This window comes from Geotrypetes seraphini, chromosome 2 (assembly GCF_902459505.1).
Source record: "Geotrypetes seraphini chromosome 2, aGeoSer1.1, whole genome shotgun sequence".
NCBI classification, from domain to species: domain Eukaryota; kingdom Metazoa; phylum Chordata; class Amphibia; order Gymnophiona; family Dermophiidae; genus Geotrypetes; species Geotrypetes seraphini.
Window position 1 is genome coordinate 308,815,377 of NC_047085.1, and position 575,591 is coordinate 309,390,967.

At 44.1% G+C, this 575,591-nt stretch overlaps 3 protein-coding genes, 5 non-coding genes and 2 pseudogenes across 8 annotated transcripts; 2 read left to right on the plus strand and 8 right to left on the minus strand.

Moving 5' to 3' along the window:
• Positions 1 to 13,486: 13,486 nt before the first annotated feature.
• On the minus strand, positions 13,487 to 13,605 carry LOC117356127. The gene has a single exon (XR_004538563.1). It is a non-coding gene; the product is annotated as a U5 spliceosomal RNA (small nuclear RNA).
• An 83,082-nt stretch (positions 13,606 to 96,687) lies between these two features.
• Positions 96,688 to 96,806, minus strand: LOC117356128. Its single transcript, XR_004538564.1, has one exon. It is a non-coding gene; the product is annotated as a U5 spliceosomal RNA (small nuclear RNA).
• Positions 96,807 to 224,170: 127,364 nt separating this feature from the next.
• Positions 224,171 to 482,716, minus strand: ACAD11 (acyl-CoA dehydrogenase family member 11). The gene is made up of 20 exons (XM_033929962.1): positions 482,378 to 482,716; positions 471,282 to 471,381; positions 456,050 to 456,175; positions 443,363 to 443,524; positions 437,754 to 437,918; positions 427,825 to 427,972; positions 421,638 to 421,759; positions 412,068 to 412,174; positions 402,732 to 402,858; positions 387,750 to 387,827; positions 384,501 to 384,639; positions 371,432 to 371,539; positions 356,464 to 356,562; positions 303,774 to 303,855; positions 295,045 to 295,130; positions 287,278 to 287,349; positions 279,162 to 279,316; positions 264,051 to 264,167; positions 239,310 to 239,419; positions 224,171 to 226,457 (listed from the first exon to the last, which is right to left on the minus strand). The coding sequence occupies exons 1-20, from the start codon at positions 482,509 to 482,511 to the stop codon at positions 226,343 to 226,345; spliced, it is 2,352 nt and encodes a 783-aa protein (XP_033785853.1). The 5' UTR covers positions 482,512 to 482,716; the 3' UTR covers positions 224,171 to 226,342.
• Positions 329,359 to 346,386, plus strand: ACKR4 (atypical chemokine receptor 4). Its single transcript, XM_033929963.1, has 2 exons — positions 329,359 to 329,497; positions 343,865 to 346,386. The coding sequence occupies exon 2, from the start codon at positions 343,873 to 343,875 to the stop codon at positions 344,956 to 344,958; it is 1,086 nt and encodes a 361-aa protein (XP_033785854.1). The 5' UTR covers positions 329,359 to 329,497; positions 343,865 to 343,872; the 3' UTR covers positions 344,959 to 346,386.
• Positions 482,717 to 500,768: 18,052 nt separating the features above from the next.
• Positions 500,769 to 500,959, minus strand: LOC117356074. Its single transcript, XR_004538539.1, has one exon. It is a non-coding gene; the product is annotated as a U2 spliceosomal RNA (small nuclear RNA).
• Positions 500,960 to 505,772: 4,813 nt separating this feature from the next.
• LOC117355893 lies at positions 505,773 to 510,989 on the plus strand. The gene is made up of 2 exons (XM_033934979.1): positions 505,773 to 506,245; positions 509,746 to 510,989. Exons 1-2 carry the CDS (start codon positions 505,906 to 505,908, stop codon positions 510,264 to 510,266), a joined length of 861 nt encoding a protein of 286 aa, XP_033790870.1. The 5' UTR covers positions 505,773 to 505,905; the 3' UTR covers positions 510,267 to 510,989.
• Positions 510,990 to 512,093: 1,104 nt separating this feature from the next.
• LOC117356121 lies at positions 512,094 to 512,212 on the minus strand. Its single transcript, XR_004538559.1, has one exon. It is a non-coding gene; the product is annotated as a U5 spliceosomal RNA (small nuclear RNA).
• A 21,843-nt stretch (positions 512,213 to 534,055) lies between these two features.
• Positions 534,056 to 534,174, minus strand: LOC117356123. The gene has a single exon (XR_004538560.1). It is a non-coding gene; the product is annotated as a U5 spliceosomal RNA (small nuclear RNA).
• A 26,947-nt stretch (positions 534,175 to 561,121) lies between these two features.
• On the minus strand, positions 561,122 to 561,234 carry LOC117356132 (annotated as a pseudogene).
• Positions 561,235 to 575,560: 14,326 nt separating this feature from the next.
• Positions 575,561 to 575,591, minus strand: part of LOC117356078 — a 175-nt pseudogene continuing 144 nt past the window's right edge.

The window sequence follows — 575,591 nt, forward strand, 5'->3', positions numbered from 1 at the left end:
AGACAGAAAGAAAGAAAGACAGACAGACATATGTTCTAGCATCCGTTAATGTAACAGGCTAAAAGACTAGTTTTATAATATTCCAGTCCATAACCACATGGGCCTGTTGCTTTGGTAAGTTTCAGGGATTTTATATCCTCTATGACTTCCTTGCAGGAAATAGGAGTATTAAAAAAGTTAAATTGATCTCAATCTTGCCTTGTAAATGGTTGTTGGGAATATAAAGTCTTATAATATCAAACAAATTGATGTTTAATCTGCTGCTCCATTGTATAAACGTTCCCATGGGTATCCTTGATGGATTTAATCACCTGTTTTTTCCAAGCAGGCCGTACCAGATTGGCTAACATACGGCCTACTCTTCCCCCCCCAATGGTATAATTTGTATCTTTGGTAATTGATGTCCCTTGCTGCTCGCTGTGTAAGGATGGCATCTAATTTTCTCCTCAGTTCCTGAAGGCGATTGCTATCATCTACAGTCAGACTGGCTATCTGCCTCCTACACAGTATTTGAAATTCAGCTGAAAGGGCCAAAAGTTCTGCCTTACGTTTTCTTCTCTCGGCCACATAAGCAATGATAAACCTGCTCATTACCACCTTAGAGGCCTCCTATAATATTCGGAGTCAATGTCCGGAGTAAAATTGTTGTGGCAATAATCTATCCACTGTTCCCTTAAATATTTATGGAAGGTTAGGTCAGTTACACTCAGTGGGGTCAGATGTAATCTGCAGCGTAAGAACCACCAGAGAGTGGTCTGCCAGAGAAGCATCCAAAATACAGGCATCTTCAACAAAGGATAACATAGAGGACAATAGTATGAAGTAGTCCAAGCAAGCATAGCTATTATGGGGATTAGAGAAGAAAGTATAAGTATGTTTCATCAGGTGCAAGATCCGCCATACATCTAATAGCGCCAGGTGACTGGCTAGAAAGTTCATTCTTTTGGCCCCCCTGATCCCTTGGACATTTCTTTGCCAGTTTACAGTCAAGTGTAGGGTCAGCTGTAAGGTTGAAATCTCCCCCCCCAGGAATAATTTATAGTCAGCATATAAAATTATTTTAGCCAAGAGCTCTGAAAAACATTGATGGTTATACACATAAGGGACATATGAAATGTAGAACAGCCATTTGTGGTCCCAGAGTTCCCCCAATACAATCACATATTTGCCTTCCTTATTTTGGATAACCTTATGAACATGTAGCGGTAATTGTTTATGAAACAAGATAGCCAACCCCCCCCCCTCTGACGACTGATATAAGCAGAGAAGCACACCTCGCCAACCCACTCTCTCCGCAGTTTACCATGTTCTATGGCATTGAGGTGTGTTTCATGTAGATATACTATGTCTACTCTTTCCCTCTTGAACCAGTTTAAAACCTTCTTCAGTTTTATAGGTGAGTGAAGTCCAACCACATTAAGGGTTGCTAACTTAAGCTTAACCATGGTGATGGAGTAAGAAGATTCTAAACTTCCAGGTCAATATATTCTTTTGGTTACATTGAACGGTCCCTCAGCTAGACCACCCAGTCCTCCTGTCATTCAAGAAGTGTTGTTTTGGGAACTTCCCAAAGTCACAGCTCACCTCCCATTGTATGTATAGACTATCTCTTATGCTATTCCAGTAAACTTTTATGTAATCTCTGAAAACTTTTATGTAATCCGCCTTGAACCACAAGGTATTGGCGGAATAGAAATCACTAATGTAATGTACTCATTGTTTTTATCTCACTCTCATAACTCATTCATCCCTTTCCAGGCACGTCCCTCCCAAAACACTGCCCTCCCCCATCCCCCTCCCAAGAGAATCCTTCCCTCAGGAATTCTCAAGAATACAAAAACAAAGAAGGATATGGCAATACTCGAGAGGGTTCAGAAAAGAGCGACGAGATTGATAAAAGGTATGGAAAAACCTTTCATATGCTGAAAGATTGGAGAAACAGGGGCTTTTTTCCCTGGAAAAGCGGAGGCTTAGAGGGGACATGATAGAGACTTACAAGATCATGAAGGGCATAGAGAAAGTGGAGAGGGACAAATTCTTCAAACTTTCAAAGACTACATGAACGAGAGGGCATTCAGATAAATTAAGAGGAGACAGATTCAGAACCAATGCTAGGAAGTTCTTCTTCACCCAAAGGGTGGTGGACACATGGAATGTGCTTCCAGAGGGTGTGGTAGAACAGAGTACGGTATTGGGTTTCAAGAAAGGATTAGATGTTTTCCTGAAGGAAAAGGGGATTGAAGGGTATAGATAGAGGATTAATATGCAGGTCCTGGACCTGATGGGTTGCCACGTGAGCGGACTGCTGGACATGATGGACAGCTGGTCTGACCCAGCAGAGGCACTGTTTATGTTATTAATTGAAACAAGTGAAAACAAGAATACATACATATGAATTCAATAGGGGGGGTCCCAGACTCCAGTGGCAATGAGTTCACAGTGAGCAGTAGTGGCTCATGGCCAGTAGGGAGTGATGTTTATGGGACGGTAATGGAATGGATATCAGAATATGATAGTGCAGTATTTTGTGGAGTTTTTCTACAAAAGTGCCTGTTTTTCGTATGATTCTGGGTAATTCTAGTTAGATACAAGCATATGTGTCAGTTAAGGCCATGCCCAATAGAAGCGTACGAAAAACGAGTGAATAAAAATCTGAATATAAATGTGGCTAAGGCCAGAAAAACACACTACAGATTAATATAATTTATCCAATAAATTTCCCCTTCACAGAGGCACTAGGCAAGGCTGTCCTCTCTCACCATTACTTTTCAATTTAGTGTTGGAACCTCTTCTTTCTGCTATTAGACAAAGCCCACTAATTAACGGTATCCCCTCCTTAAACCGAGACTTCAAATTAGCAGCCTATGCTGATGATGTATTAATTTTTCTTAGGAACCCTCAATCTTCTCTTCCTCATCTTATACACATCATCAAACAATACTCTTGCATCTCAGGATACTCTGTCAATTGGGAGAAATCAGAAATCTTTCCTCTGAACAATAACATTCTCCAATCAGACTTGACTAACTTTCCATTCACATGGTCAAATGAAGCTGTGAAATATTTGGGGATCTTAATACACAAAGATCCAGTCCTTGCTCAAAATCTTAATATATCCAAAATCAAAAACTTAGTTCTTAACACTACATCTCGGTGGTCTCCACTATACTTGTCTTGGTGGGGCAGGATATCATCCATCAAAATGACCCTAGCACCTAAAATTAATTACATTCTCTCAATGCTCCCTCTTTTATGCCAGAAATCATTTTTCCATTGGCTAAATAGGAAACTATCTGAATTTATATGGAACAAGAAAAAACCTCGAATTGCTCTAGCCAAGCTGAAGGCCTCTAAAATTAACGGTGGTCTTAACTTCCCTGATTTCTACCACTATTATATTGCTTCATTAGCTAAATATGGAGCCTACTGGGTTAATGACTCCTTTTCTCAAGACCCTCCTACTTGGTTTGAAATGGAATGTTTTCTATGCAAACCTCTTCACATCTCTTGCTTACTAACGATATCAATACCCAGACACTTGAGAAAATATCCTCTTTTCATTTCAACGCAGCATGCTCTCCATCACTTAGATGATATAGCCGAAATCTCAGTTAGGGTTAGCCCACTCATATCCCTTTGGAATAATCCCAAAATACAAAATCAAGGCAAATCCCTTTCATGGAAACGGTGGCAGCGGGCAGGTATATGGTTTGTTCATCAACTATTTACTCTTAATACGACAATTCCTTTTGATATACTCTGTTCCACATACCTGCTACCATCCTCTGCTTATTCACAATGGATTTTACTCAATGAAATATTATCTTCTGTGTATATACAATATGACTTTATATCTTCCAAAAATACTATATACCACTGGTCTTCGTGGTCTCTATCAAAAGGAAAAGCTATATCTTTTTTCTATAATATTCTAAGAGATCAATCCTTTACTTTTTCATATCATACTATGAAACACTGGGATAATATATTAACCATTCCACTCTCGGACATTGACTGGGAACTCTTTTGGTCTTCAACAAACCGCCCACTTTTATCTTCTAGAGTTTCACAGTCAATGCTCTTTGTTATGTGGAATGCAATATGGACCCCATTTCGCATGTGGAAAGCCAAACTAAAACAAGATCCCGTTTGCTGGAACTGTTTGAAAGAAGAGGGAACTCTTGATCATATGTTTCTCCATTGTACTTTGGTCCGCCCTTTTTGGACCCAAGTCTGGAACACCATACAATCTATCACTAACTGCTCGGAAGAGATTTCTATGGACATTATAATCCTTCGATCTCAACATCCCTGTTTCACACAATCAAATTGCCCTCCCAAACTTATTGATACCATGATCGTGACTGCTCTCATGCATATTTTAAAAAATTGGAAACTATCTTTGTCATTAAATTATACGTTTTGGTGGAACTCTCTTTGTATGTACCATAGATATGAGTCATATGCATATGAAAATAGAGTCTCGCTCAGAATATCCACGAATATGAAAAATAAAAAATCACCCTGGTCATTCTTAGACTCATATGTTCGCTCTACTTTGTAGACACTTCTGTCTTCCCCTACCTATTCTTCACTTTTTCTCTTCATTTCCTTTCTCTTTTAATTTTTATTTTATTCTATCTCGTTTTCTTTTCTCATACAATCTTCACAAATAATTTCATTACTCTGAGCTTTTCTTAATATTATGGTCCTTTATAGTTAAATGCATATTTATAGATCATATATATACAAAATGTTATATGTATCTGAATTGCTCATTGTATTTTTCCAAAATACTCAATAAAAATTTATTGAACTTAAAAAAAAAAAAGATTAATATAAGGGAAAGCATAATAATATTCTTTTTATGTACTTTGCTATTAGGCTAGATCATGAAGGAAATCACATGGACTCCATTTTGGGTTCTTGTGTCTTTGGAATCCATTTTGTGGTCAGTTTTTCCAAGTCTTTGTTTAGGCTTCTCAGCTTCGTGGTGTTAATTGATACCAGATGTGCCTTAGGCTGGCTAGGAAGACGTATCCTAAACTAAGATATAACATGCATTAAATATGAATGGCCGAAATATGAATGAAAATTATGAATGAAGGGCCCGAAAGTGAGTGATTATGTGTGGCTGTGTATTGAACAAAAGAATGGGTTTTGAAAAAACATATTATATATATTTGCAACCTAAAGAAATTCAAAGGGTATAACATCTGGAAATAATTAAGTCAGAAACTGCTGTTTCAGTCTCTAACATAGGAAGGCTTCTGTATGCAGATCCATGAAATTTGAAACTGTCAGCTTAGGGAGAGCCCTCTTTTCCTCTACGGCTGACAAATTTTCAGCACTGTTTGTAGGGTTTAGAACATGTCAGCAGCTTGCCTGACACATAGACAAATTGTCTGAAATAAGTTTTAAGAATGATAAAGGAATATTGGAAATGTTATAAAATGTTAATGTATATTCAGAAATGAATGTAAACAAACAAATAGGATTTCTGAAACTTTTTTCTTTGTCTAACTTTAAACACCTCCTTTGTTGATTATTGGCTGTCAAACTAATGATGTCATACAGAGCCAAAAGTATATAATAGAGTGTCTTGAGATATTGAACTGAGCTCGTTATCAGAAGGCCAGCATTTTGGCAACTATAACGATCTCCCGCTAATGTAACTGCTAATGCAATTATGCTTTATTCTTTTGGTGTCATGATTGGAAAAATTAAAAAAATTAAATTACTTTGGTAACTTTACGTTAGCGCCATTTTGCATTTTTTGTTATTTTTCACACCTTGAGCTTTATGAGTGCGCATCCCATGCTCAACAGGCAGATACTCCACACAAGCCTCAAACAATGCATAGTACTGGAGGAAACATCCCACACAATAAGGCTTAGGGCTAGATTCACTAACCTTCCGATCCGTGGGTGATTGTAGGCAGGCCGACCGATTCACCAACCATCTTCATGCAAATGGGGGCGATCAGAGGCACGCCCCAACCAACTGCACGGATTGCTAGAGCCCTGATAGTAGTGACAGGAGAAGCAGCCTCCTGCTGTCAGGGCTTCTGCCCCTTCCCCCTCCCTCCCTGAACCAAACAATAAAGCACAGTTACTTATCGTAACAGTTGTTATCCAGGGACAGCAGGCAGATATTCTCACACATGAGTGACGTCACCAACGGAGCCCCGCAGCAGACAGCCTCGAAAGCAGACTTGCTAGAAGATCTTTATAAGAGCTTCCGAATGCTGCACCGCGCATGCGCGTGTGCCTTTCCGCCCGAACTGAAGACCAGATTGCGATAAATGATGTAAATAATCCAAAACTGAAGCCAAGGAGGTAGACTTTGGCTCAAACTGAAGGGTGGAATACCAAGCAGAAAATCTAGTCCATTTCTGGCCGTAACACTGCCTAGTGGACGGCTTTCTGGAAGCAACCAAAATATCTTGTACAGACTGAGAGAACTGAAAAGAGTCATTTAGGTTGAAAGGAACCAAGCTGTTAAGTGTAGACTGAAGGTTGGGATGTAGCAAGGATCCTTGACTCTGAGTAAGCAGAGAGGGAAAAACTGGTAGAAGTAGAGGCTCCCTGGTGCTGAGTTGAAGTAAAAGGGAGTACCATGGTTGTCTGGGCATCGAGGAGCTATCAGAATCATGGTGGCACAAGATGACTTGAGTGTGATAAGAGTCCTGAGAATCAGCGGAAATGGAGGGAAAGCATAAAGAAACTGATCCCTCCAGTCTAGGAGAAAAGCATCTGCCTCGAGACGCTGGGGAGAATATATACAGGAGCAAAATTGAGGCAGCTTGAAGTTGAGCGGGGACGCAAAGAGATCTATCTGCGGGGTCCCCCAGCGAGCAAAAACTTGATGAAGTGTGGGAGAATTGATCGTCCACTCGTGAGGTTGTAGGAGGCAACTCAATTTGTCTGCCAGACAGTTGTGTTGACCTTGAATATAGACAGCTCTGAGAAAGATGTTGCGATTAATCGCCCAAGACCACATCCTCAGAGCCTCCTGACACAGGCAATGAGATCCTGTTCCACCCTGTTTGTTGACATAATACATGGCCACCTGGTTGTCCGTCCGCATGAGAATTACAGTGTCGTGAAGAAGGTGCTGAAAAGCTTTGAGAGCATTGAAAATCGCTGAGTTCCAACAGATTGATGTGACAACAACGGTCCTGCGAAGTCCACAGACCCTGGGTGCGAAGGCCGTCGACATGGGCTTCCCAAGCATAAGTGGAGGAGTCCATTGTGAGAACTTTCTGATGAGGCAGAGTGTGGAAGAGTACACCTCTGGAAAGATTGGAAGAGAGCATCCACCAGTGGATAGACTGCTTCAACAAAGGAGTTACTGTAATCTGTTGAGAAGGCGGGTCGATCGCCTGTTGCCACTGGGATGCCAGGGTCCACTGAGGAACAATAAGGTGAAGTCTGGCAAAAGGAGTCACGTGAACAGTAGAAGCCATGTGGCCTTGCAGAAGTTGATGGTAGACGATATATCTGCTGACAAAGGCGAATCAGGGTATCTCGACGTGATGGAGGTAGAAACGCTCTGAGGCGGACAGTATCCAGGGTGGCCCCAATGAATTGAAGAGATTGAGATGGGGTCAACTGGGATTTTGGGAAGTTGATTTCGAACCCCAGACTTTGGAGGAATAGAATAGTCTGTTGGGTCACTGCAATAACCCCTTGGTGAGAGGGGGCTTTGGTTAGCCAGTCGTCCAGGTATGGAAAAACTTGAAGCCACTGAGTGCGAAGAGCAGCCGCCACCACCACCAGGCATTTTGTGAAGACCCTGGGGGAAGAGGCGAGTCCGAAAGGAAGGACTCTGTATTGTAGGTGGAGATTTCCCACTTGGAACCTGAGATATTTGCGAGAGGCTGGATGAATTGGGATATGGGTATAAGCCTCTTTGAGATCCAGTGAGCACATCCAATCTCGCTGATCCAGCAGGGAATACAATGTGGCCAATGAGAGCATCCTAAACTTCTCTTTGACCAGGAATTTGTTGAGAGCTCTGAGGTCCAGAATGGGTCGCAGATCCGTCTTCTTTGGAACTAGAAAGTAGCGGGAGTAGAACCCTAAGTTCCGCTGAGAAAGAGGAACCTCCTCTACAGCTCAAAGGCGAAAAAGAGCCTGAGCTTCCTGAAGAAGAAGAGGAAGTTGCGACCGTTTGGAAGGACACTCTCGTGGAGGATGATCTGGAGGTACTTGAAGCAAGTGAAGAGAGTATCCCTCTCGCAGAATGGTGAGAACCCAGAGGTCGGAAGTGATCAACTCCCACTGATGATAAAAATGGGAAAGACAACCCCCTATGGGCAGAAGAGAATTCCGATGCCGGGAGGTTGGAATGCTCAAGCTGGGAACGTCATAAAGACTGAGCTGGCTTGCTGGCAGCAGGAGTTTTAGACTTCTGTTGATGTTGTTGCTGCTGAGGATGATGAGGTGGAGGCCTGGAAAAAGCAGGAGTCGTTTTCTGAGGGTAACGACATCGTGTCTGTTTGAATGCTCGAGCCGGAGGTGTCTTGGACTTCGGTCGAAAGAGAGAAGCAAAAGAGCGCTCATGTTCCGAGAGGCACTTAGTAGCCGCTTCAATGGAGTCATCAAATAATTCATTACCTTGACAAGGTAAGTTGGCCAATCGATCTTGAAGATTGGGATCCATGTCAACAATACGTAGCCAAGCCAGTCTACGCATGGCCACCGCAAAGTCAGATACTCAAGATGATAATTCGAAAGCATCATAGGAAGCCTGCAATATGAAGAGTCTTAATTGAGAAAGAGTCTTGAGGATTTGTTTAAACTCTGGAAGGCGAGATTTGGAAATGTCCGGATAAAAGGAAGGCAACAATTTCAAAAAATGGTTGAAATAAGTAGAAAAAGTGTAATTATAATTAAGAACCCTGTTTGCCATCATTGAGTTTTGGTATAAACGACAGCCAAACTTGTTCATGGTACGACCCTCCCTGCCTGGAGGTACTGCAGCATAAAGCTTGGAAGGATGAGCCTTTTTCAAAGATGATTCCACCACTAGGGACTGATGGGATAATTGAGATTTTTCAAATCCCTTACAGGGGACAGTACGGTATCTGGATTCCAATTTGGAAGGAATAGCCGTAATAGAATAGGGAGTTTCCATATTCCACATGAAAGTTTGTTTAAGGACTAGAGTCATAGGTAATCTCAAAGTTTCTTTGGGAGGATGAGAAAGTTCCATATTGGCTAAGTATTCTGGAGTATACTTAGAATCAGAATGAAGATCCAGTTTGAGGGCCTGGCCCATATCAAAAACAAACTTTGCAAAGGAAGTAGATTTGGAGGTGGAGGACTCATCAGGTGAAGGAGTACGAGACCTCGGAGCCACAGAATAGGAAGGAGACGCCTCTCTAGAGTATTGAGACAAAGGTTCAGACTCGAGACACATGGTAATTGAAGAAGCTGCACTCTCTACCTGAGGTGGAGTCATTGAATGTTTGCGCTTCAGACTCCGTCCCAGGAGTTTGAGGCACAGAATGTGTCGATGCAGGAGGAGAAGAGGCTCATGGAGTTGGCTTCGATGGAGGAGCCCTAGATCTTGAGAAACTCCGAGTCGAGGCCTCTTGAGATCGAGACTTGTGTTTCACTGTAGAAGAACGAGACACAGACGCCTCAGTATCCATAGGAGGAGACTGGGACACAGACGCCTCTGCACAAAGCTTCAAAGAAAAATGTCTCGAGTGCCTCGAGCGATGCTTCGGGCGAGACTTCGATGGAGGCTCCGGTGAAGAGTCACTGGAAGAGACTCGCTTCGGCTTACGAGACCGGCCTCGAGGCAACACCACTGGAGGATCAGATTGATGCTCAGGCTGGTTCCTAGGAGGCAGGGTCGAGGATGGAACAAGTTGAGCCACTATCGAGGAAATCTGTGTGGTTAAGATGGTCTTCAAAATGTCCTCGAACATAGGCACCGAGACAAGGGGAACCGGTCTTGTAGGTGCCGCAGTGCGCTCCAAAGAGGGCGGCCTCGAAGATGAGTATTCCCTACTCTTGGAGGCACGCTTAGGAGGAGGTCTCAAAGAGGATTCTGGTGGCTTCTTAGGCATGGTACCTGAAAGAGAGACAGGAGACTTACCCAGCAAGGACATCTTCACTGGAGGCACCGTCGAGGCCTTCAAGACCGAAGTCTAGGCCTTAGCAGAAATGGAAGCCTGCTCGAGGTCGAAGCCTTTGAGACCAAAGCTCCAGCCGAAGCCGAGGTTGAGTCCTTTGAGACCGAGGCGGCTGCCGAAGTCACGGTCGAGGCCTTCGAGACCGAGGTCGGGGTCTTCGAAGCCGAGCCAATCCTGAGGCCGAGGTCGAGGCCTTGTCAGAGGCTGGCTCCATGCCACCAAAAAGTTGCTTGTACTGGTTGCACCAACAACGAAAGACCCTAGACTGAAGAGTCCAACAGGATGTACACTCTTCAGGGGAATGAAAAGGTCCCAAACACCAAGAATGAGGGTTGGTAAGGGAAATCGTCTTTTTACACTGGCAACAGCGTTTAAACCCGGTAAGAGGCCGGAACATAGAAAAAATAAAGTCCGTGTCGAACGATACGAGCGAGTGGGCCTAGGCCAAAAGCCCGTGGACCGGACGAAAAAAGAGAAACAAAAAAAAAGTTATTTTAAAAAAAAATTGTGTTAAAGAACAGAAGAAAAGCACAGCGACCGAAAGAATAAAACAAAAAAACAGCCGTGGTGAAAGAAGGCAACAAAGTTTGCTGCAGAGCAAAGATGAAGAGGACTTCTCGGCTCCACGGAAAATGTTGAACTGAGGATCCTCACAGGAGATCACCCCCTAGTTAGGGAGGTGCAACACGCAGAAGCTCTTATAAAGATCTTCAAGCAAGTCTGCTTTCAAGGCTGTCCGCTGTGGGGCTCCATCGGTGACGTCACCTATGTGTAAGAATATGCTGCCTGCTTGTCCTGGGATAATGTGTGCTCCTCCTCGCCAATGCCTGACGCCACTTTTAAAATTATGGCAGGAGGGTTCCCACTCCCTCCTGCCATCTCTACTATTTCCCCCACCCTCAAAAACAAATGGCAGGAGGAATGCCGATACCCTCCTGCCACCCAAGGGACGCCCCCTCCCGGTTCCCAGCCGGATCCACCCCCTCCCCGTACCTTTAAAAATGTTGGGTGCAGGAGGGGTGCCCAGTCCCTCCTGCTCCTTAGGCCTCCAATGATCTTCGGGAGCAGGAGGAAGCGCAAGGTCCTCTGCTGCTGTGCCGGCTGCGACACAATACCGGCCTTAGGCCAAGGAAGTCCCTGATTGGCTGAGATGCTCCAGGCCCCTCCCAAGGGAGGAACCCGAGGCGCCTCAGCCAATCAGGGCCTTAGGCCTCTCCCAGTGCATCTCATGATGCACCAGGGCGTGGCCTAAGGCCGGTATTGTGTCGCGGCCGGCAAAGCAACAGGAGCAGGAGGACTGCGCTTCCTCCTGCTCCCGAAGATCACTGGAGGCCCAAGGAGCAGGAGGGACTGGGCACCCCTCCTGCTCCCAATGTTTTTAAAGGTACGGGGAAGGGGTGAGCCAGCCTAGTTAAAGGTAGGGGGTGGGCCCGGCCGAGATTGTGATGGCAGGAGGGAGTTGGGTGCGGGGAGGGGGTGGGTGGGCAGCTGCGATGGCAGCGGCAGGCATCATTGCTGGGGGGTGTCATTTCAGTACGGGGGCAGTTATTTTTCGGTTCAGGGAGGGGAGCACTGCTGGGTTAAAACCATGTGCTTGCAATGCATTTTGCAGAATATATTAAAAAGGAAAAAGTCCTTTTTTATATATTCTGCTAAATGCATTGTGAGCCTGTGGTTTTAAAGGGCAGGAGAGTCGGCCAGGATAGAAGCGACTGGTCTTCAGCAGTCGCTTCTTTTCTGATTGGCAAGCCCAATCGGTTTTGTAGAAATTATTTAGTGAATTACTCCCTTCATATTCGCGGGGGTTGGGGCAGAGCCAGCCTGCAAATATGGAAAAATTGGGAATAATTTTAGGGCCAACTCTGATCCACCCCATCCTGCCTCCCAGACCTGTCCATTGTACTAGCTTTTTAAAGCCTGGTGGTCTAACAGTGAAGCGGGGCAAGAGTGATCTTCCTACGTTCTTGTCCCGTGCATAGCCGGGATAAAAAATGGCTGCCGTGAGTTCCCGCGAGAGAATGGAAACTCATGGCAGTCATTTTTGTTCCCAGTTCTGCACAGGGCAGGAGCGATCTTCCTACGCTTCCCAGTTCCGCACAGGGCAAGAGCGATCTTCCTGCTTCACTACTAGACCACCAGGTTTTAAAAAGCAAGTAAGTGGAGATGTCCGCGAAGTGGGGGTGGTTTACCCAGACGAAAACTACAAAAAACGGAATATTCGGGTTCTGAACTCGCGAATATGAAAGGGAATGCATATTGTAGCTGTGTTGATAAACGTTTATAAAGAAAGCTGAAGATCTTTTCCTGTAGTTCAACAGCCAGAACAGAACATTGATTTATAAAATGACAATTGTTCAGAATATTGTTTCTTTTTTTTTTAAATTGAAATTTATTAATGTATCCAAACAAGTATACAGGATATGGGAATTTACACAAAAAATATAGAAATATTATTTCTTAATACAACTTAAATCAGTCATAGAAAATCAGAAATCCCATGAAGCCTACATCATTGAGGAGAAAGAATTATATTACATAATATCATAAAATTTAGTAATCAATAATCTTAATTTTATAGAGGCATTTAACTATTTAAACTGCTATTTTCATTGCAATTATCATAACCAAGAAAGCAAAATTCTACCCCAACTTAGAAAAAGGGGGGTTACTAAGAATGTTCAAGAAAATACTCTAATTGAATAGGATCAAAAAATACGTAATCCTTATCCTGAAAAGTTATCAAACACTTACACTTGTTTCTTTTTTTACTTTAATAAAATTAATACAGTATAAAACTATTTGAGGCTCTTGCGGATGGGATCAGATGGTTTGCAGGGATGAGGACCGAGCTCATGTGGACGGGGCGGAGACGCGGACTGAGCTCACAAGGACGCAAACTCCTTAATTATGCTTCCGGGGATGGGGCAGAGACAGAAGGGTGACCAAGTTCACGGGGAGGGGGCAGAAATTTTTTTCCGTGTCATTCTCTATCTGTTAGTTAAAATCTATCTGATGTACTAAAGAACAGCCTCTACACATTCTCCTGCTGGTGATTAGGGCAGCCAATCAGAAGTTTCCTTTTTCTCACAACATCCTTAATTATGCTCTAAAATATCAAGTAAAACTCTTGACTTTTTGCCTTGCTACTTCATGTTAATGAGATCATTATAGCTTAATGTATGATAACTTTCCCTCCTTCAAAAAACTTACATTTACTATCTAATTTAGAATAACATTGATGTCTAATTATTACTTAAGATTTTTTTTTTGGTTTCTGCTTATTCATATGCTTTTGCTATACTTCATAATTTCTCTATTTTTTAAGAACAACATTGTAGTCCTACTATTACTAGTAGGACCTTCAAAAATTTAACGAAACTCATTAATGTTCCTCTCCACGGAAATCTTTAGTAAAAGGCGAAAGATTTATTCGATTTGAAGAGAAACCAGAGATTATAACATAAGCACTCGTATACTTCATGTGACACAAAGAACGGTTCCTAAAACTGTTACAGGGAGTAACATATACTTGGAAGGAAAATGTAATCATTTAATACAGCATACAACAACAACAAAAAAAACCCCAGTAACACTGTCTAGTTAAATGATAATCTGAAGAGATTAGTTAAAATCACAAGAAGCATTCAGCAAAAATGTAGAACCATTTTGCACAGCATTATGGGTATGTAAATATAAGCAGCCCTTCAATTAGATATCATCACTGGGTTATTCTGAACTGGTTTAACACGGAGAAAGCAACTAGTGAAATAATAGCATTATTCTGTGTTTACCACTTCTCACTTGGAAGCAGATCATCTGAAATTTGTTCCTGCTATTCTCATAACTTATTTCCATCTTGAATTTTAGTGTATACATTTTTTTTTGAGATGGGCATAGAGCATGCTCAATAAAACGCTGTTGCTTTACAGCAGCCATTTTTAAAGGCAACACACATGCTCAGTAGTTGCATATAACAAACGGAAGCTGGAGAACTTCACTAAGCAAACCAGATCGTGTACCGATGGTTTTGCGACCACTTAACTATCAAATTTCCCTCTGGTCTGATTCAATTACCTCTCCTGCCATCCGCTTGGAATCCTTGCATGCAAATGAGGTGAAAAGCATGCAAATTTGACAGCGACCTGATTCACTACACCAAATTTCCAATCCGACTGGGCTGGTCGATCACCTGAAGAAGCGACTACTGGGGACCAGTGGACAACGTCTTTCTGACTGCTCTCTGCCCTGCAATCTATCCTGCCTGCTCGCTCCGAATGCTGCCCTGCTATCTCTGCTGCCTGCTAGCCCTTATGCCTCCCTGCTGTGCCTCGATCATCCCCTGCCACATTGCCGTTCTCCTGCCCTTCCCCGAAGCTCTCCTGCCCTTCCCTGCCCAGCGAGCCTGTGGTTTTAACCCACAGGTTTAAAGCGGGTTAAAACCACAGACTCCATTTATCTTTTTGTGAGGGCGGCAGCTGGCAAGAGCAGGACCAGGTTTTAGGAGCCACACGGGTTGGGGGTCAGTTTCCCCGAAGTCAAAAGTAAAAGTAAAAAAAAAGATCGCTGCTCCTATGGACTGCGCATGCGCGCGCCGCAGGCAGATGGAGGCGTTCCTCCGATCGCCCTCATCTGCATGTTTTAAGTTTACTGAATCAGTCGGACCTGCTGGGATCGGGACCTGATTGGTCCAGCCCTAAATCTGGTGAAATCTGTTTAAATTGCAGGATTCAGGTTGTGGATCTTTCCCTGTCTGATTAGTGTTTAATGATTTAGTAAGATGCACAATTGTTATACCTTTTAAAATCTATGTAATCTGTGTAATTTATAAAACACATTTCAATGCTTAATTGACCACAGACAGGAATAACAGAAAAGGGGATCCTAATTTAGGAAACAGAGTGACTATTAGATCTAGGTTATTCCTCCAGAAATAAAGCATTTTAGTATTGGAGTAGTACAAATATTAGACTATACTGCAGGCAGTTTTTCAAAATTCTGTGGGAAGAGGTTAGTTTCCATGGCAGATTTTTTAGAATTCTGCAGCAGTTATGTGGCACATTTGTATACATTTCAATTAATCTGAGTATTAAGTGGGGAATTCATGAAAGGGTGCTAAGCACATTAACACACACAATTGTTTACCATGCGCTAACCGCTAAAGACATCCATTCGTGGCATCTTTACCGATTAGCATGCGCTAACAAGCTTAGCCCTGTCATTAATTCCTTTCTAAATCATGTTAATTTGTATTTTACAGTATAACATTTTATGGCTTTTTTGTGTGTATCAGTTTGATATGGTCCTTTTTTACTGGAATGTGGGAGTAAGTTATTAGTACTAGGAAGAGATAAGGTGACAGAATGAGGAGAGGAGAAGGGATCAAGTAAGAGGAAGTAAAAGGTGACCTTGGAGGGAAATGGAAAAAGGATCCTAAGCAGTAGAACACTAAAGATAGATTGAGGTATGTAGGCAGGGGAGAAGACCTAGAGGGTATCATGCAAAGGGAAAGAGCAAATAAGCCAGGATTAGTGGAGGGAAGAAGTGATGATCCTCTGATTGCACACCTCCTGAGAATTATCTCTTTCTTCCCCTTCCCCAAACCCATTAAGATAGGGTTACCATATGGCTCCAGAAAAAAGGAGGACGGAGTGAGATATCTGGGTTTCACTTCCATTGAATGCAACAGAAGTAAAACCCAGATGTCTCAATCCATGCTCCTTTTTCTGGGGCCATATGGTAACCCTACTATCAGACCCTTCAGTTACACCTTGAACCCTTTTCTACTCCTTCCTCCCCACTGCCTTTCATCACTCTCACTGCACCTAGCATCCATGCCAATCCCATCACCATTGCTCAGCCACTACCACTCAATCGAACTCAGGATATTCGTGTTCTTTCTATGCTGGCTCCAATCATAAAATGGCTGCCGGGACCTCCTACAGCAGTCTCGGCAGCCACTGTAATGGAACAATGGCACGAGGCAGGAATGAGTGGGCTTTACCCCTGAAGACACTGAAGGAGTCTGGGACTGGTTTTTCTGATTCTTGAACTAAGTTTTCTCCTTAATAAAAATGCTGAATTATGTTTAATCGCAGACCTGACTTATCTCATGTTCTAGCCCGCCTACACTGGGTGTTGTAGCTTGGGTGTTAGCTTCTTACTGTGTATGCTGAGATAACCATATTGTATTTCGCCCTCCTGGACATGTAACAGAAAGCCTGCAGGACTAAGATAAGTGACCTGCTCCCTATAGGACTTTAAGGTTAACCCCTGAACCAATAATAAGTGCGAGCTTAGGACCAATGATTGTTAAGAAAATGTAGCAAAAGTAACAAATGAGAAGTTGTATCTAGCATACAGTTGTCCAGCCAGAAAATGCATAAATATCACTGTAATTTCCTGGTTTTGGCACTTCTGAAGCTGCCAGCTGGGGGCTCAGGAGTCCGCATATGCTGAATAAAACACCTGTGCTTTCTTCAAGTCTCTAAGTTTTGTGGCTGACCAAAGTGACTTTTCTTCACCACTAGACAGACCAGACTGTCCTAAGATAGGCTTTTGGAGAGCCTATGGGTTGGATGGGGAAGGGAAGTGATTGTCTTATCTGTTTATATGTTCCACCTCTGCTTACATCCTCTGCTGTCTATCAAGATGTTTTAATGTGCATTGTGTTGACATGGTAAGTAGTAGTACTGTTGTTTTAATATTTTTACTGCCAAAATTGTCTATTATCTATGTCCAGATTATACTTCAAAAAGACAGTAAATAAATCATAAACTAACTTTTAAATTAATTTTCTTTCCTTGAGTCTCTCCAGACTAGTCCAAATGTGTGAATATATGTTCTCCTGCCAGAAGATGGAGACTGAAAACCACAGACTTAAAGCTCTCATCCTATAAAGGGTCCAAAACTGGCTGGCCCAAAGGCTTTCACATCCACAATATAGTGCACAAAAGAAAACAGTGATAATCAAATGGCTGCTTTACAAGTGTCCTACAGTGGAATAAGGTTGTGTTCCAGTGCAATAGGTGAGACATTCTATCTAGACCAAAGGGTTATTTCCCTTTACCCACATGGGCTGCAAAAGAGAATAATAAGTTTTTCACTCTGCCTCTAGGGTACATCACAGGCTAGCTTAGCTCTTCCCATCAGTCTTTCTCTTCTGCATATGGCTGCAGTGTGTTAGTTCTGCTTTCTCCAATTTATTATTGTTAATTCGACGTAGTTTCGTTCCCTTTCGCGGTTCTTTCGCATTCTACGGACATTTGAAGTGCTGCCTGCTTGAGAATTCACAGACTTCGGTCTGTAGCTGACAGGCCGATCCCTTTTGGGGTACCTGTCAGCCAATGTGCTTGTTTTCTTTGGATGTCAGGACCATCCCTGACCTTATCTCACTCCCTGTTAAGCAGTGGGGGGGGGGGGGGAGAATGTCTAACGAAGACTTCAGCATGCTTAGGGAGCTCAGTGGTGTTCTGCAGTGTGCAGGCTGCATTTTTGCGCCTCCGACCGTCTTCATGTGCAGTCGGTGGTCCGCAGGGGTGGAGGCATAGTCAGACAGTGGAGTCTGACCGGCAGCCCAAAGATTAGCTTGAGGACAGCTTTTCCAGCTGAATTCTCACTGTGGCTCTTAATTGGGGCTAGAGAGCAATTGCAGTTTCTGTGACCAGCATTTGTGAGTAAGGAGCTGACAGGCTCTAACAACGATTTCTAAAACTTACTGTACTTGACGCACTTTTTTAAATTACACCCCCTTACCATTTAAAAATACCCCTTCCACGTCCGAACCTTTTTAAAACACCCCCCCGCTGCCCCACTGCACGCCCACCACTGTCCGTCGCACCTTTTTAAAACCCCGCCCGGCCGCTGCTGTCTGCCCGCCCGCCACAACTTACCTGGTGGTCCAGCGTAATCCGTCCCTCCCTGCAGGACTCGTGAGAACTGATCGCAGCGATTCAGAAAACAGTGCGGGTCCAAGCGGGAGTGCGGATAGCTTTGCATACCATACTTTTAAATACCTCCTCTCCTAAAGCTAGCAAAATCATCTCAACCGCTTTTACGAAGCGATCCCCATTCCTGATGTTATATCCCCCCTCCTCCCTTTTCTTTTAAATTTTGTTTTTAATAATGTAATTATTGATCCTCCCTTCCCCTTATTACCCTCAAGTTCATGTTCACTCTTCTCCCTTATATAATTATTATTTTACCTTTTATTTTATTTTTTTAGCATTGTAAACTGTTCAGATACATGCTGATGGTTGGTATATTAAAAATAATAAAACTTGAAACTTTGCTCCTGACCGCCGCACTCTTCTGACCTCCGTGCCGCTGGCTAGGAAATAAGAAGAGAAGACAGCTAGCATAGAAACATAGAAACATAAAAGATGACGGCAGATAAGGGCCATAGCCCATCAGGTCTGCCCACTCTACTGACCCACCCCCAAGTCTACTATCCTAGGGAGCGTGGAAGGGATTTTAATTTTTTTTAAATAATTCTTTATTCATTTTAAAACTGACAAACAAGCGATAAACATTATAACAATACAATACAAATAAGATATATAACACTTGATATTCTTATACATATAATCCCTTAATGTAAAAATTATAACCCCTCCCACCCACCCACCAGTCTTTTAAAGAATATAACCATAATAAACCCAAATCAAATCATTTTTTAAAAATCTTAAGCATCCAATTTTCCCCCCTCCCCCCAACTAAATAGATGGAAGGGATTTTAAAACGTACCAGTGGGTTGGGGGGATGTTTAAAATAGCAAGACAGCCATCTAGGGAGGGAGGGATGTTAAAAGGTACCGGGGGTGAGGGATGTTTAAAATAGCAAGACAGCCGTCGAGGGAGGGATTTTAAAAGGTACTGCGGAGGGTGGGGAGGATATTTAAAATACAAAAAAAGCTGTCTAGGTGGGGATTTTTAAAAGGCACTAGGGGTGGGGTGGGGGGATGTTTAAAATACCAAGACAGCCATCTAGGGAGGGAGGGAGAGATTTTTAAAGGTACGGGGGATATGATTAAGAAAGGTACTGGGGGTACATAGGGGGTATGGAGATGATTTAAGGTAATGGAGGGTACGTGGGGGGATGGGGGATGATTTAGGGTACATGGGGGTATGGGGCCTGCCTGCCTGCCATTAGGCTACTAGGCCAGCCTGCCTGTCACTAGGCCATCCAACCTATCATTAGGCCACTAGGCCAGTTTGCCGCTAGGCCTGTCTGCCTACCACTAGGCCAGCCTGCCTGTCACTAGGCCACTAGGCCAGCCTACCTGTCACTAGACCAGCCTGCCATTAGGCCTGCCTGCCTGTCACTAGGCCACTAGGCCTGCCTGCCATGTGCCCTGTCCCTGCCCACCCTGTCCCAGCCTACCACTAGACCACCAGAGGGGGGACAGGGTGCAGAGCCTGACAATGAGTATGGGATTGGGTATATAGCCTGGCAGGGAGAATTTGGTTCAGAATGTTTTTTTTCTTGATTTCCTTCTCTAAATCTAGGATGTGTCTTATGGCCAGGTGTGTCTTATGGAGCGAAAAATACCATAATTTTGAGGGTTTTCCAGTGATCTTCTGTGTTCCCCCACCTGAAAAATACTATTTTGATAATTTTTTAATTTCGGGAAGTGCTGTTTTTAGCGCATTTTGAGTGCGAATTCTGGTCTGGTGGCCATCTTGGATTTTCAGCAATCTTTTTTTTCAACTTCTCCCTGCTTCTTTAAAATTCAGATTTTTGCCAGGAAAACTGCTGGAATGGAGTCCTGAGGGTCTCCTACTTTAGATTAATGCCAAATTTGTGCAAATTTGCCGCTTTATGAGCGTTTTTGCACCACATACTGAGTACTGGTTCAGCCTCTCCTTCATAGAAGCTGGTGATTACATGCTCAACTAGCCTGTCGGGGCAGCCGTTCTTGTTTCGGTGCTTGATTCTGTGGTGGCCAGCCGCGAGATGGACTCTCAGCAGCCTAAAATGTGCAAGTTTCAATCATCTGAGGTTGACTCTATGCTCCAGGGTCCACTTGCTTTCTCAGAGTGCGTGGAAATTTTGTGCTCCAAGTTTCAAGCCGGGGAATTGGCTGCTGGCTGTTCTGTCCCCCCTGCATAGTCTCTGCCCGACGTTATCTCCTCAGGAATTTCAGCATCTGCGACAACTCCATCTGTTCCTCCTTTGCAGCCAGTTCAGGGGGTGCCAGTGGCAAATCCGGTTTTCGATGAACATTTGGTTACAAGGGCTATTCTGCTCGGATTGGAGGATCCGGATTTGAATACTGGACCCGTGGATCCCTTAGGAGCTCCGGATCCTGGTGCTGATCAGACTGTGTTGCTCATGTTTAACTTTGCAGCGCTGCTTCATCTGATTGCTCTGTCTTTGCAAGGCTTGAGCTTGGATGCCAAGTCTCCTCCTTCTATTTCTGTTATTACTTCTCCCTGGCTTTGCAGCATGCGCTTGCAGTCTGAGTCCTTTCTGGGGCATCCGGATATCAGCCTCATAGTTATGAAACAATTGGACTCTCTAGATCGGCTTTTCTGGAATGCTAGCGCTTTCTCCCGCCGGTATCATCTGGTGCAGGAGTGACAGCAGCTGTTGCAGCGGCCCTAGGTGATTCCTGGGGCGCTCAAGTGTCCCGACGCACGTCACTGCCTTGTGACAGTTTTTGACTCAGCTAATTTAGGAGTTAAAGCTGCTGTGGCGGTGTCCTTTGTGCCATGCCTGCCTAGCTTGCTGCGTATGCTAGAGGCGGTAGAGCCTCCTCAACTTCTGAAGGCTGGGATGGACTTCATGACGGATGGTTCTGTGACCTTTTGAGAGGGCTGGCTTCAGGATCAGAGTATCTATGGCATTCGGCAGTAGGCTGATATGTCCTCCATGGCAACTCTTGCCCAGCTGCCTTTCAAGGGGCAGTTGCTGTTGGGCAATTGGCTGGATGCCCTCATAACTTCAGTGATGGATCGTTTTCCAAGGGCGCTGCTGGATGGTATAACGCCCCCCTTTTGGAGATCTTGAAGGATTTTTTGTGCCTACAGACCATATTTTCCTTTCCTGTAGCAGAGATCCTTTCAGGGTTCCAGACTCTCAGCCTGCCTCTGCCCGATCTACCTGAAGAGCAAAAAATAAAAATAAATAAATAATGATGTCAGGGAGCTGAGGACTACTCTGCGAATAAGGGGTCGGATCTTGGAGCATCTGCAGGCCTGGATGTACATTGCGGCAGACCAGTAGGTCTTCGAATTTCTTCCTTCAGGCTACAAGCTGGAATTTGCCCAAACCGTTAAATTGGTTTGTGGTTTCTCCTGCCAGGAGACTGGACGCAGCGCACAAAGTCTAGGCTATTGTTCAGTGCTTCCTGTATATTCAAGTGATAGAGCCGGTGCCAAGCGCCCTTTGGAGCTCAGGCAGATACTCTGTATTAGTGCTGCCCGAATCAGGAAAAAAAATTTTGATTCGATTCAGCCTATTGAATCGATTTTTCAATTTGATTCGATTCGATTTTCCTGCCCAATTGGGTGTTTTTTTCCAAATATCCTGGTGGGTTTATTTTATAGCCTCTTCACCGCCCTTTGCCCTCTCCTACCCACACTGGTCCTGTGGTGTAAACAAAATAAACAAACAAAAAATACTTTTCCTCTCTCTATTAAATCCTAGCTCACGTTTGCGGTCCAACACCAGCTCTGGAAGGATACACATTTCAAATCTGACATATTGTAATCACAAAACAGAAAATAAAATTATTTTTCCTACCTTTTGTTGTCTGGTCATTTTTCAAATCTTGTTGGTCCCATGTCGGTCTGGTTGTCTTCTGACCAGGCTCTCCTTCTTTCTTCGTGCTAACCATCCATCTTCCATCTCTGTCCTCCCCTTCTGTTTCCCTTTCCTCCCCCAGAGGTCTGGCATCTTTCCTTTTTTTCATTTCCATCCCCCCGCAGCGATGGACCCCACCATCCACAGAACCACCATCTCTCCTTTTCTCATCTACCCTTTCATCCAGTATCTCTCTTCTGTGTCCCTATTCTCCTCTCCAGCTTCTTCTTTCTCTCTTCCTTACCTCCTGTATTCCCTTCCCCAGGTACAGGCTTTCTCCTACTATCTATCCTGCACCTGCCCACCTACTTTGGAGCAGTATCGGTCCCTCTTGTACCCTTCCCCTTGTGGTCTTTCATTTCTCTCTCCCTCTCCCTCTCTCCATTAGTTCAGCATCTCTCCTCTGCTTTCCTCCCCCTCTTTTTGGTTTGGTCTCTCTCTTCCCATCACGTCACCCCAGGTCTGACATCTCCCCTCCCCTCTCTTACTCCTTCCTCCTCTTCCTTCTGCACAGACCTGCCTCCCCACTGCCAAAGGAACTCTTCCTCCTACTCCCCCCTCTGCACAGGCCTGCCTCCCTGCCCTGAAGGCCTGCTTCCCCCCTGCTGCGAACGAACGCCTGCTCCCCCCGCAAGCCTGCACCTTCCCCGCTCTTACCTTAACGCTAATAGGGCAGCTTGCAGGCTCGCTGGTGTTATAGCGATCCCTGCAGCTGCCCGTGGTCCTCAGCGGCACGTTCTCTCTGCCGTGATCCTGCCCCTGACATCAGAGCAGGGGCAGGACATAACAGGAAGAACAAGCCGCTGAGGACCATGGGTAACAAAATGAGAAGAAAAACTAAAAATCTTGTTGACGTGTTCTAAAATATATTTTTTTGTGCTAAAGTCAAATGTTAGCTCACACGAAAAGGACTTATCTTTTTCTATCTATATCTATATAGATAGAATTCAGCAATAATCTGACCCTTGCAAACATTTGAAGAAGAATAATAGCATAAACGTGTAGAAAAGTTCTTGGTTACTTGGGACAAGAACCACTCAGTTGTTGAAAAGAGTACTTGGTTTAGCATCTGCTTACTGTACGAGGCGGGCGCTGGCTCCTTCTCAATCCTTGTCATTGTCGCCTTGGCCCGGGGCCGCCAGCAGCTCGGCGCTGCAGGCGGGCGGGCCCAGGGGCGTGTGCTGCTCGGCCTGCCGCTTCTCGCACTGCTTGTCCTGGATCTTGCGCATGTCCTCGGCATACTTACAGAATGTGTGACTGAACTTGGCCCAGACTTTGTGCGGCACCGTGATGGAGTTGCAGTAGGTGGGCTTCACCTCGCTCACGCGCAGGAACATGCCGTACTTGTTGGCACCCTTGTCGAAGAAGCGCTTGTTGTCCACCGTGAGCGAGGTGCCCTCGGGCAGCTCGGCTGGCTCCTCTTCCACACCGCAGTGGTCGATGAGCTTGGCCAGCGCGTCGCGGAACTTGATGGTCTGGCCCTGCACCATGCCCAGCCCCGGCCTGCGGTTCAGCATCTGGCAGACGCGCAGAAAGTGGCTGTGCTGGTTCTCCTTCAAGTCCAGTAGGACTTGCAGTTCTCGCGTACCAGGAACTCCTCCTGTGCTGCCTCCTGCCCTATTAGCGTTAATGAGGTAAGAGCGGGCAAGCTGGGGGAGGCCTTTCTGACTGACCCTTCTCCCTCAAGCAGAAGCAGCAGCAGACGGCCAGCAAGAGGCAGCGCTGCAGCTCCTGCTTTAGGAAGGCATAGGGGAAGGGTTGGCCATTGAATCGTGAGGCCGATTTTTTAAAAAATTGAATCGATTCGAATCGGTGAATCAATTCGAATCGTGAATCGGGCAGCACTACTCTGTATACTTGATCGTACTAAAGAATGCATCAGTAGATTGGAGACCTCTTCAGGACCTAATTTGGACCATAAGATGTACTTTTTCCACCCCTGGTCCCGCGCCGCTCTGTGATTGGCTGTAGTCAGTAACTGACTGCAGCCAATCACAAATTGGCGCGGGACCAGGCAGGAAGCGCAAAGGTCATGCTCCTGTGTTGCTCTGCTAGCTAAAGACACAGGCAGCTGTCCCGGAGACCGTGCTGGAACACCACTACAAAAGGAACCAGGGAGGCTGCGGGCGGCTTCTGGATTCGGGCAGTTGCGGGCGGCTTAGGGATTCGGGCGGCTTTTGGTGGCTTTGGGCGGCTGCGGACTTCTGATGGCTGCAGGCAGCTGTCGGCTTCTGGTGGCTACGGGCGGCTTTGGGCTTCCCAGTACCAGACTACCAGAGACACATACATGTAGAGGAGGAAGAACTGAGAAGAAAAAAATTCTGAACCAAATGTTTTTTTTCTTGGTTTTTCCTCCTCTACAGGTGGGTACGTCTTATGGTCTGGTGCGTCTTATGGTCTGAAAAATACTGTAACTGCAGTTGGCTCTCAAGCTTACTCAGTTCCGGATGGAGATCGTGAAATTGGTTTTTGCAACAGTGACTCCAGGGGAGTTTCTGGCCTCTCTGAATTTTACAGAGGCATATTTACAGATTTCCAGCTCACCGCTACTTTCTGAGGTTTCATGTGTGGGATTACCGTTATCAGTTTTCGGCTCACCCCAGACCTTCACCACAGTGGTTGGGGCGGCTCATTGAAGGAGGAAGAGGTTGCAAGTTTACCCATATCTGGACAACTGGTTGCTCAGAACGCTGTCATTGGAAGTGGGACACACCACGGTGGAACAGGTATTCCGGATTCTGGAGGACTTGTCAGATTCATCTTCAGCTAAATCCATCTGTTGCCCACACAGTCTCTGGATTTCCAGGGGGTGCTGTTCGATACGGCGGCGGACCGTCTATACCTGCTCGAGGATCAGAGACAAAAGCTATATTTGCAAATTTTGGAGTTCTTAGATAGAAAAAACAAACAAACCACAATCGACGTCCAAAGAATTATAGTAGTGCAGGGTGAGCAAGCACTGGATCCCACAAGGGAAGAGAGGGAGTGGGAGATTTATTTATTTATTTGCTCAATTATTTAGCCCGTCCTACCAAAGGAGCTCAGAACGGGTTACAAGGAAAAATTATGTTCTTGTTAATTTTCTTTCCTCTAGACGAAGCAGATGAATCCAGAGACTAGTGGGATAGCACACATCTTTTGTTGCTGGTATTTAAAACTCTATCCACAAATGAACCATCATTTATAAATTGGATGCTTATCCCATATAATTTATCACGCTCTCTTCGATCTTTAGCACAAGGATTACTGGCAGTCCCTTCTTTAAAAGTGGTAGGTACCAGACGTCATGACATGTTTTCAATTGTGGCCCCCCAGACTTGGAACTCCTTGCCACAATACATAAGAGATGAAAAGGAACTCAGTCTCTTTAAAAATAAATTAAAAACTTTCCTTTTTAAAGATGCTTTTAGTCTTTAATACAAATACTTTTAATTACTGTAGTTAAGTCATCCCTCCTTATGTTTTTTCCTTGAATGTTCCCTTTCTTCTTTTCAAAACATTTATTATGTAACTTTTCCCCTTTTATCATTATGTGTTCTTTTGTTTGTCCGTTCATGAGTCTGTTTTTTACCTTTTACTTAATATTATTAGTATGTTTTTTAAAATGCTTACGTATCTTGTTGTAAATCGCTTAGTAAATTATGGATAGGCGATTCATCAAATTAATAAAATAAACATAAAACATAAACATCTATCAGCAGGCGGAGATAGAGAACTGATTAACAGGTGGTCCTATTGGTTGGCACTCCCCCTGTATCTCCAGTATTGCTCCTTGCCCAAGCACTCGGAACCAGAAATATGGTCAACATGTAAAAAACTTCTTTCCCATAATAAATTGCAAAGGCAACATTAGAGAAAACAGCTACCAACTATAACAAAACTCCAACAACACAGAAAACAGAAACAGAGAACCAATAGTCAGAAAGGGTGGGGCTTTCGATTCATCTGCTGCGTCTAGAGCAGGGGTCTCAAAGTCCCTCCTTGAGGGCTGCAATCCAGTCAGGTTTTCAGGATTTCCCCAATGAATATGCATGAGATCTATGTGCATGCACTACTTTCAATACATATTCATTGGGGAAATCCTGAAAACCCAACTGGATTGCGGCCCTTGAGGAGGGACTTTGAGATCCCTGGTCTAGAGGAAAGAAAATTAACAGGTAAGAACATAATTTTTCCTTCCTCAGCAACAGCAGCAGATGAATCCAGAGACTAGTGGGATGTAGCAAAGCAATCTTCAATCAGGGTGGGACGCGAACGCCGCCTCTGCAATAACCGACGCACCAAAGGCAGCCTCCGCATGCACCGCCACACCCAACCGGTAATGCTTAGAAAAAGTGTTCTTAGAAGACCAAGTAGCCGCCAGACAAATCTCCTCCAAAGAAAAACCTCTGGACTCCGCCCAAGAAGTAGCCAGCACTCTAATGGAATAAGAATGAAGCCTGTCCGGCAACCGCTTACCTGAAGACAAGTAAGCGGAAGCAATGGTTTCCTTGACCCATCGAGCAATGGAAGCCTTAGACGCAGCCAAACCCTTGTTGCGGCCCTCGAATAACACAAAGAGGTGATCCGAACAACGAAAGTCGTTAGTAAGGCTGAGATAATGGAGAAGTATCCTACGTATATCTAGGAACCGCAGTGAAGAGAACTTTTCCCACCAATCCTCTTTCCGGAAGGCTAGAAGAAAGAGAGACTGGTTAACATGAAAGGCTGATACCACTTTAGGAAGAAACGATGGAAGAGTCCTCACAGAAACCCCCAAATCTGAAATGCGCAATAAAGGATCTCTACAAGAACGCCTGGCCGAAGCCATGGCGACATGAAAAACCGCTTTCAACGTTACATTCGACAAAGGCTCAAAGGGAGGCTTCTGCAACCTCCCAAGGACCACTTTAAGACTCCACTCTGGACAAACCTTCTTAATAGGGGGACAAATATGTTGTACCCCTTTCAGAAATCGAATCACATCAGGTTGTGACGCAAGTGAAGAACGAGCCACGCGGCCTCTGTAACAAGCTATAACGGCCACTTGAACCTTAAGAGAATTATAGGCCAATCCCTTGGCAACTCCCTCCTGAAGAAAGGAAAGAATGGAAGAGAGAGAAGCCTGGAAGGGCGATAGACCCTGAGCAGAACACCAAGAATCGAAAACCCTCCAGACTCTAGCATACGAGGCAGAAGTAGACCTCTTTTTGGCCTGGAGAAGAGTGGAAATAACCGGCTCTGAATATCCCTTACGTCTCAGCCGCGACCTTTCAAGAGCCAGGCCGTAAAACCAAAGTGGGATGGATTTTCCGTGCATATCAGACCTTGAGTGAGCAAGTCCGGAGTCACGGGAAACGCTAACCGATCGCCCATCGACATACGCATCAGGTCCGCATACCGAGGACGACACGGCCAATCCGGAGCTACCAGTATCACCGTGCCCAGAAAGTGAATGATGCGATGTAGTACCCGACATATCATCGGCCAAGGAGTAACGATAGACAGGTGCTGCACAATGCAGATTCATACCAACAAAACTATCCAAAAAGCTTTCTACACCATGCGCAACCTGCGGAAAATAAGAAAATTCTTTGACAAAGTACATTACAGGATCATAGTCCAATCACTTGTGCTAGGACTTGTAGACTACTGCAACAGCCTTTATCTACCATGCCCCACTTACATGATCAAACAATTACAGACAGTACAGAACACAGCACTCAGACTCATCTATTCGCTAGGAAAATATGATCACATCACTAATGCCTATCTCGACTCTCACTGGTTACCGATACGAGCAAGAACCCAATTCAAACTATACTGTCTATTATTCAAAGTACTAAACGGAACAGCACCTTTCTACCTAAACACCTGCCTACACCGAAACCTTTCACCCAGAGTAAGGAGAACCCAGATCTCATTCACCTACCCCCCCCCTCAAAGGCACAAGACGCAAAAAACTATATGACAACCTACTTGCTACACAGGCCGCGAAAATTGACCCCTCCATCTCCAAGTTGCTGATCACAACTACTGACTATAAAGCGTTTCGAAAAGATATCAAAACCATACTATTCAAAAAACACATCCCAACAATATAATCTACCTTCATCTTCTATCCCCTTCGCAACCTCCTGCAATTCCTCTCCACAGGCAACATCTAATCTAGTCGCAATTGATGATAAGTCAATTCATATCTGGAAACATTGTATCCACCAAATATCTCAAAACGTCAGTTATAACAACTTAAAAACAGAATCTAGCTTTTCTGTAATATAAAGTTATGCTATGTAAAATAATGTAATGTAAGTTATGCAAGTACTGTAAAGATAATGTAAAGTAATGCAAAGTAATTCCACGAAAAGTTTTGTAAAGTTATGTACGAAAAGTTTGTAAAGTAATGTAAAGAATTGTATTGTCATCGCCTGGAAATGACCAGCCATCTTCTAATGTAATCCGCTTAGAACCGCAAGGCACAAGCGGAATAGAAATCACTAATGTAATGTAATGTAATAAAGGAGACAACTCGGAGGCCATGGAAGAGCCAAAGCGTCTACCCCCTCGGACGCCAGCTCCCTGCGTCCGCTGAAGAACCGAGGCAGCTTTGTATTTCAAGATGAGGCCATGAGATTCATTTCCAGAAGACCCCACCTCTGAATTATCAGGTCGAATGCCCAAGCGGAGAGTTCCTATTCCCCGGGATCCAGAAGATTTCTGCTGAGAAAGTCCGCCTGAACATTTGCCTGCCCCGCAATGTGCGCCGCCGAGAGAAGAGGAAGATGAACCTCCGCCCACTGTAGCAGCACTATAGCCTCACTGGCCAATTGAGGACTTCATGTACCTCCTTGTCGGTTGACATAAGCCATCGCCATGACATTGTACGAAAAGACCCTCGTCGGATGGTCCTGAATCATGGACTGAAATGCGAGAAGCACTAGCCTGATCGCTCTCAACTCCAGCATATTGATCAACCACTTAGCCTCCTCCTGAGACCAGACCCCCTGTGCTGAAGATTGAAGGCACTGAGCTCCCCATCCCAGCAGACTGGCGTCCGTTGGAACTATGATCCAGTCCGGTGTTGCAAGTGGCATCCCTTTGAACAGATTGATCTCGGAAAGCCACCAAGGCATGCTGAGCACTGCCTGAGACGTCCACCGAAGACGACAACTGTAGTCCTGAGACACCGGAGAGAAGGGACTGCTACAATGGTCGCATGTGGAAGCAAGCCCAGGGAACCACCTCCAGAGCCGCCACCATCGACCCTAGAACTTGCACATAATCCCAAACCCTCGGCCTGGGCGACCGGAGAAGCAGACGAACCTGAGATTGCAATTTCACTCCCTGGTCTTTGGGGAAAGAGTGGAAGACAGCCTGGACACCATCTGCAGCTAAGTGTTTGTTTGTTTTTTCCCGCTTACCATTGACTGTGTTTGAGACTCATATATGTGCTGCTTGCTCTACTCACATTTTTTTAAGTTTTGTTATTTGGCGTGCTAGATTTTTTTTGAGGTGGTTCCTACGAGGGCTACTATAGTGTTTCTCAGTGCTGAGTGAACTGATATATTTTGGATCTTGCTTAATGGTTGTTTATAAGTGGAGATTTTTGCCATATGAAAATGAACTGAAGTTTTTTCTCCACTTTTTTTTTTTCCTTTTTCTTGTTGTTTGTGTGTTAAGTGAATGAGCGGGGTGGGTAGACCTGGTAGTGTCTAGGTAGGCCCCTCCTATGGTTTCCAATAGGGCATAATTCATTAGTTTTAGGAGTTTTGTATGTCCTTCCTGAGATTTTGGGGGGGGGAGAAAACCTTCCCCAGACTTGTGTTGAAATGCACCCCCAGATGCTCCAACGATTAGGAAGGGGTAAGAGAGCTCTTTGGAAAATTGATGACCCACCCAAAGATTGGAGAAGAGAGATCACTCTTTGGGTTATTAGAACATAAGAACATAAGAATTGCCCCTGTCGGGTCAGACCGGAGGTCCTTCGTGCCCGGCAGTCCGCTCACGCGTCGGCCCCTCAGGTCCAAGACCTGATAGTGCTCATACCCTAAAACTGTCATATGCTTTTCGCTTATGACCTGTAGAGTAACCTTCTATCTATACCCTGTAATCCCCTTCGCTTCCAGGAAGTCATCCAGCCCCATTTTGAAACCCAGTATTGTACTCTGTCCTATTACCTCATATGGAAGCGTGTTCCAGGTGTCCACCACCCTATGAGTGAAGAAAAACTTCCTTGCATTCGTTTTGAATCTGTCCCCTCTCAGTTTTTCTGAATGACCTCTTGTTTTTGCTGTCCCGCCTAGTCTGAAGAATCTGCCCCTCTCCACTTTCTCTATGCCTTTCATGATTTTATACATCTGTATCATGTCTCCTCTCAGTCTCCGCTTTTCCAGGGTAAAGAGCCCCAGTTTGTCTAACCTTTCAGAATATGAAAGGTTCTCCATTCCTTTTATCATCCTAGTTGCTCTCCTCTGGACCCTCTCAAGCATCGCCATGTCTTTCTTAAGGTACGGTGACCAATATTGGACACAGTATTCCAGATGTGGTCGCACCATTGCTCGATACAATGGCAGGATAACTTCCTTCGTTCTGGTAGTGAAACCTTTTTTGATAATGCCCAGCATTCTGTTTGCTTTCTTTGAGGCCGCTGCACATTGCGCCGCTGGCTTCATTGTTGTATCCACCAATACCCCCAGGTCTTTTTCTAGGGTGCCTTTCCCCAGCACCCTTCCTCCCATCGTATAGCTGTACATGGGGTTCCCTTTCCCCATGTGCAAGACCTTACATTTCTCCACGTTGAAGCTCATCTGCCATCTTTTTGCCCATTCACACAGTTTGTTCAGGTCGCTCTGTAATTCTTTGCATTCATCAACAGTTTCTACTCTGTTGGAGAGTTTTGTATCGTCCGCGAACTTGATAACTTCACACTTCGTGCCCGTTTCCAGATCGTTAATGAATATATTGAACAGCAGCGGTCCCAGCACAGACCCCTGTGGGACACCACTCGTGACCCCTTTCCAGTCAGAGTAGTGTCCTTTTACTACTACCCTCTGCTTCCTATCCGCCAGCCAATTTTGGATCCATCTGTGGACGTCCCCTTCCACCCCGTGGTTCCACAGTTTCTTCAGCAGGCGCTCATGGGGTACCTTGTCAAAGGCTTTTTGGAAATCCAGATATACTATGTCAATGGGGTTACCTTGGTCCAAATGTTTGCTTATCCCCTCAAAGAAATGCAGTAGATTCGTTTGGCACGATCGTCCTTTACAGAAACCATGCTGGCTTGTTCTCATCAGTTTGATTTTTTCTATATGCTCATTGATACCTTCCCTGATCATTGATTCGACCATCTTCCCCATCTTGCCAAACTCTCCTGCCTGGAAGATGCCCGGATCAACCAGTCGTCCAAGTAAGGATGTACCCAAATCCCTTCCTGGCGAAGGAAAGCCGTCACTACTACCTTCAAGACCTTCAAGAACGTACGTGGAGCCGTGGCCAGTCCAAATGGCATGGCCCGAAACTGATAGAGGTGGCCAAGGATCATGAAGCGAAGATACTTCTGATGTGGGAGCCAAATAGGAATGTGCAGATAAGATTCCTTAAGGTTGAGCGCCGTAAGGAATTCCCCCGGCTGCACAGCCGCAATGACCGACCGTACTGTTTCTATCCGGAAATGCCTGACTCGTAGGAAGCAATTGACCTTCTTGAGATCCAAGACAGGTCTGATTGAGCCCCCCTTTTTGGGCACCACGAAATAAATGGAATATCTTCCCTGCCCTCTTTCCTCCGGAGGAACGGGAATTACTGCCCCAATTTCCAAAAGAACTTGAAGGGTGACTTGCACCGATTCCCTTTTCGCCACCCATGAACACGGGGAGACCAAGAAAGAATCTGCAACGGGAGAGGAAAATTCTAATTTGTAGCCTTCTCAAATAATGTCCAATACCCACAGATTGGACGTTATCTTGGCCCACTCTGTCAGATAGGAAGACAATCGACCCCCTATTGTCACGACGGAGGGAGCTGACATCCCGTCATTGGGAATTGCATAAGGCCGGGGTACAGGCTGGTTGAGCTGGTTAGGATTTTGTAGGAAGAAAGGAATTCTTTTGCAAAAACCTAGGCCTAGAATTATAGGAAGAACCGTACGAAGGCGGAAAGGACGGCTTACCAAGCCGATACCTCTTGACATCCCAGAAACGATTCCTGGCAGGGAATGCCTTCAACGGGGCTTTAGGTTTATCTTCCGGCAACCACTGCGTTTTGGTATCCCCAAAATTCTTCACCAATTTATCTAGATCATCCCCAAATAACAAGTGACCCTTAAAAGGAAGCCGCACAAATCTAAGCTTGGAAGCCGCATCCGCTGCCCAGTGACGGAGCCACAAGGACCGTCGAGAAACAACAGACAGAGCCATTTGTTTTGCCGAAGCCCTAATAATATCATAGAGGGCGTCCGCCATATAAGCTAGACCCGTTTCCACATCCGGAAAATCGGACGGCACAGGCACCCCGGTCTCCATCATCTTATCTGCCATACCTTGAGCCCAATGTAGGCAAGCCCGTGCCGCATAGGAACTGCACACCACCACTTGCAAGGTAACCGCCGTTACATCAAAGGACAGCTTGAGAGAAGATTCAATTTTTCTATCCTGAATGTCTTTGAGGGCTATACCTCCCTCAACCGGCAAGGTAGTCTTCTTGGTAACCGCAGGCACCAAAGCGTCCACCCTGGGGTTCTTAAATCTGTCAAGCTCGTCCTGAGAGACGGGATACAACTGGTGCATAGCCTTCGCCACCCTTAGACCAGCCTCCGGTGTGTCCCACTGCGCTGAAATAAACTCCTGCATCGCTTTGTGCACTGGAAACACTTTCGCGGCTTTTCTAGTGCCCGCCATAAGAGGATTAGCCGAGCCCGACACGTGGGAGCCTCTTGTTGAGAAATATTAAGGCCCTGCAGTGCCTTGGTGATAAAGGAGGGCAATTCCTCTCTATGAAAGAGAGGGAGCATGGTAGGATTATCCACTTCCCTAGCCAGCGCTTCCTCAAGCTCCAAATCCACCACCTCCCCTCCAGTGTTCCCTCTAAGCGGGCGGGTGTTGTGAGCAAACTTTTTTCACCGTGAGCCAAAAATATCGGGCGCCAGCAAGTTATGAGCCAACTCGCCCGATTCTCCTCTCGCCGCCCTGCCATCTGCCGTACGCCTCTTCCGATTGTGCGCTGTGACGAGAAACGTGTGCGCTGCGATGTAATATTTTGTGCGCCAGCACAGCTTAGCGGGAACACTGGTTCAAATGGTTTTATTTATTTCCCCAAATTTATTTTTGTTATACGCATTGAAAATATTTGATATTGCGTTTAAATCAAAATCTCAATAAACTTGAAACGAGTGCCCGTGAGATTGTGGGAGGGTTAAATACTCAAAACTTAGAAGTTTTTGCTACGCCAGCTTTCTGGTATCTTTACATACAGTGGCGTACCTAGCATATGTAACATCCGGGGCCCATCATTTTTTGGCACCCCCCCCATCTGTAAGAAAAACATGATTTTTAGTAACAAACCACACGTCACACATGAGTACCTAGGAAAAGGCAGCATCTTACATATTGCAGTGAGCAGTACATCAATACACCCATTGTAAAACTAAACAAGCCAGACCAGCACAGATCAATCCTACACCGTCAATCCTAACAGAAAACACACAGAACACAGAAAACACCTTCGCCTAGTAAGGAATATGTAATCACAAACTAACCCCTCCCTCTTTTACAAAACTGTAGTGTGGATTTTAGCTACGGAGGTAACAGCTCTGATGCTCATAAAATTCTGAGCATCAGAGCTGCTACCACCAAGGCTGGTGCTAAAAACGCTTCACAGTTTTGTAAAAGGGGGGATAAAATAAAAATACATAGACAAAGGTTAAATTGAACCAGCAAGAAGCTGGACTCTGCATACAATGCTTCACAGAAACAGTGACACATGTCTCCTAAAGCAATAAATAAATAGAAATTTTTTTCTACCTTTGTCTTCTGTGGTTTCTCCTTTCCTCATCTTCTTGTAACTCTCTTCCTTCCATCCACTGTCTGCCGTCTCTCTTCCCCTATATGGCATCTTCTCTCCTTCTATGCCCCTTCCAGAAACTGTATGCCTCCCCCTTCCATCTCTCCTTTCACCCCATTGGTCTGGCATCTCTCTCCTCGCCTTCCCTCTCCCACACCTCTCCTCATAGTCTGGTATCTCCCCTTCCCTGTTTCTCTGGCATCTCTCTCCTTTCCTTTTCTTCCATCTTTCGCTCCCCCTCCATGCTCTCACATCTCCCCCTTCCTTTTCCCTTAGACTGGCATACCTTCCTCCTACGCTCCAAGCCCTGGCATCTCCTTTAATTCCCTCCCTCATCTTCCTTCTCCCTCCAGCTGGGTACCGCAACACTCTTCCCTGCAGCTCTGCACTTCCCCACAATTGCCATGCTTCGGTTCCTCTTCTTCCTTCCTTCCTTCCTCCCCCCCCCCCCCGCGGGACCCTGCGGCACCATCAACTCTTACTCCCTCTAATGTCGGCCCTGCAGCTCCAGACTTCCTCGCACCTTCTCCCCTCCCCCTTTGGATCGCTATTATTTTAAATGTTATAGCCGCGGAGCTGTATCCATCAGTGGAGATGTCTAACCTCGGCCTGCCCCGGAACTCTTACTGCAACAGTGACTTCCTGTTCCTGCCTAGACGGGCGGCTGCTGCAGTAAGAGTTCCGGGGCAGGCCGAGGTTAGACATCTCCACTGATGGATACAGCTCCGCGGCTATAACATTTAAAATAATAGCGATCCAAAGGGGGAGGGGAGAAGGTGCGAGGAAGTCTGGAGCTGCAGGGCCGACATTAGAGGGAGTAAGAGTTGATGGTGCCGCAGGGTCCCGCGGGGGGGGGGGGGGAGGAAGGAAGGAAGAAGAGGAACCGAAGCATGGCAATTGTGGGGAAGTGCAGAGCTGCAGGAGCTGTTATAGCCGCGGAGCTGTATCCATCAGTGGAGATGTCTAACCTCGGCCTGCCCCGGAACTCTTACTGCAGCAGCCGCCCGTCTAGGCAGGAACAGGAAGTCACTGTTGCAGTAAGAGTTCCGGGGCAGGCCGAGGTTAGACATCTCCACTGATGGATACAGCTCCGCGGCTATAACATTTAAAATAATAGCGATCCAAAGGGGGAGGGGAGAAGGTGCGAGGAAGTCTGGAGCTGCAGGGCCGACATTGGAGTAAGAGTTGATGGTGCCGCAGGGTCCCGCGGGGGGGGAGGAAGGAAGGAAGAAGAGGAACCGAAGCATGGCAATTGTGGGGAAGTGCAATCCCCCCAATGCGTCCCCTTACCTTACCTCCCCTTACCTTTGCGACGCGTGTGTGCGCTGTGAAGAGAAACTTGTGCGCTGCGATGTAATATTTTGTGCGCGAACGCAGGCCAGCGCAGCTTAGCGGGAACACTGCTCCCCTCTTCCAGAGATTCTGGTTGAGACAAAGAAAAGGCGAAGTCTGAAGCAGGGTCACCGCCGTCCATAAGCGTCACCCTGCGTCTCTTAGCGGCCTGAGACTCCATAGGAGGACCACCGGCCTGAAGGACCGACCTCTGGTCCAAAGAACAGTCCAGACGCTGAGCAGGCTGAGAGCTTTGCATTAAAAAAGCCTTGTGCATTAACATTACAAATTCCGGCGAAAACACCACCGGATTCGATGGAGCCTGCAGAGCAAAAGTTTTCTCCTGCCCCAAAATCTGCCCTGCAAAGGAAGCAACGCCGCTGACCACCGGTGCAGCCGCCGACATGCACTGAAGTCGAATGGCAGCATCCGCGAGTGCGGGAGAAGCAGGCCTGACTCCCACAGCGCGGGAAACTACCAGCATATCAGGCGTGATCTGCACGTCTTCCCCTACAACGTCCGTGCAACTCGCTGAACATAGGCCCGATGGTGTTCGCCGCTTCCCACAGCGGGAACACCTCTTAACCGCCTCTGCCGCCATTACAACTGCTGAGCAACTACCCAAAGAAACCCCGCGGCACAACAGCCCCAGCGACCAATTGGCAGACCCAAGAAAACCAGCACAAGCAACAGAAAGAAAATCACTCTCACCTGAGTCCACCTTTTGCTAAGGCTGGTAGTTGCAGTCTGGGACTAATAGCAAAGCACCGTCCAGCCGCAGCACACTGATCTTTTTTTTGTAAGCCTTGTTGCAGGGAAAGAAGAAAACACAGAAGACCAGCAAGAAACCTCAATCCACCGGAGAGGAGGGTGGAGCAGGGACCTGGGGGGGCCCAGGTGTGACCCCACAAAGTTGGCACCGCTCAACCAATCACCCCAATCTAACTGAAGAGAAAAATTCTCAACATTTGAATAAACCTAAAACCAGCCAGAATCCAGGAGCTCGTGGAACAGCGAACATCACCTGCTGGGATATAGAGAATACTGGAGATACAGGGGGAGTGCCAACCAATAGAACCACCTGTTAATCAGTTCTCTATCTCCGTCTGCTGGTAGATGATTGCTATCCCACTAGTCTCTGGATTCATCTGCTGCTGTTGCTGTGAAAAGTACAGGACAAAGATTACATAATTTACAATATAGACATGACAAAAACCATATCCACTAAGCAGCTCTGGTGAGAGTAGGTGGCGTGGGTGCGTTGACTCTGAATGGCATTTCTGGGTGCATGTCCTTAAGAACATAAGAAGTGCCTCTGCTGGGTCAGATCAGAGGTCCATCGTGCCCAGCAGTCCGCTCACGCGGCGGCCCAACAGGTCCAGGACCTATGTAGTAGTCCTCTATCTGTACCCCTCTACGGTAGCATGAACAATATGCAGTAAAGTGGGGGGGAGGGGTTCCCCCCCCATTGGAGCTCTTTAAAACTAAGTTTTCCCATGGCGCACTTGTGTCTTGCGCTGAATTGTCAGCGCTCTGGTGTCTGGCACGCAATTGTCCCGTCACCCCCACTCGTCACTAAAAGATCATTATGCATCAACAAACTCAGTTACCCTATTCAACCTACAATGAAGATTCTGGGAGTAATACTTAACCAAGGCCTAACCATGAAAGACCAAGTGGATTCATTGGTTAGAAGGGGTTTCTTCACTCTCTGGAAGCTTCGGTCCTTCAAAGCATACGGAAAAATTATGTTCTTACCTGTTAATTTTCTTTCCCTTAGACGCAGCAGATGAATCCAGAGACCAATGGGATAGCACACATCTACCAACAGGCGGAGATAGAGAAACTGATTAACAGGTGGTCCCATTGGCTGGCACTCCTCCTGTATCTCCAGTATAGCTCCTTGCCCAAGCATCCGTAACCATCAATAGGCATAGCATGGAAAAAAAAAAATTTCTTTCCCATAATAAATCTCAAAAGGCAATAATACAGAATACAACCCTCAATAATAACAAACTTCGAAAGTTGCAAAAGAAAAAACCGACAGACAATATCCAGAAAGGGTGGGGCTCTGGATTCATCTGCTGCATCTAAGGGGAAGAAAATTAACAGGTAAGAACATAATTTTTCCTTCCCTAGCAACAGCAGCAGATGAATCCAGAGACCAATGGGATGTAGCAAAGCAATCCTCAATCTGGGTGGGAAGCAAACGCCACCTCCGCAACAACCGACGCACTAAACACATCTACCGCATGCACCCCCACATGCAACCAGTAATGCTGAGAGAAAGCACTCTCAGAAGACCAAGTAGCCACGAGACAAAACTCCTCCAAGGAAAAAACCTCTGGACCGAGTCTAAGAAGTAGCTATCACTCTGATGGAATGGTCATGAAGTTCTTTCGCCAACTGCTACCCTGCCATCAAGCAAGTGTAAAGAATGTCCTCCTGGACCCATCGAGCGATGGAGGCTTTGGACGCCGCCATATGTTTGAGTCGTCCCTTGAAGAATACAAAAAGGTGATCTAAACAACTAAAAGTCATTAGAAACCTTGCTCGCAGAGAACGCTACGCACTTTCAAAAAAATGCAGTGAATAAAAGCACGTCTCCTCATTTCTCCTCCCAGGAAGAAGGAAGGAAAAGTGACGTGTCATAAAAGAAAGGATGACACCTCCTTAGAAAGAATTATGGTACCGTCCGAACAGATACCCCAGATTTTGGAAATCATAAATAGGAATCCCCGCTGAACAAGGCCTGCAACTCGGAAACTGCAGAGCCGAAACCATGGCCACAAGAAACCCCGTGTTCAACGGCACAAGGAAGATATGAAGCCTTCGGTAAACTGTGAAGAAGTACCTGAAGATTGTATTCCGGACAGGGCTTTCTAAGAGGTGTACAAATATACCATACTCCGTTTAGGAACTGAACTACATGAAGCTGAGAAGTAATCGAAGAGCAATATACCTAGCCCTTGTAACAAGCTAAGAATGGCACTTGAAGCTGAAGGGAATTGAACGCTAAGCCCTCGGCAATATACCTGTGCCAAAAAGGAACTATGGAAGTGTGCAAATGTTGAGAAGTATCCAAGAAAGGAAAAACCTCCAAAAGGAAGCAGAAGCCACAGGTGAAGACGTCTGCAGCGCCTGGATAAGAGAAGAAACAACCTGCTTCGCATAACCCTTACACATCAGTCATGACTTCTCAAAAGCTAGGTTGTAATACCAAAGTAGTACGAATATCCATGTTGATCGGACCCTAGGTGAGTAAATCCGGAGATACCAGGAAGCTTCTTAGTCCGGCTGTCGAAAGACTCATCATATCCACATAGCAAGGATGGCGCAGCCAAGCCAGAGATTCTACAAATACTGTGCCCGGAAAGCGAGCTTGAGATGGCAAATCCAAGCCATCATCAGCCAGGGGAAAACATTGAAAAAGAGAAACCAGAGGTGAAAAAGAAGCCACGCTGTTACCCCCTCTAACTCCCACTCCCTGTGCCCACCGAAGAAGCTAGGAAGCATTGAATTGTGAGACGAGGCCATGAGGTCTAGTTCCAGGAGATCTCACGTCCAAAAAAAGAGCTGGAACGCCTGAGCCAAAATTCCCAATATCCAGGATGTAGAAGATTTCACTATTACTAACGTTTACACTTTCTACAGTGTACACAGTGCTGTACACTGTAACATACAATAAATGGGCCATGCTCAGATTACGCAGAGAGAAAGTCTATCCAAACTCTTTTCCTGACCCTTAAAATGATCTACCAACAGAAGAGGAAGATGAGGGTCCACCCATTGAAGTAGAACAACAACTGTACCTGGCAACTGAGTACATCACCTATTGCCCAAGCTGTAGAGAAATACCCCCATCATAATACTGACTGAAAGGACCCTCAGCGGCATTCCGGAAGAATGGTCTGAAGCTCCAGAAAGGTAGTCTGACCATGGTCAAGAGTAGAAGAATGAACAAGTACTGAGTCGCCTCTTAAGACCAGACTCCTGGAGCTGAGGATGGAAGGCACCGAGCCCCCCAACCCGACAGCCCGGGATGTTTGGTGGCCATGAGCTAGTCCAGCAAAGACCGAGGCATGCCTTTGAAAAGAGAAATCTCGCTGAGCCACCAAATCATACAGAGCGATGCATGAGGAACCTACCAAATAATTGGAGCCCTGAGATACCGGGAACCACCGGAACAAAAGCGACTGCTGTAGTGTTATAATGGGAAAGCAAGCCGAAGTTCCCAGTGGAGTCAGCAACATGGATCCTATAACCTGTACAGAATCCCATACTTTGGGTCATGGTGACCAAAGAAGAATGCAAACCTGAGACTGTGACCCATCGCCCTAGTCTCTGGGAAGAAACACATTTCTCTCCTATATGAATAAAAACATCTCCCCGATATACCTATAAATAGTACAGGAGAAAAGAGCGCTGTGCAAATTTGAAGATTCACGTCCAAAGAACTGAGGAAAAGAAACCACCCTTTTCGTGTCAGTCAAATGGCCCGACTGGAAGACGTCCGAATCAAGCAGTCAGTCAAGAAGAAATTAGGTGAATCACCTGGTAGCGCCAAAACGGTACCACTGCCCACATTTTCTAAAATGTTCTTGAAGCCTTGGGTAGGTGAAATGGCATGTGCCAAAACCGAAAGCGCTGCTTAAAGAAAGGCAAGCAAACCTAGTGCCGATTCTGAGTCCATAGGGAAAATGTAAACATTCTCCCAGTTTTTCTGCAGAAATGTGTAACCCTGAGAAACTAATTCAGCAGAATGGGATCCAGCCAGTGCAATGCCCCCCTCTTGGGCACCATGCAGTAAGTGGAACAATGTCCCTTAGTTCCCGAAGAACTATAAGAACTGCCCTGAGGATCAGTAACTCTGAAAAGGGAAACACAAAACATAGAGACTCCAAGAACGAACTGGAAACCTGAGGAGGATGCAAAGTTGCAAGCATCCTGAAAAATCTTCACAGCCCCCTGACCTGACATTATAGTGTCCTCTCCCTCATGAGAAAGCCTGAAGAGTCATTGGAAGAAGTCAAGATCCCCTCAGAATGAAGTGCAGAAGGTCAGGGAATGGCAGGATGAGAACTGTAGGATCTGCAAGAAGATTCTCCTAGGAAAAATCGTTTCACAATGTAAAGAGGAATATACTGGAACCATGAAAACATTACTAACTCCATGCAACATTAGCGAAATACGTATGTCCTTTAAAGTGAATATGTACTAGACTCAATCAAGATGTTGCATCTACCGCCCCATGGAAAACAACAGCATCCTTACAGGTATCAGACAAAGCTCACATCGCTAATAAGAGCTTCAGGGATGAGGCTAACAGCCACATAGCGCGAGATCCTCCGCAGGTTTGATAGAAGGAGCTGTACAGTCCTTCCTGTCTGGTCGGGGGGTCCGTCTAGCATGTGCCATGAGAAAATGGCGACAGGAGAAACCTTCGTGATAAGCATGGAAATCTGAAGTCCAGGCCCCCTCAGAAATAGAGAAAGAGAGTCCTGGCCGCAGGAAGATGCACAGTGTCATTATGCCCATAGAGACAGCCCGAACTTGGAAACTGTTTGTACTATCTTTAGGCATATATATCCTATGCCACTACTAGACACATGCAGCTCAGCACAGAGGCCCAAATAAGGACAGTTACCAACAGATAAAGGCTCATTCTGCAGGGACCCCAAGAGAGACAATGAGATACCTGTGTGAAATACAGGGCACTATCTTACTGCTGATCTCACCGTGCCGTGAGTTGCCATATGTTGCCCAAGTCCGGAGACAAACCGAGACTGGGTGACCTAGCACAGGTCAGAGTCTCTCTGGTAAACCCCTTGAGTGCTAACCCCAGAGTCCGATTAAACAAGCAGCTTCCTTCAAGGGAGTACAGCAGGAACACAGACATAGACATATAAATCTGCCCAAGCTTGTCCCAAAGCTGGTGAAACACATACAACTTGTCTGAACCGGAAAGGAGAGAAGCCCCGGCATACCCTGACCAAAGTCAGCTGGAAACAAACTACCGGAATGCTGCAGCTCTCCCGCCATCGCCGGAGACCCAAGCGCACGCCTGATTCTCGCTGACATGTGGCCGCTGCATCAACGCTCCTAGAAACATAGTCGGATTCAAGCACCGCAAAATTTACCCTGCCGCGGCTTGCATAGAAAGAAAATCAGACTCGGTGAATAACCAGAAGAACGGCCCACAGCACCAGAAAAAACATGTCCCATCTCATGTGCGCTGCTATAAACCGGCACCTGCACAATCAGCTGCACATGGCCGTGACAAACACCGATGAAAGAGAGCCTCAGAATAAACAGGATTACTACTGCTACACTGAAACCCAACAATGAGAACAAGTGCGAGCATGAAATCGCACCGCTACTGCCGCGCTGTAACCAACAAGGAAACCAAGCGCGTGCATGCAAAGGGCGGGAAGTCCCGGCTCCCTCCACGGATTACTAGTCATAAAACTTAGCCTCAATAAAATATCCATTCCTTAAACATACGTTGACCAAACCCACATTACTAAGACTCCTAAACAGAACCTGAAGTTCAAACAGACATACTCACAAGCTTGTTGTTAGGGCCGGTTGAAGCCAGTTAGAGCTGGATGAGCAGCACTAACAGAGCAGAATGCAGTAACTGTGGTCTCCTTTTTTTTTTTTAACAGAGAAGGGAAAGAAGAAAAAATCGAGACCCAGTCAGAGCCTCTAGCAATGGAGGGAGGGTGAGGCAGGGACCTGGGGGGGCCCAGGTGTAACCCCTAAAGTCGGCACCGTTCAGCCGGTCTCACTGAAGAGAAAATCTCAACCGGAGAAATAGCATTGCCAGCTCACTGAAGAGAAAACCTCAACAGGAGAAACAGAATGGCAGTCTCACTGAAGAGAAACCTCAAAAGGAGAAACAGAATGGCAGTCTCACTGAAGAGAAACCTCAACAGGAGAAAATAAAGTTCCAGTCACAGCCAGAATTCAGGAGCTAGTTGAATAGCGACAATTTCCTGCTGGGAGATAGAGAATACTGGAGATACAGCCAATGGGACCACCTGTTAATCAGTTTCTCTATCTCCGCCTGCTGGTAGATGTGTCTCTGGATTCATCTTCTGCTGTTGCTAGGGAATTTAACGCTTCATCATTCCCTTATACTAAGCAATCTGGACTACTGTAATATTGCCCACCTGGCAATCTCCCAGAAGAACTTGCAGAGACTACAGCTGGTGCAGAACACAGCGGTTAGGCTGATTTTTGGGTTGAAGAAGTCCAATCACATAACCCCTTCCTACCGACTCCTGCACTGGTTGCCAATGGAGGCACGTGCAAAGTTTAAGCTGGGATGTTTCTGCTTTAAGGCACTATATGGTTTAGCCCCTAAATATTTAACTGAACTCTTCTCCTTCTCAACCAACAAACATAAGAAAAGCTCACACCTGAAGTTCATCTCCCCACCGGTTAGAGGATGTAAATTTAAAAGACACCATCAACATCTCCTCTCATATCAAGCAGCATCATGGGACAAAGACCTGGAAAAACTACTTAGGCATACAAACAACTATGGTGAATTTAGGAAACACCTAAAAACATATCTGTTCTTGAATTACCTAGGTAGCTGATCCGCACAATTTCTCCCACCACAACTGCTCTCATATTCTGTTAGTCACTAACCTCCAACTATGTAAGTTCTACTCAATTGTAGCATTCTTTTTAATCATTGTAAACTGCATAGAACTTCACGGTCCTGCGGCATATAAACTGCTATTATTATTATTATACATTCCCAACTTAAAAGGGGATCTTACACGAATGTTTATTACCATGTTGTGGGAGCTTAGAAGAGCATAGGGGCCTCTGTGTTTTGTAACTGGTCGCTGCTGTACAACAGGAGTGTTTCCTCCAGCCCCCTCCCTTCCAGGAAGCCTGCGGGGAAGGGAAGGAGGGGAGCAGTGATCCTAGAGGGGGTGGAAAGCAAACCAATCATGCCATTATCCAGCCCCTCTTTTCATTTTGCACCTATATTAATTTATTTTATTTATTTATTTATATACCACTTATATCCTAAGTGGTTTACATTCAGGTACTTTATCATATTTCCCTATCTGTCCAGGTGGGCTCAAACTCTGTCTAGTGTACCTGGGGCAATGGGCTAAGGGGCTAGATTCACTAAGCAAACCAATCGTGTACTGATCGGTTTGCGACCCTTTGCGACCCGATTTCCCTCCGACCCGATTCACTAACCTGTGTCCCGATCATCCTCCGATCTGCGCATGCAAATAAGGGGGAACGGCATTGAAATGATGGCAGGCAGTGATTCACAAACAAAAACCCTGTAACACAGACTGGGCTGGCTGATGACAAACAAGCGACTGCTGAGGACCAGTCGCTCAGGTCCTTTCCGACTGTCCTGCCTTATGCTGCCCTGCTCTTTACCCTGTTTTTCTGTTCTCTGTCCCGAACTCCTGCTTTCAGCTTCGATCTCCTGCCTGCCTCGAACTCCTACAGCCCCTACTCTCCCATCTTTCCCCACAGTGCAAGCCTGTGGTTTTAACCCGCGGGCTTAAAACGGGTTAAAACCACAGGCTTACAAAAAAGTTTTAAACAGTTTTTTTTTAAAATTCTCTACCGGGCTCGGAGGGCCAGCACATCCACAGAGCATCTACAGATGGTCTGCGCATGCATTGGGATCACTATAGAGAAATCCGGGCAGATGGTTGGGGGTGTGATTCCGATCGCCAGGGTCACAAGGAGTAGTGAGGGATTTGAACCCACAGCCTCAGGGCTGAATTTGTGCAATTTAAACAAGATATTTCAATGCTTAACTTGTAGGAAAAAAAGTAAATGAAACTTAGTAGCTTGGAAGGAGGCAAGCATGCTGGTTGGCTACAGCCTGAGGACCCTGAGAGTTGTGGATTCAAATCCATGTTACTCCTTGTAACCCTGGACAAGTCACTTAATTCCCCCCCCCCCCCCCATTATCCCAGGTATATTAGATAGGTTGTGAGCCTGCCAGGACAAATAGGGAAAAATGCACAAGTCTCTGAATAAATTCACGTAAACTGTTCTGAGCTTCTTGGGTAGAATGATATAGAAATTTGAATGAATGAATAAATGTGGCAGAGGGGTTAGAGCTACTGCTGATGGTGGAGAAGAATCAGAGGCAACAGAAATAGCACAATAGAAATTACACAAATTAATATATACAAAAACATAACATAATACAGATTAAAACAGATACCTTCAATGTGCATCTCACTAAATCATTGAACACTAATCAGAAAAGTAAGGGTCCACAAATTGAATTCAGCCATCTAAGCAGAATTACCAGTTTTAGTCCTACTGCAATGGTCTCAAACTCGCAGCCCGGGGGCCAAATGCAGCCCGACAGGTACTATTTTGAGGCCCTCGGTATGTTTATCATAATTACCAAAAGTGAAATAAAACAGTTTCTTGATCATATGTCTCTTTAGCTATAAATTACAATATTATTATTAAGACTTAGTCAAAAGGAAAGATTTATAAACTATAAAGAGTTTTTACCTCATACTAAATTGTCATTTCTTTAATAAGACATTAACTATTTTTTTCTGAGGTCCTCCAAGTGTGACCATATGGCTCCAGAAAAAAGGGGACGGATTGAGACATCCGGGTTTTACTTCCATTGAAATGAAAGCAACCAAGATGTCTCAATTGCTTTCAATGGAAGTAAAACCCGGATGTCTCAATCCGTCCCCTTTTTTCTGGAGCCATATGGTCACACTCACCATTTCCCTGCAACTACTGAGCATGTGTGTTGCCTTTAAAAATGGCTGCTGTAAAGCAACAACATATAACCGAGCATGCTCTATGCCCACTTTTTTCAAATTTTAATACACAAAAAAATTCAAGATGAAAATATAAGGCATGAGAATTACATCAACAAATTTCAGATGATTTGCCTCCAAGTGAGGAGCAGGAAAGACAGAATCAAGTTATTTCTCTAGTTGCTTCCTCTACTCTCAACAGCTCGGGATTGCTCAGTGATGTCACTTAATTGCTGAGCTGCTTATATTTTCATACCCATAATGCCGTGCAAAACGGTGTTGCATTTTTTTTTCTGCATGCTTCTGGTAATTATTTCTAATTTTTTCAGATTTCCATTTAACTAGACAGTGTTACTATATTTTCTGTTGTATTTAGTCTTAAATGATTAACATTTTCTATCCAAGTATATTTTACTCTCTTTAATATCTTTAGGAGCTGCTTTTTGTGCCTTGTGTAGTCTACACAAAATTTTCTTTGTAAATACCTCTGGAGTCTTCACCGTGGGTTGTGTCTCTATTCTAGAGATTTTTTTTCCAATTTTTGGAAGTCCTTGTATAGGACTGATATTTGTAGGTAAAGACAGATGAATAAAAATATGAACTATTTTTTTTTTTTAGAAAAATTGTGAGTTAACTAGTTTTTAAGTCCAAATAGATGTGTGTGTGTATTTTTTTCTTTGATTGCTTTCTGTCTCTCTTTCTTCTTGGCTCTTGTCTGTCTTTCTCTCTCTTTTCTTAGCTGTCCACCACCACCTATTACCTGCTCTCCTTGTCCAGCAGTAGCCCTGCTCCCTTCCTTTTACCTCCTTCCTTTTACCTCCCCCCTTGTCCAGCAGCAACCCTTCCCTGCTCCCTACATCATCTAAATATGTTTAAATGTAACCAAAATAAAACTTCTAATAAAGAACCATATTAAAGACCCCCCAAAAAATATGCAACACCTTAGGAAATCAGATGATTCTTAATACAGCTAGCACTGTCCTGTCATGATAGCTTGGGAAAGCAGGTTCCCCTTTCAGTGCGACTGGATGTCCCTCAGCGCAGACCCCAGCTCTAGGAAAGCATAGCCTGGGCAGCACCTTGACCTCTTCCAGAAACATCTCTCCACGCTCAGAGCCAAAGACAGCGTTCACCATGAAGGCAGGAAGCGGGAGAAGCGCGGGCCAGTTCAGAGCCGCACCGAGGGCCCGGGCAAAGTCCTTGTTGGTGTGGAAGGAAGGGGCCACACCGTTGAGGGTGCCTGTTACATTCTTGGATTCCAGGGTCAAACTGCCATCGCTGCTGAAATCTCTTCACAAGCCGCCCCACGCACCACAAATTGAATTCGGCACGGAGGCACACATCACGGCGGCAGGGATCACGCCCTCCTAAGTGCGCATGCGTGCTTTGGGTTTTATTATAGAAGATATTAGTGAGATTGTAGCAGTTTTCCTAGGACCTGGTTAAGAATAGGGCAGTTTGTGGGTCATAAAATTTGAATTTTGGGTGGGAAAGTTTGTTGGGTTGACCTGATTGAGAACAGGGAAATCTGTTGGTCATGAATTTGAATTTTAGCAGGAAAGTTAGTGGAAATCCAAGTTTGAATTTTGGCAGGAAAGTTCATGGGCCCAATTTTTAAATTCTGGAGAGAGAGTCTGAGGTCCCACTGTTAAATTCTGCCAGAAAAGAGGCTGGAATGTTTGAAATGGAGGAAGAAGGCATTTGTCTTCGGCCCCCATCCTTTTTGCGCTAAATTTATTTTGTTTATGGAGAGCCATTTATCTGCATTGAAGTTATTGTGGTGTCTTGCTATTTCTATTGCCTCTTTGATTCTTCTCAGCCACCAGCAGTCTTCTTTCTCCAGGACTTTTGTGTGTTCAAATCTGATTGTATGATCAATTTCCAGTGGCGTACCAAGGGCAGGGTGGGGGGTGCGGACCGCCCCGGGTGCCAGCCCTAGGAGGGTGCAAAGCCAGCCGGGTCCGGAACCTCCCGTGCTGCTCTAAACAGTACCTGCACCTCAGCGTGGCTGCCATACTTATTCCAAAGCAGAGTTGGCAGCCGCGCTGAAGTGCAGGAAGGTCCCACGATGACTGCGTTTGCCGCCTCTGCCTCCGGAAGACGTAAGTGACGTCAGAAGGGGTGGACCAGCAGCTGCAGTCATTGTGGAACCGTGACGCAACTCACTGCGTCTGCTGGCCCACCCCCTCCAAAGTCACTTACATCTTCTGGAGCAGAAGCAGCAGAAGCAGTCATCACAGGACCTTGCTGGTTTTGGAAGGAGAGAGGAGCATAGAAGGGTAGTGGAGGGAGAGAAAGGGGGTCAGGGTGGTATGGAAGAGTGGTGGAGGGAGCGAAAGGGGATCAGGGTGGTATGGAAGGGTGGTGGAGGGAGAGAAAGGGGCATGGTGGTATGAATGGATGGTGAAAAGAGAGAAAGAGGGCAGATGCTGATGGAATTGGTGTGCAGGGAAAGGAGAGAGACACATAAGGGGGAAGGATACTGGATGGAATTGGGTTGGAGGGAAAGAAAGGGGGCAGATGCTGATGGAAGGGAATGGGAGGAGAGAAGAGGAGAGAGATGCCAGACCATTGGAGGAGGGAAGGGAAGATGGATGCCAGACCAATGGGGGTGAAGGGAGAGATCAAAGGGGGAGGCATATAGTTTCTGGAAGGGGAATAGAAGGAGAGAAGATGCCATATAGAAGGGGCAGAGAGAGGGTAGACAGTGGATGAAAGGAAGAGAGTGACAAGAAGATGAGGAAAGCAGAAACCAGAGAAGACAAGGTAGAAAAAATTATATTTATTGTTTTGTTTTAAGGGAGATGCATCGCTGTTTCTGTGGTGTTGCATTGTATGCAGAATCCAGCTTCTTGGTGGTTCAATTTAACCTTTGTCTATGTATTTCTATTTTATCCCCCCTTTTACAAAACTGTAGAGCGTTTTTTAGCGCCGGCCGTGGTGGTAACAGCTCCGATGCTCAGAATTCTATGAGAGTCTGAGCTGTTACCACCATGGCTAAAAACCACACTACAGTTTTGTAAAAGGGGGAGGGGTTAGTTTGTGATTACATATTCCATACTAGGCGAAGGTGTTTTTTGTGTTCTGTGAGTTCGAAATACATGGTTTTTTTGTTAGGATTGACTGTGCAGGATTGATCTGTACTAGTCTGGCTTGCTTAGTTTTACAATGGGTGTATTGATGTTGTACTGCTCACAGCAGTATGTAAGATGCTGCCTTTTCTAGGTACACTCTTCTGTGACGTGTGGATTGTTACTAAAAATCATGTTTTTCATACAGATGGGCCCCGGGTGTCACATATGCTAGGTACGCCATTGTCAGTGGTTCATGGTCCCAATCATTCACGGTCTTTTCCGACCGTGAATGACTGGGCAGGGGAGGCAGGAGAGAGCAGCTGGAGAGACAGGAGAGGGCAGCCGTAGCGCCGGCGAGTGAAGGAAATCACTCGCCGTATGCTCCAACTGCCTCTTCCTGTACTAAAGTTGGGCCTTACCAATCAGAAGCAGTGTGTCAAAGCAGCTCCTGATTGGTGAGGCCTGACTTTAGTATAGGAAGAGGCGGTCAGAGCATACAGCGAGTGATTTCCTTCACTTGCTGGCGCTCTAGCTGCTCTCTCCTGTCCGCCCTGCCTAAAACGAATTTTGGGGGTGTACTGCACCAAAATTCAAACTCATGAACAACAGACTTTCCTGTTCTCAGTCAGGTCAGCTCAACAAACTTTCCTGCAAAAAATTCAAATTTCTTGATCCATAGACTGCCTTGTTCTCAATCAGGTCCATAGACCCACTTTATAGGCTGGAGTTGTTGGTCACAGCTGTCCGCAGTACTGTGGTTCTTTGGATTCCCCCCATGTGAAGCATCTTGTGATGGTGTAGCAGGTGAGGGTCAGTTGATAGTTTGTGTCGGTGCTTGGGAGGCATCTATGGGTACCCACAGAACTGACCCCTGGGAACATGAAGCACCATAATCTCATGGGTAACCTATGTTTGTTAACAATTAAACATCTGCCCCTAATGAGCGGGGAACCCAACAGGGGTATCCCCTCTCCCCGCTTTTATTTCTCCTCTACTTGGAACCCTTTTTATGCATGGTCAAACGGGACCCAGATATTTCAGGCTTAAATATTTCTGATTCGCACATAAAAGTAATGGCTTTTGCAGATGACTTGCTTCTTACGCTGACTAGCCCGCAGTCCTCTCTGTCCCATTTAATGCACGTATTGGATGAATTCCATTTCTACTCTGGGTTCTCCTTGAATAGGCAAAAATCGATAGTGTTAGCTATACCAGCAACTTTACAGGATTCCTGGGAGGATGACTTTCCCTTTACTTGGGCTTCCACATTGATTAAATATTTAGGGATCATTTTACCTAGAGATCTGACGCTCTTATATGCACACAATTTTTATGTTCTTCTGTGTGACACCCTTAACACCCTGCACATTTGGACTTCCTATCCCTTGTCTATATCGGATAGGGTGGCACTCTATAACATGGTACTCTTCCCATGTTGGTTGTACCGCTTCCATGTATTGCCACTATTGCTCTCTAGACCTCAGGAGTTGAAGTTGATTGTAGCACTGCAGAGGTTCTTGGCTCACCTATGCTAGATCTTGCCTCCCCAGAGAAAGAGGGGGTTATGGGCTGTTAAATATAAGATGGTACGCTTTGGATTGTCAAATGCGTCACATTAATGACTGGTTTAGAGGTATTTCTCATTTTTTGGCCACTCAATTGGAAACCTCTCTATTGCATTCTATTCATTTTAGCCATATGTTACCCCTGGTCTTTGAAAAATACTATTTGTATACCCTGTTTTTTCTCCTGCTCATTGGACCTGGCGTTGGGATAAAGTTCTGGGTTTTGAAAAGTCGTCCAGACCCCGGACATATCCTGAAAAGGAGGACATGTCCAGGGAAATCAGGACGTCTGGTAACTTTAGCAAGTAATATGTGATACGGCTACTGAGACTGAAAATTAGCAAGCACAACAATACATGGCTAGCAAGGCTGCAATAAATGTTAAGAAGCACACAGGGTTTAAACTAACAGGACTGCAGTAAAAGCTATAAACACTACACCCCTGACCTAACCCCCATAATAAAAGTACTAATTGTAATACAATTTCTTCCATCCATTTTTCATATATACACAATATAATCTTATTAATACATAATGGTAACCACAAAATTAAAAAGAACCCAGCAAAGTACAGTACACTGTATGCAGAGAAAATGTTAATTATCATTTATATTTGGGGGGGGTGTTTCAAAGAAGTCAAGGCAGATGACTTTAAAATATGCAATGTCATCTCAGTAACAACTATAGAAAACAGAAAAAATATAGTGCAAAATATAGGCAACAGATATAAATTCTCAAAACAGACACATTTCGATCACTAAATTGAAAATAAAATCATTTTCCTACCTTTGTTGGCTGGTGATTTCATGAGTCTCTGGATGCACTTCCTTCTGATTGCAAAACCAAAGAAAGCAACTGTGGAACTGATAATAAGAACATAAGCAATGCCTCCGCTGGGTCAGACCTGAGGTCCATCGCGCCCATCAGCCCACTCACGTGGCGGCCCAACAGGTCCAGGACTTGCACAGTAATCTTCTATCTATACCCTTCTATCCCCTTTTCCAGCAGGAAATTGTCCAATCCTTTCTTGAATCCCAGTACCGTACTCTGCCCTATTACGTCCTCTGGAAGCGCATTCCAGGTGTCCACCACACATTGGGTAAAGAAGAACTTCCTAGCATTTGTTTTGAATCTGTCCTCTTTCAGCTTTTCCGAATGCCCTCTTGTTCTTTTATTATTTGAAAGTCTGAAGAATCTGTCCCTCTCTACTCTCTCTATGCCCTTCATGATCTTGATGAAGTCTTTATTAGTCAATTGTAGTATACATGGCACAAACAGTGAAGGAGTTGTCGTATGAACCCAACACGGTCCGTGTTTCGGTCACATGAAACCTTCCGGGGTCTGTAGTTGATGTAAACCACAATGAATAGATTCCTGATAAGCAAAACAGTAAACCATGTGCTGGAGAGGTAGCCATACAAACAATAATGTCAGTATGCAAGTAAAAAGATGCCGCGGGAAAACCACTCGTTAAGAAAGCAATTGTCCACTAGCTCCATGCCCATTTCTCCTTCTATCACCCCTCTCCAACACCATGCCACATCTCTCCCTCCATCACTATGTCTAACATTCCTCTCCCTTGCATCCCCTTCAATCTGTCCCTCTGTTCCCTCTCCACCAGCATATCCAACATTTCTCCTTCTCATCCTTTTCTTCCCCATGCATCTCTACCTCTCTCCTCTCTCTATGCCCAATTTTCCTCTTTCTTCCTTTCCCCATGTGCCATCATCTCTTTTCCTCTCACTCACATACTCATGCCCAACAATTCTCCCTTTCTATTCCCTCCCTCCTATATCCCAAGTTAGTGCCCCGTTCCTCCCTCCCTTCTGTGTCTCATGTTCATGCCACCTTCCTTCCTTCTGAGTTAAGTTCATGCCCCCTCTCTGCCATTGTCCCAGAATCGTGTCCCTCCAATGCCCGAATGTGCTCCTTTCCCCACCTCCTTTGTCCCTTTGTTCGAGCCACACTCACTCCATCTGCCTTTAGCGGCTTCTTGGGGAGATGCACAGGCAGCGATTCATATGCTGCATATGGCTGACCCAGGAACCTTCCCTCCGAAGTAAGGTCTGATGTTGGAGAGAAGGTTTCCGGGTCAGCTATGTGCAGTGTGTGAACCGCTGCCTGCTGCACATCCCCCCAACAATAAGCCAACTGGGAACTTCCCTCCCTTGCTGACCTGGAAGCTTTCCTCTAACGTGAGCTCTCACATCGGAGGGAAGCCAAGTGGATAGGCTTTGGGAGGGAGGGAGGAGGAGGGGCGGGCAGAGATCCCCGGCAGCGGCTTCAGCAGGTGGGGCGGGCAGCAAGAAGAGATCCCTGGTGGTGGCAGCGCAGCTTCAACAGACAGGTGGGCAGGGAATATTCTCCGCGGCAGCCATGCTGCATACCCACAACAAGCGGTTCACATACCCCCAAGGGAATGTGTACCACATGTTGAGAAACACTGATCTAAAGTGACAAGATGGGTTTGAACTTACAACATTCTTTTTTTTAAATATAATTCTTTATTAATTTTTCATTCAAAAACAATGCATTAAAATATACAAATACACATATTTAACTTCAAATTGCATTTTCATCAAACATAAAAATACTTCAAAACATTGACCCCCCCCCACCCCAATATAAAAACAAAAACAAAATGCATTACTTCAGTGAAATTCATATTGTACTTATTGATCAATGATGACATCAAAATATAATACCCCTCTGCCCACCCACCCACCCTCCCTGGATGTGTAACTCAAATAAAAAAATCAAGAGAATAATCCAGTTAATCAACTTTAACAAAATTTGTCAATGGACTCCAAATTAATTTAAATCAGTGTTCTTCAACCTTTATACACCTATGGACCGGTAGAAATAAAAGAATTATTTTGTGGACCAGCATCGGTCTGTGGACCGGCAGTTGAAGAACACTGGGCTAAGTCGTGGGACCGCCCCTGCTCATCTCTACCCAATCTCCACCCCAGACCCCGCCCCCATAATAGTACTAATTGTAACACTATTTTTTCCATTCATTTTTCATAGATACACACAATATAATCTTATTAACAACACAAACCCCAAGGTAATGGCAGAATAGAAATCACTAATGTAATGTAATGTAATAATGGTTAACCACAAAATTAAACTACACAAAGCACACTGACAGCAGATGTAAATTCTCAAAACTGACATAATCAAATCACTAAATCCCTCCCTCCATGCTATGCCTTACCTTCTGGCCAGCTCCCGCCTGGCCATTTTATGCCGCCCCTGGTGTTATCTTCAGGCCAGCTCCCTCTTCCTCACTGATACAGTGCACAAAGCTGTGGGCAGCGACTCCTTGCACGTCCCGCACCTCATCTGGAAGCCAAGGCTTCCGGTCCAGGTGCAGGGCATGCGTAGGAGCCACTGCCTGTGGCTTTGTGCACTGAATCAGTGAGGAAGAGGGAGCTGGCTTGAATATAACGCCGCATCAATCACACCGTGGACCAGCGGTTAAAGAACACTGTTTTGGGCCTGATGCACGTGCCGGCTCTGTGGACCGGCAAGAAATTTCTGTGGACCAGCACTGGTCCACGGACCGGTGGTTGAAGAATACTGATTTAAATAACTTATTATTACCCATCATTTCTGAATTCATTTTCTCATATTTGTAGCATAAACATAAAGAATCCCACCAAAAGGAGAAATTAAGCCAATCCAAATTTTTCCAATTTATGGTAACCATTTGCATGGCTATCCCAGTCATAATGGCAAATAATCTACTTGCAGGAAAGTTGCAGGAGTACATTGACCAATTTACAGGAGAAATGTCATAAATTTACACAATTGAAATCATTTTTGGTTCACTTTGGTTTTGCTGTTGGTAAGGAGTGAGTGTTTTAGGGTGAGAGGGTAATAACTTTTATTTTATGGTGCTTTTACAGTTCAAATGGACATAAATATTGCTGCAACTTACAACCATCTAAAGTCGAGCACAGTGTATTAAACCTCTGGTCCACAGGATCTGCAGTTACCTTATAAAGTTGTCCTATTCAAATGCCTATTTTCTGCACATTTTGATCATCTAAAAGTCTGGATCCCAGTCATAGTACATGGACTTGTCGTACCACTGGGTCTTGCATGCATCTGAGAAGCTAAAAGCTATGCCGTTGGTAGTTTTACTACCAGCAGGATCTCCCACGGCGGACAGGTTTCAGTGGAGATGCCAATCTTATGATGTACCACCCATCTGGGCAGCAGCAGATGGGCAGTGTTGGAGGCGGAGGATTGTGTTTTATGCGACAGTGGTGACAGCATCAAATTTATGCAGCACAGAAAAAAAGCCCAGCAATCTACTTCTGCATTCTGCCAAGAAAACTTGATGATTAAGAGACAAAAGAATCGACATATACTGCTAGAAGATAGTCCCCTAGGTCAGAAGGCACTCACCATGCTACTAGGGAAGAGCTAATCGTCACCCAGAGTATGCCCAGTGCTTGTGAAGCTGATGGATGAAAGCCATCAGGATGTACTGATGCTGATGTTGGTGGATAGAAAAGGGAGATCAGAAGCTGTAAAGATATTCTTAACATAGGAACATGGAACATATGAAGCATGAACCAAGGAAAATTGGAAATTGTTAAAGATCAAATGGAAACAATAACAAAATTGATTTGATAGGGATCAGCGAACTCAAATGGACAGGACAGGGCCATTTTCAATCAAATGAGCATTGGATCTGCTACTCTGGTCATGAAACACACAGGAAAAATGACGTGGCATTCATCCTCAATAATAAGCTTTCAAAAACAGTATTAAAGTACAATGTTATCAGTGATAGAGTCATGTCAATCCATCTACAGGGAAAGCTAATCAATGTCACCTTGATCCAAATATATGCTCCAATGACAGACGCAGAAGAAGATGAGGATATAGAGTTGTTCTACAAACAACTTCAAAATGAAAAGAATCAAACACCAAAACAAGATCTACTGATGGGGGATTTCAATGCAAAAGTATACCTGCAAATGCAGTGGTTGGAAAGCACCATCCAAATATTACATCCAACCTCCACCTGTTTTACTATACTATAATTCTTTAACATGCTATTATTCCGGAACTTGGAGGCGAGGAGGATGGCAGTTTGAGTGCAGAGCTCCTCTCCCTGGACAATCTGCCTGCTTTTAAATATCAGCAGCAGTGGGAGATCAATTGCTTTTACACCTAAGCAGCAACGGGACCAACCCACCAAAAACCCACAGTCCCGGTTCTGCAAAAATATGAGCTCCACCCTCCCTGCAGTTCGCTAGGAAAATCAACTGCTTTTACACCTAAGCAGCAGCAGGACCAGCCACCACTACCAAGAGCCCTTTGCCCCGATCCAGCCAGGCATGTGAGCTCCTCCCTCTGCAGTCCATTGGAGAGATCAATCTACCTGCTTTTAAATATCAGCAACAGTGGGAAATCAACTGCTTTTACACCTCAGCAGCAGCGGAACTATCCGCAACTACCAAGAGCACACAGACCCGATCCAACCAAGAGTGTGAGCTCCACCTCCCCCTGCAGTCCACTAGGAAGATCAACAGTTTTTTACACCTAAGCAGCAACAGGATTAGCCACCACTACCGAGAGCCCTTTGCCCTGATCCAGCCAAACAAGTAAGCTCTTCCCCCAGCATTCCGTTGGAAAAATCAATATGCTTTCTTTTAAATATCATCAGAAGTAGGAGATCAACTGCTTTTACACCTAAGCAGCAACGAGACCAGCCACAACCACCGAGAGCACACAGACCCGATCCTACCAAGAGTGTGAACTCTTCCCCCCATGCAATCCGCTAAGAAGATCGACTGTCGGCTCCGGGTGGCTTTCCCGCAGAGGAGAGTATCCTGCATTCACCGTGGGCCTCATCTGGGGCAGCCTCCTTGGAGCGGCTGGGGCACGGGCAGTGTGTCTGGGAGGGAATGCATGGATGGGAGAACATCGCAGGGGAGGAGACATAGGCATCCTGGGACTGTCTGCCAAGTCTCTTCCCTGAAGAAGCCCTCTCTGGAAACGTCAATCGCTCCTCCTAAACTTACTTGCTCCACTTCATCACTGACGCTGAAACCGTGGATTGAAGACAAAGTTTTATTTTATTTTTCTTTCCAGCTTATGATTTATCTTTAATCTTATCTATTGTTTTGCCTTTTGTCTTTGTTTTGTTCTATTTCTATCATTTAAATTTCTCCAGAATTCTACTGTTCAACAGCTCCCCCTTCTGCTTCTATTCCTTTCTCTCCTCTCTTCTACCTTCCAAAGTATTTAGATCAATGCTGTCTTGTTAAAATGTTTATTTTATTTTTATTTTTCCTCTAACTCTACTTTTCACTTCTCTATTACCCTCCAGGTACTTTAGTTAGATTGTGAGCCTTCGGGACAGTAAGGGAATTTTTCAAGTACCTTTCTTATTTCTAATCTTAATGTATATTTTCTGTAAACCGCTTAGAACCTAACGGATGTAGCGGTATATAAGAAATAAATTACATTACATTACAAATAAATTACATATTATAACATCTTCAATCTATATATATAAAATCGGAGGTATGTATATGTGTGTGTATGTGTGTATGTGCCGCGATCACGCAAAAACGGCTTGACCGATTTGAACGAAACTTGGTATGCAGATCCCTCACTACCTGGGATGATATGTTCTGGGGGTCTCGCGGCCCACCTGCACACGTGGGCGGAGCTACAAACAGAAAATCAGATTTCACCCATTCATGTCAATGGAAAAAATGTAAAAAGCTGCCAACGCAAAAACGGCTTGCCCGATTTGAACAAAACTTGCTATGCTGATCTCTCACTACCTGGGGTGATATGTTCTGTGGGTCTCGCGGCCCACCTGCACACGTGGGCGGAGCTACAAACAGAAAATCTGATTTCACCCATTCAAGTCAATGGAAAAAATGTAAAAAGCTGTGGGACCGATTTGAACGAAACTTGGTATGCAGATCCCTCACTACCTGGGGTGATATGTTCTGGGGGTCTCGCGGCCCACCTGCACACGTGGGCGGAGCTACAAACAGAAAATCATATTTCACCCATTCAAGTCAATGGAAAAAATGTAAAAAGCTGTGGGACCGATTCGAACGCAAATTGGTATGCAGATCCCTCACTACCTGGGGTGATATGTTCTGGGGGTCTTGCGGCCCACCTGCACACGTGGGCGGAGCTACAAACAGAAAATCAGATTTCACCCATTCAAGTCAATGGAAAAATGTAAAAAGCTGTGGGACCGATTTGAACGAAACTTGGTATGCAGATCCCTCACTACCTGGAGTGATATGTTCTGGGGGTCTCGCGGCCCACCTGCACACATGGGCGGAGCTACAAACAGAAAATCTGATTTCACCCATTCAAGTCAATGGGAAAAATGTAAAAAGCTGTGGGACCGATTTGAACGAAACTTGATATGCAGATCCCTCACTACCTGGGGTGATATGTTCTGGGGGTCTCGCTGCCCACCTGCACACGTGGGCGGAGCTACAAACAGAAAATCAGATTTCACCCATTCATGTCAATGGAAAAAATGTAAAGAGCTGCCATTCTCACAGTAATTCAAAAACGGCTTGACCGATTTGACTGAAACTTGGTATGCAGATCCCTCACTACCTGGGGTGATATGTTCTGGGGGTCTCGCGGCCCACCTGCACACGTGGGCCGAGCTACAAACAGAAAATCAGATTTCACCCATTCATGTCAATGGAAAAAATGTAAAAAGCTGCCATTCTCACAGTAATTCCAACTACCTGGGGTGATATGTTCTGGGGGTCTCGCGGCCCACCTGCACAAGTGGGCGGAGCTACAAACAGAACATCAGATTTCACCCATTCATGTCAATGGAAAAAAAGTAAAACGCTGCCATTCTCACAGTAATTCAAAAACGGCTTGACCGATTTGAACGAAACTTGATATGCAGATCCCTCACTACCTGGGGTGATATGTTCTGGGGGTCTCGCGGCCCACCTGCACACGTGGGCGGAGCTACAAACAGAAAATCAGATTTCACCCATTCATGTCAATGGAAAAAATGTAAAAAGCTGCCATTCTCACAGTAATTCCAACTACCTGGGGTGATATGTCCTGGGGGGTCTCACGGCCCACCTGCACACGTGGGCGGAGCTACAAACAGAACATCAGATTTCACCCATTCATGTCAATGGAAAAAATGTAAACAGCTGCCATTCTCACAGTAAATCTAAAACGGCTTGACCGATTTGAACGAAACTTGGTATGCAGATCCCTCACTAACTGGGGTGATATGTTCTGGGGGTCTCTTCACCCAAGAATTTATATGTTCTTGCTCCTGGAGGTGAAACTAAAAATGTTGTTTATAATCAAGTTTTGTGTTAGTTGTATTGTATTCATTTTGTCAAATATTTCACATTATAATTTGAATATTGTACTTTTTATAAAGCTGTAAAAAAATAATTTCATTCACCACTATAAAGTATCTTTATTTGAATCCATTTACAGTGTTATTGCTATAATTAAATACCTGTGCAACGCCGGGGCATCAGCTAGTATATTATATAATGTGGCCTCAGGTACACCTCCTCCACCTTTAATATCGTCCTGTATTCGGTGGGGATATCTGTGTGTCATATATCCTCATTGGCCTACATTTTTTTTTAGTTGTCGTAAATTTCTAATTTTTTCATTAGTGTGATTTATTTAGAAGTTTGCATCTAAAAATATAAATAATTTCTTAATATATTTACTTAGCTTAAAGTCATCATTCTTGCGCTACTGGGGAACTCAATCTGACATGTTTCGCAACAAATGTGCTTTTTCAAGGATCTCCCAGAGCCACTGTGTTCTCCACCTTACTCAAAATTCATCAGCAAGCTGTTCTGAGAAGAGTGGAAGATGGGGAGAGAGTGGCTTGCTCAATTGTTTGGGAGGGAGTCTTACTCGGAGACATAAGAACATAAGAATTGCCGCTGTTGGTTCAGACCAGTGGTCCATCGTGCCCAGCAGTCCGCTCACACGGCGGCCCTTGATCAAAGACCAGCGCCCTAACTGAGACTAGCCCTACCTGCGTACGCTCTGGTTCAGCGGGAACTTGTCTAACTTTGTCTTGAATCCCTGTACATATTGTTGCATCTCTGGTATATTCCAACCTGTTTTTATTTAGACAATGGTTAATCTAAAGGTTGTTTTTCTAAATGCTAATGGTATTCATTCTCCTGTGAAAAGAACTAAGATTCTGTTACTGCTCCGAAAGCTTTAAGCAAATATTGTATATTTACAGGAAAAGCACCTTACTATGTCTGAACATGATAAACTGAAAAGAGGGTGGGTGGGGGAGGTTTCATCATCTTCTTTTAAAGGGAGGCAGCAGGGGGTGGCTATTCTTGTACATAAAAAATTACCTGTGCAGGTCTATAGGGTCATTGCTGACAAACAAGGAAGGTCTGTGATTGTGGTGGGAGAGTTGTGGGCAATGCCAATGTTTTTTTGCAATGTCTACGTACCCAATGTGTACCAACACAGTTTTTATACTGACTTAGTAGCTACCCTGGCCAATTATGCGACGCATAAGCTCTTTGTGTGTGTGTGTGAGTGTGGGGGGGATTTTAACTTCCTGGCCAACCCACTCTTGGATCATAAGCCGCCTCGCCAGGAGGATGCCAGTCATGATACCAAAGGGGTTAAGTTTTTCATGCACTAGCTGGGGGTGGAGGATGCATGGTGGGTATTGCACCCAGATGAACAGGATTATACATTTTACTCTCACCCACACAAGATGTATTCATGGCTGGACTACCTCCTCCCTTCATAGAGTCTTTTGTACAATGTGGGTGCTGCCAAAATAGAAGAGTCCAAGGTGTATGATCATGCCCCTATCTCTCTCACTTTGCATTTGCTGAATAGGGACCATGACAGAGTGTGGAAGTTGCCACTATACTTATACAGAGACGCGGACTTCCATACTTTTCTTTGAGCCAAATTTCAGGATTATGTACAAGACAGCCTTGCCAAGGATGTGACTCCTACGATGTATTGGGAGGCTGCAAAGGTAGTTCTTCGGGGCCATATCATCTCTTCTATGGCAAAAAAGCAGAAGGATAAAGATGGTGCCTTATTGCGGCTCAAGTACTGCAATGGTTTAGGAGAGTTCACGTTAATCGGTTGGATGAGGGTACTAAAGCCAAAGTCTTTCAAATTTGTAAGGACATAGATTAGATCTTAACCACCCGGGTGGAGCAAGATCTTTATTTTCAGCGTTACAAATTATTTTGGCGGGGTGGGAAAACTGGGAAAGTATTAGCTAACTTAGTTCGGCCGAACCGTGAACAGCAACTTATCAGATGTATTCGATATGCTGCGGGTAAAACCATAAGAACATATGAATTGCCTCTGTTGGGTCAGACCAGTGGTCCATCGTGCCCAGCAGTCCGCTCACGCAGCAGCCCTCTGATCAAAGATCAGTGCCCTAACTGAGACTAGCCCTACCTGAGTATGTTCTGGTTCAGCAGGAACTTGTCTAACTTTGTCTTGAATCCCTGGAGGGTGTTTTCCCCTATGACAGACTCCGGAAGAGCGTTCCAGTTTTCTACTACTCTCTGGGTAAAGAAGAACTTCCTTACGTTCGTACGGAATCTATCCCCTTTCAATTTTAGAGAGTGCCCTCTCATTCTCTCTACCTTGGAGAGGGTGAACAACCTGTCCTTATCTACTAAGTCTATTCCCTTCAGTACCTTAAATGTTTTGATCATGTCCCCTCTCAATCTCCTCTGTTCGAGGGAGAAAAGGCTCAGTTTCTCTAATCTTTCACCGTAAGCCAACACCTCCAGCCCCTTAACCATCTTAGTCACTCTTCTCTGGACCCTTTTGAGTAGTACCGTGTCCTTCTTCATGTATGGCAACCAGTGCTGGACGCAGTACTCCAGGTGAGGCGCACCATGGCCTGATATAGCGGCATGATAACCTTCTCCGATCTGTTCTTCATCCCCTTCTTTATCATTCCTAGCATTCAGTTCGCCCTTTTCGCCGCTGCCGCCACCGCACATTGCGTGGACGGCTTCATCGACTTGTCGATCATAACTCCCAAGTCTCTTTCCTGGGAGGTCTCTCCAAGTATCGCCCCGGACATCCTGTATTCATGCATGAGATTTTTGTTACCTACATGCATCACTTTACACTTATCCACATTGAACCTCATCTGCCATTTTGATGCCTATTCCTCGAGCCTGATTATGTCACTTTGCAGATCTTCGCAATCCCCCTGTGTCTTCACTACTCTGAATAACTTCGTATCGTACGCAAATTTAATCACCTCACTCATCGTACCAATGTCCAGATCGTTTATAAAGATGTTGAAGAGCACGGGTCCAAGCACCGAGCCCTGCGGCACCCCACAGGTGACGCTCTTCCAGTCCGAGTATTGTCCATTTACCCCCACTCTCTGTTTCCTATGCTCCAGCCAGTTTTTAATCCACGTGAGTATTTCACCCTTGATTCCGTGGCTCGCAATTTTCCGAAAGTCGTTCATGTACAATCTTGTCAAACGCCTTCTGAAAATCCAAATATACAATGTTGATTGGGTCGCCCTTGTCTATCTGTCTGTTTACTCCCTCAAAGAAGTGCAGCAAGTTCGTCAAACACAATCTGCCTTTGCTGAAACCGTGCTGACTGGTCCTCATAAGCCCATGTTCGTCAAGGTGATCAATGATGCGGTCCTTTTTCAGTGACTCTACCATCTTTCCCAGTACTGAGGTCAGACTCACCAGTCTGTAGTTTCCCGGATCTCCCCTCGAACCTTTCTTGAAGATCAGTGCCACCTTCTAATCTTCCAAAATCTTTCCCAATTTGATCAACAGATTGGCTATTAGTTGAAGCAGTTCAGCTATGGTTCCTTTCAGTTCCTTGATGACCCTCGGATGGATGCCATCCGGTTCTGGGGATTTATCGCTCTTAAGCCTATCAATCTGCCACACCGACTTATGCAATTATATACTACTCTTTATGGTAAAGGATCGGTAGATAAGGGTCAGAGGCACGCCTTCTTTCACAGTCTTCTTCCTGCGTTGTCCCCTGGCCAAGTGGAGCATTTGAATAAACCTATCAGTGTGGAGGAGATTAGGGTTGCTATCAGTCCGTTGAAACTGGCTAAATCCCCGGGTCAGGATGGTTTGGAGACAGAATTCTATAAAATCTTGCAGGACATGATTCTTAAACCATTGCAGGGCATGTTTGCTGATGCTTCTGCTGGAGGTAATCCGGGCCATGCTCACTTGGTCCATGTCATTGTCCTCTCCAAGACCGGCAAAGATGTGGAACAGCCTGGTTCGTATAGACCAATCTCTCTTTTAAATCAAGATGTTAAATTATTGGTGGCCATTTTGGCCAAACACTTGAACAGCTATTTGCCAGATAGGGGAGGACCAAGTGGGATTCATAGCAGGGAGATAAGCTTCCATGAACCTTTGTAAGGCTCTCCTTGCGATTCAGGAGGTCAATGGGAACGAGGATAGGATGGTGTTAGCTAGTTTAGATATAGAAAAAGCTTTCAATAGCATCTTATGGTCTCACCTATTTTGGGTCTTGGAGAGATTTGGGATAGCGGGTAGATTTGTTGACTGGGTGAAGGCCTTATATTTTGATCCAAGACCACAGCTCATTGTGAATGGAAAGTTGACTATACCCTTTCCCCTATGTAGGGGCACCAGGCAGGGATGTCTGTTATCCCCACTGCTATTCGTTATGGCGCTTGAACCCCTGGCGGCGCATGTTAGGCAGGATCCTGAGTTGGAGGGTATCCAGATTGTATCTCAGGAGATCTGTCTTAGCTTCTGTATGTACGTCAAGCTGACCGGCAGCTTCCATTATTTCTGAATTGGATACAGATGTTTAGTACCTTCTCTGACCTCCAGGTGAATTGAAGTATATTTGAGGTTTTGCCCTTGAAGGGGGTGGGTTCTGAGCTGTGGCACGGGTATCTTCCTATCAAACCATTGGCTCTCTCTCTTAAATGCTTGGGCATCCACCTTCTCATTTCCGATTCTGAATTATACAAGATGAACGTCACCAGAGTTCTGGTTCAGTTGAAATCCACATGTGCGTCATGGATGGATCTTCCTATCTCAGTTTTGGACGGGTGGCGCTATTGAAAATGATGCTCATGCCTATAATCTTATACCCTCTACGGGTTTTGCCCATTTGGATTAAATGGAGGGATGAAATGGAGTTTAAAGCAATGGTGAGACGATTCTTGTGGCATGGTAAATTGGCCCGGATTGCTTACTCCCAGCTTATTTTGGATATGGATCTGGGTGGACTCAATGTACTGGATCTAAGCTCCTATAACTTAGCAGCATTACTACGCGGGGTGCATGAGTGCCTTCTAGATGAGTAGAGGTTCTTTCCCTTATCTCTGGTAAGAGAGTGGTGTCATCCATATAGTTTCCTTAATCTTTTACATGTTCCTGTGGGGTCTTCTCTGGAGTGCTGGAGAAAACTTGGCTTTTTACAACGTTTCCAAGCAGCCTGGGACTGGTGGCGCTGAAAGCAGGGATGGACGGGTAGGGCTTCTTCACTCCTGGGGTCGGTGGGTATACTTTGGAGGAAAGGCAATATGTATACTTTGGAGGAAAGGCAGGAGACGGGAGATATGATAGAGACTTTTAAATACCTACGTAATATAAATGTTCATGAGTTGAAAGGAAACTGCAATGAGAGGGCATAGAATGAAGTTAAGAGGTGATAGGCTCCGGAGTAATCTGAAGAAATACTTTTTTACAGAAAGGGTGGTAGATGCGCAGAACAGTCTCCCAGAAGAGGTGGTTGAAACAGAGACTGTGTCTGAATTCAAGAGGGCCTGGGAAAGGCAAGTGGGATCTCTCAGAGAGAGAAAAAGATAATGGTTACTGCGGATAGGCAGTCTAGATGGGACATTTGGCCTTTATCTGTCATCATATTTCTATGTTTCTATGAGTGCTGCCAGTAGTTGTGCAAGTACACATCACACTCACAACAGCTGCATCCTCCCCAAAAGAAAAAAATCCTAAGCCTGCAGCTGCTGTTCTCCTCCTCTGCCTAGATGATGGTGGAGCTGTGATCAGCTGGTAGGGGAAACTCTAATCAGCTGATCATGGCTGTGGAATCACCATCAGCTGGGCAGACGGGGAGAACGGCAGCTGCAGGCAGGAGGAGGAGCTGTGCCTAGTCCTCTGCTCTTCTGAGCAGGCGCTAAGCACAGTTCCTCCCCCTTTTACCTGGACTGCTCTGCCAAAATAGCATGCATATCATTTGCATGCTATTGTATTTAGCATCACACGGTTAAAAAAAAATGTTCCCATTACAGCAAAAGATTAGGGTTTTTTTTCTTGTAAATCTACCCTTTATGCTGGGAATGTATGGGTGTTATGTACCTTAACAAAAGAACATAAGAATTGCCGCTGCTGGGTCAGACCAGTGGTCCATCGTGACCAGCAGTCCACTCATGCGGCGGCCCCCATGTCAAAGACCAGTGCCCTAACCAAGATCAACCCTACCTGCGTTTGTTCCGGTTCAGCAGGAACATGTCCAATCTTGTCTTGAATCCCTGGAGGGTGTTTTCCCCTATAACAGATTCTGGAAGAACATTCCAGTTCTCTACCACTTTCTAGGTGAAGAAGAACTTCCTTACATTTGTACAGAATCTATCCCCTTTTTAACTTTACAGAGTGCCCTCTTGTTCTCTCTACCTTGGAGAGGGTGAACAACCTGTCTTTATCTACTAAGTTTATTCCCTTCATTATCTTCTTGAATTTTTAGATCTGTCTTCTCTTTTCAAGGGAGAACAGGCCCAGCTTCTCTAATCCCTCACTGTACCGCAACTCCTCCAACCCCTTAACCATTTTAGTCTCTCTTCTTTCTAGTAGTACTGTGTCCTTCTTCATGAATGGCGACCAGTGCTGGACACAGTACTCCAGGTAAGGCGCACCATGGCCCGATACAGAGGCATGATAACTTTCTCTGATCTGTTCGTGATCCCCTTCTTAATCATTCCTAGCATTCTGTTCCCCCTTTTCACTGCCGCCGCACATTGCGTAGATGGCTTCATCGACTTGTCGACCAGTACTCCCAAGTCTCTTTCCTGGGGGGTATCTCCAAGTACCGCCCTGGACATCTTGTATTCATGTATGGGATTTCTGATACCGACATGCATTACCTTACACTTATCCACGTTGAACCTCATTTGCCATGTCGCTGCCCATTTCTCGAGCGTGGTTATGTCACGTTGCAGATCTTCACAATCTCCCTGCGTCTTCACTACTCTGAATAACTTCGTATCGTCCGCAAATCTAATCACCTCACTCGTCGTACCCATTTACAGATTGTTTATGAATATGTTGAAGAGCACGGGTCCAAGCACCGAGCCCTGCGGCACCCCACTGGTGACGTTCTTCCAGTCCGAGTATTGTCCATTTACCCCCACCCTCTGTTTCCTATCCGCTAGCCAGTTTTTAATCCATGTGAGTATTTCACCCTCTATTCCATGGCTCTAGTTTTCCGAAATAGTCGTTCATGCGGAACCTTGTCGAACGCCATCTGAAAATCCAGATATACAATGTCGACCAGGTCAGCCTTGTCTATCTGCCTGTTTACTCCCTCAAAGAAGTGCAGCAAGTTCATCAAGCAAGATCGTCCTTTGCTGAAACCGTGCTGACTGGTCCTCATCAGATTGTGTCCGTCAAGGTGATCAATGATCCGGTCTTTTATCAGCACTTCTACCATCTTTCCTGGTACCGAGGTCAGACTCACCAGTCTGTAGTTTCCCGGATCTCCCCTCGAACCTTTTTTGAAGATCGATGTAACATTCGCCACCTTCCAGTCTTTTGGAATCTTTCCTGATTTGGTTGACAGATTGGCTATTAGTTGAAGCAGTTCAGCTATAGTCCCTTTCAGTTCCTTTATGACTCTCGGATGGATGCCATCCGGTCTCGGGGGATTTGTCCCTTTTAAGCCTATCAATCTGCCTTCTTACTTCTTCTAGACTGACCGTCAACCTTGTCAGTTTCCTGTCTTCGCCTCCAGCGTATAGCCTGTCAGGTTCCGGTATGCAAAAAATGTGTTCAGTTTATCGGCGATTGCTTTGTTCTCCTTTAGCACTCCCTTTATTCCATGATCATCCAACGGTCCCACCGCTTCCTTTGCGGGTCGTTTCCCCTTAATATATCAAAAGAACGGCTTGAAGTTTTTCGCCTCCTTGGCTATTTTTTCCCCGTAGTCTCTTTTGGCCCCTTTTACCGCTTTATGGCACCTGTGTTGATTCTGTTTGTGTTTCTTCCAGTTTTTGTCCGTTTTTGACCTTTTCCATTCTTTGAACAAAGTCTTCTTGTCTTTGATCGCTTCCTTCACCGCTAAAGTGAGCCATGCCGGTTCTTTGTTCTTTTTCCTCTTGGATCCCTTGTTGATACACAGTATATATGGATTTTGCACTTCGGTGACTGTGTCCTTCAAGTTTCAAGTTTAATAATTTTTTTGATTAATCGCTCAATCATACTTCTAAGCGATGTACAGTTTAAAATTACATTTGTTGGGTGACAATACAATAAATAAGAATACTTACAAAAAAAAACACAAAACAATACAGAATTACAATCAATTTTAACATACTCATAACATTAGGTAAGGAGGAATGAAATACAAATCTATAAAGTAAAGAGAAAACATTAAGGGAAAAATACAAAAGGTTAACAAAATAACAAAATATAATAAGATAAAATTTAATAGGGTTATCAGATATTAAAATTAGTTTTCAAAGGCATCCTTGAAAAGAAATGTTTTTAAATTACTTTTAAATTTTCCGAATTCCTGTTCTTCCCTTAAAAATATTGGAAGGGCATTCCAAGTCTGTGGTGCAGTAACCGAAAAAATAAATTGCCGTCTTGTATTAATAACTTTCAATGAAGGAATAGTCAATAGGTTTTGTTCATTAGATCTCAGAACTCTATTTGAGGAATATGGAATTAATAATTTAAATAAGAAAGCAGGAGTCTTATTACAAAGGGTTTTGAAGGTCATTATACAAAGCTTATATGTAATTCTATGAATACGGTAACTGGAAGCCAGTGTGCATTTTTAAGAAGTGGTGTTACATGGTCAAACTTTCTAGATTTGGTTATAAGCTTAATTGAGGCATTTTGAATGATTTGAAGGCGTTTTATTTCGTTTAACGCAATTCCTTTGAAGAGAGAATTGCAATAGTCGATTTTGGAAATCACCAAAGAATGAATAAGGATATTAAGTGATTTGGAACATAGAAATTTAGAAATAGATCGAATTTTACGTAATCTGTAAAAGGTAGTTTTCATAATATTACTAATATGATCATGAAAATTTAGTTTATTATCAAAAATCACCCCTAAAATTTTTAAATTATTAACTAATTGCAGGGGGACGTTTTGTATAGAAATTGGAGTAACAAGAGGAAAACTATCTTTCCATGGAAAAAGCATAACATTAGTTTTTTTAATGTTAAGTGCCAATCTGTTTGTATCCAGCCAGTGATAAATTTGGTCAAGTTTCTCATTAATCGCTAAGATTTCAGAGGTATCATTAGTGTTTAATGGATGCAATAGCTGGATATCATCAGCATAGGCAAAAACTTGAAAACCTACAGATTGGCATAAAGTCATTAGTGGAGCAAGAAAAATATTGAAAAGTAAAGGCGAGAGAATAGATCCTTGGGGGACCCCATGTGCGGTCTGTGTAGGTTTAGAAGCGGATTCGTTGAAAAGAACAGTAGAGGTACGGTCAGTGAGATAAGATGTAAACCAGGAGAAAACTTGATCTGTAACACCAATAGATTGAAGTCTGCCAAGAAGAAGTTGATGATCAATCGTATCGAATGCTGCTGAAAGGTCGATAGAAATTAACAGCATCGATTGATGATGATCTAAGAAATATTGGATAGAAGTGGTCATGCCAATCAGTGAATGTTCAGTGCTATGGTGCTGTCTGAAACCAGTTTGGTTAGGATGTAACACGGTTTTTTCTACGAACTCTGAAATTTGATTGAAAACTACTTTTTCTGTCAGTTTTGCCAGAAATGGAATTTTTGATATAGGTCTATAGTTAGATTGATCTTCATAGCCAATGTTTTTATCTTTGATAATGGGACAAATGTATGATTTTTTCCAGGCCATGGGTACAGTATGTTGACTTAAACTTTCTATAACTAATGTATGAATGAAAGGTCCAAAGATGTCGAAATAATGCTTAAGAATGAATGGTGGAATTAGATCAGCCTTAGAGCCTTTAATATTCAGAGTTTTAAGAATGGATTCAATTTCTTTTTGACTTGGTATTTTAAATCTTGAACATTTAGAAATTAGTGATTCTGGATTAACTTGCTCAGGATCCTTTGTAATATGTAGATTATTTGTAAAAGTTTTCCTAATTTTATTGATTTTTTCGATAAAATAATCAGCAAGTTCTTTGAGCAGTGGGAATGGTGTTGTTTGGTTCTGATTGTTGTTTATTATTTGGAGTTGTTATATTGTTTAGGATGGCATAAAGAACTGATGGATTTTTAGCTTTTAGTATTTTATCGGAATAGAATTTCATTTTAGTTTGATTTATTTTTGCTTTATAGAATTTAGAATGTTCATTGAATGTTTGTAGATTATTTTAAGTTTTGTCTTTCCTCCACATACGCTCAAGAGATCTTAATTGTCTTTTGAGGAGTGAAAGTTCAGTAGTGAACCATGGATTACGAATTTTACGAGCAGAAATGGTTTTATTTTGTACCGGTGCAAGTTTATTTATGACTGATTGTATGGCTGTATTCCAAAGGTTTATTAAATCATCAATTGAGTAAGTGACTGATTCAGAAAAATCTAATTTAAGTGATGCTTGTATTGATTCTGAAGAAAGATCATTAAAATTTCTAAAAGCGATTGTTTGTTGCTTAATGTTAGGCTTGATATATGGACTGGTATATGCTAGTGAAATTAAGTAATGATCTGACCATGGAACTGGAAGGCAACAATTTATAGAAATTTATAGGGACCATGCCTGTTTTTACAGTGCTTATCCTCTTTTTGATCTTCTTCCTCACCATGAGTCTCATCCTTTCGTAATTTCCTTTTCAGAAGTTCAGTGCCGTGGCCGTTGTTCTGGATCGATGTTTCACCCCTGCATCCATGTCGAAGCAGATCATATTGTGATCACTGCTTCCCAGCGTCACTTCTACTTCTACATCTTGTGCCTGTCCTCATAGTCCATTTAGAATTGTCTAAGGTCTGTAGGAACTTCACTTGATAGAAGTTTCAGCTCCAGCCCCCCCCCCCATCTGCTGGAGCATGCTCCCTAGACAACAGTTAGTCTTCAAGCAGCCAGGAACCTCTACAGGAATACAAGAAACAAAAGAGAGAGAGGGGGAACGGGGAACTCCCAAATAATCAATTCTGCTCATGTTAACATATTCAAAACAACAACAATGCAAAATGTAAAACAGAGTATGATACATTAAAACTTGAACTATAAAACAGGATTATAGGGAGACACATCCCGTATAGTTAGAAGGGGGTGAAACCCAGGAACCCCTCTAACCTTACTCTGCATTTAAACAGATGGCATTCTCAGAAAGGCTGGTTTGAAACTGAAAACCGGCTTACTAGTAATTGGCTAAGCAACCTGTGAATCGGACAGAAATAGGGCGGGCTCCCACCATAAAGAGTGGATTTACAAGAAAGAAGATTAGCAGAGGTAAGAATCTAATCTTTCATTCTTGTACAATCCCCCTTTGTGCTGGGCAGTGGCATACCTGGCTTGTGTGACACCCGGGGCCCATCATTTTTTTGGCACCCCCCTCCCCATCTGTACGAAAAACATGATTTTTAGTAACAAGCCACACATCACACATGAGTACCTAGGAAAAGGCAGCATCTTACATATTGCAGTGAGCAGTACATCAATACACCCATTGTAAAACTAAACAAGCCAGACTAGTACAGATCAATCCTGTAATCATTCCTAACAAAAAACCATGTCTTTCGAACACACAGAACACAGAAAACACCTTCGCCTAGTATGGAATGTCATCACAAACTTACCCCTCTCCCTTTTACAAAACTGTAGTGTGGATTTTAGCCACGGTGGTAACAGCTCTGATGCTCATAGAATTCTGAGCATCAGAGCTGCTACCACCACGGCTGGCGCTAAAAAATGCTCCACAGTTTTGTAAAAGGGGGGATAAAATAGAAATATATAGACAAAGGTTAAATTGAACCAGCAAGAAGCTGGACTCTGCATACAATGCAATACCACAGAAACAGTGACACGTCTCCTAAAGCAATAAATAAATAGAAAATTTTTGTTCTACCTTTGTCTTCTTTGGTTTCTGCTTTCCTCATCTTCTTATTACTCTCTTCCTTCCATCCACTGTCTGCCATCTCTCTGCCCCTATATGGCATCTTCTCTCCTTCTATGCCCCTTCCAGAAACTATGCCTCCCCCTTCTATCTCTCCTTTCACCCCCATTGGTCTGGTATCTGTCTCCTCTCCTTCCCCCCTGCTCTGGCATCTCTCTCTCCGCTCCCTTCCTCCTGTTCTTCCCTGGTCTTCCTTCTCAATTTATTTTCTGCCTCTGTCTAAATTCTTTTTTACTACTCAGTCCTCAATTTCCCTCTTTCACTGTGTCTACCTATAGCTTGCCACCTCTTTCCCTCACCCCTTCCAGTAACTAACTCTATCCTCTTCCCTCAATCCTGCATGTGCCCTTTTTTTTCTTTCTCCTCCCCACTTCCTTCCAGCATCTGCTCCTCCTTTCCCTCACACTTCCATTCAGCAGCTGTCCGTCCTCTCCCCAACACTTCCATTCAGTGTCTGTTTCCCTCTCTCTACCCCTTCCATCTACTGTTCACCCTCTATCTCGCCCCTTCCATTCACTGCCCTCTGTGCTCTTTCTATCCAGTGTGCACCCTCTCTCTCTCTCTCTTCCATATGGCATCTTCCCTCTTTCTATGCTCCTTCCATAAACTATCTATCCCGTGCCCCTTCTCTCCTTTGTACATGATTGATTTCAACTCTGTCACCTCTCCGTTTTTCTCTCTCTGTCACCACCCCCTCCCCTATGCTCTGGCATCTCTCTCTTCTCCTTTCTTTCCTTCCCACCTCAGAGTCTGGCATCATCCCTTCCCTGATTCCCGGCATCTCTCTCCTTTCCTTTTCTTCCATCTCTCCCTCCCCCTCCATGCTCTGACATCTCTTCCTTCCTTTCCCCCTTCCTTTTCCCTTGATCTGGCATACCTTCCTCCTTCCCTCCATGCCCTGGCATCTCTTCTTCCCTCCAAGCCCTGGCATCTCCTTTCATTCCCTCTAGTTGGGTACAGCCACACTCTCCCCAATTCTCTCCCCCTCTGCTCCCTTTCCTCCTTCTGTCACTCAAGGCCTGATGTCCTGAACTTCATCGGGCAGCAGCAGCATTCACAATTCACTGCTGTTGCCCGCTTCAGGCCTTCCTCTCTGTCGGGTCCTGTCTTCATGAAAACAGGAAGTAGGCAGGACCCGGCAGAGAGGAAGGCCTGAAGCCGGCAACAGCAGCGAATTGTAAAAGCTGCTGCTGCCCGAAGAAAGTAATGGAGCACCGAGGCAGACCGAGGCAGACCGCTTCTCCCCCCTCCCAGCCGAACCCCCGCTGACCCTTCTATCTCTCCCCCCTCCAGTGAACCTTTCTGACCCTCCCAGCGAGAGCAGCAAACCTCTTTCCAGTAGCGTTGGCTGCTTCATGGCTTTCTCCTGCCGGTGAAGCGTCACTGATGATGTCATCAGTGATGCGGCAGAGGGAGGAGAAAGCCGCGAAGCAGCCGACGCTACTGGAGGGAGGTTTGCTGCTCTCGCTGGGAGGGTGGGAGCGCGATAGGGACCGGGCTGGCTGTGCCCCCCCTAAGGCTGCACCCTGGGTGGACCTACCCCCCCTTGGTACGCCACTGGTGCTGGGAACATATGGGACGTAACAGAGCAGTCCCTAAACATCCGGAGGGAGGGGGACCAATGAGCCCACTGCCAACATCGATGTCCCAAAAGCAGAATCCTGAATGGCCACATCAATCTGATAAAACTTGGTAACGGAGTGCAGGGAAGACCATGTATATACCCTGCACATTTCTTCCGGTGAAACTGTTTTAGATTCTGCCCAAGAAGAAGACAAACCTCTAGTAGATTGAGCCTGGACCCCAAGGGGGGCTTGTGTGTTGTTGGGTTTTTTTCCTTTGCTGCCACATAGGCAGCAGAAATGGCTGTACGAATCCATCTGGAAATGGTAGGCAGGGGCAGGTCTACCCTTATGGGCAGGACCCAAGAGGACGAACAGATGGGACAAGAGGCGAACAACTCGTTAATGACCTCCAAACAACACAGAAGAAGGTGTTGAACGTCCAGGGACCGCAAGATCCGGTCCCAGGCCTTGGAACCCGAGGAGATGAACGCCAGAAAATGAACTTCCTGTTTCACATGGAAGACAGAAACCATCTTCGGGTGGAAGGAATGTACCGTCTGTAAAGAGCACTGCGGAATTCGTGAGCCGCAAGAAAAAGGATCCCTAGCATGAGACCTGAAGTAGAGAATGACACAGTGGCTGTTACCCACGGCTAGCCACAAGTAGCTGTGGGTAACCCGCTGATGCGGTGGGGGGAAAAAAAGTGCTCACTGCGGGTACAGGGACAAAGCCTTCTACTGCCCCGTGGAGCGGTGTCTCCGCAGTTAAGTGAGGGAACGCACAGTCACCAATCGCGCACCTCCTTCCTACTGGCTGCATCTATCTCCCTCCCTCCTTCCCCCTTACCTTCATGGCGCGTTAGTGTAATTTGTGCAGGCCGCATAAGTCTGCCTGAAATCATGTGCATCTGGAGGTGGAAGCTCCTCCTCTTATGCAACCGGAAGTTGCATCAGAGAAGAAGCTTACGCCTGCAGACATACATGACTTCAGGCAGGCTCCAGCGGCCTGCACAAATTACAGTAACACATTACAAATGTAAGGAAGAGGGAGGGAGATGCTTAAGGGGGGGTGCTGAAGGGGGGTGGCGAGAGGGTAGGATGGTGGTGAAAAGGAATGGAACAGACACTGAAGGGGGTGGGGAGGAACAGATGCTGAAGGGGGTGGGAAGAAACAGATGCTGAAGGGAAATGGGGAAGACAGAGTGGGGAGAAGACGCTGAAGGGAAATGGGGAAGAGAGTAGGGAGAAGATGCTGGAAGGGAAGAAGACAGAGATGCCAGACTATGGGGGGAGCGGAAGGAAGAAGATGGGTGTCATATCAATTGGGGGGAAGAGGCACAGTAACAGAGCAAATGGAAGATGCAGAGAGAAGACATACAGTGGATGGAAAGAATTGAATGAGAAGATGAGTAAAGCAGAAACCAGATAACAAAGGTAGAAAATAAAATTCTATTTATTTTATTTTTTTTTTCTTTAGGATAAAGTAATATATTAGTTGTGTTGATAAAAATTTATAAACAAAGCCCTGCCAGCTGAACATCTATTTCTCTAGTTCAGCAGCCAGAACTTTGAAGGAATAAGCTAAATATTGCAGTACTGAGGCTTGTATGGATGCTGCGGGGACAGTAGTCGCAGGGACGAGGCGGGGATAGTGGTTGCAGGGAAGGGACGGGGACAGTGGTCATGGGGACGGGGCGGGGACATGGACGGTGCGGTGATGGGGACAATTTTTTTCCCCATGTCATTCTCTAACCTGAAGCTCTGAGACCCTATGTGCAGATGGAACCACCAGCAGAAAAACAGTCTCGATTACTAGATCCTTCAACGAGGCCTTCATAGGGATTCATAGGGTGGACGAGCTAGTAAGGGTAGAGAACCAAATTGAGATGATTTCTACACTTGGCTTGTAGAAATACAAAACTGATGTCCAGGGAGCATGCTCCAGCAGATGAGGGGAGAAGGGGGGAGCTGAAATTTCTATCATATGACGTTCCTACAGACCTTGGCTGGACAACGTACATAACACCCATACATTCCCAGCATAATGAAAGATTAGGTTTCTTACCTCTGCTAATCTTCCTTCTTGTAAATATCCTCTGGAGGCTGAACTAGAGGGTTCTTGTATGTCTGATAGCTTCTGCTGCAGGGCAACTAAAAGATGATCTCTCCCCTTTGGGCTACCTGCCTGGGAGCTTCCTGTCTTGCTCAGTTAGTAGAAAAGCCATGTAGAGCTATGACAACAGGAAACAGAAGAAAAGAAAGAGAGGGCAAGGGAACTCCCGCTACCAGTGAATTCTGCTCAAGAAATTATTATACGAAAAACTACGGCCAAAAAAGGCCAACTGGAATCAAACACATAATGTAAACATTATAGAACTGCAAAACAGGAAATTTATGGAACGTAGACACAGCCTGAAGATCAGAAGGGGCACCCCCCTGGGAACCCCACCAACCCTTAAACCTTACAAAGGGGAATACGCATGCAATGCTTAGTGAGGCTGATCAAAGACAGAAATGCAGCTTACCAGTTACTGAAGAGGTGACCTGTGAATCAGACAAAACAGATGGGCGGGAGTTCAGCCTCCAGAGATTTACAAGAAGGAAGATTAGCAGAGGTAAGAAACCTAATCTTTCATTCTTGTGCAATCTCTCTGGAGGCTGAACTAGAGGGATGTATCAAAGCAGTCCCAAATTTTAGGGGGGGCCTGATGAGCCCGCCGCCAGAACAGAAAGCCAAAGGCTGCATCACCCTTAGCTGCCACATCAAGCCGGTAAAGCCTGAAAAAAGAATGAAGGGAAGCCCACGTGGCTGCCCGACAAATCTCAGGCGAGACCGCATGAGATTCAGCTCATAAGGAAGCCATTCATCTGGTAGAGTGAGCCATTACCCCAAGGGGAGGCGTCTTCCCCGCCGCCACAAAGGCCATGGAAATGGCCGCAAGAAACCAATGCGAGATGTTAGCCTTGGAAGCGGGCCAACCCCAGTGTGCAGGGCCTGCCAGGACAAACAGAAGGCCCAACAGACGGAAGTTGTTAGAGGCCTCTAGGTATCTCAAAAGGAGACGCCGCACATCCAGAGACCACAAAACAAGGTCCTTAGACAAGGAACAAAGGCACAGTCCTCAAAATCACCACAGACTCCGTGATGCGAAGAAAAGAATCTCACCACGACAAAGCCTGAAGCTCTGACTAGAGAGTTGCGCGAGGACAGAAATCCCACCCGTCCCCACCAATGTTCTCTCTAAGGATTGATGAGGTGTGTGCAAAAAAAAATATGCATGAGCGACAAGTTACATACTCCACAAATTTATGAGCAGGCGCGGAGGACGCATTTTTAAACAAATGTAGTTTATCCTTGTACTCCTTATGTATTTTTAATCATCTATGGATATGTTTGTATGTTTATTGTTCAAATGGTTTTATTTATTTCCCCAAATTTATTTTTGTTATACGCATTGAAAATATTTGATATTGCGTTTAAATCAAAATCTCAATAAACTTGAAATGAGTGCCCGTGAGATTGTGGGAGGGTTAAATACTCAAAACTTAGAAGAATAACAATTTACTTAAAGTTTTTGCTTCGCCAGCTTTCTGGTATCTTTACATACAGTGGCATACCTAGCATATGAAACACCCGGGGCCCATCATTTTTTGGCATCTCCCCCCCCCATCTGCATGAAAAACATGATTTCTAGTAACAAGCCACACGTCACACATGAGTACCTAGGAAAAGGCAGCATCTTACATATTACAGTGAGCAGTACATCAATACACCCATTGTAAAACTAAACAGGCCAGACCAGCACAGATCAATCCTATACTTCAATCCTAACAGAAAACCATGTCTTTCGAACACACAGAACACAGAAAACACCTTTGCCTAGTATGGAATATGTCATCACAAACTAACCCTTCCCCCTTTTACAAAACTGTAGTGTGGATTTTAGCCACGGTGGTAACAGCTCTGACACTCATAGAATTCTGAGCATCAGAGCTGCTACCACCACGGCTGGCGCTAAAAAACGCTCCACAGTTTTGTAAAAGGGGGGATAAAATAGAAATACACTGCTTCAACGCTTAAGCTCAGGGGTGCCCAAACTTTTTGAGCTTACGAGCTACTTTAAAATGACCAAGTCAAAATGATCTACCAACAATAAAATTAAAAAACACAAAGCACACTATACGCTGAAAAAATGTTAATTATCATTCCTATTCTGTTTTTTTTTCAAAGAGATCAAGGCAGATGACTCTATGCATTGTCACCTCAGTAACAACCATACAAAAATAGACAAATATACCCCCCTTCCTTTTTATTAAACCACAATAGCAGTTTTTAGCACAGGGAACTGCGCTAAATGCCCAGCGCTGCTCTCGACGCTCAAAGGCTCCCTGCGCTAAAAAACACTATTGCGGTTTAGTAAAAGGGGGCCATAGTGCAAAATATAGACAGCATATATAAATTCAGACACATTTTGATCACTAAATTTAAAATAAAATCATTTTTCCTACCTTGTCTGGTGATTTCATGAGTCTCTGGTTGCACTTTCATCTTCTGACTGTGCATCCAATCTTTCTTCCCTTTTTTCAGCCTGTATGCTTCCTCTCCTCCAGACCTCATTCCCTCCCCTAACTTTTTCTTCCTCTTTCCCTGCTCTTTCTTTCTTTCTTTTTTCTCTTTTGATGCCCCCTTTCTTTTTTTCTGTTTCCCTTCTGTCTCCCTGCCCCCTTTCTTTCTTTTTCCACAAAGCCACTGCTGCCACCATCGAGGGAAACAGGCCCTAAAGCCACCGCCACGGATGCCCCAAACTCTTTCTGCTTCCCACTGTCGGCCAACCAGCATTCCCCCGACGTCAATTCTGCCGTCGGAGAGGAAGTTCCACCCAGCCAGGCAGCGATTGGCTGGCCCGAACTTCCTCTCCAACGGCAGCCTTTAGGGGGGGGCACAGCCGGCCAGATCCAGACCTGGCTGGCTGTGAACCCCCCTAAGGCTGCACCCAGGGCAGATCGCCCCCCTCCCCGGTACGTCTCTGAAGATGTGGCAGCGGCTCCTCTCACGAATTCCCACCTGCGTCGGAAGTCCGATGTAGTCAGGGATCTTGAGAGGAGTCGCCACTGCATCTTTCCACTTAAAATACACTAAGGCGAGCAGGGCAGACCGCCGCCGCCGCCACTTCCTCTCACCTCCGCCCGTGACACAAGCTGAGCGACACGAGAAAACGTATGAGCGACGCCACTGAAAATAATGAGCGATTGCTCATGCGCTCAGCTTAGAGGGAACATTGGTCCCCACCTGTCCCTGCCAAAGTCCCACTCGTCCCCGTGAGGAATCCCACCCGCCCCACCTGTCCCCGCGAGGAATTCCTCCATCCCCACCCGTCCCCGCGAGGAATCCCCTCCGTCCCCACCCATCCCCGCGAGGAATCCCTTCCCTCTCCGCCCGTCCCTATAAACTTCAGAAATAGTTATTTCATTTAATTATGGTACTGAATTAAAGGCTCTGGTAGAAACCCATTTACAAATAAGCAAAAAGACTTTATTAATTTGGAAATATTAATTGGGAAGAATACATACTTTGTAAACGGGTTTCTACCAGGGCCTCTAATGTTTATAAATTTTTATCAACACAACTAATATACTACTTTATCCTGAAGCAAAAAAAAAAAAAGAAATAGAATTTTTTTTCCTACCTTTGTTGCTTGGTTTCTGCTTTCCTCATGTTCTCATTCAATTCCTTCCATTCATTGTCTCTCTTCTCTCTGCGTCTTCCATTTGCTCTGTTACTGTGCCTCTCCCTTTCTCCCCCCTTCCAAATTGGTCTGGCACCCATCTTCTTCCCCCATAGTCTGGCATCTCTGTCTTCTTCCCTGCCAGCGTCTTCTCCACACTCTCTCTTTCTCATTTCCTTTCAGCGTCCTTCTCCCTCCCCCATCTTCCCCATGTCCTGTCAGCGTCCTTCTCCCCCTCTGTCTTCCACATGTGCTTTCAGCGTCCTTCTCCCCCTCTGTCTTCCCCATATCTTTTCAGCGTCCTTCTCCTCCCGTCTTCCCTATGTGCTTTCAGCGTCCTTCTCCACCCCTTTGTCTTCCCCATATCCTTTCAGCATCCTTCTCCACCCCTTTGTCTTCCCCAGTACTTTCAACGTCCTTCTCCCCCCTCAGTTTTACCCATATCCCTTAAGCGTCTTTTCCTCTCCACTCCACCTTTCCTCCCTTTCTCTCTCCCTGCCCCTTACCTTCGTGGTGCTTTCCCGCCTGCCCGACAACAGAACAGGCCCGGTCCGGCAAACTTCCCTGCCCTGTAGCCGCGAATCTAAATTACCTTCTTACAGCAGCTGGAGTATTGAAACTGCTGTAAGAAGGTAATTTAGATTCGCGGTCGGTCAGGGGAAGTGCCACAAAGGTAAGGGGACCTGGCCGGCTGTGCACCCCCCTAAGGCTGCACCCGGGGCGGACCACCCTCCCCGTCCCCCCCTTGGTACGCCATTGCCTTTCCCTACCTGCCCTGCCGCAGCACACAGCCAATGTCAGCGCTGATGTCGGAGGAAGGGAGGGCTTTGCTTAAGCCCTCCCTCCGATGTCAGCGCTGGCATTGTGGAAGACTTCCGGTTGGCTGTGTACTGCGGCAGGGCAGGTAGGGAGACGACGAGCCTTGCGAGTACATCCAACCCCGCAGGAACCCAGCGACCCTAGGGGGCATCCCCACGGGACCCCCATGACCCGAAGGGAGAACCCGCGGGATCCCTGCGGGATTTCCATCGTCCCCGTTCCCGTGCATCTCTCTAGCTCTGACACTCGCCGTGCGATGTGACTGCCACCAGGAAGACGGTCTTAATGGTAAGACTTTCAGAGAGATCCCATCTAGGGCGGACGAGTCAGGGTGCGTAGGACCAAATTCAGGTTCCAGGATGGGCAAGGCAGGTGCAAGGGAGGCCTCAGCCTCCCGGCCCCCCTCAAGAACCGGACAACATCCGGGTGAGAAGCTAGAGAACCCCTGAATGAAGAGAGACCTAAACAGGAGAGTCCCGCAAACTGAACACGCAGAGAAGAGATCGCCAGACCCTTCCTGAGGCCATCCTATAGGAAGTCCAGAACATGAGTTACTGACGGTACTAAGGGGTCTACCTGAATCCCCGCACACCAAGCCTAAAAACACCTCCAGGTTTTCGCATCGGCCGATACCGTCAATTTCCGCTTGCTCAGCAGAAGTGTGGTGACAACCGCAGAGGAATAAACCCTGACCATCAAGGCTGCCCACTCAAGCGCCAGGCTGTAGGACCAAAGCGGTCCGGATCTTGAAGTGCAATCGGGCCCTGCGTGAGCAATCTCCAATGGCAAGGAAGACGCAGACCTCTCTCCGAGCTCAACCTTACAAGGTCTGTGTAACAAGGTCTTCTGGGCCAATCCAGATCACCAGACCCCTGTGAGAGGACACCTGGTGCAGCACACGCCCTATCATGGGCTAATGGGGAAAGATGTACAGAAGTTCCCCTGTGGGCCAAGGTTGAACAAAAGCGTTGAGTCCTTCACTGCCGACCTCTCATCTGCGGCTGAAGAATCTGTCTGTCTTTCTGTTCATTGATGATGCCATCAAATCGAAGGTGGGATGACCCCAGCGGCTATCGCCTCGAACGCCAGCCCTGACAGGGTCCATTCTCCGTGGTTCAGTGTCTGACTGAGAAGGTCTGCCTGAACATTATCTACGCCGACCACATGAGCTGCAGATAAAGCCAAGAGATGATGCTTCACCCAAGCAAAGAGCAACCGAAACTCCAATCCCAGCATGGGACTTCTCGTGCCCTCTTGACGGTTGACATAGGCAACAGCCGTTGCATTGTCAGAGAACACATGGACAGCGTTCCGGTGGACACTCCCTTGGAATCTTAGCAGAGCTAACTGGATCGCTCATAGCTCCAGTCGATTGATCGACCATCTGCTCTCTCTCTCAGCGTCCAGTGGCCATGGACCGGGACAGACATGCAAACTGCTCCCCAACCGGAAAGACTTGCGTCCATAGTTAGGGTCATCCAATCCAAGACCCGCAGAGGGAAGGGTCAGAGTGACTGGGTTCAACCACCACATCATACTGCTGTACGCTGCTGCCAACCAAGGCAGCCTCATCCCCAGCACATCTCTCTGGGTATTCCACCATGTCAGAAGCAAAAACTGAATAGGATGCAGGCAAGCTCTTGCCCATGGAATCACATCTATGGTTGCCACCATGAGATCCAACACCTGCAGGTACTGCCAGGCCGTCGGTGCCGGGACCGCTAACATGTCCTGAATCACACTGCTGAGTTTGAATTTTCTGGATTCTGGAAGAAATACCCAGTTCAGACCTGTGTGTAACCGGATTCCCAGGCACTCCAAGTCTTGGGTCAGCTCGAGGCGACTCTTCTGTAGATTGATCACCCATCCATATCAGCCCTTTCTATAAAAAACTTCATTGGCTACCGTTCGAAGCAAGGATCATCTTCAAATTTGCCTGCCTCTGCTTCAAAACCCTAACTGGCTCAGCCCCGATATATCTGTCACGCCACTTCGCCTTCCCAGGCTCTAACCGTACACGCAATGCCCACCTGTTTGCCTACCCCTCCCCAAAAGGATGCATCTACAAAAGATTCTTCAACAAAACCCTCTCTTTCCAAGCTGGCAAATGGAATGACTGCCTGTCCACCCTCATCTCTCTTGCCCCAACTTATCAATCCTTCAGGAAATCTCTCAAATCTTACCTCTTTGATAAATTCCTCTAACCCCCGCCCTCCCTACCAAACTAATAATCCCAACCTCGCCTCCCTCCCTACCCTTCATCCCCTCTTCCCCGGTTGGCAACCCCCCTTGCAACAGCTATTGGATCATTTTGTAATTGTCACTGGTTTATACCATACACTTGTTAACTAATTCTCTGCACCTTCATTGCATAAATTGCCCTGAACTGTTTTCTGATATGCTGAACTGTTTTCTGATATGCTGTAACTTCGCTGTAAATGTACAGTCTCTTAACCTGTAAACCGCTCTGAACTGTTTTGTGGTATTGCGGTATACAAAAATAAAGTTATTATTATTATTATTATTATTATCCGAGACATTCTAGCAAAGACATCACTTGGCAAACCGCCATGCGGCCCTGTGCCCAAGAGTAAGCTCTGATCAGCCAGTCGTCAAGGTACGGATGCACGAGCTCACCCAGAGATCTCAGATGGACAGCCACCATCATCAAGATCTTGGGAAAAGACCTGAGCGCCAATGCAAAACCAAAAGGAAGTGCCGTGAACTGGAAATGCCTCCTGAGAACATGAAACCTCAGGAACCTCCGATGATCTTGGAATATCGGGATGTGGAGATACACTTCCGTGAGATCCAAGCCAAAAACTCCCCAGGTGCCACCACTGCTATGACAGAACGCACCGTTTCCATCTGGAACGTAGAACTCGCCAGAATCGCATTCACTGATTTCTAATCTAATCTAATCTAAACCTTAAGTTTATATACTGCATCATCTCCATGAGAATGGAGCTCGACACGGTTTACAAGAACTTAAAATAGTGGGTTCAGAATTGTGCTGCAATCGTCGGAGTCCTTCTTTGGCACGATGAAGTAAATCGAGTATCTCCCGGAGCCCAAGCCATCCCATGGGAATGGCTCCATGGCCGCCAAATCCAGTAACCGGTACACCGTAGCACGCACCTTGCCGGCCCTATCTGGATTTTTCTCGGGAGAGGACAGGAAGAAGTCCGCTGCCGGCCAGAACTGCAGTCGAAGACCATCCTTGAAAACCTCTAGGACCCACTGGTCCAAGGTTATCTTTAGCCATTCTGAAAGGAAGGCTGAAAGCCACCCCCCGATTCAGGGGGACCTCGCCAGAGACCTGGTGTCATAATTTACTCTTGGAAGGGATAGAAGATCGAGAGTTGGAAAGCTGTTGGTATGCTGCACCTCCAAACTGAGATCTGTAGGACGCTCCGAAATGCTGTCCCGCCGTAGTGATGCTGCAGGATCAAAACTGAGCAAGATAGGAAGCTCCCGGGCAGGTAGCCCAAAGGGGAGGGATCATCTTTTAGTTGCCCTGCAGCAGAACCTATCAGACATACAAGAACCTTCTAGTTCAAACTTTAGAGGGATTGCACATGAAAGGGGGATTGTACAAGAAAGCACAGTTACTTACCGTAACAGGTGTTATCCAGGGATAGCAGGCAGATATTCTCTACATGTAGGTGACGTCATCTATGGAGCCCCGATCGGACACTCTCGCAAGCAAAGTTGCTTGAAGATCTTCAAGCTTGCGAGTGTACCGCGCATGCGCGTGTGCCTTCCCGCCCGAGTCAGGGCGCGCGTCTCCTCAGCATGGCCTCAGTTCAGATAGCCAGCAAAGAAGCCAACCCGCCACTTGGTCCTCGGTTCATACCTTCACCTCTCACTACTGTCCGGATACCTTTTCCAGACGAGACGGCCAGTTTGGCCAGTCTGTTTTGCATAATCTGTTCTCCTAAATTGCCAACTTTCCCTCCATCCCTTTTTGGTTAGCTTGGAGGTCACCCACATGTAGAGAATATGCTGCCTGCTTGTCCTGGGATAAAGCACAGTTACTTACCCTAACAGGTGTTATCCAGGGACAGCAGGCAGATATTCTCGCAACCCTCCCACCTCCCCGGGTTGGCTTCTTTGCTGGCTATCTGCACTGAGGCAATGTTGAGAAGACGCGCGCCCTGACTCAGGCGGGAAGGCACACGCGCATGCGCGGTACACTTGCAAGCTTGAAGATCTTCAAGCAACTTTGCTTGCGAGAATGTCCGATCGGGGCTCCGTAGATGACGTCACCCACATGTAGAGAATATGCTGCCTGCTTGTCCTGGGATAATATTTATTACCATTTTGTGGGAGCTTAGAAGAGCATAGGGGCCTCTGTATTTTGTAACAGGTTGCTGCTATATAACAGGAGTGTTTCCTCCAGCTCCTCCCTTCCAGGAAGCCTTCGGGGAAGGGAAGGAGAGCAGTAATCCTAAAGGGGGTGGAAAGCAAAGCCAATATCCATCCCATCTTTTCATGTTGCCCTTATATTAATTTATTCATTCAAATTTCTATATCAGTCTCCCCAATAAGCTCAGAATAGTTTACATGAATTTATTCAGGGACTCATGCATTTTTCCCTATCTATCCTGGCAGGCTCAAAACCTAATATTCCTGGGATAATGGGGCGGGGGAGGGATTAAGTGACTTGCCCAGGGTCACAAGGAGTAACATGGGTTTGAATCCACAACCCCTAGAGTCCTAACGCTGTAGCTTTAACCAGTGCACCAGCCAACCACTTACTTCCCCCCTCCCCCCAAAAAAATTAAGCATTGAAATATCTTGTTTAAATTACACAAATCCATATATACAAAAACAGATACCTCCAATATGCATCTTACTAAATCATTGAACACTAATCAGAAAAGTAAGGGTCCACAAATTGAATTCAACCATCTAAGCAGATTTCACCAGTTTTAGTTCTACTGCTTTCCTCTTGGCAATACAGGTCTGCAATAGAGGTCTGCACAGGAATGGGAATCACGGGAATGGGGATCATGGGAATCATGGGGATCATGGGGATCCCCCCCCCCCAACCTATGGGACTCCCATGGGGACCCCCCTCTAGCCAACGGGACTCCCACGGGGATGGAAGGCTTTGGAATCAGGGTTCATCCATATAATATAAAGGACAAGTCAGTCTTAGTAAAAGAGGAGGTTTATAAGTTAATTACCTGAACAGAAAACAAAAAAAGGGTTCCACCAAAGAGATTCCACAAGGAAAACAGCAGCGCAAACACAACAGAAACTGTGGAATTGATGAACCTGTCAGAAGTAATTGCTGCTTTTTATGGGGACGGGCGGGGATGGAGGTAATTCCTTGCGGGGATGGGTTGGGACGGAAAGGATATGGGCGGGGATGGGTGGGATTTCTGTCCCCGCTCAACTCTCTAGTCTGCAATCTCTTCAGTACTCAGTGCAGCACTAAGAAAACCCTTCCTTCCCGTTTGTTACTTGCAACTACTGAGCATGTGTGTTGCCTTAAAAAATGGCTGCTGTAAAACAACAACATCTAACTGAGCATGCTCTATGCTCACTTTTTCAAGTTTTAATACCCGAAAAATTCAAGGTGAATATACATGGCATGAGAGTTACAGGAACAAATTTCAGATGATCTGCCTCCAAGTGAGGAGCAGGAAAGGCAGAATCAAGTTATTATTTTTCTAGTTGCTGCCTCCGCTCTCAACAGTTCAGCATTGCCCAGTGATGTCACTTAATTGCCGGGAGGCTTATATTTTCATACCCATAATGCCGTGCAAAATGGTGCTGCATTTTTTTTTCTGCATACTTCTGGTAATTATTGCTAATTTTTTCAGACTTCCATTTAACTAGACAGTATTATTATATTTTCTGTTGAATTTTGTGTTAAATGATTAACATTTTCCATCAAAGTTTATTTTACTCTCTTTAATATCTTTAGGAGCTGCTTTTTGTGCCATGTGTAGTCTACATCACACTTTTTATTCTTTCTTGTAATTTTTTTCAGATCCTCTGTATTCTGGACTTGTGGGTTATGCATCTCTAATCGTGAGAATTTGAATTTTTGTAAGTCCTTCGTATAGGACTGATATTTGTAAATAAAAGAAGAGAATAAAAATAGAAAACATTCTTATTAAAAATTTTAGATAAATACATTAGTTTGATAAAATTATAACTCTGATGGTAGCAGTTTTTTCCCAGGAGCTGATTGAGAATAGGGTAGTTTGTGAGTCATGAATTTGAATTTTGGCAGGAAAGTTCATGGACCCAATTTTTTAATTCTGGCTGAGAGTCTGTGGTCCCATTGTTAAATCAGAAAAGAGGCTGGAACTTTTGAGATGGAGGAAGGTGTTTGTCTTGGCCCCTGTTCTTTTTGCGCTAAATTTCTTTTGGATGAGAGGTACCCCGTTTTGTTTACGGAAAGCCCTTTATCTGCATTGAAGTTATTGGGGTGTCTTGCTATTTCTATTGCCTCTTTGATTCTTTTCGGCTACCAGCAGTCTTCTTTCTCCAGGGCTTTTGTGTTTTCAAATCTGATTGAATGACCAATTTCCCTGCCATATGAGCAGACTTTTCTGCCATGGGAACAGATTTTTCTGTGTTACATAGCTTGTGGTGTCTCTTGTCTTTCCTTTATAGTGCATCCAATTATAAGATTGGCATGGGATTTCATACACACCAAAATTCAAACTCATGACCAACAGACTTCCCTGTTCTCAGTCGGGTCAGCTCAACAAACCTTCCTGCCAAAAATTCCAATTTCTTGATATACAGACTGCACTGTTCTCAATCAGGTCTGTAAACCCACTTTATAGGCTAGTGTTGCTGGTTAAGGCCGGCCATAGTACTGTGGTTGTTTGGATTCCCCCCATGTGAAGCATGAGCATCTTGTAATAGTAAAGCAGGATGAGGGTCAGTTGATAGTTTCTGTCGATGGTGCTTGGGAGGCATCTATGGGAACCCAAAGAATTGACCCCCGGGAACATGAAGCATTATGATCTCATGGGTAACATATGTTTGTTAATAACTAAACATCTGTATAGTCATATAGGTAAACATAGTACATGCACACCAGTGTGCTCGGTAATGAGCCAACACTTTTTTTTTTGTTAAGGCACACTGCATATAAATGATGAGCAGGCCACAATCAAAGGTTAGCGCATACTGCCGTAGTAGGCACAGACCGGCCCAGTTCCATCCATGTCATGCCCCGCCCCTAGCCCTGCCCCCTGCCCCACTCCCTTAACCTGTTTGTATGTTGGGATGGCATCCGTGTATGTGACGCAATGATGTCGTCCCAACATCAGAAGCTTTTCAAAACCCAGACAAAGTGCTGGGTTTTGAAAAGGTGTCCGGACCCCTGGACATGTCCTGAAAAGGAAAACATGTCCCGGGAAATCTGGACGTCTGGTAACCCTAGCAAGTACTATATGATACGGCTACTGACACTGAAAATTAGTAAGCACAACAATACATGGCTAGCAAGGCTGCAATAAAAGTTAGGAAGCACACAGGGTTTAAAACAGGGGTGCCCACACTTTTTTGGCTTGTAAGCTACTTTTAAAATGACAAAGTCAAAATGATCCACCAACAATAAAATTTTTAAAAAACACAAAGCACACTGTATGCAGAGAAAATGTTAATTATCATTTATATTCCGGGGTTTTTTCAGAGGTCAAGGCAGATGACTCTATGCACTGTCACTTCAGTAACAACCATACAAAAACTAAACCACGATAGCAGTTTTTAGCGCAGGGATCTGCACTGAATGCCCAGCGCTGCTCTCAACGCTCATAGGCTCCCTGCGCTAAAAACCTCTATTGCGGTTTAGTAAAAGGGGACCATAGTGCAAAATATAGACAGCAGATATAAATTCTCAAAACGGACACATTTTGATCACTGAATTGAAAATAAAATCATTTTTCCTACCTTTGTTATCTGGTGATTTCATGAGTCTCTGGTTGCACTTTCTTCTGACTGTGCATCCAATCTTTCTTCCCTTCTTTCAGCCTGTATGCTTCCTTTCCTCCAGACCTCATTCCCTCCCCCAACTTTTTCTTTTCTCTCCCTGCCCTTTCTTTCTCCCTGCTTCCCTTTCTTTCTTTCTGTTTCCCTTCTTTCCTTCTGTCTCCCTGCCTGCTCCCTTTCTTTCTCCTTGCCCTCCCCAAGCCACTGCCATCGGGGAACAGGCCCCAAAGCCACCGTTGCCCCAAGCTCTCCCTGCTTCCCTGCGTCGGGCCGACTAGAATTCCTCTCCCCAATGTCAATTCTGCCATCGGAGAGGAAGTTCCGGGCCAGCCAGGCAGCGATTGGCTGGCCTGGAACTTCCTCTCTGACGGCAGAATTGATGTTGGGGAGAGGAAGGTTGATCGGCCCGGGTAGATTGTGAAGGCAACGCGAGTCTATCACAGAACCCGGGTTGGGCTCGGCGATCGACTCACTTTGCCTTGGCGATCTACCGGTCGATCGCGATCGACCTATTGGGCACCCCTGGTTTAAACTAACAGGACTGCAGTAGAAGCTATAAAACACTACAAGATCTAAGGCAGTGTTTCTCAACTTTTTCAAGCCAAGTGCCCCCTAAGTCTAACAAATATCAACTGCCCAAGCTCCGCCCCAGACCCACACAGGCTCCTCCCTAGACCTGCCCAGACTCTGCCCCTGACCCTACCCCCATAATAATAGTACTAATTGTAATGCAATTTCTTCCATCCATTTTTCATATACACACAATATAATCTTATTAATATATAATGGTAACCACAAAATTTTTTTTTTTTTAAAACTAAGTACACTTTAGTTAGATTGTGAGCCTTCGGGACAGTAAGGGAATTTTTAAGTACCTTCTTACTTCTCATTTATAATCTTAATGTATATTTTCTTCAAACCGCTTAGAACCTAACGGATGTAGCGGTATATAAGAAATAAATTACATTACATTACTATATGCAGAGAAAATGTTAATTATTTATATTCGGGGTTTTTTTCCAAAGAAGTCAAGACAGATGACTTTAAAGTATGTAATGTCATCTCAGTAACAACTATAGAAAACCAGAAAAAATATAGTGCAAAATATAGGCAGCAGATATAAATTCTCAAAACTCACACATTTCGATCACTAAATTGAAAATAAAATCATGTTTCCTATCTTTGTTGGCTGGTGATTTCATGAGTCTCTGGATGCACTTCCTTCTGACTGTGCATCCAATGTTAAGACACCAATATGTACTACAAACTACGCAGAAAGGTAGAATCACGGCTCCTATTAAGGCAGAAGGTAAAACTCTGCTTTTTTGCCTGACTTGTGTAAACGCAGGCCGATGTGAGGAAAAAAACTGCTCACTTTCCGTCCATAGCTAAAAGAACTAGGAGCCCGCTTTGGCATGTTCTATCCAGCCAAGTTAAGAATTACTTTTAGGAATATTACCAAAGATTTCACTGATCCAGAAAAATTAGAAGAATTTCTGCAAGTACATAAATCCTCTTCAACTGCCAGTACATGAATGCGCATGCCAGTACTTCATCTTTAAACCTGTTTATAGTAACGGTTATGCGTGTCGCTGATACTGTACAATTGTTACTTTGCCGGTGGTTACAAGCCGACTGTCTACCCTGCTCCCTCATATTGAAATGCTTTGCAAAAACAATGTACACTCCTCTTTTAAAAATATTTCTTTCTATTTCTTTTTAAATTCTTTATTGATTTTCTAAACTTCAAAAGTGCAATACACAAATATATATCATATAATAAGTTAATAAAAGCACATTCAACTTACAAATATGCATAACCAACCATTTTCTCTCCCTACCCATTCAATAAAACACAGAAACATAGGGCTCCTTTTATCAAGCCGCGCTAGCGGTTTAACGCGTGTAATAGCACACGTTAAACCGCTGGCCGCGCTAGCCACTACTGCCTCCTCTTGAGCAGGTGGTAGTTTTTGGCCAGGTCAGGGGTTAGCGTGTAATGAAACGTTGCACACGTTAACCCCGCAGCGCGGCTTGATAAAAGGAGCCCATAGACTATCCCAATAACCTTATCCTATTCAAATTAAAAATATCCTCCGACCCTCCTCCCACTCTAGATGGACATACTCAAAAGTCAAATTAGGACAGAAATAGCCCCCCCCCCTCGGATGTGTACGAAAATAAACAAAAACTGACTCATAATCAAAGACCTACTATAGTGAAGTAATATATGATGTCAACAGCCCCCAAACCAGCTTAAATAAATTACTGTGCCCCAAACTTTTGGCATTCATTTTTTCATATCTATAGCTGGAGCACAAATTTAGGCGGTCGTAGTTCTTTCAATTTTGGGTTACCATCCGCATGGCTATCCCGATCATGACAAGGAAAAGATGGCATTTATATCGATCCATAGGGGGTTTAACATGTAAAAACGTTCCACATATGACCGCCTCATACGTCAGTGGAATTGATGATTCCAATATGTTGTTAATCGTACCCCATATTGACCTCCAATAGAACAACAGATGATCCAGTGTTCCTATGTCCAGATGACAATGCCAGCATCTATTAGATTTAGAACTATCTAACTTGTGAAACCTAACAGGGGTCCAAAAAGATCTATGTAACAGAAAAAAAACATGTTTATCTCATAGATGCTGATGCAAATTTGTGGCCATTGAGATGCAGAAATATACTGCTTAATCTCAATGCTCCAAATGTCTCTAAGACCATTTTTTGGTTTTTTATTCAAGAAATCAGATATTAATTTATACCACCGGGCAGCCTGATGCCCTAACGAATCTATCTAGAAGCATAGGACCTGCAAACTGTAATAATTTTTTAGATTTTGCCAATCAGGGAACCTCTTCTGAATGGCTTGCTTCAACTGCAACATGAAAAATCAAGCATTTTCCCATTTGATAGAACATCATCCAATGCTTCCAGGTGATCCCAGATCCGCCTATTTGAATCTTGGAGTTTAACCACAAGAATTGATAAGTGGATTTCTCTACCAGAACATCTGTTAATTTATTAATAAATTTTAAAGTTTTCCAGGTGTCAAATATAATACAGTGGAACCTTGGTTTACGAGTATAATTCATTCCAGAAGCATGCTCGTAAACCAAATTGCTCGTATATCAAAGCAAGTTTCCCCATAGGAAGTAAGGGAAACTGCTTTGATTGGTTCCACCTCCTCCCCCCCACCCCCACGAGGCTACCGGCGCTGCTCCATTCTCCCCCCCTTGAGTAATCCGACACTGTTCCAAACCCTTCCCCGCGATCCAGCTTCCCCCCCTGCGTATCGGCATCCCCCCGCTCGCGTTGCCCCCCCTCCACCGCGATCCTACTTTCCCCCCTCCCAAGAAATCAATGACACCCTTTACCCGACTTGGCACCAGTGCCGGTGCCCGAAGATCCTCCCTCTTCTGGCGCGGCTGGGCGGTGCGTCGGAGATCCTCCTTCTTCTGGTCTGAGCTGGGCTGAAAGGCTTTGAGCATTTGCGCATGCTCAAAGCCTTCTGGTCTCGCTCTCTCCGAGATTCAGAGCGAGACCAGAAGGCTTTGAGCAGTCCAGCCCAGCCCAGACCAGAAGAAGGAGGATCTCCGACGCACCGCCCAGCCCAGGCCGCGCCAGAAGAGGGAGGATCTTCGGGCACCGGCACTGGTGCCAAGCGGGTAAAGGGTGTCATTGACTGCTCGGGGGGGGGGAAGTAGGATCGCGGTGGAGGGGGGGCAACGCAAGCGGGGGGGGGATGCCGGATCTCTGGGGGGGATGCCGGATCGCGGGGGGGGGGTGCTCATACAGCGAGGCAAGCTCGGTTTACGAGGCACCAAGTTTGCGAATGTTTTGCTCGTCCTTAACATATCTGGGTAATCTGATACTCAACACATGAAACAGTCGTAATGGGGACATCAATTGCCACTCTAAATGTAACCAATCAGGGAGATGTTCCATGAGCTCGGGGAGGATCCAATACATATAGTATATAGGCATGATGATACCTATAAAAATTGGTAAAATTTACCCCACCCACCGCAATTGGTTTTTGTAAAGATACTAAAGCAATTCAAGCAGTTTTACCCAGCCAAATAAATTTAGTAAGAATACTATTTACAGCCTCTTTTACAAAGCCGCGCTAGCGGCTGCCGTGCGGCAACAGCCACAAAGCCCTTTAAATCTCTATGGGCTTTGTAAAAGAGGCTGTAAATTCTTATATAAGGACCCCTGAAAATGAACTGGCAAAATACCCATTTGGTAACAAACCACAGGCAAAATCATCATTTTAACCGTCTGAACTCTTCCCCACCAAGACAGGTGTAATGGGTTCCATTGCTCAAACATTTCTGAGACCTTTAGAAATAAGGATCTTTCATTTACTTTCATCGTTTCTTCCAATGCTTTCTGAATCCAAATGCCTAAATATTTTATACTCTCTTCCTTCCAAAGAAAAGGGAATGTGTCAAATAATCCTTTTGGACAGTGTACATTTAGCGGAAGAACCTCTGATTTACTCCAATTTATTTTATATCCAGAAACTTTTCAAATCTATCAATCAAATCTAGTAATTGTAGAATGGTAGTTTCAGGATTCCTCAAATAAAGCAAAATATCATCTGCATACGCAGAGCCTTTATATTCCCGACCTGCATAAGGAATACCCTGTATCTCCTTTACCTGTTGAATAGCCAAAAGCAAGGGTTCCAGAACAATATCAAACAGCAAAGGAGATAATGGACATCCTTGTCTAACTCCTCTCTCCAGACGCAAATGCTCTGGAAAAGTATTATTAATATACAGTCTAGCAAAAGGGGAACTATTCAAGGTTTGAATCATTTGTATAAATCCAGAACCAATACCAAACCAGTCCATTTCTTGATACATGAAGGTCCACTCCACACGATCAAAGACCTTCTCTGCATCCAAGGATACAGAGAAGGCTGGATCTTCCATGGCTTTTGTTAAATTTAACATGTGAAAATCCAGTCTGGTGTTGTTTGAAGAATGCCTTTGAGCAACAAACCCTGTTTGGTGCATACCTATAATATAAGGGAGAGCCTTAGCCAAGCATAATGCTAATAACTTAGTCAACAATTTCCCATCTACATTGATCAAAGAAATAGGCCTGTAATTTGCAACCAAAATGGGATCTTTATTTGGCTTTGGCAAAACAATAGTTAGAGATTCTGCCATAGTACCTGAGATGCAACCTTTAGTTAGTTGAGCTCAATATAAATTTAAAAGATGAGGCAAAATGGTAATTTGAAATGATTTATAAAACTCTACAGTGAAACCATCACCACCTGGAGCAACTCTAAGGGACTTCAACGCCGCTTGTAATTCTTTTAATGATATAGGCGCCTCAAGACTTCCTTTTATATGCTCAGGAATTTTTGGTCCCTTGATCAACTTTAAAAACTCTAAACCTTCAAGTTCTTTATTTGAATAAGGCTCAGAACAAAAAGCTTTATAAGAGATCAAAAATTGTTTTAAAATATTTCCAATTTGAGAATGTTTCACCCTTCTCATCTTTAATCACAACAATTTTTACTTTTTTTTTTTTTTGCTTTAAGTTAATTAGCTAATAATCTTCCCAACTTATTCGAATTTCCATAATACAGAGCCTGTTGAGAAAACAAATCTTTCCTGGCCAATTGTGAAGAGATTTCATTATATCTATATTTTGCTTTTAAGAGGGTCTGTTAAGTAATTTGTTCCCATTTCACAGCCAATTTGGACTCCAAATCCTTAATATTTTGTTCCAGATTAGAAAGTTCTCTAAGTTGTTTCCTAATATGTGCCAAATATGATATGATTTGCCCTCTCATGGTAGCTTTGAAATAATCCCACAGTGTTTCTAAGGAAATCTCCTCTGAAGCATTGAATTGGAAATATTCATTCATTTTTAATTGAAATTCTTCAAGAAAATTTGAGTCGCAAGCAATGTATTATTAAATCTCCACACAGGTCTGCTAGAATCTTGTTCAGCAAATTTAGATTCAATCCAAACTCCACCATGATCTAACAAAATAATTGGGTCTATGGTGGCTTTTGTTACTAGCTGTACTAATTGATCTGAAACAAAAATATAATCAATTTGTAAGAATGATTTATGAACATGGGAGCAGAAAGAAAATTCCTGAGCATCGTAATGAAGGATTCACCATATATCTTTCAAACCACAGGATTGTATCAGATTATCTAATCCCAATGACTTTAATTTTATTGGGGGTTTTGTCCATCATTGGGTCTCTACAGCATTAGAAGTTACCAGTGGTAGTACCAACTGATGAAAAGTTTTGAAAAAGCTTGATTTGAATTAGGGGCTTATATGTTGAAGAGCACCAGCATATTATTCCCCAAGCTCATATCCACGTGAATCCACCTGCCCGCAGGATCTGCTGAAATCTGATTGAATACAGCCAAACATTTCCTATGGACCAGGATATATTAAAAAACCTAAACCTAATCTAAAATAAACCCTTGCAACCCAAAGATATCATTGGTATTATCTATTCTTCCTTTTCCCACCTTGAATATCCTTAAATGGAACAATAAACATTAATCAAATCATAAATGAATGAGACTATTCAGAAGGCTAATAGACTTGATCAACCAACCCTCCAATACAGTGACTTTTGACACCCCTTTTAATAAAATATTTCTTTCTGCCTCCTTCACGCTTCCTCTATTCCAGACCTCATTCCCTTCTCCAACCAATATTGCTTGTGTGTGTCAGGCCTGCTTTTGGTGATTTTTGAGGTCTTCGTGGGCTTTCCGTGCTCCTGATGCCCCAGACATAAGTAGCCAAGCACAGCTCACAATGATCTTTTAGCTGGTAAGGGCTGGCCCTTTTAAAGCATGTAATGGAAAGGCCTTTTCACTGATTTTAGTGTAAGGTGCTGCGTGACCCCCAAAACATTTATGGATCTTAAATGTTTATTTTAACGAGTCTGTTGGCCAGTAGGTATATCACCCTAATGATATATAATAAGTATTAGTATAGACCTTTAGCAAATGCAATAGGTTAATTTTATGGGCCTGATGTCTTAATATTCTGTTCAGCTTGGAAATGTATCTTTCCTCTAGATTTGAACAGCACAGGTCCCATTATATCTGGTGTAAAACAAATACAGCATTCCACAAATAGAATATCATACAAACAATCAAACATGGTGATAGTAATGCTTTGCTTCTTCAGGACATAAAAATCTTGCCATTATTGAAGGAACTATGAATTCTGCACTGCACTAGGAAACTATTAAAGATAATTTTCAGTCATCTATCTATGATTCCTTAACAGCAATATGAAAGACTGATATCAAATTTTAAGAAGCATTTATTTGCAATTATTGCTACTAAAAAGTGGTGCAAGAAGTTATTAAATCTAATGAGACAGTAACTTGTTCATGGGGTGATATAAGTATTTTGATAATTTTGTTCCTTAAAGAAATGCATTATGGGCCTGATTCTCTATAGGACCCTCAATTGTTATTAATTTTTTAGTTGCAACAAATAAAATACAAATATTTAAATGCTTAATCTCTGTCTTTGTGTGAATTGAAGGGGAAACCTATTGATGCATCTAACTATGATTGTAACATCTCATACATTTAATTATAATAATTAAATTGTGTAATGTAATTGCATCACATCAACACTAAGGGGTGTTACAATGATAAAGAGTTGATCACATGAGCTCTTAATGCAGTTTCCTCTCTCAAAATCGGCAGCCCAACCAGAAAAAATCCAGTTCTCTGGTATTAGAGAATGACATGGTGACTGTTACTTATGGCTAGTCGCAGGTGACTGCAGGTAACCCGCAGGAACAGAGCAAAAAAAAAAAGATTGGTAGCTGCGGGAACAGGGACAAGGCCATACACCGCCATTTGGAGCGGTGAATGACCTTGTTCCCGCAGTAAAGTATCTGCAGCGCATTGCCTCCCTTCCCACCCCTTGCAGTTAGCAGCCTTCCCCGCAATTGTGTGGTCCAGCAGCTCCCTCCCTCCTCATCGCCAAGGTCCGGGCATCTCTTCCCTTCATTGGGGCATCTTCCTCCCTTCCCCTCACATTTGCTTGCAATTTTCAGCGTTTTCTCTCTCAAAGCGGCCCGGATACCACAGCCTTCTCACAAGTCGTGCGCGATTACCCCAAAACCTCCTCTGACATGAGTAAACAGGCGCAAACAGGAAATTGTATCAGAGGAGAAGCTTCGGAGAAGCCACGGACGACCTGTGAGAAGGCTGGCATATGGACGGCTCAGAGAGAAAACCTTGATTCTGAAAAGCGTCTGCGAAGTTGCTGGAAAGGGAAGGAGATAGCAAGGTGAGGGAAAGAGGTCAAGTGGCACCGAAGAGGAGGGGAGAAACGAACAGATGCTGAAGGGAAATGGGGAGGAGAGAGGAGGGAGCAGATGCTGCATGGAAGTGGGGAGGAGAAAGAGAGAGAGAAGGGAACAGACTCTGGAAGGAAGTGGAGAGGACAGAGAGGGGAGAAGACGCCAAAGGGAAGTTGAGAGAGAGATGGATAGGCTGGATGAAACAGAGAGGGGAGAGAGGGGAACAGACGCTGAAGGGAAGTGGAGAGAGAGGGGGAAGGGAGAGAGGAATAGACACCGAAGGAAAATGGGGAAGAGAGAGGAGAGAGCAGATGCTGCATGGAAGTAGGGAGGAGTGAGAGAGAGAGGGGAAAAGACACTGGAAGGAAATGGGGAGGAGAGAAAGGAGCTTTTGCTGGATGGAAGTGGGGTGGTGAGAGAGGGGAACAGATGCTGAAGGGAACTGGGGAGGAGAAAGAGAGGGGAAACATACTGAATGGAAGGAGGAGATAAAGAAAAAAGGGCACATGCTGAATTGGGGGAAGAGGATAGAGTTAGTGAGATACTAGAAGGGGTGAGGGAAAGAGATGGCAAGTTGTAGGTAGACACAATGAAAGGGAGAGTGAGGACTGGAAAGAAAATAAACAAGAGGTAAAAACCAATTTGAGCAGAAAAGAGAAGGAAGGGAGAGGAGAAAGAGATATCAGAATATTGGGAGAGGGGAAGGAGACAGATACCAGATCTAAAGGGAGGAAAAGAGGCGAGAGAAGCTAAAAAACCACCTGGGGGAGGAAGTGAGTGATGGAAGGGAAGAAGACAGAGATGCCAGACAATGGGGGGAGCAGAGGGAAGAAGATGTATGCCAGACCAATGGGGTGGGTTGAGAGAGAGAAGGAAGTGAGAGGAAGACAGTTTCTGGTAGAGGAATAGAAATAGAGCAGATACCATTTGGAAGAGGCGGAGAGAAGGCAAACAGTGGATGGAAGGAAGAGAATGACAAGAAGATGAGAAAAGCAGAAACCAGACAACAAAGGTTGAAAAAAGGTCTATTTCTTTTCTTTTTGCTTCCTCCCTCCATATTCGCAGGGGTTAGGGGCAGAGCCAGCACGCAAATATGGAAAAATTGTGAATAACTTTAGGGCCAACTCTGACCCACCCCCTTTTGCCTCCCAGTCCTGTCCACTGTACTAACTTTTTAAACCTGGTAGTCTAACATTGAAGCGGGGCAGGAGTGATCTTCCTACGCTCCTGCCCCATGCAGACCCGGGATAAAAAATGGCTGCCCTGAGTTCCCGCGAGATAATGTTAACCCAGTCATTTTTGTTCCCAGTTCTGCACAGGGCAGGAACTTAGGAAGATCGCTCTTGCCCTGCTTCACTGCTAGACCACTAGGTTTTAAAAAGCAAGTAAGTGGAGAGGTCCGGGAGGTGGGGGTGGGTCACCCAGATGAAAACCGCGAATAACTGAAGTTGCGAGTTCTGAACCCGCGAATATGGAAGGGGATGTGTATTGTAGCTGTGTTGATAAATGTTTATAAACAAAGCCCTGCCAGCTGAAGATCTTTTCCTCTAGTTCGGCAGCCAGAACAGAACTCTGATTTATAAAATGACAATTGTACAGAATATTGGGGGATTTTTACTTTAATAAAATAAAGTCAGTATAAAATTATTCAAGGCTTGTGCGGATGGGATCAGATGATTTGCAGGGACGCGTACCGAGCTCATGTTGACAGGGCATAGACGGGGACTGAGTTCGCAGGGATGGGGACCAAGTTTGCAGGGACCGAATTCACGGAGACAGGGCAGAAACGGGACAAATTTTTTCACGTGTCATTCTCTATCTGGTGTAAAAAAACAGCCTCTGCAACATTCTCCTGCTGGTGATTAGGGCAGCCAATCAGAAGCTTCCATTTTTCCCACACATCCTTAATTATACTTTAAAATATCAAGTAAAACTCTTGACTTTTTGCCTTGCTACTTTATGTTAATGAAATCACTATAGCTTAATGTATGATCACTTTCCCTCCTTCCACAAACTTACATTTACAATTTAATTTAGAATAACATTGATATCTAATTATTACTTGGTATTTTTTTTGTTTGTTTTTGCTTACTCATATGTTTTTGCTACAGTTTATAATTTATCTATTCTTCAAGAACAGTATTGTAGTCCTACTATTACTAGTAGGACCTTCAAAAATTTAACGAAACTCATTAATGTTCCTCTCCACGGAAATCTTTAGTAAAAGGCGAAAGATTTATTCGATTTGAAGAGAAACCAGAGATTATGACGTATGCTTTCGTATACTTCAAATGACACAAAAACCAGCTCTTAAAGCTGTTACAGGGAGTAACATATACTTGGATAGAAAATGTAATCATTTAATACAGCATCGAACAATAAAAACAGTAACATTGCCTACTTAAATGAAAATCTGAAAAGATTAGTTAAAATCACAAGAAGCATTCAGCAAAAATGCAGAACTATTTTGCACAGCATTATGGGTATGTAAATATACGCAGCTTTGCAATTAGATGACATCACTGGGTTATTCTGAGCTGTTGAGAACGGAGACAGCAACTAGTGAAATAATAGTATTATTCTGTTTTTACTATTTCTTACTTGGAAGCAGATCATCTGAAATTTACTCCTGCAGCTCTCATACCATATATCCACCTTGACTTTTAGTGTATAAATTTTTTTTGAGAAAGATGGTCATAGAGCATTCTCGGTTAGACGGTGTTGCTTTACAGCAGCCATTTTTAAAGGCAACACACATGCTCAGTAGTTGCATGTATCAAGCAGAAAGAAGGGGTTTTCTTAGTGCTGCACAGGGTCCTGAAGAAACCACACACCTGTGTTACCAGCAGGAAATTTGAAGGACGAAATCTGTTTAAATAGCAGGATTCAAGTTGTGGTTCTTTTCCTGTCTGATTAGTGTTCGATGATTTAGTAAAATGCACAATTGTGATACTTTTTTAAATCTGCATGTTATATGTGTAATTTATAAAAGACATTTTTCAATGCTTAATTGACCACAGACAGGAATAACAGATAAGGGGCTGCTAATTTAGGGAACAGAGTGACTATTAGGTCTAGGTTATTCCTCCAGAAATAAAGCATTTTAGTATTGGAGTAATACAAATATTAGAATATACTGCAGGCAGTTTTTCAAAATTCTGTGGGAAGAGCTTAGTTTCCTTAGCAGATTTTTTAGAATTCTGCAGCAGTTATGTGGCACATTTATATACATTTCAATTAATCCGAGTATTAAGTGGGGAATTCATGAAAGGGTATTAAAGCACATTAGCACACACAATTGTGTTACCATGTGCTAACCGCTAAAGACGTCCATTTGTGGGCATCTTTACCGATTAGCTTAGCCCTCTGTCATGAATTCCACCCTAAATCATGTTAATTTGAATTTTACAGTATAACATTTTATGGCTTTTTTTTGTGTGTGTCGGTTTGTTATGGTCCTTTTTTTACTGGAATTTGGGAGTAAGGGATCTTAGGGCCAGATTCAGTAAACTCACCAATCTGGGCCATCCATGGGTGATTTGTGGCCAGGTGACCGATTCACTAAAGAGTCCCAATGCAAATTATCTGATTGGATGTACGCCCCATGGATCGCTGCAGAGCGATAGCAATGATGCACAGACAATCCTGGTTGGCTTTAGATGCGATCCACGCATGCATTTGGTCTTTGAGGTCAAAACAAAGGAGTGTTGGCTGCAGTACTATGGAGCATCAATACTTTATAATGAGGGAAACTCTTTGAGACCTTTCGCTTTGCAGCCAGACTATGGAATAGAACACGTTTTAAACCCACGGGTTAAAACCAAGGGCTCGCAGGGAGATTTCAGAACGTCAGAGAGCAGGGTGATTACAGGGATTTCAGGGCGGCAGAGAGCAGGATTTTAGGGCGGCAGAGAGCGGGAAAGTCAGCAAGGACAGTTGCGACTGGTCCTCAGCAGTTGCTTCTTTTTGGATCAGCCAACCCAATCGGTGTTCCTTCTTCTGTTTAGTGAATCGCTGCCTTCCTACTTATGCATGCCATTTCCCCTCATTTGCATGGGCGGATCAGATCGGGTCAGAGATTGATCGGCCACAAGGTTAGTGAATTGGGTCATGGAAAAATTAGGAGGGGGAATGATTGCAAACTGGTCAGGACACGATCAGTGCATTTAGTGAATCTGGCACTTAGTTATTAGTGCTAGGAAGAGATAAGGTAACCATGAGGAGAAGGGAAGGGATCAAGTAAGAGAAAGTAAAAGGTGATCTTAGAGGGAAATGGAAAAAGGGTCCTAGGGAGTAGAACACTAAGGATAGACTGAGGTATGCAGGCAGGGAAGAAGACCGTCCTAGAGGATATCATGCAGAGGGAAAGAGCATACAAGCCAGGATTAGTGGAGGGAAGAAGTGATGATCCTCTGATTGCACACCTCCTGAGAATTATCTCCCTCTTCCCCCTCCCCAAACCCCTGCAGATAGGGTTATCATATGGCTCCAGAAAAAGGAGGATGGATTGAGATATCTGGGTTTTACTTCCATTGAATGCAACAGAAGTAAAACCAGGATGTCTCAATCCGTCCTCCTTTTTCTGGGGCCATATGGTAACCCTACCTGCAGACCCTTCAGTTACACTTTGCACCCTTTTCAACTTCTTTGATCACCCTCACTCCACACTCACCCAGCTTCCATGCCTATCCTATTACCATTGCTCAGCCACTACCACTCAATCAAACTCAGGATATTCATGGTCTGTCCATGCTGGTTCCAGTCATAAAATGGCTGCCGGGACCTCCTGCAGCAGTCTTAGCAGCCACTGCAATGGAGCAGTGGCATGAGGCAGGAATGAGTGGGGTTCTGCCCCTGAAGATACCACTAGACAAACCAGACTGCAGACTGTCCTAAGGTAGGCTTATGGAGGGCCTATGGGTTGGATGGGAAAGGAAAGTGATTGGGAGGGGGAAGGATTGAGTTTAGGTTTCAGCCAAAAATGCACAGGCATTTTCAGCTGAAAGCCGAACCCAGATTTTGGTCTTGTTTCAGTGCCGAATCCAAAACTGAAACTGAAATTCAGTTGACATTTATCAGCCACTTTTTCCCCATGATAAGGATTTTAAAGTCAGTGTGGACAATACACTGAAATCAGCTGTGTGGAGCAGTGGGCAAAACTTCAAAAAATCTGATTAATTTTTCATAAAGAATGAAACTGGGAATATTATCATAATGACCCATTGTATGATTATGCAGTGAATACTGGATGCAGGTCTGGTCATCACTTCTCAAACAGGATATAACAGAAATAGAGAACAGCACAAAGAGAACAAAAATAAATTAGATCTTCCTTGCTGAGTCTCAGTACCTTTCTGACTCCATGTGTGACTTTTTGTTAATTCCCTTATCTTTATCTAGTAGTGCCTGTTATTGTCTTATCTATTTTTCATTATATAACTGTTTATTCAAAAGACAAAATACACGCAAAAGAGCAGATATAGCATTTTCCAATATACAGCAAATATAAAACAACCAACAAATAGAACCACAGAAACAAGTGGAGTCCAGGCTTGTGTTCGTATAGCCCGGACCCAGCTATTCCTCACCCCTGGAAAAGCCCCACCCCTACCCCAACCCTGTCACCCTCTCACCAACTGCCCCCCCCCCAAATCTGCCCTCAACCCGCGGGCAATAAAGGAACCACTGGCTTCCTCAAGCTATTGAACACTTGGCTTTTGATCATGGGGGTAATGTATCAAAAAAAGAGGCCCAAACGGACAAGAAAAGCTTACTCCTGAAACAAGAAAACCGAGCTGACATAGATTCCCATATCATTAAAAGATGAAATTTATTGCACCAATATCAGATAGTGGTTGGGGAGTTCTGAAGCCAATGATTCAGGATGCAGTTCTTCCCCACAATATAGCCCTTACGGATAAGCAAACTATTGCCCACAGAAAGCCCGTTCAGATGGCCCTTAGCCAAAAAAAGAATCCCTTCCACCTGTGAGGGGAAGATATAGCCCACCAGGTTCTCCAAATAGCACCGGACCTCCAGCCAAAAGACGGCGATAGCTGCACACGACCAGAGACCATGTGCTAAGGAGTTGTCAACCCGGTGGCATTTCAGGCAATTAGGGGTAGGGGCACACCCAAAATGAAAGGCCTGTTTCTGGGAGATATAACCCCCGATAGAGAACCCAAAATTGACATTCCTGGAGCTCAACGCTCTGCACCACCCTGGGGATCTGTTGCACCAAAAGAGCCAAGGATGCCACCCACGGGCGGCAGCCCAGGTCCTGGGCCCACAAAGCCAAGAGCTGATGATAATCCTTCTTCGGCTGCAAGGCCACCAGCCGACAATGGTATTGAGAAACCGAAAGCCAGTCCCACTGAGCATCAAAAAAGAAATCCTGCAATGTAATAGCAAAGGACTGAGTCAAGTACTCCCTGGGTAAAGAAGCTATGTAATGGGAAAGTTGTCTATAAGCAAAATGATCCATCACACTCAGGGACCAGGATGCCTGGAGCCGAGAAAGAAACAAAACTGTCATCCGCCAGAAGGAACTACCCCAAATTACGGAGCCCCTTCCGCGCCCATCATTTAAAAACAACATTATCCTGTCCAGGACTAAAGGTCGCGTTATCCACTATAGGCAACAAAACCGAACTAGAATATGAGTGGCCCTAAAGCCATGAAAGACACCGCCAAGCCCAGCGAAGCAGTTGTCTTATCTGTTTATATATTCCACCTCTGCTTAAATCCTCTGCTATCAAGATGTTTTAATGTGCATTGTGTTGACATAGTAAGTATAACGTGACCATTAATTTTTCCTCAAAATGGGACATCTACTAATTTTTAGGTAATGGTATGTGTATTCAAAAAAACGCAGATTTCTTCATAGTTTTTATTTATTAATTAAAAGAATAGAAATGAACACGTGAAAAGAAATAATTTATGTGTTCTTATATTTTTCTGAAGAACAAATTTGCTTAAGTATATTTGGTGTTGATTTCAAATAAGAATGAAATTCTTGGCAGGATTTCTTTGGTAATTAACATTGCTTTAAGAAGTGCGACTTGCAACTGTATTTTTTCGCTCATCCACAACTTATTCATAAGAGAAAAGACCCTTTCTACGGGTGCATTAGTGCCGGGCAGACGTAAAATATATTCAGTAATTATACAAAAGTTTGTATGATTCAAATTATTGATGTGAAAGTGTTTGAACAATTTCACCCGACAGTGTTCCATTCTGTCCCTTTTTGCTGTGTAGTGTAGTTAGAAATAAATGAATACTCATCAAATACTTCTGTATCGGGGAGCCATTTGTTATCACCTGAGGACGCCGGAGGATTGTGTTTGCTGCCCCGACCAGCCCTCTGCAGCAGCAGTTTGTTTGGAGAAAAGCGGACAGGCAACCCTAAGGACGGACCCCTGACTAGAGAATGACACGGTGACGGTTTACCCGCGGCCACCGCATTTTAGCCGCGGGTCACCGCCGAAAACGGGGAAGAAAACTAGCAGTCGCTGCAGCGACGGGGACAAGGCCATTCACCGCCCGTGGGGCGGTGAATGGGTCTTGTCCCCGCAGTGAGGCATGAAGGATCGCGCGGTCCCCGCAGCTCACACCCGCCTGCCCAATCGATTCTAGTGTTTAGCCAGCTCTCTCCCTTCTCCTCACCTTAGTTTGTAGATTTTCTTTTTCGGCGACCCGCACGCTATCAGAGAGCCACGCACCCGCCACTGCTCAGTTTCGATCTTCTGCTCTGACGCAACCGGAAACAGGAAGTTGCAGCAGAGCAGAAGATTGAACACTGAGCAGCCGCGCGTGTGCGGCTCTTTGGGAAAGCGTGCAGGTCGCTGAAAAAGAAAGCCTGCAAATTAAGGTGAGGAGAAGGTTGAGAGCTGGCTAAACACTAGGATCAATTGGGCAGGCGGGTGGGGGCTGCGAGGACCGTGCGATCGCTAGTGTTCCCGGCTCAGACTGTAAGGAGGGAGTGAAAGGGAAAAGGATTCTGGGCCAAGGTGATGAAAACGGAAAGAAAAACCCACAGCAGGAAAGAAAGGGAAGGACAGGCAGGTGAGCCAGATGCTAGAAGCAGGGGGGGGGGAAGAAAGAGGGAAAAAAGCTAGATGGGGTTGAAAAGAAGAGACACACTGGTATGGAAGAGGAAGATAGGGGAAATCTGGACACAGGAAGGTAACAGAAAGAGGGGAAATTATGTGCATTGGGGCATAGGGACAGAGACAAAAAGGGGACATGCCATGTGGATGGAATATGGACACAGGGGGGGGCAATGGCAGATACATAGGGGAGATATTAGAAAAGTATATAAAATCGTACCCGTTTGAGGCTTTTATGTATGCAGCAGTGACGGTGACGGGGCGGTGAATGGGATGGCAGTGGCGGTGACGGGGCGGTGAAGAGGATGGTGAGACGGGGACGGGGCGGTGACGGGGATGGTGAGACGGGGACGGGGCGGTGACGGGGACCAATTTTTTCACCGTGTCATTCTCTACCCCTGACGTCACTGTGTCCGTCTTCTGTGCCTCGGATTTTTGCTTTAAATTGCTGCCTGTTGCCGCGGAGAGACCGGGAGCCATTTGTTATCATCTGAGGATGCCGGAGGATTGTGTTTGCTGCCCCGACCAGCCCTCTGCAGCAGCAGTTTGTTTGGAGAAAAGTGGACAGGCAACCCTGAGGATGGACCCCTGACGTCACTGGGTCCGTATTCTGTGCCTCGGATTTTTGCTTTAAATTGCTGCCTGCTGCCGCGGAGGCGGCCGCAGGGCGTGGCCGAAGGGGCATACCCTAAGGGGCAGGTCACGTCCCTTGGGAGCCCCTTGGAGTACCGTGGAGCTGTGGAGCAGGATACCAGGTCGTATAAGTTTAATTGATCATGGGGAAAAGGAAAGTTAAATCTAAAAGCTCGACACCTGTTGTTCTAGGTCCTATGGATAGACACTTGACTTTTTCCCTAGACTCTCCAGCACAAAATGTATCTGATTTGAATTCTCCCATATCCGGAGCATCGATGAGTCCTCTACAAAGGACAACCCCCCTTCATCCAATATCCGGTGTAAGTGGGAATATAACTCCCACTACTTCCACAGGTCCTGTGATATCATCCACTTCAACAAGTAAATTGATTTTCACTGATATACCTAAACCACTTGAGTTTACTAGTGTAGTGGATGAACAACCACTAGCAGTGGAAAAACAGGATATCACCTTAAAGGATCTATGGTTAGGTATTTCTAGAGTTGAGGGGTTTCTCAGAGAATCAATGAAACAAACATCTGATTACTCACAGTCTGTGGTTCAAAAGTTTGTGAATGTGGATGCAAATTTAAATTGTCTGGAAACTAGATTAGGTGTGATTGAAACTCAAAGTAACACATTACAAGCTGTTTCACTATCTGCTGTAAAAGATTCTATGTCATTGCATTTAAAAATGGAAATGTTAGAAAATATGCATCGGGGAAAGAATCTCCGCTTGGTTAATTTCCCAGTGACTCATTTGTTATTACCAGAAATATTATTAAGAAAATATTTTAAGGAAATACTGGGATTACCCAATGCGGATAGTTTTCCAATAAATAATTGTTATCACATTCCCCAGAAAAAAAAGGAAACTGTACAGGATGTGGACCATCTGGTAACAGATGATGTTAATTTGACAGAGTTTTTAGAAGATTCTCAAGATGTTATTCAGACTCGGTCCACCATGATTCTAACATGTATGAGTGAGACAGATAAAATGTTGTTAATGAAACTTTACTTTAAAAATAGACTGACCAAGTTTTGTGGAGATTTGGTTAGTATGTTTCCTGATGTCTAAAGAGCTACTCAGTTTAGAAGAAAAGAATTTCTGAAATTGAAAACTAGAGTATTGGCACTTGAAGCATCATTCTATTTGAAGTTTCCTTGTAAATGTTTGGTTAAGATACAAGATACTGAATTTGTCTTTGGGGATCCCATTCAATTGCAACAATTTTTGTTAGCTCATGAACAGAAGTGAGATTTCTTTTCTTTTTCATTCTTTGATGAGAAATTAGGTTAGGAATGTCCATGTCCTAATATAGTAGGGAATGATTTGGGTTCATTGGAATTCAATCCATTTCTTTGTTTTCCTTTAAATTTATTTGGTAAATAAGCAATGTGTTTCCCCTTTTAGTGGGCTTGTAAAGGATTTTTTTTTGTATTGTATGTTGTATTGGAAATTTATTTGGAAACCTTTTTTTCCTTGATATCTTTATGATATTGTAAATGTATTAAATTCAAATTAAAAAAAAAATACTTCTGTATCTTGGTAACAATTAATAAATCCATTTTCAATCAATACATCCATTACACTTTGAACTTCTTCCCATGTAGGTATTTTGGTTCAATTCGCCCATTCAAATATTTCTCACTCTTCACAAAGCCAAGTCCACTGCTCCAAATATTCTTTGCTTATTTTATAGTTCAGCAGCTGTAGTTTTCATATATTATTTGTCAATATCACTGCAGCTATTTTCTTGCAATTTTGTCATTAAATTATGAATGGAGTGGGGAAGAAACAGAGTACTTTGTTTCAAGGCCAAATTGTCTTTAAGTTGATTTATTTCCTTCATGGCTTCAATTGCAGAAATACTCTGACCCTCGATCTTTAACACAGCTTGATGGAACGTTGCTGACTGTGCATGCATTAAAAAAAAGCCATAATTCAGAGTTAGGGTTTTCAAAAAAGGTTCTCAATATGTTTTGGACATTTATTGATACTCGAAAAGTGGTTTTTTAATGACTTATACAGTTTCAAAACTCTTTCAATAGCTGGCATAAGTGCAAGCCAACTGGGGGATCCTTTTATCAAGCTGCGGTAGGGGTTTAATGAGCGTAATACCGCACGTTAAACCGCCTGCCGTGCTAGCCGCTAATGCCTGCATTGAGCAAGCGTTAGTTTTTTAGCCAGCTACGGGGGTTAGTGTGTGATGAAATGTCCGATGCGCTAACCCCGCTAGCGCGGCTTGATAAAAAGACCCCCTGGTTTTATTATACCAAAGCAAGTTCTGATACTCTGTGTCAACTTCATTATAAAATTCTTTCAGAGCTTCCATGTGAACAGTATAGATATAAAATGTAATATATTGTCACAATAACGCATTCAAAGTCTACAGATAGACAATCTGTGGCAGTTTTAATCGCGTTGTGAATTATGTGAGCTCCACATCTGATTCCTATCAATGTTCTTCTGAGAGATAAATTTAGTTTTGCATAAACATTGTTGACGCCTCGTCTTTTCAAGCCACCAAAATTCAAGTTAGTATTATCTCAACAAAATGCTACGATTTTTTAAGTCAAATTATTTTCTGTCAATACTTTCATTAGATAATTGACAATAACGTCTGATGTTTCGCCGGGTTGGTCTTGAAATTCTAAAAGTTTGACTTGTATACCTTCCTATCTTAAAAAGAAGTGAACTAAAACAGGGAATATTTTCTTGGACCCATGGTTTGAAGCATCAGTTAATATAGTAACACAGTTGCATTCACTGAGGCAATCTTTTAATTCACCTATTACTATTGGCGCTAACACATTTACAACAATAGCTTCTGATTTCATATGAGCACATCTAAATTTCTGTTCAAACATGTTTGAATTAACTTAGAAGCACAGTTGTTTGAGTGAAAACTGTGGTTCTTATGCACCGTATGACAAGCCCAGGCACCTTCTGTTGCAGCAACTTCCAGATCTTTTGAAGTTGGTGAATCCCTTTTCTTAAAAAAATTAAGCATTGAAGAACTCGAAGCAGCAGCAATATCGGAATTTTTATGTTTTTCTGATCTTAAATGTTGCTCAATATCGCTGGCATCTCCATGGGCTACGCTAAATTCTGTATGACACTTTTCACATCTGATGTCTTATTGCTTTATAAACTGGTACTTAGTTTGTAGGTTAACATTAAAAGTGCACTTGCGTTTAGGCATTGTTAAAATTAAGGATTCACGTACAAGAAATTTAAATTGACTACAATAACACACATTGATAAAAAAAACAATAATCAATCGTCAAGAAAAATTTGCAAGCTGTCTAAGCGTATTCGTAATTAAGGAGCGAGTGAGCCAGCAAGCTTCTGACCAACTTGCATGTGTGTGAGACATATTGTGCATGCCATCATCGCTGCGCTACTAGGTGCTACCGTCTGATTTTCTGATTTTTCGTGCCTTTTTAAAAAATTGTTACAATGGGTTGCTCTCTTTCTGAAAACGGGACATTTTGGCGTCCCAAAGCTGTGCTTGGGGATAACGGATAGGCTACCTAAAAATGGGATGATCCCATTCAAAACAGGACGTATTGGGGAGGGGGGGGCGTGACTTGGTGGTGAAGCAGAATGGACGCTTGAATTAACAGCTCTCTCCCTTCTCTGTTATTTTCTCTTAACAAGATAGTTGTGTATAAAATAAGGGCATTTTAGGAGTACTCATTAAACATATACACTGTGAGTATAATTTATGAGTTTAAAAATGGCAACAGGAAAGCAGAGTAAATTGGAGGCAGCTTTTGCAGCCAAGAGGCCCAAACCTGATCCACCGACGCCACTGAAAGTGCTACAGGAACATGATTTTTCAGAAATCCTGAATCTTCTTATGTCTGAACAGCAAGTAATTAAAACATTGATACATGAAAGCACGTCTAAAATCTCTGCGCTACAAGTGGAGGTTGCAAGCTTATCACAGCAAATGGTTACCCCTTTCTACCCCTTTCTCAATTGAAAACACTACAATTGAACTAGTAACATCACTTAAGATCTTAGGAGTAACAATTGATGCAAAATTGTCTTATCATGAGCACATCAATAATATTGTTAAAAGTTGTTTTTATCGTTTACGCTTAATACGCTCAATGTCTAGAGTCAAAATCCTTGAATATTTTAGTTCATTCTCTCATTATTTCTAGATTAGATTACTGTAACTCATTGTTATTAAATATTACATGCAAGGAACAAAGACGACTACAAATAATACAAAACATTGCTATTAAATTAATTCACCACGGAAAGAAATACGATCACGTAACGCCTTATCTTATAGACTCACATTGGCTACCTATCAATCAAAGAATAACTTATAAAATAGCCTTACTTGTATTTAAAACAATTACTTCCAATGAACCACAATTTATTAATCGTCTTCTAATTCCACTTACTTCAAATCGTTCTCTTCGGTCTAATACTCAAGAATTATTAATGGTCCCATCTTTAAAAATAATAGGGACCAGACGCCATGATATCTTCTCAGTTAAGGCTCCACTTATATGGAATACCCTTCCTTTGTACATTAGAAACATTAAAGATCTTAACCTAGAGCGCTAAATGCTCCGATGCTGATCCAAGATGGCCGATGGTCCCGGACGCTGAGTAGCACGCCGGAGAAGTCTAATTTGAAAATTTTCTTTTTGGAGCGATTACCTACTTGAGATGCCGAAGAGGAGAGGCCGCAGCGCCGCTGGAGCCTCGCGGCGTTCAGCGGTCCCCTCTTTCGGCAATATTGAAGAGCTCCTGCGTCGGATGCAGGATATCCCGGCAGCGTCGGCACCCCCCCCGCTGGAGACGCCTCAGAGAGGCGGAAATGAGGTGATCTCCTTGGGGCTAGAGACTACGCTCAGCCCCGACGCTAGGGCACCTCCCCCACCTCCTCAGGTTACCAGCTCCCCACGAGTGGAGGAGCTCCCGGAAGGAAGTAAGCACCTACCCTCGGAGGCCAGGAAAAACAGAGAGGGGAGCGTGGAGATGGACTCCCTGAGTTTCCAGGTGAGTCCAAGAAGTACAGAGGATTTGGAAACATCAGGGATCATTTCAGCCCAGCAGAAGGATTGCCAGAATCAACTGATAACCGGTGAGACTATTCAAATTCCCAATCTTTCATATGTTATTGAAAAACCCAGAGAAGTAACACTGGACTCAATCTGGGATTTAGTTGCTGACCTAGCCAAGTCTGTTAAGCCCCAGCTTTTGCAGCTGGAAAATAAAATTACTCTTCAAGAAAATTATATAAAAAATATAAAAGTTGAAATTGATGAATCCAAGAACTCAATTCTGAATATACAACAGGAGTTAAAAGCATCAAAACAGCTTAATGAAGCAATGGTAAAAGATAACACAAGTTTGCGCAGAAAATTGGAAAATTTGGAGAATTTTTCTCGTAATAATAATCTCCGCTTGATTAATTTTCCTAAGATAGCCTCTGTGACACCTAGAGATATGATGAAACGTTATATGGTAGAGATTTTGGGTATTCCAGAGGATACATTACCACCACTTACTCAAGTATATTACTTACCAATGAAAACTACTAAATTACCACTTAAACAACAGGAGGATAATCAACCACTTAATGTTTCAACAATCTTGGAACTTTCGGACAGAGAGCTAGCATCTCCGGCAACATTGCTTCTTACGGTGGCTCTTGCACCAGATAAAAACTGGTTGCTTAGAATGTACTTTAGGAATAAAATGAAAGAATTTCTTGGACATAAAATATTAATGTTCCCAGATTTGGCACGGGAAACCCAGAGAAGAAGGCGAGAGTTTCTTTTGATGAAGCCAGGTGTTATATCTCTTGGAGGAACCTTTTTCCTACGACACCCTTGCAAATGTGTAATACAGTACCATATGAAGAAATATGTATTCTTTGAGCCATTCCAGTTGACAGCTTTTCTGGCAGGAACTCGACTGGATGAAGGGAAATCAAGCGAGGTCCAATTGAATAAATGATATCCTTCCTCAGCTAAGGGACTTTGTTTTCCTAATACTTGATTTGATATTTGTCAGCATCTGTTAATATGTCCGCCTCATCCATCTTGGATCTAATTTAGAGGACTTGAGCTGAATTTAAGCTAAACATTTATTTTTATTTAGTTGATTATTATGTATTTTGACTATGAGTATTATTTTTCTGCTTTTCTTCAACTTTCTGTACAAGTGGATACTTGATTTATAAAATGTAAAATTTGATAAATATAAAATAAAAAAAAAAAAGATCTTAACCTATTCAAAACCAACTTAAAAACATTCCTCTTTAAAGCTTCATTTAGCCTCTAAAATTTTTCCTTTTTCAAGATCATTTACAACTTCAGTATTTTAAACCCAACCCTAGTGTTTTACCCCTCCCCTACCTACGTTCTCTTTTCTTCTTTTAAGATATAAAATATTGTAACTTTTTCCCTTACGTTTTTACCAAAGTATTCCAGTTTTGTCCTTAATGTCTGTATTGTCAGTTTAATATTCCCCTGTTTACTTATTTAATGTAGTAATGTTAATCTAGATTTAATGTTTTATCCAAATCATATATTTATGTAATTCGCTTAGAAATATTAAGCGAACCATCAAATTTAAATAAAACTTGAAACTTGAAACTTGTTACATGTAAGAATAAGACTGAGCATCTAGAGCAGGATGTATCTGCTATTGAGGATGGATTACAGTGCTGCCAAGCTGACTGCAAAATAAGTGCACAGATGAGGAAAGATCTGGAGGAGGCTAGTAATATAAGCTGCCGTAATAATGTGTGGATACTGGGCCTCCCAGAAAGAGCAGAAGGCTCTAATGCTATAGAATTTCTGGAGGAGTTTATATCCCGCTTATTAAAACTGCATTTCAAATTTCCTCTAGAACTAGAAAGGGCTCATAGAATACAAAGCAGAGCTGTGAATCAAGAGTCTGGGCCTTGCCCGTTAATATTCAAAGTCCTAAGATTCCAGCAGGGCCTTGAGATCTTAACTGCTGCTAAGAAACAGAAGAATCTTAAATGGCAAGGAACCAAGATCTTGGTGGTTCCGGACTTTGCAAAACATACAGCTTGGGTGAGAAAGCAGTTTCTGGCAATGCCTCCTCAGCTCAAGCAACTAGGAGAACAATATGGACTATTTTATACGGCTGTTATGTGTGTTGCCTTTCAAAATAGAACAACGAACTTTACAGATCCCACAGCACTGCAAGATTATCTAAACAACCATTCTGGCAATATGACTGTGAACTGTTAGGAAACTGGATGTTATTTGATATTCATTTATTGTTAGTTGGAGGAGGGGGAGACCAATTCTGTCCTAATGCTCACCAGATGAGAATGGGGAGGGGGAGGTTATAGGGGAAGGGAGGGAAGTGATGAAAGGGTGTTATGGGATATGTGTGTCTGGCAGGGATTTGAATGTATGAAAGTTAAGATGAAAGTTTTCATTATTCTGAAATCTTATGCCACTTAAAATATTTTCCTTAAATGTTAATAGCTTCAACCACCCTGTCAAGAGAAAAAAACTCTAATGTTTAAAAAAACTCAAAAGGCAAATGTATTTTTTTTTTGGCAAGAAACACATTTGAATAATGCACATTCTTGTACAATCTCTCTGGAGGCTGAACACTAGGGTTCTTGAATCTTCTCCAGCCTTGGCTGTAGGGCTCATCAACAAATCTTGTCTCCTCCCCTTAAGGATACCTCTCTGGGCACTTCCCATAATCCTCAGTTTATTCCTGCAGCCTTGCTGCATAAGTTATGGTCTCTTCTGCTCATGATTTCTTTTTCAATTTGTAGTCTATTATTTGTTATGAATCGCAGGTTTTGCCCAAGTGCTGTGGATTCACTGTGGGGGAATGAGCCTTCAGTGGGAGATTGCAGACTTTTACTTAAATATTAAGAACATAAAAATAGCTTTACTAGGAAAATTGAAAATTTGGAAAATGCTAATAGGAACCTAAATTTGAGACTTTTAAATTTTCCTGTTTCCAAGTTTCAATCTCCTAGGGATTTATTTCATTCTTTTTTGAATACTGTTTTGAAATTTCCTGAAAATAACATGCCACCATTACAAAAGATATATTACTTAAATTTACCAAAGGAGGATAAAGATAAAGGGAACGCTATACCGGGAGAATTGGATCTCACTGGTATGCTGGAGACATCGCAAGAAGATTTAATGACTAGAGCTACTTTATTGGTAACTTTTGTCTTTCTTCAAGATAAAGAATCAATTCTTCGTCTATTCTATAGGACTGAAAAGGTGGAATTTCATGGATTCAAAATTTCTATATTTCCTGATGTATCTAAGTGGACACAAGCCAGACGTAAGAAGTTTTTGGCTTGTCGTCAGTCTGTTTTGAGTTTAGGGGCAACTTTTCAATTACGTTTCCCCTGTAAATGTTGCATTACTTATCAGAGTAATAGATATATTTTTTATGAACCCGATCAATTGCAGTTTTTTCTTGAAGGTAAAGTAACCACAAGAATTCCAGATACCTCCATGGAATCTACCCAGCAGGCCATTAGTTAAATAACTCCAACTGCACTCTGTTATTTGTATTGTATTAATTTAGTTTATTTCTTGAAACCAACTACCCTTGGAAGTGATTGATTCCTTCTCCTCTCAGATTGTGGACTTTACTCATAGTTACTATGTGGCATTATTTTATAATTAATAATTGTTTTTCTTATTGGATTGTTATATTTCCTTCAAGCACTGATTGATATGTTAATTTGTAAAAGTATAAATAAATAAAAAAAAAAAAAAAAAAATAGCTTTACTGGGTCAGACCAATGGTCCATCAAGCCCAGTAGCCCTTTCTCACGGTGACCAATCCAGGTCACTAGTACCTGGCCAAAACCCAAGGTATAACAATATTCCATGCTACTGATACAGGGCAAGCAGTGGCTTCCCCCGTGTCTTTCTCAATAACAGACTATGGATTTTTCTTCCAGAAAACTTGGTTTTAAAAGTAAACTTCCAGGAAACTTTTCTTCCAGGAACTTGATTTTAAAAGTATTTCCCTGGCTGCTTCTGGGGTGTGCCCTGTTACCAGAAACTTCAGTAAGCCTCCTGGACTGCCTGCAGATTGGATCGGGTCTCCAGATTGGGAGCAATCTCTCCCCGGGTTCGTCCACTACGGGGTAGAGTGCAGGAAGCTGCGGTTCCATGGAGGTACACTGAGATCAGAATCGAACCACATGTCTTCCCTGATTTCCCTGAGGGTGGTTGTTATCTGTGGTGACAGGGAAGGTGAGGCGGTAAGAAGACCTGAAGAATCCAGTTTTATCAGCTCCTGAGCTACTGATCTTACTTGCACTGTGTATTGCTAGCTGCCATTGATATGCATTGCAGCACATGCCTCAGAGGTTTCTGTGTACCTCTGAGTTTGGCAATTTTGGGAGGTGCTAAAATTGGGGTTTTGGTTGGTTTCCCTACATGCCCTGGTTCCCCCCACCTGTAAAATCATAAAATCACCATTTTTCTGGGTTTTCTGTGGTTTTCCCAGGCCATTATAGGGCAAAATTGGCACCCGCGACAGCCATCTTGGATTTTTATTAAAGTTTAAAAAGTGTATTTTTTGGTCTTAGAAGCTTTGTTTTTGCTCCAAACTTCATATATGGCCTCCTCAGGACAGGATGACATGGATTCATGCCATTAATGTGGTGGATGGCTGACAGATTCTCAGCCATGCATCAAATGCACCACGGCCAATGAGGGGTGTGAACCGTGCAAGGATTCCGCACAACCTTCCTCTGGAGAGGCCTTACTTTCCTCCGATTCCACCAGGAACGCGATTACTGCATCCGGGATGCCTAAATTGGGCGCAAAGGGTGTTTCCGCAAAACATAAGTGCAGTTCCAGGGAAAAGTCTCATAAATCTAAGCATTCCAAATCTGAGTCCTGCAGAGCGGCTCTTACCGCCAGTGACTATTTTCTGCCGGAATTTGTAGATATGATGTATCAGGCTTTTATGAGAAAAAGGGCTATGCCTGTCTCTCCTACTCAAACTTCAATGCAGCAGTCTGTTCAGCCTTTGGATTCCTGCATGTCAATTTGTTCCTTTGCTGGGACACCAGAAAGCCAGCGGCAGATCCCCGCCATTGCTTCTGTTCTTGCTTTGTCAGGATCCCAAGGAGGTTGTCCTTCATGACCTTGACTTCCTGGTGTCCAGGTGAATTATTTGGCAGATGCACTCTATGACATTTTGAAAGTTTTTGCTAAGCTGGGAGCTTATTCAGTTTCCGCGTGGTGAATGCTGTGGATTCGCCAGTGGTCGGGTGATTCTTCATCTAAGGCTAACTTGAGCAGGCTTCCTTTTAAAGGTTCACTCTTGTTTGGCCAGGATTTGGATGACCTTATGACCAGTGTTCAGGACCGTAAGCCTAAAGTGCTTCCTGGCTCTAGACCTCATCCGACTAGGGGTGTGGGATAGCCAAATTTTCATCCCTTCTGGTGCACTTCTCAGTTTGCTAGACCCCCGGTGATGGGACAGCGTTTCAAAGCTCCCATCCAAACCTTGCTTTGGAGGTGCAGCACGCCAACAGTCTTCCAACTCCAGTCCTTCTGCCCCTCCCAAAAGAAAATTATGATGCCAGGGCTCTGGCGGGCCTCCTCCTTCCCCCCGGATCGGGGGACAGCTTTTGGCCTTCCTTCTGGAATGGCAAAAGATAACTTTGGACCAGTAGGTCCTCGAGGTGCTCAGGAAGGGCCTTCAACTACTGTTTTTCCGGCCTCTGCTGGACTTCTTCCTGTCTTCTTCTGTGAGAAATCCGGACAGAGCCAGCAAGGTGTGAGCCACAGTGCGCAGGTTGCTAGATCTGGCGGCTATATAGCCTGTTCCAAATGGAGACTTGGGCTCCGGAAGATTCTTGATATATTTCATCGTGCCAATGGAAGACTCCAAAGATCGCAGACCTATTATGGACCTGAAGGCAGTGAACGCCTTCCTGCAGGTTCCGTGTTTCTGGATGGAAATGGTGTGTTCTGTAGTGGCAGCAGTGACGCCCAGGGAGTTTTTGGCTCCCTTGGATCTCATAGAAGCATACCTCCACATCCCGATTTTTATCATCAGAGGTTCCTGAGATTCATGTACTCGGGATGCACTTCCAGTTCGCGGCACTGCCCTTCAAGCTGGCGGTGCCTAGTTCACCAAAGTCATGGTGGTGGTGGCTGCTCATCTGCGCTTGCTGGGTGTGCTAGTACGTCCGTATCTTGATGACTAGCTGATCAGAGCTCCCTCACTAGAGGAAGGCTGCATGGCGGTTTGCCAGGTGGTGCATTTGCTGGAGAGTCTTGGGTGGGTGATCAATCTCAAGAAGAGCCACCTTGAGCCAACGCAGGACTCGGTGTACCAGGGAGTCCGGTTCCACATGGGCCGGAACCAGGTGTTCCTGCCGGAATCCAGGAAGCTCAAGCTTCGGAGTACGATTCGGGCATGTTGGCGGTTCCAGCCCTGACAGGCTGGCAGTATCTGCAGGTCTTGGGTCTCATGGTGGCAACCATAGATGTGATTCCGTGGGCAAGAGCTCGCCTATGTCCTCTCCAGTTGTCCCTTCTGTATGCTGTGGTGGTTGAACCCGGTTATTCTGAACAAAGGACTCCCTCTGCGAGTCTTGGACTGGGTGTCCCTGACTATGGATGCGAGTCTTTCTGGTTGGGGAGCAGTTTGCAGGTCTGTGCTGGTCCAGGGCCGGTGGACTGCACTAGAGAGCAGATGGTCGATCAATCGACTGGAGCTGCGAGCAATCCATCTGGCTCTGCTGAGTTTTCGAGGGTGTCTCCACTGGAAGGCCGTCCTGGTATTCTCGGACAATGCGACAGCTGTTGCATATGTCAACCATCAAGGAGGCATGAGGAATCCACTGCTAAGCTTGGAGGCTCGGAGGCTCTTTGCCTGGGCAGAGAGGCATCTAGTGGCCTTGTCCACGGTTCATGTGGCCGGCGTAGATAATGTTCAGGCAGACTTCCTTAGTCATCAGACTTTGGACCCAGGAGAATGGTCCCTGTCCCGACTGGCGTTCGAGGCCATGGTGCGCCGGTGGGGTCATCCCACCTACGATCTGATGGCATCCTCGGGGAACTGGTAGGCGGACAGGTTCTTCAGCCGTTGACGGGAGGTTGGCAGCGAAGGACTCAACGCTCTGGTTCAACCTTGGCCCGAAGGGGAACTTCTATATGTTTTTCCCGTGGCCTATGATTGGGCGCTTCTGCGCTGGGTGTCCTCTCATGTGGCCCCGAACTGGCCCAGAAGACCTTGGTACGCAGACCTTGTGTGGTTGAGCTCAGAGAGGGGTCTGCATCTTCCTTGCCATTAGAGGTTGCTCACACAGGGCCTGATAGCACTTCAATATCCAGACCACTTTGGTCTTACGGCCTGGCGCTTTAATGCACGGCCATGACAGGTCTGCAGGTCTTGGATCTCATGGTGGTAACCATAGATGTGATTCCATGGGCAAAAGCTCGCATGTGTTCTCTCCAGTTGTCCCTTCTGACTCGGTGGAATCTTCAACGCATTGCTACGCTCCTTCAGAGCAAGAGGAAATCAACTGTGTCGGCCTATGCGAAACCCTGGAGGTGCTTTCAGGCTTGGTGTGTGGAGGTTCATGTGGACCCTTTGGCCCTGTCAGTGGCACGTGTACTGGACTTCCTGCAGGCTGGCCTCAGGAAGGGTTTGGTGGTTTCTTCTCTCTGTATCCAGACTGCAGGACTGTCGTGTTTGTGTACCTCTTCTCTAAGGGATTCTCTGGCATCTCACCCAGATGTTGTCTGCTTTTTTGTGGGGGGGCGGGGAGGCTGAGGACTCCCTTGTGCCTGCCCTGCCCCACGTGGAGCCTGAATCTAGTTCTTCGCTCTCTGACCCATCCGCCTTATGAACCCCTGGATCAGATTTCTCTGAAACATCTTACCATCAAGACTGTCTTCCTCGTGGCGGTCACTTCTGTATGGAGAGTGTCCGAGCTTCAGGCTCTGTAGTGCAGAGATCCTTTTCTTCGCATCATGGAGTCTGCAGTGGTTTTTAGGACAGTGCCTTCCTTTCTCCCAAAAGTGGTTTCCTCATTCCATGTCAACTATGAGGTTCGGCTGCCTGCTTTTGTTCCATCGGGTTCGAAATCTAAGGATTGTATTTTGCGGTCCCTGGATGTACGGCATCTCCTTTTGAGATACCTGGAGGCCACGAATGACTTCCGTCTGTTGGACCATCTCTTTGACTTGGCGGGTCCCGCTAGTCAGGGTCGGCCTGCTTCCAAGGCTACTATCTCGAGATGGATACATGTGCCCATTTCCGCTGCCTATATGTCGGCAAGGAAGAAGCCTCCCCTTCAGGGGAAGGCTCACTCTACCAGAGGAATGGCTTCCTCATTTGCAGAATCTCTGGCGGTCTGGCATGAGGAAATATGTCTACCAAGTGTCTACTTGGTTCTCTCTTCATACCTTTACTAAGTTTTACCAACTTGATGTGACGGCTAAGTGTGATATAGCTTTTGGCGCTTCCTTTCTGGTGGCGGGCTCATTGCCCCCCCCCTCGAGAGTTGGGACTAGTTTGATATGTCCCTAGTGTTCAGCCTCCAGAGGGATTGTACAAGAATGAAAGATTAGGTTTCTTACCTCTGCTAGTCTTCCTTCTTGTAAATCTCCTCTGGAGGCTGAACACCCACCTGTCTATTTTGTCCGATTTGCACGTCGCCTCTTCAGGAATTGGTAAGCCGGATTGGTGTCTTTGACCGGAATCACTAAGAATCACAACAGTGTCCTTTTATGTAAGGTTAAGGGGTTGGTGTGGTCCATGGGTGGTGCCTCTTGAGCAAATAGTTACTCAGTTTTGCAGTTTCTATATGTTCAAATTTCTTGTTAGGTTGAATTTGGCCTTAGTGGTATTCGTTGATTATGTATGTTTGTTGTCATGAGCAGAATTGACTTGTAGCGGGGAGTCCCTGCACAAACTCTCTTTCTTTTCTTGTGTTTCCTGTTTGTAGATCTACCTGACTTTGCTACCTACTGAGGATCATGGGAAGTGCCCAGAAAGGTATCCTTAAGGAGAGGGGACAAGATTTGTTGGTGAGCCCTGCAGCCAAGGTTGTAGAAGATACAAGAACCCTAGTGTTCAGTCTACAAGAAGGAAGATTAGCAGAGGTAAGAAACCTAATCTTTCAGTCTGCTAAATTATAAGGAGGTTAGGTAAAACATTGTTGTTATGCAGCAGCGGAGGCTAAAAAGGGTGGAGTGGAAATTCTACTAAATAAGTTTGTTTCTTGGAATTTGGAAGATGAATATGCAGATCCTAAAGGTCGTTGGGTATATCAGAATGTGAAATTACAGAACTTGACTCTGACCTTGCTTAATATCTACGTGCCCAATAGTGCTCCTTTTTATAAGGAGTTGCAAAATTTGATTCTAGAGCGGGATTTATCAAATCTGATTATGGCGGGTGACTTTAATGTTGTCCTGGATCCAATTCTAGATAGAAAACCTATGAGAGCTTCCAATACATCAGACAAGAATGTGCTACAACTGATGGAAATATGTGGTTTGAGGGATATATGGAGAATTCTGCATCCAACAGATAGAGAATTCACATTTTGCTCTCATGTACATCAATCCTTTTTTAGGATTGATTATGTTCTGATATCAAACCATTTATTACATCAAGTCCTTCAGGCAGAAATAGATGATTTCCTTCTCTCTGATCATGCTGGTATTTGGATCACTATCCAAGCAACACTGATTTCCAACTCTTCTCCTGTATGGCGTTTTAATAATGCTTTACTTGCTGAAATGCAAGGGAAAATTCAGGAATTTTTCCAATTGAATAACAGAGCAAATGTCACCTGAAACAGCCTGGGATGCATTTAAGGCAACTATAAGAGTTCATATTATTGCCTATTCGGCTTATAAAAATAAAATAGCATTAGCTGAAATGGTGGTTTTGGAAGAAGAGATGGCAAAATTGGAAGCACAGCTGTTTACAAGGTGGGGTGCAAGGATAGTAAATAGGCTTATGGGATTAAAATTTAAATATAATTCGGCTTTAAGTCATAGGGCGCACAAAGACCTATTTGGAAGTAATGCTGTATATTATGCAGGCGCCAATAAAGCTGGGAAAATACTGGCTAATCACCTTAAAACAAAAAGAAATAGGGAAAGGATATCATCGATTAAAGATAATAAAAATACAATATTGGTTAAACAGAAGGATATTATGAATCAATTTTTACAGTTCTATCAAAAGTTATATTCATCAGAATATGACTTTGCACAAGAGGAGAGATTTTTGGATAAGATAGAAGGACCAAAATTGTCTGATCAACAAGCACAATGTCTGGAGGCTCCCATAACATTAACAGAAATTAGGACAATATTGGGGTCTTTGCAGAATGGAAAATCGCCAGGAAATGATGGATACACAGTTGAATTCTTTAAATCCTTTCAGGATAGCTTGCTGCCAGAATTATTACACCTTTACCAATCAGTTATATCAACGGGATACATTTCAGGGTCAATGGCGGAGGCACTTATGGTGGTTCTCCTAAGCCAGGGAAAGACCCAATGTTGGTGGCTAATTATAGACCCATCTCACTATTAAACCTAGATGGTAAACTTCTGGCCAAAATTTTGGCATTTAGCCTGGCGAAAGTATTACCAAAAATAATAGGCATACACTAAATGGGTTTTGTGTCGGGTAGGCACTCTTCTAACAATACCTGCCTGTCATTACAACTTACGTCCTTGACTGAGACAATGGAAGTCCCGGCTTTCTTTGTGTCCTTGGATGCAGAGAAGTGTGGAATGGTCTTTTATGTATAAAGTAATGCAGTGGTTTGGTATGCGTGCAGGATTTATACATATGATTAATACTCTATATAGCCATCCTAACACCAGAATATGCATAAATAATGTTCTTACTGAAAAGTTTTATCTTTACCGAGGTACTAGACAGGGGTGCCTGCTATCCCCACTGCTATTTGATCTCATATTGGAGCCTCCTCTTTTGGCTATTGAACAATCAGAAAACATTAATGGTATATCTTACAGTAATGATATGTATAAGATTTTGGCATATGCTGATGATATTTTATTATATCTTACAGAACCAAATACATCTGTACCAGTCTTACTACAGTTGATTGACATCTTTGGATCCTTTTCGGGATATAAGATCAACTGGAGTAAATCTGAGGTTTTACCCTTAAATGTACACTGCGTAAAATCTTTATTAAAACCATATCCATTTATTTGGAAGCCCAAAGGTATTAAGTATTTAGGAGTATTGCTCCTGCAAAATGTGGGTGACACCATGTCAGCAAATGAGAAGGGTCTTCTTTCCAAAATACAAGGATTGTATGAGAAATGGAGTCCCTTGTATCTTTCCTGGTGGGGAAGGGTCCAAACAGTGAAGATGATGATGGTTCCAGTTATACATTATTACATGAGTACGTTACCAATACTTTTTTTTTGAGGGATGTTATAAACAGATTAATAGATTACTCACCAAATTTATATGGTTGGGGAAGACACCTGAAATTGCTCTGGCAAAATTACAAAAAGTTAAAGAGTTGGGGGGAGTTAATTTTCCTAATTTCAAATTATACCATCGTGCTTATATTTTAAGACAAGGAATGTACTGGATAATACCGGAGTTATATGATCAGATGCCTGACTGGTTACAACTAGAATCTGTTCTGATGTCACCGCTCCAATTTAGCCACTAGATAGGTATACAAATTCCATACATATATAAAGACAATGAAATTTCTAAATCCACGTGGCAAACATTGTTGTTTATGGATGAATTACTTGTCACTTCAACTAGATGCTCTATACAAGTATCGTTATGGCTGAACCCTTCAATTACAATCAATGGCTTCATGATGCTTTGGAGAATCTGGATGCAAGCAGGAATTAGAACTTTGCAAGATGTGAAGGATCAAGGACGTTTGATACCTTGTCAGTCTTTACATTAGAAATTTGCATTGCCATTCTCACAGTGTTTTAAATGGATACAACTTTAACACACTATCAAGGCTGGTTTCCCATCACTTAATGCTTTAAAGGATCAACCAAGCTTGCCAATTATATGTTATACTGTGGGGATCCAAGGTCACGAAGCTTCAAACTGGTATAAACTCCTATGCTCATACCTGCTCAGGAAACCTCTTTCTGGACTTCAATCTATTTGGTCTAGAGAGTTGCAATGTTTGATTCCATCTGAGAAATGAAAGAGGATATGGACTCAAAGGATAAGATGCACGGCCTCAGCTTCGTTAAGACAAACTCTTTACCTTGTGCTTCATAGAACATTATGGACTCCGGTCAAGATACAAAAATTGGACGCTAATAAATCTAATGCATTGTTGGAGCTGCAGAAAAGAAGTGGGAACACCTGACCTTCTGTTTTACTGCCCATTGTTTCAAACATTCTGACATGACGTGTGGAATAAAATACAAAGCATATTGGAAGTTTGTATACCTTTATCATATGGCATGGTGATAGATGGAGCATGTGCTACTTCAGCAACACCATTGCCAACAAACAAAAACAAATTGTTCTTGATTCTGTCTGGAGTGGAAATACAGTCAATAGTTAAAATCTGGAAGGATTCCACACTGTTGAATTTTCACTTTTGGTGGGAAACTGTATGTCTCTTCTATAGGTATGAAGCTAACTTGGCTGAAAGATCGGAGAATATAACCTCATTTAAGGATGTTTGGAGCCCCTTAGAGGGTTTCATTAAGCAGTATGAATGAAGGAATGATTGACCTGCCAGACAAATGGGAGGGAGGTAGGGTGGGGCTTTGGGTTAGGGAGGGAGGGAGGGATAGGTAGATAATGACATGTAATTGTTAAGAATTTTCTAAAGTATGTTTACATATGTTTATAATATATTTGTGCATTGCACTTCTCTGTAAGGTGTTAAAATTTAATAAAGATTGAACTAAAAAAACCCACAAAAAAAACGGGACGTATGGTCACGTTAGGTAAGTAGCATATCGTGTCAAAAAATGTACTGTTGTTTGAATATTTTTACTGCCAAAATTGTCTATTGCCTATGTCCAGATTATACTTCAAAAAGACAGTGAATAAATCATAATAAACTAACTTTTAAATTAATTTTCTTTCCTTGAGTCTCTCCATACTAGTCCAAATGTGTGAATATATGTTCTCCCACCAGAAGATGGAGATTGAAAACCATGGACTTAAAGCTCTCATCCTATAAAGGGTCCACAACTGGCTGGCCCAAAGGCTTTCACATCCACAATATAGTGCAGCATATTCAACATCTTTATAAGAGACTTGGCAGAAGGGCTTCGAGGTAAAATAACATTATTCGCCGATGACGCCAAACTAAGTAATGTAGTGGGCAAATGCACATCAGACGAAGATTCAATGCCCGACAACATGATGCACGACCTACTCCTACTGGAGCGATGGTCTAGGACATGGCAACTCAACTTCAATGCCAAAAAATGCAAAGTTATGCACCTGGGCAGTCAAAATCCATGCAAGTCTTATACCCTTAATGGCGAGATCCTAGCAAAAACGGTAGCAGAACGAGACTTGGGGGTAATCGTCAGTGAGGACATGAAGTCTGCCAATCAAGTGGAACAGGCTTCGTCCAAGGCAAGACAAATCATGGGCTGCATACGAAGGGGTTTCGTCAGTCGTAAGGCGGAAGTCATTATGCCATTGTATAGATCCATGGTGAGGCCCCACCTGGAATACTGTGTGCAATTCTGGAGGCCGCATTATCGCAAGGATGTGCTGAGATTGGAGTCGGTGCAGAGAATGGCCACCCGGATGGTCTCGGGACTCAAGGATCTTCCATACGAAGAACGGCTTGACAAATTACAGCTATACTCGCTCGAGGAGCGCAGAGAGAGGGGAGACATGATCAAGACGTTCAAGTATCTTACGGGCCGCATCAAGGCAGAGGAAGATATCTTCTTTTTCAAGGATCCCGCGACAACAAGAGGGCATCCGTGGAAAATCAGGGGCGGGAAACTACGAGGTGACACCAGGAAATTCTTTTTCACTGAAAGAGTGGTTGATCGCTGGAATAGCCTTCCACTACGGGTGATTGAGGCCAGCAGTGTGCCTGATTTTAAGGCCAAATGGGATCGGCACATGGGATCTATTCACAGGGCAAAGGTAGGGGAGGGACATTAGGGTGGGCAGACTAGATGGGCCGTGGCCCTTATCTGCCGTCTATTTCTATGTTCTATGTAAAAGAAAGCAGTGATGATCAAATGGCTGCTTTACAAGTATCCTACAGAGGAATAAGGTTATGTTCCAGTGCAATAGGTAAGACATTCTAGACCAAAGGGTTATTTCCCTTTACCTGCATAGGCTGCAAAAGAGAATAATAAGTTTTTCACTCTGCCTCTAGGGTACATCACAGGCTAGCTTAGCTCTTCCCATCAGTCTTTCTCTTCTGCATGTGGCTGCAGTGTGTTAGTTCTGCTTTCTCCAATTTATTATTTGTAATTCGGCACAGTTTCGTTCCCTCTCACAGTTCTTTTGTATTCTACGGACATTTGAAGTGCTGCCTGCTTGAGAATTCACAGACTTTGGTCTGTAGCTGACATGCCGATCCCTTTGGGGTACCTGTCAGACAGACTGCTAGTTTTCCTTGGATATCAGGGCCTTCCTTGACCTTATCTCATGCCCTGTTAAGCAGGGGATCGAGCGAAGACGGTCCAGCACGCTTAGGGAGCAGTGGCGTCCGCAGTGTGCAGACCTCCATGCGCAGTCGGTGGTCCGCAGGGGTGGAGACATAGTCAGACAGTGGATTCTGACCGGCAGCCTGAAGATTAGCTTGAGGACATCTTTTCCAGCTGAATTCTCACTCTGGCTCTTAATTGGGGCTAGAGAGCAGCTCCGGTTTCTGTGACCAGCGTTTGTGAGTAAGGGGCTGACAGGCTCCAACAACAATTTCTAAAATTTAATTTCGAGGGGTTTTGAGTGTTTTCCAATGATCCTGTGTTCCCCGCCTGAAAAATCCTATTTTGATCATTTTTTAATTTCGGGAAGTGTCTTTTTAGCATGAATTTGGTTCCGGTGGCCATCTTAGATTTGACCAGTGGATCAAACACAAGCACCAAATAGCCTGTATGATCTAAGGCCATGTGCTTCTCTTCCTCTTCTTCCGGCATTTCCTGTCTAATCTGCTGCCCTCCTCGCCACACACAGTCTTGACTTCCAAGCATCAGATTCATTGCCTGAAATGTCAGTGATTGAGACACCTTCTGCTGGCCGGCTCCTGAACTCTTCTCTCTGGTGCATCCCACTTCCTGTGATGCAATTTTCTGTACCTACGCAGGTGGGATGCAGCAGAGAGAAGAATTCAGGAGCCAGTAGTCATCGGGTGTCTCAATCACTGACACTGCCAGCAACATTGTTTCTGAGGAGTGGAAAAGTGCAGAGGGGAGGGGGAGGGACTAGTGGGAAATACTGGATTGGAGGCGGAGAGGGAGGGAGGAAGGAAGGAAACAGAGAGTTGGTAGGGAGATCGGAAGGGAGGGGAGTGGAGAGATCAGATCAGAGAGGGGGGAAAGACAGAGGCATGAGAGAGAGAGAGTGATGTTGGGAAGGGGGTCAGCAGAGAAAGATGGAGAGAGGTATAAAGAGAGATGCTGGATCTGGTGTAGATGGAAGAGAAAAGAGGGTGCTGCTGTGAGAAGGGATAGCGAAACACAGTGATGGGGACAAAGAATGTTGATATTGAAGGGTGAGGAGAAAGAGATGCTAAACAAGGGGAAGGGATGAAAGCGGTATGCTGAAGAAAGCTACAGCATGATGATTGAATCGTCATTTTCTACCTGACAAGATGCAGTGAGACATGGAAACCTGCAACAATCAGGATGCCAGCTGTGGAAATCTTGAGAGAACAGCACATGATTATGATTAAGACTGATCTGACCTATTTAATGTCACTATGTTCACACACAAAATTTATTTGATCTGTTATTATATCCAGAATAAAGTAAATTGGGAGCAAGTTTTGGAATAGGGAATTGAAGAAACTAAATAGGCAGAAAGGAAAGTGGATTAAATCAAAAGGGGGCTTAAAGATCTGGCATGACTGGGTCCAACTTACCCCTGGTTATTTCAGGTGAGATAAAGTGCATCTATCAGATGTAGCATTGGACTTCTTCCTGAATGACATCCAGGAGACCCTGTAGCAAGCACAGCAGGGGGACTGCAGGCTTTCCACATCTGAAGTGGGGTAATCCATGGTAATCTGGAGACTCCCTGGATCTGTGGCAGAGCATATGAGCCTTGTGAGCTTGGCAAATGATAAAAGGGTGTAATATCAATGTATTGATGTTCACCAGGGGCATGGTAGTACTATATAAGGGCAAACATACTATGAGCCCAGCTGGTTATATGGCAGGCTCACTGCCTGGTAGGAGCTGGGAACCCTTGCAGAGTGAGAATCATGGTGGGTACCTATATGGTGGAAATGGTATGCTCCTAGTTTAGACAATGAGGCGGGAGCACGGGGTGAACTGTTATGATTAGACAAGGCTCAGATGTCTCTGGTTGAGAATGACATGATGTGACCATTTTTTTTTTTTTTTTAATCTTTATTCATTTTAAACTTATAATAACTGTGATAACATATCCATACAAATAACCATAAATATATCACTTAATAATCAACAATGATACATATAATATTCTCTTATCTCCCCCCTCCCCACCCTTATCTATCATATAATCAATACTTATACAACATGTAACAATAAAAATACCCTCCCTTCCACCCCATAATTGAACTTGTAAATTTAAGGGAAACAAGATTTTTCTAATCATTACAATACTTTGTTAACGGCTCCCAAATATCTTGAAATTTCCTTAAACAACCCTTAATAACCATTAATGTAGCTGTGGCCATGTATTACTCCAAAAGACATGTCTCCACGTGTCCTCATTGAGTGACAGTAACATAGTAAATGACGGCAGATAAAGACTTGAATGGCCCATCCAGTCTGCCCTGCAATCACATGCATTACGATTTCATGATTAAATTAAAATGTCTTTTTTCTGTATTATTTCTGGGCCATAGACCTTAGAAATCTACTCAGTACTGTCCTTAGGTTCCAACTACTGAATTTGCCATTGAAGCTCACTCCAGTCTATCCAAACCATCTCCTTTGTGGTATTCCGACTGTGAAAGTTTGCCCATTCATATTCTAATTAGCTGGGTCTGACCAGAGAATACAGCGTATGGAAGGATGTTGCCTTCTCCCAGAGCTGAAAAGCAGCCTGTGGGGTTCCTCAGGGATCTCCTCTCTCACTGGTGCTATTCAACATTTTTATGAGCACCTTGGGCAACCTCACCTTCACCAATGGCGAATGTCTGCTTTCCTCTGCAAATAATATATTCCTCCTAATCCCACTTCACATTGATACTAAGGAGTCCTCTAACAGAGTTTCCAATGGCATTGGAAAAAAAATCTACTCGTAGGCACTCACCAACAAATTAAAACTAAACACTACCAAAACCAAGCTCCACACTGCCACACAGTCAGCACCCATGACCCTAACCCGGCCCTCTGGTGCAGCACCAAACATTGAGAAGACCTCTAAGGTGTTTGGTATCCTGCTCGAATCAACACTTTCCTATGGACCCCAAATATTCAACCTGGGGGAGGGGGGGAACACCCTTTCTACAGCTTAAGAAAGCAACTGAAGCTGATCAAAGCTTGCTTTTATAGGAACCACTTTGTAATTCTAGTACAGATGTTAGTCCTAGCACAGCTCAACTATTCTAATTTCCTCTATGTGGTGTGATAAGCGGACTATGCCTGCTAGGAGTGTCCCTAGCTCAGATTCTAGGTTAAGTCCTGACACAGTCCAGAATCTGCCTTTTTCCCCATATTCTGCCACTCTGTCTGAATTTCCTGCTAGGGCCAGTAGAGGGAGTAAGAAAGCAGCAGTGCTGAATTCCCATCCCCCTCTGAGTCACAAGATGAATCTCAGGAAATCCTTTTCACCTGAGGGTTGGGGGCGGGGCAGCAAGCTATTTTCTCTGAAGGCCAGGCTCCTAGAGAGACAGAGGGGAGAGGAACAGCAACAGGGAAGGTCGCAAGGCTCAGGGTTGAGAGCTCCTGATGGCAGACCAGCTCCAGAGGACATGGAGATTACTGAGGCTGAAGGAGAATTGCCTACCAGCCTGAGTGAGGAACCGTTGGCTATGGAATTTGAAACAAGCCCTGAAGCCAGTGTTGAAATGACTCCTGATTATACTCCCATGGAAGTTTGCACCACAAAAGCAAGTACTATTTGAATTTTGCTGAAGTTTGTTTTGGACTTTTCTTTGGATTGTGCTGTCTGAATTAATCTTACTCAAGTTAAAGAGTGGATTGGAATATGCTAAGTTAAGCAAGGACTTTTCTTTTGGAAGTTTGGAAGTTTTGTTCCTTGAAAGTTAAATAATGTTTTTTTTCTTTTTGAAATTGAAGCATGCTTGCTGTGCTGAGACAGTGGGGTAAGCCCCGTGTTACGTGGTGGGATAGCGGGCCTAAGTTTGGGCAAAAATAAGACCACACGGAGCACACTGTCCTTCTTGCCTCAAGCGGCTGAAGAAGCCAGTACTTTTGTATTGTCTGGTGATTTTGATTTTTGGGAGAAAAAGTGTTTTACTTTCCTGCTTTGATTAGGAACTCTACTTGGACTATAATTGGAATGAGAGTTTGTTTAAGTTTGATTTTTTTTTGAGTTTCTTAACCAGAGACTTCTTTTTGGAACTTTGTGCTTGATGCTATGAAAGTTTTGTAATCCTGACAAGCAACTTATGGTTTTTCTTTATTTTGAACAATTAAATACAAACCTGTATTATTGTTTGAAGGCTGTCCTTTTTCTGAAACGAAAAAAATAAGCTATCCTTGTGAGACATGAAGCAACTCACAAGAGTTTAATTGTGGCCAACATTCCCAGGCCCTCTGCCTGGAGCGTGCGGGTTACAGTGGGCATAACCTCCTCCCAAATGTACAAACTCCAATTGATCCAGAACACTGCAATCAGGCTCATTTTCAGCCTAAAGAAGTATGACTGCCAGTAAATGCCCAGATCCTGTTTAAACTTTCCTGCACTGTATCATGCAGTAACTGCCAATTCACCGGAGCAGACAGCCCACCTATTCTCCACCCCCTCTCTGCCTCTCATATTAGGATAAGCAATACTCACCAGCTGATCATCCTCACCTCCAAGGGAGTGAAATACAAAATGATATTCAGCGCCCTCTTCATGTCCATTGTTACGAGAACCTGGAACACCCAACACTCACAAGGACTGAACAGAGTTACCTTGCCTTCAGGAAAAGATTTCAAGTGCAACCTCTCTTGATAATGTAACCATTCTCCAAAGTACATTATAACTGCCTCCCCTCTTGCAACAATGTAACCATTAATGACCTTTAAAACAATGCAAACTAAATCACCCCAATTCATTGACAAATAAACTAAACTAAAACTAAACTAAACCTTAGGTTTGTATACCACGCCATCTCCACAAGCGTAGAGCTCGGCACGGTTTACAGGGTTAGCTTGAAAAGGAGCTACAATGAAGGGTTATAGGAAAGGAGCTAGGAAGATAAAGAGGGACAGGGAACCAAAAAGCGGGAAGTGTTAGATTTTTGAAAAGAGTCAAGTTTTCAGGTGTTTGCGGAAGGATTGGAGGGAACTTGAAACTCTGAGCTGGGATGTGAGGTTATTCCAGAGTTCTGTGGTTCTAAAGGGGAGGGATGTTCCTAATTTTCTATGCGGGATATACCTTTTGTAGAGGGGAATGATAGTTTCAGTTTTGGGGAGGATCTAGTGGAATTAGGGTTAGAGGAATTCCAGAAGAGTGGGATAACGGGAGGGAGGATGCCATGTAGGATCTTGAAGGCTAAACAGGCACATTTAAATACCTGATTCCCTACGAGCTGGCCCATCTCCGTACATCATCTTACCATACATTACTCACCGTTCCCTCTCTGCGTATAATTGGCACTAAACGACTATTTTCTCAGTAGTTGCCCCCCCCACTTTGGAATAGGCTTCCATTGCCAGTAAAAGAGGAAAATAAACCGCTTCAAAAGGCCTACTCAAGAGCCATTTATTTAAAGATGCCTTTAACATTTAAGTCCTCCTCAAACTTTCCTTCAGTCAATCTTTCAAAAGAAAAAAATACAGCATTCCTCTTCCTTACGTTCTCTCCTAAACTGTTTTCTATCCTATATTAATTGTATTTCCTCTCCATCTTCCTTTTGTTTTGTGTTAGTCTAGTCTAATTTGTTTAATATTAGTTATGCCATTTGCTTAAGTTGTTTTATGCTCCTTTTAATTGTATTGTCTTTGGCGTTTTTATTTTGTTTTCCCCATTATATTTTATCTGTATCTTGCTTAGAAGTTGGATAAGCGACAGTATCATATTTTAATAAAAACTTGAAACTTGAAAACATAACCTCCCTCAATCATAATCTGAGACTTCTCCCTGTTGGAAGAGTTCTTCCTCCCCTACTTCCATTTGATGTAACTTTTCCTTATGTTGTTACATAGGCCTACTCCATAATGTATTGTAACTGCTTCCCCTCTCGAAACAATGCAACCCTCCTCCACAATGTTTTTTGTAACTCTTTCCCCCTTATGACAGTTCTACCTTCTCCTTCTGGTGATGTAACTTTTTCCCCATGATGTTGCATGGGCCTCTTGTAAATCGCCTTGAAACCTATTCTGGAGAAGTGCAATTATGAAATCCTGATTAGATTAGATAATTAGTGATCCTCTGTGTTCATCCCACGCTTTTTTGAATTCCATCACAGTTTTCCTCACCACCACCTCCAGGTTCATTGACAGTGGAGCGCAAGACGTCAGCGTGCTGACAATCCAGCGCCGACAATTTGGCGCAAGACAGAAGCGCGCGGGGAAAAAGTAATTTTTAAAGAGCTCTGACGGGGGGTTTGGGGTGGCAACCACCCCACTTTATTGGTTAGTATTCGCGCTGCTGTTGGAGGGGGAGGTTCGGGGGGTTGGAAACCTCCATTATAGCGAAAACAGAACTTTTTCTGATTTTTTTGGGAAAAGTTCTGTTTTCTCTATAATGTGGGGGGGTTTCACCCCCCCCCCCCGCAATGGCAGCGCGAACACTAACCAATAAAGTGGGGGGTTGCCACCCCAAACCCCCCGTCGAACCTCTTTAAAAAATTATTTTTTCCCCCGCGCGCTTCTGTCTTCTGCCGAATTGTCGGCGCGCTGGTGTCTGGCGCGTGATTATCCCGTCACCCCCACCTCCATCAGGAGGGCATTCTAGGCATCCACCACCTTTTCCATGGAAAATAATTTACTAGTATTACTTTTTAGTCTTCCACCTCTCAACCTCAATCTATGTCCTCTAGTTTTTACCAATTTACATTCTCTGGAAAAGATTAGGTCCTATATTAATACCTTTTAAATATTTAAATGTCTATCATATCATCCTCCCCTCCTCCAGAGTATACATGTTGAGATCTTCTAGTCTCTTCTCATACTTATTTTGGCAAAAAAAAACCTACAATTTTGTCACTTTCCTCTTGAGCCGCTTCAAGCCTTTTTTTATATCCTTGTCCAGATACAGTCCCCATAACTGAACACAATACTCCAAGTGGGGCCTCACCAACAACCTGTATAGGGGCACCAACACCTCCTTTCGTCTGCTGGTTACGCCTTTCTCCATATAACCTAGCATTCTCCTGGCTAAAGCCACCACCTTGTCACTGCTTTGTCACCTTCAAATCTTCAGACACTATCACTCCAAGGTCCCTCTCCCCATCCATGCATATCAGCCTCTTGCCTCCAAGCACATACATCTCCCTCACTTTAGGAAACAATTGAAGCCTTATCTTTTCCCTAAGTACTTGTTTGCGTAGTTATCTGTGGCCCTTTTTTGTAGATTATGTAATTTTTGTAAATCGCTTTGAACTCATGGTTATTTGGTATAGAAATATGATGTTATGTTATTTCTACTCCTCAAATGCATCGCTTTGTACTTCTTTTCATTGAATTTTAGTTGCCAGACATCAAACCATTCTTCCAACTTTTGCAGATCTTTTTTCATGTTTTCCACACCCTCCAGGGTGTCCACTCTGTTACCAATCTTGTTATCATCTGCAAAAAGGCAAACTTTTCCTTTTAACCCTTCGGCAATATTGCTCACAAGCATATTGAACAGAATAAGCCCCAGCACTGATCCTTGAGGCACTCCACTACTCACCTTTCCTTCCTCTGAGCAAATTCCATTAACTACCACCCTCTGGCTTCTGTCCGTCAACCAGTTTCTAATCCATTTCACCACTTTGGGACCTAACTTCAGCCAGTCAAGTTTGTTCAAGAGCCTCCTATGAGAAACCATGTCATGAAATCTAAGCAAATTATATCTAGCACACTTCCTTGGATCTAGTTTTCTGGTCACCCAGTCAAAGAATTCAATCAGATTCATTTGGCATGATTTACCTTTAATAAAGCCGTTGTCTCAGATCTTGTAACCCATTAGATTCTAGGAATTTCTCTATCCCCTCCTTCAGCAATGCTTCCATTATTTTTCCAATAACCAAAGTGAGGCTTACCCAGTGGCGTACCTAGGGGGGGGCGGGGGGGGCGGGCCGCCCCGGGTACCAGCCTAAGGGGGTGTTCCCGGCCTTGCCGTTCAGTCCCCCGCCCACCCCCGAAGGACCGCCCGCCCCCCTGGCCTCCCCGCACCACCTATGAACAGCCCGCAGCAGGATCGCGAAGTCAGCGTCAGCATCCCTGCGCTGCTTCCTACGACGCGATCCCGCCCCTCCTCTGACGTCAGAGGAGGGGCGGGACCGTGGCGCAGGAAGCAGCAGGGATCGCTGACGCTGACTTCGCGATCCTGCTTGCGGCTGTTCATAGGTGGTGCGGGGAGGCCAGGGGGGCGAGCGGTCCTTCGGGGGTGGCGGGGGACTGAACGGCAAGGCCGGGAACACCCCCTTAGGGCTGGTACCCGACGCTGACTTCGCGATCCTGCTGCGGCTGTTCATAGGTGGTGCGGGGAGGGCCAGGGGGTGGCGAGCGGTTCCTTCGGGGTGGGTCGGGGCATCAGGCCTTCAGGGTGGGGCGGGCGGGCAGGCAAGCAGGCTTTCAAGGGGGAGGGGGTGACAGGCAGGCAGGCAGGCCTTCAAGGGGGGACAGGCCTTCGGGGGGGGGTGCAGGACATTCAAGGGGTGCAGGCCTTCAAGGGGGGCAGGCAGGCCTTCAGGGGGGTGCAGACCTTCGGGGGGGTGTGCAGACCTTCAAGGGGGTGCAGACCTTCAAGGGGGTGCAGGCCTTCAAGGGGGGAAAGGCAGGCAGGCCTTCAAGGGGGGGACAAGGCCTACAAGGGGGGGGGGACAGGCCTACAAGGGGGGGGACATGCCTACAAGAGGGGGGGGAGGGACCATGGCCTTCAAGGGGGGGTGCAGGCCTTCAAGGGGGGTGCAGGCCTTCAAGGGGGGAAAGGCAGGCAGGCCTTCAGAGGGGGGGGACAAGGCCTACAAGGGGGGGGGACAGGGCCTACAAGGGGGGGGGACAGGCCTACAAGGGGGGGGACAGGCCTTCAAGGGGGGGTGCAGGCCTTCCAAGGGGGGGTGCAGGCCTTCAAGGGGGGTGGCAGGCCTATCAAGGGGGAGACAGGCCTTCAAGGGGGGGAAAGGGCAGGCAGGCAGGCCTTAAAGGGGGGGACAGGCCTACAAGGGGGTGGGACAGGCCTTCAAGGGGGGACAGGCCTTCGGGGGGTGCAGACCTTCAAGGGAGTGCAGGCCTTCGGGGGGGGGGTGCAGTCCTTCAGGGGTGGGGTTTAGGCCCTTCAGAGGGGGACAGACCTTCGGGTGGGAGGTAAAGTCCTTCGGGGGGTGCAGGTCTTCAGGGGTGGGGTGTAGCCCTTCGGAGGGGGGACAGACCTTCGGGGGAGGGGGGTCCTGGTGTTAAAAGTACACAGAGGGAGAGAGGGAAGGGGGGGGGGTTCAAAGATACATGCATATGCCAGACTTTGGGGTTAGAATAATGGGTCTAAAAACAGAGGAGTGGGAGAGAGATGGTGCATAATGGGATTTAGGGAGGGAAGGAACAGAAAGGGAGAGAACTTGGAAACAGGGGATGGTGTGGAGGGGGATAGAGATACTGGATAGGAGGATAGTTGGGAACAGGAAAGGGAGAGATGGTGGATCCTGGGGTGGTGGGGAGTTTGAGAAAAGGTGAATCTGTGGATGGAGACAAAAAAAAGAAAGATGCCCAGATCTCCGGGAGAGGGAAGGGAAACGGAAAGGGGAGAACAGAGATGGCAGACGGATGGTTAGCACGGAGAAAGGAGACCCTGGCAAGCAAGACAACAAGAGCCTGGGACCAACAAGATTTGAATATTGATCAGAGAACAAAAGGTAGAAAAAATAATTTTATTTTCTGTTTTGTGATTACAATATGTTAGATTTGAAAAGTGTACATGAGACAGCTTGAAATGGGAACTTTTCTATTTTTGTGAATGGCAAGGCTGAGTTCAGTTAAAATATATGCTTTATAAGAAAATATAATAATGTGTTTTATAAAGTTTATAAGCATTGCTGGCATACTCGGTGAGGTGTTCCTAGTGTTGGTGGTGGTGGTAGCATGTCAGTGTGTTGAGAGGAAGAGGTAGTCTGGGAAATTCTGCTGAGCAAACTCTGGGCCCATTTCCACCCCCAGTTAGTCCACTCCACTCAACTGGTTCACACACTGAGTGGGTCTTTGGGTGTTATTTCTGGGTAGTTGTTTTAGAATCTCTTCCAGTGGTTTGTCAGTATCTCCTTCTGGTCCAAGGAAGGAAACTTTGTCAACCTTAGCATTGACCTTCAGAATATGTTTGTAACAGCGCTGCTTGTGTGGCATTAGGCTATGTAGTGATCGAAAGAAAAAAACAGACCTTTGCACATTTTTGCACTATATGGTGGGTGTATGAGGAGATTCATTTCCTGCACAGTTAAGTCCATTTTTTCTACTGAATAATAGTATAGGTACAATGAAAGTAAATAGCAAAAATGTTTGAGTAGATAATTAAGGAAATCTTTTTCATATTGCTTGCTTATGGACTGGGAAAAAAGACTGTTCAAGCAAATGTCTCCAGAACTGCTTTAATGGAAAAATGTGATTTTTTTTTTTTAAGTACTTTGTGAAATTTATTGTTGTTGTGAAATTTATTGTTATACTTTGTTTAAACTTAAAAAGCGGTGTCATTAACAGTGAATCTAATCGAAAAATCGATTCAACAGGGTGAATCGGATCGAATGAAATATTTTTCTCTGAATCGGGCAGCACTATTGGCTACCATGAGAATGGGCTACTGGGCATGATGGACCATTGGTGTGACCCAGTTAGGCTATTCTTATGTTATGTTCTCATCTGTAGGGGCCTTTGTTTTCACTTCTTATTTTAATGTATTTTTTTTCTGAGAACTTATCAGTGTTTTTTATAATGGGAACAATAATGGAAGAGAATTAATGTGTGTGGAATGGGGGGGTAACTAATTTCTTCAGCTAAATAATTCAATCCACTTCAAACAGACATAGGAGAACTCACGCACCATTCACACACCCTCCAACCAAAAACGTCAAAAGAAAAAAACTGTTCGACAACCTCCTAGCCATTCGAGCTGCAACACTTGACCCCCAACTCTACAACCTATTGACCTCGACCACAAACTACAAAACCTTAAAAAAAGAAATAAAAACCCTTCTATTAAAAAAACACATAAAACCAAACTAACATAATCAGAACTGTCCCAAGCATCACCTGCAACTACTCCATATGTACTTCTGATGTCATGACAATTCAGACATAATTTATGTTATGTTATGTTTGGAATAATGGTTACATAAATGAGGTTCAATAAAAGAAAATTTTCTGTGGGAGCATTTGTTGGAACTTCTGTTATCCTGATTTCTTCTATCTGTGGGCTTTCTTTAGCTAACCTACTTATCTGGGGCTTTCCACTTCTGCAGCTGCCCTTTTCACGGTCCACTTTGCGCTTGCACTCTCTGGGGAGGGGGGGTTGGGTCTGGGCTTGGTGGGGTAGGTGTGTCTGGTAGTTTTGTCTGGGTGGTGGCTGGGTGTTTCTTGGGTGCTTGTTGTGCGGATTGGTGTGTCTGGTGAGCGGTCTGGGTGTTGTTGCTTGTGGGGGTTTTTTTCATTATAAAATATGGCTGAGGGTCTAGTCCGGCTTATTATTCTTGTGGGTTCTGGGGTGGGATTTGTTTGCTTGCCCCAAGTTTTGGCCTTTTGTTGTGTATTGCTATGCCTCTCATTGGCAATTTTCTCTTGGGAGAGGCTTGTTCATGCTTGTTGTTGCTGTTACTCTCATTCTGTGTTCTTTTTGATAATGTATAAGTTTCTGTACAGACCATGGTTGCTTGTCTGGACCTTTTGCCATTCTCAATAAAAATACTTTGGGGAAAAAAAAAAAAAAAAAAAGAAAATTTTCACTGCCTGTTTCTATTCTGACCATTTATTCCATTTCATGGTTATTGCAAAAAAAAAAATTTTACATGAGGGGGGGGGGTGTCAAAAAATGATGGGCCCCGGGTGCCACATACCCTAGGTACGCCACTGGGCTTACCGGACTGTAGTTTCCCACTTCATCTCTGTGACCACTTTTGTGAAGAGGAACCACATCTGCTCTTCTCCAGTCCCATGGAACCAATCCTGTCTCCAGGGATTTATTCAACAAACCTTTATGTGGAACTGCCAGAACCTCACTGATCTCTCTCAATATCCTGGGATGGATCCTGGCTTCAATTATTCATATTGTTCATAAACACTTTCTTCCATTAATAGTGTGATATCCACACCATTCTCATGTGTAATTTTGCCTGCAAATTGTGGTTCGTCTCCAGGATTTTCTTCCTTGAACACAGAAATATTTGTTTAGCACATTTTGCTTTTTTGTCATTGCTCTCCATATAGTAGTTCATAGCTTCCTTCAGTCTTGCAATATTCAATTTTAAACTATTTTAAGAAGGGTGGGAGGGATGGGATATATATTCTTGTTCTAGATAACATGATAACGATTTTCAAGTGTTATGTACAAAATTATAATGGTTGTATTTCTGTATACTTACTGTATGATTTAAAATGAATAAAGAAATTAAAAAAAAAAAAAGTCTTGCAATTCCCATTCTATTAGCTCTTTCTTCAGGTACTCCTCCATTTTAGTAACGTCCACACATTTGAAATCCAAAACTTTGAGTTTTGTGTGGCTTTCCTCCACTTTAATTGTTATATCAAACCAAAGTATATGATGATCACTATGGCCCAGGTGGGCACCCACTTGGACATTAGAGACACCTTCCTCATTTGTGAATACCAGATCCAGTATTGCTTTTTCCCTCATCGGTTTCATCACCATTTGTCTGAGCAAAGCCCCTTGAAGGGCATCCACTATCTCTCTACTTCTTTCCGATTCCACAGACTGAACTTTCCAATCCACATCCGGTAAGTTGAAATCACTCAGCAAAAGTAACTCTCCTTTTCCCCCCAGCTTTTGGATATCTGCAACAAGATCTTTATCAATTTGCTGTGCTTGAATTGGAGGTCTGTAGACCACAACCACATAGACAGACATTCCATCTTTCCTTTTCCAAGCCATCCATATCGCTTCCTCTTTTCCCCAAGCCCCCTGCATTATAGTCACTTGGATATCAGTTTTTACATAGAAAACTACTCCTCCATCCTTTCAACCATCTCTGTCCTTCCTAAAATGATTATAGCCTGGTATGTTTGTGTCCCATCCATGGGAATCATTGAACCATGGCTTTGTGATTGCTACAATATCCAAGTCTGCCTCCAACATTAGAGTTTTCAGATCATAATTTTTGTTGCCTAGATTGTAAGCTTTTGTGGTCATTGCTTTCCAGATACATTTCTGTGGCAATTTAATTTTTTGTCTAGTTTTTTAATTTAGTCTCACTTCCTGTTGCCTTGCTAAGAAGTGCATTGCTAATACTGTTGTTATCCTTTGTTATTGTTTTCTTTCCTATCATGAAAATGGAGTTCTTCCCTTTTTTCCCTTTCCATTTTATCTTAACAAATTATTATTTTGTCATGCTCATTATTTATATGTGTTTAATTTTTACCCTTTTTAATTGTAAACTGTAAAGACAATTGATGTGTGGTATGTCAAGCCTTTAATAAACTTGGAAACTTCAAATTACTGCATCTCAATGGCCAGGAATTTGGTCTTGGAGGATGAGATGTACAGTGTCTGTATCTAAGAGACAAACTTGGTTTTTTCTGTTACATAGAGCATTTTGGACCCCAGTTTGTTTACAGAAGATAAATAGCTCTAAGTCAAATAGATGCTGGCACTGTCATCTCGAAGCTAGGACATTAGATCATTTGTTATTTTATTGTCCATTGATTCTTGCTTTTTGGAAATCAGCGAGTGGTGGGTGCTTGGAATGCACTCCCGGAGGAGGTTGTGGCGGAGACTACGGTATTGGGATTCAAGCGCAAGTTGGATACACACCTTCTTGCATATCATATTGAGGGATACGGTAAAGTCGGGTCTTCAAAAAGGAGTACCTAATTGGGCTGCCGCGTGTGCGGAGCACCGGACTAGATGGACCTCGGTCTGATCCGGTGAGGGCGTTTCTTATGTTCTTATGTAATATGGGTCAAATAAATTGTATGTTGGAAAATCCAGTGGCATTATCATATGATACTGTGCTGTTTGGCATGTCAATGAGGGCTAAGAGCCAAATATCATCTAAGAATAACAGGCTTCTACTTATTATGACAGGGGTTGCCATACAACAGATTAAGAGTAATTGGAAAAACTGCAAGAGACTTAATTACAGTTTCTGGTGGAACTCTTTATGTCACATTTATAAAATGGAAATGACAATAGCCACACAGCCAGGGGAATTTTAGAAAATTTCAGGAGATTTGGGAGCCATTAACAAAATATTGTAATGATTGAATATTATTTTTCCCCTTAAAAAAATGCACATTCAGGAGGGGGGTGGGGGGAAGGGTTTTTGATTTGAATATTAAATAAGGTATATAGGAATGGGGTTTGTGGAATGTTTTCTTGAATTTAAAGAATGTTATTGATTAGGGGGAGGGGATAAATTCTGATATGGACTTTAACAGAATATTAAGTATTGTATTTGAGTTTAAAATGTTACAAATGCTGTTACACTTATTGTAAATTTTTAAAAAATGAATAAAGAATTGGAAAAAAAAATAAACTTGGAAACTTGCATACATTTCTATCTTTACTACCCTACATCTTCTCTTTTGCTGGGGGTGGCCACCGTAAGTGTCCTGCCTACATATGCCACCCCCACCTTCTAATTTAAATGCCTAGAAACATATTGCCTGAATTTCTCAGCAAGGATCCTTTTCCCTGTAAGATGCAGCCCGTCATTATAATATAATCTCTTGTTTTTCCATGTATTCCCCATCCTCCTAAAGCCTTCTTGATGACACCAGGCTCTGAACCACCTATTGAAGATCTCAGTATATAGTACTCTTTCCTCTACTTTTCCCATATGTAGGCAGTACTTCTAAAAAGCTAGAGTCTTTACAAAAGGTTCTAACCCCTCCCCCAGCTCCCAAAAATCTTTCTATGCCACAAGTAGGGTATTGCGGGCTAGGTCATTTGTTCCTAAGAATTCTTAGTTTCTTCCCTAATTATAGACAGTATTTGTTTGGTATTCCCAGTGGCTGAGGATCCTGAGAGACACTTCACTAGTTTAGGTTCCTTGACTTGTGTTCCAAGGTTAATGCCTCTGATGATGGAATCCCCAAACAGCAATAATGTTCTTGTTTGAACTTTCTTATTTTTCCTTTGGGGTGCTTTTCTTCTCAAGTTACCTTCACTGGTTCCAGTCCCATCTCAATTCTTTTTTCTTAAGCATTGCAATGCTTTAATAGAGCAAAATAAATCTATAAGTGCAACAATTGTGAGGGTAGATGTTTCTGTGTCACATGTCGCTGTGATCCATTTATTTCTGGATTGTTTTATTCATTGAGGCAGTAGTGGTAAATTGGTATAATTCTGTGGAGTGATTGAAGCTGCTTTATTTGCATCTAATTCCTGTTTAAGTTTACAGAGCTTTTCCTTAATACTAGAAAGTAGAAGACAGATGGAGCAGGCTCTAAATCTCCAGATGGTGTGCCTTGGAACTAAAGCACTGAATAAAAGTCATCTTGATTGCTTGGTATGGGAATTGACTGAGAAGTATTCTTGATTATTGGGTTGTCTATATATTCTTAATTCAGTAGAGAACCAAGCAAATAAGAACCAGACTTTCCCTAAAAAAAGTAAAGGAAAAGAGGGGCTTTTAAATTATTTTTTTTTTAGTAGCTGAATGTAGAGTAGAAGATTGAAGGGAAAGGGAAGGTATTAGATGCTATGCTTAAAGCAAAATCAGGGATATATAATTCAATAGATAATACAATGAATCTAATGTACACGTGCAAGTTCAGGCATTTCTGACTGCACCACAGGCATCACCAGGGAATTCCTACCATAGCAGCCAATGCTCGCAAGTATGTTTGCTCTAGGGGGGGAGAAGGCGAGGGGTGCTGGGGATTTAAGATAAGCCTGTGAACCAGCGCCATATTTTCCCCTACCTTGGCAGAGGAACACCCATCCATCCCTCGCAGTTTACGTACATTAAATTAATAACTGTCAAATCTTCTTAAGTGCTGAATGCCTTGGTTAATTAGATGTCTGCATGCACACAGCATGTTCTGTAATTGATTACAATGACTCTGCAGTTACTCTTTGATATCTGTCACAGTTGGGCAGAGCATCCAAGCCTTATGGGCTTAATGGATGATATAAGAGTGTAATACCGAAGTACTGATGTTCACCAGGGGCAAGATAGTATTACGTAAGGGCAAACATACTATGAGTACAGCTGGTTTTACAGTAGGCTCACTGCCTGGTAGGAGCTGGGAACCCTTGCAGAGTGGGAATGGAGCCTAGCTGGAATCACAGTGGGTCCCCATATGGTGGAAATGGTATATGCTCCTAGCTTAGACAATAAGGTGGGAGCATGTAGTGAGATGTTATGATTACACAAGGCTCAGATGTCTCTGGCTGAGCTTGATATGATGTAATACATGACTGTATTAACTCCAAAAGACATGTCTCCATGCGTCCTCATTGTGTGATAATACAATGAATCTGATGTACAAGTACAAGGCTACAGGTTGGGCTTTCCTCACTGTCTATGTTATTGCAGGTTTCCAGGTCTTGCCTGTTTCTTGTCAGGTAGAACCAATGTTTCAGCCATCATGCGGTGGCTTTCTTCAGGGTATGCAGTGAGGTCTGCAGTTTGTCTTTAGTAGGTCCTCAAACCCGATTGGCTGGGGCTTGGGGTGAATGAGGCAGAAAAGTCCGTTTGGTCACCAATTTGAATTTTGGTTGGAAAGTCAGTTAGTCACAAATTGAATTTTGCTCACACCTTTTCAGTACATTCAGGTACACTAGATCTGTTCTTAGCGGTGTGAGTAGGTGAAAAAAGAGCATGTTATATAGTGAAATGTGTGCATTCTTTGCCTGGCGTGGACAGATTTTCAACAGCCATTTTGAAAACAAAAGAGAAGCTTCATATAGGATGCCACACATGTATTTGCTGGCACTTGTGCGTATAAGTACTGATTTTTGCACATACACATATAAATTCTGGCAAATATACATGTGGGTTCTGGATTTTGTAAACTTTCATGTATGGGAGGAGCCGATTAGGAAGCTGACTTCTATCCTTCACATTTTTTTATTTGGTGGATTTACTGTATAAGCACAATAGCTCATGGCTCATCCCCCCACAGTGTCCAGCATCTTTCCCCTTCTCTACCTCCCCTCCCCTCCCAGTATCGATATCTCTCTCTTTCCCTATTTCCTTCCACCCTTTGGTCTCCAGCATCTCTTATTCCACCCTCTCACCATAGTGTTCAGCATCTCTTTCTTTCCTTCCTTCCTTTCCTCTACCACCCCTTTGCCCTGTGAGATATTCAGCATCTTAACTCCCTCCTAGGCAGCAACACAGCAGTCAATATCTACAGAAGATGCATCCTTATTTTGGAGGAGGAGGCCCTGAGTGTTTGCACATGCTCAAGGCCCTATGTTGGTTGCGGTGCATCTTCTATAGATGCTGACTACTGAGTCACTTTCCCAGCAGAAGAGAAGACATTAAATACCTCCAGGTGGAGGGACAGAATGAAGGCAAGGGATGCTGGGGACCAGGGAGGGGAGGTGGTTAGTGAGATGCTTGAGACCAAGTGCTGGTGTCACAAATCTGTGCATTTCTAAAATTGTTACTTGCACATCTATGCCCATTTACGTGTTAACTTTTAAAAAAATGTATTTAATTCATTTTCTATCCCGTTTCCCCCAAACACCTTAGAACGGGTTACAGGTTATTATACAGGTGAATACCACCTAATCTCTTCTCAAATTATCGCCTTACTGTGATGCCCCCTTTTTTTTTTTATACAAAGAGGTAATTTACATTTGAAAATATAGTACAAATATTCTGGAAGGAATAGCTGAAACTGAGAACCACATTAGCACAAGTCATTTAATGGTCATTTTAGCTATTTCCGGGCCCAACCACGTGTCTTGCAATGGTGGTGCAAAGGACTCTTGAAGCTGTTGGCCAAAAGCTGTAAAGGTTCATTCACTGTATCAGGCATGTGGACTTTTGCTGAATGCATATAACAGAATGGTGATGAATATCGATTTGATGACACAATTGGGTGTAGCTGTCAAATACAAATTTATAAACTCTTGAAAAGAAAGAAAAGTTACTTACTACACAAAAGTATTCTCAGCAAGAGCACAGTGGCACTTTTCAGAAAAATTGATCTGGCAGTGTGGGTTTAAGGCTGTACTGTGCTGTTTTTATGCTTTTCTGAGACTTCCTCTCTCCATGGTGCTTTTAAGACCAGGCATGAAGGAAGAAGCAGTCTAGCTCTCTCTCAAGTGAGTTTATTCATGAATGAGATAAAAGTAATGTGGTTGCCATGTTAGTTCACTTGGATATATGAAAAGGAAAAAATACAATACATTACTTGTGATAGAATAATTTTTCACGCTCATCAAGTGGCCTCTAGAGTATCACAGATTAAGTCTGGTCTCCTTTGCTGTTCACTTCATATGTGGAATGGTTTAGGAAGCTGATAAAGATGTTACGTTTATAGTTTTCACAGGCCAGAAAGTTTAAGATTACCTTAAAAGCACACTTTTCCAAACAGGCTTTTCAGTTGTTATTTTCTCTAGGCAATATTGTGTAAACTGCTGTCCTGCAGAAGAATTGAGTGAATGGGATGGGGGTGCTGAAAGGGGCTTTAAGCATCCTTGTTTAGGTCTAGTCTTTTACTTTATGGAGTTCTTTTCTTATACTGATGTTTTATTATGTAAACGTGAACTGCCCTGGTCTGACAAAAGAGGGGCGGTATATCAAGCATTTTTGAAAGTTCAATAAATTTTATTAATAATTTCAAATATAAACAAGTCATGACTCAAACAGTTCACAGAAATGATTGGCAAAACAGATTAATTACAATAATCAGTTTACAAATAATGTTGACACTAAGGGCTCCTTTTACTAAGCTGTGCTAGCGGTTTTAGCGGGCGCTGCATTGCCGCGCATGCTAGATGCTAATGCCAGCATTGAGCTGGCGTTAGTTCTTGGTGCGTAGCATGGGGTTAGCACGCGTGGCAATGCAGCACGTGCTAAAAATGCTAGCGCACCTTTTTTAAAAAAAAAAATTCTTTATTCAATTTTTAAACTACAGATGTGCACAATAATTAATACTCTTACATATAATATTAAAATTAAAGCACATTAAACTTACAATAATTTCTAAAAAGGAAAATTATTTCTCCCCATCCTTCAACTATTAAACAATAAATAAATACTTTCAAGAACAATCAATAAACCAACTACCAAAACATACCCCCCTCCCGCACCCTCCCACCCTGGATGTATATGTTTAAAGGGACATCTAAAGAAGATCAATCCTTATAGTATTTAGTTAACGGTTCCCAAACATCCATAAATTTCTTGTAATTTCCCTGCTGAATGGCCATAAACCACTCCATTTAAAAAATATAACAAAGGGATTCCCACCAGAAATGTGTATTTAGTCTATCCCAATTTTTTTTAAATAAGCTGCATGGTAACCCCTGTCAATATAAAGAGAAGTAAAAGGAGCCCCAAGACTAAACATACCTAAACATAAGAAAACTAGCAGCATGGATGTACATTACCAAGCTTTGATTAAACATAAACACGTGCTAGTTGCAGGCCCTTATCCTGCCTGGCTTCCTGTTTGTTGTAGGATCCAATTTAAATGTGCAAGTATTATTTTCAAATTTCTTTATATTGGGATGTTCACAGATCCCACTACTTGAGGAACACAGAAGTACAAATTATCATTTCCCTCTTTCAAGGGAATTAAATCAGCCGGGAAACTTTGCCAATCCTATGCTTTCAAGTTGGTAGAGATTTGGAATGGACTTCTTGGTTCTATTAGAACGACAGACCAATTGCAATTGTTTCGAAAAACCTTAAAAACCCTGCTATTCTCACAATACCTAAATAGTTTACTTGCAGAATCTACTAATCGCTAACTTTGCAAGATCTACTTTTATGATAGACTAAATTAATTTCTACTATCCTTACTTCTCCTTATTTTATGTATATTCTGGTCTCTTGACTACTTGTAAACCGAGTCGAGCTCCAATGAGAGATGACCCGATATATAAATTGAAGACTAGATTATATTAGATTAAGTGCAAGACTACTGCTTTGAAGCAGAGCCCACATAAGCCAAAGGTTATAATGGTGACAGTAAGGAGTCTCTGTCATTATCATGGAATCAAAAATCATGTTCTTGCTGCAAACCCATTCCTTACAAGAGGACCATCGTGAGTGCAGTGGTCCTGATGCTGAAGGTCCATCTCTGGAAGTAACATCACAAGGCCCAATCACTGTTTTTGCTGCAACCCCATTCCTTGCCAAGAAGACTACTGTGAATGTGGCTGTCCCAATGCTCCAAAAATGGCATCACAAATTAGGCTCTATAAATTTAACATCTATAGTGCCTACAAAGGAATTGTTCTACCTGTGTTTGTGCTTTATTTTTCCAGGTTCTGATCACTGTTTTTACTGCAACCCCTTTCCTTGCCAAGAGAACTGCCACGAAAGCTGTGGTCCTGACAATGAAGTCCCACCTCCAGAAGTGACCACACAAGCTAGGCTATCAATTGCTTTGTAACATGTTTTGTATGTCATTTGTTTTTGTATTTTATTATGTATATAATCTTGTGATCCGCCTTGTATAAAGGTGAAATAAAAATAATAAACTATAAACGTAACATCTTTATCGGAGCAGTATTTTAACTGCTGTACCTAGAAGGGAATTGTTCTACTTGTGTTTTATCCATTGAAACACGCTTTAGAATCTGTTTTACAAAATCAATTCAGTTATAGTCTACTTTTAATTACAATATCTCTCCACTTTTATTATTAAACATACAGTTTACATTACATTACACCTCCCAATGAGCCTCATTACACACCCAACGTATTCAGTGCAAAGAACAGACGGATGGGAACCCAACTGAGAGCTGCCGGTGGAAGTTTACAAGCATTGGGCAACCAATTTGGATGAGGCTGTGGAGACTGAATGGGATTTGATTTGCTTTGTTCCACCTTTCTTTTGTGGGATGGCCTAAATTTTGTTCCTTCTTTTGTTTGCTGCTTCTTAGTTGTACCTTGATATAGTTTCTTTCTTGATGTACTTCTTTTTTTTTTCTTCATCTCTCTTTGGGAATTGATTTTTCTTAGATATTTAACGTAACTTGGAATGTAAACTGCTTAAGTCTGTAATATGGTGTAGGCAGTATAACAAATGATATTAAACATAACATAAACATAGCACTATAAACAAATTCCATGCATTTGGCTCAAAAAAAAATACACCCTGTATTAACAATATATCTTTATATATCTTTGTATTCTTCTGAGCCTTATTCAAATAAAGGGTTTAGAATTTTTAAACACAATCAAGGGATCAAAAATTCCAGGTCACATAAAGGGGAACCTTGAGGCGCCTATTTCATTGAGAGAACTACAAGCAGCACTGAAATCCCTTAGAGTTGGATCCACTCCAGGTGGTGATGGGTTCACTGTAGAGTTCTACAAATCATTTCAAATTACCCTATTACCTCATCTATTGAACTTATATCAAGCTCAACTGACTAAAGGTTGCATTACAAGTACTATGGCAGAATCTTTAAAAATTGTTTTGCTGAAGCCAAATAAAGACCCTATGTTGGTTTCAAATTACAGGCCTATTTCATTGATTAATGTAGATGGAAAACTTCTGGCTAAAGTATTGGCTTTGCACCTGGCCAAGGCTCTCCCTTTTATTGGTATGCACCAAACGGGGTTCGTTGCTCAAAGACATTCTTCAAACAACACCAGACTGGCTTTCCACATGTTAAATTTAACAAAAGCCATGGAAGATCCGGCCTTCTCTGTATCTTTGAATGCAGAGAAAACCTTTGATCATGTGGAATGGACCTTCAAGTATCAAGCTATGGATTGGTTTGGTATTGGTTCTGGATTTATACAAATGATTCAAACCTTGTACAGCTCCCCCTCTGGCAGATTATATATTAATAATATTTTTTCAGAACATTTCTCTCTGGAGAGAGGAGTTAGACAAGGGTGTCCGTTATTTCCTTTGCTTTTTGACATTGTATTGGAATCCTTGTTATTGGCTATTCAACAGGCAAAGGAGATTCAGGGTATTCCTTATGCAAGTCTCTGCGTATGCAGATGTTATTTTACTTCATTTGAGGAATCCTGAAACTACCATTCCACATTTACTAGATCTGATTAATAGATTTGGGAAATTTTCAGGATATAAGATAAACTGGAGTAAATCAGAGGTTCTTCTAATTAATATACATTGTCCAAAAGATTTGTTTGATCCATTTCCTTTTCTTTGGAAAGAAGAGGGTATAAAATATTTAGGTATCTGGATTCATAAAACGTTGGAGGAAACGATGAAAGTAAATGAAAGATCTTTATTGCTGAAGGTCACAGAAATGTGTGAGCAATGGAACCCTTTACATCTGTCTTGGTGGGGGAGAGTACAAACAGTTAAGATGATGATTTTGCCTGTGGTTTGCTACCAAATGGGTATGTTGCCAGTGCTTTTTCAGGGGTCTTTTTATAAAAAAAAAAAAATAGTACACTTACCAAATTTATTTGGCTGGGTAAAGCTGCTCAAATTGCTTTAGTATCTTTACAAAAATCAATTGGGGAGGGTGGGGTAAATTTCCCAAATTTTTATAGGTACCATCAAGCCTATATAATGCACCTCCCCGAGCTTATGGAAAATCTTCTGGATTGGCTATACTTAGAGAGGCAAATTATGTCCCCATTACGAATGTTTTGTTGCTGAGTATCAAGTTACCTAGATATGTTAAAGACAATAGTATTTTATTTGATACTTGAAAAACATTGAAATTTATTAATAAATTAACAGCTATTCCAGTAGAGAAATCCACTTATCAATCCTTATGGCTAAACTCCAAGGTTTAAATAGGAGGGTCTGGGGTTTTCTGGAAGCATTGGATGCAGGCAGGCATTCGTACATTAGATGATGTTATATCTAATGGGAAACTGCTTGATTTTTCATAACGGCAACAATCATTCGGTAATTCAAAATCTCAAAATTATAGGTGGTTGCAGTTGAAGCAGGCCATTCAGAGTGGATTCTGTGATTGGCAGAATCTCAAAAATCATTATAGCTTGCAGGTCCTATGCTTCCAGATAGATTTGCTAGGGCATCAGGCCGTCTGGTGGTATAAATTAATTTCTGAATTCTTGAATAAAAAAATAAAAAATAGTCTTAGGGACATTTTGAGCATTGAGATAACGCAATATATTTCTGCATCTCGATGGCCATGAATTTGGACTTGGAGGATGAAATGTACAGCGTCAGCATCTATGAGACAAACATGTTTTTTTCTGTTACATAGATTTTTTGGACCCCTAAGAACATCGTGCCCAGCAGTCCGCTCACGTGGCAGCCCTCTGGTCAAAGACCAGCACCCTAATTGAGACTAGCTCTACCTGCGTACGTTCCGGTTCAGCAGGAACTTGTCTAACTTTGTCTTGAATCCCTGTAGGGTTTGTTCCCCTATGACAGACTCTGGAAGAGCGTTCCAATTTTCTACCACTCTCTGGGTGAAGAAGAACTTCCTTACGTTCGTACGGAATCTATCCCCTTTCAATTTTAGAGAGTGCTCTCTCGTTCGCCCTACCTTGGAGAGGGTGAACAACCTGTCCTTATCTACTAAGTCTATTCCCTTCAGTACCTTGAATGTTTCAATCATGTCCCCTCTCAATCTCCTCTGATCGAGGGAGAAGAAGCCCAGTTTCTCTAATCTTTCGCTGTACAGCAACTCCTCCAGCCCCTTAACCATCTTAGTCGCTCTTCTCTGGACCCTTTCGAGTAGTACTGTGTCCTTCTTCATGTACGGCGACCAGTGCTGGACGCAGTACTCCAGCAGAGGGCGCACCATGGCCTGGTACAGCGGCATGATAACCTTCTCCGATCTGTTCATGATCCCCTTCTTTATCATTCCTAGCATTCTGTTCGCCCTTTTTGCCGCGGCCGCACATTGCGCAGACGGCTTCATTGACTTGTTGATCAGAACTCTCAAGTCTCTTTCCTGGGAGGTCTCTCCAAGTACCGCCCCGGACATCCTGTATTCGTGCATGAGGTTTTTGTTACCAACATGCATCACTTTACACTTATTGACATTGAACCTCATCTGCCATTCCTCGAGCCTGATTATGCCACATTGCAGATCTTTGCAATCTCCCTCTGTCTTCACTACTCTGAATAACTTCGTATCGTCTGCAAATTTAATCACCTCACTCGTACCAATTTCCAGATTGTTTACAAATATGTTGAAGGGCACGGGTCCAAGCCCCGACCCTGCGGCACTCTACTGGTGACGCTTTTCATGTCCGAGTATTATCCATTTACTCCCACTCTCTGTTTCCTATCCACCAGCCAATTTTTAATTCACGTGAGTACTTCACCCTCGATTCCATGGCTCGCAATTTTTCAAAGTAATCGTTCATGCGGGACCTTGTCGAAAGCCTTCTGAAAATCCAGATATACAATGTCAACGGGTCACCCTTGTCTATCCATCTGTTTACTCCCTCGAAGAAGTGCAGAAAGTTCGTCAAGGTAGATCTTCCTCTGCTGAAGCCATGCTGGCTGGTCCTCATTAGATCGTGTCCGTCAAGGTGCGCAATGATGCGGTCCTTTACATTACATTACATTACATTCGGGATTTCTATTCCGCCATTACCTTGCGGTTCAAGGCGGATTACAAAAGGTTAGTTTAAAAAAGACAGAGTTACAATGATTAGCTAGAGAGGTAAGTTGTAGGTCTTGTAAACATTTAGCAGGTTGTTGAGGGTGAGGTGGTTTGTCAAAGAGTTAATAGGTGGTCATAGTGGAAGTTCTTTTGTTATTGTTAGTGCAGTAGTGGGTAGATCAAATGTCAGTTTTAGAGTTACTAAACGGTCGTGATGTTATTGCTGCTTCAGGAATTTCTTGAAAAGTTTGGTTTTTATTTCTTTTCTGAACGTCCTATAGTCTGGGGTGGTCATCAAGAGGTTGGAGATCTGGTTGTCCAGTCTTGCGGCTTGGGTGGCTAGGAGGCCGTCGTGTAGTTTTGTTCTTTTTACTTCCTCTACCATGTTTCCCGATACTGAGGTCAGACTCACCAGTATGTAGTTTCCCAGATCACCCCTCAAACCTTTCTTGAAGATCGGCGTAACATGTGCCACCTTCCAGTCTTCCGGAACCCTTCCCGATTTGATCGACAGATTGGCTATCAGTTGAAGCAGTTCAGCTATAGTCCCTTTCAGTTCCTTGATTACCCTCGGATGGATGCCATCCAGTCCTGGGGATTTATCATTTTTAAACCTATCAATCTGCCGGCATACCTCTTCTAGACTGACCGCCAACCCTGTCAGTTTCCCGTCTTCATTTCCCGCATATAGCCTGTTGGCTTCCGGTATGTTACGTATATCCTCTTCAGTAAACACAGATGCAAAAAAATGTGTTCAGTTTGTCAGTGATGGCTTTGTCCTCCTTTAGCACTTCCTTCATTCCTCAGTCATCCAACGGCCCTACCGCTTCCTTCTCGGGTCGTTTCCCCTTAAAATATCGAAAGAACAGCTTGAAGTTTTTCGGCTCCTTGGCGATTTTTTCCTCATAGCCTCTTTTGGCCCCTTTTACCGTCTTATGGCACCTGTGTTGATGCTGTTTGTGCTTTTTCCATTTTTCATCCATTTTTGACCTTTTCCATTCCTTAAACGAAGTTTTCTTGTCCCTGATCGCTTCGTTCACCGCTATAGTGAACCACGCCGGTTCCTTCTTTTCCCTCTTGGATCTCTTGTTCATACGCGGTATATACAGATTTTGCGCCTCGGTGACTGTGTCCTTAAAAAGGGACCATGCTTGCTCTAGTGTGTTTACAGTGCTTATCCTCTTCTTGATCTTTTTCCCCACCATGAGTCTCAGAGCCTACAGAGAAAGCTTCCAACCTGCCCCCCCCAAAAAAAAAATAAAAAAGAGTCTCTTTTCAACTCTCAGTAATGGATTCTTCTTTGTCAGAAACTCTTAGCCCTTCTCCAGCTCAATGCCATAGAAGAAGTTCCTCTATAGTAGAGGGACAGAGGTGTCCACTAGAGAGTTGCGCGGGGACAGAAATCCCACCCATCCCCGCCAAAGTCTCACCCGTCCCCACCCGTCCCCGTGAGGAATCCCACCCATCCCCACCCGTCCCCGTGAGGAATCCCTCCGTCCCCACCCGTCCCCGTGAAGAATCCCCTCTGTCCCTGCCCGTCCCCATGAGGAATCCCCTCCGTCCCCGCCTGTCCCTATAAACTTCAGAAATAGTTATTTCATTTAATTATGCTACTGAATTAAAGGCTCTGGTAGAAACCCATTTACAAGTAATTCCCTTTTCGGAAGTTCAGCACTGTGGCTGTTGTTCTGGATCGATGTTTCGTCCCCATGTCCAGTCGAAGCAGATCATTTTATGATCACTGGTTCCAAGTGTCCCCTCTACTTCTACACCTTGCGCCAGTCCAAAACTGTGTTTCCTCTCATATTTTCCTTGACTAGTTGTTCCAGGAAGTAATCGCCTATAGCATCCAGGAACTTGGTCTCCCTACTGCAGCTGGAGGTGCCTAGGTTCCAGTCTATCCCAAGATAATTGAAGTCGCCCATGATAACTGCGTTGCCTCCTTTGTAGTTGCGTTTAATCTCGTCCATCATTTCTCCATCAATTTCTTTGTACTGCCCCGGGGGTCGGTAGTAGATGCTGATCTTTGTTTCCATTCCATTTGTTCCCGGAATTTTGGCCCATAGAGACTACCTTATTGTTTAATTCCGGTGTGTTCTCTCCGGTAGACTCAATTCCCTCTTTGACGTATAGGGCAATGCCCCCACCTTTTTGAGCCACTCTGTCTCTGCGGTATAGTTTGTATCCTGGTAGCACAGTGTCCCAGATATTTTCCTCGTTCCTCCGTGTTTCCGTGATGCCATAGCTTCTAATTCACCCATCTTATTCCTTAGGCCCCTTGCATTCGTATACATACACTTGAGTTTGCAGCCTGTCACTTTCTTGCATTGTCACCAGTCTGTTGGAGATTTCTCTGTAGATAGTTTATGGATCATTCAAGCTAACTTGTAGTGAATTATTTTTTTCACTGGTAACCAATGTAGTTTAAGCAGTAGAGGACTAGCCTACTAGGGGAGAGTGTGGCACAGTGGTTAAAGCTACAGCCTCAGCACCCTGAGGTTGTGGGTTCAAACCCACACTGTTCCTTGTGACCCTGGGCAAGTCACTTAATCCCCCCATTGCCCCAGGTACATTAGATAGATTGTAAGCCCACTGGGGCAGACAGGGAACATGCTTAACTACCTAAATAAATTAATATAAACCATTCTGAGCTCCCTTGGGAGAACTGCATAGAAAATTGAATAAATAAATAAAATGCCTGGATCAAAAAATCAGCCTCACCACTGTATCTTGGAGCATTTGCAATCGCTTCAGTTCCTACAATGTGATGATGTCCTCACAAAAAACATTATATAAAATAGACAAAAGGAGCAACAAGAAACTCCCTCCCCCAGTATCATATGATGGGATTCCATTCAATGGAATTTTTGCTCCAAGCAAAGTGGTTAATATAGGAGCAGTAATTAATAATGTATATAACCTGCTCCTGTGCTCTTTTGGTCTGGTTTTCACTTGTCTAATAGTACGTCTGACCAGTGGCGTACCAAGGGGGGGGCGGGAGGGGCGGTCCGCCCCGGGTGCCAGCCCTGAGGGGGTGCTCCCGGCCTTGCCGTTCAGTCCCCCCCACCCCCGAAGGACCGCTCGCCCCACTGACCTTCCTGTACCACCTGTGAAGCAGCCCACAGCAGGATCGCAACGTCAGCGATCTCTGAGCTGCTTGGGCGCTGCTTCCTGCGCCACGGTCCCGCCCCTCCTCTGACGTCAGAGGAGGGGCGGGACTGCGGCGCAGGAAGCAGCGCCTAAGCAGCGCAGGGATAGCTGATGTCGCGATCCTGCTGCGGCTGCTTCATAGGTGGTGCAGGAAGGTCACTGGGGCGATCGGTCCTTCGGAGGTGGGGGGGACTGAACGGCAAGGCCGGGAGCATAGGTAGTGCTGCTTCATAGGTGGTGCGAGGAGGCCAGGGGGGCGAGCGGTCCTTCGGGGTGGGGCGGGCGGGCAGGCAGGCTTTCAAGGGGGAGGGGGTGACAGGCAGGCCTTCAAGGGGGGGGCAGGCAAGCCTTCAAGGGGGGAGGCAGGCCTTCAAGGAGGGAGGCAGGCCTTCAATGGGGGGGAGAGGCCTTCGGGGGGGTGTGCAGACCTTCAAGGGGGGGGGACAGGCCTTCAAGGGGGGGGCAGGCAGGCCTTCAGGGGGGGTGCAGGCCTTCAGGGGGTGCAGGCCTTCGGGGGGGTGCAGACCTTCATGGGGGGGCAGGCCTTCAAAGGGTGGGACGCAGACCTTCAAGGGGGGGCAGGCCTACAAGGGGGGGGACAGGCCTTCAAGGGGGGGACGCAGACCTTCAAGGGGGTGCAGGCCTTCAAGGGGGGGACAGGCCTACAAGGGGGTGGGACAGGCCTTCAAGGGGGGTGCAGGCCTTCAAGAAAGGGAGAGATGGTGGACTCTGGGGTGGTGGGGAAGGAGGGAGAGATGCCGGATGAAAGGGTAGTTAAGAAAAGATGGATCTGTGGAGGGAGATGAAAAAAAGGAAAGATACCAGACTTCCTGGGGAGGGAAGGGAAATGGAAAGGGAGGACAGAGTTGGCAGATGGATGGTTAGCACGCAGAAAGAAGAAAGAAGGAGATCCTGGCAAGTAAGTTATCAGAAGAAAACCAGAGCCTTGGACCAACAAGATTTGAAATATAACCAGACAACAAAAGGTAGAAAAATTAATTTTATTTTCTATTTTGTGATTATAATATGTCAGATTTGAAATGTGTATCCTGCCAGAGCTGGTGTTGGACTGCAAACGTGAGCTAGGATTTAACAGAGAGAGGAAAAGTCCTTTTTGTTTCTTTATTTTATTTACACCACAGCGCCAGTATGGTTAGGAGAAGCCAAAGGGGGTGAAAAAGCTATAAAACCCACCAGGAGTTTTGAAAAAAATCACCCAACTGGGCAGGAAAATCGAATTGAAAAACCAATTCAATAGGCTGAATCGAATTGAAATTTTTTTTCCTGAATCTGGCAGCATTAGTTTGCGCTACTGTCTTAGACTTTAGGACCTGGGATTGGGGAGAGATGGCATCCTCAGTACTTTATAATGCAAGTGAAACGAGGATTTGGTCAGACCTTTGAAGGGTCTGCAGAAAAAAAAATATTGTATAGGCCGGGGACATGAGACAGCAGGAAATGGGAACTTTTCTTCCTTCTATTTTTGTGAATGGAAAGGCTGAGGATGTCAGAGAGTTCAGTTAAAATATGTGCTTTATAAGAAAATATAATAATGTGTTTTATAAAGTTTATAGCATAGCTGGCCTACCCAGTGAAGTGTTCCTAGTGGTGGTGGTGGCAGCATGTCAATGTGTTGAGAGGAAGAGGTGGTCTGGGAAATTCTGCTGAGCAAACTCCGGGCCCATTTCCACCCCCCAGTTAGTCCACTCCACTCAACTGGTTCACACACTGAGTGGGTCTTTGGGTGTTGTTTTGGGATCTCTTCCAGTGGTTTATCAGTATCTCCTTCTGGTCCAAGGAAGGAAACTTTGTTATCCTTAGCATTGACCTAGAGAATATGTTTGTAACAGCGCTGCTTGTGTGGCATTAGGCTATGTAGTGATCGAAAGAAAAAAACAGACCTTTGCACATTTTTGCACTATATGGTGGGTGTATGAGGAGATTCACATTTCCTGCACAGCTACGTCCATGTGAAGTTACCTTGTGCTGTATTTGACATCTAGCAAGGTCTCTGTTTGAAATGAAAGATCTAAACTTAAAAATGAAGTGGCCAGAAGTTATGGTAAAAGCAGATAGTGTAGCTGGTTTTAAGAAAGATTTGGACAAATCCCTGGAGGAAAAGTCCATAGTCTGTTATTAAGATATGGGGGAATCATCTGCTTGCCCTGGATCGGTAGCATGGAATGTTGCTACTCTTTGGGTTTTGACTAGGTATTAGTGTCCTGGATTGGCTACCATGAGAATGGGCTACTGGGCATGATGGACCATTGGTCTGACCCAGTTAGGCTATTCTTATGTTATGTTCTCATCTGTAGGGGCCTTTGTTTTCACTTCTTATTTTAATGTATTTTTTTTCTGGGAACTTATCAGTGTTTTTTATAATGGGAACAAAAATGGAAGAGAATTAATGTGTGTGGAATGAGGGGGTAACTAATTTCTTCAGCTAAATAATTCAATCCACTTCAAACAGACATAGGAGAATTCACGCACCATTCACACACCCTCCAACCAAAAATGTCAAAAGAAAAAAACTGTTCGACAACCTCCTAGCCATTTGAGCTGCAACACTCGACCCCCAACTCTACAACCAATTGACATCAACCACAGACTGCAAAACCTTCAAAAAGAAATAAAAACCCTTCTATTCAAAAAACACATAAAACCGAACTAACACAATCAGAACTGTCCCAAGCATCACCTGCAACTACTCCATATGTACTTCTGATGTCATGACAATTCAGACATAATTTATGTTATGTTTGGAATATAAGAAAATTTTCACTGCCTGTTTCTATTCTGACCATTTATTCCGTTTCATGGTCATTACAAAAAATATTTTTTTACATGGGGGGGGGGGGGGGGTGTCAAAAAAATGATGGGCCCCGGGTGCCACATACCCTAGGTACGCCACTGCGTCTGACATAAATGAGGTTGCAACGACAGATGATGACATACGAGGTGCTACCTAGAAGTTCAGGGAATTCATTTGTAAAAATAATAAAATTGCTTATCGAAACTCCTTCAAAGTAGTCCCCTTGAGAATGTATACAGCGATCCCAGCGTTTTTCCTTTGAGTCCATGCATCTATGGGTGCCTTGAGGACCTCCTGCGATTCTGCCTAGATCTCTTCAATCATGTTAAAATGGTGCCCTTTCTGTAATGTATTCATGTATGCACTATTTTAAGTTTCAAAATGAATAAAAAAATTATTTTTTAAAAAAAGGTGCCCTTTCAGTCATAATTTCATTTTGGGGGAGTAGGAAAAAAAATCACAGGGGGCAAGGTCAGATGAATAGGGAGGGTGTGTAATCACTGTAATGTTTCTGGAAGTCAGGAATTGTCGAACAACGAGTGATGTGTGAGCGTGCGTGTTGTCATGGTAGAGCAGTCTTGGCACAAATTTCACAGAAATGCGTCTCATGTTCAATTCGTCCGACATAATTCTTTGAACTGTCCCATATGACTGTCCTACTATCTCACAAACATCTTGGATAGTTTGCCTACGATCTGCAAGGATAGTCTCACAAACATTTGCTATGGTTTCCGATGTTGTGCTTGTTGACGGTCATCCGGAATGGTCATTGTTGTAGACAGATGTTCGCCCGTCCTTGAAGCGTTTGTACCAAAGGAAGGTTTTGCATTATCTCCAAAGGCTTCCTGGAGCATACGATGGGGTTCTGCAGCAGTTTTTTAAAGTTTGAAACAAAATTTGATGCAGATTCTTTGCTCAGTAAAATCTGTCAATTTGAAATCTGCTGAGTGGCGACCACTCAGCTGCATGCCCGTTGGCACACTGATTCAATAAGCATGCTGCTAGACACCTTTAGGGCGGAAAGGCATACTATATCCAGTTCGCACGCGCTGTTCCCATTCCCCAAACTAGCACCTCGTAAACAGCCCTCCTTTTTGATGAATTGAGGTGGTTTATTATCAAGCAAATATCAGAGACATTTATTGGTGCAAGCTTGCCCATATTAAATTGAATACTGTTAAACCCAAATGACTAAATGATAGAGGTGCTGTATGAGGGGCATAGAGAAGGAATGAAGGGCTGGACAGGGGATGCAAGGAGGAAGAGAGGTGCTGCATGGAGGGAGCAAGGAGAGGGAAAGAAGCACTGGAATCAAGGCAACGAGAGGGAAAGAAGCACTGGAATCGGGGAAGGGGCAAGGATTGAGAGACGTGCTGCTTGGGGGGCAAGGAGAAGGAAAGAAGCACTTGATAAGGGTGGGGAACAAAAAGGTAGAGTTCTGAATGGGGAGGGCAAGGAGAGGGAAAGAAGTACAAGAATCAAAGAGGTACTGTACCATGCGGAGGAGCAGGGGGGACAACAAGGGCGAGAGGTGCTGCATTGGGGGGCAAAGAGGGTAAAAGATGCTGGACTCAGGGTTGGGGAGCGAAGATAGAGATCCAGAGAGGGGATTGAGGATGAGCAAGGAGAGTCACCTATCTCTGGTAACTACCTAATAGTTTACTGCTTACTTTATATTTCATTGTAACTCCTACACATAATGTAAATTTCTGGGTTGCTCTATGGCAATCCAGTCGGATTTTCAGGATTTCCCCAATGAATATGCATTGAAAGAAGTGCATGCACATAGATCTCATGCATATTCATTGGGGAAATCCTGAAAACTCAACTGGATTGCCATAGAGCAACCCAGAAATTGAAGATTAAAGTCTGAATGCACAGAGGAAGGGAGATACTGGATGTGAAGAGTGAATGGAAGGAAAAGAAATTGAGAGACATGCTATCACGAGAAGGAAATGGAAAACTAGGTTGTAGTTGAGAGAGAAAACTACAAATAAATAAGTAATTTATGGCTGATTTCATAAATTTTATCATGTTTTCTTAAAAAATATCTTACATAATAATTAACTACAATAAGAACTTTTTTAAATTAACAAATCAATACTTTTCAAATAAGAACACTTTTCATAACTATATAACAAAAATCAATTACATTATTATTATTATTTATCTGTTATTAACAAACAAATAACAGTCCTACCACTGGTAAGACCTTCAAAAATTCTTCTGCAATAAACTCGCGGGAACAGATGGATAACCCAATCGTCAGAATGACTACCTATAAAAAAAGAAAGTATGAAATGCATCTTTTACACTACCCATGGCACAAAAATCAGCTCCTAAAACTATTAGACAGAGCAGCATATGCTTGATTGGAAAATGTTAATCATTTTACTCAGGATACAACAGAAAACATGTAACACTATATATTCAAATGGAAACCTAAACAGATTAGAAATAATCACCAGAAGCATTGATCAAAAATGCAGCACGGTTTTGCACGGCATTATGGGTATGCAAATATCAGCAGCTCAGCAATTAAGTGACATCACTCGGCCATCACGAGCTGTTCCAAAACGGAGAAAAGCAACTAGAAAAATAATAACATTATTCTTTTTCCGGCGCCTCACTTGGAAGCAACTCATCTGAAATTTCCTCCTGTAACTCTCATGTGTTGTACTTCCACCCTGAATTTTCGTGTAAAAAACTTGAGAAATATGGGTATAGTAGACAGACTAGAGCATGCTCAGTTAAATGCTGTTGCTTTAAAGCAGCCATTTTTAAAACCAACACACATGCTCAGTAGTTCCATATAACAAACTTGAAGAAAGGGTTTTTGTAGGCTGGCAAAAACAGTAGAACTAAAACTAGTGACATTTGCTTAGATTGCAGGATTCAATGTATGGACCTTTACCTTTCTTATTGGTGTTCAGTGATAGGGTACGCGACACTGGCCGCTACCACCAAGGATATTGCCTGCCTGCCCACCCCCCTCCGCCAAAGCCACCGCCGGGAATCCATCTCGCCTTCCACCGAAGCCGACCCAAAAGGCTTCCCTCTGACGTCAGAGCTGATGTCCGAGGAAAGCCTTCGGGGCAGTTACTTCCTTCCTGCCTTCAGCGGCACTTGTTATAAGGACGCATCAGTGTGTGTGTGAACCGCTGCCCACACATCTCTGCAACAACTACCGCTGAAGGCAGAAGGAGCAGCCCAGCCAGAAGGCTCGAGCAAGTAAGAGAGAGAGGGGACGTGATCTGGGACAAGGGGGGGGGGGAAGGGAGGAGAAGGAGCGCATTGGGGCATGGGAGGGGCATAATTGTGGGACAAAGGCTGGAAGGCAGGGGGAGGGGATGAATTCGGGATCGGGACACAGAAGGAAGGGAGGGGTATGAACATGAGACACTGAAGGGAGGAAGGAAAGGGGCACTAACTTGGGACACAGGAGGGAGGGAATAGAAAGGGAGAATTGTTGGGCATGAGTGTGTGAGAGGGAAAGAGATGGTGCACATGGGGAAAGGAAGAAAGAGGAAAATTGGGCATAGAGAGAGAGGGGAATGAGGTAGAGATGCATGGGAAATAGAAGGATGAGAGGGAGAAATATTGGATTAGGTGGTGGAGAGGGAACAGAGGCACAGATTGAAAGGGATGCAAGGAGGAGAAATGTTGGACATAGTGATGGAGGGAGAGAAGTGGCATTGTACTGGAGAGAGGTGATAGAAGGAGAAATGGGCATGGGTTTAGTGGGCAGTGGTAAAAAATGAGAAATGTTGGCTTTGGCAGTAGAGGGAGTGGGATATGCACCCTGGATCTCTCTCTCTTTCCCCACTCCCTTTGCAGCAAGGGAGGGAATGAGAGGACAGTGAGAGAGAGGGAGACATGTTGCCAATGGGGGTGGAGGAGAGAGGAAGAAAAGTTGGACTCACGGAGGGACAGAGAGTGATGTTGTTTGGTAAAGGAATGAGGTCTGGAGGAGAGGAAGGTGCAGAAGGCAGAAAGAAAGAAATATTGGATGCACAGTCAGAGACTCATTAAATCACCAGACAGCAAAGGTAGGAAAAATGATTTTATTTTCAATTTAGTGATTGAAATGTGTCAGTTTTGAGAATTTATATCTGCTGTCTATATTTTGCACTATGTTTGTCTATTTTTCTATAGTTGTTCCTGAGGTGACATTGCATATTTTAAAGTCATCTGCCTTGACCTCTTTGAAAAAAGAAATGAATATAAATTATAATTAACATTTTCTCTGCATACAGTGTGCTTTCTGTTTTTTTTTAATTTTGTAGATACCATTATGTATTAATAAGATTATATTGCGTGTATATGAAAAATGGAAGGAATAAATTGCATTACAATTAGTACTATTATTATGGGTGTGGGGTCAGGGGCAGAGATTGGGCAGGCCTGGGGTGGAGCCTGGGTGAGAGTACTCGGTTGATATTTGTTAGACTTAGGGGGTACTTGGCTTGAAGAAGTTGAGAAAGTTTGATTTGATAAGATTTGGGCTCGAATCGGCAGCTGAAGCAGTGTGTTGCACTTTTTTCTTTTTCCTGCCGAGGTCATGAAGCTGACCTCAGTGCCTCACAATCGCCCAAAGAGCCTGAGGCGACTGGGTCTACTCTCCAGTGTCTAGAGTCTGACAGCTGATGAAGTCCGCTTGAATATAGTCCACTCCGGCCACATGCGCCGCTGTCATCTTAGGGAAATACTGTTCTGTCCAAAGGAAAAGAAGACAGGACTCTGCCAGCCCCTCCAGAGACCTCAGGAAGTCTTTTAGGGCTAAATGAATGATGGACCACTTCCTCTGTAACGGAGTTTAGTTGTTCTGAAGGAGACAGGGACAGCAAGCCCCACCAGCCCCGAAGGCTGGCCTCTGTGGTTACCACCATCCAGGAGGCAATGTGCAACAGAACACTCTGGCATAGCGACTGAGGGCAAAGCCTCCAAAGTCCATGGCAGCTTCATGGCTAAGACATCTTGGTGGAGCACCCAGTGAAAGAGCCAGGCCTGCTGAAGAGGACACAAGTACTACCTCTCCAAGGAACTACCTCTGGAACACCCCATGGAGTCTAGAACCTGCAGGTAGGCATGAGCCGAAGGAGTTGATTTGTAGTTTGTTTGTTTAAGAACTCCAAAATCAGCGAACACAGCTTCTGTCACTGAGCCTCGGGCAGGTATACAGGGTCCACCGCCATATCGAACAGCACTGCCCTCCCCCCCCCCCCAAGAAATCCAGTGACTGTGTGGGTGACAGATGGCTTTTGCTGAAGAGGAAGTTGACAAACCAGCCCAGTCCTCCAGAACCCAGAATAGCCGTTCCACCATGGCATGCCCCGCTTCCAATGAGGGCGCTCTGAGCAACCAGTCATCTAGATATGGGTGAATTTGCAACCTCCTCCTTCTCCAATGAGCTGCCCCAACCACCAGCACAGTGGTGAAGGTCTAGGGCGCTGTCGTCAGACCACATGGCAGAGCCAAAAACTGGCAATGCTGATCCTGCACATGAAACCTCAGAAAGTAGAGGTGAGCTGGAAAAAATGGGAATCTGTAAAACCGCCTCCATAAAATCCAGTGAGGCCCAAAACTCCCCTAGAGCTACTGCAAAGACTGATTTCACGGTCTCCATCCGGAACTGAGTAAGCTCAAGAGCCATCTGCAGGTATTTTAGATCTTGGTCTCCAATCTACTAATGCACTCTTTAGTACAATCAAGTATACAATGTATATGCCTGAGCCCGAAAGGGTGCTTGACACCGGCTCTATTGCTCGAATATCTATGAAACGCTGAACTGTAGCCTGGACAAAGCGCGCGGCATCCGGCCTTCTGGCAGGAGAAGACATAAACCCTTCTAACAAGGGTTGGACAAATGCTAGCTTGTAGCATGACAGAAGAAATTCGAAGATCCACTGGTCTGCTGCAATGTGCACCCAGGCCTGCAGACACTCTAAGATCTGTAAGGGGGACACCATACCATTCGGCAGCACCTGTGGACAACGATCCATTACTGAAGTCATGAGGGCATCCAGTCAATTGCCCAACAGCAATTGCCCGTGAAAGGCAGCCAAAGCATTTGGCAGGCTGACATAGAATATGCTGATTCTGAAACCAGCCCTCTCAAAAGGTCATAGAACCATTCACCATGAAGTCCATCCCAGCCATCAGAAGCTGAGGAGGAGGCTCTAGCATATATAGCAAGCTAGGCAGTCCCGATACTAAGGTCATTGCCACAGCAGCTTTAACTTCTAAATTAGCAGAGTCAAAAACTGTCACTAGGCAGTGACATGTGTTGGGACACCTGAGTGCCCCAGGAATCACCTAGGGCTGCCGTAACAGCTTCTGTTACTCCTGCGCCAGAGGATAGTGCTGTGGGAGATTGTGCTAGCATTCCAGAAAAGCCCATCCGGAGAGTCAAACTGTTCCATAACTATGAGACTGATATCCAGATGCCATGGAAAGGCATCCTGCAAAACCAAGGAGAAGAAGTAACAGAAATAGAAGGAGGAGGCTTGGCATCCAAGCTCAAGCCCTGCAAAGACTGAGCAATGAGATCAAGCAGTGCCGCAAATAAATAAGGGTACCACAGTCTGATCCGGAGCCCCTAAGGGATCTGTGGATCCAGGATTCAAATCTGGATGCTCCAATCCAAGCAGTGCAGCCTTGCAACCAAATGCTCTTCGAAGACCAGATTTGCCGCTGGCGCCCCCCTAAATTGACTGCGAAGAAGAAACAGACGGAGCTGGAACATACTACAAAGACTAGAATCCATCGGGATTACAGATCAAGTATTTAACTGGCTCCAGTCATATTTCTCTAATCGTCAATCCAAAGTTTAATTCAACAGTTCTTCAGACCTCTTCACCAGTCAAAATGGGGTTCCTTAAGGTTCTGTTCTTTCGCCTTTATTGTTTAACATTTTCCTATCTCCTCTTCTAACCCTTTGTCAGTCCGTTGTTTTTTCTGCCTTTGCTTATGCCAGGGGTGTCCAATGTTGGTCCTCGAGGGCCGCAATCCAGTCGGGTTTTCAGGATTTCCCCAATGAATATGCATGAGATCTATTTGCATGCACTGCTTTCAATGCATATTCATTGGGGAAATCCTGAAAACCCGACTGGATTGCGGCCCTCGAGGACCGACATTGGACATCCCTGGCTTATGCAGATGATATTCAGCTACTGCACCCTCTCAACCCAGAAAACGCTAATGAAATTTCCGAGATCAATAACAAACTAAACCAAACTAGATTATGGTTGAACGATAATATGTTAGCATTAAACACCTCAAAAACAAAAACCATGATTTTCCCCTGGAAAGAGGGAATATCGCTACGTGTCCCAATTCTCATTGACAACTTACCTTTAGACTGCATCTCTTCATTAAAAATCCTAGGGGTTATGTACGAGCACATTAGTACCCTAGTTAAATCTTTCTTTTTAAGCACAGAATGATCCGTTCAATTTCTAAATTTTTAAAGCCCAACTCATTGAACATTCAGGTCCATTCTTTAATCATTATGAAATTAGTTTACTGTAACAAGGAAATGAGACGCCTCCAAATAATTCAAAATGCCGCAATTAAACTCATATCAAAAGCTAAGAAATTTGATCAGGTGACCCCTCTGTTACATAAAGCTCATTGGCTATCAATAAAACATAGGATTTCCTATAAAATTGAATTAATTACCTTTAAAACGATGCAAACTAAAGCTCCTCAATTCATCAAAAAATATCTGATTCCATATGAGCCATCCCGTCTTCTAAGATCATCAGATTGCAAATTACTCACTGTCCCCTTTCTGCGTATAATTGGTACCAAGCGGCAAGACATCTTTTCAGTAGTTGCCCTTCAGCTTTGGAATATCCTTCCAGCTCCAGTAAGAGAAGAAACTACCTAGATTGCTTCAAAGGCCTTCTTAAGAGCCACTTATTTAAAGACGCTTTTAACATCTAAATCTTCTTCTAGCTTCCTCAAGTCTTCCTTCATAAGAAGCAAATTACAGTTTATCCTGTCCTTTTGTCCTTCCCTAAATTGTTTTCTTTCCTATATTGATTGTATTTCCTCTCCTTTGTATCATGTTAGTTCAGTCCATTTTGTAATTATATTTGATATGCCATTTGCTTAAGTTGTTTTAATCTCCTTTTAAATTGTATTGTAACTAGCGTTTTTATTTTGTATTCCCTATTATATTTTATTTGTAACTCGCTTAGAAGTCGGATAAGCAAAAAAATCAAATTTTAATAAAAACTTGAAACGCTAAACTCCCTGAGGAGGAAACATCGGACAGAGACTGCAAAGGGAGGACAGAACAGCCAGCAGCTGGATCCTTGGCTGGAAACTCGTAGCACAAAAATCTCATGTACGCTGAGAAGGTATCTGGACCCTGGGGCATAGAGTCACCTTTAGATGACTGAAACTTGCACATTTAAGGCTGCGGAGGATCTGTCTCATGGCTGGCTGCTGCCGAAGTAAGCCCCGAAAGCAAAAATGGCCGCCCCAACAGGCTAGCTGAGCATGTAATCACCTGTTTCTGTAAAGGGGAGGCTGAACTAGTAGTTACCAACCCCCACCCCAGCTGTGTCACATGGCGCACAAACGCTCAAAAAGCAGCAAATTTACTCAAATTTGGCATGAACCCAAAGTAGGAGACCCTCAGGAGCCCATTCCAGCAGTTTTCGTGACACAAATTATAATTTTAAAGAAGTAGGGAGAAGTTGAAAAAAAGATCGCTGAAAATACAAGATGGCTGCCAGACCCAAATTCACACCAAAAGCACACTAAAAAAAACCAGCACTTCCCGAAATTAAAAAATTACCAGAATAGGATTTTTCAGTTGGGGAAACACAGAGGATCACTAGAAAACACTCAGATCCCCTCAAAATTAAGTTTTAGAAATCGTTGTTGGAGCCTGTTAGCTCCTCTTACTCACAAACGCTGGTCACAGAAATCACAGCTGCTCTCTAGCCCTGATTAAGAGCCAGAGTGAGAGATCACTGCCACACTGCTGGAAAAGCTGTCCTCAAGCTGATCTTCGAGCTGCCGTCAGACTCCACTGTCTGACTGTGCCTCCACCCCTGCGGACCACCGACTGCGCATGGAGATGGGTGGAAGTGCAAAAATGCAGCCTGCACGAGCGGAACACTGCTGAGCTCCCTAAGCATGCTGAACAGTCTGCGCTCGACCCCCTGCTTAACAGGGAGTGAGATAAGTTCAGGGACAGCCCTGACATCCAAGGAAGACTAGCAGACTTGGCTGATAGGTACCCTGAAGGGGTCAGCTACAGATTGAAGGCTGTGAATTCTCAAGAAGGCAGCACTTCAAATGTCCGTAGAATGCGAAAGAACTGCGAAAGGGAACGAAACTACTTCAAATTAACAATAATAAATTGGAGAAAGCAGAACTAACACACTGCAGCCACATGCAGAAGAGAAAGACTGATGGGAGGAGCTAAGCTAGCCTGTGAGGCAGAGTGAAAAACTTATTATTCTCTTCTGTCCATGTGAGTAAAGGGAAATAATCCTATGGTCTAGAATGTCTCACCCATTGCAATGGAAATTGCATTACAATTAGTACAATTATTATGGGTTAGGGGTCAGGGGTGGAGCTTGGGTGGGTCTGGGGCGGAGCCTGGGCGGGGGTGCTTGGTTGATATTTGTTAGACTTAGAGGGTACTTGGCTTGAAGAAGTTGAGAAACTGATTTAATAAGATGCATGATATGGTATCTGTTTTAATTTACTACTACTATTAATTATTTCTGTACCGCTAACCAGACGTACGCAGTGCTGTACAGTGGCAAAGTCTGTATACATTATGGTTCTGTATATATGAACTTGTGTAATTTATGCAAGAGCAAGACATATCAGTGTTTAATTTGCAGAAAAAAAGGAATTAGAACTGAAGAGAGGCAGACTAGATATAGGTGCAAAATGAGAAGAGGGGGCTGGGTTATGGAGTAGAGTGATTGCTTTGTTCTCCACCCCCCTCTAGGATCACTGCTCTCCTTCCCTCTTCCTCAGACATAGTTGCTAGGTCCGTGGTTTTCTCGCCCAATTGGGCTCCTTTGGAATGCTGGTTATAGAAAATTTTGAGTAGCATGGGTTGCGTTATATGGGGCTGGTTTTAGATTTTTGTGCTGTAATTTGTGCTGCATCATGGCACAGTGTTCTCCAGTCGGCTCGGCATTCAGCAAATCAGCAGTTAGGGCTAGATTCACTAAGCCCACCGATCGTGTTTGCGATTGTGTACTGACCCGATTCACTAACCTCGTGGCTGATCAACCTCCGATCTGATCTGCGCATGCAAATGAGGGTAAATGGCATGCAAAGTAGGAAGGATGCGATTCACTAAACTCAAGCAGGAACATCGACTGGGCTGCCCGATCCAAAAAGAAGCGACTGCTGAGGACCAGTCGCTCACGTCCCTGCCGACTCTCTCAAGCGACAACAACTGTTCTCCTGCTTCCTGCTGCCCCGACTCTCCTGCTCTCTGCCGCCCTTCCCTGCAGTGTGAACCTGTGGTTTTAACCCACAGGTTAAAAGTGGGGCTGCACTACGGCAAAGGGGGATGGGGAGAGTGAATGCTGCCAGCAATGGTCAGCTGAGCCGTCGGAAAGGGAAGGGGGAGAGCGGCGAGCGGTGACTGATTTTGCATTGTGCTTTTCTGCAACTTTTATGCTGTAGATCAAGCATGTCAAACTCAAAAGGGAGAGTGAGCGCTGCCAGCAACGGTCAGCTGAGCCGGCGGAAAGGGGGAGAGCGGCAAGCGCTGCCGATGACTGGGCTTTGGTGGGGAGGACAGGGAAAGGCAGAGGGGTGGCCAGCGGGACTCCCTCCAGCATTCAGGATGACATAAAAAAGAGAGCAATCCATCCAAACAACAAACAATTGTCAGTTTAGAAAGGCTATTTATGCAAAGCAGCCCTGGTAAAAGGGGAAGGAACTGTGCCTGGCGCCTGCTCAGAAGAGCCACCCATTCTTCCCCTCTGCCTAGCTGATGGTGGCTTCAGAGGGGAGAGCGATGGCTGCTGACTCAGCTGATTCGTAGCTCCCCCTGTGAGCTCCGTAACCACAATCAGTTGATTGGGGCTTCTTCTGCTGGCTGATCACAGCTCCAGAGCCAACAGGGGAAGCTGCAAATCAGCTAAGCTGGCAGCCACCACTCTCCCCTCTGCTAGCTTTCAGCTGCCTGCAGCTCTGGAGCCACCATCAACGGAACATCAGCTGAGCAGAAGGAAGAACAGCAGCTGCAGGCTTGAGTTTTTTTTTCTTTTTGGGGAGGGCGCAGCAGTTGTACTCCAGAGCTGCTGGAAAATTTCCACCATAAAAAGGGGAGGGAGGCGTTCCCTTTCGTGCATTACAAGGAAAGCTCATTAAAATACTAATGAGCTCCTTATAATTAGGGTTACAAGACATCTGCGAAAACCTGGACATGTCTTGTTTTTCGAGGACTGTCCAGGTGCCCAGACATTTTTTTAAAAAGGGGAGAGTCTGCTTTTCCGACTCTCCCACCTACCTCCTCCCTGGGCCCAACCAATGTAATTTAATCTTTGGGCAGCTGGTAGCAGCAACGAGGTAAACCTTCTGCCGCCGGTCAACTCCAGAAGCTGCCTCTCTGCAGTGACTTCCTGTTCCCGCATAGGCAGGACTTGCAGAAAGGCAACTTCCAGGGCAGGCTGGCAGCAGCAGGCTTACTTCGCTGCTGCCTGCTGCCCAAAGATCCAATTACAGTGGCCGGGCCCGGGGAAGTTGGTAGGGTTACCATATGTCCAGATATACTCAGACATGTCCTCTTTTTAGAGGATTGTCCAAATGTCTGGACAATTTTCTGAACTGGAGGGAGTTTGTCCAGGTTAGGACTCCCTCCCTCCAGTCTAGCCTCTAGCCCTCACCCCAGAGTTGAGTATGCCTCTCCCCAACTTACCCCCTCAAGCACTGTAATTTCAATCTCCGGGCAGCCAACAGCTTAAGTAACGTGAGCCTGCTGCCTTCAGCCTGCCCTGGAAGCCTTCTCTCTGCAGCATCCTGACTACATGGGAACAGGAAGCAACTGCAGAGAGAAGGCTTCCGGGGCAGGCTTGCGGCAACGGGATCACGTCACTTAAGCTGCTGGCTGCCCAAAGATTGAAATTACAGCACCAGAGGAGGTAAGTTGTGGACAGGGGCGAGGCATACTCGACTCCGGGGTGGGGCACTGGAGAGAAAGAGAGAGAGGCTACACTGGGGAGGGGGTAGGGTCGAAAGAAATCACCCACAGGGGTGTTGGAAGGAGAAAGAATGAGAAGCACCTGTGAGGGAAGGAGTTTGGAAAGAGAGAGAGAGAAAGAAAGAAGCACTCGCAGGACAGAAAGGGGTTGAAATGAGAGAAAGATAGAAGCATCCACAGAGGAGGAGGGAGGTTGGAAGGAGAGAGAGAGAGAGAGAGAAAAAGAAGAAGCATCCATAGAACAGGGATGGTTAGAAGGAGAGAGAGAGAAAGAAAGAGGCACCTGCAGGAAAGGAGGGGATTGAAAGGAGAAAGAGAAGGAGAAAGAGAAGGAGAGAAGTACCCGCAGAGGAGGTAGGGAGTTGTAAAGAGAGAGAGAGAAGCACTAAAAGGGAACCAAGGAAATGAGTGAAGGGTAGTATGGAGCCTTGGACAGGGTCATGTGTCCTCTTTTTTTGTCTTCACAAATATGGTAACCCTACTTGCTATGGGTATTGGTAACAGCCCCTGCAAGTCCAGCATTAGGGCAGGGCAATCAAAGCAACTGCCTGGGCTCCCAGCTCTTGGGGGGCCCCTGTGGGTCAGCATGTCTTCCTCCTTTTTTTGGCGCCGGTCTGACATCCGCCCAAGAGGAAACAGGAAGTTGTATCATTGGGGGGTGGACTGCTGCAGAAGAAAAGCAGGGAGGAAGCTGCAGTAGCACTTCAGAATAGCTGCCGTGGTCAGTTTGTCAGCGGGACGGGGAAGGCGAGGGCAACATCAGACCGGCACCAAAAGAAGGAGGAAGGCATGCTGGCCTGAGGATGCCCTCTGGACCAGCTGTTGTTATTTAAAAAAGTAGAATGGGAGAGGGTTTTAAAGAGGTGCCTGACAGGGGTGGTGAGAGATGAAATGAAAGGGAAGAACTTATGGGGCCTGAAAGAGAGGCAGTGGTCTGCAGGGAGAAAAGGAGAGAAGTTGGATGTGTGGTGGTGGTGTAGAGGAAGGGAGAAAGCGACACTGTAATGGAGGACAGTTGAAGAAAGAAATGGAGAGATAGTGGACCTGGGGGAGGAAGGGAAAGATATAGAATGGGAGGGAAAGATGGTGGACCAGGGAGGGAGGGAGAGATATGGGATTTGAGAGCAGTTGGGAAGAGAAAGGGAGAGATCTATTTGCATGCACTGCTTTCAATGCATATTCATTGGGGAAATCCTGAAAACCCGACTGGAATACGGTTGTCGAGGACCGGAGTTCCCTACCCCTGGGTTATAGGATCTGAGGCAACATGGCTTTACAAAAGGTAAATCGTGCCAAACGAACCTGATTGAATTTTTTGATTGGGTAACCAGAGAACTGGATTGAGGACATATGCTAGATGTAATTTACTTAGATTTCAACAAAGCCTTTGACACGGTTCCTCATAGGAGGTTCTTGAACAAACTTGAAGGGCTGAAGTTAGGACCCAAAGTGGTAAACTGGATTAGAAACTGGCCGTCGGACAGTTGCCAGAGGGTGGTGGTTAATGGAAGTTGCTTGAAGGAAGGAAAGGTGAATAGTGAAGTCCTTCAGGGTTTGGTACTTGGGCCGATCCTGTTCAATATGTTTGTGAGTGACATTGCTGATGGGTTAGAAGGAAAAGTTTGTCTTTTTGCGGATGATAACAGAGTAACAGAGTAGACACTGAGGAGGGAGTGGAAAATATGAAAAAGGATCTGCAAAAGTTAGAGAAATGGTCTAATATCTGGCAACTAAAATTCTTTTAAAATTTTTTTTATAAATCTTTATTCATTTTAAAGCCAAAAATAAGTGAAACATATTATACAGACATTTTACACTTTAACAGCACTTAAATTCTATCAAATTATATTTTATGACAAAATACATATATCACTCCCCCCCCTTTCTACATATCCAACAATTGCATTCAAATTAAAAGTATCTCCCCACCCACTCTGGACGTATATGATCAAAGAGCAAAATCAACAATCACTCCTTACAGAATTTTGTCAATTGCTCCCAAACATCAATAAATTTCCTATACTGTCCCTGTTATATGGCCATCATACGTTCCATTTTAAAAGTGTGGCATAGAGATTCCCACCAGAAAGTATAATTTAACCGATCCCAGTTTTTCCAGTTCCTCAAAATAAGTTGTATGGCAACCCCTGTCATAATAAAGAGAAGGTTATTATTATGGGAAGATATTTGACTTTTAGCCCTCATTAACGTGCCAAATAGCACGGTATCATACGTCAATGCCACAGGATTTTCCAATACTTTATTCACTTGACCCCAAATGGATCTCCAAAATCTAAGTCTAAGGGACAATAGAACAGTAGATGATCCAATGTCCCTACATCGAGATGACAGTGCCAGCATTTATTAGACTTAGAACTATCCAATTTCTGTAAACGAACAGGGGTCCAAAAAGATCTATGTAACAAGAAAAAACATGTTTGTCTTATAGATGCAGACACCATACATCTCAATCTCCAAGTCCAAATTCATGGCCATTGAGACGCAGAAATCTGCTGTTTTTGTCTCAATGCTCCAAATGTCATGAAGACCAGTCTTTGGTTTCTTATTCAATAATTCAGATATTAATTTATACCTCTGAGCGGCCTGATGTCCCAGGAAATCTGTCTGGAAGCATAGGACCGGCAAACTGTACTGATTTTTAAGATTTTGCCAATCAGAGAACCCCTTCTGAATGGCTTGCTTCAACTGCAACCACTTATAATTTTGAGACTTAACAATACCAAATGTTTGTTGCAGTCGTGAAAAGCAGCTTTCCATCTGATACTACATCATCCAGAGTACGTATGCCCGCCTTCATCCAATGCTTCCAGATGACCTTAAACCCACCAATTTGAATCTTGGAGTTCAGCCAAAGGGACTGACACATGGATTTATGAATCGGAATAGGTGTTAAATTATTAATAAATTGTAATATCTGCCAAGTGTCTAATAAAATTATATTGTCCTTATATAACCTAGGTGAAACGACCAGGTCCCAATTTGTATTAGCCTCATTCTGCTGTCCTCACTACAGATGCATCTGGGGACACCTCTTTAGAAAGAAATCACACACAAACGCACATGCAACTATCCAAAGAGATGTCTCATTTATTCAGAGTACTGCATACATATTTATAGTATTTCCCATGGGTTAGTTTTTTCAGCATATAACTGTAGGAAAGACCATATATGGTAACAGGATACATAAAAGCAACTAGAAAGAAGTAGCAAACATAAGGGGGGGGGTTAGTGGGAAGTTTCCATAATTATGGCATATAATACTGTCCTGACTAAGGTCTAACAATGTTTCTTATCTAAGTCCTGATTCAAAGCTATAGCACAGAATGTGCACATGATGTGGGGGTCATAACATAAGGAGGATATAACCTTGGCAAAACTAATCAGCTATAGAACAGAATATAAGACACAGTGCTCAGAACAGAAAAAGAAAATACCTTGTGGCCTCTTGACAAACAAGAACTGTTTCAGCAGTTTTATATATGTTACACAAGCAGGAATAGAATAGACTTACAAGAAGTATATGCCCCTCCACTAGGTAACTTGATACTTAAAATGTGACCCAATCTCAGTGGAGACAGGAGTTGCCATTCCAACCATAACCAGTCTGGAAGATTTTCCATGAGCTTGGGGAGGATCCAATACATACCCTGACACATTATATAGGCTTGATGGTACCTATAAAAATTGGGAAAATTTACCCTCCCACCCATGAAAAAGGATCTGCAAAAGTTAGAGGAATGGTCTAATATCTGGCAACTAAAATTCAATACAAAGAAATGCAGAGTAATGCAATTGGGGATTAATAATTGGAAGGAACCGTATATGCTGGGAGGTGAGAGGCTGATATATACAGACGGGGAGAGGGACCTAGGGGTGAAAAAACAGTGTGACAAGGTGGTGGCTGCTGCCAGAAGGATGCTGGGTTGTATAAATAGAGGAGTAGCCAGTAGAAGGAAGAAGATGTTGATGCCCCAGTACAGGTCATTGGTGAGTCCCCACTTGGAGTATTGTGTTCAGTTTTGGAGACCGTATCTAGCAAAGGACATAAAAAGACTTGAAGTGGTCCAGAGGAGGGTGACGAAAATGATAGGTTTGCGCCAGAAGCAATATGAGGAGAGACTGGAAGCCCTGAATATTATGTATACCCTAGAGGAAAGGAGGGACAGGAGAGATATGATTGAGATGTTCAAAACAAAATCTTTTCCAGAGAAAGGAAAATGGTAAAACCAGAGGACATAATTTGAGGTTGAGGGGTGGTAGATTAAAGTGCAATGTAAGGAAATTCTACTTTACAGAGAGGGTGGTGGATGCCTAGAACGCACTCCCAAGAGAGGTGGTGGAGAGGAAAATGGTGAAGAGTTCAAAGAAGCATGGGATGAGCACAGAGGATCTAGAATCAGAAAATAATAGTAAATATTGAAGAACTAAGGCCAGTACTGGGCAGACTTGCACGGTATGTGTCTGTATATGGCCTTTTGGTTGAGGATGGGCTGGGGAGGTCTTCAATGGCTGGGAGGGTGTAAATGGGCTAGAGTGAGCTTTGATGGAGACTTCAGCAGTTGGAACCCAAGCACGGTACTGGGTAGAGCTTTGAATTTTTGCCCAGAAATAGCTAAGAAGAAAAATATAAAAATAAAAATTTTTTAAAATTGAATCAGGTTGGGCAGACTGGATGGACCATTCGGGTCTTTATTTGCCGTAATCTACTATGTTACTATGTAAACTGTACCGTTCCTTTGGATTTTTGCACCCCAAATGCATGACCTTGCATTTCTTAGTTTTAAATTTTAGCTGCCAAATTTCAGACCATTCTTCAAGCTTCGCCAGGTCTTTCTTCATGTTATTCATACCATCCTGGGTGTCTACTTTATTGCAGATTTTGGTTTCATCCGCAAAAAGGCAAATCTTACCAGACAGCCCTGCAACAATATTGTTTATAAAAATGTTAAAAAGAACAGGTCCAAGAACAAAACCTTGAGGCACACCACTAGTAACATCCCTTTCTTTAGAGCGATCTCCATTGATCACTACCCTCTGTCACCTTCCACTCAACCAGTTCTTGACCCAGCCCATCACTTTGGGACCCATCCTGAGGGCACTCAGTTTATTTATTAAATGTCTATGTGGAACGCTGTCAAAGGCTTTGATAAAATCTAAATACATCATATCTAGTGCACTCCCTCTGTCCAATTCTCTGGTCACTGAATCAATGAAATTGATGAGATTTTTTTTTGACAATACCTACCTCTAGTAAATCTATGTTGCCTCCGGTCCCGTAATCCACAGGAATCCAGAAATTTCACCATTCTCTGTTTTAAAAGCATTTCCATTAATCTGCTTACCACAGAAGTCAGACTTATCAGCTTGTAATTCCCTACTTCTTCCTTACTTCAACTTTTGTGGAGAGGGTCCACATCCGCCCTTCTCCAGTCCTTTGGTACCACTCCCTACTCAAGGGACTCATTGAAAAGGCCAGTCAGTGGAGCCACCAGAACTTCCCTAAGTTCCTTCAGCACCCTCGGATGTATACAATCTGGCCCCATCACTTTGTCTACTTTTATTTTAGCTAGCTCTTCACAAACACAACGCCCTGAAAATCGATAAGGGTCTACCACTCCTCCATCCCTATTCATGTTTGTCTTCTATGGTCCCACTCCCAGCGCTTCAGCCGTGAATACAGAACAAAAATATTTGTTAAGCAATTCAGCCTTTTCTTTAACAGCTTCTACATATTTCTACCCTTCATCTTTGAGTCTCATAATGCAACTTTTGCACTTCTTCCTATCACTAATATACCTAAAAAATGTCGGTTAAGATGGCAGCGGTTTAGGCAGCAGCTTGTATCTTCGGACTTGCTTTTTCGATTTTTCTACCAGAAAGTTTCCTGATGCTGCATACCAAGAGGAACAGTGCTGTCTGCTCTGGCGAAGATGTCCACCCTGAATCAACGTTCGATTCTGGAGTTCATTCCTGCTGCTACTGGATCCTGAGGAGCTGGAGGGTTTCCGGAGCTATCCCCAGCGTGAGGAGTAACCGGTGATGCCGAGATGGAGGTTTCCCTCTCCCCTTCAGTAACTGTTTCACCGCTTCACCTTGCTCTGCTAGCAGCACAGTTGAGAGACCCCTGTTCAGAGGAAGTGTCAGGGGAAACCCCGTTTGAAGGGGCTGTGCACGAGAGCACAGAGAGAGCAGGGAGCTCTAGGAGCTGGCAGGACAGCCGTCTCAGGAAGGGGAAGACCTGCTGTGGTGACTCTCGAGAGCATACGGGATGCTCTCGAGAGATAGAACCTAAAAGTTGCTGGATCTTCACAGGAATTGGCTATCCTTGTGAGTACAGTCGATAGTATGGGGAAATTACTAGCTAATACTAAAGAAGAATTTTCGTTGGAAATTTAAAAAGTTAATGATAAAGTTGAAAACTTACAACAATTAACTAATGGGATTGTAAAAGATAAAAGTTTCCAATATAGGAAGATTGAACAATTAGAAACCCATAATAGGAGGTTTAATTTACGCTTATCGAATTTTCCAAAATCTCTTGGAATGACACCTTTTGAAATGTATAAAAAATATCTGGTTGAAGTTTTGAATTTCTCTATTGAAGTCATTCCCCCCCTTAAAACACATATATTATTTGCCAACCAAGAAACAACCAGAAGATCTAAATCTGGTTGAACCCCTACATTTTACTGAACTGTTGGAATCTACGTTATCTCCAGATACAGAAAGACCCATGTTATTAATTTCCCTAGTGTTTGAACAAGATCTTTAATGCTATTCTGAGATTATAGTTCCAAAATTCTCAAACTTTCTTCTATGGAAAAAAAGTTTTGATTTTCTCTGATGTCACTAGGAACACATAAGAACGGAGGAAATTGTTCCTGGCAATGAGACCTGAGACATTGTCTTTTGGTGCAACATTTTTACTGGCATATCCATGCAAATGTTTACCGTATTTTTTGCTATATAAGACGCACCTGACCATAAGGTGCATCTAGTGTAGAGGAGGAAAAACCAAGACAAAAAAAATTCTGAACCAAATGGTGTACCATGTCCCACCACCCTGCCCTGTACCCTGTCCCCCCTCTAGTTGTCAGCCAGGACAAGGTACAGGGCATGTCTAGTGGTAGGCAGGTCTAGTGGTAGGTAGGCAGGTAGTCAAGCAGACAGCCCCCCCAGTACCTTTTTTTAATTCTATCGGTCCAGCGCTGAGAGGCAGGTCTAGTAGTACACAGCCCCTGGCGATACCTTTTTTAAATTCTGTCGGTCCAGCGCTGTATCAGCAGGAGTTTTCTGTGCTCCCTCCCCTCCCTCACTGGAAGGATGCCTCCTCCTCTTGCGGCAGAGCAGCGCAGACAGGTGTGAGCTTTTCGGGCTCCTGCCTGGTCCCGTACCGCTCCCTGAATGGCTGCTGTCAGTTCTTGCAACTCGCGACGTGCGGAAAGTTCTTGCTGATACACTGCTGGAATTAAAAAAGGGTACCGGGAGGTGGGGGGAGTTATATTGTTTATTGTTTAATTCAGTTTTTTAATTAAACGCTTTTTCGAAACTACAAAGCGTTGTACAAGGTTTAAAATAACATTTAAACAAAAATATAACAATTAAAACATACTTTTCTATGAAAACTACAAGACTGACAGCAATTACATACTAGGTAAATACGGACCAACAGGCCCATGGATACAGATAGGGAAAGGGGGGGGGGAAATACAATTGATATAGAAAATGTGAGGAACATTTAAGGTAAACACAAAAGGAACTGGGAAAGTAAATGTAAAAAAAAAACAACAAGTATAGGTTAATCTCTAAAATACAATAGATCAGTTAAAAGCATCTTTAAAAAGAAAGCACTTTAAATTGCTTTTAAAATTTTTTAAGTTTTTTTCCATTTTTAGGTATAAAGGAAGAGCGTTCCAGATCATAGGGGCTGTCACAGAAAAAGTAGAGGTGCGACGTGTGCCAATAATTTTTAAAGAAGGAATGTTAAGATTGTATTGAGAAATGGATCTTAAAGCTCTCGGAGGGTCATATGGAATCAAAAGTCTGTCTATGAATGCTGGTGTATTGGTCTGCAAAGTTTTGAATGTCAGAAGGGCGATTTTATAAGTTACCCTGTGTGGGACAGGCAACCAGTGGGCATTTTGAAACAAAGGGGTACCGTGATCAAATTTCTTTGCACCCGAGATTATCTTAATGGCCGTGTTTTGAATAAGCTGCAAGCGTTTTAAGTCTTTATTGAAACGAACAAGATCCGTTTCTAGGCCCCGAAATCGTTCTGCAAAATATTCTGTCATCTGGAGGCAATTCCCCTTAGAAAGAAATATAGGTAGCCAGTATTCTAAAGAGATTTTTTGCCTGATTTATTATGAGTCTGCAAAACATTTATATATCTGTTACATGGGTCAGTGGTAACCATCACAACAAAAGGGGGATGGACAAGAGAGGGGAAGGGGTGCGTGAGCAGGATATGTACTTCATTGTTTAAATCTTAAAGGTGTTAAGAGCTGTGGGGGGTTGAGCCTTCCTGTCTCAGACAACTAACCTAGTTAACATAAATTAAATGACCTCTTCCCAAACCATTAAGAGAGTAAACACCCAACATTCTACATTTGATTACTTCCAGCACAGGCAGGAACAAAAGACATAAAATATGTGTGTCCTTTTCAAATGTGTCCTTTCATAGACAGAGACAGAAAATCTATCCTTTCATTTCATTTATGATAGATCCCTTTTAATAATGAGTTACAATAGTCCATTTTTTATATTACAAGTGCATGGATCAGGGGTTTTAGGGGCTGCAATGAGTCAAACAGCACAGGAACAGTCTAAAAATTACATAAGCAACAAGAGTGCAGATAATAATAAAGATTATAACAATAAGAAGGTCTAAGTTCAACATTCTTATTGATAGTAATAAGGGACTCAAACCTAGCCTTAACCTGGTCTCGGGCCTTAAATTCATCTGGGACCCCTATCTCATCTATGTATAGCTAAAGTGCACTGGCCTATCTACTGGCTGAGTAGTTTAACACGGAGCCGGAGGTCTCCACAGAGCCAGTAAATATCACCTAAAGAAAAATCTAATGCTGCAACAGTGAAGCATACCTATAATTTCCAAAAAAAAAATACTAGGCTGTAGTTAAATTTCCAGTATGCCTCGGACAATAGTTTCTGATTAATACATTAACACATTTTAGCTAATCATGATTTAATCAGGACTACTTGAAACCGTCTTCCTGCCCTCAGGGTCTATCTGCATCCCCATGCCAGAGTCAGATTGATACAATTTCCCATAGGCCTTTGATGACACCAGCCATGCCAACCGAAAATGCTGAACGCCTGCAACGGCTATGCTGACATCTTCCATATTCTTTGAAATGAAAGCAAACTTGTGGTACCCTTAGCCAGCTTGCCTCGCTTATGCCTTGCCAATCTCTAACAGTATATCATAGCTGTCCTCCAAGCTATGAAGACGAACAGTTCCCATTTTGAGTTCAAACCTCTGTCTTAGGTTGCATAGGTCGTATCTATATCTTACCCGTCGTTGAGCAGAATGAACAGTACATAATGGATGAAGCTTTTTCAGGAGGTTCAGGTATAAAGGTACCAAGATGTCATAAGAGAGTATGTAAGTATGGGATATGGGATAATATTATCTCTGACCCTGGTAATGGTAATGCAATAGGCCATGCCAAATTAAAACCAAATTAGAACCAAATTAGCAAGTTGTCAGAGAAGATACTGGAAATTCATGTATAACTGCCTTAAAAGCTAGAGGGAACTTTGTGAGAAAAGAAATGTACACGTGTTTCACTCTACAGCAAAGGAGAATCATAACAATACATAGCAAAATTTGTAGAATAGTTAAGATAGGATGAATTAAAACATTAAATACATGGTTTGCAGTGGGCGAATACTCAAAGAAAAGTTCCAAAGCTTGAGACATGAGCATCTTGGAGCAAATTTTGTGCAATCTGTCCATTTTCAAAAGTGATAGTATGATTCACTTCTTTGGAGGTTTTCTTAAGTTGTTCAATGTAAGTATGGAGTTCAGTAAAGTTCAGCAGCTTTTGGAATGTCTCATTCCCCATTCCAAGAGGTAGTGGATGTACAGCATATGAAATAAAGTCTGAAATGTCCATAGAATAGGTTAAATAGGAGGAATTGTACAGCAAAGCGTTGTACAGCATGTGTGGAAAAGTCTTTGCAGTCAGGGTGCAGGAAGATGAATTACAGTCTAGCAGGAACCGGCAGTCTCTTTAAACTGGTGAGATGCACACTTGGGATGAAATGATATTTGCACAGGATCTGTTGTTTGCACAGGATCACTGGAAATTAGTGGTGTTCACCCTTGAGATGAAATGATGTCTGTGCATACAGGGAGGGATTTGAAAAGAGTCCCGATATCATTCAGCAGCTGTACTCCAGTGTGATAGAAAATGGAGGAGAAACCATGTTGCCTGTACTGAATGTAGAGAGAGAGAAACCAGGTTGCCTGTACTGAATGCATAGAGAGAGAGAGAGAGAGACTAGTTGCCTGTACTGAATGTGGCAACATGTAACAATATTAATGCAATTATAGTTATGGCAAAAGACAGACAATAATCAGGTACTTAAGGTTCTTAATCAGACATTTCAAAAAGATATGTTTTTTTGTGTGCTGCATATAACTATTATGGCAATTCAGAGAGACCATAATTCTGTACTGAATGTATTAAAAAAATTATGTCAGAAATGTGTACTGAATGGTTCATATCAAGTGAGCACCATAGAATATAGATATAGAATAAAACCTTTTCTTAAAATATAACCCCTAACTAAGCTACATTTAGCATATGCAAATTATAGGGAAAAGAGAACATTGCGCAATTTGGCTAGTTAAAAAAATTGGGGAAAAGAGCTAGCTTTAGAAATGGCCAATATTATATATCCTGGGGTACCCCCTAAACTAAAACAAATAGACAAGAGACAGACCACATAGCACAGACAACATAAAACACAAATTTTGAGGCGTCGGCATTATTCTTCCATCTGTCAAGTGTTCAGGGCTGAATTTAACTCTGCAAATAAACACATTGTTATAGAAAAACAAAACAGAGATGAAATGCATATCATAACCATCTCATATTTAGAAAAGCTAATGTCTCTTTGGATCGTCTTTATCTCTGCAGTGACAAAGAGGATCCCTGGAAAACACCAGAAATATCCTAGTGCCAAAACTGGGATGGGCATGCATACATCCGAACCGCTGCTAAGAAAAAGAAAAGAAAAACACATTTTAATTTTGCAACATCCTAATTTCAGCTAAAACAATAGGAAGGAATTTTTTCCATTCACAAATGTGCCAGCTGTGGCTTTCCAGATTTTATCTTTAATAGTCCTGTTCATGCGTTCGACAATACCGAAACTCTGTGAGTGATATGGGAGATGAAATTTCCACTCAATGCGGAATGCGATAGCTAAATCTTTGCATACTCTGGCAGTGAAAGCAGGACCATTATCTGTTGATGTGTGTGGGACATCCCCACCTAGGGATGATTTCGCGAAGTAAAATGTTCACCATAGTCTGAGCAGTTTCATTTGTAGTGGGAAAAAACTTCAGGTTATCGGGAGAACATGTCAACAATAACAAGGGCAGCTGGTATACAGGGTTTCCCCTCTTTGCACCAAAGTCCGTCCGAAGGGCGGCTTTGGGCACCGGCCAGATGGGCATTGATTAAGCCAGTGACCAGGGTCTCCGCAATTAAAACATCCAGTACTTCTAGATGGATTATTACCATCTCAATCGGAGACAGGGGCCCGCCCGCTACGAAACCCGTGACCCCTTCTTCCGCGAGGAGCGGACAGGCGCGGTCCCCAGGTAGGTAGCTGGCCCTAATAATGCAGGATTTCCCAAGGCTTAGAGATCTCAAAGCGTAGGAGAGTGTTGTGTAGTGGTTAGCGCTACAGCCTAAGGAACCTGAGGCTTGGGGGTTCAAACCCCGCACTGCTCCTTTTTTCAATCTGAAATTATGCACGAGAACTAGTGGGCCATTCTGAAATCATTTGTTTGACCAGAATCTGCAAAGGAGAACGGAGGTTAGAAAGGAAAGTCTGAATAAGTAGGGAATCCATATTTGCATGGGCACTAAGACTCATTAAGCCTCTTCCACACCTATCAAGCTCTGTCTGCAATCCTAATCGAATCACATTGGATTCCTGTTACTCATCGCATTACCTTTAAAATCCTACTTTTAGTTTTTAAAACACTGTCTTTGAACGAACCCCAATTCATTAATAACTATTTACTCCCCATAGTATATCACTTTCTTTAAGATCCATTAATCAAAAACTCTTAACAATTCCATCACTGAAAGTAAAATAGGTAGGTAAATTCATTCTGAATTAGTTCTCCCACTGAATTAGCTCTTGGCACCTGGCACTTTGGTCTGTAGGAAAATTTCTGTTTAGTTTCTGGACTTCCCTTCTATCTCAGGGGTGAGTGTGCCACTTTTCTCACCAAGATATAAACTTGTAGGATTAGAAACAATTATAAAAAATTATTGAAGAAGAAAATGACCTAAACCATTTTAAAAGCAATCTGAAGAGCTTCCTTTTTAAAGACGCCTTTAATTTATTTATTCCCTATTCCTATTGCCCTCATCATTCACGTCTTCCCTTGTGTTCTATTAATACAATTGTAGTTCTGCCCTTTCTTCCTTATGCATCTGTTAGTTTGTATGTCAATATGTCAGGCTCATGTAATTTACTATAAATAAGCATATGTGTACACCTTTTGTTTTTTATGATCATATTAGCACTTTAATTAAATCTACATTTTACAGATTACGTAGGATACGATCTATTGCAAAATTCCTATGTCAGAACATATCCATTAAACTCATCACTAAGTCTAGAAAATATGACCCTTTTGATAGATGCACATTGGCTTCCAGTTAATTTCGGATAACGTACAAACTCTGTCTGCTTGTTTTTTAAATCTCTTCTTCGTAAGACCCCAGCATTCATATTTAAACATTTAATTCCTTATCATTCAAACAGAACCCTGAGGTCTAATGAGCAAAACTTATTAACCATTCTATCACTTAAAATTATTAACACTAGACGTCAATTTATTTTTTTTTCTGTAACTGCTCCTCAAACTTGGAACGATCTTCCCATTTATCTGCGGAATGAGCAGGATTTAGGAAAATTTATTTTACCCAATGTTATTATTTAAAGTTTGTTTTTGTATTGTATTGTCCTTATTTGACTATATTTTAATATGTTCATCGCTTAGAATTTGATTAAGCGATTAATCAAGAAAAATAATAAACCTGAAACTTGAAACTTGATTTGTAAATCGCTTAGCAAATTAAATTAAGCTATTCAATAAGTTAAAAATAAACTTGAAACTTGAATCTCACAAATTTCCATATCTTTCTTGCTCTATCTGTAAAACTAATTCTGGCACCTGTATTAATTAAAGTTAATTTATCCTGACCCTCTTTAAGACAATTGCCTCCAAATTATTCAAAATACTGCCATTAAAATCATTTCACCTTAAAAGCTCAAAAATTTGATCATGTCACACTACTTTTGATTAACTCCCATTGGCTTCCCATAGATCATTGATTTACTGATACATAAAACCATAGCTTCCGGTCTACCTGATTTCATCAACAGGTTATTAATCTCCCACAACCTGCATCGCACATTACATTCTTCTTATCAAAACCTGTTATCCATTCCCTCTTTAAAACACCTTGGCACCGTGCATACTAATAAAGTTCATCACTTGATAAATTTAAAACTAGCTTGAAGGCCTTTCTTTTTAAAGACGCATTTGGAGTATAATAGTCCGTTTTAATAATTACACAAATGTATTTTCTACCCTTTTTCATTTTGTTTCGGTAAGTTCCCCAAACAAACCTGAAACCTAAAACGGAATTTATTTTTTATTTATTTATTTATGTATTTTTTTTTTTCGGCGACACAGCACAAGAAAAGGCAGAAATTTAAACCTATAAGCAGTGCAAACACATACGGGAAAGACAAGTGCTGAAAAGTTCTCAGCCGGCCTACAAACAGCCTGCTTGTCACTACAACAAAGGACAAAGACTGCCACAGAATCAGCTCTAGGACACCCACTGCAAAAACCAAACCTGATCCAATACATATTGTGACAGGGAAGTGCCTGTCAGCAGTTTAAACCCGGTTTTAAACCCTGCCTTGCAAAGGGCTGTCCCTATTCCTAAGCCCAGGAAACTGCCCAGCAACCCTGTACCCATCACCAAGAGCCAACAGGTAGGGCAAGGCAGAGAGGCAAGGACAGAAACCATAGCGTTCTTTCTCCCTTAGTCTAACTGTGAACTAGTATGAATAAATTACTTAGAGCCTGAGAGGAAGAAGGAGGTGAGAACCTGTAATTAACCTCTCCCGAAAGCTTGCACGGAACTTAGAGTCCCGAGAATTCTTAACCCTTAAGAGCAGTCTGAAATGGTTGGGTAATAAAGTTCCCCAACCCTACCCTGGGAGTCCGGGGCAGTGGGGGCACTGGGCCTCAGGTGGGACAGTGCTAAAGCCTCCTAAAGATTTCTCAAACAGAAAAAGCAAAATCAGGAGAAAACGCTCTTGGTTTTATTCCTTGGCCTTTCTGCCTGGACAGCAGGCTGGACTGTATGAAAGTATGTTTTTGTCTAAGTCTCCTCAACACAGAGGGACCGCTGGAACCCTAGTGCTGTAAACTGAGGGAAACAAAAGAAAAGCTGAACTTTACCACTAACGCAGCCTCCACTAATTATTTCACTGTTTCCCAGTGGGAATCCTCCTGGGAGCGCCTGGTCCCCACACCTGGGGCGGGAGCTGGGTTGCCAGCGCTAGGCTTAACCCCGGCCCCGCCACAATATATGCAGACGACATCTCCATCCTAACAGCATAACAAATGAAATCTCAAAATACATTACTCATATAATGACTGAAATAGAACATTGGACAAGCAACTTCAAACTGAAACTTAACACAGAAAAAACAAAAATCTTCCTTGCAAGCCCAACGGATAAAATTACCAATTCAACGCTACATAAAAAAAGAATGACCATGTCATCCCCACCACAAACCACTGCACTGGCTGTCAGTCGAGGCAAGAATATTATTCAAGTTCTCCTGCATATGTTTCAAGCTAGTCACATTAATAAAGCCGAACTGACCTACAATGCCTTTAGAAAACTCATAAAAACTACCCTATTTGACAGATACATCACCTAAACAGAACTAAACTAAACTAAACTAAACTAAGCCTTAAGTTTATATACCGCATCATCTCCACGCAAGCGGAGCTCGACACGGTTTACAAAGCTTAAAAATACAAGAAGAGGGGAGAGAGAGTTTACAAGGGCATATGAAAAGGGGGAAGTAGGAAGGAGATGTTATATATTAGAGAAAAGCCAGGTTTTCAGTTGTTTCCGGAACAGCTGGAGGGAGCCCAGGTTTCGCAGCGGGATAGTAAGATCGTTCCAAAGGCCCGTGATTTTGGAGAGGAGGGATCTTCCCAGTTTGCCTGCGTGGGGGATGCCACGTAGAGAGGGGAAGGATAGTTTGTGTCTGTGGGCGGATCTGGTGGTAGCAGGCGTTTGGGCGAGGAAGGATAGAGGGATTAGTGGCGGAAGGATGCCATGAATTATCTTGAAAGCTAGACAGGAGCATTTGAAGTGAATTCTGGAAAGTACAGGGAGCCAGTGAAGCTTGGTAAGTAAGGGGGAGACATGATCAAATTTGCGTTTAGCAAAAATCAATTTGGCCGCAGTATTCTGGATGAGCTGGAGTCTGTGAAGACTTTTTTTTGTTAGGCACAGGTAAATGGCATTACAGTAATCGAGTTTGGATAAGATGATGGATTGTACCAGGACGGTAAAGTGTTTTTGGTGGAAATAGGATCTAACTTTCCTAAGCATGTGGAGGCTGAAAAAACATGATTTTGCCAAGGAGTTCAGGTGATCGTTTAGGGAGAGGGAGGAATCGATAATGATGCTGAGGACCTTGCTTGAGAATTCAAGGCGAAGAGCGGGACCTGTGGGTAGAGTGAAGAGGGTGGGCAGGTGTGCTAACTTTGGGCCGAGCCAGAGTAGTTTTGTCTTTGATTCATTTAATTTCATCTGAACAGAGAGGGACAAGGCATGAAGTCTCATTATGCATGAGGTGATGTTCTCTTGGAGGTTTGTAAGGTTCTGGTCTGTTTCGAGGAGGATAAGGATATCGTCTGCATATGTGTAAATTGTTTCAAGGGGGGATAGTTTGAGAAGCTTCAGGGAGGTCATATACATGTTGAAGAGGATAGGGGATAGGGGAGAGCCCTGTGGGACCCCGCAGGATGATGTCCACGAGGTGGATTTGGAGCCGTTTGCGTTGACAGTGTAGGAGCGTGCGCGAAGGAAGTTTGAGAACCACTTTAGGACAAAGGAGTCTAGTCCTATCTCGGAAAGTTGGTAGATTAGTATGTTGTGGTGCACGACGTCGAAAGCTGCGGAGAGATCGAACTGTAGGAGAACAGCAAATTTGTTTCGGGTGTGTATTTGTTGCACCTTTGAGATTAGGGAAACTAGGAGGGACTCGGTGCTGAAGTTGGGCCTAAATCCGAATTGGTAGTGTTGGAGGATGGAGAATCTCTCTAGGTAAGAGGAGAACTGGGTAGCGACTATGGTCTCCAGAAGTTTTGTTAAAAGAGGGATGTTGGCTATGGGGCGGTAGTTCGATGGTAAGGAAGGGTCAAGATCGGCTTTTTTCAGAAGAGGGGACAAGGCAATGTGGCCCATTTCTGAGGAGAACAGGCCCGATAGTAAAGCTTTGTTTATAAGGTTTGTAAGGGAAGAGATGGCCTGCGCTGGGATGTTTTCGTAGAGGTAGGATGGGAAAGGATCTAGGATGCACTTGCAGGATTTAAGTTTCAGGCAGAGTTTAGAGATCTGGGGCTCGGATACAGGTTCGAAAGTAGTCCATGATCTGTCAGCAGGGATAGGGTCGGAGTCTTTCAGAGGAAGAGAGTTGTAAGAGATAGCTGGGGGGAACGAACTCTTTATGGTAGAGATCTTCTCGTTGAAAAAATTGGCTAAGTCATTTGGAGATGGGAGGGTGGGGGAGGGGGAGGAGTCGTTTTTAGAAGTTAGGTTTCGCCAGATGTGGAAGAGTGTACTGTTTTGGTTTTTTGATCTGGAGATTTTATCTCCATAGAAGATCTTCCTAGCTTTTTTTAGTATGGAGTTGTAGGATTTGATGTTTTCTCTCCAGGATTGCCTATCTGAAGGGGATTTCGATTTTTTCCATCTTCGCTCGAGGGCTCGGCATTTCTGTTTTAGTTCCCTGTGGTATGGGAGATACCAGGGGGCCTTGTGAGAGTAGGAGATGGATTTAGTGGCTAGAGGGGCAAGAGCACGGTACGTGGTTTCCGAAAGAGTCACCCAGTTGTGCCAGAATGCGTCTGGGTCCATGAGAGTGGGAAGAGGAGGGAATTTGTTGAGGAACTGGGACCAGAATAGTTCACTAGTGATTTTTTTGCGGTAGGTGATGGAGTTTGAGGCTCAGGTAGGGGTACCAAGGACTGACATGAAGACGGGGAGGCAAAAATGGCCTAGGAGGTGATCAGACCAGGGAACAGATTCCCAACGGGTCTCAACAGTGGAGGTTTTGTGCTCAGTCAGGTCAAGAAAGCTGATGATGTCGATGGAGTGCCCCTTTTCGTGGGTAGGGGTGGGTGGTGGGGCGGTGAAGCCTAAAGAAATGAGGAAGTCTTTGAAATCAGTTGTGTCCTTGTTGGTGTTGTCCTCTAGGTGAAGGTTTATGTCGCCAATGATCAGTAGTCTTTGGAATTTTAGATAGGCCCTTGTTATGGTCTCAAGAACAATTTCGGAGGATTTGTTCCAGGGGGAAGGAGGGCGGTAAAGTAACAGGATGCCTAATGGGTGGGGATGAAGTTCGTCATTTATTGAAGCTAACATGAATTCTAAGGAGGGATGGCTGCCCTTTTCAAGAAGTTCAACATTAAAGAATGATTTGTAGAGAAGGGCAAGACCTCCTCCTTTCCGGTTTATTCTAGGGGAGAAAAGACCATGGTAGCCTGGGGGACAGAGTTCATTTTGAGTGAGTAAGTCGTCTTTTTCGATCCATGATTCAGAGATGCACAGAAAACCCGGATCATGATCCTCGAGTAAATCTCTTATTATTTGGGTCTTATTTCTGACGGATCTGGCGTTACAATAGAGGGTAGGGACTGGGGTGAGAGAGTCTGAGGTAAGGTTGGGTAGGTTTGCTGGGGGAACAGGTTTCAAGGAGGTGAGGTTAACTCCTCGGTGTTTTTTGAAGTGATGGGGTCTGGTGGGAATTAGCGTGGGGATTCTGAGGCCAGGACAGGTGTTGTTGATGAATGTGGTGTCGGGAGAGTTTGGGGGGAGAGGTTTTTGAGAGTGGGAAGTGTTTGTGAGGGAGAGGAGAAGGAGGATAAGGGGCCAGAGTGAAGGCTTCATGGTTGGGGTCAGGTGGGCCAATATGAAGGGGTTAGAGAATTTGCCAGGAGGAGAACCTCACCAAGCACTCTTTCTTTTCACAATGCTCTCTGAAATCCTAATTCGTGCTGTTTCTGAATCTCTAAACAAACTGTACATTGTAATTTTTTCCCTTTTTTTTTTCAGGAAAGCTGTGATTTTTCTTTACAGGTCAGCTCCGAAATTCTTAGCAAACATTATATTTTGTAATTTTGATTCCTAATAGTCTGTGTACTCTGTACTCCCTCTACATATTGTAAATCGCTGAATGTTCAGCTCTCTTAAATGCAAACCGCCCAGAGTCGCAAGATTGTGGTGGTATAGAAGAACAAAGCCATTACCATTATTATTATTATTACTGAAGCGAACAAAGTCTCATCTGTCTAGGAGGTGGAAAATCCTAAGTGTCTTTATGACCCATTAGAAAAACAATATCACAATGCAGGAATTTTTTCAATAAAACAAACAATGTAACAATGCAGAAATTTTCGCTTACCTTACCTTATAAGCGAGGTACATTAATAATCCTATATAATAAAACCCTAAGCGCACATGCGCACTTAGGATTTCGTGTTCCCTGCCGCTGTGGTGTGTGATCCGTGGCAGCCAACCCAGCGGCAGGGAACATTCTGGCCACTCCCCTCCTCCTGCCCTCACTCACCCTGGAAGCCAGGCAAGCTCTCTCCCTGCCCGTGTCCTCGGCAGGGAACACACCTCGGCCCTCACTCGCCACTGCCGCCGCTGCTGCTGAACCTCCTGTAAAGAGCAGCCTGTGATGTTGGCCGGCTTTAGCGAACCTCACAGGCCGCTCTCCAACTCGGTAGCACGTTCCCTCTGATGCGATCCCGTGCGTCAGAGAGAACGTGCTACTGAGGCTGGAGAGCGGCCTGCGAGGTTCGCTAAAGCCGGCCAACATCGCAAGCTGCTCTTTACAGGAGGATCAGCAGCATGAGAGGAGCTGCTGCCGGCACTTTTAAAACTTGAAACAAAAACCTTCGGCCGCAGCAGGCCAGCCCGCAGGAAGGGAAGGGGGAGGGGCCGAACAGAGCAGGCCAGATCGCATTAAGAGAAGGGAGGGGCCAAATGGAGCAGGACAGCTCACGGTAAGAGAAGGGAATTGCTTCACAGGGACCTGGAGGGGAAGGGAAATACCGCTGCTGCTTCTGCAAAGGAAAGTGGGGGGGGGGGAGAAGGGAGTGGTGGAAAATGCTGCTACTACTTCACAGGGACCTGGAGGGGGAGGGAAATAGCGCTGCTGCTTCTGCAAAAGAAAGTGGGGGGGGGGGAGGAGAGACAGAAAGAAATACAGACAGACAAAGGAGGCCAGGGAGAGAGAGAGACAGAAATAAAGACAGACAGGGGACCAGAGAGACAGACAGACAGACAAAGGGTGCCAGGGAGAGAGAGAGAAAAATAGCAGGAGGGAGAGAGACAGAAAGAAAGGAAGAAAGAGACAGGAGCAGGGAGAGAGACATAAATAAAGACAGACAGGCATATATTCTAGCACCCGTTAATGTAACGGGCTTAAACACTAGTATACAATATAATCTTATACTCTATAAAATCTTATCTAAGCAATAGACGAGAAAGCGCATGCAAAGAATAGCACAGATGACAGAATGCGCAGACGTTTCTATAAATCCACAATAGAGACTTTCCAAAAGTCTTCACTTAATTTCATTCTTCCCGAAAGAATGGCAGCTGCTTATTTTCGCGGCGGGAATTTACCGAAAACTCCACATTAATATTTGTCCTTACCAAAAAGACAATAACCGCGGCGGGTTTACCGAAAACCCTAAATTTAAATAAAGGGTTGGAACATGATGCCAATACCTGTGAGTATTAAAGAACAGAATTCAAAATTCAGAAATACTCACAAAATATTGGTAATGTCAAGTCCATCCCGGACGTAGCCCCCAAATTGAAACGAACAAGATCCGTTTCTAGGCCCCGAAATCGTTCTGCAAAATATTCTGTCATCTGGAGGCAATTCCCCTTAGAAAGAAATATAGGTAGCCAGTATTCTAAAGAGATTTTTTGCCTGATTTATTATGAGTCTGCAAAACATTTATATATCTGTTACATGGGTCAGTGGTAACCATCACAACAAAAGGGGGATGGACAAGAGAGGGGAAGGGGTGCGTGAGCAGGATATGTACTTCATTGTTTAAATCTTAAAGGTGTTAAGAGCTGTGGGGGGTTGAGCCTTCCTGTCTCAGACAACTAACCTAGTTAACATACATTAAATGACCTCTTCCCAAACCATTAAGAGAGTAAACACCCAACATTCTACATTTGATTACTTCCAGCACAGGCAGGAACAAAAGACATAAAATATGTGTGTCCTTTTCAAATGTGTCCTTTCATAGACAGAGACAGAAAATCTATCCTTTCATTTCATTTATGATAGATCCCTTTTAATAATGAGTTACAATAGTCCATTTTTTATATTACAAGTGCATGGATCAGAACATTCAGGGAACTAATGTCAAGAAGAGGGGCCAATGATCGAATCATTCTTAATTTATAAAAACAATTTTTAACCAATGCACTAATTTGTGGTTGAAATGTTAGCTTATTGTCTATAAGGACACCTAAGATTTTAGTAGTTGTGATTGGTGGAAGTGGAATGTTTTCGATGATGACTGGAGAAATTAATTGTGCTCCCTCTTTTCCGGGGAAGAGGAGAGTATTAGTTTTTGAAATGTTTAGAGAAAGCTTATTAGTATTTAACCAGTCATGGACTTTACTTAATTTATGATTAATTGACTGAATCTCAGTTTGGTTATTTGGATCAATGGGGTGCAATAATTGAAGATCATCGGCATAGGCGTAAACAGTAAACCCTATTGATTGGCAGAGGGTCAGAAGAGGGGCCAGATAGATATTAAATAAAAGAGGTGATAAAATGGAGCCTTGTGGAATACCAAAGTTAGAATAATAGGATTTTGAAACTGAGTTATTGAAATGTACTGTAGAAGCTCTATCAAAAAAATAAGAGCAAAACCATTCGAGGGCTTGACCGGCTACACCTATAGAAGATAGGCGTAGCAATAAGAGATGATGATCGATGGTGTCAAACGCTACAGCAAGATCTAAGGAGAACGGATTTATGATGGTCAAGGTAGTAATTTATAGATGTAGTGAGACCAAGTAGAATGGTTTATTCGAAAACCAGTTTGATTAGGATGGAGTACATGCGTTTTTTTCAACAAAATCAGCCAATTGTTGAAACACGATTTTTTCGGTTAGCTTGGATAGAAAAGGTAGATTTGCTATTGGACGGTAGTTAGAGCAATTGTCAAGATTATTTTTTGGATCTTTTATGATTGGAGATATGATAGAATGTTTCCAGTCTGGTGGGATATTGGCTGTAGATAAGCAAGTATGGATAATTTGAAGAATATATGGCCCGAAAACTGTAAAATGTTGTTTAAAAAAAAATGGAGGAATGGGCTCTAGTTTGGAGCCTTTAATGTTAATACAGTGTAAAATGTTTTCGATAGCTTTTAAAGATGGAAGGAGGAAATTGGATAGTGTAGCGTGAGATGTCTGGGTCCTAGTTATTATATTGTCATTTTCAGAAGGACTAGCTAAGTTTGTAACGGTAGATATTTTGTTAGTGATTTTGGATCTGATCAATGTAATTTTTTCTTGAAAATAATTTGCTAATGCTTGAGCTGTTGGAGATTCTTCAGTTAAGCTAAATTTTTCATTTTTAAAAACTGTTAGTTGCTTGAGAATTTTGAACAAGGTAAATGAGTTATTACTATTAGAAATTTTTCTACCATAGAATTGTTTCTTAGTAATATTAATTGATTGCCGATAGTGCTGTGAATGTTTATTATAATTGTCTAAGTTTTCCTGGGTAGGTTTGGAGCGCCATTTGCGTTCCGCTGAACGCATTTGTTGTTTTAAAAGGCCTAAGGAAGCGTTAAACCATGGGTTTCTTTGTTTTTTTGAAGAAATTTTCCGAGTTACTAACGGTGCTATTTTGTCTAATAGAGATTTGCAAGCCTTGTTCCACATGGTTACTTGTTCTATTAATGTTACGGAGCCAAATTTTTCTGAGTCTATTATAAATGCTGTTGGAACAAGTGAATGATCTATATGTTGAAAGTCTTTTACAGTAACGATTTTAGGGGCTGGAAAAGCAGACTTAGAGGATGGCAATAATAATTTGGTTTGAATCAAGTAGTGATCAGACCAGGGGACTTGAAGTGAAATAGGTTGAGAAAAGTTTGAACTTAGTTTACTGGGAACAAGAATCGCATCCAAAGTATGACCGTGGGTGTGAGTCGGGTCTGAGTTTAGTAATACAAAACTAAGGTCATGAATATGGGTTAACAGATCAGATGTAAATGGATTGGAAGAATCATCAAAGTGAACATTGAAGTCACCTAAAAGAAGAGGAATTTGTGAAGTGGTAGAGAAGTCAGAAATTATGGATAATAGATGAGTAACCACTGACTGGTTAATTGGAGGAGGAATATATAATAATAATAGATCTATTTTAGGCTTCGTGTTGACTTTAACTTGGATAGATTCTATTGTATTGTTAATTTGAGTTAATTCTACTACTAGGGAAAGACTAGTTTTGAAAATTATTGCTAGACCTCCACCTTTCTTTCCAACACGATGATTATATTTGTAGTTGTAACCTGAAGGACTAGCGTAGGAGAGATAAGCCTCATCTCCCACAGAGAGCCTAGTCTCTGTAATACAGAGAATGTCTAAAGAATGTTCAATTATCAGATCTTATATAAGCTCCATAAGACTTGCTTTCATTTCCACCCACTTTTTTGGGGAAAAAAGTGTGTCTTATGGAGAGAAATATGGTTTTGTTTTGTTTAATTCTTTATTCATTTTAAAAGCCAACATAAAGTGCAACAGATTATCAAACAATTAACACAGTAAACAGCATTCTGAACAATCAAATGATAATAATAAGTACATATCTCCAGTGGCGTATCTAGGGTATGTGGCACCCGGGGCCCATCATTTTTTGACACCCCCCCATGTAAAAAAATATTTTTTGTAATAACCTTGAAACTGAATAAATGGTCATAATAGAAACAGGCAGTGAAAATTTTCTTTTATTGAACCTCATATATGTAACCATTATTCCAAACATACCATAACATAACATAAATTATGTCTGAATTGTCATGACATCAGAAGTACATATGGAGTAGTTGCAGGTGATGCTTGGGACAGTTCTGATTGTGTTAGTTCGGTTTTATGTGTTTTTTGAATAGAAGGGTTTTTATTTCTTTTTTGAAGGTTTTGTAGTTTGTGGTCGAGGTCAATAGGTTGTAGAGTTGGGGGTCGAGTGTTGCAGCTCGAATGGCTAGGAGGTTGTCGAACTGTTTTTTTCTTTTGACGTTTTTGGTTGGAGGGTGTGCGAATGGTGCGTGAGTTCTCCTATGTCTGGTTGAGGTGGATTGAATTATTTAGCTGAAGAAATTAGTTACCCCCCCATTCCACACACATTAATTCTCTTCCATTTTTGTTCCCATTATAAAAAACACTGATAAGTTCTCAGAAAAAAAATACATTAAAATAAGAAGTGAAAACAAAGGCCCCTACAGATGAGAACATAACATAAGAATAGCCTAACTGGGTCAGACCAATGGTCCATCATGCCCAGTAACCCATTCTCATGGAAGCCAATCCAGGTCACTAGTACCTGATCAAAACCCAAAGAGTAGCAACATTCCATGCTACCGATCCAGGGCAAGCAGATGATTCCCCCATATCTTAATAACAGACTAAGACTTTTCCTCCAGGAATTTGTCCAAACCTTTCTTAAAACCAGCTACGCTATCTGCTTTTACCATAACTTCTGGCCACTTCATTTTTAAGCTGAGATCTTTCCTTCCAAACAGAGACTTTGCTAGATGTCAAGTACAGCACAAGGTAACTTCACATGGACTTAGCTGTGCAGGAAATGTGAATCTCCTCATACACCCACCATATAGTGCAAAAATGTGCAAAGGTCTGGTTTTTTCTTTCGATCACTACATAGACTAATGCCACACAAGCAGCGCTGTTACAAACATATTCTGTAGGTCAGTGCTAAGGTTAACAAAGTTTCCTTCCTTGGACCAGAAGGAGATACTGACAAACCACTGGAAGAGATCCCAAAACAACTACCCATGAACAACACCCAAAGACCCACTCAGGGTGTGAACCAGTTGAGTGGAGTGGACTAACTGGGGGGTGGAAATGGGCCCGGAGTTTGCTCAGCAGAATTTCCCAGATCACCTCTTCCTCTCAACACATTGACACGCTGCCACCACCACCACTAGGAACACCTCACCGGGTAGGCCAGCAATGCTATAAACTTTATAAAACACATTATTATATTTTCTTATAAAGCACATATTTTAACTGAACTCTCTGACATCCTCAGCCTTTCCATTCACAAAAATAGAAGGAATAAAAGTTTCCATTTCCTGCTGTCTCATGTCCCCGGCCTATACAATATTTTTCTTCTGCAGACCCTTCAAAAATCTGACCAAATCCTTGTTTCACTTGCATTATAAAGTACTGAGGATGCCATCTCTCCCCAATCCCAGGTCCTAAAGTCTAAGACAGTAGTGCAAACTAGTGCTGCCAGATTCAGGAAAAAAAATTTCGATTCGATTCAGCCTATTGAATTGGTTTATCGATTCGATTTTCCTGCCCAATTGGGTGTTTTTTTCAAACATCCTGGTGGGTTTATTTTATAGCTTTTTCACCCCCCTTTGACTTCTCCTAACCATACTGACGCTGTGGTGTAAATAAAATAAAGAAACAAAAAGGACTTTTCCTCTCTCTGTTAAATCCTAGCTCACGTTTGCGGTCTAACACCAGCTCTGGCAGGATACACATTTCAAATCTGACATATTGTAATCACAAAACAGAAAATAAAATTAGTTTTTCTACCTTTTGTTGTCTGGTTATTTTTCAAATCTTGTTGGTCCAAGGCTCTGGTTGTCTTCTGATAACTTGCTTGCCAGGGTCTCCTTCTTTCTTCTTTCTCCGTGCTAACCATCCATCTACCATCTCTGTTCTTCCCTTCCATTTCCCTTCCCTCCCCCGTATGTCTGGCATCTTTCCTTTTTTTTGTCTCCCTCCACAGATCCACCTTTTCTTAACTACCCTTTCATCCAGCAGCTCTCCCTCCTTCCCCACCATCCCAGGGTCCACCATCTCTCCCTTTCTTTTCCCAACTACCCTCCTAACCAGTATCTCTATCCTCTCCCCCTCCACACCATCCCTTGTGTCCAACTTCTCTCCCTTTCTGTTCCTTCCTTCCCTCCCTAAAACCCATGTCCATCATCTCTCTCTCTTCTATTTTCAGACCCATTATTTCTTCCCACCCAAAGTCTGGCATATGCACGTCTCTTTGAACCCCTCCCCCTTCCCTCCGTGTACTTCTACACCAGGGCCCCCCTGCTCTGAAGGCCTGTCCCCCCTTAAAGGTCTGCCTGCCAGCTCCCCTTGAAGGCCTGCCCCCTCCGACGGCATGTCACCCCCCCGTAGGCCTGCCTGTCCCCCTTGAAGGCCTGTCCCCCCGAAGGCCTGCACCCCCCCCCGAAGGCTTGTCCCCCCTTTGAAGGCTTGCTTGCCTGTTCTCCATGAAGGCCTGTCACCCTGAAGGCCTCTCCCCCCCCTCCACAAGGTCTGCCTGCCTGCCCCATCCTGAAGGACTGCTGCCCCCCCACTACCTCGAAGGACCGCTCGGCCCCACCACCACCACCACCACGAAGCACTGCTCATTCCCCCGTCCTCCCCGCTTCATTTCCCTGGGGAAACAGCCTGCAGCAAGATCGCGCGATGCCAGCGATCTTTGCTTGCTTCGGCTGTTTCCTCCGCCGCGGTCCCGCCCTCCTCTGACGTCAGAGGAGGGGTGGGACCGTGGCGGAGGAAACAGCCGAAGCAGGCAAAGATCGCTGGCATCGCGATCTTGCTGCAGGCTGTTTCCAGACGCGACACCCGGCGCAGGGAACTGGACCGGACCGGAAGCACCCCCTCAGGGCTTTGCACCCGGGGCGGATCGCCCCCCCACGCCCCTCCCTTGGTACGCCACTGCATATCTCCCCCCCATATCCTCCCCCCCAGATGTGTAAAAATTTTCCTACAGAGAACAAAGGGTAATACTACTGATCAAGTCAAACAAAATTTTGTTAATGGATCTCAAATTTCTTTGAATTTTTTATAGTATCTCAATTGTAACGAATTCATACATTCAAACTTATAAGTTTGGCATAAGGATTCCCACCAAAAGATATAGTTTAACCTGTCCCAATTTTTCCAATTTTTCATAATAAGCTGCATGGCAACTCCTGTCATGATGATCAGTAATCTATTCTTATTTGCAGTTATTGGGCTCTTGGACATTAATAATGTTCCAAACAACACTACATCATACGACAAAGATAATGGGACTTCCAATATCATTGTGATTTGACCCCATATAGATCTCCAAAATTTAAGTATCAAGGGACACTAGAACAGTAGATGGTCCAGTGTCCCTATATCAAGATGACAGTGCCAGCATCTATTAGATTTAGAACTATCTAACTTCTGTAAATGAACAGAGGTCCAAAAAATTCTAGATAACAGAAAAAACCAAGTCTGTCTCATAGATGCTGACATTGTACATCTCATCCTCCAAGACCAAATCCGTGGCCATTGAGTAGCAGAAAAATGTTGCTTAGTCTTAGTGCTCCAAATGTCTCTTAGGCTAGTTTTTGGTTTCTTATTCAAATGTTCAGATATTAATTTATACCACTTGGCTGCCTGATGCCCTAGCAGATCTGTCTGGAAGCATAGGCCCGGCAAGCTAAACTGATTTTTAAAGTTACGCCAATCAGGGAACCCCTTCTGAATGGCCTGCTTCAACTGCAACCACTTATATGCTTGAGACTTTGAAATACCGAATGATTGTTGCAGTCATGAAAATCAATCAATTTCCCATTTGATATCACATCATCTAACATGCGTACACCTGCCTGCAGCCAATGCTTTCAGAGAATCTTAGACTCACCAATTTGAATCTTGGAGTTTCTGTATTCGTGTATAAGATTTTTGTTACTGACATGCATCACCTTACACTTATCCACGTTAAACCTCATTGTTATGTCGCGGCCCATTTCTCGACCGTGTTTATATCATGTTGCAGGTCTTCGCAATCCTGTGTCTTCACTACTATAAATAACTTTGTATCATCTGCAAATTTAATCACTTCGCTCGTCGTACCAATTTCCAGGTCGTTTATAAATATGTTGAAGAGCATGGGTCCAAGCACCGAACCCTGCGGCACTTCACTTGTGACGCTTTTCCAGTCTGAGTATTGTCCATTTACCCCCACTCTCTGTTTCCTATCCGCCAGCCAGTTTTTAATCCACGTGAGTATTTCACCCTCGATTCCATGGGCCACAATTTTTTGAAAACTTCTGAAAAAAATAGAGAATCATTATGGGATAGGAGGTAATGTCCTATTATCCCAGGACAAGCAGGCAGGTATTCTCACATATGGGTGACGTCATCGACGGAGCCCGGATGTAGACGCCTTACAAGCAGACTTGCTTGAAGAAACTCGAAGTTTTGAGTTGCCCTCACGCGTATACGCGAGTTCCTTCCCGCCCAGCACAGGGCACGTCTCCTCAGTTCTCAGTTTTCCACGGAGCCGAGAAGTCCGTCTTTGACTCTCTGCGTTTAAGTTCATTTACTTTGTGCCTTCTCTCAACCGCAGTTTGTGTTTTTTTCTTCACAAATCGCTGTTTTATTTTATTTCTTTTATTTTAGTTAAAAAATATAAATAGATTTTTTTTCTTCTTCTTCCGTTCGTTTTCTGTGACAGGCCGCTCGGCCGCAGCCCGAGGGCTTCGACTTTGGGGTGGCTATTTTTCCGTCTATGTCCCGGCCTGCTACAGGCTTTAAGAGGTGTAGCAAGTGTCAGCGCGCGATCTCACGGACCCTCACAGACGCTGCCTCAAGTGCCTTGGGCTGAAACTTCATACTAGATCGTGCCTGCCTTGCCAAACACTTCAGCCTCGTGCTTTCAAGCGTCATTGCATTCTGGTGGACAAGCTTTTCAAGATGGAGTCTCCTACTGATCCCTCGACTTCGAAAGCATCTTCGGCCTCGACTTCTATCGAGGCTCCTTCTGCACCCACTGCTTCCACCTCGAGCCTCATCAGACCTTCGTCATTTGCAGCGGCTCTTGCTTCGACATCATCTCTGTATCTTCCCCTGTTTCCTCAGGTCAGATAGCTCAGCAGTCGGTTCCACCGGTGGTGAGCTATCTGACCTGAGGAATCCAAGACTCCTAAGTCAAAACACACTCACACTACCTCGAAGGAATGTCCAGCCAAAGCAGGTGGTCCAGTTTTAGACACAGATCCATCCTTGCCGGCTTCTTTCCAGACCATGTTAGAGAAGCAGTTTATTCAGTTCCTTACTAACATAGGACCTAAACTGCTTCCTCTTATCCAGCCTGGGAATTCAGCAGACTCCTGCGAGGTCAAGCCACTTCCTTTGCCCCAGTCTGAACTTCCACACTCTTTGCAGGGAGCAGAGTCTCTGCGAGTGTCTGGTCTGCCATCCAAGCACGAAAAGCAAGGAGCAGATTCTTTGCGAGTGCATCGACGAGAATCCTCACACTAAACAAGGAGCAGAGTCTTTGAGAGTGCATCGAGGTTCCTCCACCAAGCCTCTGGAGCTTTGATCTACAGCCTCTAGCCCTATTCATACATCGGCATCGGCTACCTACGTCTCCGAGGCGAAATCTCGATCCTCAAGATCTGGTTCCAGACACAGTTCTCACCGACATTCGAGGCCTTCATCGAGGCATCCTTCCAGGCATCGTTCTTCTTCTCAGGACAGACCATCTTCCTCGAAGCCTCGATCTACTCCGACCTTGACCAGACCACTGACTCCTCATTCGAGGTCTCCGATGCCGGACCTCGAGGATGTTCCGGTCTCGATTGCCTCGTCCAAGTCACCAGGTTCCTTTGATGCCTTTTTCCATGCTGAAGCTTCTTCTTCGACACAGGCTGCCTCGACGTCCTCGAGTCCTTCTCAAGGCAAAGCATTGGCAGATCAACTATCTTTCTCGTCTTTCCTGTGACAGATGACTGTAGACTTGGATGTTCAATTGGAAACTGGCTCCAAATATTCTAAGGAGTATCTCTAAGTCATGCATCTTCCTCAACCTCCGGCAGAGTGTCTTAAGCTTCCACTTCATAAGCTTTTGAATCAGACTTTTGCTCGATGCATGGAAATACCTTTTTCCATACCAGCTTTTCCAGGAAAATTGGACTCTAGGTATAAAACTGTGCATCCCTGCTTGTTGAATCCTCCTTGAAGAGATCCCATCCTTCCAAGGTCTATGCCACAATTTCTTTTGGAAGAGAGGGACAAATTTGGACGTCACATTTACCAGAATGCTATGATGTCCTCTAAAGTCCTCAATTATAATTTTTATTTCATCACTTACTTTGAATTTCTTCTTTCTCTTTTACCAAAGTTTTTGGCTTATTTGGATAACCAAATGCATTTTGAGTTTCAAGAAGTCATTGCTTCTCTCTCTCAATTATGTCTGCATCTCCTCCAATCACCTTATGATGCCTTCGAGTTGTCTGCCCGAGCGCCTGCTTGCTCTGTAGGAATGCGTCGTCTTGCCTGGCTTCGTACCATTGACATGGACTCTAACCTTCAAGACCGCCTAGCTAACATTCCTTGTGAGGGCAACGACCTCTTTGATGAATTCATCGAGGCAGCCACCAAGAAATTATCTGACCATGAAAAATCATTTGCTTCTTTTTTTTTTTTTTTTTTTAAACTTATGTTTATTGAAAGTGAAAAAGGTTACAACCAGACTCACCTAAACCAAGGCCAGCTCCTGTCAAGCCTGCACGCCCTGCTGTTATCTAGCAAAGGCGTTTTGCTCCAAAGCTGGCTCCTTATACTCGCCTTCCTCTGAAAAAACAACAGCCTCAGAAGCAATAGAAACCCCAACCTTCTGCTGCACCTAAGGCTTCTCAGCCTTTTTGACTGTTTACAACAGAGCATAGCCTCCAACATTCTGTCTCTGTCTCCTTTTCCCCCTATAGGAGGTCGTCTCCATCATTTTTACAACCGATGGACAATAATTACATCCGACCTCTGGGTGCTTACCATCATCAGGGAAGGATACTCTCTTCATTTCACTCAGGTTCCACCAGAGCTTCCTCCAAGAGAGTATCCTTCCAATCCATCCCAGACCGCCCTTCTTCTTCAGGAAGCTCAAGCTCTGCTTCGTCTCCATGCCATCGAACCAGTTCCCTTGGAACAGCAGAACAGGGGGTTTTACTCCCATTACTTCCTTGTTCCGAAGAAGATGGGCGATCTGTGACCCATTCTGGATCTCAGGGCTCTCAACAAATTCCTAGTCAAAGAAAAGTTTTGAATGTTGTTCCTGGCATCCCTTTATCCCCTTCTCAAGCAGAATGACTGGTTATGCTCTCTGGATCTCAAGGAGGCCTACACTCATATCCCCATTCATCGGGCCTCCCGTCAATACCTCAGATTTCGGGTGGGGAATCTACACTATCAATACAGAGTACTACCCTTCGGCTTGGCCTCGTCTCCCAGAGTGTTCACCAAGTGCCTGGTAGTGGTAGCAGCAGCTCTAAGGAATCATGGTCTTCAGGTATTTCCCTACCTTGACGACTGGTTCATCAAAGATTCCACATCTCAAGGGGTTATTGTAGCGACCCAACGGACTACCTGGTTCCTAAAAAGTTTGGGATTCGAAATCAACTTTCCCAAATCTCAACTTCTGCCCTCTCAGAATCTACAATTCATTGGAGCTGTTCGGGACACTGTCCAACTCAGAGCATTCCTTCCACAACAATGTCTGGAAGCTCTTCTTTAACTCTGTCACAGTGTCTTCCCGCTCTTCCATCTCAGCGAGTCACATGATGGTACTTCTGGGTCACATGGCCTCCACAGTACACGTGACTCCTTTTGCCAGACTTTATCTCAGAATTCCTCAGTGGACCCTGGCATCTCAATGGACGCAAGTTTGCGACCCTCCTTCTCGACACATTTTAGTCACTCCTTCCTTGAAGTCTCTCCGTTGGTGGATGCTCTCTTCCAATCTTTCCAGAGGCTTGCTTTTTCAAACGCCCCCTCATCAGAAGGTCCTCACGACAGACTCTTCAACCTACACTTGGGGCGCTCATCTCGATGTTCTCCGTACTCAAGGGCTCTGGACCAGTACGGATCGATAGTGTCATATCAATCAGTTGGAACTCGGAGCGATCCTCAAAGCTCTCCATGCTTTTCAACATCTGCTTCACAACACGGTAGTCCTCGTTCGGACAGACAACCAAGTCGCCATGTATTATGTCAACAAACAAGGAGGGACGGGGTCTGCCTCCCTTTATCAAGAAGCTCTGGAGGTTTGGGACCGAGCAATCCGCCACACCTTCCTCAAAGCTGTCTACGTTCAAGGGGCAAAGAATTGCTTGGCGGACAACTTGAGTCATCTACTGCAACCTCACGAATGGACTTTCCATTCCTCGCCTCTTCGCCAAATTTTTTTCACAGTGGGGAACGCCACAGCTCCCCACAACTACAAACTGCCTCAGTTATGCTCCAGGATATACTCTCCTCACTGCCTCAAGGCAGATGCTTTTCTTCTGGAATGGACAAATCTTTTCCTCTATGCATTTCCTCCATTCCCTCTCATTCTCAAGACTCTGGTCAAATTGAAGAACGATCATGCCACCATGATTCTAATCGCTCCTCAGTGGCCGAGACAATCCTTCTACTTCAACTCAGCAGCAGGGAACCATACCTTCTACCAGTTTTTCCTTCTCTGCTTACACAGAGTCAAGGATCTCTGTTTCATCCCAACCTGCAGTCTGTACACCTGACAGCCTGGTACCTCTCAACATAACCCCTCTTCAGTTTTCTCAATCTGTAAGAGACGTTTTAGAAGCTTCTAGAAAGCTTACAACTAGACAATGCTATCACCAAAAATGGACTAGATTTTCTACATGGTGTTTTTCTCATCATAAGGAATCTCAGCATTCCTCCTTATCTTCTGTTTTGGACTATCTTTTGCACTTATCCAATTCTGGCCTCAAGTCTACATCTATACGAGTCCATCTCAGTGCAATTGCGGCTTTCCATCAGCCTATTGAAGGGAAACCCCTCTCTGCTCATCCGGTGGTTTCCAGATTCATGAAAGGACTTTTCAATGTCAAACCTCCTCTCAAACCGCCTCCTGTGGTTTGGGATCTCAATGTTGTCCTTACTCAGCTCATGAAGACTCCATTTGAACCAATTGATAAGGCTCATCTGAAGTATCTCACTTGGAAAGTGGTGTTTCTCATTGCCCTCACTTCTGCTCGATGAGTTAGTGAGCTGCAAGCTTTAGTTACTGACCCACCATTCTCGGTGTTCCATCATGACAAAGTTGTTCTTCGTACTCATCCGAAATTCCTACCTAAAGTGGTCTCAGAATTTTATCTCAACCAATCCATCGTACTTCCAGTGTTTTTTCCAAAGCCTCATTCTCATCCTGGAGAATCAGCTCTTCATACTCTGGACTGTAAACGTGCTTTAGCCTTCTATTTGGAACGCAACAAATCACACAGAACTGCTCCTCAACTTTTTGTTTCTTCGATCCAAATAAGTTGGGCCATCCTATTTCTAAGCGTACCATCTCCTACTGGATGGCGGCTTGCATCTCTTTCTGCTATGCCCAGGCTGGATTACCCCTTCACAGTAAAGTCACAGCCCATAAAGTCAGAGTAATGGCAGCTTCAGTAGCTTTCCTCAGATCTACACCTATTGAGGAAATTTGTAGAGCTGCTACTTGGTCCTCGATTCATACCTTCACTTCTCAATATTGTCTGGATACTTTCTCCAGACGGGATGGACAGTTTGGCCAAACAGTATTACAAAATTTATTCTCCTAAGTTGCCAACACTCCCACCATGCCACTTTGGTTAGCTTGGAGGTCACCCACTTGTGAGAATACCTGCCTGCTTGTCCTGGGATAAAGCACAGTTACTTAACGTAACAGGTGTTATCCAGGGACAACAGGTAGCTATTCTCACAACCCACCCACCTCCCCTGGTTGGCTTCTCTGCTAGCTATCTGAACTGAGGAGACGCGCCCTGTGCTGGGCGGGAAGGCACACGCGCATGTGCGGTGCGGTCGACTCAAAACTTCGAGTTTCTTCAAGCAAGTCTGCTTGTGAGGCGTCCGCATCCGGGCTCCGTCGTTGACGTCACCCATATGTGAGAATAGGCTGCCTGCTTGTCCTGGGATAAAGAACAGTTACTTACCGTAACAGGTGTTATCCAGGGACAACAGGCAGCTATTCTCACAACCCACCCACCTCCCCTGGTTGGCTTCTCTGCTAGCTATCTGAACTGAGGAGATGAGCCCTGCGCTGGGCGGGAAGGCACTCGCGCATGCGCGGTGCGGTCGACTCGAAACTTCGAGTTTCTTCAAGCAAGTCTGCTTGCGAGCTTTCGCATCCGGGCTCCGCTGATGACGTTACCCATATGTGAGAATAGCTGCCTGCTGTCCCTGGATAACACCTGTTACGGTAAGTAACTGTGCTTTATGGTTTAAGAACTGGTTGAAAGACAGAAAACATAGAGTAGGTTTTAATGGTCAATATTCTCTCTCGGAGGTTTTTTTTAAAATAAATTCTTTATTCATTTTAAAAGCTTTCAATAAGTGCAACATAAGATGTAATCACTTTATACTTTAACATCACTTAATATTCCATGAAAGTCTAATTCACATCAAATATTCCTCTCCCCCCCCTTTATACCCAACAATTGTTCTTAAGCATAAGAAAACATAAAGTATCCCCATACCCCCTCCCCACCCTGGACGTGTATGAACAAAGGGAAAAATAATATTAATTATGTACAATATATTGTTAATGGCTTCCAAACATCCCTAAATTTCTTAAAATGCCCCTGCTATATGGCTATTACCTGCTCCATTTTAAAGATTTGGTCAATATTCTCAATGGAGATCAATGCCAAAAAGAAATGACTCTTAGAAAAATGTGGTGTCTAAATCAGTGGAGCTCATAAACATTTTGATTTTTAAAACAGAAAACTGTAATGAGTTCTCTTTATATCTTTGAATGATGTGCTCTCTAAAAAAAACTTAAAGCTTCAAAGTAAAGAGGAGGAAAAGCCTCAGAAAATAACCTGTTGTGATCAATTTTTCAAGCAGATAGATTATAAATGAAACAAAACCTCATTGGCACAAAAACCTGCTCTGTAACACTTCAGTTCAAGTTCTCAAAATCCCATTCAGTCATAAACTTCAGGTCAGATAACATCCCACAACCATAAAAGTCGATAAGTCCCAGCAAAATTCAAATATCTCCACTTATATGGGCTGAAGAACTCTCACTTCCTTTCAAACGGGAACTGGGTGTCAATACTCGGGATGTTGCTGGTTGCAAAAATGCCAAACCCACTTCCGGGCTTGGCAAAGATGCCAAGCCCACACCAACAGTGGCCAGCCAGCATTTTGCTATGACTGTTTCAGGACAAAATCGGACAGAGAAAATGCTTGAAGTACTTGTATGTAAACTGCTTTGAGTGTGGTTGTAAAACTACAAAAAGGAGGTATACAAGCAGGGTTGCCAGATGGCAAAAAATTTTCCAGCCAAACTCATGGTTCATGTAGAGGCTGAAATAAGTTTCATATGTCAATTCCTGAAAACTACTACTCCATCTGTTTGTTATTGTATGTATATAGGTTGCAGAAAATCCTGTATGTTGTAAGATATTTGCAAGTTATTTTTATGAATGTTTGCTATTTGGAAACCACTTCGAAAATATTTTTAAAATAAATAAATAAATGGCAAAAAGTAGCCCAACTTGTGTTCGGAGTAGCCCAAAAGGTACCCCAAGCAATTGCTGCGGAAAACCTCCCCCCTTTTTTTTTTTTAAATATCATGTTTATTGAGACAGGAGGCAACTGAACAGCAAGAGCCAACCACAAATCGGCATAGCATACACGGTATCGTACAGTAGCAGAATGGTACAAGGCTCAAAATAATTCACAATATGTACATAGGATACCACAAGACTGCAACATGGGAAATGTGGAAACAACTCGCAACCCAGCGCCCCCATCCATTTTTAATGTAGAAAACAACCAGAATCCACAAACAATCATACAAGCAAACCTCTGCCATACACAGCACACACAAACCTACGAAACATACCCAGACACGTAATACTCAACCAGACAGGCACTCCATCACAAACCCACATACCCACAAGCGCACGTTCCCTGCCAGAAGAAGGCTGCAGTGTGAACAATAAATGAAGGAAAGTCCAATAAACCACACAGGTTGGTACACAAAACTAGCTGTATCGACTAGACAACTAGATCCAAAATCTGTAGCTAAAAAGAACAATAAGATTTCCAGTGGTCATGTGGACGAGACGCATAGGTGTCCAGTTCAAATCGGGCTTGCTGTTTCATCATGGTCACCCACAAGGAATAGGATGGTGCCTCCTCAGAAGTCCAATACTGCAGGATAAGCTTTTTCCCCACAAGAATCGCATGGAGAACAAATTTTTGGGAGGGGAAATCCAATCCATGTTCTTGCATGTCCTGAACATCCCCTAACAACAGAGCCAGAGCATTCCAGGGCAGGGTGCAATGTAGGAGAACAGCCAGACAACTCTTCACCGAGTCCCAAAAAGATAGTTTGAAACAAGCAAAAAAGGAGTGGATGGAATTACCCCTATGAGCTTTACATTTAAGACATTTATCATCAGACCAGAGTCCCATGACATGTCCACGGGCTCGGGTGAGGTAAGAGCGGTGCAAAATTTTATATTGGGTTTCCTGTAGGGTCGCCGCTTTCACATTGTGGTATAACGTTTGGAAGAGGAGCCGTATATCATGGATAGAAACATCCATCTCAAGTTCAGCGGTCCACTCACCCACCAGAACCCGGAGACAACTCTCCCCAAGGCTATACCAAGTGGAAATTTTATTAGACACAGTGGGGGCGGAGAGGAAAATCGAGTCTAAAGTGCCATAACCCCATCTCTCCCCATGAGCGCGTACCAGGGAGTGGTAGTAGTGATGGATCTGGAGGTAAGTATAAACGTGAGCAGGGGGTAAAGACCACGATGTCTGTACTTGGGCGAAAGATGGAAACGCACTTCCCCCCAAAGCCAGTGCAGTACCCAAAGTTGTAGCCCGCTCCTGATGGCCTCGTAGCCCCGCCAGTCCCCCCACCCCAGGAGCAAAATCAGGGTTGCGAAGGAGAGAAAGGAAAGGGGAAACAGTAGGCAACCTACCCTACTGCAGCCGCCACCAGCACCACGCTCTGCGAAAAGGAAGGAGGAATAGAAAAGCAAGAGTGCCAGACCCTCCTCCCCCGCCCCATGAATGAATGAGAAAAGACCAAGGCAAGCAGCAATCCTCAAGCAAGGCTGCGGGAGAGTAACGAAGCGAAGATACCAGTTGTTCATGAATCCATCGGAGAAGCGCTGCAACATTATATACACGAAGAGCAGGTAATCCTAGACCCCCCCTATCTCGACTCTGTGACAGTTTAAGACCATTGATGTGGGCTACCTTCCCACGCCAAATGAAAGAGCGAACAATAGATTGATAAGAGCGCTCATCCGCGCGTGAGATCCATACAGGAATTGTTTGCAACGTATAAAGCAGCTTCGAAAATAACACCATTTTCACAAGCGCTACTCGGCCCAGCAAGTAAAGAGGGAGCGACTGCCATTTAAGACAAAGGGCTTTAATCCGTCCAATGGTAGCAGTGATATTGGCATCGTACAACTTGCGGGGATCCCGATAAAGCATGATACCTAAATATTTCAGCTTCCCAGGAGCGATGCCGACGCCCAGGCTCTGACCCCAAGGCTCCGCCGTCGAGTTTTCTAACAAAAGGGCTTCCGTCTTATCGAAATTAATTTTGAGGCCTTAAAAAACGCCATAAGACCAAATAATGGACATTAAGGCGGGCATGGTCCGGTCAGCATGATTAACATAGAGAAGCATATCATCAGCGAACATATTGATGCGGTATTCCCGGCTGCCCACCTGAAGACCCTCCAACTGGGTGTCTTGACAGATACGAGCAGCCAAAGGTTCTACAGAGAGAAGAAAGAGAAGCGGCGAAAGGGGACAACCCTGCCGCGTACCTCTCCCCAGCGGAAAGGGATCCGACACTCCACCATTCACCAATAACTGGGATTGAGGATTGTGGTACAACGCCAGCAGCCAAGCAATGAAGTCGCCTCTAATACCAAAGCACTCGAGTGTCCCGAAAAGGTGTGGCCAGGAGACCGTGTCAAACGCCTTCTCGACATCCAAGCTGGTAATGAGCGCTCGATCATTGATGGCACGGGGAGACTGCAACACCGCGAGGACTTTCAAAAGATTAATGGATGCATGCCTGCCCGGTACAAAGCCCACCTGGTCTTCATGAATGAGAGAAGGCAAAAATTGGTTAAGTCGCGCCGCAAGAATACTAGCCAAAAGCTTGATATCCTGATTTAAAAGGGATATAGGCCTATAAGACCCCAAGGCATCAAGCGGTCGTCCAGGCTTAGGGAGGATGATGATGTGTGCCCTATTATGGGAGTCCCCTGGAGGAGTAGTAGTACGAAGTCCCATAAAATAATTCCCTAAAGAAAATAAAGCCGAAGGATCCAAAAGCTTATAAAACTCAGGGCCCAGACCATCAGGTCCCGGTGTTTTGGCTAGTTTAAGTTTTTTGATGGCAACCTGCAACTCCTCACCTGTAATGGGGCCACTAAGAGTGGCACTTTGGTCAGCCGACAGGGAAGGAAGAGAGATGCCCTGAAAGAACTGGTCACTAGCGGCAGCATCAAAAAGCTGAGCGGCGTAAAGGTTGGAGTAGAATTGCACAAATTGTTGCGTAATAGCCTGATGGGTAACATGGGTAGCTCCCTGTTTGTCTTTGATAGAAGTAATAGTATGACGCGCTTTGTGAGGGCGCACTAAATTAGCTAACAACCGACCCGTTTTATCACCCCACCGATGTAGTTTATCTTTGTAACAGTAAATATTACGACTAGCTCGTTGATCCAACAGAAGGTTAATTTTAGCCTTAAGGGTACCCATGGCCTGTTTCGTACATCATCGAGACAAGAAATATGAATAGTCCGATAAGCAGCAAGATCCTGGGAGAAAGCAAGGAGCTCTGCATCGCGTTGTTTTTTCAAGGAAGCGGAATAAGCAAGAATGTGCCCCCGCAGGACCACCTTGGCGGCCTCCCAATAAACAACCAGGCCCGCATCCTCCACTGAATTAGTTTGAGCAAAGTCATCCCACCTCTTCTGAAAGAACTCACGAAAGGAAGCATCCGTGAAGAGATGGGGTGACATACGCCAAACACGACCCGCTGCTTGAGAGCCAAACTGTAAGACAAGGCCCACAAGAGCATGGTCAGAAATGAGAGGCGCTGAGATGCTGGCAGCCGTCAGGTAGGGAAAGAAAGAGGCAGATATAAGGATGTAGTCAATGCAAGAGTAAGTCGCGTGGGGGGTGGGAATAGAAAGAGAAATCATGTTCATCTGGGTGCAGGGTACGCTAAGAATCCAGCAATCCCAATTCCTTCATGAGAAAGTGCACCCCCTTAGTGAAGTGTCCCTTCGGTACCGGTTTGGCTGGCTTATGGTCCCACTGGGGGTGAGCTATAAAATTGAAATCTCCACCCATGATAATCTGCTGGGGCAGAAGCGGAGCAAGATGGCCCACCAATGTTGTGAAAAAAGCAGGAGTATACAAGTTAGGGGCATAGACATTACACAAGACTAGAGGTTTCCCCCACAGTTCCCCAATCATGATAATATACCGCCCATTGGGATCAGTAATCTGACGGTGCAAGTGAAAAGATATGTTTTTGTGTATGAGTATGGCCACCCCACACCTCCAAGCTGTGAAGGAAGCATGACCCACCACACCCACTCCCTGCGGAGTTTATCATGTTCTAGAGGAGTCAAGTGTGTCTCCTGCAGAAAGGCAATGTCTGTGCGTTCCCGCTTAAGATATGCCAAGATTTTGGTACATTTGATGGGTGAGTGGATACCATCTACATTAAGTGATTTCACTGTCAATTGAGTCATGTCATAGAAAATTGTACAACAGCAGTAACCAAAGATGCAGCATACAATAAGACAAGGATGGGACGTCCCAGCTAAATCCCACCCAAGGCAAGTGACACAACCGCATAAGGAGAAACAGAGCCAAGGAATAGTCCCACTTCCATACATCTGTCCAGCAGAGAAAACAAACATACAAACTCATACAAGCAACCACACATTCCACATGCACCCGAACACTCACCCGCCCCCCTCCCAGCCCACCCAGAAAGCATCACAGCAAGGAAAATCCCCGCTAGTCCCCAACTCTTAAAACCAAACCATCAGGTAGCCCCGGGCCACAGCACTAAGCGATGCAGGCCACCCCAACCCGGCCACGACCCCTACACAGAGAAACATGGCCCAGACCCATTTATAAATAGCAAAGTTCAGGTGGGAGCGAGTTTCCAAACACGCAAGCTCCCAAAAGAAAGAAACCCCTCAAAAGCAGAGAACATGCAATCCAAGAAAAAGTTAGCTGTAACTGACAATGGCCATAATGCAAACATGGCTCACAGATGCTACTGGAGAGGGTCAACCAGAGCGTGTTCACAACAGTACATCTAAAACATGAGAACAGGGATTCCTGTGTGCCAGACAGCTCAGCCAGAACAAGAGAGCCGAGTGTGGCCCAGGAGCAGCTGGAAAACCCCTCTTATTTATCAAACAAATGCTTTATACAAATACAAAATGTTTATTTATATACTCAGTCCATAATGGTGTACAAAAGACCAAAATACAAATACAAAACATTCAGGAAAAACACAAATAAAACAAGCACTTAACATTACATTACATTACATTAGGGATTTCTATTCCGCCATTACCTTGCGGTTCAAGGCGGATTACAAAAGGTTAATTTAAAAACAGAGTTACAATGATTAGCTAGAGAGGTAGGTTGTAGATCTTATAGACATTTAGCGGGTTGTTGAGGGTGAGGTGGTTTGTAGTAGAGTTGATAGGTGGTCAAAGTGGAGGTTCTTTTGTTATTATTAGTGCAGTAATGGGTAGATCGAGCGTCAGTTTTAGTGTTACTAAGAGGTCGTGATGTTATTGCTGCTTCAGGAATTTCTTGAAAAGTGTGGTCTTTATTTCCTTTCTGAATGTCCTATAGTCTGGGGTGGTCATCAGAAGGTTGGAGATTTGGTTGTCCAGTCTTGCGGCTTAAAGTCGTTCCCAAAATTAAAAGTTCTTCAAACTTATGGACATAACAAGTCCAAAACAGCAGCAGATTTATTTTACCAGTGTTAAGTTTTAACTTGAACTTAGTAGCCCACCATGCCATCCTCAGAAAATAATGGTCCAAAAGTCCAGTGTGCCTTCAAATCACTATGGTGAGCACGCACTTCACATCAGCAATATTTGCAAAATGCTTTTGTGTCATCAGTCAGTACTTTCTAGATCCATCCCTTAAACTCTGCTTCTTTTTCCCAAGCTGCACAGTATTTCTTCTTGTACTTGGATCATTTACCAATGATGGTAGGGGTCTGAAGCACTATCAGCCTTATGTTGTGAATGAGTTGGAATCGTGTACTGTCTTACAGACCAGATGTGTATCTAGATTTCCAGAAAGCTTTTGATAAAGCTCCTGAGAGGCTCCTGCTTAAATATGAGAAAATGAGCCTTTAAAAATAATTTTTTATCTTGTGCAGTTCACAATAAAGATGAATGTGGTACTCTGGGGAAAAGTTTGAACATTATTGTCAATTCTGTTCATCCGATTTAGCAGTTCATTTCTGATTGAAAATTGAACTGTATGGATCTTGTGCATTACGCTGCTTTCTCGTACTGTAAGAAAAATTAGAAAGATGCTTAGATTTAGTGATATTTTATGGTGGCTGATCTGACTCCTTTTTGATCAGACCCCTGGATGAAAGAGTAAGCAATGATAATAATATAGTAACATAGTAGATGAAGGCAGATAAAGACCCGAATGATCCATCCAGTCTGCCAACCTGATTCAATTTAATTTTTTTTTCTTCTTAGCTATTTCTGGGCAAGAATCCAAAGCTCTACCCGGTACTGTGCTTGGGTTCTAACTGCCGAAGTCTCCGTCAAAATTCACTCCAGCCCATCTACACCCTCCCAGCCATTGAAGCCTTCCCCAGCCCTTCCCATATACAGTCTGTCCTGTACTGGCCTTAGTATAATATTTACTATTATTTTCTGATTGTAGATCCTCTGTGTTCATCCCACGCTTCTTTGAACTCCGTCACCATTTTCCTCTCCACCACCTCTCTCGGGAGCACATTCCAGGCATCCACCACCCTCTCCATAAAGTAGAATTTCCTAACACTGCTCTTGAATCTACCACCCCTCAACCTCAAATTATGTCCTCTGGTTTTACCATTTTCCTTTCTCTGAAAAAGATTTTGTTCTACATATTCAGGGCTTCCAGTCTTTCCTCATACGTCTTCTGGTGCAAACCTCCTATGATTTTCGTCACCCTCCTCTGGACTGCTTCAAGTCTCCTTACGTCCTTCGCCAGATAAGGTCTCCAAAACAACACAATATTCCAAGTGGGGTCTCACCCATGACCTGTACAGGGGCATCAACACCTTCTTCCTTCTACTGGCTACGCCTCTCAAGCAAAAATCATCATGTTAGGAGTAGGGGGAAGTTGTTTATAAAAGGTCTTTTGTTTTATAATTTGCCAATAAAATAGGACCCGATGCTGCTTTATGCTAAAAGCCAAGTGATAGCCTAGTATTGGCTTGCTGCTCGAAAATCTCAAAATCTAATGCACATTGCAGCTCTTGTGTTCTTTTGCTATATATTTTAAATATATAGTTTTCAGAGCGGATGCCCTTAACATGGGCTGAAAATTAAGCCATGTTCACTGTGTGCTGCTCATGCTCACCTACACTACAGTTCTGCGCCGGTTCTTGTGAATTTTTATTGGTTCAGCTGGGGCACAACGGGCCAATCACAAATGACCTCAGAGTTCCTAAGGCCATTTGTGATTGGCCCGTTGTGCTGCAGCAGTACCAATGAAAAAAATCAGGAATTTGGCAGCAAACCTGTTACCCACCCAAAATAAGCCCAATTTTTTTAAAAAACCTAGCCCAAAAATCCACCACCAAGTCCCAATCCCTTTTCCCCCTTCTGGAAAATAATTTCCTGAGCTATATGTACCAGTTTTCAAAAAACTATTAACTAGAAAGAAACAGAGAATAACATATGTTTAGATGGAAAATGTCATCATTTAACACATAATACAAAAAAAAGCCATGTTAACACTGTCAAAAACAAAAAAAAGCCATGTTAACACTGTCAGGTCAAATGAGAATCTGAAGATTAGCTATAATCACCAGAAGCATTCAGCAAAAATGCAGCACCAATTTGCACAGCATTATGGGTATACAAATATAAGAAGCCCTGCAATTAAGTGACATCACTGGGTCATCCTGAGTTGTTGAGAGCAGAAAAAGCAACTAAAGAAATAATGACATTATTCTGTTTTACTACTTCTGACTTGGAAGCAGGAGATCATTTGAAATTTGCTCCTGCAACTCTCATGTCTTGTATATCCATTTTGCATTTCATAAACATATGTATCTTGTTGTAAACATATGTCTCCTGCTGTAAACACTGCACGACCTTCTTTGTAAACCGCTTCGAACTTATGGTATAGCGGTATATAAGAAATAAAATTATTATTATTATTATATATGAAAACTCGAGAAATTAATAGTAGTAGTAGTGAAAAAGATGGGCATAGAGCATGCTCAGTTAGATGTTGCTTTACAACAGCCATTTTTAAAGACAACACACATGCTCACTAGGTTCCATAGAGCAAACAGGAAGGCAGAGTTTTCTTAGTGCCTCACACAGTTCTGAAGAGACCATGGACTGCAAACCTGTATTGGTTACCAAATGGGGTAGGGAGGGAACTAGCTGCTGCATTGGGGGAGGCAAGAAGAGAGAAAGAAACACTTGAAACGGAGGGGGAGCAAGATGCTGTTTTAGGCAGAATGCAAGGAGAGAGAGAAAGAAGCACTGAACTCCAGGGGGCAGGGAGGGAGAAAGGTACTGCATGGGGGTGTGGAACTGGGGGGGGGGGGCAAGGAAAGAGAGACATACTGTATTGAGGATAGGGCAAGAAGAAAGAAAAACACTGAATTCAGAGAGGTGCCATATGGGGGTGAGAGGCAAGGAAGCAGAGAGGGCTGCATAGGAGGGAGCAAGGAGAGGGAAAGAAGTACTGGAATTAAGTGATATGGAGAGGTAAAGAAGCACTGGAATTAGGAGACAAGTGAAAAAGGCGCTGATTTTGGGAGAGGGAAAGAGAAAGAAGCACTGAACTCCAAGGGGCAAGAAGAAAGAGACGTGCTGCTTGGGGGTCATGGAGAAGGAAAGAAGCACTGGACGGGGAGGGGGGAAGGGGAGAGTTACTGAATGGGAAGGGCAAGGAGAAGAAAAGAAGTACTGTACTGAAATCAGAGAGACAATGAGCCGAGAAAGGTGCTGTACCAGGGTGGGATGAGTGGAGAAGGACGAGAGGTGCTGCATTGGGAGGCAAGAGATCCTGGACTCAGAGAGAGGTTGGGGAGGGAAGATAGACATCCAGGGAAGGGGTCGAGGATGAGAAGGGGGAATCTGGATGCACACGGGGAAAGAGCGAGAGAGATACTGGATATGAGGAATGAATGGAAAGAAAAGTAAAAGGAAAGACAAACTGGCTTGGATACAAGAAAAGAAAATGGGAAACTACAAATAAAGAAGTGATTTAGTACTTTATTTCAGGAATCATTTACACTTAAATATTCTACGTAATACAACACAATTAATCCTCTTGTAAGCTTAAAAATATTTCAATGATTTAACTTATTCCAATGTTTTAATGTATTCCAAAAACACTACAACTATACTAGTAACCATCTGTTCTTTTATGTACAAATACCAGTCCTACTACTAGCAGGACCTTCAAAAATTAACTCGCGATTAGAGGAACATAACCCACTGGTCCAGACTGATCCTAAAAAAAACCAGAAAATATAGCCTACTAGTTTATACACTATACATGGCACAAAAAGCAACTCCTAAAAATATTATAGAGAGTAACATACGCTTAGCTAGAAAATGTTGCTCGTTTAATACAGGATACGACATAACACATTAACACTGTATGTTTACAGAAAGTTTGAAAAACAATTAGAAATAATCACCAAAAGCATTCCGAAAAATGCAGCACCATTTTACACGGCATTATGGGTATGCAAATATAAGCAGCTCGGCAATTAACTCACGTCACTGGCCTGAGCTGAGAAACGAAAGAATAGTATTATTCTCTCTTTACTGCTCGTCGTTTGGAGACAGATTATATGAAATTTGCTCCTGTAATTCTCATGCCTTTTATAACCATCTTTGAATTTTCGTTTATAAAAACTTAAGAAAGATGGGCATAGAGCATGCTCAATTAGATGTTGTTGCTTTATAGCAGCCATTTTTAAAGGCAACACACATGCTCACTAGGTTCCATAGAGCAAACAGGAAGGAGTTTTCTTAGGGCTGCCCTGTCCCTGCCTCATTTCTGTAAGCTCTGCCCTAACTGCACAAGCCTGAACACTTATACACTTCCCCCTCCGTATTCACAGGGGTTAGGGGCAGAGCCGGCCCGTGAATATTGAATATTCGTGAATAACTTGTGGGTCGGCTCTGACCCACCCCGCCTCCCTCCCGGCATCCCAGACCTTACCTGGTGGTCTAGCGGGCTTTCGGGGCAGAAGTGATTTTCCTACGCTCCTGTCCTGTGCAGATCACTCATAGCAGATGGCTGCCATAAGTTCCCGTAGTCTCTCGAGACTACGACAGGAACTCCCCGCAGACATTTGCTATGAGTAAGGTGACCATACGTCCCGTTTTCGGACCGACTGTCCTGTTGTCCCGACCCACCGCTTCGGGACACCGAAATGTCCTGTTTTCAGAGACAGCGTCCCGAAGCTGTGCGCGGGACACCACACTGGTGATCACTTTCCCTCCCTGCCGCGCCGATTCTAACCCTGGGCCGCCGCTGCTGCTTCTTCCCGACGTCAAAATTGACGTCGGGAAGAAGGGAAGAAGCAGTGGCTAGGGCAGGATTGGGGGCGGGACTGACAATTAATAGATGTCCCCTTTTGATGAAAAAAATAAATGGTCACCTTAGCTATGAGTGATCTGCAAGGGGCAAGAGCGTAGAAAGATCGCTCCTGCCCTGAAAGCCCGCTAGACCACCAGGTAAGGTCTGGGATGCTGGGAAGGAGGCGGGGAAGGTCCGGTATGGCAGCTTTATTTAAAAAAAAAAAAAAAAATTGCGAATAACTGAATCCACAGATTCAGAGGACTCACTGTAATTTTAAAGTGTTTGAGGCTTATGAAGATGAAGACGGAGCTTGCAGGAATGGGGCAGGGACAGGAAAAGAGCTTGCAGGGATGGGATGGGAAATGAGTTCCCGCGGGGGTGGGGAAAAATTTGTCTCCGTGTCATTTTCTAATACAGACCTGTATTACAGTACTAGCAGGAAAGCAATAGGACTGAAACGATATATGCTTAGATTGCAGGATTCAATTTGTGAATCGTTACCTTTCTGATTAGTGCTCAGTAATTTAATAAGATGCACAATTGTGGTATATCTTTGTTATGGTTCTGTATATATGAACTTGTGTAATTTATACATTTCAGTTCTAGCAATTGTAGGGATAATAAAGGAAGTGGAACTGAGTAGCTTGGAGGGAGAGATGGGAGGGAAGCAGAACAGATATACATGAAGAGGAGCTGGATTATGGAGTAGAGCAGGGGTGCCCACACTTTTTGGGCTTGCGAGCTACTTTTAAAATGACCAAGTCAAAATGATCTACCAACAATAAAATTTTTTAAAAAACACAAAGCACACTGTATGCAGAGAAAATGTGAATAGACAAATATACCCCCTTCCTTTTTACTAAACTGCAATAGCGGTTTTTAGCGCAGGGAGCTGTGCTGAATGACCCGTGCTGCTCTCGATGCTCATAGGCTCCCTGCACTAAAAACCGCTATTGCAGTTTAGTAAAAGGGGGCCAAAGTGCAAAATAAAGACAGCAGATATACATTCTCAAAACGGACACATTTTCATCACTAAATTGAAAATAAAATCATTTTTCCTACCTTTGTTGTCTGGTGATTTCATGAGTCTCTGGTTGCACTTTCTTCTTCTGACTGTGCATTCAATATTTCTTTCCTTCTTTCAGCCTGCTGTATGCTTCCAGACTTCATTCCCTCTGCCAACTTTTTCTTCCTCTCACCCTGCCCCCTCCCCTTTCTTTCTTTTTCCCTGCCCCCCTTTCTTTCTTTCTGTCTCCTTGTCCCCCCTTTCTTTCTTTTTTTTATATATCTTTATTCATTTTAAAGCCCAAAATAAGTGCAACATATTTTACAGACATTTTACACTTTAGCAGCACTTAAAATCAGTCAAAATTATATTCTATGACAAATACATATATCACCCCGTCTACATATCCAAAAATTGCACTTTAAATTTAAAAAAAATTATCTTCCCACCCACCCTGGACGTGTATTATCAAGAGGGAAAATCAAGAGTCACTCCTTACAGAATTTTGTCAATGGCTCCCAAATATCCATAAACTTCTTATAATGTCCCTGTTGTATGGCCATCATACGTTCCATTTTAAAAGTGTAACACATAGAATCCCACCAAAAAGCATAATTTAACCGATCCCAGTTTTTCCAGTTCCTCAAAATAAGATGTATGGCAACCCCTGTCATTATAAAGAGAAGTTTGTTATTCTGAGCAGATATTTGGCTTTTAGCTCTCATTAACATACAAAATAGGATGGTATCGTACATCAATGCCACTGGATTTTCCAATACAGTCAAACCTCGGTTTGCGAGTAACCCGGTTTGCGAGTGTTTTGCAAGACGAGCAAAACACTCAGCCAACTTTTGACTCGCAAACCGAGTGTTGACTCGATTTGCGAACACCCCCCCCCGATAACCGGCATCGTTCCCCCCCCCCGCTCGCAAAGGCCCTCTTGCTCCAACCGACACCCCCCTATGCGCGAACCGGTCCCCCCGCCCGAACAACTTAAACTTAACCCCCCCCCCCCGTCTGGCACCGGCACGCAGGCACAGATCATGCTGGTGCCTAGAAGATCTTCCGGCTAGCCCGGAACTTCCTCTCTGATGTCAGAATTGTCATCGGGTGGGGAAGGATGGTCTGCTTGACGCTTCTGCATCGGGAAGCAGGTAGAACGTGAAGTAAACTCAATCGACTCGCATTGCCTTCACGATCTACTGGTTGATCACAACTGACCTTTTGGGCACCCCTGGAGTAGATTGTTTGCTTTATTCTTAGTGAATGGCATGGGGATGAGTACCCATGGTTTCAGGGACAGAGCTTGCAAGAATTGGGACAGGGACAAATTTTGTCCCTGTATCATTCTCTGATAAACTTGAAACTAGTATCAATATGTAAATCTTAACACATATTAGACAATTGGCAACTGAATGATTAAAAAAAATCTGCCGAAACTGCTTTTGAATTTCAATGAACTACTATTAAATGCCCTTATTTATGTCTTAGGTCTGTCATCTGCAATATCCTTTCATTATGTGCCCAGATGCTCAAGCTTCTTACTGTTACTGCAACAGATTCATCCATTATTGCTGGCATCAAAGAACATTTCTAACATTTAATGAACACTTATTTTCCTGTTCATCCAGTTTAGGTTAGGGTTACCATATGGCTCCAGAGAGGATAGATTGAGACATTTAGGTTTTACATCCATTGCTTTCCCTCCCTCCAAACTACTCAGTTCCACTTCCTTGAAAGCAACGGAAGTAAAACCTAGATGTCTCAATCTGTCCTCTCTGGAATCATATGGTAACCCTTTAGGCCAGGGATCACCAAAGTCCCTCCTTGAGGGCCGCAATCCAGTCGGGTTTCAGGATTTCCCCAATGAATATGCATTGAAAGCAGTGCATGCACATAGATCTCATGCATATTTATTGGGGAAATCCTGAAAACCCGACTGGATTGCGGCCCTCAAGGAGGGACTTTGGGGACCCCTGCTTTAGGCTCTCTTCTACACCCATGTCTGAAAGGCAATCCAATTACCTTACCAGATGATGATGAAAAAACATAGGCAACTGAATCTTTGGGAAAGTTGTACCAAAACCAAATAGAAATGGAAGGCTCAATTTATATACAGTTGTACAGAATATTGTTCCTTTTTATACTTTAATATAAAAATTTTAAATAAAATCATGTGTTTGAGGCTTGTGCAGTGGCATAGTAAGGGGGGTGGGGTGGGGGGGGGGCGGTCAGCCCCAGGAGCCATGTTGGTGGGAGTGATGCCACCCCTTCTCTTCTCTGCCCTGCCTCTTTCCATTCTTCCCATGCACCCCCTTCCCTTCCTCCCTCCACATCCCCAAACACACCTCAGCCACACACCCATTCCCTCCCTCTGTCCACAACCCAAAACACATCCCAACCCCCCCCCAAACACAAGTAGGAGCTTCAACTAGAGCCCCTTGCCTACTTTCCCCTCCCCTTCCCTTGGCCTCTCCATCCCAAATGTCCCCTCTTAACCCTTCCAGACTCCTCATCCTCAGTATCACTGCTGTCATTGTCTTCAGGTGCATGCTTGTGAAATTCAGGTCATTTCAGCGGTGTAGAAGATGGCAGGCATGGTATAGGGCCAAGGATTTGGATCTGGGTGCTGATGGCTGTGTTGCTTTGCAAAAGCAGCCTCAGGACTACTGTGTGCTCCCTCTGGGCTTCCAAGCACTGCCTCATGAGCTGCAGCATCTGGTGCAGATAGTCATCAAGGGAGATGTTGTGGCCCAGCAGCCTTTGAGCCAGGCGGATCAGGTGTCTGTGTTGAAGATTGGGTCCCCTCCTCTGGGCAGGCTGGCTTCCCTCACTGCCCTCATCCAAATCAGCAGCCGCATCAGCAAACTCATTGAGAGGGGGGGAGAATAAGCTGCAAAGCATCACCATCCTCACCCTCCCTCACAACAGCTGAAGCCTCCTGAGTGTGTGCTACTGACCCTCGTGTGTATAATGCAGGACCTCAATGGATGGCACAACTGTATCTCCTTCTGCTTCAGCAGCCTGTGGTGGTGGCACCTGAACCCCACTGGGTCCTGCGTCTTTCCTGGAGCTGAGATCTGCTTAGGGAAAAACAGCATATGTGGGCCACAGCATACCCACTGTTTGTCTTTGCCCCTCCAGGTGCCCTTCCAGTGTCTAGGTGAGAAGAGGTGTCAATATCTTGAATCCTAAAGGTGTATGTCTCTACATACCCATCTTCTAGAGCAAAATGTGCAGGGAAAGTGTGTTGGTGTGATGTGAAGGGGTCTAACCCAACCACATGAGGGTGAGCAGTCATACACAGAGGAAAAGTGAGAGGAGAGAGAGTATTTATTGGAAAATAGATTTGTGGTTTGGGGGAGTTAGGGGACATTGTTATTTAAAAAAAAAAATTCAAATAATTTTTTATTGTGGTAAAAAGTACTGAATTATCAATTGTAATACACATGCCAAATACATAGCTTGAATAACAAGTATAAGAGTATCAAGCCAATAACCTTAATCGAGCAACAAGCTCAGAACCCAAGAAATGGACTATAAAAAGGTCACATATAAAGGTTAGAACAGAGACTCAGTACTCAGAGACCATTGGAAATAAAAGAGAAAGAAAAAAGAAAAGAGAATCTATATTTATATGGAGAATAGCTATTTGAATGGGGATTAAGGTAACAATTTACCTGAGGCATATGTTCCTGCAGAGGTGTCCTGTGTGCTGTGACACACTTATCCCTTGCTCTAACCCGCAGAGGGACTAAATGTGCTGAGTTCTGGCCTGTCAGCGTGGCCTCCTCAGGTTGTAGGAAGGCTTTCCAGGGTAGAACAGACCTAGGCGCCTGCCTAGTCTGCCAGGCCACACTGAAAGTAACTTATAAAGAGAAGACCACACAGGTAAGTCTTGTTCCAAAAGAATGTTCTTGAGCTTTATTGAACCCGGGGTCTGAATACCATCAGCCACCCGTATGTCATGGCAAAAGTATAAAATACAAAATAACTTGCAGTTGTCAGAATGGCTTGCTATAAATGCCACATACAGTTCAATACCCTGGACTTTCCAGTTTAACTACAGACCTCTTCACCAGGGAAAAAGGCAAATGAAAAATATCAGGAAAATAAAACTTTCCAACTTGGCACACCTTGTGACTACAGCCAGAGTAATTACAGTTTCAAAACTTAGTACTGACTTTCTTAAACATTTCAGCTTACCTAGCTGAGACACGGATAGGCTTGCAGAGCAGGCTTCACAGCTCGTTATAATCAGCTGGGCTTCCTGGCCGACGGAACACAATAAAGCATTATATAAGCTGTGAACTTTACTTGGGTTTTTCCCACTGAGCTTTCACACCCCTACAGATAAAGTTCTTTGAACAAACACAGCTCTCCGGGCAGTCATGCAGAGTAGCGGAGAGATTTTCCTGCTCTTCTCCTAATCTCTGTCAGCTGGGCTTGGGTTACGGGAGACAGCACAAGCACAGCCTTGCTTCCTTCCCCTTAGTAACTAACCTCCATGTCAGTGGGGAAATGGCTAGCTTCTAGCAATGGCTTAGGGATGTCCATAGCCTCTGTCTGCTCAGCAGCCTCTGGGGTGGAGTTGAGGTAGTCCTCTGTCATCTCCACGTCCTCACTGCTGCGGGCTGGAGGAGAGAGACTTCTCCCCTCATCTGCCTCCCAGCTCTGCTGTCTCTCCTGCTGCTGCCTGAGCTCGTTAGTCCTAGCTCCGTCCCAGCTTTCCCTGCTCCCCTTACTGAGATTCCATACTCTGTTTTTATGTTGGTTAAAGCCCCACCCCTCTCTCCTCAGAGCAGCTGTGTTAGGCAGGAAATCCCTAGGGACATAACTCAGGTTTCTCCTAGGCTGGTAATGAGCATACCTCCCAGCCCTAGGACTCCACTTCTCCACAAGAGTCCTCACAGGCTTTCTAGGGTACCTGTCCTGAGATGGCGCCCTCTGCTGGATGTATCTATGTTCCTGCCTCTCCTGCTCTACCTCACTGTCTGAGGGGTAGTCAGCCAAAACCAAATTTTTACTTTTAACCTGGTCAGCCCTTCTGACCAGGGACCGTGTTTTGCTTTTATCCCATACAGGGACAAAGCTGGCCACAGGTTTGTCACAGTGCCCACACCATATGTGGCAGTTGGTGACACAAAGCTGAGCACCACCTGTTCCAGTGGGCTGAGATCAGGCATATCTATATCAGCAGCTCTGTTGCCACTTTGCCCGTACCTCTCTCTTGAGGGCCCTCTTCAACATCTCTATTATGATGATGAACTGCATTGAGGTGGCTGGCTATGGCAGCCTACACCTTGCTTTTAGAATAAGCCCCTAGCCGTTCTCCTTTAGGAGAAAAGAGCTGTTAATGGTGAGCTTGAATCTCCCTGATCAGCATCTCTGTTTCTCTTGCGGGACAAAGACTGATCTAGGTTTTGCTACTTTTTAGGTGCCTGGTGACAAAGTGTCAAAGATTTTAGAATATTAGTTTGCACGTTTATATAGCCATTAAAAGATGTCCCAGGAAGAGCTCACTTGATGTCCTGCTGTTGGATGATCAAGTGATTGGTCAAATCAGTGGGGCATTATGAGATTTTTCGCCCTCTATACCAGATTTTCAATTGTTTATGGGTACATTTAAAAGTCATGTGGCCGGCATATGTCTACAAAAACACTGATTTTCATTTCTTAATCATACTAGGATGCCTTCATATCTGCAAAGCCGTTCTTAAGAACATAAGAATTGCCGCTGCTGGGTCAGACCAGTAAAACCAGTAGTCTGCTCTCACGGAGGCCCTCCGGTCAAAGACCAGCACCCTAACCGAGACTAGCCCTACCAGCGCCCATTCTTGTTCAGCAGGAACTTGTCTAACTTTGTCTTGAATCCCTGGAGGGTGTTCTCCCCTATTACAGACTCCGGAAGAGTGTTCCAGTTTTCTACCACTCTCTGGGTGAAGAACTTCCTTACGTTCATACGGAATCTATCCCCTTTCAACTTTAGAGAGTGCCCTATCGTTCTCCCTGCCTTGGAAAGGGTGAACAACCTGTCCTTATCTACTAAGTCTATCCCCTTCAGTACTTTTAATGTTTTGATCATGTCCCCTCTCAATCTCTTCTGTTCCAAATAACAGTGTCTTATAAAAGAAAATAACACAATTCAATAAAGATACTAACTAACAAAATGCAACCCTTCTTCACGTGATAGCTACCAGGACAGGATTAATTCTTCGAGGGCCCCTAGGCATCCAAGTACACTGGGCCCTCCTGGCCCGGCCCACCCATCCCCCACCCCCATTCATTTACCTGTTTTCTTATTCACTTCTTTATTTCCACTTGCATTTCTTTTTTTCTTTTATTTTAAAATTCAAAACAAACAACAAAGATTACCATACCAGTGCCAGTGTAGTTTTAGTTTAGTGCAAGCCCCAAACATCTCTGAACAAATCCCTTTCCTTCTCTTCCCACCTACTTGCCCAGGACTTTAACTCTGAACCTTTTTCATACATATATAAAAGTGTTCAAATGCATTGTACAGCAGTAATACTATCCGGAACATAAGTCTATATTAATAACAAAATTTGCAACTCCTCTTGACTGCCTCACTCTATGTTGTCCAACTTTAACCCATATGTATGTATAAACAACCAAATCTGTAACTCCTCTAGTACGTTCCACTCCATGTATGTTAATTTGTAACAAAATAACAAGGCAAGTGGTCCACCAAATAATCCAACGTGGAAGAAAAGAAGATTGACAGACAATAAGGAGATTCAAATCAGGTTTATTCAAGGTGCTCCAAGGAACCATGCCTGATGCATTTCGCCAAACAAGGCTGGTCAATGCTAACAGAAAACCATGTCTTTCATATACACAGAACCACCCTCACCCAGTATGGAATAAGTAATCACAAACTACTCCCCCCCCCTTTTTTTTTTTTTACAAAAGCACAGAAGAGGTTTTTAGCACTGGTTGGCGGGCTGAATGTTCTGCGCTGTTCTGATGATCATAGGAATTCTGTGACTATCGGAGCAGTGCAGAGCATTCAGCATGCTGGCATGTGTTATAAACTGAAGGAACGGTACAGTTTAGGGAAGAAAGAAACAGTGGTGCATATCCCCCAATACTGAACAAAATATAAAGATGGCAGATGTAAATTTGAAAAAAAGAGAAATAACAAATCACTTTACAAATTAACAACTAAAAATGAAACAAAAAATGGAAAATTAGATAATTCCATTTTATTGGACTAATACATTTTTTAATTAGCTTTCAGAGGTCAAACTCGCTTTCCTTAGGTCAGTAAAGTATACTACTGTTACAGTATCCTGTCCTGACCTGAGGAAGGAGAATTTGGTCTCTGAGAGTTAGTCAAAAATGTATTAAAATTAGTCCAATAAAATGATCACCGTATTTCCATTTTCTGTTTCTAAACATTTATCAACATAGCTATAATACTATTTTATCCTAAAGCAAAAAAATCGAATTTTTTTCTACCTTTGTCATGTGGTTTCTGCTTTCCTCATCTTCTTGTCATTCTCTTTCTTCCATCCACTGTCTGCCCCTTCCAGAAACTGTCTCCCCTTGCTATCTCTTCTCTAGACCCACCCCCCCTCACACACACACACTTTGGGCTGGCATCCATCATCTTCCCTCATGGTCTGGCATTTTTCTCCTTTCATCTCTCTTTCCCTCCCTCCTGTGGTTTTTAGCATCTCTCTCTTCTCATTTCCTCCACTCAGATCTGATATCTGTCTCCTTCCCTGTTCTCTGGCATCTCTCTCTCCTCTCTCTTCCCTTTCCTTCTCTGGTCTTCCTTCTTTATTTTCTGCCTCTGTCTAAATTAAATTATTTCTTACTTTGTAGTCCTCAGTTTCCCTCTTTTCACTGTGTCTACCCACAGCATGCCACCCCTTTCCTTCACCCCTCCACTATCTCACTAACTCTATCTTCTTCCCCCACCCAGCATATGTCCTTTTTCTTTATCCCTCCTTCTATCCAGTATGTGTTCTCTTTCTCCACTTCCATTCAACATTTGCTCTCCCTTCTCCCCACTTCCATCATCTGCCCTCTTTATTTATTTATTCAATTTTCTATACCGTTCTCCCAGGGGAGCTCAGAACGGTCTACATGCATTTATTCAGGTACTCAATCAGTTTTCCCTCTTCTCTCTCCCCCTTCTCCCCACTTCCATCATCTGCCCCTTCTCTCTGCGTGTGGCGCAGTGGTTGGAGCTACAGCCTCAGCACCCTGGGGTTGTGGGTTCAAACCCCGCGCTGCTCCTTGTGACCCTGGGCAAGTCACTTAGTCCTCCGTAGCCCCAGGTACGTTAGATAGATTGTGAGCCCACCGGGACAGATAGGGCAAATGCTTGAGTACCTGATTGTAAAAACCGTTTAGATAATCTTGATAGGCAGTATATAAAAATCTAATAAACTTGAAAACTTGAAACTTCCATCATCTGCCCCCTTCTCTCAATCTCTCCAGCCACCACAGGCCCATCTCTCTCCCTTCCTCTCACCTTTTTTTCCAATTTTGGCAACAAGATCTGCAATGGGCCCCCCCCCCCCCGCGATGAGACTCAAGATTGGCAACGAGCCTCCTTCTCCCCCCGGCATCAACAGCACTTCAGATCAGCAACGCGATGCTCAGTCCAAAGCTTCCCTCTGACTCTAACTGCCTGGGCAGAAACAGGAAGCTGCGTCAGAGGGGAAGCTTTGGGCTGAGCACCGTGTTGCCAATCTGAAGTCCTGTTGATGCTGGGGGAAGAAGGAGGCCCGTTGCCGATCTTGAGTGCTGTGGCGGGAGGGGGGGGTGAGGCTCGTTGCTGATTTTGAGTGCCGGGAGGCGTTGCCGATCTTCAGTTGCGTCGCGGGGGGGGGGGGGGGGGGGGAGGGCTGATGCTTCTTCAGCGGGCCCCCTAACAATTTTGGGCCCTAGGCACGTGCCTACTGGGCCTATCCTTTAATCTGGCCCTGGTAGCCACCTGATGCTAAAGGGACTTTGAGCCTACTGCTGCTGTGTTCAGGTAAGCTACTATTCCTGCTCAGACTAGTCCCCCTAATGGATTTTAATTTAATAAATGTAACAGTTCTGGTTGTATAGACATCTCACTTGCCTCTTTTGCTATCTAGAATCCCCCTGTAACCTTGCACATGCAGCTACTCCATGTTCCTCCTACTAAGAACCTCCTTCCTCCATTTCAGGACCTGGGTAATGGATGGCAGATGCTACAGCCACTGCCTACAGAGAAAGGGGTGGACCTAATTCCTATGAAACACACATTTTGCCTCTCCCCTTCCTCCATCCTAGTCTGTTTTGCGGGTCCTACCTATTTGTGTATCCCAGGCCCTACCTCCATCACTTTGATATGTCCTTGTCACTCCATGCTTGCCTCACTTTCCCCTCCTCTTTCTCCTGGGCCCCTCCTGCACTCTTTTCTAAACTTTTTTTCTGTCCTGGGCCCATACACCAGCACATCCTTCCCCACGAGTCTCCCACTCCCTTCTAGCAACACTCCCCCCTGCTGCTCTCCAGGGCCTACTCTCTCCATTCTGGCTTGTCCTGTGCTGACAAACAATCTCCCCATTTCTAGGTTATGGAACCCTTCAGCACTCCTTTCCTTACCCTTCCTTGGTCCTGGGTATGTTCTGTCTCTGTTGGGTTGTCTTTGCCTCTCCATTGCCACTGCAGGATTCCCCTCCCCAGACCCTGGGATTGTCAACACCAAATTGGAAGGAGGCTGCTACAGTCCCAGCTGACACTGGCCTGCCTCCTGATCTGTGCCTGACAGGTTGCTGTGGTTGGCAAACACATATCCATAGTGTTCCCTGCCCTCTCCCTTATGTTCTCTCCTGCATATGTCTCTACACCTCCCCCTCCCTTTCCCCGTTCAGCTGCACATGTGTAACCATTATGGGATCTATCTGCTTAAATACCCCGTAAACCATGATCTGGTATTCTTCATGTCATGTGTGTATTATGACAAAGCAAGTGGTATCTGCTCACATTACCTTTCACATATGATGTGATGTCACGATAGTCACAGCTGTCTGTAATCTTGGAAAGAGTTGTTTATCTCTGGACAATCGTCATCTCATGTCTGTTTGACAACCTGGTTTTCACAACATTGACCAGCTCGTGTCCCTTCTGTCTAGGGTTACCATATGTCTCCAGAAAAAAGAGGATGGATTGAGACATCCAAGTTTTGTATCCATTTAAAGTAATGGAAATCACAATCCTGGATGTCGCAATCTGTCCCCATTTTCTGGAGCCAAATGGTAACGCCTTGGAGGAGTGTGTGGTGCAGTGCAGTGGTTGGAGCTACAGCTTCAGCACCCTGGGGTTGTGGGTTCAAACCCCATGCTGCTCCTTGTGACCCTGGGCACGTCATTCAGTCCTCCATAGCCCCAGGTATGTTAGATAGATTGTGAGCCCACCGGAACAGATAGGGAAAATACTTGAGCACCTGATTGTAAAACCACTTAGATAAGTGGTGTATAAAAACCTAATAAACTTGAACCCAACTTCTTTTTTTTCTTTATTAATTTTCACTTTTACATCACCGATACTTTAAATTAATGAAACAGAGTGTGTAATCAGATATAGTACCTTTAAATATATTTTCTTTGAACTGGCTCATTTGATGGCTTTCCTCTCTATGAAGCGCCTTGAAAAAGGAGAAACATCTGTGTCTCAATAATTAATTTAAGCTCTCTTTCAGAAACAGATAATGTGATTTGGTTTAATTGTTATTGCACTCCTAATTCTTTATTCTTGGATCTAATTTTGAGGACTAGTGTGGGATTAAGTTGAAGATCTTATGTAGTTCTGGTTTATTTTCAAGTTTGGAAATAATTAATGATATGTTTTCTTGATCGCACTTTTCTGTACAAGCTTATATGCTTGTTAAATAATTTGAAAAATTTATAAATAAATAATAATAATAAAAAAAATTAATGAAACAGAATAAAACTAAAAATACAAAAGGAAATAATTAACGCCTTTTGTCCACAACATGTAGGTAACTGTGATCCAAAATTAGGAAAAAGTAAATATCTATAAATAATAAAGGAACACAAATGCATTGAAAAGCCACTCTGAGACCCTGCCCCTAGCCAGTGTACAGCGAACATATGGAATTTACACTATAACATTCATTTCTTCTCTAGTACTTAAGAATTCCTCAAGCTGTTTAGGGTCAAAGAATTGAAATTGTTTGCCTTCATGAACAATATAACAATTACAAGGAAATCTTAACACAAAGTCAGCAGATAAAGCCTGAACCCTAGTCTGAAGGGCCAAGAAGGCTTTTCGCCTTATCTGTGTGTCTCGTGCCAAGTCAGGGAATACTCTTATTTTAGACTCTAGAAACTGAGAATCCAAATGTCTAAAGGAAAGCTTCAAAAAATTATTATGGTCAAATTCAAAAGCAAAAGTAACCAGCAATGTAGTCCTAAGGGTAACTACTTCAAGAGAGGATTCCAAAAAAGCAGGGGTTCTTCCTTCTTAGCTGTTGACTCCAGGTTAGTAGGACTCCTCCAACCCTGGAGGTATTGAGCACGTGTAATAGAAGGAAGTGCCTCTGACGGCATCTTCAAAACTTCCATCAGAAATTTCTTAAACATATTCACAGCTGGCACCAATGGAGACTTAGGAAAATTCAGAAATCGTAAATTAAATCGTCTCGATTGATTAAGGTACTCTAAGGGGCTCATAATCGAAAGTTAAAGACGTCCAAAAAACGGCCTAAATCGGTATGTTCTGGTTTGAAAATGTAATAAAAAGGAAGTAAAAAAAACTCAGTAAAAATCTTTATTCACAATTTAGCAGTGATTAAAATGACATTATATTTATCTTTAGTTTCTTAGCCAGGTGATTGTTTAATTGAATTAATCATAAAAAGGATGCACTAACATTTTAAAAGTACAGTTAACAACCTTTTTAGAGCTTTTCTCTTACATCCCTTTAGAAAAGGTCAAATCACTTGAGTATCTGTATCAGACCTCCTCTAGCTTATCAGGAAGAGCTGAGGCTAATGTTTCAAAAAGAAAACAATGACAGGTAAGTAAAAAAAGAAATATAGCTGATGGCAACTCTGCCTAACAATAGTATATTAGCTACATGTTTCAAGTTTCAAGTTTCAAGTTTAATATTTATTTGATTAATCGCCTTGTCAATATTCAAGGCGATTTACACATGGATAAAAGTTACAGAATAAAAGAAATTTTAAAACAATTAAAAACTGACTAGACACAGACGATAACTAGACAAACTGGAAACAAAAGGAAGGTAGGGGAAGAAGTTACAATGTAATTGAGCAGAGTGGGAAGCCAAAAATGGAAAACACAAAAGGATGGGATGAAAAATAGTTGAATGTGAGGAGAAAAGACAGTTAGGTCCAAAATTTTGTTGAATATTGATTAAAAGGAACCAATGATATTAGATTACAAAAGCATTGTTAAATAAGAAAGTTTTCAGTTTATTTTTAAATTTGTCTAGATTGATTTCTTCACGTAAATAGATGGGGAGAGAATTCCAAGTTTGGGGAGCTGTCACTGAGAAAATATACTGACGGCGCGTATTTATTATTTTTAACGAGGGAATCATTAGTAAATGCTGTTGGTCTGATCTTAGGGTTCTATTGGAGGAATAAGGGATTAATAATTTATGAATAAAGGCCAGAGTTTTAAACAGAAGAGATTTAAATGTGAGCAAACAAAGTTTGTACGTTATTCTGTGGGCTACTGGAAGCCAGTGGGCTTCCTTAAGAAGAGGAGTTATATGGTCGAATTTTTTAGCTTTTGAAATAAGTCTGATAGCTGTATTCTGAATAATCTGAAGGCGTTTGATTTCTTTTTGTGCTATACCATTAAACAAAGCATTGCAATAATCTAATTTTGAAATAACAAGAGAATGGATGAGAATTTTCAATGAGTCATTGCTAAATAGCTGAGAAATAGAGCGTATCTGTCTCAGTCAAAAAAAAGAAGACTTAATAACACTGCTAATGTGATCATGAAAGGAGAGTTTATGGTCCAAAATTACACCGAGTATTTTGGTTTTTTGTACAACTTGCAAAGGGAGTCCATTAATAGAGATTGGTAAGATAAGTTTAGGGTTGTCTTTCCAAGGAAAGAGCAGTACATTGGATTTATTGATATTTATACATTAATCATTAGAGCGTAATTTTATAATGTATTTTCCAAGTGGAGAGTTCTTATAAAATCACATGATGACTATAGGTGATCACAGAGCTAGTGTTAGGGTGGAGGTACAGCGTACGCATATAGTTTATGATATATGTACCCTTATCTCATCCCCCAGAATTCCTCTGCCTGGGACAGCAAAGTATTTTCATTCACATATGACTGTGAATGTCATCAAAGCCCATTTCGCCAGAAAAACACTGCTTTACCTATGGAAATAACTATGAACATTATCCAAAATGTTTACTCTTTCATTTTAAACAAGGGAATGAAAATATTTATTCCAGGAATAATATGCAGTTACCATCACAAAATAGCATCCAATTATATAAAATATGCTATCTTCATTTTAAGTGTTTAGGGCTTTTAAACTTCTAAAATCTGCTTGTGGTTATCACTGTAGACTAGCTATTACATATTCAAGTTGCAATCAAGACTAGAATGCTGATACAGTTCCCCTTGTAGGCAGTTCTCCTGTGACAGTGATGATATTTACATTTTTGCAGCTAGTTGCTTAATTTGGTCCATCAGCTCCATTTTTGCAATGGCTGACAGGTGAACTTCATCGGGGCCATCTGCTACGCGTAGGCTCCGTACATAGCTATACCTGCAGGAAAATAACGTGTTTATTTGGATTTTGCTCACACCTTATCAGTAAATAGCTCAAGGTGAGTTACATTCAGGTACAGTAGGTCAGCTCTTAACTGTGTGGGTAAGTGGAAAGAGAACACACCATATAGTGCAATGTATGCATTCTTTGCCTGGCATGGATAGATTTTCAACGACCATTTTACAAACAAAAGAGAAGCTTTACATAGGATGTCACACATGTATTTGCTGATACTTGTGTGTATAAGTACTGGTTTTTGCAACATACACATAAATTCTGTCAAATAAACATGTGGATTCTGGATTTTGTAATATTTCATGTATGAGAGGAGCCATTTTTTTGCTTTGGTGGATTTATAAGCTCAATAGCTCACGGCCCCTCCCCCCAGTGTCCAGCATCTTTTCCCTTCTCTATCTCCCCTCCCCTGTATCCAAATCTCTCTCTTTCCCTATTTCCTTCCACCCTTTGGTCTCCAGCATCTCTCTTTCCACCCCCCTCACCTCAATGTTCAGCATCTCTTTCTTTCCTTCCTTCCTTTCCTCCACCACCCCTTTGCCCTGTGAGGTATTCAGCATCTTAACTCCCTTCCTCCTAGGCATCAACACAGTAGTCAATATCTATAGAAGATACATCCTTATTTTAGAGGAGGAGGCCCTGAGCATTTGCATATGCTCAAGGCCCTATGTTGGTTGCGGTGCATCTTCTATAGATGCTGACTACTGAGCCACTTTCCCAGCAGAAGAGAAGTAAGACACTAAGGGCTAGATTCACTAAGTTCACCAATCGTGTCCCGACCAGTTTGCAAGTATTTCGTAACCCGATTCACTAACCTCCTGGCCGATTAACCTCCCACTCGATCCGATCCACCCATGCAAATAAGGGGAAATGGCATGCAAAGTAGGAAGGCAGTGATTCACTAAACAGAAGAAGGAACACCGATTGGGCTGGCCGATCCAAAAAGAAGCGACTGGTGAGGAACAGTCACTCCCGACTCTCCTGCTCTCTGCTGCCCTGACTCTCCTGCTCTCTGCCGTCCTGTCCCTGCAGTGCGAGCCCGTGGTTTTAACCCACGGGTTAAAAGCATGTTCTGTTCCATCTGCAGCGTGTTCTGTCCTGGCTAAAGCGTGTTCTATTCCATCTGGCTGCAGCGTGTTCTGTCCACTCAAAACTGCAGCCACCCCCCCCTCCCCTTTGTTTTGACCTTGCTTGTGAGGTCTGCACATGCGATCCGTGGAGTCGCTGTGGGGCGAATTAATTTGCATGAGGACGTGTAGTGAATCGGTTGTTCAGCAAGACTCGGCCATGGATCGCCCAACAAGGTGAGCTTTAGTGAATCTAGCCCTATATACCTCAGGTGGAGGGACAGAATGAAGGTCAGGGATGCTGCAGACCTGGGGTGAGGGGGAGGTGGTAGGGAAGATGCTGGAGACCAAGTGCTGGTGCCACCCAGGCAGCCTAATCTAGTGGGCCAGCTCCACCAATTGCTTCCTCATTTGCTCCTCAAAATCCCAGCTCCAGGAGCAGTTTATACATACTGGAGTTATGTATGATTCAGAGGAGCACAATTTTGAAATACCTGTGTATTCCACTTCTAAGTGGGAAGTATCTACATATTTAAAACCTCAACCCACACTAATATTTGAATACCATAGACCTATGCATTTCTAAAATTGTTACTTGCACCTCTATGCCCATTTACAAGTGTTAAATTGCTTTTTACTTAGGTAAATACCCCACCTAACCTCTTCTCAAATCACCTCCTTACTGTGATGCCCTTTACATTTGAAAATATAGTACAAATATTCTGGAAGGAATAGCTGAAACTGAGAACCACACTAGCACAAATAATCTAGTCGTCATTTAGCTATTCCGGACCCAACCACCTGTCTTGCAATGGTGGTTTATTGATTTTCAAATTTCGATAGTGCAATACAAATGGCAAATCAGAAAAACTGCACCAAACACACTATTCACTCTACAATTATTACATTAAACAATCATTTTCTCCCATCCTCATCTTCATTCTTAATATGATAATACATATGAAGTGATTACAAATTATAAATAAATAATTTAACTATTCAAAATACATTTCCCTCCCCTCCTCCCTGGATGTGTAAAGAAATCTAATGAAAAGGGAAGAAACATGATCCTTACTATAATGCAACAAAAGTAGTCAATGGACTCCATACATCATTAAAGGACTTAGTATTCCCCAAACGTTCCACCATTATTCTTTCATACTTATATGTGGTACACACATTTACCCACCAAAAAGTGAAATTGATCCTATCATGATTTATAAAAGTCGCCTTTTCCTGATTATGACGGGAATAGCTGTTCAATTTAATTGGTACACAGGACTCTTGAAGCTGTTGGCCAAAAGCTGGAAAGGTTCATTCACTGTATTGGGCATCTGAACTTTTGCTGAATGCATATAACAGAATGGTGATGAATATCGATTTGATGACACAATTGGGTGTAGTTGTCAAATACAAATTTATAAACTCTTGAAAAGAAAGAAAAGTTACTTACTACACAAAAGTATTCTCAGCAAGAGCACAGTGGCACTTTTCAGAAAAATTGATCTGGCAGTGTGGGTTTAAGGCTGTACTGTGCTGTTTTTATGCATTTCTGAGACTTCCTCTCTCCATGGTGCTTGTGAGACCAGGCTTGAAGGAACAAGCAGTCTAGCTCTCTCTCAAGTGGCTCCCCGATCAGCAACTAGCCCCTGCCATTGACGGAAAGTAAGACAAGCAAGCAACATGGGTAAGAAAGGCAACGGGAACTGTAATTTTGCAAGCGGTGCTGCTTGCCCAAAGCTTCCCTCTGACGCAGCTTCCTGTTTCTGCCTGGGCGCATGGTGGGGCGGGGCGGGGCAGGGAGGCCCAGTGTACTTGTGTGCCTAGGAGCCCTCGGCGAATTAATCCTGCCCTGCTAACAACTCATTAGAAGGCCAGCAAACTCAAAGTGTAAAAACAGATTGGGGAGACAAACTCTCTCTACAGCATGTGGTGTAGTTAAGATGGAGTCAGTTTTCTTCCAGAGCTGAAGAAGAAGACAGGCTACAGTAAGCTGCAGTCAATACCTCTAGGAGCTGATAAGCACTCTGGGGATTTGAGTCCACTGTATACACATCTTAGACTAACAATCTATATACAGTCAAACCTCGGTTTGCGAGTAACATGGTTTGCGAGTGTTTTGCAAGACGAGCAAAACATTCTCGCAAATCGTGACTCGCAAACCAAGCGTTGACTCGATTTGCGAGCATCGCTTCCCCCCTGCCCACATGAATCAGCATCCCCCGCCCACCCGCACAAACAGAAGCCTTACCCCATCTGGCACCGGCACGTAGCCCACAGGACGTGCCGGTGAACGAAGATCCTGCCTCTTGTCGCTCTCTCCGAGATTCTAATGAGATTCAAAACCAAGAAGCTCATTAGAATCTTGGAGAGAGTGGGAGCCAGGCCTTGAGCATATGCAGATGCTGCGTGCCGGTGCTTGATTGCGGTAACAGTTTGGATGGGCGGGTGGACAGGCGATGCCGGTTCTCAGGGGTGGGGGCTCCGTATATCGAGTCAACGCTCAGTTTGCGAGGCAAGATTTACGAGAGTGTTTTGCTCATCTTGCAAAACACTCTCAAACCGCGTTACTTGCAAACCGAGGTTTGACTGTACTTGTGTACAAGAATTGAGAAACTGTCCACATGATATGTGGGCTGAAAACTTTAAGACTTTATTTATATACCGCAAAATGCCTTTCGGTTTGATGCGGTTGCAGAAAGTGAATATAACAAAGAAGAAAAACATTTTTAACATTAGAAGTTAATAGAACCATTTGGATGCAATACTGAAGCACAAGGAAATTCCCTGTCTGTCCCAGATAGGGATCACAATATAAGCTAAAGTGCCAAGGAAGTGATGGATAGAAAAAAAAACAAAACATCTGTAAACACAGCCTGCATCAAAAGGCAGAAGAACAAAGCATCTGGGAGGGAGGTACAAACATCAAAACAAATCAAAGTCAGAAAGTCAGAAAGCAGTGCTTAGCACCATGCGATCACAAAACAAATACAGGTCAAATTCAAATCAAACAAAACAGAGAGGAAATGTGGAAGAAAACAAAATGAAGTCCATGAAGATGATCCTATCAGCCCACCAGGGAGACAGCACACCATCCACTCTGAGCAAGGCTGGCCTGCCGAAGCAGAAGCCAGCTCCGAGTCCACCTAGGCGGGAAGAGTCCAATGGTCAAAAACCACAGGCCGAGGAAAGAAAGAAGGCTGCAGGAGATTCCTTGAAATCCTGGACCACAAAAGAATGGTGCACAACCTTCACCTGAAGGCACAGCAGTGGAGTCATGGCAATGTCGGAGCCCCAACGCGGCCGATGGAAGAAAAGATGCAGAATGGCCGTGCCCTCCTTGGCGTGCTGGACAGCACCATGGGCCATCCTCTTCGTCAAAGTGTGTCCCTCGCATCCTCCACAGTGCACTACTCCTGCCTTGGCAAGACACACAGAGGGAACATCGACCCCCCTGCCATCGCCCTCCATCGCCACAGCACACCACCAACGCCAGCGGACAAATGAGAAAATTGACCAGGCAAAGGTAGGTACATAGCCCAGTGCTGTTAAAAACTGTTAGGCCGTAGAACCAATGGACAGACAAGGTGGAAAAAATAAAAATTGAAGTTACTGTTACGGACAAAAAATTCGAATCGAGTTAGGTATAAGTGAAAAAATTAAAGGAATAAAAATAAGTGAAAGATATTGAAGAAAAATGAAAATAAATCCAAAATAAAGAAATAAGGAAGGGAGGCACCACCACCTATGATGTAATCCGGCACCATCTTGAAAAAATCCAAACCCAACAAGTTTAACATGTTCACAGTTTTTAGATACTGTATTCTCAAGGATTTGATATATATCAATTCCAAGATATCTTATTTCTGAGGAAACGCAGAATAAATTAAATGGTTTGATAATATTAGAGTGGGCCTAGTGATTAAGAGTTTAAAATCCAAGATGGCTGCTGCCAGTAAAATCGTGCCAGTATAAATCGTGAAGTATAAAAATTCCAGGTAAAGAGGTATGGGAACCCTGGCTCTGGCTATAGAACCTTTAAAGTTCACTATTAGAGACACCCCTCCACCCAATTTTCCCCATAGGCCTTACTATGCCATGTGCCTGCCTGCTTCAGCTTAGGAATGCAGCTGGGATAAATGGAGAAGGACTCTGCCTCACAAGTTCACCAGATGAACTTGGTCTTCAGGTTTCATTTGGATCGAGGTCAGACTGAGTCTCAACCCCCGGAAAACCTTGCGCTGCGGAGGGGGAGAGGACCATGCAGCTGGCCCACTATTAAGCCTGGCCAAGCTGGGATGAAGCCAAAGAGCCTCAAGCTCCTGATAAATTAGGGATGCAAGCAGCGAGAATTAGAAGGAGCCAGTCAGGAAGCTGCTCAGCGCCAAGCAGGAGCTCCACAGCGCATTCCTGCTCAGTGCTGCTCAGCAGCTGAAGAAACTTGATCTCGCAGCAGCCATCACCGACTGGGTTATCAGCGGGGTAGAAGTGTGGAAAGCTTGATTCTGCCTACTGCACCACTAGACCACCAGGGATTCCAGCGGCAAAGGAGGTAGGACAGACGGACAGCGGGCAGGGAGGGGGTACAGGGTGGAAAGCCAGGAAGGGAAGGGGGCTTTGAGCAGAGCCTGGCAGGGAGGGAGCTGGGTGCAATCAGAACCTGACAGGGGTATGAGTATTTTTTTTCTTAAAAACTGCTTTAAAAAAGGGGATGCGTCTTATATGCCGGTGCATCCTATACGCTGGCAAATACGGTACTTAGAAAGAATACCCCCAAATAATAAAACCACAGAGCAGAGCAGAAACACTTCTGAGCAACTTGCTCGCAGAAAAAAAACTGAGAGGGCAGGAGCAGCTTCCCGGGAAGGAGGCAGATTTCAAAAGATGATTGATAGTATTCTGCAAGCAACTTGAGTGTTCAGATGCATTATCCTAGCATTCAGGACCACTAGATACATTCACTAGAATTCATTTTAAGGCATGTGGAGATATAAATTTCTGTTGTATGTATTGTACTGTATGTTTCTTGTACGCAATTCTTTATGGGGAAAGGGTGAGCAATTTTCTGACAGCCAAATTACTCTTGAAAATGACTGATAGAAATTGCCTTCCATCCTCTGCATGAATATCTGTCCTATAAGTCTATTTTACTGCACATCCAGAAAAGCACAGTTACTTACCGTAACAGGTGTTATCCAGGGACAGCAGGCAGATATTCTTAACATGTGGGTGATGTCACCGACGGAGCCCCCTAGCGGACGTTTTCGCAAGCAGACTTGCTTGAAGACCTTCAAGCTTGCGATTGGCCCGCACATGCGCACGTGCCCTTCCTGCCCGACCTAGGGCATGCATCTCCTCAGCGTGGCCTCAGTTCAGATAGCTAGCAAAGAAGCCAACCATGGGGAGGTGGATGGGTTGCGAGAATATCTGCCTGCTGTCCCTGGATAACACCTGTTACGGTAAGTAACTGTGCTTTATCCCAGGACAAGCAGGCAGCATATTCTCAACATGTGGGAGACCTCCAAGCTAACCAGAACGGGATGGAGGGAGAGTTGGCAATTTAGGAGAACAGATTTTGCAAAATGAACTGGCCAAAATGGCCATTACGCCTGGAGAAAGTATCCAGACAGTAGTGCGAGGTAAATGTATGAACCGAGGACCAAGTGGCAGCCTTACAGATTTCCTCAAGTGGAGTTAAGAGGGGGAAAGCAACAGACGCAGCCATCGCTCTGACCTTGTGGTCTGTGACTCGACCCGGCAAGGAGAGACCAGCCTGAGCGTAACAGAAATAGATACAAGCGGCCAACCAGTTAGAAATGGTCCACTTAGAAACAGAGTGACCCAAGCGATTTGGATCGAAAGAGAGGAACAGCTGGGGAGCAGAATGATGGGGAGCAGTACGCTTCAAGTAGAAGGCCAGCGCATGCTTACAATCAAGAGAATGCGGAGCCATTTCTCCAGGGTGAGAATGGGGCTTTGGAAAAAACACAGGAAGAACAATGGATTGGTTGATGTGAAACTCAGAAACAACCTTAGGCAAGAACTTAGCATGGGTACGGAGAACCACCTTATCATAATGGAAGACAGTGAAAGGTGGGTCCGCTACCAAGGCTTGAAGCTCACTGACCCGACGGGCAGAAGTGAGAGCAATCAGAAACACAACCTTCCAAGTAAGATACTTCAAGTGAGCCCGCGCTAGCGGCTCGAACAGGGGTTTCATCAAGCGAGCAAGGACCACGTTAAGATCTCAAACCACAGGAGGAGGTTTAAGGGGCGGATGAATGTGGAAAAGGCCTTTCATTAAGTGGGAAACCACAGGATGAACAGAGATAGGCTTCACGTCAATCGGCTGATGAAAACAGCAATGGCACTAAGGTGGACTTGAAGCGAAGAGGACTTGAGACCAGCGCCAGACAAGTGTAACAGATAATCCAGGACAGCAGATAAGGAGGCAGATAGCGGCTCCTGCTTCCGAGTAGCACACCAGGAAGAAAAGCTGGTCCATTTCTGATGGTAACATTGGCGAGTGGACTCCTTCCGAGATGCCTCCAGGATGTCCAGCACAGGCTGGGAGAACTGGAACAAGGGCATTAAGTCTCGAGGAACCAAGCCGTCAAGTGCAGAGACTGTAGGTTGGGATGAAGTAGAGAACCTCGACTCTGCATAAGCAGAGAAGGAAAAACAGGCAGAAGAGGCTCCCTGGAACTGAGTTGCAACAGAAGGGAGAACCATGGCTGTCGAGCCACAGAGGAGCTATCAGAATCATGGTGGCATGCGTGGACTTGAGCCTGACGAGAGTCTTCAGAATCAGAGGGAATGGAGGGAACGCATATAGAAACAGGTTCGTCCAATCCAGCAGAAAAGCATCTGCCTTGAGCCTGAGAGGGGTGTAAACCCTGGAGCAGAAGCGTGACAACTTGTGATTGAGAGGGGACACAAACAGATCGACATCCGGAGTCCCCCAACGAGCAAAAACCTGCCGCAGGATCAAGGAATGGATGGACCACTCATGAGGCTGCAGAAGACGACTCAACTTGTCCGCCAGACAATTGTGCTGGCCCTGAATGTAGATCGCTCGAAGAAATATGTTGCGGCGGATGGCCCAATCCCAGAGCCGCATTGCCTCTTGGCACAGGGACAGGGACCCCGTGCCCCCTTGTTTGTTGATATAATACATGGCGATCTGGTTGTCCGTGCGGACCAGCACCACTCGGTCGCGAAGCAGGTGACAAAAAGCTTTCAGGGCGAGGAAAATCGCTCGAAGCTCCAACAGATTGATGTGACAAAGGCGGTCGGCACTGGACCAAAGACCCTGAGTGCGAAGACCATCCAGATGAGCCCCCCAATCATAGGCCGATGAGTCCATCGTCAGGATCTTCTGCGGAGGAGGAGCATGAAACAGAAAACCTCTGGAAAGATAGGAAGAGAGCATCCATAAATGGAGAGACTGCTTCAACAAAGGAGTCATGACAATGAGTCGAGAGACATGGTCCCGATTCTGGTTCCATTGGGACACTAGAGTCCATTGAGGAATACGGAGGTGAAGTCTGGCAAAAGGAATCACGTGAACTGTGGAGGCCATGTGCCCTAGGAGGACTATCAGGAGCCGAAGACAGATGGGCCACCCTCCGGCATAAACGAACAAGGGCCTCTAGTCGAGGCCGAGGCAAGAAGGAGCCGAGACGAACCGTGTCCAGGACCGCTTCGATAAACTCCAGAGACTGGTTTGGATAGAGGTGAGACTTGGGGAAGTTCACCTCGAAATCTAGTCTCTGAAGGAGCAAGATGGTTTGATTCGTTGCTCGCAGAACTTCGTGGTGAGAGGACGCTTTGATCAACCAGTCGTTGAGGTAAGGAAACACCTGCAGGCCGTGGAGATGCAGGGCCGCAGCTACCACAACGAGACATTTCATGAACACCCTCGAAGAGGCCGCCAGGCCGAAGGGAAGAACACGATACTGGAGATGGAGATCCCCCACCCGGAATCTCAGATACCGGCGAGAGGAATGTGTGTGTACGCCTCTTTGAGGTCCAATGAGCACAGCCAGTCTCCCTCGTCCAAGAGGGGGTACAACGTAGGAAGGGTGAGCATTCTGAACCATTCCTTGACTAGAAACTTGTTCAGGGCACGGAGGTCCAAATCGGACGCAGATTCCCCGTCTTCTTGGGTACGAGAAAGTACCGTGAATAAAATCCGGTATTCCACTAGTCCGGAGGAACCTCCTCGACCGCCCGAAGGCGAAGAAGGGCCTGAGCTTCCTGCAGAAGGACAGGCAGTTGAGACCAGGCAGAAGGAAACTCTCTTGGAGGTAGGTCCGGGGGCACGTGACTGAAATTAAGGGAGTATCCCTCCCAGATGATGGAAAGCACCCAACTGTTGGTGGTAAGACTTTCCCACTAGGTATAGAAATGATGGAAATGACTCCCGATGGGGAGGGGGGAAGGCTCCAGAAGGAAGGGAGCCTGAAGGCTCAGACTGGAATTATCAAAAAGACGGCCCAGGTTTCGCCGGAGCTGGTAGCTGGGCCTTAGCCTTACGCTGCTGCTGCTGCGGCTGCTTCGAAGGAGGCCGAGAGAAAGCAGGGGTAGATTTCTGCGGATATCTCCGGGGAGGAATTTCGTATTGCCGAGACGGAGGGTTCTTCGGCTTAAGTCTCACCAGAGAGGCGAAGAGCCGTTTGTGTTCTGAGAGGCGCTTAGTGGCCGCCTCTATGGAATCATCAAACAGCTCATGACCCACGCAAGGGAGATTGGCCAGATGATCCTGGAGATTCGGATCCATATCCACAATCCTGAGCCAAGCGAGGCGACGCATGGTGATCGCATAGGCCCTGACCCTCGAGGATAACGCGAAGGCCTGAAACATATAGAGGCAGAGCTGGGAGAGCGTCTCCTCGAGGAGATGAAACTCCTGACGTCGAGAATCCGGCACGTCTGCCCGGAACGAGTGGAGGGTTTCCACACAGAACCGGAGATAGGACGTGAAGATAAAGTTATAATTGAGGACACGGTTCGCCATCATTGAGTTTTGATAAAGGCGGCAACCAAACTTAGAAACATAGAACATGATGGCAGAAAAGGGCCACCCCCTAACTACCTCCATGAAGAGATCCCACATGCCAATCCCATCTTTTCTTAAAATCTGGCACGCTGCTGGCCTCAATTACCAGAAGCATGCCAGATTTTAAGAAAAGATGGAATTGGCATGTGGGATCTCTTCATGGAGGTAGTGTGTCCATCGTACGGCCCTCCCGACCAGGAGGGACGGCTGCGTATACCTTCGAGGGGTTGGATTTCTTCAAGGAAGATTCAACCACCAAGGATTGGTGCGAAAGCTGAGAACTTTCAAACCCCTTGACAGGGATTGTCCGGTAACGGGACTCCAATTTGGAGGGAATAGCCAGGACCACATAAGGGGTCTCCAGGTTCTGGAGAAATGTTTGCCGGAGAACCTGGTGCAACTGCAAGCACATCGCCTCACGGGGCGGATGAGCAACACCCATTTCTGCAAGGAATTCCTGGGTATAACGGGACTCAGACTGGAGGTCCAGGTTGAAGGCCTTGCCCATGTCAGAAATGAAATGAGTGAAGGAGGAGTTTCGAGAAGAAGACTCATCCTCCTGAGGAGACCCCAAGCGAGATCTGGGGGTAGCAGAGAAAGAGGGAGAAATTTCCCTCGAATAGCATGCCGAAGCCTTGGAGTCCCACGAATGGGAGATCGAGGAGGCTCGACTAAATCGCCTCGGGGACATCGAGGAACGACCCCGTATAGGATGGGTCTGGGAGGATCCCCGAGTTCAAGGGACCATCTTGCGGAGCCTCGGAGAAGACGGGGCAAAGGAAAACTCCTCCACCGGTTTTGAAGAAGACCCCTGAGAGGTGGTCATCAGCCCCAAGGGGGAATGCACAGTAGAGTCCAACTCAAGGACAAGGGTGTGCCTGGAAGGTTTTGCGGTCGGAGACCTGCCCTTTTTAATCCTCACTCTCATGTCCGTCTTGTCTATGTCCTCAATGTACACTTCTCTCCCTTTCTATAAACATTACTTTTAACAAGTATTGCTTTTATTTTAGCATATTATTGTAAACCGGCTAGATACCCGTTGATGGTCAGTATATTAAAAATCAATAAACTTGAAACTTGAGGAAAGAGGAGACTTACCCGAGGCCGGAGTAGCAGGAGGAGCCGAGGCCGGAGCCTTGGAGGACGAGGGGGACTTCAAGGCCGAGGACTTTGAGGCCGAGGCACCCAACACCGGTGCCGAGGTCAAGCTCGAGGCCTGTCCCGCAGGATCCATCGGGCCAAAAAGTTGAAGAATCTTGGCCACCCTCTGATGAAGAACCTGCAGTTGCAGAGTCGTACAACGTGGACACGACTCAGTGCGGTGCTCCGCACCCAGGCACTCCACACACCAACGATGGGGATCGGTGATGGAGATAACCTGGTTGCACTTAGTGCAGTTCTTGAACCCGGTGCGAGGCCGGGACATAAGAAAAAAGACAGCCGCAGCCCCGCGAAGCCAGGCAGCCAGAGCAAGACCGGAGACCCAGTCAAAAAGATACGAAAGAAACGAAGAATAACAAAGACACGAGCACAGCAACTCAAACGAAAATAACAAAGAAAGCCGCAGTGCAAGAGGGACAACGAGATCACGCGCAGCAAGGGAACAGTGCTTCTGGCTCTGTGGAAAACATAGAACTGAGGCCACGCTGAGGAGACGCTTGCCCTAGGTCGGGTGGGAGGGGCACGCATGCATGCTCGGGCCAATCGCAAGCTTGAAAGTCTTCAAGCAAGTCTGCTTGCAAAAACGTCCGCTAGAGGGCTCCGTCGGTGATGTCACCCACATGTTGAGAATACGCTGCCTGCTTGTCCTGGGATAATGGATATTTCTAAAGCAGACTGCTTAGGATGGGAAAATATATCTTAAATTTTCTGTATGGTAAGGGATAAGAACATAAGACTAGCCTTACTGGGTCAGATCAATGGTCCATCAAGCCCAGTAGTCCGTTCTCACAGAGGCCAATCCAGGTCTTTAGTACCTGGCCAAAACCCAAAGAGTAGCAACATTCCATGTTACCAATCCAGGGCAAGCAAAGGCTTCCCCCATGTCTTAATAACAGACTATAGACTTTTCCTCCAGGAGCTTGTCCAAACTTTTCTTAAAACCATCTACGCTATCTGCACTTACCACATCCTCTGGCAATGCGTTCCAGAGCTTAACCATTCTGAGTGAAAAAATATTTCCTCCTATTGGTCCCCTAGTCTGTAATTTTTGATGGAGTGAAAAACCGATCCACTTGTACCCGTTCTACTCCACTCAGGATTTTGTAGACTTCAATCATATCTCCCCTCAGCCATCTCTTTTCCAAGCTGAAGAGCCCTAACCTTTTTAGTCTTTCCTCATACGAGAGGAGTTCCATCCCCTTTATCATCATGGCCGCTCTTCTTTGAATCTTTACTACTGCTGCTAGATAGTATCTTTCTTGAGATAAGGAGAGCAGAATTGAACGCAATACTCCAAGTGAGGTCGCACCATGGAGCGATACAGAGGCATTAGAATATCTTTAGGCTTATGAACCATCCCTTTTTTAATAATTTCTAGCATCTTGTTTGCTTTTTTGGCTGCCGCCGCACATTGGGAGGAAGGTTTCATCAGATGCATATTCAGCAAATAAAATCTGACTACAAGGATATTTGATCTCTTTTACCCTATAATCATGCCCCATTTCTGAGTGCTGTTTCGTGAGGTCATACAATCAGTTTACTCACATGAGTGCTAAAGGAAAGTCCTGAGAAAATCCTGCTGCTCCACAGACTTGAAGTGCATAATCAACAACTTTACAGGCCATCCTCGGTGCAACAACTTTAATCATGGCAATCTGTAGGAGTAACAAAAAAAACTTTTAAGACGCACAAATATGAATTCCCTCCCCTTCAGAAACAAACCACGGTGGGCTCTTCACCACCCTCTAGATTTTGCTGTCAGCTCACCATCTTCAGGCTATGCAGCAGAGGGTAAACTTGGGAAATGAACCATCTTTTCCTAAGAACCACTGGGCTGGCCCACACTTTGAAAAGGTGATTTTAAAAGAGAGGAGCTAAGTTGTGAAGGCACATAGGTATACATATTGAACCTGTTTTATACAGGCAACACATGCATTAAAGTGCTTTTAAAAGAACTTCTCTGAAAACTGCCACACAAAGGTGCCAATGCAGAAAGACCCATTGTAGAGCCGGCTAAGCACATCAGTTCCACAGTGAAAATACTAACTAAAAATAACACAGCATACTATAAGTAATAAGAATGCAAATTACTGCCATGTTGAAACCGCAGCAGTAATCCACAGCTCACTGCAAAATGTCACCCTTCCTGTCAGTGCTTGAGTGGTGACAGGCCAAGGCACTGACAGGATGGGTCAGCAAGAACAATATCAGTCAAAAGTGGGATGAAGGAAGCAGCTTTACTAAATCAACTTATGACCCATTAGGAAAAAACACATTTAGAGAAAACAGTTTTTATTGATGGAAACAAACAGGCAAGAATATACAAGCTCCAAGCAGAGAAAAACCAAACAGAACTACAAAACCCAGTCAAACTGACCAATAAAGAAAACACCATCAGTTTTTTCAAATAAATGAGCAGTAACAATCCCCTCCCCAATCCCAACAGAAAATAGTTAAACTGCAGACCACTATACTCTTATAGATCCCGAGGAAGAATATCATCACACACACCCCACCCACCCACTCGTACACTAGTACTGTATAAACAAAGAAAAAAATATATACAGCCCCAACAAGAAAAACAAGAAATACAATGAACTCATCTTGCAGTACAGCAAAACAATGCTTACCACCATCCATCCCCCACTCCCCCTCCCAAGACCTCCATCCCACCAGACCAAATTTTACGTAGGTTAGCTATGTACTGCAAGAAATGAGGAAAAGGGAACTAAAGGATTGCCACATTAAGCGTGAGGAAAAGTTCCAAGTGTATAAAGGTAATAACTAGGGGTACGTATAGGCAATGAGCGGATGTAAGGTTCCCATATAGAACGAAGATACTTAGAACGTTTAAAGGTAAGTTTCAAGTCTCAAAACTCCAATATTAATAATTCATGTAGACGATTCCGCTAATGCCAGAACGAAGGGGCCACGTCCTTTGTCCAATTTTGTAATATACATTTTTTCCCCAATATACAAGCCTTCAACACCCAAAGCCTGGAGCCCTGTCCACGAACATTAAGTGCCCCAATCTGCACCAAAAGAATCCCACCAGCATGGAGAGGAATAGTTTGATACAAAGAACCTCAAGATATTCCAGAATCCCCTGCCAAAACTGTACAATCGGAAAAAAACACATTTAAAATGAAAACCAAAACAACCCCCAAAATCAAACAATTTGACAGCTGTCTGCATTGGCTTGGATCTCTCTCTCCTTCCTCCCAGTCAAACCTGAGGTCCCCTTCCCCTTGCTTACACACAGGGCAGGTTTTAGATTAGAGAGTTGCGCGGGGACAGAAATCCCACCCGTCCCCACCCATCCCCGCCAAAGTCCCACCCGTCCCCACCCGTCCCCGCAAGGAATCCCACCCGTCTCCACCCGTCCCCGTGAGGAATCCCTCCGTCCCCACCCGTCCCCGCGAGGAATCCCCTCCGTCCCCGCCCGTCCCTATAAACTTCAGAAATAGTTATTTCATTTAATTATGCTACTGAATTAAAGGCTCTGGTAGAAACCCATTTACAAATAAGCAAAAAGACTTTATTAATTTGGAAATATTAATTGGGAAGAATACATACTTTGTAAACGGGTTTCTACCAGAGCCTCTAATGTTTATAAATTTTTATCAACACAACTAATATACTACTTTATCCTGAAGCAAAAAAAAAAAAAAAGAAATAGAATTCTTTTCCTACCTTTGTTGCCTGGTTTCTGCTTTCCTCATGTTCTCATTCAATTCCTTCCATCCACTGTCTCTCTTCCTTCTGCATCTTCCATTTGCTCTGTTACTGTGCCTCTCCCTTTCTTCCCCCTTCCAAATTGGTCTGGCACCCATCTTCTTCTCTCTGCTCCCCCCATAGTCTGGCATCTGTCTTCTTCCCTGCCAGCGTCTTCTCCCTACTCTCTCTTCCTCATTTCCTTTCAGTGTCCTTCTCCCCCCCATCTTCCCCATGTTTTTTCAGCGTCCTTCTCCCTCTCTGTCTTCCCCATGGCCTTTCATCGTCCTTCTCCACCCCTTTGTCTTTCCCATGTGCTTTCAGCATCCTTCTCCCCCCTCTGTCTTCCACAAGTGCTTTCAGAGTCCTTCCCCCCCCGCCCTTCCCATGGCCTTTCAGCGTCCTTCTCCACCCCTTTGTATTCCCCCATGTGCTTTCAGCGTCCTTCTCCCTCCTCTGTCTTCAAGTGCTTTCAGAGTCCTTCTCCCCCCTCCTTCTCTACCGCCCCAGGTGCAGCACAGCCGGCCAGGTCCCCTTACTTTTGTGGCACTTCCCCGACCGACCGACAACAGCCCCGGTCCGACAAACCTCCCTGCCCTTAACCGCGAATCTAAATTACCTTCTTACAGCTGCTGTAAGAAGGTAATTTAGATTCGCGGCTACAGGGCAGGGAGGATTGTCGGACCCGGGCTGTTATCGGTCGGTCGGGGAAGTGCCACAAAAGTAAGGGGACCTGGCTGGCTGTGCTGCAACCGGGGCGGGGCGGGGCTGACCGCCCCCTGTAATAGATGATAGAATGTTCCCTTGGTAGCCACTCGAACCGCGAGGCTACTCTCCTTCTCCTTACCTGCCCTGCCTGCAGCACAGAGCCGAACGGAAGTCTTCCCTACGTCAGCGCTGACGTCGGAGGGAGGGAGGGCTTTGTTTAAGCTTTGTTTAAGCCCTCCCTCCCCTCCGACGTCAGCGCTGACGTCAGGAAGACTTCCGTTCGGCTCTGTGCTGCAAGCAGAGAAGGTAGGGAGAAGAAGAGCCGCGCGACTGAGTACATCCAGCCCCGCAGGAGCCCCGCGACCCTCGGAGGTGTCCCCATGGGATCCCCGTGACCCTAGGGGCGTCCCCACGGGATCCCCGTGACCCTAGGGGCGTCCCCATGGGATCCCCGTGACCCGAAGGGGGAACCCGCGGGATGCCCGCGGGTCCCGCGGGATTCCCGTCGTCCCCGTTCCCGTGCAGCTCTCTATTTTAGATATACTGTTTAGAGAATGACACGGTGAAAAAATTGGTCCCCGTCACCGCCCCGTCCCCGTCTCACCATCCCCGTCACCGCCCCGTCCCCGTCTCACCATCCTCTTCACCGCCCCGTCACCGCCACTGCCACCCCATTCACCGCCCCGTCACCGCCACTGCAATCCCATTCACTTTTCTTTATTTACGTATAAAGGAAACATTCTTTAAAACTTTAAAACTTAGTTAAATATTAGTTAATAACTATACAAAAACAAAACACGCAGAGAAAAAATTAATTAATATAAATTCTCAAAACTGACACATTTTGATATCTAAATTTAAAATAGTTATTTTTCATACAGTTTTTCAATCACTAATCTTCCACCACCCCTGGGGCTAGCAATGCAAAAACAAACACGACATGTAATTTAAATGCTTACAATGTTAGCCTATATGGTAATTAGACGCGGCCGCTGTACCTAATCGCGGCAAAGATCTCCCTGCCGTGATTAGCATAGTGACCGCGGCTACGGCTGCAAGTCTCCCCTCCCCCCAGCGATCACGGCAGGAGGGCACCCAACCCCTCCTGTAGACCCCCCCAACGGCCCTCCCGACAATCGCAGCAGAAGGGTACCCAACCCCTCCTGCCGGTCCTCCCAATGGCCTCCCCTAAGATCGCCGGCAGGAGGGTACCCAACCCCTCCTGCTGGACCCCCCCCAACGAACCCTCCCACCCCGGAACCCCCTTAGTCTTACTTTCCAAGTTGGACCGGACAGCTCCTCGCTCGTCTGGCCAGCAGGCTTGCCTCCGTCCAAATGAGGCGGGCCCGCCCCTACCCTGCCCAACCCACAGGATCCTAGGGCCTGATTGGTCTAGGCACCTAAAGCCACTCCCGCTATAGGAGGGGCCTTAGGTGCTTGGGCCAATCAGGCCCTAGGATCCTGTGGGTTAGGCAGGGGAGGGGCGGGCCCGCCTCATTTGGACGGAGGCAGGCCTGCTGGCCAGACGAGCGAGGAGCTGTCCGGTCCAACTTGGAAAGTAAGACTAAGGGGGTTCCGGGGTGGGAGGGTTCGTTGGGGGGGGTCCAGCAGGAGGGGTTGGGTACCCTCTTGCCGGCGATCTTAGGGGAGGCCATTGGGAGGACCGGCAGGAGGGGTTGGGTACCCTTCTGCTGCGATTGGCAGGAAGGGTTGATCTGACAAATGAGGAGCACGGTGAAATAGCGGTTCCTAGAAGGGGGTACATTGGCCCGCGGGGACAAACCTGTTCACCGTTTCCGCGGTCGGTGAATGGCCTTGTCCCCGTCACCGCAGCGACTACTATTTTTCTTCCCCGTTTTCGGCGGTGACCCGCGGCTTAAATGCGGTGGCCGCGGGTAAACCGTCACCATGTCATTCTCTAATACTGTTGTCCAGGGTAGAAATGAAGGAGGAGCCCCTCCCCCCTCTCCTCCCTGCTATTACTACCACACATAAAAACAACTTTAAATGACTTCTTCACACACAAAATACAGCCAGACCTTTACTAAATACAGAACTGGGAACCCCCAAGAAATTAAACTCAACAAGAGAAAGACAAACTGTTATGCACTTTTTGTACTGAACACACAGGAGTTCTGGGCCCAGGATCTCCTAAAATTAGCCACTTCCCTTGCTGGTGGGGGTCCCAAAATCCTGTCAGTTGAAGACCACCTCCTCTGGTCTGGCAGCCATAAATCTCCAAGCTCTGAAGCTAGCAGTGTAGAAAAAAATGTATCACTAGTATTAAGCTATGATTCTTCTGGAACTAGTAAGATAAGATTATTAAATGCATGTACTATGTATGAGTCATTTGCTGAAGAAGCATTACCTTATTGCCTTTCTGGAAAGAAAACAACTGCAATTCAATTATATTTAAGTAGTGACCAACTTATAGCTCCAAATTTGTACTAAGCATATAGATGCTCAAGGGGTGGAGGAGAGTGGCATGGAAGAGTAAATTAACCTATGTACCTGGAGAGTTATCTGAGTGAGGTGCATTGTGAGGGACTGTTTCTTACCCGCTGAGAAGTTCACTGCTCTGCATAACATCTACAGAGGAGGCGATTTCGGGTGCCAATTCTTTGCATCGGGGACTTTCACCTGAGGGTGAAAAGCAAGCCACCACTGTGGCGCGTGGCCTAAGGGGCTCTCCCTTGGAGACACGAGTCACAGGAAGATACGGGGAGTCATTATACTTAAGATAAGTAAGATTTTTACCTTTTTCAATGGGGAAAAGAAAAGTGAAGGTCAAAGTTTCGACACCTGTATCAGCTGGCCCCATGGATAGGCACCTTGTACTATCTAGTGCAGGGATCTCAAAGTCCCTCTTTGAGGGCCGCAATCCAGTCGAGTTTTCAGGATTTCCTCAATGAATATGCATGAGATCTATGTGCATGCACTGCTTTCAATGCATATTCATTGGGGAAAACCTGACTGGATTGCGGCCCTCAAGGAGGGACTTTGAGATCCCTGATCTAGTGTGTCTGGACAAATTGTGAGCACAGATTCTTTATCAGAAGCATCATTCAGCCCTTTAGAGCGTATCCCACCTCCTCCTCCAAATATATCTGCAGGTCAGGATCCGATAAATGGATCAATTACTCCTCCGTCTGGGTCTCCTGTGCAACATGCATCTCCTCTATTAGTTTTTGAGGAGATGCCAAAACCCTTATCCTTTCAGGAGGAGGCTCTAGTTGCACAGGAGATCCGGGAAGAGCCTCAGGATGTTTTCGTGAACGATTAATACTAGAGTGGAGGGATTATTGAAGTCTGTGATGACTCAGAATGTGAAGTTTTCTAAAGAAGTAGTTAATGACTCACATATTATTCATACTCAAATTGAAATCATGGAAAATATGTTATGGGCAAAAAGTTTGCATCTAGTCAACTTCCCAAAAACCCATTTGTTAACCTCAGATAATTTATTGCAAAAATACTTTAAAGAAATTTTGGGGTTGGCTGATGCAGAAACGTTGTCCATAACAAATTCATATTATATCCTACAGAAAAAAAACAGCTCCTGCAGAACTTGTAATAGATCAGCTAGAACCAACAGAGTTTGATTGGACGGGTTTCCTTGAAGACCCACAAGATATGATCCATACTAGAGCAACTCTTTCGTTGACATGTATGAGGGAGATAGATAAATCTTTAATAATGAAAGCTTATTTTCAAAACAAACATGCAAAATTCTATGGTGATAAAGTTCTAATTTTTCCCAATGTGACCAGGGTAACTCAATTAAAAAGAAAAGCATTTTTGGATTTAAAACCAAGAGTATTGGCCCTGGAAGCCACATTTTATCTTAAGTTTCCATGTAAATGTGTTTTGAAATTTAAAGATTGTGAATATATATTTGGGGACTCTGTATAGCTTGAACAGTTTTTGCAGCTTCATGAATCTAGCAATTAGTCCCCATTTGACTTAAATAGAATTGGAGCTCGGAAATAATTTTATGCACCATTGATAGTTGATTCTAAATCATGATTATTTTTGTTGTTATTTCCTTAACTATGATCGGGATTACTGCTCCCATGATGTGGACTAGAGGATATAGAGCTAGATTCACTAAGGCCATGGATCGGATACAATCCGATCCATGGCTGGGGAGCTAATTTACAAAGTGCCTCCAACTGACCTCCCGGATCGCTCTCCAGTGATCCCAACGCATGCACAGACCATCTACTTTGCCTGTAGATGGTCTGCACATGCTCAGCGCGCTTGAAACTTTTTTTTTGAGTCAGGAGGAACTTTACTGTTTTACTTTTATTTTTTACTTCGCAAGCTCGTGGTTTTAAGTTAACCCACTTGTACTGCGGGGATGGGCAGAGAGCAGATCGGGGCAGAGAGGCAGGATTGGGGCAGAGAGCAGAAGGATATCGGAGCAGAGAGCAGAGAATCAGGATTGGGGCAGAGAGCAGAAGGAGATCAGGGCAGAGAGCAGGGCAGCAGAAGGCAGGGCAGTCAGAAAGGACCTGAGCGACTGGTCCTCAGCAGTTGCTTATTTTTTGATCGGTCAGCCTAGTCGGTGTCCCTCATTTTTTTTGTTTTTTTGTTTATCGATTCCTGCCTATTTTGAATGCCGTTCCCCCTCATTTGCATGCGCAGATCAGAGGATGATCGGGACAGTGGTTAGTGAATTGGTTGGAGGAAAATCGGATCGCAAAGGGGGTGAATCTAGCCCTAAGTGACGAATTTGGGGTGAAATTATTTTCCTTATTCCTTTGTCTGTAAAATCCTTTCTTTGTTATTATTTGTATAACGATGGACACATTTCAGTTATTTAAGACATCTCCCTTGTCTTTGTTTCTTTTGTTTGTTCTTCTCTCACGAGGCAAAGGCCCCCCTCTTTTCTCCCCAAAAGGAGGAAAAATGGTTGGCTCAAATATAAGTCGGGCGACTTAATATTCAAGTGCCTAGCCCCTTCAGGCTCTGCACTCAGCCTCCTCCCTGCCAAGCTCTGCACCTAGCCCCCTTCCCTCCCTCCCCTGTCAGGCACTGCATCCAGCCCCCTTCCTTCCCTCCCTCCCCTGTCAGGCTCTGCACCCAGCCCTTCCCTCCCTCCCCTGTCAGGCTCTGCACCTAGCAACCTTCCTTCCCCCATACGGCTCTGCACCCTGTCCCCCCCCCGCCCTATCCTCATATCTCCTCTGCCGATCCGAGCTCCTGTACTAACTGGCTGTAACAGATCGAGTTTCTTTGGCCGCTGAATGGCACAAGCAGGAGCACGATTTGGCGCTGCTGCTCGGCACTGAGCAGCTTCCTTACTGGCTCCTGCGAATTCTTATGAGAATTCGCTGGAGCCAGTAAGGAAGCCCCTCAGCACTGAGCAGCAGTGGCAAATCGCACTCCTGCTCGTGCTGCTCAGTGGCCAAAGAAACTTGATATGTGGATCTGGTTAGAACAGGATTTCAGAAAGTTTGCTCTTGCCTGCTGCACCTCCACCAGGGATCGGCAGAGGAAGTATGAGGAAAGGGCAGGGAAGGGGGACAGGGTGCAGATCCTTGCAGCAGCAGCCTGCAATAATTCTGGGAGGGGGTGTTGGCTCGAATATAAACCGGGACCCCCATTTTGGGGCCAATGTTTTGACCCAAAATTCCCGGTTTATATTCGAGTATATAAGGTACTCTCTGCTTGTCCGGATGTGGTGGAGAGGCAATAGTGGGATAGACGGTGTTTAAGAATGAAGAATAGAGTTGGAAAGGTTTGAGAGTGAGCTGTTGGAGAAAAAGATAAGCTCAAGATAGTGGCCATGCTGCTGGGTAGGAGTGGTAACACAACAAAGAAAAATGGGGAGACCCAATGATCCACAGTGAAAATTTTTTTTTTTTTTTTTTAAAAGAGAAACTAAAGAAGAAAACCGGCGACTGTGAGAAAAATAAACCCAAAACCGCGGACAAAAAAGGCAAAAGTGAAAAACACTTCACGCAGAGAGTCGAAGACTGACTTCTCGTCTCCGCGGAAAAGTAAGAACTGAGGAGACGCGCCCGATGTCGGGCGGGAAGGCACTCGCGCATGCGTGGTGCGGGCGACTCGAAACTTCGAGTTTCTTCAAGCAAATCTGCTTGTGAGGCGTCTGCATCGGGGCTCCGTTGGATCACGTCACCCACTTGTGAGAATACCTGCCTGCTTGTCCTGGGATAATTTATTTAACACTGACATATAAAACCATGAAAATTCAATTAAAAAAGTACAATGGTAAAAATACTGTGATGAAAATCCAATCGGACCCTACATGGTCCGTGTTTCGGCGAACACGCCTTCTTCAGGGGTCCTAAAAGGAAGAGGTGATGATGAATAATGATAAAGAGAAAGATAAAAAGATAGAAAGATAAGAAGTGACTGTGATGACAATCTGGAGCATGCATATTAGTGTCTATACTTGACTGCAAGATAAAACAAATGAGCCAAGTGTGATCATGCTATATACAGAGGCTTGAAACATCGACAAGAGACATGAGAGGAAAAAATGTACCAAAAAAGGCCGAGAAGAAAAAGTACCATGGTGTGTATTAGAATATAAGTTTAAGCACAGAAATCTATAAAGTGCCTAAGAGAAGCCATAAGAATGAAAAGTTAATAGAATGAAGAAACCATAGTGCGTGTCTGATTTTGAAAACATGAAGAAATATGTGACACAATGTAATGACGAGAAGACATTATACATACCAATGGTTTGCAAACTCACATATAAAGAATTGGACTGAAAACAGTCTATTGTCTTTAAACTATATAAAAAAGACATCGTATTCAAACATGAAGAAACCATAATAGGACATGAACACATAGAATAATACAGTTAAAATAACAGAATAAAATGACTTAGTTCTAAGACAGCAGGACAATCTTAGCTATCAAATTACTAGACAAATCATTTCATATTGTAATTTTAAAGTTAAATGATATAAGATATGTAAAGCATGGTCACGATGAAATATAATGCACCCATGAAATGAATGAAACAAAGATGTGAATGGATTATATATATGAACCAATAATTAAAGAGCAAGCTGAATGTTCATACTCATGGACACTAAAGGCAATGAAAGTAAGACATGATAAATTGAAATCCATATATAACAGTGCATTAACAACCATGTGAGGTAAAAATAATAATAATGACAGGTACAAATATGGCATGATACTTAAGGATTAATGGTCTACAGAAGGCAAAAATGGCCTATGTCCATAGTTAGGTGAACAGCAAAGATTTAGGAAACGAGAAAGCACGTCAAAAGGGAAGCTGTGCTGAAGTAAAAAGCAAAGCAACAGAAGTGGGGGAAAAACAGCTTTATAGACCTGTATTGAAGGTTAAGGCAAAAAGATTAAAAGCTCCATGTGGCTTTGGGATATAAATAAGGCCGCATGCTAAAACTGTGAGTGTGTATATTCTCTAGTGTAATTACAAGTTGACGGAAATTTAAGTTAAAAAATATACTTCTATTAATTCAAAACTGAAACAGAAGTAAGACACACCAGATAGCCAAAAGGAGCATATAAAAACACCACTGGACACATGATTTAACTTAAAAATGTAACATAAAATGCTAAAAAAAACTATAATATGCTAAAACATTATAATGAAACAAGTCCAAAAAAAACTTACCATGTGAGCAAAGAACACCGCAGACAAGCTGAAACAGCAAAAAAATGCTAAAGAGAGAATCCAATGGGGAGACTGAAATTAAATACAGTGGAACCTTGGTTTACGAGCATAATTCGTTCCAGAAGCATGCTCGTAAACCAAATTGCTCGTATATCAAAGCAAGTTTCCCCACAGGAAGTAAGGGAAACTGCTTTGATTGGTTCCACCTCCCCCCCCCCCCCGAGGCTACCGACGCTGCTCCATTCTCCCCTCCTTGAGGAATCCGACGCTGTTCCAAACCCCCCCCCCCCGCTCGCATTGCCCCCCCCCCGCTCGCAGTCAATGACATCCTTTACCCGACTTGGCATCAGTACCGGTACCCGAAGATCCTCCCTCTTCTGGCGCGGCCTGGGCTGGGCGGTGCGTTGGAGATCCTCCTTCTTCTGGGCTGGGCTGGACTGGCTTTGAGCATTTGCGCATGCTCAAAGCCTTCTGGTCTCGCTCTCTCCGAGATTGAGAGCGAGACCAGAAGGCTTTGAGCATGCGCAAATGCTCAAAGCCAGTCCAGCCCAGCCCAGAAGAAGGAGGATCTCCAATGCACCGCCCAGCCCAGGCCGCCAGAAGAGGGAGGATCTTCGGGCACCGACACTGGTGCCAAGTCGGGTAAAGGGTGTCATTGACTGCTCGGGGGGGGGGGCAACGCGAGCAGGGGGGAGGATGCCGGATCGCTGCGGGGGATGCCGGATCGCAGGGGTGGGGTGCTCGTACAGCGAGGCAAGCTCGGTTTACGAGGCACCAAGTTTGCAAATGTTTTGCTCGTCTTGCAAAACACTCGCAAACTGGTGCACTCGTAAACCGAGGTACCACTGTACTAGCTTGTATTATGTTGGATGATTCTATTGGTTGTAGAGTTGAATGGGAAAAACCATGTGGAGAGGGTGATGTATTATCTAAAGTGCTAAACAAAATTGAACATAAATGATAACAAAAGCAATATTTTTTAAAAAAGGAAATGAAAATACAAATCAGTGTGTATAATTGTTATGCCAGAAATAATGATGAAGACTGAAGATATACCACAAAAGCACTGAACTATATGGTAGAAGGACTTGGTATGCTCTGATGTATGTGGACTATTACATAAACTGTGAGAGTGATAGAATCAATTGCAGGTTCTAATAGAATTAAATAAAGATTGACCTGAAACTGATATTGGAAAGGAAATGTTAAAAAGGGAATTAATAAGAAAAGGGAACATAAGGCTAATACCTATATAATATGCAATGATGCTAACAAACCAAAAAATCTTGCATCACAATATAGTCAATAAAGAAAAATAGATACCCACAACAAAGGCAAATGTGTTTGCAAAGACCCACAGAACATGACATAAGTATGAATCCACAATAAATGGAAAACACATAATAAATATGAATGACAAAACATATAATACACAATATAATATGGTATTATAAGAAATGTATCAATTCTAACTCTGTATTTAAACCTGCTGGTGAAATCGTGTTTATATCAAAGATAGTTCTTTGCTCTGCTTATAGTAATAAGCAATCAATGTTACCACCTCTCCAGCTTTGTTGAAAAGTCCTGTAGATGAAAAGGCCTAATTCAAGCCAATGTGACACTAATGGTGCTGATGTGACATTCCTTAAAATGCAACTTCTATGTTCAATAATGCGGGTTTTTACTTTCCTTTTGGTTTTGCCCATGTACAAAAGATTGCATAGGCATTTTATAATGTAAATGACTTGTTCTGTATTACAGTCACTGTCAAAATTTAAGAATCTTTGTTTGCCTGTCCTGGGATGTATGAAGATCTGCATGTGCATGGAATGTTGACATACAGAGCACTTTCCACATGGGCGATGCCCGTGATATGCTGCTGACATAGTTTTAATCTGTGGGAGTATGGAAGGTACTAGTTTATCCCGCAGATTTCTATTCTTAGTGAATGCGACAATTGGCTTGATGGTCTTGAAGCATTTATGTAGAGACAGAATGTGCCAGTGTTTAAATATAATGTTGTGAATTTCTCTAGGATGATAGGAAAACTGCAAAGTACATACCAGGTCTGAAGATTTCTTGATTTTATTCCCGGTGTCTAGTAGGTCTTCACGATGAGATAATTTAGATCTCTGATATCCCTGATGAATTGTCCTGGATGGGTATCCCCTTTGTGTGAAATTATTTGCTAGTGTAATTGATTGTTTTTCAAAATCTGAAGGTTCAGAACATAAATGTTTCAATCTTAAAAATTGACTATATGGAAGATTATTTTTTAATTGAGTTTGATGACAACTGGAAAAATTGAGATAAGTATTTTTGTCTGTAGGTTTCCTATAGATAGTTGTTTTAAAGCTGTAGCGGTCCTTGTAAATCTTAATGTCCAGAAAGGGAATGGTTTGAGGATCAAATTCCATTTTGAATTTTAGATTTGGATCACAAGAGTTGAGCCAAATGAGAAAATCTTGTAATTTATTGATATTTCCTTTCCAGAGAATGAATATATCATCGATATATCTCTTATAGAGATGCACTTCTTCTTTAAATGGATGATCCGTTAGAAAATTGTTCTCAAAATGTGCTACATAGAGGTCTGGGGCCATAGATGCCCCCATCGCTGTTCCTTTTGTTTGTAGATAAAACTATCCTTCAAAACAAAAATAGTTTTCCATTAATGCAAGAGTGGCCAAAGTGATAATGAATCTGTTGAGGATGCATAATTCTGTCATCCTTTGTTGAAGTGTTTGCTCTATAATTTGAATAGCGGACATTTGAGGAATATTGGTGTATAAGATTCAATATCAAGAGTAACCAAGATGAATTCTGCAGGGTCACCATCAAAATCCTCTAATATAGATATCATGTGTGCAGAGTCCTGAATGTATGAATCTATTTTGGGGATGAAGGGTCGGAGAAAGTAGTCAACAAAGTCTGAAAAGGGTTCCACTATAGATCCATTACCCGATATGGTAGGTCTACCGGGTGGATTTTCCAAATATTTGTGTATCTTAGGTAGAACGTATATGGTTGGTATTACAGGATTGTCATTCACCAGGAAAGTTTTTTCTTTAGATGTCAAAATACCTGCTTGATAAGTACTCTTTATTAGTTCTTTAATCTCTGTATGTAATCTTGTAGTTGGGTCATTTTCTAGGGGAATGTAAAATTCTAAGTCATTAACTTGTCGGAGTATTTCTTTAATATAATCTTCACGATTAAGAATGACGATCCCCCCTCCTTTGGCAGCAGGTTTAATGACGATTTGATGATTATTCCTTAATTCGGTAATAGCATGAAATTCTGTATTGTCAAGATTATGATTATATCCTCTACTTTGTTTTTTCTTTTCAAGATCTTCTATGTCCTGCAAAACACATTCATAGAATGTGCTAATGAGGGGATCACATTGAGTATTGGGGACCCATTTGGATTTATTTTTCATGATGGAGATGTCCGTATTGCTCATTATAATGTCATCTTTAGCGAAAAAATGTTTGATTTGTAGTTTTTGCCTCAATTTAAAAAGATCAATCCTAGTTTGAAAGGGATCGTATTTGCATGTAGGAATGAATAACAGTCCTTTTTATAACACCGATATTTGTGGGTTAGTAAGTACAGTAGATGATAAATTATAAATAGGTATTTCTTCTATTGCCATCTGTTCTGATTGTAAAAGGTCCGGCCTCTGTTCCCTCTGTTGGCCATGGTGCTTCTCATCCTTCCTCTGTGGTGTCACTGGCCATGCTGTATGATGTCTATATAATGTGCCCCTTGGTTATATGTCCGAGTTGTGCCCTGATTCCTGTCCTTTGTCCATAGTAAATCTAAAAAATTCCGATTAGACGATTGTGTTCTATATGGACTGGAAACATTGACGGGAGGGCTTGTAGGAGGAAAGGTATAGGAGTGGTAAAACAATTAGGAGATTGAATGAAGTATATGAATCAGAGGGATCACTAGTATGAATGTGAAAGTCCTCAGAATGACAGAAGGGGGAAGATAGTTAAAAAAAGAAAAACTGGGAGTCAATAGTCAGTGAGAAAGGAAGAGTGGGATTTATGTAATATGACTTTGTACAAACTTTCTATTCCCCAATTGTTTTATGTATTATTATTCTTTAAATTGCTATGAAGATTATGCCGTATGGTGGTATATCAAACTTGATATATGAGGGGGGGTGGCGGGTCAATAGATGACAGCTGTGGTGGAGTCAATTAATTAATGAAATGGACCTTAAAGAAAAAAAAACAAAAAACCAAAGGAGGTTAAGGATTGAGGTTAAAAAATGAGGTTAAGGATTGAGGTTAAGGAAACAGTCAAAACCTAGAGAAGGGGAGAACACCAATATTCCAATCAATCAGACACTGTGTATGGGAGAAGGGATGACTTCCATAACAGAGGACAGTAACAAAATCAAAGACTTCAGGAAAAATCTAATCTCAGCTAGAGCAAGAAAATGCAGTATATGAGATATAGATGTTGTGAATGTAGGCAAGCTTGACAGACACAGCAGATGTTCCACAGGGCACAGTAGAAAGATAAAGAAGAGGGAAAAAGGAGAGCGACAGGACTAAGATAGTGGTGGTGGTGGTTGTAGTTTGATCTGCACAAGTGGAGTGAGAGTTGCCTTGGAGGGCTAGGATTAAGAATGTTATCTTAAGGCAGCGGTGCACAACTTCGGCCCTCGCCAGGCCAGATTTTCAGGCTTTCCTAAATGAATATGCACGAGATCAATATGCATACAATGGAAGCAGTGCAGGCAAATAGATCTCATGCAAATTCACTGGGGAAATCCTGAAAATCAGACTGGATTCAGCCCTTGAGGACCGGAGTTGTGCACCTCTGTCTTAAAGTGTCTCCCCTTCCCCTCTGAGATACACTCATAGCATGAGAAGCATGTGATAGGAATGCAACACAAAACACACACACTTGCTCTTGATCGGCCCTTGCTATTCTTGAGTCAAGGCAGTAGACGTCTTCCCAGCAGTTGTCCTACTTCCCAATCACTGAATTTGATGTCAAAGAGTCCTCCAGCCCAGTGGTGTAGCAAGGGAGGTTAGCGACTGGGGTAGTGGCACCCAGCATCACCATGCTGTGTGCCCCCCCAACCTTTCCCCACCGCTTGAGCGCCCCCCCCTCAACCCCTGCGTACCACTTGAAGTGTTCACCGGCATGAGCAGCATTTTCCAATAGAAGGTGCTGTTCGAGCTGGCAAACATTTAGAGGTATGTGGGGGGGGGGGAGGTGCCCCCTGTGAAGATGGCGCCTGGGGCAGTCCATCCCCCTGCCCCCCCTTACTATGCCACTGCTCCAGCCTAACTAAATCTGTCTTTCTATAAATCAGTGAAATGGTGTGGTAGCTGTGTTAGTCCACTGTTTGAGATAATATATAAAATTAAAAGAAATGTATTGTTTCATTAGCTTTTGAAGGTGACCCTTCTTCCTCAAATCCTCCCAAATGCCTATCTTTGATGCCCTGGTGGTCCAGTGGTGAATCTACCACTTCTGCCCTGGTGGGGCAGAAGTGATCCTCCTATACTCCTGGCCTGTGCAGGATCACTATTGGAAATGGCTGCCTTGAGGTAGCTAGGTCACACAATTCATTCTGATACCCAGTGGCCACCCAGAAACATTTTCAGTAAATACATAAACCAGGATTAGTTATTTTACATCAGGTCACACCTAGTCCTCCAATATGTTGCTGCAGCACCATTAATGTTCATAAGAACAGGAACATTCACGAAGCAAATTTGTTAATCTGTAGATTTCTCCCTTTTCAAGTAGATATACGTTTTCTTGGACTACTTTTGCATGCTTCGCCTTTCAATTGCCAGAGGCCATCTACTCAAGCAGATGGGCTGTTTGAAAACTGCCTGTCTTCAATGGAGGTAAAAGGATGTGCTAATAAGCTGGTGTGACTGACCAGACCCTCTGTTCTACTTTGACTGCAGCTGATTTGTTGCCCCTAGAAGCTGCTGCCCTGGCCTAGACAACTGCCTAACCTACTCTGCACATGCAACATCAATGCTGAACTGTAGTTGTCTTGAAGCCAGATGATATGATAAATGCAGATTTGATATCATAAGGAAAAAACAGCTTTATCTAGCGACTGGTTGGAATATACACAATTGTAGGAAGTCTCATAAGACAATCTGATGCAACAGGAAGCAGAAACTGCCTGAAATATACCTTGTCTTACAATCAGTGCACTAATGGTCAGTAAAGTAGCTACTAACAGCAGATTTCAGAGCAGGAATCAGTTCACCAGATCATACCACAATAATGTTACATGACCATAAAGAAAAATAAAATAAATTTGTGAAGAGGTAGAGAAAACCAGAATACAAACGAGAGGGAGAAGGGGATGCAAAGATAGAAACATACTTGAGAGGGATGAGAAAGTAAGGGGAAAAAAGTCCACAAATATTAATGAATAAAATATGGCTAATAGAGTAATTAAACACGTCTCTTGCTTCTTGTGCTATCAGGTCTTATTGTATGTCATCATATAGTATCTTGGACGCTGATATCAGTCTCATATGATATTTATATAGCTGGTTACACTAAGGGGTTAGATGTACAAAGAATTAATTCCCACAAATAGGGAAACTCCTTTAGTATCTCTGGCCTTATATTTATTGGTACTGAGATGACCTATAGTACATTCCAACATTATTAGTCTGATTGGTCAGTGACATCACTTACTGACATACAATTCAATGCTCAAAAGGTCAAATACTTATCAAAACAAATACAGCAAATTTAAACAATTCAACCATCATCTGGATTAAATAAAAGTTTCAATTAACTTTTTCAGTTCAGATTATGATCTCAAGTCCTGAAGCAAAACAAACCTTCATAGGTTGTTGGTTTTTTAATTTTTGCACTATACTTTTTATTGAAAAACTGTTATAAGGAAAAAAAATGCACAAGTAAAATAAAGAATACTACAGAAAAGTCAACTGTGGTATAACAAATAGAAAGTAATGCTCAGAGTACAGGCAGTCCCCGGGTTAAGAACGCTCAATTTATGTCAAACTCGTACTTATGAACCAGGGTACTGCCTCTCCCTTCCTGTGCCAATGCGACCCTTCTTCCTCTCTTCCTGTCCCAACGCACCCCACCTCTTCCCTTCTGTGTTCCAACGTGGCCCTCATCGTCCCCCTCCATTCCATGTTCTAAATTTGTGCTTCCTCTTGCCGGCTCCATCCTCCAAGCCACACTTCTGTTGTCAAAGCCGTGAGCAGAGGCTCCAGCACGTGGCTCCCTGGTCTTGCAAAGCCATGATCTACGGCTCGTGCATGCAACCTGCTGACCCGGAAGCCTTCCCTCTGACAGAATTAGTCCCGTGCATCCCATGAGCAAAAAAACATGATCTTTTCAAAGCGGTGTAATTCCCTGCAGACTATGAACCAGTCTGACCTCCTTGGACCTTTACTGTTTTCCAAAAGTGGGCTATTACCATCTTCACCTCTAAAACCATTTTAAGGGGTTGTTATCAAATGTTTCCCAGCCCATTGGTAAAAGTAACCCCACACTTCTCTCCAACAATGTCCTACAACAGTGCCAGAAACCTTAACAGCTTGTACTATATTCTATTGACCAAATTAAACTGTATTTGCTTATAATTAGTTATTAATAAGCAAGAGTGCATGCAACCATAAACTTCCCTTATTTTATCCCCCAACCTCTTACCCAACCATCCTTCCCAAGCTATCTGATGAGGAATAAATTGAACACTCTCACCCTCCCCTCAAGTGAAAAGAATCAATTCAAGATCAATTGGGGACCTATATAATTTTTTTTTAGCATCTCCTCCTAATATAAGGACTCTGAGTTAGAAAACACGAGGTCTTTCCTCATGTTATTCAAACCATCAGGGGTGTCTACTCTATTGCAGATTTTGCTATCATTCACATAGAGGCAAGTCTTACCCGACAGCCTTTCAACAATATCACTTACAAAAATGTTAAAAAAAGAATAGGCCCAAGAACTGAACCTTGAAGCACACCATTGGTAACATCCCTTTCCTCAGAGTGATCTCTATTGACCATTACCCTCTTGTCGCCTTCCACTGAACCAGTACTTGGCTCAGTCTGTCACTTTGGGGCTCATACTGAGGAACACTGTCAAAGGCTTTGCTAAAATCTAAATACACCACATTTAGCGTACTCCCTCTATCCAAATCTCTGGTCACGCAGTCAAAGGAATTGATTAGATCTGTCTGACAAGTCCTGCCTCTAGTGAATCCATGTTGCCTTGGTCCTGTAATTCACTGGATTCCAGAAATGTCACTATTCTTTGTTTTAAAAGCAGTTCCATTAATTTACTTAGCACAGAAGTCAGGCTTACTGGCCTATAGTTCCCTACTTCTTCCTTATTTCCACTTTAGTGGAGAGGGACCAAATCCGCCCTTCTCTAGTCCTCCAGTACCATTCCTGACTCTGAAAAGGTCAGCCAGTGGAGCCGCCAGAACTTCCCTAAGATCCTTCATATGTATACCATCCAGCCCCATCGCTTTGTCCAACTTTAGATTAGCTAGCTCCTTACGAACACAATCCTCTGAAAATCGATCAAGGTCTGCCACACACCCAGCCCTATTTGTGTTTGTCTTCTGTGGTCTCGCTCCAGGGCTTCAGCTGTGAACATAGAACAGAAATTTTTATTAAGCAATTCAGCCTTATCTTTATCAGTTTCCACATATTCCTCCCCTTCACTCTTGAATCTCACAATGCCCTTTTGCACTTCTTCCTATCATTAATATATCTACATAAGAACAAAAATGTCTTGTCCCCTCATTTTACCGTATCAGCTATTTTTTCTTCCATTTATACCTTTGCTTTCCTGACTACTCGACCAACCTCTCTTAATTTTTCCAGGTATTTTTGCCTGCCTTCCTCTTTCTATGATCTTTTGTAGTTTATGAAAGCTAACTTATTTTTCTTTACTTTCTCAGCTACTACTTTTGAGAACCAGAGTGGCTTTCTTTTCCTCTTACTTTTATTTACTTTCCTTACAAGCTCCTTTCATTTTTGTCCATCGTTTTCCTAATTCTTCCAGATGTTCCCAACCAGACAAATACTTGATGTAGTGCTTTTTTTTTTTTTAAGTCTAGAACCTTTACTTTTGAATGAGCCCTATCTACACCTGTTCTAATATTAAACCACATCATGCAGTGATCACTGGATGCCAGATGATTTCCCACTGTAACATCAGAAACACTTTCTGTGTTTGTAAGCACTAAGTCCAGTATGGCCCCCATCTCATGTGGGTTCCATTACCAACTACTGGAACAGTTTTCCTTGTAAAGAATCCAGGATAGAAACATAGAAAGATGATGGCAGAAAAGGGCTACAGCCCATCAAGTCTGCCCACTCCATTTACCCACCCTATTAAGTCTGAGTGCTAATGACCTAGTTCCTTAACTCGACCTTCGTAGGGATCACACGTGGATGTCCCATTTATTCTTAAAGTCGAGCACACTGGTGGCCTTGATCACCTGCACCGGAAGTTTGTTCCAGTGATCTACCACCCTTTCTGTGAAGAAATACTTCCTGATGTCACCACTAAATTTCCCTCCTCTGAGTTTGAACGGGTGCCCCCTTGTGACCAAGGGTCCCTTGGGAAAGAATATATCGTTTTCTACCTCTACACGACCTGTGACGTACTTGAATGTCTCAATCATGTCACCCCTTTCCCTGCGCTCCTCTAGGGTATAGAGCTGCAGTTTGCCCAGTCTTTCTTCGTATGAGAGACCCTTGAGTCCGGCGACCATCCTAGTGGCCATCCGCTGGACCGACTCAGCTCGAAGCACATCTTTCCAGTAATGTGGTCTCCAGAATTGCACACAGTATTCCAGATGAGGTCTCACCATGGTTCTGTAGAGTGGCATTATGACTTCAGGTTTGCGGCTAACGAAGTGTCCCTGGCATGTTAAAATCACCTATTAGTAATACATCCCTTTTTACAGCTATATCCATACATTCGTATCAATACCTATCTCTCCGGTCAAATAGTGATATAGTCCTTCCAATGGGTGAGAATTTTATGTCGTATATTGGGATTCAGTAATAATACTATATTAGCTCTCCAGTTCCCTGGTGGTTTCCGTGTGAGGGCTATATAAATCTTCCCAGTCACTATCACATGGTTCAAGATCAAAATTGGATGAATATTCAATTGAGACCTCTTAAATATGAGTCTTACTCTCCATAAATATGTAATCCCACCTAGAAGAAGTATTTACCAGAGTAATATGTATATTATCTAGTCCCAGGGCTGTGAATTCTCCATACATCTTCCAGCTGGTATCTATGCCAAATGTCTCTCAACTCCTTCCCCTCTATGTATGCCTCCCTACTTGGTCTATTGGATCTCTCCATATTAGTGCTCCTTTTACTAAGCTGCGATAGCGTTTTTAGCGCACGTAAAATTTTAGCTACACGGCTAAAACTAACGCCAGCTCGCGCTGCTATCACAGCTTAGTAAAAGGAGCCCTTAGTGTACAGTCCTTGTCTCCCATTATAATTAGGTCACCCACTATGTGGTGCTGGATTGCTCTTAAAGATTTATGAAAAAAGCTATATCCTTTAGGCCATTAGGGGCATAAATTGTAACTAAAGTTGCCTCCCAAGAATCTGTTATGCATACCACCCTCACCCTGAGTATACAATAGTAACAAAAGGTATGTATTTCCTAATAACAATTGCCTCTCCTCTCTTTTACGAATCCACTGAGGAAGTGCTGGCCAAAATTCAGTCTCCTCCTTGAAGTTTCTTAGTCTGCTAATGACATTTCAGTTTCCTGCAATAGTGCCAAATCTACATTAACACACCAAGCGTTTTAGGATCTTTTTTAAATGTTTGCTTGAACCATTAAAGCTGCCTACATTCCATGTATGTGATCAGAAGACATTTTGACAAATAGCTATATCCAAAAACAGGTGACTTAATTACTTCAGAATGTCTTGCAAAATATTGATGCCCTGTAGGTCCCACCCCCACTCTCCTGACCCTCCCAGCTCCCCTCCCCTCCACCAACAACTGCAACACCATTAAAAGAAACACTTCCCCAGTAACCTGCTTCCCTCTCCTCCTGCTAGTATAATATCCATCTGCAGATGTAACTGTATTCCATTCAAGTTAACCAATTTACCATATGTAAACATCCTTAAGATTTACAACATTGAATAACTCAGTGCCATTTAAACAGTAGAAATTACTCCACCTCATCCTTCTAAAATATGGCTTAAGAATAACCTTTCACAATGATGTATTCTGAGCAGAGATCCCATTCAGAACTGCCTCTTATTGATCTGACATTGGATTATGTTTATGTTTATTTAAGATTTGATATACCGCTCCTGCATTTTACTGACCTAAGTGGTTTATAATGTATCAAACTACAATGAAATTAGGTACTTGAGAAAAACTACCCTATCTGTCCCGAAGGCTCACAATCTAGCTAAAGTACCTGATTAAAATAAAAATATGTAATACATTTCCAAGATCAAAATTCAAAGAAATAGAAAATAGAAATAATGAAAGAAGATAAAAAATTAAAAATAAAATAAAACATATTTAAGAGATAGAAAAATCTCTGAGGTGGCTTGATAGTAAGTTCAGTCTGCAGAACCAGGTCAACGGGCCGCCCCCAAAGAAGCAAGACCAAGAACCACACTAATGAAGACCACCATAACACCATGACCGCCGTCAGCAGACTCCTGAAGTGAAGTTCAGTTTAATGCAGCTGCAGGAGAGCAAGTCTGCCGAGGAGAGGGGGGAGAGAGGGCAGGCCACAAATCTTATTCTTTATCTGGTGATTTTATTTTTCTGGTCATCTTGTTCCATCTGTGCTCTTAACTCTGTTTCCAAGGCTTCCTTATGCTATTTCTTTCATCTCCTTCATTTTTTACATTACATCCTTCTTTGGCACTTGATTTTCATATTCAGTTTTCTTCCACTAATTATCCACATATTCCCTCTTCTCTATAGAAGAAAAATAGCAGATAATGGCCAAATAAGAACATAAGAAGTTGCCTCCGCTGAGGCAGACCAGAGGTCCATCTCGCCCAGCGGTCCGCTCTAGCGGTGGCCCATCAGGCCCACTGCCTGAACAGTGGTCTCTGACTAATTTTACAATTTACCTCTAATCCTATCCCTATAACCTTACATCTACTCTTATCTGTACCCCTCAATCCCTTGGTCCTCCAGGTACCTGTCCAGACCTTCTTTGAAGCTCTGTAGCGTGCTTCTGCTTATCACATCCTCCGGTAGCGCGTTCCATGTATCCACCACCCTCTGGATGAAAAAGAACTTCCTGGCATTTGTTCTAAACCTTTCCCCTCTCAATTTCTCTGAGTGCCCCCTTGTACTTGTGGTTCCCCATAGTTTGAAAAATCTGTCCCTGTTCACTTTTTCTATGCCCTTCATGATCTTGAAGGTTTCTATCATGTCTCCTCTAAGTTGTCGCTTTTCCAGCGAGAAAAGCCCCAGCTTTTTCAGTCTGTCAGTATATGAGAGGTCCCCCATACCCTTTATTAGCTTAGTTGCTCTTCTTTGGACTCTCTCAAGTACCGCCATGTCCTTCTTGAGGTATGGCGACCAGTACTGGACACAGTACTGGACAGAGTACTCCAGTCTGCTCATCCAAAGCAGCCACTATCTCCTCTCCCTAAGCAATCATATGTGCCTGTCCCACACTGTCCCATACAGTCCTTGTCCTCACCAACTCCACTGGGAGGCTATTCCACATATCCACCATCCTTTCCCATCAAAACCACTACCTCTACCGAACCTACCACATCCGCATCTATTCCCTGTGCTTATCTCAATACTAGATCTGTTAGGAATAAAGCCTTCCTAATTAATGATTAGATCATTAGCAAGCAAATAGCCTGTCTTTTTCTAACCGAAACATGGCTACTATTGGAAGATGATCCAATAATAATTGACCTCCTACCAGACAATTTCAAAATCCTTATGCTAAATCGCCCGGGAAAAAAAGGAGGAGGATTAGCAATTATTCTTAAAGAAGGTTTTGAGTTCGAATTACTAGATTCCAAAGTGACCGACCAACTAGAAATTTTAGCCTGCAAAATTAGCAACTGCCAGTTAGAAAAATCCCTATCCTGCATATTATTCTATGTCCCACCAAAAAGCTGGCCAAAAGCCAAAGAAGACTTCTGTGAATTTGTCCTACATAATTCAATTGGTCCTTCCTACAATATCATTGCAGGAGATATAAACATACACTTAGATGAAGAGGACAACACAAACGCGAAACCTTTTTTAAAGGGACTCATTTAGGGGGTTTTCTTTTTGTTTGTCTCTGCTGTAATGAGAACCAGCAACACCATTTGTTCTCTAAGTACAGTGGTGCCTCACACAACGAACTTAATTCGTTCCAGGAGCAAGTTTGTTATGCGAAAAGTTCGTTATGTGAAACGCATTTTCCCATAACAATACATGTAAAAAAAAATAATTCGTTCTGTAGCATAAAATATGCTAAGATGACATAAAAAAAGATAAATTTACCTTGTTAGAGCTGTTAGCATGATATAGAGGGGATATATGTGAAGGGGAGGGGAGACAGGGGTTTTGTTGATCCTTGCTGTGTATTATAATCACCCCCCACATATTCCCCAGTACCTTTTTTAATTCCTCCCATCTTTCCCAGCCAGTGGCGTACAGGCCAGAAGCGCAGAGATCAGGAGCAATTCCTCTGCACGCCTGTGTGGGCCCATGCCGATCTCCGAATGGCTGCAGTTAGTTCTTGTGAGTCCCGCGAGAGCTGGCTGCAGTTAGTTCTTGTGAGTCCCGCGAGAGCTGACTGCAGCCATTCAGAGATCAGCGCAGGCCCAGGCGGCGGGGGGGAGGTTTAAAAATATGCGGTGGCGGCGGGGGGAGGTTTAAACATATGCGGTGGCGGCGGGGGGAGGTTTAAACATATGCGGTGGCGGTGGGGGGAGGTTTAAACATATGCGGTGGCGGCGGGGGGAGGTTTAAACATATGCGGTGGCGGCGGGGGGAGGTTTAAAATATGTAGCGCCAGTTAAGCGATGCAGCTCGGGCGACTTCGTTGTGTGAAACGAAGTCCGTTGTACGGATCAAGACAAGAAGTTCGTTGTGCGCAGCGTTCACTGTGCGAGGCGGCCGTTATGCGAGGCACCACTGTATACTATTAGTTAGTGGCACAAGTAACTGCTCGTCAAAATGTACCTGTTTTTTAGCTGCTGCATTTCCCATAGTATCAATGGACTTTGCAGCTCTCAGCGTAAGCAGTCTCGCCTGTTCAATAGCAATACGGCATTCAGCAATCCAGTGTGCTACAACTTCCTACAGGGATGATAAAATAAAGCAAACAAACAAAAAAAATCAAACATAAAATTAATGTTGCTTACCTACCAAGGCTTGACAACTATTTTTTCTCTCTCAAAAATATGCCAACACTGGAAATCTAATATATACATTTGAAAGTGTGTGACATGCACTTCTTAATGTTGCCACAGATGAGTGCAGGCATCTCTGGTAAAGGAGAAACAAAAAACATGGCATTTGAAATCATTGTTTTATTATAGCATACAGTATACAACAAGTACAAGTAGAGGAGTGGCCTAGTGCTTAGGTCTGCAGCCTCTAGTCCATTGTTGCTCCTTGTGACTCTGGGCAAGTCACTTAACGCTCCATTGCCCCAGGTTCGTTAGTCAGATTGTGAGCCCACTGGCACCGATAAGGAGAAATACTTGAGTACCTGAATGCAAACCACTTAGGCTATAAATACCTTGGTCTATAAATACTAAAATGAATAAAAACTGTTTAACTGCAAAATAGTCGATGGTATTCATCGCCTTCTCCATCGATGGCAGCGAGCCACGGACAACCTGGGAGACTACCTTGAAGGATGTTAACAGTTAAACAGTAGAAAACCAAAAAAACTCTATGGAATGACGATGTTCCTTAAATGGACTTTATTAAGAATGTCAAAGTTCCAAAGGTACAATAAAAACATCCACATAAAGTAAGATCACCCACATAAAAACCTAAGGGACATAGTCTGCTAAGGGACCCAACATGGTCCGTGTTTCGACAAGAAAGTCGTCTTCAGGGATCCCAGGGGGTCCTATAGTGGTAAATACGTGGAACATCATCATTTCACAGAGTTTTTTTGGTTTCTTCTGGATTTTCTTCTCTGTGGATTTGTTGGGGTCAATTCCCTTTGGTTTTAACAGTTAAACAGTATGCCATATTAAAACAATAATTTCAAATGCCATGTTTTTGATTTTCCCCTACCAGAGACTGCTGCATAGTTTTGTTAACAGCATAATAGTAAAATGACCAAATATAAACATAAAATACAATCAATGAGGTAAATTTGAAAACAGTAAATTGAAACCTAATAATAGGACTAACATGAAACAATATCTGCAAAAAAAAAAAAAAAAGGTAACAAAAATATGATAAATGCCAGTACAATACAAACAATATCATAATAGACAGCATGGAAGAACATTCAAATAACATAGATATAAGGCTAACACTTCCTACAATACAGCTTATCATGTACTCAAGGGGCCAGGAGCAGATACCTATATAAATGGGGACAAGAAGGGCAGTGCAGATTCAGTTGGGATAAACAGATGGTTGGCTAAACTCAAGGCAAGTTCTTTGTACAGTTAAACAAGGTATAAGGAACTGGTCCAAGTTACCGTATATGTAGCATGCTAGTCCAGGTACAGAATGAATGAGTGTATAATCAGTCACCCTATACATTAAAGGCTTTGGAGAAGACTTTCTTCTGTGTCCCGAAGTAGAGGTAGTCTTGACTGTGGTAATGTGGAAAAGTTCTCTCAGAACCTGGAAAAGTCTCAAACGCTACCTAAGCATGCATGAACATTCCTGCACAAGCCCTTTCAGCCTTCTCTGCAAGGTGAAAAGCCAGCTCTAAAGGGAAGGAAACGGATGTATGAGGCTGATTATCTTGCAGTCTACAGACAATGGAAGATTAGGTTCTTACCTCGGTAATCTTCTTTCTGTTATAAGATACAGGATTCTCTACTGAAGCTGTTGGCCACCTTTAGTCATGAACTTTGCAAAAGGATGCCACTTATATCTTTCAACTCCTCCCCTCAGCAGTGGAAAATAGCTCCCTCTTCAGTTAATACCAAAGCAATCAAATGCCATTGAAACAGAAGAAAAGAGAAGGAAGGGCATGGGGAATTTCCCTGGATACAGCATACAGACCCACATAGGTGTTGAACCCATGGGAATGGGGCTAGAGGGAAGGGAGAGAGGTACAGGACCTGCAAGGAGGAAGAGAGAGAAGGGAAGGGGATGAAGGAAGAGTGAGTGAAATATTGAACATAGTGGAGGGAGGGAGGAAAGAAAGAGAGAGAGTGAGTGGTGCAAGGGAGTAAGAGAGGAGAGAAGCTGGACACAGTGAGATATACAAAAAGAGGGGAGATGGTGGGCATGGGTGGGAACATAGGAACAGGGACAAAAAGGGGAATGCTGCATGGGGTGGTATATGGACACAAGATGGCTAGACATGGGGGAGAATAAGAACGCAGAAGGAAGATGCTGGACTTAGGGGGGCATCGGGATATAGAGGTGTGATACTGTACACAAGGGGAGGGAATCATAGAATGGTAAGATGGTGAAGGCAGGGAGAGGGAACAAGGGAAATACTAGAAAGGGACATATAGGACACATAGAAAAGGGAGATGGTGAACACGGGGAACAATACATACACATACATAAACAGAAGTAAAATTGCTTGTTTGTAACTATTATTCTCCAGCAACAGCAACTAGTTTCATAGACATGTGTCAATAACCCATGAGATTGCTTGTTATTAGAGCAAAAGCAAAGAATTTGATGCAAACTTTCAGGAGATCATATACAACTACAATTTCCATTGCACCCAAAACATTAGGAGAAAAAATATAATTAGAATGGCCTCCTGTCATTAAGGATTACGAAATGAAAAACGAGAGTTTATTACTTGTGTATTGTTTTTCTGTCTTATGTTTATGTTGTGGACTTTTTCACATCCCAGTATTATCTGGACTTAATTAGAACTTGGCTCACGTTTGCTTTCAGGCCTCAAGAAGTGCTGCCGGCATTGTTTAGACAATTTAGTTAACTAAAGGGGAAAATAATCATTAACATTCCAGCTTTTAATCTAATGTTTATGTGACTTCTGTGGAGTAAATTTTTCAAAACAGTCCTCCAAAAGAAATTGGAAAACTGATGTAATCATCAATAGAAATCAGAAATACCTTGACACATTTGAAGCAAATTTATGTACATTTCATATAATAGCTTTGACTAGGGAGAGCAACTTTAAAGGGGAGGGATGAAGGAGTTATGAGACTAAACATATGTCTTCACAGACCACCTGATACAGATACTGTACTTAAACTTTGCTTTCTCTGAAGACACACAGTTTATCATTTATTGTACAAATTGGACTTCCTAACTAAAGGCTGTTTTCAAATGCCACCATCACCACCACCACCATCACAATCAACAAAAAAAAACCCAGAAAAGAAAGAAATATCATCAATAGGTATTTGGTTTTTAGTGGTAGAGAAAAAAATTCTTAATATTTTATTTTTTAAACAATAGGGAAGACAATTTAGTGGGCCCTATAGAGAATAGACAGACTAAACCATTTATCATGATATAAGCTGAATCCAGGCATTAAATAGGATGTGAATGAGTGCTCTGAACTCCACACTGCAACCTTACAAATTCTCTCAGTATAACCAATATTAACATGCCCTCTAAGGTCAGACCTGTCCACAGCATACCAGAAGATGCAAATTTCTACTTCATCAGAAATGGTATACTCTTGTCATCACATTCTCAGATCTATTAGAGCCAAAAGAAAAAAAAGTATGATTGAATATCTATAGGCTTGAGTCAGTGACAGGTAGAAGAAACTGACACCTTAGGGACTACAGAAAAATGCTAAATGACAACTGAGTACAGTGAAAATCTGATATTGGCTTAAAAAAAATTACTCCAAATACTTGCCTAAGTTCTTTATTATAAAAAGGCATTTACAGTGAAAAATTCTTTATTCAGTGTGGGAGTAAATTTCTATGTCTTTAGGGCCTAATATTCAAAGCAATATAGCTGGTGAGTAGTGGAGTCCTCAAGGTTCGGTGCTGGGGCCGATCCTGTTCAATATATTTGTGAGTGACATTGCTGAAGAGTTGGTTAAAAGGAAAGGTTTGCCTTTTTGCAGATGATACCAAGATTTGTAACAGAGTAGACACCGAGGAGAGAGTGGAAAACATGAAAAATGATCTGCAAAAGTTAGAGGAATGGTCTAATATCTGGCAACTAAAATTCAATGCAGAGTAATGCATTTGGGGATTAGTAATCGGAAGGAGCTATATTTGCTGGAAGGTGAGAGGCTGATATGCACAGATGGGGAGAGGGTCCTTAGGGTGATAAGTGTCTGAAGATTTAAAGGCAAAGAAACAGTGTGACAAGGTGGTAGCTGTTGCCAGAAGGATGCTGGGCTGTATAAAGAAAGGCGTAACCAGTAGAAGAAAGAAGGTGTTGATGTCTCTGTACAGGTCATTGATGAGGCCCCACTTGGAGTATTGTGTTCAGTTTTGGAGACCGTATCTGGCGAAGGACATAAGAAGACTTTAAGTGGTCCAGAGGAGGACAACAAAAATGGTAGGAGGTTTGCGCCAAAAGACATATGAAGAGAGACTGGAAGTCCTGAATATGTATACCATAGAGGAAAGGAAGGACAAAGGAGATATGATTCAGACATTCTAATACTTGAAAGGTAATAATGTAGAACAAAATCTTTTCCAGAGAAAAGAAAATAGTAAAACCAGAGGCATAATTTGAAGTTGAGGGGTGGTAGACTCAAGAGTAATGTAAGGAAATTCTTCTTTACGGAGAGGATGATTGATGCCTGGAATGTGCTCCCAAGGGAGGTGGTGGAGAGGAAAACAGTGACAGTTCAAAAAAGCGTGGGATGAACACAGAGGATCTCAAATCAGAAAATAATTGTAAATATTGAAGAACTTTTGCCAATACTGGGCAGACTTGCATGGTCTGTGTCTGTATATGGCCATTTGGTTGAGGATGGGCTGGGGAGGGCTTTGATGGCTGGGATGGTTTAGATGGGCTAGAGCAGGGATCTCAAAGTCCCTCCTTGAGGGCCATAATCCAGTCGGGTTTTCAGGATTTCCCCAATGAATATGCATTGAAAGCAGTGCATGCACATAGATCTCATGCGTATTCATTGGGGAAATCCTGAAAACCCGACTGGATTGCGGCCCTCAAGGAGGGACTTTGAGACCCCTGGGCTAGAGTGAGCTTTGACAGAGACTTCAGTAGATGGAACCTAAGCATAGTCCTAGGCAGAGCTTTGAGTTCTGGGCCAACTAAGAAGAAGGAAATTTTAAATTAAAATCAGTAATTTAAAGAGAGGGTAAAGTTGGGCAGATTGGATGGACTTTATCTGCTGTCATCTACTATGTTACTATGGCCGCTGACTAGTTAAATCATTTAGTTGGGGCTAGGCGCTAATATTCAGTGGCATTTAACCAGATAAGTGCTACTGAACATCGCAGTTAGCGCTGAACTCAAAGCTGACTATATTGGGGGCATTCCAGGAGTAGAGTCAGCACTTAGCCACTTAAGTGGTCAGGTTTGGAGTGGAGGACTAGCTTAGTGGTTCATGCACTGAGCTGACAATCCGAGAAACCTGGTTCAAATCCCAGTGCTGCTCCTTGTGATCTTGGACAAGACATTTAACTGTTTATTGTCTAAGGCAGAGTTTCTCAACATGTGGTTCTGCACCCTTAGGGGCATACGGCACTGCACAGGTCTCCCACCCCCCTTCCTCCTTAATGGCTGCCGCTACCGGGGATCCCATGCCCTCCTTCCTGCCCTCCAACTGCATTTCCTACTCCACCAAAGCAGACCCAGAAGGCTTCCCTCCGCTGTCAGAGCTGACATTGGAGGGAAGCCTTCTGGGTCAGCAGGGGATCTCAGTTACGTCCTTCAGGGCTATTCAGCTCCTTCCTGCTTCCAGCTGCACAGGGACACGGGCAGCTGCTCTTGCACGCTGCACATGGCTGACCCAGAAGCCTTCTCTCCAACGTCGGAGCTGATGTCAGAGGGAAGGCTTGTGGGTCACCATGTGCAGCGTGTAAGAGCCACTGCCTGCGTCCCTGTACAGCTGAAGGCAGGAAGGAGAAGCCCAACTGGAAGGCCCTGAAGGAAGCAAGTGCAGCCCTGGAGCGAGCAATTAAGGGAGAAAGGAGACATGATCGTGGGACAAAGGGAGAAAAGAGGGAGGGAAGGAGCGCATTGGGACATGGGAGGGGCACAAATCTGGGACAAAGGTTGGAAGGCAGGGAGTGGGCACGAATTTGGGAAACAGAAGGAAGGGAGGGGGCATGGACATGGGACACAGAAGAGAGGAAGAAAGGGGCACTAATTTGGAACATAGGAGAGAGGGAATAGAATTGTTGGGCATGAGTGTGTGAGTGAGAAGGAAAGAGCTAGTGAACACAGAGAAAAGAAGGAAGAGGAAAATTGTTGGGCATGAGAGAGAGAGGATTGAGATAGAGATGCATGGAGAAGAGAAGGATGAGAGGAAGAAATGCTGGATGTGGTGGTGGAGAGGGAACAAAGGGATAGATTAAGGGGATGCAAGGGGGAGGAATGTTGAATATAGTATTGGAGGGAGAGATGTGGCATGGTACTGGAGAGGGATGATAGAAGGAGAAATGGGCATGGGGCTGGTGGGCAGTGGTGAAAAATGCTGCACATGTTCGGGGGGATGAGAGAGGGAGTCTCTGTAGTAATAACCTCACAAGATTGCCGCATTCTCACGAGGTTGATGTGGTAACTCACTGCAGCCATTTTTACTACAGAGGCTGCATGGCAGGAGCATAGAAGAATTGCACCTGTCCCGGCTCATTGCTGGACCAGCAGGGCAGTAAGGTAGGCCTGTGGTCGGACCAGGAGGGGAGAAGAGGGGCTGGGTGCAAAGCTGACAGGTCACCACAGGGAAGAGAGGGATTGGGACAGAGAGGGGGGTAAGGAGGGAAAGGGGAAGGCTGGCTGGTTGCAGAGCCGGCAGACAGGATACCTTGGAGAAGGGAGGAATTGCTCCTGTCCTCGGTACTTGAATATAAACTATCGATTTATATTTGAGTTAAAATTTTTTCCCCTTATAAAAAGGGGGAGGGATGTTCTCATTTATGTTTGGATGGGTTTATATTTGAGTATATATGATACTAGTCTTTAAGCCCGTTACATTAACGGGTGCTAGAATAGATCTGTCTGTCTGTCTGTCTGTGTTTCTTTATCTCTCTCTCCTTGGCCGCTGCCTGTATCCTTCTGTCTCCCCCCCCGAGCAAAGCTGTCTGCCCCCAGGACACACCTCCCCCCCAAAGCAGCCCCCTTTCCCTCTCCCTAACTGTCTCTCCATGGTCCTCTTCTGTCGTCCCCCCGAGCAAAGCTGTCTGTCCCCAGCACACCTCCCCGCAAAGCAGCCCCCTTTCCCTCTCCCTATCTCTCCATGGCCCCTTCTGTCTCCCCCAGCACACCCCTCCCCCCAAAGCAGCCCCCTTTTCCTCTCCCTATCTCTCCATGGCCCCTTCTGTCTCCCCCCAGCACACCCCTCCCCCCAAAGCAGCCCCCTTTCCCTCTCCCTGTCTCTCCATGGCCCCTTCTGTCTTCCCGTGCGTCAGAGGGAGCGTGCTACTTAGGTTGGAGAGAGGCCTGCGAGGTTCTTTAAAGCCGGCCCCAATCGCAGGCTGCTTTGAAGAAGAGGATCAGTGGCGTCGGCGGCAAGTGAGGGCGGGAGGGACACGGCGAGGACACGGGCAGGGAGAGAGGGCAGACGGTGAGTGAGAGGCAGCGGCGAGTGAGGGCGGACAGTGACGCGCCGAGGACAGGTTCTCCTGCTTCATGGCGGTGGGCGGGGCTGCAGGAAGACGTGTGAGTGTGACGGCAGTGGCAACCCCGACTCCTTCTTCTGCACGGAGGTGGAGAGTGGCTTGCGAGGTTCGCTACAGCGGCTGGCGAACCTCAGCAGGCCGCTTTGAAGAGGAGCGGGAGGGAGGAGTTGCTGGTGTCTTCTGCACAGTCACACGCAGGCGCCGTGAGGACTGGCACAGAAGCACACCTCACGCCACCAGGAATCATGATTTTTGAAAAGCGCATGCGCGCTTAGCCTTTTATTATTATTGATGTCCTAACTGGCTTAAAAATAACTGCATATAGAAAGTCGAAGCCTTCACAGGTCCCAGCTTTGGATATGTGGGAATAATACTGTCGACAGTGAGCAAAACGCTCATTATCTGACAGTTGAACATTGATCCCTTAGTATTTGGGAATCATTGATTCTATGGGCTGAGGTCATTTCCACCAAAAATGCAGCCTCCTAGAACAGGCATTTGAGCTCATAGGGCCCAATATAGAAGCAGCTCCTATTCAGATAAGTGATGCTGTTCTGAAAGTCTTCCCTGACCACCCCAGCAATATCCCAGAGCCAGATGTCATCATGGCTGCACTGATATTTAGCACTGGCAACCAGAAAAGTATCAAGATAAGCCAGGACAGCAAAATACTAGCTCTGGGTACCAGCGCTGTACATCAATGGTACTCATATACCTTCCTGAGACTACCTTACACCCAAATATTTAGAATCAGTATCCAAGTACAGCCCGGGGCTGAATACCTAGGTATCAACGTTGACTGAAGTATTTAAATATCTGGAAGGAGGAAGGGCTAGTAATTCAGAGATTCAATGAGAGTTTTCATCACCTGGGTGATACCGTAAGTCCATTGGAGGTTTTTCAATTGTATAGGACAATTAATGTTGTACAGAACTAAGGTTTCCTTCTACATGTTGGACATAAACACCAACTACACTGAATCCAAACTGAGTACTTAATTAGGCAGTCACCACTTTTGAAGTAGGCTGGAGAGGGGTGATCAGAAGGTGGAGTTAGGGAGGAACTGGCAGCTATGTGGGTGCTAGCAATTTTCCATGCTGATGCCCACAAAGTTAAACGACTAACTAGATCCACAAAAATAGCAGCTCTAACTTTGATCAATAAATTATGTGGGTAAAAGCACTGAATATTGGCTGCATAACTTCTGGGTCTCAGCCTAAAGTGTGTCAATTTTCCCCTCAATCCCCAGAACATCAAGAACCCCCCCTGGATCTGCCTCTTCTACTTCCACCTCTCCCATCCCAGAATATCCAGACTCTCTTCCCTGCCCCTACCCAAGTATCACCACAAGCCTTCCTGCCTAATCTGGTGGTCTTGCTGCTCAATATCCCACAAATAATCGGACTTCAAAGTGTGTTAACAAATGTGTTAAATGTAATATAACTGAAAAAGATGGATATGACTCCCAGTATGAATATAGTGCTCATAAATCACTGGAATGACCACAAAGCTGTAAATAAACCTAACATTTTCTCAATGTATGTTTTAATCACTTCACACTTTAAACTGTGGCATATTCACATAATCAAAATGTCAAAAAAGTGAACTTAAGTTTAGCAGCAAACTTTGTGCATTTTTTCCTGAGATCTGTTTTGGATGTTGAAATCTTCCTTTTTTTTGGTCTGGTGCAATCTGGTGGTCTTGCAAGAAATGGGCAGGAGCAATGTGCACTCACTGCTACCTCTTCAAAATGGCTGCCATGACTTCTGGCGGCAGCCTCGTGGTACTACTATAAAAAAAACTCCTTTGTTCCTCAAATAAATTACCTTATATTATAAAAACTGCATTATGTGTTTACTTGGATTTCCTTTGTCTAATATTATATTTTGTTTAGAGACCAGGAACCATTCAGTTTGATATATATGTAATAATAGGGGGAATCAGGAGGAGGCAAAACCTTTTTCACATCACATCCTAGATAGGAGACCCTACTTATTCCTGACTTTCCTTGTTAGGAGAATACAGTTTGTTCTTCCTATTTGTTTGGCCTATTGTGGAGAAAGGCCTTTGTTATACCTCCTCTGAAGGAGGAGGCTCCTTTGTTTCTCGTGTGAAGGAAGAAATCCTTAGCTCCTCTTTTGGTTCCCTCCAAAAAGCTGCAAGGAACTCCTGTTATGATGGTTTTGGCATGTAGGTCCATTCCTACCTCTAACAGGGAATGTTGATTCTCTTCTACAAACAGCAAGAAGACCAACAGCACATCATACTGAGAAACCATGCTTGAACAATAAATATACACATCAACAATAACAAGAAAATCAAACAAACCAAATGAAGCCATACTTCCCCCTTTATTCTTTCTTATCCAAGAGGGAAGCCAATGTCAGGCAACTTGCTGTAAGTGTTTTGTCCCCATAACCCCCTAAGAGTGCTGGCTCATGCTGACATCCAGTCTGTGGCCCTCACAGCCTGGATATTGGAATATAATCTCTTGATTTCTCTGTAAAGATTACTCATATTCTTCAGTGTACTTTGAAAGAAATCTACCAACAGGTCTTACAAGTTTCAAGTTTATTAAAAATTTGTTGCACACGCAATGTCAAGTACTTCAATGCATATAACAATTTAAAAATAGAGGACAAAATAAAACAATTGTATTACAAATAAACATAAGGTATAAACGTACAAATTTAATTACCGATACAAAAGGAGAGGGGGATGAGCTACAATCTTTAAAGAAACATTTAAGGAGAATATATCTGGAGGGTAATTAAAGAATAAATATAAGAAAATGAATAAATTTAGAAGAGAAGGTGGAAAAGTTTGCGACCTATACATAAGGTCTGATTAAGATTAAACATTAGAGCATAAGATTTAATGGTAGACGAGTTAACCTATCTATGTCTCAAATGCGTCTTTATACAAGAAACTTTTTAAAGAACTTTTGAATTTTTCTAATGAGGGTTCATCACGTAAGTAATTTGGTAGGTTGTTCCAGAGCTTGGGTGCTATAACCAAAAAAATAGTAGATCTCCTAGTACCTATTACTTTTAAAGAAGGGACAGTCAATAAATGCTGTTCTGATGATCTGAGTGTCCTAAATGGAAAATATGGAATCAAAAGACGATCCAGAAATATTGGTGCATTAGATTGTCGGATTTTAAAGGTTGACAATGCGATTTTAATAGAGGAGGCCTCTAAATTCCTTCTCTGTGACCAAGGCTTGGATTCAATGGCTGCAATATGAAAACAGTTGTTCTGTGAATTTTGGACAAGGACCATATCGAGTGTGTGTCTTGCTACATGAGTAAGGCCAGATATTAGAGTGTGGAGGCTCAAATCATTAAGGAGGGTAAGAAACTCGAGGGTGGAGGCGTTATTAAAGTCATCAAAGTGAATGTTAAGGTCGCCAAGTATGATCGGGTCGGATGTAGACGTACAGAAGTAAAAAAATAGTAGACTGAAGGCGAGTTAGAATGAGGCTGTTGACAGGTGGAGGGAGATATAATAGCAGATAGTCAGAAGAGGGGCTAATTTTTACTTTGAACTGAATGAATTCCAGAAGGCTGTTCCCAGGGGAAATTTCAATATTACAGACTAGTGAAATGCGGTGGATTATAGCTAGTCCACCGCCCTTCTTCCCTTTCCGGTGGTTATATTGATAGGTATAGCCTGGAGGGCAGGCATACTCAAGATAGCTTTCCTCACCTTCCGCCAACCAAGTCTTTATTATACAGAGCAAGTCAAAGTTTTCTGTATTATAGAGTCGTGAAGCAGGTGGTGCTTTGATTTAAGCGATTGTGAATTAATGAGACCGATTTTTAGCAAGTCAGAGGCCATTGGATTAAGAGACGAGCAAGGATAGATGAGATTTGCTTTCTGAGGGATCAAAGGATGAGGAGTTACATGGGAAACGGGAAATAGTAGAAATGAGACTGTCAAAAGTATCAGGTAAAGTAGAGCCAAGGGTGCGAAATTGGGGCGCCCTTAGGAGGTGCACGAAGGAATGCATTAAGAAGCGTTACTAGTTCCTTAGGTGTGCTCCTCTGGCATGCACTGAAGGCATGTGCCACAAGCAAGGTCAATTTATGAAGCATGAACTGGCACCTTAATTTTGTGGGTGGCCCATCCCCGATAAGCCTAGGAGCCTGGGTCTATCAGACCTTAGGCTTATTGGGGATGGGCTGGAAAGGGGCGGGCCGGACGGTAGGAATACCTGGCCGACTGGCCAACAATTAAAGATTAGTGGGGGGGAGGTCGGTAGGGGGAGTTAGTGCAGGGGGAGGTCTGGAGGGGGGCATCCTCCATCAGGAGGGGTTGGACAACCTCCTGCTGGCGATCGGGGGCATCTTCCGGCAGGAGGGGTTGGGTACCCTCCTATCGGTGATCAGGGGTTGGGCATCCTCCTGCTGGCAATCGGGGGTGGGGGTGTCCTCCGTGAGGGGTTGGGTACCCTCCTGCTGGTGATCTTCGGAGGGGAGGGGGGACAGGCAGCTGCTATACCTATCGTGGCAGGGAAATCCCTTGCCGCGGTAAGATAGCGGCTTTGTGTACTTACAATGTAGGCCAGCATTTTGCAGGCCTACATTGTAAGCGTCTCCCGCTCTACATTTTTTTTAAAAACGTGTGTCCCGATTGGCTGATTAGACAGCTGTAGGACACCTACAGCTGCCTAAAATCGGGACGCACTTTGCAAAATCCAGGCCTTAGTGAAGAGTAATTGAAATCAGTAACTAGTTACTTTTTACCCCATGTAACTAGTAATGGTAACTAGTTACTTTTTTACAGTAACTAGCACAGCGCTGGTTGGGGGCATTGCCTGACAGGATCTTAAAAGCAGTGATGCCTAATTTAAACCTGATCCTTGTGGTTATGGGTAGCTTCCAATGCAGCCTTCAGATCAAAAGGTTTGCTCGCCCTTGCTATAAGGGATCTAATTTTCTCCAAGAACTAAAGAAACACTGTATGACTTATTCAATTCACTGCTGCACAAGAGAAAGGTTCAATTTACTGCTTTGTTCTCAGACATGAAAGTAGAAATGCTGCTGTTTAGTTTATTATTACTGGCAGGGAAATGCTCAAAACCTAATGCTGGTGCCAAGCACCAGACTAGCACCAGTGTTAGGGCTAGATTCACTAACCCCTGATTCTGTCTCCGATCTGTTCCAGATTGCATGCAGGCCGACAAATTCACAAAAGGCCTGCATGCAAATGGGGATGATCACTGACACGTCCCCCACACGGCACGGATCACTAGAGAGTGATCCTGGAGCATGCGCAGACCCTGATAGTAGTGACAGGAGAAGCAGCCTCCTGTCACTGCTGTCAGGGCTTCTGTTGTTTGTTTGTTTGTTTTTTTAATCGGGCAGATAGTTTGCATGTATTACACACGCAAAATAACTGCTCGGTTAAAAAAAAAATAAAAAGCCCTCCCCAAAGTACCTCCTCTGTCCCCAAGGCCCCCCAAAATGCCCCCCCCCCCCCGCGCCGATGCCCCACAAAAGGCAGGAGGGATGCCAACTCCTTCCTGCCATCTCAAAACCGTCCTGGCAGGGCCTGGCCCACCTCCCTCCCTGTAGCATAAGATAGGCCGGCTGGCTGGCTGGGCCGGACCCAACCCCTCCCCATACCTTTTAAGTCATTGGGAGCAGGAGGGGTGCTCGGTATCTCCTGCTCCTACAACCTCCTGCACAGCAATGACGGCCTTAGGCCACACCCCGATGCATCATCTGATGCATGGGGAGGGGCCTCAGGCCCTGATTGGCTGAGGCACCTCGGGCTCCTCAGCCAATCAGAGACTTCCTTAGGGAGGAAAGTAAGAGAGGAAATCCCTGATTGGCCATTGTTTTTGGCCAGAGACTTCCTTAGACTCATCCATAAGGAAGTCCCTGATTGGCTGAGGAGCCCGAGGGCATCGGTGTGGGGGAGGGGGTGCATTGGCACGGGGGGGGGGCGGGCATCAGTGCAGAAGGGGCATCGGCGGGGGATAAGTGCAGGGAGCATCGGAGCGGGGGGGGGGGGGGCTGGTTAAAACCACTGGCTGGCAATGCGTTTTACATAATATATAAAAAAGGAAGAATTATGTATTCTGCAAAAGCGCATTGCCAGACCATGGTTTTAAAGAGCAAGAGAGTCGGTAAGAAGTGAAGCGACTGGTCCTCAGCAATCGCTTCACTTCGGATCGGCAAGCCCAATCGGTCTTCCTTCTTTTGTTTTATTTTTATTTATTATTGTAATTAATTACTTTTCTATCACCAAAAATCCTCTCGTTTCCAATGTCTCAATTGTCATAGTTTTAGGTTTACCCCATATTATTTTATTTTATCTATTCATATTAAATGTTTTAATTTGTGATATTGTAAACCACCCAGATACATGTGATGATTGGTATATCAAGCCATGAATTAACTTGAATCGCGTTTCTGCCTACTTTGCATGCCGCTTCCCCTAATTTGCATGCACGGATCGGAAGCAGATCGCATGAGAGGTTAGTGAATCATGTCGGAGGGAAATTGGGTCGCATAGGGATCACAAACCGATTGGTACATGATCGGTTTGCTTAGTGAATCCAGCCCTTAATGAGCATAGAATGCTCAGATGGCTGTAGCGTGGGAGACAATGTGTGCACCATAGATTAGTGCAAATAGCATTCAAATGAAGTCAAATGGTATTAATGAGGTCATTTCCTAGTCCCTCCCATGCCCAGAGAACAGCGCACAAAACAAAGCAACCCTTACTGCTGAAAACCTAATGCCAACTTCGAGCAAGGTTAGAGTTTTTGAACAGCGGATTTTCCACGATTGGTTTTATTTAGTTTAGGTACATAAGGAAGTCCTTGCAAGCTGCTTAATGCTGGCAGTGGCTGTGAGACAAATATGTATGAGTCAGAGCAAACCTGAAACTGATAGCACAAGCTGGTACCTGTTTCCAGCTTAAATATAAGTCTTCCAAATAAAGCAAAATTGGGAAGCTTATATTTAAAAGGCACAGAAAACAGGCATCAATGTTTGTTTCACCTTCAGGTTTGCTTGGTGCATGCGCCCAAGAGCTGAGCTTACTATATAGCTCTTGCGCACATGCGCCAGGCATGTTCCTCCCCTTAACTTCCCAATGCTCAACGCTAACAGTACACATATAATTTGCATGCTATTAGTGTTGAACATTGGGAAATTATTTTGCTGCACTGTTCTCGTGGAATTTCCCGCCATTGTTCCATATAGCACTGGAGTTTTGAGCATCAGCCCATCAGAATTTCTGGCTGACCACTGCTAGAGATTGTCGAAAGATCTAGCTATCATGCATTAGATACAAGAACTACAAAACAGCAGCTGACATTTATGCTATATGAAGAAATATTGAGATCCTATCTTATGCTCCTTACGTGTTCATAGAGCTTCTTCCCAAACGTTTTCCTTCTAGAAGCACGCTCACACATGATCTGCAAAGCGCGTTCAGCCACACCTATTGTTCTCATACAGTGGTGAATACGGCCTGGCCCAAGTCTCCCTTGAGCGATCTCAAATCCTCTTCCTTCACCTTCATAAAGAGTAAAACAAGCATTAAAGAATCATCTAAAAGGTGCTCAAATACACAGTACAACTGTTTGTATATTTACCCATACTGTAAGTATATTATTTTAGTGGGGCTAAAAACAGATTCCTTGTCATAAAAAAATTAGCTTGTAGATTTATTGAGGGCAATTTCATAAAAGGATACTATATAATATAGACAATTAAGCAGTTTAGCTTTTATAAAATAAGCTCGCCTAGGGCCAAATGCACTAAACTTACCGACTGTCGCTAAACCGGTTTTGCAATCGATCAGATTCTCTGACCAGATGCACAAAACTGCTGTCCATGTGTTTCTCTGAGCGATCACTCATTCTCCGATCTGAGCATACAAATGAGGGGATTAGTACTGAAATGCATTGCAAACTAGGCGAGCGATCGATGCACAAAATGGCTACCAGCAGAAGAAACACCGATTGGGTTTGCCGATCCGAAAAAGAGCGATTTGTGAAGACCAGTCACACACTATCCTTGCTGACTCTTCTACCCTGAAAAGTAACATAATCTGTATCGAAGTTATACTATAAAACTAAATATAGCTATGCAGTGGAACTTATGCTTGTGTTATACGCTTGTACAATCCCTAGTACTGAGTATTGTAGATTACTGTAACAGCCTATACCTATCATGCCCAAATTACATGATAAAACAATTACAGACAGTTCAGAACACAGCCCTCAGAATCATCTACTCACTAGGCAAACATGACCACATCACCAAAGCATACCTAGACTCACACTGGCTACCAATAAAAGCAAGATCCCAGTTCAAATTCTACTGTCTACTATACAAAGTAATACATGGAACAGCACCCAGCTACCTAAACAACAGACTACACCGTAACCTCTCACACAGATTAAGGAGAACCCAGAGCCTATTCACTCACCCCCCTCTCAAAGGAACACGACGAAAGAAACTATACGACAGCCTTTTAGCGACACAGGCAGCAAAGATCGATACTACCATCACCAATCTACTGACCAAATCAATAGACATTAAAGCATTCCGAAAAGAAATCAAAACTCATCTCTTCAAAAAACACTTCCCTTCATCATAACCTCACAAAAGTATTAGAAAATGCTCTCATGACTACCCTAACACCACCACCAGCAACACCTCGAATCCGGACAGTATTATCTCTATTCATCTAAACAACAGAATCCGGACAATATTATCTCTATTCGTCTAAACAACCTATCACTATCTACTATCTACTATCTACTACCAATTTATCGTGGAAAAGTCCAGAATAACAATTGTAACTTAACGCATTCTTGATTATATGTACTGCAATGCTACTGGAAATGTCCAGTCTTCTAACTTGTAATCCGCTTAGAACCGCAAGGCACAAGCGGAATAGAAATCACTAATGTAATGTAATGTAATGTAATATAGTATGTGCATTGTGAGCTTGTGTTCAAGTCGTGTTCTATGCAGTTAGAACGCTGCCTCACTGTTCGCTTTTACAACAGCGCTGTCCAACAGCTTCAAACAGCTACCTCCGACAACTCCAAAACAAGAAAAAATCTCTACCGGAATTCCTTATATTGCATTTTACGACACCTTCGACATGAACAAATAAGCCACGCCTAAGACTGATGTACAACAGGCACATGCGTACATGCAGCAAGAACCAATTGGAATATACTGAGAATGTGTTTAAATCGCTCTCACAGCGCTCGATCAAATGAGATTAGGGCGAGACTCTGCTCAAATAATTTGCATGTCAACTCGGTTGTGCATCAATTGCTCGGCCAACAGGGATCCAGTCGGTATTACCAACTGACTTTAGTGCGTCCGGCTCATAGTGATCAACAGTAGAGGACAAACTCTCCCAAACAAATTTACAACTGCTCTAAAGAAAGTGTAAAGTGTCCATGTTCCCTATGTATGTACCATAGACAAATTAAAATTAAAGCATTGCACACATTAAAAAAGGCACAGGAGAACAGCCACAACAGGTATCTGATACAGCACCAATACAATACAATGAAACATCTTTATAGTTAATGAGAAATGCAGTTGGGACATACAGACAAATAAGCCGATTCTCTAAAGTCACCATGCATTTAGCAATGGCGCTAAACCATCGTTAGAGGCATGGATTTTACCGCCCGATTATTAAAATGGCTCACTGTGGGGTTTCCCATGCTTTCTAGCAGCCTTCGATTGTATTATGTAAATGTAGTACAATGAGGTCATTAATATTAAAACATTAATGGGTCATTAATATTAAAATGACCTCTCTGGGGGATTCTTAAAAAGGAAGGCCCCTCCATTTATGAAGACTCAGGGCCAATGTTTACAGGCAGGGTCTGAGCTGTCTTAGCCTTACCTTTCCTGTCAGTGCCTGAGCGCTGATTGGCTCAGGAACTGACAGGAAAATAAATCAGCTCAGACCCGCTATCAGCCCCAATTCCTTGTAGCCCAAAAGCCTGGTAGTCTAGTGCTCCTCTGCCATTGCCCCCCCTCTCCCCCCAGCCGATGCCCCACCCCATGCAGAAGACTGGCAGTAGGGATGCCCACTCCCTCCTGCCGCAGGCTTTTTTTTTTAATGGGCGCAGCTGTTGTGTGTGCACAACACTCACACAAGAGCTGTACACATAACCCCCCCTACCGACGCCCCCCACCACACAAGCCTGGTGGTCTAGTGGACCTTTCCTTCTCTCTGAACCCTCTCCCCCCACCCTCTCAACCCAACATGCTCTCTCCCCATGCACCCTCCCCTCCAGTGTATAGCACCTTTCCCTCCTTTTCTGCCAGGTCCAGCAGTACCTCTTCTCCTTTCCTTTTACCTCCCCCTTGTTCATCAGTGCCCCTTCTCCCTTCCCTGCTCCCCTTGTCCAGCAGTACCTCTTCTCCCTTCCCTGCCGCCCCTGTCCAGCAGTACCCCTTTCTCCCTTCCCTGCTCCCTTTGTCCAGCAGTACCCTTTCTCCCTTCCCTGCTCCCCTTATCGAGCAGTAACCTTTCTCCCTTCCTTCCTCCCCTCCTCCCTTGTCCAGCAATACCTGTATTTTGCAGCTGCGGTCTTGTATATGATCTCACAGGAAGAGAGGATCTGGTGCTGGCGTCAAGTGACTTGCAACTTCCTTCCGCCGTTGCGTATGCTGGGACTCCTGCCTTTGCATATCTGCCAGATACGCAAAGGCAGGAGTCCCGGCATACGTGACGGCAGCAGGAAGTTGCAAGTCAGCTGACGCCAACACAGGAGCCTCTCTTCCTGCCCAGTGTGCAAGATTGCGCCAGTATCAGCTGACTTGCAACTTCCTGCTGCCATCGCTTGCCTTTGCGCATCTGGCAGATACGCGAAGGCAGAAGTCCCCGCATACACGAAGGCTGCAGGAAGTTACAAGTCAGTTGACGCTGGCGCCTCTCTTCCTGCCCAGAGTGCAAGATCGGGTACAAGATCACAGGCCGCAAAATAGCACCCGGGGGACTGCGAGTTTGAGACCGCTGGCATACACCTACACAGAATACAGTAAACTCTCTCTATGCTTTAAGTCTAGAGGTGCCTAACTCCTAGGCACCATTCGGCATGATTGTCAATCAACTGCTAGGTATCATTTATAGAACTGCACCTAGTGGCGCCTAACTCAACTTAGGCATGACTAGACATCCTAATGTTGGGTGCTGGTATATTAGGCCAGGGTTTACTGGCACCTAACACAGACACCTAGCGATGCATAAGTCATAGCATGCCTATTTTCTGACCCTAGCCATGCCTACTTTGCGGGTAGGCACAGGCAGGCGCTGCTAAGTGCCGCTCTGAGTTTTGTGCAGAACACATAAGTAATGGTTTTAAAATCAGCTAGACATCCTCAATCTAGGTGCCACTTACAGAATTAGGCCCTTTGTATAGGCTTGAATTTCTGATTTATTATACTTTCTGACTCTCCTCACTCAGCAATAAAATTAAAATTTGCATATGGTTTGGAAAAAAGTGGCATGCCTTATGAGCAGGACAGGAAATGGATTTAAAAATACAGCCAACTCTGAATCATGCATTTATAATGAAATTCAAAGGGGAAGCAAGAGAACCTTTCCAGGGAGTGATAAACAGGAAAGCTGGCAGGATGTGGACAAAAATATCTGTGTACGTACAGCTGTTTATTCAATCTGGAAGCTGTATATCTTTGAAGACATTTTACAAGTTCATTGATGTTTTGTGACTATTTTGGAAAACACTTAAATCTCTAGTGTCAGTTCGCTAACTAAAAAAAAAAAATGCTTCAGTAGAGTCTTGAAATGCTACACATAATCTCAGTAAGCATTAAAGACAAACTGGCTTATCTGGAAATATCAACATAATATAAACCACATTGAGGGTAATTTTATACCAAGGTGTCTAGGCGTTAAAGATACATAACTGTAAGTTGTACCAACTTTATAAAAGCAAATTGAAATTGGACCAAATCTCTAGGAGCACTTCTGTGAGTTTAGATAAAGGTTACCAAGAGGATGCTGTCTTTTGAATGATCTCGGCACAAATTCTCTAAATGGCGCCGTACGTAAAGCACCCAACCGCCACCTAACTTGTTTTAATTGGTTCACTGAACTGATTAAAAACCAATTAAAACACTGTAAAAAAATGGAGGCACCTCCAAAAATGGTACTGTTGTCCTGACTAAGGAGACGCCTTGCAATGCCTATAGCCACTGTAGACACGATTCTCATGTAAGGTAGGCGTTACATATGTATGCCTTTAAAAACTCTGGCCTACATTTCCAGCACCTACCATTCATCTAGCTGTGATTTTCTAAACGGCGCCATTGCATGACTGACATGCGATTGGCATTGCTTTTGTAAGTGGCAGCTGATATAGGTGCCGTTTAGAGAATTTGGGCCTTACTGGATTGCAATGATAAAGTTATATTCATTTTCATTTTATTTGCACACTAGCTGATGTTCTAGAATTCAAATGATCTACTTACACATTTTGAATATCCTTTTTTTCACTCATCTTGGAAGACCATGACTATATTTTGAAATTCCGTCTAAGTAACTGAGGAGGATTTCTTATATGAAGGTCAGTAAATATTTTGTGAGACTTAGGGGCAAATTTTATAAATAACATCCCGATTGTAGGCAGTGGTAGGCGCCCTACCGCTGTCTAACCAGCCAATCAGGGTGCACGTTTAAAAAAACACAAAATCCTGAGGCAGGCCGCCTACACTGTAGGTGTCTGTTACGGGTGTAGGGAGACGCGTCGGGACACTTAAGCTTGCCCAAGGTTGGCCGTAGGCTTGGTTTTGCCCGGTGGCCTTGGACGAGCTTAAGCAGCCCTAGGCACATCCCTAGGGCTGCGATAGGCACCTGAAATGTTGGCCAGCAAAATACTTGTCTACATGTCAAATAAACGCGGCCGCTGAGCTGATCACGGCAAGGGAATCCCCCTGCTGCAATCAGCTCAGTGGCTGCAGCAGGGACCCCCCAACAAAGTTCCCCAGCAGGAGGGATGCCCATTCCCTCCTGCCAGCAGGCTCCCAAACCCATGACCTCCCAAATCGTCGATACCCCCAACATTCCCCCAGACACCACCCCACACCCCCGGGCACCTTTTGTAATAAGGTTGGCCAAGGGATGTCTACTCCCTCCAGCCGACAGGCCCGCCTCTTCACAATGACAGGCCTTCCCCTTTCCAGTGTATCCTGGGATGCACCGGTGAGGGGCCTAAGAGTCCGACTGGCCAGATACCTAAGTGGGCATCCCTCCTGCCAGGGGACTTTGAGGGGGGTTCAGGGGTGGTGGCAGGAGAGACTGGGTATCCCTCCTGCCACAGACAGTCTGGGGGGGTTCGGGAGTGGTGGCAGGAAGGAATGGGCATTCCTCATGCCACAAACATTCTTGGAGGGAGATTCCCTTGCTGTGATCAGCTGATGGCAATGTGATTCTCTAACCAGTGCCTGTGACATGAGCACCAGTTAGAGAATCAGGTAGCGATTCTGTATAGGACACTGGTGTGCGATTCTCAGCCACCACTTAGGCAGCAGCTGAGACCAGCGTCCTATACAGAATCTGCCCCTTAGAGTCCTTTTTAATAAAGTTTAGCACATGTAAACAGACATTAACATGAATTAAATGCCATCAAAAGATTAGGTTCTTACCTTTGCTAATCTTCTTTCTTCTAAATCCACGCTCTATTCCTGGACAAGTGGGTTATTCATCCCTAGTCGTGAGACTGCTTGTAGGAAGCCTCATTTACATAATTTTTTTAGACCCTCTTACCTCAGGACTGCCCTCAGGTATTTAGGCTGTGGATGCATAAACCACTTATCTAGGAATAGAGTGGGATTGTACAAGAAGTGGCATTTAGATATACAATAGAATGTGCAGCATTTAGTGTTCACTAATGTCCGTTGGGGCATGCTAAGTAAAAGGACTTCTTAGTGATAGATATTCAGGTGGATTTTGATTGTTATAAAATTATAAAAGCAACATATGCACTTATATGATTTTGCAAATTACTAATAAATTACTAACAATTTTGGGAAAGCAGAGGAAAACCCCCCCAATACATTTTCCACTCAAAACCTTGTTGCAATCTTAATAGTAGTTCAAATCCTCACAATGTCAATGACTACATAATCTCTTATGCCACATGTGTCAAACACAAGGCCCACCTGGCTGTTTTATGCGGCCTGCGGTGACTGTGTGCCTGACACTATACTGTAGTGAAACCCTCTCCAGGAGCTTCCTTGAGTCTCAACTCCCCCACCTACCAACCGGGGTTGGAGGGAGGCCTACGGAGCAGGAGGGACTGAGCACCCCTCCTGCTCCCAACTTTTAATGGGGTGTCGGGCCGTGCCGTGCCGGGGGTGGGCTGTGCCGGTCGCAGGTGGGAGGCCTATGGAACAGGAGGGACTGAACACCCAACTTTTAACGGGGTGTCGGGCCATGCCGGTCAGGGGGGTAGGCCATGCTGGTTGGGAGGCTTTATTGTTCATTTTTTTAAATAGGCCTTATATTTTGCGGCCTTTTAAAAAAATGAAAAAAAAAAAAAAAAAAAGCCGACAGAAGCCCTGACAGCAGTGACAGGAGGCTGCTTTTCCTGTCACTACTGTCAGGGTCTGTGCATGCTCCAGGATCGCTCTCTAGCAATCCGTGCCGTGGGTGGGGGTGGTGGGGGTGTCAATGATCGTCCCCATTTGCATGCAGGCCTTTTGTGAATTTGTTGGCCTGCATGCAATCGGAAATGGATCAAAGACAGAATTGGGGGTTAGTGAATCTAGCCCTATGTGTTTATTTGCTGGTATTGCTTCAAGGAACCTTTTTTCAAGCCCAGGTCTGGGTTTTTGAAGAACAGACTTTTCTCAGGTGATTCTGAGTTTTTCTCTGTTCTGTTTTTCCCGACCTATTTAAGAGCCAATGATATTAATGGGACTTTATTGAGTAGCAGATACATTGGAAGTCTGTACCGGAAGCTTTGAGGCTCAGTTTGTTTAAATGAATTTAATTTGGGTCCTTGTAGCATAAGCAGCAAATTATATTTTCAATAATATTTTATTTTGATCATTCAGTTAGTGCCAGGATGGAGGTCTAGGAGCAAAGTTAGGGCAAAGGCCTGGAGTTACTCAGGCACCACCAACATTCCGTGGTGGTTCCCAACATTCCGTGGTGGTTCCCAAAGAGTTACTTGGTTAACTTAGGACAGCAAAAAGGTCTCCTAAGTTAATCAGTAACTATCTGGATTCCACTGCTAAATATCGGTAATACCCATGTAACTCCTGGCAGACATCCAAGTAGTTAGATATTCATCAGTGCTGGTATACATACCGATAGGGTTCGGCATTGAATTTCCACATTTAATTCAGCTTGCAATAAAAAATACACTAACGGCCACTGGATGAATATTGACCAGCTTTGTCTTAGAATAATAGCTTTCATTGATTTCTTTTTAAATCAATGACAAATAAACTGAGCAAACTCACCTAGTAATATATTGGAAACAGGTACTCGGACTTGATTAAAATGTATTTCAAAATGTCCACCATGGGAAGCATCTAAAAGTAATTACCAAATCAAGATTTGAGAAAAAATTTGTGTCTTTTTATTTTAAACTTTTATTTATATATATATCTGTCTCTGGGAAAAGATGACTAAAGTAATGGCTGATTTTTCATGTCATGGGTCCATAAGCATTCTGAAAAAGTTATATGTTTGAACTTCTGTAACTTTTTATTTTTTTCACATAAAAGGATGGGTTTGGAGTGGACTGTTGTACAGGTACACTACCAATTACCTAGCATCCCTGGTTCCAAACTCTTACCAGATTAACTGTTTTGCTGACCCAACAGTGGTCACCTTTAGAATATGCTCCAACCCTGGCACCTCTCCTACTCTCCATCTTATCCCTCCCCGTACCTTTCTTAATCTTTGTCAGCATCTGCAACTTGCTGCTCGCATCAGGCATGGCTATCCCTCTAATGTCACTTCCTGATTGCGGGACCAGGAATCACATCAGAGGGAGAGCCAAGGCCAGCGCAAGCAACAGGTTGTGGATGCTGCTTGCTGCCAGACTAAAGGAGGCGCTAGACCATCTGTTGCCAGAAAATCGATGGTGTACCTGTATTACAAATTGTTTGCTTTTGGTGGAATTCATTATGTCACATTTATAAAATGGAAAGCATAATTGCTTTACAAAAAGGTAATTATAATAAATTTATAAAGATCTGGGGGCCATTGGCAGCCTACTGTAATGAATAGATGCCATTTTATATTGGAAATATATTTGCAAATGGGGGGAGAGGGGGAGGGTGGGTTGTCTAAATTATATGGAAGGTTTTAACATATAAATAAGAGTATTTATATTTATATATTTTTGATTAAATATGAATGGAATGGGTGGGAAGGGAATAATCTTATGTATCTGAGTACTGTGTCCAGTTTTGGAGACCACATTACCGAAAGGATGTGCTGAGGATCGAGTCGGTGCAGCGAGCGGTAACCAGGATGGTCTTGGGGCTCAGGGATCTCACGTATGAAGAAAGACTAAAGAAATTGCGGCTGTACTCACTTGAGGAAAGAAGAGAACGGGGAGATATGATTGAAACGTATAAGTACATCACGGGACGCATCGAGACAGAAGAGGATATCTTCTGGCTCATGGGACCCTCGACCACCAGAGGGCATCCACTGAAAGTCAGGGGAGGGAAGTTTCATGGAGACTCCAGGAAGTACTTCTTCACCGAAAGAGTGGTGGATCATTGGAACAGACTCCCACTCCAGGTGATAGAGGCTAGCAACGTGACGGATTTTAAGAGAAAATGGGATACTCATGTGGGATCGTTAAGGGAGTAAACTCAGGGGGGAGGGATACTTGGAATGGGCAGACTTGGTGGGCTATAGCCCTTTTCTGCCGCTTTTTTTCTATGTTTTTCTATGTTTCTAAGAAAATTCAAATGATGTATTTAATCTTAAATGTTTTATTAATTGCACACTTGATGCAAGTTTTTAAAAATGAATAAATAATTACAAAAAGAAAAACCAAATTGTTTGCTCTAACAATTCATTAAAACCTCTTTCTTTGTTTCTGGTGGCTTGTCACTTTTTCCCAGAGACGGTCACAAATAAGCATCTGTACTACAACAATGTAAGAAAAGATGTTGAAAAAATGTACCTAGAAAATACACTCAAAACACTGCCGTATACCATGCTCATTATTTTGCTTTGAACTGCAATGGCACCCGATCACATCTCATACCACTAAACTAGCCCCCTCTACTACAAAACCGCGCTAGCAGTTTTCAGCACACAGAGAGCCGCGCTGAATGGCCTGCACTGCTCCCGACGCTCATTGAGTTCCTATGAGCGTCAGGAGCAGCGTGGGCCATTAAGCATGGCTCCCCACACTAGAAACTGCTGGCGCAGTTTCGTAGAAGAGGCCCTAGGGTATTATTGCTCACTCACAAACAAAGATAATTCACAAATACAGTCAAAGACAGTGTGGCGCAGTGGTTAAAGCTACAGCCTCAGCACCCTGGAGTTGTGGGTTCAAACCAACACTGCTCCTTGTGACCCTGGACAAGTCACTTAATCCCCCCCTTTGGCCCAGGTACATTAGATAGATTGTGAGCCCACCGGGACAGACAGGGAAAAATACTTGAGTACCTGAATAAATTCATGTAAACCGTTCTGAGCTCCCCTGGGAGAATGGTATAGAAAGTTGAGTAAATAAATAGTGTGAATATCATAAAACAGGAGAAAATAGAACCCTGGTTTTTATTCTTTGAAAGCGTACAACTAAATCTGAAGGGGTTTTTTTGAAAGCGTACAACTAAATTTATCCCACTGGATAAGCAATCTATTTCAAAGAAGAGATTTTCCAAAGACTGAAACTAAGCCATCACCAAAAACAGCCAAAAGCAATTGTTTAGACACCTCTGGTCCATAATTTATGCATCTAAAAAAACCTGTTTGAGTGGCTGCAGGGGAGCCTAGTTATAAAAAAAAAAAATTCCCTATTTGAAATAATTCACAGATTCTAATCAGTAAGAAGATATCAAGTTGGAAATGATGGCAAAGTAGAAGATCTGGTGCTTGTGCAACCATTCCAAGATCATTTCAAGAATTTTAAAGATCTTCAACACGAGTTTGGCCTCTTCACCAATCGGTTTTGTTTATGGCTTCAGCTGTTGTATTCAAGTAAGTTGCTATTTCAGAACTGGTCAGTGAACACTAAGGAACAATTATTGGAAGATACTTCCTTCATGTTCATCTCTCTTCTCAAGCTGCCTCAATTATTTTTTTATTTTACATCAGATATTAGAACAGGGGTTTCAGAAAGGATACTTGGGAGGTGAATATGGGAGGGTCTTTGTCAGATAAATCCTATGCGGTTCTGGGCTAAGGACCCACACATACCTGTCTGTGCTTCTTTGTTTTATGTGACTTGGATTCTCATTGCAAATAAATAGAAATATTGGAACACAAAAAAGTGGCAACTATGAATATTTTCTTTTGTTTGAAAATTTCACGCAAATTCTAATTGAAACTAGTTTGTTTCCAATGTTCTTGATGTCATTAAGGAATCTGAATTAGATTTACAGCTCTACATTGGACAAACCTATGACAATGGATTCAATATGTCTGGGAAATACAGAGGAGTACCAGAAGTACTATTACTACTACTAATCATTCCTAAAGTGCTGTTGGATATATGTAGCACTGTACATTGAACATGTGAGACCGTCTCTGTTAAGAACATAAGAATAGCCTTAACAAGGCTAGACCAATGGTCCATCTAGCCCAGTATCTCATCCTCACAGAGGCCAATCCAAGTCACAAGTACCTGGCAAAAACCCAAACAGTAGCAGCATTCCATGCTACCGATCCAGGACAAGCAGTGGCTTCTCCTATGTCTGTCTCAACAGCAAACTATGGACTTTTCCTCCAGGAACTTGTCCAAACCTTTTTTAAAACCAGCTACATTAACCGCTCTTACTACATCCTCTGGCAACACGTTCCAGAGCATAACTATTATCATAGAAAATATTGTTCTACGGGCCCTCTATAAAACCCCCGTATGAACCCATACAGAATGTGTCGCTGATAGATCTTATAGTCAAGACAGTGTCCCTGGTGGCTATCTCCTCGGTGAGAAGGGTTTTGAAGCTCTCATGCAAGGAGCCTATTCTCTGATTCATGGAGGTGGGCATGTTTGAAGGCCATGAGGCTCCAGTGTTGTTAGGAGAACTTGGAGATGCTCCGTGAAGACCAAGTGAATTTTTTTTCATCATTTGGTGACTGGAGATGAGACACAGGAAATGGTGGAAGCACAGGATGATACAGCCACAACGTTCCTTTCAGGAATCTGACTACATTAGGATGGGTCATTTAGTACGCTTTCTCTACTCAAGCTCTAAGCATGAGGAGCTCATTACTTGAACCTTAAGCAACCAACTGTCAGGCTCTTTTTCAAGATCTCACACAAGCCTGAAATTCCTCTGGGTGCTTGTTTCTTCAGGTTGCCTTTTACACAGACCTCACAGATTTGGAATCCTTGAACCCACTAGCTCCTTATGCATCTTCAGGGGGGGGGGGAGAAGAAGGACACAGCCGGCACCCATTACAGTCCTCTGGACCAATGTGAGGCCAATAAGCCTGTGCTCAAGAACCTGAAAAAGTTCATCTCCCTGAGCTCTTCAAAGTTAATGCAGACTAGCCAGGCAGGTATCCTAAAGGGTTGCCCACCCTGGCTACAGTCTTCTGAACCAGAGACTGTGTCTTCTCCCAGGCAGAGCTGTTCCAGGATTTCTGGGAACCTCTATAGCACCAGGAAGCTTTATAATCAGATTAAAAACCTGAAAATAATAAAACAGATGAAGAGCAGAAAAGAAGACACCTTTTCAACTCACTTGCAGAAATTAAAACTGAGGGACTGAGGCACTGCCCAGTGATACAAGGAGGTGACGTTGAAGAAAAATGTAAACGATGCCTTCTGCAGTCCTTGCAGATAAGGGAAAAGAACCAATCATTATTTATTTATTTGGATTTATATCCCGTCCTCCCAGAAGAGCTCAGAATGGATTACAAGTTCACATACATTAAAAAAACCCATAACAGGGTATAATAATGTAGAGCATTACAGTACATTTTAGATCATGACATGATACGACAATATATAAGGGAGCATGATAGTACTCAAAACCATGGCATTACTTAATAGGCTATGACAGGACAAGACCTCATACAGCATGGGGTGGTGATGCTATGAGTTTAGTATGACATTGCGGTAACTAATAGAGCTTGACAGTACATTATAGTGCCTGGCAATACGAAGCATGGTAAGACAGTAGATAATAGAGCATGGCATTGCATTATGATGCATGACAGTGCATGGTATGGCAGACAATACATAACTGTGAATGATAATATATGCTAGGTATGGTATAGCATATAATGTCTGGCAAAGTGTAGAAGTGTCGGCAATGACATTACGTGGCATGGCAAGATAATACATAACAGCGCATGATAATATGTATTAGGTATGATATGATATGGAAGAACATGGTAGTATCAGTGATGGTTAATCTTGTTGCTTAGGCAGTGATATTTAGACTGGGGCAATTTCATAGAAGGTTAGAGGAAGAGGTGAGTTTTTATTGCCTTCCTGAAGTTCAGTACCCTTCTAGTGATCTGATGTGAGGTGGCAGTTGGACTCCTGTCCCTCCTGCACTGGAATACACATTGTTATGTCCCCTAAAAAAAATCCAGGTAAAAGTATTGTCTAACAATATGTGTACTTTCAACCTCAGAGACGATGGACAGTTTTGAAAAAGGTCCTTTTATATCAGAATAAACAGCCATCTACATAAGTACAGTGGTGCCTCGCATAACGGACGCCTCGCACAGCGAACGCTGCGCACAACGAACTTTATGTCTTGATCCGTACAACGAACTTCGTTTCACACAACGAAGTCGCCCGAGCTGCATCCTTCCGCGCAGGCACTGCGCTTAACTGCCCTCTCTCCGCCTGGTTCCCTCTTGCCCCCCCGACTCCCCGACACGATCGGGGCAAGAGGGAGCTCAAGCCCTCTTGCCCCCCCCGACTCCCCGACACGATCGGGGCAAGAGGGAGCTCAAGCCCTCTTGCCCCCCCGACTCCCCGACACGATCGGGGCAAGAGGGAGCTCAAGCCCTCTTGCCCCCCCGACTCCCCGACACGATCGGGGCAAAAGGGAGCTCAAGCCCTCTTGCCCCCCCGACTCCCCGACACGATCGGGGCAAAAGGGAGCCCAAGCCCTCTTGCCCCGCCGATTCCCCAACTCCCCGACAATATCGGGCCAGGAGGGAGCCCAAGTCCTCCTGGCCACGGCGACCCCCTAACCCCACCCTGCACTACATTACGGGCAGGAGGGATCCCAGGCCCTCCTGCCCTCGACGCAAACCCCCCCTCCCCCCAACGACCGCCCCCCCCCAAGAACCTCCGACCGCCCCCCCAGCCGACCCGCGACCCCCCTGGCCGACCCCCACGACACCCCCAACCCCCTTCCCCGTACCTTTCTGTAGTTGGCCGGACAGACTGGAGCCAAACCCGCCTGTCCGGCAGGCAGCCATCGACGGAATGAGGCCGGATTGGCCCATCCGTCCCAAAGCTCCGCCTACTGGTGGGGCCTAAGGCGCCTGGGCCAATCAGAATAGGCCCGGGAGCCTTAGGTCCCTCCTGGGGGCGGGGCCTGAGGCACATGGGCCCAACCCGACCATGTGCCTCAGGCCCTGCCCCCAGGAGGGACCTAAGGCTCCCGGGCCTATTCTGATTGGCCCAGGCGCCTTAGGCCCCACCAGTAGGCGGAGCTTTGGGACGGATGGGCCAATCCGGCCTCATTCCGTCGATAGCTGCCTGCCGGACAGGCGGGTTTGGCTCCCGTCTGTCCGGCCAACTACAGAAAGGTACGGGGAAGGGGGTTGGGGGTGTCGTGGGGGTCGGCCAGGGGGGTCGCGGGTCGGCTGGGGGGGCGGTCGGAGGTTCTTGGGGGGGCGGTCGTTGGGGGGAGGGGGGGTTTGCGTCGAGGGCAGGAGGGCCTGGGATCCCTCCTGCCCGTAATGTAGTGCAGGGTGGGGTTAGGGGGTCGCCGTGGCCAGGAGGACTTGGGCTCCCTCCTGGCCCGATATTGTCGGGGAGTTGGGGAATCGGCGGGGCAAGAGGGCTTGGGCTCCCTTTTGCCCCGATCGTGTCGGGGAGTCGGCGGGGCAAGAGGGCTTGGGCTCCCTTTTGCCCCGATCGTGTCGGGGAGTCAGGGGGGCAAGAGGGCTTGAGCTCCCTCTTGCCCCGATCGTGTCGGGGAGTCGGGGGGGGCAAGAGGGCTTGAGCTCCCTCTTGCCCCGATCGTGTCGGGGAGTCGGGGGGGCAAGAGGGCTTGAGCTCCCTCTTGCCCCGATCGTGTCGGGGGTGCCAGGGACCACACGGAGTCACCCACCGTACCACCCGATTCGGGTAAGCGCAGGTATCGGTGGGTGGCTTATTTGCGGGGGGGTGCCTTATTTTACATTTTTTTCTAAAAAGGGGGGGCTGTCTTATTTGATGGCCCTGCCTTATCATCGGGGAAACACGGTAGAAAAAAAAAAAAATGAACAGTTAAGTCCCAGTTTTTGCCGCTGAGACTCTGCCCTCTCACTGTAAAATTAGACTCTACTTAGTCTGTCTTTAAATTTAAAAAATGTGTGTTGTTTTAAAAAACAATTATGTTTTTAGATGTATCTAAATAAAAATAATAACCAAAAATTTATCTTTTTTTATGTCATCTTAGCATATTTTATGCTACAGAACGAATTATTTTTTTTAACATGTATTGTTATGGGAAAACGCGTTTCACACAACGAACGTTTCACATAACAAACTTGCTCCTGGAACGGATTAAGTTCGTTGTGTGAGGCACCACTGTAATAGCTTTTTGAAAACTGTCTTCCTTATGCATGGATTTTTTTTCTGTGAAGGTACTGAAAATGCATGGATTTCTTTTCCAGAAGGTACTGAAAATGCTAAGCAGGCTTTAGCACTTTTCCCAAATCTTTAAATCTATCCTAAGTTATTGATTTCTTTTGATAGGAAATTCTTAATAAAAATATGAGCAGAGTTTATTAAAGCCCCACTTTTCAGAGTATCGCTTGAATTAATTATGCAGTTTTTAATATTTCAGCTAAATAAAATAAAAAGATTCAAATATTATATGGTAGAATTATTTGGCATTTTCTCTTACCATCATATCCAAAAACTTTCAGTGGTCTTACAATTTTCACCCCTGGTGTCTCAAGAGGCACAAGGATCATGCTGTGCTGTCTGTATCTGATGAAGACAAATGGAATATAAATAAGGAGCATCAAAGGTTGAATTTTATTTGCAGATGTCTACATGCATTATACCAATCGTATGCACTAAAATAAGCATTTAGGATGGTACGTGGAAAAGTAGAAGAAAACAGTAGATAAAATTTTCTAAGAAAATCTACACAAGTCCCCTTTTGGCCTAAGTCCTTAAACGTTGAAAGTAGAAGCAGGGAAAATGTCCATTATCAAAAAAAAAAGTCCAAAAGGAGGTTGTTGTTTTTTTTTAATGGCCTGCCTCTACGTTCAGCTGTTTAAATGCCCAGAGCACCACTACGTCTACACTAACAACATATAATCAACCTAAAAAAAGCCTAACTCCCAAACGCCCAAAACAAGAGCTTTTAGGTGAAGCAGGAGCCAGTCCTTCGCCTAAAAGCTGGATTCTGTAACCGGTGTCTGTCAAAAACAACACCGGTTACAGAATCCACTCCCCGCAGTTCAGAGGGGGGTGGGCAATCACCATCGCGGCTGGAGAGATGAGCCATCTCTCCTGCAGCGATAGTTGCAGTAGGCGGTAGGCAGGTTGTTGGGGACACTGAGCTGCAGCGATCAGCTCAGCGGCCCTTTTTTCAGCACTTATACCTGTTTTGACTTGGTCTAAGTCAAAACGTATAAGTGCCGACTAGACAACCTGCCTAAACTTTTGGTTATACCTGCTGTACGCCTATGTCTAGGTCGGTCCACCTCTCGCCCTTTCCCCTCCTCTAAAAAACGCCTCTTTTCGCTCTATGTGTTTAGAGGCAGGGGAAAGGCCTAAGCTGGTTTTAGATACTTCTAAAACCAGGTTTGATTATGGGTACTTGGACGATCAGGCTTTTTGATCGTCCAAGTACCCATTTAGGCCACTTTTTAGACTTTTTAAATTTTTTTTATTATGAACCCCTTAACAACTAGTGGAAAAATTTGTGGGAGAACGGGTTGTGGAATTCTTCCCAACCCTTCTACATTTATATGTATGCATGTTTGTTTAGCTGTGTTGTTTCTGTGCATATTTGAGTTAGATGAGAGAGGGGAAGGAGCGGTTTTGTTTTGGGCAAGTGGGGGATTTTGGGGAAGTGGAGGAGGAAGGGTAGCAGAGAAAGGGGCAAAGGGATAGTTACAGGGGACAGGTGTGGCACAACACAAGCACAGTGAACTTGTTCGGTTTAGATTTTTAAAATGTGTTTTCTATTTATTTACATATCTAATTTTCATAATTTCTTTTCAGTTTGTGTTGAGGCACCAGTCCTCATTTTTATTTTGCATTTTTACTTTTTATTTCATTTGTCTGCTGATAGAAGACGATCTATGCTTTCCCTGCATGTTACAAGCAACCTCTTCTCACTCTTACAGTTTAAGCTAATATCTTCTCCTGGACAACAAATAACAAAATTCTCCAGCGACCTGTCCCCAGGAACATCAGAACCAGTGATTGAAATAATCTCCTGGGCTAAAGAGCTGTGATAAACAGGAGGACAACCCTATTTATAATTTAAAGTTTAAAGGTCTGACCATGTATCAGTTTGAAACAGCTTCTAAGCAGAGATTACTTTAGAGCAGTGTTTTTCAACCTTTTTTGGGCAAAGGCACACTTGTTTCATGAAAAAAATCACGAGGCACACCACCATTAGAAAATGTTAAAAAATTTAACTCTGTGCCTATATTGACTATATATAAAGTAATTCTCTTGAATAGGAATCAAATAAACACAAAGAAAGTATTTTATAATGCTGCCACCGCCAACAACACTGTTGGCGGCGGTGGCACTCAAGTGGCTAAAGAGCCGCAGTTTGCCGGCCTAGGGACAACACTGGAGGGTGGCCAGCTGTGCACCCCCTTGGGACGTAAACCCGGGGTGGGGCAGTCCGCCCCCCCCCCACCCTAGTATGCCACTATCTGTACCTCACTCCCTCCCTATGACCAAAAATTCTCCTTTCTTCTATTCCCCGTGTACACAACCATCTCTTTCCCTCCCTTCCTCTTTCCAAAGTCCATGCCTTCTGTGTCCAAACACTCATTCCCTCCCCCACCTCAGCATCTCTTTCCCTCCCTTCCTCTCTCCCAAGTCCATTTCTTCTGTGTCCAAAAATGCATTCCCTCCCCCACCTCAGCATCTCTTTCCCTCCCTTCCTCTCTCCCAAGTTCATGCCTTGTGTCCAAAACGCACTCCCTCCCCCCTTTTGTGTTCCGTGTTTGCCTCTCAGCCCATCTTTGCAACTTTCTCAGCAAAACGAAGCTCAAGCCGCGAGGCTTGTCTTCTGCTTCCTGCCTGCCCTGCCGCACACAAATAGCCGAACGGAAGTATTCTCCGACGTCAGCGCTGACGTCGGAGGGCAGGCTTTGCTTAAGCCCTCCCTCCGACGTCAGCGCTGACATCGGGGAACGCTTGCGATCGGCTATATGTTAGCTGCAGGGCAGGCAGGAACAGAAGACGAGCCTCGCGGCTCAAGATGTATTGAACTCCGCGGATCCCCCGTCCAGCTCTCTCCTGTCCACGTGGGGCGGACCGCCCCTCTCCCTAGACTGGTGGTACTGCCCTGATGGCGGCCCTGACCGTATGGCACACCAGGCAACATCTCGCGGCACACTAGTGTGCCGCGGAACAGCGGTTGAAAAACACTGCTTTAGAGAACAGAAGTGCCCTGTTAGATACAGGCCTTTAAAAACTTTTTCTTTTACTTTTGTTGTCAAAGAACTGAAGCATAAAATATAGATAATTTCTCTGTGTGGATGAATAAACAATTCTGCAGAGCTGACTTGACCACCTAAACCCCTTCCAGGAAGCAGGCACTCTTAAGTTCTTTGTTTTTTTTGTAATACGACTTATCAAAATATTCATCTAAGCTGTTTAAAATGCATTAAAATTATAGTCAGCAGGGTAGAAATTAGAGCTGTACCAAATATTTATATTTGATTCTGCCCTGAATAGTTGAGTGGAGGAGTGGCCTAGTAGCTAGACCTGCTACCTCAGCACCTTGAGGTTGCAGGCTCAATTCCAGTGGCGCTCATTATGATCCTGGGCAAGTCACTTAACCCCAGGTACCACAGTCAGATGTAAACCCGTTGGGACAGATAGAGAAAATACTCAAGAGTACCTGATTACTATTCAGTGTACTATAAACCGCTTTGGGTGAATCGCTTCATGAAAAAAAAGTGGTCATTAAATCCAAATAAATAGTGCCCTGGATACATTATTCATATTTAGCTGAATAGTGATTTAAATTCAAATACGAATATTCTGGGGTTCTATTGTGCTAAATCCTACTGAAATAATCTCTTGATCTCTGATTCCACATTGCTTGTTTTATTATTTGCTATGCTAAAGCTCAATGCCCATTATTTGTATTCAATATTCATATTTGGCCAAACAATATTTTTCATTATTTAGAACAGCTTTAGTAGAAATGAAATTTACAAAATTGTAAGGAGAAAAGGGACAGTGTTAGATTGTTCAATAATGTATTGAGCTCCAGAGAGCAAGCTCCAGTAGCTGCCCTACCTTTAAATCTACTGTGAATGAATAAATATAAGGAAATGTTAAATGCTTTAGCAAAACAGTAGATATGAAATATTATTCTGAATAAGATGGTGGATACATGGAACGCACTTCCGGAGGCTGTGATAGGCAGAAGCACGTTACAGGGCTTCAAAGAAGGTTTGGATAGGTTCCTAGAGGACAAAGGGATTGAGGGGTACAGATAGGAGTAGAGGCAGGTTATAGGGATAGGAGTAAGAGGTAAGTTATAGAAATAGTCAGGGATCACTGCTCAGGCAATAGGCCTGATAGGCCGCCGTGGGAGCGGACCGCTGGGTGAGATGGACCTCTGGTCTGCCTCAACGGAGGCAACTTCTTATGTTCTTAATACACATATAAGAGCTAGCTATTCCATAAGATAGGACCAAGTATGGAAAAGATAGCACTTCAAGCAAAATCGTAGCGAATTTCTCCAGTGAGATTGTACCTCTCGGCAATTATTGTTTGCATAATTAGCACTCTATTGTTTATTGTTGCCAAAGATAAACTGACTTTTTTATTATTAGTAGTACTACTACTACTACTACTATAATACCAGAAGTTTAGGGAAGAGGAAACTACAACTTCTTCTCTCTGACTAGAGAACACAAACCCAGGAAGCAAAACACCTGTATCTAACCATACCCATATGACCAAATCCCTATAACTAGGAAATTTGGGCCTAGTAAATTCAAGGTCAGCCAATTCAAAATTTCCTATAATTCACGCCTTGACATCCTGGGAATAACTGAGAACTGGCTGACTGAACTACACCCCATAGAATTCACTATCCAGCTTCAACAAAGATCAGGGAAATGGGGTGGAGGGGTAGTAGTTCTGATCTGAGACACAATCAAACTGCGTAGAGTCACCATTTCCCACCTCTCTGAGTCAGAGTGTCTCTTAATCCAGTTGGGCGATAAGGACCCAATGTGGCTGTTTGTGGTCTACAGAGCCCTTCAAGAACTTCTGAATCTGGAAAGAGAGGTAACCCTGAGCTTCCTAAATTAGTCATCATGCGAGATTTAACCTACATATCGACCACCACTACAGCTCTAGGATCCTACAGGTGATCAAATCTCCAACTTATGAAAAAGACCACATACTAGACTTGATGTTCTGCAAAAAAGATCAACATCTCCCTCATGAATAACAAATTCCTGAGGGGACAAAATGGCATTAATTAAGGGCACTTAAGAGAGAGCTCCAGACTTATTCCTTCTGAATCTACTTTCCCACACTCGTTTTTACCCATTATGAGGAAAAGGAGGGAAGGAAACCAAGGCTTATGTACATTGTTTGGGGCTGAGACAAACCCCATCTTTACTGCTGTCTGCCTCAAGACCTAATGGAGCTGCCAATATAGGAGATACTCCTGGAGCATAGGGGACTTCAGAATTATTCCTTAGAGACTGGGTAAGCTCCAGTGTTGAAGTAGACAATGAAGGATAATTAGGGGGAGCAAGTGTAAACTACTTACACCTCATGACCATTTTCCTATGCTTCTTATCCATATAGGTACGAATGACACTGCCAGGAACACCCCAGAGACCATCACCAGAGACTTCGGAGCCTTGGGTGAGAGGCTGAAGCAGACAAGTGCGCAGGTAGTCTTCTCATCAATCCTCCCAGTTAGAGGCAAGGGAAGAGCAAGAGATGAATGCATCCGGAGAACGAACGAATGGCTACAAGGATGGTGTCGAGATATGAACTTCGGATTCCTGGATCATAGAGAGGCGCTGCAGGGACTACAGGGACCAGACGGACTCCATTTGACCAGCAGAGGTAAGAACGTCTTCGGACACTGACTAGCCCGCCTGCTTCGCAGGGCTTTAAACTAGGTAAGTTGGGGGAGGGGACCTACTCATATACTGGTGTGGAAAGGAACTATCCTGATGGGACGAGTCGACACTTTGTTTCCGAGGTAAGGACCCAATATGCAAACAGTTCTCTAGGAGCCACACAGAATCAGTCAGGAATAGCCTTACAGGGACTCAGCAAACACAAAGTGTGGAGGGCCATGTATGTTAATGCACACAGTTTAGGCAATAAAATTCTAGAACTGGAAACTGAAATAAGGGATGCCAAACTGGACGTGGTGGCAATATCTGAGACTTGGTTCACGGACGCACATGGGTGGGATATGGCTATACCGGGGTACAATTTACTTCGTCAGGACAGAGAGGGCAGGTTAGGTGGAGGGGTAGCACTATACATTAAAGAGGACATCAAGACCACCAGGATCACTGATGTCAAGTATACCGGGGAATCCCTCTGGGTAAACCTGGCAAGAGGTGGCAAAAAATGCCTGTATCTTGGAGTGGTATAAAGACCTCCAAGACAACCGGAAGACATGGACGCAGAATTAATTGAAGACATAGAGAATATAACTCTACGGGGCGACACTGTACTGCTAGGGGACTTCAACATACCTGATGCAGACTGGAACACATTTTCAGCAACAACCAGCAGCAGCAGGAGGCTTTTGACCTCCATAAAAGGAGTACATCTCAGACAGATGGTAACGGAACCCACTAGAGCCCAGGCGATCCTAGACCTGGTACTCACCAACGGGGCACCGACTTCGCACGCATGGGGGATTTCGTTCATCAGAAGCTGCAGGACCAAGCAGAGACCGACAATGTGGAAACTATGTGGTCGTACCTGAAATCATCCATACACGAAGCAACTAATCGCTACATAAAATCAGTAGATAAACGATAAAGAAACAACAAACCCCAATGGTTCACTGAAGAGATCTCGCACCTCATTAAGGAGAAGAAAAAAGCATTTCTTTCCTACAAACGTACGCAGAGAAGAGAAACTAAAGTAGAATATAAGACCAGATCTGCAACGGTCAAAACAGCAGTTAGAGAGGCCAAATTTCGAGTGGAAGAAACTCTGGCAAAGAACATTAAAAAAGGGGACAAATCCTTCTTTAGGTATATCAGTGATAGGAAAAGGAACACAGACGGTATAGTACGTCTTAGACAACCGGACGGAAACTACACGGTGGCGGATTAAGAAAAAGCAGAACTACTAAATGAATATTTCTGCTCAGTCTTCACCTGCGAAGCACCGGGACACGGACCACAGTTGATGATAAAACAAGACGTGGATGACCCGTTTCAGAATTTTGAGTTCACACCTGGGGACGTTTACAACGAACTGGCAAGGCTAAAGGTAAACAAGGCCATGGGACCGGACAATTTACACCCAAGAGTGCTCAGGGAATTGAGAGACGTTCTGGCAGAACCGTTGGCAGTGCTCTTCAATCTCTCACTAAGTACGGGGAAAGTTCCGTTAGACTGGAAAACAGCCAACGTCGTTCCTCTACATAAAAAGGGTTGCAAGGCTGAGGCTGCAAACTATAGACCGGTAAGCCTCACCTCAATAGTGTGTAAACTCATGGAAACACTAATTAAGTATAAATTAGATACGATCCTGAAAGAGGGAAATCTCCCGGATCCCAGCCAACATGGATTCACCAAGGGTAGGTCATGCCAGTCAAATCTAATCAACTTCTTTGACTGGGTAACAAGAAGACTGGACTCAGGAGAGTCCTTGGACGTCGTGTACCTGGACTTCAGCAAAGCGTTCGACAGCGTCCCACACCGCAGGCTGCTGAACAAGATGAAATCGATGGGATTAGGAGAGACTCTAACTGCATGGGTTAAAGATTGGCTTAATGGCAGACTTCAGAGGGTGGTAGTTAACGGTACCCTCTCTAAAATGTCGGAGGTGACTAGCGGAGTGCCACAGGGTTCGGTCCTGGGCCCACTCCTCTTCAACATATTCATTGGGGATCTGACTCAAGGGCTTCAAGGCAAAGTAACCTTATTCGCTGATGACGCCAAACTATGCAATATAGTAAACGGCTATAATCTACAGGATGCTATGGAGCAAGACCTGCGTACTTTAGAAAGTTGGTCCTTGATATGGCAGCTGGGCTTTAACACCAAGAAATGTAAGGTCATGCATCTCGGTAACGGAAATCCTTGCAGAACTTACACCCTGAATGGAGAAACTTTAACCAGGACTACGGCAGAACGAGACTTAGGAGTAATCATCAGTGCTGACATGAAAGCAGCCACTCAAGTGGAGAAGGCTTCATCTAAAGCACGGCAGATGATAGGTTGTATCAAGAGAAGCTTCATCAACAGGAAACCTGAAGTCATGATGCCATTGTACAGAGCCATAGTGAGACCTCATCTGGAGTACTGTGTGCAATTCTGGAGGCCACATTACCGTAAGGATGTGCTCAGAATTGAGTCGGTTCAGCGGATGGCCACCAGGATGGTCTCGGGGCTAAAGGGTCTCCCGTACGAGGAAAAACTGAGCAAATAGCAGCTCTACACTCTTGAAGAGCGCAGGGAGAGGGGAGACATGATTGAGACATTTAAGTACATCACGGGACGGGTCGAGGTGGAAGATGATATCTTTCTTCTCAGGGGACCCTCGACCACAAGAGGACATCCGCTCAAACTCAGGGGAGGGAAGTTTCGTGGAGACGCCAGGAAGTACTTCTTCACGGAGAGAGTGATCGAGCATTGGAACAAGCTTCCAGTGCAGGTGGTCGAGGCACGCAGCATCCCAGACTTCAAGAACAAATGGGATACCCATGTGGAATCCCTACGAGGTCATGCCAAGGGATAGGATCACTAGGACTTGAATGAGCGGGTCAGTAGAATGACAGTATAATTACAATTATACTTAAGGGGTCAGAAGACTTAAGAGGGTGGGTAAATAGTGTGGGCAGACTTGATGAGCTATGTGGCCCTTATCTGCCGTCATCTTTCTATGTTTCTATGTTTCTATATATCAAATTGTGAATAAATAAATAGATTTTCTTTTAACCTTTTCCTATCGTGTGTCCCGAATGACGGGACATTCCAAAAAATGTCATTGCCATCGTATATCCCATGGCATGGACATACAGTACACCTTCTACCTATCATTTGTCCCATCTATTGGGCCATTGTGTTTACAATAGCCGTAAATGATAACGGTGAGTAATAGAAAACTTTGCTAAAATAATTCTGATTGGAACCAGCGTAACGTAAAATTTATTATGATAGGAAAAGGTTAAGGGCTATAATTATTACTTACTTAGACAATGAATTGGATTGGTCTGGAGAATTTCCAGTTTTTCCCATAACAATGGCTACTTTACAATCTGGATTGCCAGCTCCTAAAACAAAGGAACAGAATTTAATGTATATGAACTCTGAATGAACAAAATTAGTCCAACCATGATACTGAAACGTTTTTCAGGCTGTAGACCATTTTATAAATACAACACATCAAACCCTCATTTTATAATTTTATATATGATGGCAGCGGCATAGAAAGGGGGGCAGTCTGCCGTCATTGCCATCTTGGTGGGGGTGCCAGCATCTCTCCTCTCCAAACCCTTGCCACGCGCCTTCCCTTTCCTCCAACACCCCAGACACCAAGCGCCCCCACCCGCCTTTTGATCACCCCAACCCCTCCCACAAAATCATAGTGGTCTAGTGATTTGTTGAAAGGCAGAAATATCCCCCAAAAACCTTATATCAGAGCGCAAAGTTCTAGCTGGTTGATAAATTTTCATTGAGATAGCAATACATAATGGGCTACCTTCATATAGAGCTTTAAAATAAATTCTCCATATAACTGGTAAGTGAACTTCTTTAAAATTAGCGGAATATATTTAGAATGGAGAAAGCTACAAATTAATCATGCAGGAAGATTTGGTTCTTACATCGATAATCTTCTTCCTCACTGGGCTGACAAAGTACCTCATTAAAGACTTCTGAGGAAATTAAAGACCTATGGGATAGAGGGTAATGTCCTATTATGGATTTAAAACTGGTTGAAAGACAGAAAACAGAGAGTAGCTAAAAGTCAATATTCTCAATGGAGAAGGGTTAATAGTGGGGTTCCCCAGGGGTCTGTAGGCTTTTTAACATATTTATTGATGATCTAGAGATGGGAATAACTAGTGAGATAATTAAATTTGCCGATGATACAAAGTTGTTAAATCGCAAGAGAATTGTGAAAATTTGCAAGAGGACCTTTGGGACTGGAAGACTGGGCATCAAAATAGCAGATGACATTTAATGTGAGCAAGTGCAAAGTGATGAATGTTGGAAACAGGAAGCCGAATTATAGCTACGTGATGCAGGGTTCCACATTAGGAGTCACTGCCCAGGAAAGGATCTATGTGTTGTAAGAATGCACAAAACCTGTACATCCCCAGGTTTAGGAAAGGATGCAAAAAAAATCGAACAAAGGACCCGGTATGGATAACAAATGAAGTGAAGAAGGCGATAGGTGACAAGAAGAAATCTTTCCGAAAATGGAAAAAGGACCAAACCGAGGAAAACCGGAAGGAACATAAAACATACCAGAAAAACTGTCACCGAGTGATTAGGAAAGCAAAAAGAGAATACGAAGAGAGGCTGGCTGGGGAAGCAAAAAACTTCAAAACGTTCTTCAGATACGTTAAAGGGAGGCAACCGGCGAGGGAGGAAGTAGGACCATTGGATGATGGAGACAGAAAGGGAGTGGTAAAGGAGGAAAAAGAGGTAGCTGACAGGTTGAACAAATTCTTCTCATCGGTCTTCACAAGCGAGGACACATCCTATATACCAGAACCCGAAGAGACCATAAGTGGAGATCGAGAAGAAGAAAAACTGGCGCAAATAGAGATAAGCCATGAGGATGTCCTCCAGCAGATAGATAGACTGAAAAGCGACAAATCGCCCGGCCCGGATGGAATCCACCCAAGGGTTCTAAAAGAGCTAAGAAACGAAATAGCGGAAACACTCCGACAAATTTTTGACCTATCCTTGATAACGGGGCAGATCCCAGAGGACTGGAAAATAGCTAACGTCACACCTATTTTTAAAAAGGGATCAAGGGGTGACCCCGGGAACTACAGGCCAGTGAGCTTGACTTCAGTTCCGGGCAAGATGATGGAAGCACTGATAAAGGACAGCATCTGTGAGCACATGGAAACAAACGGACAACTGAAAAAGAGCCAACATGGCTTCTGCAGGGGAAGGTCATGCCAAACAAACTTACTGCACTTCTTTGAAGGTATAAACAGCGAGTTGGACAAAGGGGAACCCATAGACATCATTTACCTCGACTTCCAGAAAGCCTTTGACAAGATGCCCCATGAGCGACTACTTAGGAAACTGCAAAACCACGGGGTGGAAGGGGATATATACAGATGGATTAAACACTGGTTGGCAGGCAGAAAACAAAGGGTTGGGGTGAAGGGACAATACTCAGGCTGGCGGTGTGTCACGAGCGGTGTTCCACAGGGTTCTGTGCTCGGACCGCTGCTGTTCAATGTGTTTATAAACGACCTGGAAACGGGGACGAAGTGTGAGGTTATAAAATTTGCAGATGACACCAAACTCTGCAGCAGGGTTAGGACCGCGGAGGAATGCGAAGACCTACAAAGTGACCTAAACAAACTGGAAGAGTGGGCAAACAAATGGCAAATGCGATTTAATACAGAGAAATGCAAGGTCATGCATATAGGGAAAAAGAACCCAATGTTCAGCTACAAAATGGGGGGATCGGTGCTAGGGGAAAGCAACCTTGAAAAGGACTTGGGTGTGCTAGTGGATACAACAATGAAATCAACGGCACAATGTGCAGCAGCCTCAAAGAAAGCAAATAGAATGTTGGGTATTATTAAGAAGGGTATCACAACCAGGACGAAGGAAGTCATCATGCCGCTGTATCGAGCGATGGTGCGCCCGCACCTGGAGTACTGTGTCCAGTATTGGTCGCCGTACCTCAAGAAGGACATGGCGATGCTTGAGAGGGTCCAGAGAAGAGCGACGAAAATGATAAAAGGCATGGAAAACCTTTCATATGCAGACAGGTTAGAAAGGCTGGGGCTCTTCTCCCTGGAAAAGCGGAGACTCAGAGGAGACATGATAGTGACTTTCAAGATCATGAGAGGTATCGAGAAGGTAGACAGAAATAGATTCTTCAGACTAATGGGGCCCACAAGTACAAGGGGGCACTCGGAGAAGCTGAAAGGGGACAGGTTTAGAACCAATGCTAGGAAGTTCTTTTTCACTCAGAGGGTAGTGGACACATGGAACACACTGCCGGAGGCTGTGATAGGACAGAGTACACTCCAGGGTTTTAAAGAAGGATTAGATAAATTCCTGAAAGATAGGGGGATTAAAATATTAGGTCGCAGCGCACAAGTTTCTCGTCACAGCGCAGGACCGGCAAGATTGACTCATTTGAACTTCTGCAAGATCAGCATCGGAAGCGTGCGCTGGGCCGGAGAGATCTTGGGGAGCCTCCGACAGTGGCTTTCTCCCCTCTCTGCAGCTCTCCTTTACTTCCCAGCGCAGCGATTCACGAAGGCAGCCTCGGGGCTTTTGCTGAGTCGCGGCTGCCTCTGATGATGCAACTTCCTCTTTCCTCAGAGGCGGCGCGACACAACAAAGGACCCGAGGCTGCCTTCGTGAATCGCTGCGCTGGGAAGTAAGAAGAGCTGCTGGGAGGGGAGAAAACCACTATCAGTCTGGGAAGCTGCTGGGCAGGGGAAAAAAGGGACAGCTGCTACTGGAAAGGGAGAAGGAGAGATGCTTCTGGGAGGGGAGGAGGGAAAGGAATCTGGGAAGCTGCTGGGCCAGGAAAAAAAAGGACAGCTGCTACTGGAGAGGGAGAAGAAGGAGAGATGCTTCTGGGAGGGGAGGAGGGAAAGGAATCTGGGAAGCTGCTGGGCCAGGAAAAAAAAGGACAGCTGCTACTGGAGAGGGAGAAGAAGGAGAGATGCTTCTGGGAGGGGAGGAGGGAAAGGAATCTGGGAAGCTGCTGGGCAAGGAAAAAAAAGGGACAGCTGCTACTGGAGAGGGAGACGGAGAGATGCTGCTGGGAGGGGAGGAAGGGAAGAGAGTTACTGCTGGACAGGAGGCTGGGAGAAAGAAAGAAAGGGGGCAGGCAGGGAAACAGAAGGAAAGAAGAGAAACAGAAAAAAAGAAAGAAAGGTCAGGGAGAGAGGAAGAAAAAGTTGGGGGAGGGAATGAGGTGTGGAGGAGAGAAAGCATACAGGCTGATAGAAGGGAAGAAAGATTGGATGCACAGTCAGAAGAAGAAAGTGCAACCAGAAATCACCAGACAAGGTAGGAAAAATGATTTTATTTTAAATTTAGCAAAGTGGAGGCAGTATTACCACAGTTTTCAAAGGAATTTGCCCAAATAACTTAATAGTTAACTGGGTAAATTCCCAGAGATGAAAACTTCCCTTCACTTACTATGCACAGTTCTGAATTTATATCTGCTGTCTATATTTTACAATATGGTCCCCTTTTACTAAACCGCAATAGTGGTTTTTAGCGCAGGGAGCCTATGAGCGTCAAGAGCAGTGCTGGGCATTCAGCGCAGCTCCCTGCGCTAAAAACTGCTATTGTGGTTTAATAAAAAGGATGGAGGGTATATTTGTCTATTTTTGTATGCTATAAAAACCAAATACAGAGAGAGACTGAGAGCTGTTGACGAAGAGCTACGTGTGTGTCTTTCTTCCATTCCAGCCAGAATATCAGCTTTGTGTTCAGCCAAACAGGCCCAGGTTTCGCACTGAATAAAGTATTTTATAATTTTTATAATTTTTATTTCATAATAAAGTAATTATAAAATACTTTCTTTGTGTTTATTTGATTCCTATTCAAGAGAATTACTTTATATATAGTCAATATAGGCAGAGAGTTAAATTTTTTAACATTTTCTAATGGTGGTGTGCCTCGTGATTTTTTTCATGAAACAAGTGTGCCTTTGCCCAAAAAAGGTTGAAAAACACTGGTCTAGAAATTGAAAGCATCAAACGTATTGTCTTCTGGACTGTTTTTAATTTACAGTTTACACATATGGATGTAACAGACATAACTACATTTGTTGTAAAACATTTATTAAGATATCATTTCATCCCTACAATTTCTGTGTTCTTAAAAATATTATTTAACGTTATTTAATTTAGCGTGTAGGCCTAAAATTCCTTTGAATACCTCGTCCTCATGTATCAGCAACTTTGACAACATATTTATTTGGCTCATAACTTGCTGGCGCCCGATATTTTTAGCTCACAGTGAAAAAAGTTTGCTCACAACACCCGCCCGCTTAGAGGGAACACTGGATGGGATATAGAGAGAGTTTAGATAGAGACCAAGGGGATTTAAGGGTTCAGACAATGATCACCGTACAGGTCATGGGCCTGATGGGCCACCGCAGGTGCGGACTGCTGGGCGCGATGGACCTCTGGTCTGACACAGCAGAGGCAGCTTCTTATGTTCTTATGTTCTTAATGTGCCCTCACAATCCGCCACAGGTCCTGGGTCCAATGCCCTCAGAGGAGGTTCAGCCAGAATTGAAACTAATGACAATGACAGCCAAGAGTGATTGCATAAAATATATTGTATAGAAATAGGCTTAATATAACAGAGATGCAATGCTTATAAGAAAGATATCATTTATATGCTTGGTATTAAAGTACAGAAAAATATTGTTATAAAGATAGAAATAGGCTTTTACATGTACAGAGCATACAGTTAGATTTAGAGGCTGCTTCTGTGTATGTAAATGAAAGAGAAGAAGAAATTAGGTTCTTACCTGCTAATTTTCTTTCTTTATGTCCCACCAGACTGGCACAGACGAATGGGTTTATGCTCTTCTGCCAGCAGGTGGAGACTGAGAACATAGTGAATTCTTACAGTACAAGTGGGCTGTGCAGTCCCTCATAGAATCAGTCTGATAAATAGCCAAGCAGGAACTCAAACTATAAACTTTGCCAAATCATGAAATGTATGTAATTTGAGTTCATTGAACAAAGAACAAAACCAAGCACAACTGTTGGAGAAAGTACAGAAAAGATAACCAGAACTAATCCCACAGTTCGCCAGTTATACCAAACGAACCAGATGTTGCTGATCTGTATACTCTCCAGAAAAAAGAAAAAAGGCAAAAAAGAAGAAATATCACAAAAAGAAGAAAAATCATGAGATCACAGCCCTGAGAAAAAAATGATTCTTAACAATCATGTGCAAAAAAACAATACAGGGTGGGTTCTGTGCCGGTCTGGAGGGCCTAAAAGAAAGAAAATTAGCAGGTAAGATCCTAGTTTCTCCTTCTTTATCATCCCTCCAGAGTGGCATAGATGGGACATACCAAAGCAGAGTGGCATAGATGGGACATACTATAGCAGTACCCATAATGGGTTGGACCCCTGAAGGACCACCTCAAGAATGTTCTCACCAAAAACAGCGTTGCAACTTACCTGAACGTCCATCAGGAAGTGACACACAAAAGAATGCAGAGAAGGCCAAATCGCAGCCTTACAGATATCCACCAGGACACAAGAGAGGACTCAGCCCAGGAAGCCGCTAGCCCCCGAATGGAATGAGCTTTGAGAAAATCTGGAACTGGTCTCTTCTGAAGACGGTACACTGAAGTGATAATCTCTTTGATACAGCACGCGATTGAAGCCTTAGAGGCACCTTCCCCCTTATGAATGCTTACTAGGAGAACAAAAAGATGATCAGATCACCTGAACTCCTCATGTAAGCACGGAGAACGCTGCAGACATCCAACTTGTGCAATTGTCTCTGCTCCAAAGTACCCTCCTAGCTACCCAAAACCAGAAGGGCAACCATCTGATTCACTGAAAAGGGGAAACGACCTTAGGAAGAAGGAACTGGCCTCAGCACTACATGCTCCTTTGAGAACTCCAAGATAGAAGCAACTCTGACAAGGACTGAGTTAAGGCTAAAACAATGGATGAATCAAAACTGAAAGCATCAGATGGAGAACCCAAGCTGGAACCAAAGGGCAAACTGAAGGGTGAATCAACTTCACCACCCTCAAGAAACAGATCACATCAGGAAGAGACAGCAACCGTGTCACGCAATGCGAAGAGCTTTGCCCATTAGAGGCCATGGAGGAAAAACATACAGCAGACTGCTTGTTGGTCACTCCTGCACCAGAGCATCCAGCCCTTCAGCCTGACAATCCCGGTGCCAACTGAAGAACCACCACACCTTGGTGTTCAAACACGTGGCCATGAGATCCATCATAGGGCAACCCCACGAGTGAACTATCAGGTCAAAGGCCTCCATCCCAAGGCACCACTCGCCGGGTCTCAAGAACATTGATTGATCAGGAGGCCTCCACTGATGACCAGCTGCCCTGAGATCAACTGCTGAGACACTGGGCTCCCCAGCTGAGGAGACTGACATCCGAAAGAATAACTATTGGGGCTGATCAAAACTCACGCCCTGAACCAAATTGGAGGATTGAAGCCACCAACTTGTGAACCTGTGGTGACCACCACTGAAGAAGAGCATACTGAAGGGGGCGCAGGTAAGCCTGAGCCCACCAGACTCACAAGGAAGTCACTATCGACCCCAAGACCTGAAGAAACTCCTGTGCCTGGGGACAACGAGAACCCATCAGGGCTAACTCCACCTTAATTGCTGTGTTCTAATCTGAAGTTGGTCTACCGGGGGAGTTTGGAGAACATGTTATGTTGTAAGGAAAGATTGGATTGTAAAGCTTCTGAAGTAAGCTTAGAGAGATCACAATAAAGGTAGTGTTGAGATTTTATAGTAGCAGGCACACTAAGGTGGTAGTCATGGGACACTATGGGGCTCATAATCGAAAGAGAAAAACATCCAAAAACTGGCCTAAGTAATCACACCTTTAAAATTCAGCCTCCAGACCATCATCACCTGGCAGTCTGGCATAGGAAAGCCTAGTTGTCCAGCACAGAGGCAGCTTAAGCCGTCTTGGGGGTGGGTTAGGGACTCATGCCCATAAGCCCCTGTAATCACTGCATTGATACTGAAACATGTGCACTCCCCTATACACCCCCAAAACCCTTTTGTACTGGCATATAAGTGGCTCCTGTAGCCATAAGGGCTATTGGGGTGGTAGATAAGTGGGTCTAAGGGATTCTGGATATGGTTTGGGGGGCTCACCATGACCTATAAGGGAGCTGTAGTGAGGAAAAGACAAGGCACCCTTCTTGTGAAGTTCACAGCAGTGCCCTGTAAGGAACCACACTATTTAGGTGCCATGTCTGGGTGTTCAGTCCATCACTTTGCAGACCCCTCCCACGTCCAACAGGGCTTGTTATAGGCATTTTTGACTTGGATGAAAAGTTGGACGAAAATGTGGTATAAAGATGGATGATTTAGTGACTTGGATGATCAGATCGGCAGGACGTATAGTTATACGATTTTCAAAACAAAAAAAAATTGGGACGTATTTTTCGAAAATGTGTCCTAGGCTGTTTTTTACTTTGGACGACTTGCAACATAGATGAAAACTGACTTAGACGTTCCTTTCGATTATGACCCTCAATGTGTGGAAAAGGATACTGTTTGGAAGGTTGATATGGAGGGAAAAAGGATAGCATTTAAAGTATGTCTCACTGTGTAAGTGGGCTTAAGATTAGGTTGATTCAAGTTAAAATCTGAAATCTCCTACTCCTGCTACTCCTTGGGTTTTGGCCAGGTACTAGGGACCTATATTGGCCACCATGAGAACAGGCTACTGGACTTGATGGTCCATTGGTCTGACCCAGTAAGGCTAGTCTTATATTCTTAAATCAGTGTAAATCAGCAGAGAAGGGTGACAAAGGGATGTCCAAGTGTATGTTAAAATCACTCTTAAATCGAGGCATGAGAATAATGTGTGCAAAGAGGCAATTAAAACACTAAATGAGGGCATGGGGATAACCTTAACCATTTCAGTCTGTTGGCATTTATGTTGTATCTCTTAGTAATGTCTCCTTTCCTGGTTATTTTAAATATGCTGTAATTCAGATTCTTCTAAAGGAGGAAACCGTTGCTCTCTGAGAGAAACATCAAGGCCAGACTGGTTTGTCAGAGAGAACAAACACAAGGACTTCTGGAATAGTGTTCTATGGACAGATGAGTCTAAAATTGAATTATTTGGACATCAGAAGAGAGCTCCTGTCACTTAAATTGCTTTGAATATTGGCTCCCTAGAACCTAAAGGTCTTAATCTGCCACTGCTGACATTTACTGTGAATAGGGTTAATTATTATTTCCTGTTACTCCAGACATGATCATTTTGCTTTAACCTGAGCAAGTTAGCATTAACTCCAAAATGTGACAGCAGGAAGACACAATTAAGCCTATCCCACTTACCCGAAACCAAATCAATTCTCCCTCAGAGATCCTTACAGCCTGTTTTACAAAGCTGCGCGGCAACAGCCCCGAAGCCCTTTAAATCTCTATGGGCTTTGGGGCCATTACCGCGCAGCTTTGTAAAACAGGCTGTTAGTGTTTGGTCCTTGCTCTCCTGAATTCTTACACTGTGTCTTTGTCTCAACCACGTCACTGGAAGGCAGTTCCATACATCCACTACCTTTCCAGTAGCAATGGAGCTGCCCTGAAGAATTTAGAAAATAAAAGGAGAAGCGATATCCCTACTATCACACTTTAAACTCGCTGCCCTGAAGAGTGTAGAAAATCAAGGAGAAGCGATGTCCCCTCTACCACACTTTAAATCCACTGCCAGTACAATAAAACCGTACAGATGCAAGCCCCAAGAACTACTCACAGGGCCCAAGAACCGGTAAGAAACAGTCAGAGTTCGCTTGGAAAGCACGTTTTCCCCTGGGCGGAAGGCTCACGGGCAGCGTCCCCCGGCGTTGAGTGCCGTGGTCTCATCTGCGGCAGCTCCCCGGATGCACGCCCTGGAATCTTCGTCACCCCGAGCCCAAGCAAGGATCACGATCCTCCAGACAAAAAAAAACAAAACACAACTCCCCGAGAAAAGAAATAAAGAGTTCCCTTGGTTGATATTCTGCCATCTCTTTTGCCTCTTGTTTCTGGTTATCTGCGATATTGTTGAGGCAAAATTCTCCTTTCCTTCTCTTGTTTGTATATTGTCCTCTATCCAAGATGATAGAAAGAAGAAAGCAAAGGTGGGAAAGAGCTGCATACTTGAAGGACAAGTAATTTCCTAATAGACAAAGAGTATGCATTTCAAAATGCCTACCTCCTTGAAGATACTCACAATAAAACGTTTTAAAACAGACTAGTGGGGGATGGATGTCATTGATACAAGTTCATCAGCATTGTTGCAGCACCACACAGGAAGAGATTTGGTGGCTCTCTGTCAGCTAATTTTGACTTAAAAATTTGTGAAGACCACTGCTCTAGACCATTCCTGGAAAGCTCTGGAGGCTATTGGGTCTCTCACTATCAGGATAACATCACCTATTTAATTATATTTGAATGTTCATTTTCAGGTCTAAAAAAAATTTACACAAGGAATTATTGGACTGAAACATTTTTCAAAAATATACTTTAGGCATTTCATCATAAACAGTCTGGCGACAAGGCCTGCAATTTAAAAGTATCCGCATATAAATAGCAGTGTTTATATATGTAAATCACATACATATGAAAACATCAATTTTAGATAGAAAATTTTATCTATTTGTGTATTTACAGATCTCAAGGGGACATGATGGGGGTTTAGTTTAGGTAGGGTGTAGATGTTTTCCTCATTCCTCAAACAGAATGCACCATCTATTTAGAAAAACATTCCTGTTGAGTTTTATATCAGTTCAGAGCCAAACACAGATGTTTTAGAAAATATTCATTTTGGTCAGGGCTCTTTATACAAGGGATTAAAGAGCCACTATCCTTAATCTTCTGTTGTTTATTTTCACCACCAAAATCAAATCAAAATTGCAGCCTCACTATTTAATTGGTAAAACTTACATAAGCAGATTTGCAAATTGGGAAAGCTACAAATGGAAGCAGTGCCAAGTCCATGTTCAACTTGTTAGGTTCGTGCAGTTCATTTTCTCCACATGTATATTTCAAAAATGGCTGCTCCTGCTGTACATTCTGATAAAAATACAGGTGCACTTCTGCAAGCGATTTAGAAAGAACTTTCAATTGGCAGAGGCTTTTCTAAAATACTGTTGAAACTGAGTATACCTGACTGCAATCTTTGCTATCTAAATTCTGATATCTACATTCTACAGTAGGTAAAAAAGATCTTACAAGTTAAAAAAACATATAGAAACATGATGGCAGATAAAGGCCAAATGGCCCATCTAGTCTGCCCATCTGCAGTAACCATTATCTCTTTCTCTCTCCAAGAGATCCCACATGCCTATCCCAGGCCCTTTTGAATTCAGACACAGTCTCTGCCTCCACCACCTCTTCTGGGAGACTGTTCCACACATCTACCACCCTTTCTGTAAAAAAGTATTTCCTTAGATTACTCTGGAGCCTATCACCTCTTAACTTCATCCTATGCCCTCTCATTGCAGAGTTTCCTTTCAAATTAAAGAGACTCAACTCATGCGCATTTACATTACGTAGGTATTTAAATGTCTCTATCATATCTTCCCCTCTCCCGCCTTTCCTCCAAAGTATACAGATTGAGATCTTTAAGTCTGTCCCCATATGCCTTATGATGAAGATCACATACCATTTTAGTAGCCTTCCTCTGGACTGACGCCATCCTTTTCATATCTTTTTGAAAGTGTGGCCTCCAGAATTGTATACAATATTCTAAATGAGGTCTTATACAGGGGCATCAATACCTCCTTTTTTCTTCTGGCTATACCTCTAATTACACTTTTCTCATTACCAGGAATTTTTTTAAAATATAGACCCATCGAGTGTTTAAAAAAACCCCACTCCCAATACATGGTAAGGAATAATAATCAGGATTTAAAAAACACTGCAGTATTGTACTATTCCAATCTTTGAAGGAAACAAACTGTGGAGAAGCTCAATGTTCTTCAAACATCCACATCAAAAACATATTAGAAACTAACGGACCAGACATGGGCCATGTTTTGGCTAGCAGCCTTTCTCAAGGGTCCTAAGGTATAAAATAAGAAAGGCCTGCTAGCTGAAACATGGCCTGTATTCTTATCGCTGTTTGAAGATATTTTTGAAGAAATAAAGGAAAGTCAAGAACATTGTGCTTCTCCACAGTTTGTTTCCTTCAAAGATTGGAGTAGGCCTCAGTAATGCTTCCAGCACTGCTATCTCACACTCAGTTTTTGGCTTCTACAATCGGCTTTTCCAGATTTTGTCCACATCTATCAAAGAAAGTATTATTACATCTTGGATCCCTGAAGAAGGTGTGTTTAGCCGAAACACAGCCCGTGTTGGGTCCACTTATGATAAATGTGGATAGAGTTTTCATTGTGCTTATTGGTTTTATTGTTGTTGTCAAGAATACTTTGAATAAATTACAACTCAAGGTCCGAGAACATTGACTTTCCACAGTCTCGTTTGTTTGGATCTGCATCAATCCAAGGCAGCAAAAATCTCTGCTGTCTCTCTAAGTCCAGTATGGTGTCTTAAACTGGCAAGGGCTATGTTGTTTATATCCTTAGCATTATATTTTGGTCTCTTCCTAGTTTTCTCTAGAGCAACAAGAGCATCCTCTGGTGGTTCTTCTGTCATGCAGTGGCGTACCAAGGGGGGGGGCGGGGGGGAGGTCCGCCCCGGGTACCAAGCCCTGAGGGGGTGCTCCCGGTCCGGTCCAGTTACCCCCCCCTGCGCCGGGTGTCGCGTCTGGAAACAGCCTGCAGCAAGATCGCGATGCCAGAGATCTTTGCCTGCTTCGACTGTTTCCTCCGCCACGGTCCTGCCCCTCCTCTGATGTCAGAGGAGGGGCGGGACCGCGGCGGAGGAAACAGCCGAAGCAGGCAAAAATCTCTGGCATCGCGCGATCTTGTTGCAGGCTGTTTCCCCAGGGCAGTAGCGTACCAAGGGGGGCGAGGGGGAGGTCCATCCCGGGTGCCGCCTTAGGGGGGGGGTGCACAGCTGGCCCGGTCCCTATCGCGCTCCTACCCTCCCAGCGAAAGCAGCATCGGCGCCATTATCGAAAAAGGTAATGGCGCCAGGCCTTGGAGCACCAAGGCAGACCGCTTCTCCCCCCTCCCAGCCGAAACCCCGCTGACCATCCTATCTCTCTCCCCCCCCCAAGTGAACCTTTCTGACCCTCCCAGCGAAAGCAGCAAACCTCCCTCCAGTAGCGTCGGCTTTATCCTCCCTCTGCCGCATCACTGATGACGTCATCAGTAACGCGGCAGAGGGAGGAGAAAGCCGCGAAGGAGGTTTGCTGCTCTCGCTGGGAAGGTCGGAAAGGTTCACGGGGGGGGGGAGATAGGAGGGTCAGCGGGGGTTCGGCTGGGAGGGGGGAGAAGCGGACTGCCTCGGTGCTCCATTACCTTCTTCGGGCAGCAGCAGCGTTTACAATTCGCTGCTGTTGCCGGCTTCAGGCCTTGTTCTCTGCCGGGTCCTGCCTACTTCCAGTTTTCATGAAGACAGGACCCGACAGAGAGGAAGGCCTGAAGCGGGCAACATCAGTGAATTGTGAATGCTGCTGCTGCCCGATGAAGTTCAGGACATCAGGACATCGGGGAAGGAGCAGGGAGAAATCGGCTGCTGGCTTGGGGGTGAGGGTAGGGAAAGAATCGTGGAAGTGGAGAAATCGGCACGATGGCTTTGTGCAGGCTAGGGGGAGAGAGAAAGAAAGGAAAAAATAAAGAGGGGGGGGGCCAGGGGGAGAGAGAAAGAAAGGCAGAAAGAAAGAGGGGGACCAAGGGGAGAGAAAGAAAGGCAGAAAAAAAGAGGGGGTCAAGGGGGAGAGAAAGAAAGGCAGAAAGAAAGAGGAGGGCCAGGGGGAGAGAGAAAGAAAGGCAGAAAGAAAGAGGGGGACCAAGGGGAGAGAAAGAAAGGCAGAAATAAAGAGGGGGTCAAGGGGGAGAGAAAGAAAGGCAGAAAGAAAGAGGAGGGCCAGGGGGAGAGAGAAAGAAAGGCAGAAAGAAAGAGGGGGACCAAGGGGAGAGAAAGAAAGGCAGAAATAAAGAGGGGGGTCAAGGGGGAGAGAAAGAAAGGCAGAAAGAAAGAGGGGGGCCAGGAGGAGAGAGAAAGAAAGGCAGAAATAAAGAGGGGAGCCAGGGGGAGAGAGAAAGAAGAAGGATCAGAAGAAGGACCAGAGACTCATGAAATCACCAGACAAAAAAGTAGGAAAAATGATTTTATTTTCAACTTAGTGATCAAAATGTGTCCGTTTTGAAAATTTATATCTGCTGTCTATATTTTGCACTATGGCCCCCTTTTACTAAACCGCAATAGAGTTTTTTAGCGCAGGGAGCCTATGAGCGTCGAGAGCAGCGTGGGGCATTCAGCGCAGCTCCCTACGCTAAAAACCGCTATCGCAGTTTAGTAAAAAGGGAGGGGGAATATTTGTCTATTTTTGTATAGTTGTTACTGAGGTGACATTGCATAAAGTCATCTGCCTTGACCTCTTTGAAAACCCTCGGAATATAAATGATAATTAACATTTTCTCTGCGTACAGCGTGCTTTGTGTTTTTAAAATTTTATTGTTGGTAGATCATTTTGACTTGGCCACAAAGGTAAGGGGGAGGGAGGGAGGGGAACTGCTGAAAGACATCTAATAATCCTTGCAGGCTTGACTGCAGGGAATTATTTTTGTAAAATCATGTTTTGTTATGTGACTGGCATTATCTAGACTTTAATTTCTATGAATGAATAGAATGAAAATGATATAAAATTACTTGCTTGTTTTTATGTGCGTGCGCTGAAGGAAAGTGGAGAGAGAGTGGGCTGAGGATGCTGAAGGGAAATGGGGAAGAGAGTGGGGAGAAGACGCTGATTTATAAATTGACAATTGTACAGAATATTGTTTCTTTTTATACTTTAATATAAACAATTCAAGGCTTGTGTGGATGGAATCAGGTGGTTTGCGGGGATGGGGACCGAGCTTACGGGGATTAGTCCAATAAAATTGTATTTTTTTATATCTCATTATTTGTTTTATTTTTATTTGTTAATTTATAAAGTGGTGATTGTTATGTATCAGTTTTTTCAAATTTACATCTACTGTCTTTATATTTTGCACTGTTTTAGAGGACATGTGTTACTGTTTTTTGTGGTGTTGCATTGTATCCAGGGTCTGGTTTCTTGGCGGATCAGTTTAACTTTTGTCTACATATTTCTATTTTTAGTTTGTGATTATTCCATTTTGGGCGAGGGTGTATCTCTGTTCTGTGTGTATGAAAAAGACATAGTTTTCAGTTGGCATTGACTACAGGACCAATTGACTGTGCGGGATCTGGCTTGTTTAGTTTTACAATGTATGTGTTGGTGTTCTAGTGCTCACTGCAGTGTTTAAGATGCAGCCTTTTCCTAGGTACACTCTTGTGGTGCGATATGTAGATTGGTACTAAAAATCATATTTTTCATATAGATGGGGGGGGTGTCAAAAAATGATGGGCCCTGGGTGCCACATACCCTAAGTACGCCACTGCCTGCAACTACTCCATATGTACTTCTAATGTCATGACAATTTAGACATAATTTATGTTTTGTTATGTTTGGAATAATGGTTACATATATGAGGTTCAATAAAAGAAAATTTTCACTGCCTGTTTCTATTCTGACCATTTATTCCATTTCATGGTTATTGCAAAAAAAAAAAAAAAAAAATTTTTACATGGGGGGGGGGGGGGGGGGTGTCAAAAAATGATGGGCCCCGGGTGCCACATACCCTAGGTACGCCACTGCCTGTTGGCAAGCAGGCAGAGTTGTGCACATCCATATTCCATGACGCCATTCTGCCTGATTCACCCTGAGCCCTTCTCATACCTGGGATCAACCATGAGTCCCTTTTCCCTCAGTGTACCTTCCCAGAAACCTCTTTGATTCCAGTCACCCTCCAGTTTCAGTCCTTCTCCTCCCTAGGCCTCTGAATATTAATGTAGTTTGTCTGTTTATTGTGGGAGGGCAAAAAGGCAAGGAAGTCATATTGGCAATGAGAAGACCAATTCAGCATTAGCACTTGTAAAATTTGGCAGGGAGGGGGCTACTGTCCTCCCCGTGCCCATCCTAAACTATGTCTAAGTATCTGGAGGAATAGCCTACTGGGATGGGAACTAGGAAAGCTATGGTTCAAATTCCATTTCTCCCGCTAAGACCCGTTATGATCTTGGGCAATCATTTAACCCTTTACAGTGCCAAGTATAACACTTAAATTATAATCACTCCTAGATAAATACTATATTTGTATATAGCTCACTATGAGCTCAGATTTAAAAATAACCAATGTAAAAAAAACAAGTACAAATCTTGGTCCCCTATCACTATTAATTAGCCTCTTCAATAACTCATTCCATTATCTCAACATGATATGTCAATAGTCCCTTCTTCTCTGCTCTGCCATCTCACTTCCCTCTACCACCCTCAGTAGGCCCAATACCTAGACTTAATCGTCCATCCTAGCTTCAAGAGTTCTCCAGTTTCATCATTTCTGTTGGAGGATGGGTGTGTGTACGTTTCTATGTCATAGATGTAGTTTGGTGGGTAATTTGGATGATAGCTTCTCAAATGCTTCTGATGCTGGTGCTGAATTGGCCCCACTCTTCTTTGTACCCATTTGATCTTTCTATCACTTTCTCCGAAAAAGTATGCAAAGTATTCCTATATTCTGTTTCTACTTCTACTTATCATTTCTGTAATGCTACCAGGTATACGGAGCGCTGTACACAAACATGTAAGAGACAGACCCCTGCTCAACAGAACTTACAATCTACCAGGGACTGCTGGAAAATTCTCAGCCCAACCATCAAAGTTGGGACAGTCTCCATTGAGGGCTGTACACTTAGTCCAGCAATTTTCCACTTTTTTTTTTTTTCGTTCTGCATTTTTCTGACAGAAAAAAAATTCATTCTTGCTTTTTGGAAATCAATATGAGGTCAAATTTAATAATTTGGCATTATCCTATGACACTGTATTGTTTGGCATGTCAATGAGGGCTAAAAGCCAAATATCCTCTAATAATAACAGGCTTCTGCTCATTATGACAGGGGTTGCCATACAACAGATCACGAATAACTGGAAAAATTGGAAGAGGCTGAATTACAGCTTTTGGTGGAACTCATTATGCCACATATTCAAAATGGAAAGGCTAATAGCTATACAACAGGGAAATTTCAGGTTATTTGAGAGCCATTAACAAAATTTTGCAAAGATTTGAAAGTATTTTATAGAATAAACATTAATTTTTTCCTTTGATTCATATACGTCAAGGGTGGGGCAGGAGGATGGGATTATTTTTTTTTCTTTGGTTTCTTTTAATTATGAATAAATATAGGATACAAGGGAGAAGGATTATTTGATATAGTTTAGAATTTGATATTATATTAAGTGTGATTTAAGTATAAATGATTGTATTATATGTTACATTTACTGGGAGCTTTAAAAATGAATAAAGATTAATTAATATAACAAGTTATGGGGAGGAGGTGGGGATAGGATTGTTTTCTGTATTAATTGTGTAGTTAAATGTGCCTTTTCTGTAATGTTTACATATAAATTAATTGTATGGCACTGTCAAAGTTTGAAAACCAATAAAGATTAATAAAAAAATAATAATAATTTATTTAAAAAATGGAAAATCACTGGATTAAGTGCAGTGGCGTACCTAGGGGGGGGCGGGGGGGGGGGCGGGCCGCCCCGGGTACCAGCCCTAAGGGGGTGTTCCCGGCCTTGCCGTTCAGTCCCCCGCCACCCCCGAAGGACCGCTCGCCCCACTAACCTTCCTGCACCATCTGTGAAGCAGCCCGCAGCAGGATCGCGAAGTCAGCGTCAGCATCCCTGCGCTGCTTCCTGCGCCGCGATCCCGCCCCACCCTGAAGGCCTGATGCCCCGACCCACCCCGAAGGACCGCTCGCCCCCCTGGCCTCCCCGCACCACCTATGAACAGCCGCAGCAGGATCGCGAAGTCAGCGTCAGCATCCCTGCGCTGCTTCCTGCGCCGCGATCCCGCCCCTCCTCTGACGTCAGAGGAGGGGCGGGACCGTGGCGCAGGAAGCAGCGCAGGGATCGCTGACGCTGACTTCGCGATCCTGCTGCGGCTGTTCATAGGTGGTGCGGGGAGGCCAGGGGGGCGAGCGGTCCTTCGGGGTGGGTCGGGGCATCAGGCCTTCAGGGGGGGGCGGGCGGGCAGGCAAGCAGGCTTTCAAGGGGGAGGGGGGGGACAGGCAGGCAGGCAGGCCTTCAAGGGGGGACAGGCCTTCGGGGGGGGGTGCAGGCCTTCAAGGGGGGCAGGCAGGCCTTCAGGGGGGTGCAGGCCTTCGGGGGGGGGTGTAGGCCTTTGGGGGGGTGCAGACCTTCAAGGGGGTGCAGGCCTTCAAGGGGGGAAAGGCAGGCAGGCCTTCAAGGGGGGGACAGGCCTACAAGGGGGGGACAGGCCTACAAGGGGGGGGGGCCAGGCCTACAAGGGGGGGGGGACAGGCCTTCAAGGGAGGGTGCAGGCCTTCAAGGGGGGTGCAGGCCTTCAAGGGGGAGACAGGCCTTCAAAGGGGGGAAAGGCAGGCAGGCCTTCAAGGGGGGGACAGGCCTACAAGGGGGGGACAGGCCTACAAGGGGGGGACAGGCCTACAAGGGGAGGGACAGGCCTACAAGGGGGGGGGACAGGCCTTCAAGGGGGGGTGCAGGCCTTCAAGGGGGGGGCAGGCCTTCAAGGGGGAGACAGGCCTTCAAGGGGGGGAAAGGCAGGCAGGCAGGCCTTAAAGGGGGGACAGGCCTACAAGGGGGGGACAGGCCTACAAGGGGGTGGGACAGGCCTTCAAGGGGGGGCCAGGCCTTCGGGGGGGTGCAGACCTTCAAGGGAGTGCAGGCCTTCGGGGGGGGTGCAGTCCTTCAAGGGGGTGCAGGCCTTCAAGGGGGGGAAAGGCAGGCAGGCCTTCAAGGGGGGGACAGGCCTACAAGGGGGGGAGAAGCTACAAGGGGGTGGTACAAGCCTTCAAGTGGGGGACAGGCCTTCGGGGGGGGGGGTGCAGACCTTCAAGGGAGTGCAGGCCTTCGAGGAGGGTGGTGCAGGCCTTCAAGGGGGTGCAGGCCTTCAGGGGGGGACAGGCCTTCAAGGGGGGAAAGGCAGGCAGGCAGGCCTTCAAGGGGGGACAGGCCTACAAGGGGGGGGGAGAAGCTACAAGGGGGTGGGACAGGCCTTCAAGTGGGGGACAGGCCTTCGGGGGGTGCAGGCCTTCGGGGGGTGCAGACCTTCAAGGGGGGGACAGGCAGGCAGGCCTTCAAGGGGGGGACAGGCCTACAAGGGGAAGGGACAGGCCTTCAAGGGGGGTGCAGGCCTTCAAGGTGGGACAGGCAGACCTTTAAGGGGGGACAGGCCTTTGGGGGGGGGACCATGATTTAGAAGTACACAGAGGGAACGGGGTGTTCAAAGAGACATGCATATGCCAAACTTTGGGGGGGGGGAAGAAATAATGGGTCTGAAAATAGAGGAGAGGGAGAGAGATGATGGACCATGGGATTTAGGGAGGGAAGGAACAGAAAGGGAGAGAAATTGGACACAAGGGATGGTGTGGAGGAGGGATAGAGATACTGGATAGGAGGGTAATTAGGAAAAGAAACGGAGAGATGGTGGACTCTGGAATGGTGGGGAAGGAGGGAGAGATGCCGGATGAAAGGGTATTTAAGAAAAGGTGGATCTGTGGAGGGAGATGAAAAAAAGGAAAGATACCAGACTTCCTGGGAAGGGAAGGGAAATGGAAAGGGAGGACAGAGTTGGCAGATGGATGGTTAGCATGCAGAAAGAAGGAGACCCTGGCAAGCAAGTTATCAGAAGAAAACCAGAGCCTTGGACCAACAAAATTTGAAATATAACCAGACAACAAAAGGTAGAAAAATTAATTTTATTTTCTGTTTTGTGATTATAACATGTCAGATTTGAAATGTGTATCCTGCCAGAGCTGGTGTTGGACTGCAAACGTGAGCTAGGATTTAACAGAAAGAGGAAAAGTCCTTTTTGTTTCTTTATTTTATTTACACCACAGCGCCAGTGTGGTTAGGAGAAGCCAAAGGGGGTGAAAAAGCTATAAAACCCACCAGGAGTTTTGAAAAAAATCACCCAACTGGGCAGGAAAATCGAATTGAAAAACCAATTCAATAGGGCTGAATCGAATCAAAATTTTTTTTTCCTGTATCTGGCAGCATTAGTTTGCGCTACTGTCTTAGACTTTAGGACCTGGGATTGGGGAGAGATGGCATCCTCAGTACTTTATAATGCAAGTGAAACGAGGATTTGGTCAGACTTTTGAAGGGTCTGCAGAAAAAAAATATTGTATAGGCCGGGGACATGAGACAGCAGGAAATGGGAACTTTTCTTCCTTCTATTTTTGTGAATGGAAAGGCTGAGGATGTCAGAGAGGTCAGTTAAAATATGTGCTTTATAAGAAAATATAATAATGTGTTTTATAAAGTTTATAGCATAGCTGGCCTACCCAGTGAGGTGTTCCTAGTGGTGATGGTGGCAGCGTGTCAATGTGTTGAGAGGAAGAGGTGGTCTGGGAAATTCTGCTGAGCAAACTACGGGCCCATTTCCACCCCCCAGTTAGTCCACTCCACTCAACTGATTCACACACTGAGTGGGTCTTTGGGTGTTGTTTTGGGATCTCTTCCAGTGGTTTATCTCCTTCTGGTCCAAGGAAGGAAACTTTGTTATCCTTAGCATTGACCTACAGAATATGTTTGTAACAGCGCTGCTTGTGTGGCATTAGGCTATGTAGTGATCGAAAGAAAAAAACAGACCTTTGCACATTTTTGCACTATATGGTGGGTGTATGAGGAGATTCACATTTCCTGCACAGCTAAGACCATGTGAAGTTACCTTGTGCTGTATTTGACATCTAGCAAGGTCTCTGTTTGAAAGGAAAGATCTAAACTTAAAAATGAAGTGGCCAGAAGTTATGGTAAAAGCAGATAGTGTAGCTGGTTTTAAGAAAGATTTGGACAAATTCCTGGAGGAAAAGTCCATAATCTGTTATTAAGACATGGGGGAAGTGTCTGCTTGCCCTGGATCGGTAGCATGGAATGTTGCTACTCTTTGGGTTTTGACCAGGTATTAGTGTCCTGGATTGGCTACCATGAGAATGGGCTACTGGGCATGATGGACCATTGGTCTGACCCAGTTAGGCTATTCTTATGTTATGTTCTCATCTGTAGGGGCCTTTGTTTTCACTTCTTATTTTAATGTATTTTTTTTCTGGGAACTTATCAGTGTTTTTTATAATGGGAACAAAAATGGAAGAGAATTAATGTGTGTGGAATGGGGGGTAACTAATTTCTTCAGCTAAATAATTCAATCCACTTCAAACAGACATAGGAGAACTTGTGCACCATTCACACACCCTCCAACCAAAAACGTCAAAAGAAAAAAACTGTTCGACAACCTCCTAGCCATTCGAGCTGCAACACTCGACCCCCAACTCTACAACCAATTGATATCAACCACAGACTGCAAAACCTTCAAAAAGAAATAAAAACCCTTCTATTCAAAAAACACATAAAACCGAACTAACACAATCAGAACTGTCCCAAGCATCACCTGCAACTACTCCATATGTACTTCTAATGTCATGACAATTTAGACATAATTTATGTTATGTTATGTTTGGAATAATGGTTACATATATGAGGTTCAATAAAAGAAAATTTTCACTGCCTGTTTCTATTCTGACCATTTATTCCATTTCATGGTTATTGCAAAAAAAAAAAAATAAATTTTTTTTTACATGGGGGGGGGGGGGGGGGGTGTCAAAAAATGATGGGCCCCGGGTGCCACATACCCTAGGTACGCCACTGCTGTCATGTCATCCAAATCTCCATGATCCACTTCAAGTACAGATCTCTCCATCTTTTGCTTTTCTACTGTTCTCTTTTCACTCTTCATTCTCTGCTTTCCTTCATCTTCCTTCCTTTTGCCCTGCCTTTCCTTCTGTAGTTCTTGTCTTATGGTCTCAGGAAGGTCAACTGATCCAATCTGATGAGGCCCAACACTCCCAACTTTCGCTCTTTGACATTTTATAAAGACTAACTGAGTCACAGGAATCTCATTCTCTCTGCTGCAGTCACAAAGCATGTGTATTCCACTGACACAGGCAGAATTGCATCCCACTTCAGTACAACTCTTTATTTCATACTTGTAGGTGAGTATGCCCATCAGTGTGTCATAGAAACATAGAAATAGACGGCAGATAAGGGCCACGGCCCATCTAGTCTGCCCACCCCAATGACCCTCCCCTACCTTTCTCTGTGAATAGATCCCACGTGTCTATCCCATTTGGCCTTAAAATCAGGCACGCTGCTGGCCTCAATAACCTGAAGTGGAAAACTATTCCAGCGATCAACCACCCTTTCAATGAAAAAGAATTTCCTGGAGTCCCCGTGTCGAGCTTCTCCATAAACCTGTCTTTCTCCTCAAGTTTTGCTCTGCCCACAGAAACTTTGCTGGTTTGTTCCCACATGGATTTCAACTTTGCTTTAATCCTAGCATAGCTGTTTATAACAGGACCGCTGAATTTTGGATTTGCTATATACCACTGAGCAAGAAATCCAGTCATTAGGTAATTGATCATCAGTGCTGCAATTTCATCTGTCTTGATCACTGATGTCTACAATTTACTACTACCACTACTTATAATTTCTATAGTACAAGAAGCCAAATTTCTTGAGTTATTCAGTGGTTACTGCTGCTCGCCACTCTAGCTGAGCTAACATGTCTCTCAAGCTGCCACCGCTTAAGCATCCAATGCTGGGCCGACATGTCTCCATGTAGCTGCTGCTGCTTGCTTGCTGAAGTTTCAGAGCAAGCGAGAGAGCCAGACTCCTCAGCTAGGCAAAGCCCCCAATAGCCAGAGCTGCCACACAGAATCAGCTAATGCAGCAATGCTATACAGCCAAATATAGGATAACTGAATATTAGACTAGCCATACTGTAGGGCGGCACTGCTAGAATGTTCCTAAGACTCACACAAGCCAGGAACAAACAGCCAGGCTGAGTAACACTGTCAAACTGGAGACCTTTGCAGTTGTGATCTAGAGCTTACTATAATGAAGTGCAAAGAAATGTCTCTGAACTACAACACCATATCTAATACCCCCGACAGTTGGTAGCTCAGCTACAGGTCTGCCAAATGATGTGAGTGAATCCAAACTTGCAACCTTGCTTTTCTTTTGGACATTTGCTATGATGAAGCTATGATGAAAACCCTTGAAAGAAAAAAAATGAAACTAATGTGTTAGTGTCACTATGGGTAAAAAATAACATTGAGGCACAAAAAAGGCATTAATATGCAATGCAAACACATAATTTGTGTGTTTTTGCATAATTTCCTAGAAATTCCAGGTAAGTAAATAACATATTATACAAAATTTAAAGCTAGTTGTTGATTTTCTACATGAAATTGTACCATTTTTCACTAGCATCATCATAGCAATAATCTAATATTGAAAATGTCCAAAAGAAAAGCAAGGTTGCAAGTTTGGATTCACTCACATCATTTGGCAGACCTGTAGCTGAACTACCAACTGTCGGGGATATTAGATAAGGGGTTGTAGTTCAGAGACATTTCTTTGCACTTCTTTATAGTGAGCTCTAGATCACAACTGCAAAGGTCTCCAGTTTGACAGTGTTACTCAGCCTGGCTGTTTGTTCCTGGCTTGTGTGAGTCTTAGGAACATTCTAGCAGTGCCGCCCTACAGTATGGCTAGTCTAATATTCAGTTATCCTATATCTGGCTCTATAGCATTGTTGCATTAGCTGATTCTGTGTGCTTTTTAAAATTATAACATCTCCAAAATTGGCACACCTTACTGTGCATCTGGCAACAATCAGAAGATGCTGAGCTAAATTATGTTGTGCTATTGCTCTTTAATTAATTGGCAAATTTAATACAGACATTTTGGGTCCCATGGGATATCACTGCCAAAGATTCTTTTACTCCTTTCTCATACCGTTTTCAAGACTGCAATAACCTTTAAGCATTTATAATGCCCCTGTATCGCTCCATAGTGAGGCCTTATCTGGAGTATTGCATTCAATTCTGGTCTCCTTATTTCAAGAAAGATACAGTGGCACCAGAAAAGGTTCAAAGAAGAGCGACTAAGATGATAAAGGGGATGGACATTAGTCTATGGCCCAGAAATATCAAAGAAGAGACAAGTTAATTTAAGTATGTATTTTAATAACTAATGGGCAGACTGGATGGATTGTTACTATGTTACATAGAGGATAATTTTCAAAGCCATTCCTATGGCTAACACAGTACTACTTTACCTGTGGGAATGGCTTTTTTAGAAAATTATTTTATGTTCAAATCTTTTTATTAACCAGAAACAACCATAAACAGAGACAATGATGCAAACCAGCATTTTACAATAAGATCCATCCACCATGAAGGACTGGGATCTGATATCCTCCACAGCCTCACCAAGGCATCATTACCCCAACCAGCAACCCCACCTTTTTCCTCCCTTCTCCCCCCTCCCCCCATTACCACCCAACCCTCATGAAACAATGCACAGACAGATACCAGAACTTAAGCAGGTGTGATATTATACAGCTGAAGTCTATTCAAGATACGGCTATGACTCCCTGGAGATAGAATGTTCAAGTAAGGAGTCCCATGTGTTGACGTTAGATAGATTGTGAGCCCACCGGGACAGATAGGGAAAATGCTTGAGTACTTGATTGTAAAAACTGCTTAGATAACCTTGATAGGCGGTATATAAAATCCTAATAAACTTGAAACTTGAAAACTTGCTGCTCCATCTGCGAGATGAATAGGCCAACTGAGCCTCCCAGCCCATCAGTTCATGCAGCTTATTTCTCCAATACCAAAAGGAGGGAGGTTCTGCAGATAGCCAACAATTCAAGATACATTTTTTCCCCAAAATAAAACATTTACTAAGAAACAGTTTTTCTGTAGAAGTATACACAGAGAGCAGAAAGAACTGAGTGAATAACACGGAAAGCGCAGAAACAGGAATAGACACCTGTAAGATCCCCCTCAAAAAGGAAACCAAGTCTCTCCAAAAACTCTGGATCACTTCACAACGCCAGAGACTATGAAAATAAAAATTTACCTCAGTAGCACAGTACGTACATAATTGAGAATCCACACACCGCATATAATAAGCTTGACTTTGGGAAATATACGCTCTCATAACTGTGCGATAATGACATTCCCTCAGTTCAGCACTACAGACCAGGCCAGTGGTACATTTCAATACTCCTAGCTTAAAGTCCCCTCTAAGCACCCTCCCCAAGTCTCGCCGCCAGGTCTCCAAGATGGAAGTAAAGTCCCTGGGTGGACTAAGACCCATGATCTGATTATGAAAATAGGATCTCGAGATCTTGATCTCCGGTCCGCCTTCAAAAGGCACAGAAGTGGACCCTACATAATGCCGTAATTGACAATAAGTGTAAGGGAGGCCCAGACTAGGAACTCCCCTCTGTTGCAGGTCAGCACAAGCAAGAAAGGCTCCATCATCCTGCAAAACATGTCTCAATTATCCAACTCCCCGAGCTCGCTTTAGAAAATTATTTTATATGCACATAAAATTATCCATTCAAATTCTTCAATTCAAATTCTATATTGTATTCTTTTATAGATAGTAATAATTTTCTTTGCTTTGAAGGACCAGGTACCAACTCTGCCCCTCATTTGTCTCCTACAAATCTTCAGGGTGAAAAAAGGTAACTAATTGCCTCATCTTCTTAAACCTCAAGAAAATAACCCATTTCCAGGAAAGCACATGCAATGTATTATCTGCTTCCAGTGAAAGGCGGGGCACTGGATGGCTTACAGAGTCCTAGACAGCCTTTAACACAGCATGCTACCTCCCTGAACTGAAATTTACTTTTCCAGCTGCAGAGCCCGATAACAGTTGGCTCCTGAAACCACTGAAGCTACAGAAAACAGGTCAGTCTTTTTTTGTTGTTGTTGCTATATATTGTGCATTGGGATAATTCATTCAGCATGCCCAGGGAGATACACTACTGGCTACAGGGTTTTCTTTGAGCCTTATTTAGGATTTCATATTTTTTTCACAAAGTTTTATGGTGCTCAGAAAACTGTATGGTGCAATTACATAACAGTGTATAGTGGTTTGTGATTAAATTCTCAAGCATTGTGAATAGAGATTTCTGCCCTCATGTTCAAGCTTCTCTTTTCTGAGCAAAAGATTTTTGCTTTGCCTTTCTGAGAAGAGAAAATGCCCAGGAGGAATATTTCATAAATCAATCAAATTTACTTTAAATTAAAATATATCTACATTCTTTTAAGACATCTGTAATCCCTTCTCCCTTTTTTTAGGGGTTATTTTATTTTGTTTTTTCCCTGCATGTGTGCACTATAAAGAAACAGTGCATATTATAGATCGTAGTGCACACTCTTTGCAAAAAGCGTGTACTAGATACGATTTTGCCCAAAAATGACAAAAAAAAGTAACCAAATAAAATTATGAATGATTGCAAAACAACCGTGCGCACCAGCAAAGTCTTTACATAAAGATAAATGATCAGTTTTTGTTCCTTATTGTTCTTGGTCTCTGTTACTGTATTTTTCTCATAAAGAATCTGCAATGTCTGTGCTACCTTCACAAGAGATGTTTGATGCTTGTTAAAGGCAGTCAAAAAAAATCCTCACAGATGTGGCCAATTACTCCCCTGCCAAACCTATTTGCTATGGAAAAAGTAACTCAAAGTTCTTGTAACAGATTCAGAAGAAAAATGATAGCAGAGACAGTTCTCTTTCTTTTTGCTGTGCATATTTCTTCTGGCAATGAGAATGATTACGCTAATAAATAGCTTGACAGATCATTTAAGAAATACAGTAGGGCCCACATTCATTCCTTATATTATTTAAAGGATGAGCAGCAAGACCTCCAAGGAATAAAGTGACCGTCATTTTCTATGTTTCTACTGTACTGTTGTTTAGACTAAATGGCTGAAGGCTTGAGAACTAGCGCTATTACTCACATGTTTCCAATTTGTGCTAATTCAACCCCTGTTTGTGTTTGAGATAGAAGCTGTAATAAATTTAGTGGAAAATCATGACATGTGACCAATCTAGCTTATTAGCTTTGATACAGGGGCCCCTGCCATACTGTTGAGTACTTGGGATATCAGGTGCTGTTTTTAATTGGTTTGGAGGTTTTCTTGAAAATAGACAGTTCACAATAATTCAAAAATAGCCTGCTCCAAAAGAGAACATGCAATAAAGCGCTCCTAGCAGATGCCCACACATCTAAAAGTGAGACCTAATAAAGAAAACCACAAAAAGAAGAAGTGGAGGAAAAAACCTCAGATATGTTTCATGGGTTTAAAAAAAAACAACAAAACTCCACTCCTTCATAGAAAACTTAACCCCCTCCAAGGGGCACAAAACATGAAAAAATTCTGTCTCTTAAAACTGTTTAGATTAGGAGTGCCCACACTTTTTTGGCTTGCGAGCTACTTTTAAAATGACCAAGTCAAAATGATCTACCAACAATAAAATTTTAAAAAACACAAAGCACACTGTACGCAGAGAAAATGTTAATCATCTTTTGTATTCGGGGGGGTTTTCAGAGGTCAAGGCAGATGACTTTAAAATATGCAATGTCACCTCAGTAACAACTATACAAAAAGACAAATATACCCCCTTCCCTGTTACTAAACCACAAAAGCGGTTTTTAGTGCAGGAAGCTGCGCTGAATGCCCTGCGCTGCTCTCGATGCTCATAGGCTCCCTGCGCTAAAAACCACTATTGCGGTTTAGTAAAAGGGGGCCATAGTGTAAAATATAGACAGCAGATATAAATTCTCAAAACGGACACATTTTGATCATTAAATTGAAAATAAAATCATTTTTCTTACCTTTTTGTCTGGTGATTTCATGAGTCTCTGGTTACACTTCCTTCTTCTGTAAAGCCAATATTTGTTTATTTCTGCCTTCTTTCTCTCTCCCCCTGCCCCTCTCTATCTTTTTAACTTTCTTTCTCTCTCCCTCTGTCCCCCCAAGCCATCATGCCAATTTCTCCACTTCCCCGATTCTTTCCCTACCCCCACCCAAAGCCACCAACGCGATTTCTCCCTGCTGCTTCCCTGAGCCAGGCCTGGTGCGCCAGACCCACAAGACTTTACCTCCGACATCAATTCTAACGTCGGGGAGGAAGTTCCGGGCCAGCCAGGCAGCGATTGACGGCAGAGGTGAAGTTTTGTAAGTCCGGTGCTTGTACGCGCCAGGCCTGGCTTGGGGAAGCAGCAGGGAGAAAAAGATTCCAAAGGCAACATTGCCTTTGCGATCTACTGGTCGATCGCGATCGACCATTTGGGCACCCCTTGTTTAGATGAATAGTCAGGTAACTTGCACCAGGATAAAGCACACGAAGAAGGCACAATTATAATCCACCACTGCCCAGTATGTAAATTTAACCAAGGACTTATCTATTCCCGGCAAGGCGTCAGCCTCCAAGCACTCCTGAAGATGAGATTCAAACCGTCGCACGAGAACTCAGCTGTCCTGTATACCCGACAAGGATGATCCCTGTTTCACTCATCAGTTGCGTCAGGGGTTTTGGCAAATTTCCTTCTGAAATCAGCAGGGTCCAAACAGTCCTCTAGGGCTCCCTGAGTACAAATTGTATATCCACCGCTGCTCCCATTGACGTAAGTATTGGGAACAATCACCTATTCTCAATGAACGCTTGCAAAATTCCAGGACAGCACATCTTAGTTCAAAGAAGCAATGACCCAGTGACAGGCAATGAGAGACCAAAGGCTCCTCCATTCTTTGAATATTAATACATGACTTGTGTGCCAAGTTTGCAAGCGTTCAGTGAGAAAAGGTGATTGGTTCCGATACTTACGTCAACAGGAGTAGTGGTGGATATACAATTTGATCTCAGTGAGCCCTAGCAGTTTGAATTCCTGCCTTGAATGGTCAGCGTTTTTTTGAGCTGTTGATTGGTCAGTGGATGATGCAGAAGGGAGGAGCTGTTAGAAATTCTACTCTCTGGGCGTCGGTATCTGCCAGCGCCATTTCTAAGCCTTTGGACTGTTTGGACCCTGCTGATTTCAGAAGGAAATTTGCCAAAAGCTATGACGCAGCTGATGAGCGAAACAGGGATCATCCTTGTCGGGTGTACAGGACAGCTGAGATCCCGTGTGACTATTTGAAACTCATTTTCAGGAGTGCTTGGAGGCTGGTGCCTACCTATAAATATCTAGTGGTTCATTGGGGTCATATGGGCGAGTGGAATACCCAGTCACTCCTGCTCCTGGTGGTAGCCTTGCAGTCCTTGCTAGTAACACTAGGCTTTTGCTAGAGGTAATTCTAGCAATTTTACACTGCTGCAATGGGTAGGAGAAAGTGGACATCACTCTTGCCTACATGACCTCACTGGACCACCAGGCCTGGGGAGCCTATGTACTGGATGGGTGCTTTGGGCATCCCTTAAATATGTATGGGTAGGAGGAAGAAGTGATTGGGGTCACAGGTGAGGGAGGGGAGATTCACAGAAGCAGAGGGCACATTATATGGGTCCAAACTAATACTCTGCCAAGGCCCATATAAGGACCAGCAGCTTCCTTAAATTTATTTAGTCCTGGATATTCAATGTCAGTGCTCAGGCATAGCCCGACATTGAATATCCAAGGCTAGATCTGCCTGTGACAGTCAGTGTTTGAAAACCCGCTGACTACCGTGGACTGAACATCGGTCAGGTAAATTTTATTGATTTATGAAAATGTTCCTCCTGGGCATGCTTTGCCTTTCAGAGAAAAAAAGTAAAGACATTTTGCTCAGATGAGAGAAATATGAATACAAGAGCAGAAATCTCAAGCAGTCTGAACAGAGATGTTTGTAGATAGGGCACTTCTACCACACTCATATGATGTCCCAGTCAATCAGAGGGTATGGAATCTATGTAAGCATTTACTTACTCTCATACCTTTTGCAATGAATTTCTCCAGCCAATATCATCACTTGGGATTTTTGCTTTTTTAGTGGTTTCATGAAGCACCTAGTGGCTTCCAGATAAAATAATTTGTTCCTATTTTCAGGGGGATAAAGCTTGTTGGTTGAATTCCATTATTCTGTATTTTTAAAAAAAAATTATTTATTTAATAATTTTAATACAATAATCTCAATACAAAACATAGATATCCTTAGATACAATTCATAACCTTAATAAACTAATAAGTATATTACATCTTATCCATACTACAATTAAAACAGTCCCATTCCCTTCCTCTCAGCTGTGCAGCTTTATAATAATTCTCCAATGAAGGTAGACCTAGTCCTCCTTCCGCCTTAGACTTAAACATTGCCTGCCTTCCAACCCTTGGACGCTTTCCTCCCCAAATAAATCTCAATATCATATTATTCCATTTTTGGAAAAACTGTTTTGGAATTTCTATCGGTAATATTTGGAATAAATAAAGAAACCTAGGAAGAGTCATCATCTTTACCACTTCCATATGTCCTAACCATGAGATGATCAAGTTATTCCACCTTTCTAAATCTTTCAGAATATCTATTAATAATGGTATATAATTTTGCTGGAACAGAAGCGTCCAGTCTGCTCCCATAGTTATTTCCAGATAACGAATGGGACCCTTTACCCATCTCAGGGGCACTGTTCTTTGTAATTCTGTAATCCTATCCATCGATGCTGATATGTTCATCACTTCCGTCTTATTTAAATTAGCTTTAAACTCTGATAGTTGTCCATATTCACCCATGATATTCTTGAGGGCAATTAAAGTCTTCTCAGATGCCTCAACAATAGTTAATATATCATCTGCAAACAGAGACAACTTTTGCACTTCTCCCACCACCCTCAGGCCTTTTACCTGTTGGGATTGTCTGATTTTCTGTGCTAGAGGCTCAATAACTAATGCAAAAATCAAGGGGGGCAACCCTGCCTTGTCCCTCTTTGGAGTTCGAATGTAGTGGAATAAAGTCCATTTATTTTAACACTTGCTAATGGGTCATTATATAGTGTAAATATCCAGTCTCTATACCTTTTCCCAAAACTGCATCCATAAACCTCCATTCAACTCGGTCAAATGCTTTTTCAGCGTCAACTGAGACTGCCACCCATCCTGTTCTTTCCTTTTTAGCCCTCCATACCAAATCTAACACCTTCCTAATCCCATCAGAAGCCTGCCTCCCAACGATAAAACCTACCTGATCCGGGTGAATAAGTGATGGCATATATGATGTCAATCTATCAACGAGAACTCTGGCCATAATTTTTGTATCTATTCCCAACAAGGAAATAGGTCTATAGCTAGCACAGTATGTATTGTCTTTTCCTGGTTTAGGTAATATTGTGATTCCCGCTAATCTCATAAAGTATGGTAATTGTTCTCTATCTTTTAAGTTGTTAAATAATTTTGCTAAAAGAGGAGTTACATAAATTATATAAACTTTTTATAAAACAGCCCCTGTAAAACCCATCCATTCCTGGGGATTTGCCTATTTTAATACGATGTATTACTCCTCGTATCTCATCCTCTGTTATATCGTCATCCATTCTTTGGGCCTCTGTTTCTTGGAGCTTATTTAGTTCTTACTGAGACAAACATTGTGACAAAGATAATTCCTGTCCCTGATATTCTGTTGTATATAACTTCTTATAAAATTCTACAAACCTATCATGGATATCCTTCTCTTTTGACAGATCATCATGTTCAGATCGTATGTGCGTAATATTACCTTAAATCAGGGGTGCCCAACGCGTCGATCGCGATCGACCGGTAGCTCAGGAAGGCAACGTGAGTCGATCGCAGAGCCCATCCCGGGCTCTGTGACAGACTCGTGTTGCCGTCCCGATCTACCGGGCCTATCAGCCTTCCTCTCCCCGACGTCAAAGACACCGACCCCGGGCATTAGGCTGTTTGTGTCATTTCGGGGAGGGAGGTGGGGCGTGGTGGCGTGGCGGCGGCAGCAGCAGCAACAGCCTGAAAAAGAAATCATCCTGGCCCGGGTCAGTGTCATACTCCGGAACTTCTACCTCTTCTACTGCAGCATATTTGCAACCTGTCCTTGAGAACAGGGGTAATCCCGGAGGACTGGAAGATAGCGAATGTTACACCGATCTTCAAAAAAGGATCGAGAGGCGACCCGGGAAACTACAGACCGGTGAGCTTAACCTCTGTTCCGGGGAAGATGGTCGAATCAATGATCAGGGAAGGTATCAATGAGCATATAGAAAAAAATAATCTGATGAGATCAAGCCAGCATGGTTTCTGTAAAGGCCGATCATGCCAAACAAATCTACTGCATTTCTTTGAGGGGATAAGTAAGCAATTGGACCAAGGTGACCCAGTAGACATTATATATCTAGATTTCCAAAAAGCCTTCGACAAGGTGCCCCATGAACGCTTACTGAAGAAACTGTGGAGTCACGGGGTGGAAGGGAACGTGTACAGATGGATCAAAAATTGGCTGGCGGACAGGAAACAGAGGGTAGGAGTAAAGGGGCACTACTCTGACTGGATAGGGGTCACAAGTGGTGTTCCGCAAGGGTCAGTGCTGGGACCATTGCTGTTCAATATATTTATTAATGATCTAGAAACGGGGACAAAGTGCGAAGTTATCAAGTTCGCGGATGACACAAAACTCTCCAGCAGGGCCAGAACTGTTGAGGAATGCAAAGAACTGCAGAGCGACCTGAACAAACTGAGTGAGTGGGCAAAAAAATGGCAGATGAGCTTCAATGTGGAGAAATGTAAGGTATTGCACATAGGGAAGGGGAACTCCATTTACAGCTATACGATGGGAGGGAGGGTACTCGGGGGAAGCAGCCAAGAAAAAGATCTGGGGGTATTGGTGGATAACACAATGAAGCAGGCGGCACAATGTGCAGCGGCCTCAAAAAAAAGCGAACAGAATGTTGGGCATTATCAAAAAAGGTATCACTACCAGAACAAAAGAAGTTATCCTGCCACTGTATCGAGCAATGGTGCGCCCACATCTGGAATACTGCGTCCAATACTGGTCGCCATACTTCAAGAAGGACATGGCAATACTCGAGAGGGTCCAGAGGAGGGCAACGAGGATGATAAAGGGTATGGAGAACCTTTCATATGCCGAACGGTTGGACAGGCTGGGGCTCTTTACCCTGGAGAAGCGGAGACTGAGAGGGGACATGATAGAAACTTATAAAATCATGAAAGGCATAGAGAAGGTGGAGAGGGACAGATTCTTTAGACTAGCAGGGACAACTAAAACAAGAGGTCATTCAGAAAAACTGAGAGGAGACAGATTCATAACGCATGCAAGGATGTTCTTCTTCACTCAGAGGGTGGTGGACACCTGGAACGCGCTTCCCGGAGAGGTGATAGGACAGAGTACAATTCTGGGGTTCAAAAAGGGACTGGATGATTTCCTGGAAGCAAAGGGAATAACAGGGTACAGATAGAGGTTTACCTTACAGGACATTGAGCGAATAGGGTATGGATATTTTAGGTTAGGTAGGGAACACTTTCAGGTCATGGACCTGGGGGGCCGCCGCGGGAGCGGACTGCCGGGCACGATGGACCCCTGGTCTGACCCGGCAGAGGCAACGCTTATGTTCTTATGTTCTTATGTTCTAGCAGCCCTCTCCCTTCTACCTGCTTCCGGCCACACCCCCTGCTCCGCGGCTCTCTTCGGCAACTCAGCAGCAGCGATCGACACAAGCTTCTGACGTCGGGGCCTACCCTCTGCGAGTCCTGCTTGTTTCAACTTCCTTTTTCCACAAAGGCGGGACTCGTAGAGGGAAGGCCTCGATGTCGGCAGCTTGTCTTGATCACCGCTGCTGACGAGTTGCTTAAGAGAGCCACGGAGCAGGGGGGTTTTGCCAGGTGCAGGTAGAAGGGAGAGGGCCAGATGCAGGACTCGTGGGTGAGGGAGCAGAAGAGAGAGAGAGAAAGAGAGAGGGGAGGGAAACAAAAGGAAATATTTCATACTGGGCTGGGCCGGAGTGGAGGGAGGGTGGAAAGATTCTGGCTACAGGGTGCATTAACAAAGGAAAAGGGGGGAAAGCTGAAAATGGAGATAGTGACACAAAGAAGAGAAAGAGTAAGCAGGACCTACTGAATGATAGAGATACAGAGGGGACATGAAGAGGAGGTGAAATAGAGACATAGAAGTAATGCTGAAAAAGTGGGGGGGTGGAGGGGGAGATAAAGACATTGAAAGGGCAAATGGTGAACATGGCGTAAAGACAAGGACAGAGACAAATGAAGATTCTGAAAAAGTGGTGAGATAGGGATATAGGTGAGATGGACACAAAGAAGGGTGATGCTGGAAAATAGGTGGAATGGTAATTCTGACAGACAAAGAAGGGAAATGCTGGATCAAGGAGAGATGGGGCTCAGGCTGGATGAAATGAGGAGAAATGCTTTGTTGGCCCGGAACTTCCTCTCCTACGTCAGAATTGACGTCAGGGAGTGGAATGCTGGTCAGCGCGATGCTTCTGCAGGGAAAGCTTGGGGGCTGTTCCCTGATGGCGGTGGCAGCAAACCGAGTGGCTTGGGGGAGGGCACGGAGAAAGAAAGAAAGGGGGCAGACAGGGAGACAGAAAGAAGGGGGAACAGGGAGACAAAAGAAAAAGTTGGGGGAGAGAATGAGGTCTGGAGGAGAGGAAACATACAGGAGGCTGAAAGAAAGGAAGAAAGATTGGATGCACAGTCAGAAGAAGAAAGTGCAACCAGAGACTCATGAAATCACCAAACAGCAAAGGTAGGAAAAATGATTTTATTTTCAATTTAATGATCAAAATGTGTCGGTTTTGAGAATTTATATCTGCTGTCTATATTTTGCAAGGTTTCAAGGTTTATTCAATATTTGATTAATCGCCTATCGTAACTACTAAGCGATTTACATTTACAGAAAATACATAATAAAAGATTAACAAGAATATAATAAAAATATTTAAAATCAATTTAAAACAAACTAGACAAATTTGGACATGAAACATTGGGAAAGAAGGGGAAGAAATACAATTTATAATAGGAAAGGGGGGATAATTAAGGGTAAATACACAGAATGGATGGGAAAACAAAATAAATATATAGCTGACTGAAGTAAAAGGGAATTGTATAGAGTAATTAGCAATTCAATTAAGGATTAAAAGCGTCTATAAAAAGAAAACTCTTAAGTTGGCTTTTAAATTTGTCGAGGTTTTTCTCCTCCCTTAAATAAAGAGGGAGAGAATTCCATGTTTGTGGTGCTGTGACTGAGAAAATATACTGTCTTCTGGTATTTATGATTTTGAGAGAGGGAACAACTAATAAAAGTTGCTGATTAGATCGTAAGGTTTTTTGAGAAGTGTATGGGATTAGAACTTTATAAATGAATGATGGAGTTTTGGATGATAAAGATTTAAAGGTGAGTAACGATAACTTATATAAAATTCGATGTCCCACTGGGAGCCAATGTGCTTTTTGTAATAAAGGGGTTACATGGTCAAATTTTTTGGCCCCAGTAATTAATTTAATTGAAGTATTTTGTATGATCTGTAATCTTCGGACTTCTTTTTGGGCCATTCCTTTGAATAAAGCATTACAATAATCAAGTTTAGCAATAATTAATGAATGAATTAATATATTTAAAGATTTTGCACAGAGAAATTTTGAAATAGAACGTATTTGACGCAGTCTGTAAAAAGAGGCTTTGACCACAGAACTGATGTGGTCATGATATGTTAAGTTTTCATCAAGGATGACGCCTAAGATCCGAATTTTGTTAATTTGTTTGAGCGTTACTCACTATGGCTCCCTTTTACTAAACCGCAATAGCGTTTTTTAGCGCAGGGAGCCTATGAGCATTGAGAGCAGCACGAGGCATTCAGCGTAACTCCCTGTGCTAAAACCTACTATTGTGGTTTAGTAAAAAGGGAGGGGGTGTATTTGTCTATTTTTGTATTTTGTTACTGAGGTGACATTGCATAGAGTCATCTGCCGTGACCTCTTTGAAAAAACCCGGAATATGAATAATTAACATTTTCTCTGCCTTTCAGTGTGCTTTGTGTTTTTTTTTTAAATTTTATTGTTGGTAGATCATTTTGACTTAGTCATTATAAAAGTAGCTCGCAAGCCCATAAAGTGTGGGCACCCCTGCCTTAAATGTTACCTTAATATTACCGTAAATGTTGTACCTTAATGCAGTGTGCTAATAATTTCCCTGCCCGATTCCCAGATTCATAGAGGGACATAATCAAAAGGAATGTCTAAGTCCGTTTTTGTCTAAGTCGCAAGTCGTCCAAAGTAAAAAAACAGCCTAGGACACATTTTCGAAAAATACGTCCAAAATTTTTTTTGTTTCAAAAATCGTCTAACTATATGTCCTGCCGATCTGATCGTCCAAGTTGCTAAATCGTCCATCTTTATACCACATTTTCGTCCAACTTTTTGTCCAAGTCAAAAACGCCTAGAACAAGCCCTGTTGGACGTGGGAGGGGTCTGCAAAGTGATGGACTGAATACCCAGACATGGCACCTAAATAGTGGGGTACCTTACAGGGCACTGCTGTGAACTTCACAAAAAGGATGCCATGTCATCATCTCACTACAGCTCCTTTATAGGTCATGATGAGCCCCCCAAATCACCTCCAGAATCCCCTAGACCCACTTATCTACCACCCCAATAGCCCTTATGGCTGCAGGAGCCACTTATATGCCAGTACAAAAGGGTTTTGGGGTGTATAGGGGAGTGCACATGTTTAAGTATAAATGCAATGATTACAGGGGCTTATGGGCATGGGTCCTCCTCTCTATGAGTCCCTAACCCACCCCCAAGACGGCTTAAGCCACCTCTGTGCTGGACGACTAGGCTTTCCTATGCCAGGCTGCCAGGTGATGATGGTCTGGAGGCTGAATTTTAAAGGTGTGATTAAGATTTTTATGGGGTTGGGGGGGGTCGGTGATCACTGGGGTAGTGTGTGGGGGTCTGTTTTATGTGTTTGCAGTGCTTATCTGGTGACTTTAGATGGATTTTTGTGACTTGGATGTTTTACATGGTCTAAGTCACAACGTCCAAGTTTCGTCGATTCTGGACTGTATAACTTTCGGTTATACATGCTGTACGACTAAGTCTAAGCCAGCCCACGTCCCGCCCAACTCCCGCCCTCGACACTCCTCCTGAAATGCCCCGTTTAGCTTTGGTTGTTCAGTGGCACTATGAAGGCCTAGGTCGTTTAGAAATACATCCAAAACCCATTTTTATTATCGACACTTGGACATATTTTGACAATGTTCGTCCAAGTGCCGACTTAGGCTGGTTTTTGGACGTTTTTCTCTTTGATTATGAGCCCCATAATGTTTAAGTCTAAGGCGGTCTAGATTAAATTGAATGGCTTCATCTTCCATTTTTCCTAGGATCATACGAATCTCTTTTATTTGAGTCCTAATCTGTTCTCCACCAGATCCCCTCTTATGTTGTATTACTAATCCCATCAATTTTTCTCTTTATCTTCTTTCTTCCTTTTCACGGTTCTTTTTCTTATAAGAGACAATAGAAATCAGCTCTCCCCTTAAAACAGTTTTTAAAGATTCCCAAATCGTGAATAGACTGTTCTATTTTCCGAACTACCTTAGGATCTTTTAATAAAGTATCATTTAGTTTCCAATATCGTGTCCCTATTTTAGTATATCCCCAGGTTAAGTCCACCCAAATTGGGGCATGATCTGCCCAGCTAGTTTCCTCTATTTTTGCATCTATTAATTTACCAGATCATATCAATACGGGAATACATCTTATGTGGGGGAGAGTAATAGGTATAATCTCTTCCTAACATATGTAAATTCCGCCATCCATCCAATAAATTTAAAACTTCCAAAAATCTTTTTTGTTGTTTCCTATCTTTTTTAGTTCTATCACTTTTTAGTACTCGTAGTATCCCAACAAGGGTCGAAGACCAGATTAAAATCCCCTCCCACTAATAATATTCCTTCCTGATTTTTTAAGATTATACTAGAGAATGACACGGTGAAAAAATTGGTCCCCATCACCGCCCCGTCCCCGTCTCACCATCCTCTGCACCGCCCCGTCACCGCCATTCCCTTCACCGCCCCGTCACCGCCACTGCCACCCCATTCACCGCCCCGTCACCACCACTGCAACCCCATTCACCGCCCCGTCACCGTCACCGCTGCATACATAAAAGCCTCAAACGGGTACAATTTTATATACTTTTCTTTATTTACGTATAAAGGAAACATTCTTTAAAACTTTAAAACTTTAAAACTTAGTTAAATATTAGTTAATAAATATACAAAAACAAACACGACATGTACTTTTAATGCTTACAATGTTAGCCTACATGGTAAGTAGACGCGGCCGCTGTACCTAATCGCGGCAAAGATCTCCCTGCCGTGATTAGCATAGTGACCGCGGCTACGGCTGCAAGTCTCCCCTCCCCCCAGCGATCACGGCAGGAGGGCACCCAACCCCTCCTGTAGACCCCCCCAACGGCCCTCCCGACAATCGCAGCAGAAGGGTACCCAACCCCTCCTGCCGGTCCTCCCAATGGCCTCCCCTAAGATCGCCGGCAGGAGGGTACCCAACCCCTCCTGCTGGACCCCCCCCCAACGAACCCTCCCACCCTGGAACCCCCTTAGTCTTACTTTCCAAGTAGGACCGGACGGCTCCTCACACGTATGGCCAGCAGGCTTGCCTCCGTCCAAATGAGGCGGGCCCGCCCCTACCCTGCCCAACCCACAGGACCCTAGGGCCTGATTGGTCTAGGCACCTAAAGCCACTCCCGCTATAGGAGGGGCCTTAGGTGCTTGGGCCAATCAGGCCCTAGGATCCTGTGGGTTAGGCAGGGGTGGGGAGGGGCGGGCCCGCCTCATTTGGACGGAGGCAGGCCTGCTGGCCAGACGAGCGAGGAGCTGTCCGGTCCAACTTGGAAAGTAAGACTAAGGGTGGTGTTTCGGGATGGTGGGGTTCGTTGGGGGAGGGTCCGGCAGGAGGGGTTGGGCACCCTCCTATTGGCGATATAGGGGGCCATTGGGGGGGCCGGCAGGAGGGGTTGGGCACCCTCCTACCAGTGATCATAGGGGGGCTGTTGGGGAGCTGGCAGGAGGGGTTGGATATCCTCCTGCTGCGATCATCGGGGGGGCTGTTGGGGTAGGCAGGAGGGGATGGGTACCCTCCTGCCGCGATCGTTGGGGAGGGCTGGTTCTGTCGGCATGAAGGGCTGAGCACCTTCCTGCCGGCGATCGTCAGGGGGGGGGGGCGGGTTCTATTGGCAGGAAGGGTTGATCTGACAAATGAGGAGCCAGTATATTGGGGGGCGGAGTCAAACACCCGGTCACGAACACGGTGAAACACAGGTAAATAGCGGTTCCTAGAAGGGGGTACATTGGCCTGCGGGGACAAATCTTTTCACCGTTTTTGCGGGCGGTGAAAACTTTTGTCCCCGTGTCTGCGGCGATTTGGCTTTGGAGTCTCCATAACCCGCAGCCAAACCGCAGCCACGCCGCAGCTCCCTGTGGGGATCGCTCCCCGTGTCATTCTCTAGATTATACTCAAAAGATCTTCAAAAAATTTTCCCTTGATTAGGAGCATAGAGGTTCACCAAAGTCACTTTTTCCCCATTTAGTTCCCCCACCCAAATGATCCATCTCCCCTCATCATCCCTCCATTCAGCCTTTGTGATGACTTTCAATTTTTTATCAAATAGTATCCCACCCATGTTTTCTTTTTCTCCTTTTTATTAGAAGCTCAAACTCTCACCGGATAATCTTTTCTCCTGATTTTTGTAGATGTATTTCTTGTACATAGCATATATCATAATTCAACCTTTCATCTCATTTTAAAGCAGCTGGCATTTTCGAGGTATATTAAGTCCATTCACATTTAGGCTTCCTAATCTTATCTTACTTTCATACATTCTTTCAAACTTCTTTTCAATTTTTTTCTAACTTTCCTATCCTTACAGGTCTTATCATTTTTTCCCTAGGCCCCCTTATCTCCCCAACTAGCCCCCTTGCTCCAATCCCATTCAATCATTCCTTTAAAAAAAACCCTAATTTACCCTCCTCCCCTTCCTTCTTCTCCCCTATTTCCCTTACCCCTCTAAACCTCTCTCGCCGTCTGTCTCTGGACCTAGATCCGGTCACCAGTCGGTGGGACTGGGTACCTGAACCATTCCCAGACATCAGAGTCGAAGAAAGTTAACTCTAACCCAGCTCTCCCATTATTCTGCATTTTATTGTCATACAAGAAACATGGTCAGAACAAATATTTGCAATAATAAAAACAGTACCCCTCTAACTTTATTCCTTAATTTAATTTTTTTTCTTTTAAAGGTACCTCCATGGCATGGCACAAAAATACAATGTTACAGAACACCACAGTAGAGTACTATGAAGATTACACGCATGAAGACATGAACTCCACTTTTGACTATGTGGATTATGAAATGATTTGTGACAAAGATGATGTCCGAAATTTTGGCAGGTCTTTTCTGCCTGCCTTTTATATGGTGGCTTTCATTGTTGGTGTTGCAGGAAATTCGTTAGTAGTGGTAGTCTATGTATACTATAAGAAACTGAGAACAAAAACAGACATGTTCATCATGAATTTGGCAATTGCTGATCTGTTACTGCTCTTCAGTCTTCCTTTCTGGGTCGTGAACGCAATCCACGGATGGGTGCTGGGAACCGTAATGTGCAAGATCACATCTGCTCTATACACCATGAACTTTACTTCTGGCATGCAGTTCCTTGCCTGCATTAGCATGGACAGGTATTCTGCCGTAAGGAAATCCCCAAGTCAACAGAAGATTGGAAAGAGGTGTTGGGCAATCTGTTTTGCTGTCTGGATGGTGGCTGTTTTACTCAGCATCCCTAATCTGAGCTTTCACAATGCGAAGAAACACGAAGGCAGATATGAATGTGTTCCTGCTTATCCAGCAAATCTGGGCAACCAGTTTAAAGCAGCAATTCATATCCTGGAAATAATACTGGGATTTGTTTTACCCTTCCTGTGCATGCTCATCTGTTATTCGGCTATAGCCAGGATTCTCCTTAGAACTCCCAATATTAAGCGATCTAGACCCTTGAAAGTGCTCCTGACAGTGGGGGTAGTTTTCCTTGTAACTCAGTTGCCATATAACATAGTAAAACTCTGGAGGGCAATAGACATCATTTACAACTTGATTACCAACTGTACTACAAGTAAAACCGTTGATATTATTATACAGATAACAGGGAATATTGCCCTGTTCCACTGCTGCCTCAATCCACTTCTCTATGCATTTATGGGAGCATCATTTAAGTTTTACATCATGAAAATAATAAAAAAATGTAATTATTGGCGAAAACAGAACAGACAGACACTTGAGGAGTACTGTTTGAACTCTGAAAACCACACAGAAGCAACCAGTAGCTTTTCTCTATAAAAACCAGGCTAATACTTTTACCACCCCGTAAGACTAAAGAGGACCGTCACTGATCAATCATTATGTAGCTTCTAAAGTATATAAACTCACTCCATAGCTCCAGACAAGGTTTCAGATACTGAGAATTGCACATTAAGCCATCCTCAATGCTACAACAGAGTTTCAAATTGCAAGAGAATACTAAGCTAAACAAGGCAACTCCATATTAAAACTGAACTCACTTCATATAAAAATGGTTCCATGGTTAGATCACCTATTGTTTTAGTGTCCACTGATACTCAAATTCTGGAGGTCAATTTGGAATCAAATAAATAAATTATTGGATAATCCAGTAGCTTTAACATATGACACGGTTTTATTTGGGACAATGATGAGAGCTAAAAGTCAAATTTCAGCTCATAATAACAAAACTTTTACTTATAACAGGGGTTGCTATACAATTGATTTTAAGGAATTGGAAAACCTGGGATAGACAAAATTATAACTTTTGGTGGGAGTCTTTATGCCATAATTTTAAAATGGAGCGAATGTTGGATGCACAGCAGGGAAATTATAGGAAATTTTCAAAGGTTTGGGATCCATTGATAACTTATTCTAAAGATTGATCTTATTTTGTTCATTTTATTATACATATCCAGGGTGGGTGGGTGCAATGGGGATTTACAAGGTTATTTTAAATGAGATAAATTATTAATGTTTATGGATTATTAATTATAGGGGTGGGAGGGTTAAAATGTTTGGTTAGACATATTTGTTAGTGCAAAGTGCTTTTATTGTAATATTATATGTGTGTTTATTTGCTAATGCACTATGATTGTTTTTAAAATTAATAAAGTTTATACAAAAAAAATGGTTCCAAAGAACAAAACAAATGTTTGCAATAGCATATACAGTAGATCTAACTTTTTGATTTAGACTGGCCAATATTTTCTCTGCTGGTTATATTCACCTATATTCTACAGTTCAATAATTTTTGTTCCAGGCATCAAAGCTGTTCTCTCAGACTGAGTAACTTTATGACTTATTTACCTGGAGAAAAAGGCTACTATAAATTTATGTAGGGGTAGATGTATGCAAAAAGTAGGGTAAGAGAAAAAGAGAGCTTCTTTTTATACAATATGGGGTAATTCTACACCAGAGTGCTTCCAAGTTTATTTGTTACTTACATACCAAAGTGAAGGAGGGGGGGGGCAGTAACAAGGATTTTAAATACAGTAGTTGTCTATTTGGAGCACTGTTTTCAGCTTTGGAGGCCTTATCTTGCTAAGGACTTAAAAGGACTTGAAGAGGTTCAGAGAAAAACGACAAAAATGGTATGGGGTTTGCACCACAAGACATTTGTTTTGTTTTATAAATCTTTATTCATTTTCTTATGTTACAACAAGTGTTTCAAATAAACTTATTAGAAACTTGAATATACACACTTGATTAACTCACATAATAACATCAATTTTAACATTTCTTTAGAAATTAATATTATATAAAGTTATATTAATATGTAAGAAATCTAAATAAATATATTTCTTATTGAATATAATAATCCCTCACCCCTCCCCCCCTCCCAATCAAATATATATAAATTCAACTTTATTAAGAATTCATTAAATATTGGTATAATATATAATAATCAGAAATAAAATCCCACCCCAATCTCCTCTAATCAAAAATCTTATCATGGGAAAATTAATCATTACAAAAATCTGTTAATGGTCCCCAGACTTTTTGAAATTTATTCACATATCCTTTTTGTGTTGCAATGGTAAGTTCCATTTTATATATATGGCATACAGAATTCCACCAGAAATTGTAGTTTAACATGTCATGTTTTTTCCAATTATATGTTATTTGCTGTATTGCTATTCCAGTTAAAATAAACAAAAGTTTGTTGTTGCTTGCCGAAATTTGACTTCTTGCTCTCATAGTTGTGCCAAATAAAATAGTATCATATGTCAAGGCTACCGGATTTTCTAACATCCTATTGATTTGAGGCCAAATTGTTTTCCAGAATGATAAGATGAATGGACAATAAAATAAAAGATGGTCTAATGTCCCTACTTCAACATGACAGTGCCAGCATCTATTAGACTTAGAACTATCTATCTTTTGTAAACGAACAGGGGTCCAAAAAGCTCTATGTAAAAGAAAAAACCAAGTTTGTCTCATAGACGCTGACACTGTACATTTTAACCACAAAGACCAAAGTCGTGGCCATTGAGATGCAGTAATTTGGTGCTTTATCTCAATGCTCCAAATGTCTCTAAGACCATTTTTTGTTTTTTTATTTACAAATCCAGATATTAATTTATACCACTGTGCAGCTTTATGATCTGTTGAATCCATCTGGAAACATAAGAATTCCAAACTATGATAATTAGTAAGATTTTTCCATTCAGGGAACCCTACCTGAATAGACTGCTTCAATTGCAACCATCTAAAATATTGTGACTTATTAAGATCAAATTTATGTTGCAATTGTGAAAACTCCAGCAACTTACCGTTTTTTATTACATCATCCAAAATACGAATACCTGCTATCATCCAATGTTTCCAGATGATTTTAAAACCGCCAATTTTGATCTTGGGATTTAACCAAATCGTTTGAGTTGTTGATTTACTTATTAGAATAGGAGTTAGATTACTTATATATCTTAGAGTTTTCCAAGTATCCATAAATATTTTATGCTCTTTATATAACCTTGGCATTTTGATACTAACTACATGACTAAGACGCAAGGGAAACATAAGTCTCCATTCTAACCAGAACCAGTCTGGAATATTATCAGTGGGCTCTGGGAGGATCCAATACATACCTTGACGTAAAATATAGGCTTGATGGTACCTATAAAAATTGGGAAAATTTACCCCGCCCTCCACAATTGGCCTTTGCAACGACACTAAAGCAATTCTGGGGTTTTTACCAAGCCAAATAAATTTTGTCAAAATCCTATTTAATTTTTTATAAAAAGATTCTTGAAAGAAAATTGGTATCATCCCCATTTGGTAACAAACTACAGGCAAAATCATCATTTTAACAGTTTGTACTCTTCCCCACCAAGATAAATGCAAAGGATTCCATTGCTCATACATTTCTGTCACCTTTTGTAATATGCATTTTTCATTACTTTTCATTGTTTCATCTATTGTTTTTGTAATCCAAATTCCCAGATATTTAATAGCCTCCTCCTTCCAAACAAAAGAGAATGTATCAAATAAACCTTTTGTACAGTGTACATTTAATGGAAGAACTTCTGATTTATTCCAATTTATCTTATATCCTGAAAACTTTCCAAATTTCTCGATCAACTCAAGTAAATATGGAATGGTAGATTCTGGATTCCTCATATACATTACATTACATTACATTACATTAGGGATTTCTATTCCGCCATTACCTTGCGGTTCAAGGCGGATTACAAAAGGTTAATTAAAAAAGTAGAGTTACAATGATTAGCTAGAGAGGTAAGTTGTAGATCTTATAAACATTTAACGTGTTGTTGTGGGTGAGGTGGTTTGTAAAAGAATTAATAGGTGGTCACAGTGGGGTTCTTTTGTTATTATTAGTGCGGTAATGGGTAGATCTAATGTCAGTTTTAGAGTTACTAGGAGGTCGTGATGTTATTGCTGCTTCAGGAATTTCTTAAAAAGTATGGTTTTTATTTCTTTTCTGAACGTCTTATAGTCTGGGGTGGTCATCAGATGGTTGGAGATCTTGTTGTCCAGTCTTGCGGCTCGAGTGGCTAGGAGGCCGTCGTGTAGTTTTGTTCTTTTGACTTCCTTGATTGGGGGGGGTATGAATGGGGAGTGCGTTTTTCTGTGTCTGGTAGTGGGTGCTTGGATGAGGCGATTGTTCAAGTATGATGGGCTGTCTCCGTGTAGGGTTTTAAATAATATGCAGTAGAATTTGAATTGGATTCTTTCTTGGATTGGAAGCCAATGTGAGTTGATGAAGGCTTCAGTGATGTGATCATGTTTTCTCAATGAATAGATGAGTCTCAAAGCTGTATTTTGGATTGTTTGGAGTTGTCTAATCGTTGTTGCAGGGCAAGGAAGGAAGAGGATATACAATAGTAAATCATCTGCATAAGCAGATACCTTATATTCTCTATCTGAGTGTGGTATACCTTGTATTTCCTTTACTTGTTGGATAACTAATATTAAGGGTTCTAAAACAATATCAAACAGCAACGGAGATAAGGGACAACCTTGTCTAACTTCCCTCTGTAAATTAAATTTTTCTGAAAAAGTATTATTAATATATAATCTAGCAGAAGGGGAGCTATACAATGTTTGTATTATTTGTATGAATCCAGGACCTATACCAAACCATTCCAGTGCCTGATACATAAAGGTCCATTCTACTCTATCAAAAGCCTTTTCTGCATCCAGAGAAACAGCAAAAGTAGGCTCATTCATTTTCTTTGTTAAGTATAACATATGGAATGCCAATCTGGTATTATGAGATGAATGTCTTTGAGCAACGAATCCTGTTTGATGCATACCTATAATATGAGGGAGAGCTTTAGCCAATCTTAACGCTAATATTTTTGCTAGTAATTTACCATCTACATTTATTAAAGATATTGGCCTATAGTTTGAAACCAAAGTGGTTATTTGGCTTTGGCAAAACAATAGTTAAAGATTCTGCTATAGTGCCATTAATAGAACCTTTATTAAGTTGGTATTGATAAAGATTTAATAAATAGGGCAATAGAAAATTTTGAAATGTTTTATAGAACTCCACCATATATCCATCACCACCTGGAGCGGATCCAACTCTAAGGGACTTCAAAGCTGTTCCTAATTCTTTTAGTGATATTGGCTCTTCCAAACTTCGTTTTACATGTTCAGGAATTTTTGGACCCTCTAACATTTTCAAAAATTCTAAACCATCTTTTTCTTTATCTAAATAAGTCTTGGAAGAATAAAGAGATCTATAAAACTTTAAGAACTGTTTTCAAATAGGCTCAATTTGTGTAAATGTTTCACCATTTTCATCTTTAATGGCAATTAATTTTGATTTCCTTTTTTTTGCTTTAAGATAATTTGCCAATATTCTTCCCGCCTTATTTGAGTTACCATAATACAAAGCTTGTTGAGAAAATATATCTTTCCTAATCAACTTAGATGAAATCTCATTATATTTCCCCTTAAGTTTTAACAATTCTTGTTGAATAGAATATTCCCATTTTTCTATAAGTTTTAATTCTAAAATTTTAATCTCTTTTTCTAAATTTAAAAATTGTTTTTTAATCTGTTTTTTAAGATAAGCCGAATAAGAAATTATTTGTCCTCTCATTGATGCCTTAAAAGCATCCCATAATATTTCCCTAGAGATCCCATCTTTATCATTCAATTGAAAATAATCCTTCATTTTTGTTTGAAGTTTCTCACAAAATATTGGATCAGCAAGCAATGTATTATCAAACTTCCAAATTGGTCTATTAGTATTTTGATCTGCAATCTTAATTTCAATCCACACCCCACCATGATCAGATAAAATGATTGGATCAATGGCAGCTTGTGACACCTGATGTGCCAAATTATTTGAAATAAAAATATAATCTATTCTTGAAAAAGAATTAGGAACATGAGAACAAAAAGAAAATTCCCGTCCATCAAAATGAAGTATTCGCCAAATATCTGTCAAATCGCAAGATTGTACCAAATTATCTAATCCCATAGATTTCATAAATCTACTTGGGTTTTTATCCAATAGAGGATCCATAACAGCATTAAAATCCCCAGCTACTATTAGATTTGAAGTAGCCAGTGGCAAAATCAATTGTTGAAGAGTCTTAAAAAATTCATTTTGGTTCGAATTAGGGGCGTAAATATTAAACAACGTCATGGTAGTATTTCCCACGCTCATTTCCACATTTACCCATCTTCCATGAATATCTGATGCTTTTAATTTGAATGAAGCAGAGCATTTTTTATTCACTAGAATAGCAACACCCGCTTTTTTCCCTATAGCTGGTGAGAAAAAACAATGTTTGACCCAACCTCCTTCTAGCTTATTAGATTCATTATTTGAAAGGTGGGTCTCTTGTATAAAGCATATATCCGCATTTTGCCTCTTTAAAAATAATAATGCTCTTTTCCTTTTTATCATATGATTCAGACCATTAACATTCAAAGATAGAATTTTAAGATCCATTTATATTTTTAAAATATACTTTTCCCAAAATTAAACAGTAAATTATTTTTTTTAATAACTTTTCCCAATACACCAAATATTTTATAATGTCCCCACCCTCACCCTCACCCAACCCTCCATTGTATATCTCCCCCCCCATCTCCTCCCACCCCTCCCCCATTAAATACGAAAACTTGGATACGCAGATTGAGGTTAGGTATAAATAACTCCCACAAGCTATTATCAAATTCATCTATAATTACTACCAGTAAATTTCACTCTTTATCTAATAAATTTTATTTTATTTTATTTTATTTTTTACCCTGAATCGGAGGAATCTGTAAAACTCTAGTTCTATCTCAGAACTATAAAGGAATCCTTATCTAAACTGCCTACTTTTAAATTCTTGAGGGTGATACAAACAGAAATTAAAATAATTCAATTGAAAAGAAACTCATCATCAATCATACGCTTTTCCCTCTCCTCAATGATATAATATAAGATCCTATTACATAGATGACCTAAGATTTTTTTTTTTTTGGCTAACATCAGGGGAAAAATGTAACCTCATATACAACAGTACTATAGCTCCGAAGCATCAAAATGTCATGTTCTTAATCCAACAAATATAAGTAATTTTATGAGGAAACAGTTATGAAGCACAAGAGAATTCCTAAAGATGAAATCTAGGATCTTACCGGGAGGGCCTGTAAGTTAAAACAAGATCACCTAGCATACATTCTTTCCTGACTTATTTGAAACGCAAACTCAACCGGAAGTACCTCCTCTAACAGGAAATCCCCCAATTTAACCAATCGTATTCTGTTTTTACACATGACATTACATTTGTTAATGAGATTGAAGGATTTCCTCTCTTCTCTTGTAAATAATGCCCCTAAGATTTTATAGCCAATCAACGACTCTTTTAATATAAGGTCAGTGAGTGAGAAGAAAAATCATATCCTGCGCTAACAATTCAATCGGATCACTGTCAGCTCCACGATCTTTCATGTAAGTCTAATTTATCTAAAAGATCCAGAATTGAATTATGCAGATCGCTTAAGATTAATGTTCACTTCTTGCTTCTTATTAAGAACGTTCCATGTTGTTCAAATTATAGTTCCACCCTCGTGCGATTCTATTCCGTTGCATTAAAAGTTCTAAGTCTTAACCGAAATTTCCTATATATTCTTATTATCCAAAGTCAATATTTATAATTGAATATAGATAAATAATAATTAAAAGTTCCCTTCAGATATCCTTAAGAGGTCATTGGTTGATCATATTGCTCGAGAAATTCTTGTAATTTTTTGGGGTCCGAAAAATTTTGAGTTTTATTAGCATTTGTAACTTTCATTACTGCCGGATAAAGGAGCCCATACCTTGCCCCTAGGGATCTTAATTGGGGTCTCAAGTCCAGGAATTGTTTTCTTCTTGATGCAGTTTCTCTTGCAAAGTCAGGGACAATGTGTATTTTTGCATCCTGACATCTGAGATTTTTATTCTCCTTGGCTAGTTGACAGATTTCTATTGCTTGTTGATGTCTCAGGAGTTTAAAAATTAAAGTTCTTGGACCCGTTTGAGAGTTTTTCCTCTGAGTTGGTATCCTGTGTGCCCTTTCGATCTCTAGTGCAGTCTTGAATTTTAATGGCAACACTTTAGGCAGAAATTGTTCCAGGAAAGTTATAGGATCGTTTTTTTCCACCCCTTCCGGCATTCCGATTATTCTTAAATTATTTCTTCGTTCACGATTTCAGCTATCTTCAAGATCTCTCTTAATTTCTTCAACCTCTTTCCATATTATTTTACTGTGTCTCATATCCATATTTAGTTGCTCCGAATTGTCCTCCAAAATATTTATTCTATTTTCTGTCACATCCACTCTTTTAGTGAGGATTGCAGCATCGTCAATTGCTTTTTGTAATTTTTTATTACTGTCTAAAACAATCTCCTTGATTTGTCGCAATTCCTCCATAACGTCAGGGCTCTCATCTGATGGCAACAGCACTTTTGAAGGAGGAGTACCCGGCTCCGGCTTTGATCTCTTGTTACTTCCTGTACCGGATCCTCCAGCCCTCGAATCGCCTTTGTTTTGTTTGGTAGATGCCATATTCTGATAATATTCAACTTGTTTTCTTTTAAAATTTAATTATTTTTGTAGTATTTTCTATAAATAGAGCTTGTCTGCACGGAGCTGCTCTCTCACCCAACCATCAGAGTTCGCGTCCAAGCCACCTCACCACAAGACATTTGAGGAATGGAGGGAGGGTCTAGTGGTTAGAGCTGCTGCCTCCACACCCTGAGACTGTGAGTTCGATCCTAGCCTGCTGCTTGTGATTCTGGGCAAATTGAAAGGACACATTTAAAAGGACACACATATCTTACGTCTTCTGTCTCTGTCTGTGCTGGGGGGGAGGGGCTCAAACACAGACACAGTTTTGTATTTATTCTGCTGATGTTCTGAGACAGGGCCATTTAATCTTGTTAATGAAGTTAGCTGTTTGAGACAATGGAGGTTCAACCCCCCACTGCCATGTACCGATTGAGAGAGATAAGGGAAGCTTTAACACCTTTTTAGACAATAAAGCATATATCCTGCTCACTCTAGTTTGAAACCAAAGTGGGATCTTTGTTTGGCTTTGGCAAAACGATTGTTAATGATTCTGCCATAGTACCTGTAATGTAACCCTTAGTTAGTTGGAACTGATATAAATTTAATAAATAAGATAATAGGGTACTTTGTAATGATTTATAAAACTCCACTGTGAAACCATTACCACCTGGAGCGGATCCAACTCTAAGAGACTTCAATGCTGTTTCTAATTCTTTTAGTGATATAGGCTCTTCTAAATTTCTTTTTATATGTTCAGGAACCTTCGGTCCAACAATTAAATTTAAAAATTCTAAACCATCTTTTTCCCTATCTCCATAAGGCTCAGAAGAATATAGGTCTTTATAAAAATTTAGAAATTGACTTAAAATATTATCAATCTTAGTATGTGTCTCTCCATTTTTATCCTTTATTGCAATAATTTTTGTTCTTCTTTTCTTTGCTTTAAGATAATTTGAGAAGTATTAATATACAAACAAACCTTTTCTAGAGGAGGTAGAAAAGGTGGTAGAACTTGAGGATATACATTTAGATTGTGGAGGGGGTGGGCCTGACTCAGGAATATCAGCAGGAACTACTTTTTCACAAAGAGATGCCTTTAATGCCCTCCTGCTGAGGTGGTGGAGATGAAAACGGTAACAGAATTAAAAAATGCATGGGATAAACATAAAGCAATCCTATATGAAGGCATGAAGCCAAACACACATAGCAGTGATTAGATGGTAACACTAGTAACTAAGAAGCAATGTTGGGCAGACTTCTAAGGTCTGTGCCCTGAAAATGATAAGGACAAATCAAGTATCACATCACATGTTATGAGTTTATCCTGTTGGGGAGACTGGATGGACCTTGCAGGTCCTTATCTGCCGTCATCTAATATGTTAAAATGTCTAAATAAAAAAAATAATTATTCAGTTTTTGGTAGAAGTTGAGTATGTAATTAAAGTTAAGTCAGAGCCTACAAAAACAGCAGTAACAATTGCCTTACTCATGATTTTTTATTTCTCTTCCACTAATAACAGATCAAACTTGGAAAATTGGGAATAATAATTATTTTTTAAAATAATTTCAAGGAGGCCTTTATTAAAACATTCAAATCAACAGTACAGAAAACAATAGCAAGTATATCAAACTGCACACAATCAGTAAACACAAAAGAAAAAATATGTGATTAATGGTATCTCTATGCACACAACTCCTCAAACCACCCCTTCCTGGAAGGCGATAGAGGGTAATGGTCAATGGAGATTTTTTTAGATATATCAGTGCTAGGAAGAAGTGCAAAAGTGGTATTGTGAGACTCAAAGGTGAAGGGGAGAAATATGTAGAAAAGGCTGAATTGCTTAACAAATATTTCTGTTCTGTGTTCACGGCTGAAGCGCCAGAAGTAGGACCACAAAAGACAAACATAAATAGGGATGGAGGAGTGGCAGACCCTGACTGATTTTCAGAGGGTTATGTTCATGAGGAGCTAGCTAAAATAAAAGTAGACAAAGTGATGGGGCCAGATTGTGTACATCTGAGGGTGCTGAAGGAACTTAGGGAAGTTCTGGTGGCTCCGCTGACTGACCTTTTCAATGAATCTCTAGAGTAGGGAGTGGTACCGGAGGACTGGAGAAGGGCAGATGTGGTCCTTCCACACAAAAGTGGAAGTAAGGAAGAAGCAAGGAATGACAGGCCGGTAAATCTGACTTCTGTGGTAAGCAAATTAATGGAAACACGTTTAAAACAGAGAATTGTGAAGTTTCTGGAATCCGGTGGATTACAGGACCGGAGGCAACATGGATTCACTAGATGTAGGTCTTGTCAGATAAATCTGATCAATTTCTTTGACTGGGTGACCAGAGAATTGGATAGAGGGAGTGGGCTAGATGTGGTGTATTTAGATTTTAGCAAAAAAAAAAAAAAAAGCCTTTGACAATGTTCCACACAGACGCCCATGCAACATCTGTCCTTCCCAACCCCCTCTCAGCCCATGCTACCTGTCCTTTCCTGCCTCCCCCCCAGCCCGTGCAGCATATATCCTCCCTGTCTTCCTAACCCCCTACCCTCAGCCCATGGCGTGTAGCCTATGTTCTTCTTTCCTTCCTTCCTCCCACCCCCTTCCCCCCAGCAGGACCCTGCGGTATGACCTCTTCAGCTCCAGACTCCCCCACACATACTCCCTCCCCCCCGGGTCGCTGTTATTTTAAATGTTCCAGCAGCCACGAGATGAATGTTCTGCCGTCAGCCTTCCCCAGCCAGAACTCTTCATTCAGCAGCAGCCTGCCTAGGCGGGAACAGGAAGTCAATGCTGAATGAAGATTTCTGGGGCAGGCGGATGGCAGAATGCTCGTTTCGTGGACGCTATGCTGCGCTGCGGCTGCTGGAACATTTAAAATATGTATGACTTCTTTTGAATATTGGGTAGTGGACATTGCACATTCCCCTCGGAAGTTTTTTGCCAATGATGTGGGTGGAGGAGGTTTGAGCATTTACATGCTCTGCCATAATATTACCTGAGGCTTTTTCTTCCGTTGGGGATAGTGTTCTTACATTATATAAGCGAAATAGCTTTATTTATTAATATTTATTTAATCCGCTTCCACCTTTCCAGTGGTAGATTAGCACTGCTATTTATAGAATAGTACACAGGTGGATAATTAGCATTTATGCACAAATGTACGTGTCCATATTCAGGACATCTGCATAAATATTTGATGTGTGAAAGTTAGCACCTTCTTTATAGAATTACCCCTAATTGCCTGTTTGCACTTACCAGAGCTCCACCATTTTCTGCCATTGATTATGTAGCTATCTCCATCCCGCTCCATGCTACATTCCATATTAGTGGCATCACTTGATGCAACATCAGGCTCTGAAAAGAGAAATGGGATATTAACACCTGGCATTACAAGGTATATATATATTAGTGACCGGTGTAACAGGATGCCACGATATGTCTTCCTATGCTGTGGCAGGAGGAACATTCTGGGTCCCTGCTCCAGGGTAGTACCAGTCAAACTAAAGAGGGCGTGACCTATTCAGGAAAAGCAACTCACAGAGCCAGCTTAACCTATGGACTAGGTGAGTCTCTTGCCCAGGGCACTGGCGCTATAGGGCACCAACCGCCCTGGGCCATGATGTCAGCGGCCCATAAGTTAAGCTATGAGATACATTTTGAACATTTTCCTCTTCCTCCCTCCTCCTAGAAAACTGGCACTTGCCACAAGTCAATCGTAGATAGGCACCACACTTCCAGAATCGGGGATACTGGCACTTAGCAAGGACTCTAGGCACAGGAAATGTGGGCCAGGGTTTTACAGGCCTACATTTATGGCACCTAGGGTTCTTGAGGAATTGTGGCAAGTGGCACCAAGTGACACTGAAGTCCAGAGCCGCTCCTATACATGCCGACTTCTGGGCTTTGATGCCGCTAGGCACCATGGACCCAGGTGCCAGTCCTGGAGGGCACCTAATTTTTTTTAAATGAGTTTTTGTTTTTTTAAATGGGGTGACCAATTATTGTGTCACTTGAAACCAATTAAAACAGTTAAGAGGCACAGTAGGCACAATCTAGGTGCTTTTCGGTGACTTTTAGAAAATCCAGGCCTGAATGTCCAGGTATTAGGCAGCCACCGGGTGCTATCTTGGTACTGCCAATAGTCACTATCATATCTGGATAGCTGTTCAGTTAATTTTGGACAGCCTTTTTTCTGTCTTAACCAGATAGCTATCCAGGTTACTGCCACTGAATATCAGGGGTGCCATAGGCAGCAGAAGAATGCTTTTAAGTTAAGGGGGCTACAAAAACTCCGCCCTGGTCCCCACCCAAACTCCACCCCTGATCCCACCCCCATAATAATAATAATAGTACTAATTATAATACCATTTTTCCATTCATTTTCCATATATACACACACAACATAACCACAAAATTAATGGTTAACCACAAAATTAAAACTACACAAAGCTTACTGTATGCTTTTCAATTTTCATTCCTACCAGAACACCTGGCCTTGGTCACACATGCAGAACACAGCTAACCCCTATGCAAATAGAGGACCACAAACGAGACCCTAAGATGCCATACTCTACATGCAGTACAACACCAGATAAATAGAAATAAATTAATTTCTTCCTGAATAGTGCAAAATATAGACTGCAGATATAAATTCTCAAAATTGACATATTTCCTCCCTCTCCTTTGTTGTTTGCCGATTTTATTTTTTGATCATTTTTTCCGTCTCTGCTACAATTCCTTCTATCTGTGTTCTTTACTGTATACCCAGGACCTTCTTAGCCATTTACTATTTTTCTCTCCTTCTTCACTTTGGCATTAATTTTTAATATTCGACTTTCTTCCATTTTTCTGCTTTCTTCTCAAAATCTATCTACATTTCCATGTCTTCCCTTCCCATCTATCCATGTGTACTATCTCCTCCCTCTTTCTTCTCTCTTATTCCCATCTATTCATAAGAAGCATTTCTTCTATCTCTCTTCCCTGCCACATCCATTGCTGTGCACCATCTCCTCCTTCTCTCTCCCCTTCCCCTCTATCCCTGTGCACCTTCTCCTCCCCCCCTCTCCTTCTCCCACAGTCTGACATCTCTATCTTTCCCCTTCCCTTGGTCTACCATCTTCCTCCTCTCCTTCCCACAGCCTGCCATCTCTTTCCTCTACTACGGTCTAGCATCTCTCTCTCCTTCCCTCCCTCTTCCCATGGTCCAACATCTCTCTCCTTCACTTCCTCCCATCCTGCACTCTGGTATCTCTCTCCTCTCCTTCCCTTCCATTCCCTGGTCTGCCATCACTCTCTCCTTCCCCTTCCAGTGCTCTGACATCTCCCTCTCCCATCACCTTTCTCCGGAATCTGACCACTCCCTTCTTTGAGTCATCTCTACTCCCTCCCAGTGTAACATTTCTCCTTCCGTCCTCTCCACCACTATCATGTCCAACAATTATCCCTCTTTCTCCCTTTCCCCATCTCTCTTTCCCACACCATGCACCTATATCCACCAATTCTCTTTTTCTCTTCCCTCCCACACCGGCAGTATCTCTTTCCTTCCCTTTCTTATCCCCCAGCCTGTGCAGCATGTGTCTTTCCCAACCCCCTCCCAATCCATGCCTCATCTGTCCTTCCCTATTTTCCCAACCCCCCAGCCCATGCAGCATGCGTCCTTCCATGCCTTCCCAAACCCCTCCCAGTCTGTGCAGCATCTGTCCTTCTTGCCTTCGCAACCCCACCAGCTCATGAGCATCTGTCCTTCACTGCATTCCCAATTCCCAGCCTGTGCAGCATCTGTGCTTCCCTGCTTTCCCAACTCCCTCCCAGAGCGTGTAGCATATGTTCTTCCCTCCCTCCCAACCTTAACCTCAGCCCCACCCCACCACCAGCAGATCCTATGGCACAACCTCTCCAGCTCTCAATTCCCCCCACCTGCCACCTCTCTGCCACCATAATTTTAAATCTTCAGGCAGCCGATGGTGGCAACAAAATAAGCCTGCTGTCCTCGGCCTGCCCTGGAAGTCATTAGGGCTATCCTGAAAACCTGACTGGCCTGGTGGTCCTTCAGGACAGGGTTGGGAACCACTAATCTAGGCAATGCCAGCATCGACTGGCCTATCTATATATTCAATGCCTTAGGACCTGAGTGACCCCAAGTAGGGATCCCACCTTCAGGGTCCCCACTTTAAGATTCTGTGCTGGTTTTTTTTTTTAACTGTCCAATGACTTCCATCAAAGTCAATGGAAACTTAAAACAAATGGTTTTCATTTTATTCAGGATCCAAGCCCATTTATTTTATTTTAAATGAATGAGTCAAAAATTGACTTTATACTGTTTCCAAATGAACTCGCATCTCAATTAAAAGTCTTTTATAGACCACTCTTACATTAAAACAAAACAAGAGCCAAAAGGAACTGCTTAAGGAATGTGCAAGCAACAATGGCCCCACAGATTCTTTTGGAAATTAGGATAAATTTGATGATTCACTCTGTTTCAACATAGGCTTTTAAAGTGTTTGTGCATGGGATGTGCCAGTTACAGTAAATGATTCTACTCGCAAGGTTACAAAGCATTTTCTGTAAGAAAGATTATCAAAACAGGGGGGGGGAGGTGTTCAGAAAGATGACTAATCAGTTTTACTACTTGATAACGCTCATAATACTACAAACCTCTTTTGACTTCTCCCAGGTGCCTAAATCAGATCCTACATAACCAAACTTTGCAGTACTATAGTTTAGCTTCCTTATAAATTTAACCTTGATCTCTCAGGTATGGAATGTTAAACACAGTGCCAGCTGATGGATTTCAGTATGTGCAAGCCTGTGCTCTAGGAATTGATTAAAGTCACCAATACTGGGAGATACTGGGATAGCAAGAGCCGTGTGGTGTCTATATAGAAGAGGAGATACTAATGCAAGCCACTCCCTAACCCCACTGATTGGTACATTTGAAGCGCCACCTCTCAGCCCCAGAACATTAGCATAACACGGCAGGGTTGAAGGGGATTGGGACTTATATACCGCCTTTTTGTAGTTTTACACCACACTCAAAGCAGTTTACATATAGGTACTTCAAACATTTTCCATATTTGTCCCGGTAGGCTAACAATCTATCTAATGTACCCAGGGTAGTGGAGGATTGAGTGACTTGCCCAGGGTCACAAGGAGCAGCGCAAGGTTTGAACCCACAACCTCGGAAGCTGTAGCTCTAACCACTACATAAATATTTTAGAAAAGTTTTAATGCTGGAGAACGTTGACCTTTTTCTTGTAAAATGTTTCTATCTGCCTGTTTCTGTAAGGAAGTCTAATGAGGATGCTGTTGACATAGTGCCTGGCTTAGGACCAAGGAAATTAATGGCTTTTTTAGAAGGCACTCAAGATATTATTAGCTCTACAGCTACTCTTTTGGTGACTTTTGCATTTGAAAGAGAGAAATTTATGGTACTGAAACTTTACTTTAAAGTGAAGAAGCAGGTGTTTTGTAGGCAATCCATACAAACTTTTCCAATATGACACAAGTCACTAAAGCCACAAAAAACAAAAGGGAACAAGCCTGAAGAAGTATTTAATACCTTATTTAACTCAGATGGTGCTCAGAATCCACGGATGGAGTAGAAAAAACTCAGGATGGGGAACAAACCCCTAAAGAGATTTTTTCATAGAATCTATCATTGCACCAACTAGTGTGTTAGAAAGGTGATTAAAAGTGCTTCATTCTGTTTTGCATGTCCATAACATAGGTAAGTACTCAATGATTCAAAAAATATATTTTCAAAAAGTGCAAGCAAACTTAACTTCAAAGTCCATACAGCAATGGTCCGGCAGGGTTCTAAAGAACCCTAAAGTCACTAAAGAACATAGGAAACATTTTTTGTTACTGAAGGCTAGAGTAACAGTGTTGGGAGCCCCCCCCCCCCTTTTTTTTTTTTTGCTTCCCATGCAGATGCTTGGTGCTTTTTAAGGACAAGAAAATGACAGCTGGAAAAATTTGTATTCAAGCATAAGAAACTTTGAGATTTGCAGAATCTGAACATGTTGAGGCTTAATTAATATCAAATGTATGCTTATATTCTATGTAAAGTATCTTAATCTCTTCTCTTGATGTGGACTTTTGGATAATGGATATGGAAAATCACGTTTGGATGACTTTCTGTTTAGTTTACTTTTTTGTTTTATTTCTTGTATTGATCCTTTACATCAGTGGTCTCAAACTCAAACCCTTAGTGGGGCCACATTTTGGATTTGTAGGTATTTGGAGGGCCACAGAAAAAATAGTTAATGTCTTATTAAAGAAATGACAACTTTGCATGAGGTAAAACTCTTTATAGTTTATTAATTTTTCCTTTAACAGTTAAAGGAAAGATTTATAAACTATAAAGAGTTTTACCTTATGCAAAATTGTCATTAACTATTTTTTCTGCGGCCCTCAAAGTACCCTATTTTTTTCTGCAGCCCTCACATTTAAAGTTTAATATCTTTCCTTTCTCAAAACTGACACATTTCAATCACTATATTGAAAATAAAATCATTTTCCCTACCTTTGTTGTCTGGTGACTTTATTTTTCTGTGCATTTAACTATGTTTCCAGGGTCTTCTTGTCCTTTGACTGTTTTTCTCTCCGTCTTCACTTTCTGCCTTGCATCCATCTTTGGCATTAACTTAATATTCAATTTTTCTGCTTTCTTTTCAAAATCTATGTTTTCGTGTCTTACCTTCCCTTCTATCTCTCTCTTCTTCTGTCCCTATTCCCATGGTCTGACATCTCTTTCTTTCCTTTCTCTCCATCCCTCCTTCCTTCCTTTCCCCTGGTCTGGCATCTGTCTCCTTCCCTCCCCCAACTTTTTATTTCTTTCACCCTGCCCCCTTCTTTCTTTCTCTCTCTATCCATGCCCCCATTCTTTCTATATGTCTGTCTTTCTCTCTCTCTCCGTGCCCCCTTTCTTTCTTTTTTTTATTTCTCTATGCCCGCCCTTTCTCTCTCCATGCCCCTTTCTGTCTGTGTCCCGTTTCCCTTCTTTCTTTCTGTCTCTCTGTCCCCCCCCTTTCTTTCTTTACTTCTCCCTGCCCTCCCCCAAGCCTCCACCATTGGGGAACAGACCGCCACCGCCGCAATCGGGGAACAAGCTGCCGCCGTCACAATCGGGGAACAGGCCGCCACCAACACAATCGGGGAACAAGCTGCCGCCGCCACAATCGGGGAACAGGCCAGTGCCGAGGTCTTAACTCTCCCTGCTTATCTTCCCCAACGCGGGGCCAACCAATTCACGCCACCCGACGTCAATTCTAACGTTGGGGAGGAACTTCTGGGCCAGCCAGGCAGCGATTGGCTGGCCCGGAACTTCCTACCCGACATTAGAATTGAACGTCGGGTGGCGAGAATTGGTTGGCTCTGAGCTGGGGAAGATATGCAGGGAGAGCTAAGACCTCGGGCGCTGGCCTGTTCCCCGATTGCGGTGGCTTGGGGGAGGGCAGTGGGAAGGGAAGCAGATTGGGGACCCCTGCTTTAGGCAAGGACAGATCGCGGGCCACAAAATAGTCCCTGGGGGGCTGCATGCAGCCCACGGGCCGTGTGTTTGAGACCGCTGCTTTACATGATATACATAAGTATAAAAATTATTTTGAAATTTCAATTAAAAAACAGAAATATGGCATCGAACGGAATGGTTTCATGATGGGAAGACTTGTTAGCGACAATGCTAGAATGTTCGCTAATGTGATCCATTGCGCTCATCAGGATACTATACCATTATTGGCACTTGCATTGGATGCAGTAAAAGCATTCGATCATGTGGAATGGGGATTCCTTTTTGACACACTACACTGGTTTGGTTTCGGACAAGAATTCATAAATATGGTTAAAGTGCTCTACACTGCCCCCACCACCAATGTTCGTATTAATGGTTCATTATCCTCTTCATTTCATCCAACTAGAGGCACTAGACAGGGGTATCCATTATCACCGTTACTATTCAATTTGGCTCTTGAGCCTTTACTCCTATCCATCTGACAGAATTCCAACATCAAAGGAGTCCAATGTGGTGATATGGAAGTTAAATTTTCAGCTTATGCTGATGATGTTTTAATATACACTACACCAGAATCAATGAAACCTCTGTTATCAACCATAACCACATACTCTAGAGTGTCGGGCTATAAACTCAACACAACTAAGACTGAGCTTAAGCCATTAAATAATCTTGTTCAAAGAGCTGATCTGGAAGAACTTAAATTTCAATGGTCATCAAACAAGTTAAAATATTTAGGTATAAATTTTGGGAATACGATTGATCGGACCATTGAGTTATGCACGACCCACATACTTCAGCTCAACAACTCCTTAACACTTAGATGGTCACCCCTAAAGTTGTCGTGGTGGGGTCGGTTGGAATCGATCAAGATGATTATAATGCCCAAAATAAATTATACTCTAAGCATGTTCCCCTTTTTCTTACCTCAAACAGTATATAAAAAAATTGTTTGTATCTTAACTCAATATCTATTGAACAAAGGGATTCCGAGGATTACCTTGAAAAAATTAAAGGCTTCAAAAATAGACGGAGGTGTTAATTTCCCAGATTTCTTCGACAATCACTGTGCTTTCTTGCTAAGACAGGGTGCCCATTGGATACTTGGAAAAGAGAGCTCTGCCATGAATAGTATATGGTGTGCCTTCGAAGAAGCGAGATATGGTATAAATACACTCAGTTATTTACCCTTTGTAGCCATCACTAAGTCCAGTAAAATGGATGACCACTTACTATTGTCAATGAAAAAAGCTTTCAAGAATGGAATCTCTATTGAAAATTCCACTTTCATCTACGCTGTATACCCCTCTATGGCAAAATGATCTAATTAAGATTCAAAACAACACTGTTAATTGGAAGAATTGGCAGCGTGCTGGCATATGGCGGGTGGAACAATTGAGAGATGGTAATTCTTGGATCCCTTATAATACACTTGCGGAATACTATTATTTACCTCCTAGTTGTTACTACCAATGGCTTCAGCTCAAGCATTCGTTACATACATTGCTTAAAACAAAAAAAATTATTGAATGCTGTCCCAGACATTGTGAACATATGTTCTTCCATAACATATAACAAAAAAAGGCATCCCAATGGTACAAACTAATTAGACTGAAGAAAGCATGGAGATTGACCACTTTGGAAGGTAGCTGGAACCTGGACTTGGGCATGGATATTCCGGAAGAAGCCTGGCGAATTATTTTGTTGAGATCATCTAAACTGTGTCACTCGGCTACCTTCCGACAGACTTCATTCTTTTTACTTCATAGAGCCTACTGGACGCCTCAAAGATTAGCTAAAATTAATCCCAACTCTAATGACAATTGCTGGTCTTGTGGCAGAACTGGTGGAACCTTAAGACATATGCTTTTTGATTGTCCTTTACTTCATAGTTATTGGAGTAGAATATGGTCGGACATAAGTCATATATTCAACATAGATTACTCTATTTCATATCACATTCTCATTGTGGGGGGAGACATTGAACAACTCAACATGAAAGTAAAGGGAGAATGATCTTCTATACCTGCTCATTCTTATCGCTATCAAAACAGTACTTTCAAACTGGAAGAATTTAGAAGCAGCAGACTATAATACTTGGTGGAACTTGGTTTGCCTTATAGCCAAATATGAACGAATAGCTGCTGAACGTTCTCACGCGCTACGTAAATTTGAGAATCTCTGGGCTCCACTGTTGAAATGCACCTTCTCTCTCTACTGCTCGGTTGACTAGATTGGACATCTGTAACCCTCATTGAACGCTACAGACACACTAGACACTTTTATTTAAGTAATTTGCACTGCTTGTTTGCTCGTATTCACTTCTGACTTGACAGTTTTGGCATCCAGGTTAGTCTACTAACAGTTATGTTTCATCTCATGGTTATTGTTTTTGCCGATCAGCTCAAGAATGCTTATGATATTACCATGTTACTCATACAAGTGATTTTTATCATTTCTTTCACTTCTCATAGCTTAGTATATTTTTTCATTTCACACGTGTTGCCTTATATTTTTTTAATGATTTATTTTTATTTTTCTTATACATCATTTTAAGTATTGCTGGATGCTTTATTTTGCAGATGTACAAAGGCATGTATTAGTTCCATGTTTCTACTTCACTGATGATATTGTTATGTTAATTGTTTGCATCTTGTGTATACTTTTTCTGTTTGTTTTGGAAATTCAATAAATTTCTTATGAACTTAAAAAAACAAAACCCAGAAATATGATGGCAGATAAAGGTCAAATGGCCCATCCAGTCTGCCCATCCTCAGCATCCACTCTCTCCTCCTCTCCCCAAGAGATACCACGTAACTGTACCATGCTTTTTTGAATTCAGACACAGTCTTTGTCTCCACCACCTCTATGAAGAGACTATTCCACACATCTACCACCCTTTCTGTAAAAACATATTTCCTTAGGTTACTCCTGAGCCTATCACCTCTTAACTTCATCCTATGCCCTCTCATTCCGGAGCTTCCTTTCAAATGAGACTAACCTCATGTGCACTCATGCCATGCAGCTATTTAAACATCTCTATCATATCTCCCCTCTCCCACCTTTCCTCCAAAGTATACATATTGAGATCTTTAAGTCTGTCTTCATACACCTTATGATGAAGACCTCCTCCACGAGAAAACATGGAAGACCTTCTTCTTTTTCTTCCTTTTCTTCTCCTGTCTCCTTCTCTTGCACACAGGGCAGCCCTACATCGACCCCACTAATAACCTTGAGGAACAGATTCCAGATACTACAGGAAGGACCCGCGAGCGAGGCACAGGAGGTCAACATTCAGACAGTCCCAGTTCCAGAGACAACTGATCAGCTCCCCTCAAAGAAGCGTAGAGTAGTGGTCATTGGGGACTCCCTGCTGAGGGGCACCGAGGGACCAATATGCAGACCGGATATGCAGTCGAGAGAGGTTTGCTGCCTGCCAGGGGCCAGGATCCGGGACGTGACCGCCTGCCTAGACCGACTCATCAGGCCCGAGGACTACTTCCCCATGCTCCTTATTCACGTGGGTACGAACGACACTGCCAGGAACACCCCAGAGAACATACCTAAGGAATTTGAAGCCCTGGGTGAGAGGCTGAGGCAGATGGGAGCGCAGGTGGTCTTCTCCTCGATCCTCCCTGTAAGAGACAAGGGAAGAGCCAGGGAGGAGCGTATCCAGAGGACGAACGAGTGGCTACATGAATGGTGCAGGGACATGAACTTCGGCTTCCTGGACCATGGAGAGGCACTAAAGGGACTGCAGGGACCAGATGGACTCCACCTGACAAGGAGAGGCAAGAACGTCTTCGGACATCGACTAGCCCACCTCCTCCAAAGGGCTTTAAACTAGGTAAGTTGGGGGAGGGTACCCACTCATATACTAGCGAAGTAAGTAATTTTCCAGGAGAGGTGAATCGACACTCCATTTCTGAAACCGAGGTAAGTTCACACAGTAAAAACAATCATACAAAAGCCACTCAAACTCAGGCGGGAAATTCTACACAGGGTCTTAGCAAACATAAAGTATGGAGGGCTATGTATGTTAATGCACACAGCTTAGGCAATAAAATTCTAGAATTAGAGACAGAGATAACGAACGCCGACCTCGATGTAATAGCGATATCTGAGACTTGGTTCACAGACTCACATGGGTGGGACATGGCTATACCAGGATACAACTTACTTTGTCGGGACAGAGAGGGAAGGATAGGGGGTGGAGTAGCACTATACACTAGAGATAACATCAAAGTCACCAGAATCACAGATGTCAACTACACCGGGGAATCACTCTGGGTGAACCTGGCCAGAGGAAATGAAAAATGCTTGTATCTGGGTGTAGTATACAGGCCCCCAAAACAGCAGGAAGACAGGGATATGGAACTAATCAAAGACATTGAGAAAATCACTTTATGCGGGGACACGGTTCTGCTAGGGGACTTCAATATGCCCGATGCTGATTGGAAGACACTTTCCGCTACTACCAGCGGCAGCAGAAGGCTTTTAACCTCCATAAAAGGGGCGCGACTCAAACAAATGGTGCTGGAGCCCACCAGAGATCAGGCGACACTGGACCTGATACTCACCAACGGAGAAAGCGTTTCAGAAGTTTCGGTAGGCGATACACTAGCCTCCAGCGACCACAACATGGTATGGTTCAACATCAAGATAGGCTTCACTAGATCAAACACAGCAACAAAGGTCCTCGACTTTCGGGGCACTGACTTTAAACGCATGGGAGACTTCGTCCATCAGGCGCTACAAAACCAAGCTGAAACCAATAATGTAGAGGCTATGTGGTCAATCCTGAAATGCACCTTGCATGAGGCAACAAACCGCTATATAAAAACAGTAAGCAAACGACGGAGAAAGAACAAGCCCCAGTGGTTCTCTGCAGAGATCTCGGATCTTGTCAAGGAAAAAAAAAAAGCTTTTATTTCCTACAAGCATACAGGAAACAGGGTGACAAAAGAAGACTATCTGACCAGGTCTAAAGCAGTCAAAGCGGCAGTCAGAGAGGCCAAGATTCAAACAGAAGAACAACTAGCGAAAAACATTAAAAAAGGGGATAAATCCTTCTTCAGATACATTAGCGACAGGAAACGAAACACAGATGGGATAGTACGTCTCAGGAAAACAGACGGGACCTATGCAGAAACGGATTCTGATAAAGCCAAACTACTAAATGAATACTTTTGCTCAGTCTTTACTTGTGAGGCGCCGGGGACCGGTCCACAACTGCAGGCAAGGCAAACCTCGGAAGACCCGTTTCAAAACTTCAAGTTTACACCCAGCAGCGTCCATGGTGAACTATCAAAACTCAAGGTGAACAAAGCCATGGGACCGGACAATCTACACCCCAGGATTCTTAGGGAGTTGTGTGATGTCCTGGCGGAACCGCTATCCGTGCTGTTCAATCTTTCCCTAAGTATCGTAAAAGTCCCCATGGACTGGAAAACAGCTAACGTCATTCCATTGCACAAAAAAGGTTGCAGAACGGAGGCTGCGAATTACATACCGGTCAGTCTCACCTCAATAGTGAGCAAACTCATGGAAAGCTTATTAAACAAGAATTAGATACGATCCTGACCGAGGAGAATCTACAGGATCCCCAGCAGCATGGATTCACAAAGGGAAGGTCCTGTCAATCCAATCTGATCAGCTTCTTTGACTGGGTTACAAGGAAACTGGATATGGGGAAGTCTCTAGACGTCGTGTACTTGGACTTCAGCAAAGCTTTTGATAGCGTCCCGCACCGCAGATTGTTGAGCAAGATGACTTCGATGGGATTGGGAGTGATATTGACGACATGGGTCAATGACTGGTTAAGCGGTAGAATCCAGAGGGTGGTGGTTAACGGTACCCTCTCCAATACATCGGAGGTGACCAGTGGAGTGCCACAGGGATCGGTCTTGGGACCGATCCTTTTCAAAATATACATAAGAGACCTGACTCAAGGGCTTCAAGGTAAAATAACACTATTCGCCGACAACGCCAAACTATGCAACATAGTAGATAACAGCACCTTACCCAACAGTATGGAGCAGGACCTGCTCTTATTGGAACATTGGTCCTCGACTTGGCAGCTGGGCTTTAATGCCAAAAAATGTAAGGTCATGCACCTTGGCAGCAAAAACCCATGCAAAACTTACACTCTGAATGGTGAGACCTTAGCTAGGACTAGGGCAGAACGTGATTTGGGAGTAATCATTAGTGCAGACATGAAAACTGCCAAGCAGGTGGAGAAAGCTGCATCCAAGGCTAGACAAATGGTGGGATGCATCCGGAGAGGTTTCGTCAGCCGGAGGCCCAAAGTCATAATGCCCCTGTACAGATCCATGGTGAGACCTCATCTTGAATATTGCGTTCAATTCTGGAGACCACATTATCAAAAAGATGTGCGGAGAATCGAGTCGGTTCAGCGAATTACCACCAGGATGGTCTCGGGACTCAAGAACCTCCCATATGAGGAAAGACTGAATAAACTGCAACTATACTCGCTCGAGGAACGTAGAGAGAGGGGGGACATGATTGAGACTTTTAAATATATCACGGGCCGCATCGAGGTGGAAGATGATATCTTCTTTCTTAAAGGATCTTCAACCACAAGAGGTCATCCGCTGAAAATCAAAGGTGGGCAATTTCATGGCGACACCAGGAAGTATTTCTTCACCGAAAGGGTAGTCGATCATTGGAATGAACTTCCATTGCAGGTGATTAACGCCAGCAGCGTGCTCGATTTTAAAAAAAATGGGATATGTATGTGGGATCTCTAGCCGGGTGAAGTCTGGGGGTGGGTCATTAGCGTGGGCAGACTTGATGGGCTACAGCCCTTTTCTGCCTTCATATTCTATGTTTCTATGTTTCTAAGACCACCGACCATTTTAGTAGCCTTCCTCTAGATCAGGGGTGTCAAACTCAATCACATTAAGGGGCCAAAATCCAAAACACAGGCTGTCACGGGCCAGATCCTGCTCCCATAATAATACTAATTATAACACCATTTTTTCCATTCATTTTTCATATATACACACACAATATAATCTTATTAACACATAATGGTAATGGTTAACCACAAAATTAAACTACACAAAACACACTGTATGCTTCTCAACATTCATTCCTACCAGAACACAGATAACCCCTTTGCAAATATGGGACCAAAAACTAAGGCCTCCTTTTACAAAGGTGCGCTAGCGTTTTTAGTGCACGCACAAGATTAGCGCGCGCTAGCCAAAAAATGACCGCCTGCTTAAAAGGAGGTGGTAGCGGCTAGCGCGGGGGGCATTTTAGCACACATTAAGCGCTCGCTAAAACCGCTAGTGCACCTTTGTAAAAGGAGCCCTAAAAGTACTAAAATATTTTTTAAAACACTCTAAGAGTCAAGATTCTGCATGCAGTACAATCTCCAGAGAAAAAGAAACAAATGTATTTCTTTCTGAGCAGTGCAAAAAATAGACAGCAGATTAAAATGCTCAAAATTGACACAATTCAAATACTAACTTGAAAATAAAACCATTCCCCTTACCTTTGTTGTCTCCCTTCCTTCATGCTATGCCTCCCTCCGGCGGGTGTCTAACCTTCTGGCCGGCTCTAACCTGGCCGTTTTATGCGGCCCGCGGTCTGATGCCCCCTGATGTCATCTTGTGGCTGGCTCCCTCCTCCTCACAGCAGTAGTGTGCACGGAGCCGCGTGCAGCAGCTCCTTGTGCATCCTGCACCTGAATCGGAAGCCTTCTCTCTGACATCGCGACATCAGAGGGAATGCTTCTGGATGAGGTGTGGGACACACGAGGAGCTGCTGCATGCGGCTCCATGCACACTACGGCTGTGAGGAGGAGGAAGCCGGCCACAAGGTAACACTGGGGGCATCGGACCGTGGGCCGCATAAAACAACCAGGCGGGCCGGATTTGCCCCACGGGCCTTAAGTTTGACACCTGTGCTCTAGATAGACTCCATCCTGTTTATATCTTTTTGAAGGTGCAGTCTCCTGAATTGTACACAATATTCTAAATGAGATCTCAACAGAGGGGCATCAATACCTCCTTTTTCCTACTGGCCAAACCTCAAGCATCCTTCTAGCTTTTGCCGTCGCATTCTCAAACTGGCCACCTTAAGATCGTCACATACAATTACATCCAAGTCCCGCTTCTCTTTTGTACACAAAAGTTCTTCACCCCCTAAACTGTTACCATTCCCATGGGGTTTTGCAGCCCAAATGAATGACCTTGCATTTCTTAGCATTAAATCTTAGCTGCCAAATTTCAGACCATTCTTCAAACTTCAATAGGTCCTACCTCATGTTATTCACACCATCTGGGGTTTCTACTCTGTTGCAGATTTATATCGCTTAAAAAATGTTAAAAAGAACAGGCCCAAGAACAGAACCTTGAAGCACACCCTTTCCTCAGAGCAATCTCCATTGACCATTATCCTCAGTCACCTTCCAGTCTACCAGTTCATGACCCAGTCCGTCACTTTGAGACCCATACCAAGGGCACTCAGTTTATTTATTAGCCGTCTGTATGGTACACTGTCAAAGACTTTGCTGAAATCTAAATACACCACATCTAGCGCACTCCCTCTATCCAATTCTCTGGTCACCCAGTCAAAGAAATTGATCAGATTTATCTGAGAAGACCTGCCTTTAATGAATCCACTACTTATCCCACCTTGTATTGAACAGAAACCTTGTATTGAACAGATCTGTTTTATTACCTGTCATACAGAAGCAGGATTGAAATTCTCCCTTCAGAAGAGGATCCAGCCATTTCTTTTTTTGTTCTTCAGTTCCATACAAATGGAGCACCTCCATGTTGCCTGTATCTGAAGTAATTAAAAACATTTATACGATAGTATATATAATTTAACTTTGCATATCCACATGAAAGCCTATGCAATCACACTTTTCAACCCCACAGCGGCAGAAGAAACTGGCTTAGGTTTAACAGTTTGACTATACAGGAAAGACTCACGAAAGGGCGCACTAAGACCACTTTCCCACAGCAGTAAAATGACCAATTTTCTATTTTTTTAATTAATGGCCATGTGCTAATGTTGCCAATAGCGTGTGGTCATTATAAAAGATTAGCTTGACATCACCTATTTTGTAAGTGGTAAGGGTTCACGTGCTATCATGTACTAATCAGTCAGCTTGCAGTAATGCCGACATGCTAGTTTATTAGTGCAGAAAACACCCACTCTCATGACAGCCCCTTCTAGGAAAAAAATAAAATTTATATTTTAGTGCATAAGTAGCATGCGCACATTTGAAACTCACTGCGGATGCTTGGCTGTGCCCTGTGGTAAATAAACCACAGCTTAGTACAAAAGCCCTCAAAAGGTTTATGGGATTGCTAATATAACATATGTATGCATCTGCATTAATTTAGGTGTGTCAATGGCTCCAGTGGGGTAATACTATAAAAGTCACAGGGTACATATGTTGTCTTATAAAATATGCATAATATACAATATAGGGCCAATATTCAAAGCAATTTAAATGGTCAGAACAGGGTCCTGGCCATTTAATTGCTTGTCTGGGGTTAACATTTAATTAAATTCTGGAGGAGAGATCACGTGACAATGTGAGCAGGGCGGACGTGTTTCAGCTTTGCTCCGGGGCCCCACTCCTCATCGCTACTTACCGCGTTGAATTATCTGCATTTTGGAGCTGTCTGCTCGCTCTCCCTTCTATATGGACAGATTCTTGCGAACCAATGACGCAAGGATGGTGGGTAAGTCGACGAAGAAGCCAAGAGAGGTGGGCCGGGAAGGGCTGGGCAGGGCAAAATGGTGCTGCAACCGCCGTTGCCAGCTCCCTCAGATGAGTTCACTGCCGCTCAGCTGACCCAGCTTTCTGGCGCCGTGAAGTGCACGTTAGAACCCCAACTAGAGAAACTATCCTGCCAGCTGGGGCAGGTTGATGCCTGCTGGTGGATACAGTACGGCGCACGGGAGAGCTGGAGACACGTGTGTCGGCGCTGGAAGATGCTGACTTGGCAGTGGCCCCCACGACTGCGATGCTGGAGAAGCGGGTAGCAGAGCAGGCCGCTAAGTTGGAGGATTTAGAGAATCGTTTTCAAAATGGGAACTTGAGATTTGTGGGACTGCCTGAACACTTACCGGAGCAGCAGCTAGGTAGCCTTCTTATTGCCTGGCTTCAAAAGGAGCTGTCGCTGCCTGATGGTATGGGCCCCCTTTGCTTTGAGAGTGCACACAGGCTGGGATGGCTAGTGGACGGCCAGCAGCGGCCGAGAGCGGTGATCATAAAAGTGCATAATTATTTGCACAAAGCTGCTCTATTGCGGACCTATAGGGATCACCGGGATTCCTTGAGCTATGAGGGTCAATGTGTCCAGATCTTCCAGGATTACTCCCCTGCTTTGCAGGCTCGCCGGAAAAAATTCCAACCTTTGTGCGCTGCTTTGGCGGAGAAGAAGCTCCATTTTTTATTTTTGTATCCGGTTATTCTAAAGATATCTCACAATGAAGCGTGGAAGGTATTTGACTCTGGACCGCTCCCAGGCATTCATGGATACCCTCAACACCTGTAGACATCATTTACCTTGACTTCCAAAAGGCCTTTGACAAGGTACCCCATGAGCGGTTACTTAGGAAGCTGTGGAACCACGGGGTGGAAGGGGACGTACACAGATGGGTCAAACACTGGTTGGCAGGCAGGAGACAGAGTGTTGGAGTGAAGGGTCACTACTCGGGCTGGAGGAAAGTCACGAGCGGAGTTCCGCAGGGGTCTGTACTTGGACCGCTGCTGTTCAATGTATTTATTAATGACCTGGAAACGGGGACGAAATGTGAAGTTATAAAATTTGCGGATGACACTAAACTCTGTAGAAGGGTCAGAACTACGGAAGAGTGTGAGGACCTACAAAGGGACCTAAGCAAACTGGAGGAGTGGGCGAATAAATGGCAGATGAAATTCAATGTAGGGAAATGCAAGGTCATGCATATAGGGAGAAAGAACCCGATGTTCAGCTACCAAATGGGGGGATTAGTATTAGAGGGAAGTAACCTTGAAAGAGATTTGGGTGTACTGGTGGATACAACAATGAAGTCAACGGCGCAATGCGCAGCAGCCGCGAAGAAGGCAAACAGAATGTTGGGTATTATTAAAAATGGTATTACGACCAGAACAAAAGAAGTCATCCTGCCGTTGTATCGGGCAATGGTGCGCCCGCACCTGGAGTACTGTGTTCAGTATTGGTCACCGCACCTTAAGAAGGATATAGCAATACTTGAGAGGGTCCAGAGGAGAGCGACACGAATGATTAAGGGCATGGAAAACCTTTCATACACAGAAAGACTGGAGAAGCTGGAGCTCTTCTCCCTGGAAAAGCGGAGACTCAGAGGAGACATGATAGAGACCTACAAGATCATGAAGGGCATAGAGAGAGTGGAGAGAGACAGATTCTTCAAACTTTCAAAACATAAAAGAACAAGAGGGCATTCGGAAAAATTGGAAGGGGATAGATGCAAAACAAATGCTAGGAAGTTTTTCTTTACTCAGCGGGTGGTGGAGACTTGGAATGCGCTTCCAGAGGATGTAATAGGGCAGAGTACGGTACTGGGGTTTAAGAAAGGATTGGACAATTTCCTGTTGGAAAAGGGGATAGAGGGGTATAGCTAGAAGATTATTATGCAGGTCCTGGACCTGTTGGGCCGCCGCGTGAGCGGACTGCTGGGCACGATGGACCTCAGGTCTGACCCGGCAGAGGCATTGTTTATGTATCTTATGTATGTAACACTTGAATTTCCGGCTCTCCGCTTCCTTGGACTTTGCACTGTCTTGCCATTACTGGTTTGGTCAGCCTTGTCTTAGACTGTCATTGTCCACTCTGTTCTTGAGGTCTTTCAGCTTTATCTTAAAATGCTATTAGAGCGGGGTGAGGCCCTGCATGTTTGGGCCTCTGCTGCTCGTATCTTTGCACTTCCTCCCTAACAGGCTTGAATGTTAGCTTGTTTAGACTCTTCTTATTTTTGATGGCCTATTGGGAGGGCTCTGGAAGTTGCGCCTCCACTCTCCTGGGCCCATTAGGGTCTTGCACAGGTGATTGGTGGTGTGGGGTGGGGTCCTGGGTGTTACTGTGAATCTCCCCAGTGCTTGCAATGGTGTCGTGGGACATACACCCATGTGGTTTGTGTGAGGTGTTTGGGATTGGGTTGTTGGGATCTGGGCTTGGGTGAAGAGGGGTCCTGAGTTGGGGGTGGGGGTGGTACTCTCTTGTGTTTCCTCTGGTTTTCTTTTCCCTGTTTTTTTCTTTTTTCTGTCTCTGGTGGATTTTTCACATTACCTTTCTAGAGGTCGGAGTGGGATGGCTTTTCTTACCGTGGTGTGTGGAGGAAGGTGAGGACTGGGAACCTTCCTTCATAATATTACTAGACAGTGCACTTTTCATCTTCCTATTCCTTATTCCTACGTATTCACACTAAAATTGTTTCTTGGAATGTGGGAGGAATTACTTCTCCCATAAAATGCACCAAATTTTGCAAGCTCTCCAAATAGCGTGCCTTAAAGAGATACATCTCTCAGATGCAGAACACCTAAAATTACAGTGCTCGTGGGTTGGTGCCGTCCATTTTTCTTCTTCTGGAGGCAGGCATGGTGGGGTGGCGGTTCTTATACGTAAATCATTACAATTACAGATTGTTCACCCTCTCCAAAGTAGGGAGAACGAGAGGGCACTCTCCAAAGTTGAAAGGGGATAGATTCCGTACAAACGTAAGGAAGTTCTTCTTCATCCAGAGAGTAGTAGAAAACTGGAACGCTCTTCCGAAGTCTGTTATAGAGGAAAACACCCTCCAGGGACTCAAGACAAAGTTGGACAAGTTCTTGCTAAACTGGAATGTACACAGGTAAGGCTGGTCTTTGACCTGGGGCCCGCCGCATGAGCAAACTGCTGGGCACGATGGACCACTGGTCTGACCCAGCAGCAGCAATTCTTATGTTCTTAATGTACGGCTACACTCCATCACAGGGACTCGCAGGGCTGCTACATATTGCTTGATTTTAATTTACAAGGATGTGCCCTTACCTTGTTAGTCGTATACAGCCCTGTTCATAGGGATAAGCTGTTCTATAGAGATCTGCTGCACCTCTGTACTACTGCTCAATTAGACAACTTGATAGTGGTGGGAGATATGAACCTGGTTCATGACCCCGCTTTGGATAGATCAACCTGTCTTCCTTCTAGTGGCGAGGGGATGGATCTGGTGGATACGTGGCCCTCGAGAGAACGGGACTACACACACCTCTCCAGGGCTCACAGCACTTACTCCCGTTTGGACTATGTTTTTGTCCATCGGGGGCTGTTTCCTTTCATCTCTTCGGCTGCTGTGGGCCCTGGAGAGGTTTCTGATCACTGCATGGTATGGACTGAGCTCGAGTCCCCTCATTTCTATCATCAACAGAGGGGATGGCAATTTCCCACCTATCTATTCAAAGATCCCCAATTTATCAAATATCTCCACACGAGGTGGGAGGATTATGCTCACCATAATTCGATTCATCTTAATGACCCATTTTGTTTTGGTCGGCGGGGAAGGCAGTGATCCGGGGTGATATCATTGCCTACATTAGTGCTCGGAATAAACGGCTGGCTGCTGGTATTTTGGGTTTGGAAAACCAGGTTAGGAAACATAAGGCAGCATACGTTCGGGTCCCCTCGCAGGCTCATATGGAGGCTTTGCTGACCTCTAAGTTGGCCCTGGACTCCATGATCCATGAGCGCACCACGCGCATGCTGCTTTACAGGAAAGGAAAATTTTTTCGTTATGGCAATAAGAGTGGGAAGTTGCTAGCATCCATAGTTAAAGTGTGTGTGTGTGTGTGTTGGGGGGGGGCATAGGCATATTACTGCCATTAAGGCATACTGCATTCCAAACATGACCATATTTCACCCTTGTTTGTTGAATTTTTCTCCTCACTGTAAGACAAGGGAGTTTCTCCATCAAGGCCTCCATTGGAGAATTCTTGCTTCAGTCTCAGTTACCTCGGCTTTCCGATACCCATTTAGACATTTTGAATTCTCCCTTCACAGCCCTGGAACTTCAAAAAGCCATAGCTTCTCTCAAGTTGGGTTCGGCCCCTGGGCCTGATGGGTTTTCTGGGGAGTTTTACAGGATACTTCAGGTTCCTTTGGTCTGACCCCTCCTGTCTTACTATGACACACTGCATTGCATAAGGGTATGTTCCCAGACCAGGCTTATTCGGCTTTGATCACTATACTTCCCAAGCCCAAGGTGGATGCTGAACTGGTGACAGCCTATCGCCTGAGCTCTTTAATAAATGTTGACCTTAAGTTATTTTCTGGTTAATGCTATTTTATGGGCAGCAAAGGAGCAGAGCTGGCACTTATCCAGTAAAGTACCAACATTTAGCACTTAATCAGCTATAACCTGAAAAACCCCATTGTATAAAACCCAGTCCTATCTTTATCTGCTTTAAACTTATCCAGTTAAGTTCTGAATATCACACTTAACCAGATAAATGTTATCAGGCTATGTATAACTGGATAATCATGCCAGTGCCTGGATATGGCCCAGCACCGAATATCTGGGTATACTGCTGGTGGTAGAAAAAAAAAAAAAAAAACGCCGACTGCCACCGGCTGACTACTGACCCCTATGTGCCTTTCCTGCCCAAGAGTCCTGTTATAAAAGGATCCATCCTTCTTCTATATAAAGAACCATGCTGCTCCTGCAGGGGAGTTTGAGGGGGCACCTGCGATCCCAGGCGGTATATAAATTTTTTAAATAAATAAAACAAGCCAGAGTTGCTTGTATATGAGGCATGGCTTCAGAATCAGGACTTGATAAAGCATATGTTTGACTACCATAAGTGGTGACATGGATCCAGGTACTAACTGAATGGCATAATCTTACGGCATAGGAAAACACTACTTGTTTGTAGGGCACTGGGTAGGTCTGAAGGCTACAAGAGTAAAATCATTAAGTCCCAGTTAGAAATACAGGATGAAAACCAAAGAGAGGACCAAGATACAGCTGCTTTCGTTGTCAATTGAGGGACAGGTTGTGCTGCTGAAGCCAAAGCAAGCCCAGAAGAATCAACAAAAGGGAGACTCAAGTACCCAAAATGAGCCAGTATCAGAGTGCCATGTGCAGTAGCCCAGTGGGTCACCCCTTTATCCAACGGTATGCTGTTAATGGCTTTCATAGAAACAAGTGTAGGATTCAGTCTAAAGGGTACCACATACAAAAAAGTGAAAATCTTGGAACCCATTAATGAAATTTCTAGTTGCTCCAGAAGACCAATGCTCAGAAACTGAAATCAAAAAATGCTAACGTACCTGAGACACTTGAAAGTGTAGTCAAACCCAAAGACACCTTTTCTTTAGCTACAACCCATATGCATCTACTAAATTGAGATTTGAGAGGGCAGTTCTTGGTCAGATGCTCCTGACTCGGGCAATAAAAGCACATCCCTATCTGCCTTTTTATTCAGTCCTTCTCCTCCTGAGATGATAAAATCTACAGTGTGGCCCATGAATCACATGACAAGATCCAATTGCACAGTGAAGGAAATTGCTGAACACTGTTTTCAAATATGAGTATCAACCTGCAAACAGGAGACCATGGAATCCAGATCTAGATGCAGCTCCTACAAAGTCACTTAATCTTTGATCTGCACCAACAAGCTGTTGTCAGAGGCTGCAATCAGAGTCTCATTGATCTAATGCACCTCTGTCACTACTATGTGCAATTCAATGATACACTGACCAACTGTTTGGGTGCCCTGTTTAATACACAGAAGGGAACCGGACGCTGAAAACAACTCAGGGCTAGATGCACAAAACATGGTTGCTGTGGGCTGATTTTTTGGTCGATTCTAGAACAGTGATCAATGTCCCAACAAGTTTGCATGCAAATGATCTGCATGAAGGTTCACCGTAATCCTGTCCGATCGGTCGCTATCACCCTTTCTGTATAAAAAATATTTCCTTAGATTACTCCTGAGCCTATCACCTCTTAACTTCATCCTATGCCCTCTTGTTCTGGAGCTTCCTTTCAAATGAAAGAGACTCCCCAGCTGAATCCCCAAATTATCTGGTCTTCTGATGGAACTTGAAGACTGCTAAATGAAATATGAACATCTTTCTTTTTCCTCTATGTCTTTAGAACAAGCTGAATGTGAGGGAAGGAGTGGTACAGTAGTAGGTGTCCCTAAGAACACATCTTCACTGAGGTTGTAGTTTAGCCACCTTATGGCATGTCTGAGTAAAAGGGATGAGGCTCAGGCTGGGAGGTGGTTAAATACCTTGGAGTAGAGTGGATCAGAGAGGCCCCAAGGCAGGAGATCTCCAGGAGAGATATCCCGAGTGCAGAGATCTTGAGGGATGTCCCCAAGTGAAGGAATCCTCCCAAAGCATTGGCTGGGGTGCAGTACCTGTGAGGGAGTCCCAGGGAAACAAGGAGTTGTCCTAGCTCATATGTTTGAAGCCTATGTTAAGAAGTTAATGCCCAGGGATTGCATGAGAAGGATCAGAAGACTGCAATGGTAAAAGAGTGCCTTTATTTGTCTGGGAAGACCCAGATTTTGAGTGCCCTAGGAGGAGCCAGGCCTGGATTTATGTATAGCTATAACTGTGCTTAAGAGACCTAACAAGTTAGAGCTGTTAAGAAAGAAGGAAATAAATGTTAATGAGGGTGTTGCTCAAGTTTGAACAAAGTCTGTGACAGGCACAGATTATACTACTTTGATTACCTGTTCACCAGTAAAGCTTTTCTTTTGCCTTTAAACTACAGTCACTCTGTGTCTGTGAGGGCTTGCAACCTGTCCACTAGCCACACTATCACAATGAGCTTGAATGTCTTTGGTGGGGAAATTATTGTGAAATTATCACTATGCTCTTAACAGGAATGTATGCATTCATATTTCACAATTGTTACCAAAGTTTATTATTCCTGTAAAAGTCATGCCCCTTTACCCAGTAAATTGCTGTACAGTGAATAACTTTTGTTGTACAATGCACCAAGGGGGAAAATTTATAAAGATGTATAGCTGGCTGGGTCTATTTAAAATTGACCCAGAGAAGCTGTAGACATTTATACCTACTTGAGAGTAGGTATAAATGTTCATGTGTAAAGTACATGCAAATGCTTGTATTTTACAGAGTATGGGGCTCATAATCGAAATAGAACATAAGAATAGCCTTACTGGGTCAGACCAATGGTCCATCAAGCCCAGTAGCCCGTACTCACGATGGCCAATCCAGGTCACTAGGACCTGGCCAAAACCCAAGGAGTAGCAATATTCCATGCTACTGATCTAGGGCAAGCAGTGGCTTCCCTTATGTCTTTCTCAATAACAGACTATGGACTTTTCCTATAGGAACTTGTCCAAACCTTTCTAAAAACTCACCCAAATCGGCACTTAGATGACCTAAAAGAGAGGCCTCTGAATCCTGCTGTCCGCCAAGAGCTGAAAGGGGAATTTTTGAAGGAGTGGTTAGGACGGGATTTGGGACGAACATCAGCACCTGGCATAGGAAAGCCTAGTAGAGCTGAATAGAGGTGGCTTAAGTAGTCTGGGGGTTGGGCTATTGAACCATAGACAGGAGAACCCAGGCCCATAAGCCACTGTAACCACTGCATTCATGATAGAAAATATGAGTCCACCAACCCCCCTCCCAAACCCTACTGTACTGCCATATAGGTGGCACCTGCAGCCATAAAGGCTATTGGGATTGTAGACAGGTAAGTATAGTAGGTTTGGGGGTGTTTTGTGTGGCTCACCATGAACTGAAAGGGAGTTGTGGTGAGATGTTTATGTGGCACCCTTTTTGTGAAGTTCAAAGCAGTGCCTTGTAAGGTGCCCCTCAACTCTCTTGCCATGTCTGGGTAGCCAGTCCATCACTTTGCTGACCCCTCCCACATCCAAAAGGTCTTGTTCTAAGTGTTTAGGAGTTGGACGATTTTTTGGATGAGAATGTAGTATAAAGATATATGTATTAGTGGTCTGGACGATCAAATGGCTGGATGTAGAAATAGACGATTTAAAAAAAATAATAATAATTTTGGATGTATTTTTTGAGAATGGACTTTCAATGCTGCCATCTTTGGGCGACTAGCATCCTAGGGTCAAAATGTACTTAGAAGTTTGTTTTGATTTTGCCCCTTTTGTGTGTAAATCACAAATCTGCTCCAGAACACACATTTGATATTATACATACTTTTATGCATGAGGTAATTTAATAAGTTGATTAAGGCTTAGTATAACCCCTGTTGAGTGATAATATAAGTATAGTGAATTGATTTATGATATTATCCCAGGATTTGGACCACTAGGTCTCATTTACAAGTAATTTAATAAGAGTCATTTTTACATATATATGACCATATACAGTGCAAAATGACTTATTAAACTATCTCATGCATACATTTATGTACTTGACATGATTCAGGAGAAAGTGTGTTCTGGAGCAGATTTGTGATTTACACATGTAGGCCCAAATTCTATATATGGCACCTAAAGCTGTGTGCGTACATTGGTGCATGTAGCCAATATATGCGCACAACTTAATAGGCCTAATTGGCGCTGATAATTGGTAATTAACACCTATTGATACTAATTGGAATTAACTGAAAGTTACACACACTACTTGGTAGGTAGGCACTACTTGGTGTTATGCATCGTGTCCAGTGTGCATATCTAAAAGTGGGCATTTTTAGGGGCAGATCATGGGTATTTTATTTTAAGTTATGCACAAGTTTTTGATTTATGCACTGATGTGTGCACAACTTAGGCACAAGCATTCAGACCAAGAAAAACCAAGCATAAATGGGTGTACCTAAAAGTTATGATGCATAGCTGTGCTAAGTGTGATTTTATAACTTGCGTGTAGCTTTTACAGAATCATGCTTAGCGCCACACTAGTCAGTGCCGATTTTCAAGGTGCTATATATAAAACCAGGCCCATACTATATAAAATACAGTGGTGCCTCGCATAACGGACGCCTCGTACAGCGAACGCTGCGCATAACGAACTTTTTGTCTTGCTCCCTATAACGAACTTTGTTTCACACAACGAAGTCGCCCGAGGGGCCCGGGGGGGGCGGAACTACTCTCGCCGAAGCCGGGAACAGCAGCACCCTCCTGTCTGAATGCAGTGTTCCATCATCTCCCTCCACCTTACCTTAGATGCCGAGTTTTCCGGCTTTCTTTTTTGGCCAGCCACACACTTTCAAAGAGCAGCACATGCGCGCATGCTCTGTTGTTCAATCTTCTCCTCTGACGCAACCGGAAACCGGAAGTTGCAGGAGAAGAGAACATTGATCAACTTCAGCAGCTGCGCGTGCACAGCTTTTTGAAAGCGTGCGGCTGGGTGAAAAAGAAAGCTGGCAAACTCTGCATATAAGGTGAGGTGGAGGGAGGGAAATGTAGGGCTGCAGAACGAATTATTTTCTTTTATATGTATTCTTATGGGAAAACAGGGCTGCAGAACGAATTATTTTGTTTTACATGTATTCTTATGGGAAAACGCGTTTCACACAACGAACGTTTCACATAACAAACTTGCTCCTGGAACGGATTAAGTTCGTTGTGTGAGGCACCACTGTACAGGCATTTGCATGTACTTTGAACATAAACATTTATACCTACAGTGTGCTCTCGCTATTCATGCGCCCAATATTTGTGATTTTGTTTCTCTGCAGTTGCGCAAATTGTGACCGCTATGCTGTTCACAATTCATATCACTGTGTTTGTGTATTCCCAGACCTAACATTTAAAAATTGGTCTTTTTTGCTTCCACTTTTGCTTCTGAAAATGGCTACCAAGTGTCCAAGGAGTGAGTTGCAAGCAACAACTCCAAAAAGAAAGAAGCATATTATTTCTGTACTGCAAATAAAAAATACATTTACAACATTCTGAGCATTCTACATGGTTTTGTCACTAGAACCTAATCTTGGCAAACATCAACACTCAATCTACCACCAAAAACTCAGCTAATGTAACAAATGCTTCAGCTAGAGTTTTAGGGAAGAGAAACTGGTATCATCTGCAAATATCCAATAATAGAGACAAGCCCTAGCAACAACCTGCACACTGAGGCAACAAACACTAAATGGGAACACCAACAATGCCATAATCCAGCCATCAAGTAGCCGGATCAGCGGCGTGATCAGTGGCGTAGTAAGGGGGGGAGATGGACCATCCTGGGCATGGTTTTGGTAGGGGAACTGACACCCATCCTAATCTCTGCCCCCTCCTTCCCAACCGCTCCCCTCATCCCCCGCCGCCACATGTGTGCACCCCTTCCCTCATACCTCTTTAAATTTTCCCTGCACGAGCAGCATTCCCATACAGGAAGTTAGGGCCTCTTCTACTAAACTGTGCTAGCGGTTTTAGTGCGGGGAGCTGCACTGAATGGCCCGCTCTCCTCCCAATGCTCATCGAGTTCCTATGAGCATCGGGAGAGCATGAGCCATTCAGCACGGTTCCCCGCGCCAAAACCGCTAGCACGGTTTAGTAGAAGAGGGGGTTAATCTTGTTTTTCCTAAAGGATCCATTATTTACTTTTCACGGTTTTAAGGAGCCACATGTATGCCTGGAACCTAACATCTATTTTCTCATAGATCTATGCATTGTGTTGCTATTTGCAAATTTGTGGTTTGTAAAGATGTTTGGGAACCATACTTCCACGAATACTGAGAACGTTTATGCAGCTCTTCTGGAGCAATATATATATATATATATATGTATATATATATATATATATACAGGTACTTATATTTTACAAATTTACACTCTTTGAGAGTATTTTTATAAACAGATTGCCTAGGTCTGAAGACCAAGGACTCCTTTTACAAAGGTGCGTTAGGGCTTTCACGCGCGCAATAGCGCGTGTTAAATTCCCAAGCGCGCTAGCCACTACCGCCTCCTTTTTAGGAGGCGGTAGATTTTCGGCTACCGCACAGTAATTTTTTGCGTATGCTAAAAACCCCAGTAAAAGGAGCCCCAAGTGTGTGCCTATTTTATAAGGCCTTTTTCATGCCTTTATGGCCACATACATATATATTCTTAGAAAGCAGAGACAGTGGTGCCTATGTAGGCGTGTAGCAGCTAGAGTTTGGACAGAATGTGGATAGAATTTGCAAGTACATGTGCAAGATTATAAAGTACACTAATTTACACGTGGACTGGAATAATCTAGGTGTAGATAATTTCATCTGCTTGACAGCAGATGAATGCTTGTGCCTGCAAGATAGGCAAGATTTCTGCTAGTATGCTAGTATTGTATACCAACATACAGGTGCCAAGGAGTCTTTATAAAACAGCACCAACTTGTCCTCTTAAACCAAGTGCCCAGCTCTGAGTTTACCGCCTAGATATTTCACTCTGTAACTTCATCTATCCTATGTTGACATGTAATCTGCAAATGTAGAAAAGAACTTTTAAAAATAAATCAAATTATCTCCACTAGGTTACATCTCAAAACATATAATCAAAATGTTTTAAACAGCTCCACTTCAGGGTCTATGTCAACCTTGGTTTTAAAAAGAAGAGGCTATTAAAAAGAAGGTTATTTTTGTGAAAATCTAGTTTCCCCATTTTCCATTGGTATAGAAAATATGACAGGGAGATAACGAACCAGAGGTGTCTTTTTAAAACATTATGGAATAATTCCCCCCTAAAGCCTCAGAAAAATATTGATTAAAAACAAGCCACAAAATCAGGTTCCCTTCAATGCATGAGTACTTGTGCTTTCTTTGAGATACCAAGTTGTTAAAAAAACATAAATTTGCTAACCTGGTGCCTGGCAGTTGAAGATTTCTGGAGCAAAGAAGCATTTGCCAGTCTCCTCTGCAATAAATGCATAGTCAGTCTGGCTGAGACCACTGATAGCTGGCAGGAACATATTCCACAGACCTTTAGCTTTTGCCATTTCCTACAAATGGCAAGAACATTTTTATAATGAGCAATGACAAATAGTGTACACCTAAACTAATAATGACATGTTGACGCTACAGAAAAAAAAGAGGGCAAGAATTATTGTTCTATTAAAAAGCTGGAAACTACATGCATAACCTCAACATTTGATAAGACTAGTCTATCTTGCAATTTTATAGCATTAGAGAGCTGTAAAATATGGATGACATGAAGGACCAGTTATTTGTATAATATGTGTTGTATGTCTTTTATTTTATATGATTGTCATTTGTAAAACTGCCTTTGCAGGGCCACATTTTTGATTTGTAGATTCTTGGAGGGCCTCAGAAAAAAATAGTTAATATCTTATTAAAGAAATGACAATATTGCATGAGATAAAACTCTATAGTTTATAAATCTTTCCTTTTGGCTAAGTATTAATAATAATATTGTAATTTACAGCTAAAGAGACATATGATCAAGAAACTGTTTTATTTTACTTTTGTGATTATGATAAACATACCAGGGGACCTCAAATTAGTACCTGGTGGGCCGCAGGTTTGAGACCACTGTTATAGGCGGTTAAGAAATCTTTTAAATAAATAAATAAATTAGAGCTACACAAACATCCAATAACCATGACATATTCCCATATGCTTAAAACTGTACATCCTAGAAGTCTAAGATGGAATACATTTAAAAGTGGGGAAAAAAAAGTTAAGCTCTACATATGCTACTGTGTTTTAGTCTGGATCTTCAAAGGCATTTCCTGTTTGGAAAACCCAGACATGTCCTTTTTTTTAAGAGGACTATTCAGGTGCCTGGCGGGATTTCCAAAGCCTAACAATTTGTCCAGGATTTGGAAGGACCTAAGCTTGAGACTGTGTCTGGAAGTCCTTTGAGCACACATGCGTGCGATATCATCACGTCACATCCAAACGTGGCCCTGATCTGGTGGAGAAAAAGATGAAGTTCGTGTGGGGGTGGGGCTGGGCCAGAATGGGGCTGGGCTAGGGGCAGAGCGGGGCGGGGCTGGAGCACAGCAATGGGGTAGGGCTGGGGGCTGAATAGGGCGGGGCTACATGTCCCCTTTTTTCAAGATGAAATCTGGTAGCCCTACATTTACTTTGCAAAGCTGAAACTACATGTCAGCTTTGCACTTTTAGCCAGGATAAAATAAGGCGACTCTTAAGCACTGTGCCCCATCCATTAATTTCCATGTCCCTAGCCCACCCCTGAAATTTTTATCATTAAAATCATAACCCCAACACTCCTAGAATGATTCTATACAAGTAGATAAACAATTTCAAATATTAAAATTTGTTTGATCTATTTTACATAAGTATCAAAGAGGAGACAAATTAATTTAATCATGTATTTTTCATGGGTATAACTAATGGGTAGACTGTTCTAGTCTTTATCTGCCGTCATTTACTACGTTACTATGTTTCATATTAAATACTGCAATTTCTAAAAGTCATTTACCCTGATAAATGGGCTATCTGAAAACTGCCCACCTTCTCTGAAGGTGAAAATACATGTTACTACGGTAGTTCTTCTGAGTTAGAATAGCTGTTAGAACCTATTGTTATTGGCACTCCTCTGTGGGTGAATTAAGGGTGGGCAGACTGGATGGACCATTCGGGTCTTTATCTGCTGTCATCTACTATGTTACTATGATTGCCATTGAGCTGAAGTAGAAAATGTAACAAGTTTATAAAGGCCACAAGGCAGAGTGTTTACAGAAGGAGTTAGGCAACTCCTTAGGCAAATTATTTGCTGAGAGATAGACACAGGCAGTTGGAAGGAAATTTATACTTTTTAGGGAATTAATTTTAAGGGAAAATTGGACGCACATCTTCTTGCAGGACACATTGAGAGATACGATGTATGCACCAGGGTGCGGATCACCGGACTGGATGGACCCAGGTCTGATCCGGTGCAGGCATTTCTTATGTTCTTAATTCATGAAAGGGAATAAAGCTTGTGGGACCAGAATAGTTGTGGAATTCTAAATAAACATATTCAAGTAAAAAAAGAGCTTGATCAGAATAAGGGAAGCGGGAATCTGTTCCCCATGAGTTAAAAACTAAAAATGAATTAGCATTAATACAGAATGAAATTAAAATGAATTAGCAAAACTAAAATGAATTAACATAGGGTTAAAATATGACATACCAATTGATTTTAGGCTAAGACGATCACTAACAACAATTTAAAATCCAAACGATCAGGGTGATAGAGAGGTAGTTAAAGTGCAGTGCAAAATAAAACAGAATTGCAATTGTTAAGTGAGTGTGGGCCGCAAGGAAGCTGAGATTAAATGGCATGTACCATTAGGGGGAGGAGTCCTAAGCTGGCCGCCGCTTTGTGGCGGCAGAGAAGAGCGAGGTAATCATTAGGGGGAGGAGTCCTAAGCCACTTCTCTACCACCACCCCAGAGGGCAGCTCAAGGCCCTTCACCCTCATGTCCAGCATCTCTTCCTCCTCTACTTCTACACAGTCTAGCATTTCACTCTTCACTTTCCTACTACCAATCCTCAGGTGTCCAAACATCTCCCCTTTGTTCCCTTTCCTATTCCTTAGGTGTTCAACCTCTCCTTTTTCCTACCCCAAGTGTTAAGTATTACCTCTTTCCCTACCTCAAGTGTGCAGCATTGTTCCTTTTCTGTTTTCATCTATGTGCCACTTTTCACCAGGCCAACCATAAAAAAATGCGAGAGTACTCAGGCTTTGCACATCCTGCCCCCTTTGAACTTCCTGTTTTAGAAGGTACAGTGCGCAGAGTTTTGTCAAGAGTTGCTTTTAGCCTCTGATCCACAACTTTCTGTGCCAGGACCTTTAGGGACCCCTGAGAAAGACAGTTTTGTCGAAACACGGACCGTGTTGGGTCCATAGTACCCAACAGTTTGAGTCCTAGATATTTATTTTTGTGGATTATTGGATTGAACTTTTAATAACGCCTTCATCGTGATCATCTTCTCCACAGTGTTTTTGGGTTTATCAGATTTTTATTTCTGTGGAGCACTTAGGGTCAACCTTTTGGTTGTGCTAGACATTTGAATAAACCAGAAAGAAATATACATATTTAAAACAAATTTAAAATCCATTTATTTATCAGTACAGTACCTTAAGTTTGTGAATAGTCAAAGGTTTCTTCCATCTCAGCTTTGAACTCTCATATTTGGCATAATACTCTATTACCTCCTAGACAATATTAACAAATCAAAAAGCATTAGTAAGGCACGTGGGATGGGATGGGAATAGACCAGGGGTAGGCAATTCCGGTCCTCGAGAGCCAGAGCCAGGTCAGGTTTTCAGGATATCCACAATGAATATGTATGAGATGGATTTGCATGCACTGCCTCCTTGAGATGCAAATCCATCTCATGCATATTTATTGTGGATATCCTGAAAACCTGACCTGGCTCCGGCTCTCGAGGACCGGAATTGCCTGCCCCTGGAGTAGACCATGACTGATCTAAGCATCAAAGAATACAGATCATGAGAAATGTGTATAAAGTGTCTAATTTATTAATTTCTTCACCCAAAAAACCCCACTTTATTTAGACACCTTATATTGAATTTTGTTGTTTATTGTTTTAAATTATGTATGTATTTTGTAACTCGCAGGGAATTTATAAGGATATAACAAGTTAAGAAATGTTTTAAATAAATAAAAATCCCCCAGCAGTTTACAATAACAATACACATAAAATTTAAATACACACTAAAATACCCATTTATAACACCTCAAGAACAGAGGTGCAGCTAGGTTTTGACATCTGGGGGAACAGACTTTTGTTTTTAAGAAATGCCAGAGGGGTAACAAGCTGCAACATCCCAAAACTAGAGAAGGTGCAACTAGACACCTCCACCCTCCCCCAATTTAGCATTTAATTTAGCATTTAGTTCCCGACCCAGGGAGGAGGGCAGATGCGCAACTCTCTATTTCTTTCAGCCCATCATATCTCCTTTTTTAATTTTGTTATTTTATGGGCTGAAAAAAATTATGGGCTGTGTGTGTGCCCCCTCCCCCATTTTATCAATACACAGCCTAGTGGAACCCTGTATTCTACCTCCACTTCCCCCCCAACCCAACCCCCACCTCACAATTTGTCTTCTTTCTTTGTCTTTGGTGGCTCTGAAGCTTTTACTCTGCTTTAACTTCCAGTTCTGCATAGGCAGGACTGCAGCACAGGACAAGATTCCAGGTCACCAAAGGCAACGTGTTTTAGCTGACGTAGCTGGCAACAGAAGATTGAAAGCTGCAACATGGGGAAGGGATGGAGAAGTACGATGTCAGGCAGCCAAACGGCTTTTTAAGTGCCAGATTTAAGGGTATGCCGGCAAAGCATGCACATAGGCACTGTTTTCTGAAAATTTTGTTTGGGGGAGTGACCAGTCCCCTTGCACCCCACATAGCCATGCCTCTGCTCAAGAGAGCTCACATCATACTGTCAATACCCCCTTTCATGCCACACAATAATTCAGCAACCATTCACAAACCTACTTAACAATGCTATATCTCCTTCTTTTCTCAATCATCAGGCAAACCACTCCTCAAGTTGGCCTGTTCTCTCCCACACCTCCCCCCCCTCCCCAGAAAAACACAAATTTAAAATGTACTGAAATGGGCAGTCACTAGTTTAGCTTCTTTAACTGAAGGCAAAGCTACCGTGTTTCCCCCATTATAGGACATCCTCCTTTAGTAAGACACCCCCCCTTTTTTCCCCACCTGGGAAATATAAGCCCCCCCCCCCCCCGAAAATAAGGCACTATTTGGCAAGCATGTCTTGGTGATCCAGAGTACTGGTACAGTACCGTATGCGTGGTCACACAACTTCCTGCTTCCGCTGTCCAGGAAAACAAGCCCAGGAACAGCCTCTGTACACCGAGGCCCTGATTCTCCAAAAGTGCGTCCCGATTTTAGGCAGCTGTAGACGTCCTATAGCTGTCTAATCAGCCAATCGGGATGCACGTTTTTTTAAAAAAAATGCTCCCCAGGCAGGCCGCCCGGGAGAGGCGTCCTATACTAAACGCCGATTCTGTAACCGGCGTCTTTAGAGAATCGGGTTAAATTAGACGCGGCTGCTATACTTATGGCAGCAAGGGATCTCCCTGCTGCAATATGTATAGCGGCCGCGGTTGTTGCGGCCGCCTGTCCCATCACTGACAGGAGAATGCCTAACTCCTCCTGTCGGAACCCTGAGCCTCCTCCCCCCCAAACTCGTAATCGCCGACAGGAGGATGCCCAACTCCTCCTGTCGGAACCCCGGAACCCCCTCCCCCTCAAACTCGTAATCGCCGACAGGAGGATGCCCAACTCCTCCTGCCGGAAAGCACAACAACCCCCCGCCCCAACTAATCTCCCTCCCCCAACTAACCTTTCAATGTTGGTCAGCTGGACGGGTCTTGCTGCCGTCCAGCCGACGGGTCTGCCTCGTGGAAATGAGACGGCATGCCCCTTCCCGGCCCATCCCCACTAAATCTAAGGCCTGATTGGCCCAGGCTGTAGAAGCCTGGACCAATCAGGCCTTAGGCATAGCGGGTCCGCCCATCCCCACTAATCCTAAGGCCTGATTGGCCAAGGTGCCTAGCCTGGGCCAATCAGGCCTTAGATTTAGCGGGGATGGGCCGGGAAGGGGCGTGCCGTCTCATTTCCACGAGGCAGACCCGTCGGCTGGACGGCAGCAAGACCCGTCCAGCTGACCAACATTGAAAGGTTAGTTGGGGGAGGGAGATTAGTTGGGGCGGGGGGTTGTTGGGCTTTCCGGCAGGAGGAGTTGGGCATCCTCCTGTCGGCGATTACGAGTTTGGGGGGGAGGGGGTTCCGGGGTTCCGACAGGAGGAGTTGGGCATCCTCCTGTCGGCAATTACGAGTTTGGGGGGGGAGGGGGTTCCGGGGTTCCGACAGGAGGATAGAATTTCTATCCTAGGGACTGTCCAGTATATCAACATCAAGATCTCAAGTTTAATAATGTGGGGAAACCGAAAGCTACGAGGGTAAAGGCTGAGAGCAAAGCAGAAGCACAGGGAACAGGAGAACTGCCCGAAGTTCAAGGGGAGGCGGCCCAGGTAAATACAGAGGTGGAGGAAAAACGACGGGACCTGCGGTGCTTGAACGCAAATGCAAGAAACCTCATGGCCAAGATGGGTGAACTAGAGGTCGTGGCCAAGGGGGAAGACCTGGATATAATTGGAATTACAGAAACATGGTGGACAGAGGAGAATCAATGGGATGTGGCGCTGCCGGGGTACAAGCTCTACAGGAGGGACAGGACCCACAAGAAGGGGGGAGGCATAGCACTATATATAAAGGACTCTATCTACTCGGTCGGGATGGATATGGCAAAGAAGGCAGAGGGGCTGGAATCGCTATGGGTCAAATTGCCGGGAAACAAGGGTGCAGGCATAAAACTGGGGCTGTACTATCGCCCACCTGGTACGCCGGAAGGAGTCGGACATGACTTGGAAGCTGAACTGAGACAAGAATGCAGGACTGGAAGTGTAACAGTGATGGGGGACTTCAACTACCCGGGGATTGACTGGAGTATGGGTCACTCCAACTGCACTAGGGAAACAGGATTTGTAGAAGCTGTGAGGGACTGCTTCATGGAGCAACTAGTCAGGGAACCGACGCGAGGGAGTGCTACTCTTGACCTCATCCTAAACGGATTAGGGGGGCCTGCAAGAGGGGTAGAAGTGGGAGGACCACTAGGCAACGTGATCAGATTCACATTAGAAAGGGGGACACCCACAGTAAGGAGGACCGCAACAACTGCGCTCAACTTCAGGAAAGGGAACTATGTTGCTATGAGGGAAATGGTGGGGAGGAAGCTCAGTAACATCCTTAGGATGGAGACTGTAGGAAGCACCTGGACCCTATTCAGGGACACCCTGCAGGAAGCACAAAGAATGTACGTCCCCATTTTCAGGAAAGGCGGCAAGAACAAGCGGTCAAAGGACCCGGTTTGGATCTCAACAGAAGTAAAGAGGGCAATAAATGACAAAAAAGTATCCTTCCGGAGATGGAAAAAGGACCCAACGGAGGAAAATCACCAGGCGCACAGGAAATGCCAAAAGGAATGCCACCGAGAGATTAGAAAAGCAAAAGGGAAATACGAAGAGGGGCTGGCCAGGAAGGCGAAAAACTTCAAGGCATTCTTCAGTTACGTAAAGGGGAAGCGACCAGCGAGAGAGGAGGTGGGGCCGTTGGACGATGGGGATAGGAAGGGAGTGATTAAGGAGGATAAAGAGGTAGCTGAGAGGTTGAACACGTTCTTCTCGTCGGTTTTCACGAGAGAAGACACATCTAATATACCGGACTCAGAGGAGCTCATGAGTGGGGAACAGGCTGAAAAATTGGAACACATAGAGGTAAGTAAGGAGAATGTCCTCAAACAGATAGACAGGTTAAAATGCGGCAAATCGCCGGGCCCAGACGGGATCCACCCAAGGGTTCTAAAGGAACTAAGACAAGAAATAGCGGGCACAATCCAGCATGTTTGCAACCTATCCTTGAAAACTGGAGAGGTACCAGAGGACTGGAAATTGGCGAATGTCACACCTATCTTCAAGAAGGGATCGAGGGGTGACCCCGGGAACTACAGGCCGGTGAGCCTGACTTCAATTATAGGGAAGATGGTGGAAGCTATGATCAAGGACAGTATTTGCGAGCACATCGAGGGAAATGGCCTACTGAGAACAAGCCAGCATGGATTCTGTAAGGGAAGGTCATGCTTAACGAACCTTCTGTACTTCTTTGAGGGAATAAGCAGTCGGGTGGACAATGGGGAACCTACAATGGGGAACCTATAGACATCATTTACCTCGATTTTCAAAAGGCTTTCGACAAGGTGCCACATGAAAGGCTGCTTAGGAAGCTGTGGAACCACGGGGTGGAAGGGGATGTGCACAGATGGATCGAGCACTGGTTGTCGGGTAGACTGCAGAGGGTCGGAGTAAAGGGACAATATTCTGACTGGCGGGGAGTCACGAGCGGTGTGCCGCAGGGATCGGTGCTGGGGCCGTTACTCTTCAACATATTTATCAATGACCTGGAAAAGGAGGCAAAGTGCGAGGTTATAAAATTTGCAGACGATACCAAACTGTGCGGCAGAGTTAGGTCCAGGGAGGAGTGTGAGGACCTACAAAGGGACCTGGACAAACTGGAAGACTGGGCAAACAAATGGCAAATGCGCTTTAACGTGGAAAAATGCAAGGTCATGCATATAGGGAAAAAGAACCCGTTGTTCAACTACAAATTGGGGGGGGGGCATTGTTGGGAGACAGCAGTCTTGAGAGAGACTAGGGTGTGCTGGTGGATGCATCACTGAAGCCATCTGCACAGTGCGCAGCAGCCTCGAAAAAAGCCAACAGGATGCTGGGCATCATAAAGAGGGGCATAACAACCAGGACGCGGGAAGTCATCATGCCATTGTATCGAGCGATGGTGCATCCACATCTGGAATACTGCGTTCAATATTGGTCACCGTACCTCAAGAAGGACATGGCGGTACTTGAGAGAGTCCAAAGGAGAGCAACGAAACTGGTAAGAGGGCTGGAACACTGCCCATACGCTGAGAGGTTGGATAGGCTGGGGCTCTTCTCTCTGGAAAAAAGGAGGCTCAGGGGAGATATGATAGAGACCTTCAAGATCATGAGGGGCATAGAGAGGGTGGATAGGGACAGATTCTTCAGGCTGAAGGGGACAACAGGTACGAGGGGACATTCGGAGAAACTGAAGGGAGATAGGTTCAAAACAAATGCAAGGAAGTTTTTTTTCACACAAAGGGTCGTGGACACTTGGAATGCGCTACCGGAGGAAGTGATCAGGCAGAGTACGGTAGAGGGATTCAAACAGGGATTGGACAGATTTCTGAGGGATAAAGGGATCGTGGGATACTGAGAGAAGGCTGGGATGTAACACAAGTATAGAAAGCTAACCAGGTAATAAGTATAGAAACCAAATCAGATCGTGCATGTGCAAGACCGGAGGGATAGGACTTCAATGAGAAACCAAGGTGGCAAGGGAGGCCATTCTGGTGATTCAGACAGGTCGTGACCTGTTTGGGCCGCCGCGGGAGCGGACTGCTAGGCAGGATGGACCTATGGTCTGACCCGGCGGAGGCACTGCTTATGTTCTTATGTTCTTAATATGACTGCTCATAAGTAAAACAGTGAAATCAGTGTAAATTATATACAAGAAGGTTAGCATTGGTGATCTTATCAAACTTTACCTTTTTTTTATTTTGCTGATCACTAGTTAATATTCATCTGCTTATCAGATATTGTTTTCATCTTACTCCACTAATTGTATACAGTATATTTCTTTTGGTGCTGCTTCGGGGGGGGGGAATGGCTTATGTTATTCCCTAGGTTTCAATGTTCACCCCTATTTTGCTTAATTTGTTTGTGTTGCCTTTTGCCTTATTGACTCAAGACATAGGGCTCCTTTTACAAAGGTGCGCTAGGGTTTTTAGAATAGCATGCTTATTTTTTTATTTTGCAATTTTACAATTTATAAGTATAACACTTGATAAATAGATCTTACATGAAAATTCAAAGAAATATGTAAACACCTAAATATGCAGCAAGTATTTATTATTAAACCTCAAATATAAGAAATACTAAAAAAATGAGCGAGGAGACAAGATTACAGCAAAAATAGGGGTCAAAAAATCTAATTAAGTATACAAGAAAATTCTTAATCGAACTTAATAAGAACATAAGAACATAAGCATCGCCTCTGCCGAATCAGACCATAGGTCCATCGTGCCCAGCAGTCCGCACCCGCGGCAGCCCCCCAGGTCCATGACCTGTAGTGTTCTTTCACTTAAGACATTTTATACTTTATAGTACCCCTCTAGCTATACCCCTCAATCCCCTTTTCCTTTAGGAACATGTCCAACCCCTTTTTGAAACACAAAATCGTACTCTGCTCTACCACCTCCCCCGGAAGCGCATTCCAGGTATCCACCACCCGCTGGCTGAAGAAGAACTTCCTAGCATTTGTTCTGAATCTGTCTCCCTTCAGTTTTCTTGCGTGCCCTCTTGTTTTTGTTTCCCCCGCCAGTCTGAAGAATCTGCCCCTCTCCACCCTCTCTATACCCTTCATGATCTTGTAAGTTTCTATCATGTCCCCTCTAAGTCTCCGTTTTTCCAGAGAAAAGAGCCCCGGTTTCTCCAGCCTCTCAGCATATGAGAGGCCTTCCATGCCCCTTATCATTTTTGTTGCTCTTCTCTGGACCCTCTCGAGTGTCGCTATATCCTTCTTAAGGTACGGCGACCAGTATTGAACGCAGTATTCCAGATGCGGGCGTACCATCGCCCGATATAGTGGCAGGATAACTTCTTTGGTTCTGGTAGTGATTCCTTTTTTAATAATTCCCACATTCTGTTCGCCTTCTTGGAGGCTGCTGCGCATTGTGCATCCGACTTCATTGATTGGTCCACTAAAACCCCCAAGTCCTTTTCTAGGTTGCTCTTCCCCAATACCCTCCCCCCCATCATGTAGCTGAACATCGGGTTTCCTTTCCCTATGTGCAAGACTTTGCATTTCTCTACATTGAAACACATTTGCCATTTATTTGCCCATTCACTCAGTTTGTTCAAGTCCCTTTGTAGTTCTTCACATTCTTCAACAGTTCTAACTCTACTGGAGAGTTTTGTGTCGTCCGCAAATTTTATGACTTCGCACTTCGTCCCCACTTCCAGGTCATTAATGAATATATTGAACAGCAGTGGTCCCAGCACTGACCCCTGCGGGACACCGCTTGTGACTGCTTCCCAGTCAGAGTAGTGTCCTTTTACTCCTACCCTCTACTTCCTGTCCGCCAACCAATTACAGATCCATCTGTGCACTTCCCCCTCCACCCCATGGTTCCACAGTTTCCTTAGCAGGCGTTCATGGGGTACCTTGTCGAAGGCTTTTTGAAAGTCCAGATATATGATGTCTATGGGGTCACCTTTGTCCAATTGTTCATTAATCCCCTCGAAGAAGTGCAGTAGGTTCGTTTGGCAGGATCTCCCTTTACAGAAACCATGCTGGCTGATTCTCATCAGAGAACGAGGTGAGGCTATCTAATTTTCTTCCACATCCCTCAATTTAATATATCCGGAGGAGTAGATATAGCTATGGGAACTGGAGACTGTCTTAATAAAAGAAAATTCTTTAGATGTTCTGGGGGTTTTTCCAAAATCTTTATAATACATTTACATGGAAATTACAGGAAAAAAGTCCCTTTAAGGGCCAAAACTTGAGATTTGAGAGCTAAGAAAGCCCTTCTTCTCAATTGTGTGGCCCGACAAAGGTCAGGAAAAACCATAACTGAATGTGCCAGAAATTTAACATCTTTAAAGCGAAAATACAAATGAAGAATTCAATTTCTGTTATATTCCAGAGCAAAAGAAGCTATAGGGGTTGCTTTAGTCACCACAGACCCAGAATCTTCAAGAAAGCCAGTAAGATCAAAACTGGTTCCCTCACCTTGTCCCTTAGTTGTTTGCATTCCTAGACTTCCTGAATTAACAAAGAAAGCTTTAGTAATCGGTGGTATTGTTTCAACTGGAATCTGCAAATTTTCTTTTAAGTACTTCTTAACCATATACAAAGGTGAGAGACTTGGAGACTGAGGAAAATTTAAAAATCTCAAGCTCAGTCTACGTTCATGATTTTCCAAAACTTCTAATTTCTGATGGATATTCATATTGTCTTTCACCAAAACTGATTGAATAAAATTGTAAATTCTCAGCAGTCCTCTCAAAACCTTGGACTTGCTTTTCCAATGCATTAACAAAATCCCCACATTGCTTCATATGGGATTGTACCAATTCTAGAACTCCAATTCTGGAAATTGTAAAACATTATCTAAACGATTAGTCAAAGACCCCAGAACATTCTCAGCTTCCCATACCTTTTCTCTGGTCTTTTCTTCAACTTGGGAAGAGTTTTATAGCCTAACACAGGATTCCTGGCAGTTCCGATACCATATCCAGGATTTATGAACTACCAACTGCTCCAAACACAGATCTACTAGTTTGATCCTGTGATGGCTATCCCATTTCTTCGTGTAGTATGTCCAACAGCGTCCTATGGTGTGAGAAACGGCAGCACATTCAGCATCCAAAATTTGACTCCCCGACTGTTTAGACAATCAATAAATAGCTGGGTTGAGAAGCAGTATTGTGGGATTTGGGGCTCAGCATGGTGTCAAGAACGCCCAAAGCCAGGTCCCTATTGCAGTTTTTCTCAACTTCTTCAAGCCAAGTATCCCCTAAATCTAATAAATATCAACTGAATACTCCTGCCCAAGCTCCGCCCCACACCCATCCAGCCAGCCAACATCCCTCAGTCCAACATTGCTCCCTCTTGCCTTCCCCCCCCAACCCCAGCAAGTCCAGCGTTTCTCCTCCTCCAACCTTCCTCTTTCTGCCGCCCTACCATTGCCTAACCCGGAATCTGGAGTCAACAGATGGCCTGGCACCAGTATTCTAACTTCAACGAACAGCCTTGTCATCCACGCGCTCGGGAAGGCTCTGTCAGCTCCACCCATTTTGACATGTTTGCAACAGAAGGGCAGTATCAACAGGGCCTCACAAGCGGATAGACTCGAAACCTTCCAGATCAGCTTCAGCTTAAGGGAGGCATGCTGCTGGAGAAAGAGGGTTGGGAGACCTGCACCAAGCACCCCCCCCCAAGCAGCTCACATACCCCATACTGCGTGTTGAAAAACACTGCCCTATAGCATGCTCTGTCTCCCGAATATTACTCCCTGCCTATGGGAGAAGGAAAGCCTCCAAGAGCCGCTGATTTGGTACCAGGGAGGAAGTCAATTCAGCTGGGTAAGAAGAGCAAGGCTTCCCTTTTCGCTTAACCATGCTGTAACTACTTTTGATGCCACGGATCTACGGAGCTCCTTTGCACACATACGTTCAAGTCACCATCTTGTCTCCAGAATAGCAAGCTTATTTTGCAAAATAATATCCAGATTGTGGTCTTCACATATTATTTATCACCTGACCTAGCCACAATGTACTTGTGTCAAAATGTGGTCTCTAACTTGCTGTTTAGTAATGGTCTACATCTGAATCCCACAAAGTCTGAAGCCATCTGTATCATTAGGAGATAATTCTTAACTAAAAAAGAAGTTTTGTGAATCGATATACCTGTGCTGTGTCAATAAATATCCAACAAAATATCACAGGGTATTTAAATCTTATTCTTCATTGCAATTAATACCTCATATAATATAAAGTGCAAGTGTTCAAACCACTGGCAAAACGTGCTCAATTAAAACCAAGCAAAAGCCAGCAATGGGACCATCATCGCTACTGCAAGTCCCTACCACCAAGACAAATCTCACTGCTTGAAATAAATGTAACACATATCTTATGTGTTTTATCATCTCGGCGTAGCTGTATAGATCGGCTTGGCTCATGCGCTTATCATTTTTTTTACGACTTTACAATCGAGCTGACCCCCCAACTCGAGTTTCGCTAGTATGTAATGGCTTCTTCAGGAGGGGCCGATATATTGACCCAGAAAGCGTAGAAAAAATCCAAACTCCTGCCTGCTGACTCATTAGGAGACAGTCATGTCCTGCATTAGCACTATATATCAGTGGCTATTCTGTTATGCTAAGGAACTATATCATTACTCTGAACATATTCTTAAATTCCTCCTTAGCTTTTGATCACCACATTTCTGCCAAAGTTAAATCATCTTTTCTAGAGCTGAGGTAAATATGTTGTATTAGACCAATATTATAAAGGAAAGATGGTCTGATGTATTTTGAATTAGTTTTTTGTAATCTAGATCAGGGGTAGGCAATTCTGGTCCTCGAGAGCCACAAGCAGGTCAGGTTTTCAGGATATCCACAATGAATATACTGTATATGAGATAGATCTGCATGCACTGCCTCCTTGAGATGCAAATCTATCTCATGCATATTTATTGTGGATTTCCTGAAAACCTGACCTGCCTGTGGCTCTCAAGGATCGGAATTGCCTATCTCTGATCTAGACTAATGCAGTCACTATGGAATGGACTCTAACTACCAGAATTATGCAGGCTTCAACTTATGCAACTACATATATAAAACATTTTTTAATGCATGCAGATATGATCACATAATTCTGTTTCTAGCTTCCCCAGCATCTTTTGCAATAAGGGCCACATCTATGAGTATCTCCTAGTTCAGGGGTCATCAAATCCAGTCCTTGATGTCTACAGCTAAGCCTGATTTTCAGGATTTCATAAGAACATAAGAGTTGCCATACTGGGACAGATCGTAGGTCCATCAGGCCAGTATCCTGTTTCTAACAGTAGCCAACACAAGTCTCAGATGCCAAAGAGTAAGACAGATTTCCCCAAGCCCATGTTAATAATGACTTATTGACTTTTCTTTTAGGAAATTATCCAAACCTTTTTAAAACCCTGCTAAGTTAACTGTTTCATCATATTCTCTGGATAAGAATTCAGGGTTTAATTACACGTTGAGTGAAGCCATATTTTCTCTGGTTTGTTTTAAATCTACTACTGAGTAGCTTCATTGTATGCTCTCTAGTCCTAGTATTTTTGAAAAGTGTAAACATATTTATTGTGGAAATCCAGGAAAACAGTCTGGATTGTGAACCTTAAAGATTGGATTTGAGGACCCTGTCTTACTGGTGAGAGGTCATATGTGTACACTCAATGTCAATGAGTCCTATTTCTTGCAGCTCTGGGGCCTTTGTGGGGTCAATGCCTCCAACACTGACGCATTTGTGCCATACTCAGGGCTCTTTTTACTAAGGCGCGTTAGGGCCTTAACACTCAGAATAGCACGCACTAAAATGCCCTGCGCGCTAGCCGCTACCGCCTCCTCTTGAGCAGGCAGTAGTTTTTCGGCTAGCGCACCTTTGTAAAAGGAGCCCTTAGTTGAACTGAGGAATAACATTTTCCGCTCTTGACAGTCACAAAGATCCATCAATACAGTCTATAGTGGGACCCTTCTAGAGCTCTAGTTTTTTAAAGTTCTATTTTACATCTTCCTGAAGAAGCTTATGGTGAAAACATAAATTTGAGTCCGAAAGAAGGGAATTTGGCCACTATGTTGCACTTATCAGGTTCATTAGATTGAGAAGGACTTCAGCACTGTAGACAAGAGTGCCTATATGAGCCACTCCTGGAACCATTCCTATTAGATGGGCACTAAGATAAGTACGATCCATGTTTTTGAGTTTTATAACGCATACTATGGACAATTCTTAAAGGTTATGTATTGTAAGTATATGCTATGATGTTTCAACTAGTTGATAAGTAGCACTGCAAAAACTGAGCACAAAATAATAATATATGTTTATATTTGGTTGGTTTATATATTATTACCCATATTTTAGTAGATGCACATTTACAAAGTTTACTTCTTTTTTTTTATAAATCTTTATTCATTTTCAATCTTTCATCAAGTGTACAAATATCAAATCAGTAACATTGTATACATCACTTGATATTTTTACTATTATATCTTATAATACAAGTTTACTTCTGATTAATAATAATAATAATAATATAGGCATCATTTTTCTTTGATAATATACATAGGGGGATGGAGGGATTGGAAGATAAGATGTAGCGAAATTGAAATTTTGAAGGAATATGATAGTTGTAATGATTGTATAGAAAGATGGGAGGGGGGAGGGTTTTTAATTAATTTACATATTAAGAATATAATGTATGATGTTCAAGTGTTATATGATAGTATTTCATGTTGTTCTTTTTGTGCACTTGATGTAAGTTTGAAAAAGAATAAAGAAATTAAAAAAAAAAAAAAAAACAACAAAAATAACAATTTTTTTATATACCGCAGGACCGTGAAGTTCTATGCGGTTTACAAAGATTAAAAGATGGTACAAACTGAATGAACTTAACAGAGGTGAAAGATAGTGGTTAACAGTTCAAGGGAATCGTTATTGAAGAGAAAGAATTGAACGGGTCAGCTGTCTAGATACTTCAGGAACAGATATGTTTCTAGGGGTTTCCTAAATTCCCCATAAGTGGAAGGCGTAAGCAATTGTTCTAGATCTTTACCCCATAATGCTGCTTGGTGCGAGAGAAGGTATTGGTGGTGTCTTTTGAGTTTACATCCTCTAACTGGGAGGGAAACGAAGTTCAAGTGTGTGCTTCTCTTATGTCTGTTGGCTGAGAAGGAAAAAAGGTCAGTTACGGTAAGTATTTAGAGGCTAGACCATATAGTAGTTTAAAGAAGAAACAGGCGAATTTAAACTTTGCGCGTGCCTCCATCGGTAGCCAGTGTAGCTGTCGGTAGTAAGGTGTCACATGATCAAACTTCCTCAGCCCGAAAATCAGTTTGACCACTGCATTTTGCACTAATTGTAATTGTCGCATATTCTTTTGGGAAATTGCTAAATAGGCAATGTTACAATAATCAAGTTGACTCAGTACGAGGGATTGTACCAGGATTCTAAATGCTGACATATCAAAATATGCTCTAATGGATCGAAGTTTCCAGAGAGTGAAAAAACCCTTTGTGATTAAGGAGTCTACCTGGTCCTTCATGGTTAAGCACTAGTCTAGTGTTACACCCAATACCTTCATAGTAGACTGAATAGGATAACTAAGTTTATTGATGCAAAGTGGTGTTTTGGTGTCAAGTGGATATAGTGAAGCTACAAAAAATTTTGTTTTTTCTGAATTAAGTTTCAGTTTGAATTCAGACATCCATTGCTCCATCAAATTTAGTGCTTCTGATGCTTTGGGAGTAACTTCTGAGAGAGAATTTGCAAATGGGATGTTGATCGTAAAGACATCTGCATAACTGAATAGTTTTATCCCCAGCTGGGTCAATTGCGCCCCAAGTGAGGACATGTAGACATTGAAAAGCAATGGGGATAGTGGTGACCCTTGCGGTACGTCAGATGGATTGCTTCAGGTATCGGAGAGATTGTAATTGAAACGTACTTGATAGGTACGGGACATAAGGAAGCCTCGGAAACAGTCCAACACCTCTTCCCTGATGCCAATTGCATCCAGGCATTGTAGCATTTTCTCATGGTCAACTAGGTCAAAGGCAGAGCTCATATCAAATTGCATGATCAGGGCATTGAGGCCCTTGTTGAACAAGAGACGCAGATTATCTAAGATAGCCGCAATTACTGTCTCAGTACTGAATGAAGGTCTAAAACCGGATTGAGTTTCATGTAAGAGAGAGAATTGATCAAGATATTCTATCAGTTGGGTATGTACCAATCCCTCCATGATTTTTACAATAAATGGAATGGATGCTATTGGTCTATAGTTGATTACCAATGCTGATGATTCTTTACTATTTTTTGGAATTGGGGTTATTACTATGTGACCGTTATTAGTGAGGAACTTTCCATTTTTTAGGTTATGGGTTAAGTAATGCAGCAAAGATAGTTTAAAATCTAATGGAGCCGCTTTCATAATTTCTGGGGGGCATGAGTCCAGAGCGCAGTAAGATTTAGAGTATTTGTTATATAGTTTGATATAATTTATATTTATGCTTATATTTGGTCATTTTACTATTGTTATGCTGGTAACAAAATTGTAAGTTTTATGTTAAACTGTACCTGCTGTACCTGCTTGGGAAAATTTCTTCATAAAGGCAGTTAATAAAGCCAAATAAATAAAAATTTCTTTATGCATGCTATGAAAGCATTTTTCACAAATAAAATGTATTTAATCATACCTGCATACATCAAGGCACCCATACTTTTTTTTTAAAATTCTTTATTCATTTTACATCTTACAACAAGTGTATCATAAAATAACATTTGAACTTATACAATATCACTTGATTCTCTATCAGTTTAACTTAAATTATAGTATTTAAACCCTCCCTACCCTATTAATTCATATGTAGTTGCATATATCATATAATATATTATATAATCTGTCATATTAATCTAATCATTTAATTTCAAATCAGAAATCCCCCCCATTATACCTATTAGGGAAAAATGATATTCTAATAATTACTCATTACAATATTCTATTAATGGCCTTCAAACCTCCCGAAAGTTATTAAAATTTCCTTTCTGCAAGGCTAATATACTTTAAAAAAATATTCATAAAAAACTGACCTGCTCAGCAGGAAAGATATGCTGCTTCATGAAGCGTTTCACCTGCTGCAGAATCTTCTTGCCCTTGGTGCTCAGCAGGAATAGCTCTCCCGCAGTACTGACAGGTGCTTCAAAGGCAGCCCCTGTTCTGAAACATTACAGATCCCAGAGTGTGAATGTCCAATGTCTCACATTCCAGAATGTCCTTCAGGAAACTACAAAGGCTCCAAATTCAGGATCAGCTACTGTATCACTTCTCAATTTTCAACCACAAAATTTCCAGGAAAAAAGTACTCTGCACCCTGGACCCCTCTTTAACTAATAACTAAGGCCTCTAATTTTGGGTTTTAACTAGCATACACCATTAAAACACTCTCAATGGAAAAATGAAAATAGGTATTTCCTCGGTGAATACTAGAAAATCTCATTTCCTCTATGTTCTTTCATTTTTCCCCTGCCTGCATTGGATCAGTTTGGGGAGTGAAGAACTTTTGTGCATGAAAGAGGAGAAGAACTTGGATGAGTGCTAGGATCCTAAGGTGGCTAAACACATTGTAAAGGCAACGGTGAAAGCTAGAAGGATGCTAGAGTGCACAGGGAGAGGAATGGCCAGTAGGAAAAAGGAGATACTGATGCCCCTGTATAAGACTACGGTGAGACCTTATTTAAAATATTGTGTACAGTTCTGGAGACAGCACCTTCAAAAAGATATAAACAGGATGGAGTCAGTCCAGAGGAAAGATACTAAAATGGTCAGTGGTCTTCATCAAAGGGCATATGGGGACAGACTTAAAAGATCTCAATATGTATACTTTGGAGGAAAGACGAGAGAGGGGAGATATGGTAGAGGTATTTACACTTGAACTCATAAAATAGGCCAACGACAACTATAAGCAGAGAAAAATGCTCGACAAGAGATGAAGACTTTAATTCTCAAGAACCCAGAGTTAACCTCCAGAGCAAATCTTGATGGTTAATCTCATAATTGGGCTATCATCGATTGTAGTCTTATTTTCTCTACGAGCTTTATAAATTTATATTTTTTAATTTTCACATTTTTTAAATTTTTAACAATTATATGTTGTCAGAAATGAATTATTTATGCTGTAAAAGTGTAGTACTTAGCTCGGGTTAAAGAATACGCCCGACCAGTTCCTCGCACTAAGTTCACCGTGACGGAAGATCTCCGTTTCGCTCTAATGAAACTGTTAAGAGCTTCTTCAGAACAGCAAGTTATTGTAACTTCAATTTTACGAGTGCTGAATTTTGATTTTTTAGTTCACGGTTTTTTCTCCCGACTAGGTGGTTTTCTTAAATAATGCTTATAGTTATCGTTGGCCTATTTTAGGAGTTCAAGTAAGGATTCTTACTTTTATTGAGAGAGTTTAGAGGTATTTACACACCTATGTGGCATACATGCGAATAAGGCGAGTCTCTCAACTGAGAGGAAATCTATAATGAGGGGGGCACAGGATGAAGGTGAAAGGGGATAGATTCAGAAGTAACCTTAGTAAATGTTTTCATGGAAAGAGTGGTTAATGCTTAGAACGGCCTCCTAGTGAAAATGGTAGAGACAAAAAAATGTATCTGAATTCAAGAAAGCTTGGGAAAGTATATTAGATCTCTAAGGGAAAGGAGGGGATAATAGGAGACTGTATGGTTAAGCAGACTAAGTAAGACCATATAGTCTTCATCTGCTTTTCATTTTTTAATGCTTCTTCTCCTACCATTTTGCCCACACCTTCCTCCCACGTACCAATGGCATACGGGCAGTTCAGTGTTCTCAGACCCTCCCATCATATGAACCAACTTTATAAAATGATTGGGGATGCTGAACATATTGGAAATTACCCTTCCCTGGACACAGTTTCACAATATGCTCAATACTGGGGGGTACTCAAGCACTCAGCACCCACAGAGTTGGCTCTTATGCCACCAATGCTCAAAATTTGTGTATTTTTAAAAATTCTTCATTTATTTCAGTTTCAAAATAGAAATGAAGCATTTTCAAAGAAATAAATAGGAAAAGGAGAATAAACATTCTCCCTAACTCTCCAAGTAGTGCATCGAACATTGGCGCGTCGACAATCACGCACCATCTGCGCGCAGGATGAATGCGCGCCGCTGGTTCTGCCGTTTTTACGCCTTACCATTAGCGTTCTGGAGGATGTGGGGGGCATCCCCCCAATACACTTATAACTTCTTGTGTTCCAGCTGGGGGTGTGGGGGGGAACCCCCCCACTACACTGAAAACTCCCTAACAGTGAGAGACCAGAAGTTTTCAGTGTATTTGGGGTTCCCCTTCCCAACCCCCAATGGAAGTGCCTACCAGTTCTAAGTGTACTGGGGCGTTCCCTCCCCTCAGAACGCTAACAGTAAGGCAGAAAAGCGGTGGAACCAGCGGTGCAAACTCATCCTGCGCGATGTTGGCGTGCCAATGTCCTGCGCGCTTTCATCGGTGTACCATCCAAGCCCACTTCAAGGGAGCTACTTAGATATATATATATATAAAAAAAGAAACCACCACCATAGTATAAGAACAGTTAAAAAAAAAAAATCTTTATTCGTTTTCATATCTTACAACAAGTGTATAATATTCAATAAAAAAAATAATAATTTTTACAAATCACTTGACATTCTTACTTATAATCATCAAAGCATAAAAAGAATCCCTCCCCCCCATCCCATCCATTATTAATAAACCAATTAAAACAAATATCATATATCCCAATCCCACCCTACTTATATCCTTATATAATAAAACTTTATTTCATTTCACCTGAATGGCTCTTAGTCATGTCAGGGAATGGCTGCAACTTCTTACCACAAAATTCTTATTTTTCTTTTTAAAGTCTGCACTAAGTATCATAATTTTAACAATTTCCCAAACTAATGTCCAATATTGGGGGTGCTCATGAGCTCATAGCACCTGCAGAGCTTGTTCGTATACTACTGGTGAGCTCTTGGGGGGGGGGGGGGAGACCTTACCCAAGATTTGCGTGTTTTTAAGTAGCCTGTATGGAGCTCAGCACTTAAGTCACTATTCTTAGCTGTGACATCACTTCCTTCACCCAGAGCTGGTTCAGGTTTTAAGAAAAGGAATTGATAATCTTGCTTCCCTAAAGCCAATTAAAATAGATTGGGAAAAGGGGAAAGGTTGGTGTACTGACTATCTTTTGAGATGGAAGCATAGTATCAAGAAAAACGAGTTGTGGAGGAAGTTTGGTACTGTAGAACTGAATTATCTTTGCAAGAAAAACTTGCTGATGCATGGGATAAGTCCAATGGAAAAGAGCAGTGCGAGCCTGGTCTTCAAATCCCACTTTAATAGCAACCAATAGTAAAAAAATAACATGCATAAAACAGTCTTGTCAACCATACAATTATCTGACAAATCATGGGCTCATGATGGCCCACTGCTGGAGTCACCATCCAAGCTAACTGCAGCCTATTCCGATCCATCTTGCCACATGCTGGACTCAAACCGCATAAATCCATCCAGCATTAGCTTCACTGCTGTGGCTGCCATTTTCCACACTCCTGCCCTCATGAATGAAGTTATAACTTGTTCTGAAGAGTTTTGTGTCGATACTATCCTCTTTTTATTCAGGTATCCTTTGCGTCTATCCCACGCATTTTAAACTCTGTCACTGTTTTTGCCTCTACCACCTCTCCAGGGACAGCATTCCAGGCATCCAGCAATCTTTCTGTGAAAAAGTATTTCCTGACATTCCTCTTGTCTACCCCCCATCGCAATCTCATCTTATGTCCTCTAGTGTTACCATTTCCCTGTCTCTGGAAGAGATTTGTTTGTAGATTAATACCCTTTAAGTATTTAAATGTCTGTATCATATCTCCCTGCTTTTTGCTCCTCACTTTTCACATAGCAGTTCTCAGCATCTTTCAACTCACAATTCAATTTCTAGTCTTCCTCTTTCCTCCAATATATCTGAAAAAGTAATCTCTTCTTTTTACATCTCTAGATATTTTTTCTTCAGCCTGCGCTTTCGCCAATTGCACTTCCCTCTTCACTTCTTTGAGTTTACCTGGCATTCTTTTCTGTGTTTCTCTTCTTGCGTTTTATTTATTCCTTGATCACCGGCTCTTTTGCCTTTCAGCCACTTGTTTTGAGAACCATAACAGTTTCCTTTTCCTCTTGCTTTTATTAATTTTCTTTACATAGAGTTCAGCTGCCATTTTAATAGCTTCTTTCAGTTTAGACCACAGTCTTTCCTCCCCACCCCACCCCACCCTTATATCCTCTCATCCCATCAGTTGTTTCTTCAGAAATGCCTAATAGCCTCCAAAGTAGCTAAACTGGACGGACAAATCACCACTCTGTTATCTTCAACTACAAACTACAAAACCTTCAAGAGAGATATTAAAACCATACTCTTCAAAAAACACATAAAACCTATCTAGCACGACCAATCCCAACCCAACATCCAACACTCTCTATACCCTTAGTACTCTTTAATATCCTTATATCTACCAAACGTTATCTAAAACCCCATATTTCATCCTATTCTTATCTCCTAAAGACTTCTACTTCCCTTTGGTAACTCTTTACCCAACGTTTTTATTACCTTAAAAATTTTATGTCATCGCTTATTCTATTCCTTCACGCTTATTCTATTCCTTCAAATTTTGAATGTAATTCTTGTTTTAGTTTGGATGTAATCCGCCTTGAACCGCAAGGTAATGTCAGAATAGAACTCACTAATGTAATGTAATGTAATTTTACTAAAACCAGTTCGCTTGAAATCCAGGACTTTAAGTTTTGTATGTCCACAGTTCACTTTAGCTCTTATATCAAACCATACCATATGATGATCACTGTTAGCAAAGTGGGCACCCACCCAAACATTAGACACACTTTCTCCATTTGTGAGCACCAGATTCAGCATCGTCCCTTCCCTTGTGGGTTCCATTACCTTTTATCTGAGCAGCTGTCTAATCAGCCAATCGGGATGCACATTTTTAAAAAAAATGTTCCCCAGATAGGCCGCCTATATTAAAGGCGCCTCCGGGAGCCTAGGGAAGTCCGCAAGACTGCCTAACCTCGCCTAAGGGCCTTAGCGCGAACCTAGGTGGCCCTAAGCGTCTCCCTAGTAGAGCAGGAGACGCTTACAATGTAGGCCAGCAAAATGCTAGTCTACATTGTAAGTAGACACGGCCGCTATACTTAAGGGGCTGGTTAAGGGGCTGAAGGAGTTGTCGTACAGTGAGAGATTACAGAAACTGGGCCTCTTCTCCCTTGAAAAGAGGAGACTGAGAGGGGACATGATCGAAACATTCAAGATAATGAAGGGAACAGACTTAGTAGATAGAGACAGGTTATTCACCCTCTCCAAGGTAGAGAGAATGAGAGGGCACTCTCTAAAGTTAAAAGGGGATAGATTCCCTACAAACGTAAAGAAGTTCTTCTTCACCCAGAGAGTGGTAGAAAAATGGAATGCTCTTCCGGAGGCTGTTATAGGGGAAAACACCCTCCAGGGATTCAAGACCCCCCCCCCGGACCCCCCTAACCTTTAATTGTTGGCCAGCCGAACAGGTCTTGCTACCGGCTGGCCATCATGCCTGCCTCATCAAAATGAGGTGGGCCCGCCCCTTTCCAGCCCATTCCCACTAAACCTAAGGCCTGATTGGCCCAGGCTCCTAGAGCTTGGGCCAATCAGGCCTTAGGCTTAGTGGGGGGTGGGCCAGAAAGGGGCGGGCCTGCCTCATTTCGACGAGGCAGGCCGGACTGTCGGACAGCAAGACCCGTCCATCCAGCCAACAATTAAAGGTTAGTGGAAGGGGGTTGAGGGGGGTCCGCGGGGGGAGGCGGGGGGAGAGGTGTTAGCACAGGGGGGCCCGGGGGGGCATCCTCTGGCAGGAGAGGGGAAACAATGATAAGGTGCTTACACTAATCTTCCCTTCGTTGTCCCAAATTTGCGTTCTGCTGTGGGCTTAACTTGGGCGAGAAATAAAACACTGGGGTGCTGGAAGCCCAACGGTGTCAGCCTCCCACCACCCTTGTGGTAAATGTGCTTACTGTGATCATATTCTTGCAACTAACCATATACTAATACCAGGTAGTAAAGAGAAGACATATTTTTTGAAAACCAACACTACTTGTACCTTTTCTGCTGTGGTGTATTGTGTCCATGTGGTAAACTTTATATCGGCCATACCAAGAAAGCAATCAAATTTATAATTGCCGAACATCTTTGCAACATCAGGAGAAATCGGCTTCAAGCCCCTCTGATTTTTCACTGGCAGACCCACAGTCATAAAGATTCTGATTTGAAATATACTATTTTGTGTCAGGTTAAGTCATTCAATGAGTTTGACATTTCCAACGTTTGCTCCTCAAAGAGCAACACTTTATTTTTGAGTGACAAACTTTACATCCAGGTGGACTTAATGTCGAAATTGAATGGTTTAACCTTTGATTAGCTCTCTCTGCTGGCTTGAATTCTTAATGGAGTATGTTACTTTTGTTATTCTTTGATTAGAATTTATAGTTTTAATAAGTTTGTGAAGTGTTTCAATGTCACTTTGATTTATATATTTTCATTCATTTTGGTTGCAGTTCTCCTCCTGATGAAGTGTTCACAAAATCCGGATTGAGGGGGTGATTTAGTGGGGATATATAGTCTGTTTTAACAGCACACAGGAAAACAGCAAGTGGTGGCTGACAATCCAGGAACCGCCAAAAACATTCAAAGATAAGTGATTATTCTTAGTTGGTATGTAATATGCATTTACTTGTGGACAGTTTGGGATACACTGAATGCTATGATGGTCCCATTAGCCACCATTTCTTTTGAGCATGCGGGTGCTTGGTCTGAGCACTTCACTATCAAATTATTATATGTAATATATTTTTATACACGAGATTCAATAAGTCACTCTGTGATAAATTGTGCAAGCTGGCTTTATCTGACACAGAGTTATTAAGTTTGTAGTACTCCCTTTCTTTATTATGAGGGTTATATAGTTAAAAGGGGGGGAAGAGATTGGGACTTATATACCACCTTTTTGTAGTTATACAACCACACTCAAAGTGGTTTACATACAGGTACTTCAAGCATTTTTCCCGTCAATGATTGATGACTCTAAAAATCTTTTTTCACATATGACGTTGCACAGAATGTATATCTTCTGTTTTGACCTGTTATTTTGGATGTATGGATTGTCATCAATTAAAATTGCTCAAACTTAAAAGGTTGTCAATAGGTTGTTTTAGGAGATAAACATTCATAGGTAGGACCTTACACTGTGGAGTACCTCTAGATCTGTTTTATCTCTACCATTGTTTAACATCTGTATGGCTTCTCTATGTAGTATTGTACAGCAGGGGTTTTCAATCCAGTCCTCAAGGACCACTGGGCCAGTCATATTTTCAGGATATCCCAAATGAATATGCAAGAGAGATATTTGCTTGTTCTGCCTTGGTATGCAAATCTCTCTCATGTATACTCATTGTGGATATCCTGAAAATCCAACTGGTCAGGTAGTCCCTGAAAAGTGGGTTGAAAACCATTGTTCTAGAGGACAGTGGTTTTAAATTTCATCTATTTGCCAATGACATTCAGATTCTGGATCCTATTTGCAAAAATTGTCAAGACTGTGTGGATAAGATCAATTCATTCAAACAGTGGCTCACTGGCTAGAGCAGGGGTGGACAACTCCAGTCCTTGAGGGCTGGAATCCAGGCGAGTTTTCAGGATTTTCCCAATGAATATGCATGAGATCTATTTGCATGCACTGCTTTCAATGCATATTCATTGGGGAAATTCTGAAAACCCGACTGGATTCCGGCCCTTGAGGACTGGATTTGCCCACCCCTGGGCTAGAGGGTCAATAGTTGGCTCTGAATGTCAAAATAATGTAAAGTTCTTCAGACTGGCAGAAGAATTTGACTCATAGCCCATAGATGACTAGAAATTATTATTATTATTATTATTATTATTATGTTCTTGTATACCGCCATACCCAATGAGTTCTAGGCGGTTCACATCAATTAATTAAGATCCGATCTGAACACGGATTTACAACATTTTATCGGAGTTATAATTAATGAGGAAGGATATGTTGGAACATTTTAGCAGAAATTTATCGGAGTTACATGCAGCGACAAGGTTGGGTGGGAAAGAAAGAGGTAGGGAGGGGAGGGGGGGAGGGGGAGAAAAGGAGGGGGGAGGACGGGAGGTGGATTATTGCAGGGGAATGAGGGTTAAGGGTCCTGTTCGCAGAATAGGTATGTTTTGAGAAGTTTTCTGAAGTCGAGGTAGGTCGGGGCCTCGAGCATCATTTGGGCTAGCCAAGGGTTCATCTTCGCCGCCTGGAAGGCGAAGGTTTTGTCAAGGAATCTTTTGAGCTGACATAGTTTTAGGGAGGGGAAGGCGAACAGCTGAATTCTACGGGGAGGAGAGGATGTTTACTCTTAAAACACCCGGCAAGAGATCTGGGTGTTTGGTTAACTTAAATTTGTCCTTTGAGATACATAATGAGATCAGTATTTTATTATCTACATCTTGAAAAACAAATTTAACCACATCTAAACCAGGAAAATCTAATTAATGTGGTTCATGTTCTGTTTTGTGCCTTGATTATGGCAATGCTTTGTTAGCTTGACTACCTAAGAAATCTCTTTATCGAGTCCAGTCACTACAAAATACCGTATGCAATCTTATCTGACAGAGGAGATGGAGAATGATGAATCATGTTTCTCTCTTGCTAAAATGATTCCACTGGCTCCAAGTAGAATAGCAAGGAATTTTTTTTTTTAATCATAGATTATGATGTTTCATCCATGGCACAGAGCTTGTCCAAGATATCTTTTTGATTATTTGATTGGTACTATCAGCCAGATGGGAAGATAAGGTTCTTACCTTAATAATCTTCTTTCTAGTAGAAAGTCTTGAACCAGTGGTTATGCTCTGACTCCACCCTTCAACTGCTCTGGGGAAGGCCTGTTTAGTGTGATTTAACTGGCACAAACCAAAACCTTTCCTATCTGATTTAACTCTTCTGAAGATCAGGCCCTTAGATTATTTAAAACAGAAAAAAAAGAAAGAAAATTTAACTCTCCTACTGTGCATTACCAACATATTTATCCACTAAACCAAAAACAATTTGATAACTGTTATAATAGGGCTTCCCCAGACTGTCCTTTTTTTCCTGCAGAAATCTGAGAAGACAAATCTGAAGACCTTAGAAACCCTGTATACTGTGTATACAAATTTCTCTCACACAGATCATGCTGAATATTCTAAAAACCAAAGGACTACAGGGTCACAGGACAGGTTTAGGAAGCTCTGTGTATCAGTGCTATATCGTTTCCTATAAGTCAGATAAGATGCATACCTTTTGGTAAGTTGTAACCCATGTTCTGCCAAGGGCTCCACCATCTCAGCAAATCTATATGCATCTTCGGCACTGGAATTTCCAAGAAGGTACCTAGCATATACTCCCTAAAGATTAGTGAGAGAAGAGGATTTAGTAATCCATTTCATAAGTTCAGGGCTATCTGGCTTTGAACAAACATAGGTCTCACAGCTCTGAAATGTATTCATTCATCCTTTCTAGGCCCCTTATACATCCCTCTCCTGCTCACCATTTTTACCTCTTGGAATCTTCTCAATTCCTTTCTCCTTCTTTGCTTCCCTGTCCCACATTTCCCTCTATTTATGCAACATTCATGGCATCAGAACCCTGTCTCTGTGCACAATGCTTCTCCCACCTACTTGAAGCGGAATGAGCCAGACATAGGAGGCAGGGAAGAGGCATTAGTAGCTCAGAAAGGTTGCCACTATTCCGCTGTTTTCCCACCCCTTACCAGTTCTTTTCAAACACTCTCTCCTTGCCTCCCAGTGCTCCCTTATTTCTCCATAAACAACTGTCTTTAGATCTGTGCGACTTTAAGAGAGCCCGTCAGGCAACAAGGCCTGGTTGTTGTCATACTGTTTGCTGTAGAGCTGTGCTGCATTACAGCCATACCACAGAACTGATATAGATTTTCTTTGCCAAATTAAAAATATGTCTTGGCTTTCTTTTAACATCTTTGCTTCCAAGCCAAGGCAAAACAATCTTACCTATTATCACAGGAGTTGACTGAAAACATGACTAATATTTTTTCATCTACTGGCCGCAGCATCACCAGTACAGTCAGTCACCCACCCACATAAAGGTTAGAAATGCTTTCTGGGTGGTCTTGTTGATTTGGGCCTGCATTGTGCAGCATCTGTCTATTGTTACTCCTAGGAGTTTTAGGGTAGGTTGTATAGGGTATTTGGAGGCGTTTATTTCTAGTTCTGTGATGGAGGGATTCTTATCCTTTTCAAGTAGCTGAATGAAGTTACATTCAGATTGTCTAGGTAGACCCAAGGGAGGATAAGAAGAGGTTGAAGAGAGTAGGTGAGAGAGGTGATCCTTGAGGAACTCCACAGGGGTTGGACCATGGTTCTGATTTAAGATTGTTTGACTTTACTCTATAAGATCTGTATTTAAGGAATCATTCGAACCAATTGTATACCCTGCTTGAGATCCCTATGGCTTCTAGTGTCTGTAGTAGGATGGTGTGGTCGACCAGATCAAATGCTGCAGATAGATCGAGTTGAATTATCAGCATCCTTCTGCCTTTGCTGAGGTGCTGTCGGGCTGTGTCTAGGAGGGTTACAAGTAAAGTCTCCGTGCTGTGGTTGGATCTGAATCCCGATTGAGAGGGATGGAGAAGATTGTGGTCTTCCAGGTAATTTGTGAGGAATTGTGCAACTAGTCCTTCTATAAGTTTGACATATATTGGTATTGAGGCAATGGGTCTATAGTTAGCGGGGTTATCTATAAGGCCTTTGTGGTCCTTCACAATTGGAGTGATTATGATTTCTCCTAGGTGCTGCGGGAATTGACCTTCAGTGAGTGTAATTTGGATCCATTGCATGAGGCTGGCCCTAAATTTGGGGGTGGCGTTGGTTATTAGATACGCGGGACAATAGTTCAGGTCTCATGAGGCATGACTGTATTTTTTCAGTCGATTCATGTCTGTCCAGTTTACCGCAGGGAATTCGGTTCAGGTCCTGTCTGCAGCAATGGCTTCTCCTATTGGGGGATTTGTTGTTATCTCGTCAAGGAGGGTGTGTGTGTTATTGAAGATAGTCCTGATTGTTGTAATCTTGTTTTTGAAGTGGTCTGCAAGTTGAGTGGCTGTTGGAGGATGCTTACTAGATTGAAAAGTTTTTTTGAGTCTATGGACTCCATGCCTACCAGCTTGGAGTAGTAATCAGATCAGATCAGAGTCTGAAGTTAGCTGTAGAAGAGAAGGGTACAGATAAGAGAGACTTACCTGATGAGCTGGGTTCCCAGGGAGGAGTATAGGGAGAGATGAGAGAGGAGAAATCCTGAGGCGCTGCGGAGTGAATACACTTGTAAGTCAGTAAGAGGAGCTTGAATTGTATGCAGAAACAGATCCAATGAAGTGACTTGAGGAAAGGGGTAACATGAGCGTAGCAGCATTGGTGAAATAAGAGGCATGTAGCAGAGTTCTGGATGGATTGAAGGGAAAAGAGATGGTTTAGCGGAAGGCCAGTGAGAAGCAGCTTGCAGTAGTCTAGGTGAGAGGTGATGAGGGTATGCAGTGTACTTGGAAAAGAAAGGTCAAATTTTGGTAATGTTGTAAAGGTTTTGGTGGTCTGTTGGATTTGTTACTCCTGGTGGAATTCTGCCCCTGTTCCCATCCCCTCCTCCCATGCACGGGTCTGACCTCTCTCCCTCCGACCAACCCCTCCCTTGTGAGATCCGACATACCTACAGCCTCCCAAAGAAGCAGCTGGCCAGCAAAGGCAGTGCTGTGAACAGGCAGCTCACAGCTGGCCCCACTAGGGCTTTTCCTCTGCTGCATCACTTCCTGTAGATCGATGATGCGGAAGATAGAAGGCCCCAGCAGGGCTGGCTGCAAGCAGACTGTTCACAGCGCTGCCTCTGCCAGCCAGCTGCTGCCACTACTGCTACTCTGGGAGGCCCGCAGGTATTTTGGATCTCACGGAATGGGGGGGGGTTGGTTGGTTAGAGAGAGACCAGATCCATGAGGGGGAGGGGACAAGGATGCTAGACCACAATTTGGGGGGTGGGGGAAAGAGGGAACATGGATGTTAGGCCCATGGGGGGGAGGAAGAAGAGAGGACATGGATCCAGGACTGCAAATGGGGGGTGAGGGTACAGCTGCAAGTAGAGGAGGGGACATGGATACTGGACTGCAAGTGAGGGGGAGAAAGGGACATGGATGCTAAACCTGCAGAGAGCGGAGAGGGGAGGGAACATGGACCAGTAAGTAGAAGGGAAAGGGGAAGAGAAGGAAACCAAGGTCAACTTAGGAACACTGCCTCAGCATGTAAGAGAAGAAAATGATTTGAGTCATTTTAAAAGTAACTTAAAGAGTTTCCTTTTTAAAGATGCTTTTAATCTTTAAATTATGTTCAAATTTTATATTAGTTTCCTTCCAGTTTTCCACTTTTCCCTCCCTAAAGTTCTTTCCATCTATGGTTCTCCTTTGTACTTTAAAGCATTGAATTATAGTTCTGTCCCTTTTTACCTTGTGTATTGATTAGTCTATAAGTCTGTTGGTCTTATGACCCCATCATTTTAAATTTTAAATGGTTTGTCTAAATATATGGTTATATTTTTTATTAATGTTGTATTTTGCTTAGTAAATCTAAATAAGCGATTCATCAAATTAAAATAAAACTTGAAACTTGAGAAAGAAGTGATGCTTGATCATAGAGAGAGAGATGTCAGACCATGGGGAGTTGAGAAGGGATTCAGGGTGCAAGCATGAGAGATGGTGAGTAGGGTGAGGGGACATAGATGCTGGACCTGCAAGGGGAGATTGGGGGGGTAGAAAGAGGAAGTGAGAGTGACCAAGACCAGAAACGGGGTGGGAAGAGAGAAAGAGATTCTTAGAGGGAGAGAGAGATGCCAGACTATAGGGGCCTAGGAGGGGATTCATGGTGTAAGAGAGAGAGGGGTGGGATTTAGAGAGAGAGAGGGAACTGAGCAGACAGGAAAAGGTAAGAAGGAATTTCAGGCCTCAGGATAGGAGAATTCTATGCAAGACATTACAAATAAACTTTGCAGAATTTTGAAATATTGTGTGCAGAATTCCACCAGAAGTAATTTGTGAAGAGGAGAGGTTGCAAGCTGATGGGATAGGGAGGATGAGGGTGTTGTCTAAAGAAATAGAGAATGGTGGGGGGGAGAAAGGTAGGTTTAGGAGGAAAGATAAGGAGCTCAGCCTTGACCATGTTTAATTTTAGATGGCGGTGAAACACAGTGGCGTACCTAGGGTATGTGGCACCCGGGGCCCATCATTTTTTGACACCCCCCCCCCCCCCCCCATGTAAAAAATTTTTTTTTTTTTTTTTTTTGCAATAACCATGAAATGGAATAAATGGTCAGAATAGAAACAGGCAGTGAAAATTTTCTTTTATTGAACCTCATATATGTAACCATTATTCCAAACATAACATAACATAAATTATGTCTAAATTGTCATGACATTAGAAGTACATATGGAGTAGTTGCAGGTGATGCTTGGGACAGTTCTGATTGTGTTAGTTCGGTTTTATGTGTTTTTTGAATAGAAGGGTTTTTATTTCTTTTTGAAGGTTTTGCAGTCTGTGGTTGATATCAATTGGTTGTAGAGTTGGGGGTCGAGTGTTGCAGCTCGAATGGCTAGGAGGTTGTCGAACAGTTTTTTTCTTTTGACGTTTTTGGTTGGAGGGTGTGTGAATGGTGCACAAGTTCTCCTATGTCTGTTTGAAGTGGATTGAATTATTTAGCTGAAGAAATTAGTTACCCCCCATTCCACACACATTAATTCTCTTCCATTTTTGTTCCCATTATAAAAAACACTGATAAGTTCCCAGAAAAAAAATACATTAAAATAAGAAGTGAAAACAAAGGCCCCTACAGATGAGAAACTAACATAAGAATAGCCTAACTGGGTCAGACCAATGGTCCATCATGCCCAGTAGCCCATTCTCATGGTAGCCAATCCAGGACACTAATACCTGGTCAAAACCCAAAGAGTAGCAACATTCCATGCTACCGATCCAGGGCAAGCAGACACTTCCCCCATGTCTTAATAACAGATTATGGACTTTTCCTCCAGGAATTTGTCCAAATCTTTCTTAAAACCAGCTACACTATCTGCTTTTACCATAACTTCTGGCCACTTCATTTTTAAGTTTAGATCTTTCCTTTCAAACAGAGACCTTGCTAGATGTCAAATACAGCACAAGGTAACTTCACATGGACTTAGCTGTGCAGGAAATGTGAATCTCCTCATACACCCACCATATAGTGCAAAAATGTGCAAAGGTCTGTTTTTTTCTTTCGATCACTACATAGCCTAATGCCACACAAGCAGCGCTGTTACAAACATATTCTGTAGGTCAATGCTAAGGATAACAAAGTTTCCTTCCTTGGACCAGAAGGAGATAAACCACTGGAAGAGATCCCAAAACAACACCCAAAGACCCACTCAGTGTGTGAATCAGTTGAGTGGAGTGGACTAACTGGGGGGTGGAAATGGGCCCGGAGTTTGCTCAGCAGAATTTCCCAGACCACCTCTTCCTCTCAACACATTGACACGCTGCCACCATCACCACTAGGAACACCTCACTGGGTAGGCCAGCTATGCTATAAACTTTATAAAACACATTATTATATTTTCTTATAAAGCACATATTTTAACTGACCTCTCTGACATCCTCAGCCTTTCCATTCACAAAAATAGAAGGAAGAAAAGTTCCCATTTCCTGCTGTCTCATGTCCCCGGCCTATACAATATTTTTTTTTCTGCAGACCCTTCAAAAGTCTGACCAAATCCTCGTTTCACTTGCATTATAAAGTACTGAGGATGCCATCTCTCCCCAATCCCAGGTCCTAAAGTCTAAGACAGTAGCGCAAACTAATGCTGCCAGATACAGGAAAAAAAAATTTTGATTCGATTCAGCCCTATTGAATTGGTTTTTCAATTCGATTTTCCTGCCCAGTTGGGTGATTTTTTTCAAAACTCCTGGTGGGTTTTATAGCTTTTTCACCCCCTTTGGCTTCTCCTAACCACACTGGCGCTGTGGTGTAAATAAAATAAAGAAACAAAAAGGACTTTTCCTCTTTCTGTTAAATCCTAACTCACGTTTGCAGTCCAACACCAGCTCTGGCAGGATACACATTTCAAATCTGACATGTTATAATCACAAAACAGAAAATAAAATTAATTTTTCTACCTTTTGTTGTCTGGTTATATTTCAAATCTTGTTGGTCCAAGGCTCTGGTTTTCTTCTGATAACTTGCTTGCCAGGGTCTCCTTCTTTCTGCATGCTAACCATCCATCTGCCAACTCTGTCCTCCCTTTCCATTTCCCTTCCCTTCCCAGGAAGTCTGCTATCTTTCCTTTTTTTCATCTCCCTCCACAGATCCACCTTTTCTTAAATACCCTTTCATCCGGCATCTCTCCCTCCTTCCCCACCATCCCAGAGTCCACCATCTCTCCGTTTCTTTTCCTAATTACCCTCCTATCCAGTATCTCTATCCCTCCTCCACACCATCCCTTGTGTCCAATTTCTCTCCCTTTCTGTTCCTTCCCTCCCTAAATCCCATGGTCCATCATCTCTCTCCCTCTCCTCTATTTTCAGACCCATTATTTCTTCCCCCCCCCAAAGTTTGGCATATGCATGTCTCTTTGAACACCCCCTTCCCTCCGTGTACTTCTAAATCATGGTCCCCCCCAAAGGCCTGTCCCCCCTTAAAGGTCTGCCTGTCCCACCTTGAAGGCCTGCACCCCCCTTGAAGGCCTGTCCCTTCCCCTTGTAGGCCTGTCCCCCCCTTGAAGGCCTGCCTGCCTGTCCCCCCCTTGAAGGTCTGCACCCCCCGAAGGCCTGCACCCCCCCGAAGGCCTGTCCCCCACTTGAAGGCCTGTCCCACCCCCTTGTAGCTTCTCCCCCCCCCTTGTAGGCCTGTCCCCCCCTTGAAGGCCTGCCTGCCTGCCTTTCCCCCCTTGAAGGCCTGTCCCCCCTTGAAGGCCTGCACCCCCTTGAAGGCCTGCACCACCCCCCTCGAAGGCCTGCACTCCCTTGAAGGTCTGCACCCCCCCCCCGAAGGCCTGTCCCCCACTTGAAGCCTTGTACCACCCCCTTGTAGCTTCTCCCCCCCTTATAGGCCTGTCCCCCCCTTGAAGGCCTGCCTGCCTGCCTTTCCCCCCCTTGAAGGCCTGCACCCCCTTGAAGGACTGCACCCCCCCCCGAAGGCCTGCACTCCCTTGAAGGTCTGCACCCCCCCGAAGGCCTGTCCCCCCCTTGAAGGCCTGTCCCACCCCCTTGTAGGCCTGTCCCCCCCTTGTAGGCCTGTCCCCCCTTTAAGGCCTGCCTGCCTGCCTTTCCCCCCCTTGAAGGCCTGTCTCCCCCTTGAAGGCCTGCACCCCCCTTGAAGGCCTGCACCCCCCCTTGAAGGCCTGTCCCCCCCCCTTGTAGGCCTGTCCCCCCCCCTTGTAGGCCTGTCCCCCCCTTGAAGGCCTGCCTGCCTTTCCCCCCTTGAAGGCCTGTTCCCCCCCCTTGAAGGCCTGCACCCCCTTGAAGGTCTACACCCCCCCAAAGGCCTACACCCCCCCCCGAAGGCCTGCACCCCCCTGAAGGCCTGCCTGCCCCCCTTGAAGGCCTGCACCCCTTTAAGGTCTGCACCCTGTCTGCCTGCCTGCCTGTCACCCCCTCCCCCTTGAAAGCCTGCTTGCCTGCCCGCCCGCCCCACCCTGAAGGCCTGATGCCCCGACCCACCCCGAAGGACCGCTCGCACCCCTGGCCTCCCCGCACCACCTATGAAGCAGCCGCAGCAGGATCGCGAAGTCAGCGTCAGCGATCCCTGCGCTGCTCCCTGCGCCACGGTCCCGCCCCTCCTCTGACGTCAGAGGAGGGGCGGGATCGCGGCGCAGGAAGCAGCGCAGGGATGCTGACGCTGACTTCGCGATCCTGCTGCGGGCTGCTTCACAGGTGGTGCAGGAAGGTCAGTGGGGCGAGCGGTCCTTCGGGGGTGGCGGGGGACTGAACGGCAAGGCCGGGAACACCCCCTTAGGGCTGGTACCCGGGGCGGCCCGCCCCCCCCTAGGTACGCCACTGGTGAAACATCCAGGTAGCATTCTATAATCCAAGGACAGTAGCAGCTACAGCCCTCATTGAGTGCAGTACTGAAAGGTTCTCACTCGCTAACCTTGTAGCAGCCCTACCTTATCTAATGCAAGAATCCTGTTTAGGATTGCCACAGGGACTGAGTAGACAGCTTGTTGAACTGTTCCCAGTCTATAATTGCCAGAGTGCAGGTTAGCTGCATGAAGAAGCAAGTGCAGCTGGAGAAGTAGTCGATGCACACAGTCGAGAACGAGTTGCATATGCAAGTAACAAATCTAAATTGCATTTTATAAACTATATTCTAAAGGGCTGTCCTCCAAATCTTATGCAGATTAAGAACATAACATAAGAATAGTTTTACTGGGTCCTCATGGTGGTAACATGTCCTCATGGTGGCCAATCCAGGTCACTAGGTACCTGGCAAAAACCCAAATAGAAGCGACATTCTATGCTACTGATCCAGGGAAGCAGTAAGTGGCTTCCCCCATATCTTCCTCAATAACAGACTATGGACTTTTCCTCCAGAAATTTGTCCAAACTTTTCTTAAAACCAGCTATGCTATCCGCTCTTACAACCTCTGGCAATGCGTTCCAGAGCTTAATTATTCTCAAAGTGAAAAAATGTTTCCTCCTATTGGTTTTAAAAGTATTTCCCTATAACTTAATCGCGTGTCCCCTAGTCTTTGTAATTTTTGATGGAGTAAAAAAAATTGAGCCATTTGTACTAGAGAATGACACGGGGAAAAAATCTGTCCCCGTCACTGCCCCGTCACCGGCCCACCATCCTCTGCACCGCCCCGTCACCGCCGATCCCTTCACCGCCCCGTCACCGTCACCGCCATCCCTTTCACCGCCCCGTCACCGCCACTGCCATCCCATTCACCGCCCCGTCATCGTCCCCGCTGCATCCATATAAGCCTTTTTCCTTTCACTCCCTCCTTCCAATTTGAGCCGGGAACACTAGCGATCGCACGGTCCCTGCGGCCACTACCTGCCTGCCCGGTCGATCCTGGTGTTTGGCCGGCTCTCTCCCTTCTCCTCACCTTGGTTTGTGGGTTTTCTTTTTCGGCAACCTGCGCGCTTTCCCAGGGAGCCGCATACGCGCGGCTGCTCAGTGTTCGATCTTCTGCTCTGCTGCAACTTCCTGTTTCCGGTTGCGTCAGAGCAGAAGATCGAGGCTGAGCAGCGGCGGGTGTGCGCGGCTCTCTGGTAGCGTGCGGGTCGCCGAGGAGGAGGATCTGCGGACTGGGGTGAGGAGAGGGGAGAGAGCTGGCTGGACACTGGAATCGATTGGGCGGGCGGGTGTGAGCTGCGGGGACCGCGCGATCCTTCATGCCTCACTGCGGGGGACAAGACCATTCACCGCCCCGCGGGCGGTGAATGGCCTTGTCCCCGTCGCCGCAGCGACTGCTAGTTTTCTTCCCCGTTTTCGGCGGGTGACCCGCGGCTAAAATGCGGTGGCCGCGGGTAAACCGCCACCGTGTCATTCTCTAATTTGTACCCCTTCTACAACACTCAGAATTTTGTAGACTTCAATCATATCTCTCCTCAACCATCTCTTTTCCAGGCTGAAGATCCCTAACCTTTTTAATCTTTCTTCATATGAGAGGAGATCCATCACCTTTATCATCTTGGTCGCTCTTCTTGGATTTTAAATTATGAACAAATTCCATTCAGTTTTAAGTATCATCCACTAGTGAATTATTTGTGCAAAATGGCAGGTAGATCGTCTTGCTATCTATTCCACAAATAAGATTTTTACCTGGGTTATTCCAGCCAATTTCAAAAAGGCAAAAGCAATAAAGAAATTCCAGTTGGGCATAGAATTCTGAATATCTCTGCAGCAACAGTAAATGGAAATCAGCTCCTCAAGGTCTGGAATCCCTATAGAAAGAAAAATATCCTTCACTCAGAAACAGTAATTAAGTAGCAAAGATCATTATTACTGGGGAGAGCTCATCTGGCTTAACAGTAACTTGGTGTATATAATCAAACATACAGGAAGTAATCTATAAACCTTTTCCCCCATGTAAAACCTATTTTACAAGTTGAAAAGGCTGTTATCAAATTGTGTAACCTATGAATATAAAAAAATGTGTTCTTGCTTTTATGCATTTGGCATGCAGGAATTTGCAGGGGCATAGTTTGGATTTAAGCAGAGGCAGGATTATACTGTGCACACATGGGGGGCATTTTCAAAAAGAACATCTAAGTCCGGCCTGTATGGTTCCAGTTGGACATCCGAAGTCAGAGGAACAGAAACGACCATTTTCGAATGGTAACTGCTAGACATCCAAATATAATTGGGTTTTTAAAAAAATTATATACGTAGATGTCTTGGCCACCAGGACTTCTAACTTTATACCCCATTTTCGATCAGAAAAACATCCATGTTGAAAATGTCAAAATGCAGACCATTTGGACGTGAGAGGGGTCAGTATAGTAATGGACTGGTCACAGACATCCCAACAGAGCAATGGGATGCCTTAGAAGGCACTGCTGTGAATTTAACATAAAGAGTGCCAGATGATGGTGGTGTTCAGTGTGTCACATGTATAAAATGGAAAGAGCGTTAGCTGTTCAAAAAGGATATTTTATTAAGTTTAAGGATGTGTGGGGGCCATTGATACATTTTTGTAAAGAATAGTTATCATTTTTCCCTGATTCTACATAACTGAAAAAATGGGGAGGGGGTGGGTTTTTATTATTGGTTATGAAGGGAATGAATGATTTTATTATATTGTATGTATTAAATGATAATAAATGGTGGATGGGAAGGGGATAAATTTTATTTTAGGAAAATTTGTGATATTTCAAGTGATGTATTAAGTTAATTTGTTATTACTTTCTGTACACTTGATATAAATATAAAATGAATAAAGAATAGATATAAAAAAAAAAAAGAGTGCCACATGTACATATCACCAGAACTCCCTTATAAATTTATGGTGAGCCCTCCAAAACCTACTATACCCACTTGTGTACCATCCCAATAGCCCTTTTGGTTGCAGGTAGCACCAATATAGCAGCATAGAAGGGTCTGAGGGGTTTGGGTAAGATCACACTTTCTACCATAAATGTAGTGGTTAGAGTTATAGGCCTGGGTTGTCCTCTCTATGGTTCACTAATCAACTCACCAATTAACTATGCACATCTGTATGGTGCTCTATAGGCTTCCCCATACCAACCAGATACTGCTATTCTAGAGCCATGTACAAACTTTGTTGTTCTCATTTTTGTGTAGTGGAAGGGGGTCAGTGAACACTGGGTGAGTGTGAGGGTATCTTACCTTGATGCATGCAGTGGTCATATGGTCAGTTTGGGCACCCTTGTGGAACTTCTAAAACAGGTCTAGCTCTGAACATCTAAGTTCTGTCCAGCCAGCAGTTGATATGAGAGACCATTGTTGATGATATAGTGACAGCAAGATCCGATTGAGCTGGAAGAATTGGGCAGTCAAACAACTTCTCCTGTTGAATTGCCCCTGAATCAGTTGAAAACTGCTGGCAAATTTGCTGCTATTTCTGTGGCTGCCAAGAAACCAAAGGAGTATGCCTCCGATGTGAAGGAGGTTCTTTAGTAGATTTCCTTGAAGAAAAAGACTTAGACCAGTGATTCTCAACCCTGTCCTAGGGGCCCCCCCAGCCAGTCAGGTTTTCAAGATATCCCTAATGAACATGCATGAGAGAGATTTGCATATAATGGAGGAGACAGGCATACAAATATGTCTTATGCATATTCATTAGGGATATCTTGAAAACCTGACTGGCTGAGGGGTCCCCTAGGACAGGGTTGAGAACCACTGACTTAGACTATGCTTTATTTAAAGTATTCCAAGAGTGCTCATGTTGAGCTAATTTTCGTGCAACAACCTCAATGGACTCGCAAAAAAGCTCCTTCCCTAGGCATGGAATATTGGCCAATCTATTTTGGAGGTTGAGGTCTATATCAGAAAGTCTGAGCCAAGCTAGGCATCTCATTGCTACTTACATAGCAGATGCTCTGAAAGACAGCTGAAAAGCATCAGAGTGATCTTGGAAGATATGTCACAGTCTGGGACAGAGTATGAATAGTCCGCTGAAATTCCAGAAGATGCTCTGAATGAATGTATTGCTTGAAATCAGTCAACCACTGAACATGTGGTTGAAGATACAAAGACATGTAGAAAGTGTAATTAAGGATTCTGCTCAAAAGAATGGTTTTGATAAAGGTGATGGCCAAACTTGTTCTTAGTATGGCCTTTGCGTTCCGGAAGCAATGAGGCATGTACTCTGGTAGGAAAATATTTTTTAAGGGTTGATTCCACTAATAATGAATGATGAGGAAGTTCTAGACTATCAAATCCTGGAGTAGAGAAAATTATGTAAAGTGAATTCATCTTCCCTGGAGCAGCCTTCACAGTTAAAGGCATCTCCCAATTTCTGAACAGTTCATGCAATGGCAATTTGAAGAGATTTTTTGAAGGTCCACAAAAGTTCAATATATTTTGGAATTCAGCATTAAATGAGGCAACACTCTCCAATGAAATAGACAAATCTGTGCACAATTGATTAATATAAGTGGCAAAGAAAAATTTTCAGAAGATCTTCTTTTGAGGATAGCTGCACCAACAGGCTCAGGTTCAGAGAGGGAAAACCAAGTCAGACTTCAAATCTGAGAAAACATCTGTGAAAAATGTCTAGAAGTCCTGCAACATTTTTGGTACTGATCCGATGAAGAGGGGGAAGTGGATCGATGAAGTTCCTGATACCTCTTTGAAAGAGGAGATCGAGTAAAAAAAGGAACTCCAATGTCTTAGTCTGGAACGCCTCACAGAAGAAGACTTACAGCCTGAAGTAGCATCTCTAAGTCTCAAAGGGGAGCATTGTTGAGAAGAAGTAGAACTTCAATGCGAAGAAACATGCCTGGAGGAAGATCAGTGCCAAGACATAGAACCATAGAAGATCCCTGAGCTCCAATGGATCGGTAGAATTGGTACCTTGATACCTCGCAGTGGAATTATCAGGTTGGGCCGGAACCAAGGGAGTTGAGTGTAGGAGATGCATGCAATGCAACCTAAAAACAGTGGCAATATCCCTGTGAAAGAATTCCTCAAGCTTCTCTCGAAAAGAGTGCACCAGTAGTGATTGCTCAACCAGTACCGTCAGCAGAAGATGCACCCCGTATGGAAGAAACAACCTGCAGCTCAGCAGAATGATGACAACATCTTTTGGCATGCATCAAGAGACTCTATGCCATTGAGGTCTGTGATGCCTGCTGAGCAGCATGCGCCAGTACTGAAGGCTAACAAGCCAGTACTATTAATGCAGCAGGTTATTTCAGAGAGGGTGACTGTGACGAGGATACATACCTAGAAGGAGAGACAACTTGCAGATCCTTGGATTGATGGTGTAGATGAGTGGTCTGCATCAAGAGACTCGATAATGTAGAGACCTGCAATGCTTGCTGGGAAGAGGATGGTTCAGAAACTTACTTCCCTGATGCTAGATTTCCTGAGGTCGATTCCGATGTAGGAGTTTTCAAAGGCGATGGCTCCAAAGTTTTTCCAATGTCCATAGTGGATCCGAATAGCTTCTCCCATTGAATGTGACGAGTTTTAATGAAACATTTTTGCAAGGTGGAACACTTAACACACGATTCAATTTGGTGATCAGGGCCCAAACATTGATGACACCAATTAAGTGGGTCAGTTATGGAAATAGGCCTCTGACACCTGCAGCACTTTTTAAACCCCGTCGTAGGTTTCGACATGGGCAAAATCTCGTTGGCGAGATTGAACTCAATGGTGAATAAAGTCCCGTCAGGGAAAGAACCTCAAGGGACATATAACAAATTTATAAAAATATGGGGGCCATTGACAAAATATTGCAATGAATAAACAATAGAATTTTTCTTCTTCTTTTCTTCCTTTTAATAACTTTTTTGTGACACACATAGAGGGAAGGTAGTGAAAATAAGTTTTACATAAAATGATATAATATGATATATAATATGTAATATATGATTGAAAAAGTAATAGAAGGGTGGGGGGAGGGAGAGGGGGAAAATATATTTAGAAAAATGATGTATTAGATATAAAAGTGATATTGTATATTCATCAATTGTACTTTAATATTTTGTTCACTTTATGAAAAATTTGAAAATAAAAAATAATGGGAAAAAAAAAAAAAAGGGAAAGAACCTCAAGGCCGAAGCCCGAGGTTGAACAAAAGAAAAGAAATATATTTATTTGTATTTATTTATTTTCTTTGACTATATAAACAAAAGTGAAACTAGACTAAAAACTAGGAAAAAAGAAACCCGAAGTGGGAAGGCAACGCTGGCTGAACAGAGTTCAGTCAAAAACAGACATCTTCGCTCCGCAGAAAACAAAGAACTGAGGTACTATGAGCGGGCATCATGGCAAGGCACTCGCGCAGTCATGAAGTTTCTTAAAACTTAAAGTGACAGTACACTTTTTATGCTGTCCATATCAGGCTCCATAGATGACGTCACCCCATATGCTGCCTGCTTGTCCTAGGATAAAGATGACAGTGTGGATTGGGACAAGACACAATGTGACAAGATCCTCCTTTGCAATCATTGAAAGAACATAATTTCAAAGTGTTAATGCGATGGTGTCTGATACCTAATAAACTTAATGTAATGAATAACAAATAAAGTCCGTAGTGTTGGAGAACTTGTGGAACTTCAGGGTCTTACCTTCACATGTGGTGGTCTTGCTCAGTGATATGCCCTTTTTGGGAAAGTGTTAGAGATAAAGTACACTGTATATTGGGTAACTCGGTTTTATTTGCCAGAACTATATCTCTCCAGGAGAGAGAGACCTGCCCCCAAAAGATCTCACCAAAAATTGTTTGCTTATTGGTTTTTGGCTGTACTATGTGAAATAGCAAAACTCTAGAAAACTGATACAGTGCCAAATTTTGGCCCAGGGAAGAAAAGACTAAAATAACATACTTGTTTCTGATGGAGAAATTAACATAATATAACAGTAATCTTATATACTGCTACCTCACAGCTCAGCGCAGTTTACAAGAAAGAGAAATGCATATATGCATGCTTGGTAAGCTAAACTTCAGCTGAAAAATCTTTTAAATCGGCAACCCCTAACCGCAGAAAAAGCAAAAAAATCGAATTTCCCGAACAAGGCGTCTACCATTTGCAAAGAGGAAATGCTCAGAGATGTAAGTTGGAATTAAACCATGGAGAGTTTTATAACAAAAACACCCAAATCTAAATATAATTCTCGATTCTATTTGCAACCAATGAAGTTTCTGATAAAAACCTGAGACATGATCGAATCTCTTAAGATTAAATATTAATCTGACGGCGGTGTTCTGGATGAGTTGAAGCCTCTTGATGTTTTTCTTAGTTGAGGCCAAATAGATCTGATTGCAATAGTCTAAGGTACTTAGAATCAAGGACTATACCAACAGTCTAAATGCATTAAAAGTGAAATATGTCCTAATCGTCCAAAATTTCCAGAGCAAAAAATAGCACTTAACAGCACTTAAACAGGATAGAGACAATCAGTTTGAAAATATCTGGTCTCCTCTATGAATGTACCTAGCTGTTGATAAAATTTTATTACAACCTACTCTTTTTATTCTCTTATTACAATAATTTAACGTGCCAAGTAAGATTATATTATCTGAGATAAGCAAAGAGAGAGGGGAGTCAAGTCAAGGGATATTGATTTTCCTATCATCTTCAATATTGCGGCAAAAGGATTTTGCTTGTTATGTTGCCCTATTGGAAATATTTCTTCAGTAAAGAATAAGTTTAAAAAATTCCTCCTGTATATCATAAAAAATAAAATATTTGGGCAGATAACCATTGATTTTTAATCTTAAAATGGCATAACACACTTGTCAGACTCCAAGGAGGTCTGTGCTCAGCTTCAACTCAAATATTTAAATAACAAAATGTACATAATATTTTAGTACCTTCGACATTCTGAAGACTAGTGTCACTGGTTTGAACAAGAAATTGAAGTCCAGAAGGCCAAACATATGGTGCAGTGAAATAAGCTAGGTCTGCTATCGAATTTCCTACAGTTGACAATTCCCAGTCAAGGACTGCCAGAACTCGTGCCTATGAAAAAAGGGGGCATAAAAACAAAACAAAATATATAGAAAGCTATGACCAACAATATAACTCACTGATCTCTATTTTGTCAAAGGATTTTTCATTATAAAAAACATAAAAACTTATAAGTTCTTAAAGCACTAATAGATAGATGCCTACACCATCTAAAAATTGTAAGAATTAAGGCCCAAGTTCTATAAACAGCGCTGCTAGTTAGGCACCATTAGGCGCTCTAACGGCGCTATTTTTAATTGGTTTAATTGCCTTTAATTGGCGTGATAACTGATTGCATCATTTAAAAGATATTAAAATCTCATTTGAAAAAAGATAGAGCCTTCACAAACGGCGCCGGAATCACGACTATAGAGGCGCCTACCGGTGCATAAGGGTAAAATAGGAATGGTTAATGCCGGAAGTACCTTACACATTAGTAGCTGCCTCCAAAGTCCTGATTCTAATCACAGATAAGCCTTGAATACCCTGGCCTACATTTCCGGCGCCTATCTGTGACATAATGCACAATTTTATAAATGGTGCCATCATGGGATTGACACACAATCAGTGCCGCTTTTGTGGGTGGCTGCTCAGAGCTCTTAAATTAAGGAACCTCAGAGAACAAGATTCCGAAATTAAGATGCTTTAAAATGGGACAGGATAGGGTAGGGAAATTATATTAGGGACTCTGCACTAATTTCCAGTATTAGGGGGTAATTCTACAAGAAGCCACCTTGTTTTAGACGGCAAGAATTCATATAATTGCTGGTATTCTGGTCATTTATATACATTAAGTGGCCATTTATATACATTAAGTGTACACACACACACACTTAAATAATCATAATTCACCTTTGTGCCAATATTTGATGATATGTATTTTGCAGGAGAGCGGAAGGTATATTCATGCACTAAAATTATAGGATAATATATACAACCCCATTACCTTCCGCAAAAAAATCACAAGCGACCTGTTCTGGTCTAAATTTCTCAATCTATTCTCCTCTGCCCCTAAGCCTGCAGATTCGGGTACTAATTGGAATAACTGGGTCGCTCTCTCCAAATCCACCTATCTTTCCCTCGCCCCCCCCCCCCTTTCCACTAAATCCATCTCCTATCCCCGCAAGGCCCCTTGGTTCCTCCCATATCACAGAGAGCTAAAACAGAAATGTCGAGCACTGGAGCGCATATGGAAAAAATCAAAATGTCCTATAGACAGACAGTCCTGGAGAGTCAATATCAAGCTGTACAATACAGCACTAAAAAAAGCAAGAAAGAACTTCTATGGTGACAAAATCTCCAGGTCCAACAATCAAAGCAGTACTCTATTCAACATCTGGCGCTCCCTAACCTCCAAAAGAGACCCCACCGTGCTCCCCTCCTCTCCCTCAGCCGATGTTCTAGCAAAATTCTTCAACGATAAGGTTTCTTCCTTGAGATGCTCCTTCCCTCCTTCAGTCTCTTACAACTCCCTAGTGCCCACCAATTTCATTCCCACCCTAATGGTCTCCAACCCTATCCCAGCTGACAGATCCTGGACCACCTTTGAGCGCGTATCTGAATCCCTGGTCCTCAATCTCTGCCTCAAACTGAAATCCTGTAATTGCTCCTTGGACCCATTCCCCTATTTGAGAACATTCCCGCTCAGGCTATTTCTTCTATCACCATTCTCATAAACTCCGCCCTTCAGTCGGGCCATTTCTCCCCAGAAATGGGTCATATCGCCTTGACCCCACTACTGAAAAAATCTGACCCTTCCATACCATCCAGCTATTGCCCAATTGCAAATATCCCTCTCCTAACCAAGATGCTAGAGTCCATCATTTCTTCCCAACTTTCATCATACTTTGAGAGATTCTCTATTCTTTTACCCTATCAATATGGCTTTCGTCCTAACTTCAGCACCAAATCCCTACTGTCTTCCCTGATTTCAAGGGTTAAACAACTTCACTCTCGAAACAAGTTCGCCGTCCTCCTACAATTTGACCTTTCCGCTGCTTTCGACGTTGTTCACCATGATATTCTTGTTTACCAACTCTCTGAGATAGGTATCAACTCCACAGTCCTAGGTTGGTTCTCTAAATTCCTCCGCTCTCGTTCTTACATTGTTAACATGAATGGCACCTCATCCTCCCCCTGGAAACCGAATTGTGGAGTCCTGCAAGGCTCTCCACTATCCCCTATCCTTTTCAACATCTATATGTCCTCCCTAAAACTCCTCCACCTATCCCCCCTTGAAACAATTTACACTTAGGCAGATGACATCCTCGTCCTCGACACCGATTCGAACCTCACCGACCTGTCTAAGAACATATCCTCTTGTATAATGAACCTACAATCCTGGGCCCACACTGTGCAAATGAAATTGAATGAGTCCAAAACAAGACTTCTTTGGCTCGGTCCAAAACTAGATCACCTACCCACCTCCATCCCACTACCCTCTGGCTCCTCTCTGCAGCTTGAGTTCTCGAGCAAGGTCTTGGGCATCATCATTGATTCCACATTGTCCTTCAATGACCACCTCCAATCCTTGGTAAAAAAATGATTTTTCAGCCTTCACATGCTGAGGAAAGTTAGATCCTGCTTCCATCAAAAACATTTTACCCTCCTTGTCCACTCCATCATCCTCTCCAGATTGGACTATTGCAACTCTATCTACTTAAGCCTAACTAAGAAAAACCTCCACAGACTCCAACGGATTCAGAATGCCGCGGCCAAGCTCATCTTCGCTAAAAGTAAATTTGACCATGTCTCCCCGCTCCTGGCCAAGCTCCATTGGCTCCCGATAATCGCCAGGGTCCACTATAAATGCGCCTGTTTAACTTTCAAAATCCTATATGGTATCCTCCCTCCCTTTATCCCTCTTTCTTGGAATTCCTCAAACCCTAATACCACCAGATCCTCCCACAAATTAAAACTATCCTTCCCCTCGCTAAAAGGCATTTCCCACACAGGAAAGCTAGGGACCTCCCTCCCACTTCAAAATCACTGAGCTCTGGAACAACCTTACCTCCCCTCTTCGGAACTTGAGCTCTCTCCAAGTTTTCCACAAACATCTGAAAACCTGGCTTTTCTCAAAAAATGTAAGTCTCCCTCCAACTTAGGAATCAAGGAAACTCTTATATCTTGGCATCCCAAGTCCTCTAAATTTTCTTCACAATTCTACCTCTAACCCTCTGTTTTAGTTCCTTCCTATTTCTCCTACTTAAACCGTGTCGAGCTCTACGAACGTGGAGATGATGCGGTATACAAACCTAAGAATTAGATTAGATTAGATTATACATTTATTAGTCTTTAAGCCCATTACATTAACGGGTGCTAGAATAGATGTGTCTGTCTGTCTGTGTTTCTTTATCTCTCTCTCCTTGGCCGCTGTCTGTGTCCTTCTGTCTTCCCGCCCCCCCTTCCCGAGCAAAGCTGTCTGCCCCCAGCACACACTTCCCCCCCAAGCAGCCCCCTTTCCCTCTCCCTAACTGTCTCTCAATGGCCCTCTTCTGTCTTCCCCCCGAGCAAAGCTGTCTGTCCCCAGCACACCTTCCCCCAAAGCATCCCCCTTTCCCTCTCCCTTTCTCTCCATGGCTCCTTCTGTCTTCCCCCCCAGAGCAAAGCTGTTTGTCCCAAGTACACCCCTCCCCCCAAAGCAGCCCCCTTTCCCTCTCCATGTCTCTCCATGGCCCCTTCTGTCTTACCCCCCAAAGCAAAGCTGTCTGTCCCCAGCACACCTCCCCCAAAGCAGCCCCCTTTCCCTCTCCCTATCTCTCCATGGCCCCTTCTGTCTTCCCCCCAGAGCAAAGCTGTTTGCCCCAAGCACACCCCTCCCCCCAAAGCAGCCCCCTTTCCCTCTCCTTGTCTCTCCATGGCCCCTTCTGTATTCCCCCAGAACAAAACTGTCTGTCCCCAGCACACCTCCCCTCCAAAGCAGCTCCCTTTCCTTCTCCCTATCTCTCCATGGCCCCTTCTGTCTCCCTCCAGCACACCCCTCCCCCCAAAGCAGCCCCCTTTCCCTTTCCCTCTCCCCCTGGCCCCCAGTATTGATCCGCTTCTTACCCTCCCTCCATCCCGGCGTCTTCTGGCCTGCTCCTCTTCAAAGCAGCCTGCGATCGTGGTGGCCGGCTTTAGCGAACCTAGCAGGCCGTTCTCCAACTCAGTAGCACGTTCCCTCTGAGGTTGGAGAGAGGCCTGCGAGGTTCGCTAAAGCCGGCCACCATCGCAGGCTGCTCTTTATATGAGGATCAGCATCAGCGGCAGCTGTGAGTGAGGGTGGGAGGTGTGTTCCCTGCTGAGGACGCGGGCAGAGAGAGAGCTTGCCTGGCTTCCATGGTGAGTGAGGGTGGGAGGAGGGGAGTGGCCAGAATGTTCCCTGCCGCCGGGTTGGAATATGGCCACGGATCACACACCATGCGGCAGGGAACACGAAATCCTAAGTGCGCATGTGCGCTTAGGGTTTTATTATACATTTATGATTATGATTATGAATGTTCTTTTGCAGTCTAGGCATAAACATTTCCACCAGCTAGAATATTTTCATCACATCAGAGAGCAAACCACTTCCATTTAAAATCACAAGACTTTCTAGCAGAGTCTCTCAAAGAAGTCAGAGGTATTTATAAATCACCATGGGGCAGATTCAGAGTAGCCAAAGTTACCCTTTCAAATCCAAATTCAGAGGCCAAGGGACTTGATGTTAGGGCGAAACAATTTTCACTGTACCTGTGTAATTAATTTAATACAATGCTTGATATATTGTCCTTAAAACTAAGTATCAGAGAAGCTTACAATAAAATAAAGCAGAAGCAGACAAAAAAATTCCAAAACAAAACAATCTTAGGGTAAATCAGAACCCCACAATAGTGTGCTATCAATCTCAAAACATTAGGGAAAAACAGTTTGCTTTAAGGCCAGCTTTAAAACGAGGCAAAGATTGTTCAAATATGTAAATATGTAGGTCAGTGTTTCTCAATACGCAGTACTTGTACCCTTGGGGGTACACGGCCTGGCCATCAATTCCTGCCCGACTGTAGAGGCGGCCACCGGCGGAGGGGATCCCGCGTCCCTACTCACCGCTGAAGCCGCTTCCGGCGATCTCTGCCTGCCCCCTCTTCCCTCCCCCCGAAGCCAACACACCACCTTCTTCGAGCCACACTCCTTCGATCTTCAGCAGCACTGCTTGCATGGACAATGCACACAGCGATTCACACACTGCACGTAAGAAACCCAGCCTATAATCAATGCCTATGTTTTGAAATCTTCTTCCCAATGTTGCTGTATAAATATTAAATAGCAACGCGGATAGCACTGATCCTTGAGGGACACCTTTTTTACCGTCTTTCTTTCAGATACTGATTGTCCCTTACGAACACAGAAGGATTGTCCCAACAGATAGTAAGAAAACCATGATAAACACTTCACCACAGACACCAAGATTTGATAACTTCAACAGCAGTATGAAGATAAGTTCTGGCAAATCCAGACATGCAAGAAATTTCCCTAGAAACCACTGCAACAATAACCGATTGTACTGCTTCCATCTGAAACTGCAAAATTTTCAGAAATGCATTGACCGCCCAATTCTTCTTCAGGGACCAACTCTACAGCTTGAATGTCCAGGATCTGCTGCAGTGCTGCTCGGACCCTGAACTCTTTTTCCGGTCTTACAGCTGGAGAATCCAGAAATAAATCCAGGGGTAGAGGGAGACAAAAGAAGTCTATCTTGTGCCCCTTCCATATGATGTCTAGGACATTTGTGGCATGCCCACTGACCGCGCCATGTGAGCCAGATCCATAAGATATGCTCGCCACATGAACTGAACAAATTCCAAGAAAAATCCACACAAAGGGGTCGCAGCTGACACCCGACAGACCCTAGATGAGGCAAGCAAGGAGTCCCCAGACTCGGCACACTTACACTTTGAGCCACTACCAAAAACAGGTACTGGTCAGGATTTTCTGCCCAATTCCCGGACTCACACCGGTTCCCCAGCCCTAGTGGACCCAGAGGGAGTGAAGCCCAGAGCTCTTGTCCGCACCTTGTGTGTGATGCGGCACATGCTACATGGACGCTCCTCCATTGGCAACCAAGCACAATCAACACATGAATTCAGATGATCAGAGGCTGAGGAATCCATCCCTATCGATTTTTTACAAAATTGAGGGGTTTTGAGGCAGAAAAAAGAAGTTGAAAAAAAAGAATGATTAAAATCCAAGATGGCCACAACAAGAAACCTCACACCAAAAATAGCCCGTAGAAACTAACAGAAAAAATAAATAAAACCTCTGAAATAGGGGTTTTGGAGATGAGAGATCTGAACCCTATCCCCAGAAACAACTTTTTCAGACACCCCCGCTCCCAATTTTCCCTTAGGAAATAATGGGGCTGTGCTCAAGTTTCAGTTGTGCCTGCCTGTCAGCTCTCTCTCTGCAGCTGAAGTGAAGGGAAAAATTTTTTTTGTAAAAAGCCTTATTATAATTTATCTAAATTTAATAGTTTCTCTAGTGAACTTGCAGAATTAGACCCTAATGTATTTTTGTGAAGATGTTCCTTTTATTTTTTTTTAGTCTTACCATGTATGCTTCCACAGATATCTCTTTAAGGTTTCAAGTGCTCATATCACAGTTTTTGCATAATGGGATCCTTTTACTAAGGTGCGCTAACTGTTAAGTCGCCCATAGAATAAAATGGGTGCCTTAGCATTTAGCATACGCTAAATCGGTTAGCGCACCTTAGTAAAAGGACCGCAATGTTATTAATCATTGTTATTAATTACATTTCAATGTTTATTTATATATGTGTATTTTCAAAATTTATTGGTTTGAATTGTCTTGATATAGATTATCTTATGGCTTTTTAGTTAGTATTAGTTTTTTTTACTACCAGTAAGTTGGCATACATTCCTTTTATCCTGCTTCTATATATGTATTTCTGTCATGCCATCACTTTTCATACGATTTTGCAGTACCAGGTATGTTTTATTTGTATATAAGAACATAAGAATTGTCACTGCTGGTTCAGACCAGTGGTCCATCGTGCCCAGCAGTCTGCTCCCATGGCGGCCCTTATGTCAAAGACCAGTGTCCTAACAGAAACTAGCCTTACCTACGTACGTTCTGGTTCAGCAGGAACTTGTCTAACTTCGTCTTGAATCCCTGGAGGGTATTTTCCCCTATAACAGACTCCAGAAGAGCGTTCCAGTTTTCTACCACTCTCTAGGTAAAGAAGAACTTCCTTACGTTTGTACGGAATCTATCTCCTTTCAACTTTAGAGAGTGCCCTATCGTTCTCTCTACCTTGGAGAGGGTGAACAACCTGTCTTTATCTACTAAGGTTGATGTGACCATGTTTGACTAGCCATCACACTCTGTCACATGGTATCTCATTACCACCCCCCCTCTTTTACAAAACTGTGAAAGCAGTGTTTAGCGACAACCAGCACCCTGAATTCTCTGCATTGCTCCGACTCTCATAGAGTTCCTATGAGTATCAGGAGCAACGCAGAGTATTCAGCGCACCGGCCAGCGCTAAAAAACTGTTTCACAGTTTTGTAAAGGGGGGGCAGCATTTTTTTTCATGTATTATTCTCCTTTAATTTAGTGGCAATTTTGTTATTTTTTTGTTTTACAGCTAGATATTGTTTTTATAAAACAGTGCCTAGAACATTTAAATTTAATCACCAGTAAAGATGATGTCATCATGTTAGACAACGGTTTGCTTCAAGTTTCTTTAAAACGCCATAGATTCAGCAGCATTTTTAAAATCCTTTTTACTTTTTAGCATAAAAGTTGACCTTTCAAGAACATAGTAAGTTTTTTAATGTATACTTTTTGTTAGTTTTGCAGTTGCATGCTCATAATACGGTTTTACATTATTGTTATATCGGCAGAACAATTTGACTTTCACTTTTGAAGTACGTTTATTCAACAACGGCACAGTGATTTAGCAATGGCATGTTACAGTGTATGATGACACAATACTTCTTTTTTTGTGGTATTTAATATGATGTGCAATTGCACTGCTCTATAAGCTGTCATTTCCATCTGCCTCTACCTGCAATATTAGTTATTGTTGTACATCTTTTAATCCTCAATTTTGCATGGTGATATTCTTAAGATCTCTTTCTTGGTTCATATTTCCATTTACTCATATTTTTATGGGGTACAATCACAATTTGTCTCTTTTCAATATGTGTATCAGTGTCTTAATATTATTGACTTGCTATATTATGTCATATTATTTTAGTGTTTTAATTCTACATGTGAATTGACTCAGCTTATGAGGTATGCTTTTAGGTGTTTTTTTAAATTAATTATTTTCTATACTTCTTTTATATTTTCATGTATTCTGATGTTTAATGATTTATCATTTTTATAACAGACTCTAAGGGCTCCTTTTACTAAGCTGCGTTAGGGCATTAACACATGGAATAGCATGCACTTAATTGCCATGCGCGCTAGACCTTAATGCCACCATTGAGCCAGTGTTAGTTCTAGCCATGTAGCATGCGGTAATATCCTGCGTGCGCTAAAAACGCTAGCGCACCTTAGTAAAAGGAGCCCTAAGACTCTTTTCAGCCGAAACACACCCTATGTCGAATCAAGTCATGATGTTATCTTGTACGATTGCTATTAGATTCCCATTGGTTTGAAGACTTGGACGGCTCTGCTCTTTTTGAATTGTCTATTGTGTGTATGCACAGGTTGACATTCCCTATTTCCTGGTGAATCAGAATTTCACCAAACAGTCCAATCTTCAGTATGTTCGGGCAAACAGTCGGACGAACCCCCGACTGAAACCTCCGCCCCTTTGCAGATCAGAAACACTTCTGTACAGTTCACTTGCAGAAAGAAAAAACTGTAGGGGGCTCTGTTGGGAGGAGCCAAAAACAATGTGTGTGGCAGTTCGCATGTATGGATTGAACACCTATTGTACAGACTCCGGAGTAGATGTAGCAGAAGAGCAGATATGGGTGAAAAGGGATTTAATAAGGGACATTTGTGGTGAATAACACTTGGAGAGTATTTCATTTGATTTGTCTTACCTGTACTTAGTGCCTTTCAGAGATATACTGTACAGAGAAAGTCTTCAACAAGCTTAATTAACTGCTTTAATTCTTTGCTCTCCCACAAGTTGGTTTTCCCCCTCCTTTTCTGGTTTAGGCTAGTGCTTAGTATTCTGGTCCTAGACCATGGCAGAGGAAATGGAGTGCTTGGCACCTAGTTTCCACCCATGTTATTCTTTGCCCCATCCCAGTTATTGATTTCTAGTCATGCTACTTCTTTACATGCAGTCAGGTCCTATATTATGATACAATTCCATACACATTTATATGAAAATTATTGTTTGCTGATTTCTAACTAAAGGATGCAAGGAAGTTTTTTTTCACCCAAAGGGTCGTGGACACTTGGAATGCGCTACCGGAGGAAGTGATCAGGCAGAGTACGGTACAGGGATTCAAACAGGGATTGGACGGATTCCTGAGGGATAAAGGGATCGTGGGATACTGAGGGAGGAGCTGGGATGTAACACAAGTATAGAAAGCTAACCAGGTAATAAGTATAGAAACCCAACAGGTCGTGCATGTGCAAGACCGGAGGGTTAGGACTACGATGGGAAGATAGGACTTCAATGAGAAACCAAGGTGGCAAGGGAGCCCCTTCTGGTGATTCAGACAGGTTGTGACCTGTTTGGGCCGCCGCGGGAGCGGACTGCCGGGCAGGATGGACCTATGGTCTGACCCGGCGGAGGCACTGCTTATGTTCTTATGTCAATATGAATTACATATGCTCTATCCTACTGTACCTCTCTGGGATGGAAAATGATATTATCAAGTTTGAAGTCTCCGTGAGTCAGCTTTTCTTCATTATCATTGGCTGGCACATTATTAATTAACCAATCGGATAACTGCTTCATGGCAGGAATCTTTACATTAGCTGCTCTTTCATACTGATTTTTCCATGTCAGCACCTAAAAATTATAAAGCAATCAAATTATTTTATCATAAATAAATATTTTATATTTTAAACACAGTACTAAGAAATACAATTTTAGTAGAAGAGGGGGATAGTCTCCAAACCATAACAGTCTTGTCTTCGATTTGTTTAGTGTGAGGAAGTTTCTCATCGTCCAAGGACTTAGGTCGTTGATAGTATTTTAAAAGTAATTTAAAGGCTGTTCAAGAAATATGTCAAGACAAACTCCTGATACAACCAATATCCTTACTCCATCACCAGACTCCAAATGTTACAACCAATAGCTTCCCTGTAATCTTCTGGAAATTACCAGAATCTCTTCCTTTTGTAATCCACCTAGAACCGCAAGGTATTGGCGGAATAAAAGAAACTAATGAAACTAATGAAAAATATTAATCCATCAGATTACAGAGGATAGTCATTGCACTTACTGGGCTGAGTGAGTTAGGGAGATACAAAAAAGAGTGGAAAAGAAAGGAGTTTAACAAGACACCTTATCAGGTATGCAGGATTTGAGCTCCAAGCTGTTCAGAATGCCGCAGATTTAGTCTGATGCCTTTAACTCATTACTATGAGGATAAAGGGAAGACAAGCACTTACCCCCTTGCTTGTGCAAGCTACTCTCAACAGATTTGCTTTCCTCCAACCTCAAGATGCTCTCTCAGATAGCACAGAGCTAGGCAACAGAGTTATCAATTTAGAGATCTTGTTCAGCATCCTAGACCAACCAGTTGGTATGCCTTTTATAGAGTTACTGAGAGCAGTGATGGAGACAGGTGGTGTTAAAGCATTGTTCAAGTCATTAGGCAGCTGCTAATAGAAGATTAGGTTTTTACCTTCGATAAACTTCTTTCTGTAGGATTCCATACACTAGGTGTTCAACCCCAAACCACAATCCAGGAGTTGCAGAAATCCAACATGCTTCTGAGCACATGTTCCTCCTCCTTAGACTGAGAGCTAGAGCAATATCTAGTTGAAGACTTTCCAGCCAGTTGACAGATCCTGTGGGCAGTTTTCCACTTCTGTGAGTATGCTTAACTGAAGGCTGTCTCATGTGGGTGCTTGTTGCACACAGCAGATTAGTTCTACATTATTCCTCAATGATTTACTTGATTGCCTTTGTGCCTGTTTATTACTTGTTTCATGTTTTGCAGAGCAGACCAGTTCAGAAATTTTTTTGTGTTGCTGAGGATCTTCCCCCGTACCCCTCTTGGCCTGGATTTGTTCAGGTATGTTGCTTGGCTTTGGGACTCACAAGATCCGATATTGTTGCACCAAACCTAAGGAAGGAAACACAGTCAAATGAACCTCTTGGTTGACCTGGAAGGCGGAAACCACATTCGGTAGAAAGGAAGGTACAGTACAGAGAACAACTCCTATGTCAGGCATATGGAGAAAGGGTTCTCTGCAGTAAAGAGCCTGAAGCACTGATTTACACCATGTCGAGACAATGGCGATCAGAAGGACAGTCTTGATCGTCAGATCCAGAAGAGTAGCTACCAAAAGTGGTTCAAAAGGGGTTTCCCCAAAGCCCTGAAGAACAACATTAAGATTCCATGAAGGGAAAGGATAACGCAAGGGATGCCACAAATAAAGTAACCCTCTCGTAAATCTGGTCACAACTGGATGAGCAGTAAGCCAACTAGAGCCTCTGTGTGCTCAGAAGCACGAAATGCCTGCACCCTGAACTTCAAGGGAGGCCACTGCTAAAACCCTCTCTACACCTGCTGGAAAAATAGTTTGGGCCAACAAAATGGGAGCCCTCTCAAGGTCCACCAGTCCTTAGCACACCATTGTGAAAAGCCTTCCAGGCCGTGGCATAAGAATCCATAGTAGAAGGTGTCTTTAATCGCAAAAGTAACAAGAAGACTACATCTGAAGAACCGCGCTATCTCAGGGTTGAGTGTTCAAGAGCCATGCCATAAGAGTAAAGCACTATGGGTGCTCCATGGGCACTGGACTGAGACTGAAAAGGTAGCAACGAAGAGAGAGTTGGAGCCTTCTGTCCCACTGAAGAAGGACGAGATCCACATACCACAGACAATGAGGCCAGTCAGGAACAACTAGAATCACAAGGTCAGGATGCGTCGCCATCCAGTGGATGACCAGACCACCTAGGGGCCACGGAGGAAACATATAAAAAATCTTGTGAGCCGTCCAGGGCTCTAAGCCTCCGTTCTCTGTTCTGTGACTGAAGAAGATACTGATTTTCACTTCCTCTGCTGAAGGCATCAAACCCAACTGGGGCTGCTCTCCATGCTGCACAAGCAGACAGCCATCAGCAAGAGGGATTATGATCCCAGGTCTAGGACTGGTTAACTGAGGAAGGCTGCCAGCAATTTGGTGACTCTGGCCACATTGGCCGCCAATAGTGACAGAAGAATTTATTTCACCCAGCGAAACAGCATGGGAGCTTGCTGGCCCAAGGGAGCACTTCTTGTGCCCCCTTGACCAGTTATGTACAACCTGTAGCGCCAGATGACTGATTGACAAAGAGTCCAATGCCCCTGAATGGAGTGGTCACCACATTGAGCACCCTAACCCAACAGACTGGCATCAATCATAATAGACATCCACTCAGAACCGAAGAAACCTGCCCTGGCAGCCAGCCTCCCCCTGAAGCCATCAGCTCAAACTGCTGTGAGCAGGTACCATCCAGGGGAGTGGAAGCTGAAGGGGATGACACTGTGGAGACTACTAAGAGAGGAGGAACTCCAGTAAAGGGTACATGTATGCTGTGGTTCAGGGGACCAATTCTAATGAGGCTGTCAGGGACCCCATCACCTGCAAACAGGTGCTGGACAGTCCAGGAGAATTTTGATCTGGAGTTATAGTTCATGTCCACATGCCTTGGGAAGAAACACACAAACCTGCCAGGAGTTGAAGGACTGGGACGACATCAACTGGCTCTTCTGGAAGTTAACAGTCCAACTAAAGCCTCTAGCAGAGACACTACTGCCTCTAGCACACTTTCACACTCTTATCGAAACAGAGCCTGGATCAACTTATCATCCAAGTAATGAGGAACCAGGACCACTTGCCTGTGAAGAAAAGCCATCACTTTGGTGAAAACGCAGGGCGCCATCACGAGGCCAAAAGATGGAGCTGTGAACCGGAAATGCTGTTGCTGAACAAGGAAACGCAGAAATCTGTGATACTCCATAAATATTGGAATATGGAAGAAAGCCTCTGCAAGATTCAAGGACACTAGAACTCCCCAGGAGACAGCAGCAATGACTGTGCCTACGGCTTCCAGTCAGAAACAAGAAATGCGCAGGAAGCAAGTGACTCACATGAGATCCAGAATAAGCCTCCAATCTTACTATGACATGATGAATTAGAAAGAGTATCTGCCGAAGCCTGAGTCATGGCTTGGAATGGGTACTAGTGCTCGGATGTTGAAGAGACGCTGCAAAGTAGTGCGAACCTTTGACTCCTTTTTCGGCTGATCTGTAGCTGAGACCAGAAACAAATCTGGAGGCAGGCAAAAGAAAACTTTCTTGTGCCCCTCCCAAATAATGTCCTGCATCTCTCAACCAAAACTGAACTCCCAGGTCGACCGAATGGACTAGTGCCAGCAAGGGTATCATCTAGATCCAAAACAAAAGCAATGTCAGGAGACAAATGCGGCATAATATCCGAATGGCATAAAGCAATTGAGCTCTGCCATAGCCGGATGAGAGAGTTTGTGAAAAAGCAACTAGGCTAGAGAATACCACTGCGCCCACCGGATGCATTCAACGAACTAGGTCCAAAGAATACATTTTTCAGAAGAGCAGAAAAAAGGTCCGGTGAAAAGCCACACCATGAGCACTGCAGGGCCCTGCTAAGGCACTTGTACTACACCGAGTCCGGGTACTACACTCGTACCCAGACTCGGAACGCAGGCATTTGGCACCAAACTCCAGAATGGCCTCTAAGCGAGATATTTCCCTGAAACTCCGTACCCAGGCTGACTCTCCAGCCCTGGGGGACCTGAAGGAGTTGAAGCCCAAAGCTCCCGTCCCTTCCCCAAGCGTGCTGATGCACTCAGTATAAAGTCACAGATCTGGCACAAATCCAGTGCAACCAAAGTACACATTCAACAGATTAGGGGCTGGGGAGTCCAACCCAAATGATTCTTAATCAAATCAAGGGATTTTGAGGCAGAAATAAAACTAAAATCCAAGATGGCCACTGCCAGCGAATTCGCACCACAAACAGCAAAAATAAACAAAATCCAAAAACAGAAAATAGCAATTTGGGGTCTGGGAAGGTTGGGGACCTGAACCCTACCCTCAGAAACTGTGAAAAACAATTTATAAAATGCCACCCCCAAAGTTCCCATAGGAAATAATGGAGGTCTTAGTCTCAGCAGTTCCAACCTGTCATCACTTTCACAGCAGCTGAATGGAGGAAAAGGATTTTTCTGCCTCAGAAACTGCTCCAAACGATCTTCGGACTGCCAGTCAGCCGGATACCGACAGTAACCTCCACCTCCACAAATCTTTCCATGAGATCAGGGGCAAGAAATGCAGCCTGCGCCCTGAAAGCCAGGGGGCGCTCCAGAAGCATACAGCCTGCGCTTAAACCAGTGACAAGGTCAGCAGGTAAGCGAATTCCCAGGGGAACAGACCCCGAGTCCAAGAAAGGTGGTACACAGCAGATCAACCGAAGTTTCTCAGTGAGGCAGCAGTCTGGCTTCGTGGAACTGCATCCTTTCCTCCGACAGGGGACTACTAGAAAGGAGTCTCAAGTCACTGAAGCCACCGAAAAAGACAAACTTTAAGCGAAAAAATAAGAAAAAGCAGAGCAATTCAAAAGACTTCTGCATGGATTGCTTGCAGAAATTGAAACTGGATATTGCTCTAGTTCTCAGTCTAACTAGGAGGAGCATATCCTCAGATAAGTGTTGGATTTCTGCAACCGGATTTCGGGTTGGGATTGAACACCTAGCATATGGAATCCAGAAGGGACGGAACAGATTGATTGGGGGGGGGGGGGCATTTTCTGCTCTAGAAAAAGTTACTTTAATGCAGAAGATGGAAACTCCAGCATACCCTAGGGTTTCTTACTCTTTTGCATAACCAGTGAAACTGCTGCAGAGCTGATGTCTACAGCCCTTGAGTGAGGGAGAAAACTTACCACTGATTAGCCCATTCTGATGTGCAAACAAAAGTCATGGAAGAAGTTGTTTGTATTTCAAGCCATCAGAGGCTGAAAGCACATGTAGAAATTTGATGAACTAGAAAAAGAAGCAAAACCTGAACCCACAGCCTTCACTGTGAGTCTAAAATAAATCATATGTTTCTAGTCTAGCTGGTCTTCTCTCTTTGGCTAGGCCCTTGGGTGTAAGGTATACACACAGCAAAAAGCAGGTTGCCAAGGAGAAAAATAAAGAAAATATTGCCCTCTTGGCTAGATTTGCCCAACCAATGAAACTGGAAATAACTGACAAACCTGTCTCTTGCAGTATCCTTCTCCTTTTCCATATCCTTGAAGATCCAATGCATTCAAATTGAAAGAATGAAGTTGGGCCAGTGTTTCTATCGCTGCAACATACAAAGCCGATCGCTCTGCAGGACTGACTTCGGGGAGGGTGATATCCCTAAAGATGCGACCCTAAGCACAAATCATAATGCATCAGACTAGCCACATCATAATATTGACCCACAAGTACATCAGAGTCAGCCACACAGATCTACTTTAAGCATTCAAAGAAAGTATATCAGTGATATTCAAAGGACATTGTTTACATGAATTTTACTGATACATAAACAAAAGAAATTGATTATGCAGTGCCTTGTAAAATCTTTATCTTTTCTACATGTTACAAATTCTGCTGTTTAAAACCACAATTCAAAATGCATTTAACAAGGAGTTTCTTTTGTTAATCTATATAAAATGCTCAACACTTTCAATATTAAAGAACAACTACAGAAATAATCAAAAAAGGAACTTGATTGCATAAATCGTCATGCCAACTTAACTCTGATTCCAAAAATGACACAAAACTATTCATAGTTGTTAAAACATATGCAGACTGTGAAAAGCTGCAGGAACACCTTAGGAAATTGAAAGACTGGGTATCCAAATAGCAGTTAAAATTTAATGTGGACAAATGCAAAGTGACACACGTTGGAAAGAATAATCCAAGTCATATTACTTGATGCTATGGTCCACCTTAAGAGTTGGCACCCAAAAAAGATCTAATGGCTCCTTTTACTAAGCTGTGATAGTGGTTTTAGCATGCGCACTAGACGCTAATGCCAGCATCTAGCCACGTAGCGTGGGTTTAGCGCGTGCTAAAAACGCTATCGCAGCTTAGTAAAAGGAGCCCTAAGTGTCATCATAGACAATATGCTGAAATGTCTTAGTGTGCAGTGGCAGCCAAAAAAGCAAACAGGATGCTAAGAATTATTAGGTAAGGGATAAAAAAAATAAGACAAAAGATTTTTATAATGGCTGTGTATTGCTCCTGGTGCAACCTTACCTTGCATATTGTGTACAATTCTAGTATCTGTATCTCAAAAAAGATACAGTGGAATTAGAAATAGTTCAAAGAAGAGCAAATGGTAAAGCAGATGGAACTCCTCTCATATGAGAAAAGGGTGAAGAGGTTAGGATGCTTCAGCCTAGAAAAGAGATGGCCGAGGGGAAATATGATAGAGGTCTATGAAATCTTGAGTGATGTAGAATGGGTAAAAGTGAATCAATTTTATACTCTTTCAAAAAGTTTGAAGTCTAAAGGACACTCAATAAAGTTACATGGTAATAGTTTTAAAACAAAATAGGAGGAAATATTATTTCACTTAACGAATAGTTAAGCTCTGAAACTGGTCACCAGAGATGTGGTTACAGTGGTTAGCATATCTGGATTTAAAAAAGATTTGGACAAGTTCCTGGAGGAAAAATCCATAGTATGCAATTGAGATAGACATGGGGGAAGCCACTGTTTGCTCTAGGATCGGTGGCATGGAATGTTGCTACTATTTGAGTTTCTGCTAAGTATTTGTGATCTGGATTGGCCACTGTTGGAAACAGGAAAATGGATTAGAAGAACCATTGGTCTGACCCAGTATAGCTATTCTTGATAAGAGCCCACCTGTGTCCATTCACAATAGCTGAATTGATTTGAATGCTCCTAGATGAAAAGTCAACTTATTTTTGTGGTCTAAAATTAATCTGAGCTTCCAAAACAACAGATTGGGAGAAGATTATAAGAAAATTTTAATAGATCTGAAAACCCTTTGGAGAACATAAGAACATTGTAAAGTGGAAAGTGTATGGAACCACCAAGACACTCTCTTGCTCAAGCCGTCCTTCCAAAGTCAGTAGCTGCAGATTAAGAAAACTGGTGAGGAAGGTCACTGTGGCCCTGATTCTATAAAAGGTGCCTAAGTTAGGTGCTGCTAGGTACCCTAACGAAAATCCAAATGCAACTAATTTTTTTTAATGGGATAAATGGAATGGTAATTGGCCACACCATTAAAAATCATTTTTTAAATTGACAATTTTGGTTGCATGCGGATTTCCACATTGCGCCTAGCGACACCTAAGTCAAGGCGCCCTCCAATGCCTACCTCAAAAGCAAGCACGATTAGGGGCGGAGAACAGGCGTGGTAAACGTAGGCATCACTAGGTGTTCAAGTTAGGTACCGGTAAACTCGTAGGCCAGGTAAAACTTGGATTAATATACCAGTGCCTAACTCTACGATACCTAGCAATGCCTAAAGATGCCTAGGCGCCGCTAGGCGTGATTCTATAAATGGCACCATATAGTTGATTTACAGCTATGTAGAGTGGCACCGTTTATAGAATCAGGGTCTGTGAGGCTTAATACTTTTAAAGGACATATGTTTGTAAGCCAAGATGAGTCAGGCCAAAATTGAGCCCATCATCCAGATAATGGCCAGCCTGGGCCCCAACTACTCAGAAGATCCTAAAAGATGAATCTATTTCCTACAATTCATTTCCAGGGATGAGTAATGGATCTCCCAAGTCTACCTGGCTAATAATTTATTATGGACTTTTCCTCCAGGAATTTGTATAATCTTCCTTTGAATACCACTATATTAGTCGTCTTAACCACATCCTTTGGCCACAGATTCTACAACTTAACTATGAAAAATATATATTTTTTTAATTATATGGTTTGTTTTCAGTCTGCTGGACATTAGTTTCATTGAGTGTCCTTTTGTTTTTGTGTTTGACAGGTTAAATAGGGAATGGTTATTTCATTGTTCCACCCACATCATACTGTTATAAAACTTCTGTCATATTTAATTTAATATGGTGTCATATACCGCTAAGGGCTCCTTTTACTAAGCTGCGATAGCGTTTTTAGCGCACGCAGGATTTTAGCGCGCATTAAACCTGCGCTAAGCGGCTACAACTAACGCCAGCTAAATGCCAGCGATAAGGTCTAGCGCGTGGGGCAATTTAGCGTGCGCTAAAACCGCTATCGCAGCTTAGGAAAAGGAGCCCTAAATCTCCCAATCTGTCTCAGTCATCTTTACTCCAAGCAGCTCTAACCTGTTCAGCCTATCTTCATAAGGAAGATGTTCTATCTTCTTATCATTTTTGCTGCCCTTCACGGAACCTTTTCCAGTTGCATTATATCCTTTTTTCTGGTGGGGTGACCAGATATGCATACAGATAGAAGCATAATAATAATAATAATTTTATTTTTATATACCGCCAAAGCCATGAAAAGTTCGAGGCGGTTTACAACAAGAAGCACTGGACAATCAGCGAAGAGGCCAACAATTCAAAGAGATCTATACAATCTTATATAATTGGAAGAAGTAGAAAGCTATAAAGTTCTTAAGGTTAATGGTTGAATTTGCAGTGCTATGGAATTCTTAATTTACAAATCGCTTGAACAAACTCGTTTTTATCAATTTTCTAAAATTGAGTTAGGTTGAGGAGTGTGAGATAATAGCCTGTTTTGTTCCTCATCCCTTTTCTGATCAAACAAAATAGAATGTTAGGGATTAGCGGCTACAGCACACTGGGCTGAAAATCCCAATGCACTATCCACAATGTAAAACAAAACAAATCAAATCACAATATGTACATTATCCTGCTAACATTATTCCTATGGGGATGATTTGCAGCATTGAGAACAGGGAGGCTTGTGAAGACTGAAAGCAAGATGCATAATGCAAAACACAGGTACGTTTTTGGTTTTTTTTTTTCCAATTCTTTATTCAGTTTTTCATCTTACACCAAGTGAACAATATTACATCAGTTAATTCCTATACATCACTTGAAAATTATTTCATATTGTTATTTCAATACATATTTTAAATCCCTCCCACACCCACCCTTTCCACAAATAATGTAAATCAAACATATCATATATGTAATGTGTTCAAAGTAAGAATAAATTAGACTCAAAGGCACCCAACTCATATAACTTCTTAAAGAAAAAGGCAATAGTAATTCACAGCCTCAATATATAAGGGATTACAAATCTTATATACTTAAACCTTTTTCAATTGCAAAATCTCTCACATGATCCTCAGCGAGGCCACCTCCCCACTCAATAAATCTTAATAGTAAGTGGCTTTACACTTCCTCTCGTCATCGGATCCTTATATTTTCTTAATTTTCTTAGACTTTTTTTGTGCTTGTATTCTTTATAATTTTTTTATATAATTTAATGTTTAAATACTTAAATAGTTCATAAATAGTGGCTAAAATAAATTTACTTAGCTTTAGATCAGCTCAATTTCTGGTCTCAGTTCTACTCATTACAATATGTTATCAATGGTCCCCCAATTTTTTTTGAAATTGTTATAATTTCCTTTTTGCATGCAATTGTCCTTTCCATTTTGTATATATGGCATAATGAGTTCCACCAGAAGGTGTAATTAAATCTGGTATAGTCTTTCCAATTTCTAGTAATATGCTGAATGGCAACTCCTGTCATTATTAATAAAAGTTTATTATTATTAGATGAAATTTGACTTTTTATTCTCATGGACGTTCCAAATAGAATTGTATCGTATGATAGAGCCATTAATTTGGGACCAAATTAATTTCCAAAAAGGCCATAATACAGGGACAAAAATAAAGTAGATAATCTAGAGTCCCTGCTTCCAGATTACAATGCCAGCATCTATTAGACTTAGAGCAATCCAACTTTTGTAATCTAACTGGGGTCCAAAATGCTCTATGTAACAAAAAGAACCAAGTTTGTCTCATAGATGCAGACACTGTACATCTCATTCTCCAAGTCCAAATTCGTGGCCATTGAGATGCAGAAATTTGATGCTTAATCTCAATGCTCCAAATGTCTCTAAGACCAGTCTTTGGTTTTTTATTCATAAATCCAGATAGCAATTTATACCACTGTGCGGCCTGGTGTCCCAGAAAATCAGCTTGAAAGCATAAAAATTCCAGACTATACTGATTGTTAAGATTTTTCCATTCAGGGAACCCCTCCTGAATAGCCTGCTTCAGCTGCAACCATTTAAAACTTTGTGACTTATTTAGGCCATATTTATGTTGCAACTGCGAAAAATCAAGCAGTTTTCCATTTGAAATAACATCATTTAAAGTTTGTATGCCTGCAATAATCCAATACTTCCAAACAATTTTAAAACCGCCAATTTTAATCTTGGAGTTTAGCCAAATGGATTGATTTGTTGATTTATGTATTGGGTCAGGTGCTAAATTGCTGACACAACGTAAGGTCTTCCATGTATCTATCAATATTCTATTCTCTTTATATTTCCTAGGCATTGTTACACTAATAACATGAGAGAAATATAAAGGAAACATGAGTTGCCATTCCAAATATAACCAGTCTGGGATGTTTTCCATGAGTTCTGTGAGGACCCAATACATACCCTGACGTAAAATATAGGCTTGATGATTCCTATAAAAGTTTGGAAAATTTACCCCACCCCACAGGTACGTTTTTGAACAAAACCTGTTCCAACCAACTGGAACTGTAGAAAAGATCCACCTTTCAACAAGACAATGATCTTAAGTACAAAACAAATACAGCAAAGTGGCAACTCAGTAAGAAGAAAATGAATGAGACCTTTGCCAGTTTGGAGGTAATTCTGCAGCAATTTTTGTATATTTGTATGATGTCTGTTCCTTAATATGCATGTATTTGAAAATCTCTCTGATTTTACGTATTGTACCCTAAAGCAACCAATTTTCCAACTTTCTCTCTTTCATGCTTCATTTTCATTCTTTCACTTTGTTTTTACTCTTCTTTCCTATTGTGTTCTTTACTCTCACAACTCCTACCCCACACCTCCTAATTATGACCAGTCTGTACTCTCTTCCAAAAGGGTCTGCTTTCTTATCAGTTGCATCTGCACCCTTCCAGTCTTCCACTCTTCTGATTTTAACTCCTCTCCTCCAGTCTTTTATTACTTCTGCACCCTTCAGTCTGTTATACCTCTCCCTCTCGTCTATCCTCTTCACTTCTTCTCCTGATCCGTTCTTCTTATTCTAATCTTCCCCTCGTTTTCTACCTTCACCCATTACTCCCAATGCCCCCTCACCTTAACATTGCAGCAGTCATTGATGTGCCTAGTTAACCCAAGCTACATTCTTGTTAATGGTCCTGTAGATGAGGATACATTCCACAGTTGTAACTGAGTTTCAGAATAACAGAAAACCAGGGGCTTATATCCGCTTTGCCTTGCACATTGAAATGATGCCTGGACTAGCAAAGAGCTGCTACTTGTCCCAGTTTTATTCCACTGGTTACAGGAAGGAGAAATTAGGTTCTTACCTGTTAATATTCCTTCTTTTAGACTCTCCAGACCAGTACATTTCACTGATGGGTAATAGCTCACCATGGCCACCAGGTGGAGACTGAGACAAAACCTTTTGGTTGTAATACAAGTAGCTGTGCTTCCCTCTAATAACCAGTTCTATGAATAGCCAAGCAGAACTAAGAAGTGCTAATTAGAACAGTAACAACACTCCAAACAGGAGTAACAACTAGCATAGAGCAATATTGTTGGAAATTGCATAGAAAAAGCCCCTTCAGCAAACGTCCCCACAGTTCGCCAGCTATGCCAGCTGAGCCATAGCCAATGTTCTTTAATCTCCACGACCATAGAAAAATACCAGATCCCGCAGGAAAAAAATAAAAATAAAAAATCACACTCTTAACGTGAATAGACAGACAGACCAAGTGGGGACTATACCAGTAAGGAGAGTCTAAAAGAAAGAAAATTAGTAGGTAAGAACCTAATTTCTCCTTCTTTAGCGCCTCTCCAGACCGGTACAGTTCACTGATGGGACGTTCCAAAGCAGTACCCATCATGGGTGGGAACCCCATAGGGCCGCCACCAGAACACGCTTACCGAACACCGCATCCAGACACGCCTGGATGTCTACATGGTAATATCGCACAAAGGCATGCTGAGAAGACCAAATCGCGGCCCTACAGATATCCATTGGAAACACCAGAGAGGATTTAGCCCAAGAAGCTGCCTGATCTCAAGTGGAATGAGTCTTGAGAAAATCCAGAACAGGCTTCTTCTGAAGAAGGTATGCGGAAGCGATAGTCTCCTTGATTCAGCGCACAATGGTAGCCTTGGAAGCGCCATCCCCCTTACGAGGACCTTCTAAGAGGACAAAAGATGATCCGACTTCCGGAACTCCTGGGTCTGCTGAACATAAGAGCGAAGAACCTGACAGACATCCAACTTGCGCAACTGCCTCTGCTCCGAAGAGCCCTCCTGACTACCCAAGATCGGGAAGACCATAAAAAGACAAGACCACCTTCGGCAGAAAGAAAGCAACAGGCCACAACACAACCCACTCCCTAGAAAACTCCAGGAAGAGAGGCCTACACGAGAAAGCCTGCGGCTCAGAAATACATCTCGTAGAAGTAATGGCCACCAGGAAGACCGCCTTGAGAATAAGGTCCTTCAACAAGCAGGACCCCAGGGGAACAAAGGAAGGGCGCACGTGCTCAGACAGGACCAGATTGAGATCCCAAGCCGGAACCAAAGACCGCACTGGAGGCCGAAGCAATTTTGCTGCCCTCAAAAAGAGAACCACATCCGGAACAGATGTCAAGCACTTACCCTGCAGCAACCCGTGAAAAGCGGAAAAGGCACAAGCTGAACATGGGGAGAAGACCAGGTCAGGCTTCTGTCCAGGCCATCCTACAAGAACTCCATGCACAGCACACCACTCCTCAAAAATATGCCAAACATGCACATAAGCCCAAGAAGTGGAAAGCCTCCAGGAGCCAAAGAGAATGGAGATCACTTTATCTGAATAACCCTTCATACCTAGGTGTTCCCTTTCAAGAGCCAAGTCGTATGACAAAAGGGACCCGGATCGAACATTGGAATAGGCACTGAGTCAGAAGGTCGGGAATTGGAATGAGGCACTGTGTCATAGGGGAAGTGGAAGTGGATCTGCCACAAGATGACGAACCAGATCAGCGTACCATGGGCGCCTGAGCCAGTCCAGAGCCACCAGGATCACATGGCCAGGGTGCTGAGCAATGCAAAGAAGAACTCTGCCCACCATCGGCCACCAAGGAAACACTTACAGGAGGCCCACCGCTGGCCAAGGTTGTACCAAAGCATCCAGCCCCTCGGCCTGAACATCCCTGCACCGACTAAAGAACCGGGGAGCTTTGGCATTGACATTTGTGGCTATGTGGTCCATGACCGGGTGTTCCCAAGTCCATACATTTAACCTGGACCGAGATAGCACTTTCCAGGATCTAACACATGACAACTGAGGAACTCCGTCTGGACATTCTCCACTCCTGCTATGTGGGAAGCAGAGATGTCCAGAAGATGAGTCTCTGCCCAGACCATGAGCAGCAGCCTCCTGGGCCACCAGACAATTCTTGGGTACCCCCTGATGATTGACGTAGGCCACCACTGTGGCATTGTCCGAGAGAACCTGAACAGACTTGCCCATCAACAAGGTCTGGAATGCTAGCAATGCCAATTTTATGCCTCTAGTCTCCAGAACATTGATCGACCAAAACACCTCCTCTGGAGACCAGCTTCCCTGAGCTAAATGACCAAAACATTGAGCTCCCCAGCCAAGGAGACTGGCGTCTGTGAGGAGCACAGTCCATCGAGGATCCAGACTGGAAGAATGGAGCCACCAATGGAGACTGCAATGAACCAACCCCCGAAGAGGAACGGGAGAGTCCAGATCTTGCAACTGGGGCGACCACCGCTTCAGCAGAGCATACTGAAGTGGGCGCCTGTGAACTCGGGCCCACCAAACCACATTCAGGGAAGCCGTCATCAACCCTAAGACCTGGAGAAAATCCTGCATCTGAGGTCACCAGGAAGCCATCAGAAGGCAAATCTGTGACTGCAACTTCATCATTCGGACTCCCAAGCTGGTGTTGAAGAGAACCCCAAGGTACTCCAGGCACTGAGACAGAGCCAACCAGCTCTTGGACACATTGACTACCTATCCCAGCGACTGTAGGAACTCCAGAACCCGAGCTGTAATTCGGGAGCTCTCCTGAAAGGGGTTTGCTCGGATCAACCAGTCGTCCAGATAGGGGTGAACCAGAATGCCCTCTTTGCGCAAGGCCACCGCCACGACCACCATAATCTTGGTGAACGTCCGTAGAGTCATAGCCAGACTAAAATAAAGAGCACAAAACTGATAGTGCCGTCCCAAGATCACAAAGCAAAGGAACATGCAAGTCAGATTGAGAGAGGTCAGGAATTCCCCTGGCTGAACCACCAGAATGACAGATCTCAGGGTCTTAATGTGAAAAGACAGAACTTGGAGAGTCCTGTTGACCCCCTTCAGATCCACGATGGGCAGAAAAGACCCCTCTTTTTTTGGCACCACGAAGTAAATAGAATACCGGCTGGTGCAACATTCCTGAGGCACTGGAACTACTGTTTTGAGGTCTAGCAACTCTGAAGCATCTGGCAAAATGCCCGCTTCTTCCATTCCGCCTGACAAGGAGAAGCAAGAAAGTGAACTGGCAAAGAGCCGAAAAACTCCAGAGCATAATCGTCCCGAATCACCTCCAGGACCCACAGATCCATCGTGATTTCAGCCTATCCCTGGTAAAAATCCCATAACTGTGCGCCCACCGGCACGAGGGGAGGCACCGGCAAGGAGTCATTGGACAGGGTGGGCGATGGGGGAACCAGCGGAAGGATAACATCCTCCCTGAAGGGTCCCCTGAAAGGATTGCATGCGCTGAAACAGCCCAGGGGAGACCTGGTGGCAGGAAAAGAAGCTGCCCCTCGACCAGGACGGTATATGCGGAAATCAAGCAAACGCTCCCAAGCAACAAGACCCCGCGCAGGTGGGCAGGCACAGTCTTCAGAAAGATGGGGCACCTTAGCATCCATTAAAGTCTGAATCAACTTATCCAAATCCTCGCCAATCAAGAAAGACCCCCGAAAGGGAAATTTTGTCAGCTTAGCCTTAGATGCTGCATCTGCTGACCAAGCCCGGAGCCACACGGTACGACGAGCGGCCACCCCAAGAGCCATGGACTTGGCCAACGCCCACAACAGATCATACATGGCTTCTGAAAGATAAGAAGCACCCATCTCAATTTTGGCTACTTCCTATTCCATTAAGGACCAGTCAGACTCACAGTCAAGGACATGCTCGGCCAACCGAAAACAAGCCCGAGCCACCAGACTGCCACACATCACTGCCTGCACCACTAGGGCAGTGACATCAAAATTCTACTTAAGAGACTCCAACCTACGCTCCTCAGAGACCCTCAAAGCTGAGCCACCCTCTACCAGCACTGTATGCTGCTTCGCGATGACTAAAACCACGTCCACCACAGCAACTTCAAGGTATCCCTATTCCTTTCCGGGATGGGATATAGGCAAGCCATAGAGTGCACAAAATGAAAGGGCAACTCCGGTGTCTTCCACTGCACAAACAAAATATCCTAAATATTCTGATGCATAGGAAAAGAGCGGGAGGCTGAGTGGATCCCCCAAAGTAGGGGGCCCACGATAAGCAGGGGCTCCTTTGCGTCCTCCTCAAAGCACAACACCGAGGAAACCTGCAGAATAAGCTCCTGGAGCTCTTCCCACTGAAAGATGCGCACCACCGATGCATCCTCGCCATCTGGCGGAACCGAAAAACCTCTGCCAGCAGCATCTGTTCCATCAAGAGGATCCTGGAGGACCACCAAGGGGTCCAGGTCTTCATCAAGCAAAAACTTCTCCTCATACAAAAAATCATCGTCCTAAGAGACCCTCGGCCGCTTGGATGAAAGAAGAGAAGGGGACGAAACCAGCGCTGACGGGAGCTGAACCAGAGTGGACGCAGAGGGAATTTCCCCCCTCCCATCCCCCCCAAGACCCCCGGGGCGGAAGCAGGCTGGTACCAAGGGATTGGAAGTTAGCAGCGATGTCCCATGCAAGCGATATTCATCTGGAAGAACTCCTTCAGTTGATTCCAGAAGAGTGCACCAGTACCATTGGCTTATCCACCGGTTCCTACAATGCTGTTGAGGTTAACTTAATGCAGCTCCTTCAACAATGAAGAAAAAATGTGCACCATCAATATATGAAGAGGTGGCATCGGTACCGCATGCCGCTAACTGGTACTGAAAGTGCAGCAGGTGTCCAAAGCCTCAATAGGCGATGTGCTTCAGAAATGACAACCTGCATCACAGAAATGACAACCTGCATCAAAGAACGATGACATCGACAAGAGGCATGCATCAAATAGACTCAAAGCTAGATATGCCAATGACGTTATGTGAAGTTGATGTCCATTGCAATGGCATCAATGAAAGACATGCACCAAATAGACTCAATGCTAAATATGCCACAGACGCTATTCAATGTCTAGCAGTACCAACAGGGATCGGCACTACAGAAAAGTCCAAGTCGCTGGAAATCCGACTCCAGGTCTAATATTTCTAAAAAAACATTGTGGTAGTTTGTTATCATTGATTTTGTCCTTCTAGATCAGGGGTGGGCTACTCTGGTCCTCGAGGGCCGGTATCCAGTCAGGTTTCCAGGATTTCCCTAATGAAGATGAATGAGATCTATTTGCATGCACTGCTTTCAATGCATATTCATTGGAGAAATCCTGAAAAACCGACTGGATTCCGGCCCTCAAGGACCGGAGTTGCCCACCCCTGTTTAGATCTTTTAGTTCTGTATTTGTATATAGCCCCGGAGTCAGGGCCAGCTGGAAAGGACGAGACTGTGATGGAGTAGAAAGAAGGCTGAAAAACCATCGACTCTGACAAAAGGGGCAAAGGTATGAAAGTTGCCAGAGGGCCCCTTGACATTGAAACCTATTAATTTAATTTAATTAATTTTTTTTTTTTTTAAGGTAATAGAATAATAAACAACAAACAAGTCTGAAAATAATGGAAAAAAGAAGCGGGATGGCAAACTTGAAGGAACGAAGTTGAGAGTTTTTCAATGTTGCAGAATGAAGAAGACGTGACAACCTCGTAAAGCCGGTGTCAGGCAGAAAGGCACTTCTGCATGCATGGTGCAAACAGTCACAAACTTTCTAAAAATCTTCAAATGGAAGTACAGGCTCCATGGATGGTGTCACTCACATGTGAGAATATATTGCCTGATTGTCTAAGGATAATGTGCACTTCAGTCATCCAGTGAAAGATTTAACCCTCCAGGTACCACTAGGTATCAAGATAGCTGCTTCTCTCCTCTGAAATCAGGTAGAGATTGGGAGGATGAAGGGATTTTATATGGCTACCCTTAAGAAGCTGCCTACTAAGCACTAGATTTAATATTATTCTGATTATTCATTTGACAGATTTCAGTTTGCCCCATAACTGCATCTCCTCTAATATGCAAAAGCAACAAATAATTCCTATTGCAACACAAGCCTTGAAAGTTTGCAATAGAAGACAAATCTGCATTACATTATTCAAATTGGCTCACCTGTATATATGGTATATACAGAGTTTTTGGTCCCTGCTTAATTTATCCTATGTTGTGATGCTCGTTGGGAATTTTCTTTCATGCTTAGCATCCATATCCTCGGCTGAAATATGTGTGCTGACCTGTTACTTATGTTTGATATGAGATATCTGGTTGTATATACATTATTATTATATACATTGTATACTTGGGGGGGGGGGTTATTATTATAAAACTAATAAAAATATTTGAACTAAAAAAAAAATTGGCTCACCTGTACATGCTCCATTACATAAAACTCTGTCCCAATCACTGCAGCATCCTTACAGTATAGTAAAGGTTTAGGGACGGGGAACCCAGCTGCAAATAAAGCCATCTGTACCCGGTACTCTCTATCAATCTAAACAGAACAGATTGAGAAAACGTGTTTCAGAATAATGTCTTCCACATAGATATAGATTACAGTATATAGCTATATATTTTTTTAGGCTATCTATCTAAAACTCAGTTTTGAAAAAATGTATATAAGATATGGGTCCAGATGAAGTGCCAAACTGTCAACTCCGTGACACTCTTCAGTCAGTGGAAGTTGTCATGACAGCAGCAGTCATCATTCTTCCTTCTCTGGGTCAAGGCCCAAATGCCTCCCAAATGATATAGACTGAAATCATGTATTTTTATATAACACCTTCCATTTATACAGAACAGTAACACATTTTCAAGTCAAAGCACTTCAGAAATATTCCTGCAGCCTTTACAGTGGATTGGGCTAGCAAGCAATTTTTTCTAAAAAGTTTTATTAGAGTAGTTCAGTCATTAATATTTGGATTGAAGACTTTAAGATTGCCAACTTTTTCACACACTTTATACTAATACTATACAATACAATACAATCTTTATTTGTATACCGCCAATACTTCCATTAAGTTCACAGCATTTACATAAAGTAATTATGGTAATAGAAATTAAAAACAAGTACTACAATATTTAGGAATTATTAGTAACAAATTCTTGAAATAAATAGATCTTTAGGTCTTTTTTTAAACATTTAAAATTAGATTGCTGATTAATAATATTAGTTAGTAATGCTTTCCACAGTTTTGCTGCTTGATATGCCTATGTGGAGTTAAAAGTTCTATTGTATCTAATGTTCCTAATGACTGGATACTGAAAAATATCATTGTTTCTTAAGTTCAAAGATGGGTTATTAGAACAATTAACTAGATGTGGCATATAATCAGGAGTTTCTCCTAACCATATTTTAAATAGAATACAATAGAGGGGCTGACTTCCTCAGAAGGAGCATTGCCAGCTAAATCAGGCACCCCTGCAGATATCACCTGGCATCGCACACTTTGGGAGGGGAGTTCCTCTCTCCTGAGAGATTTAAACCTGTGAGTCCACGGAATAGAGGGCTGACTTCCTCAGAAGGAGCATTACCAGCTAAATCAGGCACCCCTGCGGACATCACCCGGCATCGCCGACTTCAGGAGGGGAGGTTCTCTCTCCTGAGAGATTTAAACCTATGACACCCGTGGTACGCGGCCCATGATCATGTGTCTAAAGGGGCAGGATACGCCCCTTTGGAGCCCCTTCGGAGCCGAAAGGAGCGAGGAGCGGAAAGGAAATAATTATGGGGAAAAGAAAGGCAAAGATTGTCACTGCCTCTACCATAATCGGCCCAATGGATCGTCATCTCTGCCCATATTCTGATATTTCTTCCAGAGGTAAGATTGAACTTCAATTCCAATCTGCCTCTCTCTCCTCAGGCGAACCTTCACCTCCACCTCAACCTATATTAACTTTACAAGGTGAAGAAGATTACATCTCCATAGAAGGACTGGAATTAACTTCTCCTCAACCATTTGAGCTGGTTTCAAAAAAGTCTTTGATAGAAAAAAAAACTTTATCTGTTTCTCCTGTTTCAATGCCTATGGGGCCTAATTCTACGCCTGATTCCAGTGATAAAGTTATCACACTTCAAGATGTCTGCTCTGTAGTAAACAAGACACAGTGGTAAAACTTTGTCAATTTTCAACAGATATTACTAATAAGGTAACTGAACAAGAAACTCAATTGGCTGTAACTGAAAAAAGAATGGATAAAATGGAGGCATCTGTATCTGTAATGCAATCACGTGTAACATCTAATATTAAAAATAATATTTCATTAAACCTACAGATGGAAAAAATTAAAAATATTATGAGATCTAGGAATCTTAGATTTTTTAATTTCCCTATATCACACTATTTGTCTCCTATTGAATTATTAAAAATGTATCTGAAAGATGTTCTTTGCTATAATGAGATAGAAGGTTTTGTACCTGATAACCTTTATTATATCCCAAGTGGATCTAAAGTTCTATCTGATAGTTTAAATGTATCCCAATTTCTTGAATCTTCTAAAGATTATATAGCCAAGAGAGCAACATTGTTGGTAACCTTTAGAACAATATTAGAAAAGCAAGATATTCTTATATTTTGCAAATAAAAGTGCTTTGTTTTGTGGGCAACAATTAAATGTTTTTCCAGACGTCTCTAAACAGACGCAATATAGGAGGAAAAAATTTCTGCAACTTAAGCCTTCTATTTTGGCTATAGGGGCCCTTTTTTTTTTTCTTAAATTCCCATGTAAGTGCTTGGTGACTTATGACACTATAAAGTATATCTTTTTTGATCCAGGCCAACTGGAAATATTTCTTCAAGGTAAAATTTAAAAAGATCCTATTCCTGCAACAAGTTTAGAGGTTGAGAATAAGTGAAGCGATATAGAAAAAGACTAGATTGTACCTGATTTCAGGGAATGTTTTTCTTCCTTATCCTTTAATTGATGTGATTCTAGTTGATATTCAGCCCCAATAATAATGTGGACTTGATAATACTTTAAGTTTGGTAATTTTATTATAATTTTGAATAGTGTGTAATTGCTGATAAATTGTTATATGATGTAACAAATGAATAAACTTATAAATAATATTTTAAAAAAGAATACAATAGAATTTATTAAGTCACCCCAGCAGAATCATCCCTCTTGTAATTCTGGGCTATGTAGGCTCACAAACATTCTGATGCCACACCTGTTGTCCAAGCACCTGGTCCCTAGTCATTCCTTGACCCTCCACATACTTACTGCAAATGGAATTACTGACCTCCTGGAGAGACTGAAAACTTGAATAATCCAAAAGTTGCTTAAAATATGTATACATCACTTTATATAGTCCATACATATAAAGATAAAAGTACAGTACATGCTTCTCCCAGTGTTCTAGCCGCATGTAGGTGTTTTCATTTATTGTAGAAATTCATTAGCATTCCATGGAATGCATTTCTTATAGAACATCTGCATGCAGCTGAGATACCAGAAATATTGGTTTTCCCTTTAATTACTGTTATGCTCACATTTCAACACAATACACAAACATCAAGGTTTAACATTACCACAGTCACCTTTTACAAACAGAATGCTAAGGTATGTGTCATTTCTCTCTCTCCATGCAGCAAAAAGTAGGATATGTCATGATGTGGTATTTGATTTTTAAAATTAGACATACTAAATGTCCAAATATTTTTTATTCAGTTTCAAAATTTCAGACAAATCAAATATCACATCCTCAACAAAAACAACTAAGGCCCGGATTCTGTATAAGACGCCCAGGAGGGATGTCCTATAAAGAATTGGGCCTAAGCCCACCTAAAATTAACCCAATTCTGTAACCGACGTCATGTTACAGACGCCAGTTACAGAACCGGGTTAGTGTAGACACAGATGCTACACTTATGGAAAGGGATCTCCCTGCCATGATAAGTATGCAGCTATGGCTGCCTGTCCCCCCCCCAATGATCGCGGGCAGGAGGGTGCCCAACCCCTCCTGCTGAAAAAAGACCCCCACCCTACCACGATTGCCAGCAGGAGGGTGCCCAAACCCTCCTGCCGGAGGACGCCCCCCGGACATCCCCCACGCTAACACCCCCCTCTGGATCCCCCACTAACATCCACCCTCCGGACCCCACCCCACACACTAACCTTTCAACATTGGCCGGACAGAAGGGTCTTTCTTTCAGCTGGCCGGCAGGCCCGCCTTGGCACAATGAGACGGGCCCACCCTTTCTGGCTCATCCCCGATAAGCCTAAGGCCTAATTGGCCCAGGCTCTAGGAGGCCTTAGGCTTATTGGGGATGGGCCAGAATGAGGTGGGCCCGCCTCATTTCGACGAAGCAATCCTGCTAGCCGGACGGTAGGAAGACCCGTCCAGCTGGCCAACGTTGAAAGGTTAGTGGAGGGGTCCGGAAGAGGGGTGTTGGCGGGGGGAAGTCCAGAGGAGGGTATTAGCAAGGGGGGTCTAGAGGGAGAGCATCCTCCGGCAGGAGGGGATTAGGCACTCTCCTGTCAGCAACTGTGGGGGTGTGCGACCCTCCTGCCGGCAATTGAGGTGGGGGTCTTCTTCCGGCAGGGGGAGTTGGGCACCCTCCTGCCAGCGATCATGGGGGTGGAAGGCCTTCTGGCAGGAGGGCTTGGGCACCCTCCTGCTAGCGAACGTCAGGGGGGACGGGACAGGCGGCAGGGAGATCCCTTGCCGCAAAAAGTAAAGTAGCCGCTTCTACATACAATGTAGGCCAGCATTTTGCTGGCATATATATTGTAAGCGTCTCCTGCTCTACTAGGGAAGCGCATAGGGCCAACTAGGTTCGCCTAAGGCTACTGCCTAGCCTTAGGCGAGCTTAGGCGGTCTTGCGAGCCTCCCTAGGTTCCCGGAGGCACCTTCAATATAGGCAGCCTGCCTGAGAAGCATTTTTATTTAAAATGGGCATCCCGATTGGCTGATTAGACAGGTGTAAGATGCCTAAAGCTGCTTACAATCGGGACGCACTTTGCAGAATCCATGCTTAATGTATCTTCCCCCCGCCATATCCCCACTTTGAAAATATATACACACATGAAAATTTACACAGTGTAAAAATGAGAACATTAACTGTTCAGAAGGTTGCTATGAGCATAGGGCGTCAAAGTTTGCCAAAAAGGCTCCCAAATATAACTAAAAAGTTGTCCTTTACAGGAATCAATGTCAACAAAATCATGCCGCTCCAGTGAAGCTGGTACAATCATAACAGATCTCCAATGAGTTTTTTAAATAAGAACTTATATGCATTAACTTTTGGAAACAAAAAAAAACAAAAAACTTATCGATGCAGTATGGAAGTAAGGTGCACTTCTACGGTTTGTGTCACAATTATGGAAAGAGATTAGGATGGGCTGGACTGGGCTTTAATGGCAATCCAGCGATTGGGAAGTTGGACCAGTGCCAGGCAGACTTCTACAGTTTGTAACTTGAGACTAGTAGGGACAGATCAAGAACAAATGTGTGTTTTTTGGGTTGCATTCATTTCATGTTATGAGTTTATTTCAGAAAGGGAGGGAAGACACCATACGGTTGCTAGCGAATAAAATTTCAGTTTACAGTATTTTTGGTTTGCTGGTTTAATCAGGTAGTGACAATGAAAGAGATTATGCTGAATCAAAATTATAAAACCACTCTTCCATGACTATGTGACTGTAATATTTTTGGTGCCAGTACAGTCTATTCAGTCTGCCCAACAAGATAAACTCATAGCATAAGGTACAATGGATAGTTCTTATTTCTGGTATAAGGGCAGTCTTGACCAGTGGGTTATTCCTCCTCTAATCACAAGTTGTTGAAGTTGCACCTTTTTCAGCTCTGCCTCCTTCCTCACTGGACTGTGCTGCACCTCCTCAGTCTGTACCAAAGCAGTTGTTAACCACTAGGAGAGGAAAAATAAGGAGAGATACAGGGAAGCTCCCTGGCAATTCATTTCTGTTCTGCTCTGCAACAAGTATTGTTAAACAATCAATGGCAATGGCAAACATTTTATAACATGAGGTGGAACAAACAGGCCACCTAACCAAGTGCGACCAGCACTAACACTTATGGAGGTCTCCAACTCTCTCACTTGTCTTTTTATCCTAAAGACTACACTTCATTCTCCAGACTTGTCTGGCAGAATAAGATCTAAACATCTGGAAATACCTACCTGTCTGAGACAGTAAGTAGGTGTTCCGCCACTTATTTCTGCCCAATGGGATGATCAGTGACACTCAGAAAAGCACACAGACAATATAAAAGCATAAACAATAATCCTTTATTATACATATATATAAATATATAAGAATAAAATAGCATCACCTGGACCCCATACACTGACCACCTTCACAATTGGGAATCCTTGCAATTGATAGGCGGGGGGGGGGGGGGGGGCAAAGGACTGTCCCTTTAGACATCGTGGCTTCTGTCCCTGTAGACGTCTTGGATTCTAAGGTTAGGGGCAGAGTTCTGTTCTTATATAGTTCATAGTAATACATCTGATCCTGCAGTAATCAGAGTCCTTCACTATTATTCAGGCACACTTGGTCCTGGTCTTTTGTTCTGTTGTTTTGACAACACCCAGGTCAGGATGTCAGAAGGAGGTGTTGAAGAAAACCGGCTTCCAGTTCCTTTGATGTTGTTTTGGCAATACGTAGGTCAAGGAGGTCAGAATGTCAGATAATTGTTCGGTTTCTCTGTCCTTTTGATGTTACTGGCCTCTTAGTAAGACAGCTGGTCCTGGTCTTTTGTTATCTGTTTTGACAACACCCAGGTCAAAGAGGTCAAGATAGCAGATACATGTTAGGTTTCCCATCTGTCTTTACTGATGTTATTTGAGCGGCACGCATGCAAAGGAAGTCAGGATCTCAAATAAGCAAGCTTTACTGTCCCTTTGAGATCAAGGTAACACTCAGGACAAAGAGGTCAGATAAGCAGACTTGAGGATACATGTCAGTAATATGTTGAACATGTCAGTAATATGCTGAGGCATAAAAGTCTACCCCTGGATCCTTAAGTCTGTACTTCCGAATTTAGAAGTCCTCCGAATAAAGGGAGAGAGTGTCCGTTTGTATATACAATAGGTAAACCCACAATTAAGAAATGTTAACATAAGAATAACTAAACAAATATAGATTAAGGGATGAAGAAACACCTTTTGTGCTGTAGCAGTCCATCCGGTAAAAGCATCCCACCCATGGAGTATAGTGGCAGCTTCAATAAGATCTGCCACAGAATGCAAGTTAGTATTTCAAAATTCAGTATCTATTTTATGCCGTAGCAAAGTAAGGTTACATTGCTGTTTTGCTTTATTTAGAATTGCTATATTTTGCATGGCTTTCTATACAGAAGGTAATCCAGGGTTCATAAAAATGATAAGTTGCATTATTTGCCCACTGCAACACACTAACATTCTGTAAATATACTGAAAAGGGAGCAGGAATCATATGTTCAATAGTACTGCTAGCAACACAAACATTTTTATGTGATATTTCTTAAAATTAATTCTTTGTTGTATAAAAGACAAAACTCGAATCTCACAAATAGTCCACTGTAAGGCTGAAGAAACATTACTATCTAAAGTATATTGCTGTATGATAGTATCATTAACAACACGTAACATTAACTGATCATATCGTAGGGCTAGTTCATGATTATGTACCGTATTTGGCACCCATTCACCTTCCCATCTAAATACATCTGCTACTCTGGAGCCAAAATATGCTTGTTTGCCAGCCAGTATTTCAGAAACAATAGTATTTATTCTACATTTAGGTAAAGGTAAAATGGGAAAATTAATTTTCCCTTCATAAGTTATTTCCTTATGTTCTAAACCTGGTATTCTTGCCTTCCCTAATATTTCTTGCTAATTAGGCATTTTACTTGAAAGTATCAGGTATAGGGAATCATGGAAATTAATAATCTTATTAATATTATATTTGTGCTCTTACTCATGGCTTACATACATTTAGGGTAGCTTCATATTCACCATCGATCACTGCAGTTATCTGGTATCCCGTTTTTCTTAGCAGCTTTGGTTAGGGTCTGGCTATGCTCCAGTTTCAATAGGCTTGCTATGCCACTCACATGCCTTCACTCACGTAAGATTCACGTGCACCACCCCCAGAGACCAGCCCTAATGTGAAGTGGCAGGATATAGGCTCACTTCTATTCCCAAGTCGGTGCCACATAATAGCGTCACGGCACTGTATGTCTGGTTGCGTGTCATCATCTTCTTGATCTGGTGAAATTTTCTCTTAACCCAGCATGTTAGCCAAATCATAAGAATAAGAGAGCAGAGCTGACCAATTCCATCACAAAGGGATGAAAGTCTATATGGAATAACATTTCCCAGTACGTGATTTTCCAAGGAAAATATTTCATCATGACTGTTTAGCTTCAATGCTTTAGTTACATTAAACACCCCTAGTGGTAAACGAGAAGAAAAAGAAAAAAAAAACCACTTTATGTACAGAATGTGATAACATGTGACACAATACTGGTGTGTAAGGTAGAATTTGTTTGAGATAAGAGAAACAACACTAATGCACTTAAAGGTATTCTGTAGGACATTCAGAAAATACACCTTTTTATGTTCTGGGCATAATTATTATGTCATTTAAGAGAGACCATACACACGTACAGAATGTGATAACATTTGACACAATACTTGTGTGTAAGGTAGTATTTGTGTGAGATAAGAGAAACAACACTAATGCACTTAAAGGTATTCTGTAGGACATTCAGAAAATACACCTTTTTATGTTCTGGGCATAATTATTATGTCATTTAAGAGAGACCATACACACGTACAGAATGTGATAACATTTGACACAATACTTGTGTGTAAGGTAGTATTTGTGTGAGATAAGAGAAACAACACTAATGCACTTAAAGGTATTCTGTAGGACATTCAGAAAATACACCTTTTTATGTTCTGGACATAATTATTAGGTCATTTAAGAGAGACCATACACACGTACAGAATGTGATACCAAAATAACTTATGTCAGAGATGTGCACTGCACTGTTTATACCTGGTAAGTTAAATAAAGAGACCATTTTTTATTTTATTTAGCAAATATCAAATACCAATAAACACCATTTTACCAGGTATAAAGCTTTCTAATTTTTTCTCTTCAGATATCCTCTTATAATATAACCCCTAACTAAATTATCATTGGGCTGTATGAGCCATAGCATAAAATCATTGTGAGCATGGTTTTCATAAGAAATTTTCTTGTATGTGGGGGAATCTTTTTTGGAAAGGGATATGGTACCATTTGGACTAATAGAAGGGGTGGAATAAACTCTGGAAATGGCCAATGTGCAATGTTGGGGTACACCATAAGCTAAAACAGACAACACATAACAGAAACAGACAAACACAGAGCTCCGGCATGCTTTCTTCCATCGGTAATGATTCAGGGTTGAATTTAATCTGTAAATAAGCACACTATTAATCAAAAGAGTCATAAACAAATTTGGTATCCATTGGATTCCCACTATCAGGTCACAGTGCTGGAAGTATTTTAAATGTGGCACAGTGAAATTGGTTCTCCGGACCATGTCTGGATACTAAGCTTCTAAAAGAAAGAGAGATAGAAACTTAAGTTAATTGCTCTATATAGTTTTACTGGTCTTCTTTTCTATTTTCTTCCATTTCAAAGCTCTGTCACACAATCGTAAGAGAATGCAAGCAGGGAAGTTTTAATCTATAAAATATACAAGAGAGGTTTACGTGCAGGTACAGTGGTTCACAATGTTAGTGTTTGAGGTAAAAGACACATTTGCAAGACACATTTGCAAAATTACTTGGAGTGCAACTTCCTTATACTATCTAACAAAACTTTATACATTATAAAGGTCACTTAGCAATATTTCTACTTTTTTATTGTCCAACCTACCCCATATGTTACCCCAGATGTGAAATATGTTGCCTCCAGAATCCAAAAAGGCCCAAGTCTGTTTTTTACTTTGGGGAGAAGGGAAGTTTACAATTTTCTGTTTAACTTTCTCTATCACCTCTTGGCATCCTTTTGCCCCCTTTCTGCTATAATCTTGTGATAGAAAGTGGGACTATATAAGTATTTTTGTGGTAGTCTGGTAGATGTATATTGCCTCCCTTGCCAAGTGAATGCAAATTGTTCTGGACATTGCTCCACTATAGGAATAGTAAAAAAATGCATTGGTTCTCATAGGAATGTCTGGCAATTTACCAAAACTATAGATTCCATCGGAAAGCTGTAATGTTAACCTTTAAAATTTGTAATATTCTTCCTGCTTGTATAATTTTCCCCCCCAATACTGATATTTATATTCCTCCACCCCAGTGTCCATTACAGCTTGTACCTTTTGCTCCCCAGATTTCTACTAAATATTTATCTCTACCTGTGGACGCTGTTCTAATTTGGTCCAGGCAAACACTGAGGCTCGGCATTCACATTATTGATCCTCCCAACACTTCCACCCTTTTAAATCAGGATAAAGAATGGAAGCAGTTTCCTCAGGAGGGGCCGTTGGCACCAAAATATCCTCCCTCTCTCCTTTGTTCACTTGTGCATGTGGCATAGATTTCTTTCCCAGTCCTCTACTTCTGTACATTCCCCATAATGTCCCTGTATCTTTTCCATCTATTTCTTCCCTCTTTACACCATCTTTTATTAATGCCAAAAACATATTCCTCCGAGACACCCGCTTAGCCCTGTTTGAATTGGATTGTCCTTTTCTCTTTTTATCAAAAGTATTTTGAGGTCCCCAGTCCCCCCGATCTCCTAACTGTCGGACCGCTTCTAAGGCTTCCAAAATAGTCCTGTCTATTTGATTGATCAACAAAGTTATCATTACCTGTTTGTATGCTGGTGCAGCATACTTAATAATTTTATTTCTCATGGACACATTAAAAGGTAATGACATATATGTGTCAGCATGACCTATTACTATGGCTGCCTTCATAGACTCCTCCTTAATTCTCATTTGAGCATCTTTTAATGTATACCAAATTTTATCATTTGAGGGCCAATCAGATTCAAGTGGATATCGCCTCGTGACACCCCTACTAATTATCTCTAATAAAGACCATTGGTTATAATTTGTCGGATCGGGATCCTCCCGTAGCGCATCTTGTACTGCTGCTTCTTGACTAATTCGAACAAATTTAGGGGCATCTGTGGCATCCCACATAATTCCTGCTGCACCCAGCTCCTGCACCCAAATTACCCATTGTATTAGTGGCTCCCCGGGCCGCTGTGTAAAGCGTGCCATCGTATCCATGATTTCATGTGGAGTAACATCTTCCATAACATTATTTCTAGTTAGATTTTCTCCTGTCTGCAGATTTCCCTGTAATCTTTGTTTCCTCACAGGCTTTGCTTCTAAATTTTCTGCCTGTTCTCCTTCAACACATATATCCTCCTCACTGTTATTAGAATTTGAATCCCAAATATTCCCATCCCGTTTGTTTGGATTCCAATCATTCGGCAGATGATAAATTAAAATTTTAACTTTTCTGTAACTCACTTTCCGCCTCCGTTTTTTGTATTTATATCGTGCATATCGCATAGCTGACTTTTCTGTTACATTTTGATAGGTTTCTACTTTATCCATTAACAACTTATTCTGACATTGTAGCATTGTAATGGCATGCTGTTGATTATACCTTTTCTTTTCCAGCTCTTCTAATTTCAATTGTAATTCCTGTTTAGCTTCATGCAAATTCCTCCAGTCTGACAAAATCATCCTTCCTTGTCTAGAAATTCCTTCTTGCTCTTCTCCTTTTGAGATTTTCACCTTTTGTAAGGAGGTACATAATTCATGTGGATCCCCACTTTCAAAAGTACAGAATTCACATAATCCTGCTTCTATAGACCATTCAGTGGCCATTAATTTACCTATACTGTCATTCCACTCCGGAATGGAGGGATTGGGAGCCTGCTCCTCAACCCCATGTTTTATCTGGTGCTTTTGTGACCACATTGATCAACCCCACTTCTGGTACCAATTTGTTCCGCCACTTATTTCTGCCCAATGGGATGATCAGTGACACTCAGAAAAGCACACAGACAATATAAAAGCATAAACAATAATCCTTTATTATACATATATATATATATATATATATATATATACAGTGGTGCCTCACACAACGAACTTAATTGGTTCCAGGAGCAAGTTTGTTATGCGAAAAGTTCGTTATGTGAAACGCGTTTTCCCATAACAATACATGTTAAAAAAAATAATTCGTTCTGTAGCATAAAATATGCTAAGATGACATAAAAAAAGATAAATTTTTTGTTATTATTTTTATTTAGATACATCTAAAAACATACATCTCCCTGTCCTTTTACTTCCACTATCTTCCTATCCCATCTCTATTCCCTTTTGTCCCTCTCCCCATGATCAATCATCTCACCACCTCTCTCTGCCCTCACCCTCAGGGTTCAAGATTGCTTCCATTCTTTTTCCTGTTGTTCTCTCTGCCTGTCACCCTATGATTTAGCATCCCTTCTGCCCTTGTCCAATATTTCCCCTTCTCTCCCTCCCTCTCATCCCCTGCTCCAACATGTGCTTTCAGCGGCCTTCTCCCCCCTTAAGCGTCTTTTCTTCTCCACTCCACCTTTCCTCCCTCCCTGCCTCCACCTTTGTGGCGCTTTTGCACCCGACCGACAACAGAACAGGCCCGGTCGGACAAATCTCCCTGTCCTGTAGCCGCGAATCTAAATTACCTTCTTACAGCAGCTGGATTATTGAAGCTGCTGTAAGAGGTAATTTAGATTCGCGGCTACAGGGCAGGGAGGTTTGTCGGCCGGGCCTGTTGTCGGTCGATCGGGGGACCTGACCAGCTGTGCACATTCTTCGGGGCGGACCGCCCCCTCCCCCCTCTTTCGTTCGCCATTGCCTTCTTCCTACCTGCCCTGCCGCAGCCGCACACAGCCGACCGTAAGTCTTCCTGATGTCAGCGCTGACGTCGGAGGAAGGGAGGGCTTTGCTTAAGCCCTCCCTCCGACGTCAGCGCTGACATCGGGAAGATTTCCGTTCGGCTGTGTGCTGCGACAGGGCAGGTAAGGAGAAGGAGACTACCCTCGCGGCTCGACCAACCCCGCAGGAACCCCGGAAGGATGCAGCTCGGGCGACTTCGTTGTGTGAAACGAAGTCCGTTGTACGAATCAAGACATAAAGTTCGTTGTGCGCAGCGTTCGCTGTGCGAGGCGGCCGTTATGCGAGGCACCACTGTATATATATATATATAAGAATAAAATAGCATCACCTGGACCCCATACACTGACCACCTTCACAATTGGGAATCCTTGCAATTGATAGGCGGGGGGGGGGGGGGGGGGGCAAAGGACTGTCCCTTTAGACATCGTGGCTTCTGTCCCTGTAGACGTCTTGGATTCTAAGGTTAGGGGCAGAGTTCTGTTCTTATATAGTTCATAGTAATACATCTGATCCTGCAGTAATCAGAGTCCTTCACTATTATTCAGGCACACTTGGTCCTGGTCTTTTGTTCTGTTGTTTTGACAACACCCAGGTCAGGATGTCAGAAGGAGGTGTTGAAGAAAACCGGCTTCCAGTTCCTTTGATGTTGTTTTGGCAATACGTAGGTCAAGGAGGTCAGAATGTCAGATAATTGTTCGGTTTCTCTGTCCTTTTGATGTTACTGGCCTCTTAGTAAGACAGCTGGTCCTGGTCTTTTGTTATCTGTTTTGACAACACCCAGGTCAAAGAGGTCAAGATAGCAGATACTTGTTAGGTTTCCCATCTGTCTTTACTGATGTTATTTGAGCGGCACGCATGCAAAGGAAGTCAGGATCTCAAATAAGCAAGCTTTACTGTCCCTTTGAGATCAAGGTAACACTCAGGACAAAGAGGTCAGATAAGCAGACTTGAGGATACATGTCAGTAATATGTTGAGGATACATGTCAGTAATATGTTGAACATGTCAGTAATATGCTGAGGCATAACAGTAGGCTAAGTCGAAAGCTGACAGGGTAGGCCATCAAGACTCATATACCCAGTGTTCTCCCCAGAAATTTTTTCCAGCCAGGTGGCTTGAAAAAGTAGCCGGGCGGGGCAGGGAAATTTGGTGGTAGGGAAAATTAAATGTGTTTTATTAGTTAATTATTATTAATTAATTTCCAATGCTCAATATGACTTCCTTTTTTAAGGTTTGACACTAAGGCAGTGTTCCAGTAGCATTTAAGCCACCCTTGTAAAACAGTAATGCAGATCCTCTTATTCCGAATAACTACTGGCCAGTATCAAACCTTCCTTTTTTTTTTTTCAAAACTACCATACTTGAGAAAGTGGTATTCAACTAACTTCAAACTCATGTTGAATCAGTTAATGCTTTGCATCCACAGCAATCTGTTCTTTTGTTTCAGACATAGCACAGAGACAGTAACTCCTGCCTTAGGGCTCCTTATACAAAGCTGCGATAGCAATTCTGCCACAGCAAATGCACTTAAGCCCATAGAAATTGAATGGACTTTGGTGCATTTGCCATGGGAGAATCGCCACTGTGGCTTTGTAAAAGGGGCCCTTACTATGTGAACTCCATAGTCACCTAGACCATTGTTTCTCAACTTTTTCAAGTCAAGTACTCCCTAAGTCTAATAAATACCAACCAATACCCCAGCCCAAGCTCCGCCCCTGACCCCACCCCATTATAATAGTACTAATTGTAATGCAATTTCTTCCATTCATTTTTCATGTACACATAATATCTTATTAATTCATAATGGTAACCATAAAATAAAATATTTAAAAAACCTTCATTTCTCTGCATACAGTGTGCTTTTTTAAAAGTCTCAAAAAAACCGAAGAAAACAAAAACAAAATAATAAAATAAGTCTGATGAGGATGAATGTGCCAACAAACACCTCAGCCATGAATTGTTAGGCTGGTGGCAGGCAAATACTGAAGACTTATATAAAAACGTTATAGATATTAAGCGCGTTGAAAGTTTATAGTTTTGCCTTGTTCATAGAGATTTAACTTCACTGGCAACCGATAGAATCAATAGGCATCACGAATATACTGAATTTATTTGATATACATGTATATAGTTTTGGGGTTTTTTTTTGTATAATTGACTCTTGAGGCAGGCGCTTCTGAACCAAAATGTAAATTTGCATTGAGTCTTTTTAAAATAAAATCCTTGCCCTGGAATTTACCTGGTCCGCCTCTACTCTTCTTTTTTTCTTGTGTTTTAGAGGAGAGAGGCCGTTTGAAACAGCAATTCCCTATCAGTTATGTTTCAATGTGTCAGCTTCTAGGACTTCCTCTCTCTGTAATGCCCAGTTTCATCAGGCCCATTTTTGAACTTGACATGTCTTGCCTTGTTTTCTTCCCACCATCACAAATTTGGTTCCATTTCATTAGGTTTTCAGAGAGTTATTTTTCTACCACAGAGATAAACAAATATATTTGTATGATTTTTCAAATATTCTGCTGGGTTGTAAAGAACAACAAAAAAGCATCTTGAGCTCTGAGCACAGAGTGTCTTTAAGTTTCGACGTACAGTATTCATAGATACTAAAACTGAAACTTAGAACATCAGTCTTTTGATTAATGATATATATTTAAATGCAACAACAGGATTTTCTTCAATACAAAACTGCTGCATACCCGGTGTGCTCCAGGAAGAAGGGGGCCATGAGGTTTTTTCTTAAGTACATACTTCTTCGGTCCCTTCTTAAGGTAGAAAGTTGGGTTAGAGTGTCCTGACCTAAAGAGCATAATATAAAATTGAAATTAATAGATGACTAGATAATAAAATATGTTTCTAAACAGAAAAACTACAGGATGTGAATAAGTCTTTTAATTGCATTTGTATAAAATGAGAATTATCTTGTGGGGCAGAGACATCAAATTTCTCTGCATTTCACACTGCCAAGACACTTGAACAAGAATGTACAGAGTATACCACATATAGAGTGTCCAGTTTCTAAACTACCTTTTATTGCAAAATTATTAGAAAAAGTGTTTTTTTACATAGTAGATGACGGCAGATAAAGACCCGAATGGTCCATCCAGTCTGCCCAACCTGATTCAATTTAAATTTATTTATTTATTTATTTATTTTAATTTTTTCTTCTTAGCTATTTCTGGGCAAGAATCCAAAGCTTTACCCGGTACTGTGCTCGGGTTCCAACTGCCAAAATCTCTGTTAAGACTTACTCCAGCCCATCTACACCCTCCCAGCCATTGAAGCCCTCCCCTGCCCATCCTCCACCAAACGGCCATACACAGACGCAGACCGTGCAAGTCTGCCCAGTAACTGGCCTAGTTCAATATTTAATATTATTTTCTGATTCTAAATCTTCTGTGTTCATCCCACGCTTCTTTGAACTCAGTCACAGTTTTACTCTCCACCACCTCTCTCGGGAGCGCATTCCAGGCATCCACTACCCTCTCCGTAAAGTAGAATTTCCTAAGATTGCCCCTGAATCTACCACCCCTCAACCTCAAATTATGTCCTCTGGTTTTAACATTTTCCTTTCTCTGGAAAAGATTTTGTTCTACGTTAATACCCTTCAAGTATTTGAACGTCTGAATCATATCTCCCCTGTCTCTCCTTTCTTAGGGTATACATATTCAGGGCTTCCATTCTCTCCTCATACGTCTTCTGGCGCAAGCCTCCTATCATTTTCGTCGCCCTCTTCTGGACCGCCTCAAGTCTTCTTACATCTTTCGCCAGATACGGTCTCCAAAACTGAACACAATACTCCAAGTGGGGCCTCACCAATGACCTGTACAGGGGCGTCAACACCTTCTTCCTTCTACTGACTACGCCTCTTTTTATACAGCCCAGCATCCTTCTGGCAGCAGCCACTGCCTTGTCACACTGTTTTTTTGCCTTTAGATCTTCGGACACTATAACCCCAAGGTCCCTCTCCCCGTCCGTGCATATCAGCTTCTCTCCTCCCAGCATATACGGTTCCTTCCTATTATTAATCCCCAAATGCATTACTCTGCATTTCTTTGCATTGAATTTTAGTTGCCAGGTATTAGACCATTCCTCTAACTTTTGCAGATCCTTTTTCATATTTTCCACTCCCTCTTCGGTGTCTACTCTGTTACAAATCTTGGTATCATCTGCAAAAAGGCACACTTTTCCTTTTAACCCTTCAGCAATGTCACTCACAAACATATTGAACAGGATTGGCCCCAGCACCGAATCCTGAGGGTCTCCACTAGTCACCTTTCCTTCTTTCGAGCGACTTCCATTAACCACCACCCTCTGGTGTCTGTCCGATAGCCAGTTTCTGACCCAGTTCACCACTTTGGGTCCTAACTTCAGCCCTTCAAGTTTGTTCAACAACCTCCTATGAGGAACTGTATCAAAGGCTTTGCTGAAATACAAGTAAATTACATCTAGCATATGTCCTCGATCCAGCTCTCTGGTCACCCAATCAAAAAATTCAATCAGGTTCGTTTGGCACGATTTACCTTTTGTAAAGTCATGTTGCCTCGGATCCTGTAACCCATTAGATTCAAGGAAGTACACTATCCTTTCTTTCAGCAACACTTCCATTATTTTTCCAACAACTGAAGTGAGGCTCACCGGCCTGTAGTTTCCTGCTTCATCCCTGTGACCACTTTTATGAATAGGGATCACATCCGCTCTCCTCCAGTTACAAAATCATGTTGAGTCTATTGATGCTCTCCATTCTAGACAATCTAGGACAAAGGTAATTATAATAAATTTATAAAGATCTGGGGGCCATTGACAGCCTACTGTAATGAATAGATGCTGTTTTCTATTGGAAGTATATTTGCAAATGGGGGAGAGGGGGAGGGTGGGCTGTCTAAATTATACGGAAGGTTTTAACATATAAATAAGAGTATTTATATTTATATATTTTTGATTAAATATGAATGGAATGGGTGGGTGGGAAGGGAATAAACTTATGTATCTGAATATATTAAGAAAATTCAAGTGATGTATTTAATCTTAAATGTTTTATTAATTGTACACTTGATGTAAGTTTTTAAAAATGAATAAAGAATTATTAAAAAAATAATAGAGTGTCTGGTTTCTAATCTACCTTTTATTGCAAAGTTATTAGAAAAAGTGTTTTTTGACCAGTTACAAAATCATGTTGAGTCTATCAATGCTCTCCATTTTAGACAATCTAGGACAAAGTACTGAGACAATTGTAGCAGCATTGCTTAGGGCTCCTTTTACAAAGGTGCGTTAGGGCCTTAATGCGCGGAATAGCACGCACTAAAATGCCGTGTGCGCTAGCCGCTACCGCCTCCTCTTGAGCAGGCGGTAGTTTTTTGGGTAGCACGCACTATAGCACGTGCTAATCCGGTGCGTGCGCTAAAAACGCTAGCGCACCTTTGTAAAAGGAGCACTTAGTGATCTTCATAGTCAACATGATTCAGACCGAATAGCATTATTTATTTCATTAGATTTATCATCAGCTTTTCAGTTGGTTAATCATTCACTACTTTTAAGATTGCTTTTATCATTAGGCGTAACAGGTACAGTGTTTATAATTGGTTTACATCATTTTTTATCAGATCGATCTTTCTATGTAGAACAAGTTGGCAATCTGTCATCTAGCCATACAATGAAATGTGGAGTTCCAATGAAATGTTGTTCAATTTGTTTTAGTCCTCTGGCTCTTCTTATACAATCTTGTAATATAAGATTTTTTTTTTCCATATGCTGATGGTATACATCACCAAATTCTCACAATCTTGCAACATTACAAACATGTTTGTCGAAGGTGGCTCTCTGGCTTGAGGAACCTTAACCCAGATAAAACCACCAAGTACTTCTTCTGATAGACTGTTCTATACATCTACCACCCTTTGTGTAAAAAAGTATTTCCTTAGATTACTCCGGAGCCTATCACCTGTTAACTTCATCCTATGCCCTCTCATTGCAAAGTTTCCTTTCAAATTAAAGAGACTCGACTCATGCACATTTACATTACGTAGGTATTTAAACGTTTCTATCATATCTCCCCTCTCCCGCCTTTCCTCCAAAGTATACAGATTGAGATCTTTAAATCTGTCCCCATATGCCTTATCACGAAGACCACACACCATTTTAGTAGCCTTCCTCTGGACCGACTCCATCCTTTTTATATCTTTTTGAAGGTGCAGCCTCCAGAATTGTACACAATATTGTAAATGAGGTCTCACCAAAGTCTTATACAAGGGCATCAATACCTCCTTTTTCCTACTGGCCATATTTCTCCCTATGTACTCTAGCATCCTTCTAGCTTTCGCCATCACCTTTTCAACCTGTTTGGCCACCTTAAGATCATCACATACAATCACACCCAAGTCCCGCTCTTCTGCCGTGCACATAAGATCTTTACCCCTTAGACCAGTGGTCTCAAACACGCGGCCCGGGGGCCACATGCGGCCCGCAAGGTACTATTTTGAGGCCCTCGGTATGTTTATCATAATCACAAAAGTAAAATAAAACAGTTTCTTGATCATATGTCTCTTTAGTTTTAAATGACAATATTATTATTAAGACATAGCCAAAAGGAAAGATTTATAAACTATAAAGAGTTTTACCTCATGCAAAATTGTCATTTCTTTAATAAGACATTAACTATTTATTTCTGTGGCCCTCCAAGTACCTACAAATCCAAAATGTGGCCCTGCAAAGGGTTTGAGTTTGAGACCACTACCTTAGACTGTACCATTCCCTCAGGGTTTTGCAGCCTAAATGCACAAGCTTGCATTTCTTAGCATTAATTTTTAGCTGCCAAATTTCAAACCAGTCTTCAAGCTTCGCCAGGTCTTTCTTCGTGTTATTCACACCATCCAGCATGTCTACTCTATTGTAGATTTTGGTATCATTAGCAAAGAGGCAAATCTTACCTGACAACCCTTCAGCAATATTGTTTCTAAAAATGTGAAAAAGAACAGGTCCAAGAACAAAACCTTGAGGCACACCACTGGTAACATCCCTTTCCTCAGATCGATCTCCATTGATCACTACCCTCTGTCGCTTTCCACTCAACCAGTTCTTGACCCAGTCCATCACTTTGAGTCTCATCCCGAGGGCACTCAGTTTATTTATTTGACGTCTGTGTGGAACACTGTCAAAGGCTTTTCTAAAATCTAAATACACCACATCTAGCACACATTCTCTATCCAATTCTTTGGTCACAAAGTCAAAGAAATTGATCAGATTTGTCTGATAAGACCTACCTCTAGTGAATCCATGTTGCCTCCGGACCTGTAATCCACAGGATTCCAGAAACATGACCATTATCTTTTTAAAAAGTGTTTCCATTAATTTGCTAACCACAGAAGTCAGAATTACCAGCCTGTAATTCCCTACTTCTTCTTTACTTCCACTTTTGTGGAGAGGGACCACATCCGCCCTTCTCCAATCCTCTGGTACCACTCCCGACTCTAGAGACGCGTTGAAAAGGTCAGTCAGCAGAGCTACTAGAACTTCCCTAAGTTTCTTCAGCACCCTAGGATGTACACATCCGGCCCCATCACTTTTTGTCTACCTTTATTTTAGCTAGCTCCTCATGAACACAACCATCTGAAAATCGATCAGGGTCTATTACTCTTCCATCCCTATTCACATTTGTCTTCTGTGGTCCAGCTCCCGGCGCTTCAGCCGTGAACACAGAACAGAAATATTTGTTAAGCAATTCAGCCTTTTATCAGCTTCTACATATTCCTCCCCTTCACCTTTGAGTCTCACAATACCATTTTTGCACTTCTTCCTATCATTAATATATCTAAAAAATGTCTTGTCTCCCTGTTTTACCGTGTCAGCTATTTTTTCTTCCATTTGCATCTTTGCTTTCCTGACTACACGACCAGCCTCTCTTAACTTTTCCAGATATTTTTGCCTGTCTTCTTTCTGCGATCTTTTGTAGTTTATGAAAGCTAACCTCTTATTCCTTACCTGCTCAGCTACTACTTTTGAGAACCAAAGTGGCCTTCTTTTCCTCTTACTTTTACTTACTTGCCTCACAAAAAGGTTTGTCGCCCTTACAATCGCTCCTTTCAGTTTTGCTCACATTTCCACTCCTTCCATACGTTCTCATCCAGACAATAATTCCTTGATGTAAACCCCCATCCGAACAAAGTTAGTTTTTTTAAAGTCTAGAACCTTTGCTTTTGAATGAGCCTTCTCTATACCCAACTTAATATTAAACCATACCATGCAGTGATTACTGGATGCCAGATGATCACCCACTGTAACATCAGAAACACTTTCCCCTTTTATAAGCACTAAGTCCATGTGGGTTCCATTACCAACTGCTGGGACAGTTCTCCCTGTACAGAATCCAAAATTTCCCTATTTCTAGAAGACCCTACAATAAATTGGACAAACAGACATGACATATAGGGCTGGGCATGCAGAACACAAGGAGAGAGAAGTTAGGAGATAAAAGTAGTCTCAAAAAGGTAGGGTTTTAACTTGGACTTGAACACTGCCAGAGACAGAATCCACCTTATGGATTTGGGCAGTTTGTTCCAGGAATATGGCGCAGCAAGATAGAAGGGACAAAGTCTGAAGTTGGAAGAGGAGGAGAAGGGCACAAATAGGAGGAACTTACCAGTAAAGCGAAGCTCATGGGGGGGGGGGGGACATAGGGGGGAGATACCTGAAGAGAGGTAGTGAGGGGCAGCTGAGTGAATGCATTTGTAAGTCAGTAAGAGGAGTTAGAATTGTATTTGGAAATGTATGGAAAGCCAATGAAGTGAGTTTAGGAGAGGGGTAATGTGATTATAGCGGCTCTCATAGAATAGGGGTCATGCAGCCGAATTCTGGAAGGATTGAAGAAGAGAAAGATGGCTGAGCAGAAGACCTGAGCGTAGCAAGTTGTAGTAATTTAAGCACAAAGTAATGAGGGCTTGGATAAGGGATTTGGTAGTGTGCTCAGAGAGGAAGGGTTGGATTTTGGTAATGTTATAGAGGAAGAAGTATTCCCTTTCCTTTGTACCTCGTTTGGGGCTTTGAAAGCTTTAAAAAAATAAGACATCATTTGCAGACTTTTGAAGCGATTAGATGTTTTCTTTGATTATATTGTGCATGCTGTGTTTATTTAACAGCTGAGGCTGCTGTGTTCAGGTAAAGATCCCCTTCATTTGAATTTTGATTACTGTTTTGAAAGCCTTAAGAGCAGCGATTGATTCTTAACCTTTTTTGAGTCACGGACCCCTTTAAGAATCTGATGAAAGCTATGGACCCCCCTTCCCCAGAAATAGTCACATAAACACAACTTTGCATGTAATGAATATAATGTACTTTAAAGTAAACAATCAAATCTCGATAAATAAAGTTTAACAATACTTTGTGTTTGTCCTATATGTATGAAACTATCTAAAAAAAAACCAAAAACACTCCTTTTTTAATGCAAAAAGTAATGGCCACTCATAATTATGAAATTCAATCCTCTTGTGCAAATTAAAACAGGTCTACTGCTACTATGGACCTGTTTTACAAAGCTGTGCTAGCAGTTGCTGCATGGTAACGGCCCCAAAGCCCATAGAGATTTAAAGGGCTTCAGGGCTGTTGCCGCGCGGTTTGTAAAACAGGCTGTATGATTTCTACTACCATTACTACTACTATTTATCATTTCTATAGCGCTGAAAGGCATACAGAGCACTATGCATATAACAGTCAATAGACGGTCCCTATTCAGAGCTTACAAATCTAATTTGGACAGACAAGACATCTACTTTCTTGTTATCTGTGAGAGAAAAAAAATCAACAGTATCGATCTTTATAGTGAATATAAATATTAATTTTTATCTGACCCTCACGGTTCCCCTGAAACCCATCCAACCCCAGGTTTAAGAACCCCTGCCTTAGAGGATAAGGCAATATCTGTACTGCATGCTTTTTGAAGATCCACTTTAATCGGGATGTGATCTGATGTCATGTTTTCATCTTAATTTCATATTTTTTGTATTTTAAAGTAGTTGATAATAAAATTCAATAAGATGTTACACAGTACTTTACAATGCACTTTTTTTGTTGATATACCAGTATTTTATTGTCTTTACAATGCAATCATAAGACTGAAAGCACTGGTTAGACAAGCTGGTTTTCTCTCTCTTTAATTATGCCATCTAGAATTACCACTATTATCAGTCATGATCTTTGCTTTTTGTGTGTCAATTTGCTACAGATAAAATTCATTAATATAGTATAATACTGATATGTTTGGTAATGTCAATTTACTTGGTATATTTTCTCTCATATCCATCATTTTTGATAGATTTTCCAGCTATATTTGGTAGGATGTTTTTCTCATTATGCAATGTGTATTTCTAACCTACATTTTTGCACTTACAGTATTTTAAAATATGTTTACCCAGATGTTTGTGAACGTTCTAATACCACTACTATATATGGTATTTCTTTACACAGCTTCTAGGCTTCCATGTCACTATCGATCACATTTGCACATTTCATTTATATCTCTTATGCTGGCTTTTACAAAGCTGTGGTAGAGATTTCCACTATGGGCCAGTGAGGCAAATGTTCCAAATTTCATAGAATTCCTACGAGCGTCAGAGCATCCTACTTCGCCGATCACAGTAGAAATCTCTACTGCAGCTTTGTAAAAGGAGCCCTTAAACATTTTATTGTCGTCTTTTAAATCACCTTCCTTGTTAAAACACTATCATAATTTATAATTTCCAAATATCACCATGATTGTGTACCACTGTTTTTTTCAATTTAACATAAGAACATAAGAGTTGCCTCCGCCGAGGCAGACCAGAGGTCCATCACGCCCAGCGGTCCGCTCCCGCGGCGGCCCATCAGGCCTATTGCCTGAGCAGTGGTCCCTGACTATCCCTACGACCTACCTCTACTCCTATCTGTACCCCTCAATCCCTTTATCCTCTAGGAACCTATCCAATCCTTGTTTGAAGCCCTGTAACGTGCTCCGGCTTATCACACATCACACTATAGAATATAGTTTCTATTAATGTTGTCCATCCTATTTTTCATTTTGAGGACTCCCCAGGAACATCAAGTGCCAAAACACGGATCATGTCGGATTTTTTTTTTGTCATTGTTATTCATAAAATACAGACTTTTTATGGTTTTCATTAAACTTTTAACTCTCCTACATCTTCTGTATTTTTATTTCCTGCATCTATCCAGGTACTACACTTTTTTTATCCACTGTTTTTCTTGCAATTTTCTTTTTTTTTTGTGGATTATTTTCCCCTTTTTTCTGGTGTCCTACTCACATCTGAAAGATATATCTTGGGTGCAGGACAAGAAAGGATGGGGGGGGGGGTAAGTAGGGTAAGTTTAATGTGACCATACATCCCGTTTTGAATGGGACCATCCCGTTTTTAACTCACCTGTCCCGTTGTCCCTGGGGATGCACAGCTTTGGGATGCCGAAATGTCCCATTTTCAGAAGGAGCAGGACAGGCGAGCTAAAAACAGGCCGCTGCCTATTTCTCCAAGCTACCGCCGCACTAACAGATCATCTTCATGCAGTGACTGCACAAGCATTCTCTCCCCTCCCCATCCCCCGTCAATTCTGACGTCAGAGAGGAAGTTCCGGGCCAGCCAATTGCTGCCTGACTGGCTGGCCCGGAACTTCCTCTCCGACGTCAGAATTGATGTCAGGGGGGAAGGCTTGTGCAGTCGCTGCACGATGATCTGTTAGTGCGGAGGTGGCTTAGAGAAATAGGCGGCGGCTTGGGTACGGGGCCCTGTGAGAATAAAAAAGACAGAAAGGGGGGGCAGGAGAGAGAAAGAAAGAAAGATAGGATGCACAGCACAGTTAGAAGGAAGTGCAACCAGAGATTCGTGAAATCACCAAACAACAAAGGTAGGAAAAATGATTTTATTTTCAATTTAGTGATCAAAATGCGTCAGTTTTGAGAATTTATATCTGCTGTCTATATTTTGCACTACAGTACTCCCCCGATATTTGCAGGGGTTCCGTTCCAGGAATCCCCGCAAATTCGCAGGGGAGCACTGTATATTTAACAGGTTCTGGGACGGGGGGGTCCTGGAGAGGATCCGTGCCAGGGGGGAGGGGGCCTGTCACATTTTGAGGAAAAAATAAATGGTGCACGTTAGGGGTGCAATTATAACTTGCTACGGCCCTGACTGCACACAGTTGGCAACTACCTGGGAGAGGGAAGGGGGAAGGCCATGTATTCTCTTTTTTGTTTTCAGAAATATGGTAACTCTAAGCATGGGGGAACGGAAGTCAATGCTGGACAGACTTGTATGATCTGTGTCCTGCACGTGGCGAGACAAAGAGTGGCTAAATCAGGCATGGGGGAACGAAGGGGAGGCTGTTGCCAGACAGATTTGTACAGTCTTGAACTGCACATGGTATGTTGCACAGCCAATGCGTTGATCATTTTATTGTCAAATACTGGAATTAGGGGAAATGTGCAGCTTTGGAGGACGGGGAAAGCATCTTGACTGGTAAGTTGAATACTGTTGTAAATACACCATGTATGAAACCCCATCACGTTTGGCTGTCTAGATGGTTGGCAGTGGCATAGTAAAAGGGGGCAGGGAGGGCAGATTGCCCCGCCATGCCATGCTCATGCCCTCCCTTCCCTTGTACCTCTTTAAATCACCAGCACGATCATCTTCTCCGACCTGCTGCTCATACCAGCCTGGCATCCCTCTGAAATCACTTCCCGATCACAGAGCCAGGAAGTGACATCAAAGGGAACGTCAATGCCAGCGTGAGCAGCAAGCCAGAGAAGCTGCTCATGCTGGCAAAGATTTAAAGACGTACAGGAGGAAGGGAGGGTGTGAATGGGACATTGGGATTGGGGAAGCTGTGAGGGGTGAAGAGGAGGGCGCAGGGAGCACCACCGACCCCTCAAGTGCCTCCTACCCTCACTACGTCACTGATGGCATGGAGGTGACTTCACAACCAGCATTTAAACATGGATGACCTGTCCTAGGCCTAAACAGTGGCAGGCAAAGCTCTGGTCAGCTTATTGGGCAGATTGGATGGACTATGAGGGTCTTTTTCTGCCATCATTTACTGTGTTACTGTGATGATTATAGTAACAGCTGTTAGTTAAAATATGGGAAAACATAAAGCAAACTTGTCCTTAAAACCTCTGTTATGATGGTTACACTATAAAATTATTAGATATTTTTGGTATTTGTGCTTGTTTAGCTTGAGAAGATGAGAACAGAGTACAGTACTGGGGTTCAAGAAAGGATTGGACAATTTCCTGCTGGAAAAGGGGATAGAGGGATAGAGGATAGAGGATAACTGCACAGGTCCTGGACCTGTTGGGCCACCGCGTGAGCGGACTGCTGGGCACGATGGACCTCAGGTCTGACCCAGCGGAGGCATTGCTTATGTTCTTATATGTTCTTATGGGTTTTTGTTGATTTTTTTTTAAATAAAATGCAACATATATTATAAAGTTACTCCCCTGAAAGCAGATTGGACACATTTACACCTACTTGGGACAAGTGCAACTGTATATAGGTGTGTACCAAGCACAATACATTTTATGAAATATGAATTTGAGTGGCTGCTAATCCTGACCCCATTTAAGGTTATTATATTTACTTGGGGTGTGTAGGCGCTTATTTGTGTGCTTACTGTTTACATTCGATTACCCAAAGGCAACTTTATAACAGCCAGCTTTCACGTGCTCCAGACCTACTTCCGTTCTCTTATTAGTCCTAAACAGTATGCCAGCAGAGTCCAAGCTGATCCCAGAAGGCATTAGTGAGGGGAGGGCTATTACCTGTACTGGCGGACGATCAGCGGCTCCGGTGTTGTCACGGGAAAGCCTGGTAGGCTGGCAGACAAGAAACTGACCAGGACCAACTGGCTGAACCTATGCTGCTCGCGCACCTCACAGGTATCAAACTCTTCCATCGCATTCCCAATCTCACACACCAAGGAGCAAAGTCCCCACAAAAACCTCCACCATAAACTGCTGATACTATGGAAGACACGCCCCTCATCCAATCCGGAGCCACCGCTACACTAAAAGTTGGGGATCCAAGCCCCGCCTCCCAACCAATCAGGATGTAGGCAGGAAGACGGAAACACAAGAGGCTGGATGCTAGAGGATACTGCGCATGCTCAAAGTCCGAGTCGATCCCACTCCGGAGAGACATACTGAGTCTTGTTTAGAGTAGACAAAACTGACTGATCAAGGTGTTTTTGGGAAGGAGTACTCGGTGGAAGGGGGCCTGATGGGGCTATGGAGGGCTCTGGGGAGGATCGCTGGGAGGAAGAAATCTGGAGTCTTTGGGGGTTTTTTTTCTTTAATGGGTGCTGCTGTTTTGCAAGTGTTGTGCGTTCACACAACACATGCATAACAGCTGCGCCCATTAAAACCTAGCTGATTGGGGCTTCTCCTGCTGGTTCCAGAAACATGTTTCTTTAAAATAGAGCCTGTTTTTATTACCTCATTTTTAATTTTTTTTACTTGTTTATAACTGAGATGTGCTGTAGTTGTTTTCTAAAATGGCTGTTTTTTGCTTTTTATTCTCTTCCCCCCATATCATTTCTGTGTAGATCAATCGGGAATAGAAAATGTCCATTTGGTAGAAGCCCTGCAGGAAACGTTGATCTGTGCATTAAGGACCTTAATCATGAAAACACACCTCAACAAAACTACAACGTTCACCAAGCTTATAAAACTGCCCGATCTCTTAACAACATGCACTCAGAGGAGCTTCTGACCTTTAAGATTCACCACTAGCCTTTGTCTGACCAGCTTGAAGGGGAAGGGGTAAAACGCGGACCTTACGGACCTCGCGGATCTAAACTCGCACGGCCTTAAAAATTCTTCCGTCATTCGTTGACAACTGCGGTTTCAAATTTCATGATTGCAGGGCCGCCTTTTCCACCACTACAGCTGCTACTGAGTTGCCTGCAAGGAAATTTAATATTTCTCCCCTCATCCTGGACTTGAACCCGTATCATTAGTCTCATAAACAACTGCACTAACCTCTACACTATGTTCTTAGCTCTTAAAATTGTACGTTTTATAACTTATACTTTCTATAGAGGTTATCAGTCTCTCACTCCTGCCACCTGTCAGGATCCATTTGCTAATTTGTCTAAGCAAAACCAGAAGCCCACTCATTTCTTATTCTTTTACCTATTCTCAATAAAATTGCAGAAAAGTGTGCTTTCCCCCGGTCTTGAACCCAGCCCATCGGGGTGCCAATCAGCTGCCCTAACCCCTAGGCTAGAAGCCTAGCTTTAACAGTGGCAAAAAAATTTCAATCTTTTAGTCTCTGCATATCTTATGGCCCTTTAACTCCCACGGACCTCCATTACAGCTTAGCTTTGACGGACCCTAATGCTGGGAAGGGAATAAAAGGGAGGATCCGTGATGTAAAACATAAGTTTTTCAATGCTGGGGAGAAAAGTGTGCTTTCCCCGGTCTTAAACCCAGCTCATCGGGGTCCCAGTCACCTGCCCTAACCCCTAGGCTAGAAGCCTAGCTTTAACAGTTGCAAAAAAATTTCAATCTTTTAGTCTCTGCATATCTTATGGCCCTTTAACTCCCACGGACCTCCATTACAGCTTGGCTTTGACGGACCCTAATGCTTGGAAGGGAATAAAAGGGAGGATCCGTGATGTAAAACATAAGGTTATCAATGCTGGGGAGAAAAGTGTGCTTTCCCCGGTCTTGAACCCAGCTCATCAGGGTCCCAGTTAGCTGCCCTAACCCCTAGGCTAGAAGCCTAGCTTTAACAGCTGCAAAAAAATTTCAATCTTTTAGTCTCTGCATATCTTATGGCCCTTTAACTCCCACGGACCTCCATTACAGCTTGGCTTTGATGGACCCTAATGCTTGGAAGGGAATAAAAGGGAGGATCCGTGATGTAAAACATAAGTTTTTCAATGCTGGGGAGAAAAGTGTGCTTTCCCCCGATCTTGAACCCAGCTCATCGGGGTCCCAGTCAGTTGCCCTAAACCCTAGGCTAGAAGCCTAGCTTTAACAGTTGCAAAAATTTTCAATCTTTTAGTCTCTACATTGGTTATAGGTAGCCCGAGAGCTCGTCTCGACGGGCGTACCTAATGCGGAGCTGGGAGGCCCGCGTGGTAGCCCGTCAGAGACGCGGGGACGCTGGGGGGAGCAGGAGGCAGGAGATTGGTCGGCAGGTCTTCCCGCCGTTGGGAAGATCTGCCATTGGGTAGTCGCGGCCGCGGAGGGCGTCGGGAGGGGGGAGGGTTTATAAGTCGGAGGACTAAGGGTGTTACTGGTCCTTCTGAGCAGGGGCTGTACGGTGGTTTTGCATAAGATAGTGGGCTGTGTTACTTGCCCGGTTACGGCTCTGTATGCCTATATGGCGGTTCGTCCCCCGTTGGGGTTGGCCTTGTTGTTGCATGAGGACGGCAGGCCCCTTACACATTATCAGTTCTTAGCCGTGCTGCGTCTAGTTTTGCGCCGATGTGGTGAAAACCCGGCGCGATATGGTACTCATTCATTTCGGATTGGGGCTGCCACTTGCGCCTTTCTGGCTGGGGTGCCGTGTGAAGGGATTCAACAGTTGGGCCGTTGGGCCTCGGGAAGTTACAGGAGCTGCCCGAACTGCGATTGCGCTCGAGGTTGTGGGGGAGGTGCGATCTGTTGCTGGCAGTGAGGGGTCGGCCCGCAGGGGCCGCAGCGGACTACCGGGTGTGCGGGGGAGGAGCCGTGGTGCTTCCCGAGCCGGGGGTAGGCAGGAAGGGCCTTTCCCTCTGACTGCTGCTGGGGCTGTGGGTGTGTCGGATGCTGGTCTTCTTCCTGCTTGTGTGCCTGTGGCTGATCGGGCTGGGGTGGGGAGTGTTGGTGCTGGTTTGGGGTCTAGCCGGCAGGATGGAACGGCTCCTTCCTCACTGGGGGGGTGGAGTCCTCGGGGGTGGTTCTGTGGAGATCCCGGTGTTGCCCTCTACCTCTGGGACGGGTCCTGGGCTGCCTGCCAGCGCAGCCAGCTGGTGGTCACCTTGGGCGCAGGGTCCTTGGGGGACTCCTTGGGGTCCTGGTCCCTGGGCTGTAGTTCTGCCTCAAGTCCATGGAGCTGTCCCGCCGCCGCCTTGGGGCCCGGGCGTTTCCATCTGGGGTATCCCTCGGGGGTTTGAGGGGGTGGGGGACCAGCGGGTGGGGGGTTGGCCCTCAGGGTTAACGTATCCTTCTACTGTGCAGGCTGCTGGCCCCTGTCTTGATTTTTTCCCCCAGGCTTCCGCTGCTGGACGTGGGTGTGTCACTGGGACTTCTGCATCTGGAGTGTGTGCCGAGGGACTGGATGCTTCCCCGCGGACTGGAGTCCAGGAGCACACACGGGCGGCCCGTCGGAGTCCTGCTACGGTGGTTGCTGCGGAAGGCGACACTCCTGGAGCGGCAGGTGGAGGAGGCAGATCAGCTGGAATCCTGACCACGGGTAACATGGCCTTAGAGGCTGGGGTTGTTGGTAAGGGTAGGAGGAGGAAGAGTAAGGGAAAAGGTAGGAAAGGCCGACGGAGTAGGGATTCTTCTTCGTCCTCTTTGTCTTCTTTAACCTCTTCTTCCTCTTCGACGTCGTCTTCTTGTCAGGGTCACCTCGGCGGGGGACGGATGAGAGCTCAGTACAGGAAGGGGCTGATCGGGGGCCCCCGGCTCTTGTGGCGCTGTCAGAGCTGTGGGAGAAGGTTCCGCGGTCTCTTCGCCGCAAGATTAGGAGGCGTTCGTGTGTTGATATTTTTCGGCTTTTGGAGGGCAGAGTGCGAGGTCGGAAGAAGAAGAGTAAGAAGGAGGGGGGGAAGCCTAAAGTGGGTTTGATGTCCCGTAATGTTGTGAATTGGTCACGGGCATTTTTGCGTTTAGCCAGTGTTTGGGGACGGGAGCGCCCCCAGGATTACGGCCTTTTGTTGGCGTACGCGGATTCCATCCTCAATGGTTATCAGCAGTTCGGTGGTTGGGCCTGGTTCAACTACGATGAAGCGATCCGTGACAAGATGGAGGAGAACCGGCACATGTCTTGGGGTACGCAGGACATTAATCTGTGGCTCACCCATATGGCGAAACCTGGGGGGTCCGTCCCTAGTGTTGCGGGTAAGACGGGGCTTCCGGTCGCTGGGGAGGTTCGTTCCTTTGGTCCCCCGGAGGGGCCGGGGGGTCCCGGTCTCTGCTGGCAGTTCAATAAGTCCTCCTGTTCCTTTATGGACTGTCGGTTCCATCATGCCTGCTCCTTGTGTGGACAGGGCCACTCGGCTCTCAAGTGCCCCAAGAAGGGAGCTGGAGCGCCCCCCTGCCCCGGCCAAGTGAGGTCGGGGTGCCGGGATTACCAACTCCGGTCCAGGTGGGTGCCATGAGGCCTTGGTTGGACCTTTACGGGGATGGGAGGTCGGCTGCGATTCTGGCAGGTGGATTTAGCGACGGTTTTGTTATTCCATGTTCACTTCCCTTGGCTACTGTGCAGGCTTCCAATGCTTCCTCGGTTTCTCAGTTGCGGGTGGAGGTGTGGCGTAAGTTGCGAGAGGAACTTGCACATGCGCGGGTTGCGGGCCCTTTTCTGGAACGTCCGTTCCCGGTGATGGTGTTGTCCCCTCTGGCAATCATTCCTAAGAAGGAGCCAGGGAAATTTTGTCTGATTCATAACCTGTCTAGGCCCGTAGGTCGATCTGTGAATGACGGTATTCCTCGCGATCTCTGTTCTGTCCGCTACGCTTCCTTCGACAGTGCTTTGCATCTGGTGCGAATTGCGGGATGTGGGGCTTTATTGGCCAAGGTGGACATCGAGTCAGCCTTTCGGTTGTTGCCAGTTCATCCTTCTTCCTATCCGTTGCTGGGCTTTCGGTTTGAGGGTGCCTTTTATTTTGACCGCTGTCTGCCAATGGGTTGTTCCATCTCCTGTGCATTTTTTGAGTTGTTCAGCTCCTTTCTACACTGGGTTACGGTCCGAAGTGCGGGGAGGGACTCGGTTGTTCACTATCTAGATGATTTTCTGTTCGTCGGGGGGGGGGGGGGGGGCTCCGGCGATTGCAGTTTGCTGAAATCTACCTTCGAAGCGATGGCTGCCGAATTCGGGGTGCCGTTGTCCGCTAATAAATCGGAAGGGCCCACTTCTTGCCTCACCTTCTTGGGGATCGAGATTGACTCGGTTGCAATGGTGACTCAGCTGCCACAGGGTAAGGTGCAACAGTTGTTAGCCTTGATTTCTCTGGTTCGGGGTGCACATAAATCTACTCTGCGGGTCGTGCAGTCTTTGTTGGGGTCCCTTAACTTTGCCTGTCGGGTTCTGCCTATGGGTCGGGCTTTTTTGCGTCGTTTAGCGGCGGCGACGTCAGGTGTTCGGGATCGACGACACTTTGTCCGGATTACTGCAGGTATTTGGGCAGATTTGCATATGTGGTCTCTCTTCTTAGCCCAATTCAACGGGTCGCTCCCCATTCAGTTCCCTGATGCCTCTAACTTGGATCTAGAGCTGCAATCGGATGTGGCTGGGGGTGTAGGTTTCGGACTCTATTGTCAAGGGGACTGGTGCGCGGCGGCATGGCCTGAGAGTTGGCGGCGGGCAGGTATTACTCGCAATGTGACCCTGCTGGAGCTTTTCCCCTTGCTAGTCGCGTGTGAGTTGTGGCCTGAGAAGTTGCAGAACCGGCGAGTCGTTTTCTGGTGTGACAACATGGGGGTGGTCGAGGTAGTGAACAGGCAGGCTGCAAAGTGTTTGCAGGTGAATGTGGTAATGCGGGAACTGGTCTTGCGCTGTTTGCACCTTAATTTGTATATTCGAGCTCGGCACGTCCCTGGGGTTCAGAACAGACTTGCTGATGCGCTTTCTCGTTTTCAATTCTTGCAGTTTCACCAGTTGGCGCCTTCAGCGAAGAAGGAGGGGTCGCCGATGCCAGAACATTTATGGGGCCTGTTGGTGAGCGGATCTGGAGCATGTTGCAGTGGTCGGTAGCGCCTGCCACTTGGACTCGGTACAATCAGGGCTTCGTGACTGTATTTCAATTTCTGCATACGCGGGGCTGGGTCCCTGGCCCTGTCCTGGAGGTCTTGTTAGCTGACTTCTTAGCGGGTTCTCAGTTGGAGGGTTATTCCCGTAGTGCGGCGGCGGGTCACCTGGCGGGCTTTGCTTTCTTTTGTAGGGCCTTCGGGTGGTTCTGCCCGGCGTTGGGATTTCTGCCTCACAGGATGTTGGCGGCCTGCGGTCGGGTGGCTTCTCGGTTGCAGGATGCTCAGTTGCCAATCACGCATGCGTTGTTATCTCGTCTCATCGGGGTGTTGCCTGTTGTGGCGAGTTCTAGCTTCGAAGCATGTTTGTTTAGGGTGGCTTTTTCATTGGCGTTCTTTGGGGCGCTGTGAGTGGGTGAGCTGCTTGTTCACCCGGCTGACACCCTGGGCTTGCGTGGTCTCCTGTGCAGTCAGGTACACGTGGCCAGGGATACGGTGCGTTTGTTCATTGCCAGGTCTAAGTCGGATCAGCTGGGCAGGGTGCGCACATTGGTCTTAAGCCGAGTGATGGGCTGTGCTTCATGCCCGGTCCAGTCGCTGGAAGCCTATATGGCGATTCGACCTAGCTCAGACGTGGCGTTGTTGCTGCATGTGGATGGCGTCCGTCTCACTCGTTACCAATTCCTGGCAGTTTTGCGTCGGGCTCTGGGTCGGTGCGGTGCTGAGCCGGCGCGTTTCGGCACGCACTCTTTTCACATTGGGGCTGCTACTAGTGCATTTGGGGCTGCTACTAGTGCATTTGGGGCCATTCAAAGGTTGGGTAGATGGTCGTCTGGGGCCTATCGCGGCTACATTCGTCCGACTGATTCCATACCGGGGGATTCTCAGCCTGGTGGATTGGGTTAGTGGGTGCTGCTGTGCTGGTCGGGGAGGCTGGGGCGGTTTGGGGGAGGTTGAGTACTGGGTAGGAGTGTTTGCCTTTCAGGGGTATGGGCGGGTTCACTGCATGGCTTCTGTTACTAACCTTTTGGGTTCTGGGGGACGTTGGCTTGACTGCTGAGTTTTGCTTTTCAGGTGCTGCACAACGTGTCTTGTTGGTTTGGATCATTGGGCACTCCTTTGTCCATTGGGCCGGGGAGCGCGCAGTGGTACGACTGGGTGGTCAGCACTTGGGTCTCCGTCCTCGCGGAGTCTACATCTCTTGGTGGGGTCAGCGGGGCATGCGTTGGCACCAGCTGCTCCCCTTCTGGAGGATCTGCGGCATCGTGCTCGGCGTCCTGATCTATTGCTTTTTCACCTCGGAGGCAACGATGTTGATTCGTTTAGCGGAAAACATTTAATTTATATGGTTATTGGTGACCTGGGGTAATTCAGGGTTGGTTTCCAGGTGCCCGGCTAGTCTGGTCCGACATTATTCTGCGGCCAAAGCGGTTGGTGTCTCGTAGATGGACCAGGTGCACCTTTCTGACATCGGGTGGGATCTCTTGCTCGATGATTTTGCTACCTGTTGCGAGCGTATGTTGGATCCTTAGCCGCAGCTCTGTTCATTGGGGGTGCCTGTAACGGTTTACAGGCTTGTGGCGGTATCCCGAGCTATTGGCGGCTGGTCTCATCATGGGGATGAGCGGTGTGCCGGTTGGGAGCCGTGCCTGGTTGGTCGGATGACCCTGGACAATGGGGCATATGGGGACATGCCACCCCTCGGACCCTTGCTTAGATGGCAGAGTCAGGGGCCATTTACATCTGAGTCAGTAGCTCGGGATCTGGGTCACAATGGTGATACCATTGTGCGGGTTTAATGGATAAACTGTTATTTAATGTTGTTTGTAATGTTATTTATAATATGTAAAATGTTATTCAAATATGTTAATTTTCAATAAACAGGGCTGCGGCCAGGTTTCTCCATGCAGGTTTACGTGTCTTCTTGGGGTTTGGTTAAGGGTTTGATGGGCAGGAAGATGTTAGCATTAAAAAAGCGGGCCACTCCAGCTTCTGCTGTTAATGCAGAGACTAAAAGAGTGAAACTTTTTGCAGCTCTTAAAGTTAGACTTGTAGCCTAGGGGTTAGGGCAGCTGACTAGCACCCCGATGGGCTGGGTTTGGGGAAAGCACACTTTTCTCCCCAGCATTGAAAACCTTATGTTTTACTAACAGTGGAAGCTGGAGAGGCCCGCTTCCCTGATGCATACCCATCCTTACCTTCAAATCCCAATCCAACCCCCCCCCCAAAAAAGACACGTATACCTGAGTGGAGAAACCTGGCCGCAGCCCTGTTTATTGTAAAATAAACATATTTAAATAACATTTACATATAGTAAACAACATATACAAACAGCATTAAATAACAGTTTATCTGATTAAACCCACACAATGGTATCACCATTGTGACCCTGATCCCGAGCTACCAACTTAAATGAAAATGGCCCCGACCCTGCCGTCTAAGCAAGGGTCCGAGGGGTGGCATGACCCCACATGCCCCCTTGTCCAGGGTCATCAGACCCACCAGGCACGGCTCCCAGCCGGCCCACCACTCAACCCATGATGAGACCAGCCGCCAGTAGCTCGGGATACCGCCACAGGCCTGAAACTCGTTACAGGCCCCCCCCCCCCAACAATGAACAGAGCTGCGGCTAGAGGTCCAACACGCGTTCACAACAAGAAGCAAAATCATTGAGCAAGAGATCCCACCCGATGTCCGACAAATGTACCTGATCCCTGTAGAACAACCCTGAACAAGATACATCAACCCAAGCATGCCTGATCTGCACCCCGCCCCGAGCTTCCACCCACCTCCCAATTTGTCGATTCACTTTGATAAGCCCCCTGGTCCATCCACGAGACACCAACCACTTTGGTCGTGGAATGATGTCGGACCAAACGAGACGAGCACCAGGAAACCAACCCTGAATCACCCCAAGATTTCCTATGACCATATCAATTAAAAATTTTCCACTAAGTGAATCAACATCGTTGTCCCCAAGGTGAAAAAGTAAAAGATCCGGACGCCGGGCACGACGACGAAGATTGTCCAGAAGAGGGAGCAGCTGGTGCCAACGCATACCCCGCTGCCCCCACCAAGAGACATAGACTCCACGTAGACGAAGGCCCAAGTGCTGACCACATGGTCGGACCACAGCACGCTCCCCAGCCCAATGGACGAAGGAGTGCCCGATGATCCAAACCGACAGGACACGTCGAGAGGCACCTGTAAAGCAAAGCCCAGCAGTCAAGCCAACGTCCACCGACACCCTAAAAGTTAGTAACAGGAGGCCATGCAGGGAACCCACCCAATTGACCCCAAAAGCAAACAGCCCCTCCCCCAAACTGGCCACTCCCTCAAGCTTCCCTGGACCCCCCTACCGGCTTAGGAGCACCCTTACCCACTCGACTGACCAGACGAAGAACTCCCCCGCCCGGCTCCCGACGAACGGATGTAGCCACGATAGGCCTCCGAGGACCAACAACCCAACTGTCAAATAACCTCCGCAGGCATCCCCGCCTCGAAGGCACTGGTAGCAGCCCCTATGCGAAAGGAGTGCGTGCCGAAGCGCATCGGCTCAACGCCGCAACGACCCAGTGCCCGACGCAAAACTGCCAGAAATTGGAAACGAGTAAGGCGAGTGCCGTCGGCATGTATCAACAACGCCAAGTCCGAAGCAGGTCAAACCGCCATATAGGCAGCCAGAGATTGGACGGGGCGTGAAGTACAGCCCTCCACTCAGTGCAATACTATCGTGCGCCCCCTGCCCAGCTGATCCGACTTAGACCGGGCAATGAATAACCGCACTGTATCCCCAGCCACGAGCACCTGACTATGCATGCCCCGTAAGTCGGATGGGTGAACAAGCAACTCACCCACTCGTAAAGCCCCAAAGAACGCCAAGGAAAAAGCCACCCTAAATAAACAAGCTTCAAAGCCCGAATGCGCAATCCCAGGCAAAACCCCTAAGATGCGAGATAACAATGCATGCGTGATAGGCAACCGGGAATCCAGCAACCGCGGAGCCACCCGATCCCAGGCCGCCAGCATCCTGCGCGGCAAAAATCCCGTCACTGGGCAGTACCACCCGAAGGCCCTACAAAAGAAAGCAAAGCCTGCCAGATGACCCGCCGCTGCACTACGGGAACAGCCCGCAGTCAGGGAATCAGCTAAGAAGTCCGCTAACAAGACCTCAGTGACAGGGCCGGGGACCCAACCCCACGGACGCAGAAAGTTGAACACTGTGACAAAACCTCGATTGTACCGAGTCCAAGTAGCAGGAGCTACGGACTGCTGCAACAGGCTCCAGATCCGCTCACCACCAGGTTCCACAAGCGCTCTGGCATCGGCGACCCGTCCATCTTCGCTGTCGGCGCCAGCTGCCGGAACTGCAAAAATTGAAATCGAGAAAGGGCATCAGCAAGCCTGTTCTGAACCCCGGGGACGTGGCGAGCCCGAATGTATAAATTAAGATGCAAACAGCGCAAGACAAGTTGCCGCATCACAACGTTCACCTTCAAACACTTTGCAGCCTGCCTGTTCACCACCTCCACCACCCCCATGTTGTCACACCAGAAAACAACACGCTGATTCCGTAACTTCTCCGGCCACAACTCACACGCTACCAGCAAGGGGAAAAGTTCCAGCAAGGTCACATTGCGAGTAATACCCGCCTGACGCCAACCCTCAGGCCACGCTGCCGCGCACCAGTCCCCCTGACAATAAAGACCAAAACCCGCACCGCCAGCAGCATCCGATTGCAGCTCGAGATCCACGGTAGAGACGTCAGGAAGCTGAATCGGGAGCGACCCGTTAAACTGGAATAAGAATAAAGACCACATATGCAAATCCACTCGAATCCCCGCTGTAATCCGTACGAAGTGTCTACGATCACGTATACCCGGCGTCGCAACCGCCAGACGACGAGAAAAGGCACGGCCCATAGGCAGTACCCGACAGGCAAAGTTAAGGGACCCCAACAAAGTTTGAACCACCCTCAGAGTAGGTTTACGGGTGTCCCGAGCAAGCGAAATCAAAGCTAACAACTGTCGCACTTTACCCGAAGGGAGCCAAGTCACCATAGCCACCGAGTCAATCACGATCCCCAAGAAAGTGAGACAAGTAGTGGGCCCCTCAGATTTATCAGCAGACAACGGCACCCCAAATTCAGCAGCCATGGCTTTGAAAGTAGATTTCAACAGACTATAATCACCAGAACCCGCCCCACCAACGAAAAGAAAATCATCCAGATAGTGAACCACCAACACCCTCCCCGCTCGACGAACAGTAACCCAATGCAGAAAGGAGCTGAACAACTCAAAAATGCGAAAGAGACGGAACAACCCATCGGCAGACAGCACCCTCGAACCGAAACCCCAGCAGAGGATACGAAGACGGATGAACCGGCAATAACCTAAAGGCCGACTCGATATCCACTTTAACCAGCAAAGGTGTAAGGCACTGTCGAAGGAGGCATAGCGGACAGAGCAAAGATCTCGAGGAATACCATCATTCACCGAGCGCCCAACGGGCCTGGACAAATTATGGATCAGGCGATATTTGCCTGGCTCTTTCTTAGGGATAATCGCCAGAGGGGACAATATCATCACAGGGAACGGGCGCTCCTGAAAGGGCCCCGCAATTTGCGCCCGATCAAGTTCTTCACACAACTTACGTCGCACCTCCACCCGCAACTGAGACACCGAAGAAGCGTTGGACGCCTGCACATTAGCCAAAGGAAGTGAATATGGAATAACAAAACCCTCACTAAATCCCCGGACAAGCGTCGCAGCAGCCCGCACGTCACTGTAGAGGTCCAACCAAGGCCTCATGGCACCCACCCAGACCGGGGTGGGCAACCCCTACACCCCGACCTCACTTAGCCAGGGTGGGAGGTGGCCCAGCTCCCTTCTTGGGGCACTTGAGCGCTGAGTGCCCTTGCCCGCACAAGGAGCAGGCGTGACGGAAATGACAGTCCGTAAAGGAACAGGAAGATTTATTGAACTGCCAGCAAAGGCCAGGACCCCCCCCCAGCCCCCGGGCCCCCAATGGGACGAAAGGAACGAACCCCCCCAGAGACTTGAGACCCCGGCTTCCCTGACGCACTCAATCCCGACCCCGCAGGTTTCGACATGTGAGTGAGCCACAGATTGATGTCCTGCGTACCCCAGGACATGTGCCGGTTTTCCTCCATCTTGTCATTGAACGCTTCATCGTAGTTGAGCCACGACCACCCGCCGAACCGCGGATAAGCATCAAGAATGGAATCAGCATAGGCCAGCAAAAGGCCGTAGTCCTGAGGGCGCTCCCGCCCCCAGACACTTGCCAACCTAAAAAATGCACGTGTCCAATTCACGACATTGCGCGACACCAAGCCCACCTTTTGCTTCCCCACTCCTTTTTACTCTTCTTCTTCCGCCCACGCACTCTGCCCTCCAGAAGCCGAAAAACGTCAACACACGTACGCTTCTGGATCTTACGACGGAGAGACCGCGGAACCTTCTCCCACAGTTCCGACAGCGCTACGAGAGCCGGAGCCCCCCGACTATCCCCCTCCTGCGCTGGCTTCTCACCCGACCCCCGCCGAGGTGACCCTGCCGAGGAAGACGACGTCGAAGAGGAAGAGGAGGTTAAAGAAGACGAAGAGGACGAAGAAGAAGCCCTACTCCTACGGCCCCTCCTACCCTTCTTTTTCTCTTTCCGCTTCCCCCCCTGGTCCCCAACCCCAGCCTCGAATGCCATGTTACCCGTGTTCCTGACTCCTCCAGGTCCGCATCCTGCACCTGCCGCTCCAGGAGTGGCGCCCTCTGAAGAAACCACCATAACAGGGCTCTGGCTCGCCTACACTGGCTCCTCAACTCCGGTCCGCGGGGCTTCCATCCGACCTCCGGTCGAAACTCCGGCAGAACAAGGCTCCATGAAGCGCTCAAATCCACAGGCGGGATCCTGGGGGAAAAAATCCAGACAGGGGCCAGCAACCTGCACAGTATGAGGAGAAGTTAACCCTGGGGGCCAAGCCCCCACCAGCTGATCTCCCCCCCTTTCTAACCTCCAAGTCCCGCCCCCAAAAGAGGCACCAGGGCCCCAAGACGGCGATGGAACCGCTCCAGGGAACGGAGGAGGACCCATAGCCCAGGGGCTGGATCCCCAAGGAGAACCCCAAGGCCCAAACGCCCACGGCGGCCACCAAGAGGTCGCCGGTGACCCACGACCCAACCCGGACGTGGAGGGAAGCACGGGGGTATCCACCACAACCTCACCCCTCACCCCAGAGGAATACGCCGGTCCACCCTGCTGGCCAGGCCCGAACCCAGCCCAGACCCCCCTTGAACTACCCGGAGCTGCTACAGGCACTTCAATAGAAGGCACACTCCCAGCAGCAGAAGCCCTCCCAGCTACATCAGGAGCAGCTGCTGAAGGCTCCACAGGCACACAGCCTGCTCGAGGAACGTCTCTACCCCTCCCACGGCCTCCCTGCAGCCTGCTTCTGCCCCTGCGAGCCGACCCTGTGCAGCCACTAGCAGACAGCACCTCCCCCCTACCTCCAGCGCTATCGCCGTTCGAGCAGCAGAACGCGAGCGCCGAGGAGGTAAAGATCGCCCCCCCCCCCAGCAGAGGCACTCACTGGCTCCCGGTCCTCTTCATCCAGCGAGTCTCCGGCTAACAGGGACAGCTCCGCGGGATCAGCAGCATTGGAGGTGGGTGCACGCGCCATCCTCCCGACCCGACACTTGCCGCCGACACCCTCCGCCGTCCGGTCGCCCGAAAATGAAACCGGCCACGTGGCAGGCCGCAGGACTCTGCGAACAGCCGACCCCGACAAAAGCAGCCTCGGAGGACCAGAAACCGTTACGGTCCTCCGAAAACCCTGCTTATATACCCCCTCCCCACCCTACCCTGCGGCCCCTACTCGACCCTTTAGGAGGTCCCTCCCACGGCAGGAAAGACCTCCTCCCTTCAATTTAGCTTCCCTGCCTGCCTAACCCCCCTTCCTAACTTTTTCCCGACGGACGGCTCCGCGGGCCTCCCAGCTCCGCGTTAGAGCCGCCCGTCGAGACAAGCTCTCGGGCTTTTTAATCACGGATCCTCCCTTTTATTCCCTTCCCAGCATTAGGGTCCGTCAAAGCCAAGCTGTAATGGAGGTCCGTGGGAGTTAAAGGGCCATAACCAATGCAGAGACTAAAAGATTGAAATTTTTTTGCAACTGTTAAAGCTAGGCTTGTAGCCTAGGGGTTAAGGCAGCTGACTGGGATCCTGATGAGCTGGGTTCAAGACCGGGGAAAGCACACTTTTCTCCCCAGCATTGATAACCTTATGTTTTACATCACGGATCCTCCCTTTTATTCCCTTCCAAGCATTAGGGTCCGTCAAAGCCAAGCTGTAATGGAGGTCCGTGGGAGTTAAAGGACCATAAGATATGCAGAGACTAAAAGATTGAAATTTTTTTGCAACTGTTAAAGCTAGGCTTCTAGCCTAGGGGTTAGGGCAGCTGACTGGGACCCCGATGAGCTGGGTTCAAGACCGGGGAAAGTACACTTTTCTCCCCAGCATTGAAAAACTTATGTTTTACATCACGGATCCTCCCTTTTATTCCCTTCCCAGCATTAGGGTTCGTCAAAGCCAAGCTGTAATGGAGGTCCGTGGAAGTTAAAGGGCCATAAGATATGCAGAGACTAAAAGAGTGAAAATTTTTGCAACTGTTAAAGCTAGGCTTCTAGCCTAGGGGTTAGGGCAGCTGACTGGCACCCTGATGGGCTGGGTTCAAGACCGGGGGAAAGCACACTTTTCTGCAATTTTATTGAGAATAGGTAAAAGAATAAGAAATGAGTGGGCTTCTGGTTTTGGTTTTGCTTAGACAAATTAGCAAATGGATCCTGACAGGTGGCAGGAGTGAGAGACTGATAACCTCTACAGAAAGTATAAGTTATAAAACATACAATTTTACGAGCTAAGAACATAGTGTAGAGGTTAGTGCAGCTGTTTATGAGACTAATGATAAGGGTTCAAGTCCAGGATGAGGGGAGCAATATTAAACTTCCTTGCTGGCATCTCAGTAGCAGCTATAGTGGTGGAAAAGGCGGCCATGAAATTTGAAACCGCAGTTGTCAACAGAAGAATTTTTAAGGCCGTGCGGTTTAGATCCGCGAGGTCCGCATTTTACCCCTTCCCAGCTTGAAGTTTTATACTTTTTCCTGTGCGGTCTGTGCCAGAATGCTTGATTCAGTGTGTTTGTACTGCTTATAGAGAGAACTGGAAATCTATGGCATATTAAGGCTTTATTTGATGTTCCAGCGGTATTGGTTAATAACTCAGTAGGCCTTGGTATGATCCATAGAGGAGTTGAGGGGAGCTGTACAGCACCTGTATTGTATAGCCTTGGAATATCATGGCAGTATAAACTTGAATGGATGATTAGTTGCCCAGTTGAGGAATATAATCTACTCCAACTCTTGTGTGTGTGTATGTTTGTATGCATGCATTTTTTACACACTTGTGTGTTTATATAGAGTATGTATATATATTTATGTGTACATATCTAAATACATTTCTACATATAAATATATATAACTTCTTCAAAATATTTTAAACTGTGAAGGGAGTTAAACTTTTTTTCCCTCCAACTGTTATGTAAAATTATTGAAAGAACAATGTAACCATCACCAGGTCCTGGGCTAATCAATTAACCACATCTGTATTTTCTATGTTGTGTGTATGATGCATGGAATTGGGGTGCTCAGTGTCGTGCTGCTGATCTCCCACCCTTGTTTCAAAGCATGAGTAAAAACAACAAGAAAAATCACTGGCAAATTCCACAGAACAACAAGGAGAATCCAACAACAAAAGAGTACTGTGGAACCAATGTTCTTGATGTAAAAGTTTATTCAACATTTATTAAAATGCAACATAGCAAATCCAGTAGTTGATGTAATTAATAACAAACAATGGTGGTCAAACAACCTATAGTACAGGCACCAAGGAGCAAAGTCCCCACAAAACCCCCCACTATAAATTGCTGATACTATCCAGAACAACTGCTGCACTAAAAGTTTGGGATCTAAGCCCTGCCTCCCAATCAGGAGGTAGGCAGGAAGAGGGAAGGTTTCAACAAGAGTGCCTTCCACGGGGGGTCCTATTTGGAATAAGTATATGATTGTATTTAAAATATCAAATGTAGAATATGTGCAATATAAGATGTGAGACGGTGTGTGCAATGTGCTAATGAAAGATGAAGCACCACGGCTGGTGCTAAAAAACGCTCCACAGTTTTGTAAAAGGGGGGATAAAATAGAGAAATACACAGCTTCAACGCTCTAGCTCAGGGTTGCCCAAACATTTTGGGCTTGCAAGCTACTTTAAAATGACCAAGTCAAAATGATCTACCAACAATAAAATTAAAAAACACAAAGCACTCTATACGCTGAGAAAATGTTAATTATCATTCCTATTCTGGCCCGAACTTCCTCTCCAAGGGCAGCCTTAGGGGGGGTGTACAGCCGGCCAGATCCGGACCTGGCCGGCTGTGCACCACCCTAAGGCTGCACCCGGGGCAGGCCACCCCCCCTTGGTATGCCACTGAAGACGTGGCAGCGGCTCATCTCACGAATCCCCACCTGCATCGGAAATCCGATGTAGTTAGGGATCTTGAGAGGAGCCGCCACTGCATCTTTCAACTTAAAATACACTAAGGCGAGCAGGGCAGACAGCCGCAGCTGCTTCCTCTCACTTCCGCCCCCTCGATTGAGCGACACGTGAAAACATATGAACGACGCCACTGAAAATAGTGAGCGATCGCTCATGAGCTCAGCTTAGAGGGAACATTGGTCTCAACGTGGCCCCGTTTCGGAATCTGCTTCAGGAGACCGGTTCAGGATTTCCAAAACACATTTATAGGCCGACACAATTGTCGGCAAAAAAACACTTGCTAAAGCTTGACATGTCAGGTTGTGGTCATACATCAGACTTTTTCTATTGTTCATAGATAATTTCTTGGAAAATAAAATTTGAACTTCATTGATCCACCCAACACACAACTTCCCACTTAGTCCCAACAAAAAAAAACTCACTAATTTTTTTTAACCTGGGAGTGAGGGGGTTGCTCTTTCAACAGTCAACCTACCAGTGGAAGAAATTGATAAAGCTACAGGTCCCTTAAGATAAACATTTGTACAAATCCATTAGTGCTTTCTTTACTGACAAATGGAAAGGTGAGAGAGGCCAGGTACAAAAAAAAATACATTATTTAAGTACAATTTTTCTAAGTTTGATCAAGCTACTTATTATGCAGGATGAAAGGCAAAACTACCAGAAATAAAATAAGGAACAAAACAGCTGTATCAGTAATAAAACCCTTAGCACGCATGTGCACTTGAAACTCTGTGCCTCCGCATGCGCAATGCACCGTCGTGCCTTCTGAGAGCGAAGGGCGAGGGTGAAGGAAGGGAGAGACGGCCGTGGTCGGAAGGTGGGCGTGACCATCTGGTAGGAGAAGCGGTGAAGAGATGTGGAGGGGGGTGGGGTGCAAGGAGCGATCTTGCTTTGGTTTGGGGGGAGGGGTGCGCTTGAGTTAACCTTTCTGCCGGGAGAGAGCTGTGTCGGGGCTACCATTGCTATGGGAGCAGCAGCAGGGCGAGGGATCCATGTGGGTATTGTGCCATTGGCATGAGGAAAGGCTCTGGGGGTGCTTTGGTGGTGAATTGGACCCCACTTACAGCGGAACATCCTGTTTCCGGGGCCTTCTGAACATTCTGAAGATCAAGGGGGCAGGAGAAGAAGGAGTGACATGCTGTAAATTGCATGTGTGCTGAAGGAAGGACAGACATGCTGGAGATAACCTGGGGTAGGGGGAAGGAAGGAAATAAATAAATGAATGAATGCATGAATGAATGCTGGACATTCCTGGGAGGCAGAAGCTGGAACATAACATAACATTGTGCTTGTTAACTGCGTAACCGTAAGTTCAATGTGGTTTACAACAGATTATAAAAGTAAACATGATTACAGGGAATATAATAAATTAATTAGTCAAGTGCTTGAAATGTGTTCCTAAAATGTTTGTAGGAGTAAGCTGTGAACCAACAGCTTTCAAAATTCTTTATCATGAATAGCTGCTTGAAAGTTAAAATATAATTAAGAAATTTCTTGCTTTTACAACCCTGAACAGAAAAAAACCTAATCAGGGCATGGAAATAAATGATTTTATGATTGAGCAGACCAACAAGACTCCACAGTTTCCATATTTTTATCTATTTTTTTTAACTATGATATTTTCCCCAAAGGGAAGTGCACCATTCCTGGAGATACTGCAATACCAGGTTGATGCGTGGAATGGATGAAGCAAGCTTCTATTCCATCTCCCTATTCTAAAAATCAATTTAATATATAGTCCCTAGATAAGAGACATATCAGATATTAAACTGATAAGAACAGATACTACACTTGATCTTAGCCAAAAGGCCGAGAAGCGATACTGCAATCTACTCAGTACCCAGCAGCCCTCTGTTCCTCTTCTCTTTCTAACTCAGGGAGAGTACTCAAGGCACTAGTGCCCAGTAACGACTCGAAACAAGGGCTTTAATCCTATCGCTTTCTTCCACAAAATGCCACAAGCTTTCTGGTCTATAAGCATAGCAGGTTTTTTTTTTCAAACAAGTCCTCTAAGAAAGCTGGCTTTAATCTCTTTCCAGATCGATTTTTCTTATTCCTGTTGTTTCTCCAGTGTCAGGTGACTCGTTGATATTTGCATTGGCCTGCCCACTTCTCTGAGTTTTCCGCTTTTGCTGTGTTGCTCTCTTCTCTTCCACTGCACTGCAACAAGGGGTAGGGACCGTGCTTGGCTTGCAATTGGGAGACTATTTTCCTTTCAGGGAGCTGAATTTGAAGAGAATTCCCAGGAGCTTGTAACTGCATTTCAAAGTGCCCGTTCGTGCTCATGCCTGTACTGTGATGGCAGCACCTGCAGGTCACACTTTGTAAATACATCATCTTAGAATGTAATACACCCAGCACCGCAGCCTGATCTCTTGGATGCAGAACTCTGGTAAAATGAATGCAAAGCCCAATACAAAAAAATTATAGATGTATATAATAATTGGTTCAACAATAGAAAAACACCCTTCTTGTCTTATCTACTACTCAGCTTGGTGCTGTTCCTGAGGACTCCAAGTGGTACAAAACATGTTTGAAAACCAGATGAGAAAAGTTAACACAGCAACAGCATGAAAACTCCGAACGAACACTTACTAAGCTGGAAAACAACTACAGAAGCACTCACACCCAACTGGTTTCAAGAACACAAAACCACACTGCCTGTCACTGAGCATTTCACATGTATTTTACCCACGTGGCTCAGGTCCAGGGTTGCCAGGTCTGCCCAGTTCTGGCCTTAATTCTTCAATATATACCATTATTTTCTGATTAGAGATCATCTGTGTCAGTGGCGTACCATGGCGTACCAAGGGGAGGGGGCGGTCGGCCCCCAGGTGCAAGCCATGATGGTGGTGTTCCCGGCCTTGGAGTCATGGTCCAGGAACTTCCCTTCTCACAGCCCTGTCCCAACGTTCTGGGTAGTTCCCGTGGCCCAGCGTGTTCCCAGCCTTCTCGCCTGTCCGGTCCGATGGCCCTTTTCCTTCCATGAAGCTGAAAAAACTGCCGGCCTCAGCAGTGATTCAGCTACGTCGCCCACGGCTCCCCTTCCTGCTTGCCACATATGCCAATGACGCAGCTTCCTGTTTCCACCCGGCTGGAATGCGGCAGAGGCAGACACGGAAAGCGGGAAGGGGAGTCACGGGCGACGTAGCTGAATCACTGCCAAGGCCGGCAGTGAAGGTAAAGGGCCATTGGACAGGAGAGAAGGCTGGGAACATACTGAGCCACGGGGACTACCCAGAGCCTTGTCACCGGGCCGTGAGAAGGGAAGTTCCCGGACTATGTCTCCAAGGCCGGGATCACCCCCCTCGTGGCTTGCACCTGGGGGAACATTACTAAAAATATTTTTTTTACATTGGTGGGGGGCATCATAAAAACAATGGGCCCCGGGTGTCACATACCCTAGGTATGCCACTGATCTGTGTTCATCCCATGCTTTTCTGAACTCTGTCACCATTTTCCTCTCCACCACCTTCCTCGGGATCTCATTCCAGGCATCAACAACTTTCTCCGTAAAGAAGAATTTCCTAACATTACTCTTGAGTCTACCACCCCTTAACCTCAAATTATGCCCTTTGGTTTTACCATTTTCCTTTCTCTGGAAAAGATTTTGTTCTACGTTAATACCTTTCAAGTACAGTATTTGAACATCTGAACCATATCTCCCCCTGCCCCTCCTTTCCTCTAGGGCAGTATCGAGCCAGGCCTACTGAATTGTTGAACCAAAAGGAGATATGAAACTGTATACTATATGTATGTATACCAAATGATACTAATATCACGCAACTTCTCTCCTATTTTATAAGGATACAATAGGAACCAGTCACTGATTGATTTTGCTCCCATATGCTCGGAGATATAAAGCTCTAATGGGGAATGTTTGCCCCCCTTGCAGAGTTTATTGTCCAGTCACAGCCTATCATATATTTTCTCAATCAGCTTCTGCAATATATTTATTTTCTTCTTTTGTATATATATATTTTTTTTAATTAATTTTTACTTTATTGTTTTATTCTGTTGAATACTTGCTACTCTAACTTCTTTTCTTCCTTAACCTGATATAAAATGGTTCATGCCATAAATCATAACTGACGAGCAAGTTGAAATAACGTCACTTATCTTAGACGTAGTTGGAGGGGGTCTTAGTCATGACCTAGTGTTTTGCTGAAGGTCTGTTACATGTTCTACAACTAGGGTTACCATATTTGTGAAAACAAAAAAGAGGGCACATGACTCTGCCCTGGTCCCACCCACACCCCACCATGCCCTACCCTGCCTCTCACCACTCCCAGTCCTACCTCTGCTCTGCCCCACCCACCTTTCACCCATTTCCTTAGTCCCCCATCCTCTGTAACCTTTTAGCCCTCATCTACTCTCCACTGCTTCTCATCACCCTATCAGCCCCAACTCCATCCCTATCTCTCCTTCCTGCAAGGCCATTCTTGTCCCCATATTCTGCCCCAGTCCAGCTTCTGTCCATATTTTACCTATTTCCCCTTTTGGTGTTTCATCGCTCTCAAGTGTTTATGATGCACTAGGTGGACTTTCAACCATCACCTCCCCCCCAGCAGCTTTTCATTTTCACACACACCCCCTCTCCACAGACATCACAAGTGAGGGGAGATGGGCAGACAGACAACATGAAACTATAAGGGCTACTGGAAAGATATTGCCCTTGCAGTAAGAATGCTAGGATCATGCAGTGTGGGTGGAGGCTTTGGAGCTTGACCATCCAAATCAAGCATTGTGGGGAGAACACGACCTCAGAGGGGAGTGCAAGTACTAGGTGTGGCCTTGATATGGGTATATATGCATTTAACACAAAAACAAAACTTCAAATGCGTATGTCAAATAAAGTAAAACAACTTGATGAGGCTTTTGACACTATTTCCACACAGTTGTTTCATGTCCATTTCTCCCTCTCCCAGTGAACCATCTCTCTGTATCCTCCACCCTTATGTCAATTTCTCCCTCTCTCGCCACTCTCATCCCTCCTGCAACATATTTCCTCCCCCCACCCTACTCACCAAATATGCTCTTTTTTGCTTCAACGAGTCAGCAGCATTTCCTACAGCATCCCGCCCAGGCTACATTGAATCTCTGGGCAGCCAGCAGCAGCAACATGGTAAGCCTGATGCCACCAGCCTGCCCCGGACGCCCCCTCTCTACAGCAACTTCCAGTTCCTGCATAGGCAGGACCTGCAGAGAGGTGGCCGGCAGCAGCAGGCTCACTTCTTTGTCACTGCTGGCTGCCCAAAGATTCAGTACAGCGGCCGGGGATGAGGTAGCTGTGGAGTCGGGAGAGCGAAGAGCCATATCCGAGTTCAGGGGTTTAAGCCGGCCCTGCCAAACTGGGTGGGCTTGCAGGCCAGAGAAATCCAGACAGACACCCCTCCCCCCCCCCAATTAAGATAATCCATCCAGACACCTGGACATATTGTAACACTAATTATAGCACTTAAACATACTTCTCCTGGTGTTCTATTCAGGTCAGTGCATAGTGTCCCCTGGCTGCTCACTGAGAATAAGCAGAACCTGTATTGTGTTGCACCCACTTTGATTCCTAGTTCCAGATACTGCATTTCCAGGCCTGCTCATTCATGCCAGAACTCTCCTCTTCACTGTAGCAAGCTGAGAAGTAGTGTTTTATTTTCTTTTTAAACAAAAGCTTGAAAAAAATATAAAATAAAGTAGCCCGAGAGCCTGTCTCGAAGGGCGAAAGCTAACACGGGGCTGGGAGCCCTAGGTGCCCATGGGTAGGCTAGTTAGGGGAAGAGAAATAGGAAGTCAGAGCCATAGGGGAAGTCAGGTCGCGTTAAGATAGGAGCGCGATTGGTGGTTGCTAAGGGGCGTGGCTGGAGGAAACTTTTAAAAGCCGGGACCTTGGAGGACTTCTTTTTTCCGAGTCCTCCAGGGCGGCTTTTTTCGGCGATTGCTGAGAGCTGGTGTTGGTCTGTGTCGGCGGTTGCTGGTGTGGTGCTAGGTCTTGATCGACAGTGCGGGGGCGTTATGGAATCCGGCGGCTTGTTGGGTGTCGGCGCTGAGGGAGACGTTGCAGAAATTTCCATTCTAGCAGGCGATTCATTTTCTGAGGAGCCAACGCAGCAGGTGGGTCGGGGCACTGAAGATGAGAGGGTTCGGCCGGTGCGCCGTTCTAAGACTGCCGCGTTGTCGGCTATGGCCATAGCCGGTTTGGAAGGGATTCGGGGGAGCGTGGGATCAGTGGGGGTAAGGCTAGGTTTCAGGCGGTTTCGTCATCCAGCTCGAGTGGGGCTGTTTCGGCCGGCCGCAGCTCATCTGTTTCGCGCGTGGGTGGGGCTTCAGTAACAGCTTTTTTGCCTGCGGCTCCATGTGCCGTCTCTGTACCGTTGGAGTCGAGTGGGGGGTTCTGTGACCACGGATGCTGCTTCTTTGGCTCACTCAGGGGTAGATGGGGGTTTGGGACCACTTAGAGACGGGGCTGCTGCTAGTGGGCTGCGTGGGATGGGTAATTTAGAGCCCTGTGGGTCTCCTCATGTTTTTAGTGTAGGTAGGGGGATGGATTGTTTCGGCCAGGGGGCTGCTCCTGTCGGGGGAGCGTCTACGTCTTGGGCTGGCGTTTTTCCTGGGGCTTGGGGTCCTGGTTGGGGTTCTCCTTCCTGGGGTCCAGGGTCTTCTGTTAGCGAAGTGGGGCCCTCGGTTTCTCAATGGGGGGGGGGAGCTCTGTTGGCCCTATGCCTATGGGTATTATGCCCAGTTGCAGTTAAGGTGCTAGCTGGGGTGTCCCTATGGGTATGGCTGGGAGTATTTTGCCTGGTCCTGCCTCTTTGTTTTCTTGGTCTCCACAGGTGCCTGCTTTCATTCCCTGTGGTCGTGGTCCTGGAGTGTCTGACATGGGAGCTGCGGGTACATCTGAGTGGCCTGGCTGTTCCGGATCGGAGCGCAGTTTGGCGCTTGGTGGTGTGGTAGTTGCTGGCGGTGGCGCTGCGGGACCTTCTCATCTTTCGTCTTCCTTGCCTGGGGTTGCTGTTCGGGGTGTCTCGGCTTCAGGACCTGTTTCGTCGAGTGGGACTACTGTCAGCAGCATCTCTCCAAGAGGAGTTGTGGACCAAGGATCTTCTTCACAAGGTAATGTGGCGCCTGCTCAGGTTGCTCTTGCGGGAAAAGCACGCGGGAAAAAAGACAAGCGTAGACGGCGGCGGGGCGAGTCGTCTTCATCGTTGATAGGGTCTTCCTCGTCGTCTTCGTCTGCTTCGTCGTCATCGTCAAAAGGGCCTGCAGGCAGGGTCGAGCTTTCTGCGGGAGGTGATCTTACGGTTTCTTCGGGTGGTGTACGTGGGGCTCCTGCGTTAGTTGCTCTGTCAGAGCTTTGGGAATGGGTGCCTCGCTCTTTGCGTCGAAAAATTCGCTGGCGGTCTTGTGTGGATATTTTTCGCTTGTTAGAGGGCAGGGCTCACAGGCGGGGTTCTAAAAAATCCAAAAAAAATCGGAAGGAGACTAAACCTTTCCCGGTGGCGCAGTCAATTCTTAATTGGGTGCGGGCTTTTTTGCGGCTGGCCAGCGTCTGGGGGCGCGCAAATCCACAGGACTACGGTTTATTGTTGTCCTATGCAGATTCTGTTTTAGATTCGTATCAGAGGTTTGGCGGTTGGGCCTGGTTAAATTATGACGAGGCTTTTCGAGACAAAATGGAGGAGAACAGGTTTATGTCTTGGGGCACCCAGGATGTGAATTTGTGGCTTACTCACATGGCGTCTAAGTCTCTGTCTAATCAGGTTGGTAAGGTTGCCCCCGGCTCTACAGGCGGTGGGCGGCCTTATCGAGGGGGGGTCGGTGGAGGTTCCGCTGCTGGGTCGGACGTGTGTTGGAAATTTAGTAAGTCCAGCTGCCCCTTCACCGACTGTAAATTTAGACATGCCTGCTTGGTCTGTGGACAGGCACATGCAGCCCTCAAGTGTCCCAAGAGGAGTGGCGGTGCTGCAGGAGGAGCAGGGAAGTTATTTTGCGGTGCTGTTACCGACTCCTATACGAATTGGGGCGATGCGTCCTTGGCTTCGGAAGTATAGGCCGCGGGAGGCGGCTGCCTTTTTGGAAGCGGGTTTTACTTCTGGTTTTGTTATACCTTTTCAGGGGTCTTTGGTTAGGGGGCGGGTTCAGAATGCCTCCTCGGTTTCTCAGTTGCGGTGCATTGTTCGAACCAAGTTATCGGAGGAATTGCGGTTGGGACGTATTGCCGGTCCTTTTCGGGAGCCTCCTTTTGCTCAGATGATTATATCGCCTTTGGCGGTAATTCCTAAAAAGGTTCCAGGGCAGTTTCGTCTCATTCATAACTTGTCTCGACCTTTGGGTCATTCGGTCAATGAAGGCATTCCGCGAGATTTGTGTTCTGTACGGTATGCATCCTTTGACTGTGCGTTGCGGCTTATAGTGGAGGCAGGACAGGGAGCCCTTTTGGCTAAAGTTGATATTGAATCGGCCTTTCGGTTGTTGCCGATTCATCCACAGTCCTTTCCGTTGTTGGGTTTTCGATTTGAAAGTTCGTACTTTTACGATCGTTGTCTGCCGATGGGTTGTTCCATTTCGTGTGCTTATTTTGAAAAGTTCAGTTCGTTCTTGCATTGGGTATTGGTGCAGCGAGAGGGGATTGCTTCAGTAGTGCACTATTTGGATGACTTCTTATTTGTGGGTGCAGGTGACAGCATGGTCTGTGCGAGTTTAAAGAGGGCTTTTGAGGAACTGTCAGCTGAGTTTGGTGTTCTGTTAGCTGGGGACAAGTCTGAGGGTCCGGTTACCTCTTTGGTGTTTTTGGGGATAGAGCTCGATACGGATGCCATGGTTACACGTCTTCCGGAGATGAAAGTTCGACAGTTGTTAGGGCTCATTGAGCGGGTGCTTGTGGCTCCTAAATCGACTTTGCATATTGTTCAGTCCTTGTTGGGATCACTTAATTTCGCTTGTAGAGTGTTGCCTATGGGTCGTGCGTTTTCCCAAAGGCTGGCTGCGGCTACTTCTGGGGTGACCGTAGACATTTTTTGCGTATTTCGGCTGGAGTACGTGCTGACCTTCGTATGTGGGTGCGTTTCTTGCATGAATTTAATGGAACGGTGCCTATTCAGGCGTCTGCGGTGTCTAGTTTGGATTTGGAGTTGTACTCTGATGCCACAGGAGGCATAGGTTTTGGTCTATTTTGTCACGGTGCCTGGTGTGCTGAACGGTGGCCGGAAGATTGGGTTAGCTCGGGTATTACTAAAAATATCACATTATTGGAGTTGTTTCCCCTTGTGGTGGCCTGTGAGTTGTGGGCGGATGTGTTGTGTAATCGGCGGGTAGTTTTTTGGTGCGATAATTTGGGAGTAGTTGCGGTAGTTAATAAGCAAGCTGCACATTGTCTGGCGGTAAATTCGTTGATGCGAGAGCTCGTATTGCGCTGTTTGCAGTTGAACTTGTATATACGGGCGCATCATGTTCCAGGTTTGCATAATGGAATTGCTGATACCTTGTCTCGTTTCAATTTTTTGCAGTTTCGACAGTTGGCGCCGGATGCTTGGGTGGAAGGTTCGCCGATGCCTGCACATTTATGGAACCTGGTCAGGAAGGAATATGGGAAATGCTCTGCTTGTCAGTAGCGGATTCTACGTGGTCGCATTATGCTGCGGGCTTTCGATTGGTGGCAACTTTTCTGGCAGAGCGTGGCTGGTGCCCGGGTGATGTGGCCGAATCCTTGTTGGCGGATTTCGTGCTGTCGTCTTTTCAGGCTCATACATCTAGGGGTGTGGTTCGCAGTTGCTTAGCAGGCTTCTCATTCTTTTGCAGGGCGTTAGGTTGGGCTTGCCCTGTTTCCGGATTCTTGGTACAACGCCTGCTTCGAGCAATGGGGCGTGTGTGCCCATGTCTTCGGGACACGCGGTTGCCCATCACACACGAGTTACTCCTTCGGTTAATGGATGCGTTGGTGGAAGTGGCTAGTTCGCCTTATGAAATATCTTTGTTTCAGGCTGCTTTTGCCATCGCGTTTTTTGGGGCGTTACAGGTGAGCGAGTTGTTGGTAAGTCCTTTGGCTCGCTTAGGCTCGCGTGGCCTGTTGGTTCAGCATGTTCGACTTCAGGCATCGATGGTGCGGCTACTTATAATTAGCTCCAAGACGGATCAGAGTGCACGGGGGCACTGGATAGTTTTACATTCAGTAGCTGCTTGTCGTTCGTGTCCGGTTACACGGATGCGAGCTTTTCTGGAGATTCGTCCGGTCGGGGGTTCCGCATTGTTTGTTCACGCTCAGGGTGCTCCGCTTACGCGTTATCTGTTTCAGGCGGTTTTACGTTTGGCATTGGACCGCTATGGGGAGAACCCAGCTGCTTACGGGACTCATTCCTTTAGAATTGGAGCGGCTACGAGTGCGAGCATGGCTGGCATGTCTAGGGAGGGCATACAGCGGTTGGGGCGTTGGGCTTCTGATGCTTTCCGGGGGTACATTCGTCGAGAAGGGTCTTCCTGTGTGTTGAATTTGGGGCGGGGCGCTTCGTAAGGACTTGGGTGTGTAGGTTTGTAGTATTTGTCATGCTAAAGCTCCCTATGATACTCACCTTGGGTTGTCTTTGTTGTTGGTTAGCTGTTGTTGTTTTTTCTTTCAGGTTCCAGTGGGCGTTCTTATTCCTTGTGGATCGTTGGCCACTCCTTTATACACTGGGCGGCGGAGAGATCAGCTATCCGTTCTGGTGGTCGCCATTTGGGACTGAGTCATCAGGGACTGCATGTATCTTGGTGGGGTCAACGTGGGATGCGCTGGAGTCAATTGCTGCTGTTACTTGAGCGCCTTCGTTCGCGGCCTCGTCATCCTGATTTACTGTTGTTGCACCTTGGGGGGAACAATGTGGATGCATGTTCCGGGAAGGACTTAGTGAATCTCATCAAGGATGACCTCAGGGTTGTATTGGATTGGTTTCCTGGGGTTTTATTGATTTGGTCTGATATTGTGCCCCGCCCTCGTTGTTTAGCGTCTCGGCGTTGGACCCGGGGGTTGTTGAAATTGAATAGACAAGTGGGTAAGTGGGTTGTTAGTCACGGGGGTATGCAATTATTGCATGAGTGGGTGGATGTATCTTGCGCTGGTTTGTTTCACACGGACGGGGTTCATTTGTCGGCGGTGGGTTAGGATCTTCTCCTCGATGATTTTGCATCGGGTTGTGAGAGAGTCCTTGCTTTACGTTGACAGCTGCAGCTCCCTTTATTGGGGGGGGGGCCTGTATGTTTACAGTCCTGTGGCGGGTCTCCCGAGCTACTGGGTGCTGGGGCTCATCCGGCGATGAGCGGTGGGCCGGCGGGGAGCCGTGCCCGGGGGTCTACTGAATCAGTTAATGGGGCATGAGGTCATGCCACCCCTCAGACTCTTGCTGTTCATGGCGGGGTTGGGGGAAACTTTGTTGATGGTTACACCGGATAGCTCGGGAGGAGCTGCTGATTTGTTATATGGAAGTTAATGCTTGTGGATGTTAATTTATGCAAATTTTTCCTGTTTTGTTAATAAATTGAGCTGCAGCTATTTATACCAAATATGTGTGTAGTCTATTAGTTATTTGAGGGAGATGCTGGGTAGGGGTGTCTGGGAGGTAGTAGGAGCTATCCAGATCCCGTTGTTAAAAGTAGCCCGAGAGCCTGTCTCGAAGGGCGAAAGCTAACATGGGGCTGGGAGCCCTAGGTGCCCATGGGTAGGCTAGTTAGGGGAAGAGAAATAGGAAGTCAGAGCCATAGGGGAAGTCAGGTCGCGTTAAGATAGGAGCGCGATTGGTGGTTGCTAAGGGGCGTGGCTGAAGGAAACTTTTAAAAGCCAGGACCTTGGAGGACTTCTTTTTTCCGAGTCCTCCAGGGCAGCTTTTTTCCCGCCCACCCTTTATTGGTGGCTTTAGTAGCTCGGGTTGGCGGGTCTCCCAAGCTACTGGGTGCTGGGGCTCATCCGGCGATGAGCAGTGGGCCAGCGGGGAGCCGTGCCCGGGGGTCTACTGAATCAGTTAATGGGGCATGAGGTCATGCCACCCATCAGACTCTTGCTGTTCATGGCGGGGTCAGGGGAAACTTTGTTGATGGTTACACCGGATAGCTCGGGAGGAGCTGTTGATTTGTTATATGGAAGTTAATGCTTGTGGATGTTAATTTATGCAAATTATTTCCTGTTTTGTTAATAAATTGAGCTGCGGCTATTTATACCAAATATGTGTGTGGTCTATTAGTTATTTGAGGGAGATGCTGGGTAGGGGTGTCTGGGAGGTAGTAGGAGCTATCCAGATCCCGTTGTTAACTGTTCGGAGAGTGTTTTCCCTTTGTTGTTCCATCACATGGAATAAAATCCTGGTCGGAACAAAAATTAGCTCTCAAAGTGGAACGCCGATAACACATATTCAAACATTTATTACCCCAATAATTTAGCAAAACATGAAAATATTTCTGAGCAAAATAATCATTTAAAGTTCAAAACAGTCATAGCTTTCCACACAAATTCAAAGAAATACTTCTGCCTCTCTCCACTATAACTGAACACTACCACTAAACTCAGATCTCTTATGTTTGTTAAAGAGTTGATCACAGGAACTCTTACTCAATGCAGCTTTCTCTCTCATAATCGGCAGCCCAACTAGAAAACCCCAGCTCAACATAGCCATAGAAATATTATGCTGCTAGTGATAGGGTAGGCAATCAGAAGCTTAGATTTTCCTTTCAGTAATCTTTGCAATATAAGCCCTCAGTTTTGGCTTTTAATACTTTGTGTCAGTAGCAAAATCATTGCGGTTTCATGCATGATCAAATCACTTTTTAAATTACGTTTAAACCTACTCTGCCTGTACAAGAGAATTTTATAATTAGTTCAGAAAAAAATTCAATACTAAAAATATCACTTCTAACCAAATTTTTTTATTTTAAACTTTTCTCAACAGAAAACCAGATCGCAATGTTTTTATTTTCATCTATATTTATAAAACAAAATATTAGTCCTACTAAAAATAGTAGGACCTTCAAAAATTCAATGAAACTCATTAATGTTCCTCTCCACGGAAATCTTTAGTAAAAGGCGAAAGATTTATTCGATTTGAAGAGAAACCAGAGATTATAACAGGAAATCCTTATTTAACATAAGACACGAAAAACATCTCCTAAAAGTATTAACGAGAGTAACATAGGCTCAGATTTAAATGATATAATTTAACACGGGATAAAATTATAAAAATACTAACACTGTCTAATTAAATCAAAAATTTGAAGACATTAGTTATAATCACCATAAACCTTAATCAAACATGCAGCACCATTTTGCACAGCATTATGGGTATGCAAATATAAGCAGCCCTGCAATTAAATTACATCACTGGGTCGTTCTGAACTATTTAAAACGGGTAAAGTGATAGAAGAATAATAGCATTATTCTGTCTTTACTGCTCCTTATTTGGAAGGAAATCATCTGAAATTTGCTTCTGCAGCTCCCATGCTTTCTATACACAGCTTGAATTTTCATGTATAAAAACTTGAGGAGATGGGCATAGAGCATGCTCAGTTAAATGTTGCTGCTTTACAGCAGCCATTTCTAAAGGCAACACACAATGCTCAGTAATTGCATATCAAATAGGAAGGAGAGGTTTTCTCAGTGCTACATAGAATCCTGCAGACCTGTATTACTAGGATCAGTGGCGGACCTAGGGTATGTGGCACCCGGGGCCCATCATTTTTTTGACAACCCCCCCCCCCCCCATCTATATGACTTTTAGTAACAATCCACATATCGCACAACAAGAGTGTACCTAAGGCAGCATCTTAAATACTGCAGTGAGCACTAGAACACCAACACATACATTGTAAAACTAAACAAGCCAGATCCCGCACAGTCAATTGATCCTGTAGTCAATGCCAACTGAAAACTATGTTCTTTTCATACACACAGAACAGAGATACACCCTCGCCCAATATGGAATAATCACAAACTAAAAATAGAAATATATAGACAAAAGTTAAACTGAACCGCCAAGAAACCAGACCCTGGATACAATGCAACACCACAAAAACAGTAACACATGTCCTCTAATACAGTGCAAAATATAAAGACAGTAGATGTAAATTTGAAAAAACTGATACATAACAATCACCACTTTACAAATTAACAAATAAAATTAAAACAAATAATGAGAAATAAAAAAATACCATTTTATTGGACTAATCCCTGTAAGCTCGGTCCACATCCCCGCAAACCATCTGATTCCATCCACACAAGCTTTGAATTGTTTATATTAAAGTATAAAAAGAAACAATATTCTGTACAATCGTCAATTTATAAATCAGCGTCTTCTCCCCACTCTCTCTTCCCCATTTCCCTTCAGCGTCCTCAGCCCACTCTCTCTCCACTTTCCTTCATCCCACGCACATAAAAACAAGCAATTTCATTCTATTCATTCATAGAAATTAAAGTCTAAATAATGCCAGTCACATAACAAAACATGATTTTACAAAAATAATTCCCTGCACAGTCAAGCCTGCAAGGATTACTAGATGTCTTTCAGCAGCTCCCCTCCCTCCCTCCCCCTTATCTTTGTGGCCAAGTCAAAATGATCTACCAACAATAAAATTTTAAAAACACAAAGCACGCTGTATGCACAGAAAATGTTAATTATCATTTATATTCCGCGGGTTTTAAAAGAGGTCAAGGCAGATGACTTTATGCAATGTCACCTCAGTAACAACTATACAAAAATAGACAAATACCCACCCCCCTCCCTTTTTACTAAACCACAGTAGCAGTTTTTAGCTCAGGGAGCTGCACTGAATGCCCAGCGCTACTCTCAACGCTCATAGGTTCCCTGCGCTAAAAACCACTATTGCGGTTTAGTAAAAGGGGACCATATTGTAAAATATAGACAGCAGACATAAATTCAGACACATTTTGATCACTAAATTTAAAATAAAATCATTTTTCCTACCTTGTCTGGTGATTTCATGAGTCTCTGGTTGCACTTTCTTCTTCTGACTGTGCATCCAATCTTTCTTTCAGCCTGTATGCTTCCTCTCCTCCACACCTCATTTCCTGCCCCAACTTTTTCTTCCTCTCTCCCTGACCTTTCTTTCTTTCTCTCTTCATGCCCCCTTTCTTTTTTTCTGTTTCTCTTCTTTCCTTCTGGCTCCCTGCCTGCCCCCTTTCTTTCTCCCTGCCCTTCCCCAAGCCATTGCCGCTGCCATCGGGGAACAGGACCCAAACCGCCACCAATGGATAACAGGCCCCCAAAACTGATACCGACGACGCCCCATGCTCTCCCTGCTTTGGGCCGACCAGCATTCCTCTCCCCGATGTCAATTCTGCCGTCGGAGAGGAAGTTCCATCCAGCCAGGCAGCGATTGGCTGGCCCGAACTTCCTCTCCGATGGCAGAATTGACGTCGGGGAGAGGAAGACTGATCGGCCCGATAGATCGCCAAGGCAAAGTGAGTCCTGGGTGATCGACTCACTTTTTCTTGGCGAGCTACCTGTCGATCGTGATCGACCTATTGGGCACCCCTGCCCTAGGGAGAACACTCAGCTCTCTCCTGTGCACCCCCTTGGGGCGTGCACCCGGGGCGGACCTCCCCCCGCCCCCTCTAGGTAAGCTACTGACTAGGATTACGATTACCAGATGCCTGTTCCTGAGGCGATTTTGACAGGAAGCTTTTCAAAACCCAGACAGGGAAATCGGGACATTGTTAATTCTATGTATTACCAACAGTAGGGTTACCAAATTTCCTCATTAAAAAAATAGAGGATACATGGCCCGGCCCTGTTCCGCCCCCAGTCCTTTCACCACACGAATCTCATGTCTTCCCTGAGTTCCGTCCCATGTCTAGAGGGTCACTGTGCATCCATGGACATCAATGAAATGACATCATGCTCATGTGTGTGATATCATTACGTTAAGATCCACACATGCACAGACGCCCTCCAGACGCGGCCCCATGCTCGGGGCCTTCCAAAACATAGTAACATAGTAGATGATGGCAGATAAAGACCCGAATGGTCCATCCAGTCTGCCCAACCTGATTCAATTTAAATTTAAAAAAAATAATAATATATATTTTTTTCTTCTTAGCTATTTCTGGCCTGGTACTGTGCTTGGGCTCTAACTGCTGAAGTCTCCCTCAAAGCTCACTCCAGCCCATCCACACCCTCCCATCCAGTCCTCCCCAGCCCATCCTCAACCAAAAGGCCATATACAGACACACCGTGCAAGTCTGCCCAGTACTGCCCTTAGTTCTTCAATATATACTATTATTTTCTAATTCTAGATCCTCTGTGTTCATCCCACGCTTCTTTGAACTCCGTCACCATTTTCCTCTCCACCACCTCTCTCGAGAGCACATTCCAGGCATCCACCACCCTCTCCGTAAAGTAGAATTTCCTAACATTGCTCTTGAATCTACCACTCCTCAACCTCAAATTATGTCCTCTGGTTTTACCATTTCACTTTCTTTGGAAAAGATTTTGTTCTACGTTAATATCTTTCAAGTATTTGAACATCTGAATCATATCTCCCCTGTCCCTCCTTTCTTCTAATGTAGGGTATACATATTCAGGGCTTCCTATCATTTTCGTCACCCTCCTCTGGACTGCTTCTAGTTTTCTTACGTCTTTTGCCAGATACAGTCTACAAAACTGAACACAATACTCCATGTGGGGCCTCACCAAAGACTTGTAAAGGGGCATCAACACCTTCTTCCTTCTACTGGCTATGCCTCTCTTTATACAGCCCAGCTTCCTTCTGGCAGCCGCCACCAAGGCGGTTTTTTCGCCTTTAGATCTTCAGACACTATCACCCCAAGGTCCCTCTCCCCATCCGTGCATATCAGCCTGTCACCTCCCAGCATATACAGTTCCTTCTGATTATTAGTCCCCCAAATGCATTACTCTGCATTTCTTTGCATTGAATTTTAGTTGCCAGATATTAGATCATTCCTCTAACTTTTGCAGATCCTTTTTCATATTTTCCACTCCCTCTTCGGTATCTACTCTGCTACAAATCTTGGTATCATCCGCAAAAAGGCAAACTCACAAACATATTGAACAGGATCGGCCCCAGCACCAAACCCTGAGGAACTCCGCTACTCACCTTTCCTTCCTGCGAGCAACTTCTATTAACCACCACCCTCTGGCGTCTGTCTGACAGCCAGTTCCTACCACCACCCTCTGGCGTCTGTCTGACAGCCAGTTTCTAATCCAGTTCACCATTTTTGTTCCTAATTTCAGCCTTTCAAGTTTGTTCAAGAGCCTCCTATGAGGAACCGTGTCAAAGGCTTTGCTGAAATCTAAGTAAATTACATCTAGCAAATGTCCTTGATCCAGTTCTCTGGTCACCCAGTCAAAAAATTCAATCAGGTTCGTTTGGCATGATTTACCTTTAGTAAAGCCATGTTGCCTTGGATCCTGTAACCCATTGGATTCTAGGAAGTTCACCATCCTTTCTTAACATAAGAACATAAGAAGCGCCATCTCCGGATCAGACCTTCGGTCCATCAAGTCCGGCGATCCGCACACGCGGAGGCCCTGCTAGGTATTCACCTGGCTTATTTTATAGCCAACCATATCTTTATATGCCTATCTCAAGGAGATATGCATCTAGTTTGCTTTTGAAACCTAGGACTGTCGATTCCGCAATAATCTCCCCTGGGAGAGTATTCCAGATGTCAACCACTCTCTGTGTGAAGCAGAACCTCCTGACATTAGTCCTGAACTTGCCCCCCCTTAGCTTCATTTCATGTCCTCTTGTCCGTGTCAAATTGGACATTGTAAATAATCTTCTCTGCTCTATTTTGTCAATTCCTTTCAGTATTTTGAAGGTCTCGATCATATCCCCACGCAGTCTCCTTTTCTCAAGGGAGAACAATCCCAGTGTTTTAAGTTGATCCTCATATTCCAGTTTCTCCATACCCTTCACTAGTTTAGTTGCTCGTCTCTGCACCCTCTCCAGCAGTTTTATATCCTTCTTTAGGTAGGGAGACCAATGTTGGACGCAGTATTCCAAGTGGGGTCTGACCATTGCCCTATAAAGCGGCATTATAACTTTCTCCGATCTACTCGAGATTCCTTTCTTTATCATGCCCAACATTCTATTTGCCTTATTTGCCGCTGCCACGCATTGTGCCGACGGCTTCAGGGTCCTATCTATCAGTACACCCAGATCTCTTTCTTGTTCACTTTTCCCCAGAGTTGCACCTGACATTCTGTACTCGTATTCCTTATTTTTACTGCCTAAATGCATTACCTTGCATTTCTCCACGTTGAACTTCATCTGCCATTTCTCCGCCCATTTTTCTAACCGACACAAATCGCTCTGGAGTTCCTCACTGTCCTCCTGCGATCTAATTTCCCGGCAGAGTTTTGTGTCGTCTGCAAACTTGATGATCTCACTGGATGTTCCGTTTTCCAGGTCATTGATATAAATATTAAAAAGGATCGGCCCAAGTACCGAGCCCTGGGGCACACCACTAGTCACTCTCTCCCAGTCGGAGAACTTCCCATTTATGCTCACTCTCTGCTTTCGGTTTTCCAGCCATTTGCCTATCCATCTTTGTATATCTCCCTCTATGCCATGGCTTTGTAGCTTCCTGAGAAGTCTTTCGTGTGGAACTTTGTCAAATGCTTTCTGGAAGTCCAAGTATATTATGTCCACCGGCTTTCCACTATCAATTTGCTCATTCACGGTCTCAAAGAATTGGAGTAAATTCGTCAGACACGATTTCCCTTTCCTGAATCCATGTTGACTGGGTTTCATCAAGTCGTGTGTGTCCAAGTGCTGAACTATGCTATCCTTGATCAGTGATTCAATCATCTTGCCGGGGACAGACATAAGACTCACAGGTCTATAGTTGCCCGGTTCTCCTCTCGATCCTTTTTTGAAAATTGGCGTGACGTTCGCTTTCCTCCAGTCGTCTGGTATCTGACCAGTTCTGATTGACAGGTTTGCAAGTTTTTGCAATAACTCTCCAATTTCAATCTTCAATTCCTTCAAGACTCTCGGGTGAATTTCATCCGGTCCAGGTGATTTGTCACTTTTAAGTTTGTCGATCTGATAGTATATCTGGGCTAAGTCCACTTCAACTGTGGTGAGGCTGTCTTCTATTTCTCCTGCAAACACTTTCTCCGCTTCAGGTATTGTTGAGGTGTCCTCCTTCGTAAAAACGGACGCAAAGAAGGAATTTAGTTTGTCTGCGATTTGTTTATCTTCCTTGATGTACCCTTTTCTTCCCTTGTCATCCAGGGGTCCCACTGCCTCTTTTGCAGGTCTTTTCCCTTTCACGTATCTAAAGAAGGGCTTGAAGTTTTTGGCCTCCCGGGCTATTTTTTCCTCATAGTCCTGTTTTGCTTCCCTCACCGCCTTGTGACATTTCTTCTGTTCATCTTTATGTTTGTTCCAGGCTTCGGTTGTCTTCGTGCATTTCCATTTTTTGAAAGAGTCCTTCTTTACCTTTATGGCTTCCTTCACCTGTATGGTAAGCCATGCCGGTTCTCTTTTGCCTTTAGTTCTCCGATCTTTGGAAATCCTCGGAATGTAGAGATCTTGTGCTTCTGCAATAGTATTTTTCAATAGGCACCATGCCTGATCTACTGTTTCAAGTTTGTCCACCATCTTCTCGAGTCGTTTTGTTACCATGGCTCTCATGCAATCGTATTTACCCTTTTTAAAGTTTAAGGTGGTGGTTAAGGTTTTGACATGTTTCCCTTTCCCGATGTCAAGTTTAAAGTTGATTACATTGTGATCACTCGTTCCCAGTGGAACCATGACTTCTACTTCTGTTATCGGTCCAGTGAGACCATTTAGGACCAAGTCCAAGGTGGCGTCGCCTCTTGTCGGCTCTTTTACCATTTGCTCCAGGAAGCAATCCCCTAGCACCTCCAGGAACACTTCCATTATTTTTCCAACAACCGAAGTGAGGCTCACTGGCCTGTAGTTTCCTGCTTCATCCCTGTGACCACTTTTGTAAATAGGGATCACATCTGCTCTCCTCCAATCCCCAGGAACCACTCCCATCTCCAGAGATTTGTTGAGTAAGTCTTTAATAGGACCCACCAGAACCTCTCTGAGCTCCCTCAGTATCCTGAGATGGATCCCGTCCGTCCCATCGCTTTGTCTACCTTCAGTTTTTCAAGTTGTTTATAAACACTTTCCTCTGTGAACAGCAGAGAATCTACTCCATTTTCTCGCATTACTTTGCCAGACAGTCTTGGTCCTTCTCCAGGATTCTATTCTGTGAACACAGAAGAGAAATATTTGTTTAGCACGTTTGCTTTTTCCTCATCACTCTCCACATATCAGTTCCCAGCATCTTTTAGTTTAGCAATTCCATTTTTCATCTTCCTCCTTTCACTAATATATCTGAAAAAAATTTTGTCTCCCTTTTTACATTTTTAGCCATTTGTTCTTCCGCCTGCGCTTTCACACCCGGACAAACTGTAGACAAATATCTTCCTACTTGGGTAGGCTTACCAGATTTTATGATTGTAAAATCCAGACCCATGGCCCTGCTTCCCAGTTCCACTCAGCCCTGCCCTGCTCCATCTAAGTCACACCTTGTTCCGCCCTAGCCCCTTGTTGTCCCAAGGTTTATTGGCCAAATGCGACATTGGGCTACATGTTTTATTCCTGCCCCAAGATATTGCATTTCTGGAGCTCCTGCATGCTCACATCTTAGCTTTATGGAAGACACGGTGTTCTCATCCGAAGCTTCTTTTTTCACTTTCCATTGTGACTCATCCGATTCCTAGAGGTCTGCGGAACTTTATACGACGTGCCCGTTTGCTTGCTAAAAAGTTGATATTGTTGCACTGGCTAGACTCTACTTTGCCCTCTGTCTCTGAGTGGCAAACACTAATACTGCACCAGTTGAAAATGAAACACATGGAAGTGACGGATATGGACTCTCTGAAGGGCCTCCAGCTTCAGACTGACTGGAAGCCCTTTTGGTCTTCATTCACAATGCATACTCGTAGCAATGTTCTGAACATATAGTAGAGTGTTTAGCTTGCTTCTCACATGATTGCCCCTCTCTCTCGCCTCAGGTATTATTTTTTGGGAGGGATGGGCGGGTGGTGTGGGGGGTGGTTGGGATTTCTGATATGCCTTGTTCAAACAAATTGTTTGTTATTCTGCACCTAGTGTATATTTGTCTTCTGTTTGCTCAATAAAAGATATTTAACATAAAATTAAAAATCCGCCTGGACTCCCGCTACAGTCCTCAAAAAGAGGACATGTCCAGGGAAACCCAGACATCTGGTAACCCTAACCAACAGGAAACTAGTAGGACTAACACTAGTGAAATCTGCTAAGACTGCAGGATTCAAGTTGTAGCTCTTTTCCTTTCTGACTAGTGTTCAATGATATAGGAGATGCACAATTGTAATTTTTGGTGCAATGGGTCTTGGAGTCCTGAACAGTAGGGTTACTTCAAGTTTCAAGTTTATTTTTAACTTAATGAATCGCTTATTAAATTTTACTAAGCGATGCACAAATTAAAACAAGTAAAATATAATTTACATCAATGTAATCAGTAAATAATATGGGTTAAACAGACTGACATACAAACTTACAGATACATATGGAGAAGAAGGGCTGAACTACAATTATTATTAGGTAAAGGAGAGGACATAAACGGTAAAAACAATAGGAAAAAGGGGGAGTAAAAAGTTGGGTGTTTTGTTTTTTTTTGTTATTCTTTTCCTTTAGAGGGAAAAGAGAGAGAGAGAGAAAAAAAAAGTAAACATTAAATATATTTATAAATTAAAAGCGTCTTTATAAAGAAAGCTCTTCAGTTTGCCTTTAAAATGGTTTAGGTCATTTTCATCTCTAAGATACTGGGGTAGGGCATTCCATAATTGTGGAGCCATTACAGAAAAAATGTCATGACGACGGGTTCCAATAATTTTCAGTGAGGGAACTACTAAAAGTATTTGGCTAATGGACCTAAGGGAACGAGATATCCTATGCGGAATGAGTAATTTATTATTAAGGCTCATTTGAGGATAGAGTTTTAAAGATTAAAAGTAAGATTTTAAAAGTAATACGATGACTGACGGGGAGCCAATGGGATTCGATCAAAAGCGGTGTAACATGATCATATTTTTTCCAGTTATGTATCAGTTTAATGGCAGTATTTTGTACTATCTGGAGACGCCTCTTTTCTTTTTGGGTGATATTTACTAATAAAGAATTACAGTAATCTAGTTTTGTAATAATTAGTGAATGAATCAATATGTTGAGAGATTTTGGTTCTAAAAATGTAGAAATAGAATGAATCATATGCAGCCTATAGAAGCAGGATTTAACAATGTTACTAATATGTTCGTGGAATGAAAGCTTATCGTCAATTATAGTGCCTAGTATTTTTAAGGATTTTACTAACTTTAAATGAATGTTATCTATGGTGAATGGGGTACTTAAAGTTATGTCTTTTTTCCATGGAAAAAATAAGGCTTTAGATTTTTGTATATTTAAGGCTAACATACTGGAGTTAAGCCATTGTTTAATGTCCATTAATTTTCTGTTAATTGCAGTTATCTCTTCTTTATTTTCTGGGTTCAATGGGTGAAGCAGTTGAACATCGTCAGCATAAGTGAAAATGGTGAAAATGGATTGTCATAGGCTTAATAATGGGGAAAGAAAAATATTAAATAATAATGGAGATAAAATTGATCCTTGAGGTATACCATAATTGGAGGTATAGGGCTTTGAATCTGTATCTTTGAAAATAACTGTAGATAAACGATTGGATAAAAAAGATTGAAACCAGTCAAATATTTGACTTCTCTGAAACTGCAAGTTTCCAGCAGAAGGATGTCATCTACATCTTTCAACTCGGCCTCCTTCCTCAGTGGACTGACCCATGCTTCCTCAGTATATCTCTTGTGCAAGTGAATTGAGAAGCTATCTTTCTCATCTGCTCTGACGATTTATTGTTTTCAGGTTTTTCATCCGAATCCTAAAGGTTTCAGTGCCAACGAGGTCCCCACTAACCTGGGGCAGTTCTACCTGGGAGAAGATATGGACGCTCCAAACAGTATGTAGAGGGCAGGGCAACTCTTTGAGGGAATCTGTCTTGCCAGCCTGCATTAACAATTGTGGAGCTGTTTGTCCATGTAGCGGTTCGGTTGGGCTTTAGTGGCTGCTAGCTACATTCTCTTCCCCCTGTGAGGATCTATGGGTGTCTTAGATCTCAGTCCAGCTTCAGCCTGACTGGCAATCTGAAGATTGCAGCGAATGGACCTATACAATCCTGGTTTGAGGCAGAAGTCTTCTCGACTATTCCAGATGCAAGGTGAGCTGAAGCAGGCAGGCACCAGCATAGCACTGTGAGTAAAGGCTATTACAGCCTATGGGGAAAATCGGGGCCAGAGACAGGATACCCCACCTCCAAAAACCTCCTTCCCACATTTTTATTTTAAGTTTAGGGAAGCTCCCCTGGGCCGTTTTTGACACAAAATTGCTGCTGCAGAAGCCATCTTGAATTTCCCAATTTTATTTAAAAAGCCTCTATCTGTTCAAAACTCCTCAATTTTTGTTAAAATCGGTTGGGATGGACCCATCAGCCTATTCTACCCCTATATCATGCCAGATTTGTGCTGGATTGCTGGCTGAGGAGCATCCATGTACCACATGCCATGGGGCACGTGAAGGGTGGTGGGAGCCATATGCTTAGGCCACTCTGATACCTCTACTGCTGAAGAACTGCAGGGGACTCATTTTCCAGGTAAGAAATCCCTTTCAGAGCCCGTACATACAATTTGGTAAAATGCAGATGTGTGGATGCTGCAGGGATCCCCTGGGCCTCTGTGCTTTACCCCTGACTTCGTGAGTGTGCTGTGGAAAGCATATATAAATTGTCGGGGTCCTCCTGTGCCATCTGCTTGCGTGATGGTGGCTGCGCAGGGGAGTATTCCCTCTGAGAGCACACTCCCCCGAGAAAAGGGCCCTGATCAGGACCAAGAAGTCTACTCAGAGATGTAATAAGAGTCAGAGTTCATGCCTTTACTGTCCCAGGGTGAAAATTGGCTCCTGGGAGATTTGGATTCTCAGACGGAGGTGGTTGCCCTAGACCAGGGGGAGGACCCCACAGTACACTGTCTTTTTAAGTTGGCAACTTTACTGGAAATTATTAATAATTCACTGCAGGAATTAAATTTGGCTGCACAGTGCTCAGTTATAAGCAGCTCCAAGACTCAGACCATGTTTTTCCCTTGCATCCAGACATCACAGTGTTAATCACAGAGCACTGAGAGGCCCCGGAGGGCTCCTTATAGTTGGCTAAGACTGTCAAAGCTTTACCCCATGGCTCCTGAAATTAAACAAATGTTTGTTCAACCTAAAGTGAATTCGTTGGTAGCTCAGGTTACAAAGCATACTTCCCTCCCTAGTGAAGGAGATGTGATTTTAAAGAATGCATTTGATCACAGGGTAGATGTCCTTGGTTCTGGGGATTAAGGCCACTGTGGTAGCCTCATTCGTAGCATGTGCATTCCATACTAGATTACATCTGATTCCAGTGATGGATGACGACGTCTGTTCCCAGCTGGTACTGGTGGGATTTGATTATGTCGCAGATGCTCTTTATACCTATTAACAAGGGAAGAGGGGGTATAAAGGATAATTTATAATGCTTACTTTAAATAATCTTCTTTTGCACATCAGTGCAGATGCTCTTTATGACATAATTAGAGTCATGAGCAAGTTTCAGTTTATTCTACCTCTGCCTGCAGAATGCTCTGGATCAAGCAATGAGTAGGAGATTCAGCTTTAGAAAAGGATTAGATGATCTTATGGTCAGTGTGGCAGATCATCACCTAAAGTGTTGCCAGACAGCTGACCTCAGGCCCCTAGAGGGTCTGGTCGGGGTAATTCTCGAGGCTCCTGGAGTTTTCGTCAATACTTGGAGGTTCCTCTGCCCGGAGATCATATCAGGGATCTAGATAGAGGTTTGACAATACCAGAGCAGATGCCCTCAAACCTCTGGTTCTCGCGCTGCAAGAGCCTCCAAGAAAGCTCAGTGACTCCAAGCCAATAGTTGAGCCTTCACAGGAGGGAGATTGTTAGCTTATTGGGAGGCCTGGGTGCAGTCTGTTCCCAGTGAACTAGAGACCAGTCCTGGATCTAAAGTCCATAAATGCAGCTGTTGGTAATTGTGGCAGTGGTACTGGGGGAATTCCTGGCCTCCTTGGATTTGACGGAAGCCTATCTTCACAGTCCCATATTTCTGGCCCACAGGAAGTACTTGAGATTCCATGTCCTTGAGAGCCATTTCCATTTTTCAGCACTGCCCTTTGGTCTGGCAACAGTGCCTTGCACCTTCATCAAGGTGGTGGTTGTGATAGCAGCACATATCTCTGCAAGGCGGGGATCCAAGTGCACCGATACTCGTTTGATTGGCTGATCAGAGCCCTGTCCAAATTGGATTGAGAAACAGCAGTGGCACAAGTGGTCTACCTCTTGCAGAACTTGGGTTGGATAGTCAATTTCAAGAAAAATCACTTGGAACCAACCCAATGCTTGAAGTACCTAGGAGTCTGTTTCAACACGGCGAAGGACCGTGTCTTTCTTCCCAAATCACACAAACAGAAACTGATGAAAGAAATAACGGACCTCCTACTAAGGTCAATTCCTACATCTTGGCAGTACCTCCAGGTGCTTGAGTTGATAGTGGCAACTGTAGAGGTAGTTCCTTGGGCGAAGGCTCATATGCACTCCCTCCAGAACTCTTTTGTCTTGCTGGTCTCCACAGATGGATTCACTCCAGCTGCTGCTTCTCTGGACCACGGAAGCATATACAAGCTTGCACTGGTGGCTCCAAATAGACTCGTTTTCAAGGGTCATGCCACTCCAAATATCCTCTTGGGTGATTCTGACAACTAATGCCAGCATTTATGGATAGGATGGTCATTGCAGCAGTCATCCAGTTTAAGGCCATTGGTCCCTCTCTCAAAGGAAATGGTCCATAAACCGGTTGGAGCTGCAAGTCATTCGTCTAGCATTACAAGGGCAAGGCAGTCAGGGTCTTCTCAGACAACACTACAGCAGTGGTATATGTCAACCGGCAAGGAAGCACTAGAAGTGTTCAGTTCTACATTCCACCAGAAGCTATTGGTCAGAAGCCCACCTGTAGACACTGTCCACAGTACATGTAGCAGGAGTGGAGAATGTTCAAGCAGACTACTTCAGCTGGCAGACATTGGACCCAGGAGAGCGGGCATTGTCCAAGAAGGCATTCAACCACATTGTCTGCTATTGGGGATGACCGATGATAGATCTGATGGCCTCTGCCATGAACAAAAAAGTGTACTACAGTTGAAGATATGATCTTGAAAGCAACAGATTTGACGCATTGGTTCAACTGTGGCCAGAGAAAGGGCTGTTGTACATGTTTCCCCTGTGGCCCATGATAGGCCGAGTCATTTCTGAGAAGAGAGGACATATTTCTCTCTGAGAGGAAAGGAGAGGGCATATCTTTCAAGAGAGGAGAGGAGACAGGATATTTTTCTGGGTAAATATACATTATTTTGCTCTGAGCTTTACTAATTTGGGGGATAAAAGCAAAACCGTAGGTTCCTTTATAAAGATAGTTTTAGGTCTTAAAAGAGCAAGCTTTACTTAGCTAGTTTCCATAGAATAAAAGCCTGCTATAGTTTTTAAACTTGAACTTTCTGCTAGAGATAATCTCTGACATGCAGGTTTTGGCTTAGTCTGCATTCCCTCCCACTCACCCCACACTGTATCAAACATGGCTGTTACATACTCTTATTTTCCCTGAAGACGCACTATGTAAAACAGGGTATGCCTGTCGGGAGCTTGGGCGCTGTGTGCGAGGGAGGGAGTTATTGGAGGAAGAAGGCTGTGCTAGAACTACAGGATGCTGGGACTGGATGTGAGCGGTCATTTTGAGCTCATGTCTGAGCTCACGTTTAAGTCACGGCTTGTGTGTGTTGGAAGATGCCGTGACTGTGACTGTGATTGGATTTGTATATTCATTTCGAACTGAACTTAACCGGACTAATCTGTAGCTTTGAGAAGTGGAAGACATCTAACTGCTAAGTAGTTTTGGATTAATGTTGCTTTTGATTTAAGTTTTGCTGTAATTAAGGACAGTTCGAGGTTGAATACCAAGGCCAGTCCTGTGGAGTTTCCCTACAGTGTGGCAGTTTTGACCTTTCCCGTACTGTGATTTTGTTTTGAGAAACTTTTGAAAGATTTTTGGTATATTGTTCCCAAAGTTTGTTAAAATCATTACTTATACATATGGAAGGTTTTTTTGGCCTATGATTAATGTGTGGAATGAGAGTATGATGGCCAACTACTGGATGTTGTGCAGTGACAATCCAGACACAACTCACAAAAAGAAGAAATATAGGTTGCTAAGGGACACAGTCCAGCATAATTATGCTATGCTGTGTGCTTATTTGACATTGGACTGAAGATACTGCAACATTTCTTTAAGTTGATGCTGCAGTTCTTAAAACCCTTTAAATTAACATTAGTCATAACTTTAAAAGTTTACGTGACTGAAAAAAAACTAATAACAGATCTGAAATCAGCATGAAAAACTGATTTAGAAAAATGTGCTGTGTTGTCAGATGATTCAAAAAAAATATATTTTGTTGCCGTGTGTTATCTGCCTCCTAGTGAGAGGTGTGTGTGTGCCTACACTGGCTCCCTGCCTTTAGCTTGGTATAGCCTGATTAGGAGCACTGCCTGCAACTTTGCTGCCTAGCTTAATGGTTCCTACTGGGGCTGTTTCGGCCGGCCGCAGCTCATCTGTTTCGCGCGTGGGCGGGGCTTCAGTAACGGCTTTATTGCCTATGGCTCCATGTGCCGTCTCTGTGCCGTTGGAGTCAAGTGGGGGGTTTCTGTGACCACGGATGCTGCTTCTTTGGCTCACCCAGGGGTAGATGGGGGTTTGGGACCACTTAGAGATGGGGCTGCTGCTAGTGGGCTGCGTGGGATGGGTAATTTAGAGCCCTGTGGGTCTCCTCATGTTTTTAGTGTAGGTAGGGGGATGGATTGTATCGGCCAGGGGGCTGCTCCTGTCGGGGGAGCGTCTACGTCTTGGGCTGGCGTTTTTCCTGGGGGTTGGGGTCCTGGTTGGGGTTCTCCTTCCTGGGGTCCAGGGTCTTCTGTTAGCGGAGTGGGGCCCTCGGTTTCTCAATGGGGGGGAGCTCTGTTGGCCCTATGGCTATGGGTATTATGCCCAGTTGCAGTTAAGGTGCTAGCTGGGGTGTCCCTATGGGTATGGCTGGGAGTATTTTGCCTGGTCCTGCCTCTTTGTTTTCTTGGTCTCCACAGGTGCCTGCTTTTATTCCCTGTGGTCGTGATCCTGGAGTGTCTGACATGGGAGCTGCGGGTACATCTGAGTGGCCTGGCTATTCCGGATCGGAGCGCAGTTCGGCACTCAGTGGTGTGGTAGCTGCTGGCGGTGGCACTGCGGGACCTTCTCATCTTTCGTCTTCCTTGCCTGGGGTTGCTGTTCGGGGCGTCTCGGCTTCAGGACCTGTTTCGTCGAGTGGGACTGCTGTCAGCGGCATCTCTCCAAGAGGAGTTGTGGACCAAGGATCTTCTTCACAGGGTAATGTGGCGCCTGCTCAGGTTGCTCTTGCGGGAAAAGCACGCGGGAAAAAAGACAAGCGTAGACGGCGGCGGGGCGAGTCGTCTTCATCGTCGACGGGATCTTCCTCGTCGTCTTCGTCTGCTTCGTCGTCATCGTCAAAAGGGCCTGCAGGCAGGGTCGAGCTTTCTGCGGGAGGTGATCTTACGGTTTCTTCGGGTGGTGTACGTGGGGCTCCTGCGTTAGTTGCTCTGTCAGAGCTTTGGGAACGGGTGCCTCGCTCCTTGCGTCGAAAAATTCGCCGGCGGTCTTGTGTGGATATTTTTCGCTTGTTAGAGGGCAGGGCTCACAGGCGGGGTTCTAAAAAATCCAAAAAAGATCGGAAGGAGACTAAACCTTTCCCGGTGGCGCAGTCAATTCTTAATTGGGTGCGGGCTTTTTTGCGGCTGGCCAGCATCTGGGGGCGCGCAAATCCACAGGACTACGGTTTATTGTTGTCCTATGCAGATTCTGTTTTAGATTCGTATCAGAGGTTTGGCGGTTGGGCCTGGTTAAATTATGACGAGGCTTTTCGAGACAAAATGGAGGAGAACAGGTTTATGTCTTGGGGCACCCAGGATGTGAATTTGTGGCTTACTCACATGGCGTCTAAGTCTCTGTCTAATCAGGTTGGTAAGGTTGCCCCCGGCTCTACAGGCGGTGGGCGGCCTTATCGAGGGAGGGTCGGTGGAGGTTCCGCTGCTGGGTCGGACGTGTGTTGGAAATTTAATAAGTCCAGCTGCCCCTTCACCGACTGTAAATTTAGACATGCCTGCTCGGTCTGTGGACAGGCACATGCAGCCCTCAAGTGTCCCAAGAGGAGTGGCGATGCTGCAGGAGGAGCAGGGAAGTTATTTTGCGGTGCTGTTACCGACTCCTATACGAATTGGGGCGATGCGTCCTTGGCTTCGGAAGTATAGGCCGCGGGAGGCGGCTGCCTTTTTGGAAGCGGGTTTTACTTCTGGTTTTGTTATACCTTTTCAGGGGTCTTTGGTTAGGGGGCGGGTTCAGAATGCCTCCTCGGTTTCCCAGTTGCGGTGCATTGTTCGAACCAAGTTATCGGAGGAATTGCAGTTGGGATGTATTGCCGGTCCTTTTCGGGAGCCTCCTTTTGCTCAGATGATTATATCGCCTTTGGCGGTAATTCCTAAAAAGGTTCCAGGGCAGTTTTGTCTAATTCATAACTTGTCTCGACCTTTGGGTCATTCGGTCAATGAAGGCATTCCGCGAGATTTGTGTTCTGTACGGTATGCATCCTTTGACTGTGCGTTGCGGCTTATAGTGGAGGCAGGACAGGGAGCCCTTTTGGCTAAAGTTGATATTGAATCGGCCTTTCGGTTGTTGCCGATTCATCCACAGTCCTTTCCGTTGTTGGGTTTTCGATTTGAAGGTTCGTACTTTTACGATCGTTGTCTGCCAATGGGTTGTTCCATTTTGTGTGCTTATTTTGAAAAGTTCAGTTCGTTCTTGCATTGGGTATTGGTGCAGCGGGAGGGGATTGCTTCAGTAGTGCACTATTTGGATGACTTCTTATTTGTGGGTGCAGGTGACAGCATGGTCTGTGCGAGTTTAAAGAGGGCTTTTGAGGAACTGTCAGCTGAGTTTGGTGTTCCGTTAGCTGGGGACAAGTCCGAGGGTCCGGTTACCTCTTTGGTGTTTTTGGGGATAGAGCTCGATACGGATGCCATGGTTACACGTCTTCCGGAGATGAAAGTTCGACAGTTGTTAGGGCTCATTGAGCGGGTGCTTGTGGCTCCTAAATCGACTTTGCATATTGTTCAGTCCTTGTTGGGATCACTTAATTTCGCTTGTAGAGTGTTGCCTATGGGTCGTGCGTTTTCCCGAAGGCTGGCTGCGGCTACTTCTGGGGTGCGTGACCATAGACATTTTTTGCGTATTTCGGCTGGAGTACGTGCTGACCTTCGTATGTGGGTGCGTTTCTTGCATGAATTTAATGGAACGGTGCCTATTCAGGCGTCTGCGGTGTCTAGTTTGGATTTGGAGTTGTACTCTGATGCCACAGGAGGCGTAGGTTTTGGTCTATTTTGTCGCGGTGCCTGGTGTGCTGAACGGTGGCCGGAAGATTGGGTTAGCTCGGGTATTACTAAAAATATCACATTATTGGAGTTGTTTCCCCTTGTGGTGGCCTGTGAGTTGTGGGCGGATGTGTTGTGTAATCGGCGGGTAGTTTTTTGGTGCGATAATTTGGGAGTAGTTGCGGTAGTTAATAAGCAAGCTGCGCGTTGTCTGGCGGTAAATTCGTTGATGCGAGAGCTGTTTGCGGTTGAACTTGTATATACGTCATGTTCCAGGCGCGTCATGTTCCAGGTTTGCATAATGGAATTGCTGATGCCTTGTCTCGTTTCAATTTTTTGCAGTTTTGACAGTTGGCGCCGGATGCTTGGGTGGAAGGTTCGCCAATGCCTGCACATTTATGGAACCTGGTCAGGAAGGAATATGGGAAATGCTCCGCTTGTCAGTAGCGGATTCTACGTGGTCGCATTATGCTGCGGGCTTTCGATTGGTGGCAACTTTTCTGGCAGAGCGTGGCTGGTGCCCGGGTGATGTGGCCGAATCCTTGTTGGCGGATTTCATGCTGTCGTCTTTTCAGGCTCATACATCTAGGGGTGTGGTTCGCAGTCGCTTAGCAGGCTTCTCATTCTTTTGCAGGGCGTTAGGTTGGGCTTGCCCTGTTTCCGGATTCTTGGTACAACGCCTGCTTCGAGCAATGGGGCGTGTGCGCCCATGTCTTCGGGACACGCGGTTGCCCATCACACACGAGTTACTCCTTCGGTTAATGGATGCGTTGGTGGAAGTGGCTAGTTCGCCTTATGAAATATGTTTGTTTCAGGCTGCTTTTGCCATCGCGTTTTTTGGGGCGTTACGGGTGAGCGAGTTGTTGGTAAGTCCTTTGGCTCGCTTAGGCTCGCGTGGCCTGTTGGTTCAGCATGTTCGACTTTAGGCGTCGATGGTGCGGCTACTTATCGTTAGCTCCAAGACGGATCAGAGTGCACGGGGGCACTGGATAGTTTTACATTCAGTAGCTGCTTGTCGTTCGTGTCCGGTTACATGGATGCGAGCTTTTCTGGAGATTCGTCCGGTCGGGGGTTCCACATTGTTTGTTCACGCTCAGGGTGCTCCGCTTATGCGTTATCAGTTTCAGGCGGTTTTACGTTTGGCATTGGACCGCTGTGGGGAGAACCCGGCTGCTTACGGGACTCATTCCTTTAGAATTGGAGTGGCTACGAGTGCGAGCATGGCTGGCATGTCTAGGGAGGACATACAGCAGTTGGGGCGTTGGGCTTCTGATGCTTTCCGGGGGTACATTCGTCGAGAAGGGTCTTCCTGTGTGTTGAATTTGGGGCGGGGCGCTTCGTAAGGACTTGGGTGTGTAGGTTTGTTGTATTTGTCATGCTAAAGCTCCCTATGATACTCACCTTGGGTTGTCTTTGTTGTTGGTTAGCTGTTCTTGTTTTTTCTTTCAGGTTCCAGTGGGCGTTCTTATTCCTTGTGGATCGTTGGCCACTCCTTTATACACTGGGCGGCGGAGAGAGCAGCTATCCGTTCTGGTGGTCGCCATTTGAGACTGAGTCATCAGGGACTGCATGTATCTTGGTGGGGTCAACGTGGGATGCGCTGGAGTCAATTGCTGCTGTTACTTGAGCGCCTTCGTTCGCGGCCTTGTCATCCTGATTTACTGTTGTTGCACCTTGGGGGGAACGATGTGGATGCATGTTCCGGGAAGGACTTAGTGAATCTCATCAAGGATGACCTCAGGGTTGTATTGGATTGGTTTCCTGGGGTTTTATTGATTTGGTCTGATATTGTGCCCCGCCCTCGTTGTTTAGCGTCTGAAACGAACAAGATCCGTTTCTTGGTCCCGAAACTGCCCTGCAAAACACTCTGTCATCTGGAGGCAATTCCCCTTAGAAAGAAAGATACGTAGACAGTATTCTAAAGAGATTTTGCCTGTTTTATTATCAGTCTGCATTCATTTATATATCTTCAGTGGTATTAGCAGATGACGTAAGTACAGACCATATCTAGTGACAGGATACATAGGCTTCAAAGAAGTAATCAAAAAGGAGCAGGATATGTACTTCATTATTTAAAGCTAAAAGGTGTAAAAAGCTTCCTTTATCTATCTCAACCGGTACATAGTAGTGGGGGGTCGAGCCTTCATTGTCTGAGAGTTAACTTCGTTAACATAAATTAAATGACCTCTTCCCAAACCATTAAGAGAGTAAACACCCAACATTCTACATTTGATTACTTCCAGCATGGACAGAGACAGAAAACTTATCCATTAAAATGTGTCCTTTCATAGACAGAGACAGAAAACCTATCCTTTCCTTTCAGCGTCTCGGCGTTGGACCCGGGGGTTGTCGAAATTGAATAGACAAGTGGGTAAGTGGGTTGTTAGTCACGGGGGTATGCAATTATTGCATGAGTGGGTGGATGTATCTTGCGCTGGTTTGTTTCACACGGACGGGGTTCATTTGTCGGCGGTGGGTTGGTATCTTCTCCTCGATGATTTTGCATCGGGTTGTGAGAGGGTCCTTGCCTTACGTTGACAGCTGCAGCTCCCTTTATTGTGGGGGGGACCTGTATGTTTACAGTCCTGTGGCGGGTCTCCCGAGATACTGGGTGCTGGGGCTCATCCGGCGATGAGCGGTGGGCCGGCGGGGAGCCGTGCCCGGGGGTCTACTGAATCAGTTAATGGTGCATGAGGTCATGCCACCCCTCAGACTCTTGCTGTTCATGGCGGGGTCGGGGGAAACTTTGTTGATGGTTACACCGGATAGCTCGGGAGGAGCTGCTGATTTGTTATATGGAAGTTAATGCTTGTGGATGTTAATTTATGCAAATTATTTCCTGTTTTGTTAATAAATTGAGCTGCGGCTATTTATACCAAATATGTGTGTGGTCTATTAGTTATTTGAGGGAGATGCTGGGTAGGGGTGTCTGGGAGGTAGTAGGAGCTATCCAGATCCCGTTGTTAAAAGTAGCCCGAGAGCCTGTCTCGAAGGGCGAAAGCTAACACGGGGCTGGGAGCCCTAGGTGCCCATGGGTAGGCTAGTTAGGGGAAGAGAAATAGGAAGTCAGAGCCATAGGGGAAGTTGGGTCGCGTTAAGATAGGAGCGCGATTGGTGGTTGCTAAGGGGCTTGGCTGGAGGAAACTTTTAAAAGCCGGGACCTTGGAGGACTTCTTTTTTCCGAGTCCTCCAGGGCAGCTTTTTTCCCGCCCACCCTTTATTGGTGGCCTTAGTAACTCAGGTTGGCGGGTCTCCCGAGCTACTGGGTGCTGGGGCTCATCCGGCAATGAGCAGTGCCCGGGGGTCTACTGAATCAGTTAATGGGGCATGAGGTCATGCCACCCCTCAGACTCTTGCTGTTCATGGCGGGGTCAGGGGAAACTTTGTTGATGGTTACACCAGATAGCTCGGGAGGAGCTGTTGATTTGTTATATGGAAGTTAATGCTTGTGGATGTTAATTTATGCAAATTATTTCCTGTTTTGTTAATAAATTGAGCTGCGGCTATTTATACCAAATATGTGTGTGGTCTATTAGTTATTTGAGGGAGATGCTGGGTAGGGGTGTCTGGGAGGTAGTAGGAGCTATCCAGATCCCGTTGTTAACTGTTCGGAGAGTGTTTTCCCTTTGTTGTTCCATCACATGGAATAAAATCCTGGTCGGAACAAAAATTAGCTCTCAAAGTGGAACGCCGATAACACATATTCAAACATTTATTACCCCAATAATTTAGCAAAACATGAAAATATTTCTGAGCAAAATAATCATTTAAAGTTCAAAACAGTCATAGCTTCCACACAAATTCAAAGAAATACTTCTGCCTCTCTCCACTATAACTGAACACTACCACTAAACTCAGATCTCTTATGTTTGTTAAAGAGTTGATCACAGGAACTCTTACTCAATGCAGTTTTCTCTCTCATAATCGGCAGCCCAACTAGAAAACCCCAGCTCAACATAGCCATAGAAATATTATGCTGCTAGTGATAGGGTAGGCAATCAGAAGCTTAGATTTTCCTTTCAGTAATCTTTGCAATACAAGCCCTCAGTTTTGGCTTTTAATACTTTGTGTTAGTAGCAAAATCATTGCGGTTTCATGCTTGATCAAATCACTTTTTAAATTAAATTTAAACCTTTTCTGCCTGTACAAGAGAATTTTATAACTAGTTCAGAAAAAAATTAAATACTAAAAATAACACTTCTAGACAAATTTTTTTATTTTAAACTTTTCTCAACAGAAAACCAGATCACAATGTTTTTATTTTCACCTATATTTATAAAACAAAATATTAGTCCTACTAATAATAGTAGGACCTTCAAAAATTCAATGAAACTCATTAATGTTCCTCTCCACGGAAATCTTTAGTAAAAGGCGAAAGATTTATTCGATTTGAAGAGAAACCAGAGATTATAACGGAAATCCTTATTTAACATAAGACACGAAAAACATCTCCTAAAAGTATTAACGAGAGTAACATAGGCTCAGATTTAAATGATATAATTTAACACGGGATAAAATTATAAAAATACTAACACTGTCTAATTAAATCAAAAATTTGAAGACATTAGTTATAATCACCATAAACCTTAATCAAACACGCAGAACCATTTTGCACAGCATTATGGGTATGCAAATATAAGCAGCCCTGCAATTAAATGACATCACTGGGTCGTTCTGAACTATTTAAAACGGGTAAAGTGATAGAAGAATAATAGCATTATTCTGTCTTTACTGCTCCTTATTTGGAAGGAAATCATCTGAAATTTGCTTCTGCAGCTCCCATGCTTTCTATACACAGCTTGAATTTTCATGTATAAAAACTTGAGGAGATGGGCATAGAGCATGCTCAGTTAAATGTTGCTGCTTTACAGCAGCCATTTCTAAAGGCAACACACAATGCTCAGTAATTGCATATCAAATAGGAAGGAGAGGTTTTCTCAGTGCTACATAGAATCCTGCAGACCTGTATTACTAGGATCAGTGGCGGACCTAGGGTATGTGGCACCCGGGGCCCATCATTTTTTTGACACCCCCCCCCCCCATCTATATGAAAAATATGACTTTTAGTAACAATCCACATATCGCACAACAAGAGTGTACCTAAGGCAGCATCTTAAATACTGCAGTGAGCACTAGAACACCAACACATACATTGTAAAACTAAACAAGCCAGATCCCGCACAGTCAATTGATCCTGTAGTCAATGCCAACTGAAAACTATGTTCTTTTCATACACACAGAACAGAGATACACCCTCGCCCAATATGGAATAATCACAAACTAAAAATAGAAATATGTAGACAAAAGTTAAACTGAACCGCCAAGAAACCAGACCCTGGATACAATGCAACACCACAAAAACAGTAACACATGTCCTCTAATACAGTGCAAAATATAAAGACAGTAGATGTAAATTTGAAAAAACTGATACATAACAATCACCACTTTACAAATTAAAAAATAAAAATAAAACAAATAATGAGAAATAAAAAAATACCATTTTATTGGACTAATCCCTGTAAGCTTGGTCCCCATCCCCGCAAACCATCTGATTCCATCCACACAAGCTTTGAATTGTTTATATTAAAGTATAAAAAGAAACAATATTCTGTACAATCGTCAATTTATAAATCAGCGTCTTCTCCCCACTCTCTCTTCCCCATTTCCCTTCAGCGTCCTCAGCCCACTCTCTCTCCACTTTCCTTCATCCCACGCACATAAAAACAAGCAAGTCATTTTATATCATTTTCATTCTATTCATTCATAGAAATTAAAGTCTAAATAATGCCAGTCACATAACAAAACATGATTTTACAAAAATAATTCCCTGCACAGTCAAGCCTGCAAGGATTACTAGATGTCTTTCAGCAGCTCCCCTCCCTCCCTCCCCCTTATCTTTGTGGCCAAGTCAAAATGATCTACCAACAATAAAATTTTAAAAACACAAAGCACGCTGTATGCAGAGAAAATGTTAATTATCATTTATATTCCGCGGGTTTTAAAAGAGGTCAAGGCAGATGACTTTATGCAATGTCACCTCAGTAACAACTATACAAAAATAGACAAATACCCACCCCCCTCCCTTTTTACTAAACCACAATAGCAGTTTTTAGCTCAGGGACCTGCACTGAATGCCCAGCGCTACTCTCAACGCTCATAGGTTCCCTGCGCTAAAAACCACTATTGCGGTTTAGTAAAAGGGGACCATATTGTAAAATATAGACAGCAGACATAAATTCAGACACATTTTGATCACTAAATTTAAAATAAAATCATTTTTCCTACCTTGTCTGGTGATTTCATGAGTCTCTGGTTGCACTTTCTTCTTCTGACTGTGCATCCAATCTTTCTTTCAGCCTGTATGCTTCCTCTCCTCCACACCTCATTTCCTGCCCCAACTTTTTCTTCCTCTCTCCCTGACCTTTCTTTCTTTCTCTCTTCATGCCCCCTTTCTTTTTTCTGTTTCTCTTCTTTCCTTCTGGCTCCCTGCCTGCCCCCTTTCTTTCTCCCTGCCCTTCCCCAAGCCACTGCCGCTGCCATCGGGGAACAGGACCCAAACCGCCACCAATGGATAACAGGCCCCCAAAGCCGATACCGACGACGCCCCATGCTCTCCCTGCTTTGGGCCGACCAGCATTCCTCTCCCCGATGTCAATTCTGCCGTCGGAGAGGAAGTTCCATCCAGCCAGGCAGCGATTGGCTGGCCCGAACTTCCTCTCCGATGGCAGAATTGACGTCGGGGAGAGGAAGACTGATCGGCCCGATAGATCGCCAAGGCAAAGTGAGTCCTGGGTGATCGACTCACTTTGCCTTGGCGAGCTACCTGTCGATCGTGATCGACCTATTGGGCACCCCTGCCCTAGGGAGAACACTCAGCTCTCTCCTGTGCACCCCCTTGGGGCGTGCACCCGGGGCGGACCTCCCCCCGCCCCCCCCCCCACCCCCACTAGGTACGCTACTGACTAGGATTACGATTACCAGATGCCTGTTCCTGAGGCGATTTTGACAGGAAGCTTTTCAAAACCCAGACAAAGCGCTGGGTTTTGGAAGAGCCATCCGGACCCCTGGACATGTCCTCAAAAAGGAGGACATGTCCAGGGAAATCGGGACATTGTTAACTCTATGTATTACCAACAGTAGGGTTACCAAATTTCCTCATTAAAAAAATAGAGGACACATGGCCCGGCCCTGTTCCGCCCCCAGTCCTTTCACCACACGAATCTCATGTCTTCCCTGAGTTCTGTCCCATGTCTAGAGGGTCACTGTGCATCCATGGACATCAATGAAATGACATCATGCTCATGTGTGTGATATCATTACGTTAAGATCCACACATGCACAGACGCCCTCCAGACGCGGCCCCATGCTCGGGGCCTTCCAAAACATAGTAACATAGTAGATGATGGCAGATAAAGACCCGAATGGTCCATCCAGTCTGCCCAACCTGATTCAATTTAAATTTAAAAAAAATAATAATATATATTTTTTTCTTCTTAGCTATTTCTGGCCTGGTACTGTGCTTGGGCTCTAACTGCTGAAGTCTCCCTCAAAGCTCACTCCAGCCCATCCACACCCTCCCATCCAGTCCTCCCCAGCCCATCCTCAACCAAAAGGCCATATACAGACACACCGTGCAAGTCTGCCCAGTACTGCCCTTAGTTCTTCAATATATACTATTATTTTCTAATTCTAGATCCTCTGTGTTCATCCCACGCTTCTTTGAACTCCGTCACCATTTTCCTCTCCACCACCTCTCTCGAGAGCACATTCCAGGCATCCACCACCCTCTCCGTAAAGTAGAATTTCCTAACATTGCTCTTGAATCTACCACTCCTCAACCTCAAATTATGTCCTCTGGTTTTACCATTTCACTTTCTTTGGAAAAGATTTTGTTCTACGTTAATATCTTTCAAGTATTTGAACATCTGAATCATATCTCCCCTGTCCCTCCTTTCTTCTAATGTAGGGTATACATATTCAGGGCTTCCTATCATTTTCGTCACCCTCCTCTGGACTGCTTCTAGTTTTCTTACGTCTTTTGCCAGATACAGTCTACAAAACTGAACACAATACTCCATGTGGGGCCTCACCAAAGACTTGTAAAGGGGCATCAACACCTTCTTCCTTCTACTGGCTATGCCTCTCTTTATACAGCCCAGCTTCCTTCTGGCAGCCGCCACCAAGGCGGTTTTTTTCGCCTTTAGATCTTCAGACACTATCACCCCAAGGTCCCTCTCCCCATCCGTGCATATCAGCCTGTCACCTCCCAGCATATACAGTTCCTTCTGATTATTAGTCCCCCAAATGCATTACTCTGCATTTCTTTGCATTGAATTTTAGTTGCCAGATATTAGATCATTCCTCTAACTTTTGCAGATCCTTTTTCATATTTTCCACTCCCTCTTCGGTATCTACTCTGCTACAAATCTTGGTATCATCCGCAAAAAGGCAAACTCACAAACATATTGAACAGGATCGGCCCCAGCACCAAACCCTGAGGAACTCCGCTACTCACCTTTCCTTCCTGCGAGCAACTTCTATTAACCACCACCCTCTGGCGTCTGTCTGACAGCCAGTTCCTACCACCACCCTCTGGCGTCTGTCTGACAGCCAGTTTCTAATCCAGTTCACCATTTTTGTTCCTAATTTCAGCCTTTCAAGTTTGTTCAAGAGCCTCCTATGAGGAACCGTGTCAAAGGCTTTGCTGAAATCTAAGTAAATTACATCTAGCAAATGTCCTTGATCCAGTTCTCTGGTCACCCAGTCAAAAAATTCAATCAGGTTCGTTTGGCATGATTTACCTTTAAGAACATAAGAACATAAGAACATAAGCAGTGCCTCCGCCGGGTCAGACCATAGGTCCATCCTGCCCAGCAGTCCGCTCCCGCGGCGGCCCAATCAGGTCACGACCTGTCCAAATCACCAGAAGGGGCCCCCATGCCACCTTGGTTTCCTATTGAGTCCTATCTTACCATCAAAGTCCTAGCCCTCCGGTCTTGCACATGCACGACCTGGTCGGGTTTCTATACTTATTTTCTGGTTAGCTTTCTCAGTATCCCACGATCCCTTTATCCCTCAGGAATCCGTCCAGTCTCTGTTTGAATCCTTGTATCGTACTCTGCCCATGTTGCCTTGGATCGTGTAACCCATTGGATTCTAATCACCATCCTTTCTTTCAGCAACACTTCCATTATTTTTCCAACAACCGAAGTGAGGCTCACTGGCCTGTAGTTTCCTGCTTCATCCCTGTGACCACTTTTGTAAATAGGGATCACATCTGCTCTCCTCCAATCCCCAGGAACCACTCCCATCTCCAGAGATTTGTTGAGTACGTCTTTAATAGGACCCACCAGAACCTCTCTGAGCTCCCTCAGTATCCTGAGATGGATCCCGTCCGTCCCATCGCTTTGTCTACCTTCAGTTTTTCAAGTTGTTTATAAACACTTTCCTCTGTGAACAGCAGAGAATCTACTCCATTTTCTCACATTACTTTGCCAGACAGTCTTGGTCCTTCTCCAGGATTCTATTCTGTGAACACAGAAGAGAAATATTTGTTTAGCACGTTTGCTTTTTCCTCATCACTCTCCACATATCAGTTCCCAGCATCTTTTAGTTTAGCAATTCCATTTTTCATCTTCCTCCTTTCACTAATATATCTGAAAAAATTTTTGTCTCCCTTTTTACATTTTTAGCCATTTGTTCTTCCGCCTGCGCTTTCACACCCGGACAAACTGTAGACAAATATCTTCCTACTTGGGTAGGCTTACCAGATTTTATGATTGTAAAATCCAGACCCATGGCCCTGCTTCCCAGTTCCACTCAGCCCTGCCCTGCTCCATCTAAGTCACACCTTGTTCCGCCCTAGCCCCTTGTTGTCCCAAGGTTTATTGGCCAAATGCGACATTGGGCTACATGTTTTATTCCTGCCCCAAGATATTGCATTTCTGGAGCTCCTGCATGCTCACATCTTAGCTTTATGGAAGACACGGTGTTCTCATCCGAAGCTTCTTTTTTCATTTTCCATTGTGACTCATCCGATTCCTAGAGGTCTGCGGAACTTCACACAAACCGAAACTGATGAAAGAAATAACGGACCTCCTACTAAGGTCAATTCCTACATCTTGGCAGTACCTCCAGGTGCTTGAGTTGATAGTGGCAACTGTAGAGGTAGTTCCTTGGGCGAAGGCTCATATGCACTCCCTCCAGAATTCTCTTGTCTTGCTGGTCTCCACAGATGGATTCACTCCAGCTGCTGCTTCTCTGGACCACGGAAGCATATACAAGCTTGCACTGGTGGCTCCAAATAGACTCGTTTTCAAGGGTCATGCCACTCCAAATATCCTCTTGGGTGATTCTGATAACTAATGCCAGCATTTATGGATAGGATGGTCATTGCAGCAGTCATCCAGTTTAAGGCCATTGGTCCCTCTCTCAAAGGAAATGGTCCATAAACCGGTTGGAGCTGCAAGTCATTCGTCTAGCATTACAAGGGCAAGGCAGTCAGGGTCTTCTCAGACAACACTACAGCAGTGGTATATGTCAACCGGCAAGGAAGCACTAGAAGTGTTCAGTTCTACATTCCACCAGAAGCTATTGGTCAGAAGCCCACCTGTAGACACTGTCCACAGTACATGTAGCAGGAGTGGAGAATGTTCAAGCAGACTACTTCAGCTGGCAGACATTGGACCCAGGAGAGCGGGCATTGTCCAAGAAGGCATTCAACCACATTGTCTGCTATTGGGGATGACCGATGATAGATCTGATGGCCTCTGCCATGAACAAAAAAGTGTACTACAGTTGAAGATATGATCTTGAAAGCAACAGATTGGACGCATTGGTTCAACTGTGGCCAGAGAAAGGGCTGTTGTACATGTTTCCCCTGTGGCCCATGATAGGCCGAGTCATTTCTGAGAAGAGAGGACATATTTCTCTCTGAGATGAAAGGAGAGGGCATATCTTTCAAGAGAGGAGAGGAGACAGGATATTTTTCTGGGTAAATATACATTATTTTGCTCTGAGCTTTACTAATTTGGGGGATAAAAGCAAAACCGTAGGTTCCTTTATAAAGATAGTTTTAGGTCTTAAAAGAGCAAGCTTTACTTAGCTAGTTTCCATAGAATAAAAGCCTGCTATAGTTTTTAAACTTGAACTTTCTGCTAGAGATAATCTCTGACATGCAGGTTTTGGCTTAGTCTGCATTCCCTCCCACTCACCCCACACTGTATCAAACATGGCTGTTACATACTCTTATTTTCCCTGAAGACGCACTATGTAAAACAGGGTATGCCTGTCGGGAGCTTGGGCGCTGTGTGCGAGGGAGGGAGTTATTGGAGGAAGAAGGCTGTGCTAGAACTACAGGATGCTGGGACTGGATGTGAGCGGTCATTTTGAGCTCATGTCTGAGCTCACGTTTAAGTCACGGCTTGTGTGTGTTGGAAGATGCCGTGACTGTGACTGTGATTGGATTTGTATATTCATTTCGAACTGAACTTAACCGGACTAATCTGTAGCTTTGAGAAGTGGAAGACATCTAACTGCTAAGTAGTTTTGGATTAATGTTGCTTTTGATTTAAGTTTTGCTGTAATTAAGGACAGTTCGAGGTTGAATACCAAGGCCAGTCCTGTGGAGTTTCCCTACAGTGTGGCAGTTTTGACCTTTCCCGTACTGTGATTTTGTTTTGAGAAACTTTTGAAAGATTTTTGGTATATTGTTCCCAAAGTTTGTTAAAATCATTACTTATACATATGGAAGGTTTTTTTGGCCTATGATTAATGTGTGGAATGAGAGTATGATGGCCAACTACTAGATGTTGTGCAGTGACAATCCAGACACAACTCACAAAAAGAAGAAATATAGGTTGCTAAGGGACACAGTCCAGCATAATTATGCTATGCTGTGTGCTTATTTGACATTGGACTGAAGATACTGCAACATTTCTTTAAGTTGATGCTGCAGTTCTTAAAACCCTATAAATTAACATTAGTCATAACTTTAAAAGTTTACGTGACTGAAAAAAAACTAATAACAGATCTGAAATCAGCATGAAAAACTGATTTAGAAAAATGTGCTGTGTTGTCAGATGATTCAAAAAAAATATATTTTGTTGCCGTGTGTTATCTGCCTCCTAGTGAGAGGTGTGTGTGTGCCTACACTGGCTCCCTGCCTTTAGCTTGGTATAGCCTGATTAGGAGCACTGCCTGCAACTTTGCTGCCTAGCTTAATGGTTCCTACTGGGGCTGGCTTCACTTTTCTAAACCCAGTCCTAGGTAAAGATAAATAGGTACCAGGTTGCTTGTACACAATCTCTTTGGCCTTTTCACAATGTGCCTCTTTCTTACCCTTAGTTCTAGGCCAGGGGTGGGCAACTCCGGTCTTCGAGGGCCAGAATCCAGTCGGGTTTTCATGAATATGCATTGAAAGCAGTGCATGCAATGAAAGCAGTGCATGCAAATAGATCTCATGCATATTCATTGGGAAAATCCTGAAAACCTGACTGGATTCCAGCCCTTGAGGACTGGAGTTGCCCACCCCTACTCTAGGCTGTGGTACAGATTTGTGTAGATCGAGGCAGTTTAGCTTGTCTTTCACTTATGCCTGGTTTCTCTAGGTTCACATCAGCTTCGCAGACTAGTAGGACAAGATCTTCAGCTGTGGACATACACTCTGTCCGAGGCAGTAAGCAGGAAAATTCTGACAGGGCAGGCATCATGACTCCTAGACCCGTCTACCAAAAAGAAGATTATCAAGGTAAGAACCTAATCTTCCCATCTGGTCAGACTAAATTTTTGCCTGCTGGGTCGATGGAGAGCTGGAGTGCCTCCTACTCCTTTATAAATCTGATACATATGAAGTGGGAGCAGGCTCCAAAGCTCTTCCATAAACTCCATTTCTTGATGCCAATCAGAGCTGCTTGGTGGTGGTAGAGGAGACAGTAACATAAATCCCCTGTTTCTTTATTTGGTTGGGGATGGGGACATTTCCCCAGGAATTGGGAGGTTTTGGTTTCAGGACTGAGAACAGAAAGGTTGCCATTCATAGGGACAGTTACAGAAAACAACATAATCCCACCAATATCACTACAATAAGTGATATATAGAGAGGAAAAGGATCTCAGAAACCTGTTTGATTATATAACCATATAAGGTTTGTCCTAATCACAATACTTCTGTTTTGCACACATTACTTCAGTTTTTCTGCATGGCACTATACCTTTTGCACATAGTACCCTATATCAGTGTTTCTCAACTTGCGGTACGTGTATCCCAGGGGGTATGTGGGCCGCCTGTTGGGGTTACATGGGCTGGCTGCCACCTGGGATCTCTCACTACCTGCCCCCACGCTGAAGCCACCGCCACCGATTCCTCCCTGCCCAACCCCCGAAGCCGACCTTGCCACCCAACACGCTCCATTCCCACCCACCCCTGCAGCAACAGGGATGGGACAGGCATGTGCAACGACTGCATGCGGCCAGTCCACAAGCCTTCCCCCCCCCTACATCAATTCTGATGTCGGAGAGAACATTCTGGGCCAGCCAGGCACTGATTTTCTGGCCTGGAACATTCTCTCTGACGTCAGAATTGATGTCGAGGGGGAAGGTTTGTGGGCTGGCTGCGTGCAGTCACTGCACGTGCCTGCCCGTCCCTGTTGCTGTGGCAGCAGGGGGAGGGGGAATGGAAGGGGGGAATGGGTGGCAGGGTCAGCTTCAAGGGTGGGGCAGGGAGAAATTAGCAGCGGTGGCTTCAGTGGGGGGAGGCAGGGAGAGAGGAAGAAAAAGTTGGACTCCTGGAGAGACAGAGAGAGATATTGGTTGGGGAATGGAATGAGGTCTGGAGGAAAGGAAGCATGTATGAGGCAGAAAGAAAGAAATATTGGATGCACAGTCAGGAGGAACTGCAACTAGAGACTCATGAAATCACCAGACAACAAAGGTAGGAAAAATGATTTTATTTTCAATTTAGTGATTGAAATGTGTCAGTTTTGAGAATTTATATCTGCTGTCTATATTTTGCACTATATTTGTCTATTTTTCTATAGTTGCTACTGAGGTGACATTGCATATTTTAAAGTCATCTGCCTTGACCTCTTTGAAAACTCCCCAAATATAAATGATAATTAACATTTTCTCTGCGTACAGTGTGCTTTTTAAATTTTGTGGTTACCATTAATAAGATTATATTGTGTGTATATGAAAAATGGATGGAAGAAATTGCATTACAATTAGTACTATTATTTTTGGGGTGGAGTTTGGGCAGGTCTGGGGTGGAGTTTGGGTGAGTCTGGAGTGGAGCTTGGGTGGGAGTACTCGGTTGGTATTTGTTAAGGCTTAAGGGTTACTTGGCTTAAAAAGGTTGAGAAACACTGCTCTATATTATTCACACTGCCGTAAAAATTCTGCACACAGTCTAAATTCTACACACTGCCCTTCAGATCATTGCACAAAGTACTCTACACCTTGACCTTAACTACAGATAGACTACAAAGGTGGCAGTTGCACAAATATGCTTCTACTGGAAAACTCCTATTCATGATTTACAGCTGTTCATCTTTGTGGGTCTACTCTACTTCCTCTTTGTCTGGTATAAAATGTTCCAGTCTCAAGGCTGTTTGTGCTGACTAATCTTGCTGTTTAAGTCTCTTTTCTTTGCTTGCTGTTTCTGCACATAGCCAGATCACACCCCTCCCCTGCACTTAGGCGGAGCATAGAGGCAGAGAATGACACACTTTGGATGGCCTTAGACTAGAAGTCTAAGGTGATAAGGGAGCAGAATGACCAGTCCCAGGAGAAGGATTTGGCACTAACAGAAATATAAGCATGGCTGGAGAAGCTCAAATCCTTAGAAATCACTGTCATCTATTGAGAGGAACAGCTTGAGTAGGAGAGAGAATGGCTACAAGCTCAGCGGAAAGCTATAGCACAGGAAGTCATGAAATTAAGGACCTGCCTGAAGCAAGAGGCAAAGAAGACCACCCACCTACAGGAGCAGGTAGCAACTCTGCAGCTGCGGGTGGCAGAGTTAGTTGTGGAAGGAGAAAAGGTAAGAGAGTTCGCCCAGGTTGCAAAGAAGCAATGCTAGAATGCCTTGGTTGAAATCAGTCAGGCACATGACCAGTGCAGGTGGAAAAATTGCACTGTGAGAAAGCTCAGCTTAAGGGAGAATATCACACACTGGTGGAATAGAAAGCCATTTGGGAGCAAGAGAAGGAAGAAATGACCTGCAGGGTACAAGAATTGCAAATCCATTTGGAGAAGTGCGTTCCAACTAACCACTGTGAGGAAATAGAGAAAAGGCTGAGCGAGGAGGTAGCCAGAAAAGTTAAGCAGTTATCAGCCATGAAAGAAGAGCATGCAACAAGTGTCCCTGTTGAAGTTGAAGGACCAAGTTAGCCTGTTGACAGTCCAGAATGAGTACTATCGGGCCAAAGCAGAATCTTCAGAAGCCAAAGTGGAGCAGTTGCAGCAGGAATTGGCTGCAACAGTGCCAGGCTGGCAGTATACCAGGCTGAAGGAGCAGCTGAATGAAGCAGTGCAGAACTGTGAGGCAAAGATAGCCCAGGCAATGAAACTGGAAGAGCTGAATGGTGAGCTCCTGAGTAGTGTACAAAAACTGCGCTGCAGATGAAATTGGTACCTTAGAGAAAGGAATAAAGTATTATCCCAGGAGCTGGGGGAGGCCCAGGCTCAGCTTGCTACTAAGACAGCTGTAGCGCAGGGTTGCCAGAAGCAAGTGGAAAGTTAAATGTGGGGCTACAAGCCATGCAGGAGCAGCTAAGTGAGATACGGACCCATCAAATGGAAGATGAATCAGCTCAAGATCTAGGGAAGTGGCTTCATGATGCCTTGGTGGGGCTAAAGGAGGTGAGCCAGGATGCCCCACAGAAAGGGGACTTGGCAACTTGTACAGGATTTTAGAAGGAGTTACTGCAAGCATGCATGCCTGGCGATGGAAAGAGGGTAAAGAATAAGAGTGGAGTTCTCCAGAGGTGGCTATCAACTGGGGTTTATAGTCCAGTTCTACCCTATGCCTAGGAGCCCTGATGCCAGTAAAATAACCACAGATGGAAAGGAGTCTCAATCTGTAGGACCTGACAAAATTCCCTGGATGGAGGGTAGTAAAGTACCCCCACCCAAAAAAAAAAAAAAAATAATAATACCTTGGGAGAAACTGCAGTGAGTCCAAGGAGGGGATTTAATCCCAAATCTGAGGAAACAAAAAAACATGCTAGATCCACTTTGAGGAAAGTGATACCTGCAAATTCTAGGAAAAAGAGCCAAGAGCAGGCTACAACTAAAGCAGGAAAGGACTCTAATTTGGGTATAGGAGATTATAGTCCTAAACCAAACCCCAGGTCTACAGATACAAATGGTAACGAGGCCAGGGGTCCAGTGCGGCAGAAGCCAAAAGAGGTGTTGATTTGAGACTCTTCAGGGGGAAAAGGAACCCAGGAAGTGATGGCCTGTAGCCCAATGACCACTCTGGACTACAGGAAAAAGAAGAGATGGACGCAGCAGAAGCTACAATGGTACAGGCGGAGATGCCTACAGAAAAGACGGAAGAGTCTGCAATCAAGACAGCAGAAAATTCGGGAAGGCCTGGTATACCCTGGAGAAGAATTCCAGGAAGAATATTCCATAGAACATACTTTACTTCGTTGCAGCTGCCGTCTCTTACTCTCGGTTTCTGAACTTTTCTCTTTTCTTCGCTCTCCGACTGAAAGTTTAACAAGACTGCCTAGACCAGGGGTGTCCAACCTTTTGGCTTCCCTGGGCCGCATTGGCCGAAAAAAATGTTTCTGGGGCCGCACAAACGCTGCAGCAAGACAGAGGAGGGAGCCGGCAAGATGGTAAACACCCATGGATAGCAGAGGAAAACACTGCATCACCTTCGACCGGGACCATACAAAATCCTTCACGGGGCCGCATGCGGCCCTCGGGCCACAGGTTGGACACCCCTGGCCTAGACGACACCAAACTATTTAGTGGAGTTAGGACTAAAGAGGACTGTGAAGATTTACAAAAGAACCTGAACAAACTAGAAGAGTGGGCGACGAGATGGCAGATGAAGTTTAATGTAGAAAAATGTAAGTCTTGCATGTAGGAAACAGAAACCCGAAGTACAGCTATACGATGGGAGGGTTTGTAATGGGTGAAAGTACCCTAGAAAGGGACCTGGGGGTAATAGTGGACAAGACAATGAAGCCGTTGGCACAGTGCGCAGTGGCCTCAAAGAAGGCGAATAGAATGCTAGGTATCATCAAGAAAGGTATTACAACCAGAACGAAAGAAGTTATCCTGCCGTTGTATCGGGCGATGGTGTGCCCGCATCTGGAGTACTGCATCCAGTATTGGTCGCCGTTCGTTAAGAAGGATATGGCGATACTCGAGTGGGTCCAGAAAAGAGCGACACGAATGATAAAAGGTATGGAAAACCTTTCATATGCTGAAAGATTAGAGAAACTGGGGCTCTTTTTCCTGGAAAAGCGGAGATTTAGAGGGGACATGATAGAGACTTACAAGATCATGAAGGGCATAGAGAAAGCGGAGAGGGACAGATTTTTCAAACTTTCAAAAACTACAAGAACGAGAGGGCATTTGGAAAAATTAAGAGGGGACGGATTCAGAACCAATGCTAGGAAGTTCTTCTTCACCCAAAGGGTGGTGGACACCTGTAATGCGCTTCCAGAGAGTGTGATAGGACAGAGTATGGTATTGGGGTTCAAGAAAGGATTAGATAATTTCCTGAAGGAAAAGGGGATAGAAGGGTATAGATAGAGGATTACTATACAGGTCCTGGACCTGATGGGCCGCTGCGTGAGCGGACTGCTGGGCATGATGGACCTCAGGTCTGACCCAGCAGAGGCATTGCTTATGTTCTTATATGGAACTTATACATTGTGACATAGGCGATCTAAAAACAGGTATAAGTGCCCAGAAGGTATCCAAAGTGACCAGAGAGCCATTGCAGGGACAAAATACAGAACCACACACACTCCCCCAGTGATCATTCAAATTCTGCTATATAGCTATGTGGGAACTTAAGCTAGCACAGGTTTTAGGCTGGCAGAGCTTCCTGCAGTAGTTATAAGTAATACTGTGCATGGTGGTGTACAATTTTAATTAGATTAGATTTTGATGTAGCAGGAAAAGCATACATTATAGTCTGAACATAAAAATAAGAATAGGATTATTGCACAAAAATGAAAGCAGTGTGCACATTTTTGAAGTTTGGAGAGAAACAGAAGCCAGGAACATTGTCCTTTGTTCATGGTATAATAGGGACAGTTTTAGGGATTGCAATTAATTTTGCCTAAAAGTATACAACTTAGTTGAGGAATGGTCACAGGCTTTGGAGAGCCATGTTTGGAATGGCTTATCTCCCTTATTCTTTATCTGCAGAGTAGCAGAGGTAGAAGAGGGGAGCAGACGGGAGAATTCTAGAAAGTAGACATAAAGGAAAGGGGAAGTAAATCATAGATGAACAAGAGAAGGAAAAGAGAAATTAGTAATGTTAAGAAATTAACAAAGGAGATGGAAAAAAATTGGGTTAGGAAACCCAATTTGACTTGTGGATGATGTGAATTTGTTAATGAAAGAATGCAGGCAGGTTACAGAAAGTTGAGGAACGGATAGAGCACGTAGTTTAAGGAGAGAACAAGAGGAAATAATTTGAATACTGAAAAATTATTTGTATGACTAGAACGGAAAAAGAGTTTGAGGTTAAGTAAAGTTGGCTTTTATAGTAAGGAAAAAATATGGGAAGATGTGTTTGTAGTAGGCTCAGAGCAGGAAGGGAATGTATGACAGTGGAAGGTGACTACTACTTTCGGCAGCACGCCTATAAAGTGAGGTATATACATGTTGATAAGCGGGGTTTGTGTTAAGTGTTTGAAGAAGGTGTGTCTATAAATTATGATCTGATTGCAAGGGATATTTTGGTTGGATTAGGCAGAAATAAGCAAAGTTCTAAATTAGCTTATTTTTTCAGGTAAGCTCTTTGGGGTAGGAACCTTATACAACAAGTGTAATATGAATTGTGTATTAATGGATAACATTCCAATTGTTACAGTGTTTCACATCTTTTTTTTCCTACAGGACATTGCATAAGTTTCTTTCACTCTGTCTTTTAAATGTACAGGTCTGGGAAATACAGCTTTTCAGTGGACTTCCTGCCAGTTGTGCCTGGCAGGGGCTTTTCCCCCACAACTACTCTGCTCTTCTCTGCTAATAAGTATATCTTTACCTTTCAGTGTTGCAAGTAGCTACTTGTGTTATACTGGTGTTAGGAGTTCATACATCCTGACTCCTCAGAAACATCCCAACACTTTACAGCTGTTCCAGTGACTGCAAAGTAAAGACAAGCATCATGGCTGTAATTTCTTCCCCTAGCACACATGAACTGCTCCTGTTTACCTTGCTGATAATAATAATAATAATAACTTTATTCTTCTATACCGCCATAATCTTGCGACTTCTAGGCGGTTTACACCTGATAGACATGAAAGCTGAATCATGAACTTTTAATTTCTTGGACACTCTCCCTCCCCAGTTTGGCTGCAGCTGATTCACAGACTGTGACTTTGCCTGTTTCTATTACATCTGAAAAGACTTTTTAAATTAATAACATACTATATATTCTATACTTCTCTGTATTTTATTATGGTTGCACTTTAATTTACCGTCTTTGAATTGTACTTATGTTTTGTATTTGTCTCATGACATTATCTATGGGAAGAAATTATTGTTTTATCTTGTATATGCTTTTTAAGTTACCCCATTGTATTTTCTATACTGTGGTGCCTAAAGCAGATTATAGGCCTGTCAAGTTTGGCTGCTTTTAATTTTTTATTCTTTGCCAACAAATATTTAGTGTCTTTTAATGCTTTACATTTATTTTGAGAGATTGTATCTTGTACCACAACCAGAAAAGAAAAACATGTCCTATATGCATTTATTGCTTTCTTAATTTCCTATGATCTAGTTCTCATATTATTATGCATATACTGTTTCCCCTAGTGCTAATACTTTGCATTTATTTTACATTCTTTTTTATTATTATTATTATTTTTTGCACTCACTTCTAGGTTTCTATGCCTGACACTTCTTTGTTCAGAGGAATTTTTCTAAGTTTGGTAATATTGGGGTTTTCTTATTTTAGGGAAGTGTAGGGATTCTGATATTTCTCAGATACCTGTGGTTTTTCAGTTCTTTTCTCTTAGCTATACTTTCGTTACCCATTATATGCCTGAGTTTTTACCTAAGGGTATTAGTGTTGCACTATTACCTCTGTAGATTAAAGTAAATATGATCCTACTTGCCTGCCGGGTTGCTACTAAAGTCCTGTTTGTCATTTTTATTTAAGAACTACACAACCTCCTTATGGTAAGCAGAAACTACCGCCCCCTTGTATGTCCCCTTTTCATAAGTTTAAGGGGACTTGGAATAACTCCCTCCCACTCCTTCATTTTAACAATGGTATAACTGCATTGGCTGGTCATTATTTCCTCTGTGGATATGGTTTGTTGCGCCAATCCTTGCCCCCAAATTGGACAGGTAGATGTACCATAGTAACCACTTCACTCATTCCATCAGTAATTCCCCTGAAGGGTACTGTTTCATGCCCTAGCCCCACAATTTCTCACAGAAGTAAGAGAAGTCTTCCTGACATCCCGCTAACTAGATAATTTGGGGATGACCAGGACTTGATTCAGAAGGCCCTAGATTACATTAATTCCACATATCCCCTCACAAAACAGAGGCTTGATGCACTTAGTGCAACTGCTTGGCTTCCTTTGCAGGGTCTGAGCGCGGAATGGCTATCCATGGATTACAAAGCTTATTTCACATCCAGGCTTCAGAGTATTGAAAGGCATTCATAGCCCTACAAACTCAAGTAAATGATGTTTCTCTTATGGCCTTTCAAAATAGAAGAGCTTTAGATTATATGTTAGTTGCTCAAGGAGGAGTTTGTTCACTCATTAATGAGTCTCAGTGTTGTACTTTAATTAGAAATGGCATGCATCAAGCTTCAAGTTTAATGATAATTTGATATATCGCCTATCGTAATGCTAAGTGATTATACAAAATGTTATAAATTCAGGGGATACATGTCAACAAAATTACTTGATGACAAAGACACAACAGACTAACATGGTACAAAAGGACTGAGGGTGAACTACAATGAAATATAGAAAAGAAGAGAGTATGAAAAAGGAGGAGTGTGTGGTGCAGTGGTTGAAGCTACAGCCTCAGCACCCTGGGGTTGTGGGCTCAAACCCCACGCTGCTCTTTGTGACCCTGGGCAAGTCACTTAATCCTCCATAGCCCCAGGTACGTTAGATAGATTGTGAGCCCACCGGGACAGATAGGGAAAATGCTTGAGTACCTGATTGTAAAAACTGCTTAGATAACCTTGATAGGCGGTATATAAAATCCTAATAAACTTGAATAGGACAATAGGAGGGGAAGGGTTTCATTCAGGCTGCCTTTATCAAATCGAAAAGATTAATCTGAGAGCGAAGGAACTGGCATCAGTGTTCAAAGGCATCTCTATACAGAAGACTTTTTAGTGCTCCTTTAAATTTATCTAAGCTTGCTTCCTCCCTAATGTAAGGGGGTAAAGAGTTCCAGATGGTGGGAGCAGTAACAGCAAAGGAGGTCATTCAGCGAGTACCAAATGTCTTAAAAGTGGGCTCAAAAAGTAGGTTTTGAGAAGATGTTCTGAGAATTCTGACTGGAGTGTGAGGTATGAGTAACTTGTCAATGAAAGCTGGTTCTCTGGATTTAAGCATCCTAAATGTAAGTAGAGTGATTTTAAAGGTGATTCTATGTGGAATGGGGGCCAATGGGCATTTTTAAGTAAAGGGGAGACATAGTCGTATTTCTTTGAGTTGGTGATGATTTTGATAGCAGTGTTTTGGATAAGCTGAAGTCATCTGATTTCTTTTTGAAATATTCCTTTATACAGGGAGTTACAGTAGTCAAGTTTTGAAATTACAAGAGATATATTAAGATATTGAGAGAAGACGGATCTAAGAAGTTGGCTAATGATCTAATCATTCGTAGTTTGTGGAAACAATTTTTGACTACGGCACCTATCTGTTGATGGTAATTTAACTTATTATCAATGATTATACCTAGGATTTTAGTAGAGCAAACCTCATCAATTGGACAGTTATCTATACAAATAGCTGAGAAAATTGAATGCTTTCCTTCCTTGGGAATAGAAGACAATTAGTTTTAGATGTGCTAAGAGATAACATGTTATCTCTGAGCCAGGTTTTAATGTTAGTTCATTTTAAGTTGATGTCCTGAATTACATTTATGTTGGTAGAGTAAATCAGGTGGATGAGCTGGATATCATCTGCGTAGGCGAAAGATGTAAAGCCTATCGATTGGCAGAGCGTCAAGAGTGGTGACAGGTAGATGTTGAATAGTAATGGTGAAAGTACAGATCTTTGGGGAATGCCGAAATGATTAGTATAGGGTTTTGATGTGGAGCATTTGAATGTAACGTCAGAGGTGCAATTTGTAAAGTAAAAACAGAACCATTCAAGTACCTGTTGATCCCTATTGTAGATAATCTTTTCAAAACAGTAAATGGTCAACGGTATCAAACACTACTGAAAGATCCAAAGAAATTAAGATTACTGACTTGTGTTGATCTAGAAAATATTGGATTGAAGTGGTTAGGCCTAATAGGGAATGCTCTGTGGAATGGTGCTGATGAAAGCTGGTTTGATTGGGTTGTAAGATATTGAGGTTTTCCACAAAGCTTGAAAGTTGATTGTAGGCTTGTGCAGATGAGAATGGAGCTTACAGGAATTGGCACGGGGATGGGGTCCGTAAGGACCAGAAAAAATTTGTCCCCAAGTCTCTATCAGGTAGCACTACAGAAATAATAAATAGTACTTGTAACAACACTTTTATTTTTGCATTTATTTTATTACATTAGATATCAATGTCCCATAATGGGAGCTTGCTAAAAAAAATACTTTTTTTCATAATATAAAAGACTTCGCTTACTACTTATCTATCATTTATAAAACAAATGTCAGTCCTACCACTGGTAAGACCTTCAAAAATTTCCTACAAGAAATCTGGCGAGTAGAGGAACATAACAACCCACGGTCCCAGAATAAGTGTCCTAGAAAAAAACAGAAAATTGCTGTTGTTTGGGCTACACTACGCATGTCATAAAAGGCAGCTCCTAAAGGTATTAAAGAGAGTACAATGTGCTTAGATGGAAAATATTAATCGTTTAACACAAAAAAAAACAGAAAACGTATTATCACTGTCTAATAAATGAAAATCGAAGAGATTAGAAATAATCACCTGAAGCATTCAGGAAAAATGCAGGACCATGTTGAATGGCATTATGGGTATGCAAATATAAGCAGCTCTGCTATTAAGTGACCTCACAGGGCAATCCGTTGAGAGCCGAGAAAGCAGCTAGAGAAATAAAAAGCATTATTCTGTCTTTATTGCTCGTCTCTTGGAAGTAGATTATCTGAAATTTATTTCTGTAATTCTCATGCCTTGTATTTCCAACTTGAATTTTCGTGTATAAAAAAAGTTGCAAAAGAGGGACATAGAGTATGCTCAGTTACATGTTGTCGCTTTCTTGTTATGTGCTATCAATTCGTGTTCGATTCCTTACGACTTGAACAGACATTTTTTTAAGGTAACACATGTACGTGCTTGGTGCTTGCATATAGTAAACAGGAAGGAGGAGTTTTCTTAGTACTTCACAGTGACCTGTACAGTATTACCAGCAGAAAAGCAGTAGGATTAAAACTGGTGACACCTGCTTAAATTGCAGTACAGTATTCCATTTGTGGACCTTTTCCTTTCTGATTAGTGTTCAGTATGCACAATTATCCCAGGACAAGCAGGCAGCATATTCTTGACTTGGGAGTGATCATCAGCGCAGACATGAAAACTGCTGATCATGTGGAGAAGGCTTCATCTAAGGCAAGACAGTTGTTAGGTTGCATCCGCAGGAGTTTCGTCAGCCGGAAGCCTGAAGTCATAATGCCATTATACAGAACCATGGTGAGACCTCATTTGGAATACTGTGTGCAATTCTGGAGGCCACACTACCGAAAAGTTGTGCTGAGAGTAGAGTCGGTGCAACGGATGGCCACCAGGATGGTCTCGGGGCTCAAGGATCTATCGTACGAGGAAAGGCTGAAAAATTTGCGGCTGTACTCACTCGAGGAACGTAGGGAGAGAGGAGACATGATCGAGACGTTTAAGTATATTACCGGCCGTATCGAGATGGAAGAAGAGATTCTCTTTCTCAAAGGACCCTCAGCCACAAGAGGGCATCCGCTCAAACTCAGGGGCGGGAAATTTCATGGTGACACCAGGAAATATTTCTTCACCGAGAGAGTGGTTGATCCTTGGAACGAGCTCCCGGTGCAGGTGATCGAGGCAAACAGCGTGCAAGAATTTAAGAGCAAATGGGATGCCCAGTGGGATCCCTTAGAGGGTTAAGCCAAGGGAACCTGTCACCAGGAGTGGGATCCCTAAGATAGTAGACTTGGGAGTGGGTCAGTAGAGTGGGCAGACCTCATGGGCTATGGCCCTTATCTGCTGTCATCTTCTATGTTTCTATGTCATCCATTAAACCCCGTCACGGACAGCTTTTCAAGCAAACTTGATTGAAGATCTCAAGTTTGCTAGTGCTGCACCCGCGCATGCGTGTGCCTTCCCGCTCAGCTAGAGGGCACGTTTCCTCAATGTGGTCCTCAGTTCTTAGTTTTCCACGGAGCCAGAAAGCCCTGTCTCTCTTCTCCGCGATCCTAAGTGCCTTTCTTGCACCGCGGCTTCTTTTCTTTTTCTAGTCGGAAGTCGCTGTGCTCTGCGTCTTTATTGTCTTCTAAAAAATATATATATATATATTTTTGTTTTTCAGTACTTTCTTCTTCGATCAGCGACCGGGGAATCCCGGTTTTGCAGTGGCCACTCGGCCTCCCGTAGCCGCGGCCCTCCTTCCTACCATATGTCCTGGCCTCTTAACGGGTTCAAGAAGTGCACGCAGTGCGGTCAGGTAATTTCCATCACAGACCCGCACCGTTGGTGTATCCTTTGCCTGGGTGTCGATCACCCTACAGACTCTTGGCCTGGTGCCACCCTTCAGCCTCGGGCTCTTCGTTGGCGTTGGGCCAAGATTCTGGACCTCTTCGCCATGGAAGCTGGTAACACCTCGACCCCGGTCTCAGCCTCGACCTCAGCCTCGGTCTCGATGTCGGCCTTGAAGACCTCGGTCCCAAGCACGTCTCCCTCGACTTCGAAGACCTCAGGGGCTCCAGCTTCGAAGATCTTGGCCTCAGGTAAGTCTCCTCTTCCTCCTTCAAGTTCAGCTCAGCTACCGAAGAAGCTATCCTCGGAGTCTCTGGCCGCCCAGGCAGTGAGTGTAGTCCTGCTGGCCTCGACGAGACCTCCCAAGTGTGCCTCCACATTAAGGGAATATTCTACATCGAGGTCGCCCTCGTTGGAGTGCACTGCTGCACCAATATGTCCAAATCCTTTGGTCTCGGTGCCGATGTTCGAGGATATGCTTAAGGCTATCTTAACCTCGCAGATCTCTGCTTTAGCTCAGCTTGCCCCGGCCTCGACTTTGCTTGTTGCGGACCAACCTGAGCGTTGCGCTGAGGGCTCTCAAGGCAAGGTGCGTCAGTCTCGACGCTTGTCCTCGAGTGATTCCTTGTCTGTTCCCTCGAGACGGACTTCTCCCACCGCCCAGCCTCGGATGAAACACCGGTCAAGACATACTTCTCCCTTGAGGCAGAGGTCTGCGAAGCGGCCCAGGGATTCTTCCCCGAAGCAGGGTAGGTCACCAGGCCCTCGCACTACGGGGTCCAACAAGCCGTCAGGCCTCGTGCTGTCTGACCCTAGTCTTCTCCGCTCTCCTGTGCCGTCTCGGTCCCCGGACCAAGGGGCCCCGAGGTGGAGGACTCCTGCCTCCCTCCCATGTCGGCAGATCTCTTCTTCCTGAGGCTCGCCGAGGCGGGCTCCCTGGATCTCTGTCCCTCGGACCACTGGGTCCTCGCCTTCCCGGTTCTCTAAGTGCAAGCAGTCGTCGACTCCCCCTCATTCTTTTAGTGGGGCCTCCTCGACGTCCATACTTGTTGACACTGATGTACCGGTGCAGTATTTGAGGGAAGCTTCCCCTTCATTTTCTGCTGCACTGAAGTCTCACTCGGCTTCCCCCCTTGAGGGGGCCTTCTGCGAGCAAGCCATCCTCCTTCACCAGGTTTGTGATGTACATGGGCAAGGCGCTGCAATTGGACCTCCAGTCTGATTCCAGGTACACCCGGGAATATTTGGAGGAGATGGAGCTTCCTTATCCACCGAAGGAATCCCTTCGCCTCCCTTTGAATCCGGTTTTGCAGCAGACTTTCTTCCGGAATTTTGAGACCCCCTTATGCTATCCCGGCCATTCCGTCCAAAATGGAATCCCGGTACCGGACGGTCCCCTGTAAGGGGTTTGAGAAGGCTCAACTCTCCCACCAGTCCCTGGTGGTGGAGTCTTCCCTAAAGAAGTCTAATCCTTCCAGGGTCTACGCGGCCGTCCCACCGGGCCGGGAAGGCCAGACTATGGATAAGTTCGGCAGACGCCTGTACCAAAATTTGATGATGGCAAACAGGGTTCTGAACTACAATTTTACTTTCAAATCCTATCTCAAACAGTGCATCAAATCCATGCCCTCCTTTCAGAATAATTTGCCTGTCCATCGCCTGCCGGAATTTCGCCGGCTCCTGGATACGCTGTCGCAGATTCGGCTTTGTATGTTTCAGGCGACGTATGATGCCTTTGAACTTTCCTCCAGGGTCTCTGCCTTGCAGTAGCCATGCGCCGCCTGGCTTGGCTCCACATAGTTGACATGGACCCGAATCTGCAGGACCGGCTGGCGAATCTCCCGTGCTTGGACAACGAACTCTTTGATGACTCCATCGAGGCAGCCACCAAACGCCTCTCCGAGCATGAGCGCTCTTTTGCCTCCTTGGTCTGACCCAAGGCGAAGCCCGCTCCTCCTAAGTCGTACATGTTGCCTCCCCGGTGCTATCCCCAGAAATCGATGCCGGCTTTTTCCAGGCCGCCTCCTCGGCATCAGCAACAGCAGAGGGCCCCTCAAAAGCCTCAAACCACTGCGACGGCTAAGCCTGCACCGTCCTTTTGACTGGGCTGGAGAAGGCCGACCCCCTCCGTCCTCGAGCCTTCTCTACCTCTAGGGGGCTGCCTCAGTGCCTTTTTTTACCACTGGGAACTGATAACTACGGACAATTGGGTCCTCTCCATCATCAGAGAGAGGTATTCCCTGCACTTCCGGACGCTGCCTCCGGACCTGCCCCCAAGAGAGTGTCCTTCGAATAGAGCGCAACTCCCCCTTCTTTTCCAGGAAGCTCATGCCCTCCTTCGCCTCCGGTGGAGGAGGTCCCTTTGTGTCAGCAGGGCACTGGATTCTACTCCCGGTACTTTCTGGTGCCCAAAAAGACCAGGGACCTGCGCCCTATTCTGGACCTCCGAGTGCTGAACAAGTTCCTGGTCAAGGAAAAGTTCCGTATGCTCTCTCTTCCCACGTTGTATCCCCTGATGGACGAGGGAGATTGGTTATGCTCCCTGGACCTGAAGGAGGCCTACCCTCACATCCCAATCCACCCAGCCTCTTGCAGGTTCCTTCGCTTTCAGGTGGGAGGCCTTCACCTGCAGTATCAGGTCCTCCCGTTCTGGCTCGCTTTATCCCCACGAGTCTTCACAAAGTACCTCGTGGTTGTGGCGGCGGCCCTGCAGTTGCAGGGTCTTCAGGTGTTCCCGTACCTCAACGACTGGCTCATCAAAGCACCGTCAGAGACCCATCAGACTATTACGTTCCTTCAGCGTCTGGGTTTCGAGGTCAACTTTCCCAAATCCCAGTTGTGCCCCTCTCAGTCTCTGCAGTTCATTGGGGCAGTACTGGACATGGTTTGCCTCTGCTCGTTTCTGCTGCAACCTCGGCAGGCCGCCCTCATCCACCTGTGCCGGCAGGTCTCCCTTCAGTCCATGGCCTCCGCCAAGCAGATGATGATCCTGTTGGGACACATGGCCTCCACCGTTCATGTGACTCCTTTTGCCAGACTTCACCTCTGGGTACATCAGTGGACCCTGGCGTCCCAGTGGAGACAGGACCGGGATCCCGCCTCTCAGCACATTGCGGTGACTCCCTCCTTGAGGTGTTTGCTCCATTAGTGGACGCTCTCTTCCAATTTTTCCAGAGGTTTTCTCTTTTTCACGCCCCTGCCGCGGAAGGTCCTAACAACAGACTCCTCCACGTATGCCTGGGGGGCTCACCTCGATGGCCTCTGGACCCAGGGTCTTTGGTCGAGCGCCGACCGTCGCTGCCACATCAACCTGCTGGAGCTTCGGGCCATTTACAATGCCTCGGTCGCCTTTCGGCATTTGCTTCAGGATCAAGTAGTCCTGGTGCGCACGGACAACCTGGTGGTTATGTATTATGTCAACAAACAGGGGGGTACGGGTACCCTGTCTCTTTTCCAGGAGGCTCTTTGGCTCTGGGAGTGGGCGATACGCCACAACATCTTCCTTCGAGCGGTCTACATCCAAGCCGAGCAAAACTGCCTGGCGGACAGGTTGAGTTGTCTTCTTCAGCCGCACGAATGGTCGCTCCATTCCTCAATTCTGTCAGGTGTTTGCTCAATGGGGGACGCCGCAGATAGATCTATTCACCTCACCCCTCAACCACAAATTGCCTTGCTTCTGTTCAAGGATTTACTTTCCGGATCGTCTCGAGGCGAATGCTTTCCTTAAGGATTGGACGGGCCGGTTCTTCTATGTGTTCCCTCCTTTTCCTCTGATTCTGAGGACTTTCGTGCAGCTCAAGTCGGCTCACGCTGCCATGATTTTGATAGCTCCTCAGTGGCCCAGGCAGCCATGGTTCTTCCTTCTCCTCCAACTCAGTGTCAGGGAGCCTCTGCTTCTGCCTGTGTTTCCTTCTCTGCTGTCTCAATATCAGGGTTCGCTACTGCATCCCAATCTGCAGTCTCTACACTTAACAGCTTGGTTCCTTTCCACCTGACTCCCTCCTTCGGTTTTTCTCAGTCGGTGTGGGATGTTCTTGAGGTCTCTCGCAAAAGTTCTACTAGACAATGCTACTCCCAGAAGTGATCTAGATTTGCTGCGTGGTGTGCTTCGCATTGCGTGGAGCAGCTGTCTGCCTCCTTGTCCTCCATGCTGGATTATTTGCTCCACTTGTCTCGGTCTGGCCTCAAATCGACTTCTATTTGAGTCCACCTTAGTGCGATTACTGCCTTTCATCAGCCGATTGATGGAAAATCGCTCTCGGTCCATCCGGTTGTTTCTCGATTCATGAAAGGCCTTTTTAATGCTCATCCTCCACTCAAGCCTTCCCCAGTGGTTTGGGATCTTAATGTGTTTCTGGCTCAATTGATGAAACCTCCATTTGAACCCATTGATAAGGCTCATCTGAAGTACCTCACTTGGAAGGTGGTGTTCCTGGTTGCCCTCACGTCTGCTCGCAGAGTCAGTGAGCTGCAAGCTCTGGTTGCGGACCCGCCTTTTACTGTTTTTCATCATGACAAGGTGGTCCTTCGTACTCATCCTAAGTTCTTGCCCAAGGTGGTTTCGGATTTCCACTTCAACTAGTCCATTGTTCTTCCAGTGTTTTTTTCAAAGCCCCATTCTCATCCTGGTGAAGTGGCGCTTCATACTCTTGGCTTTTTACCTCTAACACACCCAGTCTCATCGGACGGCTCTTCAACTCTTCCTATCTTTTGATCCTAATCGGTTGGGCCGTCCTGTTTCCAAGCGCACCTTGTCCAACTGGTTGGCTGCTTATATTTCCTTCTGCTACGCTCAGGCTGGTCTTCCACTGCCGGGTCGAATCACGGGGCATAAAGTCATAGCGATGGCGGCGTCTGTCGCTTTCCTCAGGTCCATGCCTATTGAGGAGATCTGCAAGGCAGCTACTTGGTCCTCGGTTCATACATTCACCTCTTACTACTGTCTGGATACTTTTTCCAGGCGCGACGGCCGGTTCGGCCTGTCAGTTTTGCGTAATCTGTTCTCCTAATTTGCCAACTCTCCCACCGTCCCTTCCTAGTTAGTTTGGAGGTCACCCACATGTCAAGAATATGCTGCCTGCTTGTCCTGGGATAAAGCACAGTTACTTACCGTAACAGGTGTTATCCAGGGACACTAGATAGATATTCTCGCAACCCTCCCACCTCCCCGGGTTGGCTTCTTTGCTAGCTATCTGAACTGAGGACCACGTTGAGGAGACGCACCCTCTAGCTGAGCGGGAAGGCACACGCATTCGCGGTGCAGCATTAGCAAACTTGAGATCTTCAATCAAGTTTACTTGAAAAGCTGTCCGTGATGGGGCTCCGTGGATGACATCACCCACATGTTGAGAATATCTGCCTGCTGTCCCTGGATAATACCTGTTATGGTAAGTAACTGTGCTTTCTGGTATCTTTTAATCTGCATACGTTATAGTTCTTTATATATGAACTTGTGTAATTTATTTAAAAAAATAAAATAAAAATGAAACTGAAACTGAGTACCTTGGAGGGAGGCAGACTAAATATAGGAAGGGGTGCTGAAAGTTCTCAGCCTAACTTCCTAAATTTTGAGCTTTATTTTGCCACTGTAGCTGAATCTCAGAGGGTGGGAGCTGGCAGGCATTAAGTATTCACAGTTGCTCAAGACCCTACACTGACCCAACATAGAAGAACACTGGCAGTGTGTTTGGGGGAGTGGTTAAATGTGATGCCAGTCTGGAGGTGGGTTCTGGTATATGAGAGCAGTGAGAGGTGGGGAGTGGGGAAGGTTCGTTTCTGATGTATGAAACATCCTGGGAAGAGAGGAGTGGATGGGAGGACAGCAATGCGACAGTGGTCAGAGGGAAAAGGGGAGGGGGGACAGCAATGTACAGTTCTGGCCAATGGGAGGAGGTGGGATTTGAATATAAATCAAGACCCCCATTTTTGGCCCACAAATCTTGGTTTATATTCGAGTATATAGTACTCCCCTGATATTCGCAGGGGTTCTGTTCCAGGAACCCACACGAATATCGAAAAACCGCAAATACAGTTTTTCACCTGGGGAGGCAGGAGAGGGCAGCTGGAGAGGCAGGAAAGGGCAGCTGGAGCGCCAGCGAGTGAAGGAAATCACTCGCGGTATGCTCCGACCGACTCTTCCTATACTAAAGTCAGGCTACACCAATCAGGAGCTGCTTTGACACGAAGCTCCTGATTGGTGTAGCCCGACTTTAGTACAAGAAGAGGCAGTCGGAGAATATCGCAAATTCGCAGGGGAATACTGTATTCGGTAGTTGTTCCACCAGTGTTACGAGCTTCAAAAATCAAGTGAAACCATTAATGACCCTCTCCATGGAAATCTTTAATAAAAAGCAATAAAATTATTTGATCTGAAGAGAAACCAGTTATTATATAACCTCTCCTTTATACTACATATGACACAAAAAGAAATTCCTAGAGTATTACATAGAGTAGATAATGCTTAGGGGGAAAATAACAAGGTGCAGTAAAAGGTTTACCTTGATTTACCATGGTGGTGGCTAACTATATTTTCTCAATACCACAGGCTACTACTACTACTTATAAGAACATAAGAATTGCTGCTGCTGGGTCAGACCAGTGGTCCATCATGCACAGCAGTCCGCTCACGTGGCGGCCCTCCAATCAAAGACCAGTGCCCTAACCGAGACTAGCCCTATCAGCGTACGTCCTTGTTCAACAGGACTTGTCTAACTTTGTCTTGAATTCCTGGAGGGTGTTTTCCCCTATGACAGATTCCAGAAGAGCGTTCCAGTTTTCCACCACTCTCTGGGTGAAGAAGAACTTCCTTACGTTTGTACGGAATCTATCCCCTTACAAATTTAGAGAGTGCCCTCTCATTCTCCCTACCTTGGAGAAGGTGAACAACCTGTCCTTATCTACTAAGTCTATCCCTTCAGTACCTTAAATGTTTCGATCATGTCCCCTCTCAATCTCCTCTGTTCGAGGGAGAAGAGGCCCAGTTTCTCTAATCATAGTAACATAGTAGATGACGGCAGATAAAGACCCTAATGGTCCATCCAGTCTGCCCAACCAGATTCAATTTAAATTTTTAAATTTTTTTTCTTCTTAGCTATTTCTGGGCAAGAATCCAAAACTCTACCCGGTACTGTGCTTGGGTTCCAACTTAGAGAGCTGCATGGGAACGGGGACGACGGGAATCCCGCGGGACCCGCGGGCATCTCGCGGCTTCCCCCTTCGGGTCACGGGGATCCCGTGGGGACGCCTCCAAGGGTCGCGGGGTTCCTGCGGGGCTGGATGTACTCACTCGCGCAGCTCTTCTTCTTCCTACCTGCTCTGCTTGCAGCACAGAGCCGAACGGAAGTCTTCCCGACGTCAGCGCTGACGTCGAGAAGACTTCCGTTCGGTTCTGTGCTGCAGGCAGGGCATGTAAGGAGGAGAGTAGCCTCGCAGCTCGAGTGGCTACCAAGGGAGGGGGGCGGTCCGCCCTGGTTGAAGCACAGCTGGCCAGGTCCCCTTACTTTTGTGGCGCTTCCTTGACCGACCGACAACAGCCCCGGTCCGACAAACCTCCCTGCCCTTAACCACGAATCTAAATTACCTTCTTACAGCAGCTGTAAGAAAGAAATTTAGATTCGCGGTTAAGGGCAGGGAGGTTTGTCAGACCGGGGCTGTTGTCGGTCGGTCGGTCGGGGAAGCGCCACAAAAGTAAGGGGACCTGGCCGGCTGTGCTGCACCCGGGGTGGGAGAGAAGGAGGGGGGAGAAGGACGCTGAAAGCACTGGGGAAGACAAAGGGGTGGAGAAGGACGCTGAAAGGCCATGGGGAAGATGGGGGAAGGACAATGAAAGCACTTGTGGAAGACAGAAGGGGGAGAAGGACGCTGACAGGACATGGGGAAGACGGGGGGGGGAAGGACACTGAAAGCACTTGTGGAAGACAAAGGGGTGGAGAAGGACGCTGAAAGGACATGGGGAAGATGGGGGGTGGGTGGAGAAGGACGCTGAAAGGCCATGGGGAAGACAGAGGGGGGAGAAGGACACTGAAAGGACATGGGGAAGACAGAGGGGGGAGAAGGACACTGAAAGCACATGTGGAAGACAGAGGGGGGAGAAGGACGCTGACAGGACATGGGGAAGATGGGGGGGGGAGAAGGACGCTGAAAGGAAATGGGGAAGAGAGAGTGGGGAGAAGACACTGGCAGGGAAGAAGACAGAGATGCCAGACTATGGGGGGAGCGGAGGGAAGAAGATGGGTGCCAGACCAATTTGGAAGGGGGGAGAAAGGGAGAGGCACAGTAACAGAGCAAATGGAAGACACAAAAGGAAGAGAGACAGTGGATGGAAGGAACTGAATGAGAACATGAGGAAAGCAGAAACCAGGCAACAAAGGTAGGAAAAGAATTCTATTTCTTTTTTTTTGCTTCAGGATAAAGTAGTATATTAGTTGTGTTGATAAAAATTTATAAACAAAAGAGGCTCTGGTAGAAACCCGTTTACAAAGTATGTATTCTTCCCAATTAATATTTCCAAATTAATAAAGTCTTTTTGCTTATTTGTAAATGGGTTTCTACCAGAGCCTTTAATTCAGTAGCATAATTAAATGAAATAACTATTTCTGAAGTTTGTAGGGACGGGCGGGGACGGAGGGGATTCCTCACGGGGACGGGCGGGGACGGAGGGATTCCTCACAGGGACGGGTGGAGACGGGTGGGATTCCTAACGGGGACGGGTGGGATTTCTGTCTCCGCGCAACTCTCTAGCCTGTACTGTGGTGGCATCACCTGCAGGTCACACTTTGTAAATACATCATCTTAGAATGTAATACAGTATTCTGCACGAGGGCACACATCGAATTTTAGTGTGTTAATCTGGGGAGCAACACCCAGCACCGCAGCCTGATTTCTTGGATGCAGAACTCTGGTAAAATGAATGAAAAGCCCAATACAAAAAAAAATTATAGATGTATATAATAATTGGTTCAACAATAGAAAAACACCCTTCTTGTCTTATCTACTACTCAGCTTGGTGCTGTTCCTGAGGACTCCAAGTGGTACAAAACATGTTTGAAAACCAGATGAGAAAAGTTAACACAGCAACGAGCATGAAAACTCCGAACGAACACTGGAAAACAACTACAGAAGCACTAGGAGAGTTCACTCACACCCAACTGGTTTCAAGAACACAAAACCACACTGCCTGTCGCTGAGCATTTCACATGTATTTTACCCACGTGGCTCAGGTCCAGGGTTGCCAGGTCTGCACAGTACTGGCCTTAGTTCTTCAATATATACCATTATTTTCTGATTAGAGATCATCTGTGTCAGTGGGGAGGGGGCGGTCCGCCCCCAGGTGCAAGCCATGGTGGTGGTGTTCCAGGCCTTGGAGTCATGGTCCAGGAAATTCCCTTCTCACGGCCCGGTCCCAACGCTCTGGGTAGTTCCCGTGGCCCAGCGTGTTCCCAGCCTTCTTGCCTGTCCGGTCCGATGGCTCTTTTCCTTCTGTGAAGCTGAAAAAACTGCCGACCTCGGCAGTGATTCAGCTACATCGCCCGCGGCTCCCCTTCCTGCTTGCCACATCTGCCAATGACGCAGCTTTCTGTTTCCGCACGGGGCTGGATTGCGGCAGAGGCAGACACGGAAAGCAGGAAGGGGAGTCACGGGCGATGTAGCTGAATCACTGCCGAGGCTGGCAGATTTTTCAGCTTCACAGAAGGTAAAGAGCCATTGGACAGGAGAGAAGGCTGGGAACATACTGGGCCACGGGGACTACCCAGAGCCTTGGCACCGGGCCGTGAGAAGGGAAGTTCCCGGACCATGTCTCCAAGGCCGGGAACACCCCCCTCATGGCTTGCACCTGAGGGAACATTACTAAACATATATTTTTTTTTTTTTACATTGGTGGGGGACGTCATAAAAACAATGGGCCCCGGGTGTCACATACCCTAGGTATGCCACTGATCTGTGTTCATCCCGTGCTTTTCTGAACTCTGTCACCATGTTCCTCTCCACCACCTTCCTCGGGATCTCATTCCAGGCATCAACAACCTTCTCCGTAAAGAAGAATTTCCTAACATTACTCTAGAGTCTACCACCCCTCAACCTCAAATTATGTCCTTTGGTTTTACCATTTTCCTTTCTCTGGAAAAGATTTTGTTCTGCGTTAATACCTTTCAAGTACAGTATTTGAACATCTGAACCATATCTCCCCCTGCCCCTCCTTTCCTCTAGGGCAGTATCGAGCCAGGCCTCGAGACACCTGGAAGTGCGTAACGTTGCAATGATGTCACGCACATGCGTGACATCGTCACATCGACGTCCACATGTGCTTCTATTTTTGAACTGAAGTCTTTTAACTTTGTGCTGTACTCATCTGCTGTGGAATCGCTCTCCAAGGTAGTATTTTCCTGTTGATATTCTGTATGGTATGCTTGTACCGTATTTTCACACAGATAACGCACACCCGTGTAAAACGCACACACGGGTATAGCGCGCAGAAACCACGATTTTATGTACAAAAACTTTTGTATACCGCGCTCACGGGTATACCGCGCATGCAGCCCGACTGTCCTTTCGCCCGCCCTGACTCTCCTCTGGCCACCCTGACTCTCCTTTCGCCCTCCCCGACTCTCCGTGCACTGTCCCAACTATCCGTTCACCCTCCCTGACTTTCCGTGCACTGCCCCGCCTCTCCGTGCGCTGTCCCGACTCTCCGTTCACCCTCCCTGACTTTCCGTGCACTGCCCCGACTCTCCGTTCACCCGCCCTGACTTTCCGTGCACTGCCCCGACTCTCCGTGCGCTGTCCCGACTCTCCGTTCACCTGGGGGCGCGGCCTGAGGCACATGGTCGGGTTGGGCCCATGTGCCTCAGGCCGCGCCCCCAGGTGGGACCTAAGGCTCCAGGGCCTATTCTGATTGGCCCACGCGCCTTAGGCCCCACCAGTAGGCGGAGCTTTGGGACGGATGGGCCAATCCGGCCTCATTCCGTCGTTGGCTGCCTGCCGGACAGGCGGGTTTGGCTCCCGTCTGTCCGGCCAACTACCAAAGGTACGGGGAAGGGGGGTGGGGGTGTCGTGGGGGTCAGCCAGGGGGGTCGCGGGTCGGCTGGGGGGGCGGTCGGAGGTTCTTGGGGGGGGGCGGGCGTTGGAGGGAGGGGGGTTTACGTCGAGGGCAGGAGGGCCTGGGATCCCTCCTGCCCGTAATGTAGTGCGGGGTGGAGGTAGGGGGTCGCCGTGGCCAGGAGGGTTTGGGCTCCCTCCTGGCCCGATATTGTCGGGGAGTTGGGGAGTCGGCCGGGCAAGAGGGCTTGGGCTCCCTCTTGCTCCAATCGTGGATGCGGGTGCGGGTGGGAGCGCGTGCGAGCGGTCGTTCGGGGTGGGGGTGCGAGCGGTCCTGCTGGGGGGGTGAATCGGGCGTCGGGCGGGGTGGGAACTATGTAAAAAAAAATTTTGTATACCGTGCTCACGCGTATAACGCGCGAGGGGTATGCGCAGTAGGTAAAAACGCGTATAACGCGCGCGTTATATGCATGAAAATACGGTAATTCAGATTTAGTGGTTAAAACTAGAGGTCTGCACGGGAACGGGGATCGCGGGGATCCCGCGGGTTCCGCGGGGATCCCGCGGGTTCCCCCCCTGGCCCACGGGACTCCCACAGGGACGCCCCCTGGCCCACGGGACTCCCACGGGGATGCCCCCCTGACCCACGGGACTCCCACGGGGACGCCCCCTGGCCCACGGGACTCCCACGGGGATGAAAACAGCCTACCTAAATTCTGGCGATGCAGGCGTGCAGCTTACAAGTCCGGCGTCGCGGCAGGAAATAGCCATGCTGAGCAGTGAGCTCAGCACGTACACAGATGAAAGCCTTGCTTGCTGATTGGTCCGGCGGCCCCGCCCCGCCGTGCCGCCGGACCAATCAGCAAGCAAGGCTTTCATCTGTGTACGTGCTGAGCTCACTGCTCAGCATGGCTATTTCCCGCCGCGATGCCGGACTTGTAAGCTGCACGCCTGAAAAAGAAATCATCCTGGCCGGGGTCGGTGTCATGCTCCGGAGCTTCTACAGCCTTCCTATCTCCCTCTTCCTTCTACCTGCTTCCGGCCACACCCCCTGCTCCGCGGCTCTCTTCGGCAACTCAGCAGCAGCGATCGACACAAGCTTCTGATGTCGGGGCCTACCCTCTGCGAGTCCCGCTTGTTTCAACTTCCTTTTTCCACAAAGACGGGACTCGTAGAGGGAAGGCCTCGATGTCGGCAGCTTGTCTTGATCACCGCTGCTGACGAGTTGCTGAAGAGAGCCGCGGAGCAGGGGGGTGTTGCCAGGTGCAGGTAGAAGGGAGAGGGCCAGATGCAGGACTCGTGGGTGAGGGAGGAGAAGAGAGAGAGAAAGAGAGAGGGGAGGGAAACAAAAGGAAATATTTCATACTGGGCTGGGCCGGAGTGGAGGGAGGGTGGAAAGATTCTGGCTACCGGGTGCAGTAACAAAGGAAAAGGGGGGAAAGCTGAAAATGGAGATAGTGACACAAAGAAGAGAAAGGGTAAGCAGGACCTACTGAATAAGGATAGAGATACAGAGGGGACATGAAGAGGAGGTGAAATAGAGACATAGAAGTAATGCTGAAAAAGTGTGGGGGGGGGAGATAAAGACATTGAAAGGGCAAATGGTGAACATGGGGTAAAGACAAGGACAGAGACAAATGAAGATTCTGAAAAAGTGGTGAGATAGGGATATAGGTGAGATGGGCACAAAGAAGGGTGATGCTGGAAAATAGGTGGAATGGTAATTCTGACAAACACAGAAGGGAAATGCTGGATCAAGGAGAGATGGGGCTCAGGCTGGATGGAATGAGGAGAAATGCCTTGTTGGCCCGGAACTTCCTCTCCTACGTCAGAATTGACATCAGGGAGCGGAATGCTGGTCAGCGCGTCGCTTCTGCAGGGAAAGCTTGGGACAGCAGTGGCTTGGGGGCTATTCCCCGATGGCGGTGGCAGCAAACCGAGTGGCTTGGGAGAGGGCACGGAGAAAGAAAGAAAGGGGGCAGACAGGGAGACAGAAAGAAGGGGGAACAGGGAGACAGAAAGAAAAAGTTGGGGGAGAGAATGAGGTCTGGAGGAGAGGAAACATACAGGAGGCTGAAAGAAAGGAAGAAAGATTGGATGCACAGTCAGAAGAAGAAAGTGCAACCAGAGACTCATGAAATCACCAAACAGCAAAGGTAGGAAAAATGATTTTATTTTCAATTTAGTGATCAAAATGTGTCTGTTTTGAGAATTTATATCTGCTGTCTATATTTTGCACTATGGCTCCCTTTTACTAAACCGCAATATCGTTTTTTAGCGCAGGAAGCCTATGAGCATTGAGAGCAGCGCGAGGCATTCAGCGTAACTCCCTGTGCTAAAACCTACTATTGTGGTTTAGTAAAAAGGGAGGGGGTGTATTTGTCTATTTTTGTATTTTGTTACCGAGGTGACATTGCATAGAGTCATCTGCCGTGACCTCTTTGAAAAAACCCGGAATATGAATAATTAACATTTTCTCTGCTTTTCATTGTGCTTTGTGTTTTTTTTAAATTTTATTGTTAGTAGATCATTTTGACTTAGTCTTTATAAAGTAGCTCGCAAGCCCATAAAGTGTGGGCACCCCTGCTCTTACTCTGGGGCACCAGACCTCCCTCACGGCACACACACGGCAAATGGAAGAAAGAGGAGAATTTTTGGTCGTAGGGAGGAAGGTACAGAATGTGATAGGGAAGAAAAAGATGAGAGTGAGAAATGTGGCAAGGGAACAATGGGACAGATTGAAAGGGATGCAAGAGGCAGGAATATTGGACAGTGGTGAAGGGAATGGAGGGAGAGATGTGGCATAGTGTTGGAGAGGGGTGATAGAAGGAGAAATGTTGGGCATGGGGCTGGTGGGCAGGCATGAAAGATGAGAAAGAGATAAATGCTGGACCATGGTAGGGGAAATCAATGGACAGCAACAGAATAATTTAGAGAAGATGGGAAAGCGGAAAAAAGAAACTGGGACCAACTTTATGGAAAAATAAGTCTCCAGACAACGAATGTAAAAAATGGAATTTATTGACTAAAATATGTTAGCTTTGGGAAATGTATATGGCAGATGTCTTTGTTTTGTGTTCAAAAGAAAAGGAAATGCATTTCTGGTTTTATTTCTACAGTGTTGAAGTACTTGTTGACCCTTGCTGTGACTGGTGGGGATCCCCAAGCACCGCCAGCAGAGGACCTCCTCTAGAGATGGCCAGAACTCCCCTCCACCAAACGCAGCAGTCACTGGCAGCATCCATGAGCCACTGAGGTGCCAGCATCTGTGACTCAGGGACGCTACTGCTGCCTGCTAAGCTTGGCAAAAGGGACCCCCGGCCAACTGCAAAGGAAGTCCTCAGCTGACAGTTTGTGGGTTCTCATCAGCTGAGTATTTATATTTTATATTTACATTAGAGGTTCTGGTAGAAACCCATTTACAAAGTATGTATTCTTCCCAATTAATATTTCCAAATTAATAAAGTCTCTTTGCTTATTTGTAAATGGGTCTCTACCAGAGCCTTTAATTCAGTAGCATAATTAAATAAAATAACTATTTCTGAAGTTTATAGGGAAGGATGGTGACGGAGGGGATTTCTCACGGGGACGGGTGGGGACGGAGGGGATTCCTCGCGGGGACGGGTGGGGACGGAGGGATTCCTCACGGGGACGGGTGGGGACGGGTGGGATTTTGGCGGGGACGGGTGGGATTTCTGTCCCCGCGCAACTCTCTAGTTCAAACAAACAATTTTTATTGATGCAAATAATATCAAATCCAATACTCAGGCGCCAAAGTGCGCCATACACACATATATGCATCTTTGTAAATATATTTCACATATTCACTTGTACAGAAAGTTGGTTAGTGAAATATACTTGTATCTAAAATAAATCACATAAACTTAAGAAAATTCTTTCAACTATCCCAACTCAAGTCCACAAAAGAAGATCCAAGATTACATAAGCGAGAGTAAAAAAAAAAGAAAATTATAAAGGTTAAACTCTTACAGACAAAACTGAGATTAAGGAGCTGGTTAAATAAATTATAGAGCTATAGATGATTCTTCTTTATCCAGTCGATGTGAGGCCAGAAAAGCAGTTAACTGGTAGGGTTCAAAAAAACCATATTTGACTAAACGGTAACAAATGATGCACTTGCAAGGATATTTCAAGTAAAACGTCGCTCCCAAAGAAGTGACTCCAGATTTCAAAAGTAGAAATTCTCTACGACGCTTTTGAGTATCTCTTGAAAAATCAGGAAACATTTGTACTCTACATCCAAGAAACTCTTTCTGTTTGTTTTTGAAGAAAAGTCTCAATAACCATACTTTATCCATTGCAAGAGCTAAAGTCACTACCATTGTAGAAGGTACTGCTGTCTCACTATCTGATGTTTTTAAAATTTCAGAAACATTCAGTGGTCTTGATTCCGATATATTAGGCTTAGGTTGAATCCCTTCTTTATTTGGTAGATAATAAACTAAAGTAAATGGAGGCAAAGTTTCCTCTGAAACTTGCAAAATTTCAGTCAAATATCTCCTTAACATTTCCCTAGGAGTGACAGTGGTTACTCTAGGAAAATTAATGAGTCTCAAATTATTATTCCTGGAATTATTTTCGAGTATTTCCACTTTTTTCCTGAGATTAATGTTATCTTTAATTAGAGACTCTTGTACATGTTTAAAAGTTAACAATTCTTGTTCATGCTTTTGAATCGTGGTCTTTGAGACAGCCAAATCCGTTGTTAAATCCTTCAGCTCTTTAGTATGTTGAATTAATTTCCCTTCTATATATTGGAAATTGGGACTTATGATTTGTGTAAAATTTGCTATCTAATCCCATAGAGAGTCTAGAGTCACTTGTGTGGGTTTCTCCAAAATAGGGAACCTTTGCTGAGTGAAAAAATGCTCACCGTCCAAGAGAATGCTGTCCTGGCTTAATTCTGACTGGAATCCAACTCCGGTTGCTTGTCCTACCTCGGTTTCTTCTACAGTTACTCCCTGGCCAGGGAGCACTGCTACCACTCTCTCCAGATTGAAGTTGTCTGCCTCTGGGTGGAGGACCTTCCCCTTCTCCGGGGTTTCCTCTACCCCTGGGGAGCTGGTTAACCGAGGACACGGAGGTGGGGCTCTTGTGTCGGGGCTAAGTGTGGTATCAAGCCCTGGAGAGACAAACCCAGCCTCGCTCTGTCCAGGTGCTCCCAACTGGCTGCCCTCCGACATTAAGGACGCTGCTCCCTGCATCCGCCGCAAGAGTGTATCAATTCTACCGAGAGAGGGCAGATCCAAGCGCGGCGAGGCGTTTAGCTGCGCTCCTGCCCCTTCTCTTCGGCATCGGAGCAGGAAATCGGGCCGGTAAGCCACCAAAGCAGGAAAAAAAAATAAGAATACTGATGCGGTCCGGAAAGACACTCTCAGTTAGTCTGTGCTACGGCCATCTTGGACAGATTTAGTGGTTTCAATGAAAAGAAGCATAAGATCTAATGAGTATTTGTGGAGTACGGCGTTCCATTTGTCCAAAAAAGTTGAGTTGTTCAAGAATAATCGTGGTTCAGTCTTCATACGAAGGACTCTAGGTATCCTCTTCAGGTGACAATATTCTTCTGCCAATGTGGCGGCATGTAGTTCTGCTCTAATTATACGTGTTTGTAATGTCTCTAGGTGGTCCCAGTCTGTTAGCATGTTCTCCCCTTATTTTGTAGTGAGTAAGTGGAAGGTAGGTCTGATAGGGCTTCCAACCCCATGGATGCCATGGTCTCTACCCTGATAATAAGTGCAGACCTAGTCAACAATATACAAGCAGGGTACTGAATTGTTGAACCAAAAGGAGATATGAAACTGTATACTATATGTATGTATACCAAATGATACTATCACGCAACTTCTCTCCTATCTTTTAAGGATACAATAGGAACCAGTCGCTGATTGATTTTGCTCCCATATGCTCGGAGATATAAAGCTCTAATGGGGAAAGTTTGCCCCCCTCGCAAAGCTTACTGTCCAGTCACAGCCTATCATATATTTTATCAATCAGCTTCTGCAATATATTTATTTATTTTTTTTTTAAATTAATTTTTACTTCATTGTTTTATTCTGTTGAATTCTTGCTACTCTAACTTCTTTTCTTCCTTAACCTGATATAAAATGGTTCATGCCATAAATCATAACTGACGAGCAAGTTGAAATAACGTCACTTATCTTAGACGTAGTTGGGGGGGGGGTCTCAACGTGGCCCCGTTTCGGAATCTGCTTCAGGAGACCCGGTTCAGGATTTCCAAAATGCATTTACAGGCCGACACAACTGTCGGCAAAAAAACACTTGCTAAAGCTTGACATGTCAGGTTGTGGTCATACATCAGACTTTTTCTATTGTTCATAGGTAATTTCTTGGAAAATAAAATTTGAACTTCATTGATCCACCCAACACACAACTTCCCACTTAGTCCCAACAACAACAAAAAAAACTCACAAATTTTTTATTTTTTTTACCTGGGGGCGAGGGGGTTGCTCTTTCAACAGTCAACCTACCAGTGGAAGAAATTGATAAAGCTACTGGTCCCTTAAGATAAACATTTGTTCAAATCCATTAGTGCTTTCTTTACTGACAAATGGAAAGGTGAGAGAGGCCAGGCACACAAAAAAATACATTATTTAAGTGTACAATTTTTCTAAGTTTGATCAAGCTACTTATCATGCAGGATGAAAGGCAAAACTTCCAGAAATAAAATAAGAAATAAAACAGCTGTATGAGTAATAAAACCCTTAGCGCGCATGCGCACTTGAAACTGTGTGCCTCCGCATGCGCAGTGCACCGTTGTGCCTTCTGAGAGCGAAGGGCGAGGGTGAAGGAAGGGGGAGACGGCCGTGGTCGGAAGGTGGGCGTGACCATCTGGAAGGAGAAGCGGTGAAGAGATGCGGAGGGGGGTGGTGGTGCAGGGAGCGATCTTGCTTTGGTTTGGGGGGAGAGGTGCGCTAGAGATAACCTTTCTGCCGGGAGAGAGCTGTGTCGGGGCTGCCATTGCTATGGGAGCAGCAGCAGGGAGAGGGATCCGTTCTTACTCAAAAAATTCTATTCATTCTTTGGCCCTTTTATCTGGGCAATGATCTCCAAATCAATTTCAGAAAGCTTAGTACCCACCACTTGGAAAACATCACTTGTATTCCCTAAACTCAAACAATATAACCTAGATCCCTCCCTCCCCAAAAACTACCGTCCCATTGCAAATCTTCCTTTACTTTCCAAAATTACTGAAAAAATCATCCACTCACAATTAACCGAATTTCTTGAAAAAACCCACGCATTACATCCTTGTCAAACAGGTTTTCGCTCCTCACATTCTACTGAACTATCTTTACTGGGTCTCACTTCAACCATTCAATATTACCATGAGCACCAAAAATCTGTTATTCTAATCTCTCTAGACCTTTCTGCTGCCTTCGACACTATTGACCATTCTCTCCTCATTTCCAGATTAAAAGATTGCCGCATTACTGACTCTGCACTCTCTTGGTTCATATCTTATTTTCAGGAACGCAGCTCTAAAGTCTGCGTAAAAAATGAAATTTCCTCAGCCAAATCACAAACTTTCGGAATACCACAAGGTTCAATACTATCTCCATTATTATTCAATGTATTTCTCTCTCCCCTCCTTACACTAGCCCAATCCATCGGATTTACAATTTTTGCCTACGCCGACGATATTCAACTCCTCCATCCTATCAACACTACTAATATTTCAGATACAAAAGACATAAATAATAAACTGGATAACATACATGATTGGCTATACTCAAACAAACTCGCACTCAACATAAATAAATCCCGTGTGCTTCTACTTCCCATCAAAAAATCAGAATCATTACTCGGAACTATTTCTATCAAATCCACTCCATTACAAATGGAAACAAAAATTAAATTACTCGGCGTCATCATCGATAGCAATCTCACCTTCCATGAGCATATCAGCTCTGTAGTAAAAGTATGTTTTTTTAAACTCCGCATTATTAGATCTTTAACTTCCATTCTGAACACTGACTCTATCACCATCTTGACCCACTCTCTGGTAATTTCTCACCTAGATTACTGCAATTCTCTTCTTAATGGCCTCTCACAAAAAGAACTACGACGCCTCCAACTAATACAAAATACCGCTATAAAACTTATCTATAAGAAAAGTAAATCTGACCACGTCACTCCTCTCTTAAAGGAAGCTCATTGGCTTCCTATCTCCTACCGTATTACTTACAAAATCATCCTTCTCACTTTCAAAATCAAACTTCTACATCAACCAACTTTTCTTGACAAGCTTCTTATACCTCAAAGTTCCCATCGCACATTGAGATCTTCAGACCAAAAACTCCTTTTTATACCGTCCCTAAAAGACTTTTATTATACTCGTAAAACCAATTTCGCTGTTACCGCCCCAACATTGTGGAACTCACTGCCACAACATCTCCGTGATGAACAACAACTTGCTAAATTTAAGACAAATTTAAAGACATTCTTATTTCGGGACGCATTTAACCAAACCTAAAAAAAAAAATCCATTTTTTCTTTCATTAGGCAAGTATCCATTATTCATTACTTTAACGCTCCCCCCTCCTCATGTTCATCCCCTCCCCACTCTCTCCATTTCTTCTATACAATGTAACTTTTTCCCTTCCCCCACAATTTCCTCACTTTCCAGTATGTCAAGTCTTTGTCATTTATGTTTAATTTAAGATATTTCCATTCACATTCTACTACTATTAATTCTTTTTAATCTGATTGTTAACCGGCCAGACAATTGTTTGATGGTCGGGATATTAAAAACCAATAAACTTGGAAACTTGGAAACTTGGGTACTGTGCCGTTGGCATGAGGAAAGGCTCTGGGGGTGCTTTGGTGGCGAGTTGGACCCCACTTACAACGGAACATCATGTTTCCGGGGCCTTCTGAACATTCTGAAGATCAAGGGCCATCGGGAGAAGAAGGAGTGACATGCTGGAGTAAATTGCATGTGTGCTGAATGAAGGACAGACATGCTGGAGATAACCTGGGGTAGGGGGAAGGAAGGAAATAAATAAATGAATGAATGAATGCTGGACATTCCTGGGAGACAGAAGCTGGAACATAACATAACATTGTGCTTGTTAACTGCGTAACTGTAAAGTTCAACGTAGTTTACAAAAGATTATAAAAGTAAACATGATTACAGGGAATAGAATAAATTAATTAGTCAAGTGCTTGGAAAAAAAAAGATAGGTCTTCAGCTGTGTTCCACAAATGTTTGTAGGAGTAAGTTGTGAACCTGTTCGAAATTCTTTATCATGAGAAGCTGCTTGAAACGCTAAAGTAGGATTAAGAAATTTCCTGCTTTTACAACCCTGAACAGAAGGAAAGCTAAACAGGGCATGCAAATAAAATCATGAGCAGGTCAGCAGGACTCCATGCAGAATGGTGAAAACTGGGCGCAGGGCAGATTCCCATAGAGAAGGAAGGAGTACTGCTTTGGGGTTGGGTACAAGAGAAAGAATAAAAGAAGCTGGGTGGGGGTGGAATATATGAACAGGAAGAATGACCTTGGAGACAAGAAGAAGAAGGATAAATACAGTGGAGGACCTGTGAGTACTAAAGGGTACAGAGAACTACAAAGAAAATGAGAAAAAGTCACCATGCTTTTTATCTATTTCTTTTAAACTATAACATTTTCCCCAAAGAGAGGTGCACCATTCCTGGAGATACTACAA

Coding starts and splice junctions, on each gene's coding strand:
- ACAD11 (XM_033929962.1), bottom strand. CDS start 482,511: ATGGAAGAGTTTGATACCTGTGAGGTGCGCGAGCAGCATAGGTTCAGC. Junction 437,919..443,362: donor AAGGATACTGCAAGAGACAG/GTTTGTCAGTTA, acceptor TATAATTTTTAG/GTGCTGACATGGAAAAATCA. Junction 226,458..239,309: donor GACTTTCCTTTAGCACTCAT/GTGAGTAAACTG, acceptor ATTTTCCTGCAG/GTATAGCTATGTACGGAGCC.
- LOC117355893 (XM_033934979.1), top strand. CDS start 505,906: ATGGGTATGGCTGGGAGTATTTTGCCTGGTCCTGCCTCTTTGTTTTCT. Junction 506,246..509,745: donor CCAAGGATCTTCTTCACAAG/GTAATGTGGCGC, acceptor TTTTTCTTTCAG/GTTCCAGTGGGCGTTCTTAT.
- ACKR4 (XM_033929963.1), top strand. CDS start 343,873: ATGGCATGGCACAAAAATACAATGTTACAGAACACCACAGTAGAGTAC.